The sequence below is a fragment of the Nyctereutes procyonoides genome, unplaced genomic scaffold (genome assembly GCF_905146905.1).
Source record: "Nyctereutes procyonoides isolate TBG_1078 unplaced genomic scaffold, NYPRO_anot_genome, whole genome shotgun sequence".
Classification (NCBI taxonomy): Eukaryota; Metazoa; Chordata; class Mammalia; order Carnivora; family Canidae; genus Nyctereutes; species Nyctereutes procyonoides.
Window position 1 is genome coordinate 21,602,612 of NW_026575140.1, and position 562,419 is coordinate 22,165,030.

The window sequence follows — 562,419 nt, forward strand, 5'->3', positions numbered from 1 at the left end:
TCCGTCGGTCCCTCCTTCCCAAGGAGGAGGGGCCCGGGCGCCCGGGGCAGGATCGGCGGGGTTCCCGGGTGTTCTCTGTCTCCCGGGCGCCGGCCGGGTCCTCCGCAGCTGCCCCCGCGTCCTGCTTGCCCTTTACTTAGAGCGCAGCTGGGGCCGCCGACGGGGCTCCGCGGGTTCCCTCGGGGACCCTCGAGACGGCGCGAGCCGGGCGCGCTGCGGAGAGCCCCTAATCGGGGCCGTGAATCAGGGCGCGCGACTCCGGGCGGGACACGGAATGGATCGAGGAGCCGGCGGGCCATTGTGCGCAGCCGGGGCGGCGGGGAGGGGGGAGGGGGAGGGGGAGGGAGGGGGAGGGACGGAGGGACGGAGGGCCGCGGGGGCGGGGCGGGGCGGGGCGGGGCGGGGCGGGGCGCCGCGGCGGGCGGGCGCGCGGGGGAGGGATTCCCCGCCCCCGCTCCCGCCCCGCCCCGCCCCCGCCCCTCCGCGCGCCGCCCGCCGCCCCGCCCCCTCCTCCCCAATTAAATGACCCCACGCTTTGGCAGGCGCCGGAGCTCGCACATGCGGCCGCCGCTCCAGCCGCCCGGGGCCCGCCGCCGCCGCCGCCGCCGCCGCCGCCGCCGCCGCCGCCGCCGCCGCTGCGTTCCGGGCGCGCTCGCCGCGGCGCCGCCGGGGGCTCGGCAGGCCGGGGGGGCGCCCCTGCGAGCGGCCGTGCGCCCCCGCCCGCGCCCCCGCCCGCAGCCCGCCGCCAAACTTCGCGGCGCGCTCATGCCCCAAGTTGGGCGCGGCGGCGGCGGCGGCGGCGGCGGCGGGCGCTGAGGGCGGCGCGGGGCGCGGGGCGCGGGGCGCGGGGCGGGCGGACGCGGCGCGGCCATGAGCGGGCGGCCGGCGCCGCTCTCCCGCAAGCAGCGGCTCATGGCAGCCGTGGGCGAGCGGGCGGCGGCGGGCGGCGGGGCCGGCGGCGGGGCCGGCGGGGGCGGGGGCGGGGGCGCGCCGCTCTCCTGCTTCATCTGCGGCGGCGGCATCGGGCGCGGCAAGGAGCTGAAGCTGCAGGTGAAGCAGCCGGCGGCGGGCGCGGGGGCCGCGGCGCAGCCCTTCTTCCCGTTCCTGCAGCAGCAGGAGCCGGCGCCCGGCGCGCGCGAGCTGTGCCCGGCCGACGGCTGCGTGCTGGTGTGCGCCGTGTGCCGCTGCTTCCTGGGCGAGCAGTGGGCCGCGTTCGAGCGCGCCCGCACGCCGGTGGACAAGCGCATGTACTGGCTCAAGCGGCCGCACCAGTGCGACGCGGGCGCGGGCGGGGGCGCGGGCGCGGGCGCGGGCGGGCGGCGCGGGGCGGCCGGGGGCCCCCGCGAGTGGAACGTCGCCTACGCGCTGGGCGGCGCGGCCGACGAGGCGCGGGACTCGGAGCTGTCGGAGCTGTCGGACGCCGACCCCCTCTCCGAGGGCGAGCCGGCCGCGCGCGACGCCGCCAGCCCCCGCCGGGACGGGGCGCCGGCGGCCGGGGGCCCCCCGGGGCCCGGCGCTCGCGGGGGCCGCGGCCAGGAGTGGAGGCCGGCGCCGGGGCCGCCCCCGGGACCCCCCGCGGGGCCGGGCGGCGCGCGGGAGGACGGGGCGGCCCCCTCGAAGCAGCGCGGGGACGCGGAGCCCCGGAGCGAGCCCCGGAGCGGGCCCCGGCGGCGGCGGAAGGCGGCCGGGCGGCACTGGGCCCCCGAGGCCCGCGCCAGCGTCCTCAGGGGCATCTCGGACCCGTGGCGAGGAGCCCCCGGCCAGGGGGCCCCCGCCGACGGCGCCAAGGGAGGCGCCCCCGGCAGGGCCCCCAAGGGCCCCGAGAGCAGGCCGGCTGCGGACGCCCGCGGGAGCTGCTGCATGTCGGAGGACAGCGACATCAACATCACCAGCGAGGAGGAGGACCGCAAGGAGCAGCCTCTCTCGGGCCCCAGAGACAAGGAGAGCGGCGGCTGCGTCCCCTGGGGCTCGCTGGCGAGCCGGGCGGCACCACCGCCACCGCCACCGCCGCCCGAGAGCCTTTGCTGCTACATCTGCGGGTCGGCCCTGGCCCCGGCCTCGCAGCACCAGATCCACGTGCAGAAGCAGGAGAAGCTGGCCCAGGCCCCCTTCTTCCCCTTCCTGTGGCTGCACAGCCCCCCTCCGGGGGCCCAGCCCATCAGCGAGGGAGGCAGCACCCTGGTGTGCCCGTGCTGCTTCTCCTCCCTCATGCAGCAGTGGCAGAGCTTCGAGCTGGCCAACGTGCCCGTCCTGCAGCGACTGTACGTCGTGCCTCTGAACAGCCACGCCCCCGGCATGGCCTCCAAGGGCCGGAGGCTCCCAAGGGAAGACGGCCCGCCTGCCGGGGCCCTGCCCGAGGCCTGCTACCTCTGCGGGGAGGACTGTACCCAGGACGCCCGGGCCGTGGCCTTCAGGATTCTCAACGGCAGCGCCCGGGGCTCCATGCATTTCCCCTTCCTCAGCCTCCTGCCCTGTCCCCCCAACGCCCGGGGCCCCAACAAGCGTTGCGAGGTCCGAAGCTGCCCCAAGTGCTTCAGCGTCCTGGAGGACGTCTGGGCCCTGTACCGGGCCTGCCAGAACGAGGAGCTTATCACCTCCGTGCAAGGCTTCCTGGGCAGGTACCACCAGGCCTTCTCCGCCTCGCAGCCCGCTCTCTGCGAGCCGCCTGCACCGGCCCGGGGCAGCCCGGCATCTGTCTGCTACATCTGTGGGGCCGAGCTGGGCCCTGGGAAGGAGTTCCAGCTCAACGTGAACCCCTCCAGCCGCCTGGGCGAGAAGGAGCCCTTCTTCCCGTTCCTCACCGTTTACCCGCCCGCCCCCCGTGCCAGGCCCGCCGACTCCACCGGCCTCGTGGCCACCTGTGTGCTCTGCTACCACGACCTGCTGGGCCAGTGGCTGCAGCACGAGGCCCGCAGCGCCCACCACACCGTCAGCGCCTGGTCTCGCCAGTACCAAGTGGAGACGTTCGTGTGCTTCTTTTGCCAGCAGGAGAAGAAGCGCTGTCTCGGACTCAAGGCCCTGCGGCTGGCGCGGCTGCCCTTGTTCCTCTATACTCTGCGAGCAAGCCACAGCCTGCTGGTGGACGATGGGCGGCAGCTGATCATCGGCGCCTGTGTGGAGTGTGGGACCCTGGTGTGTGCTGGCCCGGGGCTCGCCCGCCAGGAGTCCGTGGGTTGGAGCTCCCCAGTGGCAGCGGCAATGAAGGTAAGTGATGGTTTTCTCTTCAGCCTCCGGTGATTTGAGTAGGAGAGGAAGACGTGTTACTTTCTGTTCCTCTGCTGGGGAAGTGTTTGTACTGATTCCGTGTGATCTGTTCCAGGAGGAGCTTCCCTCCTGGGGTCACCAGGCCGGTGGTGCCTGGGGAGGGCGCCCGAGGTGGGGGTGCTGACTGAGCTGGGAGGCCTGTGGAGCTGGGGGCACCTGGAGCGGGCTTGTGGAAGAGCAGGGCACTGCTGAACGCATCAGGCTTGGGCCTGAACTTGAGTGTGTGTGCAGCGGAGCCCGTCAAACAGAGGAAGTTCGGGGCACGTCTGTCATCCGCCTGATAACATTGGTAATTAGTCCGGCCATGCAGGTCACTGGGAGGTCTGTGCGCTTACCCGGTTGGAAATGCAGCGGAGGTGGCAGTTCCTTTCCGCGCTGGCGCTGGCACCGCTTCGCTCCTGCAGTTTTCCCCCAAGTTCACACTTTTCCTCTGAGGCTCTCCGGTTGCTTCACAGCAGATGGAAACAGATTTTCAGACGTGGGGGTTTGGGACCCGGGGGACAGTGGCCTAAACAGTCTTTCCCCCTGGTGGGAAGAGAGGCTTTCTTCTCTGCAAGTCAGCTGTGCAGGAGGGGGGCGGCAGAGGGGCGGGGGATGTGTGTGGTGGCTGGCGTGTGCCCTGTTTATAAGGCGCCTGCCTTCACGCTGCCTGCCCGGGAGGAGCCAGACGGGCCTCAGTTAATTTTGGATTAGGCTTTGCAAGGGCCAGGACAGGACCTGCCTGCAGTGGGTCTGGGGAAATAGGTGTTTGTGAGTCGGGATCACCATGTACCGTGATGGCTATGGGGGGGGGGGTGGAAGGGGGGTCGTGAATCCTCATCGCCTGGAGGCCTCCTGGTTTATTATAATCAGATGCCTGTAGTGGGAGCCACCAGCGAGGGGCCCGCAGAGGGCCCCGTGGATGGGGAAGAGCGGCTCAGGCTTGTTCAGGAATGATTGTTGCATCCATTTGGAAGGATGGAATCCCCGTGTGTGGAATTCCTGGCTTATGCGTTCACTCTCACGGGGAGGTTGCATCTGTAAAGTGGGCGCACTGTCCCGCTTCCCTCCAGGGCTTGCCCTATGCCTTCATGCTCTGCCCAGCCTTTCTTAATCTGCCAGTGTCCCTTTTGGACCATAGAGATGTAACTGGGGGCTTTGGTAGTGGTCCTCTTCTTCTAAATGGATGCACGTCTCATTTCCCCCCTGTGGGTATTGGACTTCTCATTTGCTACCTGTGGTAGTCCAGTCTGTGGGGTCTGCTGCTGGGAGTCTGAGGAAGTGCTGTTTCCAGAAGGGCCAGAAACCGGGTGGTGAGCCTGGCTTTGGAGCAGGACGGACCTGGCTTCCAATCTTGCCCTGTCTCTTGCTAACCTGAGCAGCCAACGGGAAGTGTCTTACCCTCCCTGTGCCCGTTTCCTTGGCTGGGGAGCAGAAATACAGATCGCCTGCCTTGGAGGGCCAAGTATGTGAACAGACTGGGCATTTAGCTGCCCCCAGAAAGTCAAGTGCCTGGCACACAGTGGGACCCTCCCATCCACCCGATGTGTTGGGCAGATTTTTCTAGGATGCAGGTTGGTTTCTCTGCGAGGCTTTCGGTTTGCAGGATGGTTGTGGGTCTCAGGCTGGGTGATTGGTGCTGCATGGAGGAGTTAAAGCACTTCCTCTAAGGTTTGTTGGAGTGCTCTCTGCAGAACATCCACTCCGTGCTGAGTGTTCCCTAGTTGATTTGCTCACTCATCGGGAGTTGATGAGATGCCAAGTGTGGGCCTCACCGGTAGGAGCTTGAGGAAGCAGTCCCGCTGGGGAGGTGGCAGCGGAGGGTAGCCCGGTGGGGATGAAAACGCAAGCCAGTGTCTGCCCAGAAGGGGTCAGCATGAGTTTGGGAAGGCTTACCGGCTTCTTACTTTTGCACCATTTCTAAAGCAAGTTATTTCATTTGCTTCTATGAGGCCTCATTAGTCTCATTTTACATATGAAGTGAATTGAGACTCAGAGAAGTCAGGTGGCTTTGGTGCCTGTCACACAGCCAGTAGAAGTGGCTGAGGTGGGTCTTCAACCCAGGTCTTTCCACCCTGAGCCCCACTCCATCCACCACCTGGCAGAGGTGTAGCCTTGAGAGATGAGTGGGATGCGGTTGAGGGGAGCCCTCCAGGGTGGGGTACAGTAGAAGAGCCATGGAGCCTGGAGGAGCCCGGAGAGCCCCTGGGGGAGAAGGGGGAATGAGGTTGCAGTGAACTGGAGGCCTTGGAGTCAGGCTCGGGAGGTGGTTTTGGAGTCAAAGGCACAGGGGAGAGATAAAAAGTCCTTGAAAGAAGGCTCCGAATGCGAGGGGAAGAGATCCACCCTGGGTTGGGCGGTGGCAGCGATCCAGGTGGGTGGTGAGGCCATCGGCCTGGGGGTGGGGAGGGGGGGAGGGCAGCAGAGCGGCTCCCAGGCTCCAGCAGCCAGAGGGAGGGAGAAGCATCCACTCCTGCCCTAGGAGAGCCTGACTGATGAGCAGTAGAAAGCCGGAAATGCAGCCTCCTGCCCTTCCTTCCTCCCTCCCATTCATTTAACAAATGTTTATGGAGCGCCTACTCTGAGCCAGGCACTGTTCCAGAGGCTGGGGATCTGGTGGCAAGTGCAGCGCCTTCCGTGTCAGAGGGAAGGGCCTGGCCTCCGCAGAGAGTACAGCTCCCCGCAGAGCTGTGAACGGAGCGGGAAGGGGCTGCTTCCCCTGGTGCCAGGGTGGGCACAGGGGGCGAGCGCTGGCATCGGGCAGCCGGAAACCAAGTGGGCGCTCCCTGCGGGAGCCCCAGGATCTGCTCACACCCGGCTCCCGAGTCCTGTCTGTCTCTGATGTGTGGTTTGCGAATTTGGGGGGGAGTGGCCAGGGGCATTGGAAGGTAGCCACCGGGAAACCACTGAGCCGGAACTGCATGTTCCGGAGCCTCATCCATCGTGCCTCCCATGATGCCTCAGTTGGTCCCCGGTAAATGCTCATTCATTAGTGAATCAGCTTTAAATGCTATGAAAGAACACAGAGAAAGAAAGAGGAAGGAAGAAAGGTGTCAGTGACGCCCTCTGTTTGGATCGTGTTTGTGGCTTTTCTGTCCAGCCGGACCCTTGCCTGCTGGAGGGTGCCCTGTCCTGTGGTCCCTGGTCTCCGAGCTGGCCTCTTGCACAGGGCTGCATTGGGGCCAGAGGGGGCAGGCTGCAGCCCACCTTCTCGGGGCCCGGCACCCGTTTCCTGAGGAGGAGTGCCAGCACACGGGACTCTCTGTGCAGCCACGGGTGAGACTCTGGGTTGGCCTTGGCTCGGACCTGGTTTGGGTCCTCGTTGTGCTGAGAGCTGACCTTGGGTCAGACTTAACCCTCCCCACTGCGCCTGAGAAGTGGAGACCATCTTTCCTCTGGAAGGTTTGCGATGGGAATGGCTGATGCGCAGTAGGCACGAGGCACAGGTCCATCCCTTCCTCTCCCTGTGGTGCTGGTAACTCGGGGTTGGGTCTCTTGTTGGTGCTCACGGGCTGTGCTGCTGCAGCCTCTGCTCCCCACCTTTCTGCTGGGGGAGTGGGGATGGGCTGTCCCTCTCTTTGGGGCTCGGGGGCACAGCTGGCCAGGCTGCTGGAGGTGGCATCTGGGGACATGATGACGATGATGATGGCTTTACAGAATGTTCTCAGCGTTCCAGGCCATGCCACGTGCTTCCCTTGTATTCACCCTTACTGGATCCTCACGGCAGCCTTGGCCAGGGAGGTGGCACTGTCTCCATTTCTTAGAGGAAAAAGCAAGCCCAGAGAGGGCAAGTGATTTGCCCAAGGTTGCTTAGTTGGTCACAGCAGGACCAACATAGGACCTAGGGGTCCGGCTCTCGTGTCTGTGTACCACCCTCTACTCTCTCTTGCCTTTCTGTGCCATCTGGGGGCTCCAGCTGGCACAGGTGGGGGGATGGTGGCCCAAATTACCCCTGCATATGCCTTCCCCACCCTTGGAACAGCCGAGGGGCAGAAGTTAGCATGCAAGGGCCAGAGGCCCTGTAACCCGCCCCCCACTCCACCCCTGCCAGCTGGCTCTGCTGTCCCGGCCCTGGCTCCCCTTTCCAGGGGGAGCCTGCTGATAATTGGCGCCCCGTGTCCTTGCTCCCCATGGCATCACGCTGGTGAGGAGCGTTCAGCTGGGCCCTCCCGCTGCTGGTCATCCCGATGGGTCTGCTGCGTGATCGATTGGCTTTCCTCGCTCGCCACTTGGCGGGCAGGCTGTCCCGGCCCCTTCCCGCGATCGGTCGGGGAGCGTTCTGGGTAATGGAGCGTGCAGCTGTTTACCTAACCGCACCCTGGCCCCTCGCTGCGGGGACACCGGGCCCGGCCCCTGGAGCGTGGCCTCCGAGCCCTGACAGGTGTTGCTGCTGAGGCGCCTTTCTTTTCTCCACGCTGACATCTGAGGCCTGCAGAGAGCGTCTGTCATCACTCGCCTGTCAGGCCGGCCCGCACATCTGTTTCCCGTGTTTCCCGGCTCTCCGCGCCCACGCGGCGCCCTGCTCTTCAGGGAGGGCCTGGCAGCCCTCCTCCCCGGGTCCAGGCTCTCGGGACACCTGAGCGAGGCAAGTGGATGGGGGAGCCTTCCGGAAGGTGCCGGAGGGGGCTGCCTAGCTGGGCTGACATGGGCACCCTCTCCCTGTCAGGGCTGGGAAGTGGCTGGGCTTTGGGCCTTTCTCCTGCTCTGGCCACCTCCTCCGAGGGGAGGGCTGGACTCATTCTTGGCGGGTTGGGAGCCATCTGCTCAGGGGAATAAACTCTCCAGACACGCCTTGTCCTAAACCTGGAGGCGATGGGGGACACCTGGGAAAGAGGAAGTGTAGGCAGAAGGCCCCCCAAACTCAGCCTTCCCTGGAAGCAGGGGGGCGCAGGGACAGGGCGGTTGAGTGGCCGTCTCTGGTGGAGTCCAGAGTCTTCAGAGCTTTCTGGCCCCTTCTCTTAGATCTGCTTAGAGCTCTCTGGAACTTACTATTGATAGGGTCAGAAATATCTCATGGATCATTTTTTTGGGGCAACACTGTACCCAGAAGACCAGCAAGCCCGCGGCCTAATGCCACTCATGCTGGTTTATTTTTTTCAATAATACAAGCTAATTAGAATTATAGTTTTTTAAATTATTTATTTATTCATGAGAGAGAGAGAGAGAGAGAGAGAGAGAGAGGCAGAGACACAGGCAGAGGGAGAAGCAGGCTCCATGCAGGGGAGAAAGAAAGAAACTCTGGCACTCTTATGGATCCTGTGATGGGTACACAGCTGTAGTTCTGACTCTTGTCCCTGCTCACATGTCCACCCTTGTCCGGGGCTGCCCTGGGGAAGCACACCTGGAGAACCACACATCCTACCCATTGGACCAACAAATGTTTCTGTGCCTATGGGGCACCGGGTGCTCTGAGGACGTGGTGTGAAATCAGGCAAGCCCTGCCCTTGGGTGCTCGAGTAGTTCGGGAGGTGCTGGTGAAAGGCTCTGGTCGTGGTTGTGCAGTGTAATCAGTTCTATGCTGGGGTCTGCTGGGAGCTCCCAGGAGGGTGGGAAACTGGTATGTTCTGGGAAGGCTTCCTGGAGGAGGTGATATCTCAGCTGAGCCCTGAAGGTTGAAATGGCCTCAGCCAGGTCTGTGTAGGATTCATGTGCTCCTGGTGGGAAGCATATGTGCAGAGGCCTAGATGTGGGGGGTGGGGTTTGCTGGAGAACCTTAAATAGGTTTTTGAAGTGGGAGGAGGTGATGCTGTGGGAGTGGTTGGCAGTGTCTGGATGTGGGTTTTTTTTTTTTTTTAAAGATTTATTTATTTATTCGAGAGAGGCATAGACATAGGCAGAGGAAGAAGCAGGCTCCATGCAGGGAGCCCGATATGGGACTTGATCCTGGATGATCCCAGGATCACGATCTGAGCCAAAGGCAGCCGCCCAACTGCTGAGCCACCCTAGATGTGGGTTTGAATCAATTTGAATTTTATAATACTGGTGACTGGGCCCTACCCCAACTTATTAAATCGGAATTTCTGAGGGGTGACCCTGGTGGCCCTGGTATTTTAAAGCTTCCAGAAGAATCCAGCACTGAAGTAAGAATTGGTGATGGAAGGCATTGGAACATAGCCTAGGAGTTTGGGATTTTTATCTGGAGAGCTGTGGTGGTCACTAGAAGGATTCTATTAATTTGTTCCATCTGTCTTTACGAAGCAGCAACTATGTCCCAGGCACCGTTCTGGGCTTCAAGGTTTCTCTGTGAGTAAACTAGATGGGGCGCAGGGAGGGGTCAAGGCAGCGGTCAGAGGAGTGGCCGGGGAGCAGTGAGCAGGCTGGGGCCGTCGCCTGAGCACCAAGGGTGGATGGTCTGGTCAGGGGCCTGAGGTGGGACCTTGGGACAGCTGACAGTGAGGAAGCCGGGGTGCCAGAGGGCCCGGGGCAGGGGGGTGTTCGGAGCTGGTCAGGCAGGCCCTCTCTTGCACTGACTTTGGACAGACACTGGTTTTGTTTGCTCTGTTTTTCAATTGAGATATAATTCACACACCATAAAATTCACCCTTTTAAAGTCTACAATTGAGCGAGTTCATTCACATTTACAGAGCCGTGCAACCAGCAGCACTGTCTACTCCAGAGCCTTTCCTTCACCTCCGAGAGAAGCAGCCCCTCCCCAGCCCCCCAGCCCCTCAGTCCCAGCAAGCACGAATTTCTTCTCTGCCCCTGTGGATTTACCTAGGCGACATTTCATACAGCCCGCAGCCTCTTGTGCCTGGCTTCTTTCCCCATGCATGTTTCCGGGGTCTGCCCGTCACCCCTGCGTAGTGCTGAATAGCATCCCAGTGCATGGAGAGAGCGCGTTTTGTTTCTCCGCGGCTCCGCTGATGGACGTTTGGGTTGCATCCACCTTGGCTCTCATGGATGATGCTGCTGGGAACACTTGCAGCCAGATTTTCTTGCAGACACGTTTTCGTATTTCTCCTGGGTAGATGCCCCAGAGCGGAATTGCTGGGTCACCTGATCACCCAGTGTTTAACCCTTTGGGTCCTGCTTTCCCACTGGGGGTTCTAACGCTGGGGGTTGTTATGTCAGCTCACCAACCTAAGCCAAACCTCCCATTCTAGGTCCCCAGACATCGAATGGGTGTTGGAAGATGGGAGTTGGTCTTCCCTCTGGGATAAGGGGAGCTGTGTGAAGGATTGGGATGGGTTACACTTGCTTTTGGGGCTTTTGACTTGCTCCACCTCTAGCCTCAGAAACCAAAAGCCCCGGATTCTGGTGCCAGCACTCACCATGGCTTTGGGCAAGACTCTCCCCCTGCCTGCATTTCGGTTTTCCATCTGTAAAATGGGTGCAGATGCTGAACTAGTAGCCGAGCCCCTCAGCTCCTGCACAGCTGCCAACCTGTAGCTGTTTCATCTTCCTGGCCCTGTGGGTGGGGTTGAGGGGGTACATGGGGAAGACCCCGGTCAGTGAGGTCTGGCTTGGCTCTGAGTCCAGTGGCTCTCAGGTTCCCCGCCCCAGTACCAGCCACCCCAACCACGGGCTGTCACTGTCCGCTGCCGGCCTGTTTGCTGTGGAACCCTGTGTGAAAACCCTTGCTGGACTGGGTTTCCTTCAAGAGATGCCAGCAACCTCAAGTGAATGACACAAGTCATGGTCAGTATTTGGCTCTTGTGAGCCAGGGCAGGCATGCTGGGACCCTGGGCAGGAGCAGCCACCTCTGGGGACCACCGTTTCCACCTGGCGGCTGTTGGGTGAGAGTGAAGAGGGGAGAGGAAGCAGCGGGTCCATGGAAGACCCCTCAAAGGTTAGGGCCCACTGAGGCCATGTCTTCTCACCAGCTAGTATCTCCTGTAGGGCAGAGCTGGTGATGGGGAAGGGCATGGAGGTTCTGACCACCGACCTGGTCCTGATGAAGACACAGGGAGGTGTAGGGAGATGATGATGATGACGCTGATGGTCGCAGCAGCACATTGATGGCGCTTGCTCTGTGCCAGCCGCCGCCCTGTTGTGCCTCATGTAACCTTCCACCCATCTTATGTGGTAGGTTTTCCAATGTTATTAATGAGGAAATTGAGGCACAGAGAGGGGAAGTCACTTGCCCAAAGTCACGCAGCTAGGAAGTATGGAGCTGGGATTTGAACTGGGCCATCTGGCTCCAGCGTCCAGACGCTTAACTGGTGTGCCCCACTCCCCCAGGATGCCGCCACATGGGGGATAACAGTTGGTGGATATGGTGTGTGGTTTGGTGCAAGGACAGCTGAGGGCCCAATGAGGACCTGGCCCGGGGGAGGAATGGGAGTCAGGGAAGGCTGCCTGGAGGAGGGGTCAATGATGAGGGTTCTACAAATGGGCAGGATTTAAATAAATGGTGACTCTAGGGAAATCTTCACTTTTGGGGATTTATATGGCCGTAATGTCATTTTTAAAATGTCCGTATTTTATTCTCCTAATGTATTATTTGGATGTTGCCCGTCAATTGATTATACTCTAGGAATCACTTTAATGCTTTACAGGTATTTTCAGATGGTTTTGTATTTTACATTAAGGATTTTATGTGCTTCATGTTGGAAAACTTGGAGCAGATGGAAGGTGGCCATGTGTTGAGTTCAGTTCACCTCTGCCCTGTGGGTCCTACCGACCCTCTGGGCTCCGTTTCCTGCAGCCGCCCACTGATAGGCCATCAGCCCAGGACCCCAGGAGGTCCTGTCACTGGCTCCACTCTGCCACCAGCTCACTGGGTGACCTTGGCTAAGATGCCAGCCTCCCCACCAGGCTGCCTGTCCTTCCCCTGACCGCGGAGGTGGCATGAGTCCCCTTTCTCAGATGACGAGGCTGAGGCTCATAAATCTGGGAGCTGGGGATTGCATCACTAACAGTAAATGGCAGAGCTGGGCCACCAGTGAGACCAGGGTGGTCTAGCTCCAGGGCCTGAGTCTTTCCCCCTGCCGGGTTAAGTAGCACTTCCTGGAGATGGTGTGGGGTTGGCAGGGACCTGGCCTGTGTCTGGCCCCGCCCTGCTTTAGCCACACAAGGAGGCTGCCGTTGGACTCTGGGACCAGCTTCCAGAATGGAGCTCAGACGAGGAGGGTCAGGGCAATGACACACTGCAACAGCGTTTTATAGGCCGTCCCAGACCCGTAAACCTCGTCTCCCCACTTCCAGGCGAGAGGGTTCACAGATGGGGATTAAGAGGCTTGTGTGGGTTCTGATGGGCCAGTGACACAGGCAGGTGGGAGGCCGGTGTGGGCCTTCCACACTCCCGGGCATAGCAGGGCCAGAAGGTACAGGGGGGTCCCAGTGACCACGGCCCAGAGGCCACTCTGAGATGAGGGAGGCTGGGAGGAGCCTTCCGGCATCTGAGGCTCGGACAGCCTGAGGGCCTGGCTTGCCCTTGGCTGCAGCACCAGCTCCTTTAATCTGATTCCTTTGAGCAGATCGATTTCTCCAGGCTTGTCATCTTCCCTTCCAGAGGGAGGGGGTCCTGTGCTGTTCTTCCTTCTGTGCAATTATGCGACATCCTGGGCCGTGGGCCGACGAAGGCCTGGAGCGTGCAGAGGAAGGCCTGGAGCGTGCAGAGCGCTCTTTTCACAGGGTTGCTTGCACCAAGCACCAAGGGACTTGTCAGCCTGGTCTGGGGGCCCCTGGGAGGGACAGGGTGAAGTGGGCTGGACGTCCCTGGGCCACCAGCCCAGCAGGAAGCAGCCCAGCCCGTTCCTTGGGTCCATTACCTGAGTCTTGCTGTGGAGCAGAGGGGCTGCCTTTCTGATGCACATTCCCCTCTCGTGTGGGAGCTGAGGGTTTGCCAGAGGACCTGTATGTCCCCAGCCTGGCACGAAAGATGGCTCCTGGCCTCAGTGCCCTCAGCCCTGGTGTGCAGAGAAACCAGGCCCGGGGCTGGGGTGGCAGTGTCAGAGGCCTCTCCCCCCACCTTCTTGTGCTGTGTGTGAACAGGAGGCTTGGTTGGTGGCCTGACCTTCCTGCTTCCCCTCACCCCACACCTTCCTCCTCTTCTTGAAGTTGCGAGAGCTCTTCTTGCCTTTGCAAAAATGGATAGGGCAGTAGTGGGCCTGGTTTTGTGATTTCCCACGCTATGTGATTGCCAGTTCCTTCCCATTGACGGCCAGACCCTGGCCCTCGCTTGCTGGTTACCCATCACTTGCCAAGTGACTGGGACGAGCAGGACCTTTCTCTGCGGGTTAAGGACTGGCTTCAGGGCAGGTCCTGAGGATGGCGGGTGGAGGAGATGGGCTTCTCTGAAGGCCAGCTGAATCAGAAGGCCAGCAGGTCGCTAGGGGTGGCTGTGGGGGGCGGGGGGCGTTGCTTCTTCTTCTAACATCCCCTGGCCCCCTCCAGATGCACCCACATCGCCCCAACACCCACACACTCACCTTCTCTCATGTGCATTCCCAAACCCTCTTGCTAACATCCTGTCCCCTTACCGCACGCACATGCACACATTAGCCCTGGCTCTCTTACGTGTGTGTGCACACGCTCACAGCTGTGTACACACATGCTCCCCCAGACCCTCTGAGGGAGGGGTGTTAGTATCCAGTACGGCTTGGATTTGTCTCTTTCTCCCTTTAATTTTGTCAATTTTTGTTCCTTTATGAATTTTGGGGCTCCAGCACATTTACGATCGCTTTGTCTTTCTGACGGATTGGCCCTATCGCCGCAGTGATATACCTCCCTCCTCCAGCAGTATCTCAAAGTCGGTCTCATCCAGACTATCCCCATCTGAAAACCAAGGCCCCAGAGGCCCAAAGAAGGGAAGTGACTTGCCCAGAGCCACATGGCTGGCAGTGTCAGGGGCAGGATTCATGCTTGGCCAGAGGTTTCTCCACCCCAGCAGCTGCTCTGGGGCAGTGGGTCTGAGAGCAGCCCCTTCCTGGTGACTTTCTGGGTGCCTGCATTTTGATGTCATAATTGTCAGGCGGCCAGAGCTGTGTCCCCGCCCGCCCTCAGCAGAGGACCCCCCAGGAGCCCAGCATCTGGCCTGCAGCCTGCGGGAGCTCAGCTGAGCATGCTTGGAACACACTCTGGAAACTTCTCACCAAACTCTGCTCTGGAGTTCCTAACCCTCCCCACCCCGTTTGGTGAGATTGTTCCGAGCGCGTTGGGCGGACCTTCTCAGCACTCATATGTAGAAAGCATTTCTCTGGGTGGCAGGAGAAGTGTCCCCCCTCACTGGCTTCCCTGAACCATGTGGGTCTTTTGGAACTTGTGCCAAATCCACCTCCTGGTGGCTTCACCCCAGCCAGGCCCACAGTCTGGAACTCCTTGGGGGGCTCTGCACTGGTGGCCTGCCAGCTCTCTGGTTCCAGGGGAGAGTGGCCTCTGCCTTTCTGGGGCATTCTGGGAAACTCTGGGGCCCTGCAGGGAGCCTCAGGGGATGTTGCCTAGGAGACGTGTATATGTGGGCTTGACACAGAAGGGGGCACCTTTGCTGTGAACTGTTTATCGGAGGGTACCAGCAAGGATGGAGGGATCGGTCTGTCCAGCAGGGTTTCACTGAGCCCTGAGCCCCTGCTACGGGCTAGATGCTACGGAATGAGAGAAGCAGTACACACGGGCTGAAGGACCATGATTGGGGCAGCCAGAGGGCACGAATGCTGTGACTTACCCACTCCTCTGAGATGCCATCCGTCATGAACACATTATTGTTTTACTTATCACTGTGCCAAGAATGCTGCCCCTGAGGCCGACGCTCCACCCACTGTAAGCTTCCTCCTGATTGCAGAGAGGTTACAGTGAGAAACAGAGTCTGGGCCTTCAGGGCAGTGAGATGCTGGGACGTGCGTATGGTGATGATGATGATCAGAAGTAGCAGTGACAGCTGCCACATATTAGATGCTGATGAGACAGTCTCTTACCCTGTGCATGGGACTCTAACAGGGGAGTGAGGGAAGTTGGCACTCCTCTTTCCTGCTGGGCCCGTCGGGGGTCCCACTCAGCCAGGACCCAGGCCCTCATTGGGTTCCATGTAACGACACAGCCACACTCGGGGCTAGGCGTTAGGGAGCCATGTCCCTTGAGATAGATGCCTCTTGCCTCTGTCACCTCCAGGTCCAGTGCTGGTAGCAGGGAGCAGTCTCGCTGACAGGCTGGCTCTGTGGCATCCAGGTGCCTAGGGCTCTGGGGCGTCACAGAATCTCTCGTGATTCTGGCTGCGGTGGCACCAGGGCCCTAATCAAGCAGAACATGGCGTCAGCAGAAGCTGGCAGCTGCATGGCTCAGGGGCCCTGGCTGGTGGCAGGAGGGGGCAGGAGCGGGGCTAGGCTGTGCCCCTCTGCCTCCCCACTGCCCTGCAGACCTGGGAACCTTTTTGCTCGGGGGAGAGAGAGAGAGACAAGGACAGGAGACACTTGCCTCTCAGATTTTTCCCCTTCTGAAGGGCTTCTTCGCTCTGACTCATCTGCCCCTCCCGGCCATCCATACGAAAGGGGTGATGTAAGTACTGCATCACCCCTCTGGTACCGATGGGGAAACCGAGGCTGCAGGTGGGGTCATGCTGGTCTGTTCTCGGTAGGTGGGTGGTGCAGTTTGGCTAGGTGCTCTGAAGTCACACCACCCCCACCCCTGCCCACCGTGTGGTCCCTCTCTGAGCCTCAGGCCCCTCACCCATACACAAGGACAGTCTTAGGACCTTCCTCATAGGGACATAAGCAGGCAGAGTCCCTAGTGGAGGGCCTGGCAAGCAGTCAAGACTCCAGAAGTGGTGACTAGTTACTGGGAGCAGAGGAAGCAGGAGAGGGAGGGATCTGAGGCCCCGCTGACAGCCCTGGCCTCAAGGGCCCATGGAATGAACATGCCCTGTGCCCCTTGCCCTCGGAAAGCCCCACCCCTGGGGCCATGCATATCCTGCAGCAGGAACTCCTGATTAATCTCCCATGAACCTTGGCGCCGACTGTGGAGAATCCAGGCCCTGTTCAGGATGACCATCGCCACCATGCTGTGGCCTCTTGTCTAAGAGGAGGGAGGGTGGGGGATGGGAGACCTGGAAGTAGAGCCTGGAGCAGCTGGGATCTGAGCTCCCTTCACTCCTCCCTGGGATCCCACTGCTTCTCCTCCGAGAGATGAAGGGGACATGTAGACGGATGGTGGATGGTCCTTTCTGGACTCCTGGACCCGAGAACACCCATGTTGGCATTTGGTGGCAGTCAGCAGGTACATGCCACCTGACTACCTGTCTGTCTGTGCATAGGGCCTGTGTCCTCAGCTGTATACAGGAGTTATGATAGTGTATGTGTCACAGGGCTCAGTACGTAGTACATACTCAATAAATGTTGGCTCTTAATTATTTTTATCATTTGTCATTCAGTTTCTCCCCCAGTCCTCTGCATTCCAGAGAGCTGAGCTGTGGACCTCAAACACGCAGGGGTCTGGACTCTGTTAGTGGAATGAGGTGAGCTGGGAGGGGCCACATGGGGGGTCAGGCCCCAGGAAGAGGGACACTCCAGAGTTGAGGCAGAAGAATTTACAAAGACCCTCCATTCTCTCTTTTTTTTTTTTTTTAATTTTTTTTAAATTTTTATTTATTTATGATAGTCACAGAGAGAGAAAGAGAGAGAGGCAGAGACACAGGCAGAGAGAGAAGCAGGCTCCATGCACCGGGAGCCCGATGTGGGATTCGATCCCGGGTCTCCAGGATCGCGCCCCGGGCCAAAGGCAGGCGCCAAACCACTGCGCCACCCAGGGATCCCAAGACCCTCCATTCTCACGTGCACGTCTTAACCCTCAAATCTCCATGCAAAATCTGATGCATGCATTCATTTTTCTAGGCAGAGGATCAGTAACTCATCAGACTCTGACCGGGTTACGTGGTTCCCAAAAGGTAAAGAGCCACTGTTACAGGTGCACTGACCTGTATACACGCTTGAAAGCACCATGTACACGAGCTGGCTCTCCGTTATTCCTTGAAATCACCCCACTTGTTCCCACCATCATGTCTTGACATCCTGAGCAGCACCATGGCTGGCAGAAGCAGTGTTGGCAAGATCAAAGTGTTAGAGAAGACAGGAGCTGGAGGAGTGGGAAGGACAACGAAGATAGCGTTATATATACGTCCCTGAAAACCACTGTAAATAAAAGTTCTAGGAGACATCTCTGCCAAACCAAACCAGCTTTGCCCACATTTAAAAACCAGCTCTAGTTGAGAACCTTTTCCTAAATTATGTTCTTCAGTGGATAAGAGCCTTGGCCACCATCTCGGTGTGCTGAGAGAGAATTCTCCCGTGAGCTTTATTTCTTCCTGACACTGTTCTGGTAATTAATGTTTTTTGAGGAGGAACTTACCCGTTTTATCCAGGTAGTTGAGTTAATTGGCATCACTGCTGTATAATATTTCCTTAGTGTTTTTCTAATGTCTGTAAGTTCTGTAGTGATGTCCCCTCTTTCTTTGGTGATATGGGTAGTGGGTACCTTCTCTCTCTCTTCTTGATCCATCTGGCTAGAGGTTTATCAATTGACTTGATCTCCTAAAAGGTTTATGTTTAAGAGACTGTGCCTTTTTAAAGTTTTTTAACCAGCCCATTTGGCCTTGAAATGTAAGGTCTTTTGTGCTTTGCAGCCTCTCCTGCTCTATTTTTGCAAGTCTAGATGAAATGTTCATGAGACCACTAGGCTTTTTCCAGATTATTAGTGCTTACGGGAACATTTTACACGCCCGATCTCCTCTCTCTGTGTTGAGTCAGTGGAAGTGAGAGTGATTTCTGTCTATCATCCTGCCCTTGTGACCTCCGTGGTAGTCAAAGTGGTGTGTCCTTTTGCCTGAGGACACTTTATCCAGCCTTGCATAAGTAAGAAAGATGCTAGACATAAATGATTGTTAATGCAGGAGAGAAAACTGCCTTATCTTAGAGCCACAGAGTGTGAAGGATTGCGGGCTCTCTCTTCTGTGTTAATGGCTCTCTTATTTGGAACATAGGCACCTAATAACATCTATGTTTCATTTTTTACTATACAAAGTATTCACTGTTAAAAAGATTTGTGTCCTCCCATGTTATAAAGTATATTTTATCTGTCACACAGATAAAATTTGCTACAAAGTATACTTAATCGTAACCGTGATTGAAACCTCCATTTCTTTTGTCTTTGCATTTATGGCAAATCTCAGACTGCCTCTTCAGAATCCTAGAACTGGGAGGAGGCTTAGTGATTCTGGAGTGCAACAGCCTCACTTTGTCAAAGACTCAGAGGCGGAGGCATGGGGGGGGGGGTAGGAACCGGCCTGTGAACATGGGGCCTGTCAGAGGCTGAGGCAGGTTACTGGCGCCCTAGAACATCTCCACTGCATCAGCCAAGGCTCTCCCCTGGCGACGGGTATCTTGCTATGTTTGCATTTGTCATTTGAGGGGCCATGGGATCCCCAGCCCTGGGTACAAAGGAGACACACCTGGAGGTGTGGCCAGATGGCGAACAGCATGCTTCTACGAACCTCTCATCACTCCATCTCTGGGGTCACCTTGTGTCCCCTCAGAGCCATGGGAGGTGTTTTCTTTAGGGATTGCATTCTATTTATGTATTTATTTTTAAGAGGAGGAGAGGGAGAGAGACTTTTAAGTAGACTGCATGCCCAGTGCAGAGCCTGATGCGGGGCTCGATCACACAACCCTGAGATCATGACCTGAACTGAAATTAAGAGTTGGATGCTTAATCAACTGAGCCACCCAGACACCCCTGCCCTTTGTTGTTGTTGTTTTTTAAATTTTAATATTTATTTATTCGTGAGAGACACAGAGAGAGAGGTAGACACATAGGCAGAGGCAGAAGCAGGCTCCTCACAGGAAGCCCGATGTAGGACTCGATCCCCAGACTGGGATCACGCCCTGAGCTGAAGGCAGACGCTCCACCACTGAGCAACCCAGGTGTTCCCCTGCCCTTTATTTTTAAAAGAATTTAACAGCAGTTTTATTGAGATATGATTTTCATACTATAAAATTTACCCTTTTAAAGCATGTGATCCAGCGGTTTTCTTGTCCTCACAGCATTGGGCAACCATCACCACTGCCTAATTGTAGAACATTTTTCATCACCCTCGAAAGACAACCCCCATACTCCCCTCCTCCAGGTCCCTGGCAACCACCACCCCCTCTCTCTCTGGATGTGCCTGTTTTGAGCACTTTATGTGGATGGCACCATACAACATGTGGCCTTTTGTGTCTGGCCTCTTTAGCTTAGCAAAGTGTTGTCAGGGTCCCTCCCTGTGTAACAGGTGTCGGCACCTCGAGCCCTGGTACCGCTGAGTGATACTCCAGCATGTGGCTGTGCTGCATCTCTGGTCCACTCATCTATTGGGGGCGTTTAGAGGATCTCTGCCTTTTGGCTTTGGTGATTGATGCGGCTGTGAACATTCACATCCGGGTTTTCGTGTGAATGTATTTTTTTTTCCCTTGGGTGTATACCTAGGAGTGGAATTGCCAAGTCCAATCATAACTCTGTTTAACCATCTAAGGAACTGCCAGGCTCTTCTGAGGGGCTGCAAAGGTCCTGCTTCCCACCAACAATGTGCGGGGTTCTTACGTATGACTTGCTTTTAAATGAGGAGTGGGGTAAGTGGGCAGGTTGCACTTACTTATATACCAGTACACATTCAATAAACATGAAAATTCCTTTCCATTCCTTTGCTTTCCTATCAAAAGAGGATTTTAATACCTTTTAAAAAATTTTTAAGTAACAGGACAGATCCCAGCTCTAGCACTTACTGTGTGGTCTTGAGCAAGTCACTTACCTTCTCTGTTCTTTACTTGCTTCATCTGTAAAACATTTGTGATTAGATCGGCCTCCAAGAGGGGGTTGGGTGGATTAAGGCGTGTGAAGCGCTCAGCATTGTCTCTGGCAATAAGTGCCATTATTTTTACATGATGATTATGTCATGGCTGGAGGGATTGTGGGACGTCTGTCCGCAGGGGAATCAAGAAGTTTTTGCCCAGCCCAGCCTCAGCTCAGAGGCAGCCACTGTCCCCACTGTCAGGATTGCCTCCTGGGCTTGGTTAGCACATTTCTTTCTACCAAGCTGAGCTGAACCACTACATACAGTGGTATGTCCTGCTCTTGCTCACTTAACGTCGTGATGTAAACGCTTCCCAAAGTTGTTATAAGCATCATTTTAGTATCTGTGCGATAGATCCCAAGGGGAGGGGCCGTGGCTTAGTGCCTCCCACCGCCTGGCCCCTGGCAATTGTCAGAGGGAGTGGAGCCCCTGGTGCTGCCGCCGTGACTATGGTTTGAGGGCCTGGAAGGACCTACACCCTGAAGTTCCCAGAGCAGGTGGGTGTGGGTGGGAACATGCATGGGGAGGTGCCCAAGAAGAGGGGGGCAGTGGGGATCTGGGGCGGCATACCTGGCAGTCTCAGGCTTTGCCTGAAGCTTGACACGTTCTGTGCTGAAAACTCAGGCAGCAGAGCCAGAAAGGAAGTGATTAAAGGCCCCCGTGATTCAGTAACCCAGAGCTTCCAGCCTTTTTCTGTCTGCACAGGCTGGTGCGTGCACACATGCTACTGTCGCTGGGACCACACCGTGCACTGTTGTCATGCGTCATTTCCACGTGGATTGTCACGAATATCTCCTAGTGAGGCTAAGACTGCGGACTGTGGAGCAAGATGCTGGGGTTCAGCTGTGGGCTGTGCCTCTGCCTAGCTGTGTGTTCTGGGGCTAGTTACATCACCTCTCTGTGCCAGTTTCCCGATCTGTCAAGTGGGATCATAGCAGTGTTCCCATGGAAGCTTGCGCCGACTAGAACGTGTCAGAGCAGCGTGCGAGCGGTTACCTAGAGTCCTCTGGGCATGTAGTGTCCCGGGAGGAGAGGAGTTGTAGTGGCTCCGCAGTGATCCCCGGTCATCTGCTGCTGGACACCTAGGTCATTTGTGGCTTGCACAGATGTGGACTGCTGTGCAGTAAGGCTTCTTGAACCTCCTGTGGCCCTTGAGGACCCCCACCCTGGGCCTGTCCCCTACCCTTTGGTTCATACTGGCTGACCCCACCTTGCCTCCTTAGGCAGCCGGGGCAGGGGGGCCTCCTGGCCTCCCTGCTCGCCGTGCAGTGAGTGGCCAGAGGGGCGTGAGACCGGGAGGGGGACATTTTCTTTGGCAGCCTCTGAGTGGCTTCCCCGGACGGCTGTGTGTCAGACAGGATCATCCGGGCGGGAGCAGGCAGGGGTGGGGGCGGCCTGTCTCGCACCTGGGCCTCCGCTGGAAGCCGCCTCCGCCTTCTGGGAAAGAGGTGGGATCTGAATAAATGCCTTCCCAAACGAGAATGGTTCTGCCTCTCTGCCGCCTGCTGCCCACCTGCCTCTGGCTGCCTGGCTTTCTGCTCCCCGGCAGCTGGCAGCTCTTGACAAAGCCCCGCTGCTGAGAGACCCCGGGGGCCCTCCGGTGGTGGTGGCCCCGCGAACGAGCTCTGAGGCCTGCGTTTCTCCGGGCCGTTGAGACTTTAATCAAAACAGCAAGGAAAAACGATTGAACACCGACTGTGTGCTCCATGTATTTGTCCAGTTACTCCGTTCTTCTCAGTTTGTTCAGTGAACGCCCGCTGTACGGGCAGGCGTCCCAGAGGGAATGACGGACACACCGTCTTGTTGAATATCTGTGGTGGCCCCATGCTATAGGCATTAGCCTGCTTCGTTTTAAAGAACTTATTTTGAGGGGCACCTGGTGGCTCAGCGGTTGAGCACCTGCCTTCAGCCCAGGGTGTGATCCTGGAGACCCGGGATTGAGTCCCCGCATGGAGCCTGCTTCTCCCTCGGCCTGTGTCTCCGCCTCTCTGTGTGCATCTCTCATGAATAAATAAGTAAAATCTTGGGGAAAAAAAGCTTATTTTGAGATCATTGTGGATTTACATATGGTTGTGAGGAAGAATGGAGAGATCTCGTGTGCACTTCACCTCATTTCCCCCGGTAGTAACATCTTGCACAACTGTAGCGCAGTTTCACCAACAGGATATTAACCTTGACACAATCCACCGAGCTTGTCCAGATCTCCCCGATTCACATGTACTTGTATGTGGGTCTCTGTGTCTCTGTGTGTGTGTTGTCTTCTGTGAGTGTGTGTGGGTCTGTGTGGCCTGTTTCATTTTACAGGGAGGAAAGTGAAGCTCGGGTCGAGGCCTTGCCCAGGACCAGTCAGCGGGGGTCAGCAGAGCTGGGCTCCATGTCCAGGCGTTTTGACTCCACGACCCTGAATTATTCTAGGGGAAAAAAAATGTCACATTTACTCTTTGCTGCTGTTCATAGACTTGGTAACCTCACTGGTCTCTGCTGCAGCTGTGAGCTGAAAACCTGGGCAGGCTAGAATCACGACGTGTTGGTACTGAGCTGCTGGCTTCTCTGTTTCACAGACAAGACAACTGAGACTCAGAGAAGTTGACAGTTTGCCAAGTGTCACCCAACTAGCTGCTCAGGGGCTGGTCTGCGTCTCTTCCTTCCAGGTCCACATGTGGGAGTAACCATAATGAACTTTTTTTCCAAGAGGGGAAAAAACAGAATTCTTGTTAATCACAACTGCCAGGCTCAGGATTCAGATCAGTTATCAGGAAGAGAGTAAGGGACATTTGGGAAGCTTTCTGGGCAGGAGGTGCCTCTGGAAGTGTACGAGGTGACGAGGTGATGTCAGACACTTATCATGCCCCCATGTGTGTGCCAAGGAACACTAATGGCTCAGGTATTGAGGTGACTTTTTTTTCCTTACTTACCTGTTTGGGAACAGTATATTAAAGAAATCTAGGGCAGCCCGGGTGTCTCAGGGGTTCAGTGCCACCTTTGGCCCAGGGCATGATCCTGGAGACCCGGGATCAAGTCCCGCATCCAGCTCCCTGCATGGAGCCTGCTTCTCCCTCTGCCTGTATCTCTGCCTCTCTTTTTGTGTCTGTCATGAATAAATAAAATCTTTAAAAAAGAAAGAAAGATAGAAAGACTGGGTTGTGTGCTGCAGGACTTATCAGTGCCTTTTAGCGCTCTGATGTTCACTCTGACCCTCCAGGTAGAGGACAGATTGCCTTTCTGCATAGCATATTTCAGGAACTGCTTGATGAGACAGTCTCCAGCCTGAGATTCCGAGTGGGCTGATCTTGGGGTCAGCAGCTCTCAGATGAACGTGGAGGCTCTTTCTCAGCACGGGAAACACTTAAGCAGTGATGTGACACATGGGAAGTGGGGTGCAGATCTGTCCCCCGCTCGTGATCACAGCCATGTGCTTTGGCCTGTGTGCCTGTGTGGACAAGGAGGGGAAGTCAGCTGTCCTAGGTTGACAGAATTTCAGGTGATTTATTATTTTTAATATAAGATTTTTCTTTCTTAAACCAACAAAGGAGGTTGGGCTTCATTCACTGGGGCAATAAAAAGCCATTGTGTGTTTGAAGCAAGGGTTGAAGGCGACCTAACAAAAGCGGTTTTAAGAGAAGAATTTTTCTGTGTGGCATTGGGCAGGCAGGCTGGGAGCAGGGGGGGCAGGCAGGGGCTGCTGGGAGCCGGCTGCCGTGGGCCCGGCCTGGGCACGAGTGGCGGCCGAGAAGGCAGAGCTGGATGCAGTTTCACGGCTTCGCGGTTTCCGAGGCCCAGAGAGGTTATGTCACTTGCCTTGAGTCACACAGCTGATGGTCTCCCGACCCGGGACTTGGACGCAGCTCTGGGATTTCGGAGTCTTGGAATATTGCCACGTGGCGCATAGCTGTCTTCATCTGCATTACATTTTCACCAGCATTCGGGGTATGTACTGCTAATCTACACTCTGGAAAACAAGACTCGTCTGTGTGTGTATGTGAGAGAGCGAGCGAGCGAGCGAGAGGTGGGGGAGGGAGGGAGAACCAGCATGTCCACTGCAGCGTGACCCTGTGAATTTCTCCCTGGCAGAGAACATCCAGGGTGTCCCCGGCCACTGCAGTGCCCCGAACATCATGGGAAGGACAGAGACACTGAGATTCTCTGCTCCGTTCTAAGAGTTAGCAGCTGCTTTCTGGTCACTTCTGGTCACTTCTGGTCTGTAGGCCCTTATTGGATGCTTTGGGCCTGAAATGCTTCTGAATTTTTCAGCCCCATAGACAGTTTCTCTTGCTCCGTGACTATATTTTTCCCTAACGCCTGGAGGGGCCCGGGCAGTGTGCTGTCATTAGCCACCACGGATGGCACCTCTGCATGAAACACGTGGATATTCACGCCCAGTGCTGAAGGAGCCGAATATGCAGATAGCCGCCAGGCCAGGCAGGCTTCACTGCCAAATGAGCGAAGAACACTTTTGGTTTCCAGAATGCTCAGACTCGGGGGTTCTGGGGAAGGGTTTGGGGATCAGTGTTGTGATCACCTCGACTCAGCAGATGCTCATGAATTGCGCAGTCCTGGGCACAGGAGAATCTCAATTTCAGTGGCCGGGAGAGAGTCTCTCTCTCCTGGACATTTCCGCGATTGAGAAACGTGGGGAAGGACAGCATCCGATTGTAAACATAGGCAGCGGCAGGGGTCAGGTAACAGCAAGGAAGGTGCTAGATTTGTTATTCATATACCCCTGCATTGTGCGACTGCAGCGCGTGTGTGTTCCTTCTTATGTTTTAGGGGAGAAAATGGTCCCCAGGGTGCCTGAGACTAAACCCCTCCTCCCCCGCCCCCTGGTTGCTGGCAGCAGGCCTGCCTGGACCTTGAGCAGCTACATAAATTCATCCAGCAGCGTGTCACAGTCCTGCACCAACGCTCCCCAATAACACTGAGAGGGAGTCCTGGAGGCCACGTGTTTAGACGGGGTGGGACCTGCTGGAATTTGCATTCCCTAATTCAGAAGCTAAATGGATCTTTTATTAAGATCAGCAAAATCCATTTTTAACTGCATTGGAAGGTCACCCTTTGCTGAGGGTGACTGTGTGTCCACGGCCCTTGAGGACTGGCCACCAGCCTTGGAGTGGGCCACAGTGTGTTGGAGGCCCCAAAACCCCACTACAGGACCCACCGGCCATCTGGTGCCCCTGGGCCAGCAACTTAATTCCTGCAGGGTCACTTGAGGAATTGGACGTGATTCATCCATCCATCAACCATCTCACGAGCACTGACTATGTGCCAAACATAGGGGAGAAGACCTGGTCTCAAGGAGCGCAGAGCCTGGTGGGAAGGCTGGGCAGATGGACGGAAGATTCCCAGATAGGAGAATGAGTGCTGGGCGGGGGTCAGTGTTCGGCAGAAAGACTGTGGGAACACAGTGAGGCCCCCTGTTTCCTTGGGGTGGGGCAGGCCAGGATTTGTAGCTCTCATATCCTGCATCTGTATCCTAGTTTAGGGCCAAAGACCCAGGAGAAGTCAGCACATCAAGTTGTAGTTCTAGAAGATGAGTGATGGGAGCTCTCTTCCTCTCTAGCTGCCCGTGGTCACAAGAGTGTCAGCCCCTCGGCAGAGCTAGAGTAAATATCTCTGTACGCCAGGTTATTTGGCAGTTCTCCCAGGATCAAGGACATGTGTCACCCAGGTTGGGAAACTGGTCTTGGTGTCCCCTGTTCCGTGCCACCTTGGAGCTGAGGGCCCGGGGGATGGGGCTGTGTGCAGGCCACATAGCTGGCCCCAGGCTGGCCCTCAGTCTGCTGTAGCCACATTGGTCTGAGCAGAGCAGAAGGCTGCATGATTGTCTGAAAGCGTGTTTCTACTGTGCTTTTGATGTGTGCCGAGTGTATAGAGCACCTTCTAGATGCAGTCAATGACCAACAGAACATGTGTTCTCTAAGAAGGCATCTGTGCTTACCTCCTGCCAAGGGTACCTTTGTGCCTGGGGACCCCTTAGGTACTGGGATGCTCAGCTGTGGCCCTCAGGGTCCTCGCTCTAGGGGCGGGGGTCTGCCTGCAGGGAGGCCGGAGGAGGGAAGCCCTGGTGGCCTGGGCCTGTAGCCTCCAGTCCCCTCTGTCCCTCCTCTCAGCTGTAACCCTCAGGCCCACAGAACATGTAGGAAAGGAGCCCACATGTCCCTTGATATAAAAGAAGAGAAGGCTCTGTGTCTGCGGGCCGCATGAATGGATGGGTGCGTGGCCAGCCAAGTGCACAGGGTGTGCTCTTTCAGCAAACATTTTCTAAGGGCCAGCTGGGGGCAGGCGCTGTCCCGGGCCTGTGCGGGGGCGGGGGGGGGGGCTGCCCATGGCCATGGACGACCCAGACCAGAGTCTCTGCTGGCTAGGAGCTGACCTTGTAGCCAAGGAGACAGGCAAAAAAAAGCGGATGAGCAGAGCATAGGGCAGGCGTGTCGGATGGTGGCCTGGGGAAGAGGTGGCCCAGGGTCCTGCCAGCCAGAGGCTTGGCCTGGGGAGGAGCGCCGACTGCTCCCCCTGTAGGAGGACCGGCTACTTTGGAGGTGCTGTGTACTTCCCCAGGCAACCCTGGTCGCCCCTGTTTGATTCTGAGGAGCATTGCCCAGAACCCTCCATCCCTACCTCCCAGTGCACCCCTGCCCCAGCTCCATGCTCTCTGGTCTTGGGTCCCATCCCTGCCATCCTGGCCAGGCCTCCCCTGTGTTGAGCCGGGGCGTGGGGCTCCTCCTGTCCCCCCTGGTGGGGCCTGTGTGGAGCAGAGCATGGGTCCTGAGAGTCTGTAACAGAGGGTCCTGCTAAGGCATCCTGGCGTAGCTGCAAAAGGAGGCAGAGTTGTTCACCGAAGCTTTATTTCTATGTAAATATGCAGTTTTTTTTTGTTTTGTTTTGTTTTGTCTGTCAAAAAACATCTTGGGTGGGAACTCGGTGTTTGCGCCTCTCATCATTTTCTCTCTGAAACCTAAGTTTGGGAGCTCGGGATCGGAGAGGATGAAGCAGGGCATTCCGACCAGAGGTCAGGCTTTGGCCACTTAGCCATGGGCCGCAGGGAAGGGTTTTGAGCAGGAGCGTGATGTGACCCCGGGGCGATGCTGAGCCCCGAGTGGAGGCCCAGGTGGCATCTGGAGGGTGGTACCCGGGAGAGCAGGGAGGAGGCTACTGCATGAGCCCGAGCATGGATGTGGGGGCAGCATGGATGGCCACTGGGGGATGGGACGAGCTGGGCTTGGGGACAGGCATCTAGGCCAGGAGACGTGACCACCTGCTCTATCTGACTTTGCCCTGCCCTGCTTTCTCCTAAATAAAAATAGCTGGGGCTGTTAGCCTTCCCTCTGCTGTTTGAGGACAATCCCACCTTCTCCCCTGCCTGTTCCCTGACACCTTGTCACTCTCTTCCTCCCCTTTCCTTCCACCTTCAGATATACTTGGGTCTCATTTTTGTCACTAGCAGGTGCTTGTCCTAATGGGCCAATTTTATCTTTCCACATGAGGCTCCAGGGTCCCTTGGGGCAGGGGCCTCTCGAAAGAACCCTTGGGTGTCCTCCATATGTCCAGTGTCAGGCAGCCAGGCCAACACCACAGTGATTTACTGTTATCCTATTATAATGGGGATCATTAATATTTGCGGACTGTTTTCCCAAGGGCTTCGTCTCATTGTCCCAGCGGCTGCCCGTACACTCCGTGTCAGGAGCAGGGAAACAAGGAAACTGCTCAGAGAGGTCATTTGACTCGCCCCACATCACACAGCTGTGTGTGGTGGAGGCCAGACCTGAACTCAGAGCCGTGGTCTCTGGGTCCTGAGCTCTGTCCCCTGGGCTGGTGTTCCCAGCTCTGGGCGGCTGGCACTGTCACACAGGGTGACTTCCTTTATGGGACCTTCAGATGGGGCCCTCACCGACAGGGAATCACACAGAGAGAGAGTTGTATTTTTTGACTCTGGCTTCAGTCTTATTGCAAGGAGATGGCTCAGGGCTGGTGCCTCGTTCAACCTCAGTATTTTTTTTTTCCTGTCGTAGAATGGATGTCACATAAAATTTGCCACAAACTCATGACATTGTGTTTTAGTTTTCAGACCCTTTTGGATTTCAGAATTGCCGATGAAGAAGGTAGAGAGCTTTAGCATGAAATCCCTAGACATACTTAGTTACCGTCTGTGGATGGTGAATAATACTAGTTTAAAAAAAAAATCATTTCAAAGGTTTTTTAACAAGTGGGTTGATGAGGGGACTCTTGACTGGCTGGGTCGGTAGAGCATGCAAGTCTTGATCTCGGGGTTCTGAGTTTGAGCCCTGTGGTGGGCATAGAGATGACCTAGAAATTATGAAATCTTTTTTAAAACTGAGTTGATGAGAAGGAACATTTCAGGGAAACCATGGTCCCCGGTGGATGTTAGGGGCCCAGACCATGCTTGGGGCAGGCAGTATGGGGAGCTGCCCTCCAGGCCTTCCTCCGAGGCCCCTGTACATGTCTCCTGGTCTGCAACATAAGGGACCAGATCCCAGAACCAATGCTCCTGCCCACACAGGTGCAGGACCTGGACAGGGGGGGACCGGCCAGCTGCCCCTAGTTCCAAAACCTCTCTGCCCCAGTCCCCACTGACTAGCACCTTCTGAGAAAGGGGCCTGAGTGTTGGAGTCGCTGGGAACATTGGACCTCCTGCCAGGGGCCAGGTAGCGCTCCAACACCGCAGCCCAAGCGGATAGGAAAGGCCTGCTGAGGCCTCGGCCTGGCTCCTGGGGTCAAGGAGCTGCTGCTCAGCTGTGGGGAGCTGGAGGCCCCCAGAGCAGAGCGCTGTGTGGATGAATGGGAGGTGCTGATGCAGGGAAGCAGGCCGACACTTCCCCAGCGGACCCTGGGCAGCACGGTAGGTTCCACACCAGGCTGTGGTTCCCAGCAGGTCCCCACCCCGTAGTATCTATAAATATGTGGGGTGTCTTTAGTTGTCACATAATATGTGGGGCCGCCAGCATTCTTAGTGCCCTTCTGTTCACAAGGAGGATTCGCCACTCACCCCTCTGCCCCAAAAGCCAAGAATCCCTCTCTAGGGAAGCTGTGTGTCCCTTGGAAGGTGGCTGTGGTCCTGGAGGCAACTCCTGGCCATATCGGGATCTCCGTGTGGAGCCTGACAGAAATCCCCTTGTCTGGTTTCACCTGGGTGCTCTCCTTGGAACCCAGATGTGGTCCACCCAGGCCCAGAGCAGCGCCACGCCTGGCCTGGGGGAGTGGGAGGCTAGGGTTCGGGCCTCGTCCCGCCGCCACCCTGGCGACATGCTGCAGGCTCCTGGCTGTGCCCCAGCTCCCGGGGAGGCAAGCCGGCCAGCCCTGGCCTCCCACTCCCGCCAGCTCCTCCTCCAACGCCCTCGGCCAGAACATCTGTGTGCTCCTGGGGAATGTGGCGCTCAGCCCCAGTCTACCCCAGAGAGGATTTCCCCCCAGATGCTGAGCCCTTGGTCCCATCCAAGGAGTAGGTCCTCAGGGGCACATGAGTTCACATCTGGCTCCTGGGTCTCTCCCAGAGCCCCTGCCTCCTCCCGAGGACTCCCACCCCTCGCCATCTCCCCAGCTGTCCGTCCCAGTGCCCTACTCAAGGCAGCCACCTGGACAGAGCCTCGTGCAGGCTGGGCCTTGACCTGTGCGCCCTCTGGGCCTGCAGCTGTGCAAGCAGGAGCGTCAGGCCTGCTCAGGTCTGGGGTGCTGCAGCAGTGGGACACACTTGTGTGCAGGGCCCAGGGGAGTTCAGGGATGGGCCTCTGTGCCCCGGCAGGGGTAGGGCCAGGGCCAGGGCAGCACAGGCACAGGTGAGGGCAGCGAGCAGGGAACCACCCAGGAGCCACGAGGACTGACCCGGGGCCCCAGGCATGGCTGACCCACGTGGCCTGGGTGACAATGTGGCAAACTCCCGCGGGAAGACCGGGGAATGCCGTGCACGGTCCACACTCCTGCCTCACAGGACATGCAGGCAGTGGGAAGAGAGGAGGGTCGACCTGAAGCCCCTTGTACTAGAAGGAAACCAGCGAGTGGGGTTTCCTTTTTAAAATGGTTCGTTGAGATGGAATTCATGCACCGTGCTGTCATGTCACTCATCCCATACGTGCAGCTCAGTGGCTCTTAGCGTCTCACAGAGTCACGCAGCCGCCACCGCGGTCTGTTTTAGGATGTCTTCATCACCGTAACGGCCACGCTGCTCTCCCCATCCCCAGCCCTAGGGGGACCACTCGTCTACTCCCTGCTTCTCTGGGTCTTTCTGTTTTGGATGTTTTATGTGAATAAAGCCGCATCGCCTGTCATTTGTGCCTGGCCTCTTGCACACTTCCAAGGGCCTCCGTGTTGTGGCGTGTGTCAGGTCTTCAGGCCTTTTTTATGGCTGAGTACTAGTCCATAGTGTGGCTGCATTGCCATCTGACAGCATCAGGGACGCACTGTGTGCAGGGCCGGGGGAGTTCAGGGAAGGGCCTGTGTGCCCTGGAAGGGGCAGGGAAGCACATTTATCATGTGACAACGTTTGAGCGGTTGAGGGACATGGACGGTCGTGCACAGTTCGTGTGCAGACCTCCATCTTCCTTCTGCTGGGCAGGTACCTAGGGGTGGATTGGCCGGGTCATCCAGGGCTGCCCCACTGCTTTTCCACGTTGCTGCCCCGTTTTACATTCCCACCCACACTACGTCCTCACCAGCGCTCGTGACTACTTGTTGTCTTGCTCATTGCCATCCTAGTGGGTATGAAGTGGTGTCTTCTTGTTTAAGGGGTGAGATTTGAATTGTGGTCCTCTTGCCCCTGGAGGCTATACTCTTCCCCGCAGGAGATTACCTGTGGTGTCCTCCCTGGGACTCCAGCATCCTCAGCAGCGGGCCAGGCTCCTGTGGAGGGCAGGGTCATGCAGCCCCTGACCCCCTGCAACAGTAGGTCTGACCCTGTGCTGCCCACACCCAGCCACCCAGGGGGCTGCTCTCCAGTCACAGCTCCTTCTGGGGTCTTCGGGCTAGGACCTAGGTGGGTGATAGACCACAGGCTGAGTTCTGGTGTCCAGACTGTCAAAACCCTCAGCTGGGGCATTCTGGAGAAAAGCCCCTGAATCCCCCAGAATGTTCTAGACAGATGGCTTGCCCAAATCATGAGTCATCAAAGTTCTCATTTGTTGGACATGTGCACATGTCTTCGCTCACTTGATCCTCCACATGGATCCTCCCTTGGAGACGTGAATGCTGTGAATGCCCAGAGAGGTCAGACCACTGGCCCAACGCTGCACAGTAAGGCCAGAACTTGAACCCATGTTTGGCCAATAGGTTCAATCTCTGGCTTCACAGCCTTACCTTTTTCTCACTTTCTTTGGTTTCCTCCAGCCCGTTCGTCCCTGCCCACTGACCTCCTGCCTGGGCAGCTCATAGCGTCCTCTTGACAGCTGTGGGGGTGTCCCTGTGAGCCAGGAGCCATGGGGAGCTCTGAGGAGCGGAGGCCTCACAGCCTGGGAGGGGATTTGAACTGAGCTCCAGGTGATCTTTCTAGGTCATTTCTTCATCTACCGATTCGTTCATTTAACAAGTGTGGGTTGAGTGTAGTTACATTTCTGGTGACTAAGAAAAGGGGTTTCGTAGAACCAGACACAGCACCTCCCTCATGGGGCTTCCAGTCTGGTGGCAGAGACAGTGCAAGTCACCAAGTCACACAAGTGCAAGCTTGTAGCTGGGGTAAGGAGAGGGGCATAGTACGAGGAAGGTAGGTCATGGGGGCCTTTAACCTTGTGGAGGCATCTGGGAGGCTTCCTGGAGGAAGTGACTGCTGATCCAAGGTCTGCACAATAAGAGGGAGTGGACCCGATATAAGAGGGGAGGGAAGAACTTTCCAGGGAGAGAGCTCCATGTGCAAAGACTCTGAGGCAGGAGAGAGGCCCATGGTGGGGAGGCTGTGTCTGGAGAGGAGGCTGAGGAGGCAGGCAGGCCTGGAAACACCGTGATGTGAAGGGCTGGGGATCTGATGAAGGGTTTCAGCTGGGAGTGCCATGGCTAGATTTGCCATGTGAGGAGCCTCGTGGTTCTGGAAGGTACAACCAAAATGAAGCAGCAGGTTTTCAGCCTGGTCTGAACCAGCACCAGGGGCTGCCCCGGGGCAGACAGACCGTGGCTATTCCCTGGGGTTTGTGTGACCACCTGGAAGTCCAGGTGGGCTCTGGGCAAGCTGTAGAAAGCATCTCCCTCCCTTGGCCAAAGCCAGGGGCCCTAGGGAAAGGGCCTCCCCTTCCCCCCGCCCCACTGCCTGCCCTTCTGCCTGCGGCCTCACCTCTGCCTCAGCTGGGCCTCCCAGTCCTTACCGTGGCTCATTCATTCACAATCTCCGACCGCCTCCTCCAGAAAGGGGGAGGCTTCCAGGCCTGGGAGCAGAGGGCCTGGCCCCTGGCCAGCCCAGCTTGCCTGCCCACCGCCCCCTCCTCAAACGCCCCCACCCTGGCCTGCCCTTTCTTTATGGCAGGCAAAGTGCTAATTCCCAGCGCAGAGAGGTGGGCCAGGGGCTGCGGCCAAGAGAAGAGAGACTGTTTACAGCCTCCGGCGGCTCTTGGCTCCAGCGGTCCGGCGGGCTGGCCTCGCGGTGACATGTTTATTCTCCAGGCCTGCTGCTGGCCCCGGCTCCTGGCAGGGCCCGGCGCAGGGTTCTTGGTGATGGGGATGGGCTGGCGGCTGGGGGGCTGTTGGCGTCCCCGGGCTACTCTCGTCCTCCTATTTTCACATCCAAGGAGGCAAACCGAGCGCCCTAAGCCAGAAGCCTCACCGGACCACTCCCAGGGGACCCTCTGCTGATAAGGGTCCAGGGTCCCACCAGACAGGTCTTCGGGGCCCAGCGGTCTGGTCAGCACTTCAAGGCACCCTCCGCCTGCTGGCCAGGCCGGCCCCAGCCACTCACAGCCTCAGCAGATTCCTGCCGAGAACTGAGCATGGGCCAGGCCTCTGGTGATGGCAGTGAGCAAGATAGATGAGGCCCTGTCCTCTGGGGCGGGCAGCCCAGCTGGGAGGGGCCGGTCGTCCCCTGGCAGGGGGACCTGAGGACCTGGGGATCATTCACAGGCTCCCCTCCCCGCCAAGCCATAAAGCACCTTCCCATTCATGGCGCCCGGCTGGCAGGAATGAGGGAGCCAGCGTCGGAGCCAGACGGTGCTGGGTGGAATCCCGGCTCTGCCACTGATCGGGAGGGGGACCTCAGATGAGTCCCGGTCCCTCTCCCAGCCTCTGCCTTCTCATCCATAAAACGGGAGCAGTGTGCCACTTTACAGCTGACCACACGGGGCTGAGCACTTGTGCATGGCTGTGTGCTGCGCTCTGCTGGGCCTGCGGTGATGAACCAAGGCAGAGGCTTTCGAGGGCAGTGTGTGAAGCAGGGGCAGCTCTCCAGGGGGCCTGGGGTGGGGAAGGACAGATGTGATTCTGCTGAATGTAGCAGGGATGGGGCCTCACTCAAGGAACAACACCTTGTCCCGGCTGGAGTATCCCCATGGGAGGGGGTCTGACTAGGAAGTTCAGGAGGGTTCCAGCTCCGCAGGTCCACGGGGACCCTCCCCCCACCCTGCAGAGTCCATGTGTGGTATAGAGCATCCGCCGGGGAATTGGGACCCCTGGGTTCTCATCCTTGACCAACCACTTTGGATGACTCATGCTGCCTTGCCTCAGTTTCCCTGGGGTCTAATCCCCAGTATCTCAGTGTTCCCTCCAAATCTGGGTTCTTGAGCTCCAGTGGCGAGGGGTCACGCCCTGTGGCTGGGGCCTTATCTCGCAGCATCTCAGCAGATGCTCCTGTACACACCAGGGCCAGCGGCACCATCATCCGGCCATTTCCACCACAAAGACACAAGCAGGCCCCCATACCTGGGCCCAGCACTAACTCTGAGCCCACAGGTCCTTAAAGGCAGCTCTTTGCTCACATGCTGAGTCCTTGCTATCCCCTCACTCCTTTGGGTCCTTGCCCCACTGCCACCTGTCCCCTTTCAAATGATTCCATGGGATACTTTGGGGGCCTCCAGACCTGGAGTCGACAAATTTCTTCTTAAGAGACCAGATGGTAAAGATTTTCAGCTTTGTGGGCCAGTCTCTGGGTTCCTGTCCCATATTCTTCTTTCTTTTTTCTTTCTTTACTTACCTATTTAACAAATACTCCTTTAAAAATGTAAAAACTGTTTTTGGCTCTGCCGGTGGGTGGGTTGCAGTTTTCTGTAGCCTGCTGTTGAAGAGCGGGTGGGGTGTGGGCTTAATGCGTGTCAGCCCACATCCAGAGCTCGTGTTTCCTGAGCCCAGCCTGTGGCCTGGGCCTGCTGAGCTGCACACAGGCCAGCCCCATTAATTCTGATGACAATGATGTGCCATAGGCAGTATGACCCTGCTTTACGGATAAGGAGACTTAGACCCAAGGGCATTAGGGAACCTGCCCACGGTGTTGTAGCTGGTCCAGGCAGTGTCAGGATTTGAACCTAGACCACCAGCATCCTCATCTTTAACCCAATGCCTTGCCACATGGCTGGCTGTTGGCACCTGGCTTCTCTGCCTTCTGACCCTGTCCAATTATTTTGAACATATAGGAAGCCCAGATTCTGTGTTGTGTTCCTGGCTTTTTCTGCATCTCCCTTGGCCTCCAGCTGGCATGCATCCCCTCAACATTTGCCCCCCTCCCATCCTCTGCCCTAGCACCTTCACCTGCCCGGAATTAGGAAGATGGCCTCTGGAATAGCTCAGAGTCCCAGAAACAGCTTCAGCAGCACCTGCTTCTCCAGGGCCAGCCCACAGGTCACACAAGGCAAAGCGGTGTCCCTTCAGCTGCTTGGCCCACATTCTGCAACCCTATATCTGAGCCACGTGGGCTCAGCCATAGCATGTGACCTGAGGCGGGGACTCGGAGCCCCAGGCAGGCAGCCCAGACATTGCCTGCAGGGCCTGCCCTGGCAATAGAAGCAGCTGAGGCTGGGAAGGCCCCTGGGAGAGCCTGTCCCTCACCATTGGTCAGGCACCAGGCACAAGAAGTGATGCATTGGCGTCCTGAAGCTGTCAGCCACGGGAGGCTAGTTCTGAACTTTCTAGCTTCCAGGGTTGCTATTAAAAAAAAAAAAAAAAAAAAAAAAAAAAAGTGGGGGGTGGGGAGTTTGGACAAGTAGTTCAAATGACAAAGAACACAAATAAACATAAAGGGAAACATTTACATAAAAACTATTAAAATATCAGAAAAGCAGTAAGACCTAGTGTTGGTGAAGTAGTAACGATGGCTCATTCCCGTTGCCAGTGGCAGCATGAATCTGAATCATACCATCTTTCCCCAAACCATCTGTTGATAGGTGTCAAGGGCTTTACACTCTAGGTTTGACCCACCATCCCATTTCTGAAAACGCATCCTAGGGAAGTAACTTGTAAGAATGGAAACACAGAGATGTTCTTTGCACTGTTTATAGTTGTGCGGGAAATTCTAAATGTCCAACAGCCCAATGTGGTTAAGAAGAGTATGGTCTATCCCTGGGGTGGATGTGGCGAGGCACCAGACAGTCATGGCGCTTGCTCCAGTACAGAGATGCTGATGCCCTAATGCCGAATAGAGAGAGGTGGATCACAGAGTCGCACAGGGGTCTTGGCTACAACTGTGAGGAAGCATGTACGCACACTTTCAGACAAAAGGGAATTTGGAAACCTGATGTGGCTGTTTTCGGGATGTGATGGGGCCCACCCCTCCCACTGGGACACTTGACCTCTGTCGCCGGGTTGTCTTATTAAATGTGCTGCTTCTGAGACGAACTGAGGCCGATGTCTGGGCCTTGCTTCTGTCATCTGTGAAATGGGCTGGCACCTTTGAAGCTTCTGGAGGAGGCTGTTTAGCAAGCCCCCTGGGGTTGGTGAGCCCTTGTTCTTCTGCATGGAGCTGGGTCATTGCCATCTCGCCTTGTGAAAGCAGGGGTTGGATAGGGCAGCGAAGATGAAAGGGTCTGTACCAGGGGGCCTGGCGTCTGGTATTAAGGAGCCATGAGGCAGGCATGGGGTGGCCTGTCCAAGGCCTCACAGCTCTTGCAAGTTGGAGCCGGGTGCCAGCCCAGACCCTTTGCCCAGCTTCCAGGCTGCCATTTGTGGTAGAGCATTTCAGGCAGGGCCTCCTTCCCGGCAGCTCATGAGACCTTTGAACTCTCGGGTCTCATGGAAACGGGGAGCCGAAAGCTTCTGTGCCACCTTGGTGCCAGGGTCGTTTGAAACACGACCCGTTGAGTGGCTTCCGTTTGGTGGAGGATGCCTGACATGGGCTGAGTTATGTCCCCCTAATTCCCATGGTGAAGTACTAACTCCCCTGCACCTCCAAATGTGTCCATATTTGGAAACAGGACCTTTAAAGAGGTGATGAAGTTAAAATGAGGCCATTCGGGTAGGCCCTGATCCATTATGACTGGTGTCCTCATAAGCCGTTGGGACATAGATACAGAGGGAGGGCCATGCGAGGACACAGGGAGAAGGTGGCGCCTGCAGACCCCAGAGAGAGGCCTCAGGAGGAACCCCCCCCTCCCATGGCAGGGCTTGGACTCCAGCCTGCAGCAGTGTGAGAAATAGAAGCCCCCAGCCTGGGGCGTGGTCATGGTCACCCCAGCAATCTAGCACGCTGCCCCAAGGATATCCGTGAGCACCATCCACCTACTCACAGGGTGACAGCTGGGGATGTTCAGCAGCATATGACCAGGGGATGTCTGGGTTTTGTTACCTTACTGTTGGACACTTAGAATATTTCTCTCACTGTTATAAATAACAGTACAGGGGTGCCTGGGTGGCTCAGTCAGCTAAGTGTTTCTGGCTCAGGGTCGTGAGATCGAGCCCCATGTTGGGCTCTGCACTCAGTGTGGAGAGTGTTTGGGATTCTTTCGCCTTTTCCCTCTGCCCCTCCAGCTCATGCGTGCATGGGTACATGCTCTCTCTTTCTCTCAAATAAATAAATGAATAAGAGTGCAGGAACATCTTTGTGCACTTTACCATTTTCGTCCTTTGATGGCACCTTTCTAGAAGCTTCTTGGTAGCTGCTGCGCACATCTCTACAACCACCTGAGTGCCCTGCTCAGCCAGGCTGGCCCTGCTGTGTGCTGTGTGAGGAACATGCCATCCCCCACCCCCCTAGCCCAGGGGAGCCCAGAGCCTTGGCTCACACTCTCAGGAGCACCCTTGAGGGGACTCTGTGACCCGGAGGCCATCCTCTGGGCTCAGACTCTGGGTTGGGGTTCCCACGGGAGCTGGGAGCACCAGAGGAACCCCTCAGCCTGGGGCAGGGGTCCAGGCTCCTGCAGACAGCTCAGGCTCACAGGCTCAGGCTCAGAGGGTGGAGGTCAGCGGGCTGCTGACAGCTGCGCTGAGTCAGTTGTGTGGGAACAGAGGCCTCCGTCGTCCCCACAAAGATTTTCTGTGACCGGTTCCATGAGAGGGAGGGAGTGAGTGAGTGAGCGCTGTGAAGTGAGGCGGAGGCCATCCCAGGGCGGCTCTTGCCAGGCTGGGAGCTGGCACCGGGTGCCCTTCCTCTGGGTACATAATATCCCATAATAGGGTCTGGCTGTTTGGAGTCCAGAGACAGAAAAAAAGATTGACATCATGCGAGTATTGGGTTCTGTGAGTGGAATGCCTGCTGGCCCCATCTCCACAGGAGCAGCTTCTGTTCTCCGGCGAGATGTGTCCAGGTGGCTAACCTTGGGGAAGCGGACTGTGCAGGGGTGAGGTGCCCCCCCCAGAGTCCCATCACTGAACCCGTGAGCGTGGCTTTATTTGGGAATAAGGTCTTTGCGGGTGCAGTCAAGTAAAGAAGAGGCCGCGCTGGATGAGTGTGGCCCTGAGCACACCGCCTGCTGTCCCTACAGGTTGAGGGACACGCACATACACACACCTACACCCAGGGCCACGTGAGGACGGAGGAGGGACGGCAGCGGCGCAGCTCTCAGCCAGGAACACTGAGCGTGGCTGGCAGCCATCAGGAGCTAGAAGAGGCAGGAAGGATCTTCCCTTGCAGCCCTCGGAAGGAGCACGGCGCTGCGGGCACCATGATTCCAGACCTCTCCAAACCAAGGAAATGGATTTGTGTCATTTGAAGCCACCCAGTGTGTGGGACTTTGTGAGGGCAGATCCTGGACAGCAGTGCACACCCCGCCGGACCTTCCCTACCCCCTTCCTCCGTGGCCCACGCTGGCATGTTCCCTCTTACAGACTTGCCTGTTCCAGGAGAGGAGAGTGGCTTTCACGCGGCCTCGTGTCCTAGGTGGGGCTGGCGGTGGGGCGGCACGCAGTTGGTGCACAGTAAACATTTGTTCAGTGGAGGAGGGGGATGTTGGGTGCGTGGCAGGAGGCCGGGAGGGGCAGGGTGACTCTCGGAGCAGACCCCATGGCCCCAGAGGGTGGCCCCTTCCCTTCCTGCATGCACCATCTCCTTCTGTTCTAGTCCTGGCTTCTAGGGGGCAGGGGGTGGCTAGGGGCGCCATGCCAGGCCCATCCGGGCCAGAGTGCCCACTCCTCACATCCCTGTCCTGCCCTTGCTGGCTGGCTGGCTTGGGGCCACTTTCTGGACAGCAGTGTTCCCAGCTGTAACTTGGGTTTGCAGCATCCTTGCTGTGGGTTTTCTTGGGGAATGAGTGAGGTGGCCTGTGGGAAGTGGTGTGCCTGACTTTTGTGCGGGTCTCAACAAAGGCTGACTGGGTTGATGAGCAGCCTGGGCTGGCCTGGGGGCAGGGAGAGAGGACCCCCCACCCGTGGAGTAGTGAGGAAGGCACGATGGTTGACAGCTCAGCATTGGAGGTGGACAGGTCTGCACCATTGTTACCTTGGGGCAACCTTGAGCAATTGACAATTTCCCTCTCTGCCTCAGTTTCTCCATCTGGGAAATGAGGGAGATGAGGCCCCAACCTTACAGGTGGCCAGGAGGGTATGGAGTGTGTCAGGACACTTGCACAGGCTGTCAGCAAAGCCTGCACCCGGAGATGTTAGGGTGGGGGATGGGGAAGCAGAGAGTGTGCCTGACAAGGGGAAACCTGCTATGCCTGTTGGAATCGGCTTGTCTTCACTTGTGGGCTGCATTTGGTGCTGAGGACAGAAGCATTGGCAAGGCAACCCAGAGGAACCTTCTAGGTACAAAAGCCTGGTCATCCCTCGGAAGGACCATGGTCCCCAAGCCATCGACTCTGCTGCCCCCCATGTTTGATGGAGGAGACGGGAATCCCAGGCTCAGAGGGAGCATAACTTGCCCAAAGCCATGCAGTGTGGGAGGGGTGGCACTGGGTCCAGACCGTGTCCTCTCCTGGCCTGCCATGGTCCGTGTGCTGAGGGATGAGTAAGACTGGGGTCTCTCCCCACCCACATACCTCCCTCCCGGGACCCAGTAAGTGCATCGAGGAACCTCTGGCGGGTCACAGGGTGTTCTGTGTCGTGGAATGGAGGCATCTGGCTGAGGCTAGAGACTCCAGCCTGCTCAGCCAGCAGCCAGGGCCCCGTTGACCAGATCCTGTCCTTCAGAGTGGGGTGGGGACGCCCCAGGAGGCCTCTTTTCCTGTGGTCATTCCTTTCCTTCCTGTATTTTCTAAAATCACAAACAAAGGCCTCTTGTGCCAGCTGCAGCCCCAGGATTGCGAGACCCCGAGACCACCGAGATGGCTGTTTCATGCCCATGGAGCAGATGGGATCACTGAGGCCTGCCTCCTCTGTTTCTGGCCTGGGCCGGGGAAGGCAGGCTCCCCTGGTCTCCGGGCCCTGCGGCTGACAAGAGTTGACTTAGGGACAGGTGGGCAGCCCTCCCCAGGGTGACCCCAGCCGGAGGAAGGAGGGGGGATCTCTGCTGCTATTTTTGGCCGCTCCAGGTGGGCCCTGGGCGGCTGCCACCCGCAGCAAGCCACGGCTGCTCAGACGTGTGTGTGTGTTGTGTGTGTTCTCGGGCAATATGGGAGCGTCGTCCTGTCCCGGGGGCCTGGCACCCCCAGCCCCTGCTCTCAGCCCCTCTGCCCTTTCTCTCAGGCCGGGGCGGGGTGGGGTGGGTGGGGGACCCCGCGGGCCGAAGCCACTCGGCCTGCCCCGAGCCTGGGTGTTCAGAGCACTTTCGATCGCCCCTCTGCCGTGGGTGGCTGTAAAAATAGCACTGGTTGCAGGGCGGCGGGCGGGGGTCCGGTTCCCCTGCTCCTGGAGGAATTACCGGCACACATGTTGCCAGGAGGCTTGGCTGGGAGAGGCCAGCGCGGCTCCAAGCCGGCGAGCGGGCGGCGGCGCAGATGGAAACTCGATCACCCGGCTCAGCAGACTGTTTGATTTATTTTAAAATCAAGCAGATGGCTGCTACAGGGGTTTGTTTGAGTTCAGCGCGGAGCCGGGCCCGCGGCCAGCAGCCTCGGGGCAGCTGTGCCAAAAATTTTTCAATGACTTTGGTCGTCAAACCACCTCTTCCCCTCCTCTCTGAACCTCAGCCTCACCACACACATGTCGGCCTTCTAGCGCCTTCTCTGCGGCCGCGCTCTTGCCTTGTCCCGGTCGCTTTGTCTCTGCCTCACGGCCTGCATCTCTGTCGTGCGGTTTCTCTCTCTCTTCCGTTTTTCTCTGCGTGTCTCTGCTCTCTCTCCGCTCCTTTCTTCAGGAAGCCTTCCCCAGCCGTCCTCCCTGCTCCCGGGCTCCCTCCAGCTTCCTCCTGCCCCGCCCCCACCCGCCTGTGCCCCTCCGGCAGCCCCCCCTCCTCCCCAGCCCAGCAAGGCACATGGGAGAACAGCCAAGCCTTTGTGGCCACTCAGCGTCCCCTGGGCTGTCCTCTCTGTGAGACACCGTGGCTGGGAAAACCAGGCCCCCAACCATAAAATCCTGGAGTAGACCGGCTCTCCAAGGTCAAGTGGCTCAGCCCTGCTGTAGGCTGGGAGGCCAGGGGGCGGCCTGCAGCTGTCCCTGCTAGGGGGAGGAGCCTGGTCACCCACCAGGAGCCCGCTGTGTGGCTGGTGTGCCCGGGAGGTCAGCTGCAGGCTGCTGGTGTGGCTCAAGTTCCCTTCCGAGTTACACACACACACACACACACACACACACACGCACACATACACATGCGTGCGCACACACTGCTTCTGTACTGGGCCAGCCACATCCCCCACGCCCTCAAAGGGACTCATTGGTCCCCTGGGGCAGCAGTCCCCAGACCCCAGCCCGGGCTGCCCCCTAGCCTGCATCCTCACCTCCGGGGCGTCCTGAACAGGCCCAGGATTTAAAATAACAGCCAGCCCTGTAAACAAGCCAAGTGCAGAGAGGAGTGCTCTGCTGGCGGGTGGGGTGCAGCCCCCAGCCTCCCCGGCACCGTGGCAGGGTCGCTGATGGCACTCAGGCTCCTTGCCTGGGCTGGGCAGGCCCTGCTTGGAGCCGGGCAGTTTCCCGCCTCTGGGTGGAGAGGTCAGGCTCTGGTTGACCTGGCAGGAGCTGACTCAGCTGCTGGCCGGCTCTTCCCCCCAGGGTCACCCTTATCCGGGCTGGCTGCCGGGGCGGCCTCAGGGAGGGCAGGGGAAGCCGACACCCACCTGGCCACTGGGCAGCCAACGGTCTGCTGGGGGCATTCGGGAGAGAGAGGACAGGATGCTGGTGCCGCATCTCCCTTCCTCTCTGCTGCACCCACAGCCCCTCCGCCCTCACTGAGGCCCTGAATGCAGCAGCCTCCTGTGCTCAGGGTGGAGGCCCCAGCCTCTCCCTCCAGCTCTCCTGAGCTGGACCAACCAACCAAGACCTCAGGGGCAGATCTGTCCAGAAGGTCAATCCACTGTGCCCAGCTCCTGGGTTGGGGCTGGCATGGGCCTGACTCCCCAGCTCCAGGGTGGCCCCATCTGCCAGTGAGCTCGTTGGGGAGGTGGCCAGCGGGACCACAGGTGGGGCTAGAGACAGTGCCCTTGGTCACAGGACATGTCGGCTCCTCCTTCTTCTGGGACTTTCAGGTGTTCGGGTCCTGGCACAGTTGTCTTAGCAGCTCTCCAGGATGCCATCAGTGGTTGAAGCTGGCCGACCAGCAGCCTTAGATCTGGGAAAGACCTGCTGGGGGGAGCAGGAGGGCGCGGTTCATATCTACTTTTCCAAACAGTTCCCACTTGCAGTAGCCGTGAGCCCGTGGCTCCATGGGATCAGACGGCTTGGACGTTGTAACCAGTGTAGCACCTCCTCCAACACGAATGAAGCCCAGGGAGCTGAAAACTGTAACCCAATTAAAAACACAGCTAAGGCTCTCCGTGTGGACTGCGAAGAAGGCTAGTCCTCATTGAGAGCCCTCTGTCCAAGGTTGGGAAGCTCTTGTTTATTTATCTTCTATGTCACTAGTCTCCGGCCTGGGGGCATGGGGGCCACCCCTCCGGCCCAGCCGCTGTCCCGCCAGAAGTCCAGATTCGCTGCCGCCGGGGTTCATTCATACAGTGACTTGGCTCCTCGTGCTGACTCTCTTAGTTTTGCATATGAAAGTGAAGAAACCTTTTAAAAACTGTCTACCGTCCAGCCCAGAAGCACGTCTGTGACGCATTCTGGTGCGTGGGGTTACGAGGTTGGTTGTGATCATCTTCCGCAGAGTCGTAGCAAGAGGTTGGTTTGTTGGCCAGGCTGGAGTCAAAGCTATTTGTTCCGTCTCAGAGAAAGGAGGAACTGTCTTCACACCTACCATCACGGTCAGTTTTAAATTGCTTGGACTTCTAAACTTGACAATACCAAATGGGGCCGGCAGCAAGTTTTTGAACTACTTTTTTGTTGTGTAAAAAATAAAAAATAAACAAATGCAACGTAAAATGTAGCATTGTACTGCTGTCACCATTTTAGAGGGTGCAGTCTAACGGTATTAAGTACCGCCACACTGCTATGCAGCCCTCATGGCCGTGCCTATCTAGCTCTAGAACTTTTTCATCATCCCTGGTGGAAACCCCGTACCCATTCTCAGAACCATTGTTAAGATGTTCTAGAGGCAAAGACACTCATTCCCTCAGCTTCCCGGGGCCATGCCTGGCCCCTCTCAAAGGCTGGTGGAGGGTCGGGGGACCCCACCAAGGTTCCTGTGTTGGGCCAGACAGCCTCTGATGCCGTGGAGAGAACGAAGGAATGGGAGGAAAAGCCATGCTGGTGACAGCAGTGACTATGGAGTGCCCAAGAAGGGGAGAAGCGAGGAAAGACGAGGTTTAGGAACATTAGAGGAGAGATTCCTGGAGCCAAACTCATTAAAAAAAAAAAAAAATCCTCGGTCTGGTTGGCAGCCGAGAAACATTTTTATATTTGGGTTTTGCTCGAGGCTCTACAAATTAGCGTGGTCTGTTCCAGTTTGAGTTTATAACTTAGTGCAGTTTGAGCCTGACTCCCTGGTGTCCTGGATGCCACGCTCTGGGCAGAATGCAGAGGCTCATTGAGCATCTACTGTGTGCGGGCACTGCTCCGTGTAAGGGAGACGCAGCCCTGAGCTGCATAGACCACCCCCAGCCCCAGTGGAGATTATCTTCTACTGGGCAGCAGACAGTGGCGAGGAAATAAGTGTGCACCATGGTGTCACGTGGAGGTCAGTGCTGTGGGTAGCGGCCAAGCCAGTGTGGGTCAGAAGCAGTCAGGGAACAGGGGCTCATGGGGGTTGGGTAGGAGATGCTGTGGTCAGGGGGCCCTTTGAGCAAAGCGCTGAATGGAACAAGGGACAGACCGGTGAGGAGTGGTCCTGGTAGAAGGAACAGAACAGTCCGTACAGAGGCCCAGAGGTGGGAATGAATGAGTTTGGGATTTTATGGGGGAAGCAGGAGGCCCCTATGGCTGGAATGGAGGAGCAGGGTGAGGGAGAGCAGGGCAGGATGGGATCTGAGAGGTCAGGAGTGGCTGGAGGATGTGGAACTCACGCTAAGTGGGAAGGGGGTGTGTTGGGGTAGCTCCCCAGAAAGATGTGCGCGGATGCATGCTGCCCCCTCCCTCTGGCTGCTTGGTGGAGAGCAGACTTGGAAGGGGTGCAGGGCATCATGGGTAATAATACTCATGATATTGAAGGGTGCATGGAGCCCTGTCAGGGTCCACTTCCCCTTCCAGTTACTGTTTGATCATCCCAACTACTTGAAAGCAGGCCTCAGTTTGGAATTGCTGTCTTGAATGCCTCTCTCACGCCGGCTGTGTGAGTTATCTGTCGCGGTATCACAAAACGCCCCAAAATGTTACAGCTTCAAACAACAAATATTCATTATCTCACCGTGTCTGTGGGGGGAGTGGCTCAGCCGGGTGATTCTGCCTCCAGGTCTCTAATGAGACTGTAATCAGTATGGTGCCTGGGGCTGTGGTCTCAGCAGAAGGTTCCACTGAGGCTGGGGGACCAGCTGCTGAGGTGGTGCCCTCCCACGCACCCTGCCACCAGTGGCCAGAGGCCTTAGTCCCTGGCCACGTGGGGCTCTCTGCAGAGCAACTGGCTTTACAGAGGGCGTGATCTAAGAGAGAACCAGGAGGAAGCTGTTTGCCTGTAATGACGTGGTCTCAGAAGCCACACGCTGTAACTTCCACCCCGTTTTCTTCATTGGTAGTGAATCACTAAGTCTGGCCCATGCTCACGGGCTCCACCTCTTTGTGGGAAGCATGTCGAAGCATCTGTGGACGTATTTTTAAACTACCGCACTCGGTGATCTCTCTTTTTAATAGAGAGTAGGCCTCGGGCCCAGAGCCTTCGTTGGGAATAGTATTTGGCTAGAATTGAACGGCATTGCTTCATTTCCATGGTATGGATTTTTAGGGTTACCTTCTATTTATGTTGCTTAATACCGATTTTCCTTTTATGGTAGTCCTGCACACTTCAAATTTATTTAAGCTGAGAAAGTGAGTTGATTTAAGGGAAACCATGAAGGAAGAAATCCTACATAGGATTAAGACAAGGAACAAGGGAAATGGGAGTGCCAGGGGGCGGGCAGGTGGAACGTGGTAGCCAAGTTTGGGCCCCTCTGGCAGCTGAGTGGCTAAGTGTGGGGGCTCTGGGGCCATGCTGCCTGCGTTCGAATCCTGGCTCAGCCACCTGCAGCTTTCTGACTCTGGGTAATCACCTAACCTCTTTCGGCCTCCGTTTCCTTCTTGGTAAAGCTTCTTTCTCTCCCTGGTGCTGCTTTGGAGTTCAGATTGCGTGGAGTCTTCATGGAGGGGACTCCGTGTGCAGCACGGGCTCTGAGTGCCTCCTGCCAGGAGATAACTTAGAGCTTTCAGTCTCACCACCCCGTCTGTGACCCCAGAGAGTGGGACGTACATGAGTGTGTGTGGATGGAGTGCTAAGGAAACACCACCCCAAGAGCAGTGGCAGCCCTTGCTGGTGAGGGTGGGGGAGACACCTTTGTGGGGTTGTTCATCTGGTCCAAAGGTGGAGAGGACCCACACAGGAGTAAGTGACACAGGCAGTGCTCATTCTCCCTACCCAGCCTGCCCACTTGTACCTCCTCCCTCCCTTTCTCCTTCCCTCAATCCACTCTTCATCTGTCCATCCCTCCATCCATTTTTCCTTCATCATCCATGCTTGCATGCATCTATGGTCCATCTGTCTGCCTTTCCTTCCTTCTTTGAGCTGTTCATAGATCTATCTTACCCGAGTCCTGTCTGTCTGTCCGTCCGTCCGTCCGTCCATCCATCCATCCATTCATTCATCTTTTCCTTCTGGGTGTCCATCAACCCATTCATCTACCCATCCATGTATCCATTTCCTTCCTTTCTATTCGTCCACCTATCTGTCCATCCAGCGTCTATTTGTCCATCCATCCAACATCCAAGGCATTAGAGCTTGTACTGAAGATGTAAACATGAACAAAATAACCCCTGCCATCAATGCCCCATTCCAGCTGGGGAGGCCTGTACACCGTGAAGGAACACAGAGGGGGTGGCTCTCCTGGAGTGGTGGGGTGAGCTGCTGGGTGCAGATGCCATGTCCAGCGAAGGCCAGCACATGTGAGCCTCATAGTGGGGTATGTCCATGGGACACAGGGTATCAGGTGAGGTGTGATCCACTCTGTCTTCCAAAGGAGGCAATACTTGAAGGGACTCTTGAGGGATGTGTAGGAGTTGGCTGGGTAGGTGGAACAGTGCAAGTATGCAGGCAAGTATGGGGAAGTCTACACAGTTGAGGTGGGTCTGGGAGGGTTGTGGGTGGGATCTGAGAGATTGGGGCTGGAGCGGGGGTGGTTGGGCCCCCCAGGGAGGCCTTGAGGGTCAGAGTAGCTAAGATGAGGCAGAGAAAACGGGAGGGGAGGTTCCTTTCAGCCAGGACAGGCCAGATCTGTGCTGATCCTGCATGAGCCCCGCGAGCTGGGGACTCATTCACACATGCACTCACGTCTTCACTCAGTGGTCCCCGAGCACCAGCCACGTGCTGGCACAGGCACAGCAGTAAACAAGACAGGCACAGCCCTGCCCTCACCTGTGCCTGCTAGGCAGAGGCCTCAGATATCAGGTCATGCTGGGCAGTGAAAGGTGGTGGGGAAATCTGTAGGAGAGGGCACGGTGGGGGTGCTGCCACAGGCAGGGCCTGGACAGCCTCTCGAGGAAGTGGCAGGTGGGCAGAAAAGTGCTCTATACAAAGGCCCTGCAGTGAGTGCGGGCCAGGCCTGCTTGAGGAGACAGTGTGCTGTCAGACTCTCTAGGAGCCCTGTCCCTTGGCTCCAGTGAAGAGTCAGTGGATTCCAGAGCTCATGTCAGGAGTCAGGGATGGGGAGGGCTCTGCAAAGGATTTAGTTTGTTTTCTTCCTGTGGGTGCTGGGGAGCCATTGAAGGTTGCTGAACAAGGGAGGGTTGTAAACACTGTTCTTGGGCAGCAGCGTGCCAGGGGTGGGGGGTTGGGGGGAGCAAAGCCCTGCAGCCGGAAGGTTCTGGGAATGCTGAGTCAGTGCCGTTGGTGCCCTGACTTTAAGGTCAGCCAAGCCTTGGTTTGATTTTCTGCCCTTCCGTGAACTTGCTGTGTGATTCGGGAGAGGTACTCACACTCGCTGAGCCTCCGCGTGGTGACCCTTACGATGGGAGTAATGACATCTCTGGGGTCATCACGGAGAGGCCAGAGGCGTTGTGTGTAAACAGCCAGCTCCCTGCTTGCAGTACGTGCCTCCCGTTGACCCTCACAGCATCCCAGGCCGGTGGGACCACAGATGGCCAGCAGATGGGGGGGACTCAGGCACGTCTGATTAGCTTTGGTAGAGGAGGGGGGTCAGCAGGAACACATCCCTGAACCCAGGAAACCAGAGAGCAGAAGAGATCTGCTCAGAAGAGGAGACGGTACCTTAAGACGTGAGCCTTCTACCTAGGTTTACCCTGGTGTTGTATCCCCCCCCCCCCCGTCCTGCCCCCGCCCCCTGCACTCTGAGCTGGGGTGTTCAGCCCTCGCCGAAGAGAACACACCCGAAAGAGTTACGTGGCCCCCAGCCCGGCAGCCTGCTCTGAGCTGTGCAGGGCCCGGGCATCCGACAAGCCAAACAACTGTTCTTGACTCACTATTGCAAGGCTGCCAAGTGGAATTGCTTTCACGCTCGGCTGTGGCGGGAGGGGTGCAGAGACTCGGCTTTCTCCGCCGCCGAAGGTGAGACTCCCTGGCCCAGAGTCAGGGGTGCTGCCGGCGGAGAGCCGGGGGGCCGCGTCCGGTCCCCCCCGGCCCACGGGACGCCCCCCTTGCGGGCTGCCAGCCTGGCTCCCGGTGGGCAAGGGCGGCACAGCCGGCGGCCGGAGGGCGAGGCGGGCAGGCTGCGTCATCGGCAGGCTGGAGCCAGCTGCTCCGGCCTTGGCAGGAGGAACACGGAGCAAGTCAGCGCGGCCTCCGCGGTGCCAAGGCTGGGAGCAGACTCCCGGCTCCCGTTCAGCTCCTGCGGGCCGGGCCTCTGCGCTGGCCTGGCTTCCCCCGGCCCGGCCCGCCCCGGCCCCCGCGTTTTCCGACTGTGATGGCTAATTACACCTACTGTCTCTGTGGAGCGCTTTCCGTGGCCAAGCTCCGTGTTGGATGTTTTTGAACTGGCCTAAATTATTTCACACTCACAAGTATTATTATTCCCATTTTGTAGAGAAGAAAAGGGAAGCACAGAGAGGTTAAGTAATGTGTCTGAGGTCACACAGCCAGCAAGGCGTAGAGCTTGGATTTGAACCCAGTAAGACTGGTTCCAGAATCACTGCTTTTATCTGCTTCATGAGATCACTTCCCACAACCAATGGCGAGAATGCAAATCCCAGCTCCCGACCCTGAGTGTACAAGAGACGACTTTTTCCTAAAAGTAAATTCAAGCGTGATTCTCTCGATCCTTTCCTCATGGTAGCAAGCTGGCTGCGGTAGCTCTGAGCATCACCTTCTCACATGATAGTATCTAAAAGCAGGATGGGAAGGGGAAGGGGGCTCTCTCACCCTCTTGGGAAGAGTGTTTCCCAGAAGATTTCAGCAAACTTGAGTCCACTTGTCCGGGGCTGGTCATTAGTCCATCTGTAATTGCAGGGGTGCTGGGATTTTGGGGGAGCAGGCTGTGCCATCGAAAAGAAGAGGGTAGGAATGGCTTGTGGGTGGGCAGCTCCAATGGCTTATTCCATCACAGGTCTCCAAGCAGCCCTGCACTCTCCATCTTAGAGGAAGGGAAGCAGGCTTAATGATAGGGGCTTTTGTCTGTCCTGTTTCGATCCTATGCTGGCCTTGAGTGTCTGAGCTGTGTGGCTTTCCTCACTGTTTGTTGTAGGACAGCCTGTCCAGCTGGGGCATGGGGTGGGGGTGGGGGGTAAGGGACAGCTTCTGGCTGGCAAGGACAAGGCTTGTCTTCAGGGTATCCTTATCTGACTCAGGGATGAGCATCTAGAAGGTTCTAAATCACCCGGTACTTGTGTGACCCATGCCCCTTCCATCTGCAATTGACCCAAGCCCAACTCCAGTGCACACAGGCAAGAAGGGACATTTTTGAATTAAGGGTGATGCCGGCTTTAGGCACCATGGATGCTGGGCTCGTTGGATGCCTCCCAGGCCTCTGCTTTCTCCATCCTCAGCTCTGCTTTCTCCCACGTGGGATTCATTCGCTGGCAGGTTCTCTTTACGTGCTGTCAGAGACTGCCACCAGCAGTTCTAGGCTGACATCTAGTGACTCTAGAGTGGAGAGAAGAACAGTTTCTTGGCTAATGTCCCAGGGAAGATTCTGATTGGCTCGGGCCGGGGCACATGCTCACCCCTATGGAGTGAGAGGAAGTGTGCTGATTGGCAGCCCGACCAGGTAGGGGAAGGAAGATGCTAGTTAGGTAAAGTCAAGAAGGTACTTACTACAGATGAGTAGGGGAAGGACAGGAAGATGGAAAGACAACAGATGGATGGATGGATGTACGCATACATGGTTGAGTGTGTGGAGTGCCAGACACATGGATGCTTTCATGGATGGATAGACGGACCAATAGTTGGACACACAGGTGGAACAGAAGAGTGGCTGGCTGGCTGTAGCCCCTTTGTCTGCCTCCTTGGGGCTGTCCATGTGGGGCTGCCCGTGTGAGCAGCATCATGGCTACACTGGGCCCCCCTCGAGAGCTGCCTGCCAAGGTCCCAAAGCCCATCTAAAGCTTGACTGTTTTGCTTCTACGTCAAGGCCATTTCTGTACCTTCCTCCTGTGAGTGTCTTTTGTAAGACACACTGTTCACACTGCTCCCCCAGCACAAAATGATGCCTGAAAACTCAGAAGATCTAGAAAAACTCACAAAAACAAATGAAGAGTCATCGTGGTCCTGGCCTCTAGGGACCCCAGTGCTGACAGCTGGTGGGTGTCACCCTGTGGCTCTTCTCTGGCAGCTGAGGATGCCAGCCAGTGCTGGCAGCCCCTCTGCCCTGGTTTAGGGGGTGTCAGGTTCACGGGGCATAGGCCCAGCCAGATTTGCTTCCCCACAGTTGGGGGGGTGGGGAACAGAAAGTAGCAAGGCTTTTTGGCAGACAGGCCACGGCAAAGGCGTCGGCCCTTGCTGCAGCCCTTAGAAGGCACATGTTTGTCACCACAAGGCCACACTGGGCCAAGGGCTTCCATGGCTTCTTCCTTGGGAGCTGCCTTCTGGATCCTGAAGAACAAGCAGACCCCATCGAGAAGCCCTGACCATGCCATCCTACCTGAATGTAAATGTTTTGCCCCTTTGAGCATAATCTGCTCCCTTCAGGCCTCAGGCTTTGCACAGGATGGATGGGGGTGGGAGGAAGGACTCAGACCTCCCCCTCGGACACCCTCAGGTGTGTGGATGGATCAGGGCTCGGTGTGGACAGAATTGGGAGCCAGGAGGCACAGGACTGCTTCCTGGTACCTTGTTCTGCTGAAGAGGTGGGTGTGGGAGCAAAACGGACAGATCCTTGGTCAGGTTTGCCATCATGAGGGCCCTGAGGAGGCCCAGCTCAGCTCCTGGGCGAGGGGTCAAGACAGACAGAAGGCGGTCCTTGCCGCCAGTCCTCATGTGGTGCTTCTTCCTGCGCTCTGGAGTAGGAGAAGTCCTGCTGCCACAGTCCCCTGCCCTTCTGTCCAGGGCACCAGCTCTTTTGCCTCGAACACTCAAGTGTCACCTCCTGGAGGCCTGACTGCTCTGCTGAGGACAGTTTCTCTCCATCCGGGTTGCATCTTCAGGATCTCAATCCTGTATTTGTGTCCTTTTTGGTAGGAGCGGGTGAATGAATGAATGGCTGTAGGTCCCAGGGGGGCTCGAGCCCGAGCTGGACACATGGCTGCACTTCTGGGTCAGAGCAGGTGATGGTTGGGCAGGGGTGGGGGTATGTGCACTGTGGTCCTGGAGGTCTCTAGGGGGCTGCTGGCTCTGGATGGGCCCCCTGCCGGGGTCTCGTTCTCCTCAGTGAAATGCATGGGGAAGTGCAGTTCCACCCAGTCTTCTCACGCTGAAGCACCCTCCCCGGTACCGCCCTCCCTGCTTGCAAAGGCAAGGTGTCTGCCAAACCATGTGTATCAGCCGATCATTAATTCATTTCCTCATTTTTTATTAATCACTCTGTCCACCAGCCAAAGCTCAGATGAGGATGAAAAGCCCCAGAGAGGTCCCAGGTTGATAGCATTGCAGCCCCAAGCAGAGGAACCAGGAGCTGGAACCTGGGTGGAGCCCTGGAGTGGAGGCCCTAGGGGGTGGGGTGGCCTTTGGGGATATCTGTAACAGCTCCGGGGCCCTGTCTTTCTCCTGTCACAGGGTGGGAACTGCTTTGACCGCCATGTGCACACATGTATGTCTGTGTGCATGCATGCGACAGGGTGTGAACGTGCCATGTGTGGTGCGGGGTATGTGTGTGCTGTCTGAAATCTGTGCTCTGTGCTGCTTGTGTGTGCGGTATGGATGTGTGATGTGTGTCCATGCCGAGTGTGTGCTGTGGTGTGCAGTGTGTGTTCTTGCACATGTGGCGTATGCACATGGGGCTGTGGTGTGCATGAGGCATGTGTGCACGTGTGTGTTCCTGGGTGCGTGGTCTGTGTGTCTGTGCATGTGGGGGTTGTGCTTGGGTAGAGGCAATAGGAACAGAGGGAATGACAGGGAGTTTCTTTGGATGATTAATGGCCTCTGGAAGGAGGCGCCGCATCCATCAGACACTCCTGGCAGGTTCTGAGCTTGGCATCCTGCCCACCTTCTGGCTGGACCAGCCCAGGTGAGGCTGTGCTCCCAGCCCGGGTGGCCCAGAGCTGTAGGGTGGGCCCCAGAGGGGACAGAGAGCCCTTTTAGAGTTGCCTTGGGCTTGGCCTGCCCCAGACCGCTTCTCCCCTTGCCCCCATCCACAGATGGGACAGACCACCTGGGCAGCAGCACAGAAGGAGCTCCTCAGACCCCCCTCCTGTGGTCACATACACACACCTGTAATAAAGGCAGATTCTGGGGCCTCCCCAGGAGGGTCTAGTGCGGTACTACAGGCCAGTGCTTGGGGATCTGCATTTTAAACAAGTCTCATAGGGGTCTGATTGTGGAGGGCTTTAGACCACACTTTGAAGACCTCACCTCCTGCTACAAGGGATCCTTGGCAGAGGCTGAGAAGGTGCCCTCCCAGGGCTCATCCTGCATTTGCCCCTGGGGCATCTGTTCTCTGCCTCTCACTTGCTGAGTGACCTGGGCCATTTCCCTATTTTATTAATCATCTTGTCTCTAATGGGCTTTGGGAGCTTTCTGGGCCTCAGCTTCTTCTGCTGTGCAATGGGATTGATATTAGCACCAGCCTCCTTGGGTTCTTGGTTCTTGGAAGGAATGAGGTGTGCCTGTAGAATTCCATAGGCATCTCCATTTCTGCTCACCACTGTTCTGTGCCCTGGAGATGGGATGTGTGGTTAGACAGGGCACTGTGGCTCAGGGCACTGTCAATGGGTCAGGGAGGTGAGCACCATTCCATTCCAAATCCTAATACAGTATCTGGGCTGTAGGACCTATGGGTTTTGTCCTCATTATGCCCAGTTTACAGATGAGAGAACCAAGGTTCTGAGTCACATGAGTCACCCAGAGTCATCCGGCCCCAGGAGGACAGGATCCCAAAGCCAGGGGCCTCACTCTGTCCTTGGCCCTCAGGTAGGAGAAGGGTAAGGTTGAGGCTTCCAGCGCCCCCAGCCCCCACCCCCAGCAGCTCTGAAAACGCCAGCCGGGAGGGCGGGGCTGGAGGGTTTGGGAGGCTCTAGAGCCAAAGCCGCCAGCAAATCCAGCCCAGCTGGGGGATTAGACCGCATCTGGCTCGGTTTACACCGAGAAACAAAGGCGGCTGCCGGCGCCTTTATCTAGAGAGGAGGGGGCAGGAGGGGGGCCTGCCCTTGGCCCTGTCGGGGACCTGGATGGCAGGGAGGAGGGAATCTGGGCTCTGATCCCCCACTGGCTGCCTGTCCTCCCTGCCCCCTACGACCCCAGGCTGGTGACCTCATGTCTCCCAGTGGAGGACGGGGTGTTCCCAGGGTGGGGTGAGGTGGAGGGGAGAGGTTAGGGCGGGGGTTAGGAGTTCCCTTGGGGGGAGGGGACAGAGAATCCTAGGAGCGCCAGCCTCCCCGCAGCTGCACTTCCTGACAGGGCAGTCCCAGCCCTTGGTGGGGATCCCCAACCCAGGGGGCTCTCAGAATGATGCCCCTCCCTAGGGCCAGGACCCCAGACGCAGCACGTGGTCTCCTCTCAATCACAGAAGGGAGACAGCCAGTAGGAGAGAAAGCCAGCCCAGTACCGCCCAGGAGCCAGCCCAGTACCGCCACCCACCCCCAGCGGTGCTCCCACTGAATGGGGTGGGGTTCTGGCCTCTCCCACCTCGAGGTCCCACGCCTTGCAGGGGGGTGTTGGGGGGGTGCTGAGTGTTTCTGCTCCCCCAAGGGGGTGTCGGCTCCTTCCCTGACCTCCCATCCCCGCTAGCCCGGCGGCCCCTCCCGGACCCCACGGGGGCTCCCTCCCGCCCCAGGAAGCTCAGCGGCGGGTGCCGGGGCGGGCGGAGGCGGCCGGTGTGCGCGGCTCGCCGGAGCCAGGAGCTGACCTTATTAGCCGGGGGCAGCTGCGCGCCCTGCACATCTGGCGGCGGGCTGCGCCCCCGCCCCCGCCCCGCCGGCCTGGCGTTACCTTCCAGGAATGCTGGCAGCGCCGCGCGCATCTGGAGCGCGTTTCTGGGGGCAGCCGGCGCCCCCTCCGGCGCCTGGCCCGGGGCTGGGGGGGCGCCGCCCCACCCGGATTTCCTGGCTCCTCCCTCCCCTGGCTGTCGGAGGCGCTCCCGGGCAGGCCCGCGGGCCAGCACCGGAAAGGGTGGCAGGGCCTGGCCTCTCCCCACGGTGCCTGGAGAGCCGTGGGGGACCATCTGCGCAAAACCGCACCCCAGGCGGGGAGAGGACGGAGCCGCCCCTGCAGCCCTGGGGCATGCAGCTGTCCCCCGCAGTGTGGCCAGTGAGGCTGCCCATGCTGATTTTGGTGTTAAAATCATAAAAGGTCTAAGTCTGATAAAGCCGACAGAGGTTCCTGGTCACGTCCCTTGTGTGGCATCCTCCCGGCCGGGCTTGCGGGGCTGAGTGTTTCTGCTCCCCCAGGGGGGTGGGCCTGCGGGGCTGGGCTAGGTGTCTGGGGCCCAGGGCCACAGTGAGGAATGAAAGGCAGAGCAAAGGTCCAGTGAGGAATGTCGTGCGCAGTCCAAGCTGCATAAGGCACTCGGGAGTGTGGCCCTGTCCCCAGCCCAGGCCCTCATTTCAGAGCTGTGTGGCCTGGCCATGTGGCCTAACCTCTCTGTGCCTGGCCTGGTCAGGGTACCTACTTCGAGGGGCGAGGTGCCAAGAAGACACGAGTGGCTGCAGGCCTGGAAGAGTGCCAAGGGCGGGGTGGACAGGAGGGCCTCCCTGAGAAGACAAGGAGGGCTGAAGACTGCCAGTTAGGGGGAGAAAAGGGGGGGGGGTATTTGGGAGCAAGAGAACGGCGGGTACCCAGGCCTGTGGGGAGATGGGGGTGTAATGGGCCAGCATGAGGATGGTGAATGCCCACTTTGAGGGCCAATGCCTGGCCTATCTTAAGACTTTGTGGCCAGGCCATGGGGAGCTCTTGAAAGTTCATGAGGACAGAGGTCTGTCTCCAGCCACAGTTCCCAGAGTTCCCTCTCCAGCTGTGAACAGAGGGCCCCGCGGTCTATCAGTGAGTGATTCCCACCACCTGCAAAGCCTCCAAACTGTGACCTTCCCGCCCCCACCAGGCAGCTCCCCCACCCCCTGCATTGGGACCTCTGCCTGGCTGCTACCCCTGCCACCCCTTCCTCAGGCCCCTCATCCTTCTCCCTCTGGCAAGATCTCCTGTGAGGCATACACCCCTGAGTGTGCTCATCTGGAGATCTCACACCAGGGGTCTTCAGTTAAAGCTAGTATCTGGTAGAGGGGACCAGGAAGGCATCCTGAAAGAGCAGTGAAAATGGGCCATGCGTAGAGGGGACAGGATGGCGGGGGGAGGGACCCAGCAAAGGCTTGGAGGGGTCACGGTCATGAGTGTGGGCACCTCACACACCATGGGGGGTGGGGTGGGGTGCTGTCCAGATGGTTGGGGGGTGCTGGAGTCCAGAGAGGAGAGCTCCAGCCCAGGTTAACAGCTTTGAATGCGTGTGTGGGGTTCACCCCGTCCTGAAGGTAGCGGGAAGCCATTGAGGGTGAAGGGTAGAAACTCTGCTGACCAAGACGGGCCTGTCCATTGCTGTAATCCCAGTGCCTTGAGTGGGGCCTAGAAGCTCCGGAATGACTAGTCGGAATGACTAGTCGGGTGAATGAAGGAGGAGTGCTGGGGGAGGATGGCCGAGGGCATGACCACAGGCAGTGGCTGTGGACAGGAGTGGATGGGGGGGGGGCAGCTGAGGCCTGGGGTCCTGGGCTGGGCCACCCAGCCACTGGTACTGTCAGACCCAAGATGGCAAGGAGTACTGGCTGTGAGTGCACGAGGACCCCTGGGTGGTGGCATCCCGCCAGAGACACTTTCTCTGCTCAGGTTCCCTGCCAGGCCCAAGCGGAAGAGCCTAGGGGCCCGACCCTGGCCTGGCGCCACAGGGCACCCGGGGGGCCACCCTCCAGCCCAGCCACCCGCCAGCTCGCCCTGACCTCCTCCAGACACTATGTCTCGCCTGCCAGCATCTGCTGCCTGCTTCCTCCCTCCCCCCAAGTGCATGTTTGTTTTTCTTCCTGAACCATGCCTCCCACAGAGGCAGTCATCCAAAAGGAGGTGGTGTTCTGGAGACATCCCTCTGCCCTCCACAACCCCACCATGCTGTGCAGCCCTGGAGGGGATGCTGTGGGAGAACGGGGCCCTGGGCAGGCGGGCAGGCATCCCTGGATAGGTGGGATTCCCTCAGTGCTTGGCTCCTGGTTCTGCTGGTGGAATCTGGAGCACGCGTGAGAGCAGCCCCTTGCCTCAGCACGTCCTGGGAAGGGGCTCTGGAAGGCTCTCTGCTTTTCTTGGCCTTTCTTCTTGCTCCATCTCTTCCCCCCACCTTGGAGGAATCAGGCAGGATTTGGGTCAGAGCTCCATCAGGGGAGGGCCTCTGGCTGCTGGCTCTCCCTAATGGCCCCAGGACCCTAGGTGTTGTGGGGGCCAGCCGTTGGCCCCAGCCTGGTCAGCACTCTGCAGACGCCTGTTCCTCTCCCTGACCCTGGCTTCCCACTTCCTTCCTATTTTCTACACTCTCTCGGTTTGTCAGACACCTAATGAACACTGACTATGTGCCCAGCTGGCGAGACCCTCCCTGCAGGGCCCTGCCTGGGGAAGGCAGTGTGGCTCTTGCACCAACATCGAGGGAAGCCTTTGGAGGGCAGCAAGGAGGGTGCCATGACCAGAGCTGGGCGTACCAGGACTCATACGGAGATAGGAAGCAAGGTGACTACCTCCATGGGGACAGATGGGCAAGACAAGGAGTGTGAGCAAAGCAGGCAGAAATGGATGAGGGGGTGCAGGAGAGGTGGGTAAGGGGATGCTGGATGAGCCACTAGAAGGGACGTAGAGGCACTCTGAGAATTCCCTCCAGCCCTTCCCGCTCCCTTGGGCCTCTGAGCTGAGGCTCAGGGACAGGCCCTCCCAGCAGCCCCGTATCTCCAGGGCCAGACCGTTTGCCGTTGAACCCTGCCTGCATTTCCCCGCCGAAGGTTGTGACCTCTATGCAGAAGGAGGGGAGGCCAAGAGGGTTGGGAGGGATCCAGCCAGGAGGGCTCCTAATGGATAAGTCCAGCCCCTCCAGACAGTGTTGGTGGGGGTGGGGGTGGGGGGTTAAGCTGGGGTCTGTGATTTTGCCATTTGTTGTGACCCAGCAGATGGCAGACAGCTGCCCTTCACCCCAGTGCTGGGTCCTGAAATCCCAGATCCCAAAGTGAGGGGCCTCTAGGCTGGAAGAGGCTGGGGTCAAGGATCTGTGCACCAGAATCTGTTCCACGGGAGCCAGGACAGGCGAGCCAGCTCCTCAGGGCAGCGATGTGACCTGGCAAGAGGGAAGGGACACAAGGAGCCCTGGAGGGCTGGACCGGCCCTGTGTCTCAAACTGCCGCTGACAGGGGACATCCATCTCTACTTAAGCACCAGGCAGGACAGTGAACCATGTGCACTTAACTGTGCCCCAAGTCTGTGGTCTGGGGGCAGGATACAGGCTGGAGGGAAAATTAGGTCAGGAGGTCCACGGCACCCCCCATCAGTTCTCTAAGTGGATTTTTGCAAATCATCAGATCTGTCTGAGCCTCAGTTTCCTCATCTGTAAAGTAGGGGCAGGGGTTTTGCCCTCACTGGGTCTCATGAGGATGAACGAGTTAACACGGTTACAGTGCTCAGCTGTGGTCGCCATCCCAGTCACACCGTGTCCCCTGGGGTGTAGTCTGTGCCATCCCACAGGAACTTCCCCGCAGGAATCCCACAGTCTTCCTCTTGGTGGGGGCCGGGTCTTTCCCACATCCACGCAGATGGCAGATGAGATATTCTGACCCTACTTTGGACCGTCCTGGCTCACTTTTGGAAAGTGCTCTGTATTTTATTTTACTTTACTTTTTTTTTTGAGAGAGAGAGAGAGAGTGAGCCCCCATGTGTGCATGAGCAGAGGCAGGGGCAGAGGGGGAGAGAGACAGAGAATCTCCAGCTGACTTTGTGCTGAGCGCAGAGCCTGGAACCGGGCTCAACCCCACAACCTTGAAATCATGACCTGAGCTGAAATCAAGTCAGACGCTTAGCTGACGGGGCCACCCACGTGCCTGGAGAAGTGCCCTATTAAATTTTTTTAAAAGATTTTATTTGTTCATTCATGACAGAGAGAGAGAGAGAGAGAGAGGCAGAGACACAGGCAGAGGGAGAAGCAGGCTCCATGCAGGGAGCCCGACATGGGACTCGATCCCGGGTCTCCAGGATCACACCCTGGGCTGAAGGTGGCGCTAAACCACTGAGCCACCCCGGCTGCCCGAGAAGTGCCTTATTAGTACAGAGCTGTCGCCTGGGTGCCCAGGTCCTGCCGCCTCTCAGTCCAGCTCGGGATGCATGAGGACGCTGGTGCCTGGCTTCCCGGGGCACCTGTCATAAGCCTTGCTCTCCGCTTTGGAGACAGACCAGGCTTTGAACCCGGCTCTGGCGCTCTGCCCCTGTGGACCTTGGGCTCGCGGCCTCCCGTCTCTGAGCCTGCTCTGCATTGGTCACACGGGGCTCATGGTTCCCACTGCCGGGGTGCTGGGGGCTTCAGCGCAGCAGCCCCAGGCTAGCGCCCAGCGTGCACAGGTGTCATCTCACCCGTGGTCCCCACGCTGCCTCTGGGGCACTCCCGTCACACCGGGGCCCGAACGTGGACACCTTTTCCTGACTCCACATGGAGCACCGTCCTGTCGGGGTCCCGTCAGGAGCTTGAAATCGGCTGCCCTGGGAGTATTTATACCATGGAAATGAGCAGATGCTACGAATCAGAGTTGTTTTTTGGAGGTTTTGTTTTTGTGGTTTCCGGAAGCTGGTTGTTAAGCATTTACTACACTCTCCTGGGGAGGGCTTGTCAGGGAGTCTCTGAAAGAAGTGTGCTTTCATCTGGTGTGCACCCCGTGCACCTCACCCCCCTCCAGTGCCGCTGTAGAGGAATATGCCACACAGCTGATCAGTGACAGAACAAGGGTTCAAGCTGAGGTCTGCAAGAATGCACAACCCCCTGCTTTAAGTACAGAGCCTGCAAAGATGGTAGTCAGGGAGGGCTTCCTGGAGGTGGTAGGGCTTGCAACCAGGCCCCAAAGGATTCTCTCCCCCTCTCTAAAGCAGCTTTATCCCCCTCTCCCTCCTTTAGGACTAAGGATGGTCCAGACCCTTCTTATGGCATCCTCCCCAGGCACCTCCTGGCCTGGACCGGGCAGCCTGCCCATCCTTTGTGGTGGCTGCCGGGGAGGGAGCCAGCTCCTAGAAGGCCGCTCATCTCTCCCAGCTGTTCTCTGCAGCCCCAGGTCAGTCAGGTCCCCTTCCCTCCCAACAACACCCCCCCCCCAGTACAGCCCTGGTCCTGGCTGGCCTGGCATGCCACCATGCTGGTGCTCCTGCAGCCGCCCTGCTGCCCGCATCTCAGCTGCATGCTGCTAAGTGCCCACAAATGTCCTGGCACTGGGCAGCCCCGGTGGTGCAGCGGTTTAGCGCCGCCTGCAGCCCAGGGCCTGATCCTGGAGACCCGGGATCGAGTCCCACGTCGGGTTCCCAGCATGGAGCCTGCTTCTCCCTCTGCCTGTGCCTCTGCCTCTCTCTCTCTGTCTCTATGAATAAATAAATAAATAAAATCTTAAAAAAAAATGTCCTGGCACTGAGGGTGGGTTTAATGTTTTTAAATACACACACATTTCTTACCTTAATAATAATCATGCCCGAATACTTTCTGAAGAGTCGTATCCAAAAGCCGGAAGTGCAACATCAGTCTCATGGGACTCGAGTCAGGGTTTCAGTGGGGTGGGTTCCTTCTGGAGGCTCCAGGGGGAATCTGTTTCCTCTTCCAGCTTCTAGCGGCCGCCCGCCCCTCAGGAGAGAGACGCACGGGAAGGCCATGGGGATTCCACCCAGTGGGGATGTGCATCCCTCTGACCTGATGGTATTGCTGCTAGGACTGTGTCCCCTGCTGTCACTTTGATTTTCCCTTGAGGTGTCACTTATATTCATCACTCCTTGGAGGAGGAGGGAGGCCCCAGAAAGACTGGTGACAGGTGCGTGGAGCTGATAGGGCTGTGCCCTGCACTGGGTCCTGTTGCCACAGGGTCCCTGGCGGCCAGGTGTCTGCTGGACGGAGCTTGTAAGGAGGTGCCGCAGGGAGTCCAGCCTGGACTCCTAAAGCTAAAGGGTCAGGTGTGTGAGGGGCTTCAGTGTGTAAACTGAAGGTCAACTGAGTCACAGCACACTGAGAAGAATCCCAAGACGACAGGATGGATAGCCCTGGAGACAGCCATGAGAAGAGTGCACCTCTCAGACCCCATTGCACCACCTGGAAGCAGGAGGGACAAACGGGATGAGGGTAGGGGGACAGTTTTCTGTCAGTGTATAGGCTTCGGGGGCTCCTGGGTGCCTCTGTCAGTGAAGCATCTGCCTTTGGCTCAGGTCATGATCCCGGGGTCCTGAGAGTGAGCCCCAGAGGGTGGGCTCCCTCTCCCTCTGCCCCTCCCCCAGCTCATGCACTTTCTCTTGCATGCTCTCTCTTTCTCTCTCTCTCAAATAAATAAATCTTTTTGAAAATAAAAGTGCATAGAATTTGGAGAACAGCCCTGGTTCAGCCCTGCTCTGCTGCTCAGCTGAGTGACTGGGGCCTTCCATGAATCCTCTTGGGATGCAGTGTCCCCTCGAAAGGTGGACACAAAAGTGAATTCCCTCATGATAGTTGTGAGGAGTCCTGCAACACGTCTTTCCTTGGCGTAGTCACACTCACACGATACTTACACCAGTATTTATTTCATAATTTGCAGGAGTAAGTGTATTTGAAAAAGGAAGCTTCCCATCACAACCGTGGCTGGCAGCAGGTGCCGAGAGTAACCCTGCCCCCACCTCATTATTGTTGTTCTCCATCAAGAAGGGGCTTCGAAACTGGTCCCTTTTTGAGGCTTTTGGTGGGATTTATTGAGGTAAAGTTACATGCCTCAATCTTGATTTTAAAGCAGTCATGTTAAATTTTTTAGATATTTATTTCTTAAAATAGCCATTACATTTCCTCCCACCACCAGTTAATTCAGTGCTTTTTATATGCATATGTCCCCGAACTGACACAGATTGGGGTCTTTAGTAGGAGGCAGTTTCTTCCTCTGGCTGCAGGGAGGGGGTGGTTAGTGGGGTGGGGGTGAGCGTGGGAGTGAGCAGCGTGGCCCTGGGGTCAGCCCATCCAGTCTGGCAGTTCCAGGAGATGGGCCCTAGGTGGCGCCAAACCCCCAAACCTGCAGTTTCCCACTCCTCACGGGGTTGGGTGTGTGTGTATGTGTGGGGTTGTGGGGTGTGAGTGGATGTGGGAGTCGACGTGCGTGTGTGTGTGTACGTATGCATCTGTGTCGATGTGTATGTGGAGTATGAGCGTACGTGAATGTGTGTGCACGTGCCTGTGTGGTAGGATTGTGGGAGCATGTGTGTAGGATGTGTGTGGATGCGTGGTGGGAGTATGGGAGTCAATAGGCGTGTATGTGTGCCTGTGTGGTAGGATTGTATGTGTGTGGGTGCGGGGTATGAGTGTGTGTGTGTGTCTGGGGTGGGTGTGAGTGCCTGAGTGTCCATGTGGGTGTGTGTCGGGAGGACCTGGGAGCCCCTGCCCTCCCTGGGAGCGTGGCGGCCAAGGGGGGCGCGGACCCCCCGCAGGACGCCCCTGCCCCCACCTCAGCCATCCTCAGATGTGATTAGCAGATGTCCAGGGCCGGGCCGTGATTTATGTTCCCGGTCACCTAATTATTCCCAGCCCCAGAAGAGGAAAAATAAAATGCTCTGCAGGGCCAGGGAGCCTGAATCCCAGCGGGGGCTCTGGGGCACCGGCCCGCTGGACCTCCCGGGGCAGCCTGGAAGTGATGAAAGGCTCTCTCTGGGGAGCAGACCTGGGGGGTGTCTGTCGCCACTTCTGAAGGCCGACGGGGGTGGTGGGGAGGGGGGCGGCCCTCCTTCCAGGAGTCGTGAGTGCTGTGTCCGCCTCACGCAGCCCCAGGCAGCTTTGTAGAGGGCCCGTTCGGGCCACCCTCTGCAGGGACCTGAGGCAGCTCCCCGGCATCCTAGGATAGAAGGAAGCTCCAAAGCCTCACCCCAGGGCCCTGGGAGGCCTCCCGCTGCGAGCAGCACCCTCCCCAAACCCTTGGGGACCAGGGGCTTCCTCCCGTTTCTCACGCACCCTGAGTCAGCCCCCGCCTCTGCTATGTGCTCTCCCTTCCCAGTGCCTGGAATGCTGTTCCCTGTCTCTTCGGGGTGGCTGCTGAACCTTCACCCAGTCACCCAGGCATCCCTGACCACAGGGGTCCTTGCTCCCTGTGGGCGGGTCTGCGTCTGCCGTGGTGCTCTGCTGTCCCCGCTGCCTCAAAAAGCACCTGGTGGGCGGGGAGGGCTCAGGAAATATTTGCAGTTTGCTTAGATGTACAGACAGATGGACAGCGATGGTGAGCTCGCTTGCAGCAACTCGGAGGGGCCCAGACTTGGGGCAGATAGGACCTCAGCTCAGAAGCAGTGAGATCCCTGGGGGGTGGCTCTGCTGGGGAGAGGCATCCACGCACCACAGGGCTTCCGGCCCGGCTGACCACACAGTGGCTTCTGGACCCTTCTCCTCTGGGGCCTGGCTCAGGCCCTCACCCCCAGGGGGCTGTGTCCCCGAGCCTCCAGCAGAGGACTTCCCGCTCCTGCAGGAGTGTAGCCCTGACCTTGGGTCGCTGGCCTTGAGCACCAGCCTGGGACTCCCTGGCCAGGTGGCCTCAGGCAGGCTGGTCACTCACCCTCCATGTGGAGCCCATCATTGCTGCCCCGTGGGGCTGTTCCTCAGACTCAGGGGATGTGGGAAGGGGCTGGTCTGTCCCTGTCCTGGAGATACCAACGCCCCCTTTCTCTTTCGAATGGTGCTGGGCATGCACTGCGGGCCTGGCTGCCAGGCTGGACGGGTGCCTGGAGGCCGTTCTGCAGGAAGGTCCCAGCTCCTCTGGGTGACGGGGCTCACCTTGTTGCTCTGGGAAACCTCAGGGGATAAATCACTCGGTGCTGTGGGGTTAAGGCCCGGTAGAAGCAGCTCCACCTCTAGAAGGGCTTTCCTGTGGCCTGCCTGGTGGCCCCCAGCCCTGCCTGCCTGCCTGCCTGCCCACCGGAGAGGCGGGGGTGGGGGTGGGGGGTTGGCTCTGGCAGTGTGTCCTGCAGGGGACCCTGACAGGTGTCTCCTTATAGAGCTCAAGCTGCCTCCTCCCCTCCGCCTCCTCTCCCTCCCCTCCCTCCCTGTCTCTCTCCCCTTCCCCTCTGCCTTCCTCTCTTCCTCTTTCTCTCCTTCTTTCTCTCTCTTTCTTCCTCTCTCTCTTTCACTCTCCAAGCAACTGTTACCTAATAGGCTGTTAATGATGATACAGTAAGTAGAAGGCAGAGTCCTGGGGGAACCGCCATGATCTGTGTAACTGGTCTCAAAGGAGACAGAAGTATCTAATATTTACAATTTACACACCAGCATTAGTCCTTTGGGAGCCTTATCTTGGCTGGAACCGAGCAGGGAGAGGCAGCTTTGCCTGGTGCCATCTCCCTCCATCGAGCCTGCTCTGAAGGCTTCTGGTCAATGGGAACTCCTCCCTTGGGGAGGGTGGCCAGGCTCTGGGTCGAGGGTCCTAGAAGGTACAGGCTCAATGCTGGGGGTGGTTTCATTGGAACAGCCTGGTGGGCTCTAGGTGCATAGCATCCCCTCCAATTAGGGTTCGAGGAGGTGCTGCATGGCCAAGAGCAAGAGCAATGTTGAAGAACTCAGGGCTGGGGGGGCGGGGAGGAAGGGACTCAGACAGGAGGCAGTCTGCCTCTCTGGGCACCTCCAAGCAGGTGATGTGTTTGAGCCCCTGGATCCAGCCATGCCTGAAGGCCTTTGTGCTCCAGACTCTTTCCTTACCAAATCAGTAAAGTCCCTGTTTTGCCCAGCCAGCTGGAGGTACAGAGAGACATCCTGCCTTAGCCAGGCATGATGGATGGGTAAGCGACAGTGGCGTCTGTTCAGATCTCATTGTCCCCAGCAGCCCAGATACCCAGTCAGAAGAAGCAAAGCTGCTGCAGAGGGAGGATCAGGGCCAGAGCCCACCCACACTGGGCCGCTTCTCTAGGTCCCATGGGGCAGCAGGGAACCCCCACTTTAGAGCCTTCTTTGGCCCCACAGAAGGAAGCATGGGACCCAGCGATGTGGGGTCATCAGGGGGCCTGAGGTAGCTTCTGCCAGGTGCTCTGCCCAGGCTGGGCCCCAAGCATGTTATGGGCCTCAGGTAGGTAACAGCCCCTAGCTAGCCTGCTTCCGAGACTGGGAGACTGAGGCAGAGTGCCAGCCCGCACACAGGGACCTCGCACAGCACAAGTCACTCAGCAACATGACAGCTCTTCAGAGCAGAGCTTCGGGCTTTCTGCCAGTGCATGGGCAGGCGGGCATCCGGGCTGGCTCTCGGGGCCCGGGGCTGAGTGGGGCTCCCACCACCCAGCTGTCCACCCAGTGGGACTCTGTGGGTCTTCCCTGTGGCCGTCCTGGAGTTGTACCCTCAACGGTAAACCAGTACTAGTGAGTCTTGTGTTCCTGGGTTCTGGGAGCCACTCGCAAGTCACTGCATCTGAGGTGGGGATCATGGGAACCCCCAGTTCATAGTGTCTGGCTGGTCAGAGGCACAGGAGTCTGGAGCCGGGGTGCTCACGTGGAGCTGAGCTGTTCCTCGGCAGCTCTGGGCTCACTCTGGTCATTGGTGTCACAGGGAATTAAACACAGGGTGCCCAGCCCATGTCCACTGCCTGCAGGGTTGGTGGTGCGGAAGAGCCACACGTTTGGTGTCAGGAGTGTCCCATGAGTAGAAGCGATCGTAGCCATGGAGAGGGTGTTTTTCTGATAGCCCCATGGCCTGGCTTTGAGTGAGGTCTGCTTCCCACGGTGCTGGGCCCAGAGGCATGTGCCGGGCAGCTACTGAGATGCATGCTGTGATTGGGCAGGAGGGCAGGCGGACGGACCCCCACAGCCCAGCGCCCTGACCCCTCCATGTGGACAGCCGGGGTCATGGGTACCACAGCTGCTGATGCTTTAGGGCTGAGATCCATGTACCTGGGTACCTCTCCCTGCCTCTCTTTCTCCATCTTTGAAGCAGAAATGGTACCAGTCTTCCTCTTGGGCTGGTCTGGAGTCCGCTGGGGAGTGTGTAGTGCTTGTGGGACAGCGCCCACCTGGACATGCATCACGCTCTGTGGTGTGGATCACTACGTCAGTCACCCCGCTGAGGCCAGCTCGTGCCCTTGGCTGTGCCCCTCGTCCTTGCCGACCGCAGAAAGAGAATGCAGGCCTTTCTTTCAGAAGGAGCTCAGACCCCTTACTATGGGTTCCCATCCAAGGATGCCACACAGTCCTCAGCAGAAGTGCCTGGGGAGCCCCCTCCATCCTCCAGGTGTGTGCCCCCTCTTGGCCTGGCCCCTCAAGGATCCACTGACCGTTTACAGAGAGCAGCCTTGGGAGCATCTTGGCCACCCCAGGACTGGCAAGCCAGGCTGGCGGGGACAGAGTGGCCAGCCCACACTGCCTCCTGGGGATCCTGGACAAGACCTCCCCTCCCACACCCTTCCCATCCACGCCAGCAAAACCACCTTGCCATGGAAGCTGGGTGGCTGCACACACCTGTTTTACTGCTCTGATCATAAGACAATATGTATTCATTCCTTTTCATTTGAATAATTTCAAAATTACTCCAATACATGAAAAGTATGCATTTTGTAAGTGCTATTCTAAGTGCAGGTTTTAAAAGATTTTACTTATTTGAGAGAGAGAGAGAGAGAGAGAGAACAAATGGGGAGTGGCAGGCAGAGGGAGAGGGAGAAGCCAACTTCCCACTGAGCAGAGAGCATGACGCAGGGCTCGATCCCAGGACCCTGGGATCATGACCTGAGCCGAAGGCAGGTCTTAACCGACTGAGCCACCCAGGTGCCCCCTTAAGTGCAATTTTTAATAACAATTTACCCATTTAAAGTGGAGAGTTCAGTGGATGTTAGGATAGTCACTGGTACATGCAGCCATCACCACTGTCTGATTCTAGAACATTGTATCACCCCCCAAATCCCTTGCCCTGAGCAGTTCTCGCTACTTCTCCCTACCCACAGCCATGGCCACCACGAATCTGCTTTCTTTCCCCGTGGGTTTGCCTCTGCCGGAGGTCACGTATAAATGGAGCCGTACAACGTGTGTCCTTGGTATTTTCAGGGCTCATCCATGCCGTAGTGTGTGTCAGCGCTTCCTGCCTGGCAGGGTCAAACTGTAGCGTCTCATGGGGTGGATGTGCACACTGTGCCATCAGTGGGCATTCGGGCTGCTTCCACTTTGGGTGATGCTATGACCCAGGCGTGTGCAGGTTTCTTGTGGACCTGGGTTTGTGTTTCCAATGGATGCACTCCCAGGAGTGGAATTGCTGGGTGGCACGGGGACTCCAGGCCTCCACACTCTTTTGGAACAGATTACCTAACATCGCCTCCAGGCCCTGCCCCTGCTCTCTGTCTGGGATTCTCATGTCTCATGGGGTGTCCGTGTGACCCCTAAGGGTCACATAGCTTGTTCCTATGGGTAAGGGGCTTGTCAGCCACCATGTCCAGTGCCCAGGACAGTGGCAGGTGCTCAGGACACACCGGTGGGTGGTCACACTGGTGACCTGGCCCTCCGCCAGCCAGCCTTGTGCTCCCCGCCCCCGCACAGGAGATCAGCTTCGCTCTGGTGCCTGGCTCAGGACCTGGCACACGTCAGCCAGCTTGGTAGAGGCAGACTTGGCTGTTTTGCCTGTGACGCTAAGCTCAGTAGGTGTCAGGGCCCAGGATCATCCATCCCTGGTCAGCCTGACTCAGAAGCCAGACAGAGAGCTGGGGTAGCCTTGAAGGAGGCCTGGCGACCTTCCTGCTGTGCTTCCCACCTGCACCTTCCTGGCAGGTGCGGCCAGGCAAGGGGCAGAGCTGGCCTGGCTGGGGGCCTCACCTTGTCTGTGATGTAGGCACTGCCACCTGTCTGGCACAGAGGGGGCTCAGTGCCCTTTTGATGGGAACATAGCAGGTTGAGCTTCATGCCCCTTGCTCCAGCAGTGAATGTTTGTCCAGCATTTGACCTACACCAGGATAACACTGCTGTGTTCGTTTTAATAAGTGGAAATAAGAACACTCAGGTGCCAGGGACTATAGCCCCCAGTGAAGCCACGCCCCCTCGTGGGACCACACCCCTCGTTAGGCCACATCCACCGTGAGACCACGCCCTCCTCCTCTGATGTTAGGGTGTTCTCCTTTTACAAAGGGAGATCCAGAGGACCAGAGAGGCTGGTGCTGGGACCAGGTCGGCTAGAAGCCTCCTGGGATAGGCTTCCCTCCAGAGCAGCGGGTGATGGCCATGGAGGATGATGCCCGGGCTGCCCCAATAGGTGCCCAAGGGGGCATTAGCCCCCAAAATGCCCAAGAATGAAGAGGACATAACTGAGCCCCACACTGTGAGGCTGATGGCAGGTGGACAGCTCATTGTCCATGCCTTGCTGTCCGCATCTGTAAGGGTGGGCGTAGGTCACCTGTCTCAGGTGTTTGGTTAGGATCAATATACTTACGTTCACCGGAGCACTGCCTGCACAAGCTGTGCTCCAAGCCCCGTATGTAGGGGCTGGAGAGTGTTTCCCTAAATACATGTTCACCCGGAACCTGAGAGAATGTGACCTTCTTGGGAAGGACGGTCTCTGCAGATGTAACTCGTTAAAATGAGGTCATACTGGATTAGGGTGGCTGTAAATCCAGTGACTGGTGTCCTTATAGGAAGAGGGGAATTGGGACCCAGAACTGCACATGGGGGAGGGCCACGAGAAGGCGGAGGCAGAAATTGAAATTTGTGGCCACAAGCCAAGCCAGGGATGGTTGGCCCCCATCAGAAGCAAGAGGAGGCAAGGCAGGGTCCTCCTCTAGAACCTTCCAAGGGAGCATGGTCCTGTCCCTACCATCGTCTCCAGGCTGTGAGAGAATCCACTTCTGTTGTTTGAACCCCCCCAGGGTGTGGTAGTTTGTTATAAATCCTGGAAGAGTAACACAGTCCATTAATTCATTGGGCCCTCACTGCCATTCCCAGAGAGGAGCTGTCGTTGGTTCCATTTAGAGAGAAGGAAACTGAGCCATAGGCAGGTGGATTCCCTGACCTGAGCCGCACAAGCTGACAGGTGGCAGAGGCAGGCTCACCACCGAGAGATTCTGATTCCGGATCCCTGACTTAACCCCTGTTCTGTGGGGTTTGGTGACCCTGCCTGGTACTTTGTAGATATTCGGTGAACATCTGTTGCCTGTAAAAGTGCTCCATGGAGTTGCCTCAGCACCCAGGGCTAGCCTGCTATTCCTCGGCATTACCTCCTGTGTGGTGCAAAGCTCTAGAATCTTCCTCCCCTCCCCCCATCACTTAGGACTTGTGTGCTGATATGCTTACCGAGGAAATCAGCTCTAGACGCTTTGCAGTTTAAGGAGACAAGCCTCTGCCCCGTCTATCTCCTCGTCAGCTCCCCCAGACAGACCGCAGGCCTGTCTGCAGAACCCCAGAGCTCTGGGGAGCCCAGTTTGGGATGCAAGGTCACATTCAGGCTTCAGGCCGGGGGGTGCCCTGAAGATTTCCCCCTAGGGTTGTCAGAACAGGAGACCAGCAGGCCGTGTCTCCAAGGGGCCCTGAAGCTCTCACAGGGGAGGAGGACGTGGAGGGTCTCCTGGAGAGGGGCTCACACAGCAGAGCTGGGAACAAGCCTGGCGTCCAGCAATCAGAGAATGCCACAGGGCAACGTCCCACCCAGCCCCTCAGTTTGCCCTGCAAGCTGTGTGTCCTCAAGCAAGTTGCTCAGCCTCTTGGAGCCTCTTGGCTTCTGTGATGTGGGATTATAGGCCTGCCTCCCCCACAGGGGTGCTGGCACTCCTCGGAGCAGCTCCTGCGCGGCTTGCTCACTGTAGCAGTTGGGGCGAGCTCCAGCTCAGAGGCACCCCCACCCCCGCCAGCAGGCTGCTTGCGGGCCCGCTGAGATGCTGTGACAGGGAGAGCATATGGCGGGCATATGCCACGCAGGAACACGGCTGCCCACGGGAAGAGGCAGGAGGAATTCTAGAAGGGAGGGGACCGAGTCCTGGCAGTGCCCGCAACACGCTGCACCTGCTGGCCTTACTGGTGCCCTTCTGCCCTGGTTCTCCTGTGGAAGGTGAGCCTCTGCTCGCTTGGGCACTTGGGATGCTCTGCGGAGGCGGGAGGCGGGAGGTGGGGGGAAGGGGGGCTCCTGGGGTGATAGGGCGAAGTGTCCTCTGCCCACTAGATGTCGCTGTCCCCTGCAAGATCCAGCAGAGCCACAGCCTAACAAGCCCTGGACAGGGGAGGGTGGGGTCTCCCGGAGGGTGGGGTCTCCCTCAGGAGCTGCCCCTCTGCAGGCTCCACCAGGGACGCGCACCCAGCTCCCTTTACAGAGCCACAGATGCGCGGATTGAGACCTGGAGGAAGAGCGTACGTTAGCCACGTGGCAAAGGAGGGCAGGCAAGGGTCTTCCCAGGAGACGGACCCATGTGTGCAAAGGCTGGGAGGTGGGGCTGGGCCGGGTGCTGTGGGCTTGTGGGGCAGCAACGGAGGTTCCAGGCGGCGGGACTCGGACCTTGCTACTGTCCCGCTGCCTGGCCAAGATTGAGCACTTGCCTGTGCCAGGTGTTACTCCCTGATCCTTGCAGTCCCCCCAGAAGGGGGCACTGTTCTTCTCCGTGGTGGACTTGGCGGTCAGGCCAAGTCACTAGCCTGATGTCACACAGCCAGGAAGTGGTGGAGCCGCATGGAGCCCTCCCAGGGGGGCGGTGTCAGAGGTCGGGGGAGCTGGAGGGGGGGTTCCTGGGTGCCCTCTGCGACCCTGAAGACCCATCTTGTGTCCCTCTGGAGCCTTCCCTGCCACCTTGACCCTCTCTATGCCCGCCTCAGCCCAGGTGCCCCGCAAGCCTTGCCCACTTGGCTGGCCAGGCCGGGACGCGAGTGGACCCTCAGCGACGATCACTTGCTCTCCCACGGTGCCCTGCACACCGCAGGTGTCCGCAATGTGCTCTGCGGTCTCTTAGGCGGCCCCTCAGCATGACTGCCCCAGGGGAGGGGTCCCCTGAACTCCCAGGAGGTCTGGCAGCGAGTGTCACAAGTTGGCTGACTGGAAGGCCTCTCCGAAGGCCCTCCCCACCTCGCTGTGAGTCTAAATCAGGCCACACGACAGGTGACAAGGATAAGTTTCTGGAACAGCAGGAAGCCTTGGCAATGGGAGGCTCTTGGAACGCCGGGCCCTGGGGTCAGAAAACCCGAGGAGGCGAGGACACGGGAAGGGGGCTCTGGCTGTGGGCGGGAGCTGGTTCAGGGAACACAGGCACACCAGGGGCACATGGCCATGCCCGTTTCTCACGCGACAGGGAGGTGACAGGGCCTCGGGGACCATGCCCCCTGGGGACGCCCGGGCCCGGGAGGAGGGGCGGGCTGGTGACAGCCCCCGTGGAGGCAGCAGCAGGCAGGCTGGGCAAGGGCCTGACGCCCACCCCGATCCCGGCACAGGAGCAGATGGGCAGGGAGGGGGAGGCGGCGGCAACAGTTGGTGCTGCCAGCTTCCGGCTCCCCCGAGGCGGCGGGTGTGAGAGGCAGGGATGGGAGCCGGTGGCAGAAGCCCAGCCTGCTGTCGGCGCCTCCTCTCCCACCCTGCCTCCTCGGCCCTTCCAGAGGCTTCTCCCCCAAACCCTCTGCCTGCAGCCTCCCTGAGAGGCCCGAGTCCAGGAGTCAGAGGCTGGGTGTCCACTGAGGCCGCCCCCCTAGCCCACCCCAGCCTCCGTCTCCCCATCTGTAGAATGGGGTGAGGTCAGTGACTGTTGGATCCTGGCTCTGCCAGGTGGAGCTGTGTGGCCTTGGCAGGTCCTGACCCTCTCTGTGTTCCCCACTGGTGTCTTCCCATCCATTAAATGGGAAAGTCCTTCTCCTCCCTTGTGTTGTGGGGCGGAAAGGAGTTGGTTCTGGTAGATGCCTGGAGGCAGAGGGGGTGTCAGGAGGCCTGAGCCGGGGGCTCTGGGACAGTCATGATCACAGCCAACGTTACGGCGTGTTCTCTGCAGCCAGCCGTGCTCTAAGTGCTTTGCTTGTGTGAACTCGCTTAAACCTGCAGCAGCCTTAGGTTTGGTACCACTCCGGATGTGGTCTTACAGTTGGGGAAACTGAGGCACTTGTTTGGGGTTAGTGCTTTGCCAGTCTTCACAAGGCCCTCCTCTGGGGCAGCCTAACTGCAGCAGCAGGGCGACCGGCCTGTTGGCATTTGCTCCCGCGGGGCTTCTGTCCGGGCCTCGGGACCCCGTTACCCCCTCCTCCCTCCACCTGCTGACACCCACTGGTCCCCAGGGCTGGTCTGGGCCCACCGTGCTGTCAGGACAGGGCTGGTACTGAACAGTGAGGGTTTCACCCTAGAGCTGCAGTGCCAGGCCACCAGCCTCACATGGCCCCGTAATGAAATGCAGGTGGAAACCCAGTTCCTCGGCCACACTAGCTGCATTCCAAGTGTTCAGCAAGCACATGGGGCCGGCGGCTGCCATGTTGGGCAGCACGATCTGGAACGCTCCCCATCACAGGAAGCGCTCCTGGAGAGTGCAGCCCATGCAGGGAGGCCTTAGGGGCCTTTGGGTGGGGGAGGGAGGACATGGGGGGTTGGAGAGACGAAGGGTGGGTGGCACTTGCTGCCCTGCTGTGTGGGGCAGGCAAGAACGGACTGGAACCACCCTCTGCACACTCAGCCTGTGTGTTTCACCAAACCTCAAACTGAAGCACAAGGTCTGAGAAAGGGTAGCTCCTCATATATTCCAAATGTGATTTATAGGAGTCTTAGGATACGAAAAACGAAATCGCATTTGGTTGAGCGCTTTGCGGATTGCTGCATCCAGAAGATGAAAGAAACTCAGCCCGTGTGTCTCTCCAGACACCTGGGACATTTATCTTCATTCGCCCAGGCCTCTGTTTACCCATCTGCATGAGTGCGAACTCCCTGCCCCCCTGGCTCAGAGATTCCGGGAGGCCAGGCTCAGCGGTGGGGAGCACAGGGCCTGGACTGTTCCTTGCTTTGCCCAGTGACCTTGGGCAATTTGGTTGGCTTCTGGGCCTTGGTTTCTTCATCTCTAGTATGGGTAGAAATCCCTTGCTGAGCCGAGCAGCTGATTGGGGGTACATGTGCGGCACCTGGGAGGCCCAGTGGGAGCAGAGGCCGTGAGAAGGCACAGAATAGACAGGAGACCCCTCCGCCTGCCTACACGCCCCGAATGCCACGCAGGTGAGGCCTGAGCTAGGCTCCTTCCCTGTACATAGGTCCATCGTAGAGCCTGGAAGAGCCCAGGACACCTTCCCTGTCATGAGATGGAGGAGGGGAAAGAACCCAGGCCTGCTGTCTTCAGAGTGGGGCTCCAGATGCTTCCAGGGGTACAAGTCAGAGGAAGAAAGGTCCAGAAGGGCATGGGTGCTTCCTCCGTGTCTGCAGGACTGAGCGTGATCTCAGTGGGTTTCTGTTCCAGCCCTGTGCCCGGCAGCCTGCCAGAGCCTCGGTCACAGGTGGTTAGGAGCTGCCCATTTGTTGTTTCTGCCACTTGGCGCATTTTCACCAAGTACCTACTACGTGCTCCAGAGGCAGCACACACGGCCAGCACAGCTCAGCCGCCTGGAGCCTGCAGCCTCGCCGCCCGTCCTGGCTGGGCTCCAGTCTCAGAAGGCACCAGAGCATTCCAGCAAGAGCCCCCACCCCCCACCCCCCATGTGAAGAGGAGGGGGCAGGTTTCCCGCTCAGTAGCTGCCCTGCAGGGTCACCACGCTCTCCTCTGAGAGTGATGTGGCCCGTCTGCCCGTCCCTTTGGGCACCTGTCAGCCCCCAGCCCCACCCATTGTGGCCCCTGCGCCCTGGCCCACTCCCTGGTGGGAAGCCAGCCCCGATGCTGTGCCAGACTCCACTCCTGCCAGCTGGCCTGGCCCTGCACGGTTGCCATGGCAATCCTTCAGCTCGTCCATGGGGCCCGCTGCTCCCCCTTTATCTCTCTCTGGGGCCAGAACCACTTCTGGGAGGCCCTGGGGGCTGCCAGGCTGAGGAGAGGTTCTCAGAGGCCCCATGGGGCCCTGGGCCCAGGCCAGGCCCTGACTCCTGTGGAGGGATGGGGGCTTTCCAGAGTGAGGCTTCTGCAGGGTGGCCCGTGAGAAGGTGGCAAGTAGGGGGACAGAGAGAAATAGAGTAAAATGAGCCAAGGTGGGTGCTGTGCCCCTGGGTCTCCACCTCCAGCTGGACCTACTGTGCCCAGCACCCCTGACCTTGTGTGTCCCGGCCCCACTGTGTTCCATCCCCACTGTGTGCCCCACCCAAGCCCCAGTGTGTGCTCCATCTCCCTACCATGTGTTCCATTCCCATCTGTGCCCTGCCCCAGCCCTGCTGTATGCTCCATCCCCACTGTGTGCTCCATCTCCCCATTGTGTGCTCCATTCCCACTCTGTACCCTACCGCAGCTCTACTATGTTCTCCATCCCCACTGTGTGCTCCATCTTCCCATCGTGTACTCCATTCCCACTCTGTACCCTACCACAGCCCTACTATGTGCTCCACCTCCCAACTGTGTGCTCCACCCCAGCCCTAGTGTGTGCTCCATATCCCCACTGTGTGTTCCATCCCCAATGTGTATTCTATCCCCTACTGTGTGCTTCACTCCCCACTGTGAGCTCCACCTCCCACTGTGTGTTCTGTTCCCCCACTGAGCCCCATGCCATCCCTACTATGTGCTCATCCCCACTATGTGTTCCACCCCCGCCCTTTGTGCTTCACCCCAGACCTAGTGTGTCCTCCATCTTCCCCTGTGTGTTCCATTCCCATTCTGTGCCCTATCCCAGCCCTACTATGTGCTCCATCCCCACTGTGTGTTCTACCTCTGTCCCTACTGTGTACTTCACTCCCCACTGTGAGCTCTACCTCACACTGTGTGTTCTGTCCCCCCAGGGTGCACTGCACTCCCCACTATGTTCATCCCCCCGCCACTGTATGCTCCACCCCCCACACACACACTATGTGCTCCTACTGTGTGCCAGATAGCAGGAGACCCTTCCCTTTGTGAGGAGGCTCAAGGTCTAAAAACAGCCTTACGGGGATGTCACAGGAAAGACCACAGTCACACTGTCTGGGAAAGTGGAGGCCCCTCCTGGGGCCATGGGGAGGGGGCGTAAGCAACCAGCTCAGGCCTGTAGCTAGATCTCCCTCGGAGGAGTTTTCACTGTGGAAACATCAGTGCCAGAGGTGGGGACCCTTGGAGAAGGAAGAACTGAGGGGGAGAGTCGTATGCAGGAAGTAGGCCAGTCCAGTGGAGGGCTTTGAGGGGGGCAGGGGAACAGTTGGGAGGCAGTAGGGGCCCCAATCCTGGCTTCCCAAAGGTGGAGACCTCCTCACACAGGGATTTAGTTTCACTGGAGCTGAACAGACAGAGAAGAGGGGGCTGGAGGAGGCGGGGGTCTAGTTAGGGATGGGACAGGGCCGCACCCCTCCCAGCAGCACCTGGATGGACACTGGGGGGGTGGTCCCAGGCCTGGGAGGCTCATGTGAGGTGCCCCATGGCAGCCCACCTGCCCTTCCAGCACATGGGGGTAGGGGATGTGGAGGGAGTGAGGGTCCAGCCATTTCGCTTTGCCACCACCTCGGGGTGGGGGGTCACACCAGGCTTTAATTTCAGTGACCTTGACACTTGTCAGGTCAAATATTTCAATTCCAGGGGCTCATCTAGCAGGAGCAGGTTTCCATGGCGATGGAGGCTGACCTGCAGGAGCCTCCCTGGTCCCCTGAGCACTCCCCCCAGGACTCTGCCTCCCTGTTCCTGCCTCCCTGTCCAGTCACAGCACTTTCCACAGTGAGCTGTTCCTGCTCTGCGCTTGCCCGTCACCCCCCGGACTCTGCTGTGCAAAGACCGGGACTGTGTCCAGCAGGCCCCTGCACCTGGCACTGACCACATGTCATGTGAGCGTAGGGGGGCAGGGCGGGGTGTGTTGTCCACGAGGACACGGGGAATCCATCTGGGGCTGCTCGTTGGCATCCACATGAGCTCTTGTTCTTGTCTGGGGACATCTGTTGACCCTCCCTGGCCCCGCTGCAGAGAGAAGGGGAGGGAGCAGAAAAGATGTGAGGCCTGGCTCAGCGTTTGGGGATGGATCCAACGAAGACAGCCCACGACCCCCCAGTTGCACAGAGGCTGCTGCCAGTGCGTCTTGTCTCCGCCGGAGCTCAGGTCACCTGGGAGGAGCCCTGCCATGTGAGAATGGGGGGTTCACGCAGTATTTTAAGCTACCAGCCCTCACATCCACCCTGTAGGGCCTGGAGTGCTGAGGCCGCCCCCATAATCTGGGTGCTGTCCTTCTGCCCTGGGACGCTCCGTCTCTGCTCGTGTCCCCACAGCCCCAACTCTCCTGCCAGCTGCACCTGTGCCACCACCACCCGGCGCCAGCCCACACCCCCGCGTGCTTGCAGAGTGCCCGGTGGGTCCAGAAGCTGTGATGCCTGATTTCATCCTTGTGATGCCCCACCGGGGCTCTGGGGGATAGGAGTCCCGGAGCCACCACTCCCTAGGCGCTTGACATCGGAGAGGTGACACCTTCTGGGTGCCTCAGTATTCCCATCTGTACAGTGGGCTGCTGCCGGGCCTCCAGGAGTGAATTCATGGAGTGTTTAGAATCATACCTAACTTCTGTTTAGGACTCTGTGAGGGTGAGCAACTGGTGTGCTTGCCCCTGCCCTGCAGAGGAGGGCACAGAGGTCCTCCCGTCTCCAAGGCAGCACAGCAGGTTCCCACCACCAGGGAGCACTTCCAGCAGTTTCCACAGGGGCCCTGGGGAGCAGTAGGAACAAGGTCGGGGTGAGCGATTGGCCGAGCCACCTCTGCTGGGGAGGAGGTGACAGCCAGCAGGAGAGGCCTTCCCATCTGTTGATCCCTTACCCTGAAGCTGTCCACCTTCAGCGGTGCCCACGGGACCCAGCAAACATCTCGGACACCGGGAGTCAAGACAGCAAACATCACTCGGGTAGATGTGTGCTAAGCAGTCTGTGCTGCCTCTGTTTGTTGAGTTCTCCTGATGACCCAGGTCCCAGCCGCGACCCCCCCATTCTGCACGTGGGGAAGCTGAGCGCAGTTCAGACGTGGGCCGTGTCCACGTGGGTGAGAAGGACGTGCCTGTCACTTAGCACGTGTGGATGATGTCCTCGGGATGCCCAGCGTTTCAGACGTGTTCCTCTAGGATCTTCCCCCAAACCTTACGACGCTGAAGCTGTGATCACCCCCACTTGACAGATGGGCAGACTGAGGCACGAGAGTGACCCCCCCCCCCGTAGGTCCCACAGGTAGTGAGAGGCAGAGCCTGTTCTGAACCCAGAGCCCAGGCCCTCTGCCGCTGTGCTGGCACCTCCCAGAGGACGCGCACCACACCCTGCTCTTCCAGAATAACTTCTTTCTGAAAACTGACGATGACAAATTATTTTTTTAATGGTTTTAATTTATCCCCCTTTCCTCGGAGAGTGTCGGAGGCAATCTGCTGCTCTGCCTCTGCGAGCCTCCCCGTCTCTTGTTAGCGCCTCGGCTTTGAACATACTTCCTTTTATCATGTGGTGACACGCGGTGGCAGAGGGCGATTCCGGGAGAGATTGTCGGGGAGGGGCCGGGCTAGAGTTTGCATCGCTCCTGACAGCTAATTAGCTGTGTGTCTTTGCACCGGGGGGCCTCTCGTATGGCAGGCATCATCGCGCCGCCCCGATGCCGCCTGCCGGGGCTTCACAGGAGGCACGCCGCCGTGCCCTCCCTCCATCCCCTGGAGATTTCCAGGGTAACGGTTTCCACTTTGGTGACTCCGTGGGACTGCTGGGGCCTGCTGGGCCTGGGTGTTGGCAGGGGAGGGAGGGCAGGGCCATATCCCTGGGGACCGAATTCGCCAGCGGTTAGCGGCGGCGCCCAGGACCCAGAGCAGGGGAGGCAGTGGCCGGGGGCGCAGGGGTGCGGAGTCCAAGGCTCCTTGCAACGGCGGGTCTGCTGTTCCTAAGACTCACTTTCCCCATCTGCAAACTGGGCTCAGGAGTGACACTTAGTCTGCCTCCCGGAGCTTGTGGAGACCATCCCAGGGGAGAACATGCTGGGGATCAGCTGAAGGAACGGGTTCCTTCCTTCATTGATTCAGTATTTATTGAGCACCTGCTGGGTACCAGGCCTTGGGCTAAGTGCGGGGCTAGAGCAGTGCACGGCGTGGCTGCTGACCCTCCAGGGGAAAAGAGAGTAGCACCACGAATTAGTAATCTCTGAGTAGCTTCGTCTGTGCTGGGCCGTCTGGGGGGGCGGGGGCGGCGGCCTCACTTCCTGACAGCTAATTAGGGGTGACTGGGGGCCCAGAGAGATGCAGGCAGGGGAGGAGGTACATTCTCAAATAGCGTGGTCAGGAAAGGCCTCGTTGACATCATCTTCACCATCAATTAGTATTATTATGATGTTTACTTACAGAAATGAATCGCTAAGGTCATCACCCTCCCTTTTAAAATAAACTACCCCCCCCCTTCTTTGGCTTGTTAGAGAAACAGTCTATTACTTTATATCTTTTAGGGCAGGGGTTCTCACCCTGCCTTTTACGAGGGGCCCCTGGGGTCTGGTGAGACCCAGAGAGTGGGGCTGCTCCTCCGGTTTCCCAGCCCATCCCCAGTCTGCATCTCTGACAAGCTCTCAGGTGTTGTGGATGCTGCTGGCCCGGGGACCACAGTTTGAGAATCCCTTCCCTGGGCCAGGAATAGACTTGGCTCATGTACTAAAGCTTGAATTTCTTCTACCTACAGGATGTGGCTGAAAGCCACTGATTCCCGTGACAAACACTTCACAAGCACCTAAGATCAGATCAAACTGTGTGAAATCACCACTTTTTTCCATATCATATGGTCTAGCTTCATCTGTGTTGGGTCTAAACAGCCATCCTAGCCTCACAGAACTGCTGGCCAGCAGGGACAATAGATATACAGATGCTGGTGTGCCAGAGTAAAGCTCAGCCCAGGCCCCCCCGCCCCCAGCCTGGGCATCAAGGAGGGCTTCCAGGAGGAGGTGACACCTGAGTGACATTTCCATAGACTCTCAGTTGCCTCCAAGGTAGGGAGGGTGGGACGGCTGTTCCAGGTGGAAGGGACATCTCGCTTGGAGGTTAGGAGTTAGCGATCATGGGGGCACCACCTGTTGGGGGTATGGAATAGGGCTTCACTCCAAGGCCTCAAATGTCCTGCCAGGGGCATTTCATCCTAGAGGTTCATCCTGGGGGCATCGAATAGATGAGGCATAACGTCCTTGTGCAGACGTGTGTCCTGGATGTGGAATGTGCTGCCGCCCCCCCCAGATTCTTTCTGCAGCACAGGAAGGCCCGGGGGGCGCCTCCATCTCAGTGAACAGCGCACCACCCTTGTTCCTGGCACTGCTGGCTGGACGCTGGTCCGGGTGGAGCAGGAGGCCCAGCCTCATCTGGGTTTTACACACCTCCTCTCTGGGGAATCCCTGAGCACCTTTCTGAAGGGGCCTACACCTTATTTCTCACCCATCCCCTGTCTTCACCTTCTTATTTTTTACTCCTGACCCTGTGATGCCAAGAGCACCCCACACTTTCCATCCTCAGCAGCTTGCTTTCTCTGAGACCTGAGAATCGCCCTTAGCCTGACACAAAGGAGGGAGGGACAGAGGTGCTGCCCGGAGGTCCGTCCTCTGTGAAGTCCATCTGTGCCTGCTGTCAGGTGTGCCCGTCCACGGTGCTCCGTGGGTGCTCCAGGCTCTGTCCCGCCGCCAGCTTCCCAGCAGCAGGCGGTCCAACACGTGTAGAGAGAGAGAGGGATGTGAGGCTGGTCCCGGCCTCCTCGGAGGACCCCTGCTGTAGCATATGCCGGGGGCACCCAGGCAGCCCGGCCCGGGCGCTGGGGCTAAGTCGTTGCATCTTGAGATCAGATGTCCTGGGTCCTTACTTGGGTTGCTGTATGATGCTGCTCTGGTGACTTGGCCTCTGAGGGGTGGGCGATACCAGCATGACAGGTGCGTCGGGCCGTGGCGGAGAGTCAGCAGGCAGGCCCCATGCGCTGCTCCAGGAGTGCTATGGTGGGGGGTGACGTGCCCTGAGTGTTCACTGTCTTCACTGTGTGACTGAGGGGGCGCCGGGGGGCTGCTTCCCTGTAGCGCCAAGTTGGGAGCGGCCTGAAGGGGGAATCACTATCGGTTTGTTATTCTCGAGAGCACCCAAGCGTTGGAATCACACGAAGGAGGCCTTTGGGTGGATGCAGGGAGTGTAGGCAGGGGTTGGGACTTGTTCAGGTTTCCTCCTGAGTATGCCCAGCCTGCCTCTCCTACTCAGGATCTCTCCCACCCCTCCTTTGCCCTTGGGCGAACTCATCTCAGATGTCACCTCCTCCAGCAAGTCTTCCCTGATGGCCCTTTCCAAGTCGCTTTCCAGTATCTGGTTTCACATCTGCCTCCCTGCTCCACGGGCCCCTACCCACAGCTTGGCTCCCCGTGCTCCCTGCCTGGGCCACCTTCTCTCCTTACTGTTTATCTCATTCCCAGACCAGCCTCATTTCCCCTCCTCCCAGAAGCCCTCTCTGATTTCCCCAGTCTGTGGGACAGCTTTATTTCTCAGCTTTGAGGTCTCAGCCACGGCCTTGTGCCTTTCCTGGTGGCTCTCCAGAGGGTCAAGGCCCTTGGTTGTGAAGCACAGGCCCCAAAGGCCCACGTGGGGATTCACGGTCCACCTGGGACCACAGACCCCATCCCTGAGGCCCCGGGCTGGGTGCGAGAAGCTGCCTCCTGATACAGACAAAGAGCCCACAGGGAGAGAGAGGATGAGCCACCTGCTGACCCTGGGGCACACGGTGATTCTGGTGCAGACCCTGAGCCACCGCCTGGCTCTGGGCCACTGCTTCCTTGCCAGTGCTGGGGACAGGCACTGAAAGGCTCAGGGCAGGTTCTGGTTTTCCTTGGGGAGGAGTGTTCCGGTCCGGCCACAGGAGGCTCTCTGCTGTTCACAGGACACAGAGCTGAGTCCTACCCACACCCTGGGTGTACAAGGCCCGCTGACCTGTGAGAGCACATTTTTCCAGGGTCAGGAGGTGAGGTTCCAAGCCCGTGGTCCTGGGGCAGAGGCAGGTCCAGGTCCAGGTCATTCAGCCTTGATGTTCTCTGGACACCATGTGCCTTGTGCTGCCCGAGCACATTTACCACCCTCCCCATGAGAGTGGCTTGGTGGCCCTCGGAGCCCTAGACAGATGACACGGGATGATGGATTCCAGGCCTTGGCGCCAGGCTCCAGCAGGAGGAAGGGAATCATTCATGCTGTCAGGGGAAGGCCGTTCCAAGGAGGCCGTGGCTCCCCGGGGAGGTGGAGGGGCACCCCACCCCACTTGGCCCAAGAGGGGCCTCCTCCTCGGGCTACGGGGCACCTTGGGGGCCGTGGTGACCTGTTTCTGCTCCAGGGTCAGGTGCTGCTTTGTGCATCTTTTCTCTCTAGGATGTCTCCAGCCAGGAGGGAGCAGTTTGAACAGTGGTGCAGGGATGACCGTGCTCATCACTCAGAAAAACTGAGGCCCGAGGAGCAAGTTAGTGTATGTCAGGGCCCATCAGGGAGACCTTTAGCCCTTCCCTCTTGCTTTGTTGGGTGAAATCAGGGATTGCTGACTGCAAGCCCTCCAGAGCCGCCCCAGGGCTGCCCCCCAAGTTGACAGGGGTGACAGTGTCCACCAGGAAAGGAACCCAGGGGTGGGGGCTGAGCATGCCTTCTTGTGCTTTAACAGTGGCTCCTTCAGTGTCTGTCCGAGCAGTGGGGTGGCCTGCGGCGAGGTCCTTCCGCCTCTGGACCTGGCTTCTTCCCAACTTGGAGGTGGCGTCTGTTGTCAGGCCCACTTCACAGATGGCAACAGTGAGGCCAGCAGCTCTGTGTTGCTAACGTCACATGGCAGACAGGAGATGGAGCCGGTGCCCAGCCACCCCGGGATGTGAAGGGGGTGTTTTAGGGCCTGGGAGGAAGAGGGGAGCAGCAGGATGGAGGGCTCGTGCGCTGTGTTGAGGGAGCGTTTGCAGGCTTGGAGGGCTGGAGGCAGAGACTGTGATTTCACCCCGAAAAGCCATACCAGAGCTGCATCTTTAGAGTCTGAGAGACATCTGGCCAGAGGAGCGGAGGCTTGAACCCGGGTCTGTGTGACGGCAGGCACCCTCCCCCCACCCCCATCCTGCGCCTTCCCACCTCGTCCCCCCACTGCCTGACACTGCTGCCCACAGAGCCGGGGAGGAGGTGCAGCTGGGGGGTGGCTCTGCCCTCAGCCACAGGCCTGGGGGCCCTGGAGCAGCCAGCTCCTTCCTGCCGCAGAGCAGGGGCCCTGTCTCCCGCTCAGCTAATTATGTGGAAAATTGGAAGAAATTGCACGAGCCTTGGTGGGAAATGAGGTCAGGGCTGAAGGTTATCGGAGCAGCGGCGGTGGCTGCCCGGCCGGCCTCCCCCGAGGCTCCCGGCCCCTCGCCTGTGGCTGAGCGCCGCCAGGCCCCTTCCCCACGCCAGAGCCAGGGCCCCCAGGAAGTGGGGGTGCAGCAAGCAGCTCCCTTCCCCCAACCACAGAGCATCGCGCAGTCCTTAAAAGTCCAGGGATGAAGTGAACCAGCCTCCCCCGCCCACCCACCCCCCGAGTCCCCTCATTTCTCCCCAGGGGTGCTCCCCACTGTGGAAGGGGGCACTGGGCGGCAGAGGGCCTTGCCCTGGGCCAGCAGGAGCACTGCTGGGGGCCGGCAGGAAGACAGGGCAGAGGGGATGGGCACGTGCGTGTACACAGGAGAAGGCCAGACTCCTTAGGCTGCCCTCCCAGCGTGTATCTTGCTGCTCCCCTGCCCCCCTGCCCCCACCCGGCACCAAGGTCAACGGATACTTACTGAGCACCCCTACATGCCAGGCATATCCTTCCTTCCTCTGCGGTGACACTTCTTTCCATTCCCCTGAACACACCTGCGCTTTCCTGCACCCCAGAGTTGTTCCTGCTACTGACCAAACTTCTATTCATCCTTAAGAACCCCCTGTGGGTGGCCCCTCAGCCAGCCTGTGCCCTGCATTGCCCCGATCTAGGGCACAAGAGGCAGCCGTCTGTGCTGGTTCCACGTGGCCAGTGGAGCCGGATTCCTGGGTCGAGCCCTCTCTGCTGCAGACCAGCAAACCTTGGTGACCACCAGCAAGCCAGTGACCTTGGCTGAATTGCCTGTCTGGGCCTCAGTTTCTCCATCTGTGAAATGGGGATAATAGAGGTGCCCACATCGGGATTAATGAGTAATTTGTATACAGAGCTTGGTTTGTCGCCAGGGCCTGTCAGGGTCTGTTGTGGCTGATGAGGGAGGGGGTGGTTTTCTCAGCCTCGCCAGCCCCCTGGCCCCCAGCACCTGCTGGTTCCCCGGGGACAGGTCAGCCCTCATCTGGTTCCTGAGCCTCTGGTGCCTGCACAAGTGTGGCCAGGGTGATGCGGAGCCGTCCTTCAGCACAGGCCATCTGTCGGCAGTGATGGGGCAGCAGCCGTGCCCTCCTCCTGACACTTCTTGGTGGGGAGCTGTGTGGCCAGTGGGCCTCACTGTTCTAGGGGGAGTCATAAGTCAGGAGCTACAAACCTGTGAGGACAAAGCACTGCCTTTATGGGTGTCCAGGTGTCTAACCGAACCCTGTCCAGCTGTTGAGGCTGGCCTAAGGCTCTGGTGCTGGAAGGATCTTGGGGTGTAGCTGTCCCCGGAGTCCCCCAGGGCCCGGACAGTTCAGCCACCAGTGCAGACTCAGTGGAAGGGCTCCCAGCAGCCCCAGTCTGCATCCTTGCAGGGGACCAGGGCGTTTTGCCTTCCACAAGGGCAGTGCCCTAGGTGAGGACCCATGTGCCACCACTCTTTAGGGTAGACTCTGGGGCCCCCACACTCTCTGTCCACGCTCAGAGCTGCCCAGGCCCGGAGTCTAAAAGACAGGATCCGTTTCTACCCCCAAGTAGGTGGGAAGGGTCTACCCTGAGGTCCAGAAAGGGCCGGGGGAGAGCAGGCTGCAGAAAACACAGGAAGAGGCAAGGGCGGACCGTGACCTCTGCTCCAGGGGCCTCCTATACTGCGACCCCGGGGTCCATTTCCCTGTCCTGCGCCAGCTCCATTTCACAGGTGGAGAAACTTGCTCGAGGCCACGCAGGAAGCTCGCAGCGTGTTCTTTATCACTGCGCTATTTAATGTGGAGGTTGAGGGATGAGAATAAATGAGCTGCCCCCACCTCCGGGGTCCTCCTGATTGAGAGGCGGCGGCCTCCCGAGGGCCGGCGGTCCCCCTCCCCCGTCCTCCCCGGGGGAGCATCCCACGTCCTTCCTCTCCTTCCTCGGTGTCCTGACATGGAGCGACGCCTGCCCCCGGCGGCATCAGAGGCTGGCTGGGAGGTGGGCGTAATTGACTTGTAACATGCAGACCGTGACAGGCTGTCATCTGTGTCGGGCTCGGGGTGGGAGAGCACCTGTGTGTGTGTGTGTGTGTGTGTGTGTGCGCGCGCGCTCTGCCTCATGTTTTATGGAGATGACAAACAATCTTTCCTGATGAGGGAGATCCTTACAGATGCAGGGCTGGGGAAGCCGGATGGAATCGGGATTCCTGACTCCCTGGAGCTTCCTCCAAGCTCTGCCTGCCAGGCCCTGCCCCTGCCCACCTTCAGACCTGAGCCACGGCAGGGCGCTCCCAGTGCCCCCCCTAAAAAGCAACCAGAGTGCTCTGCGCACTCCTCGGCAGCACGTTTCCCTGGGGTCTCGGGGTGGGAAGTGGCGCTGTGGGCAGGGGCCCCGAGCTTCACACGGACACACTGTGCCCCTGACCGAGCAGCATCTGGGGTGACGCTGTCCATTCCATGGACACGGCCGGGGGCTTTCGGAGTTGCCAGCCCCTTTTGCAGGTGTGACAACTGAGGCCCAGGGCAGGCAAGGGACATGCCCAAGGTTGCACAGCTGGTAGCACCAACACCCAACCCCAAGTCCACTGGACTCCAGCCCCAGCCTCTCCCTGTGATGCTGCCACGTGGCCTTCTACTCAGGGTGGGGCTCCCTCCTCTAGAGTCACGATGGCCATAGGGGACTGGACAGGTGCTCAGGAGTGACCTTCCTGGGGCCCCAGCTCCGTGAGCAGAGTCCTAGGACTGCAGCCTCGTGTCCTGCCTGCCGCCACACAGTATCACGGTGTCTGCGGGTGACAGAGACTACCCTGCAGATACCCTGGGGCCACCTTGGCCAGGGCAGTGACCAGCTGCTCTCCCGCTGGCGGCAGTCAGAAGGCCAAGCTGATGGATTCTCTCCTCCTGGTGTCCCTTCCCTCCCGGGCCATTTGTCCTGGTGACATCAGGGTTTGGCCCCCTCTGCCCAGGTGACTCCTCGAGGACGCAGCTCACGTGGACATTCGGCTCAGCAAGCTCCAGACGCTGCAGTAGCCAGAGGTGGATTTTTCCATTTGCATCTTCTTTTCAGATATTTTCAGAATCTGGAAACAATTAAAGCAGCCCAGTGGGGGCCGATTTTATTAAATCAAAGCTCGCAGGCTGTTGTGTTTGTTGGATTGATGCTGCCCTGGGCCGGCTGCTTTGTTAATGCTCTGTCCTGCGTGCGGCCTTGAAGGGAACTCCAACCAGAGAGAGGAAAAATCCATTTAATAATCCTTGGAAGCCCGGCTCCCGCAAGCTGCGGAGAATGTCGCCCTGGGTGTTTCTGGGGTGGGCGAGGTTCTGCATGAGGTCTTGCCATCCTCTCCAGAAAGAGCAGTTTCTAAATGTGCCTGTCTGCAGCCCGCGACAGCCCATCCATCCGGGCCAGACAGGCAGGGAGGGACGAAGTCAGGCACCCTGTGCGGGCAGACACGCTGGGCCTCGGGTCCCCACCTCGCCTTGGAGCAGCTCAGCCAGCTTCGGATTCTTTATTTATTAACCGGAGCCCGTCCCCCACCCCACCCCGGTGTCATGGCTTGTTTGGAGGCACAGCAAATGTGGTTAGGCCCCGCCTGTGCCCTGTCCCCCTGACCGCTTCATCCCGATGGCCACCTTCCAAAGGTCCCCGAATGGATCTCCTTTCTTGCTGCTTCTGGGGCCCCAGGAGTGCTGGAAGCCAGCGCCCTTTCCCATGACTGCCTGGAATTGGAGAAGTGGGGTACAAATGCCCCAGCTCCCTCCCGTCATGGAGGACCCCTGAGCCAGCCTTCACACTGGTTGCCAGAGCTCTCTGCAGGGTGAGCAGAGCTGAGGAGGGGTGCCCTTCTCACCATGGCTCTCTCTACTGGTGTCCCCACCGCCCCCGCCCCCCCATCTCCTGATGCCTCTGTCATGCAGAGTATGCTGGGGTCTTTGTTTCTCTGTGCTCCTGGGGTCCAGGGGGATGCAGAGTCTGGCCTGGGGAACACGAGGTCCTGGGAGCTGGTGGCGGAGTGTCATTGTAGTTATTGGCGTGGCATGTAGTTATTAGGGGGTGAAAGGAGAGGCATCCCCAAAGCCTGGGAAGCCTCCCCAGGCAAGGGAGTAACTGTCATGACCAGCCCTTTGTAGTTTACAAATGGCTTACCTGTCCCTAAGCGTCTCAGGACTCCACTTTTGCTCCTGTCCTGAGAGGCAGGTGGAGCTGTGAGCACCAGGCCCATCTTACTGCTGGAAATAGGAGCTCAGAGGCTGAGGGGCCTGCAGGGTCATGGGCCAACAAGGGGTCCTCTGGCCCCGTGTCCCCTTCCCACTGTCTTGGGTGCCTGGGACAGAGACCAAGTGGGGAGGTCAGCATTGCCTGGAGGGAGGGGGAAAGGGCCCGGGGGGTTGGGGGCAGTTTCTGGGTCACATTGTGGTTAAGATTTGCCTCAGTCTAGGGAAGCAGGCAGAGGTCCCCAGGGCTGGGGTGGGGGCACCTCGGGAGTACCTGTGGGGCCTTGTGGCCAGGCCAGCGTCTGCAGGATGCCTTCTTGTAAGGACTCTTTTCTTCTGAACTCCCACCCGCGCACCCCTTCCCTTTGATGGTGGTCGCTCGAGGAGGTCTGTAGGCGGCTGGCTGTTGCTGAGGGACAGATGAGCCCCGGGCTCCCCTCTCCTACAGGGCTGGGCCCTGGGTGTGAGGGCTCGCTCTGCCCACTTTGCAGCTCCTCCAGGGCGTGCCGGCCCCCACCTGCCGTGTCTTAGAGCGGCTTCCAGCAGGGATGGGGGCCATCCCTTCCAACAAGGGGAAGGAACCACATCTGGCCTTCACCATCCTTGGAGTTAATCCTTTGACAACTTTTTCTGTTTCTTCCCGGGTTTTAGGTCTGTTCGTGTCTCTGCTTCTTCTTGGATGAATGTTGGCAGTTTTTACTTTCCTAGAAAATTGTCCATTTTTGGTGAGATCTTTCTCCGTGCCGCCGCTGGCTGCACATGGTATTCAGTACACCCTCTAGGCACCTGCCAGGTCGGTGCCCGCCACCACCTCCCCGCCCCGACCCCGTGGCCCCCTGGGCACCTGGCACCTTCCTTGAGAGGCTGAGCGTGGCTTCTGAGCGTGGCTGGGGCTCCTGAGAGCCCTCAGGCGCTGGGTCTCAGGGCCTCGAGGAAAAGCAGAGAGAACCTCATGGCACCGTCTGTGCTCAGGCGACCCGGCTCCTGCTCAGGCCAGGAGGGAAGCCAGGCCTGGCTGGGGGGTTGGCACATGACAGCCTGGAGGCGAGCAGTGCCAGCTTCAGAGCCACACAGGCCTCAGAGCGGGGGGGAGCACGGGCAACCACTCAGCCTCTCTGGGCCCCAGTGTCCTCACTTCCAGCCTGGGGTGACCACCCCCCTGTGCCCTCATCTCTCACCTAGGGTGATTGTCACCAGCTGTACAGAGAAGGTGAGGGGGAAGGGGACATCACAGCTAAGTGAGGTGAGAAAGGTGACTATTTCTGTGTGTAACTAACCTCAACAAGCCTGACTTTGAAGCTTTTTCAAGGAACCGGTGCACACATGTTCACAGCAGCATGAATCACAATAGCCAAGAGGTAGAGTCAGCCCACATGTCCTTCAACAAATGTTAGACAAAATGCGGTCCAGCCATACTGTGGATTATTACTTAGCCATTAAAAAAGAAAAGTACCCTCTTCCTAGGTCTCTGTCTCTCTTGGTGTGTCTCTCATGAATAAATAAATAAAATCTTTTTTTTTTTTTTAAGTAGAACACTGACACAGGCTACAGTGTGGGTGGACCCCGAAAACATCATGCTGAGTGATGGGAGCCAGTCCCAAAAGGCCACATGTGTGTGAACCCATGTATAGAAATATCCAGAATAGGCAAATCCCTGGAAATGGAAGGCAGGTTAGTGGTTGCCGGCTGGGGGCGAGGGGACAGGGAGTGAGTGCTGGTGGGGACAGGGTTTCTGTTTGGAGTGACAAATCACAACCCAGTGGATGGAATAAATGCTCCTGAGTTGTTTAATCCACTTTTAAGATGTTCAAATTTATCTTGCATGTAGGTAGAATGGGGTGTTCAGCGACGCCTGGCAGTGCTGGCCGTGGTGGCACTCTGGAGGCTTGGCTCCGTAGGTTGGGGCTTGGTGCCGTGCACTTTGCTTCCTACGGGATTTCAGAAGTACACCGGGGTCATTGACCACGTCCCCGTCCTCTGCTCACGGGGTCAGTAGGTGGCTGGGTCTCAGCTGCGCTGACAGGTCCCAGGTGCCCATGCCCCCTCTTGCCAGCAGAAGAAACTAAACCCAGAGCGCTGGTCTGGGCTTGTCTGGTGACTGGCACCTGCCCCCAGGAGCATGTCACCTGCCACCTGCTCGGTACGGAAGCTAAGCCCTTGACCCTGAAGGTCTCCCAGGCCCCTGGCCCTGTATCTTCTGTTGTTGGTGGGAGCGATGAGGCATTTCCCACAGTTTCTCCATCAGCAGCTCTGAGGATCAAAGTGTCCCTAATTATAGCTTGTTGGCAGCCCATGTCTCGCTTTGGGAGGCTGTCAGGAACGAGAGGCCACACATGGTTCTGCCCGGCCTGGCCACAGAGCATGGCATGGAAATGTCAGCCAGCCGCAGACGCTGACCTGGGCCTGCTCTGGCTCCGCCTGCAGGCAGAGGAAGATTCCAGAGTGCACAGCCTCAGGAATGGGGAGGAGGAGGGACAGTTCTGTGCCAGGACAACCAGCCGGAGCCCCGACAGCCCAGCTCCTCAGCACCAAACGAGGGCCAGACATGAGGAGGCTTGTGGAAGGCAGGCCTGCAAAAGGGCGGGAGAAGGAAACCCAGGGCCTTGAGAAGGCAAAGGCCTGGAGGCAGGGGGGAGCGTGACCTTGGGGTGCTGAGGGGCACATGCCCCCCAGCACTGGCAGGGAGCATCTTAGAGAAGGGCCTTGGTGAGTCTGGGGCTGCCTCAGCAGCTCATAGTAAGCATCCGCTGAGCTTGAACCACCCCAGTGAAAGGAGAGAAGGTTCTCGATCCAGCACCTGGCATTCCACCCCCGGAGCCTGGGGGGCAAGGATAAATCCTGGGGGCTGTCCTGGGGTGCCGAGCCACTCAGGGCACGGGGGCCCCAGAGGCCCAGTGTGGGTACATTAAGGGCACGCCCCCGCTCAGGCCCCACACCCCAGGCCCCACACCCCAGCCCCAGGTGGCAGCTGAGCAAAGGTCACGCTGGGGTGCCGAGCCCTGTGTCCCCAGCAGATGGCGTCCTTGGCCTGGGCAGGGAAGGGGCGTCCTGGGACCTAGGCCAAAGGCTGAGTAACCCAGCCTGCATGGTGCCCCCTGGTCCCCATTTATTTCTGCACTTACGGGTGCAAGGCCTCAGGCAGGCTGTCCCTGGGCTCCTGCATGGCTGTGGGCAAAGCCAGAGAGGGCACTTCCTAAGTCCCTGATCCTCAGGGTCCCACTCCCCATAATGGGCATATTTTCCTGCCTCAGAGGGTGGGGAGCTGGTAGTTAATTGAGCCATCTGCTAGCACAGCACCCAGTAGGCAACCAGGGCCCCAGAGAAAGTAGTCCTGACTATTAGACTGCGTTGGCAGGGTTCCAATCCCCACTTTTCAGATGAGGAAACAGAAGCCCAGAGAGGTTGAGCAACTTGCCCAAGGTCACACAACACAAAGGACTAAACCAAGCCAGTTGTCTCACCTTGTAAGGCAGCTGGAAGACCCTTCTGATGGCTGCTGACCTTTGCTGCGCACTTGCTGTCTGCACTGTTTGAACACCCAACACAAATCTCACTTAGTTCAGTAGAAGAAACTGAGGCAGGAGGACATAAAGGAAGGTGGCTCTGGAGGTTCAGAGCTATCCTGTGGTGGGCCAGGAAATCGGATTTGGAGCGAGGCTGGGGTGGAGTCATTCATTCAGCTGACAGTTTTCTGAGCATCTGCTATGACCCAGCCTGCCTGACACCCCGGCACCCTGCCCCACACCCCTGCATGCTGCTGAGGGCAGAGATACTAGTGAAATCAGCCTGTAGGCCACTAAGCACTTGGGGGCAGGCCATGCAGGGGACCTCTGGAGGCTGGCAGTGAGGACTCTTCAGAGGCAGCTGGCCAGGAAGGAGGTGGAGGATGCAGGGCAGGGGTGGCGTGTGCACCTGGGGGAGACCCCAGGGGACCCCAGGACCTCTGACTGCTGGGCTATGGGTTGGGGGTGGCCAGTGGCTTTCTCTGGGCCTCCACCTCTGGGCTTCTTCCTGCCTCGGGGCCAACAGGTCCCCTGGTGCCAGGCTCAGTATGGAGAGGGGCCACTGGGTCCCGGGTGCCATCCCTGCATGCAAAGGGGATGCAGGCAAACAGGTAGCTTCAGAGGCTTTCCTAGCTCAGTTCAGTGGAGGCATGATATTGGCCGCGCTCTTTCTAATATCATCCTGTTTAAACCTCACAACTGGCCCGTAAGAAAGGTCTTTCTCATAAGCCCCATCTTACAGATGGCAAAACTGAGGAGAGAGATGTCCAGGTCTCTGGGCCAAACGTGCAGGATTGGGTTCCAAGCAGGTGAGGGCCCCTCCTGAGCTTACCCTCCATGGGCATTGGGGGAGCCCCCACCACCTCGGGCTCTGCAGGTCTTGGCCTGAGACCCAGTCTCCTTGCTGGAGAGCCAAGGACTCAAGAAGCCAGGAGGCAACGGTGGTCTTCATCTGCGTCTTGAGGCAGGATGCCCCGCAACCTCCTACTGAACAGTGCTTTTGGTTTTTCTTTCTGTGTTCTCCGTTCACTTATTTATTTAAAGATTTTATTTACTTATTCATGACAGACACAGAGAGAGAGGCAGAGACACAGGCAGAGGAAGAAGCAGGCCCCGTGCAAGGAGCCTGATGTGGGACTCGATCCCAGGACCCCAGGATCACGCCCTGAGCTGAAGGCAGACGCTCAACTGCTGAGCCACCCAGGCGTCCATCTATTCACCTTTTTAGAGAAAAGTGACATTGCACTTAAAAATGCAGATTTTTAAAAATTAATCTTGGACTGATTTATGCTTCTCCTATCAGAATGAATTTATGAAGATTTTTGTTATGATATTTTTACTTCAAATGTCTTGGGGATGTTTTTACCTTACCTTAAGAGGCAGATGATGCATTATATGTTGTCACACGAGAGGTTTTCGAGGCCTGGCTCATTCCTCCGGCTTCCATGTCGAGCACTGTGAAGAAAAGGGTGAGAAAATCATGGGGAAGGAAGGAGGAGGCTTGGAGTCTGTGCCCCCGCGGAGGGGACCCGTGCTTCCCTGTTCTCAGGAACGAATTCCTTCTGCCAGACCCCTGCACGCAACCGCACAGCCCAGAGCCTCACCCACTCACCTGTAACGGGTGGCACTGTCCCTGCCACTTCTGGGCTTCTGGGGAGCAAACAAGCCCCATACGTAACCGCCGGTGAGGCTGCCAAAAGCTGTGCTGAGATTGGAGGAAGCTGTTTTCTGAGCCCCAACTTCTGTTCACTCACATCCATGAGACTCTGTTCCCCGCCCCTGCCCACATTAGGATCGAAATTTCCAGAAAAGCCCCTTTCCTGAACACCACGTCAGAGCAAACTGGGCTTTCATTGGGCGGATTCGTTAGCCAGGGGGATGGCATGTGTTAAGTTCAGGTGTGTGACTCTGGGAGTCATTGGATTTTTGCACCTGCAGAGCTGGGGGGGGGGGGTGTGTGTGTGGAGCCTGCCTGGGCCCCGGAAGGCACACTTCCCTCCACGGTTTGCTGAAGTCAGCACATCCGTTGGCAGTTTCCCCAGAGTTAGGTCTGCGGCGCTTGTCCTGAAGCCCCTGTTATTTCAGAGCCGATGGAACCAGCCCTCGAAGGCTGGGCTTCCCTGCAGGTGGAGCGCGGGGTCTGGGGCTTTGGGGTGCATGCACCCAGCTCCAGCCTGCCCCGTGACCTTGAGCAAGTCACTCACTTGGGCCGGGATGAGACCTCTCTGCCCAAGACCCCTGCTACCAAAGCTCTCCGACTCCACCCGTGAGGAGTCACCTTCCAGGCCAAGGTCATGGAGTCCCGTGTGGCAATTTTCCCCACATTGTTCCAGCAAACTGTTATCTTTAATTTAGAAGGCATTACCATCGGTTCCTCATTCCCTTTTCAGAGCCCTCCAAGGACCTTGTCCTGTGTGACTCTTTTTAGCTTCTCAGAAAACCAGTGCAGGAGAAATAGAGGGAGCCGGGGACAAGGAGGTCTCGTAGGCCACGCTGGTGCGGTCAAGGTCAACTCCCCAGGGCCAGGGCCAGCTCATGCAGTCCTGGGGTTGCCTGTCCAGCTCATCCCACCTGAGCCTGCTGCAACAGCAGGGCCAGGTGAGGGCTCACCTGAGAAGGTCCTGAAGCAGGTGGAAGAGCTGGGCCAGGTGCCTTTGCTGTGCCCTTGTCCACTGGTGGGAAGAATGGCTCTCTCTGCTCTGAAGTTATTTCAGTAAAGACGCAGAAAGGTGAAGAAGCAAATAAACGCACAGTGCCACCAGCCTCTCCTTCAGCACCATTAAGCTTTAGAGCTGCAAGGTATCTTAACAGGCCCGCAGTTCCGAACCTCATGGGGCGGAGGGGGGGACGTCCGAGGCCGAGAGAAGCCAGGTGACATATCCGAGGTCGTGAATTCTTGACAGCAGGCATGCGGTGGCTTCTTCCCGGAGCAGCCCGGTGGTGATGTTCACGCCCCCCAAGCTGGGCCGCAGAGCAACTCAAAGCAGTTCAGTTAATTAACCCTCCCAGCACCTCTCCAGAGGAGATAATTATTACTCATATCCCCTCCGTAGGTGGTTAAACCGAGGCCTACAGGGTTGAGCGAGTGGATTAAATGCCCAATGGAGAAGTTACTCTGCGTCGGGGCTTCATCTAACCTGCCTCTTAATTAGTCTGAGCTGCGAGCCTCCACCCAGTTTCAAAGAGTCCATTTTTGTTGTCTTGTTTTAAAAACCACACTCTCAAAAAAGAAAATCACAGAAGAGGGTTGAAGCTCAAACCCTGTCCGACCTGTGGTGGGGTTTCTGTGGGCATGGCTGTCGGGAGGCAGCTTACTTCCCGGGGGCTCAACTGCCTTTCTAGTGAACTGTACGCTCCCCGCTCTGGGACAGGAGGATGGACGGGGTGCATGACACTGGCATGCCCAGCCTCTTCGCCTCTTTTGCTTCTGAAAGGTCTAGGGGCAGCCCTGGATGGACTCACCTTGCCTGAGTGGGGCACAACTAGGATGACATCTGGGGGATTATTTAGCCAGGCATCACGGGGTCCTTGGGGGCAGCCACCCCACCTGCAGAGCACTCGCTGCCTTCGGAGCCTCTGGGGTGACACAAACATCGGGGCTCTTGGCCATGTTGGTTTTCACTGTTGCTTTACATGGACTGGGTAACCCCAGGACTTCTGCTTTCTTGCTCCGGGTTTGTGGAAGTTGCTTTTGCCAAAAGCCTGCTCCAGAGTCCTCATGTCTTTTGGGGGTCTACAGAGCTGGGTTAGGGCTGCAAATCCAAGGCTGCAAATCTGAGTAGCCGGTTGATTTGATGATGAGGACACTGAGCCCCCAGAGGAACAGGGCTTTGCACAGTGCACACTGCTGGCAGTGGGCAGAGGTGGGACCCCAAGGCTCTTGTTTCCGTAGGAGAATTTTTATCTCAAATTGTTTCTTCTCTTTTTCTGATCCGGTACCAGAGCCTTGTAAGCCCACATTCACCTTAATCACTTACCGTAGAGGGTCTAGTTTGCTGATTAATTTGGATAATTCAAGGCTGTATTAATACATATAACACATAACTCACCCCCCCCACCCCATACCCCCGCCACCCCAAGCTTAGTGGCTTAAAACCAAGTTGACTATCTCATGGTTTCCATGGGCCAGGACATTGAAGGTGGCTCCGCAGGGTTCTGACTCAGGGTTCTCAGGACGTCGGCTGGGCCTGGTATCGTCTGCAGGCTGGCCCAGGAAGGATTAGCTCCTGAAGTGGTGCCCTCACACGGTGGGCGGGTGGAGTCCTGTCTACGTGGTGAGTCCCTCCATGGAGCTGTGGGGGTGATCTTGCAACACAGCCAGCAGCTCAGAAGAGCATGTGCAAGAGTAACACCTCTGGTGACCTAGTCTTAGATGCCATGAGCTATCACTTTGTCACTGGCTGTGCAGGCCCGCACCCTTGTCTCACTAGGGCTCCAGCGCCCCCTCAAGTACTGAGTTGATAGAAGCTGGAAACCCTGCTGGGGGGGCCCTGAGAGGCCAGAGATGAGTGGGTGCCAGCCCCTTATGCACAGGTTCTCTATGAACCCAGCCGGGTCTCTCCCTTTGACTTCCGGGGCTGCTGCTGAAGATGAGCGCACTCTCATCCTGGGGCCCAGCGGCCCCAACACATGCTCTCACTGGGGCAGAGGGGCTGCCGATGGCCCCAGTGAGTGGGCCGGTGCTGAGTCCTGGGGTGCCCTCCCAAGGGCCAAGCTGCAGATCCCCAGCCGGCAGACTTGCCTTGTATGTGCAGACTCATCAGGCCTGTGGACCAAAGTCAGAGCAGCCCCACAGGGGTGGAAAGGACATTTGCAGCTGGGTCCTGGGTCCGGAATCTCCTCAGCGGACTAGCTGAATTACACCTCGACAGTCTCTAAGGAGTGAATGGGAAATGGATGACCAGAGAGGTTGTCACCTGTCTGAGGCCACACAGCTAGGAAAAGGTGGAGCTGGGATTCAAATGCAGGCCCTGTGGCTCCAGAGTCTGTGCTCTGTGCCCCTCCTGCATGCCCTGGGGCCCATCTCTGCCCCCTCTGGGCTCTGTTTCGAGTAAGATTGGGGGGGGGCAGGGGCAGGATGCGCAGTCTCCGCAGTCTCCACACCCCTCCCGGCAGTTCGGTGGCGGCCTTCCTCCGCAGACAGCTGCCTGCCCCCCTCAGAGGCACGCGGCTCTGCTTCAGAGATGCTCGGGGGCAGAAGGCCCTGCGGGTCAGGACGCTGGGAGCACGGAGAGCCTGGCCGGCGGCAGCGCTTTAGCTGTAGCTGCAGGCGGACTCCGGGCCTGTAATCACAGCGTACGGCGCAGGGACAAAGAACATGACAGCAGAGGCCCATCACACAGAGAGGAGGCGGGAGAGGGCAGAGTGGGCGGGAGCCGGGCCAGCGCTGTGGGTCACATCCACTCTGCGAGAGCCGGCAAGGTGACGGGGAGGCCTGCCCGGTGCCCTCCCCCCTGCTCCTGCCCAGCCGCCCGAGCTCCGGGCAGCACCACCTTCCTCGACCTGGGGGCACAGTCCTTGCAGCGCACAGCCCTGGTTTTTCATGTCCACCAATTAAGGGATTTGCTGGGTTGACGATTCTCGGGAAGTAGGTGCAGATGTCGTGTTCCGCGCCAGCGAAGGGGAGGCGAGGGTCCGCTGACCGGGTATTAACTGCCGCTGGGAGCGTCGCGGTCGGCAGCCTGCTGGGGTCCTTCGGGCGGGGGGGGGTGGTTGGGGAAATGGGGGCCCACGGGATCCAGCAGGGAAGGCTGGTCGACGCCGGCTGAGGGCTGGCGCACGCAGTCACCGCCGCAGAGGCTGCCCTCCCCGCTGCTGTGCTCTGACCTCGGCCAGCGGGTGTGACGGGCACGGCTGGGGGCTCCGCTCCGTGGGACCCGGGTTCTCCTTTCACATCAGATCTATAGGAACAGACCAGAATCTGAATGAAAACATCAGTAGGGGGCACCTGGGTCGCTCAGTGGTTTACCGTTTGCCTTTGGCTCAGGTTGTGATCCCAGGGTCCTGGGATTGAGTCTCGCATTGGGGTCCCCTCAGGGAGCCTGGTTCTCCCTCTGCCTGTGTCTCTGCCTCTCTCTCTGTGTGTCTCTCATGAATAAATAAATAAAATCTTAAAAAAAAGAGTGAACACAGAACGTTAGAAACAGAATTCTCGTGCGCAACCAGTGTGGTCACCCCGTTTCAGGCAGGAATCTTCAGTGATGCCAAAATCATGGGGTGGGGGCAGGATGATGGAAACAGGGTATTCGCGTCATCGCAGCATGTCTCTCCACAAGACCCTCCCTGATTTAGGGGACAAAGTGGTCACTTTAGACCAGGTGGATGTCACCTACACCAAGTGATCAGTGTCACCATCAGGAAGGTATGACAAATGACATGGTGGGCCTCCTGGTATCCCACACCGAAGGGCACAGTGGCCCCACATGGCCTGTTTGGTTAAACTAAGGAAAGTAGGTGCTTCTGGAAGTCACAGAGCTGCACTGGGACGGGGTTTTTAGGGGGCCCCCCTTTCACTTCCGGCAGCACCCGGCCTCCCCAGAGCTTGTGAGAAATGCAGAGTCTCAGACGTGGCCCCCACCCTGGAACAGAACCTGCACCTTCATAAGACCCGTTGGTGCCTCCGCCTCTAGAGGCCTCTAACGCTTCTTCCCACCTCGGGGAGTGTGTGGTTTTGATCCAGTTCCAACATCACGAGGAAGCACGCAGGACAGCAGCACGGCCGGGCATGACCCCAGGCAGACTGGAGGAAGCCAACTGGGAAGCCCAGGGCTGTTGGGGTGAGGAGGCTTATCTGGGAGACTGGGTGGCTCTCTGGACAGCTGGTGCAGAAAAGCTGAGTGTCCTGACCAAGCCCATGACGCCGCCTTGTCCCAAGCTGCTGAGTCCACAGCCCTGGGCGCACGTGTGCACCTCACTTGGCCAAGAGGAGCTGAGCATACCCTGCCCTGAGAAACCAGCCAGGCCGAGGGCTCCCCGCAAACCCCCACCCCGAGCTCGTTAGCGGGGGAGCACAATGGCCACTTGATATTTTCCAAGGAAGGGTTCGGGAGGGTCAGCCTGTGTGTTGGCATGAGCTCCTGGCCTTCTTGCCAAGTGACTCATTCGAAATGGGAACATTTATTTGAGGGAAGAGTGTGACAACACAGCTCTGGAAAGTAAAACGGGGGCGTCTGCGTCCACATTACCGGCCGGTATGTCGTCTCCCCCAAAATTGCTGCTGTTGTCCCACCCCGCTGAGCTGGGGCCATGGGGCGCTGGGGCGCCTGTGCACAAGGTGGGCTTCCCGTTGGCAGTCTCAGCCGTGGGAGCCTCCTGTCTGGACAATAGATCATTGTGGAGCGCCTGGCCCAGAAGCCTGGGTCCTGTTATCATAAATTAAGAGCAGGCACGTCTGAGCTATAATAATCATCATGAGGACTTCTCGGGCTTGCCAAAAATTATTTGGCGTTGTGGTTTACACATCTATTAATCCAAGTGCCCTACAGCTTCAGATCAGAGTGTGTGTGTGTGTGTGTGTGTGTGTGTGTGTGTGTGTGTGTGTTTGGAGAGATGAAAGATTGAGGGGCTATTTGAACATCTGTTCTGGTATCACTTGGGAAGTTTCGAGTCAGGCGAGTTTGTATGATCAGCCAAAGTGGGATGTTCTATTCCCTGTGTTGGGAGTTTAAAAAAGAAAAAAAAAAGTGAGAACCATACATGTGTATTTTCCCTGTCCCGTGGTCTGGGACTTGGGGGTCTCGCAGGGTCTGGGGCACTGCAGGAAGCAGAGCCCCTTGAAGAGAAGCTGTTGCAAAACGTGCTTCCACCTGGGACGGCCAGGGGCTGCAGGCTTGCAGGATGGGGGTCACTCCACTGCAGAGGGATGCGGTGCCCTCGGCTCTCAGCGCCCCTGGTCTCCCCTTGTGTCTCAGGGGACGGGGACAGCAGATGAGTGTTCTGCGGTGTCACTGAGAACTCTGGCTTGTGCGAGGGACCAGCTGGAGGCAAGCACTGGGGTCTGTTCGAGACAGATGGCTCTGTCAGATTTGGCTCCCGGAAATTGTGCAAGACAGGTGACACTTGGCGGGGCTGCAGAGGCCTGGGCTCCCAGGGTGGCCTTGGGGGCCGACTCTGTGGGACCCTGAACAAACAACAGAGTGGGGGGACCTACTGCTGGTCTGCACTTTGCGCCAGCCACTCCAGGATTTTGTGAGAGGACTTTGAAGCTTCAGGACCACTCATGACCTCACAGTGCCCCGGGAGGCCTTTAGTGACCAGCCCACACCTTCAGCCCAACCTCCTCCCCTTACTCACTTCATTGTAGTTCAGCTGGTCCTCTTGCTGTTCCTCCAACACACCAGCCACGTTGCTACCCCAGGGCCTTTGCACTTACGGTTCCCTCTGCTGGAATGCTCTTCCTCCTAATACCTTCATGGCTCACTCCCTCACTTCCTCTGGGTTTTTCCTGCTGTTACCTTCTTTATAGGGCCTTCCTTAACCACCCTATGTAAAGTTCCAGCCCCCTGCCCCAAGCATTATTTTTCTCTTTCACATGTGTTGCTGACGTGCAGATTTATTTGTTCGGTGTCTGTCTCCCTAACTCCACGGAGACCCAAGTCAGCTCTGTAAGCCCTGGGTTGGCCCATTCTCTTCGTGCATACTGCCTAGAACAGTGCCTGGCACACAGTAGGCCCTCACTAAATATTTGTGGAAGGAAGAAATGCAGATCAGTGAGAAGCAAGTGCTACCACTCCCCCCTTTTTGGCATTTAAAAAAATGATGCCGATACCTGGGTGGCTCAGTTGTTGAGCGTCTGCCTTCGGCTCAGGTCATGATCCAGGGGTCCTGGGATCGAGTCCCACGTCGGGCTCCCTGCATGGAGCCTGCCTCTCCCTCTGCCTGTGTCTCTGCCTCTCTCTCTGTGTCTCTCATGAGTAAATAATAAATAAAATCATTTAAAAAATAAAATTAAAAAATGATGAAAGAGGCACTGACCCTGCGTTCATTCCAGAATGTTGAGCCGGGGCAGGGGCACAGGGGGTGACCACAGACACCAGGCAAATGGGCAGAGAGCTGGACCCCGGAAGCGACCAACCTCGTGGCCTGTGGGGTCTGTGACGAGGACATTGGGCAGCCCCAGAACCTGCAGCATGTCACATGGGGGACCCTAGAAAGTTCAGAGAGGTCTCTGATCTTGATCCTAATAACCTTGTCTGGGAGGGAGACACCCCAGCGGTGCTTAGAACAGCAGAGGTAGGAACGCAGTGTGCTCCTTAGAGGAGGGATTCCAGCTGACTTCCTGGGGAGGTGGCATTTGTGCTTGGGTCACTGGAGTCTGGGCAGAAGGCATTTCGGTCCCAACACAGCCTGGAAGCTGGGAGGCCAGGCATTCAGCGTCCACTCGGGAGGCGGTGAGTGGGAGCTGCGGTCCTGCTCCCCTCTGCCAGTGAGCGTGACCCCTGACGTGGCCAGACCAGCTGTGATCAAGGTGGGGAGGCCTGAGCCCCTGCTCTCCCAGCCTGCCCCAGGGAAGGCCGGTGAGGACCACCAAGCTGGACCTGGCAGCCCCTCGGAACAGCCTCAGAAAAACTGATGCCACTTCTGGGGGTGCCGGTGTTCATTGTGCATATCCCCCGTTTTTAAGAGGTGCAGGCGCTGGAGCTCCGTGAGCTCCACCACTGTTTCCTGCCTAAAGAGCACACCTGGTAAATGCCAGCCAGCATTTACCTGGCACGTCATGCCCTGAGCCGGGCAGATGGCAGTGAACTTGAGGGTCGTGAAGAGAGGAGCCGTGTATCGGGGCAGTAGAGGCAGGACGGTGGGAGCTGGTGACAGGGACCCTGCTGGGCTCAGGTGGGGGACTCCGCTGGGCTCAGGTAGGGAACCCTTCAGCCGGTGGAGGACGTGGCAAGGTCCTGGGGAGGAGGATCACTTGAGGCTGATAGCCCCTTACAGGCACTATTCCAAGATCCCGTTTTAATCCCCATCTTAATCCCCAGGTGGTGTTTGGGAAACAGGATTGTACGTGGGTGGCTGGGAGCAGCACGCTGCTGATTTGACTCAAGCTGTCAGACTCCAGAGTCAGGGAGGGAAAGGCTGGGATGCATCCCACGCTGGGAACCCAGGGCCCTGCCCAGGGGCAGACCTGAGACCCCAGACCCCAGACGCCAGGCCCGAGACGGCCAACCCAGGACAGCTTCCCTGAGGATGTGGCATTGGAAGGGAGCCCTGACATGCTGTCTGATGGACCAGGCTAGGGCCCCCCAGGAAGAAAGGAAACAAGGTGGATTTTTTTTTCCTAATATTTTATTCATGAGAGACACACAGAGAGAGGCAGAGACACAGGCAGAGGGAGAAGCAGACTCCCTTCGAGGAGCCTGATGCAGGACTCGATCCCAGGACCCCAGGATCACGCCCCAAGCAGAAGGCAGATGCTCAACCACTGAGCCACCCAGGCATCCCCCAAAAACAAGGTGGATTATTCAAACAATCCCATGGCACTTACAGCACAAACACTGCTGTCCTCTCCTGAATGGGACCCTGGTGAATGGTGACCCACCCGACCTCATAGGCCCCCTCTCCTTCTGTGATCACAATTCCCCAGAGCCCAGAAGCCTCTCCTCTTTCAGGAGGTAGGGGATTGGTTTCTGGAAACAGCCCCAGCAGGTGCCAGTGAGCTGGGGAATAAACCAGGTTTGGTGCCACGTGGAGGAAAGCCGAGAAGCAAACATCACCCGTGAGGCTCCTTCTCTGGGGTGACCCCAAAACCAGCTCCCAAGGCAGAGCCCAAAGAGGAAATGCAGAAAGGGGTGGGAAAAGCCCAGGGAGGGCAGATCGCCCACAGGCTGCAGGAGGTGGAGGTGTGCCAAGGACGCGGCCGTCCGGGGCCCGGGACCGGGCTGTGCACCCCACAGATCTCCCCCACCTTCCCAACACCATCTCCTGCCAAGGGATTTCCCATCCCTCTTGGCCTGATGAGGACCTAGGCCCAGAGAGGCTGAAAATTTGCCCAAGGTCACATACCAAGGAGGCTCTGCAGCCCCAGTCCCTGTCCTCCCCCGGAGCCACAGGTGCCCACAGGTGCCCGGAGACCCACTCTGCTGCCTTTGTCCCGAGGGGCAGGAAAGGCTCCGTCTTCTTTCCGGCTCTCACGTTGGCTTTTGTCGGATAACGGCCGTGGGGGCTTTCAGGAGGCAGCCCGTGATGCGTGACTGCTGGTGCTCGGCGCTGTCTGAGCAGGGGCCCGGGTCAGGCAGCATGACTCCCAGTACTTCACTCCACCCTGGGCGGGGGTTGGGGACCAGGACTGCCCCAGGGTACGGACCGGCCGGGAGGTTGGAGCCCAGAGAGGTCAGGCAACTTGGCAAGGTCACACAGCTGGGAGGTAATAAAGCAAGATTTAAACCTGGGCAGCCTGGCCCCCCAGGGGCGCATCTAAGCACTAGGGCCATAAGCTCCCTACGGGGCCTCCCAGCATCTGCTTCTGCTTCTGGAATGGTGGCGGGCAGGGCGGACGGTCCTCTGTTCAACCACAGAGACCTTGCCTGAAGCTTCTGTGGAGTCCGCTCCTGCCCGGCCTCTCTGACACCCTCGTGCAAAACAAATAAGAGGTGGGTGGAGAGGCCCTGGGGGGGAGCCCGGGCACCCTCCGCTCCTTGGTCGTCGGTCTGCTGCCCAGCTGGCCCTGCAGGGCAAGCCGCACCAGCTCCCGAGGGCTCAGCGTGGGGAAGGACTGGAGAGGTTTAGTTGCCGTGAGCAGGTCCCCCCGAGTCCCCATCCATCAGGGCCCCCTACCCCCCCCCCCACCCACCACCCATCCGTGAAGGCTCGGAGCTGCTCACTCCCATTTCCTAAGGGGCACTTTGCAGAAGGGGCCCCGAGGCCATCCTCTGTTCATTTCTGTTCCATCTCCTCACCAGGAAATAACAGCACCTCTGAACAGTCCGAACCGAAGCCAGCCTGGGCCTCAGGGTCTCCCACCGGGTGGGCCACAGCCCCCTACCACCCTGGCCTTCCATGGGGGTGCCCAGAGGAAGGCGTAGGCCGGCTTCGCTGAGACCCGGAGGTATGGGGAGGACAGGCCCGCCCTGCAGGCAGGGGCCAGGGAGACAGCAGCGCAGGGTGGCAGTGGGCCAGCGGGCAGGTGGGAACGTGAAGAGGCCCCTTTCCTGGCCTGCCTCCCTCTGGGCGGGCCCGGGGGTGGGTGCACAGCAGCACTGGTGCTGGCCAAACTGTGGGGCACAGCCCTGGTGCCGAGGGTCTCAAGGTGAGCTGGAGGGTGGGTGTCACCTGGTGTCCCTGCCAGGCTGGTCTGGTGGACGCATGCTGCACCTGTGCCCAGGATTCAGGTCTCTGAGTAACTTGGGCGAGGCCTTGAATTTTGCCAAGCCTCTGTGTTATCATCTGTAAAATGGGCAGATTGCTTGGTATTTAGGAAGGCGCTGAGCACCTGTCCGCTGCCTTATCGAAATGCCACCGTGACGATGATGCCAGTGTGGAGGCTGATTACAGAGGCTGCACAAGGGATTAGAATGTGTGGGCCAACGGCCAGAGAGGGCAGGGACATCGTGGGTACTTCCCGACCTGGTGGCATGGCACCATCGAGACTCCAGGCCCAGGGGACAGATGTCAGCTTCAGACTCGAAAGCTTCCCATGAGAAGGGGAAACCACAGCCTCAGAGGCCTGATCCTGCAAGTCACGGTCCTTGTGTGGACCGTGCAAGGCACTGCGCCTACACCACGTCCATGTTTTAGGGGCTGGAGTGAGGGGTACCCAGAGAGGGAGAGGCAGGTGGGGACCCCAGGGGCCCAGACAGGCAGAGGCCATCTGTGGGCAGAGATCCCTGGTCTCCAGGGAGGAGCTGAGGGCCAGGGGGCCAGGGGAGTACAGGAGACTTGTTGCCAAGTAGGAAGTAACCATGGACAGTGGGGTGAAGTGAGACCTCCAAGCCAGGACCTACAGAGTTTGCCCTGGGAAGTGGGCATTGGTCATTGGCAGGAGCCACCCAGATCGTTGGCGTGGGGCGGGGGCCCAGGAGAGACCGAAGACCACCTCTCCCTCACCCTCGGGGTGGCTGGGGGCCCTCAGCCCCAGGATGGGGCACCCAACTTTCCCTCCAGCGAAGATGGTCACCAACCCAGCTGATGACCTGTGCTCTCCCTCGCCAGAGGGTCTTCCCCGGTGAAGCTGGAGTGGGACGTGCTTGGGGAACAGGGGCGGGGGTCTCAGGGTACAGTGCGCCCCCTCCCCGGCTCAGCCCCGTCCAGCAGGCTGGCTCCGGTTCAGGCTGGCCCTGTGGGGGGACGCGAGACGTCTCCTCACTCCTCCCACAAGCACTGTCTGGGTTTTCTCTGATAAGAAAGGGAAGTGGTTTGGATGCCAGTTCTGGCACAAGGAAGCCCTTTCCTGGAAGAAGAGGTCATGCTCCTCGTGCCACACCGGAGGGCATCCTTCCCGCCCTCCGGCCCAGGCCCAGCCCAGTTAGCGGGCCCCAGCTCGCCCTGGCCAGCCGTCTCCTATACTCTGCTTGCCGACCTCCGAGCACACCACCTTGTCCGCTTTTACCCCCCGACCTGACATGCCGTTGCCTGGCTACCCACCCAGAACACACTGGCCTCAGGGATCCTTCCCCACCAAGTGTCACCTTGGTCTGTGCCTTCCTATTTGGTACCAATCCCATCCTGCCTTACGTTGTTAACATACTCGGGTCTCTAAACTGCACCTAAACACTAGGCCTCTCGAGAGCAAGAAACCTGCCTTAAGCCCTGTGTCACTCAGTAGGCACTCTGTTCATGATTTTGGGGCTCCCATGTGCAGTTGTGCAGGTTCCACACTGCACAAGGATATCATCTGAAATCTAGCCTATATACATTACACACCAGGCCATGTGTCCTGGAGCAAGAGGGCATCTTTTCCTAACTTAGACCTCTAACCTATGCTTTGCTCCTGTTTTTTGTAATAATCTGTAATATTAACCAACTGTGAACAAAAGCTTGATGGGGGCCTAGACCGATAAAGAGGTGAGGATGTGGTCCCTCACATACTGCCCTGTCGTCTCAGGTGCTCGTGGTTTTGTCACGCTGACCAGATGGCCGGGAAGGACCAGGCCCTCTACTACTTTGCTGTGCCTACAGCCGCTGCCGCCCGCTCACACAAGGGAGTGAGTGGGCCTGTGTAGGAGCCCCTGCCCAGCCTCCCTGCTCAGGACCCCGGGGAGGGAGCAAGGAAGCATCTCTTTGCTATGAGAGCCAAAGCTATTAAACTCCGAGCCGGGGCTGCTGGTCCCAAAGAGGCCCAAGAACGAGCCCTGACACGCCGTGTACTGTCTGCACACGGGGCATCTGGTGTCTCACTGAGCTGTCACCACAGCCCCGTGGGGTAGTTGCTGTCGACCTCTGTTTTACAGATGGAGAAACTGAGGCTCTAAGTGGGCCTGTCACTCCGCAGAGCCGGGGTCCAGGCCAGGCCACCTGGCTGCACACTCCACTGTGGCCTCATGAGCCCCCAGACCCATCTGGATCCGGTGAGAGGCAGGGCGTCCCTCCCACCCTTCCCCTGCCCTGGGGGCGCGCAAGCCTGGCGCAGCAGCCACTTGGCAGGAGAGTGCCTTTGTGCCTGTCTGGCTTCTGCTGTTTTTTCTCTCCTTCCTGAAGCAACCAAGCGGCATTTTCTGGATTCTTCTATCCCAGCAGACCAGCTGCCAGCCTTGCAGAGGACCCTGTGCCTCCCTGCCTCCTACCTGGCCCCCGCTTATGCTCTGGCATCCCCGGGTGTGAATGCAGGGCTGTTTGCCCGCAGGGCTTGGGCACAGTGTGTGGCCTCTGCCCCGCAGGGAGGCTGGGCCTCATCCCGGCCCTCCCCTGCCGAGCCAGCCGAGCCAGCCGCAGCTGCTGATGGAGCCCCTGACCCCCGGGAGACCCTCCCCATGCTGTCCTCACCCTGCAGGAGGCTGGGGGTGGAGGTCAGGCCTGGCACAGCCATCCATTGGCAAGACCCGACAGGCCTCTCTGTGGGGTCATTAAACTCCTGGCCCAGCTCTGCCCTCCTCCCTCGCAAGCACAGAATACTTCCTTGTCACTCTTCCCACAAAGGGCTCTTATTTCCCTCCATCTTTTATTAGCTCTGCTTTTGCATTGACTGGGTCAGGCTGCAGGGACTTAGAAATAAGACGGGCCTGCTCTTGACCCTCAGAGCCCGGTGAGGAAGCTGGGAGGTAAACAGAATAACCATCCTCAGCCTGGGAGGTACCGTCGTCCCGCATCTGTGGCTAGTTGCTGTGCGTCTTTGGGCACACTGAGGTTAAGACGACTTAACCTCTCTGGACTTTGATTTCTCATTTGTAAAACAAGACGAGTAATTGTTAAGAATAATTATGTGTTTGCCTATAGAAACTGTTGTTTTATGTTTTATTTTCTGGTCAGTTTTATTGAGGTATAATGTACGACAATAAAAGCCATGAGTTTTACTTGTCGAATTTAGTGGGTCTGGATTCAGAAACGGACTCAGTTGAGTAACCATCACCACAGTCTTCGCACAGAACATCCTCACTCCGTTCCATTTGTAGTCAGTCCCCTGCCAGCCCGAGCCTTCCTCCATCCCGAGTGTGTCCTTTTCTTTTCTTTTCCTTTTTTTTTTTTAAGATTTTATTTATTCATGAGAGACACGCAGAAAGAGGCAGAGACACAGGTAGAGGGAGAAGCAGGCTCCCTGCAGGGAGCCCGACGTGGGACTTGATCCCAGGACCCCAGGATCACTCCCTGAGCGAAGGCAGATGCTCAACCGCTGAGCCACCCAGGCGTCCCCAAGCGTGTCCCTTCCACTGGGCGGCATCTTTCCATTAGCTGCCGGGCACTCCTACACCTGTATTGTGCCCTGGGGCAGCCGTAACAGGTGACCACAAACTTGGTGGCTTAAAACAACAGAAAGGTACTTTCTCAAGTCCCAGAGGCCAGGAGTCTGGAATCAAGGTGTGGACAGGGCTGGTTCCTTGGGGCGGTTCAAGGAGAATCTGTCCGTGCCTTCCTGCCAGCACCCAGCGTATGGTGGCCCCCCCGGCCTCTCTCAGCGCGGAGTCTGTGCCTCTGTGGCATTCTGTATGTGTCTTCGTGTGGTCTCCTCACAGGGACACCATCAGTGAGTTTCAGGGCCCACGCTCATCCGGACGAGCTTACCCTAAGTGCACTTGCAAAATCCCTATTTCCAAATAAGCTCACTCGGAGTTTCTGGGTGGATGTGAATCTTAGGAGGATGCTCTCCCACGCAGTGCAGCACCCCTCTGTGCGGCAGCGCACCCATCTGTACAGGGGCCATTGCTCTGGCAGGGCAGAGAACCCGTGCGTCCCTGCACCCCGGAGCAGCTTGCTGCCTGGAGCTGGACGTTTCAGACGTCCCATGCATGTGGTTATAGTCAGAGACTACCTGTACCTCGGTGTGGGCTCCGGCTTTCTTTTTTTAAATTAATTAATTTTTTAAAAAGATTTTATTTATTTATTCATGAGAGACACAGAGAGAGAGAGGCAGAGACAGAGGAGAAGCAGGCTCCAGGCTGGGAGCCCGATGTGGGGACTCGATCCCAAGACCCCGGGATCATGCCCTGAGCTGAAGGCAGACGCTTCACCGATGGAGCCCCCCAGGTGCCCCAGCCAGCCTCCTGCTTTTTAAACTCTGGGTGAATGTCCTCTGGCAGCCACCTCTGGTTGTGCCATCTCCATTTTGTGACGTGTGTGGGTCCTGCCCGCCTTCCCAGCCACATGGTCCTCCGTGTGTGACAATTCTTCGTTCGAGGGCTGCACTTCCACACGAGGCTTTCTCAGGGGCTCGTGGCTGAATTTCAGGGTGATCTTCCCAAACCAGTCGTACCGACTGCCCCTCTGCCAGCCAGATAGGAAGTGGTCCGGGCTCCCTGTCCTCCCTCAGAATGGGGAACGGGGTGGCAACTGAAGCAGAAAGGATGGATGGCGGGGCAGCCCCAGGTGGCTCAGAGGTTTGGCGCCGCCTTCAGCCCAGGGCGTGATCCTGGAGTCCCGGGATCGAGTCCCACGTCGGGCTCCCTGCATGGAGCCTGCTTCTCCCTCCGCCTGTGTCTGCCTCTCTCTGTGTGTGTCTCTCATGAATAAATAAATAAATAATCTTTTAAAAAAAGAAAGGATGGATGTATGGCAAGATACAGGGAACGGAAGGGCCCGGCATCCTGCCCAGGACAGCAGCAAGCCACGCCACCGCCTCGGCTGCCCTCCTGCTGTCAGCTTGTGTAGCATCTGCTCCAAGTCACTCTGTCCTCCCCGCAGCCCTCGTAGGGACCACCCCCTGGGTCACCTCTATTTCGCAGACCGGAAAACTAAGGCCCAGAGAGGTTAAGTAACTGGTCCAGACGTCTGGCCAGTAGTTGGGCTATTCTCTGGAGTGTGTGGCTTGGCGTCACACCGGCGTCCATGCGCACGCTGCTCCGCACCCATTGGGCCCCTCGAGAGGGCAGGACTCCCACGTGACCCACCCACCACTGACCTCTCCAGACCCCAACAGAAACCCCGTGCTTGCTGATCACCCTGTCGACCTTGACTGCAGCCTGGGGTGTTTCCTGGGAGCGAGGGGGCAGGAATATTTCCTCGAAGGCAGCTTCTGGTCATCTGTGAGGTATGACAGCCCTCCCCGTGAAGCCTGGTAGCTTAAATCAGCAGCCACTGTGTCCCTTGACCTCGCAGCATTTGGGGCCTGACCCAGCTCAGCCGGGCGCTGAGCCTGGGGTCTCTTGGGCAGGCCGGTCACAGGGACCGGGCTGGGGCTCCCCAGGACCTCCCTCCCCTACCAGAAAAGGAGATACACTCTGGACATGGGACCGTCATTACCAAGTGGAGAACACGTTTGTAAATTCCTGAGTTTCCATCTAAACCGGCCGCTGTTTTAGTTTTCGGTGACAGCTTGCACCTTGCTAGCTGATGGGTCGTCCCTGTCACCGGTGCAGCCAGCGTTTCTGAGGTCTGTACTCCTTTTCCTCCCTCTGCCACCGGCATGCTGGGGTTTGCAACACCACCCACAGAGCTCGTTTTGGGGACCCTGTGACTTGGAGTTAAGACGCTCTCCTGCGTTAGGAAAAGCAGGGATGAAAGTGGGAAAGAAGCCTGGTCGCTTGGAGCTCAGTGCAAGGACTGCCTTCTGTGAGGACACATCAGGACAGGCCACTGAGGAGGGCAAGTGTCCCTCTCCAGGCAGCAGGATGCCATGTGCCTCTCAGACTAAAGTGACACACATCTCCCGAGATCTCTTTAGAAAGGGCAGATTCTGATTCCTGAGGTCTGGGTGGGACCTGAGACCTGCATGTCCAGGGGGCTCTGGGGACAGAGCTGCCACTGGCCTGGAGAGGGCTGGCTCCCTGAGGTCAGGAGCCTAGGCCTGCTGCCCCCTTCCTGAGATGTCCCCGGGAGGCATGTCCGATGTGTCTGGGAAGAAACAACTTTTTATTTGCTCCCCCACTCCACCCCCACCCGATGCCCTTCCAGGGTGTCCCAGCTCAGCAAGGGCATCACCCCTGCCCAGTGGTTCTCACCAGGTGTCCTGCCCCACATCCAGCCAGCCTGCCCAGGTGATTCCAGGAAGTTCCAGAGTCTGTCCTTCACGGCCCTTCTCCACTGCACCTGCTGAGGGACTTCCAGGAAACACTGAATCTTGGCCAGAACACTCGCAGGCAGGATATCACCCTGGACGGTCTGATATTTCCAGCCAGGCAGCGGGGCCCCACCCCTGGGCTGCCACCCTCATGCTGTCTCTTAATCAGTTATGTGTGGAGCTTCTTTCATTCCTGTTACCAACAATTGCTTCTCAGGAGTCTGAGAACCCTGCCTCGGACCGGTATTGCGATCAGAAGGGGACGTTGAGACCCAGGCATGGTCCTGCCACCGTATTGCCATGTGCCATGCTGGGCCTGCTGCTCTGGCATCGTGTGGGTGAGGGGCCCCAGGAGGCAGGACAGATGTCCCTCCAAGGGCCACCCTGCTAGCTGCCCCATCTGGGAGGAAAGGCTGGCCCAGGACCACCTGGTGGGGTGGGAGGTGATGCTGGGGTGGGCAGGGCTGCGGCTGCAGCACAGCACTTGGTTTGGGCGGGTGGTCCCACAGCAGACCCAGGGCTCGGGCACGGGGGTGGGATTGCAGAAGCAGGTTCTTACAGGGGGCCAGGAAGGCGTCCCAGCAGAGGCGATTCTGTGGGCAGTGGGGCAGCGTTTACAGGTTTTGACGGTCAGGCGAGTGACACCGTGAGAGCTCTTCCAGTAGACATCTGCGAGTCACCCACCAAGGGAGCAGCACAGCGTTTAACAGCACAGCCACCACCTCCTTGTTGCTCCACCTGCAGACCTTGCCCAAGGTGCAGACGAAGGGGCTGAGTTCCTGCTGCCTGAGAGGCTGGGGTAGAGCCCAGACTCGCTTCTGGGTCCCTGGGTGCTTTGTTCCCTGCCAGTCCCTTGGGGGGCCCTACCCTGAGCTCAGGGGATCAGCATCCCTGTTGCACCTTAGCAGGTGAAGGCGAGGCCGAGCATGCACACTGGCTCTCTGTAGCTGCTTCCCAAATCACCCTAAACTCGCCGGTAAAAACGATGCATGTTTATTCAAGTCCCACGCGGGTCTCACTGGGCCCAAATCAAGGTGTGGGCAGGGCTGGGTCCTTTCTGGAGGGAGAATCCATTTCCTGGCCCCTTCCCACTCCTGGAGAGCTGGCTTTCGTCCTCTCCTGGCCCTGCCTTCCTCGAAGCCTGAAGCCCAGCGTCCCTGACCTGCTCTCCTGTCATGGTTCCTATTCACCACCTGAGACCAGGATCACCTCATAATGTCATGGTCCTGAACTCCAGCACACCTGCAAAGGCCCATTGGCCATGAGAGGTCGCACATGTACAGGTTTGGGGGGACCAGTGTGGACTTACCATTGGGGGGTCATTAATTTGCCTGCTACACGTGGCTGACCTCAGGTGGAGGCCAACAAGAAGGGGGCAGTAGAGAAACCAGAGCCCAGGGACCCCCCAGGGAGGACTCTCCCACCCTGGGAAAGGGACCGTGGGCTGGCTGCAAACCTCCCAGCATGGGGCTGAGGGAGCATGAGCCAGGGATGGCCTGGGATGGTGGTGCCTGGGGGCAGACTAGGTGCAGAGGTCCAACCCTAGGTGAACATCTTTCCATTTCTCAAGGTCAGTTGACCTAAGGGAGTCTCTGCAGCACTTTGCAGCCAGCCTGGGCAGTGGGACCTCTCTGTGGATGGAAGACCCCAAAATCCCAGGAAGGTGTGTTGTGAAGGGATTTCTCACCAGTGTTGCCCTTGGAGTCTGGAACACCATCTTCAGTTGGTAGATGTCCTTTGTCTGTGAGAAGGGACCCCTGGGAGGTCCCTTCCTTTGTCTAGCCCTGACAAGAGAGACCTAGTAATATTATAAAATAATTAAACAGATTCAGGCCCTGTTAATGGGAAGGCTGGGGCATGGACGCTCGACTGCAGATGGTATAGAACCTGCAGGAGTGGGCTCAGAGGGAATCTAGGTATTTTTGTACATGGTGCTGGACAGTTTTCCTTCTGGGCTGGCAAAGCCAGACCCCCACCACCAGTACTTGTGGCTGTAGGCACCTCCCATCTATCTGTGTCTTCTGACATTCCATGACCATATTTCCCAGCCACCCCACCCCCACCCCCACCCCCCATAATGCCATGGGGGCTCTGCCTTCTTTCTGGTCAGTGAGCTCTTTTAGTGAACACATACCATGGTGGTGAAGCAATCAAATCTCGTGTAGTTATGTGTGTGCTCATCTTTAGGGAGGAAAATGCATTTGGGGTTGACCTGGAAAGTCTAGGAAAGGTGCTGGCCACACAGCACCTTGGATGTTAACAGGTCTGGTCCTGAATGTCCCGGATGCTGAGTCTGGCAGGGCAAAATTCCCATGGCAATTTGGGAATTGGCTTGGTCTTCAGGGCAGAAAGCTGTGGGTTGGCAAAACTGGAGGAAGAACCCAGATTTCTAGGTCCTCGGCTGCCTTCTTCAGCCCCCCTGCCCTCCTCTGTCCTGCCGTCCATTCAGCCCTCACCTGGCCACAGGGAGAGCCCACACTGCCTCCATGCCCACGACCACCTTACGGATAGGGGTGTGTCCTAAAACAGGCTGCCATGGGGCATCCAGTGAACATGCTCTTGCTTTTAGAATTCAAGGGCAGCATGTTCCAGCTGAGACCTCTGGTCTACCCCGTCCTCCGCAGAAACGGAAATGATCTTCACTGTACTTAACAATTATGCTTTTTAATGTATTAAAAAATATGTGTCCTATACAATTTGCCATTTTAACCATCAGACATAGAGTTAGGTGGCATTAAGTGCATTCACGGTGTCGTACAACGCCCCTCCCCCATTTCCACGACTTTTTCATCTTTGTGAATGAACTGTGTCCCCACTCAGTGATAACTGCCCACTTCCCCCTATAGCCAGCTGCCTGTAACCTCTACTTTCTGCCTCTGTGAATCTGGCTCTTCTGCTTCTGGAGATCTCACATGATAGAATCATATAATATTTGTCCTTTATTTTAAAAGTTTTATTTATTCATGAGAGACACACAGAGAGAGGCAGAGACACAGGCAGAGGGAGAAGAAGCAGGCTGCATGCAAGGAGCCCAATTTGGGATTCGATCCTGGGAATCCAGGATCAGGCCCTGAGCCAAAGGCAGACACTTAACTGCTGAGCCACCTAGGCATCCCATGATATCTGTCCTCTTGTGTTTGGCCTCTGTCACTCAGCATGTTTCCCCAGGCTCATCCCACTGCAGTGTGGTCAGTGTGTCATTCCTTTTCTTGGCTGAGTAATATTCCACGGTGTGGCTACCATGTTCTGCATATCCATCATCTGTGGAGGATTGCATTTTGGAATCATCAGTATGCATGCACCTCACTTCTCATGGTGGCCCTGATTTAGATTCTAGGCTGTGAACCAGGAGGCTGGAGGGTCTATGCAGTGAAGTCCCTAGGCCTTGGCCACCTAGCACACTGCTGAGCTGGGACACACCTCGGGGGTTGTACTCTGGGATTGCACGAGCCCCCAGCCAGCCTGCCTCCTGGTATCTGGGAGTGCAGCAGGCTGGGAGAGGAGGACACAGAAGGTAGAGTTGCAGGTGCTGGTCCCCATGAGCTGGGGGACTCGCCAGCTGGCCCTCTTGAATGTGGAATAGGCGTGTTGCCCTCCTCGGAGGCTGCCTCCACCCTGCACACTTCCCACATGGACCCGGCTGATGACTCTCTGAAGTGGCACAAAACCTCCCCAGGGCCAGAGGCCTTGGCCAGGGCCGCCCCCGCCTTCCCTTCGCCTCACTCCCGTGGCGCCTTGACGCCTGGCGTCAGGAAGGTGGCCAAGCCCGCTGCAGGAATGTTTATGGTCGAACCTCCCAAGTTGAGTCCGTGCTACGTTTTACAAGCCACGTGGGCCCTAGCAGAGTTGTGCCCTCGGTGAATGTTTGCTAATAACCCAGGCAGTTGCCAGAGGCGGCCCTCGCTGGGAGATGTGTGGAATTGTGGGGGGCAGCAGAAGGAGCTCCCCGAATGGGGCAGTCCCTGGGAGATGGCCTCTAGGGTTTGTGAATAGTTTCCAGAAAATAGAATCTCCTCCTAAAAATCTGCCACTTTGAACATAGGCTTTTTCTGCCCTCGCTTGTACAAGCCACAGTTTAGATAAAATGAGACCAGCAGGGGGGTTGGGGGCAGGGTATCCCAACCTACCCTAAGTGGGCAACAGAAAGGAAACCCACCAAAGCGACGTTGTAGGGGCTAGCCTAGGACTTGCCTCCGTTTTGGGATTTCTAGGTGGGACGGTCTCCGCCCTGTTGCTATGTGTGTTTTATGTCTCTGTGGCCTCGCAGCAGGGTCCTGTCCCCCTGCGTCCTCTCCCAGGGCACAGCAGAGGGATCCCCCAGCGGGCAGCAGCCCCAGCATGGGCACACCCTCCTTCCAGATGGCCCAGAGGCCCTGCTGTGTCTCTCGCTAAATGAGCACAGCCAGGAACCCCCCCATCTTGCCCTCCGCCCCACCCGTTCCCTCCTAGGCTCTGACCCGCAGGCCCCGCATGGAACCCAGGTGCCCCCCCCAGCCGCTCCCTGGGGTACCAGGATGGAGCAAGGCTCTCTGGGCTCCCAGCAGGGGCCCTCCCAGACCTGCCCGCCCAGCTCAGCTGCAGAGCGGCCCTCTGAACAGCTGTTAATGGCTGCTCGGCATCCTCAAACCTTCCATTCCAATTTCCCCGTCTCAGAATGTCACCTGGAGGAGGAGACACAGCCAGGGAAGGGAGAGAGGGGAAATAAAAGGGAGAGAGAGCGAGCTCGAACGCACACTCTAATCTTCGCTCAGTGGCTCAGCTTTCAGGAGCCCCAATTAATCATTATTAATTTAATCCGGGATGACTCAGAGTCGTCCTGACAAGACTCAGCCACGATTTATCCCACCTGCTAAGGGATGACCTTATCAGAACTCAATGAATTCGTCATTGCGTTAAGCGAGGACCCTAATGAATCTCTTGTCTGCCCAGTTTACTGAATGACCATCAGCCGCAAATGGCTCACGGCCTCCCCGCCCCCACGGTAGTGCTGGGAGGCCTTTCACGGACGGCGGGGGTGGGGGCGTGGGGAGGGCCGCACTCAGGCAGGAGGACCAGGCTCGTGCCCCTTCTGCAGCATCAAATGAGAGGCGGTGATTTTCTGCTCTATTACCAGCACTTCTCGAATGCATTCATGCATCGGCATCACCAGGGGTGCTGATGTAAAAGGGGTTACAGGGCCTCGCCCCCAGAGCTTCTGACTGAGAAGGCATGGGCTGGGGCCCAGGAATCTGCATATTTGCCAAGCACCCCTGGTAATTTCTGATGCAGAGCCCCTACAGGTTAACCGGAGAGCTCTGTGGGCCCCTTGACATTGGGGCCCAGCCATCCTTGAGGCTCAGTGTGTTAGGCAGGTCAGGCAGTGCTAGCTGCTGTAACAAGTAGCCCCGCCTTGCACTGGCTCACGCGGTCAGAGTGTACGGTCGTTTGTGCGTTGTGGTTCAGCAGGATGTTGAGTGGGCCTTCCATGAGCTGGCTCAGGGCCCCGGGCACTGCATTCTCCTGGGGCCCCAGAGTCTCCTCCCACGAGCCCAGCTGGCAGGTGGTGGAAGAAGGTACAGTGGTGCCGTCACTTACCTACATCCCACTAGCTGAGTGAGTCCAGCTGAAGGTGAGAGGGTGGAAAATGTGTCCAGAGAGAGGAAGCAGATGTGGCGAGCAGCCAGCCTCCACCTCCTCCAGGCTCTTCCGGAGCGCCCAGCCCATGCCCCACATCCAGGCAAGGTGGTCACGTGGCTGAAGGCTTGCTGAGTGACCCATGCCTCGCTCTTTGGAGGTCACTCTGATTTGGCTTATCCGTGGGGCTCCAGGACACGCTCCAGTCATGGTAATGCTGAGGTCAGGGGCGCCCAGGGAGCGGAGGCCCATCATTGGGTTTCAGATCCACACTTCAATGGCAGATCACTACCCACCTGCATCTCTGGGTGCTGGCTGCTTCATCCCCTGCCTGCCCCTCTGGTGATGCTGGACGCCTCCTCCTCCCACAGGGAGACCTCCCTGTCACCAGAGGGCACTGAACCAGAACCAGTGCTGGTGGTCCTAGGATGTCTGTCTGGCATGTGGGCAGCAGAGCGTAACCCTAGTAAACCTCATAGCTGGCACTTACTGAGTATTTGCTGTATGACAAGGGCTGTACCTGGACTCATTCATTTGACCTTAACAACAACCCTGTGAAACAGGTGCTATGGTTACTTCCATTTTACAGACAGAGAAACTGAGGCCCAGAGAGGTAAAGCGGTCTGCACAAGGCTACACAGTTCACAAACTGCAGGCCCAGTTACAAAGATGATGGTTAGGAGTAGGGCTATGCGGCCGGACTGCCAGTTCACAGCTGGCACCGTCTCTTGTGCTCCAGGAGAGCTAGGGAAAGTGCCTGAAACCTGGCCCTGCCTCAGTTTCCCCATGAGTAAAATGAGGTGAAGTTTGTGCTCCCCCCTGCAGGGAGGCTGTGGGTGTTAAATGTGAACCCATCTGGCACAGGGCAAGTGCCTAATAAGTGCAGCCACTGGCTGGTCACAGCTCCTGCTTTCATGGCAGGCGGTGGAGCTTGAGCCCCGACTCCTTTGTGAGCTCTGAGCACAGGGACTGTGCCCTGCCCTATGCCTCTCTAGGCATTCCTCAGAGCCATCCAGGGCTGGCGACAGAAGCTACAGAAGCGTCTACCTCCTGGTTGCAGGTGAAGGCGGTGACCCAGATGAGGAGAACAAGACCAGGAGTGGTCCTGGGAGGTGGAGAAGATTCTAGAAGTGAGTTGAGAGGAGACCACTGATAGTGGCTCTGAGGGCTATTAGGGGCATCTCTCCAAGCACATGGGACAGGGTGGCTACTGTGTATCCTTTCTGCACCAGATGTCCCAAATCGTGGAATGTCACACAAAGGGACCTCAGAGACAGCCTTCCTGTTCATGACGGGGACACTGAGTCCCAGAGGGAGGAAGGGAGCAATCATACCACAATTATGTTCAGAGCTTGGAATAGTCCCCAGGCTGATGCCTAGGCCCACAGCCAGGGGAGGATGGGCACTCAGGTGGGGCATGGGAGCCCCTCTGCAGAGGTCACGGGGGCCCTGGGTGGGCTCCTCCAGGCATCGTAGGTGAGGCAGGGTTGCCACAAGGGGCAGCTCGTTTCCACGCCAGGAGAAGCACTAGGCTTGTGACTTCAGGAAGGAAAGGCAAAGGAGAGTGGGGATTGGAGAGGCTGCGGGCAGCCGCCAAGGTGGAGGTCCCTTTGCCCTGAGCCTGCCAGGCCTGCTATCAGCTGAGCAAGTGAAAATCTGCCTGCTGGCAGCTGCAGGGGGAGGGGGGACCTTCTCGCTGCATACAAACAACGCTCACAGAATACAGACAGGATCGGCTGGGGCCCTCATGATCTCACTGGAAACAAGACAGCTGCCAGACGGCAGGACGACCCCACTGCCACCAGCATCGCTGGCTGCTGCTGCCTTGCTGTGACAACTCTAGCCTCTTAGGAACAGCTAAAGTCCCTGTCACCAAATGACCCCTGCTTTCGATCATCATCCAGCCCAGGATGGGGCCCCCCAGGCCCACACTACCCAGCCAAAGTCCTGAGAGAGCTGCCCCTCCACCCACAGGCCAGCCCGGTCCCCCTGTGGGATGGGCCACGTCCTACTGGGTGCTTGCCCCTTCTGCAGGAAGCGAGGGAAGCCCCCATGGACTGAAGGCACATCCCGGGGGCCTGCTGGTGGGCAAAGCCACTTCCTGAGGGTTTTGTGTTCAGCCCATCCAGACAGGGCCGAGGAGCAGTGGCCCTCAACTCCTGCTGTCCATGACAACCAGCTGGGGGTGTTAACAAAATACCAATGCCCTGGCCCCCCACTTCCCAGACCAGCTAGGCCAGAATCTCTGACCATGGGCTTTGGGCATCAGTATTCTGTGAAGTCCCCCAGTGACTCTGGTGTGTCACCAGGGTTAGGAGCTGCTGCTCTAGAGAAAGTGAGAACCTTCTTCCATAGTTTGTTGGCTGCCACTGTCCCTAGAACACCCTGCGGCTCTGGCCGCGTTCCTGCCCAGCTCGGTTTCCTAATCGTCCCCACTCGGGGCTGGGAACAGGAGGGCAGGTGTCGACGCCCCAGAGCGCTGGCCTGGCCAGCAGGTGTGGAGGCGGGAGGCCAGCCAGGACGTGGATGGAGCACACGAGGCCATGTCACCCGAGAACAAGAATGGGGTGGAAGTGCTGAGGAAGCTTCATTGCAGGTGGCATGGTGGTGCTTCCTGAAGAGTAGATGCTTTGTGTTGAGAGTAAATAGATTTATGCTCCCCTCAGACTGGGGTGGAGTATCCAGGACAAAGATGTTGACTCAGTAGGGAAGGCAGTTCCTAGCAGTCCGAGGCCGTCCGACAGAGGGCTGCCTCCACCCCCGGGCAGGGCTGTACTGAGGTCCATCTCAGGAAGCTGTCGGGTGGACAGGGTGGCGTTCAGGCCAAGCGTTTTCCAGAGAGGAGAGTGGCCTATCTGAGCCAATTCACAAAGAGAGGGACGGAGCTCAGACCTGAGTGTTCTGGTTCCTGGAGCACCTTCCCGTTATGCACTGGGGCCCAAGCTCTGCTTTGGGAGAGAAGGAGGCCCGAGTGTCCGAACCCAGCTCACAACATGGAGTACTCCAGCCCTGAGTGGCGGGTTGGGGGCCCTGGCATCTGGCAGGGAAGAGGGGGCCCTCCAGGGGTTGGCCACAAGCCAGGCTCTGCTCAGACAGGTCCACTGCCCCCAGGCGTGGGGAAGGCTCAGGCACGGCTCACCTGCTGCCGTGTGGCCTCCGAGGGACTTGAGATGGCGTGCCCAGGTGGGAGGCAGGTGATCCCCATCAGATCTGGCCGCTCATTGCCAGTGGCCCCACCTTTCTCTTGTCTCTCTGCTGTGTTCTCTCTGGTTCAGGCATCTGCAAACCTGAGAGGCAGTGCACAAGGCGGCCCTCACCTCTCCACTGGTGCAGAGCTCAGGGTCCCCAGGACCACTCTCAGGTCTGATACTGTGCTAGGAGCACTCACGGAAGTCCAAGCTGAAAGCTCTCATGCTCATGTTATGGTTTACAATCCTGAGTATAGTTAGCTGAGGATAAGAGGCACAGGAGGCAGGGTCCAGGAGGGGGCTTTCCAGAGGTAGCCAGGCCCCACCAGAAATCACACTGATGCATAGACTCTGCCGTGTGGTCCACAGCCCCATGGAAATGAAGACACTCTTATCCAGGACATCCCAAGACCCTAGACATCCTCTCCTGGGAGCTGAAGGCAGGGGCCTGACCTCTGCAGGCACAGCTCATTCTCCACTACTCACCGGTACTTGGGAGTTTTGGAGGTTTGGATTCAGCTCTGTCAAAGCCAATAGCACGTTCGTGAAACATAGGGAAGGACATGGTGACTTCCTCCCCAGTAGAGTGCCGGTGGCGCCAAGGGCATCGTCCAGTGGCAGGGGGAGGGCAGAGGAGGAATTTAGCCATGAACTCTGAGGAGACCCCTCAGAAGCATCCCAGTGTCTGTGTCCTCATATTTAAAGGAGAATCTGGAGCTGCTGCCTCTCTAAATTCAGAGGAGGCATCCAAAAGAGTCCTCGGCTCTGAGGACCTCGAGGCATGTGGCTGGTATCTCAGTGGTGAGAGCCTGGGTTCAACTGGTCCCCACTATACCGTGGACCCCAAATGCAGCCTCCACGAGGACCTTTTGGGGCAGCCTGGCCAGAGGACACATCCGACTTCTTCAGACACTAGAGTGAGTGTCAAAACGGACAGGCCTGGAAGTCCATCCTCGAATATCCGAATGCATTTTAAGCCACCAAATGCCATGTTGACCACAGACATCAGGACAGGGACTTATTTTAAACTGCTCGAGAAAGGCTCCCAGGACTGTCAACACACCTCCTGCAATCACTTCTCAACAGGAAATCTTTCTTTTCTGTTTATTAAAACTGACTCCCCACCCCCACCCCCGCAAAAGGTCTTGAAGAGGCCAGCCTGGCTTTCCACTGCTGTGTATACCCCAAAAGAATGAAATACATATGTTGAAGTGCCTTCCCTGTGGAAGGCTCTTGAGTAAACAGTTCTCGAATTCCGCAGGCCAGACTGCCTCCTTCCATCTAGTCTAAATCAGAGAGGTTTGGACCAGAAACCTTTTGGGGGAAGATCAGGGCAACTTCAGCATTCTGAGATCCTATTTTGTTGCTACCATGACCCACAGGAGGAACCCGCGCCCCGGCCCACTGGGGGCTGCACTGCGTCTGTGGGTGATGAGCTTGTCTGCTGATTCAGGGCTTTGCAGGCACTCAGAGGGGTGTATGGCAGTGCCAGAGGCCTGATTCGGTTTGGTGGCAGGTCACAAGTACAGTGGTCAGAGGGTTCCCCAGTTGGCCGAAGAATTAGGATTTAGGGCAGCCCCGGTGCGGCAGCGGTTTAGCACCGCCTGCAGCCTGGGGTGTGATCCTGGAGATCCAGGATCGAGTCCCACGTCGGGCTCCCTGCGTGGAGCCTGCTTCTCCCTCTGCCTGTGTCTCTGCCTCTCTCTCTCTTTCTCTATAAATAAATAAATAAATAAATAAATAAATAAATAAATAAATAAATATTAAAGAAAAAAAAGAATTAGGATTTAATTCTACAGACCTGTGTGGAGCCTGGGAATGTGCATGTCTGGCAGGTCCCCATGGGGTGCTGAGTCAATGGGTGCGGACCCCTCTGATTAGCACAGCTCTGGACGCAGGCTGCCCGATAGTGATGGGATCCCAGCCACATATGTCGTGTGAAATTCCTGCATAGCCATTTTTTTTTAAGATTTTATTTATTCATGAGAGACACACAGAGAGGCAGAGACACAGGCAGAGAGAGAAGCAGGCTCCATGCAGGGAGCCTGATGTGGGACTTGATCCCAGGACCCTGGGATCATGACCTGAGCCGAAGGAGACGCTCAACCACTGAGCCCCCCCACCCCCCCACCCAGCCCCCGGGTCCTCGGCATCGCCACATTTTACATGTACAAAGAAACAGGTGAGATGCATCTTCAGAAGATGTTTGATTTCATTTGGAGTATCCAAAGTCGTGTCCAGGCGGCGCAGGATCCTCCAGGCAGGGCAGGCAGCCGCAGCCCTCCAGGGACCCGGCGGGGACAGCGAGGACGTGTCCTCAGCTGCCGGGCCCGCCCGCCCACGGCCGCCTTCCGTGGCCTCCATTCAGGCCCAACGATCCATCCTCAGCTGCCGCCCGGCGAGCTGGGAGCTGGCCCTCGGGAGGGTCACCATGCCGCGGGGCCTGGCCGGCCTTCCAGAAGCATCCATTGTGCTTCCAGCTGGTGGAGAGGCAGCCGCCCCCTCCCCCGCCTCGGCTGGGGAACAAACATCTCTTCTTACAAAAAAATAAAAAAGGAGAAGTGACAGGGGCCGTGGCCGCGCTTTCCGCATGACCTGCCGGGGAACAGAGCGCGTCTTTGTTAATCCAGCCGTCTGTCAGTTGGCCTCTGCACGGAGGCATAAGCCACTTAGCGCCGCCTCACCCCTGACCCGCCGCGGCGCTCCGCCGGGCTGGATTGGGGGGCCCTCGGGGCTGGGGGGCCTGGCCTGCGCCCCCCACCAGCTGCCCCCGGCCCGGCGGCCCCAGCAGGGCTGTCCTGACGGTGACCAGAGAGGGGCCCCGGGATGGGGTGACCTGGCTGGGGGTGGGGGGGGTGGCAGGGGACGTGGGGCCCGAGCATCGCCCTCAGTTGTGGGGCCAGCAGGTCTCAGTTTCCCCGTCAGAGAAATGGGGACAAGAGCCGGGGCTAGCCCGCTGGCTGGCTGTGAAAGCAGATGCGTTCGTGTTTGTAAGTCAGAGGGCAGAGCCCAAGAAACAGCAGCTGTGTTTGTTAAATCATCATTCCCGTCAATATTTTTCTCCTCCTATCTTCTATTTTCATAACGAGGGGATCAGGCTTGCCTCCCTCTCCTCCCCTCCCTCCCCATGGCTTCCCCCCCTCCCTCAGACGCTCTCACCTGCCTGCCCTGCTCCTCCCCCCTTGGTTGCCCTCCTCCCTGCTCCCAGGCATTGGGGCATCAGTTATGAACCGTCCAGGCTGAGGGAGGCCACGCTGGCTGCTGTCTGGTGGGGGCTGCGGAGCAGAATGAGGGCAGCTGGATGAGGACGCCTGGCTGGGGAGGGCGTCTCCAGCCCCATCTGGAAAGGGCTGTGCCCGGGCAGGACCCCCCCAGGGAGGGACATCCCATCTGGGATGCCAGGTCACGCTGCCAGGTGGGCTGTGCACCCCGCCCCGCACCATAAAGCACTTCGCAGCCGAAGCCCTGGCTTGGAAGGTCTGCTCTGGGGGTTTGGGGCACACACAGAGGGGCCAGCAGGACCCCCTCCTCTCCCACCCACCCTGTACCTCCTCAGCACCTCCCCTCCCCAGAACCACCTGGGCAGGAGCAGCATGAGACTAAATAGAGCCCCAGCCGGCCTCTCCTCCATGGCTGTCAGAAACGGCAGTGGGTCTGTCAGGAAGGATTAGCTCGTCCTCCAGCGGACAGCGGGTCTGATAGCGGTGGAGGAGGCCCGGGAGGGGAAAGACAGCCCACTCCTGGGGGCCAGTCTCACATTCCCAAGGCCCCACAGACACCCCATTTCTTGGGCTCCCCTGCAGCAGGTGGATGGAAGCCTTAAGCCCACAGTGACACAAATGGGGGGAGCAGGGCCACCCCTCCAGAGAAGGTGCCCTCTCCCCTGCCAGGCAGTGGTCCTGCTGCCAGCATGTCTGCAGGCCCCAGGTGTTCCCGGGTTCATGGCCAGATCCCTCTGGTCTCTGCCTCCACTGTCATATGGCTTCTCCTCTGTGTCCCCGAGTCTCCCAGTGCCTTTCTCTTGTAAGGACATCTGTCATCAGATTTAGCACACACCCCCCACCCCCAGCCAAATCCAGCATGACTTTGTCTTGAGTCCACCTAGAAAGATCCTATTGCTGGTAAGGTCCCATTCACAGGTTCCAGGAGGACATTCATTTGGGGGTGGGGACACCATTTACCCCAGCACAAGCAGGAGGAGGTCTTATCCACCCAGGTCGGGGAAGGGCAGCCCCGGTCCCCTCTCTGTGCGCTGGCCTGGCCTGGCTGGGCTGGCGTGCTTGTTACCAGGACCAAAAGGCGCTGTGGGTCCTTGGAGCAAGCAGCCTCCCTGGGACTGGCTGGGACAGGGAGGAGGCGCTGTCTGCACTGCCACTTGCAGAGGCCCCGAGGGCTGATACCCAAGGGGCCCCTACACCCTGGCAGAGACCATCCCACCGCCCAGACAGGAGGGAAGCCTCTGGGGCCTCCCAGGGTTCTTTCTCAGGGCGGGAAGGGCAGGCCCGGCAGTGGCCTCTTCTCCCTGAGACCACAGCTGGGAGTCCACAGAGCCAGGTGGGCTCCGTGCCCCGTCTTCCCACCCAGAGAGTGGCCCCACCTGTAGCAGCTGCATGAAGGCCGTTGTAGGATCGAGTGAGGTAGTGTGCAGTGTTCTCCTGGGAGTGCGTACAGACTAGCAGATCAGGGCCAGAAGAGCCGTCCTGCTCCTCCTCTGACTGACCCCACCCCACCATTGCCACGTATCTCCCCTTCAAGGGCTCGAGAGGCCTTGTTCAACCCTTGTCCTGTGTGGCTTCACATTTGGGAGGCTGCCCCCCCCAAAGACCACCCTGTGGGTGTCCTGAGGTGGCCCGCCTGGTTGGGCCAGGGCCAGGCCATCTTGGTCCTCTCTCCACAGACAACAGAGCCTTTCAAGTCAGCTCTGAGGAAGCCAAGCAGAATAATCCCCACCCCTGCCTCGGTGTCCCTTCCTGCCCCCTCCCTGCCCTGCACCATGAGAGGATTTCCTGCCCTGGCGGTTACTGCAGGACAGCTGTTGGGGCATCGAATCCAGGGGGGCGAGGTCTCGGCCTGGAGCAGGACTGCAGGGTCAGCTCAGACAGGCGACTGAGGGCTGAGGCCAGGTGGCCAGGCCTGGGCCGTCAGTAACTATAGAGAGGGGGTATGTGAGCTGCTGGGGCTGCTCTCCTGTCATGCTTCCGCCACCCTCTAGTCAGGGCTGAGCTGAGACTATCCACCCTGGGCCTGCTGGATCCCACCCCTGCTCACTTTGGGAGGCTGGGAGGCCGGGAGACCTAAGAGAGATCTGAGCAGGTTCTAGGGTGGTATGATTCCTTGCGGGTCCCAGCCAGGGTGGGGTGTGTGTGTGTGTGTGTGTGCCACGTGCATGTATGAGAGAGCTGGTTCAGAGAGGTACCCCCCCACACACCTCCTCCCCATTAGCACCTCATGCGGCTGGAGGAGGGAAGAGAAAAGGAGAAGTCAATCTGCTAGCTGGTGCCACAAAAACAGCCCAGCCCTTAAGGCTGTCTGCAAATGCCTCACTAGAGTAGGGGGACAGGAATGCTACCTCCATCCAGGAACCCTCTGGAAAGTTCTTTAGAGGCCTCTGAGTGTTTGTTTTAAGCTCACAACTCCGGGGCGAAGGGTGGAGGGGAAGCACACACAGCGTGCTGTGGTGACCTGACCAGCACCGGGCAGAGGACAGCTGGGGGCCAGATGGAGGGACGGCAGGCACAGCAGGGCTTGGGGGACGCTGCAGGCCTCGGAGGTGGCCAGGCTGCGGCCCACTGTCCCCTCTGCATGCACACAGGCACGCGTGCGCACACACACACACGCGCGCCTGGGCTCCCTCCACCCTCCCCTGTGTGCTCCCTGACACCTGCCTCCTCCTGTGCGCTGGCAGGTGTGTGCCACCACCAGGGTCATCCCTCTTTCAGCACCCGCCGCGCGGAGCCGCCGCTCCCATCACAAGCACTAACCTTTCTCCGGCTGGCATGTTTCTCCTGCTGTTTCTGGAGTCTTATCTCCCCAGACAGGATTCCCCGAGGGCAGGCACCAGTGTGGTCTCTGTTTCTTGTGTATCTTTCAGGGCATCTGGTAGGACAGACAGAGCCATCCTGGGGACCATCCTTCCTAGCTAAGAGATCTGAATCCTTATCTTGGTCACGATGAAAACTGGTGGTGTCCCTGCATTTTGCCCCGATGTATCAGAACATCCAGGACATCTGGACAGGGTTTGACAAGTGGTCAGTGTTTCAAGTCAGAACCAAGCTCAGAAAATCTGCTGTGCACTGTGCATGTCCCGGGACCAGGCGGAGGCCTGGCTGATATCTGTGGCTTGGTTCAGAAACATCCAGAGCATCCAGTAACCTTTGGCTGTCCTTAGTGTCTTTCTCCAAGACTTGCAGGGACACCTCTGTACAGTTAGATTTGGCCACTGAGAAGGAGAAGGAGGGGTCAGCCGAGGGAGAGGGGACAGGAGGCTGGTGGCCACATTCATCCCTGCCCGGCCCTGAGGGCCAAGCAGCCTAGTGCATCCTTAAACCAGAGCTGGGACAGCAGCATGGAGGTGACAACAGGCTGTCAGGGCCTGCTCTCTGGAGGGCAGGGCAGGTGCGGGGCCCCAGGTGGGAGGGAAGAGGAGGTGTCAGGTGAGGTCGGAGGGGGTGGCCGCACAATATGGTCTGTTGCCCCTGTGAGGCTGTGCTCTGGTTATTCCCAAGCCACTGCTCCGAGCCACCAAGTGTCCCCTTGCCCCCAACGCCAGAGGCCATCTGGTCTGTCTGCTGGTTTCCAAAGGGTCAAGTGACTTACCGGAAACCTCATAGCAGCCAATTAGCTTCTACAGCAGCGCCCCCGCCCGGTAGGAATAACCACGCCAGCCGCATAATGAAATCTTAAATTTCATGCTAGCCCCGTTAAAAACAAGTAACATTCTCATCACAAGGGAAAAAGAAGACTTTGCAGCTCCGTGAGGTGATAGATGTTAACAAAGCTTATCGTGGTGATCGGTTTGCAATATATACACACATCAAATCGTTGTGTTGTTCACCTGAGGCCTACACGATCACATATGTCAATTATACGTCTGTGAAACTGGATGGGAAAGTAAAAAGAGGTGAAATAAGTTTTACAGTGTAGCCAAAATATTAGCATTTTTTGAAAGATTTTATTTACTTATTTATTTATTCTTGAGAGACACAGAGAGAGAGGCAGAGACATAGGCAGAGGGAGAAGCAGGCTCCTTGCGGTATGATTCCCCGGACCCAGAATCACGCGCTGAGCCGAAGGTGGACGCTCAACCACTGAGCCACCCGGGGGGCGTCCCAAAATATTAGCATTTTAACACGTCATTGATGTGTTGAATTATTCGTGAGATCTTATCTTCATAGCAAACCCGCTGTGTCCACTTACTGTACATCTCGAGGAACGTGGGGTACATTTTGAGGGTTCCACAGCCACTTCTGGCCTGGGGCCATGGCACTGGATGAGCAGATCTGGGACCCACACCCCCACTCCCCGTCCAGGCACCTTCTCTCTCCCTGACACCCCAGCAAGCGCCACCTCCTCTTGGTCCTGCTGCTCATCCCCGACTCAGGAGGGAGGTGCTCACAGAGGTGAAGGGTCCTGCTCGTGGCCAGTAGGGGGCAGTGGTAGGTCAGCGCCCCGGGTCTTTCCGCGGGCCAGGACACCTGCCAGGGCTTCGCGTGTCCTCCACAGAGAGGCCCCAGAAATAACCAGTGGGCTTTGCAGCAGATCGAGAGGTTGGGAGCCCCTGCTGGACCACACCCCCATCCTGACCCCCCGGTGCTTCACAGGTGTCCTGGTCCCTAATGGCCTGGTGGCTTGTTTCCCTGTGTGTCTTGGGAGCTGAGAGGTGGCGTCCTCTTGGCAGGAGGGCCTGTTCTCTCAGCAGGGGCGTGTAGAGCAGAACCTGGGCAGGTGTGAACGCCTGTCCTGCTCAGGTAACCCAATCCGGCTTGGCTGCAGCCCAGCACAGCGTGGGGGGAAGGCTTCACAGAGTCTAAATATTGAATGAGCTGCCACTTGAGTCAACAGTAATCACAGCGGGAGCCCAGAAGTGGCACCCTGACACTTGTGTCTGCCCCCTGCATTCATAGGGCGTGGGGCTGACCCACAGCTGGCAGGTGTTACAGGGCCCTCCCGCTCCTGACAGCAGGTGTCTATCCTGATGGGACAGAACCCGGAGGCACCCGGCCTCTCCCCGGGCTTGCCCATGCTGCCCACCCACACCCCGAGGGCCTCTCTGCATTCTGCGGCCTGTGGGGCTGGGGCCTAGTGTGCCAGCAGGGCAGCCGGCAGGAGGAGGGCACAAACCGTCCAGCCTCCTCCCGCTCAGGTGGCCCAACCCTGTTCTACACAGCCCCCTGGGTCCCCAGAGGAATGGAGTCCCCGCCGCCATCCACTGTGTAGCCTGATGAGCCCTACTGGCTCCTCTGATTCTTGCCTCACCTCCCACCCCCAGCCTGTGCATCTGGGTCCCCTGGTCCATTCCAGTCCTGGTCTCAGGGTCAGCTTCCTGGGGACCCAAGTGAAGACGAGGGCCCTATTTTACCAGTTACCAAGTGTCTGAATATCAACCCAGTGCCTGGGTTCCCAGGCAATCTGGGCCTTAGTTGAGCCCTCAAAAGAACTCAGAAGGTTCTAGAAAGCTGAGAAAGAGAGGGGTTGGCATGCCAGGCCGGGAGAATCGCATCTGCCAAGGTCTGGCAGGGGGGGCAGGAAAAGGTTTGGGCAGGCCAGGTGAGTAGCTGCACAGAAGCCCTCCCAGGGTGACATGGCAGGGACTGCTTGCAGGGTGCCATGGGGTGGGGTGCCTATCGCCAGGCCCCTTAGGACATCCAGCCCTTTGCAAGTGATGACCACTGGGGTCCAGCTAGGGCTGAAGGAACCCATCTTAGACATCTCTCTCTGGGCTTCGGCTGCCCGGGAAGACAAGTCATTAATCTGCTCTGGGCCTGTGTTTTCCCATCTGTAGAATGGAAATGACAATGGAGCCTACTTATGGGAATGAGTGCAGGGGTGTGGAAGCGCTCAGAGCCACGGTGGGCTCCCCTGGAATGCGGGCCGTCCCAGGGCCATGGTGGCCGGGGTGTTGGCAGGGCCATACCAAGCCCGTTGGGCCGGCCCTGTAGCTATGGCCAATGGGGCCGTGGCTTCTCACCCTACCCCCTGGAGCTGGTGCCAGGAGACACGGGGCTGCCAGGACTGTCAGTACATAGGCCACCTCAGCTGTCGGCTCAAGCCGTGATGTTGAACGGCATAGATGTTCTCACCTCTGAAATAATCTCAGCAACCACAAAGCCCCTCAGCAGTGTGGCTCCTGAGCAGCTTATAAATCAGACCGCGTTCTTAAGGAACCAGCAGGGCCAGGGGGGCCCCGGCACTCACGTGGCTTGCAGCCCAGTGTCTGGTACCCGCATCCTCATTTGGAAAGCCAGGGTGATCTGTAGGGGGGTGGGGGGGTCATGCCTAGCGCTGCCCCGCTAGCTCCTCTTCTGCCCTCACATTTGGAGAGATACCCAGGGGCTGGGCTGGGGTCTCAGAGCTCTCTACTGCCAGCCCACAGAAATTTGTGAGGGTGATGCTAGAAAAGTGGGCATATGACCTAAGGCTCACGGTCAGTGCGAGCGTGCTGGTGGGGTAGTGCGACAGGAATCCTTATGGAAGCTTCCAGATTGAGTGATGTTGTAGCCAGGCTGCCGCAGGCAGGACAGCAGGTCCTGAGCCTCCTCCTCATCCACTCGACAGCTGGGACTGCACATGTCTTCCCCTTCCCTGGATCCGGCTGGGCTGGGCTGGGCTGGGGTGGCTGGTGTCAGGGGAGGGCTCCTCCAGCGCATCCCATCTGAGCTCAGTGTCTATGGTGCAAGGCCACGAGCAAGCCGAGGCTCTGCCCAGAACGGACTTACCAGGGCGTCCAGTGCCAGCTGCTGCCTTATTTCACTGGGCTTTCTCCTTCTCTTCTCGTTGAGACGTTTGTCTTGCGGGTATTTGCACATTCGGCCTCTTACCCAGTTATTTCCGGCTGGCCTTGGGTCTTCCTCCCTTTGCACGTTCTCTAGAGGCTTTTTCACAATTTGTGCACATTCTATAAAACAGTGCTGGACTAACTGAAGGTATGTTTGTGGAGATGCCTAGTATGGAGCCTGGCAAACACATGGTGCTTAATGAATGCTTGCTGCGTCGGTGGGTGACCTCTCCCTCCATCCCTGACTGTACGTTCCTTGTCCCTGGGCCCATGTCAGGCAAAGTGTGTAGCTGACGCTACGCATCTGACTCATTTCTCCTTCCGGGCTGTGTTCTTTTAAAAAAAATTACAGGTTCTGGGGTGGATAATGACAGGCTCCAAGTTTTCAGAGGAGAGAATCTGTCTGGGAAACTTTAAATAAGGCAACAAGGAGAACTGGTCTGGACCGGCAGATCCATTTTGCTGTTGTTTCCGGGGTGCGGGGCCTCCAGCAGGGCCTGCGTGGAAAGCAGAGGGGGCGGCTGTGGCCCGCCAGGGCAGGGCCCTGATTGCCTCCCACAGGGGAGCATGCACACTCAGGATGCAGATGGCCCCAGCGGACGTGTGTCACCCCAGGGCTCCTGGGTGAGCACAGGCCACGGGTGGGATGCTGCGCCCGTGAGCCCCCTCTGAGGCCAGGTCATAGATGCGCATGCTTGAATTCAAGAACTCAGAGCCAGGGGTGGACAGGGTGGGCCACCCGAGGCCACCTGACCCTTGAAGATGCCCATCAGATCGCCCCCTGCTTATGCTCAGATCTGTGCTGACCTACAGCGTCCTGCCCTGGCTGTAGGCCTGTCCTGGGGTGGCCGTGACACGTGACCACAGCCTGGGAGGAATTACAGAAATTTATTCTCCCATAGTTCTGGAGATCAGAAATGCCAAACTGCGCTCCCTCTGGAGGACCCCAGGGAGGGTCCTTCCTGCCTCCTTCACGGCTCGGTGGCCCCAGGCGTCCCTTGGCCTGTGGCCACGTCCCTCCAGCCTCTGCCTTCGCTTCCCCCCGGCCTTTTTCTGTGTCTGTGTCCTCTCTTCTTCTCGTAAAGACACTTTCATGGGATTGGGACCTGCCCTGATCCAGTGTGACCTCACATCAGCTAATCACATCTGTGGACAGCCTGCTTCTGAATAAGGTCACGGCCTGAAGTCCCAGGGGGACATGACGTTTTGGGAGAATGCTGCCGAACTCACTTAGCCTACCGAAGTGAGACGTGACCCCTTTGCTGGGTCCCGCGCCTTCTTTCTTCCCACTCCCCTTGGTGGCCTCAGCCACACAGGCCTTCTTGCTGTTGCTCCAAAGCACCCAAGGGTGTTCATGTCCTAGGGCCTGCCTGGAAGGCACTCAGAGCTCCCTTGCTCACTCCCCTCAGGAGTTGGCTCTCCTGGCAATAACACTCCATCACCTTGGTCCTCTTTGCATGGCTCTTAGTTTCCATTTTCTCCCTTCTAGGAGTCCAGAAGACTAAGGGCCCTGTCCTGCCCCAGCTCCTCCAACAGTTCCCGACGCTTAGTAGGTGCTCAGCTAATCAGCAGCCTGAATGAATCCTTGTAGTTCAAGTGTTCAGGCTTTATGGGATACCAAAGGGTCTTTAGCGTGGTATATTCAGCAGAGGGGCCTGGGGGCAGGGGCTCAGGTCAGGGAGAAAAGGGAGAGGAAATGAAAAGGTCAGCTCCGTGCCCACCTGCAATGCTAGTCTGTCTTTATCTATTTTATGTGTTTATTTGAAGCAAGGTGAGGGAAACAAGGTGAGCTGCCTGCAGCTGATTGAATTCCAATCTAGACAGCCCCATTTTACAGATGAGGAGCGGGGGTGGAGGGGTGGGGGGGGAGGGTTGGGAACATGCCCAAAGTCCCTGAGCTTCTAGGGGGTTAGAGCCAGACCCGGGATCTGGCCCTCTGACACCAGGGCGGTGTCCCGCACCAAGCCTGACCAGCGGCTGCAGGGTGTGTGTTGCTCAGAGCTGGCCCTGGACGTGCGTGGGAAGGCACCCAGGGCCCTGCACCCAACAATGTGCTGGTCAGAAGGGCTAGGACAAGTGGACTCTCCCAGCCTCCCAGAGCACAGCGTCTATTTCCAAGTTCAACAGTGCTGTCCACCAGAGGCCAGCTCCGTGTCACGTGGCACACGTTCCAGGAAACCGAGCATCCTCTGCCATGCGTGGTGGCCAGTGGCGGTCTGATAGTGCCCGATGGGTCAGGCCCCTCAAAGCCAGGGGTATGGGGCTATGGCTGGGGTGGGGGGAGGAAGGGGCAGCCCACCCAGAGTGGCCAAGAACTCCCTGAGCTTTCTGGAAACATTGTAACCGGCCACACTGTTTGCACTTCCAAACCCTATTGCAAAGAAAAATAAATACGTGAACCTAATCAGAGGTGAATTTGCCACATGCAGTGACTGGTGGACTATTTATGCTGTGATTGTGCCAATAGCTGACATTTATGGGGGTCGGCAGGGCCTGAGCACTGAGCTCAGGTGCCCCAGGGACACCGATCGGGGCCCTGCCAGGCAAGGCCCGTTATCCGTGTTTCACATTTGAGGAAACCAAGGCTCAGCCGAGTCTGGGGGTCACTGCTGGTGAGCGACCCCGCAGAGACGGGCCCCCGAGTAGGTGTGAGGTGAACACTCATGCTCGCTCTACTTTGTCTCCTGCCTCCCGAAATAGCTGTTGAAAGGGAAAACAGAACAGGGCGCCGTTGGTTGTTGTCTCTAAGCATTTGTGGTTCACGGTGGAGACAGGACCTCGGGGAACAGCGGGGGAGCCAGTTTCAGGTAGGCCTGGGACTCCCAGGGCCACGGTCTCCAAACCAAAAATGAGGTCCGTGGCCTGACAAGGAGATTTTTTTGCCACCGCCGGGGAGGGAGGCGTGGTCTGAGAGACAGCGCTCACTGCCAAAGACTCAGCACGTCTGGAACCTTCGGATGGTTGGTGGAGATTGTGGGATCATGGGATCGGATCCCCTGCCCGCTTCCACTGCCCTTAGAAAAGGGGAGAGGTCGGAGGGCATTGGAAGACCAGAGCTCCTGAGTTAGGTTCTCAGGAGGCTGTCAAGTTGAGCCAGGTTCTGGATACTTCAAAATGGTACATTTTGGGATGTCTGGGTGGGTCAGTGGTTGAGCGTCTGCCTTTGGCTCAGGGAGTGATCCCAGGATCCTGTGATTGAGTCCCCAAGTTAGGCTCCCTGCAGGGAGCCTGCTTCTCCCTCTGCCTGTGTCTCTGGCTCTCTCTGTGTCTGTCATGAATAAATAAATAAAATAATTTTAAAAAAATAAAAAAAATAAAATGGTGCATTTTATGAAATGTAAATTGTATTTTAGTTAAAAAGAAAAAACGGCTTGACGTCAAGGGCATGCTTTGGGCCTGGCCTACACACTTTATTTCTTTACATCCCATGCTGCTTTGACCTCTCAGGGCTTGTGATGGTCCCTTCAGGTCCTTAGTGTCTCACGATCATGGTTTTCAGATCAAAAACTGGGTCCTGGGACCCAAAAAAGGATAGGAGACAAAAAAAAAAAAAGGATATTTTTTAAAATTGATTTTTAAAATATATTCATGTGAAAAATTTTACAGGCACACAAAAACGGCCTGTTCGCGTGCTTTAACATTTTTTCATTGGAAATAATGAATTTTTTCTGGAACCAGGGCCCTCCTGGCCTTTTCGGGGACATGGGACCATCACAACCACCAGGAGGGGCAGGAGAGCCTAATGGTCAAGGGTGAGGGCTCTGGAACTGGTGGCCCCATCTGAATCCCATCCCACCCCCTCCTGACTGTGTGATCCCAAGCTAGTTACTTAGTCTCTCTGCACCTCAATTTTCTCATCTGTAAAATGAGAACGATTGTTGTTAGGATGAAGTGAGTTTAATGCTTCCAGCAGTGCCTAGCACTTAGGAAGTACTTACTGCATGAGTTTTGGCTCCTGCTGCAGAGCCAACCATCAGCAAGTATTTGTGGGGGCCCGCTGTGCGCTGAGCTCTGGGGTCCCAATCAGCCTGAGAGCAGACTGCCTGGAAACATTTCTGCTGGTCATCATCAGCTGCTGGGTGACCAACCACCCCCAACCCCACTACTTCTTGCTCACAAATCTACAATGTGGGTGAGGCTCGGCATGGGGGTTGGGGGGGCGGGGGGCACTGAGGCAGCCCTACCAGAGCTGGGGCCTCCTGGGAAGTGGCGCATCCACGCAGGCCGCTCTGCAGGGCCGGCCCGAGGTGGCACAGGCATGCATGGCGCACAGCTGGCAGGTTGGGGCAGGCCCTCGCTGAGAGCTCAGCCCCTGTTGGCACCTCCATGTGGCCTGTGCTCCAGGGTAGCACAGCCCCAAGCCCAGATGCCGGGAGTCAAAGAGATGAGCACAAGTGTTATCGCCTTTCTGACCCAAGCCTCCTTGGTGACCTGGCCACTTCTGTGGCCTCCCCATCAGTGGAGGCTGTCACAAGGCTCTCTCCTTCCCAGGTTCAAGGGGAGGAGACAAACCTGGAAGGTTCTGGAATAGTGTGGGGGGTTGGGAAATACCATTATGGCCAGTTTAGGCAATGTAATCTATTCTTGCAACATAAGGGGTCTGGGCTGGATGGGTTCAGGTCAGCTGGCCCTTGCCACACACCTCATTTTACAGATGGGGGAAACAGAAGTCCCCAGAGAAAGGAACTCTTAGGGTCACAGATTTCTCCCCCTTACCCTGTGTTAGGTCATTGGAAGGATGTCGTCTTTCCTGCTTCATGCCGAATTCCTGGAGAGGAAGGCTGAGTCATCTTTATTGTTGGGTCCCCACTCTTCACCCCCCCCCCCAAATGCCTGGCGCAGATCCCTGACCACACTTGAATCCTGCTAACCACCCCCACCACCACCAGGTCGTGTCCCAGAAGACCACTCAGACAGTGCTGCATGCAATAAGTGCTCAATAAATGCTAGGTAGCTCAGGTCCTGCCCGGCCAGGGATATAGGACAGCAGAGCACTTGGGACAGCCAACCTGGCACCCCCTCCTCTCTCAAATCAAGCCCCCAGGGAGTGGAGGACCTGGAGGTGCGGGCCTGGGTGGGGTCCTGTACCCCAGGACGGAGGGGGGAGGCCTGAAGGCTCCACTTCCTCTTCCCCCTCTGGGGGTGTCTCAGGGCTGCAGGAAGAGCCAGAGAGCCAGATAAAGGCCCAGCGGGGGCTCTTTCCCAACAAAGGAAGCCAGCGAGGCCTTTTCTCTCCCGCCTAAACTCTCCAAACGCTTTTCAGGCTCCCCAGCACACTGGCGGGCTATTCAGTGGCGAGGCGGGGGAGGTGACTACAGCAAAAATGGGGTGGGAGGCGCCTCTGCCTTTCTCCACCAGCCCAGAGGCAGATCCATTTATTTTAAAAGAAAACAAACAAAAAACCCCATGATCTCGAATATGCTTTTCAGAGTGCAGGCCCCTTTCTGGGTCCTGGGGTGGGAATTGGAGAGAGCTGATGGGCCTCCGCGCGCCCCACTCCCTACCCCCTGCCACGCCTGTCTCTCCTCGGGGTCCCTGCGCCTCTCCCATGATTTACGAGGCCTGCCACTGGCCGCGCAGCTGGCTGTTCTTTCTGGGCCCCAGCTCCACCCAGTCTCCTGCGTTGATTGGATGCGGAGAGACGGAGGCCACCATCCAGACCAGCTGGCTGCCGTCTGCCCGCAGCCTCACAGTAGGGGACACTGGATCTGCAGGAGGTCACCAGGGGCCTCCAGGAATGGAAGCCTCCGTGGGGCATGCATTCGCATTCGGTGGCGGTGGTGGGCTAAGGGGAGGTCGTGGCCCGAACTCCCTTGTGGGGCCAGAGGCGAGGAGGCTGAACTCTGACCTCTGCCCCTGCTCCTCCCACAGCCCCCAGGCTCCCTGGAGAGAGCTGTTGGCCTTGGAATCAGTCCCTCTCCGTGGAGTCCTAGCACCCCCCCCTCAACTCTCCTGCAAAGCCTTTAGCTTTTCTGCACCTCGGCCTTCCCGTCTGTAGAATGGGGGCTAACGCTGCCTGCCTCCTAGGATGTTGTGTGCTATCAATCCAGAAAGTGCGTGCACATACCAGTCTCTGCTCCCCCCGGAGCCCCTCTGGGGACAGCCGGGGCTCCCAGGGTGGGGTGCTGGTAAATGTGAGCCAAGGTGCCCTGCTGGCTCAGGGGACACAGAGTGGCCTGTAGGACGCCACCCAATCCGGGCACACGCTGCCCCCCTCCTGCCCCAGGGCCTCCGACTCCTCTGGGCTGTTGGGCGCCTCCTGGCAGGGCTGAAGCCAGCTCGTAACGAGCCCCTGGGGCGCTGCAGGGCGCCTGGGAGAGGGCAGGAGAAGGTTCGCTGGTGCCAAGGCTCATTAAGCGCTGCCGTTCAGATGGGGATTAGGCGGGAGCCAGCCCGCCGATTCCTTGGGTTTGGTTATTAAAGGCTCCGTGCAAGGTAAACACCAGGCGCTTCCTTTCAAAGCCACACCTGCTAATTAGAGGGCAGAGAACTCATTAAAACAGTAACTCCGGGGACTGCCTGGGAAGGAGGGCTGGGGGGAGGGCGGGGGGGGGGCGGGGAGAGCCCAGGGCCAAGAGGACAGACCCTCCTTGCCCCCCCTCCCATGGTGGGCAGGCCCCAGCATGAGGCAGGTGCAGGGCTCCTTTCCCCTAGGGGCTCGGCCCTCAGGCCCCCACCTGCCATGCTTCCTGGTTGCCTTGGTGGGCTCCTGGGGGGGTGTCTGTGAGCTCTTCCTGTGACAGGGGGTGGCGGGGAAATGGCAGGAGCAAAGCTGCATTTATTATAAGCCTGCTGTGCTGAAGAATGGTCCCTGAGATGTCCTTGTTGGAATCCACAGAGCCTGGGCACGTGTGACCTCATGTGGCACAGAAATGTGGCAGGTGTGATCAAGTTGAGGGCGGGGAGCCGGGTAGAGGATGCTGGACCATCCAGGTGGGACCAGTGTCATCACAGGGCCCTTAGGAGAGGGAGTGGAGAGGATGCTTCAGGAGAGGAAGTAGGACAGGTGAGAGGGCTTGGAGAGGGAGGAGGAGGGGCTGGAACCTTCTTTCCTGGAGCCTCCAGAAGGAGCCAGTCCTGCTGACACTGTCCCAGGGAGACCCGGGTCGGGCTTCTGCCCTCCACGCTGTGTTGTTTGAAGGCACTAGCATGTTTCCTGATATGAAAAGTATTTCATAATTTAAAATGTTTTCAGTGTGATCCCTGGGTCTCACACTGATCACAGCGGTTTGGCGCCTGCCTTTGGCCCAGGGCGTGATCCTGGAGACCCGGGATCAAATCCCACTTCAGGCCCCCGGTGCATGGAGCCTGCTTCTCCCTCTGCCTGTGTCTCTGCCTCTCTCTCTCTCTCTCTGTGACTATCATAAATAAATTAAAAAATTAAAAAAAAAAAGAAATCTGAAGAGAAGAGAATTTAAATAAATAAATAAATAAATAAATAAATAAATAAATAAATAAAATGTTTTCAGTGACATCTGCTTCGTCCCAAATCCTGCGCCCTGTTCTAGGGACCTCCTGCCTCTTCGGTGACAGGTGGGGTGCGTGGCCAGACCTTCCCTGTGCTTGGCCTGGCCGTCGGGGCATCTGGGGGTTGCCCCGAGCAGGTGAGGCCCTTCTTGACTCCCTGCTCCCCGCACATTGGAGCTGTTACTGCTCACGCTTCCTGGCCTGTCTAGGAGGGGCCAAACCAGCCAGACTAGGAATCCCAGAGACAGCGTTCAGGCCCCGCTGTGTGACCTTGGGCAAGACACCTAACCTCTCTGGGCTCAGCTTTCTCCTCTGGAAAACAGAAAATGCTTCTGCTCGTTGCGGCTCACTTACGGATACAGAGGCCACACTGGGTGGGCCTGGCACAGGAGTGGGCAGCGTGGGTGTAGCGGGGGGCCAGGGGGACGCCTGAGACATTTAATGAGCCTGTGTCAGGCCCTGGGACCTCTGGATGAAGGGGTGTGGACACCTGAGTCACCTTTATGGTGATTCCGTGCCTGCCGGGGCACCTCCTGCTTAGCTGGGGGGTGGGAGGGGTGCAGGTCTGGTTGGGCTGCCTCTGGGCGTCCCTCAGCCAGGGCTCTGGCTCTCCCAGACTAGCGGCCCTGGGGGCAGCCTTGGGCACAGGGTGGGGGACACGGGGTGGGGGCTTGGACTCTCAGTCCTGGGCACCCCTTGGGTGGGTACCAGGCCGCACTCATGCCTAAAGATGGGAAAGAGCAACGCTGCCCAGCGCTGTCTTCTAGGCACAGGCTGCCATCTGCCGTGAAATGGGGCTGGCACCTGTCACCCCTGGGGCTGCCCTGCTGTCACCCCTGGGGCTGCGTGCCTCGGTGGGCAGCTTCCCGAGCCAGGTGTGCCTTGCCCCTTCTCCCCCCACCAGGTGGCACGTAGGAGAGTGGCCCCTGTGCTCTCTACTTCTGAACTCCCATGCTCCTCCAGCACCCCTACCAGACGAGGACCACGGGGGCCCCACTTTCCAGATGGGGCAGCAGAGCTTGCAGAGGTGAAGCAGTGGCCTGGAGGCCCCCCAGTGGGATTCACAGCCAGCTCTCGGGTTCCAAAGCCAGGAGTTTTGATTAATATGATTAAACCTCCTCTCCCATTTGTACCTGCCCTCTTCCTTCTCCTCTGCCCTCCCCTCTCTCCCCTGCCTTCCCCCCCCCCTGCTCTCTCCTCTGTCCTTTCCTCCTCTGCCCTCTCCTGCCCTGCCTTTCCTCCCCTGCCCTCCCCTCCTCTCCCCTGCCCTATCCTCCCTGCCCTCCCCTTCTCTCCCCTGCCTCTCTTCCCTTGCCCTCCCCTGCCCTGCCCTCTGTCCCCTGCTCTCTCCTGCTCTCCCCTTCTCTGTCCTTTCCTCCCTGCCCTCCCCTGCCCTGCCCTTCTCTGTCCTTTCCTCCCCGCCCCTTCCTCCCTGCCTTCCCCTCCTCTCCCCTACACTCTCCTCCCCTGCCCTACTCTCCCCAGCCCTCCCCTCCTCTCCCCTGCCAGACTCTCCACCCTGCTGCTTCTCCAAGCTGGCAGCGCTGAGACCAGGGCTTTGGTGTGTTCAGACTGGTAAACACAGTCCTCCGGCAGGGAGGGGAAGGAATGTTGTTCTCGCAGTGTATTTTAGTTGTTTTTCTTACATGGAAACCCCTGACCCTGCCTCCTCCTGTCTGTGCCTCTCTCCAAAACTCCATCTCGTCTTCAAGAGGCTGTTCTTGATTGCTGGTGACCGAAGATCCCAGACGCTAGACCCTGTGAGGGGGGCTCCCAGCCTCAGAAGCCTCCCTCCCCCCGCCCTCCACCCCATTCCAGTCAGAGCCTTCGCAGGTGGTCTCAGGCCCATGAGCCTGTGCTGAGCCTGAGTCCTCAGGGGCCTCACTAAAGTTCAGGTTCTGACGCAGGGCCCGGGAGTGTGCATTTCTAGCAAGCCCACGAAGCTCCCCATGTCTCTCCCTGCAGGAGGCTTTCCATCGGCTCCTCCCCTCTACTCGCTCTCAGAGGGCCCTGACCTTCTATAAAACCTTCTATAAACCCCCGAACCCATCAGTTCCCACCAGAGAAGCGGAACCAGAGGGAGACGGGTGTGAAGATGCCCTGCCAGGGATTGGCTTAGTGACGGCGGGTCCAGCATCCACAGGCCCCCGGCTGGACCTCTCAGGTCCATGCACACGCCAGACTTCTCCTTCTCCAGGGAAGCCTCAGCTCTGCTTTCAGGGTTTCCAGCTGAGTGAAGCAGGGCTGCATAGACACTCTAGAACCATCCCCTGACCTGATCGCGGACTGCAGCCACATCTGCAGGACACCCTCCCCGCAGCACACAGAGTGTTTGGATCCCAGTAACAGAAGCCTGACTCCTGAGCTGGAGGGCCAGAGGGAGGTCAGGCATTCAGAGCCTGAGCGCCCAGAGGGGGCCTCCTCTGCCCTGTGGGCCCACACCTCCAGCTGCCCTCAGCACGTCCCTGCGTGGGAGCCCTGTTGGTACCACTTCCCTTGAGTGCAGGAGGTCCTCAGGCTTTTCCTCATCACACCACGACCTGCCCACACCTGCTCCCTTCCTCTCCTCTGAGGTGAGGGTCTCCTTGTCTCCAGTTTCTCAACCTAGGCACTGTTGACATTTGGGGTCAGATCATCCTTGGGGGGGCAAGTGCCATCCATGCTTTGCCCCTACCTTCTCGATGCCAGGGGCCCCCCCAGAGGTGACAACCAAAATGTCTCCAGATATGGCCAGACATTGTACCCTGTTGACACCCAGGCCCCACCCCCACTCCAGCTTGCACCCACCCCCCTGAGAGTGGTCAGCTTTGGCTTCAGCACCATCTTCTCTCCTCCTGGGTGTCGGTCCTGGGCCTCTGAGTTGCCCAGGATCAAGCTCCTGCTCTCTGCCATCCCCACCCCTGGCCCTCCTAGCTTTCCCTGGCACTGACCAAGCTGCTCCTTTAACCTCTGGGTCTCCCCTCACCCCACCCTTCCTTGGCTCCCACTGCCCACAGGCCAAGTGGCCCTATGAGAATCTAGCAGAGGGTCGACAGCATGAATTCTGTAGCCGGGGCAGGGGCATCTGTTCACCAGCCGGTGGGCCTCAATTTCACCATCTGAGAAACGGGCCTTGATAGGGAGGGACTGTGTAGGGGTGGCCAGAATGACTCTCAGTCAGCCTGTGGCCCCTGGTGAAGGGCCTGTCCTGCCTTCATCCCCCACCACTGTCCTCTCAGGCCTGGGCTGGAGGCTTCACGCCTGATTAGCTCTCTCTGCCTCAGCTTCCCTTCCTTGGAATCCCTTCCTCCTGTCTATTCCCCTCAGAATCCTGCTCATATCCCTGGCACCCCGACCAGAGGAGAGTGAGCTCCCAGGTGCAGGGGCAGTGGGCCACTCACTCAGGGACCCTTAACTGGGACGTTGGGACCCCTCCCTGGGGCCCCCCGCCCTCCCTTGAGCCCAGCCAGCCCCATACCACTGTCCAGACACTGGGGCAGGTGAGCCTGTCCCCTTAGCTGGCCCGGCTCCCAGTCTGAGCCTCAGGGCCACAGGCCATGCTACCAAGCTGGAAGGGAGGAGGGCAGGGCTCAGAGGTGGAGTGCCTACCGTCTTAGCGGTGTTCCCAGGGAGGTAAGCAGGCAAGTTCAATCCGCTTTTTAATAAATGAGGCCTTTGATCTAGCAAAAATGAGTAATTAGCAAGGAGCCAGTGAGTTGGCACCTTGGCAGGCTCTCAGCCTGCTGGAGCATATGCCCACCCGGGCCTCTGGAGCTTCGGGAAGTGAAGGCCATGCTGTACAGGCCGGGTTCCTGAAGAGGCTGGGATGCCTGTTTCTTTTGGGGGTGGGGGGTCATGGCCAAGGACAGAAGCCTTACGCCCCAGGGCTGGTGCCTGGTTCCTCTCCCCCAACCCTGGGCTGGGAACCCCCAGTGGGCTGCCTTCCCTTCCAGCCTCAGCTTCTGATCTATAAATTGGGGCTAGTAGCCCTTTGCTCGAGGGATTGGCATGAGACGCCACCCGTGACGTGAATGGAGCAGCAAGGACGCATAGTCCCCACGAGTTCCTTCCTCAGGACATTACCCCAGCATCACCACTGGTCCATAGGGTAGCCACCCCATCTGAGTGTGCCCATCAGCCCACTGGAAACCTGGCTCTGTGCTGCTCTGAAGCTCCCCTGCAGTCCCCCTCCAGGGCCACTGGGAAGCCTGCGTCTGGTGGCCGTGCCGTATTTCTGTGAGCAGTGTATCAATGCTCAGGGCACCTCCCCTCAGCAAACGTCCGTGCCCAGGGAAAGCTTTCGAGGCTTTAGTCCCCATAATCTCCACCACTGCCACCAGGTATCCAAAATAATCCAAGTGGAAATTTAAAGCACGTGCTTGTTAGGCCAGACTCACTGGAGAGGCATCTCTCCAGGGGACAGGCTGCCCTAGCGCAGGCGCAGGGAGCCTGGCGGTCCTGGGCCCTGCTCTATCCACAGGGGTGCCAGTAATCATAACCACTGAAGCCAGCAAGGGAGGAGAGGCAAGGGAGGAGGGACCACGACTGCCCCAGAGCTGGGGACCCGGAGGCCCAAAGAAGGGAAGCCACAGCCTGGGAACAGGTGTGGACCTTAGCCTTCTGCTCAGTTAGCCTTCTGCTCACCTCTGGGCTCACAGAGCCTCCGGCATACTCCAGGCTGGTGGGGGAGGGGTGGATTCCAGCAGTGGGGGGTCGGGGGCAGGGGAATCCCCACCTCCCATGGGCTATGCCTGGAGAACAGCCAGGCAGGGCTGGGGGACTTGGATGAGGAGGACCCCAGGCATCTGGGACCCTAATATCTTGGAGCTAGGACAGAACAGGGAATGGGCCTGGTTATGGCACAGATGCCAGCTGGGGTCCTTCTAGAAGTCTCTGGGCTGCACCTTGGGCCTTGGTGATCACCAGGGGCTATTTGGCAGCATCCACTGACCCTTCTCTGTCTTTGTGACTTGGTGTTCGGGGCTCAGCTGCTGGGTTTGGAGCTAAATTTTTCCTTCCCTCCATTAATCATGCAACAAACGTTTTTGAAGCCTAGCTCTGGGCCAGCAGGTTACCAGGGGTTTGTTCAAGACGCTCCCAGTCTCTGAGCCTCAGACTTTGAAAACTGTTTGTCAGGTGCCAACACTAAGGAGAGTTCCTTGGAGGAGGGGCAGAGCTGCCACAGGGAGCCAGTCGGCCACCCGGGCTCATGAGTCTGACAGGGAGGCCCTCACCAACCCGCTAGACTGAACTACAGGACAGAGCATCGCAGCCCAGCGTGCACACAGTGTGTCCATGTGCACGTGTGCATGTGCACGCTGATGCCTGTGTACATTCACACATGTACACCTGCATGCTCACACACAACCACGTAGGGGGGGTGCTGCCTGGCTCAGTCTGTGGAGCGAGTGACTCTTGATCTCAGAGTCATGGATTTGAGCCCCAAGTTCCATGTAGAGATGACTTAAAAATAAAATCTTTAAAAAAAATACCAGGTGTGTGCATCTACATGTGCTCACAGGGTGCACACACACACGTGCCCAAACACGTTCACGTATGTGTGTGCACCCATTCACACAGACACGTTTGCACACCCACAGACATGCACACATAGATGCACGTGTTCTCTGGCACATCCACATGTGCACACACACACACACGCACACCCAGGTCTGCCCTAGCATCTGAGGGGTTGGGGACACGGGACAGCCTGTTTCCTTCTCTTCCTCTCTGGCCACTGTAGCCACATCACAGGGGCCCCCACTCAGCTCTGGACATGGAGTTCGCCTGCAAGCAGGGACACCTGGGGCCCTGGAAAGGGGGGCGTGGCCCCTGGCCCCACAGGCTCCTTGTCCTCGGGGACACCTGGGGAGAGGCTCTTGCCTCACACCCCCCCACACACAAACCCCATCACCGGTCACCAGGCAGGAACTGGAGAGCGCCCACCAACCTCATCTCTCCCTCCCACTGGATTCTCACTCTGTCCTCCTTCCCAGGGGCTGGAGCATTAGGGCTTTACCCCTCAGAGGCTCCAGACTCGCCCCCCTCTGTGTCTCTCTCACTTCAGAGCAGTTGTTTGTATTAAGTTGCTCAACCTCCTTTGTAGGGTGGCGGGTACCCGAGGGCCTCTGGACTTTACAGGCTGTTCTGGGGGACAGTTTCATGTGGAGGTTAACAATTCAGACTGAGGCAGCCCTGGTGGCGCAGCGGTTTAGCGCTGCCTGCAGCCCAGGGTGTGATCCTGGAGACCCGGGATCGAGTCCCATGCCGGGCTCCCCGCATGGAGCCTGCTTATCCCTCTGCCTGTGTCTCTGCCTCTTTCTCTCTCTATGAATAAATAAATAAATAAATCTTTAAAAAACAAAACAAAACAAACAAAAAAAAATTCAGACCGAGGACAGACAGCCCGACAACATCTGAGTGCAGAGCAGGCTGTGTGATCTGGGGCGGCTGACTCACCCCCTCTGGACCCCAGTCCCCTTGTCCACAAAATGGGTGTGTAACAGCAGGAGCTACCTCATGGGCGTGGTAGGATCAAGCAAGTTAAGATCCGTAAAGCATTTGAACGACGCTTGGCACATACATCAGATGACATTGAATAACTGTCTTAAGGGGTTGCTGTAAGGAGGAGCGCCTGGGTGGCTCAGTGGTTAAGCATCTGCCTTCCAGCTCAGGGCGTGATCCTGGAGTCCTGGGATCGAGTCTCCCTTCATGGACCCTGCTTCTCCCTCTGCCTGTGTGTGTGTGTGTGTGTGTGTGTGTGTGTGTGTGTGTGTGTCTCACGAATAAATAAATAAAATCTTTTTTAAAAGTGGGGGGTTGCTGTAAGGAGATGTAAGAGCATCTAGGCTTTATTGGGTGGGGCCTGAGGGCCAGGCTGTGTCTTAAGCATGTATGTCTGAGGCCGTTTTTGTCTGTGAGGTGGCTACTGTCATTATAACCATTTTACAGATGAGGAAGCAGGCACCCAGAGTGGGTTAGTAACTTCCCCGTGGCCACACAGTTCATCGTGAAGGAGTCAGCAGCTGAAGCAAGGCGAGCTTTAGCAGAAGGAGGCTGCTGTTGCTTGAGAACCTGGTGGGGTTGTTGTGCAGAGCTCGGCCTGGCTTGGAAGCTGGACCCCCCACAGCTCATCCTGTGAGCATCGCAGCCAAGGGCAGGTGTTCTCGTGAGGTCACAGCTGTGTGTCTGTGGCCCTGAAGGCTGTCAGGAGCAGAGCAAGTCCGGTGTGGGACCACGAGGCCTCCTCACACCCTCTCGCCTCTCCTGGAGCGCCACTCATGCACCAAATGGACCTCACTGGCTTTGGCGTCATTTCCCCTCCCAGCACCGAGGCCATGTGGTAATTCTCATGCTGTTTTACGTGATGGCAATCGATTATCCCCCTGACGACTTGTTCTAGAGTCTTACCTGGGCATCAAAGCCGAGCAAGCAGGACTGTCTTTTCCATCGTGAGCGTCTTTTCCCTCCGAGGATGGGGCACGTGTGTCTCTGCCCAGCCCTTGGGGCTGCCCCATTTCTCTCGTGGCTTCTCTGAACAGGTGGTGGGCAGTACTGAGTGGTCCTAGAGAGCGTATGCTATGCCCTCCCTGGAGGTCCCACTTTTACGTCCCTCCTTCATGTCCCCGCCCGCTGTGGCCAGGACTTCAGCCACCTGCTTCCCTCAGATCTTTTCAGGGGACACAGTAGTGAAAAGCCCCCAGAATCGCTGCCTTCTCAATGCCCCCTCCCTTCTCTTTCCCAGGACCTGGGTGTGTGCACCTGTGTCGGGAGACAGGGACAGAACGAGAGCTTCCTTCTAATCTTTCCCTTTATACTTCCTTTTGAAAGAATAAACTTAAAAGTCCTTTGCCAGTCAGTTTCTTAGATTCTCGAGTTGCGTCTTTACATCATGAGACTGTTTGCAGATCCATTTTCCACAGCTCTCTTATCTGCCTGTGGACTTGGGGTGAGTGGCTGTGCTACTGTCTGCCTTCCGGAATGTTCCCGTCTGTGCCTGGAGCGATGACTGGCATGGCGCCGGGGCTAAAGGACAATGTGATATTAATGACTGGGTCCTGGGCTGCTCTTTGACTCTCCTCCTGCCCCCACTGCGTACTCAGCACGGCTTGCGGCACACACTGGGGACTTTAGAGAGCTTCGGTGAACTTTCCAGTCCCAACAGGTAAGGGTGAAGCCAAATGGAAGATAAGCCATACGAGTCACTTAAAAACCAGTGTAAGTGTGCAGGCCCAGCTCCCAACGGCACTGTGTGCGATGGGTCCCACGGTAGGCCCCCACTTGGAGCAGAATGCGCTGCATGTCTGCTGGCAGGGGAAGACCTCACCCATGCTCCCTGCTGCTGTTGGGAGGGGGGTCTTTCCCCATGCACCCTGCTGCGAGGGGGGCCTTACCCTGTGTACCCTGCTGCTAGAGGGGCCTTACCCCATGCACCCTGCTGCTGCTGGGGGAGGGTTTTTCCCCATGCACCCTGGTGCTGAGGGGGCCTTACCCTGTGCTCTGCTGCTGCTGGGGGGGGTGTCTTTCCCCATGCACCCTGCTACTGGGGGGGCCTTACTCTGTGTACCTTGCTGCTAGGGGGGCCTTGTCCCATGCACCCTGCTGCTGGGGGGCCTAGTCCCATGCACCCTGCTGCTGGGGGGCCTCACCCCGTATACCCTGCTGCTGGGGGGTCTCACCCCGTGCACCCTGCTGCTGGGGGGACCTCATCCCGTGCACCCTGCTGCTGGGAGGACCTCACCCTGTGCACCCTGCTGCTGGGGCAGGGGGAGGTCTCACCCCATGCGCCCTGGGCACAGAGGCCATTGAGCCCCACAATCCCTCCAAGCAGGTTGCGCAGCCTCTCTGGGCCTCTAGACTCCTTTCCTCATCTGGAAAATGAGCATGATAATGACAGTGTCTACCTCACGGGTTGTTGCGAGGATTAAGTGAATTAAAATATGTGGAAAGTACTTAAAAACGGTGCAGAGCACAGAGCAGATGCCATCCCTGTGTTTATTATTATTTGATTGCCGTTACGTTTATAATTCTCTCCTACGCTCCGTTGAAACCTTTTCGGCTACGAGGAGAGGCGGTTCGCGGCTGTGCGTACCAGGACGCACACATTCTCCTGCATCTCCCGGCTCTTCCATCATGAACTTGTACCAACGTGTGTGTTTTGGGTTGGCATCGGCTTTAGCAAGCAGGACACCCGGACCACCTGGGCACTCCGGCAGGCGAGGCAGCAGGGCCCGTGCCACCACTATCTCCGTCCCTCTGCAGGGGGACGGGCAAGGTGGTTACTGCGGGCCTATAGGCCTCTGGCCATCCTGCCACCTCCCAACACCGTGGGTGGGACCCCACTGAGCCGCCACCGAGCAGATGTGACGTCCCATGAGGCTGTTTGCTGTGGCTGTCACCGTGTTTCTACGATCCCGTGACAGAAACCCTGCCCCGGCGTTAATTTACATTACAGCCAGTGCACCCCGACGTGTGTTTTTAAAGGGTATAATTTCTATCAACTTCAATTAGAGCTATTTTTATTTTTGTCACCCTGGAGAATTTCCCTGCGGTTAAGCTGCCACTTTTCACTGTAATACCCCTGGCAAGGGCTGGGGAAAAAATTAATAGTCTAGTGATCACTTAGCTAATGCACTGTCAGTGCTTGATAAACTGACTGCCCTGGGTGAGACGGCCCGGTTTCTACCATAGTAATTATGTCATGTTCACCTGCAGCAGGCAGGGGCTCCTGTGGTGGAGGCCCAGGGCGGAGCTGAGCCCCCACGGAGCCCAGGGCACAGACCCTCCACTGTACCCTCTTCCCCACATCTGTCTTTGTGGTAATTTAGACACACCAGGGTGGGCGTCTGTCCCTCTGGCTATGTGACATTTGGCAGGTTGCTAAATATCTCTGATCCACATTGGAACAGGGAGCATAGCAAAGGGTTACTGCTAATGAACTCGCTGACTTCCCCGGCTTGGGGCAAGAAAGGAGGTGGGTGATGCCAGAGGGCAGGGGCTGCGTGGGGAGCATTGTACCTGGTAAATGGGGGTGTGGAGGCAACTGTTCATGGACGGAGGGGTGTGTGCAAGCCCTGAATGAGGAGTAGCAATTAAACCAGGCACACACTCTGAACACAGGAGGAGGGAGCAGGGACGGGGCTGCGGTGGGCTGTGAGCCTGGTGTGGGGGCAAAGGGAGCAGCTGAACCTGTGGGAACCAGCCTCCCTCCCCCTGAGGCAGGTGCAGTAAAAAGGAAGGACCCGCCCTTGAGCCCGGCAACCTGGTGAGGTTCCAGGGAATCGTGCACTGTGGTCCCTGTGTGGCTGCGTTCACACACATGCTGGACGTTGACAGGACTCCAGGAGTGGAGAACAGCTGGGTGGTGGCCGGGGTCTGGGGTCTGGGCAGCAGGGGCAGGTGGGTGTGCTCAGCAAACAGCATCACAGGGGACACCCGTGGCACAGCCACCTGTGTCTCCACCGTGGCAGTGGATGCAGGAGCCAGCAGGGACACCACAGAGGAAAGGCTGCACACCTGCAGACCCGTGGCCAGACTGGGAGGCCGCGTGTGATACAGACGTCCGGTCAGTGGCGGTATCGGCCTGTAGTGTGATGCCACAGCTCTGTAGGATGTTACCCCTGGGGGGAAAGTGAGCAAAGGGATGCCACATCCCTCTGTCTTACTTCTTACAACCACATGTGAATTTGTAGCATCTCAACAGAGAAAGCTAAAACAAACAAAATCTGGATCCCATCTCTGTTGGCTCACTCCCAACGAGAGCCAGAGCCTCTCCGGGGACCCACGAGGCCCTCTGAAACATGACCCCATTGTTTCCCTTGATCCTCCCCGGCCTCACAGCCCCCGTGCTGCTCCGCAAACACACCAGGCCCACTCCTGCCTCAGGACCTTTGCATGGGATGTTCCCTATGTCTGGAACCCAGGCTTTGGGCCTCCACGTGGCTCCTTCCATGACTCAGATGTCTCCTCTGGGAGCAAAGCAGCAGATGCTGTGTTGGGGACGTCATGCAGGGGCCGTTGGTTACAGAGTGCCATCTGGAGAGAGGGCGACAGCCTGGGGCAGGTGTGCAACCCCTGCATCTGTGGTAGTAGGATGAGGACACTAATGGAGGTGGTCTGGCAGTGGGTCCAGCTCTGCCTGGGGAGGGGAGCTGGGGAAAGAGACCACAGAAGGGGACGCTCCCCTGGCAGAGGAGGAGGCAAGGATCCGGGACATGACATTTCAAGCAGGAGAGAGGCCCAGGACATTGAAGTGCGGGAGGGGCCTCCTGGCTCTGACAGAGGCTCTGGAGCAGGGGTCCCCAGGATCCTGAACTGAGGGCTCTGCCCCAGGGAGCCTTCACCACATACAGATGGAGAAACCAAGGCCCAGAGACACTTGCCTGAGTGCGCACAGCTCTGAGGCAGTGGAGCTGGGATGTGAAGCAGGCGGGGTTTCTGCAGCTGCCCTCAGCCCCCACAGGACACCTGGAGGGGAGAATAGAGGGCAGTGGGCTCAGAGGTGCAGATGCGCAGGTGGGGGAGATGTGCCCCGAGAATGCGTGAACCTAGATGGCAGCTGTGTGCCCGCGGTGGCCCCACCACTCCTGTTTCTCCATGCCTTGCCTCTGCTCCAAGTGGGGGCTCAGCTCCCCTCCTCCCACAGATCCCTCCCCCCCGCCCCCCCACCCCATCCTTCCCTCCCCGCCTCTTAGGAGGAGCAGCAAATGGCACATCCCCCTTCCCACTGCCTCCAACGCCATGGGCCTCCCTCCTGACTGCTTCTAGAACAGAGATCAGGAACTCCAGCCCTTGGGCCACATCCATCAGGCAGCTTGTTTATGTATTACTCATGAACCAAAAATGCATTTTATGTTTTTAAAGTTGCAAAAAAAAATTCTTTTTTTTTAATTCTAAGGAAGAAAAATATTTCAGGATGTGAAAATTATATGAAATTCAAATTTCAGTGTTCATAAACAAAGTTTTATTGAAACAGTGACACATTGTTATTTTCATGTTGTCCAAGGCTGCTTTAGGGCAACAATGCCAAAGTCAAATAGGTTCAACAGAGACTATATGGTCCTTAGAGCTGAAAATACTTATTATCTGGGCTTTCAGAAAAGGTGTGTAAACATGCTCCTATCTCAGGGCTGTCATATTTGCTGTTCCCTCTACCTACAACACTCTTCCTCCATATATATCGACCTCCATAGCTAGCTCCCTTGTTTCCTTCAAATCTTTGCTGAAACATCCCGTTAATGAGGCCAGCCTACAGAAAACTCTGACTCTACTCATCTGCCCTCCTCCCTGTTGTCTTCTCCTTTTTTTTTTTTTTTAGGACTTTATTTATTTATTCATGAGAGACAGAGAGAGAGCGGCAGAGACACAGGCAGATGAAGAAGCAGGCTCTGTGCAGGGACCCCGACACGGGACTCGATCCCGGGATTCCAGGATCATGCCCTGGGCTGAAGATGGTGTCAAACCACTGAGCCACCGGGGCTGCCCCCTGTTGTCTTCTATTTGCCTTCCGAGCACTTGTTACCAACTGACATGTGAATGAATATGTCTGTCTCCCCAACCAGAATGTCAGCTCCTTAATGGTGGGAATTTTTAACTGTTTTGTTTGCTGCTGTATCCCAGGCATACTGCAGGAAATAAATACATAATAAATGTTTGTTGGGCAGATGGATAGATGGATGGTTGGATGGATGGATGGATGGATGAGGAGTTGGCCAACCAGATGGATTAGTAGTTGGATGGGTGGATGGATGAATGATTGGATAGATGGACAAATGGATTGATGAGGAGTTGGCCAGCCAGATGGATGGGTGAATGGATAGTGGATGGATGGATGGATGGATGGATGGATGGATGGATGGACGGACAGGTGGGTAGATGCATGGTTTGATGGATAGGCAGATGGGGTGGATGGATGTGAGGTGCGATAGACGTGTGAAAGGCTAGGTTGGGCCAAATCACACAGCTCTTGGATGCCATGTGCAGGGTGAAAACTTTGGTAAAGGGTTTTGTGCAAACAGGATGAATGGGGTTTTGCAAAGATCACTCAGACAGAGGCAGGGTTGGGAATGGAGCAGGCAAGGGCTCTGTGTCCAGAGACTGATGGGAGGCTCTCTCCCTGGGAAGTGGGAGGAGATGTGCAGGCACAGCAGACACAGCAAGAGTGGGAGATGGGAACTCCAGGAGATCTGGGGTGTCAAATGCAATTGGTCACAGCTCAGCCTAGCTCCCCATGCTGGCCTCTAGGAGATGGGGCTCCAAGTTGATGCCAAGGACTCAGGGGCCTCCATGTCCATGAGGGCTCTTTCCTGGGCCTGGGCTGGATTCACCAACAGCATGCTCATGCTCTGTTGCCTGCAAGCCAGGGACTCTTGCCTCTGGAAGCAGTCAACTCCGTGCAGCTTTCTGCCCTGTCCCCGGCCATGAGAGGGAATTGGTTGCCTCAGAGGCCTGCCTTGAGGGAGGGAGTCAGGGACATACCTTCTAGAATGTTTCTTTCAGCCACAAGAGCAGCAGAAGCTGAGCATGCCTGCTTCTGGCCAGTTCCTACTGGCCTGCCTACTGCCCAAATATCCCATCAGCCTCCCTGTGACCCCACCCTCCCATTCTTTCTGCTCCCACCCCTGTGTGTCTCCTGAGGCTCTGGGTGCTCTTAGCAGTAGACTCTGGCTTTCCAGTAAGGTTCTCAGAGACATCTCACCTCCCCTGCCCATCCCATGCAATGTGGCCAAACACTGGAAGCAAGTCATCCTTTCTGTGCCTTGACTTCTTCATCTGTACAATGGGGCCTCACTGTTCCTGCCCTCCCCCACTCAGACTGTCTAAGGCTTGATGGGCTGACGCCTGCAAAGATCAGCGAGAGGCCCGGCATTTGTAGCTGCTGTGAACGAACAGCTGTGACCATGCCTGATGGGCAAGCCAGCCTGCCATTTTAGGATCACGGCCTGTGAGCCTTCCACCCCTTAGGAGACACGGTATTCCTGGCTTGGAAATACACCCCAGCGTCATCTGCACCAGGAGATTCTTCCCCTCTGGTCTTGATCTGGGGACTTTCTCATTCTCCCATGAAGACCTCTTTGTGGCAGATGAGGTTGGGATCCCTGGCCTCCCATTCTTCCTGCTTGAACAAGTACATTCATGGGCTTCCTGCATGTCCCTGCAGCCTGTGCTAGGCTGAGGGAACCCTCATGGCCACTCAGGCTGTGGGTGTGAGTCTCAGCACACCCCTAACCCTTACAGATGAGGAAGCTGAGCCCCTGAGGCATTAAAAACATGTCCAAGAGCACCCAGCTTGGAGGCCAGGAGTGGCGCCCTGAGTGGCTCCGTGGCCACATACTGCCTTTCACTCCATGGGGGTTGGCTCCCCTTCTGGGAAGCACCTGTGCTTTCCTCTTCCCCAGACATACACGGGAAGTGCCCTGTGGCTGCCAGCAGTGGATCCAGGCCAGGAGATGTCCGTGTACTTCCTCCTCTTGGCCTCAGCTCCTCATCTATACAGCAGGCTGGTCACAGCCCCTCCCCTGATGGCCAAGCTCCAGGAGGTGGTTCTGTGCATACTCTGCAGACTGTTCAGGTGAAGAATTAGGACCACTTCTTCTTTTTTTTTTTTTAACATTTTATTTATTTATTTGACAGAGAAAGCATAAGCAAGGGGATTGGCAGAGGGAGAAGGAGAAGCAGGCTCTCCACCAAAGCAGGGACCTAACATGGGGCTCAATCCCAGGATCCTGAGATCATGACCTGAGCTGAAGGCAGAGGCTTCACTGACTGAGCCACCCAGACACCCCGAGTTAACCATTTCCTTTTTTTAAATTTTTTAAAAAATATTTTCCTTATTTATTTGAGACAGAGCACAAGCAAGGGGAGCAGCAGAGGGAGAGGGAGAAGCAGACTCTCCACTAAGCAGGGAGCCTAACATGGGGCTCAATCCCAGGACCATGACCTGAGCCAAAGGCAGACACTTCATCAACTGAGCCACCCAGGCACCCCAAGAGATGACCATTTCTCTCTCCTTACCTAGTTGCAGCAACTTGTCACCTGGCCAGACTTGAAGCCAGGGACAAAACCTTGTTTTCATTCTTCCTGGATCACGTGTCCTCTTGGGCTTCTGTGGTCCTCGGGGCTGGATGAGCCCCGTGCCTCCCCCACTTCCCTCTAGCCCCTGGGAGGTGGGAGCACCTGGGAGGACTCAGGTGGGGAAGAATCGGATCAAGACCCCCGGCCAAGCTGGCGACACCCACCACCCCCCATCCCCCCAGTGCTGCAGCCAAGTGCCCTAATTGCTGTCACAGATGCAGCAGCCACCAGCCTCTCCAGCGCGCTCTGCTATGTCGCGTGAGCTTAATTAGTCCCTGATTACTCATTTACTGGGTGCTGTGTGTATTCCACATCTAATAACTTTCCAATTACGCCCGGTCTGCGCCGCACATTTAATAACCCTGTACTTGTCTGCTTATCGGGGACTCTGCATTCGACAACCTAGGCTCCCCCTGACCCAGAGCCTTATCGTTCCCTTTACTGCAGTGTTTGGATTTCTCTGCTTGCCATTATGGAGCTATTACAGGGAATTAAGGGGCGTAAAATACTGGTTTTTGGCCTCTGATGCACCAGCTTGCAGTGCAGAACGGGGAATCCCACCAGAGAGTGCAGAGCACAGTATCTCTGTGGGGGGGCTCTGGCGGGGGCTGCGGCGGGCCAGGAGGGGGATCGGGGGCCCGTGGCAGGGCTAGGCCGTGTCCCCTTATTTCCCTCCACTGCATCCCCCTATAGCTGGCAGACAGAGGTCTCCGGCCGGTTCAGAAGGCGCCCTTGGCCGTGCCCGCCCAGCCGCCCAGCCGCCCAGCCAAGGCGTGATCCAGCCATCACCATTTGGGAGGCAGGTGACTTTTCTCCCCAAACTCGGCTTCTGGCCTCTGCCCAGTTTTTCCCTGGGGCAAAGGGAAGGTGATGCTGTGTTCTTTTGTGCCATCGGGATCCTGGCATCTCCTCCTCTTCTCCTGCTCTGTGCCCTTTCTCATCCTCCCGGCCTTGCTCCTGAAATAAATCGGTCACAGCCCATCAGCAAACCCACTGCCGTTTACCCGCGGCACAGACTTGCATCCTGGAGACCTGGGGCCGGCCTGTGTGTTGCTGTGTGTCTGCTGAGGCAGCGAGTGTGGGCATCAGAACCTGCTAGTGTTCAGTGAGCCACACGGTGTGCCAGGCGCTGTGCAGTCTGGGTGCTGGACAGAGGACACAGCGCTGGCCTGATTCTCAGCTGTGGTTGTGACCCGCTGGATGACCTTGGGCAACTGTCTTGGCTTCTCTGTGCCTGGGTTTTCTCCTCAAAAGGTGGGAGTAAGGTTGGGTTGTTGGAAGGACTAAATAGGCTACTGACGTCAGGAGCTTGGTAGGCACCTGGCACATAACAGGTGCTCAGTAAATCTGGGGTAGGCATTACTAGCCCTTTTCCCAGAAGTGTAAACTGAGCTCAGAGCAGTCATGAGTACCTGTCACCTGTACTTAGGGCAGCAGCAGCAACATCTGCTGTATCCAAGGCCGGCACAGCTGGCTTCCTTAGTGCATCCTGAGCTGACTTGGAACTAGAGTAAGATTCAGGATTGTAAGGAAAGTGGGGCAGCCCGTGCCCCAGTGACTGCAGGGACCCCTTGATTGACTTGGGACGCCAGGCCAGAAGCAGGCAAGGGGGCCTGGAAGGTGGCCCTGCCGGCAGCAGCCAAAACCCCCCAGAGGCCAGGTGAGCCCCCCGCCGAGGCCAGTGCAGTGAAGCCTTCCCCAACGTGCACCCTTCCAGGCTTTGTGGGGCCCTCTGGCCGCTGCACCCCTTTGCCTCTTGTTTCTGACACTCATGCCACAGGTCATGAGACTGGCTGCCATTTCTTGAGCAGCTATTATGTGCCAGTACATGTAGTGTCTGATTCTCTCCACTGTCCCTTTTTATGGCAATAGACACTCATTGTTATCCTGCCCCTTTTAATGGAAGAGGAAGCAGAAGTCCAGTGAGATGAAGTCACTTTGCTAAGATCTCCCCATTGGGGGGAGTGGCTGGGACCCAGCGCGCGGCCACCCACTGCCCCCAGGCTGAGAGGTGGGGTCTGGCTAAGCACCTGGGAGGGGGGGCAGACATCGGCTCTGCCACAGAGGCTGCTAGAGGGAGAAATCCTGGTGCTTCGTCCAGCCCCTGGGCTGCTCTGGGCCCTCCAACCGGAACTTTCCTGGTTTTCAAAAATACATGTTTTGCACGCTATGACATGGATGAGCCTGGGAAACATGCTGAGTGAAAGAAGCCAGACACAAAGAGCCACACGCTGTAGGGTACCGCGTGTATGAATCGCCAGAACAGGCAAATCTATGGAGACGGACAGGAGGTCGTGGCTGCCAGGGCTGGGGAGGGATAAGGAGGGCGGCTAGTGGGTCGGGCTTCCTTTTGGGGTGATGGAAATGTTCCGAAATGGATTCCAGTGATGGTTGTATGACTCTGCGAGACTATTAGAAGCCATTGAATCGTACACTTTAAATGGGTGAATTGTATAGTTTTGTGAATTATATCTCAATGAGACTGGGGTTTTTTGTTTTGTTTTTAAGATTTTTTTAAATTTATTTATTCAAGAGAGTGAGAGAGAATGAGAGAGCTTGGGGGTAGGAGCAGAGACAGCAAGCAGACTCTGTGCTGAATGCAGAGCCTGACGTGGGGCTCAATCCCAGGACCTGAGATCACAACCTGAGCCGAAACTGAGAGTTGGACACTTACCCAACTGAGCCACCCATGTGTCCCTCAATAAGACCGTTTTTAATAACAACAGAGCAGAGGGGGGACCTGGAGGGCTCAGTGGTTGAGGGTCTGCCTTCGGCTCATGATCCTGGGGTCCTGGGATTGAGTCCCACGTTGGGCTCCCTGCATGGAGCCTGCTTCTCCCTCTGCCTGTGTCTCTACCTCTCTTTCCGTGTCTTTCATGAATAAATAAATAAAATCCTTAAAACAACAAAAACAGAACAGGGGTTCCCAGACTCGGGGCCTCACGCACCAGTAAGATTAATAAGACAAAGCTGGGTGCTGACAACATCGTGACATGGTTTTCCCCTCTGGAGCAGGGATGTGGCATCTGCCCAGCTGCTAAATTTACCTGGGTCGGCTTTCTCCAAAATTCACTCAGTTCCCTGGAGAAAGTGTAACAATATAAGATCTCGTTAGGATCTTCAGTGATGGGCTCCTTTTATTAGATGCCCACCTTTATTAGAAAGAACCCTGGCAATTTGCCCCCTTTTGCCCTGCCCCACTAACCACCTACCGCTGTAATCCTAGTACGTGATCCAAGAAAACAAAGGGAACAACAGCCTTCACTCCACTTGATCTGTGGGGGCCCCATGGGCTGCTCTGAGATGCTGCAATTTCCAGGGTCCCCAGGTCAGGGAACAATGTATGTCCCAGGCCCACTCCTACAAGTACCTTGAATGGATGAATGGAGACAAGCTGTGAGCTCAGAACTCTCGGCTGTGGTCAAGAGGGCATGATGAATGTGTGGGTTCAGGGCCTGCTTTCGATGAGTCAGGAACTGTCATACATTTGGCTTTGAAGTGAAAGCAAAGGCGACTCTTTACCTCCATTTGATGGTCTGGCTGAGAACCCTTGCGCCCACCTAAGATGAGCCTCGCGTGAGATGATCTGTATTCAGGACACCACGTGTCGGCAGCCTGGCCTGTTGTTAATACTGGCGGAGCCCTCCTACCCCCCGCCAGGAGTCATGGGCAGCTGCAGATGACGACCAGAGAAAAGGGGGTGAAATTCTTTCACTTCCAGCAAGAGTCACAGCAGTGGGAAGAGCTAGCATGCAGGCAGGACCGGCATCCGGTCCTCTTGTGTTTCTGGCATAGAGTGGTGCCAAGAAACATTTATATCTGGGCCGGGCACTGTTCTAGAGCTTTACAGGTTGTCATAGCTATCCACTGCTGCATAACAAACAACTACACATTTAGCAGCTTAGATAGCAACTCATTTGTCTTCACACGGCTCGTCAGGGCCTCCACTCCGATCCTCACAGGCTGCCAGTCAAGGCGCCGGCCAGCTGTGCATCTGGAGGCTCGACCGGGGAAGGACCCACCTCCAGATTCTCTCAGGCAGTTGGCAGAATGTGTTTTCCTGTGGGGCTGGGGGCTGCCATGAACACCCACATACAGGTGTTAGTGTGGATGTGGGTTTTTGGTTTTCTGGGATATCTGCCCAGGAATGGAATTGCTGGGTCATATGGTAACACTACGTTTGACCTGAGGAGCTGCCCCATTTTACACTCCTGCCAACCGCAGATGAGCATTCACACAGTGTGTTAACATGTGTTGGACTAGATGCCAATATTTAATAATCATGAGAGTGCAGCCTTTAAAAGTGGGTTTCCAGGGCGCCTGGGCAGCTCAGTTGTTTGAGCATCCAACTCTTGGTTTCAGTTCAGGTCATGATCTAGGGTCATGAGATCGAGCCCCACACCAGGCTCCGCGCTCAACGGGGAGTCTGCTTGAGATTCTTTTTCTTTCTCTTTCTTTCTGCCCCTCCCCACTGCATGCTCGCTTCCCCTCCCAGCTAAATAAATAATCTTTGAAAAATAATTAAATGAAAATAAATCAATGATAGTGTATTCCCAGCCTCTTCTTGAAAAATGAGATCTGGCAAGATGGAGCTCTATTCCCTCCATGGGATGCCGGTGACACTGAGGCCATTGTTGCCCCTACATTCTGACCTACCCAGTACTTTGTTCATGGTTCACTGTCCTGGTCTCTCGAGGATGAATGTTCAAATCTCTCCTCCCTCCTCATCCTCCCTTCCTTTCAAAACCTGCTCCCTTTGAAGGCATAGTTCAAGTTCCACCTGCTCCAGGAAGACTGCCCGGATTTCTCCAGCCCCTGGGGAGGTCTTCTAACTCCTGCAGTGCTTGTCATCTGCACCTCTCTTGCCCAGGCAAATTGTCTTTTGCTGTCTGCTCTTCTCTACTTAAAAGCCATGTCCCCTACTTGCTTTGTAACAGCTGAGTCTGCTCCCAGCTGCTTGGGTTCAAGTCCTGATGCCTCCAGTTACAGTTAGGAGCTCAGACAGGCCACTTTATCTCCTCATGCCTCTGTGTCCTGGTGCATGATATGGCTGTTGGGAAGATTAAGCATGGCACGTAGTAGGTACTCAGTAGATGAGGTCCTCCTGCCTACAGCTCCCCATCCTGGGAGCCAGCCTTCTAACTCCCAAAAGGTGGCCCCCTCGCCTTCCCCCAGCAGGACCCTGGAGGGGGTCTAGGGAGGAGAAGCAGGAGGGGGTGTCCCCTCTCTCCCTTCTACCAGCCGGTGGGCAGGGATCAGAGCCAGCCCCTCCCCCCACTGCCTTCCCCCGTGCCCCCCCAGCAACCCCTCCAGAGGATTTGACCAGGTATCACCATATAGATAGTTCCCATGCTGGCTGGGCAAGCCATCCTGTGACTAATAGTGGATACAGCAGCCTGTGCCGGGCAGAGTTTCCCAAGACAATTAGGATAAGATTGCAAAAGCAGCTAAAACCCGACCAGACGGGATATGTATGGGGCTCCAGGGTCCCTGCCATGCTGACAGGCCCCCTGCCCCTGAGCAAGCGAGCGAGGGAATAAAGTGTGTCGGGCTGAGATGCCGCCTCCTCCTGGCTCCAGCCTAAGCTGCCAGCACGCCTGTGGGATTTGCGGGGGCTGTGGTCTGGGCAGTGTCACCATATGGATCCCATAAATTAAAGCATTCCCGGAAACAAACGGTAAACGTATCCGCCTCTCCCAGGGAGGGCTGGCGGAGGCCCTGCTCACCCAGGGAATTCTGGGCCATCCATCTCTCTTAGGGCACTTTGGCTTTATGGCAGTAATCCCTAAAACAACTGGACCAACATGAAGTGCTTTGTGACAGCCGTGCTGGCCCTGGAGCTCGTAGTCGACCCCCGGGGGGTCGCCAATCGCCAGAACTGGCCCCTGGGTGGCTGTGGGCACTGGGGCCCTGGACCCTGTGCAGGGCCTGTGTCACTGCCTCCCCCGCCAGCAGGGCGAAGCCTCTGAGGTTGGAGTGGGAGTCCAGGACCTGAAGCCCTGTTGTCTGGGCTGACCCTGCCTCAGAGTCAAGCGGCTCTGCAACTGCAGGCTCCTCCTAAGCCTCAGTTTCCCTAGATGTGGGGCAGAGGATGGCATGACCAGGATAGTCAGAGTCCTAAAGACAGAAAGTAGGATGGGGCACCTGGGTGGCTCAGCAATTGAGCGTCTGCCTTTGGCTCAGGGTGTGACCCTAGTCCCGGGATCAAGTCCCGCATCGGGCTCCCTGCGAGGAGCCTGCTTCTCCCTCTACCTGTGTCTCTCATGAATAAATAAATAAATAATTTTTTTAAAAAAAAAGAATGGAGGGAACCCTGGGTGGCGCAGTGATTTAGCGCCTGCCTTTGGCCCAGGGTGCGATCCTGGAGACCCGGGATCGAATCCCACGTCGGGCTCCCGGTGCATGGAGCCTGCTTCTCCCTCTGCCTATGTCTCTGCCTCTCTCTCTCTCTCTCTCTCTGTGTGACTATCATTAAAAAAAAAAAAAAAAAGTAGAATGGAGAAATGGTGGGCATCAGAGGGTCTGGAGAGTTAGAGCACACCAGGTATGGAGTTTCTGTTTGGGTGAGAAAGTTCTGGAAATGGGTCGAGGTGATGGTTGCATACCATGAGTGTACTTAATGCAGATGGTCAAGATGGTAAGTTTTATGTTAGGTATATTTTACCACAATAAAAAAAATAGGAAACGGGTTGGGGTGGGGAATGGGTGTGTGTGGAATGGGGTGACCACCACGTGGAGGAAACTGAAGATTAGCTAGGATAATCATTATAGTTATAATTAACTAGTGGTAGCTATTGTCAACTTCAGTGCAGAGCTGAGGGGGCTTGGGGAGCAACGGGGCCAGCAGGTGTCCTCAGGCAGCAGTCACTGGGCAAGGAAGACATTCACACTGGTTTTGCCGGGGACAAAAGCCAAGCCAGCCAAGCTAGCTCAGCCGAGTCCCCGATGGCAAAGTCAGGCCATCGTGGGGGAGGAGTGGTGCCCGGCGGCTCGGGTGTCCACCTGTTGGGCATCTCTGGGCAAGTGTGGCCAAGACTCATCATGTCCCCTCCTGTCCTTCCAGGTCACAGCTGCATCTCTTGAGGCATCGACAACTGTCCACCCTCCATCCAGGGAGCCTGAACCCCGGCCAGGCGCCCCAGCAGAGAGCACGCCCAGAGGCCCCAGGCCGGCCCAGGAGCCGGGGCCCACCCGGTGTCAGCAGAGCAGCGTGGCTGGGGCCGCAGCGGACCTCGCAGGCACAGGTAGACACCAGTGCTCTCCCGTCTCTGGGTGCTGGCGTGGCTCGTGCCATCGCAGCAGGGAGGGTGGCTCCCAGCACTGCGTCTGGGCACAGACCTCCACCCCATGGTCACCGTGTTCTCGGGGAGAGCCTGGAGGCTGCGTCTCCCTTCCTGGGGTTTGGATCTTTTTTTCACACTCCTCGGAGATTAAATCAACTTGTGGTTGCATTAGAATCTGTGCTTCCTGACACCCTCCCATCCCTAATTCACAGACGGCCTCTGCGTGTTATATTTATTACCTATAATTGCATTGTATTCACTTGTTCATTTTGAAACCACTTCCCACAGTGCTGGGCCAGGCCCTTCGCCTGGCCGCTTCTTCCCCCCAGGAACCGCCCGCCCCCATGCGCCTCTTTCCAGCACACCTGTGTTTGCCCAAACCCCGATTACCTCCTTTTGCTGGCGATCTGAGCCGCATCTCGGCCTGCTGTCCTCCCCGGCGTCCCCAGTCCGGCTGTGTGGTCTCTGCCCTGGGCTGTTCCGACGTCCTCTCTCTGCCTGTGGTGAGGGAACCGTTTCTGGGCTTCTCCGTCGTGAATGCGCCGGGGCCTGGCACATGTCTCTCTGGAGGCTGGTGTCAGCCGGGCCGGGAGCCTGTGACTGGGGGAGGATGCTGTCCACAGGTGCCCAGCATGGGCATTTCGCTGCCATCGCACCAGCCACAGAGACCCTGTCTGCCCATCGTGGCATCTTCCCCGAAGACAGAGAGGTTGTCCCTCCTTGGGTGATGGGCCTGGGAGTGTGGAGTCCTGAGGCCTTCACCGCGAGGCCTGTGGACATGGGCCAGGGGCAGCGAGTGGATCCCAGGCAGGCCATTAGGCCGGATGTCGTGTATGTGTGTGTGTGGGCACCTGCGTCCTTACCTGGGGCAGGTCCTAGAGCAGCCCCTTCAGGCCATATTTCCGTCCTCAGAGGGGGTCCCTGTATGTGTCCTGCCTGTCACTGCCCTGAGAGGGCAGTGAGTGAGGCCCTGCCAGCCCCTGGTATGAGCCCCCACTGACAGCACTGCTTGTGCTGGGAGGAGACAGGCTAGCTGATGTGGGGAGTCAGGGGCAGGGTTGGGGGGCAGCTGGCCTGCCCCACTCTCAGGTCCAGGGCTTCCATCTGGGGCATCCATCTCCAGGACAACCCCTTTCTCTCTGTGGAATGCTCTCGGCAAGGGACACGTCCAAGTGACCAGGGGCTTCCAGACCATGCAGGCCCCTGAGGGATCCCCAGACCTTGGCAGATGGGCCTGCAGGTGGTGGGTGAGGATGCCGTTTGGGGGAGCCGTTCCCTCCAGCCCCCAGCACACTTGGAGCCCTGCACGTGTGTCTTCTTCTGCTCCATGTCTCTTCCTCCTCCTCCAAGAAATGGGAGTGAAGGCTAATGGGAGGGCCTGGCTTATAGGACAGGTGTGGGTGGGAATCGGCTCAACTGGGATGGAAGATGTCCGGTGTAGGTCTGGCCCCGAGTGCCGGCAGCACTGGCTGGTGTCTGCGCTGTTGTGGTTTGTGATCCCCGGGCACCTGGCCGCTCCTCTTCCTGGCAGCATGGAGCACCCTGGAGGATGCTCTCCTGCCCCACCTCCTCCACCCCAGCCACACCTCAGCCCTGGGGAATATCCTGCAAAACCAGACTCTGGGGGATCCTATCCCCCCACCCCCACTGGCACACACAAGGCCCAGCCCCCAGCCCCCCAGCCCTAGGGCTGCCTGGGGCGGAGCAGGGGTCCAAGGTCCGCGTCTGCCAGCTGCTACCGTCAGGCTGCAGCCCTGCCCGGAGGGGGGTGCGCAGCTTCACAGCCAGAGGCCTGCCAGGAGCGCCGTCCTGTCTTCAGGCTCCTCCCCGGGAGGCCGCTGATGCTGCTCAGAAACGTGACAGTGACTAATGGTTTATTACACACCTGCCACCTCTCATCGGGCGGGCAGGCACAGCCTCCAGGTCCAGCTGTGCACTGCCAGCTGGATGGCGGGCAGGCGCTGGGGGTGAGCACATCCAGACACACGGATACAGGAGCAGGGGCGTGCAGGAACGGGACCTGGCAAACGCACCACACACAAGGGTACACACACGGGTACAGACACATGGACCGATGTGCACACACATGCCCCGAGACTCTCTGACCTGTGCACATGGGCACACAAACACACACACACACACACCCCTTCCTGGCACTTCCTCTCTCCAGAGCTCCGAACCCCTGTCTCTCCACGACCTCCCCCCACCTCCTGCAATGGTGGCTTCCACCCCAGTGCTCATGGGGGCAGGGGCCTTTCCCAGAAGGCCTGGGTGACTGTGGGCATCTGCTGCCTGGCAGGGTAGCTACCCAGTGTAGTTCACTTCTGACCCTTGATTCCCTGCAAACATCTTGTACAAAGAGACAGCAGCATTTGCTGGCGGGAGGGGGTTGGGGAGCTGTCACAGCAGGAGCCCTTGTGCCAGGCCAGGTGGCTGGGTCTGGCGCCCTCCAGGTACTCAGGTGGCCACCCTGCTTGCTTCTCTCCCAGAGGTGGATGTAGCGTGGTGCAGAATGCCCTCCTAGGACATGGTCACTTGCTGACTGCAGGGAGTATAGCTCTGGGGCTGCCGGGGAGGTAGGGACCTCAGGGCCAGGACTCTTGTGCAGGCAAGCCACATAGCTTGGACTGACCAGACGTCTCCAGCTGGTAGGAGATAACCAAAGCCTGGCCATAAGATGGCCTTCCCTCGTAGGATCACGAGCCCCCAGGCTCAGCTCTGTCCCATATTCTTAAGCCTTTAATCAAAGCAAGATCCATTTCTCATGTGGCATACTTGCCTGTGGTATAAAATCCAGCAAGAGGACACTCCCAATTCATCACAAACTGATGGGAACAGGCATTCCTGAACAATTATCTTTGTGCAGCCACAGCCTCCTTGGGAGAGAGCAGCACCATCTGGTGATACGTGAGAGTGTGGCTCGGTGTCCGAGACCTAGGTCCAAGTTTCCAAGGCAGAGAGGTACTCCCCAGACATGGAGACTTTGCAAGGTTCAGAATCTTCCCCAAGCTTAGCTGTTCCAACTGCGAGTAGGTGTGGTAAAAATGTAGTCTTCCTGTAGCATGATGTCAGTGGGATGAACATCACGGAGGTACTCAGGGTTGCCATGCAAGGTTGTGCAGATTGCACACTGCACAACTCCAAGGTTGTGGTCTCTGTGATGAATGTGCTTCTTGTGTGGTCATCAGGGCTGCCATATGCATAGCTAAGTGATAGCCCCAGAGTTGCGCCCTCTGGGCCCTAGATGTCCTTTCGGAGCTGTGGCAGTACCTAATGATATCTCTATAAAGAGAGATAGTGGAGGGGTGCCTGGCTGGCTCAGTCGGTGAAGCGTCTGCCTTCAGCTGAGGTCATGACCCTGGTGTCCTGGGATCCAGCCCTGCATCTGCTCCCTGCTCAAGCGGGGAGTCTGCTTCTCCCTCTCCTTCTGCTGCTCCCCCTGCTTGTGCTCTCTCTCTACTCACTGTCAAATAAATAAAATCTTTAAAAAATAATTTTAAAAATAAAATCAATTGTGTTAGGGCAAGCCCTGACCGGTGCTGTAACAGATACTCCTGAACCCATCGTGGTTCCTGGTGGGTGACACAGGGTCCTAGTTGTCCCCTGAGCCCATGGCTCTGACATTTCTTCCAGAGTGCCCTGCTTCCCTCACCAGCAGACACAGGGAAGAGAACACGGATACTCACCCACCTTGGCCTTGAGGCGACCCGCGTTGCTTCCTTTTTGACCTGAACCAGTTCCCGCCTCACCCAGAGGCAGAGGGTGCTGGGCAGTAACACCAGTCCCGTGTAGGAGGGGCTGGGCCTGCTGACAGTTGGCTGCCCATCTCTGGCCCCGCCGCATGTTCTCCTGGGCAGTTCATCCAGTGCTCTGTGAGCTCCGAGACCATGGGTCCGAGCCTGTGGCGCTCCACCCAGACACTCTCCCTCGGCCTCCATGTACTTCAGGGGAAGAGCTGGGAGCTCGCGTGCCCTTGCAGGTGTGGGGCATGAAGCCCAGCCCCTTGGCTTCCAGCAAAGGATGCAGATGACCCTCTGGGGTTCCTGCCAGGCTGGGGCTTTACCTGGATTTGCCTCTTGCCCCCTCGGCTCCCTGCTCCTGTCCTTTCCTCAGTCTCCCTGGATACTCTGCCTTAGAGCACTTGCACACACATCCTTGTCTCCTTATCTGCTTCCGAGAACCCACCTGAGACTGCACACTTCCATCCTGCTTAGCCTTGTCTGTGCAAACAGCAGGAAAACACATGTACACCTCTTCTCCTCCGTGGACACTGGGTAGCTTTGCATGCGGGTGCTGTGGCTCACCTACCTCTCTCGGGAAAGGTGACCTTCAAGACTCAGGCTGGGGACACAAAAGAAGGAAGCCAGTGGAGAATCACGCGGGTTCCTAGGAGCTGAGTTCCTGGAGTAGGGGGTCCAGGGGAATAAGCGATATGACTTGCCCAGGAGTTGAATGTATGTAGATGCCGATCCAGGGGCTGCTTCATTTTTCTGGACTCCTGCTCCCTAAGTACAAATCCGGCCTCTGCTCTTCCCAGCCTTGGTATCAGGCAGGTAACATCCCTGTACCCTGGTTCCCTCACTCTCACCCCCCTCCTCAGTCACTGTGAGGATCCAAGAGTAGATCTACATCCTGTGCTTAGCACAGGGCCTGGCTCTCAGGAACAGGGAGCTGGTCTTGGCCCCTGATGGCCACCTGAAGTCCTGGCCCCACAGAGCCTTTTGTCTCTTTGTTGGGCAAATGAGCTCTCAGCCCTGGGCCTCTGGGGCTGGAAAGGCAGGGCCTCCACTTGGGTACTTGGCTCAGGCCCCGAGAAGTGCTTGGCAGGCCTCACTTGGAGCGGGTGCTGGTGCTGAGTGCTTTGACAGAGGCACTCGGAGGACTCCTGCCCTGCTGCCAAGTGGCAGCTGCTGGGAGGGCACAGAGGCCGGTCCAGCCATGGCTTCTCCAGCCCTGCACGCCCCCTCTTGCCAGCTCTGGTGGGAAGGCGCTGTCTGGCAGCCCAAGGGCCTCCCCTCCCTCTCCCCTCTCTCCCTTCCCGTGTGTGGCTCCAGCTGAGCTGGGATCCAAAGCCTGTTTTCTCTGCAACAAGCCTCGTGTTTATCTTCTGGGAACTCATGTAATGCTGGGGAGCACAGGGCCTGCAAGTCAGGGCAGGAGGTTTAGGAAGCCAGGCAGCCTTCAGAGGCCCTTCACTTCTGAGTCCACGTCTCTCCAGGAGCCTCTCTGACATTTCTCAGGGACTCACCCCTACGGGCCTAACACCCTTCTCTCCATTCTTCTGCTTACCCAGGGTCTGCTCGCTCTCAGCTGCTCCCAGGCTGGCATGTGACTTGGGTGTCTGTCAATCTCAGTTTTCCTGAAATAAGAAGAAGAGAATTTAATGTGCAGGGTTTATAAACCAAGCATTGGCTGAAATGCAGTTCGTGATGGCACAGAGATCAGAGTAGCTCTTTCCTCGTGGAGTCGCTGCTGGGAGGGTCTGCGTGCCTGGGCCCCCGTTTCTTTCCAAGGAGGTTTGTGATCAGACTTTCAGGTGGAAAAGAAGAGATGAGCTGAGCATTAGAACCGCCTGTTCTGGGGGTGCTCCCGTGGGGGCCTCAGGGAGCTGGAGCTGGACACATGCCCCTTCCAAGGCTTCCTGCACCCATGGCCATGTGGCCTCTCCTGCTTTCCCCTTGACTGGGTTCAAGCTGATAAACTGGCACTCGGGGACGTCAGCTACCACAGTTTGGCACCATGTAGGTTTAGTTGGCTCGAAGAGCTTCATTTCCAAGCCCTACCGTGCCCTGCACAACTTGCACCTATGACCTAATTTAGAGCAGAAACCATTTGAACATTGGGCATCTCTCCCAGCAGCCCTTTGCTTGTATTTTCACCATGACTGCCTGTTTGCACATCTGCACTGTCACTTACATGTATGCATTTGTTCATAAATATTTATTGAGCACCTACCATTGCGTGCCAAAGACCATGTTAGGCAAAATGTGTGACCCAGGTGGTGGTAGGTGCCATGAAGAAAAATAGGGTGCAGGGACACAGGGAAGTGAGAGGTGTAACTTTAGGCAGGGTGGTCACAGAAGAAAGCCTTGTTGAGGAGATAGTATTGAGGAGAGTTCCAGGCCATGGGAAGAGCAAGTGCAAAGGCCCCGGGGCAGCCTGTGCTCAGCACACTTGCCCTCTTCATGGAGGCAGGGACTATCTCTTCCTGTCCTCTTTCTGTCTCCTGAACCTGGCACAGTGCACATAATAAGTGCCCCGTAGACGTTTGTGGAGCAGATACAAGCTTTTAAGTCAGCTAGTGCTGGGGAACCCGAAGGGGACGTAAGGAGAAAATGAGCTTCTTAGACACGTAGGAAGCGTCTGGGCTTCCTGGGCTGGGGGCAGGGGAGGCAGGTTCTTACTCCATCCCGGAATGTTTCTCCCCTTGTTGGGTGCTGCTCTAAACTATCAAATTCTAGGGCCCCCCAGCTGCCTGCTTTTCCAGAGGTTTGATCTCCTGGGGTCAAGGATACTTGAAGGTTAGCTGCGAATGATTGGTTCTTTCTCTCACTTGAACTTGGATGACTCTGAGGTGGGGCTGTAAGCTTCCTGGATCAGACACAGAGGAGAGCGCCTAGCCAGTGGCTGCTGCATGCAGGAGCCGGGATTCGGGAACAGTTTTCCTGGTTGTACTACTTTCCTGCAGGATTCCAACAAATCTGTGAACCCAGCGGCTTAGAGCAGCACAAGTTTATGACCTTACAGTCGGAGGTCGAGGCGGCTGGGTGGGGCTGGTTCCTCCTGGAGGCTGGGGGGGGGGATGGAGGGGGGTAGAGAGTCAGGTTCCTCGCTTTGCCAGCTCCTCAGGCTCCCTTGGCTCGTGGCGCCTCCTCACGTCACTCTGGCCTCTTACTTCTGTCCTCACCTCACCACCACGCAGCCCTGCCTCCCTCTTATGAAGACCCTTGTAATTGCATTGGGCCCCCGCCCCTGGATCGTCCAGGGCTGTCTCTCTATCTCAAGGCTCTTCACTTAATCATGTCCACAGAGTCCCTTTTGCCAAGTGACGTGACACGTTCACGGGCTCCAGGGGTTGGCACGTGCCCATCTTTGTGGCGCTGTTCTCTGACCTGCCACCCGGCCACAGCGGCTGGGCTGAGCTGGCCACGTGCAGCCCCAGGGGTATGGGGCCCAAGCCCTGGACTAACGCATGGGCAGGCTGGTGAGGTCCGCAGGGGCACACAGGAATTTGCTGAGTGTTGACATGACACCATGTCATGTGGGCGCTTGGCCGGGGCTGGCCCTTCGGGCTTTATGGCCGTGCTCCAGGGGGAGCCTGAGACAGCCCAGTTTGGCCCCAGCAGGTGCACTCTGGGTCGCCCTGGGGCAGTCTCTTCCTCTGGAACATGAGGATGATGATAGGACCTTTCTCTCGGGACCATTACTATGGAGATGACCCGAGTTACCAAGTACCATATTTAGGATGGGAGACGGGGAACCGCAGGAGTCCTCACATCACCCTGGCTGGGGAGGGGGTCCTGGCAGGAGCTGGATTCTCACACATCCCGGGATGTTCTCAGTACAGTGTAGTGTGTTCCCAGGAGGTGATGCAACAAACCACTAGAAACGTGGCTGAAGCCACAGCCCCGGGCTGCCCCCAACCCCCTGCCCCCCCCCAGCCCTGCTGCCCACCCCAGGTACAAGGCAGGGGTTGACTCCAGACACCTGGAATGGCTCTGCCCCTCCCACAGCCTCCCACCAGCACACCCGGGGGCCCTGGGCCTCCCTCTGGGCCTGGCCTGCACCCCCAGCCCCCTGAATGCCCAGCTCCCTGTGCACACAGAGGCCACGATGGGCCCTCACAGGGGGCAGAATGGCAGAGAAAGTGGACTACAGCTAGGAGGGCTCCAGGGAGGAGGGAGCACTTGAACTGGGCCTCTTTGTAGGGCAGAGAGGAGACCCTGAGAGCTAAGACCCCCAGGCAGTGGGCTTCTGCTACTTCCTTCCTTCCTTCCCTTAGGAGACCTTCTGTCTCCCCGGGGTGCTCCTGTCCCAGGCAGCAGAGACCAGAGTCCTGCGGCAGGTGGCTTCCTGCCCCCTGCCTGCCCTGGCGTCCCCCTCAGAGCCCCAGAAGCCCTGCCTCTGCTTCTCCACACCCTGCCTCCAGCCAGCACCGGGCCCTCGCCCACCCTGGCACAGCCTTCCCACAAGGTGCCTGCCGAGGCCTAGCGTCCAGGGTCTAGGGCCCTGGGCCCGCACCCTCCCCTTCTGCCTAAGCTGAGCTGTCCCGGGCCTGTGTCCCCCTGACGTCGGCCCCTGCTGTTCCTGACCTCTGGGAACGCGGCCACGTGAGGGCCCCTTCTGCCTAAGCACACCCCGGCGCGCTGCGGGACCTGGCGCGTAGTAGGTGCTCAGAAGAGACTGCTGGGCGATCGTGGGAATGAACGGGGGTGACCCTGGTGGGTCAGGTGACCCGCTGTGGGACCCGCCGATGAACAGTGCAAGGGTTTGCAGGGAAAGCAGGAAGTGGCCACCCGGCTCCCGGCACCCGCCACCCTCCGCCCCGCGGCGCTCCATCTGCAGCCCGCGGGGGTGTGTGCCAGGGCGGGCTGGAGGCTGGGAGGGCAGGAGGAGGGCCCGCCGCCCGCAGGGTTGTGCCGTGGCTTGCTGGGCAGCCCCGTCTCTCTCTCTCCTGACTCCTGGGAGGCTGCTCCTGAAACTGAATTGCAGAGCTGAGGGAGCCTTGCTCTGCTCCTCCTGCCCTGCTGCTCCGCCCCCTCTACCCTCCCCCAGGCCAGAGGGAGCTGCTCCAAGGCCGCCAGGCCAGGCCAGGCCCGGGGCGGGGGGGCCAGGCCTGGGACAGTCAGTTCTCATGGACCAGAAGAGCCCCAAGTGGAAAGTGCTCCTGCCGGGTGAGTCTCCCGCAGGGCCACGTGGGGGGGGTGCATGGGTCCTGGGACGCTGGCCAGACTCCCAGGACAGAAGACAGACGTGGGGGGGCAGTAGAGTGCTGGCCTGTGACTTGGTGAGGGGTGTGTGTCCTGGCCACGGGGGCATCTCGGAGTGTGTGTAGAGCGTGAGCATGGCCTAGGGGACAGATGTGATGTCCAGGGGTGCCCAGGGCGTAGCAGAGCACTGAGGCATGGCAGCAAGCCCTGGAGCCCCTGGGCCCTCTCCTCAGGTGTACCCCTGTGCCCCCGCCCTGGTCACTCCCTCCTCCCCCTGCATCGGCTCTGGGCACTCGATGTCGAGCACTGCAGTAGGTCTGAGGGGGGCGACCTGGGAGCCAGGTGGCCTACAGAGGAGAGAGCACCCCTGCAGGGGACTGCCCACCTGCCCGGGACACAGCCAGGTCTAGAGCCCAAATGAATGACCTGTCTCACAAGCTGTCTCCTGCTTCTGGTAGAAGTGGGAGGGGAAGGGCAGGAAGGGTTGGGATGTGAGCCGGGGAGTGGGAGTTGGGGAGCAGGGCGAGAAGGCCAAAGACGACATGATTGGGGCTTGGTCTGCACGGGGATCCTGGGAGCGGCAGATACACCTGGCCCAGGTGACGCTGGAGCCCTGGAGCGCCCGTTCCCGTAGCAGGTGGGGCGTAAGGGCCTCCCACCTGCATGACCTGAGCAAGGCCAGCTTTTTGGGCAGCACAGACTGCATGCAGGGCGCCCGGCTGTGCAGTGGGAGGCGCGGACTCTTCCTGACCCTGCACCCCCTGGCTGGGATTTCATCTGATTAAGGAGGAGCACGCAGAAGAGGGGAGCATGCTCCACTGCCCACCTGTAGACCCGCTGGCCGGCTGTGAGGTAGTAAGCTCCCTGACCTCGAGAGCATTCAAGCGGAGTCCACCAAACCGGTTGGACTGCCGTGGAAGAAGTCTGATTCCCGGTCCCCTCTCTGGGCACCTCACCTGTGCAGCAAGAGGGACCATGGCAGCTGGTGTTTAGCGAGCACCTACTGGATACCAAGGCTGTCTGCCGCACTTGGTAGGTGCCAGTTCACAGAATGCTCGCAGCACTGCGAGGAGGCACTGTTCTTCCCACATGTTCCAGATGAGAAGGCTCAGCCGGGTGAGGGGGGGCGGGGGCATCAGGTGATTTGCCGATCGTCACCTGGCATCCAAGATGCTTGACGCAGAGCTTGCGTCCCGCGCCACCATGCAGGACGAGATGTCTCCTTGATTCCAGGAGGTCCAACCCCAGTTAGGAAACTGCTCCGTAGACTTGGAGAAGTCACGAAGGTTCTCCAGAATCGCTTCAGGGCTGTGGCGGGGAGGATGGCGGGCTGTGGCTTTCCAGGGGCCAGGCCCTCTGTCAGGCCGAACACGGCCCAGATCCTGCCGGGACAGCAGCTGCCAGAACACCTTGTCCACCCCACGGGCGCTGGGCAGCACCACCAGGGCCTGGCAGGACACGGGGAGGGCGGCCGGGGGCTGTCAGGGGTGGTTCCCATCACAGGGGCACGGCCCCAACTCTGCCCCTTGCTCATGCTCTGTACTTTCTGGGGTCCCCCCAGAGCAGACTGTTGAAGCAGACCAATAAAGCTGAGCACCGGCCTTGGCACCTGGGTAGGGGTATCTCCCTTCCTCCAGGCACGACTCAGCCCCACCTCTTCCAGGAAGCCTTCAGAGATTGCTCAGTGGTTGCTCCATCCTAGGACTCTCCCTTTTTCTCTCCTGTTACATCTTTCCTTCAGCTCCAGAGTGGAAAGGGAGTTTATCTGGCTTCAGCGAGGTCCAAACCAGGGCACGTCTGAGAGCACAGCAGGAGCTATTATTTATTACGTGGGGTGTTAGGTGAGAACCGGGGCTGTCCCGGGCAAACCAGGACATACGGTTGCCCAGCTGGTAACTTAAGTGTGGGTGTTGCCTTTTCTGGCTCTTTCTCTTTGTTATTTCAAACAAAACAGAGGGACACAGGGAGGGGAAGGAAGGAGGGGACAGAAGGAAAGGCACAGGCTCTTGGGTCTGCTACTTCTAGTGGGGGCTTCTTGATCCGCGAAGTGGAGGGGCTGGCGGCAGCCGCTGGGAGGGCTACAAGGAGGAGTCAGCACACCCAGCAAAGGGTCAGTAACAGTGTCGTTGCTGGTGAGTGTTCGGTGTCCTCGAGCAGCACACTGGTGTTGAGCAGGGTCCCTGATGTACTTACTGCTGCCTAGAAGAGGGTCTGCACACGATCGGTGCTCAGCAAACCTTTCTAGGATGGATGGGTGGCTGCACGACTGGAGAATGGATGTGTCCCCCTGTCCTCCCTTGCAGCTGGGGCAGTACTGCTGTGCTTTTGTCCCCGTGCCCCCCGTGGTCACCCACCTCCAAGGCAGGGCCAGACTTTTCTGCATGTCCTCCCTGGCTGCTCACCAGGCCTCCCTCCCCGCCTCCAGGCACCATCAGGACAGACGAGTCAAGTGGGTTTCCAGGCCGGCAGCTCCCCGCCTCGTCATTCTGGCTGCCTGTCTCTGTGCGTCGGTGTGTGCGTGTGATGCTGAGCGTGTGCGTGGGGGTGTGTGGTTCCTGTGCGTATGTGTGTGTGCACACCCAAGGGGGCCCAGCAGGCAAGGTGACCGCTGTGGCTTCGGACTGAGGGAATGACTGAGCAGACGGTGGCTTTGGTGGCCAGCCACGCCTGCCATCCCCGGAGGGTATGAGGGACATGGACGTGACACATGCCTGACCTGCTGGTTTGGTGGAGGCTGTACAGGAGGGGGCCCATGAGGGCAGCTTTTGGGACCCAAAACCCCCTCCTGCTGGCTGGCTGGCCTCTGCTGCCTGCAGCCAGAAGAAGGCCTCTGTCCCCTGTAGGGCAAGGACAGATACGTGGACGGGGCCAGCCTCTCCACCCCTTCACCTGGGTGACAGTGGCACCCTGCCCTCCCTTATGGGGGCTGAGAGACCATTCCAGGCACCCCTTGCTCCCCAAATGTGGTGTGAAAGGTAGGGCTCTGGACCCGGCTGGCCTGGGTTCAAATCCTGGCACTGACACTCACAACTGTGTGCCCTGGACAAGCTGCCTAACTTCTCTGGGCCACTTCCTGACATAAACCCCACTGGCCCGGGCTGTGAGGATGGAGGGTGGTCAGGGTGTGAGGCCCTCGGGACAACCCAGCTTGGCCATGTGAGCTCCCTGATTGTCACTGTTCCCTCGTCACTGCCACTGTGGTCCAGAAGCATTTGGGTCCCTGGTGTCATCTGCCCACCACCTCCAGGTCAGCAGGAATCTCAAGACCCCGACTGGGGCAGGGAGGACCCCATGTGACCCTCACTGGGCTTGGGGTGGGAGGCAGCCACCAAGGTGAAGACACTGTTCCCTTATCTGGAACAAAGTAACTGCTCAGAAACCACTAGAAAACATTGAGGGGCAGGTCACAGCCACCCTTCCCCACTTCCAGCATCCTGGTCTCTGCTCCTCTCTCTCCCTCACCCAGCGAGGCACAGGAACAGAAAAGGCATTTATTAAACACCAACTGCATGCCAGCTCTCAAGCCATTAGCGCTGTTTTATAGATAAGGAAACGGTTTAGTTGAGGTAGGAGGTTTGTCCCGGGCCCGTGCAGGGCCTGGATCAGCCCAGCAATTCTGAAGCAGGACTTTCCACCAGGAACCAACCTCCACACTCTGGGTCCCAAGCACCTGGCCTCTAAGCCCCTGGGAACCGCAAGGGCTGCTCTAACCCCTCCACAATGATAGAGCCGTGGACCCTCTGCAGCTTCTTGCCCCCACCCCCCTCACACCCAGGAAGCAGCCTCGGGAACCAGACCACACAGGCCCTATGGGTGCACTCTTTGTGAGCCTCAATTACCCCATCCATAAAATGGGGGCTAGCCCGGGATTTCCATCTTCCCCAGTGCTGGGAAGGCTGCCTGGGGCATGGTTCTGGGCACAGGATAAGCACCAGTCACCCTGGGCCGTCATGAGTACTGCTGCTGTGGCCCTGCCCTTCGGCCACCACCCCTGGCTCCCGGGGGCTGGTCTGGGCTGAGTTTGGTGACTGGGTGGGCTGGTCTGGCCGCCTCGAGTCTCCCTAATGGCAGGTTTGGGCACAGACAGAGCCTGTGGCCTGGCGGTGTGGGATGGTGGCTTTACTCCCCCCTGCACTGCCCCCTCCCTGCCCGCCCGCCCGCCGTGTGGTCCCGGCGGGGACACGTGAACACAGCCTGGCTCTGTTCTCAGAGCTGTGGGAGGCGGACTGTCACCGCGGGAGCCAGGAGCTGGAGGTGAGCCCAGAAGTGGGGGACGGGCAGCGGATGTCTGCGCCTTCACCCCTCAGCACCAAGCCCTGCCAAGCCACAGGTGCCCCCACAGCACAGGGTGTGAGTGGGAGTCCCACTGGTGCAGGGCGGGGGCTGGGGCCCCTTGTGAGATTCACATTCACATCTTAAAAGTTCGGGAGCACCATGAAGGGGCACATGGGAGAGCTGCACCTCTGTGCTGGGGAAAGAGGCTGTGTCCCAAGGTGGTCTCAGGTTGATCTGCAAATCCCCCTCCACAGCCATCATCACTGGGCCATGGATCCTGCTGGGTTTCTGGACTGTTCCTACTGTCGGGCAGGTCACACACTGTACAATCTTGGGGTGGGTGGGGGACAAGTATTTGCAGTATGCAATGGCCCAGGTCCTCTTTCCTATCTTCTCCACCAACCTCATTTTGATTTTGGTTCTGAAGTTCTGGTCCCATTTGATTGTAAGCCTGGAACGTTGGTGGGGGTGACATGTGTCAGTGATGGTGAGTGACCAGCACCCATGATGGGCTGCACATGGTGGGCTTGGGGGACTGCAGGGAGCCATGACTATCCCTCGAAGCGTCCTATGCATCCCATTCTCCACAGGCATCTGTGTAGCGTCAGAACGTCGTGGGTACCAGGCCTCCCTGCCCCCCACCCATTCCCTCCCTTGTCTCCTGGTCCTCCTTGCCAGCATACAGAGTCTTCACTCTAGAGCTCACATATGATCTGCTGGCCAAACAGAACTGGGGGAGAGAGACCCCCCTTGAAACCTCTCCCAGCTGTGTGACCTTGGGCAAATTACCTAACCCCTCTGTGCCTTAGTTTTCTCATCTGAAAAGTGCAGATTAAATGAGATAACGACAGGGAGCACTTAGAGCAGGGACATGTATAGAAGGTACCTATTGCTTCTCACTCCACATGTCCTGGGCAGAGCTTCCGGCTCTTTTCCTTGGACACCTGGAGGTCCTGGCCGGCGGGGGGCTCGCGGCAGGCTTGGCATGGGGTAAGCCCTGGATTCATAAATTACCTGGTAGGGGGCCTCCCTCTGTGGCTCTCTGGGAGCTGGGGGAGAGGTGTATGCGCCCCCCACCCCCACTCCAATGCAGAATGTGCTAGGACACCCCTGCTGGTACACAGGAAAGCACAGGCTCTATGGTGGCCACTTAGCTTTATCTGAGGCCTTCTGCAGACAGCCCTGTCCCCAAAGGGCTTTATCAGCCTGGTCATCTGCACCCCAGTGGGCTTGGGAACATGTGTGGTCAACCGGACTTCCCCGGGAACGGCAGCCCATCTCCTGGTGCCAACGGTCAGGGCTAGGAGGGCCAGGTCAGGGCGCTGGGGAGGGAGGGAGGGAGGCAGTGAGGGGCATGGGCCACCTGACCCTGACACAGCCCCTCCCTCATGCTGAACTCTGGGCAGCACAGGAAGGGCCAGGCTTCCAGACTCCCTTCCCAGACTCTGTGATTGTCCCTGGCCCGGGGCACTCGGTACCCTACGTGCAGCTGCCCTTCCCCATCTTTGGGCTGGCCTCCCAGGCAGCAGCCACTGTGGGAGGGTTGAAGCCAGAAGCCTATTCCCCCCATGAGCCGTGGGAAGGCCTCAGCCTCCCTGACTCCCCACTAGAAGCCAGGGAGGCCCCAGCTCTCTTCGTTGTCGGGAGAACAGCTGTGCAGTGTTTAATACAGGAAGGCCCCGCTCTCAGTACTTTGCACGGATTGACTCTGACTCCTCCCCATGACTCTAGGGAGGCATGTGTGGTTATTAGCCCAACTTAGAGACCACAAGACTGAGGCCTGAGTGAATCTTTGCGCCCCGTGGCCTTGTACACACCCTGGGTCTCTGGGTGGGCCTAGCAGGCAACTTGAGGATGAAAATGGCCAGTTGTCCCCTTGAGTCTCCAGCCACCCACCTCCGTCGGTGCTGCTCCAGCATCTCCTCTCCTCAGGGAGAGGCTTTACGAATCTGGTGCAGGTTGGTGGGGGGTAGGTATTAGGACCCTTCCCAGGTGGTACACACAGTCAGAGAGAGAGGACTCCAGAATTAAAATATCCCAGTTGGGAGCCCAGCTGTGGCACTTAACTGGCTGCTGGCTGGGCAAACCTGGACAAGCCACCTGCCCTCCTGGCCACGTAGGGAGCCAGGTGCCCTTTCCTTGCTCCAGACACCACCCCCAACCTTGTTCCTACTGTGGCTGCTCCCCAGGGAGCCGCAGGCCTCCCTCCCTCCCTCCCTCTCTCCCCTCAGATCTGGAGGTAAAATCACTCCCTGCGTGGGCTTCCTGTCCGCCTCTTCTAAAGCATCCCCTCCTCCGTGTCACCTGCCTGTCCTGAGCAAAGGCCACCATCCAGTAGCAGACTTAGCAGATTTTCCTGCTCACTGTCTGCTGTCCCCGCTGGTGGCATAGCTCCAAGAGGCCGAGCACGTCTATCCATTCCTGCTCCTAGCACCCAGGACAGTGGCCAGCATATAGTAAGTCCTCAGTAAGTATCTGCCAAATGAGTGGATGGATGAATCAGTGCATAAGAAAACTAAGAACAACTTCACACCTTTCCTGGTATCGATTGACCGGTTGTTGCCCCCACCTCGCTCCTAAAGATGTTGGAGAGGTGGTCCTGGCACATAGTAGGTACGGCCAAGTATCAGTTTCCTTCCTCATCTCCCTGGTGCACTGCTGGTCAGTCACCCAGGCCTGCTGGTTCCTATGGGCCAGCTGAAGTCCCAGCAGAACAGAAGCCCCTGAGCCATTCCTCTGGGGCATTTCCTACTGCCCCATCCCTGCAGGTGCCAGCTCAGGGCCCTGGAGCCCACTCCCTGTTGGACTGTGAGGAGACCCTGAGCCCTCCACTGGGTGTGCACTCCCTCTGCTGCCTGACACCCAGGCCTGGCCAGAGCCCCACGGCCACAGCCCAGGAGGTGAGGGAAGCAAGTTGCTGTGGGCATCCTCTCCTCCTGCTGGCCCGTTGGCCTTCCTGCTCGGTCTGCACCTACCGGTGCTGCAATCTTGCCAAACATGGTGGACAAAGGGGCTTATTTTTCAAGTCCAAAGACAGGACACCAGGTGTTTGGCTTTGGAAAGTCAAAGCATTATCATTTCAGGAATATTCTGAGGGATTCTAAGGACTGGCCAGGAAATTCTAACATAGATGGTCACTAGAGCTCTAAACAACAGCAGGGTGTCAGAGCTAGGGGGTCTTGTCCTCAGGGAGCTTCATGTGCAGCTGGGCACTCCTAAGGTTAAAGGCACACAGCTGAGGCGATCTGGGAGGGCTTCCTGGAGGAAGAGGGACGGAGCTGTGACTTGAAGGACTCCAAGATGCAAAAGGGGTTGGTTGAGGTCTTGGAGGTAGAGGAGATGATTCTGGGGGCGGGGAGGCAGTGGTGTCCCAGTGCCTCATGTGATTGTGAAGATACTAACCACCCCACCACCACCACTCATCTCCCCACTTTGTCCCTGGGTCAGCCCCACTGTTCTACAGATGAGGAGGCTGAAGCCTAGGGAAGGTCAGGGTGACAAGCAAGACGGAGGTGGGGACAAGGTGAGGGATGCCCCTCCCCGCCCGGGTGCCCCCACTTCCCGGCTACTCCACTCTGGGCCGCTGCCCGTCTCCATGGCCCTCCATCGTGATCCAGTTACATGTATCTTGGACATTTGGTCTGTGCTCTGTGTTACATGGTAGCGATTTGAAATCCTGACATAAACACAGTTAACAAATTGGCTTCATTTGCTGTGGCTGTGGATCTAATTTTTTTTTTTTAAGATTTTATTTATTTGAGAGAGAGCACAAGCAGGGGGGAGCAGCAGGCAGAGGGAGAGGGAGAAGCAAGCAGACTCCCTGCTGGGCAGAGAGCCTGACACGGGGCTCGATCCCAGGACCTGCGATCATGACCTGAGCTGAAGGCAGACGCTCAACTGACTGAGCCCCCCAGGCGCCCCGGCCCGGATCTAATTAGATTCAATTAATACTCACGAGGGGATCTGTGTCCTCAGCCCTGACCCATCACCCAGCTCAGAAAGCAGCCCTCTCCTGCTCCCTACCGGAAGTGCCGTTCAGCCCAGGTGGGGAAGACCCCTTCTCCGTTTTTTGCAGCTTGTTGGGGGACCCGTACATTTCCAGAAGGGGGTGCAGGAACCCACCACTTGTCTAGCAAAGTCTTTGCAGTACATGTCCACCATTCATTTCAACTTTTCCTATTGAGACAAAATTTACATAACACAGACTAACCATTTTATAGTAAGCGATTCAGTAGCTTGTAGTACGCGCACAATGTCATGCCGCCACCCGCTCTGTCCAGTTCAAAACTGTTTTCATGGGCAGCCTGGGTGGCTCAGCGGTTTAGCGCCACCTTCAGCCCAGGGCCTGATCCTGGGGACTGGGGATCGAGTCCTGTGTCGGGCTCCCTGCATGGAGCCTGCTTCTTCCTCTGCCTGTGGCTCTGCCTCTCTCTGTGTCTTGAATGAATGAATGAATGAATGAATGAATGAATGAATGAATGAATGAATGAATGAATAGATAAAACTGTTTTCATGCCCCCAAGCGGTAGCCCCCTTACCCGTTAGCTGGCATCCGCCCCTCTCTTCCCTGGCAACCACGACCCTGCTTTGCATCTCCATGGCTCTGTGCTTTCTGGACCTTTCACGGAGGTGGCATCTGCCTGTGAAGGGCCTCCTTCACCTAGTAGGTGTCGAGGTTCATCCGTGGGTAGCCAGTACTCCCACCTCTTTTCATGACTGAGTAATATTCCATGTGTGGACGGCCCACATACTGCGTGTTCATTCTGTCACTATTGGGTGTTTGCGTCACCTCCACCTTCTGGCTATTGTGAATATTCATGCGCAGGTTTGACTTCCAACACCTGTTTTCAACGCTGAAGTCCCAGGAGGACTTCTTAGGAGGAGAATCTGCGAGGTCATGCCGTTAACTTAATTTGACTTCATAAACATGTATGGAGCTCTTACTGGGTGCTAATTTAATATTCATGACATCCCTGAGAGGTAGATGCTGTCAGCCCCGTGTCGCAGACAAGGAAGTTGAGGCTTGGCAGTCGGACAGGATGTGAACGAGGCAGCCACAACTCGGCAGGGGCCACTAATGTGAAACAGAGGCCAGCATCTCAGGCCGGCAGCTTGGGGTGGTGACCACTTCTCAGCGCTCGGAACACACAGGCCGGGCCCAGGAGGGCCTGCTTGTGCTAACCACCCTTCCGGAGGCTGTTGGGTAAACCTGAGGCCAGCGTTGTTGTTTCTTCTTCTTTCTTCTTTCTTCTTCTTCTTTCTTCTTTCTTCTTCTTCTTCTTTTCTTCTTCTTTCTTCTTCTTCTTTTTTTTTCCTGAGATTTTATTTATTTATTCATGAAAGACAGAGAGAGAGAGAGAGAGAGAGACATAGAGGGAGAAGCAGGCTCCCTGTGGGGAGCCTGATGCGGGACTCCATCCCAGGCCCCCAGGATCACACCCTGAGTGGAAGGCAGATGCTCAACCACTGAGCCACCCAGGTGTCCAGAGGCCAGCGTTTCTGTTTGTAGAGAGACATGTCTGTGCAGAACAAGCTGGGCACGGGTCCCTCTCGGTGTCTGGGAGCACCTCGCTGACCTGGGGGCCGTGCCTCGTGCAGGGCTAGCTGGGGTGCCCAAAAGAGTCCTCCAGAGGCCCAGGAACAGACAACAGCAGCGTGGACTCTCAGCCAGCTCCTCTCTCCCGGGCTGCTGGATTTCCACGGAGCCCCTGCTTTCCACTGTCCCTCCCCTCTGGGCCGGCAGGCAGCTTGTCCAGTGCACATCAATCATGAAGCCTCGGCCCTGCTTGGGGCCCGCCCCCGAAATGTGGTTATCTCCCAGCCACACACCGCCATGGGGCCTGGCGGGGGCACAGGGCTCCTGTGGCTTATCTCCCCGCCTGTTGCTCCCTCCCCGATCACCCTGAGTCCAGCCTTATCTTGGCGCCCTGGGCCCTTCCTTTACCCACAAGCCCTGGCCAGAGCGGGACAGGAGCCAACCCCTTGTTGTCCTGGATTCTGAGGACACGGTTTACTCCCCACATGAGGCTGATCAGCCCCACATGAGGCTGATCAGCTGTGAGGCCTCCACTGTGAGCACTTGTGTTTGAGAGGACACACAGTGACCCCTCTGTCTTCCGGGCATTCAGATCACGTGGCCCCGGCCATGAGTTCAGGGTGACCAGAAAGGACGGCAGCAGGGCACGGGGGGGTCCTGTTTGTAAGTGCAGATGCAGAGGAGGTCAGATGCTTCTGGAAAGACCAGGAATCCCCCAAGCGAGGCCTCCTTCCCACCATCCAGCCAGGGGCTGTCACTAGGCGCCGTACCGTAGTCTTGTGGGTCTGGTGTGGACCTGCAGAGCCTCCCTGCACAAGGGCACGTCCTCTCGCACGCGCGCACACACACACACACACACACACACTCATAGGCGCCGCTCTCTGACACACACACTCCTCTCAGGCTAGCCTGGGTGACTGCAGGTTTGCTCAGACGCTGCCCACAATCGACTATTCATGCTTCGTGGGTGTCTGGCTGCCTGGGTGGACAGAAGCCAGGAGGAGACAGCAGCGGGGTCTCGAGGGTAGGGCTTGGAATAAGAAAGGTCTTCCATTAAAGGGACCCTCCCTGCCTCCAACAAGACGACACCCACCCCCCACCCCCCAACCCCCCTGGCCAAGAGCAGGAAGTCACTGGGGCTGGGAGGGCCCTATGTGCCTGCCTCCTCCCTGCAGAGCCTGGGGCCAGAGAGGACGGTTGGTCTCTAGGCCACAGGACTGTGTCCTTGGCCGTTCCCTGCAGGCCGTGGCTGTCACCCCCAACTCTGGCTCAGATTCTGATGGGTTCTCCCCTCAGAATCCGATTAACACCGACAATCCCTCTGGATCCGGGAGCTGCCTCTTCCAAAGCAGTTTCACCAGTGACCCTCCTAGAACTCACACCCTACAGGGACTGTCTCTATCGCCTCCCTTCACAGGCAGGGACAGGCTCAGAGAGGGTAGGGATGTGCCAGGGAGGACCAGCCAGCCCAGGTCCCCTGATCCAGAGCCCTGGAGCCCCCTACGAGAGGAAAGGAACATGCCCCACGCTGGCTGAGACCCCCCACACACACACACCATGAGGATGGTGGCGTGGAAGCACAGCCTTCATCCCGCAAGGGCCAGGCTCAGCTTGGAGAACCTCTCACAACCCCTGTCATGTAGCTGAGACGACACAGGGGCGCTGGCTTCCCTCCCAACGCTGCCGTTTATTTGCTGTGTGATCTCAGACCACTCTCTCGACCTCTCCGAACTGTCATGCCCGCACCTATGAAACGGAACCTCCTCTAGCCCCAATCCTGTAGCCTCACCAAGATCATGTGAGGAATCAGCCTGCACAGAGTAGACATTGAAGAGCCGCCTGGAATATCATCATGGGAAAAAGATTTCGGGTACCCGTCCCTCATCCCTGGGTCTCCCCTTTGCTTGCATAAGCTGGGACCTGTGCGGCCAGTTGCTCAGCCCACAGAAGGGCCACGAGCTCACAGCCAGGCATGTGGGGTGGAATGTTCTGGATGCCTGACAGGCTTCATCCTCGGGGATCGCGATGGGCTCTGGCTAACGAAGCCCAGGTCCTCCCGAGAGGACGAAAGACAGAAGAGGAGTAGGGTGACTGGAAACTGGTGCTTCAGGGGTGGGACCCGGGAGGGTCCAAGTTTTATTTTTCTGCGCCAGGGTGGGGGTTCTTTGGCCAGTGACCAGGGGAGGTGGGCAATCGGCCTTCGGAGCGGGCCTGCCGTACTCCTGGCTGCTCAGAGTCGCTGCAAAGCTAGGTTAGCCTGCTGGGCACCTGCCCCCACCCCGCCGGGCACGGCCAGACGTCTCCAGAACTGCTTCCTCTCGTAAAGGTCTCTCTGGCTCCCGGCCGCCTGCCCCGAACCCTTGGGTGCCTCTGCCAAATGGGAGACAAGCCCCTTCTCGCCAAATGGGAGACAAGCCCCCGTTTACTCCCCCCAGGCCCGGCCGAGCAGGGGAACGTCGGCAGGTGTTTGGGGCAGGGCCGCCAGCCAGCGGCTGTTTGTCTGGGCAGGAGGCCAGGAGCAGGGCGGGAAGCAGGTCCACCGGGTCTCACGGCCTGGCCCTGGCTGTCAGCGTCCACGGCCCCGACGCCCGGACAGGGACTCACAGCCACACAGGGCACGGCCGGTGGGAGACGCCTGCCTCCCGCCCCCTGGCAACTGGCTTCGTCTCAGGGTCCCTGGGGAGTGAGGCAGGAGGCGAAGCTGAGAGCAGAGCTTAGGTGGCGCTCGGGCGGAGCAGGGGGGTGCGCGCCCCCCCACCCCAGGGTCGGGCTGGCTGCTGATGGATGGTAATGAGACCCGGGGAGTCTGATGAAGTTCATTTTTCACCTGCGTGTGATTTTGCCTCCCCGCTCTCTCGAGGCAGCCGGTAATCCATCCTGGAGCCCTTCAGAGGCCTCGGCGGTAATGGGGTCATAGATCACTCCCTTGTGGAGACAGGGCTGGACAGGAGAGCCGAGCCATTAAGAATGACCGCTGGTGACCCCCGGGCCAGAACGGCTCCGGCTCTGGCTCCGGCTCCAGACGGGGCCCGCCATGGTCCTGAACTGGTGGGGGTGGCCGAGGGCCGTGGGACCCTTTGAGGGTTGGCTCGTGCCTCATGGTGGCATGGGCTGGGGGGCTGCCGGGGGATGATTCCTCTTCCTAACCGCGGGGGTGAACTCCTGGCCCTGGAGTGAGGCCTGTCTGGGGTCCCTGGTGCCTGGGTGACAGCTGCCCCTTAGTCAAGGCGTCTGTATCGTGGCAGGATTGACAGGTGTCTGCTTGGAGCCCACCCCCACCTCCCACCTCCCACCCTGCTTGAAGACAGCCCACCACGGGCCTCGGGTGGGATCCTTCACGTGCACCCTCGCCCCGGAGCTCAGCAGCGTGGCCTGCAGAGCAGAGCAGAGCAGAGTAGAGCAGGGCAAGGCAGCAGATGCCCCAGGCCCCCACACGTACAGCCCTCCTGCCCCAAACCAGTAGGGGCAGCTGATTCTGGGGATGCAGAAGCCCCGTCCTGCCTGCTTGGACTCCTACCTCACTACCTTCCGTGCTTCCCTTAACCCTCTTTTGCATCAGTTCCCCCACATGTAAAGGGGGACAGTCACCAGGGTTTTGTGATGATAAGAGGGGTTGTCCTGTGGTGTGCTCCCCACAGCACCAGGTACCCAGCGCTCTGGAACTGAGGCCTGATATTATCGGTATTGTCAGAGGCTCACAGCACAGGCTTGGATCCCAGCTGTGTGACCTTCTAGGACATTCTTACCCTCTCTGGGCCTCAGTTTCTCAATCTATAAAATGGTGATGAGGGGATTATTGAACACTCTGATTCATGAAAAGCCTTGGAAGGGAGGCCTCACAGAGCTCAGTGTCCAGGAAGGATTAGCTCCCCCACCCCATGCCACCCTCCTGGGATGCTCCTTCTAGAACCTTCCTCTGCAGTTCTCGTTAACAGATTCCACCCCAGTGGTGTGTTGGGGAAGAAGAAGGGGCCAGAGCGATATTCCTGGAACTCACACCTCAGCTGGGTGGACTTCGGGAGGGTCCATGGCTCTGGGACCATGGCTCCTCAGGACCAATTAGAACCGGGGGTGGAGTGTCGGGGTGAGCTGGGCCCAGGACCAGGGCAGGCATTTGTGCCTAGCAGGATTGCACTGGGGAGGCAGGAGGGACAGGCTCCTGGTCATAGCCTAGATGAGAGCCAGATACTCCTCCATGCAGCCCTGCAGTGACAGGGCTTCTGTGTGGGGAAACCAAGGTGCAGAAGCTTCTGGGGCCCACGAGGGCCACCCAGCATCACACACAAGGCCCTCCTGTGCCAGCTCCCCGGAGTTCTTGCCAGTTTGAGTATGGGGTGCCCTGGAAGCACCCGAAGACCACAGGGAGCAGTGCCAGAGGACGCCACATTGTCTGACCACTGTGGTCCTTCAGTGGCTTCCTGGTCCAGGCCTGAGGAGGGTGTGCACTCCCCCCAGCACCTGGGGCCCAGCTTCCAGGCCCTACTTGATTCCTACAGCAGGGGATTTCCCCAGACTTGGCCCCTCCCAGTATCTGGGCCCCTTCCCACCGTCCTCCATGCCCCACCCCACCGGCTCTGACCTAACTGTGGCCCCATCTCTCCTCCTCCTACTGAGGGGCATTTGCATTTGGAAGGGGCCTGGAATTCCCTTTCCCTGGAAATTTGCATGACTGGTTCCCTCTGCCCTTCAGGCTTTAGCTCAACTGTCACCTCTTCCAAGAGGCCCTCCTAGATTGCCTTCTTCACAGACTCACTCTGTTAACCACCTTGATTTGCTTTCTTCCTCATACTAGGCACTAAATGACCTCAAATTCTCTCCTTCATTGATTTCCTCTTTTTTTTATTTTTTAAGATTTTATTTATTTATTTATTTATTTATTTATTCATGAGAGACACACGCATAGAGGCAGAGATGTAGGCAGAGGGAGAAGCAGGCTCTCTTCAGGGAACCCGAGGTGGGACTCTATCCCAGGACCCGGGATCACACTCTGAACTGAAGGCAGGCCCTCAACCACTGAGCGCCCTGATTTCCACTTTTTTTTATTAAAAAATCTATCTCCCTTAGCTAGACGTAGTTCCTGTGAGAGCTTGTCCATCCCTTCTGTTCACTGCTGTCTCCCCAGAACATGGGGTCTTACCTGGTGCATCGTAGGTGCTCAGTGAACACTGGCTACACGCATGGGTGAGCAGGATGAATGGGTGGACAGAGGAAGAAGGAAGGCAGGAAGTTTTAAGGGTGGATGGATGGGGGGACGGAAGGAAGAAAGAGAAGAGAAGGCAGGCGACTTGGGCTGCTTTCCTTTCCCCGAGCCGGTTCTGACCAGTGATGAGAGACAGCGGGACGTGGTTGGGTTATGACAGGTGCGAGAAGGTGAGTCAGACACCTTCAGGGGACCTCGGGGGTGGAGGAAGGCGCTGTCACCTGGGGTCCTCTCTGAACCTCACAGTCGCTGTTGCTGATGGGGACCAGGCACGCAGCCCCGGAGGCCTTCCAGCCAGGTGCTGGGGAGAGGAGCGGGCCCGCCAGGCAGCAGTTCAGGCTTGCCTTGCCTCCTCTGAAGCGTGCGATGGAGCAGAGCCTGGCTCGGAAGCTGCTGGGGTCACCCCAGGGCATGTGGGGGTGGGGGTCACGTGCCTTTGCATGGGGTGTGCATGCAGGTGGTGTGAAACCTGACTGTTTCGGGTCCCTTCACGTGGCGACGTGTCTGCTTTTCTCCCTGCACCCCACCCACTGTGGGTTACTCTCCTGCAAACCCTAAACCCGGCACGAGGCGGCCCTACTGTGCTGGCTGAGCCTCCAGGATCTCCTCTTCTGCGTAAATAAGAATAATCCAGGACAGTCATGGAGCCCTTCCTGCTGAAACCCCCCGCCCCGTCCTGTGCCAACCGCGGAGTCCTCACCGCCCTGCGGAGAGGTGCTGTCCCCATGTTACAGAGGAGCACACTGAGGCCCAGAGAGGGGCACCATTGCAAGTAGCTGCATGGTGGGGAGGCCTGAGCTTGGCACTTTGTGTGGACTGGGGCCCGCAGTCTCACAAGGACCCTACAGGGTCGGGGGCTTTGCCTGTCTTCCACAGCCAGGGACAGGATGACCACAGGGACAGGGGACAGGCCCCGGCAGCTGTGCCCAGGATGCACCAGGACGCGCCTGTGTTCGTGCTTGTGCTTCTAGATTGTGTCCCTAGAATCCCGGGCCATCGCTGGCACATCGTAGGTGCTCAGTAAATACATAGTGCCTGTAGTTTTATGAGGCCACAGACACGGTCATCCAGGTGACCAAGGGCAGGTGCTCAGCAGGAGACGGAGACGAGACAGGCTCTCTGTCTTCAGGCGGGGATGTCAGGGTCAGCTCTGCACAAAGTGGAGGCACCCATGCCCGGGCGGGGGGCAGCCTGGCAAGGGCACCGAGGCCCCCAACCCCAGAGCCCAAATTCCGCGAGCAGCTCCGCGTCCCGCCGTATAACAATATGATAGGTTAGGGTCAAGCCGTGGTCCCATAACTTATTGGAAGACATTTCAGAACAATAAAGGTGTCGGGCTTTATATCTGCTCATATTTTATCCGGGCTTTAGCCTCTCCCTCGCACTTGCCTTGGATTTACTGTGCGTATATTTTAAACGGGTGGAGGTTGACGCGGGCGCTCCCCGCGGTGCCTGTCCCCTCCTGCCCGCCCTGGGGAGCCAGCCCGTCAAGCTCCCCGCGCTGGGCTCCCCTCCGCCGCTGAAATATTTACCTCCAGGCTCCTCTGACAGCTGGAGCTGTCTCCTGAAGCAAAGGTTATGGGACCGGGAATGTTATGACATTACATTTCTTGTCTGCACTCGAGACGCGTGGCGCTGGCAGCACCGGGGCCGCGGGCGGGGCCGGGTGGCGGGCGGGCACCGCGGGGATCCGAGAGCCGGGCCCTTATGACGGCGCCTCCGCACCCCACCGCCGGCGCCCCGGAGCCGATGGAACGAGGGCGCCCGCCGCCTGGGGGGAGGCGCTTACATGGCTTGATGCTGTCAGCGCTCTGCCCCCCCCCCCCAGGCTGTCAGCCCGGCACGCTCCAGCAGCGGCCTCGACAAACAGGCAGGGCAGCCCCCGGGCGCTGTGCCGCGTGCCCTGGGTCCAGGGCTGCGTTTTGCACCTGCCATCCCAGGAGATGAGCGTCTTCCTCCCTTGTCAGCACAGAGGTAGTGACTTGCTGTGTGAGTGTCCTGGGGCTGCCACAACAGAAGGCCACACGTTAGGGTGGCCGATCCCCTCCCAGTCCCCCCAGGCAGCGGTCCGAGATCCAGGTATGGGCAGGGCTGTGCTCCCTCTGAAGGCTCTCGGGTGGATCCTTCCTTCTCTCTTCCAGCTTCTGGTGTTAGCAGACATCCTGGGTGGCCCCCAGCATGTGGCCACATCCGTTCAGTCCCCTCCTCTCCCTCCCACGGCCACCTTCCCTGTGCATGGGTCTCTGACCACGCACCCCTCTTGTATGGACAGCAAGCCTTAGGCCAGGGCCCTCCCTGGTCCATTGTGAGCTTTTTTTTTTTTAAAGATTTTATTTATTTATTTATTTATTTATTTATTTATTTATTTATTTATTTATTTATTTATTTGGCAGCGAGATAGAGCACAAGGTGGGGGTAATGGCAGAGGGAGAGGGAGAAGCAGGCTCCTCGCTGGGCAGGGAGCCTGACATGGGACTCGATCCCAGGACCCCAGGATCATGACCTGAGCTAAAGGCACACGTTTCACCAACTGAGCCACCCAGGTGCCCCACTGTGACCTCCTCTTAACTACATCTGCAAAGACCCTATTTCCATCTAAAGTGGCACTCACAGTTTGCAGGTGGACATGAGTTTGAGGGGACAATATTCACCCCAGTACGATGGCCCCAGTCACTGTGGCAGGTTGCCATTGGGCCCTGCCAGCATCTGCTCGGCCTGGCCTAGAGCTCACCCGCAGAGAAGTCTGTAGAATACTATTGCTTCCAGATCTCTCTGCTCCAGGCTGTTAGCTGGCTATGCCCCTACTCTGGGTATGGGGTTCACACCCCTAGGAACCACTCCCACCCAAGAAGGAAAGGTGGTAGATAAAGACCCCACCGTGTATGTCCATCCCAGGGTCGCCAGCAGGCCCACTCAAGGTGACCCCTTGATGGCTCTCCTCCCTTCTCCATCTCATGGCTTCACTTCCTCGCTTCCTGCAGTCTGCCCACAAATGTCTAGCACCTAAATCCTTGACTCAGGCTCTGCTTCTGGGGCATCTCAAATTAAGACTATAAAAGTGGGGGCGCCTGGGTGGCTCAGCGGTTGAGCATCTGCCTTTGGCTCAAGGTGTGATCCTGGAGACCCAGGATCAAGTTCCACATCAGGCTCCCTGCATGGAGCCTGCTTCTCTCTCTGCCTATGTCTCTGTGTCACTCTCTCTGTGTCATGAATAAATAAGTAAAATCTTAAAAAAAAAAAGACTATAAAAGTAGTAAACATAACAAAACAGCCCCGCCATGAGTAACTGAGGCAGTTAACTATTTAATGCCCACAGCAGGCCCCAGGGGCAGGGTTGTCAGACTTAGAAAGAAAAACAAAACAGGAGCCCAGTTATATTTTAACATCAGATAAACAAGTGTGTTTTTGTATGAGTATATCCCATGTAATATTTGGGATATACTCATACTAGAAATTATTCTTTGCCTGGGGAGGGGGAGGGGCAATGGAGACTGACAGCTGGCAGGTGTGGGGTTTCTTGCTGGGGTGAGGAGTATATTCTAGAATGGACTGTGGTGATAGTCGCTTGGCTCTGGGAGTAGACCAAAAACCATAGAATCGCACACTTTTAAAGGAGTGAATTGTATGGTACAGGAATTGTATCTTACAGAGTGTTATTTTTTTTTTTTTTACAATTTTTTATTCATTTACTTGAGAGAGAGAGAGAGAAAGCACATGCAGGGGGAAGGGCAGAGGGAGAAGCAAACTCCCTACTAAGCAGGGAGCTTAATGTGGGACTTGATCCCAGGACCCAGGGATCATGACCCGAGCCAAAGGCAGATGCTTCACCGATGGAGCCACCCAGGCACCCCAGGCTGTTATGTTTTTTAATTATTCACAGTTTATCTGAGATTTAAATTTCAGCAGGCACTCTGTATTTTATGTGGCAACCTTGTTAGGATCCCCAGTTCACAGGTGAGAAGACTGAGGCCCTGCCAGATAGCACAGCCAAGAAGTGGTAGAATGAGCTGGATCCCAGCGAGGTGATCGTCCTGTTAACCTTTAGGGAGCATGGCTTCTGGGAGCCAGCACATCTCCTGGGGACGGAGCCTGAGGCCAGCACGGGAGATGGGGTTCAGGCTGGCTGACCCTGGCCAGGCTGGGAGCCCCTCACAAGGACGCCTTCCCGTCCACCCAGACGAAAGCAGCTGAATCCTGGTGTGGCTGGGCCAGAGCCTTGCCTCCTTAGGCTCAGCCTTTTCCTTTTGACAGGACTGAAATCTGGTCAGTGGGAGGAGGATCAGAGCCCAGCAGATGCTGCTGCTGCTGCTGCTGCTGCAGGCTGCGCATGGGGCCTGCGGTCACTGCTTCTGACAGGCCAGCTGCCTCCTGGAGAGAGAGGCACGTCACCCAGGAGGGAAAGAATGAGTTCACTTCAGCTGCGTCTGAGGGAGCTGCAGAGGGCCAGAGGGGAGGCGGTGGTCCTAGTCTCCCTGGGCTGGAGGCCGAGTGACCTGATGTCTGTGATTGATGCATCCCCCCCTTGAATCTTTCTAGCGGTTACGTCTGATGTCACTCAGCTTCAGGCCTGCGCAGTACCTGGCACATAGTAGGTGTTTGTATATGCTGCTGGAATGGACTCCATTCTGGAGCTGAAGGGCTACTGAGGCTGCTGGATGGCATTTATCTCATTTTGCAGAGATGACCCCAGAGGGCCACCTGTCGCTGCCTGAGACAGGTCTGGAAACTTCTGGAACAGCTGTTCTTCAGGCTGTGGCTGATTCACAGTCCCGCGAGGGCTGTCCCATGAGATAGCCGCCAACTCCAGGGCTCCAGTCGTTTTAGGGGTTCTCATCCAAAACCAGGCAGCTCCCCCAGCCTCTTGACTGGGCCTGAGCCCAGGGCTTTGCAGCCCCCCACCCCCACCCTCAACCCTCCCCAGGGAAGTGGGTCTCATCGCCGCCAGGGGGCAGCAGGGGCTCGGCCGCCCGTCCTGGGCCCCTTCATCCCTGGTCAGCACCCCCAGCCCTTGGTCCCCATGGGGGACTTCAGGTCACGGTGCAGGCAGCGTGGACCTTCCTGACACTTCTGCTAATCTACCTGAAGCAAAGGAATTAATGACGTACTGCCATCCCTTGCATCAGGCTGACAGTCCTGTCTGCTGGCTGCTGACTCGGGGGTTTTAATTGTTGAGTTTTGCTTCTCTCCCCAGGAGGATGCCGAGTCACCTGGCACAGGAAGCTGGCTGTCAGGTGGTCCAGGAAGGCTCACAAACTTCTCTGAGGGTGGGCAGGAGGGGGAAGAAAGGAGGTCAAGGCCTGAGAAATTAAATGTTCATAAATGTAGGCCCGGCACTCACAAAGTAGGGCAAAGCCATTAGTGCTCATTAAAGTTTAATACCTGTCGGAGCCCCTGCGGCCCCGATGGACACTGCTCTAATTTGATGGGTGTAGAGGGGAATTCTCAAATAATCATGGAAGCTGGGGGCTTGCTTTTGTCTTGTTAACATGAAGAGGACAGGTGGGCTTTGAGCTTCACCTTTAAACCAATGTTTTGTGGGTCCTTGGGTTAACAGTTCTGGGGGGTGGGGGTCTGCCCTTGGGACCGTCCCCACTGCCAGCTTTTTGTGAGGTTGCTGTTTTGTCCAGGACAGCCCTTATGCTCCTCCCCACTCTGTGGGTTCACTTCAACGTTCCAGGCCCTGCCAGCAGCCAGGTGTCCTCTTCCCCTCTGAAAGTCCCCGAGGGGGGTGCAGTATTAGCTCATCTGTCTTATCTTCAGTGGAAACTCCCTCATCTCCCCCTAGAGCATCTGTTTTCCTATAGCAATGTAAACCTTTCCCATCCTGTTTCCCACTACCTCCAGAAAGCCAGCCTTCCCTGGGTACCAGGAATAGCCTCCGTGCTACCCCTAGTTCTGCCAACATACAGTTTCTGGGCTCAGCGTGGGCCCAAGCTGAGTACTCTGGAAACTCAACTAAGGGAAGGCTGGAACATCCCTAGAAGGCTTCCTGGAGGAGGTGGCACTTGAATTGGGCCTCAAAAGACATATGGGGGAATCAGCTGGGCATTCTCAGTTGGGGAGGATGAGCGTGTCGAGAAGCAGAGGCTCAGGTACATTGTAGAAGGGAGGCTGGGAGTTTGGGGCACAGCCACGGCAACAAGGTGGGAGATGAGCAGGATGGAGGACCTGGGTCAAGTTGGGACAGGCCATGCACGCCAGGCTGAGAGTTCATTGCTCTGAACCCCTGGTCTGAGAATGGAATGGACCAGAAGAATTGAGGCCTGGGCAGCCAGGGCTTCAGGGCAGCGTGGACTGCAGAGCATGTTACAAAGGAAAGAAAGGAAGAAATTAAGATGAGAACATCCCTACTGTGCGCCAGGCTCTTCTGTGTGGGAAAGGCCCCATGAGTCTCCCCAGTTCACAGGTGGACAAAAAGCATGAGGCCAGTGAGGGAGCCCCATCTGCCCAAGGGTGGAGCAGGAATGCAGAGGGGTGTCTCCAAGCCGGCGGGGCCTGGCCGGGCTGGACACAGGCTGGCGTGTGCACCAGCCGGAGACACCCTCCCAGTGGCCGGTGCCCAGGTCTGCGGCTCGGGCTCCTGGCCGTGCGCCATGCCCAGCCCTCACCGCAGCGGCTCCAGGCCTCCGTTCTCACCAGGGCTCCCAAGAAAACCCTTTGCATCTCTCGGCTCACCCTTAATAAATGCTCCTTCCATCTGTACCTCCGCCCTCCCCTGCCCACACTCTCCAGGGGCCTGCCCAGAACAGCTCCTAAATCATCCTCCGCCTGCCTGCTCCCGGCTTCCTCCTGGCTGCCCGCCGCCCTCCCCGGGCCTCAGCCCCTTTCCCAGGCTGGCCCGGAGCACAGCGAGCCCAGAATAGATCGGGAGAGAGAGGAAAACCGCAAGCGCACAGGCCCTGCAGAGGGTTGTCTTGGGGAGTCCCGCAGGACTTGGGGTCGCCCCAGACCGGACCCAGGACCTCCGCCTGGCGCCTGGAGCCTGGAGCTCCTTGTGGCCACTGAGCTCCGAGATACTCTGGGGTTTTTCCTCCTCCTTTCTCTGGAATGTTCTCTCAGATATTAATAGGGCTGTTGAGAGCACCCGCTGAGACCCAGCCTCCCACACCCAGCTCTGCGGGTCCTGCTCACTCACAGCTCACTTGCGGCCTGGAGCCCCCTCCGATCCCGGATCCCCGATCCCCAGAGAGGACGGTGGGATGTACACAGCGGCATCCCTCTGCTCCCAGCCTCCCCACCCCCCCATAGCCACCCCCAGCTTTTCTGCGCAGGCTCAGCTGCGGTGGGGGGGGAGTGGGTGGGTGGATCTTGTTTTAAGAGGCAGGAAATAATGGGCCTCGAGCCCCAGGGCAGACAGGCCCCGGCCTGAACCCCAGCCCGGAGCAGATTTGCTGCCGGCCCTGCCAGCTCCCTTCCCATCGCCCCGTGGCCCCCACTTCCAGCTGCATGCGGGAGCCTGCGGCCGCTGCCAGGGGCAGGCTGCCCACCGCCAGGCGCCAGCTGAGGAAACCAGTTGGCCCAGGGCCCTGGCGGCTGCCTCGGCTCCCCCCACTGGGGAGGGAGAGGCTGTGTGCGGTCCTGGGCGACCAGGCCATTTCCGACGTCTCCCAGGGGGCTCAGGGTGACCGTCTAGGGGCCCCTTGGGAGGGGTCACAGGCCCAGTGGGCACTGGAGGTGGGGGGGCATCCCGGGAAGCCACACCTGGAATGCTTTGGCACTGGGGAGCCTGACCACGGGCAGCCACCTGTGACCCCAGAGGCAGAGAAACTCAGATGGCAGCAGGAGGGAGGGAGAATGGGAGCAAGTGATCTGGAGGGGACCCGCTGGCTGAGGGGGTTGCCGAGGAAGTATGGAGTGGCGGGGGAGCAGAGGAGCCAGCACCCCGGACCTTCCTTGGTCCCTGTCCCCTGTGAGTCCTGGGCCCCGGGGTAGGGAGGAGGGAGGCTTGCTTTTGCCTCCAGTCAGTCAGGGACTCCAGTACCCTCTCTGGCCCCATGGCCCCCTCTTCCCAGATGGGGAACTAGATAGCAGCTCAGAGAGGGAGAGTGCTGGACCCAGAGCCACACAGCAAGGCCTGCTGGCCCACAATCCTGGCCCTGCACAGACACAGACACACACACCCACACACATACGTGCATGTGCGCGCGCACACACACACACACACACACGCCTCTTGGCGCTTGCCCTCTGCTGTGCTGTCCACTCCCACCCCACGGCCAGGTGCCTAGTGTTAGTGTCTCCTTACTTCGTCCCTGCCCAGAGCACGTGGTCCCCGTGTCCCGGCTCGTGGAGGGACTAATTCTGGAGACCGAGCCCTCCTCCCAGCTTCTGGAGCTGTCACGTCCGAATTCACGAGGTTCCAAAGTCACCTTCTGGGCAGGGAGCCTAGGTTTCTGACTCAGCCCCTGGGCCTCCCCAGAGCTTCTGGCAGCGCGGGCGGCACCACCTGCCGGCCGAGCAGCCATCTGGCCCCACTCAAGGACACCCGTCAGCTTCACACCTTGGGCGTCTTCGCCCCCAGCTTCCCTGGGGAGCTGCTGGCCTTGTGCTGCGGGATTGAAATGACATGGGAAGGGAGCCCCTCCTGCAGGTATGATTTGTATTCAGGCATTTCCCCCCTGGGACCCTCCCCCAGCCCTCACAGAAGGAGGCGTGAGGCTTTAAAAGCCCAATGAGCCAAATGAGCCCCGAGAGCTGCCCCCCCTCATTTACAGTCCCCTTTACAAAATCCCAAGGCCCCGGGCTCCATCCACCCGACAGACCAATTAATTCAGAAGCAACTGGTGGGAGATTCCAGGCCATGATGTATGTTCAAAGCTTCTGGGTGATTCCACATGCCACCCAGGCAAGAAGCTCACAGAGATGCTTCTCGGCATTCTGGGGTGCACCAGAGCCAGGTCTCTGAGGTTCATACCCCAATAATTGACGTTGCCTCTCTGCAGTTCGGTGTCCTCATCTGCAAAATGGGCATGACCATAGTCCTGACTCCCATGGATGGTGATGAGGGTTACACAGGTTAACGCACGTGAGAAGCTGAAGTGCCTGCAGGTACATGGGGTGAGAGTGTTAGTAATGTCATTCTTGGTCAGCAGAAGAAGCCAGGCAGGGACATGGGAACCCACTCCCTCCCAGGTCAGGAGGCAGGGGCTTGGAGGTGTCCAGGCTGTGTTTAATCTCAGCTCCACTGCTGGCTGTCTTTGAGGAAGTCATGGCATCCCCATCCTTGTGTATAGAGTGGGGACATACCTGCCACCAAAGGCTGTGGCAAGCATAGATCAAGGTAACACGGACCTCAGTGTCCCCAGCTGTAAAATGGGAGAGTAGGCTAGGATTACGGGACCCATTTCAGATTCCTGCAAGTCTGGTGTTGTAGCAAAGAGGGAGAACCAAACTGCTCAGCCTGATGGGATTCCTGTCCAGGGAACATCATCCCTCCCTCGTCATTTGGTCCTGCTCAGTGTGTGCGTGTGTGTGCAGGTACGTTTCGATGTGTGTGGACTGTGTGAGAGTGTGCGTGTGGACTTGTGTGTGATGAGTGTTGTATGGATGTGTGCCATGTGTGATTCGTGCGTGTGCTGTGTGCACAAGTGTTTGTGTGTGTGGTGCCTGCCATATGTAAATACGTGCGTATGTAGATGTACGTAGATGGGTGCACATGTGTGGTATGAGTGTGCGGTGCAGTTAAGTGCTGTGTGTGCTTGTATGGGTGTGCAAATGTGCACACTGGTGTGCATGGACATGTGTGTGCAGCACGGTTGGGACACTCCGGAGTGGCATCAGCCTCAGCTTCGGGCCCTCATGCTCCCAGGGATCTGCCCTGTTCCAAGGCCCTGTGAGGTCTCCCCAGCCCCAAGCCCTGTGCAGCTGCCAGCCACCTTAGCTGGGGCGCACGCCCTCTGCAAAGGTGTGCTTCCCAGGGGGGTTTGGTCCCCAGGGGCTGCAGAGCCTGCCCCATGGCTCACTGTGAAATGGTTGATGCATTTATAAAGATTATAGAATAATGCAACCACTCCTGCACCCCACCTGGCCCAGGAGGAAGGCGTAGTCACCATGGCTGTACCCGACTCAGAGTTTCCCTCCCCCCAAGCCCCACAGGCCCCTGGATAAGCCTTATTGGTTTCCCTAGTTCTCCTGCCTCAGTTTCCTCACTTACAAAGTATACGGTACCAAGTTTGTTAGTTGGCACATATTTACTGAGCACCAGCTAGGTGCTGAACACTGCCCAGGCCTGGGTGACAGACCGACCCCCGGCTCTTATGGGGTGCTCATATTCCAGTGAGTTCAGGGGAGAACAAACAAGGAATATGCACAAAGCTCCTAGAATGGGCCCTGCAGGTAGCAAGCACTCTTCCCTCCCGAATCCCATTCTGCCGATTGCTGAAAGATCACTGCTGGCCAGGGGCAGACCCTGGACTGACAGGCCCAGCTCGCGGCTGGGCTCCAGAGGGCTTTGCCCAGGAGCAGCACACACTGTGCGTGGGCCTGGAACCTGTAAGGTCAAACCACTGCAGGCAGCAGGCCCTGAGCAGGCCCAAAGCGACCCCAGGCAGCTTTCGGCAGGGGTCTCGGGTAATGGCCACATTGAGCCACTGGCAGTTAGCAACAGCATAACCAAGCCAGCACCCTGAATAATTAATGCTAATTCTTCAAAAGTCAGGAAAAAAATAGAATATTTACACCAGACATTGCTCTAGCCCTCCCCACTCTGCTGAGGTTTCATCATCAAAGATATGGAAAAACAAGGATTGTGTGTGTGTATGTGTGTGAGATTGTGTATATCTGTGTGTATGTGTCTGAGTGTGTCTCTGTGTGTTACGTTTATATGTGTGTGGTTATGTGGATCGTGTGATTGTATATATCTGTGTGTGTCTCTATATTTATGGGGTCATATGTCTTGTGTGACTGTGGCTGTATATTTGTGGTTGTATATATCTGTGTCTGTATCTATGTGTGTGTGACTGTGTGTCTGTATGTATCTATGCATCTGCATGATTGTAGCTGTATGGTTGTGTATCTTGTGTGTGCGTGTGTGCATCTGCGTGCCCACTTACAAGGAGACTCAGCCAACCTGGTTCAAACCATGCAAATATCTGTTTGCAAGAGGAGGCAGCTGGACCTGAGGCCTGATTTGAATATCCAAATTAGCAAGAGTGCAAATCCAGGGCCCCTGCACCCCCTGTAGCCCCAGAGACACCTCCCTCCTAAGATCTCCGTGTGGATTCCAAACTGTGGAGTGTGAATGGAGAGCAGATGGTGCCCAGGACCCAAAGAGCTGGCTTTCTGACCCCGGCCAGGTGGGCACAGTGGTGGGCGGGGGGGAGAAGAGGAAGCCAGTGGGGACCCCGCCCAGGCAGGAGAGGGACTGAGCCGGATGTCATGCATTATTCAGCAGCTCCTGATTTCACATTACTCTCCCTGATACTTTTACAACCTGTCAGTAAATAAAAAGATTCTACATTATTTATAGAAATGGAGCAGAATTGGCCACGAGGATTTAGTATTGCTATTATTAGAGAGTCCTTGGGACCATCAGGACGGGATGGGGCAGGTGGGCCACTGGGTGGGGTGGGGATTCAGAGATCCTGCAGCCCCAGCTGGAGGGGAGTGCAGTTTGGTTTGCTGACCTCAGAGGGGTACATAGTGACCTTCTTTAGGGCACCTCCACCAAACACAGGCAGCAGGGAGACCAGCTGGCCCAGAGGCAGGTGGCTGTCTACCTGGGTAGCACGCAGGTCCTCCTGGGAAAGAGCATAGCCAGTCCAGGGGCAGGAAGCCACAGCTGTGGCCACAAGGTGGTGGGAGGGATCTACCCAGGTGGGGACCCCCAGAGGCTGCGTGCTGCGTGAGCGGTTGCAGAGCATGCAAGAGGCTCTGCTCACCAGCTGTTTATGGAGCACCTTCTGTGTACACAAGGCTCTGCACACAGCATCCAGGGCAAGGCATGCCTCCTGGGAGATTTATCCCATTTCCAGTCCCTTTGTCCTCAAACCGTCAGGCCATGGGTCCAGTCGGGCTTTGGGGATAGCAGCTGCAGACAGTTCAGGGGATGGATGATCCCTGGGGTGGGGTGCCCCACTCTTCATGTTCACAGACACCGAATCCCGCCCGAGCGCCTCCCCTGGCCAGTCCTTGACTCCTATCTGACACTTCAGCACTTTGCACATGTTGCTGGGGCAGACTGGCAGTCACCCTGCTATCAGAGCAGCATTTCTCAATCCAGGCTCCACCAGTGCTCCCCCAGAATTTTTAAACTTTGTGCTCGCCGCTCGTAAGGCAGTCTAAATGTAATTAATCTGAGCATATTCTGGCGTTTCTGGGGCACTTGGGGCCTGCGTCTGGGGGCAGTCACATCCACACAGAGCTCACCTGGGGACAATGGGGAGTGCCGCACACCAGGGTTCTCAGAACTAGAGCCTGGACACATTGTGGGGCAACCGTTTCCCCACGCATCCTCCAGTCCCCAACCTGAGAAGCCCTGGCCCAGAGAGGGCAAGAGCTGTATGCCATTTACCTGTAAGCCCAGCGCCCAGAACATACTAGGTGCCCTACTGGAGTTGAGTGGGTTGAGGTTACCCATCCCAGTGCAGCTGGCTTTCAGGACCGTGGTATTTCCCAAGCAGAGCCCAGAGATGTTGAGGGGCCCAGGGGTGCAGAGACCTTGGTGGGTGGAGTTGGTCAGGGAAGCCAGCCATGCAGGGGAGGCTCAGGTAGACCTGGAAGGAGTGAGCCTGGTTCACAGAGCAAAGGGGCAGCCTCACAAGTGAGCATGAGCCAGTGGGGTGGCCATGCTCGGAGCAGATGCTAGAGACGGGAGCTTAAGCTGCAAAACTGCAGGACAGTGGTTTCCAAAGTAGATGCCACTGGGACTGTCTAGCTGGGTACAGCAGCTAGCTATTGCTGTGTAACAAATTAAACCAAAATGTAGTGGCTCCGAGCTCCTCTGTAGGTCAAGAATCTGGTGCAGCTTAGCAGAATCTCCTGCCCCAGGACCCTTACAAGCCCAGGTGTCAGCCGGGGCTGCAGGCTCATCTGAAGGACCCCTCACCAGCTCCCTCCTGCATTCATTGGCAGGATTCAGTTCCTCATGGGCTGTTGGACCGAGGGCCTCAGTCCCTTGCTGGATGTTGGCTAGAGGCCTCCCTTGGTTCCTTGCCACATGGCCCTCTCCCATGTGGCAGCCCAGGACACAGCAACCTGCTTTGTGGAAGTGAGCAAGCCAGGAAGGCAGGAGAGCTTGTGCCAGCAGGAGAGGGAAGTTGCTGCCTCCATAAACCAATCTGGGCAGAGATGTCCTAGTTCAGTTTCTATGCTCTGTTCGCTAGAGACCAGTCCCTAGGTCCAGTGCCCACTGAAGAGGCCTGAACTCCAGGGGGCAGGCCTGGCAAAGCTGCCCCAACGAAGAGTGTTAGGAGAACAGAGGGTCCTCCAGCCAGTTAACTTTGCAGTGTTAATCTGTGTGCCTTGCGAGCTTTCGGGAGGTGGGGGGGATGAACTTGGCAGTGTTCCCTCAGAGACACCAGCCAGAGGCTCATCGAGGATATACGGGGGGTGGTTCTGTAAGGCACAGGTTGCATGGAGTGAGGTTGGGAGGCTTACTCTTGGCCTCTGTAGGTAGGGGTGTTCAGGAACTGGCTGCAGGGCAGGGCAGGGGGTCATCCCAGTTCCCTGAGATGTCTCCACTGTGCCCCTAGCCCTGGGCTCTGGCTGCCGTGAAGTGAGAAGCACAGCTGGGCAGACCCGGTGCCCTTGCAGATCCAGGAGCTTTCTGGGGGGCTGGCCCAGGGTAGAGTGCCAGGATGCTCATGAGGATGCCACCCCACTGGCCTGCCTGGCGCTCTGGTCAGCAGGGCCAGCCCCACCATTACTGGGTCCAGGTGCAAAATGAAAGCCCATCCACCCTTCCCACATACCTGCCACCCAAGCCACGGCAGGAGGGCCATTCCTGAGGGTGGGCCACAGCCCCAGGATGTGCCCAGTGTCTGGGTGGCGGTGGGTAAGGAGGACCATGGGGGGAGGTGATGACAGCCTCCCCCCACCATCCACAGCCTGGCTGCTGTGCTGGGGGCAGGGAGGGCAGCTGTGGGAGTGGGGCCCCTGCTGGGCCAAGGCTTCAAGTCCCCACTCCAGTACCTGCCGTTGTCACTTCAGAGCCCACTCACAAGTCACCAGTTCACAGACAAAGTGATCAGGGGTGAGTACAGAGTCCGTATTCGTGGGTGGGACGCAGGCCTGTGTTCGAGTCCTGGGGTGGCCGCAACAAGCCATCACAAAGTCCATAGTGTAATCCCAGGGATGGCACAACACAAGGGATGTTTATTCATACAGTTTGGGAGGCCAGAAGGCCAAATTCCGTGTCACTGGGCTGAAACCAAAGTGTGGGCAGGCCCTGCTCCTCCGGGGCCCTGGGGTACCCGTTCCTGGCCTCTTGCAGCCTCGGATGGGACCAGTGTGGCTCAGCTCGTGGCCACCCCCCCCCCCCAGCCTTCCAGGCCAGCATCTTTCAGCCTCTGCTCCGCTCTGCATGGTCTTCTCCCGTGTGTGTCAGAGCTCCCGCTGCCTCCCTCTTAAAAGGATGCATGTGATTGCATTTTGGATGATCCAAGCTAATCCCCCTAATTCATAGCCTTAACTTCATCATACCTGCAGACTCCTTTTTTTTTTTTTCCTCTGTGTGGTAACATATTCTAAGTTCCAGGCCTTGGACAGGGACATCTTTGGGGCCTGTATTCAGCCCTGTGTGACTGCTCTGGCCACACGCTCATGAAGCCAGTCCTGGCATTTGTTCAGATGCAGGTTACAAAGCCGAACCTTTGACCTACGTGTATGAAGTCAAGTTTCTGTTCACAGAAGTCCCGGCTTCTGGAAGGTTCCATGCTGCTGCTGCTGCCAGGAACCCACAGGGAACAGCCCTGTTGCTTCCTGGTTGACCCGTGGGTCAAAGTGCTTGTTCCTGTTTGAAAGCCCTTGTGTTTCCATGCATGCTGCCAACCCAGTGTGACACTTAGTGGCTGTCATGCTTCAGCGGGTAGCTGGACCCTTGCCCTGGCCCCTGGAGTGCAGGTTCAGGCCTGGGATCTGCACAGTAGCAAACACCACAGGAACGCTTGCTGCTCCACCCTAGGCAGGAGCCCCAGTCTTCCCCGCCCTCCACAGAAGTTGAGGCAGGGAGACCACAGGACTCCTGTGTCCTGAAACAGATCATGCTCAAGATAGCCAGGGTATGGGAAACAAGGTGTCTCTTGGGGGTTGGGGAAATGGGGATGTGAGCAGCTCCAAGGGCTTCTCCCCTGGAGGAGCAAGGATATCCCTGGGCCCTCAGTTGGGATGTTGCTAAAAACACAGATTGGGATGCCTGGGTGGTTCAGCAGTTCAGCATCTGCCTTCAGCTCGGGTCATGACCCCAGGGTCCTGGGATTGAGTCCCACATCAGGCTCCCCACAGGGAGCCTGTTTCTCCCCCTGCCTATGTCTCTGCCTCTCTCTGTGTGTCTCTCATGAATAAATAAATAAAATCTTTTCAAAAAAATAAAGACAGGAAGATTGATGTCACCACTTCCCCAGCTGTCATTCCCAAGGACAGCAGCCCACTCTTCCGGTCGAATTTGGACTGCTATCTTTAATTGTTAGCATTAACATCTGGTGCCAGGTCAATGGTGCCCCTTGGGTCCCTGCGGTCCCCAAACTTCCTCGAGCCCATGTCTGCACAATCGCTTTTCACACACACTTCCAAAAGATGTGTATTTACACATGAGGCACATGTGCTGCTGTTCTCACAGGCCGTGGGCCCTATAAAACTGACCCCAGAAAAGCAATTCAGAAAGGATTCAGATACCAGAACACGGTGGAGGGTATGCATGCTCCCTGGCCCACCCTCATGTTTGAGACCACTGTTCCATGGGTGAGACGTCAGACCAGATACAGGGCAGGGAGGGGCCCGTTTATGGGACTTACGCAGTGAGAACAGACCCTTTATTGCCAAACAACTGGGACAGTCAAGTGTTTCTCAAACTTTTTTTTTTTAAGATTTTATGTATTTTTGTTATTTTATTTTATTTTTTATTTATTTATTTATGATAGTTACACACACAGAGAGAGAGAGAGAGAGAGGGAGGCAGAGACACAGGCAGAGGGAGAAGCAGGCTCCATACACCAGGAGCCTGATGTGGGATTCGATCCCGGGTCTCCAGGATCGCGCCCTGGGCCAAAGGCAGGCACCAAACCGCTGCGCCACCCAGGGATCCCTATTTATGTTATTTTAGAGAGAGATGATGTGCACACGAATCAGGGGAAGAACAGAGGGGGAGAGAGAATCTCAAGCAGATTCCCTGCTGAGCACAGTGCCCTGTGCAGGGCTCAGTCTCATGACCCTGAGATCACCACTTGAGCTGATACCAAGAGTGGGATGCTTAAAGGGACTGAGCCACCCAGGCGCCCCTGTTTCTCAGACTTTTAGGTTCTGCAGCCCACCATGTGGCTTTTATGTTTTATATCAGGACTCAGGCCCCGTGTGCACGGATGGGCCCCTGAAACAATGCTCCACGGACTCTGGTATTTTCCGTCGTGTTTTGTACCATGGGGAAAAGTCTTAGCCCATTCACAGAAGGGCTTTGCAAAACTCTCCCCGGGCCTCACCGTGGCGGTGAGAGCAGCAGTGGTGTGTGAGGGCTGAGGGCTCGGTGCCATGGGGCTTCGGTGCAGGGAGAAATTGTTGTCAATCAGATATGCAGACACATCAGCACAGCTTAATTGTCATACGTGGGGATCTTATCTCTCCAACCATCGGTGCCCCCCCGAAGAGAAGGTGCAATGTCCTCGGGGCCACCCAGGACCCAGAACACAGGGACTGCCAAATAAGGTAGCAACGTGAGCAGATGGACACGTGAATGGCTGCGTCACGAACCCAGGCTGGAGCCAGCAGGTGCCCGCCCCACGCGGAGGCAGAAGGCCAACCCCGGCCCTGAGCAAACCCCTCCCCGGCAGGCGGCCTCCGTCGACCCCCTGTCATTGGGATCTGCTGTTTGAAAGAAGATTCATTCCCTTTGCCGCCTCTGAACCCGCGGGAGCGCCAGGGAGAGTGGGAGGCGAGGCCCGCGTTGGCCTCCAGAACTTATCGGTTTGCTCCCTTGTCCTGAGATGCTTGCTGCCAGCCTGGCAGTGACAGTTTTATTGGCAGGCGGGCCTGCTAGAAGGATTGTAGGCTATTTACAGTGTTGAGGCCATGGCTTTGCGAGGAGACAGTTAACATAAATTCACATGATGGATCCGTTATCACTTCATTGAACTTGTGGCGGACCCATCGAAGGCCGAGCAATAACACACTGTTTCCTGGGTTTGCACAGCCCTGGGATACATTAAATACACTTTATTTATGGCTCACCACCGCTGCACTGTGGGCAGGAGAATGCAGCTTTTGCAACTACCGTCTAATTTTATGATGAGCATTAAAGCCGGGCCTATAATTTGCACCTTTTTATTCATTAGACAGTGGTGCAGCCATAAGTCAGAAAGGCCCAGGGATTTAGATGCAGATCCAGAAGATAAACTATTGACAAGCCAGATGTATTTTTACATTAGAGCGCCTTTACAATAGTTTATGTTGAGAGTGGAATATAAATTGCGTTATTAAATATGAACCGCTCTTGCAACCGGGGCTTGCCGGCGGAAGGAGGGAGGGGGCTCGGAGGCCGGCACCGGGAGGGGCCGCCTAATTTCTCAAGGTTGAATGTGTAATTCTGCTCCGTGGGGGTTTTTTTCTGCTCAGATCCCACGTGGGAGCGAACGGTGTGACGGTGTGGAGGGAGCAGGGGCGGCTGACTCACCTCTGAGTGGGTGGAAGTCTGGGCTCTGCTTTCAGCTTGGCTCCCTCCAGGAGGGAGGGCTCGCTCAGCTGCCGGGCCAGGAGGGCACATGTCCACTTGCTCTCCAGAGGATCCTGGGTTGATGGCCGTGATGTATGTTACCTTGCTCACCTGCAGGATGCTCCTCAGAATCTTTCTGGACATTCATTCCAGCAGCCCGTGGGCTTTCTGGAAAGGCGTTTGGCGGGTATTTTAGGGCTGCTGGCACCTGAGCTTTGATGGATACCTGGTTTCCTGGTCCTGGACCAGCCTGGAGGCCCCAGAACTTGCTCTAGCCCAGGGCTTCTCAATCCTGCTGCTATTGACCATTTGGGCTGAGCCGTGCTCTGTGAGAGCTGTCCTTGCCGCTGTAGGATGTCAAGCAGCACCCCTGGCTTCCACCCACCCGATTAGCACCCATGCCCCCAGCTGTGGTGAAACCAAAACTGTGTCTTGGGTCAGCCAGTGAGGTCTCCTGTGGGGCGGCTGCACGTAGTATCTGAAGACCTGAGTTCAAGATGAAGCTCAGCCGCTTGACACCTCCATGACTTTGACTTGCCTCTGCGTCTTCACCTACAAAAGGCCAGGGTCAAAGTGCTGGGTTTCTGACTTCTTGGGCTTTGGGCTCCTGTGGTTCTGGGAGGGCTGGCACAGGTGTGTGAGGATGGCCACACGATTCCCACCCTCAGTGCTGGCTCAGTCTGTCTCTGTGAGTGAGTTTGTCAGCACCCGTCCCCGTGCCGAGGCCACCTGCAGCCCTACTCTCAGGTGGCATTCCTAGAAGGCTGGACCCGAGTCCAGCGGGATGGATAGGGCTCCGGGTCCCAATATTCAGGGGTTCCACAGGGCTAGTTTGGGTTCTCAAATGCCCACATCGTCAGCAATCCCTAGAGGGTGTGTTAAAATCTGTGTTGCCCAGCCCCACTCCAGCCTTTCTGACTCAGCGGGTCTGGGTGGGGCTGCAGAATCACTGGGACCAGAAAAAGCCAGGGTGAGTGAGGCAGGACTGCTGGAAATGGGTTGGGCAGGAATCTGTTGGGCTGCGTGAAGCAGGTTGACAGCAAAGACGTAGGGGTGGTGTGACGGATGGAAGCTGCAGGCTCAGGGCCCTGGGGCCATGCCAGGCTGCCCCTGACCAACAGCTCCACACAGCTTGCTCACTGCCTCTCCCAGACACTGGTCCTCTCAACTCCATCCTTTTGCCCAGTCTCCCTCTTGGCCGCCCATCCCGATGGGCACTTAGCACAAGCCCCACCTCCTCCAGGAAGCCCGTTCTGACTGCTTGAAACTGCCAGCGCAGACAAGCCCCCACTGTCTGTGGGATGCTGGGGACGGGCACCAGGGAGGATGTGGTGCAGACCTGAAAGGATGGACAGCCCCTTCACCGCTCCTTCCAGGCCCTTGACCCAGGGTCCCCTGGCACTGTTGGTAAGAATAGACTGAGGTGCACAAGGACAGCAGTGGGGTCATTGCTGCAGCAAGCAGAGCACAATGTGGTGGCTTGGAGCACCAGGGCAATGGCTTTGGAGAGGAGGATCAGATTTGGGCTACATTTGGAATTTCAGAATTTGGGCTGCATTTCAGAATTTGCTGGCAGGTCGGACGGGGACACCAGGGATGGAGGGAAGAAAAGACCATGGAGGTTTTTATTTGAGCCACTGGAAGGACAGCATTGCCAAGGAATGGTTTTGGGAGAAGGAGAGGAACCCCATCCTGGCCTTGTTAAGAGATGCCGCTAGACTCCAAGGGGAGATCCAACTGGCAGTTGGCATTTGAGTCTGGAGCTCTGAATGTGGGTGTCCTTAGCACACAGATGGTGCATGAGGCTGGGAGCCTGGTGGAGGTACCTGGGAGTGAGGGGTGATCTGGGGGCACTGAGGCCTGGGCTGTGCTGACCCTGGGGATGCTGGCCTGGTCAGTGCAGGGCCAGCAGCGAGGGTGCACGGGCCCTGACCTGGGGCCAGCTCTCACCATGGAGGGTGCAGTGGACCACATCAGGAGACCCCCTCTAGAGTGGCAGTCAAGGGTTTAGGAAGGGACTGTGTTTCCCTTGCCTATGGTGTAGGCTCCTCAGCCTTGAATGCCTGCTGACACCACCTGGGGGATGCTAACACCCCCCTCCCTGATGCCCAGGCCCCACCCCAGAAATCCTGATAGAAGAGATCTGTGTGGGGATTGTGCAGGGGGGGTTTTGAGAGCCCCCAAGTGATGGGAACATGCAGCCAGGGCTGAGAACTGCTGTGAGACCCAGCTGGGACTGTTTGGTCGTTCCTTCTGCTGGCAGTTGTCATGGGCCTGTGAAGTGCCCAGTGATGCTCCTGGAACAGAACCTCAGAACTTTGTTTTTTTTTTTTTAATTTTTATTTATTTATGATAGTCACACACAGAGAGAGAGGGAGAGAGAGAGAGGCAGAGACACAGGCAGAGGGAGAAGCAGGCTCCATGCACCGGGAGCCTGACGTGGGATTCGATCCCGGGTCTCCAGGATCGCGCCCTGGGCCAAAGGCAGGCGCTAAACCGCTGCGCCACCCAGGGATCCCGAACCTCAGAACTTTGTTTGGAAATAGTGTCTTTGCAGATATAGTTGGTTAAGATGGGTCATACTGAACTGGTATAAAGCCTTCAACCCAACCCAAGCGCCCCTATAAGAAGGCCTTGCAAAGTGGCCAAGGGTGCAGGCAGCCCTCGGAGCTGGAAGAAGCAGGAAGGATCCTTCTAGAGCCTTTAGAGGGAGTGGCCCTGCCAATGCTTTGATCTTGGACTTCTGGCCCCCAGACTGTGGGAGAATGCACCTCTGGTTGTGTAAGTCACCCGGTTTATGGCACGTTGTTAGGACAGCCGCAGGAAACGCATGGGGCCAGGCAGCTTCTGATTCTCCCCTTGTTTCATCCTCCCCCGCACTTCACCTCAAAGGGAGCAGAGAGAGCACATGCCCCAGTGCCATGATCCCAGATTGTCCCAAGGCTGCCACACTGCACCTGTGTTCTCTGGCCCCACGTGGGCCTGCGTGCCCTCTGCGTCCCACCCGCTCTGGCTGACTGCGGCTGGCCGAACCGGCGATGGGGGTGCCTGCCCATCACCCGGCCTCGCCAAGCCTGGGAGCTAATGATGCTCACCTGTGCGCTACCAGCGGTTCAGGGTAGGTGGCTTCCAGTTGTCCTGGGGGGGGGGGGTAGGCTCACCTCCAGGACCCCCCAGAGAGCATGGGGAGCATCCTTGAGCGGCAGTGTCGTGAGCCTCCACAAGGGGGCACCACGCAGGTCCAGCGGCTGCCCCTGTGTGCGCGCCCCGTGAGACCCTCTGCACCTCCTGCCCTGCCATGCCGGACATGTCTCCTGACCCGCTCGGCCTCAGTTTCCTGTTCTGTCAAACAAAGAATAACAGTGCCTACTCAAGGGTCGTCAGGAGGCTTACACTTAACCCGTGTAGTGTTTAGAGCGCACCCAGCAGGCAGTGAGTGCAGGGAAGCATTTGTGAAATAAACTCTGCAAGGAGAACCGGGCAGGTGGGGGTGCAGGCAGGGGCCCTGGGTCTCCCAGCCTTCTGGGACCCCCAGCCTTCTGGGTCCAGGATGGGGCATCTGAGGGCTCTCTCTGGCTTTGGCCCCAGACCATGGGAGGCTAGGGAGGATGGGGGCCCAGGGCATCCACCAGGTGCCTGTTCTCCACAGGTCACCCCAGTGCCCTGTCTCGCCCAGCTCTGGATGATGTACCCCACAAAGGAGCACAGCAAATAAGGCATTGACTCCCCTGTCACTCAACGAGGAGTAAGCAAGCTGAGGCGCAGAGATGGGGGCGCTGCCTGAGGATACACAGCTGCCTGAGGTTCCCAATCCACCAGCTGGGCAATGCTCCCTCCATCCCATCTCATTTAATCCTTGCTTGTGGCAGCCTCTGCTCTGGGGTGTGTGATCTCCCCACCGTATGGCCGATGGCCCCAAGGCCCAAGGAAGCTCACAGGCCCAGGTCTCAGAGGTAGTGGGATGTAGAGCTGGGTCACACAGCAGCCCCCGGCTAGCTGGTCACTGAGTCATTCAAGGCAGCTGGGCTGCTCCTAACTGGGAAGGCAGGTTTCCTGAACTCTCTGCTGCTCTTTCTGCAGAGCTGTCCTTGTGAACGGGTTCAGGCTGCTTATGTGTGTGTGTGTGTGTGGGTTCAATCTGCTTATGTGTGTGTGCACACACATGTGGGCGTGTGCAACGGGTGACTGCTGCAGTGTATCACTCTTTATACTGTCTGCTTCTCCAGAGCTGGAGGCAGAGGCTAGCTGTATCTCTGTGCTTGGTAGTTTCTCTGAGTTCCCCCAGGGGTGCCCTCGAGTGCCCTGACTCAAGGGCTTTCTTCCTCAAAGAACCATGTTATTCATTCAGGGCTCCCCTGGGCAACATCCTGCTCTACCCCTCCCACCCTCAAACCCCACCACACCCCCACGAGGCCGGCATTTTTGTCATCCCTGTTGAACACCTCTAGGGGGCACCCTTCCTGGGAAAGGCACAGAACTGACCGTTCCTGGTTACAGGGATGAACCAGTGTGGGAAGCTGGGTCTGGACCCGTCTGTGGACCCAGGCATCCCATGGTCCCCCCAGGCTCACCCACCGCGGCCCCCACCACCCCCATCCGGGGCTGTGATGCAGCAGCAGCTTCTTCTAATGGGTTAAGTGACTTTGCTCCAGACACAATCCCGTTTACATTATCGGCATGAATAAAAGATGAAATCCGCGGGGGTGACTGTCAGGCTCCTCCTGCGCTCAGCTCCCGGCAGCACTGACAGTAAGAGGCTCTGTGGGGAAGAGGCTGGGGCGCCCCCACCAAGCCACTAAATGAAGGATGTCAGCTTGCTCCCAGGGAGGCCCAGCAGGTGGGGGAGGCCTGGTGGGAAGCAATGAGGAAGGAGAGGCAGGAGGAGCACTGGGCTGGGAGTCCGGACCCATGGCACAAATATTTATTGGACAGCCATTCTGTGCCCAGTGCTGCTCTGGCCAAAAGAATAAAATCTTAAAAAGGGCAGATAAGGATTTTGCTCTCAGAGGGGGATGAATAGAAAATAAACATGTGCACACAGTCATACATGACACAGGCAGGGGGTGATCAGATCTTTGAAAATAGTGAAGCCAGGAGAGGATAGGAAAGAGGCAGGTGGGGCTGATGTCGCAGGATATGACATTATGGCCTGAAGTGGGTGAGGGGGCAGGAGGCACTATAGGTGCAAAGGCCCTGAGGTAGGCATGCACTTGGGGTGCATTCCAGGCTGGAGGGTGGGTGGGGCTGTGGAGGAGCTGGGGCAGGTCATCCAGTGCTTCGGCAGGTCATCCTGCTGCTCAGGACTTGGGTCTCTTTGCTGAGTGGAGTGGGAAAGAGCCTTTCGGGTTCCCCTGTGGATGGAGCACTGCTCCCCTAGGATTGGACTCGGTGGACCCTGACAGACAGGCATCAGAGGAGCAGCTGCTGGAGCCCACTGGCTGCTCATTAACCAGGCCTGGCCACTCCGGGCTCCAGCGGGGCAGGGCAGGGCACCCTGCTCTCCTACCCGGCTGCTTTATCTTGGCAACAGATTGCACAAACCCCAGAGCTAATATTGAACTTGCCTGGATTTTAAATAGCAGTTGTAAACACCACTGCTCCCAGCCCCTGGCCCTCTGATCCCTGCCTGAGGAGGGCATTCAGGTGCCACTGGCCCCAGGCACTGCCTGGGCAAACACTGCAGAGGGCAAGGGGGGCAGAGTCAGTTCCCCAGGAACCAGAATCAGAATCATCTGACCTGTGCCTGAGAAGTGAAGGTGTCCCCTCACCTTCTGGGCTGGAAATGGCCAGAGGGACCCCTCTCTGCAGAAAGGGACAAAGGTCCCAGACAGGCTCGGGAGCCATTTCCAGCACCGCGGTGAGCAGCTGCAGGCAGGCCTTTGCCTTCCCGGGTGCCTGCTCCCAGAGGCCAGACGCTGGAATCAAGCCCCCCGTGGGATGCCCAGCCGGCCCCACCCTGACCCGGGGTTCCAGGCCTGGGCCGCTGTTCCTGGATTCCTGGAGTGTGGTCAGCTCCTGCTGTCCCTTAGGACCCCGGGAGAACTCCTGAGATCACTCCCAGGCAGAGCCCCACCTGCGCTGGTCACCATCCCGTCAGCCCAGGCAGGCCCGGCCTTGCACACACTGATGGGGCGCTGCTGTGCCCTGGACAGGCCAGGGGTTGAGAGGGCTTGGAACGAAGGAGAAAGTAAATGAGGGCAGGGGACAGAGTGCTGGGAGGCGGCATCTATCCCCCGCCAAGCCACTGCACCTGCTGGAGAGCGTGCGCCTCACTCCTCTGGGCCGCCCCCAACCTTCTCCAGCCTTTCCTCCTGCATGCGGAGCTCCCCCCCCCCCCCCCGCGGCCTGCTTCCTGGCCCAGCTCACAGGGGAGGCCCTGCAGCCCCTCATCATCGGATTTCTGGAGGGGGGGGTGCTTTGAGCCCCTGACCAGCGTCCGTCCTGGCATCCGCCGCCCTCACAGGGGGGCCGGCCTGAAGACATCCCCGGAGGTGGAGCGTCCTGCCTAATTGCTGTCCAGGCAGAGGCCCTAGGGAGGCCAGAGCCCCCACGCCCCAGTGCTCTGAGTCCAGACACCAGCATGCTCTTTGGAGCTGTTGCTTATTCAGATGGAGAATATTCTGGGGTCTCTTGAAGGAGCCAGAAAGGCAGCTCTTGTCTCCCTGGTAACGACAAGCCCGGTTCACCCATTCACACATTCATTCGTTCACTTAATCAGTCATTCATTCAGGGAAGACTTATGTTCCCCTGTATGTCCTCAGCGACAGGACAGAGAGGAGACATCCCCCTGCCCCCCTCCCCGCCCCATCGCACCTCGCAGGGGCCAGGGCCAGGTGTTCCTGTGGGAAGTCAGGGCTCGAGATGCAAAGTCACGGTTGTTCTCCCAGATAGTTTACCTGTTTACCCACAGGCCTGCCTCCCACCAGGGATGGGGGTTTCCTGGAGAGAGGCCAGGCCTTCCCACAGCAGCTTGCTTGGGCCCAGGCCACAGGATGGGAGTATGTCAATATTTTAACAACTGGTCCAGCTGGACTAGTTGGTACAAGCCACACGGTGACCCGCCAGCCAGTGGGATCCACCTGCGTCATGCAGTCTGGTGCTGCCTACCTCTGCAAAGCCGGAGGCCGGCCTCCAGTGTTGGGGCACCCCCCCGCCGCGCTGCTTCCGTCCCTCTCCCTTCTCTCACAGCCCTCCAGGATCTTGCTTAAATACTTTAAAACAATCTAAAAGTAATTATCACGAACAGGCTGCTTGGGAACACCTGCTCCATCCGTCCCTCGGAATCACTAATGCGCCTGCACTGAGCGCTGACAGGCATTGGGCTCCCCGCGCGTCCCGAGTCGCCAGATGCTCCCGCGCCACGGCGCCCCCCTCGCCCCCCGCCACGTGGCACGGCGAGGGCCGCCCGAGCCCGTGTTCCTAGCACAGCTGTCACTTACAGCGATCAGTAGGAAAATCATCACCCCACGAAGTCATACATATGGAACATCATATTTGCAGAATATTTATTTTAACATGTGTCGGGGCCTCCTCGGGCTGCAGCAGAGCCTCTGCCTCGCATACAGGCAGCTGCGGTGGGGCTTTCATCCCAGAAGACGGCAGGGCGGGCAGAGGGCCGGGTGGGTGGCAACACTGGGGGGTAGAGGGGCCGGGCCGGGGACCCCGGCCACACACCCTCTGCTCCCGGCAGCCCTCCTGTGGCGCTCAGGGTGGGGTCCTGGCGGTGCCCATGTCCCCGGCTGCCCCCGCGTGGCAACAGCTGTTGAACAGCTGCCTGTTCTGTGCCATCTCAGCCAGGGGCCAGAGAGGAAAAACCGTGTGAGGTATTTCAACAAGGAGAACTTAATTCAGGGCATTGGTGGAACAGGTGCTGGGGGACTGAAAAAGCAGAGGGAGGACACACAGGTAACAGAGAGGTAGGTCTTGCAGGAAGCAGTACCCGCCCAGGGTCAGGAGGCAGCCATGGAGCTGGGAACCAGACCTCAGAGGAAAGGTGTTTCTGGGCTGGTGCTGGGGGTGTGCGGAGAAGACAAGCTGGCACCAAGAACCACCAGGGTGGTGAGCTCATGAGCAAACCTCATGGCAGCAAAGGGGCACAGTGTCTGCCTGGGAACCGTGGGCTGAGCAGCACGTTGCACACCTGGGAGACGCTGCCACCCTACCCCACCCTCTGAGGCTCACCAGGCCACCTGCCCTTCCCACCTTCCTAAAATCATAGCACATGTCAAGCTGTGCTGGGCAGTTTTAACTCGCTGGCCTCTTACTACTAGGACGGAGCAATTTGGTTCCGGAATTTCAGATGGAGAGATTGAGGCTGAGAGGTCAAATGACTTACCTTGGTCAAGAATCCACAGCAAGAGGCAAGTAGGAATCTGAACTTCCTGTACTGCTACCTCCTCAGGCTCATATAGATAATATCTTACAGATACATACCTACTTCTTGATAGGGGAACTGAGGCATGGAGAGTTGGCAGGACCAGGACTCAGACTTCAGACAGTCCTCCTCCAGAATCTATGCTTTCAGTCACCACCCTAAGAATTTGTGGGAAATGGATGGATGGATGGATGGATGGATGGGTGATGGATGGATGTTTAGAAGGACAGATGGATGGATGGATGGATGGATGAAGGACAGATGGATGGATGGATGGATGGATGAAGGACAGATGGATGGATGGATGGATGGCTAGAAGGACAGATGGATGATGGATAATGGATGGATGGATGGATGGTTGGAAGGACAGATGGATGGATGATGGATAGATGGTTGGAAGGATGAATGAGCAAGAGAAAAATACTGCCTTGTCCTGAGGTATGTGTGGTCACTGGAAGTTACTGAACTCATCCTGCTTAGCCCACTTCAGGTGGCTCAAATAACCTTGACTTTTAGTGAGAAGTGCTTGAAGTAGAGGCTGGGGAAAGCAAGGCAGATGTAGGCTGTGTCCCACACATCTTGATTTGAATCCTACTGGAGCCTCAGTGTGCTCACCTGGCAAATGGAGCCAGGAGGCTGTCTACCCCATCTCATCCCTGCCTGTGAGCCAAGACCTCATGAGAGGAATGGGCTTGATGTTTGTTTCTGTGCCCATATGTCACACACCCACAGCTCTAAGCCCACGTCCACACACAAGACACACAGAGACCCGAGCACACACATACACCCAATATGCTGCATAACTTCCAAACACACAAGGGAGTGGCAGACATCTGTGGGTACCCACATTCCTGCAAAATACACCTGTAAGCAGAACACACAGAGCCACACACATGGAGATGCCACCCTGGACACACACACCTTCCCAAAACGCACGACTCCGGCCCAGAACATGTGTCTGGGACACATTCAGAGAATGCCCCCATAGTGCCAGATGCCCATGATCACATTCTGTCACAGGTGTGTGCACACCACAGCACACGTGCCAGCACATGACACAGCTATGCTGCACAGCCAGAGCACAGGGGAAGCCCCAGAGGGACCAGGTGGTGCTTGGCCAGGAAAAGGAAACAAGCTCTCCTGGAAGCTGTGACACAGGGAGCCAAAGACCCTTTACTTATCCCTGTAGGGCTCTGGTGGCAATGGGTGGGCAGGGGGCAGCTTGTTTCATGTGACAAGTGGGAATCTATAATGGGGTACAACATGTCCGTCCTTGCTCAGAACCTGCCCGTGACTCACATGTCACTGGGGCAAAGCCGGAGTCCTTACTTTGGTCTCTCCGCCTAGTGTGATCTGTCCTGTAACCTCAACCCCATTGCCTCCCTATCCTCATCTCCTCCCACACTCTGCCTTGCTTGCTCTCCTCCAGGCACACTGGCCTCCTTCCTGTGCCTTAGACATGCCCCAGGGCCTTTGCACTTGCTGTTTCTGCTGCCCAGAACACCCTTCCCACTCACATGCATTTGTGTGATCCCTAGCCTCCCTTCCTTTCACAGCTTTGGTACAGCTTTGGTGAGACCAACCTCCCTCCTTCCCTTCCCCCCTCCATCGGGCTCTCTATTTACCTTACCTCCTCTGTTTTTCTCCAGAGCTCTGCATCATAGCTGACACATGCACGGATGTGTGTATTTACTTATTAGCTGTCTCCCCCAGTGGACGGTCTGCTCCACCAGGGACATGTTCTGCTCAGGGCATTATTCCCAGGGCAGTGAATGGGGCCTGACCCAGGGCAGCTGCCTGACCAGGGCAGGTCCACAGTATGAGCTGTGGAGTGTGAGTGAATGTTGGTGGATCTCATTCATTGTTCTGTCTCCTCCACGACTAGATTAGGGGCTCAGCCTGAGCCCAGCTCTGTGCCAACTGGACAGCAGGATCATAACAATATCTAGCACTTTCTAAGCACTCAGAGTACCAGGTGCTGATCTGAATCTTCACAACCTGTGGAGCATGAACCCTGTTTTGCAGATGAGAAAACAAGTACAAACGTACGGTGAAGGATAAAGTCTAACCCCTCACCGTATTTAGAGCAATAAGACCATGCATTTTGGAACACAAATCTTGATAATCAACAGTGATAATTGTCTCAACACAGGGACTGGCTCCTGTATGGTTGTAATCCCAGTTCACATGAGGGGAAAAGCCCACACAGAGACTCAAGCAACCTGCCCGAGATTACTCAGCTTGGCAGGACCAGCTCAGTGGGCTCCAGGAGGGACCCAGGCAGGAGGGTGGCCAAGGGAGGAAGTCCTGGTGATTTGATGATGGAATCTACTGCAGTACTTCCACTGTACCTGGAAAGCCAGGCCAGGGAGGAGGTAGGCAAGCATGGCTGGTGAGCGTTGTGCGCACAGTGGATCTCAGCCTGGGCTCCAGGCAGCAGTCACCTGGGGAGCTTTACAATATATGGACACCTGGCTGCCACCCCTAGAGATTCCGGCGTGATTGGTCCAGGGTGCCATCTGGGCCTGGAGATGAGGCATGGAGAGCATTCATCTTAAGGGCATTTGTGTGTGTGAATACACCTGCAGGACCTCCCCCCAGGCCAAGATCCAGAACGGTGGTTCTCATACTCGAGTGTGCATCAGAATGCCCCTGGGGGCCCCTTCAGACACAGATTGCTGGCTCCAGCCCCAGAGTCTCCGACTCAGCGGGTCTGGAATGGAGCCTGAGAATCCACATTTCCAGCAAGCTCCTAGGTGATGTTGCCACTACTTGGAGATCCCACTCTGAGGACCTCTGACTGACACAAAACATCCCCAGCCCCCCAGAGGGCACTGGGCATGAGGATTTTTAAAAGCCCCCAAAGAGGTTCCCCTGTACAGCTAAGGTTGAACCCCCACACACACACTACCACCACCAAGGGACAGATTTCCTATGTCCAGTGAATGTTCAAACCCTGTGAGCTTAGCTCAGAATTGCAGGAGTCCCTGGGGTGTTAATGTGCAAAGCCTCTCTGGTGTAGCCAGTCTAGCCCCACAGGGTGGCCAAATGAATGAACAGGAATGAGAGGAGGAGGGGGGGGTGGGAAGCCACCTGGGGTGGGTGTGGAGGGGACTTTGGGTCCAGTCCATGGGGGACGGAGGAGGGGGGGCGCAGCTTGCTCAGCCACAGCTGATTGTGGCTGCAAGATGGTGTATGGCAAAATCTTTGGTTTTTTTCAAGAGAAGCCAGAAGTCCAGATTTTTCTGTCAAATCTGATTTTTAAATGTTGGCAACTAATGTGAATATACAATTCTTACGTTACCACAGGGCGAAAAACACACAAAACCCCAACGGCGTCTGCAGGCCACATTTGCAGAGCTTGCCTCTCTGATCCAGGCTCCTGCTGGCCCCTGGCCTGATGCTCTGGGGAAGATCAGAGCTGGAAAGTGGCCTCCGGGGATGGGTGTGGTGTCTTCTTCCTGCCTCCCCTCCGACACTTGGCCCTGACCCAGAATCTGCCCCTGGCCTTCCCTCCCCACCCTGAGCCCAGGGTAGGAGCGGGTCCCCTGGCACCCCGAGCCCCGAGGGTGTCGGCCCCGGGCCCCCCAGCAGCCCACGCACCCTCTCCTGACAGCTTTATCAAGCCCGCAGCCTCCCCAGTCCCATTGTTCCTGACATCTGTTTCGGTAAGTGATTAATTGCAATTAGCGAACGGTTTGAAAGCCTTGGAAGAATACTCAGCAGAAAACTCATCAAGATTAATGAGTGGCGGGGTTGTCAGGAGGGGCACTGCAGACACACGGCCGCAGTGGGGCCTGGTGGAGTCGCTGTCGCCTGGGCAGGTGCTGGGAAGCGAATGGGAGGTGACACCCCCGCTCCACGCCCCCTACTTGCCCCCACAACCCTCCTCCCCCATAAACTACCACTAGATGATTTCTCATCAAAATGCATGAATTACCCACTAATAGGCTATTAATAAAGCCCTTAGAGTATCATAAGATTAGGTTCTAAGCATGCAGAATGGATTGCAGCGCTTCCAGAACAGTCTGCCATTGGCCGGCACGGGCGGGCCAGGAGAGGGGCGGCAGGAGGGGGGCAGCCTGTGCGCCCAGCCATAGCCACTGCTCCCCGTGACCTCTGTGAGCCCGGGGAGCATCTGATGCCAGGAGTCAGGTCCAAGGCACAGGGAATGTCCCTTGAGGTAGGAATTCTCAGCAGCATTCGTGTCCTGGGCAGGTAGAGACCAGGTAGGACGAAGGCGATGTGCAGCCTGAAACTGAGGCCCAACTTTGGCCCTCTGAGCGCCCCTGCCCACCCTGGCACCTGAGATGCGCAGCTCAGAGCACGCCGACTCCACGCGGTGGCTCTCATCTGTCCATGACCCCTTCTAGGCTTTGCCCTCACCTCCATGTGTGGTCCCATGTGCACATTCTGTACCCACGTGTTATTGGGCTACACCTTGCTGTTCCAAGGAGGCACCATCCGGGGCCCGTTTGGCATGCCACCTTTGTTATCACATCCTTTGTGCGAGTCCACAGTCCCCACGTCCCGTTTGCCCGTTTCTAATGATCATAGTTGTTCATCAAGGGACAATTATGTGTCAGGTGTTAGGGAAACTGAGGTTGGGACTAGTTAGGCGGTGTGTCCCAGACGCACAGTGCTGGAATGGGGTCTGTCTGGCGGATGCTGATGGAGCAGTCACGCGGGGCATGCAAGGGCCTGTTTTTTTGTTTGTTTTTAAAGCAGGCTCCATGCCCATCATGGGCTTGAACTCATGACCCTGGGACTGAGAGTAGCATGCTCTACAACTGAGCCAGCCAGGCGCCCCTGCAGGTCCTCATTGTTTATCTTGTGCTTTTTCAGGTCCCCTTTGGGACCTAAGTGGTGATAAATCCATACTCCTCCTTGCCCCAGAGACTCTTCTGGGGAAATTGGAAAGGCTCCTGGAGGTTCTGGGGGCCTCAGAGCTCGCTCAGGGGGGCTCAGGTACCGACCAGGCAGATGCGGTTACTGACCAGTAAGAGACAAGACGTGAGCAAGTAATCCACCCTGCATGGGTGAAGTACATGCCCAGGCTTTGTTTATTGGTGCCCATTTTCTTTTACTCTGTACAAAACCTGAATGAGGCAGCTCTTAAGGCCCATTTTACAGACAAAGAAACTGAGACCGTGGGAGGTTAAGTCACCTGGGTCAGGTCACCAGACATAAAAGCAGAACTGTGATTTGATTAAGCTTAGGTCGGCCTGACCTCAATCCTTGGGTCCCTTTTTTTGTTCCTATCCCCAGTCACTGCCCTGCCTTCTGCCAGTCTTAGAGAAGTAAAGTGTATGCCATTGGCCATGATCATTGACCACCCCAGGCTCTTCTGCTGCCCACTCCCGATAGGTTCTGGGGCCTTTCTGCTTGGCACTGATTTCTTTCTTGGATCAGAGACAGGTTGGGTAGATGGGTGAATGGATGACTGGATGGATGTTGGATGGATGGATGGATGGATGGATGTTGGACGGATTGATACTTGCATAGAATTGGATGGATGGATGGATGGATGGATGGATGGATGGATGGATGGATGTTGGATGGATACTTGCATAGAATTGGAGGGATGGATGGATGGATGGATGGATGGATGGATGGATGGTGGATGGATACTTGCATAGAATTGGAGGGATGGATGGATGGATGGATGGATGGATGGATGGATAGATGGATATTGGGTGGATGAATGGATGAATGTTGGATGGATGGATGGCCAGGTGGATGAATCAATGGATATTGGGTGGATAGTTGGATGGGTAGATGGATGGATGGATGGATGTTGGTTAGGTGACTAAATGGAAGGAAAGAAAACCCTGGTTCTGTGAGAGGAAGGAAGAGCCCTAATTCTTCATTTCCCTAATGAGAAGAGATGAGGCTGAACAGAAGTTCTGCAGGGTCAGTCTGAAGGACTATGGTCCAGCCCCTCCCTGTACCAGGGAAGAAACTGAGACTTGCCACCACCCTGGGTTGGTTTCTTTCTTTCTTTCTTTCTTTCTTTCTTTCTTTCTTTTCTTTCTTTCTTTCTTTTTTAAGATTTTATTTATTTATTCATGAGAGTCACAGAGAGGCAGAGACCTAGGCAGAGGGAGAAGCAGGCTCCCTGCAAGGAGCCCAATGCGGGACTTGATCCCAGGATCATGACCTGAGCCAAAGGCAGATGCTCAACCACTGAGCCACCCATCCTGGGTTTCTTAACAGCAGAGTTGGGAACCCTGGTCTCATCCGTATAATATAGCATGCCCTCCAGTAACCCCCAAAGTCTTCTTCATGTGCATCGTGTAGCAGGTGATGTAGCGGTCACTAGGATGGTGGCCAGCAACAACAACAACAACAAAGATTATAATAATAAAAGTGAGTAACATCCACATCGTGGTTACTCTATGCCAGCTCTTTACATTTGTCTGTAACTTCTTTAATTCCAACAATCCAGTGAAGAAGGGGCTATCAGATTTACAAATGAAACTGGCGCAGAGAGGTAGAGTCCCAAGGGTCAAGGCCAATATTTAAGGCTGGCAGGCAGGGACCCCTGGGTGGCTCAGTGGTTTAGCACCTGCCTTCGGCCTGGGGTGTGATCCTGGAGTCCTGGGATCCAGTCCCACATCGGGCTCCCTGCATGGAGCCTGCTTCTCCCTCTGCCTGTGTCTCTGTCTCTGTCTCTCATGAATAAATAGATAAAATCTTAAAAAAAAAAAAAAAAAAGGCTGGCAGGCAGCTACGCTCACCGCTCTCTGTCCCTGGGCCCATGTAGTCACAGCCTTCCCTGCCCACCCTCGACCCCCCAGCAAGTGGCTTCATGGGGGTGTGACCTGTACAGTCACCAGGAGTCGTGCTGTGTGTCATACCCCAATATTGCCATCTTGACATTCAACCTGTTTGAACAAGGGGCCCTGCCTTTTCATTCTGCACTAGTGCCCCACAAATTACATGGCTGGTCCTGACTCATGGCTCCTGTTCCTTGTCCGGGTCAGGCAGGGGCCCCAGCCAGCTGAAAGGCTGGCAGCAGGGCCCGGATGCTGGGGACCTTGGGCCACACCCACAGGTGGGGGGCCTCCCAAGGGTGGATCTGCTTTAGGTCCTTCCTCCACAGCCCTGGAGATCCTGCCCCCTCGTGTCTGCACCCCCCTCCCCCCACCACTGCAGTAGAGGGTCCTTGGAGCCCTATGTGCGCTGGGCCTGTGCCCTAGATCTGTCAAAAACCCCCCAGCAGGCGCTCAGCAGGCAGGACTTCTGAGATGGGCATCAAGGGGGAGGGGCTGGGTCCTGCTTGCTTTCCCCACAGTCTCCGCTGCAGGGGGTCTAGGGGATAATCTGGGCCCGATGGCAGAGTTCGGGAGGGGAGAGACACAGACTATACACAGGATGCTCTGATGTCCTGCGAGTCCTGAAATTCCCTCTCCTACACACCGCCCCCTCAGCTCTGTGTCTTCCTGTGTGCTCCTGAGTTTCTCCATCTGAGCAATGGGGTGATGCATCCGGCCAGCCTCCTCACTGCCAGGTGGAGGCCGTGGGCCCCATTTCCTCTGTGCAGGCTTCTGAGGGCAGCGGGGTCATGTCCTGGTGTGTGCTCAAACACTGTGACCAGGCCACATTCCACCCTCAGGCTGTGTGCTCCGAGGCCCAAGACCTTGGTGTCCCTGGCTGCCCCAGGAGAGGCAGGGCCTGGGCCTCCGGGGCCCTGAATCTTAGAGGTGTGCTTTGGGATTGTATTTAGGCTCTGTTGGCTCCCCCAGCCTCTGCAGCCGGGCAGGTGCAGGGAGGGACAGGGAGTCTGGGTCTGGGTCAGCCCTGGGTTAGTGGGGGACTGTTTGGATGGCCATGTCCTCTCTACCGTCTGACCCCCCTCCCCCTTCTGCCCTTCAGAAAGCAGCCCATGAGGGCATCAGCAAGGTTTTCCTTTCTTTTATTTTTTTTTTTTAAGATTTTATTTATTTATGAGAGACACAGAAGCAGAGACGTAGGCAGAGGGAGAAACAGGCTCCATGCAGGGAGCCTGATGCGGGACTTGATCCTGAGTCTCCACAATCCCGCCCTAGGCCGAGGGCAGGCACCAAACTGCTGAGCCACCCAGGAACCCCAAGGTCTTTCTTTATCCTGATTTTTCAGACAAGGAAACTGCTCAGAGAGCTCAAGACACTGGTGTGCGGACCCCCAGCTGATAACAGGCTCAACGAGATGCCCGCCCTGGGTTCTGGCTGGGGCACCAGCTGGGTCATGAACACTCCAGTGCTGTGTTGTCATCCTGAGCCTCTCCCTGGAGTATTTACAGCTCCTGCTTGCTGTTGAAGGGGGGCATCAAACCCCGCTGGTGTTGGGGGGCGGTTAACCTTTCAGGCCCCTGAGCCCACTCCTGGTCTTGGGGCTGGGCCTCATACAGGATTCCGGGGACAGCCCTGCCCCTGCCCCTGCCCCTGCCCCTCTAGGACCGGGGGACAGGAGGCTCCGAGGGGCAGCCCGGAGGAGTAAGGCTCTGACCTCCCGGGGCGCCCCTGCAGCCAGCTGGGCGCGGCCCAAGCCCCGGAGGGCCCGTGGGCGCCGGCCTCCCCGCCCTCCCCGCCCTCCCCTCCCCAGGGGCGGGACAGCGGCCTGGAGGGAGCCCCGCTGGGCTGGCCGGGTGCCCGGTTCCCGGGCGGGACCCCACGCCGCGGCCTCCCCGGGCCGGAGCCCCAGCCCTCCGCGGCGGGGGGGGGGGGGGGGGGGGGGGGGGGGGGACGGAGAGGGGCCCGCGGCCGCCTGGGGCGCCCTCCCCCGCCCATCAATAGGGGACATCTGCTTTGAGGGGTGGGGGCGGGAGGGGGAGGTGACGCCGGTCCTGCAGCCCCCGGCGCCGCCCCGCGACTTTTGGCCCCGGAGCAGATGGCGGGGGCGGGGGCGCAGACGGCCGGCCTCACGTGTCACCACACCCCGAAGTCCGGGGGGCGGGGAGGGAGCGCCCCCCCCCTCCCGGGCCATCTGATCTCCCTCGGCGCGGCCGCCTCGGCCCGGCTCCCGGAGGAGGCGCCTGGGGTCACCGAGGCCCCCTGCGCATCGGGCCAGCGGCCCCCGCCCCCAGAGGAAGCGGGGGGGGGGGGGGGGGGGCGGGGAGCGCAGACGAGACCTTTTTACATGTAAATACGAGAACCGGCCTCCTGGAAAGGCTTTTTCCCTCCTCATTTTTATTTCGAGAAAGCCTGATGTTGCCAAGCCCGGGGCCTCCTGCTGGACCGGGAGGCTGCCGTCTGGTGCTGAGAAGGAGAAATAAGGAAATAATGCCATCTAGGGAGCCGGCACCCACACCCCCCGGGGGAGGGGGAGCTGTTTGCACCAGCGGGCAGGGGGCGGCGGGGGGCAGCCGCTGGGTGCTGGCTGCTGGCTGCTGGGTGCATTAGGAGCCCTGGGCGCCTGCCTGCCTCTCACTCCAAGCTGCCCCCTGCCCCCTCTGGCCTAGGCTTTCCCACCTGTGACGTCAGTGTACTTTTGGTGCTCCTTCCTGCTGGTGCGGGGGGGCACGTTGGCTGGCACCTCTCCAGGGCTGGATGCCACCCCTAGAGCCAGTAGGACGTTTTTCTAGTGGCTGGGCTGTCTCTGGGTTGGAATCCTTTTCAGACCCTTTAGCTGTGTGGCCTTGGACCAGTCGCTGAACCTCCCTGTGCCTCCAGTTTCTTAGGTCATCGTGGTACCCGCCTCACCTGGTAGGATTGTGTGGGATGAAGTGAGTTATGGGTGTAAACCACGGCAACGTAGTGAGCGTGCAGTAATAACTACTCCTAGAACTTTCATGACCGCTCAGTGTCCGCTTCCCCGAAGCTGTCCCAGGCTTGGGGAGGGGTCAGTTCTCAGCATCCTGGAGGCTGCTGACCTCTCTATGTGTGTCTGCCTGAATGGGATCCTGTGTTTTTGCCTCTGCCTCCCCTATCTGGCTGAGGCACGCCTTACACTCTCTTCTGTACTCCCTACGAGGCATCAACACAGAGTAGGCACTTGGCAAAATTTGTGGAATGAGTGAGCAAAAAAATGAGTGAGTGAATCGACACACCTGACATGAGGGGCTTCGAGCCCAGGGCCGTGTGTTTATGTTCTTCTGGACCCTTGCTCCTCTTGCACAAAGTGGTGAGTGGTGGTCTCCAGGGTGGGAGAGCAAAGAGGAAGGGCTGTACCCTTTCCTGGCCCCGTGGGGACCCCCAGGGCCTGCCCCACACCCTTAGAGGATGAAGAGTAGCAGCTGCCCTCTAATGATGGGGCACACACAGCCTCATTTGTCACAGGACCTGAGGAGGGGGCTGCTAGCATCCCCTTTTATGGATGGCAAAACTGAGGCCCAAGAAAGCCAGCCAATCACTTGCCCAGACTCTCACAGCTAAGAAGAGAGACCCCAGAATGGAGGCTTAAAGAGCTCCAAAGCCTACATGTCCCCTGCCGCCTCTCCAGCCTCTGTTGGTTGAATGATGACCACAGCGAGGATTGTCAGGGAAGGTTGTATGCAGTTGGTGCAAGGACACAGGGTCAGGGTGACTCATCTATGCCCAGGTCTTTGAGCACGGATAAAGACCGGGAATCAGCTGGTGCAGGCAGCTGCTTAGGGCCACCCAGCGTGGCCTCCTGCCTGCCGTCCACGTGGGCCACCTGGACAGGTGCTGGCCTGCCCCCTGCCCCCCAGGCCATCCCCATGCAGGGGCCAGCCAAGATCTCCCAGAAGCCCAGGGCAACATTGTACCTTCCCGACCTCCTAGCTGGCCCCTGGAGGCCCCCCCGCCTCTACTGTCAGGGGTCACTGGCAGCCACTCTGTCTGCAGGCCCCAGGGGTTGTGCCCTCCCCAGCCCTGCTCTCTCACCCCATCCTGACCTGGACGGTGATTTATGTGGTGGCTGCAAAAGGCCACTTGAGTTGGGGCCCCGGGACAGGGGTCAGGACAGCCAGGAGGCGCCAAAGATGAGGGTGGAGACCTGCCCTGTGACCTGGGTGGCTGTGGGGGCAGCAGCCCCAGTGCCGCCTCCCCTGGGCACCGTGAGGCCTTGACTCCTGCCATCTGGCTCTCCTAGCCCTGGAGGTTGGGAGTGCCCCTTATCACCGGCTCAAATGGCCGAGCGGCAGGAGGGGGAGAGACAGATGGTGGTGGGCCTGCAGAGGTAGAGGGTGGACTCAGTTCAGGAGCATTTGCAGGGGGGAGAGTGCTCCCCCTACACATGCACCAGGCGCCAGGCTGGGACTCTTTGTAATTCTGGGCCTATGTCAGTGGGGGGCGGGCTTCTGCTGAGCCTTCAGGTCCAGACATGCCCAATGCTCAACATCCCAGCATAGACACGTGTGTGTATGTGTGTACACACATACATGCACAGCGAGGCACAGACATACACATGAAGACCCACATGAGCATACACAGGTAATATACACGGACACTGGGTATACACTCACCTCCAGCAGTCACCAGCCTACTGAGGGCTAGATTCCTTCCTCTGGACTTCAGAGCTAATTCTCTCCTGCTCTGCCCCCACCCCCACCCCCCCACTGCCTCCCTTCTCACCCTATAACCCTTCTCCTCACAGCCACAGAGGAGAGGTACACTTTTAGGACATCCATGAGCCCATTTCACTTAGTCACAACCACCTAGCTCCCCATAACAGGTGGAATAAAACCCCAACTCCTTATGACAGCTTCAGTGCCTCTGGCAGCGCTCTCCTGTGCCCTCATGTCCCCCAAAGGGAGCCCCTGCTGCAACCCTACTGACCACCTTGATTCCTTGCTCAACCTCAAACAGAAGATCTCGTTTCTGCCTCAGGGCCTTTGCACTTGCTGTTCTACTAGCCTGGTGCTCTCTGCTGCCTGATACTTGCAGGACTTGGTACCTTCCTTGTTTCAGGCCTCAGTTCAAATATCAAGGCCTCACAGAGGCCTTTGCTAACCACTCTCCTTAAAAGAGCCATTCCTGGCTTCATTTCCCTAGAGAGTCTTCAGTTGCTGAAATGGTATTCCTTGATTCTCTCTCTTTAAAAAAAAAAAAAAAAAAAAGATTGTATTTATTTATGCATGAGAGACACAGAGAGAGAGAGAGAGAGAGAGAGAGAGAGAGAGGCAGAGACACAGGCAGAGGGAGAAGCAGGCTGTGGGGAGCCCAATGTGGGACTTAATCCCTGAACTCCAGGATCACACCCTGAGCCAAGAGCAGACGCTCAACCGCTGAGCCACCAACGTGTCCCATGTATTCCTTGATTCTCTACTTGTTCACTGTCTGGCTCCCCCATCTCGGCAGCAGCTCCATGCAGGCAGGACTTTTGCCATGTTCACTGGGGCTTCCCCAGCATCTGGAAGAGTGCAGGTGTTTAGTAGATGGTTGATAAATGTTTGTTGAATGAATGCACGAATGACATTGTGATGGACTCTTTGGCCAGTGCAGAGTGGCTGATGAGTCAGGAAGCAGGAGGCTTAAACCAACCGCAGAAATAAACTGAGGCTGGTGATGTACAGCATCTGTGCCAAGGTTTCGTTCAGGATTTCTTTCTTTTCATTTTTTTTTAAGATTTTATTTATTCGTGAGAGACACAGAGAGAGAGAGAGAGAGGCAGAGACACAGGCAGAGAGAGAAGCAGGCTCCATGCAGGGAGCCCAATGCGGGACTCGATCCCAGGACTCCAGGATCATGCCCTGTGGGTGAAGGCAGGTGCTAAATCGCTGAGCCACCCAGGAATCCCCTCGCCCAGGATTTTTTTTTTTAAGATTTTTATTTATTTATTCATGAGAGACACAGAGAGCAAGAGGAAGAGACATAGTAGAGGGAGAAGCAGGCTGCATGCAGGGAGCCCAATATGGGACTCGATCCTGGGTCCCCAGGATCACACCCCGGGCTGAAGGCAGGTGCTAAACCGCTGAGCCACCCGGGCTGCCCTCGTCCAGGAATTCTTAGGACAGGGGTGTGATGTATCTGTTCTCCCAAATTCCATACGGCCCATCAACCCAGAGGGCACCAGGGAGGAGTCCCAGTCAGGTGGCCTGTCGGGCTGGGCAGGGGCCATCCCTGCAGCACTCTGCTCCCTTCTTGGGCAGTGGCCACCCTGACAGTCCCCTGTCTGAGTGTCCTAGGGCTACCATAACACATTATCACAAACTTGCTGGCTTAAAACAATAGAAATTTATTCTCTCAGAAATCATTTGACTCTGGAGGCCAAAAGTCTAAAACCAAGGAGTCCTCTCCCCTTGTAAGGGTAGCAGTCATTGGATATAGGGCTCATCCTAAATCTGCAAAGACCCTATTTCCAAATAAAGTCACGTTCTGAGGTTCCATGTGGATATAATTTGGGGTGGGGACACGATTCAGCCCTGTGTAGTCCCCATTCCCTTCTCAGCATGCTGCTGCCTTCCATAGGAGGGTCCTGGAGCGGCCACGCTGCCCACGGAGAAGATGTGCCATCTATTTGGGGTGGGGGGGAACGGGGAGAAGGTGCAGCTTCCATCTCTGGGGACCAAGGACAGGTGTCCCAGTGCAGTCCCCAGCAGGCTGGCCTCCTTGAACTCTGAGGTGACAAGTGGCTTGATTTTACCTGCATCCCCCCACCCCATGGTAAAGCTGCAGCTGTTGTCCTGGACAATCGCAGTCCAGGCAGCTGTGACCAGATCCTGCTGGAGACGGGCCCATGTGAGGGCTGCACAGTGCTGCTCGGAGCGGGAGTGGGGGGCATGCCATGGCCTGGGGAACTTGACTCCAGGGTCCAGTCCCCTGGCCACAGCTGTGTGCCCTGGGGCCAGTCTTCACCTCTCTGTGCTGCTTCCCTATCTGTAAAATAAAGATAGCAGTACCTTCCTCCTGCTGGTGTTGGCAGGATTGACCTGGGAGATATTATGTAAAGTACTTAGATCTGCGTCTGGCCCCAGGTAACATTCCTATGTGTTAGCTGCTGTTATTATGGGCAAAAACTTATATGTTATGATCAAAAGAACAAATCTAGAGGCAAAGGTATAGGCCCGACAAGGCACGTGTTTGTGATGGAGCCGGGCACTGGGGTTGTGATGGAGCCGGGCACTGGGGAATTCTGCTGAGCTACCCTGGCAGCTCCCTTTCCTGACCACCGGGGAGGCTGGGGGGGGGGGGCGGGGAGGAGCCCTAGAGTCTGGAACCCCAAGGAACCAGCCCGCAGGGAAGGTTGTCCCACTGGCCACCTACCTGTCTGAGCTTCAGCTTCCTCTTCTGGCTGCCTGTGTACCTTGTGGCAACCAGAAATAACGCATACAGAGGCTCAGAGCTCCTACCTCAAAAGGGGGCCGGCAGGATCTGGGGGGCAGGGAGGAGCAAAAGTCTCCGGAGCTGGAAAGGACTTGGTCTGGGGTGGCCAGAGCCCTGAGTCCTGTAGGGGAGACCAGAGACGTGTCTGGAAGGATGCTCGGTGCTTTTTCCAGATCAGCAGCGTCTCATCCAGCTGGATCCCTAAGGTGCATGATGCAGAAGACTATTGGTTTTTATAGCTGCCGAGTCTGGCTTATTTGGAGAGCAGACACCCGGGAACAGCCAGGAAAACCTGGGGTGGGGCCTGGGGGGTGTTCTGGTGGTTGCTCTGTTTCCTGGGCTGTAGCCCAAAGGGCAAAGGTCATGGCTCGAAGTGCCCTGGGTCCCCCACATCCCCTGGACCTCTGCAGGCTTGGGGGTGGTGGGGGGAGTGGTGAATCTTTCAGGCCCTACACACACACACACACACACAGACGTGGATGCACACACACGTGCCCACACGCTACAGCTAGGGTTCTGTGTTGATAGAAAAGCTGCCCGCTCTGGCCTCTGGCGGTACCCCTGGGGCAGCTGGGACCCCCTGGGGCAGCTGGGAGAGGCCCGAATGGTACTTCCCCCTCCCCCTAGCCTCCACAGTTCAGATGTAGGATCTGAGGCTCAGAGGGATTCAGGGATCCCCCCACTACCACAGGGTACCACCTGGGCCCGTCTTGAGTGCTTTCTTCCTGGGACCTTGTCTCAGGAGGCCCTGCCAGGGGTCAGGCTCGGCGGTCCTGGGGCAGCTTCTGATTCGGGGGGCTTCCCCCATCACTCGCACACCGGGAGGCTGCACAACGGTGGCTTTTCTGCACGCCTGGCCCCCAGTCTGCCCGGGCTTTATCTTCCTGCCACCCGCATCGCTGGTGACGCCCCTTGTCCTGAGCTGCCTGGCACTGGGCACGGGGTGCCATGCGTGTGCCCATGGCCCTCTGCCGCCCCCTCCGCTCCCCAGCGGGGCTCCTGGCTGCTTCCCCTTCCCTCCCGGGAGCACCTGCCTCCTCCAGTAATCAAGGGCTCCGCACCAGGTGTGGCGGCACCGCTGCCAGAAACTGTGGAGGGGAGCCACTACCTGCACCATCAGCCACCAGCTCTGCAAAGTGGGGGAGTGGGTGCAGAGTGTGATCACTGAACCAGAAAGGGACAGAGGACCCTGCGTGCCCGGGTGGCCGCTGCTCACGGCCCCGCACAGGTGCAGGCCCAGATTCTGTTGAGCTAAGCTTTGCGTGGCGGGCGGCTGGCAGCGAGCTGCTGAGCCTTCCAAAGGTAGCAGCCATCTGCACTGTGATAAAAAGCCCCGAGGATGATAAATAGACAAGTCGCACTTTTATTGGATTGCAGTTCGGGAGCAGCCACTTTGGGTTTGGCACTGTGTTAACGACAGATTTCTGCTTCCCTTGCAAGGCCTGGCCTCGCGGGGAGAGCGCCAGCAGCGGCCCTCTCCTGGTGGGAGGGGAACCCTCCCCACCCCCCCACCCCCCGCCACCACCCCCAACCCTGGGTGGTTGGACTGCGCCCACCCACGCTGCCCCTGTGGGGTTTCTGGTGGGGGCCCATCTCACAGCCCCTGGGGTCAGGCCAACGGGTTCACATCCCAGAGCTGACACCTGATGGCTGTGTGTCTCCGACAGACCAGCTAACCTCTCTGTGCTGCAAGAGCCCCATCTGTGAAATGGGCAAATACTGGCGCTTTCCGAACAGGCTTGGGAGGTTCTGTGAGTAATGGTTGAGTACGTAGGATTTGGAAGAGTGCCTGGTGTACATACGGTGAGCGTTATGTAAATATTAGGGGCTGCTGTCTGTGCTACCATCAGAGCATTATTGCGAGGGTAACTGCTTCCAGAGAGCCTGGCCCTGGCATCCCACTGCAGGGAGCTGGGTGGGGTCAGGTCAGGGAAGAGGGGGCTCATCCCCAGGAGGACCCTGACCGTCCCAGGATGCCAGTGCCCCCTCTTGGTCCCTCCACTCATTGGGTAAAAGCTCTGGCCAGCTGTGAAACACTGGACAGCAGTTGCCATGCTCTATGCCTCAGTTTCTCCATCTGTCCAGAGGAGATCACATCAGAACTTCCCTTTTAGTGGTGTAGAGAGGCTTCTGTGAGGTGGTCATCTTTAAGCTCTGGGGCTGGCGCCCAGCACCCAGTAGGTGCATATAACAGTGGCTCGTGGTGTTGGCAATGGTTCCTCATCTGGACGCTGAGGTGCCAGGGCATCATCAGGGGCAGGAGTGAGAAGAGCAGAAGGGGTGGTGCCTCCAAAGATAGCCCACCAGTTGGCTCTCAGCATAAGTGGTGGCCAGACTGGACCTACTATGCGCCCAGCCCCGGTGGGCCTGAAGCTCAGCCTGGGAGGCTTGTGGACAGGACAGAGGGAAGGGGCCTGGTGGGGAGGGTGTACACGGCAGCTCATGTCTCTGAGCCTGGGTTTCCTCATCTGTGACCCCCGAGGGCCACAGGCCCATCCTGCCTCCCCCTTCCCGGGCCTCTGCTCTCTCCACCCGACCTTCCTTCCTCCCCGCTGGCACACAGCTTTCCTTCCTCCACCTGCAGCCCCTTCTGGAGCCTCTGCACGATGTCAGGTGCTCTGAGCATGTGCCCCATGCCCCAGGCTGGGCTTCTATTTTCAGCCAGGACATGAGCCAGCTGCTCCAGGTGCTGGTGCTGCGTGGGCCTCTCACCCCTGGCCCCGACCCTGCCTCCTTCTGGGACTCCATGTCCCTGGACCCTCTCAGTCCCTGCAGAGCCAAGTCAGGCTCACTTTGCCTGCTTTGCACCCAGAGCCGTGGAGGACAAGGGTGGCAATGTGCAGTCGTCCTCCACGCCCCCTCGGTGGCCCGGGGTCCTAGGAGTGCCCCTGTCTCCCCCAGAGGATTCTTCCTTCACCCACTGGCAGCCTGGCCACACCAGCGTCCCTGGTGGGAGATCATGGAGGTGAGGGAAACCACCAGAAGGAGGCCTGCATGAGCATGCGGTGGCCAAGAGCTTGGGCTCACGAGTTCAGAGTTCAAATCTCAGCCTCACTCCTTGACCTTGGGGAAGCAGCCTTTCCAATCTGGAGAATGGGCCTGCTCCAAGGACCAGCCACGTGGGTGCACGAAACTCAGGGAGTGCTCAGGGCACGGCAGCTGTCCCCGTTGCCTGTTTCTCCATTTTAACTTCACAGTGACCCCATGGGTGGGCCGTCTTCCTGCTTCCCAGATGAGGCAGCTGGAGCTCTGTGGGGCTGGGAGCTCTCACAGCATCTTGTAGATAGCAAGCAGCAGAGAATGAATCGAAACGCCATTTCCCCCCCTAGAGCACAAAGAGCTCAGAAATGCACACGAGAGGCAATGAGGCAGGATTTTAGGTGTGAGGCCCAACCACAGGGCACTGGGGCACAGCTTTGAGACAGTCCACACCCAGCCAGCGTGCAGCCTTGTCCACAGAGTTCCAGAGAAGGGACTCGCCTGCTGCCACATAGCTTCTCATGGTCAGGCTCAGGGAGCAGCTTCCAGCACCCTGTGGCCTACTCTGTCTCAGCCCTGGGGACCCAAACACAAGTCTCTGTGGCAGCAGGAGAAGCACAGCTGGCATGTGAAGGCAGGGTATCCCGGTGGCTAGCGAGCCTGCTCCAAGCTCTGACCCCCTTCAGTCATCCCTTGTCTGTTGCTTTCAGTAGAAAAGATGTGCAAACATCAAAAGCCAGATAAGAATGATTCAAGTCGGGATCCCTGGGTGGCGCAGCGGTTTGGCGCCTGCCTTTGACCCAGGGTGCGATCCTGGAGACCCGGGATCAAGTCCCGCGTCGGGCTCCCGGTGCATGGGGCCTGCTTCTCCCTCTGCCTGTGTCTCTGCCTCTCTCTCTCTCTCTCTCTCTCTGTGTGTGTGTGACTATCATAAATAAATAAAAATTAAAAAAAAAAAAGAATGATTCAAGTCTGCACATCTCAGCCCTCCCGTGCATTTGGACTACCCCGGAGCTTTGGAAACATACTTGGGCCCAACCTCCGGAACCCTGCAACCAGCTTCTGGGTCGTTCCATAAGCTCCACAGATGATTCTAATGTGCGGCTAGAGTGGAGAAGCCCTGGTCTTCCCGAGCCTGCGCTCCTTATTTCTTTTTCTTTTTATTTTTTTCTGCGCTCTTTAAATAACTGTCAGGTATTGGGCAGCTCGGGTGGCTCAATGGTTTAGCGCCGCCTTCAGCCCAGGGCATAATTCTAGAGTCCCAGGATCAAGTCCCATGTCAGGCTCCCTGCGTGGAGCCTGCTTCTCCCTCTGCCTGTGTCTCTGCCTCTCTCTCTCTCATAAATAAATAAAATCTTTTAAAAAAATGACTGTCAGGTATTGAACAGTGGCATTTCAGAAGCACAGGAGGGCCGACTGCAAGGGAGGAAGGAAGGGACCATGTATGGAGCACTTACTGTGTACCTGGGGCATTTATGGAGTGCTTACGGTGTAAGCATGTACTTATGTACTTATGATACATGCTCATGTTTGCCCAGCAAAGTGGACATGAGACCCAGAGAAATGAGGTGGGACCCCAGAGGGAAGGTGTACCCCTTGCCTTCTGGTGCCTTCCAAAGAGAGCAAAGACCCAGACCTGTGGCCATTCCTTCCCCCTCCTGCTCACTGATCTGGCGCCTCTGCCTCCCTCCATCCACTGAGTTCATGCAGACTGGCAGGGGGTGGGGGGGCCTCGGGGCACCGCTGGCAGCCTGCCCCGTGCCGCCCATCACCCCCCCCACCCCGCCCCTGGCGCCCCGGGCAGGAAACCACCAACGTGCTTGTGAGAGAGGCAGGCACAGCTGCTGCTAACAGGTGAGCCCTTCCCGAGCCGCGTCTCTCCCAGGGCCTCCTGGAGAAATCCGTAATGAAGTGCAGCTGTGAACTCCGGTTTTGGGTCAGAAAGGCAATTTCTCATCTCTCCTCGCAGCAATTGAGTCGAAAATCCGGGAGCTGTTTGCCTCTCCCGGTGCCCTCCCCCGCACACACCCCCCTACCCCACCCCACCCCCGCCAGCCCTCACCCTCCAAAGCGGGAGCTTAGGAGGCGGGCATCAATATTGACGCTGTCAGAGGCAGGTGGCCGGGGCGCGCAGGGAGCGGGCTGGAAACCGCGCCTGCAGCAGCCTCGTGGGGCCGGCGAGGTGGGAGTGGGAGCAGCTGGCCGGGGTGCTCTGGGAGACGGGGAGGCTGTTTTTCCTCTCGTTTTAATTGGTCTTTGTAACTCTAATGGCAGGCCCGATTCACCTAGTGGCAGCATGTTGGCTCGGGGCTCCCGCCGCGCACCACATCTGAGGCATTCAGGAGGCGCCAGGCAGCTGTTCTGGCGTAACCGACATTTCTGGATGGTGCTGGGCCTGGAAGGGCCTAGAAAAACAAAGCCGGGGGTGGCTGGGAAAACACAGGGCCCTCGCCGACACCGTGGCCTGTGGCCGGGTGAGGCGGCCCCGGGCGGAGCCCCGGCTTCCAGCTCAGGTCCTGTGCTCCACCTTCCGCACCGGGTCACCTGAGAAGCGGGTTTCTGTAAAGCCCAGGGGAACCGAGGAACACCCGCCAAGTAAAATTGATGGGAATGGGAGCGAGCGGAGCGGCGACTCCTCCGCACCCCTCCAGGAGCAAAGCTCAGAGAGCCCGACTGCCTTGTTTTCTGCTCAGCTGAGATTCACTCAGTGAACACATGGCTCCTTTGGGGGGGCAGCCCGAGTGTGGAGTGTCGTCGTGGCTGCGGATGGGAGCTCTGGGCCAGCATGCCTGGCTTTGTGTCGCTGTGTGACACAAGCCAGAGACCTGGCTTGACTTCTCTGATCCTGCTTCCTTGAAACGTAGGGGTTGGATGAGAAGAGTTACCTTGCACATCTGACGATGACAAAATTCTTTCAAGTTCCTTTGCAGTCATCCTCCTGTCCCCCCGCCATCCCCACCCCTGAGCCTGCCATCCGCTGGAAGCACAGATCTGTTTTCTGTTCCTATAGCTTTGCCTTTGCCAGGATGTCCTATAGTCAGAAGCATTTGATACAAAGACTTTCATGTCTGCTTTCCTCGGCTTCCCTGTCGTTGAAATCCACGTAGCTGCTGTGAGTATCGAGGTTGCTGAGTGGTGTTCTGTGGTGTGGACGCACCACGATGAGTCTGTCCATTTGCTGCCCATTGATGGACATTAAGGCATTTACTTTGGACCTTTTCATTCTTCCACAACTGCCTTAGGCACTCAGGGCTGCTGTAATGAAAGGCCTCGGCCTGGGCAGGCCCAGCAGCAGGTGCTTATGGAGGCCCGGAGGCCCAACCCTTGGTGAGGGCCCGCTTCCTGCTCGCAGGCAGGTGTACTCTCGTGTGTCTCTCTGCTTACTGATCCCTTCGAGGGCCCTACCCCCGTGACCTCACCTAGCCTACTCACCTCCCAAAGGCCCCGCCTCCAAACACTGTTGTACTGAGGCTTAGCGTTCAACAGATAGATTTGTGGGGGACACAGTTGTCCAGTCTTACAGCAGCAACTCCCAGGCTTTCTATAAAGCCTGTGGTATGACTATCCATCCCCTATGACTAACGGTGCTGCAGAAGCGCAGGGTCACACTGCCAGCCTCCTCCCCACATGCCACACAGCACAGGAGGCCGTGGAATGGGCCCTTCCCTGCCAGCCTCCCCCCATTTCTGGTCCCCAGAGAGCCCAGGCCTCACGTGCCTGGAGCTAGAGGTATCCGCACCCCACACCCCCCGTGGTCTCCCAGCATTGGGTCCGACCTTGACTGAAGATGCCTCTTTGTCCCTGCTGGAGACCAGTGGCCAGCGCAAATAATTGGATTTTAATAAAACGGATGGGAGTGCGGAAGCCGTTCACCACCCTGGCCCGCGCCGAGGCCCTGCAATTAAACTGATTATGTCTTGAGAGTCAAGCTGTCTGACTCTGCGTCTCTAATTTGGTGGTGCTTGACGGCCCTGCCAGCATGGTTGTTTATTTATTTACCCAACTTTCACGAGCTGGGGCATGCCAGAGGGGCCGGGGTAATTAACCGGGGTGGTGAGCCTGGCCGGGCCCCGCGTGTTCCCCCTCCGGCCACCCACCTCTCCCCCGCATCCAGAGCTCCCAGTCCAGGCCCGGAGGCTCTGGGGTGAGAATCACCGGGAGGCTGATGCTGATGCTGGGTGCTCTCCCCCAGGGTGCTGATGCAGTTGATTTAGGACTGAGACCAGGCCATTGGGATTTTTCAAGGCTCCCTCAGGTGAATGTGTCTGAGCCCCTAGCCTATCGGACACAGATCCTTCTGGAATCCGGGATTGGATCCCGCCTCCTTCCCTGGACTCAGCCGGCTCCTGTGGGCACAGGCTGTTCCCATGCGAAAGCTTGTGGTTGTCTCTTCCTTACAGCTCATGGAATGCTGGGGAAAAATCCACGCATGTAGGGACCCTCAGTGTAGATACTGCCAGAGAAAAACATCTGGTGGGCGGGACTCTGGGTGTCTTTTCCGGGCAGTGTGTTGGTGGTTCTCTCCCCATTTACTGTGTTAACGAACATTGATGGAGCACCTCCTTTCTGCCAGACGTTCTGCTGGTGCTGGGGGTGGAGACCCCTGTGTGGGCGCTTGGGGGCTGCTCATTGCCTCCACCCCTGCCCTGTGAGTACCAAGAGTCTTGGCTGGAGACCTTGGCTGCCCTGGAAGTGTGTTTTGGCAGTAGGAACTCCCCTTGCCTGGGCGCTGGGGCTTTGTCCTCCCCACAAAAAGTGCCCCAACACCACTGGCTCTGTCCCTGGCAGCCCAGCATGGGCACAGACCCCAACTCGGGCCCTCAGATGAGGCACAGATTTCCTCTGTTAGATGGGGGCCATAGGTTACCAACTGCAAAGCACAGTCTCACTTCCGACATTAGATGAAAGTTCTAGATTTTGGTGTCGGTACAGCTGATGGTGTTGTGAGGGGAACCATTTGGGGCATCTCTACAGTGACACTACCAGGGGTGAAGAGACCCTGGGCAGCTGGCCGAGCTCCCTGGCCCCTTCCTTTCCCACAGTACCTCCTCAAAGGTTGTGCAGAGCCCTCTGAGCAGACGGCCGCATGAAGGCTTGGCACTGGGTGCAGGGGCACCAGGTGTTTGATAAGTGGGATGGATTGGGAACAGAGGGGCTGCAGGTGGGCCCAGCGACAGCCATGCAGTGGTAGGGGCTCTGGGGGCTGCTTGCTGAGGGCTGGACCCCCTTAGTGAGGGAGAGGTCCCATCAGGTGGTGAGCTAGGGGTGATGGCGTCAGGTGCTGCTGAGGGCTGGGGTGGGCCTGCATCCCTCAGCCCAGGAGGCCGCCCCCAAGGCTGGGCTCAGATGGGTCAGTTCCCAGCCTGGGCTCCAGAGCCCAGGGGGCCAGGGAAGGGGCAGCCATCGCCTTTTTTGTGAGTGAGCCTGCCCACACCCTTTCCCCTCTCTCCCTCATTTTCTCCATCTGCCAAAGGAGGTCGCGTCCCACCCCAGTCTGGGAAGACACCCCCCCACACCAGATGCACATGTGACCAAGGAAGGCCCTTGTGCCAGCCGCACCTGCCTGCCGCCCTTCAGAACTCTCGTGTCCCCTTGCTCCACCCCCTCCCCCGCCCGCCCGTCTGAAGCCTGGCAGCCCTGCTGGGGAGCTCACAGCTGAGTCTGGCCACCTGCTCCCATCCTGGGTCTCCCAGGGACCCCCAGAGTTAGACCCCCTGCCCTGTGCTCTTCTCAGGCATGTATGAACTTGGGTCATCCTCCCTGTAATCCTGGGAGAAGGTGGTTGTGGGGTTCCTGTTTTCCGGACGAGAAACCAGACGTGGAGAGAGGCTAATGATTTGCCTTGGGACACACCGATGTCAAGTCACAGAGCTGGGGTTTGAACCTGGGTGTCTGCTTGCCCTCCGGCCACGGCGCACCCTGGCCTAGTCCAGAGCAGCTTGGCACCTCACTGAGTGAACCTGGTCCTGGCTTAGAGGCAGGTCCCCCAAGGGCAGGCGGGTGTTCCACTGGGTGCCGTGTGCCAGCCCCGTGGGGTGATGGGTGGGCGGTACTCAGGGTGTCTGCTGTCAGCATTCTCTTTGTCTGGCTTTGGAGCTGGGGGATCAGGCCCAGGTGAGGTGGGGTCAGGAGAAAGCTCATTCCAGGAGGGAGGAACTTGGAGAGGAAAGACTTAGAGGTAGGATCCATGGAGCTGCAAAGGACCCAACCATGCTGGAGCTGCAAAGGACCCAACCATCTCTGCCACCCTCTGGCTCCCATTATGCTCTAGAATTTCCACACTTCTGGTGCCTCAGGCAGCCTGCAGCTGTGCCATGAAGGAAAGGCTGGCGTGCTGGGGACTGGGAGCCACTGCAAATCCCCAAGGAACCAGAGGACCGGGAGGAGATGGTCTTTTTCCTGCCTTGGGGGGTGTGTGTGTACGTGTGTATGTGTATGTAAGGACTCAAAGGAGCCAAGCGGTGCCTAAGGAAACTCCTCCAGCATCCATAGGTAGAGAATGGTGGAGCTGGTGAGCACCTGGGTGCTGGACAGGAGAACCAGCCCTCAGTACCCCTCCGGAAGAGACCACAGGCCAACTGTGCTTTCAAAAGGAGACTCTGCTGGGGTGCCCGGGGGGCTCAGTGGGTTAAGCCTCTGACTCTTGATCTCAGCTCAGGTCATGACCTCAGGGTCCTGAGATCTAGCCCATCGTCGGGCTCCCCACTGAGCACAGAGTCTGCTCCAGGATACTCTCTCCCCCCCCCTCTCTAAAATAAATAAGTAAATCTTTAAAAGAGTGAGAGAAGGGGCAGGGAGACTGCCGCTCCTCCATTCACCACGTGAGGACAGAAACAGGCCTGTTCCCGCTGAATCACAACGAACCACTCCCAGATGTGATGTGGTGCCCAAAAAAGCTGACCAGGGGCTTCTGCAGCCTTCTCTCCAGAAGATCGCCAGTTGGGCCCTAAGACATCTTCCGATAAATGAGCCTCAGAAGTTGGTGTCCTAGGCTTGCTGCCAGCCAGGGATGGCTGAGGAGGTGAGCCAGCGGGCTCCCTCCTCCCCTGCCTTTTGCTGTTGCCAGGAAAGGGCAGCTGGTGTGCCCCGGGGGCTGCTGGGATTGTATGGCCAACAGGCAGATGGGGTAGGAAGAGGAGATGGTGGTTAAAGGCCCTGTCAGGCTTATCTGGAAAAGGTCGGGATCTCAGAGTGGGCCAGACAAGGGGCGGGAAGAGGATGGTGCGCATCTCTGTCCAGAACCCAGAAGCCAGGGCCCAGGCCAGCCCACCCCAAGAGGTCTGTTCCAACGTGGAAGCGGTAGTCTCTCCTTATGAGCTCATGGAATCCTGGGGAAGGATCTGAGCACAAGGCCCTCAGCTGCAGGCCTTGACCACCCATCTCAGGAATCTGACTTGGGAAAAGGGAACCGGTCATCTTGGCTTCTGGCCTTGTTTGATCTCTGTCTCATGCCTATGACCTGTGTCAACAACCAGGACCTGGCAGTCCTCAGCTCCTGGCACATGGCAGCAGGGTGAGGGCAGGGACAGGTTCCCTCCTGGGGGCTCCCTGTGAGCAGAACAGTGAGATCCGCACACCCCTGGATTGAGGCCGAGGGTGATTCCACCTCAGCCCTAGGGATCCGGCTTCGGCATGGCTATGCAGGGGCGGAGGATGCAGACCTGAGCGCAGAGAATATGGCCCCAGCTTCCCTAGAACCACAGAATAGCGACTAATGTTTCTGATGAACTCACTGTGCACCCGGCACTGTTTCAAACACCTTCTATACACTGCCTCGTGTTATCACAGGGCAGATGAGGAGTCCCTGGACCCCGTCTCCAAGCGAGGTGATGCTCATGGCCTCTGTCCTCTGTCCTCAGGCCCCGAGGGGCTCTGGAGGCTTCCACAATGCTGCCATAAGTGACCTCACCCTGTCTTCTCCTGCGGTGGTGGTTTCTGGCGATGCCTGCACTCATTCACCCTGAACATGGCGTCAGGGCTAAGTCAGGAGGCAGACAGAGTATATGCAGTTCTTTTTATTTTTAAAGATTTTATTTGTTTATTCATGAGGGACACAGAGAGAGGCAGAGATGTAGGTAGAGGGAGAAGCAGGCTCCATGCAGGGAGCCTGATGCAAGACTCTATCCAAGGACTCCAGGATCACGCCCTGAGCCAAAGGCAGATGCTCAACTGCTGAGCCACCCAGGCGTCCCCTAAGAGTATATGCAGTTCTGCTCACCCTAAACACTTATGTCCTTTTCTGTTCTGACTACCCAGGAACAGGTGGGTGCCCACCATTTACCCCTTCACATGGTGTTTGGAGCCTGTGCCCCTCCTGGGTGGCTGTATTTCCAGTTTGTGCTCTCAGGGTGGGAAGGAAGACTGTTCCTAGAAAAGGGATTTGGAAATAGGTGGTCAGGATTTGGAAGCAGCAGGCCTTTCCAGCAGCACCATGACCAGCCCAATACAACTCCTTCGAGTTTCTTCCTCCAAGCAGACATAACCTGTGCTCAGGTGTGTGCTGATGAGCAGGATGAGAGCTGAGTTTCAGCTTCCATGTGCCTTTTTATCTAGGTGCTCTTGTGCAGTGAACGCCCTGGATGACAGTGCTTGGCCATCCTACTCCCAGGGCTCCCACTGAGTGCCATCACCACCACCTCCACTTGGCTTCCAGGGGCTCAGAGCATAAACCCAGTACTACCCAGAAATCCTTTCACCCTGGAGAAAGCAGCGTACTCATTTCCACTGCCTGGCTTGGTCTCTTTGCCCATGTGTCACATACTTTGCCATGTGCAGGGCTGAGCAAATGTTTACCGTCCTCTACAGATGAGGGCACTTTGCCCAAGCTCACACAGTGAGCTAATGGTGCAGTTGGAGCCTACACTCCTGTCCTCTCCCAGGAGCTTCTCAAAGAGTTCCCACCAGGCAGCAGCCCCCACAGTTCCCTCCATCCTGTTCTCTTCCCAGTGGGAGGAAGAGGAGGGGTCTCTAGGATCTCCCACAGGACACACCTTCACCTAATTCCTGGCCAGCTTTCCCCACGACTGCTCTTGGGGATAAGCAAGGGTGCCCCTCTTGCAACCAGCAAGGTGAGGGCGGCAGTGGTGGTGGTGGGTGCCGCCCTGTCCACCAGTTCTTTCTGACATGTGGGGAGGAGCAAGCTGCACCCAGCCCATATTCCTGGACCAGATGAGAAGATACTCCCCTACAGCTGGTCTCGCCTGGAAAACCAAGTGTGTTCAAGGTCAGACAGGCTGGCGGGGGAGGAGAGTGTGTGTCCCTAATCCTTTCATCGGCTACTCTGTCTCCACTGCATTTTGGAACTTCCTTTAAAATCCAGCAACACTGCATTGTAGAAACACTGACAGTTGGGCCCCATCCCCAGAGACTCTGATGTCCCTGCTCAGGGGTGGGGCCCCAGCCTGGTGCTTTTCAGACTCCCTGGCTGATTGGCATGTCTGGCAGAGAGGACAACCAGCCTCCCGCAGATACCCATACACACGGGAGGGACACCAGTCTGTACCTGAAACCAAGGTGTTTGCTCATCTGGGGATCAAGGCAAGAAACCCCTTGACCAAACGTGGTGCAGTGAGGTGAAGCCTAGCATTTAGTTTCAAAAAGCAAATGAGCAGAGGATGCGGGACTTGACTTGGGAAGAGTCAGAGATGTCATCTTTGGAGCACCTAGAGATGGGACACACACGGGCAGTCATGGTCCTGCAGGCCTGAACTTTCAGAAAGATGTCAACAAACTGAGGAACGTTCCAGAACCTGGGATGTGATGGGGAATGAGCTGAGCAAACCGAGGTGGGGAGTGAGTCTGCTGGAGCGACAGGACTCAGGGGAGGGTGAGAGTGGGCTCTGCAAGGAGGTACCAGGTCTGATGACAGTTGGGGTGGGGCTTGCCCAGGCTGCTCCGCCAGAGCCAACAATTGTAAAGGAGCAGTCCCAGCTTGATGCCAGCCTCTTGGGAAGGAGGGGCTCTGGAGTGGGAGGAAGAGCCGGCGATCCACTGGGAGCCTGCTCGAGGCAGTTGCTGAGCTGGGCTTTCTCAGGATAGTGTGTCCAAGGGCGTTTGCCTGCGCCTGGGACTGGTGCGGACCAGGTTCCTCCTCGTCGGCGGGCTCTGCAGATATTTGGGGCTGGAGGATTCCCAGGCGGGCAGTGCTCCTACTAGCTGCTAGCAGCACCAACCCCCACCTCGAATTGTGACAACCTGAAAAGTCTGCAGACCTTGCCAAGTGTACCCTGGGGGGACAGAACCACCCCTGCCCCACTGAGAGCCACTCACTAGAACAATGGCTCTTTACCCCAGCTGCATTCAGGAATCCCCTGGGCGCTTTAATGATGCCTGGGTCCACGCCCAGAGGTTGATGTCATTGGTCTGGGTGAGGCCCAGACAACGGGGGGGGGGGGGGGGGGGGTTAAGGGGGGAGGTGGGTTAAAATTGCCCCAGGTGGTTCTAATATGCAGCAACGTTGGAGACCCCCTGGGGTAGATTGTTTCTTGAACTTGAGTCATCCTAGGAATCACCTGGGTGATGGCTCCAAGTAATACGTCCCAATTTAATTAGAATCACCTGGAATTGTGAGGTTCAGGCAAGTGTGGGAACCGCCGGCCGAGTTCCCCCGGAGCCGCTTGTGGCGTGAGGCTCCAGGATTCTGGACTGAAAGGCCCAGGCTGGCCCGGCTTGCTCGGACCTCCGAGCTCCCGCTGGGTTTCCTCCCGCCCGCCCCCCACCCCCCACCCCCCACCCCTCACCCCGGGGTCCGGGCCTCCGCTCGCCTCCCCCACCGCCCCCTCCCCTGTGACTCCATCCCCCGCCAGCCCCTGGGAGCCAGCCGGCAGCCCGGCCCCTCCTCCCGCCTCTCCTCCCAGCCGGTGGCTCTCAGCGCCGGCTTGATTTAGTGGGCGTCGGAGGAGAAAGGCAGCTTGAAGAGTCGCTGAGAGCCTCGGTGCTCGCCAGCACTTATCTGGAAAGGAGAGGCCGGCAGCCCCCGGGAGGGGGATCACCTCTCCGTCGGGGAGGGGGCGTGGCGAGCCCGCCGTGTCGCCCGGTCGCGGCGCCCCCACCCCGGCGCGCGGGGGGTGCCCCTCTCTGCCACACCCCGCGGGGAGGGGGAGGGGAAGCCGGGGAGGGCGCAGGGGCCGCCCCCCCCAGCCGCCTCCCGCGGGCAGGGCTCGGCCCCTGCAGCCCCGAGTCGGGGGCACCGAGGCCCTGGGTCAGGAGAGATGTCAGGTGGGTCCACGGGGAGGTGTCCCGCGGCGGCTGGCTGCCGACTGGAGGGCGGAGGAGGCCCCCCCATCCCCAGCCTTTTGGTTGTTTGCCTGCCCTCCTCGCCCGGTGCCCGTCCCCCCCCCCTCCTCCCTGATGAAAAATACAAAAGGAAAATGCGCCAGTGCCCAGGTCTGGGGAGCCCCAGCCCGCGGGATGGAGAAATGAAAAGCGGCCCCAATTAGAGGCTTTGGTTCTGCAAACTTGATGCTCGGCACTTGAACTGTCACGGCGCAGCCTTAATTAGCAGCGGCGGGGGAGAGGTCAGGAGCAGCTCGGCAGCCTTGACAAGCGCGTTATCAAGTGCAGGGGAGCGGGGGCTGCCCGGGGAGCGGGCGGGGCCGCCGGGGGGCGGCGGGGGCGGCGCGGCCCCTGCGAGCGGGAAGGGAATAAAATGGTGGCTGCGAGGCGGCCGCGCAGCCCGGGCCCGCGGTGCGTGAAGCCCCCGGCGGGGGCGGGGGCGCGGGCGCGGGCGGGGGGGCGCGGGGCGCTCCCGGGGGCGGCGTGACCCGCTCTCCTGCCCCCCCCGGGCGCCACGGCACCTCCCCCGGGGCCCTGCGGCGGGCAGGGCGCACGGCGCGCGAGGCGGGCGGACGCCCCCGGCCTCTCCGGACCCCCCCCCCGGTCCCGGGGCTCCACCCCCGCTCCCCCCGCCCCCCACTGGGGCCCATCCCGGCTGTCCCGTGACCCTCCGGTCCCCTTGGCACCTCCCGGGCTTGCAGCCCCCGACGCGACGCGCGGCGGGCAGGAGGAGCGCGCGGCGCGCTTGGACCGCCCCCCGGTCCCCGCCCCCGCTATGCCGGGAAGCCCCTCCTAGAGTCCCCCCGGGTCCCCGCGGCCGCGGCGGGGGCGGCACACCATGCTCGGCATGAAGACCTGGTCGAGTCTGCTCCAGAACCTCAGTAAGTGCCGCGGAGAGGGAGAGGGGGAGGGAGAGGGGGAGGGCCCGGGATGGAACTTTCTGGGGCGCGCCGCCCTCCCGGCCTGGCCCTGCGACCCCGGATCACCTCCAGGTTCAGGCACGTGCTCCCCAGGGACGCCTCCGGCCGCCTCCTCATCCTGTCAACTCAGAAAAGAAGTCAATCTATTTATTTATTTTTTAAAGTAGAAAAGCCCCATCTGCCCGCCTGTCTGGCCCGTCCGGGGTCTGGGGAATGAGAAGCATGGAGAATTACCCGATTTGGTCCAGGCGGGATGGCTGGCCTGGGCCAGCCTTGGGACTGTGTGTGTGTGTGTGTGTGTGTGTGTGTGTGTGTGTGTTGGGGGGTGGGCTGCTTCATCATGGCTAGTTAGCAGGCTGGGCTGGGAGCCTCGGCCTGGCTGGGCCCCTCTGTACCTGCAGGAAACCAGATCCAGGAGGGAAATTTGTTGGGGTGTTCCCCTCCATCTTTACTTGCACACAGGTGGGGACCTGGGGAGGAATGTGCGGCTTAAACTGTGTTTTGCTACAACCTGCCCCCTTCCCAAGCTGTAATAGCGTCTCCCTGTGCCCATCCAGGCCCTCAGAGTGGGCAAGGCTGTGACCTCTGATGGCTGGTGCACTAGTCAGGTGGTAAGAGGGTAAGAAGTGCCAGGGAGCCTCAGCTCCCTTTCTGAGAGGGTTTAGCAGGACTCTGAGGCCCAGAGGGCACCCTTGCAAGCTGGTGGTATAAAGGTGGCATCTGGGCAGGCAGCCCCAGCTCCCAGGTCCTTGGCTGGAGGGGCAGGTGGAGCAGGGTGATGGAGAGAAGGCAGCAGTGGACAGGAACACGGGTTCCTGAGGTTCCTTCAGGTAGGGTGACAGTGGGTGGGATGATGGCATCAGCTCAGCTCCCTGCTGCTGGGACAGGCTGGACATCTTGACCTCCAGGTGCCTCACCTGGCGGCCTTCTCTTCTAGATGGGCCAGTTTGGGGAGAGGGGAGTGGCCAGTGGAACCTGCCTGGCCCCAAAGTGCCCCTCCTGCTCTCACCCCAGCCCCCTGCTCATACTGCAGGGGTCTCCCCGGCCCCCTCCTCCCTTCTAGCCCAGTGTCATCTCAAGTGTGCCTGTCCACCGTTTGAACTGCAGCTTTTAAAGCTTTTTGCCTTTTGAAACCTGGGGGGTTGGGGGTGGGCTGGGGAGGTGGCGGGAGGGGGAATCACTTGTGGAGAGGTCGTGAACAGTTGATGATTATAGTCCAGTGGGTAGAAAGAGCTTAAAACAAATCCCCGTCCATCAGATGTCGGCTTAGGTGGTTTCCAGTACTCCCCTGGGGGGCGGGGTGGGGGACAGCGGCTCAAGCCAAGGCCGAGGCTTTTTTCCTCAGCAAGAGGGGCCTACCAAACTCCCTCTTAATGTTTGGCCAGCACCCCCTCTGCTGCCCCCTCCTCCGTGCCCCATGGGACCTCAGGGCACACAGAAGGCCCCTGACTAGCTGTGAGCCCTTGGCCAGGTCAAGCGCACCCAGTTTCCCTAGGGTGTCCAAGGAGGATGATCAGGAGGGTGTGCACAGCCCCCCACCCGACACTTTGGCCCCCATCGTGCAGTGGTCAAATCCCAGGCTTCTCTCCATGCTGGTGTCAAGGCAAGCTCTTTGGAGCTGCGAGAGCCTCCTCTTGATTCCAAACCCCAGAGCCATAGGGTCAGCGAGGACAGCGCTGGCGGAAGGAGCTTATGGAGAAGCAGCAGGTCAGCATCTTGGGATCTCACAACAGCCCCTGCTGAACTCAGGCAAGGGCTCACTGTGCACCGGTACCTCCTCTCCTGGTGCCAGGCCTCACGGCAGCCTCAGGACACACACACTGGCTCTGTGCCTTCTTGCTTTTGCAGGTGAGAGAACTGAGGCTCAGAGAGGTTCAGCTCCCCACTCAGGGTCACACAGCTAGGGAGGCGGTGAGGGGAGAAATGATGGGGACCCAGGCCGAGCTACCCCAGGACCATGCCCCTGGCCAGCCTCCCGTGGCCAGAGAGCTCAGTCTCCTGCTCTGTAGCAAGTAGGCAGCCCTACAAAGTGAGGGCTGCTCTGTGGCCTGCCCCCTGCCTGCTTACCGTCAGAGTCTGTCTTCAGCCAGCAGAATCCCAGGTCTCGTTCTTGCTGGGTCTTGGCTATTCCTGTCTCTGTTCAGTACCTTGGCCGCTGGGGAGGTGCATAGCATCACAGCAGAGTGCCAGAGCCCGGAGTGTCTCCTCCTCCATCGTCCTTGCTGTGTGACTTGGGGCAGGTGACCTAGCCTCTCTGTGCAGTGGTTTCTACCTGAAGTAGGAGGTTTGGTTCTGCCCTCCTAGAAACAAATGCACCAGTCCAGTTAATAACGGCAACTGCAGGCTGTCAGGTTCATAAAGGTCAGCTGGTATTACACTATTTTTTCTTCTGCCTAGACGCCTTTCTGGTCTCTTCCTGCAGTCTCTTTTACCTTGAGGCTCCTCGAATTCCACCTCCTCTGAGAAGCCTTCCAGTGTCCGCCAAGCCATAAGCCTTCTCTCCCGCCCCCACCTGTCCTTGGGACCATACTTTTTCCTACGGGGACTCCATACCTTTGTGCCCATTTTTTCTCTCCTGTCAGATGACGGTTACCCAAGGAAAGATCCTTTCCATTCTGTCTTCAGAGCCCCCAAGGTGTGGAGTATGCATAGGTGTCCCATAAATGCTTATTGGGTAAACCAGAGGGTGACCATTTTTTTAACCAGACCTGTTAACTTCCTCCACGTTTAAGTCAGGAGCTTGGCTTTGTCAAATACTGGAAGAATGTCTGACATCCGTGTGGGTTCTTCGGGGAACACCTGCAGGTCACCTCCAGGTCCCTGGGTGATGTCTCCTCAGGGCTCAGAGGGCAGGCTCACATCTGGACATCTATGGGGAATGTCACAGGAGGGTACTGTGTGGGCTGTGTGGTCCATTGTTGAAAGGATATGGGGTGGGTTACCCCCAAAGCTGGGTCGGGGCCACCCAGCTTCCTGCCATTCAGTGCAAGTGGGTGGCTGGGCCCTCGGGGTTGGAGTGAGTTGTTGGGGAAGCCAGGACACAGCTGTGGTTGTTGGGTTGTTTCCTTTTTTAAAAAAAAGATTTTTTTTATTCATGAGAGACAGAGAGAGAGACGTAGGCAGAGGGAGAAGCAGGCTCCCTGCAGGGAGCCTAATGTGGGATTCCATCATAGGACCCCGGGATCACACCCTGTGCCAAAGGCAGATGCTCAACTGCTGAACCACTTGGGCGTCCCAAGTCAGGTTGTTTCTGAAGCAGGGTCCTGGGGCACCCCCGGAGGGCTGGCAGGGGACATCCGAACCCCATGGCCGATGGACCCCAGCCAGCTCACCCCATGACACTCCGCAGCCTCAGAGGGCCTCAGGGTGGCCACTGGCGGCAAAGTGGGTTGGTGGCACCGCCGTGGGAGGTGGGCGTGGTGTTTGTAAACCCTTCAGAGAGGATCTGGAGGCAGCATCTCTGAAGACCCTCATCCAGGAAAGGAAGAGGTGAATGAGGACCTGGCCCTGACCAGGTGGTCTCACAGCCAGTCCCAGGCCCAGAAGGCCAGGCCCTGGATAGTTAGCTTGCGGTTCTCTGTCACCTGGCCTACCGGGTAGGAGTGCCAGTCTGGAGCCCGATGGCGAGGACTTGGTGCCTGGATCCGCCTTACTGGCTGTGTGCCTTTGAGTAAGACGCTTGAGCTCTCTGTGTCTGTTTCTTCCATCAACGAGAGGCAATAATGAAGCACCCATCTTGTTGCTGGTAGCTACTGCTGTGCCAGAGCCCATCCGGTCATAGTGGCTTTAAGCGATAACCAGCAGAGGTTGCTCACGAATCTGGGGTACAGCTCGCAGCGCCCTTGGGTTGCATGTGGTTGCAGTCAGGTGGGAGCCGCTGGGCTTCCCTACCATTGCTCACCCAGCCTCAGAGCCATGTGGCGTCACTTCTGCCTTCTCCTCTGGGGGCAGCCACCAGAGCCCACGAGTGTTCAAGGGGAGGGGATGGACTTCCGCTCCAGATGGAAGAGGATCAAAGAATTTGCGGACGTGTCTCAAAACCCCCTCACAGCTCCCAGGAGTGTTGGACTACATGGTTGATAAGTGTAAACGTACCCAGACCATGGAGAGAACCTAGTAAATGTTAGTGCTCCCCAGAGCCGGGTCCCACAGGAATTCTTTGCATCTTAAGTGACATGGGGGCTGGGGAGTCGGGGGGCAACGGAGAGCACATGGGATGGGTGTTGGGGGTGGGCTGGGGTTGGGGGCAGATGCCCATCTGCTCAATGTCAGGATTCCCTCTCTGCCCATCCCTTGGTTTTCAGTGACCTTTGGCCTTTAAGGCGCGGTTGTCACCTTTTTGTCAGAGTCCCTGGCCTTCTGAGCACCACTGTCCCCCTCAGAGCCCTTGACAGAAGCCCTAATGGCTGGCTGCCTCTCACCTATGGGGTCTCTGATGTGTGTGCATTTAGGGATCCTTGAACCATGAAAATAGACTGCCCTGATAAAACCAGGAAGATTCCAGAAGCAAATGTGTGACGTTGGGCAAGTACTTTGCTGCTTAGGGACTCTGTCTCCCTAACTCCCCAAGGAAGGACGGGCCCAGCTTCTTGAGTCCGCTCCTTCTAGGGCTCAGTGATTAACTCAGATTGGGGGGGCAGGGGAGGACCCCACCCTCAGGCCTCACCTTGGTGAGCTCTGGGACCGGGAGAACTGACTTGTCCCCTCTGGTAACAGCTCCCTCCCGCCAAATGTCACCGAGGGCAGACACTGGCAAGAGTGGCTATCTTTTCTTTTGTATTGATGTCTAAAAGGCTGAGCTCTGGGAGGAAATGGGGTCACCCCAGCAGTATGCTGGTGGCATTGTTGGTGATCTTTACTGGAGGAATACTGTTCCCTAAAATTCACCTCTACCCAAACCTCAGAATGGAACCTTATTTGGAAATATGCAATTAGCTAGGGATCAGAGATGGGATCTCCTAGCTTAAGGTGGTCCTAAATCTCATGATTGGTGTCCCTATAAGAAAACTGACAGGGAGGAGGCCTTGTTGAGGACACAGCCACAGCCAAGGACCTGAAGCCATCAGGAGCTGGAAGCAACAGGAAGGATCATCCCCTGCAGCCCTTGGAGGGAGCTCCGCTGTGCCCACACCTTCATCTCAGACTTCCCGCCTCCAGAAGTGGGAGAGAATCAATTCTCTGGTTTTAAATGACCAAATGTGTAGTTATTTGTTATTGCAGCCCAGGACAGGAATATATCCTCATTCCCCACCCCACCCCTGCCTTTTAAGTTTTATTAGAATATGTCATGATGAGGAATGCCATCCGATGTTCCTCAGGGACTCCGAGGAGCCCAGCATTGTGGGGTGGCTGAGGGTACCTGCCCATGGACCTGGGAGGCTGGGATGCCACTTTGCCTCTGGTCCCCATTTCAGGCCAGAGGAAACGAGCTGGTCTGACTTGAAGGAAGACCTTCCCCCATCTGACTGGAGCACACCAAGTCCAACCCTGTCCCTGTGGACACCTTAGCCATTACTTGTCACTGTGGGAGGTTAGGGATGACAGAAGGCCAGGGACGAGGTGGAGAGAGGAGCCAGGGCCTTGGGCCTTTTGCCTGTCGGAGCCCCCGGGCAGGTCATGGGGTTCCCTGGGACCCTGTCCTCACTTTCATCTCTAATGGTGGCAAGGGGCCTGGAGGCTTTTCACTCTCAGCCATCTCCAGCCTGAGATGTTGCTGCTCCCTCTGCCCCCAGCACCCTCCCCCAACCTGGCCTCCCTCTAGGGTGAGGCACATGGCTTTGGGGAGCTGGGGTCTGCTTTGCAGGAGCCCTGTCCGTATTGTTTGGTTGTTAATCATCTTGCACCCTCTCCTAGAAGGCCAACACAATGAGCCAGCTGGTCTGGTCACCGCTGTGTCCCCAGCACCCAGAATGTGCTGGAATGAGTCCAGCTGACTTGCAAGGACCCATGAGGCGAGCAAGGTGTCTGCCTCCCTCGCCTGACCTAACATCCCTGCACACTCAACCCAGTGCTTTGGGGTGCTTGGCAGCCATCAAACAAGCCTCATCTGCCACCACTGGGCAGACAAGGAAACTGAGGCCCAGGGCAGGTCAGGGCCTGTCTGAGGCCATGTGAGGGCAGGGACAGAGCTGGGATCTGCGTCTTTCCCGGGTGAGGAGGCTGCTCGGGCTGCAAGCTGCAGCACAGACTTCTGCTACCTGGCCACTGTGTCCTAGGATCTTCCAAATACGGTCTTTGACCTGTTTGTCTCTGGATTTTTCCTTGGAGCCTCTTGTTGGGATGTGAAACTCATCACACCCGGTGACCCACAGCCTATGGAGCCGAAATCCCTCAGGGCAGAAAAGCAATTATGCCGAGTCTGGAGTCTTAGAAGGGGAGCTGTGGGGTCTGGGAGGACAGTGTAGCTGTCCCTGGGGAGGTGCTGTTGGGCCTCGCTCTGCTCCCAGCGGTGGGTGAACTGCCAGGGCCTGTAGCCGTGGGATTGTCCTGCGGGGGAGGGCAGATCTGCCCCCCCAGCCACCAGAGTAGAGAAACCCCGGTGACCCAGTCAATGTTTCTTTTAATTAGAGACAATTAAAATGCTATAACGGGTGGCAGTTTGGTGGCTTCTTTAGGAGGAAGCAGAGAGCCCAAACGGAACCTAAAAAAAAAAAAAGAAAAAGAAAAAAGAGATAAAACCCAGTGAATTTTTAATAGCGATTATCTCCTGACACATAGCGAGTTGCCATCTGGCAGACACACAAGCCCACTGAAGCTTGATGCTGGGGGGAGAGGGGGCAGCAGGAGGGAGGGGCAAAGTGGGGCTCCTGCTGGCAGCCCAGAGCCAGGGGCTCCCTCTCTCCCTCCCCTCCCGTCCTGGGCCTTCTTACCCCAGCCCCCCCATTTCATAGACCCTCACTTGGTGACACCCTACCTCCTCCAGCTGACCTGAACGGAGAGGCTGGGCTCCTGGTGTTTTTGGCTGGAGCCAGGCCCCTGTCCAGAGCCTGCTGCTCGCATGGCCTGCCAGTGCCAGAGGCCACTGGGTCCCAGCTGGGGGGCATCCCTGACCTGTACCATGTGCCAGTCTCTTGGGCATTCACTCAGCCTGTGTGCACTAAGCTGCCACTCCTGGCCAGACCCTGGAATGGACCTGGATGTCCAGCTTAAGGATGAAAAGTTTGTTTCCTTTTGTCACTTAAACATTCAAATGAGTGGTTACTTTTTTGTTGTTTTTTGGTTTTTAATGTGGGGCTTGAACTCATACGCCTGAGATCAAGACCTGAGCTGAGATCAAGAGTCTGATGCTTAACCTGCTGAGCCACCCCGGGTGCCCCATGGGTGGTTACATCTTAAAGCAGTCGGGCACTCCTGATGTTTTGGGCCAGATGCTTCTCTGTCACAGGCTCTCTGAATCATAGGACATTAAGCAGCATCCCTGGCCTCTGCCCACTGTGTGTCAGTCACTGCCCCCAGTTGTGACAACCAAAAATGTTTCCAGACATTGCCCCGTGTTCCCTGGCAGCGGGGCAAAGTGGTCCCAGTAGAGAATCACTAGTTTAAGTCACATGAATGAGTTTCCTGGGGCTATCGTAAAAAATTGCCACAACCTGGGAGATTGAAGGCAGAGAAATGCATTATCTCCCAGCTCTGGAAGCCAGAGTACAAAATCAAGGTGTTGCAGGGCCATCCTCCCTCTGGAGGCTCCAGGAGGGAGGAGGAGCCTTTCCTGGCTCGTCCAGCTCCTGGGAACTCTGGGTGTCCCTCTCTGCCTCCAGCTGCCTCCCTGTGTGTTTCTCCTCATATCCTCTTCTGTATTCAAATTCTCTCAAAGGACACCAGTTATTGCATTTGGGGCCACATTAATCCAGCATGACCTCGTTTTATCTTGATTATATCTGCAAAGACTCCATTTTTGAATGAGGTCATATTCTGAGGTTCCAGGAGGACATGCATTTTGGGGGACACTGTTGACCCCAGCACAGCAATGCTTTGATGAAGGGATGGGCATAGAATGGGCTACAGGTGGTACATGGAAGGGTGGCCCAGCTGGCCTGGGGGTGGGCAGGTGGGTTCCACCCAGGGAGTGGCTTTGAGCTGAGGGTTAAGATCCTGGTTCATCCCAAGAGAAGGTGTCAGCAGAGCCCCTTTGCTGCCAGTTCTCCCCATGCCCATCTAGAGAGGGTTGGTACCAGCAAACCCATTTCACAGAGCTGGAACTTGGGTCCTGGGTTGGGGGGCCTCTCTCAGGCTGCCTGCCGTGTTTATAGAATTGGGGAGGCCATGTGTCCAGGCACTTCCTCCACCAGGGGTAGGCTCAGCCAATAGGATTTGGTTCTAGGCAGCTGCCAAGGGCTCACGTGATGTTTGGTCACCACCTTTTGGGGGTTGTATTGTGTTGTTCCATGACCCCCCCCCAAAGATACATTCATATCCAAACCCCTGGTCCCTGTGATCGTGCTCTTATTTGGAAATAGGACCTATATAGAGATAATATGGTTGAGGCGAGGTCCTGTTGGGATAAGACGGGCCCTCATCCAATGGCTGGCATCAGACACAGGACAAACAGACATTCAGATAGAACGCCCTGTAACCAGGTGTCGGGGGGCAGAGACTGGAGGGGTGCATCTATAAGCAGGGAATGCCAATGACTGTGGACAGCACCAGGGGCTAGATGTGGCAGGAAGGACCGTCTCCCACAGCCTTCAGAGGGAGCCTGGACCTGCCGCCTTGATTTTGGGCTTTAGAACTGGGAGGGTACAAATTGCCGTGTGTTGAGTCCCTGGCATGGGGAAGTTGGCCGTGTGGCCCCCAGGACCCCAAGGCCCCACGTTCCAAGAGGAACTGAGGATTTTGGTCTTCCCTTGCCCACTTGGTCCGTGTTGTGTTTCCCCAGGAATCTTTAGGGAAGGCCCAGCCAAGGTAGAGAAGGGAAGGTTGCCCTCTGTGGACACTGGCCGGGGAGTGGGTGAAGCATGGGATGGGAGCAGGCAGGCCGTGCTCCTCCTAAGGCCTCAGTATCCTGTCTTTCTGGGGGTGGCCAGGGTGCCACACTAGAGCCTCATAAAAGGAGAGAGAAACTTCTGACAATTCACCTGGCCAAGAAACATTTGAGCTCCTCTCTGGAGCAGGAGCCTCCCCAGGCCTCTGCAGTGACCTGACGGCAAACAGTAATGTTTCCAAAGCCATTGGCCATCGCACAAGCCAGGCGAGACCTTGGGCAGAGGCAGGGATGTGAGTCAACCTCCCTTCTCACACACAGGGTCCTCGGGCGGGTGTCACACAGAGGATGGAGCTCAGGAGCCAGGGCAGAAGCAGGGGGACCAGCGAGTTTGCTACTGCACCAGTCCAGGCGAGAGACGCAGGGGGTTAGGGTGGGAGAGGACAGGAGAGGTCTCGGTTTGGGCTCTTCATCTGGGGAAGAGCACTTCTCTGTGCAGCCTCTGACCCCCGGGCGAGGAGGACAGCCTGTTCTCTGGTGGATTATGGATTTCTGATGGTCTCATCTTCTTCTCGAACAGCCAGCCCCACCACAGCCGCCTCCCTCCATGCCCGCCTCCCCACCCCGCCACGTAGGCAGCTGTTGTTCCTGGGAGCAGGGACACTGGAGAGGCTGTGCCAGCCTGGGCAGGGGGTCACGTTTCATTTCTCTGTAGCGTTTCCCACGATTAAACCTGAGTGCCTCGTGCTGATGGCCTCTTGGGGCTGCAGGGAAAATGCTTCTCTCGCCTGTGACCCCATCCCCAGCTCCCCTGCATGCTCCTTCCTCACTCTCCTTCCCCCTTCTGCTTTCAGCTGCCCTCTGCCTGGAAGCTCCAGCCACCCCACTCCCCCAGGGCTGGGGGAGAGGGAGGCTGTGCCAGTTTCCAAAATGAATGTCACTTTTAATGTGCCCTCCTTAAGTCCTTTTTGCCTCTGATTTATGGGATGAACCCCTTGATGCTGATGGATCTGAGACTTGGGCATCCTGCTGGAGTCTCCTGCTTGGCTGTGTTCTCTAGACGGCTCTCGTTCACATCCTGATTCAGTCGGGGAGACCCCACTGCCCCCCGGGCCACAGCTGACGCCTGTCTTCTTGGCCCACTGTGGACAGAGTCCTAACTTTTCTTTCTCCTTCCCCCTTATGTCTGCCCTCATCAGCCAGGTCCCCACCCCTGAGGCAGCCAAAGCAGCCAGTTTGCAGGAAGTGTGAGTGCAGACACGTGTTGCTAAATCTTTAATCCACGCGGGATGGGGGGCTCCTTAGGCTGTCATCCCTGGCGGCGGGTGGATTGGTTGGTGGTCACCAGACCGTGCGCAGCCGGCCGAACGCTGCTTCCAGGGCTCTTTCTTTTGGGGACAGTGGACTGTGTCTGGCCACATCTGAACCCCTGGAGGCTGGGCCACCAGCTGCCCCTTGGGATGCAGGAAGGTGTCCTGAAGGAAGGCAGGAGCACCAGATGCCTGTCCACTCAACTTGGTCAAACTCAGGCAGAGGCAGACCTCTGTCTCAGCCTGTAATTATGCTGAGGGGTGGTGACTTGTATTAATACCATCCCCAGCCTTCAGAGGCAGGCGTACTTTTAAGGTGCCATGGTTCTGGGTGCAATGCCATACAGTTCCTCCAAGCGCTGCCTGCTCGTGAGCGATGTCCCCCTGGCTGGGGCCGACTTCCACCTGGTCAGACCCTACCCCATGTGGACACTCAGCCTCTGTCTTCGTGCTCCAGGCCTCCTGGGCCCTCGGGAGTCACCCGCTGGACACAGGATAGGCTTCAAGGGTTTTAGTTGACTTAGCAATTTTACTGAGATGTATTTCACCATACGATTCACCCCGCTAAAGTGTACAAGCCAGTGGCCCTTATATAGTTGCAGACTGTGCAACCATTACCACTGTGCTGTTCCAGGATGTTCTCATCACCGCACAGAGAAACCCTGTGCTCATTCGCTGTCACTCCCTATCTCTCCCTCCCCCAGCCCCTGACAACCATGGATCTATTCCCTGTCTCTATGGATTTACCTATTTGGACATTTCACGTAAATGGAATCGTAAAATGTGGAGCCTTGTGCATCTGGCTTGTTTCACGGAGCCATGTTGTCGAGGCTCGTCCGCCCTACAGGACTGCCTTCCACGTCACGGCTGAGTAATATTCCAGAGCGGGGATGGACCACATTGTGTTGACGCTTTCATGCACGTTTGGGTGGTTTCCACACTTTGGTTGTTGTGAACGATGCTACTGTGAACATGTTTGTACGAGTTTCTGTTCAGACATGTGTTTTCAGTTCTCTGGGGCCCCCCTGTTCTGTGGACTTCCTGTTGACTGTGGGGATGGGCATTCACAGAGGCTACAGCCTGGCTGCAGTGGGGAAACTGAGGTTCCCACCTGCTTGGGGCTGCACCGTCAGGACTTGTCTCTTCCTCAAGGGCTCTCAGGGTGCTGGAGATGGCCTAGCGGGAAGCGGTGTGGCAGTGGGGGTGTCCCTCTAGTGGCTCCAGGGTCCTTGCTGTGCCTCAGCACCTGTTCGAAAACTTCAGACTTTCACAACACTCCCACGAAGCGTGGACTGTCACCGCTCCCACTTGACAAATGGAGAAACCGAGGCATGAGATGCCAAACCACATGCCTCGGTCATCAGCCTTAGGTGTCCAGGGCCAGAGTGGGACTTGGGCCGTTTGGCCTCAGACTCCACTGCCTGAACCCCAACATCATGCCACTTGGGTAAGAGGCAGGTGTTCACATGGGGACATGGGCAGATTCTGGGCCTTCCCGGGCAGCCTTAGGTGTCCAGGGCCAGAGTGGGACTTGGGCCGTTTGGCCTCAGACTCCACTGCCTGAACCCCAACATCATGCCACTTGGGTAAGAGGCAGGTGTTCACATGGGGACATGGGCAGATTCTGGGCCTTCCCGGGCAAGGCGAGACTTGGTTATTCACCTCCCCAGGCCTTGCCGCCCAGCAGGGCCCCCACCCCAATCTCCAGCCACCCCCAGCGACCCAGCACCTGTCCCAGCTCTGCTCAAGGTATCTGATCACCCTCCCAGGGGACGGAGCAATGACCATCCACCAAGGGGTGTCACTTTCACAGCAGATGTGGTGGGCGATGGGGGCAGTCAAGGCTCCCCAGGAAGAGTGGGGGCCAGATTGGGTGGCCAGCAGTGCCAGGGATGGGGTCCCAGGCCCCTCAGTCTGACTTTTCTGCCTGGCACCCCCAGCACCCACTCCTGACAAGCTCCAGCTTGTGGCTCCGTGCCCTCCACCCCTCCTCCCTCTGCTCCTGAAATAGTAATCGCCCCGAGCAGCTGGGTTCCACACGCAGCACACGCCGGTGGGTCCCCTGGGGAGTAGCGTGTACAGAAACCACAGATCTCGTCCCCCTCCTGGGATGGCGTGTGCCGCCTTTGCTCACACTTCAGTTTGGTTTTTAAGCTAGCCCTTGCTTCCTCCCTGGGCCAAATGGCCTCCCGCCTAGAGCCCTGGAGATGTCCCCTCACTGTCCCCCAGTCTCAGCCAATCCTGACACCTGTTCCTCCTGATGCAGCCAAGCCTCACTGAGGTCAGAGCCAGCCTCCTGGGCTTGGCCACCAGCCAGATCTGCAACCTCAGTGAGTGGCTCAGCCGATCCATGCCTCAGTTTCCTTATGTGTAAACTGGAGATTATGGCACCTCCCTTTTTGAAAGAGTGAGCTCACTCTTACATGAGGTCCTCCGTGCGGGTCTGGCTCCCCATCAGTGGTTTCTGTGGTGGGAGAGGCATACTCCCGGCTCGGAGAGGACAGGGGGACAGGCAATGGTTAACTTGGGGTGCTGGGGGTGGGTGATGCTGGAGGATTCTGAGGGTGTCAGGGTTTTCAGGATGGGTGAGGAGTGAGTAGAAGGGCCCAGGTAGAGGGATCCGCATTCAAGGAGATGGTCTCCTTTGTAGATGGACTCCTCCTTCCAAGTGGGGAGTTAGCCGGGAGGTGGGTTTTTGTTTTTTTTGTTTTTTTTTTGTTTTGTTTTGTTTTTTTGAAAGATTTTATTTATTTATTCATGAGAGACAGAGACATAGGCAGAGGGAGAAGCAGGCTCCCTGTAGGGAGCCCAATGGGGGACTCAATCTCGGGACTCCAGGATCATGCCCTGAGCCAAAGGCAGATGCTCAACCGCAAAGCTACCCAAGCATCCCTTTTTAAAAATATTTATTTGAGGGATCCCTGGGTGGCGCAGCGGTTTGGTGCCTGCCTTTGGCCCAGGGCGCGATCCTGGAGACCCGGGATCGAATCCCATGTCGGGCTCCCGGTGCATGGAGCCTGCTTCTCCCTCTGCCTATGTCTCTGCCTCTCTCTCTAGCTCTGTCTCTGTGTGACTATCGTAAATAAATAAAAATTTAAAAAAAATATTTATTTGAGAGCAAGTGAGTGAGCATGAGCAAGGTGAGGGGCAGAGGGAGAAGCAGGCTCCCCACGGAACAGGGAGCCCCATGCAGGACTCAATCCCAAGACCTTGAGATCACAACCTGAGCTGAAGGTAGATGCTTAACCGACTGAGCCCCCCAGGCGCCTCCTTAACTTCTTGTTCTCACGGTGGCTGGAATGAGGAGACACTTCTGCTTCCACCACCATCCTATAGACAAGGAAACTGAGACCTAGAGCCGTGGCCTGTGACTCGCCTGAGGTGCATAGCTGGGAAGGGACAGAGCAGGGACACAGCCCTGCCCTCCGCCCTGACATCCACCCCTCCACCATGGTGCTTGATGCTTCTGCAGGGCAGGCTGGCCCTTCCCTGTGAGGCTTGGCGGCTCAGTGTCTGGAGGCCTTGGGGTGGGTGGCCTGGCCTGAGTTGTTTTGCCTTGGGATGTCACGCCGTCACCCATGTGAAGGGCCTTGGCAAGCCAGGTGCCCTCCAGGGGTCAGCTGTGGTCATTACTGGAGAAGGCCAGCAGATCCATGAGACGGTGAGTGGGCCAGTGCTGCAAACCACCAGAACTGTCAGAACGTTCTGGGACATGCGCCAACGGGCTGCACTCAGTCAGGGGTGCCCTGGGTGGTGCCCCGTCCTGCCAGGCGGGAGAGACGGGGAGAGGGTGCAGACCAGGAGCGGGGATCCTGGCAAGGTGATGAGCCTGAGGCTCAGCTCTGGGAGCGGGGACCAGCCCCCCAGTGCCTGGGCTCAAATCCCCCATCCATTCCTTACTGCTCATGTGAGCGTCAGTCAGCCGTTCCATGCCTCAGATTCTCCTCCATAAAATACAGGTCATAGCGATCCTCACCTGTGGGGCTGGCCTGACGCCGAACATGAGTTCCAAGTGTGGGAGGGATGTAGTCAGCGCCAAACTCTGCTGTCAACGTCACATAGTGGCTGCTCGCACTTCCTGTCTGGGTGGGTGGCCTGAAAGGGAGAAAAGTGTGTGGGCGCAGGGCAGTGTCTGGAATTCAATCCCATCTCTGTGACCTTCAACCCTGGGCGAGCCCCTTACCCTCTCTGTGCCTCAGTTTCCCTGTCTGTAGCTGGGATGGGCAAGGGTTTGGCCGTGAGGGCTGGAAGAGCCCAGTCCCGGGCCTGGCACACAGTAGGTGCCCATGAACGGTGTGCTTGTCTTGCACCTGCTTCGTCCAGCCTGGGGTCACAGTCCTGGCCCACCTGGCCGTTCGGCGGGATCGAGTGTCCCGGAGGCGGCAGGCTGAGACCAGCGGACCTCCTGGCGCACACCTGAGAACCTGCTGGCAGGAGTGTTTGCTTAATTAATTGACTTTGCGAGAGGGAGCCCGTCCCCGTGTAAATCTACCGGCAGGCTCCGGTGCTCGCAGCCGGATGCAGCGAGTGCAAGACTAGACTTTAAATAAAGGTACTGCTCTTGTTTAAATAATTGAGGAGTATCAAGGAAACAGCAGCCCTCGGCACAACGTCCGTCCTGCGTCTGCGGCCAGCTGGCTCCTGGGCCGTCCCCGCCGGCACAGCTCCGCGTGGCCGACAAGCCCTCCGCCCTCAGCCCTACATGCTGGCTGAGCCCCCTCCAGCGACCATCAGGAGAGGGCTGTCCCCATTTTCCAGATTGGGACCCCGAGGCCTTGGTGGTTAAGGGTGGAGTGAGCGGCTGGAGGCCGCGCTGAGCCTGGTGAGGCGGCTCTGGCTTCCTGCTGCTCTGTGGGGCGCTCCGGACCAGGTCGTGTCGTGCGGGAGTGTCATCTAGAGGAAGACTGAGCCGTAATTTCCCTGTTCTGATCTTTCTGTGGGATGCCAGGGCGCTGCACACCTCCTGCCTTTGCGAATCCCCTTTGAACAAAGGGAGCAGGTGTCAGAGCCGAGCCCGCAGGCCCCGGGAGGGTTCGAGGACCGGGTACTCACCTCTGTTTCCACCCGTGATTGACAGCTTCCTTCTGGACAGAAGTTGGTTTTCTTAAAAAATTACTTGATGTGAATTGTTCCTCCAGAAACTAAACAACTGGCTGATTTAAGGTTATAAGTAAATAATACAGGGGTGCAGACGTAATGGCAATCCCAAGAGTGGCCCTCGAGCGACAACCACAGACAGGCTACACGGCAGTTGGCACCGGAAGTGTCTCTGTGCTCACCTTCCTCAAAACTCTTGAGCGAGGGTTGTTACTTTCTCTAGTTTTGCAGATGGGGAAACAGAGGCACAGAGAGGCTACGTAACCTCCCACAACACACAGCAGAGATGGGACTCGCACCCTGGCAAGCAGCCTGGCTTCGAGCCCCCACTTTCTCTGCAGCCCTCCTGCCCTCCTGTCTGTCCAGGCAGCCCCCTAGCTCATGGCCTTTGCTCTCTGGAGATAACACGGAACGGGGGTGCAGGGGTGCAGGGGTGCAGCTGGCTGGGCACTGCTGTACCTGAGCCGAGCCTAAGCCATCTACCTGCTTGGGCAGCATTCAACCTGACTCCTCAGCACCTGTCCTTGGCACTGAGCCACGTCACCCACTGCCCAGGTGGTGTGGTAGGGTCACTTCCACCACCACAACAAAGACAGGATTTATAGTTGTCAGAAATCCATGTGGAACATTCCAGGCAGCATTCATGCCAACCATACCTCCCCAGACGGGGAGGGGGAGAGCCTGAGCCAAGAAACCAGGGCCACCCACCCATGGTTTCCTGCCCCCTGGAGGCACCCATTCCAGCCCCTGCCTTTTCTCAGAGGATAGCATAGGCCCAGAGAGGGAGAGTGTGTTGGCTGTAGCCACACAGCCGGATGGGGCCCAGTCCCGGATCCAGCCTTTGCAGAGCCTTGTTCTCAAAATGGGGAAGTGGAGGAGAGCTGTGTCCTCCCTTCCTCCGTGCCTTCACCTGCCTTTATTTCAGTTTTTGGAGCAGAGAAGGAGGGAGTGAGGTAGCCCCTCTGAGTGCTGCTCCTGCCCGCAGTTCCTGGGAGGGCATCCTTCATCCCACAGACCTGCGCCGCCACCACCGCATTAAGGACAGATGGATTACAGCTAATGAGCCTGCTTGCACCATTAACACTCGAGAGCCTTCCCGGGATTAAAGCCGGCTCGCAGCCCGCCGGGGCCGGCTTGTCACTCTCTCGGTGGCGCCGAGGGGCCTGGCTGTGCATCAGTGTGCCCTAATTGTTCCTGTAATTGGGAGCCTGATGCCAGCCTCCCTGGGGAAGGCCGACTGGCGGGAGCTGGGACCGGGCCCCCACCCCTGCCCAGCCTGTCCCTCCTGCCCCTCAGACACCACAGCAAAGGAAAATAACCCCTTTTCACCAGCATCCTGTCCTGAGCCTGGACTGGAGGTGCCTCACCTTGACAGAGCCACCACTCTTGTCCTGGCCCTTTTAACAAATGGGATGATAATGGTGCCTCAGCAGTGAGGAGGCTTGCCCAATGGGCTGCACCCCACTGGCGTCTGCACATGCCCAGCACCCACCTGCAGTTCTGGTTGCACAGGCACATGCGTGCACATGCATGTAGCTCCTGTCATGGACATACATGTAGCTCCTGTTGTCACGCACATGCATGTGTGTTTGCCTGTGGTACTCACGCTCCCCGGTATTGCCTCACACACAGTGATTCATCCTCAGAAGTGTGTGCACGTGTGCACCCCCACATCTGCTCTCACACATGCACTTGTGCTCCTACACATGAGTCTCCCAGGGGGACGCCCCCTCCCCCCCCGCATTCGGCACGGCTGCTGCATGCACAAAGTGCGCTCATTGTTGGCGAGTGGGGTGCCAGGAAGACACTGCGATGCTCCCCGTGCTGGAGGCAGTGCCAGGCGGCTCCGTTCAGGGAGGTGTGAAGGTTCTAACCTCGTGAGACCTGGCCTCTGTGTGGAATGCTCTGTGGCTCCCTGCGGCCAGTGGGCACCTTTCCCCACCTGCACACGGGGCCTGCCCCTCCCGCAGCCTTCCCTCCACTGCCTCCTCCTGGAGCCCTGTCCTCACCCCCTGCCCCCAGCCCACACCCACCCCCTTTAACACTGGGCACAACCCGAGAGAAGAACCCGAGCACTCCCCTCTGCATTTGGTTCTGAGGGCCAGCTGTGCAGCGTGCACTTGTCAGAATGAGTTTAGACGTTGCTGGATGTAGGCTGCAGAATTAAAGCTAAAACAGAATCTGTGTTACCGATATCTCACGTGCCTGGTGCCACGTCCGTCTCGGGGGAGAGGCAGAGGACCTGGTTTCTATTTGGTGTAGGCATCCGAGGGACCCGGGGGGCTCCACTCGGTGCTCATAAACACCCAGAGGATTCCAACACAGGGGTCCTGGATCTGCTGGGAGGAACCCATTCTGGAGGGTTCCAGATGCTGCCTCTCCCCCTCAGTCCACCTGGGAAGAGACAAAGGAGGGAGTGACCAGGCTGTCATGCCCTAAATGGATTGGGTGTGAGCAGCACCCCAGCAGTCACCACCACCATCCCCCCACCAAGGAAGGTGTGTTCACCGACCCAGTGATGAAGCCTCTGTGAACGTCGCTCAGGCACGGGGGTCGCAGAGCTGCCGGGACGGGGGCAGGTGCTGGGAGGGTGGCGTGCCCCTCGCTCCAGGCATCCCTTCCTTCTGGCTGTTCCTGAGTTGTAATCCTTTACAGTAAAGCGGGAGACGAAGTCCAGCGTTCCCCTGACTCTGAGCTGTTGGAGCCAAGTGGAGAGCCTAAGGAGGGCCCTGGCTGCCGCTGACTTCGAGCTGCCGGCCCGGAACGCGGGAGGCCAGGCCCCGCAGCCAGTGTCTGAAGTCAGGGCCACGTGAGCCCCCCACGCAGTGTCCAAAGGGACCGGTGTCCAAGGGAGAGAAACAGTTTCTCTTGAGTTGGGGAGCCCAGCAGCCCCAGGGCTGGGACCGGTGCATCGCCCAAGGGAGGCTGGCAGCATCTGTGAGACCTTGGACAGTGCCCTGGGGCCCCATTAGGTCAGTCCCCAGCCTTGGGAAGGGCCGGTCGGGCTGTGGTGATGCGTCCCTGGTGCCCGTCCGTGTCACTGGTCGCTCAGCTCAGCTCTCTGCAGGGCAGCGGGAGACGGTCAAGAGGCCGAGACAGCCCCCTGCCAGCCGTGGAGGCTTCTAGCAGGAGCAGATGATGGTGGGGCGGGCAGTGGCCTTAAATCGTGCAGGAAGCCTGCCCCAGCCACACAGTGACTTCCTGGAGGGCTGCCCGGCAGAGGCAAATCGAAGCAGCGGACCGGGCGGGCTTCTCCAGGGTGGGGTCTGTCCTGATGGAGGACCCAGGGCCATCCACCTCCTTGTCTGAACCATCCCCTCCAGCATTGCTTCCACAGCACCTATCCTCAGGCTCCTGCTGTTTTCTCTCCACTTAATTCCACTTGGCTTCCCCCCTCCATTTAAGCTCCTACTGTTTGCTCACGTGTGTTTGGAGTGTGGGGCGAGCTTCTAAGACCTGCCCCCGGTCCCTGTCACTCGTTCCTGTATTCACGCAGCCAACACCTATCGCAGCCTACAGGGCTCTCGGCACGGTGTTAATCTCTAGGAAACTCAAGATCAAGTTGAGAGAGAATTCTGGATTATCCCTCCCACAGCTTATCCAGACTCCCTCCCTGCTCCCTGCCAAGTATTAAACTGACTAGTTTGGTTACAGAGGGCTCATAGCCAAGGAGGGGACGACAGATGCACAGCGACTCAGTTCATAGCAGGAAATGCCACAAGACAGGGAAGTACAGGATGCTCTAGGAGCAGGCTTCCCAGAGGCCAGGAATTTGGGCTGGGGTTTTGAAGGATGCCAAGGAGTTCGTGAGGTCAAGAACAGAGGACGGAGTGGTTAAAACCCTTGCGAGGCCTCTGGGAAAAGTTGGAGCAGACCAGAGTCAGACAAGGACAGGAATTAGGCAAGAGTGGGAAGAGGTGGTGGGTGACCTCGTGGAGTTGAGACCGGGCTGGACTCTGGAGGAGGTGCACGGTTCGGTCAACGACGGGAGGGCAGGGGACGCAGCAGACTGCAGACTCCGAGCCCCGTCCCCAGGGGTCTGATTTGGTGTGATGGGGAATCAAAGTCCTGTATGCTATTAATCCTTCATTTTTACTTTTATTTTTTGCATCAATTCCTTTTGCCCGTGGTACAAAATGCACAAGAGAGTAGCGCAGAGAGGTTGTCCGGTAGAACTGTGTGCAGTGGTGGAGGATGCTGCACAGCTGTACCGTCCCGTGCGGTGGCCACTAGGTACGCGTGGCTCCTGTGTCTGAGGAGTGGAATTGTGAATTGTATTTAAGTCTAATTAGTTTAACTTTGAATTTAAATCACCGCCCGTGGCTAGTGGCTACTGTACCAGGCAGCAGGGCTCTGGAGTGCAAAGAAAGTCCCCTCCCTGCCCCCAGCACCCCATCCCCTGTGTTTTGGGCTTCCAGCAGGGCTGATGTGATTGTTTGGAGCTAGGGCTCTGTCCCGTGGATGCTTGAGGTCCTTGCTCTCCGCTCCCTTGTTTCTCTGGATGCTGCAGGCTCATGCCGGCTGCTGAAGGAGCCAGCCAGGGGACCGGGAGCTCATGGCCGGGGCGCCCAGGCTGCCTCTCTCTGTGGGTGCTCAGCAGGCTACAGAAGCCCTTGGGCAGAGACGGAGGTGACATATCACTTTGCCAAGGAGCAGGGACCATGCAGCTGCGGACTGGACATGGCATGTGGTCCAGCACCCCACCAGGAGCCTTGCCTCTCTGGTTCGCTTACTGAATGACCCCAAGTTTTCTTTAGAAAAGGATGGATCCCTCACAGCTGTATCCCTGAGCAGTGGCTCAGATTCCATCCATATCGGTTGAATAGCATATCCCCAAAATTCACGTCCACCCAAAACCTCCGAATGAGACCTTATTTGGAAATAAGATGTTTGTAGATGTGATTGAGTTAAGATGCTGGATCAGGGTGGATCCTAAATGCAGTGATGTCCTTGTAGCAGAGGAGGGACACACAAGGGAGGCTCTGTGAGGAGGGAGGCAGAGGTGGAGGGACGCAGCCACAGCCCAGGGATGCCTGGGGTTCCCAGAAGAGGGATCTTCCCTGGGAGCCTTTGGAGGGAATGTGGTCCTGCAGACGTGTCAGTTTCAGATGTCTGGCTTCCAGAATGTGAAAGAATGAATTTCTGCTGTTTGAAGCTCCTGGCCTGTAGCCCCAGACAGCACACAACAGGCCTGGTGGCACTGACCTGCCCTTGGCCCCCTGGTGTCCCCTTGCTGGGCGTCGCCTAGGCTGGGGTGTGCCCCTAACTCCATGCTGAGCACGTTGCATGGGTGGGGGCTTCCAGGAACCCCTTGTATCTTCCATCTTAGCTAGATGAGATACCTGCTACAAATCCACAGTGGCCATTTGGTGTTCTCTGACCAGTTTGTCTGAGACTCTGCTTTACTGACTCCTGCCCCTTGGCCTCAGTCTCCTCATCTGGGCAAAGGGACCACAGGGCGGGACAGGTGGTGTCTGATGGAGTATCCATTCCAGCACTGTCCTTGGAGGCCTAGATGATGACCTAGACCTCCTGGGCCTAGGGTCAGCCCCTTGAGACTTCCCAGAGATGAGCATCCCAGACAAGAGGTCAGCAGGCTGGGAGATGGCCCTGGAGGCGGTTGCCGTGATGACACCAGCCCTTTCCCAGCCAGACCTGCCCCCCGCCCCACCAGCCCTCGCCACCCTCTCGAAGGTGCCAGGGCAGCCTCGCCAGCTGCAGAGGGTCCCCCTATGTGGAGGCGGACACACGACCAGCAGATGCTGTAGCCGCCCCGACTTTGATCCCGGGGCCGAGCGGGAGAGTTGCTGACACCCTGGCTCTAGCTCCGAGCACTGTATCCATCAATATAAGAGGAGGCTCTGTGCAGTAATAGCGTGGGGCCTGCCGGGCAATTGATTTAAATCATTTTATAGAGAACCTATGTAAAATAAAAAGCCTTTAATCACATTTGTATCCATTTCCAGGCTCAGTAAATCAATTTGAATTGAGCTGGGTGCCACGGTTACAGCTGATTAGCGTGTGTATATATGGTCAAATTAATGCTGGCCAAGTCTGCTGGATAGGGGCGCAGCCATTAGCTCCTGCCTCAGTCACCCTTGGGGGAGTGCGGGAGCCGCACCCTGGACCCCAACCACTGAGCAGATTTCTCTCCTTCTCCCGCCACCCTCCTGGAGATTCCCCAGCTGTGCTCTGAGTGGTCCGTGTGGGAGCCCAGAGGAGGGGGTGTGGCTGGACTGTACGAGCACCCATCGCCCCAGGGGTAACATCTGGGCAGCTGGAAAGAGCTTCTCCCGCAGCTCTGCCTGGCGCCTCCCTGCCCATGCCCTAGCTGGCAGCCTTGTGGGTTACCCCAGCCTCTTTCGCACAGTCAGTGGACATTGATTGCAGCCTCCTCTGGCTGCGTCCCTGGGGCCAGGGGAAGGGACACGGGATCCGTGTACTTCTAACCTGATATCTGGAGCATGAGGGTTGCATCAGAACCATGCAGATAGATCCATGCCCTCAGAGCAGCCAACAGACCCAGTACCCTAGTAGGAGGAGTCGGGGTTGGGAGATGTGGGAGATTTCCCAGGGAAAGGGACAGGTTGCAAATTTTAGAAGCAGGTGGGTCAGGAAGGTGGTGCCTGAGTGAGGCTTTGCATGAGGTCGGGGAGTAGCCCCGATGTCTGAGAGAAGTGCCCCAGGCAGAGGGAACCGACGGGGCCCATGTGTGATGTGGAGAGAGCTAGGGCACAGGCCAGGTGGCAGGTGCAGTGAGGAGCCACAGGCCCCTCTGGCTGTCATGTGGAGGGAGGAGGGAAGGACAAAAGGACACCTAGCAAGGGAGGAGGTAAGGAAAGGAGAATGGGACTCCCTGGAGCAGAGTGGACCCCTGAAACCATGTGTGGGCTGAGCAGGGATGGGAGGTGGAGGCGTGCAGCTCAGTGTCCCTTACCTGGGGGACGCAGTCCCTGGCTGTGTCTGCCAGCTTGGTGATGACTGTGGCCTGTGGCCCATGTGAGCAGGAGGGGCTTTCTTACCCCCATCCTATGCCCACATGGGTCTCGAGGCCTGCTCTGGGTGTCCTGAGCAGCTGGGGCATCTTTCTTCTTTCCAGGTGCCACTGAGGTGCTGGGGAGCTGACCCTTGGGGGAGCAGCCAGGCCCAGAGAGCCAGCCACCCCTGGCCCTCCTTCAGAGGCCACCAATGCCAGATGGGCTTGGCCAGAGTACCAGGAGGCCTTTCTCCTGTGCTCAGAACTAGCTTCTCGGCTGGGGATGCTGGGATCTTGATGATGATCCATAAATAAACCGAGTCTGACTGTTGAATGAGTTTGGTGCTACCTGGAGCTACCCAGATGGGCCCAATCCCGTCCCAGCACATTGTGGGCCCTGTCCCCCATCCCACTGAACCCAGACATGCCTCTTCAAACCATCCTCCCGATCCCAGCTCACTGGCCTTCCCCCGGGATTCCCACAACACAGGCAGCGTCAGTAGTTTTATTTCAATAACCTCTACATGCAAAATGCGAGTCTCCTGTTCTTCCCCCTTGAACCAGCCAGGCGCCCCAAGGCAGGTACCTTCATCTCCCCAGTTTACAGATAGGAACTGAGGCCCCGAGAGGTTTAGCCTCTTGCCTGAGATCGCACAGCTCAGAAGTGGCAGGGTTGGAACTCTAGCCCAGGTGGTTTGCAGATGCCGTGCCCTCAACACCCTGCCAGGTTGCCTCCTAGAGGTCGGTTTTACTCAGGTGTCGTCTTTCCCAGAGGCATCTCTCTCCGAGGGATTGTCACATGCGACCTCACAGCGCCTTTCCTACACCTTCCTGAGGTTGCCTGGCCTGGTCTTGTGCTCAGATCATGCGTGTTCATCCTGCATGTTGAGCACCTGCTGTGTGCCAGGCTTTCTGCCTGGAGCTGGGAACACAGCACGGACGAAGGTAGATGCCTATCCTGGAGGAGCTTGTTCTGTGTGTGTGTTGGAAGGAGTGTGTGACAATAAGCTCGCTGATAATAGGTGATCCATTTGGTAGTGATACATGCTAAGTCAAAAAATACAGGGCAGGGATGCCTTGGTGGCTCAGTGGTTGAGTGTCTGCCTTTGGCCCAGGGCATGATCCTAGAGTCCTGGGATCGAGTCCCGCATCGGGCTCCCTGCAGGGAGCCTGTTTCTCCTCTCTCTGCCTGTGTCTCTGCCTTTCTCTCTGTGTGTCTCATGAATAAATAAATAAAATCTTAAAAAAAAAAAGAAAAAAAATACAGGGCAGGGGACAGAGAACTGGGGGGCTAATGTCAGTGGAGCAGCCAAGGAGGCCTGTGTGGAACTGGCTTTGAGCAGAGGCCTGAAGAAAGGATGCACACAGGCCCTTTGATGTCCAGGGGGCTGGGGCAGCATGTGCAAAGGTCCTGGGGCAGGCCCTTACCTTAGCATATTCCCAGCAAACCTCATTTGAGATTTTTACACTCTGTTTCCCAGGACTGCCATCACAAATTACCCCAAACTGGGTGTCTTAAAACAACAGAAGTGGATTCTCTCAGTCTGGAGGCCAGAAGTTTGAAATCGATGAGGTAGCCAGGCCGTGCTGCCTCCATAGGCTCTAGGGGAGGGCACTTCCTTGCCTCTCCCAGCCCCTGGTGTCTGTTGGCACCCTGGGTGCTGTTTCTGTCACATCTTCCATCTTAGAGGGACACCAGGCATATTGGATTTGGGGCCTACCCTGAACTAATCACATCCGCCAAGATCCCATTTCCTAACAAGGTCCCATTCTGAGGTTGTGGGTGGGCGTGTATTTGGCAGACACTCTTCACTCCAGACTCACTTTGGTAGAAGGAGGTTTAGAGCTTATCAAGGAGACCCTCTTGTCCGATGGTGAGGTCAGCCCAGCCCGGCTCGAGAGCTTCTAGGTCAGGCAGCAGCCTTCCTCTGGGCTGTGATCACACAGGACTCTTTCCCACGCTGCAGGATTTAGCATGTGACCATTCTAGTGTTCCATGGCCCTCTTGAGAGGAGAGAAAGGAAGGGGAAAGGTCCAGGGGGTGCCGTTGGCAGAGGAGAGAGCACTGGAGCTGGAGTCCAGCCTCCTGTCTGGTCCTGGCATGTTGCTCAAACCCTCAGAGCTTCTGGACCCTTCCCTCTCAGACGGCTGATAAAAGACAGCCGTGTCTCACTGGGTTTTGAGACTTAATGAGAACGTGCTTTGAAATCTTTAAACTGGGAAAGAGGATCTGATCAAGGCCGCTGGGAGCGGGGGAGGCTGGGTCTGTGAAGCAATGGAGGCACTTTGTCCTGCTGGGAGGGATGCTGGCACCCGGGACCTGGGACAGTGCGCCCAACATCCTCCAGCATCCACTTCCTCATTTGTCACAAGCCCCTGAACAGCACCTGCCTCGGGGCACTGTCGGGGGTCCCGGCGAATCGATCATTCTGGGGCCGGGGTTGGATCCCATGTGGGATTCGGCGGATGCTTGTGTCTGCCGGGGAGTAGGGCACGACCCAGGGCAGGGGTCTCCTGCGTTGTCTCCCTGGGGTCTGGGCCCACGGTGACAGTGACTTGACCCCGCTCCCCAGAGGTGAAAGGCCCCCACTTTGCAGCCGGCGCTAATTCCCAGAACCATCCATCTCCCGCCGCCCGGCACCTCCCAGGGCCGTCGTCGGGGATGAGTGATCAGTGCCTCTGGTGGGTCCGGGCCGGGAATTGCTACAACAGGTTTATGCCGCGTGAGTGATGGTGTTTGCACCGCGGACGCCGGGCGCCACCGGGACGGAGCGCGCACCACAGACGAGGCTTCGCAGAGACCAGAGCAATAAATACTGTGAGGAGCTTCCGACCGGGGAGCGGCTGCCATTCAGGCGAGACCACCCCGGGCACTGGGGGACCCCTGGAGTGGGAAGGCCCGGCCTAGAGCGCGTCTGCGAGTCAGCAGCTGGGCTGGCCTGCACCCGCCGTCGGGAGGCTGCAGAGCGCTGGGCGGTTCACGCAGATTGAGGGCAGGCAGGGAATTGGGGAGCAGCTGGCTGATTTGGAGGGGAGCTGGGTCCGTGCTGTCGGTGGCAGATAGCAGAGCCAGAATCGGGAAGATTCAGAACGTCTTCTTGAAGGCTGGCCTTCCCGGAGGGTGTGTGGATGAGCGGCGGGCTGCAGGAGAGGGAGAGGCTGGAGCAGAGAGCTGTCACCAGGACTCAGGACAGCATTGCAGGGACCCGTCCCGTGTCCCCCACCGCCCCTGCGGCTGCCTGTCCCCAGGGCTGGCTGGGGTGGGGGACACCCTTATGTGTTGGCACCTGTCTAGTGCCACTGAAGCTGTCACTTAGTGTGGCCCCAGGGGCTATCCTCCCGGCACCGGCTGGATGTGCTGAGCGTGGCCGGGCAGCCAGCATGGTTCTAGCCTCCTAGCCCCTTCCTCCCTGCCCCACTGCAGTTTACGTCAGGGATTCCAGAATCCCCACAGCTGTGTGGCTAAAGCTGCGTCACCCGGGCCAGAGGCTTTAGCCATGGGTCTCAGTTTCCTCATCTGTCAAGCAGGGGCATGGATGTTTAAATAAATGAGATCATGTGTGTGAATTCCTGGGCCAGGGTCCGCATTCCCTAGGTGGCATCTTGCTGGGTTTTTTCCGTATTTCCAGTTTAAGCTTACTTTTCCGCTAACGTGACCGCACAGAAGTGTGCTAGCAGTACCCAGCCCCATGTGCTAGGTCACCCCCCTACTTCTGCACAGCCCCGGTCTCCGAACAAGGTCCCCGTCGCTGATGCACACACACAGGTGGTTGGCGCTTGGCTCGGGTCACAGGATGGGGAGCCCTGGGAAACATGCTGCCGCTCAGCAGTGCTCGCTGGTGCCGGCGTGGTCTCAGCACCCAATGTGGAAATGGTTTGTCATTGTGACCTCCCCGTGAGGGTGGTGCTCTGATTATCCCCTTTTGCAGATGAAGAAACTAAGGCTCAGGGATCAACTGTCAGTCGAAGTCTCAGAGGTGGGAAGTGGAGGAGCTAGGTGACCTGGGCTCTGGGACTCACAGCCTTGCCCATTGTGTCTCCATGCTGCTCAAGGGTGCCACACTTCCCTGGGCTGGGTGGTACCTGGGCACAGAACCCAGGAGACACATGAGCAGAGGCCACACCAGCTGGCAGAGAAGAGGCAGGGCAGCTGCGTAGTTAGGTGGGAGTGGAAGATCGTGATGACCATCCCCATCACTGCCCTGCACGCCCTCCCTCCTACAGCACTCACCTGCCGGTGGCGTCTGTTTCCTCATCCCCACTCCCAAACACACACGTACACACGTGTGTACACACAACATGCACATTGATATGCACGCAAATTACACGCGTATATCCTAGATGTTGGCCCTGAGGGGCGGGAGCGCGGATTGGGCCGTGTTCTCAGGCTCCGCCGCTGGTTGCACCTTTGAAAGCTCTTCCACCTAATGATGATGATCAAGTCACCCAGCAGCAGAGGGAGGCCTGCCCGGCCGCAGCCAGGTGCCCTGTGGGGTGCTTCCACCCTGCGACCTTGTGAGCCACAGGAAGCCCTGTGTCCTTCCACCCTGGCTTTCCTGCTGACAGCAGTGAGGTGTTACAGGAGTAGCAGGAGCCACACAGTATGGTGGCATTGGTGCTGAAGGCGAGGCCTGGAATCCTGCAGGGTCTGGAGCACTGGCGCACTCTGGTTTGGGGCAGCCAGGAGGGGGATGCCGTGCAGCTGGCCAGGGATGCAGGAGGGCCACAGCTGTGCCTTGTTTCAGTTCCAGCAGAGGGAACAGCTGTCTGGTCCCGCCACCTGCAGGGAGCAGGATCAGTGTGGTCAGCACACACACACACTCTTGGGTCACAGAGCTGGAAGGGGCAGGTATCATAAGGCAGGGGAAAGATAGCACCGGCTTGAGCACTTGGAAGCTTGGCGTCTGTGGTGAGGTCAGTGGGTCTGGGGAGCCAGAGTGACATGCACTCCCACTCGGTGGGGGAGGGGACGGCCAGGGGGATTTTTCTACAAGGAGTCCAGGCCTGCTGGGATAGGCAGGGGTGGGCACTGCATGGTTTTGAGCAGGGAGGGAGCACTGTGTATAGGTATGGCTGGGATGTGCCAGCCTGTAACTCCTCAGAGATAGGTCCCGGGGAAGGTGAGGTGGGCCCAGCAAGGGAAGCATAAGCCAAGTGCAGAACGAGTCAGATTGGCACCTGTGAGAGAATGCCAGCCGCCATCACAGCTCGAGGGTCACATAGGTGGGGGAAAAAGTTATTGTAAATGCTACTTAACATGAATGTACTTAATACTACCGAACTGTATGTTTAAGAAAAGGTTAAAGGGAGGCAGCCCCGGTGGCTCAGCAGTTTAGCGCTGCCTTCAGCCCAGGATGTGGTTCTGGAGACCCAGGATCGAGTTCCATGTCAGGCTCCCTACATGGAGCCTGCTTCTCCCTCTGCTGTGTCTGTGCCCCCATCTCTCTGTGTGTGTGTGTGTGTGTGTGTGTGTCATGAGTAAATAAATAAAATCTTTAAAAAAAATAAAATAAAAAAGGTCAAGGGGGTACATTTTATGTGTTTGCCACAACTAAAAATAATTTTTTAAAGATTTTATTTATTTATGAGAGAGAGAGAGAGAGGCAGAGACACAGGCAGAGGGAGATGCAGGCTCCATACAGGGAACCCGATGTGGGACTCGATCCCGGGTCTCCAGGATCATGCCCTGGGCCAAAGGGAGGTGCTCAACCACTGAGCCACCCAGGTGTCCCAAAAATAATTTTTTTTAATTCACAAAAAAATGCATTTGAAGTCACCTCCCAGGGCCACTCGATACCTGCTGCGTCAGCTCCCAGGTGTAATAAAACACCCACATGCGTTGCTGGCACAGTCGTGGTGAGATGGACAGACCCTGCAGCATGTGAAGGGGAAGAGCCCCTTGGGAAAAGCAAAAGGGGAGGTTGTAGCCAGACCCACGGACATGCTCTTGCACTGGGATGCCACCAGTGCCACAGGGGGATTTATTCCAAGGAAGTAAGTTACAGTAAACAGCGGCACAGTAGGTGTGGAGATGCGTGCTGCTGCAGTGAAAACCGGGACCGCCTGAACACGCCTGCACGGGCGCCGACCTTTGGGCGCTGGTGAGTTCAGGGCGGCCTCTCACTGATGCTCCCAGGCCCTGCGGGTGTCGGGAAAGAACAGGCTGGCAGGTGCGCAGAGGGGCCCGTGCGGCCTGACAAAGGTTTGTTCTTTTTTCTCCTCCTATCCTTCTGGGGAAGGGAAAAACAAACGTGAACGTGTTTCACAGTTCACGTGGGTTCCCTGAAAACCTCCAGAGAAGTGATAAACAGATCTCTGCATCCTGGTGCTGGCTAATTTGTTTTCAATAGGTTTCAATCAATTACAGTGGGGTCCTCGGAAGGGGAAGTGAACCAGTAATTGGCTAAAATAAATCACTCAGCACTTCAAAAGCAGCTCTCCACTGAGATGCGAGCAGCCGGGCCTTCGATTAATAAACAGGCGCGCTCGTCCCCCCACCCCCTGGGTCCCTGGGCTCCATGGGAACCGCACGGCGAGGGCCCGGGAGGAGGGGCACGGCGTGGCAGTGATGGATTTGGCCGCCCCACAGAGGTCACCCGAGTCCGGCGTGCCAGGGTGTCAGCCAGCCGCGCCACTCTGACTGTCCTCTCCTGTGACCCTGTAGGATTGTCTGGGGGCTGCGTAGCAAAGTGCGAACCAGAGGCCAAAACCACAGAACTCTGTGCTTGGTCCAGAGGCGGAGGATGGAGCTCGAGGTGTCAGCAGGGCCGTGGTCCTTCCAGAGGCTCCAGGGAGGATCCTTATCTCTCCCAGCTTCTGAGAGTGGCCAGTCGTCGCTGGTGTCCCTTGGCTTGTGGCCACGTCCCTCCAGTCTCTGAGTCTGTGGTCACATGGCCTCCTCCCGGTGTGGAATATTGGAATGATCCCACTCGACCCGAGCGTGAGCCTGTCCTAGCGTACATATTACCTACCTCTGTGAAGGGCCTGTTTCCAAACGAGGCCGTGTTTGGAGGTGCTGGAGAACAGGGCTTCATATGTCTTTTTTTTTTTTTTTTTAATTTATTTATGACAGTCACAGAGAGAGAGAGAGAGGCAGAGACACAGGCAGAGGGAGAAGCAGGCTCCATGCACCGGGAGCCTGATGTGGGATTCGATCCCGGGTCTCCAGGATCGCGCCCTGGGCCAAAGACCGGCGCTAAACCACTGCGCCACCCAGGGATCCCGGCTTCATATGTCTTTTTGGGAGTACACAGTTCAGCCCACTGCACCCCCTTCTGAGTGAGGACCCCGGAGAGCAGGCTGCCTGCCAACAGACACGGTCCCCTCTGCCTGTGGGTTTGAAGCGCCAGTCGTCATTGCGTGTGGTGCTTCAGGCGTGTGGTGGCCCACCTGCTCCCCACCTTCTCCAGCGTTTGGGGATGAGGTTCTCACTGGACAAGTGACTTTATTTCTGAATTCCTATCAGCCCCTGGTGGAGCTCTCTCCTAATGGCTGGGGGGCGCCTAGGGACAGTGAGGTTCGCGTTGGGGAGCACCTGGCACAGGCCCCATGCAGCATTCATAAAAATCATCCATGAGTCCAGCGCATGCGCCATGCTCATTATGGGAGACCCAGTGGGGGAGCTGGGTGCCACGGGGAATTCTCTGGCAGGAATATGCCGACGGAGGCTCCGTGGTGGACGGTGGGAAGGGGGTACATACTCTGCAGGTGCTGAGCCTGAGGGAAGACAGCTTGCAGTAGGGTAAACTGAGGCTCCCAGAGCCGAGTTCAGGGCTCAGCCAGAGGGGCAGATAAGCCTTGGGCGTGGCAGGCCAAGGGCTGAGGTTACAGGAAGCTGCTGAAACCTCATGCCCTTTGCTGTGAGAACCTGGCCATGTCCTTTCAGCATGCCCCGGTAGCTGCCAGGGGTTGTCTGCGACCCTTCCTGACTTCCTGGGGTGAAGGTGAGCTCCGTACTGCAAGCCCCTTCCTAAGCATTGCCTGTGTTTCAGCTGACCTACTCTTAAGACCGGCCCCCCTGCTCCTCGTGTAAGAGGATATAGGAATGCTCCATTCTGCAGATGAGGAAAACTAAGGTTTGGCAAGTCAGGCACTTGACATCCAGGTAGAGAGCCGTTTGCCCCGAGAGTCCCCCCCCCCCCGCCCCACCCATTCACGATTGTGACTGGGGGATGCGGAGAGAGATTCTGAGAAGAACTGCCTTCCTCGCAGTCAGTCAGCAATGGAGCCAGGCCCCCAGCCCAGGTCTCAGAGTCGTGGTCCCCATTCTCGACCTTTCTGCTGTCCTGACTGTGAGTACTCTGACCTTCAGGCCATGTGTGTGCCTCAAACACTAAAGATAGGGAGGGAGCACTAAGGGATCTGAGGCGAGGCTGCTCCTGACCCACAGACAAGATCAACACCTGGGGCTGCGGTCCAGAGGCATGAGCCAGCCAGGTGTTCTTGGAGGGGGAAGGGCTGCATCCAGTCTAACCTGTCAGGGGGCACCCCGCCCCCTTTATTTTTTAAAGGTTTTATTTATTTATTCATGAGAGACACTGGCAGAGGGAGAAGCAGGCTCCCTGCAGGGAGCCCGACATGGGACTCAATCCCAGGACCCCAGGATCACGCCCTAACCCAAAGGCAGACGCTCAACCACTGAGCCACCCAGGCACCCACAGGGCTCCAGTTGAAGCTTGAACAAGATGAGCCTTGAACAGAGATAGGCTGTGGCCCTGGGGACCTGGGAAATGGGGGCGATAAAGAGCACTCAGTCTGAGACCGGCCAGAACATACAGCAAAATGTGGTCTCAGGTGGTGATGAGGATCATCAGAGAGAAGAGGCAGGATGCAGGGAGGGGGCGATAGGGGTAAGGTCAGGGAAAACCCCCCTGCCCCTCGATGCCAAGGACAAGACTGAGCTGGCATGTGAACAGAGAGAGAGGAGGAAACCATGCTGGCGGACAAGGGAGTAACATGTGCAAAGGCTCTGTGGTCTGAGTTGGCCTGACCCGTTTGTGGAACGGGGAGGCATGGATACCATTTACTGAGGAGCCAGGAGGTTTTGGAGCCAGGATTCTCACTTTCTGGTGGCTTTCCCTGGCATCTGGGGAATCGGTGGTTTTTGTCGCCATACTGCCTGCCATAATGACGAGAGGGGTGGGAGGGAAGCAGCCTGCAGCTGAGAAGGACCCGGGCAGGTGCGGTCCCTCCTGACTCGCCTCCCCAGCCTCCGCAGGCTCGCTCATCTCTCCTGCTCACAAATCATAGCTGCCTAATGAAGTACCATGCGCCTTGAAAGAGCTCCAGGGCCCCTTGCTCTGAGCCAGGTCAGAGCCCCCGCGAAATTACAGCTGTAAGACACGGCGAGGGGGAGCGGGGCCTCTCACCCCGCCTGTAATTACGGCCCACGGAGTGCTGATTGCCACAGTCCAATTAATTAAACACGGCAGCAACCCAAATTATGATCCCTTGCCTCTTACCGAGCAGTATTTTTAACCTTAACTGTCACGGCCGAGCTTAAATTTCCTATCTGGACAGAAGTGTCACCTGCGGGAGGAGGAGTGGTGTTGAACTGAACATCGCCGGTGACAGACCCTGTAATTAGAAACTGTAGTGTCCCCGAGACTGGTCTTTAAAACTGTCAGAAGCCAAACGGCCGTCATTTGATACAAGACTATCATTACCCGTGAACCTATTAGCTGCAGGTAAATAACATATTATGCTGGGGATAGAAAGCAGGCAGGTTGGGGAATTTGCTGACGCTTAATTAGGGCCCACAGTGCAAAAGATGGATGGTCACCTTCTCCCTTCCTTCATTAGGAGGGAGGGTCTGGCATGGCAGTGGTCGCAGGAGGGACCCGGGCTGCTGACCCTGCAGAAAGCTCTGCCTCCCTCGTCCACTGTGCCCCTCCGCCCTCGTCGGCCGCCCACACTTCCCTTCCAAGCCACGGCAGATGCTGATCCCCACGCCACCGTGGGACCTGATGTGTACACACCCCTGGGCAGAAGGGAAGGTGGGAGGAGGAGCAGAGGGATGCCTCTGTTGGACAGAGGGCATCTCGTGGGAGGGGTCCTGGGTCCTCCCTGTGGGCCGCCTTCAAAGCCCAGGCTCTGGGAGGAGCAGTGGTGAGAACAGCACTCTACAGTTTGCAAAGCCTATCCTGGCCGAGTGCAGCAAGCTTCCTGATGTTTTGTCTGTCCCCTTATACTCAGAATTGGGATGCGAGGTCAGAACAGACCTTCTGAGGTCCTGTAGGCCGGCTCCCCACACAGTGGTCACGGGCGCCACACACGTGCACTTTCAAGCTTGTGGCGGTCTGACTGCCGTTCTGACGTGTACCCAGAGAAGGTACAGTGAGCCTATGAAGCCTGCGGGGCCTGGGCGTCTGGACTCAGGGTGGCGGTCCAGCAGTGAGGGAGGCCATTTAGACAAATAGGAAGGCGATCGATCCTCCAGGATGCCTGGGTCTGTGGGTAACAGAACGCCTGACCCAAACCGGCTTAAACAATCAGGGATTTTAACGTTTCAGAACGAGGGATACAGAGGAAGGTCAGGCGGGCTCTGGGCCAGGGGGCCTCAGCCTCACTCTGCCCTCTGTGGGCGACGTCCTTGGGCTTGCTTGTCAGAGAAATGTAGAATTTAGGAAGTTGAAACTCTGGAAAGAAGTCACAGCTGTTGAATCCCTGGATAGAGAATTGCTTCTGTACCCAGCCATCCGCACACCCCACGCACGCACATGCCCACGCACTTGTGCTCATACACACGCACCCACACATACATACCATTCTCCAGTTTGAATCCTGGTGTGTTTTAAATGTTTGCTCTGTACCCTCCTCTGTCCTCCTGTCAGTGGGCGGACAGATTCGGTAGGCCACATCCAGCCCAACCTGCCATGAGCCTCAGAACCCGGCCTGGGTCTCCCCCTTGTCTGGGGCCATCATGCTCCCACAATCTGTTACACACAGCAAATGCACCCAAGGCCTGTGAGTACCCAGGACTCTACCTTGGGGGGCCCTGTCCTCACCACATCCCTTCCTACAGAGAAGGGGACCTGCCAAATTGAGCTCAGGCTGGAGGCCAGTGAGTTCAGGGGCACTGCTTTGGAGTCAGACCGAGCCATCCGCATCAAAGCCAGGCTCTGCTATCCACGGTGGCCGCAGCGTTGGTCACTGTAAAGTCGCACGACCTTCCTTGTGGAGGTTGCATGAAGGGACACGTGAGAAGCACTTGCTTGGGCCTGCTGCACAGATGCACGTAATACATTGTCATGGTCATTTTTTTTTTAAGATTTTATTTTTTTATTCATGAGAGACAGAGAGAGAGAGGCTGAGACACTGGCAGAGGGAGAAGCAGGCTCCATGCAGGGAGCCCGACGTGGACTCGATCCCAGGTCTCCAGGATCATGCCCTGAGCCAAAGGCAAGCTCTCAGCCACTGAGCCACCCAGGCGTCCCACACTGTCATGGTCATTATCCTCAGGTTCTTCCAGAAACTCTGCCTTCTGAGATTCAGACAATAGGAGGTAAACAGGCGGTGTCTGGGACATCCCTAAAGGTCTCCAATTCAGCATCCAAGTTTCAGTTCCCTCCTATATGCCAGGCTCTGAGGGGGGCTCGCTGATGAACCGGACGGGGCACCCACCACCCCCAAGGAGGGACCTGCTTCCGGCCGGTAGCAGAACATGCTGCGGCCGCCCCGTTCAGCTGCACTTCCTACAGGGAGGGAAGAATGTCCTCACTGTCAGACGGTCGCCACCAACCACTTGTGGCTCTTGAGCCCTTGAAATGTGGCCAGGGAGACCCAGGAACCAAAGTTTCCGTTTCCTCCCATTTGAATATTTGAGTGTAAACAGCCACATGTGGCTGCCTCCTGGGACACAGTTCTGCAGGGACACTGGGGAGCAGCCAGGCCCGTCGGTACAGACATGGAGGGAAAGCCTTTGCATGTGGCTGGGGTTCCTGCTCAGCCCTGCCAGGGAGGCAGGATCCACCAGGGGAAGGAGCCAGAAAGGACAGGGCCCGCCTGGCCTCAGGGAGACTCCCCCAGTGGCCTGGGGGAGTGAGATAGGGTAGGAACTGGAGACGGCCAGGATGGGGCCGAGCTGCGAGCCCCCGTGTGTTGGCTTGTAGGCGGAGAGCATCTATGTCAATGCGGCTCTGAGCCTGGGACGTGGTGCTGGCACAGTAATGCCGAGAAAGCCAGCTCGTGTTTATTAGCCATGGACTTGACACTGTGCTAAGCACTTCAGCCACTGTGCCTGCCATCCACCCATCCATCCATCTGTCCGTCCATCCATCCATCCATCCATCCATCCATCCATCCATTCATGCATGCTTGCTTCAGCTGTTCTGTGAGTCCCTGCCGCTTGCTGGGAGAGGCAGCCCCAGACAGTCTGCTCTCCTCCTGAGCCTCGTGGCTCGGGGAGGAGACAGAGCCATGGAAGCCTGCATCCCCACACCCCCCGTTTTCCAAGCTGACACCCTCTTCCCTCCGGAGTCAGAGGCCAGGCATGCGTGCACCCTGCCTCCCACCCTGGGAACCCACAGCCCCAAGGGCCTGGTTCCTCTCTCCCTCCCTCAATCCCTCCCTCCCTTGAGGGGGCACGGGGGTGGGGGGGTGGGGAGCATGCCATTTCTCGAGACTGTGTCGTGGTGACATATTCGGTTGGCCTGGCTGTCTGGCTGGGGAGATCCATCAGCCAGCATCCTCGATGCTCGCCAGCCCGACCCACGTTTTAATTTGCCAGTCTGTGGGTTTCCTATACACGTATTCATCTATATTTGTGTCAGGCGAGATTGCTTTTGTCTTCCTCTGCCTGCTAATAAATCCCTTCGTAGATCTGTGGCCTCAGCATCCAGCTTAGCTGGTATCTGGTTTGGAAATTGAGTTGGGGGCTGTGGTGATTCGGAGGGAAAACAAGCCGCGGAAGCCAAAGTGGGTGCTCTTTTGCGCCGCCCCCACCACACACACCCGGGTGGCTGTGGGGGGCCAGCTGGCCTTCCCCATCCCAACCTCAGGATTACACCTGTTCACCAGCTGGCTTTGTCACAGGCAGCCGAAACCAGGCCCCACACGCCGGGTGATGTGAATGGTGGAGATTTATTTTCTCTCACTTCTGGAGGCTGGAAGGCTGAGATGAGGTTGTGGGCAGGGCTGCTTCCTCCTGAGGCCTCTCTCCCGGGCCTGTAGATGGCCACCTTCTCTCTGTCCTCACACAGCCCTCCCTCTGAGCACATCTATAGCCTGATCTCATCTGAGGACACCAGTCAGATTGGACCAGGGCTCACCCTGATGACCTCAGATTATGAATGACCTCTTTTATTTTATTTTATTTTGTTTTAAGATTTTATTTATTCATGAGAGAGGCAGAGACCTAGGCAAAGGGAGAAGCAGACTCCATGCAGGGAGCCTGATGTGGGATTCGATCTCGGGATCCTGGGATCACGCCAAGTCAAAGGCAGTCACTCACCAACTGAGCCACCCAGGCATACTGCGAATTACCTCTTTAAAGACCCTGTCTCCAAATATAATCACAGTCTGAGATGCTGAGCATTAGGACTTCAATGCAGGAATTTTAGGGGCCACGATTCAGCCCAAGTTTCCCTTTACCATCATCTGTGAATTAGAACATTCATCCGAAAAGTGTGTGTGAGTGCACCCCTCGTGTGCATGTTTACGAGCTGAACTCACCGTATAACCAGAACCCAGAGACGAAACGGACAGGGCATGGCCAGTCCCAAAAGCCCCCTCGGGCTCCTTCCTGGTCAGCCACTGTCCCCTGGGGTGGCCACTGCCCTGACATCTCAGCGCATGAGATAACTTTTCAGAATCAGCGATATTCCAGAGTGACATATTCTGGGTTGCTTGGGCCTAGCTGTGGCTGCGTGTCCGCGCCACCCAGGGCAGGATGGGGGAGAGGCAGGAACAGCTCCAAGAGGGGGGACAGGCCTTCGAGGAGACGCGATCCAGCTGTCCCCGTGACTGTGCTGCAGGCGTGCCTCAGGGTGAGACTGGCCAGCGTCGAGCATCCCCCAGCTGCTTCATGGGCACGCGGCAACAGTTATCCAGACCACAGGCTGCAGGGAGGTGGGCACCGGTGAATTTGGTGTGCAGGGGGAGGCTGGCTTCTTGGCATGTTCTCATCACACAAACTCACAAGAACCAAATAGTGCTTTTTGTCCTTTACCTACATCCTGGCTCCAGTGCACCTGACATTCAGAAACGCGTGTGTACGCTGCCCTGTGTGTGTCCTTGGGAAGCATGGTGTGCTTGTTGGGTGTTGAGCTGACCGTCGGGGCGTGTGGGCCAGGAGGCAGACACCGTGGGTGGCTGCAGTGGTTGGCTGGAATGCTTTGGCTCCCCCGGTAGGGGGGACAGGAGTGTTTTGGGGAGGTGCCCAGGGTAGGGACCTGAGGGGAGGAAGGATGGAGAGGACCTCAGAGGAGGAGAGAAGGCTCACCCAGGGAAGGCCTGGGAGCCTGGAGCCAGCAGGCCGCGGATGCCGTGGGGAAGGGCCAGGGCTCGTGTGGGTTCACGCAGAGACCAGGCGGGCCAGGACGGTCGTATCTGTGCTGGGGACAACTTTGAGAGCTGGATGTGGGAAGCAGGAGTGAATTCTGGCCTGGGGCATCCGTCCTCGTGGGGGCTTCCTCCTGAGCGGCCTGGGCCTCGCCTGGAGCAGTGGGGCAGAGCCTTGTGTCTCCCAGGAGCCCGGAGCCCCGAGTGTAGGGTCCGCTGCCAACAGCCCCAGCCCTGTGCCTGGGGAAGGCCCACGTCCCACCGAGGAGCCTCTCAAGCCAGCTCCTGGGGGCTGGGGGGCGTCTTCCTCTCTGCCCACCCGGGTCATCCCAGCTCCAGCCCCAGCTGCCCTCCAGACCACTGAGTCCTCCGGCCCCGTCTGAGTCCTGCTAGGCTGGCTTGGCCCTGGCCTTCCTGTCGTTAGCGTACCTGCCGATGAGCAAGCGCCTCATAATTACAGATCTCTCTCGAACTGAGCCCCGGGAAGGCTCCACCTAAGGTAAAACAATGGCAGGCTGCAGGGGGGGCCGCTGCCAACCGGACACCTCTGCCCCACCTGTCCTCCTGCGGAGCCTGCCGTGAACCTGGCTCGTGACAGTGACGGTACCAGTGGCAGGGCAGGTGCCGGCCGCCCCCCCACCCAGAGGCTGTGGGAGGCTCTGAGATGCTCAGATCCAAACCCCCAGCCCCCATGTGCTGATGGCCCCTCCTGATCCCTCCGTCCCCTGCAGAACCTGACAAGAGCCATTTCCAAGATGGATTGATTCAATTTAGCACAAATTTTTGCTGGATTTGGTGACGTATGGCTCCCTGTTGGAATCGCATCAAATGTGACTCCAAAGAGAGAGGGTTTATTAGGCCAGGCGGCGCCGAGCAGGTGGGGCCCCGGGGGCCGGGTGCCTCCAGTGTGGCCGCCATCTCGTGTGCGTGCTCTGGGGACCCCCTGGGGCCCCCACGAGCCCCCCAGTCCTCCCATCGTCGTGAGGGGGCCGCTCGGCCCAGCTCAAAGGGAAATGCTTTGTGAGCTGGCTTTTCATTATACTCCAGGGGCTGAATTTCCAGTCTATTCCCAGAAGCAAAGTTTTGCTACTGCGAGGACCCCACGGTGGGAGACCCAGAGCTAAAAACGTCTTCCCTCTGGGCTGATAAATTCTTAATGGAGGCAGCAGCTTCAGCAGGCTCAGAGCCACCCACGGCTCCCCCCCCAGGCCGGGACCGCCACCCCAGGGTGTGTGTGTGTGTGTGTGTGTGTGTGTGTGGCCTGCACATCCTGCCTCAGCTGGGCACACACCATAGCTAGTGGCCTCGCATGGTGCCCGCTGCTCTGTGCAGGAGCACAGGCTTCTGCACTGGATACTCAGTAAAGGCTGGGGGCCGCTTCTGATGGTCACTGCTGGGGGAAAGTACTGGAAAGGAGCAGGGGAGAACACAGCCGTGGTTAGGAGGCAAGACCCCAGGTATGGGAGCGCTTGGCTCTGGCCATGTTGCGGGAGCCCTCCCGCAGCTCCTACCCCACAGGAGCAAAAGTTAGAAGTCCAGAGCCCTCCGTGATCTCACCCAAGCCTCCTGTTCCCTCCCACATCTACCTCTGACTCTTCTGTCGTCTGGTCCACTCCAGCCACACTGGTCTCCTTGCTGTTCTGTGAACATGCCGGGCATACCGCAGCCACAGGACCTTTGCACCCACTGTTCCCTCTACCTGGAAAGTTCTCCACCCTGCTCATGCTCCTGGCTTCTTCAGACCTCTATTCGAAAGCCAGCTGCTCAGCCCTGACCACCCTGTTGAAACAGCATTGAATTCCTCTCCTGGCTTTGTTTCCCTTTGTATTGATCACTCTGTAGCCACACGCACACGTAAGCTCCATGAAGACGGAGATTGCTCTTAGGGCACCTGGGTGGCTCAGGTCGTGATCCCGGGGTCTGGGATCGAGTCCCATGTCGGGCTCCCTGCATGGAGCCTGCTGCCTCTGTCTCTGTGTCTCTCTCTCTCTCTCTCTCTTTGTGTCTCATGAATAAATAAATAAAATCTTAAAAAAAAAAAAGATAGGGATTGCTCTGTTTTCCTCATTGCTATATCCCCAACTCTCAGAACAGTGCCTGGCACTCGGTCAGTAGTTGCTACATGACTGTGGCTCCTAAATGAGTGACTGGCTTTCCTGGCCGTCTGAGCTGGACATAAGGAAGCAGGAACCTGGCTTGATTTTCCCTTTATCTGTACGGTAGGCTGAAAAGTGGGTCCCCAAAAATGTATGTCCTAATTTCTGGAACCTGCAACTGTGACCTGATGTGAAAAAGCAGTTTGCAGATGTGGTGAAGTTAGGGATTGTGAGGTGATGGGATCCTGGGTAGTTCAAAGCAACCATGGGTGTCCTTAGAAGGAGGGCAGAAGGGGATCCAGGACCCAGAAGTGGAGGAGGCACATGACCGCAGAGGCAGAGCCTGGAGTGACAAGCCAAGGAACGCCTGCAGCCATGGAAAGCTGGACGTGAGGAAGGATTTTTCCCTAGAGCCTCCGGGGGGGGGGGGGGGGGGGGTTGGGTAGGGCCCAGCCCTGCCAGCACCTTGATTTCAGCCCAGTGACACTCATGTCCAATTTCTGGCCTTCAGAACTGTGAAGAATAAATGTGTGTTGTTTTATTTTCTTAAATTTATTTACAAGAGAGTGAGCATGAGCAGAGGGAGGAGCAGAGGGAAAGGGAGAAGCAGACTCCCTGCTCAGTAAGGAGCCTGAGGTGGGGCTCGATCCCAGGACCCTGAGATCATGATCTGAGCTGAAGGCAGATGCTGAACCACTGAACCACCCACACGTCCCCAAATGTGTGTTGTTTTAATCCACCAAGTCTGGGTAATTTGTTGTGGCAGCCGCAGGACACAAATGCAGTGCTCTGGCACTATTCGACAGGACATGTAAGCAGCTCCAATGGCCCAGCAGGGACTGCACAGGCATCTGGGGGCTCACACTCTCCCCAAAACACCAGGCTCCCGCAGCTGCTCCAAGCCTGGGCCTCTGTGTGTGCCGGAAGCTGCCGGATTGAGGTGGTTATGGGTGGAAGCGGTAGAGATGGTAGGTGTAATGCGCGGGTGGGGATCATTAAACCTTAGCCAGGAGGCAGGGATGCAGGGGGTCTCGCTCAGCCCTAGGGTCACCCTGGGGCTCGACAGGGGACCCTCAAAACTGCGCCGGGGTATCCAGCCGCTTTCCTTAGAGCTGGGGCCCACAGGGAGGAGAACAGGTGGCCAGGGAGGAGTCAGCAGGTGGGAGGGCCAGACGGCAGCACCCAGCATCCAGCTCCGCGGCCAGGATCCTTCGGAAGGGACCCCAGCCCCCCCCCCCCCCCCCCGCAGCAGCTCTGAGGATGGCCTGCAGCCTGGTGGTGGCTTTCCCCGTCCTGGCCATCGCCACTTGTCTGGGTGGTGGGAACCTCAAGCTTCAGAAGGCTGACAAGTGAATCCGGCCCCTTCCCAGCAATTTTTTTAGGGGGGTTGCTTTCGATATGTGTGGTGTTTTCTCCCTCTTTTGAGGCAAATGGGTGATTGATTGCTTTTCATCTTGTACTTTGAGTAGCTGTAAGAGCTACTTTATATAAACATCAATTACCGGCATGTAATAAATTAAGGTCCCTGGCACGGCGCGCATTAGAGTCCAGCCCCGTATCAGAGCACTCCCATCACCCAGGATCCGGAGGGCGGGGCTCATTAGCTTCATGATAGCGGAGGAGACAAAATGCTAATTTAATTGCTGATGTGCTAGAGGCTGAGGACAGAGGGACCCCCATTTCACCTGCTCATCCCCCATCTGGTGAGCATGGGGACAGCTGGGCAGGTCCTAGCCAGGGGGACTCAGTGGGGCGCCCTGACTCCTGTCCCCTTTGGATCTGCCTGTCCCGCCTCCCCATCTGCAGAGAGAGCGCTTGAAAGCACAGACCCTCCCCCTGCCAGGCTTGCTTCCCTCCGGTTCAGCTCTGCGCAGGGGGTGACCTTGGGCCACTCACCCAACTTCTCTGCTCCTGTGTCTACTGCGGGAACAGCAGTGTTCGTCAGATCCCAGAAACAGCGGCTGTCACCTGGATACGTTAGCTGTCCCCGCCACTGTTGTGCCACCTGCCACACCCCACGTTGGGGCTCTTCCAGGGCGCCCCAGCCTCACCCCGTTGATGAGAGACTTCTCTCTTCTCGCCCCTCTCCTGAACACACCCCCAGGCCTCTGCTTGCCTCCCGGTCCCTGGTCCCTGGCCTCGCCCTCTCCCCCACCCCACCCCAGTCCTTGTCTGCCTGACTTCTAGAAGGATTGGGGACACCTGCCGCCTCTGGCCTCAGCCCCACCCACCTCCGGGAAGCAGGAGGGCCCTGCACTGACTTTTCCTGAAAGCAGCTTGCTCTTGGAGGCCCCCAGAGTATGCACCCCAGGCGGGGGCCGGGGCGGTCTGTCCCACCCTCCACCAAGCATCAGAATCCCCCGGATGCATGAGCTGCACCGTGGGGAAGGACACGGGTGGGAATCTGCCTGTCTGCTCCCAGGCGATGCTGCAGGTGTGTGGGAACCCTGCTTTGAGGACCAGCACATGTTAGAATCCCTGGGAGCTCTGAACGAACAAAAGAGCCTCAGCTCCCCGGGTGACTCCAGGCTGTGGCCAGGGCTGCGGGAGGCTGTGAGAGCTGAGGTTGGAGCCAGCAGGGGCTTACCTCCTGGAGGACCCCTCCGCCTCTGCAGCCTCTTTCAGTCCTCCCTGGGCTCTCTCCCTTTTCTCTTCCCTCTGCCTCCCCCACCCTCTCCTCCTCCCTTGTGTCTCCTGGCTCCTCTCCCTCCCACCTCCCCTCTCCTTCTCCCACCAGCAGCAGGCTACCACTGTGGCCAGGAACCCCCCCACCAGTGCTCCCCTGGAGACACAGCGAATCTGCTGCCCTCAGGGTCTCCCCTACTTGAGCTCCCCCTACCCAGGACCACTTTCCTGGAGGAGGGAAGGAGGCTGTCAGACCAGGGCAGGAGTGGGCAGTCCTGGCTTTGCAGCCCCCTGGCCCGGCCCTGCTGGGGAGCAGCAAACCCGCCGGAGGTTTGGCGCAGCCCCCTGAAAGGCTGCCAAGCCCCGTTTCTCACACACAGGCGCCCGCCCAGCTCAGAGACTCTGCAGCCCATTGTTCTGGGGAAGGCCCTGTTGCCAGAATCTATTACAGGATGGAGATTTCTCAAGTCCAGACCACAAGGCCTGGCCACGAGTGCCCCCTCCACCCTGCTGCCTGAGGTTCCGGGGCCCCCGTCCCTGCCCAGCAGCTGCTCCTCTGCCTGTGTCTGCCCTGGGGCCTGCAGAGATCCTGGGAGTGGGCTCAGGGCTGGTGAGTCACAGGGTTGGCAGGGGTGCATGTGTGCATGTGCACACACACGTTTATGCGTGTGTGCATGTGTACACCTATATGCATGTAAGCATATATCTGTGCACACGTGTGAGTGCACTGTTAGCATGTGTACGAGTGTGGCTGCGCACATGTGTGCGCATGTGTGTGCACATGAGCACGAAGGAGCTTGCACGGGTGTGCGTGTGTACATGCACGCTCCATCTTGGGGGAGCCCTGGAGCCGCCCTCCTGCTCCCAGGGTGCCTCCCGTTGACGAATGAGCACTGATGTTTCTCAAGAAGCATTCCAGCTTTCTGAAGTCACAGTTTCCATCTGCAGGCGCCGCCCCACCTCTGCTCTGGCTTGTCCCTGTCCCCAGGGGCCTGCACTCCAGGGGGGGGGGGGCGGAGGGGGGTCAGTGCCCGGGGGCAGGGGCAGCCTGGTCTCAGCGGTGGCGCGCGCAGTCCTCCTGTGGGCTCCTGCTGGACGGGGTTAAGCGGTGAGCTGGCGCTGCCAGAAGAAACAACTGCTCCTGTGAGCTCCTGGGCTGGGGTCACCCCAGAGTCTGCTGATGAGCTCTGGCAGCCACAGGAGGATGGGGGCTGGGAGGAGGCAGCAGCCTCAGAAAGAGGGGCCACCGGCTGCCAGCTCACACCTGCGTTCTCTCGGGGCCCAGAGGCCGTATTTTCTGCGAGGGGGAGACCACTTGAGCACGTGGGGGGAGCTGGAGATGCCCTGTGTTAGTCCAGGGCCCCCCATGGCCAGCTGTGGGGTGGGACTGGGGATCGTGGGAGCCCCAGCAGGCTCTCTCCAGCATACCACAGAAGATGGAGGAGAGGGTGCACGTCCTGCCTCTGTACTACCTGCTGGGTTTGCCACCAGCAAGCACCCCACCCGGCCCCAGGACACCACTTCTGGCCCAGCGTTCTCACCCTTGGGCACACGGGTCGGGACAGCAGGGCCTGGATGTGGACGAGAGGGCAGGAGGAGTGACGTGCATAGCACCTGGCTGCGGGCAAGGCTGAAAGCGAGCGGGTGGGGGGTGGGTGGGGTCATGTTCCCTGTGGCCAGCACATCTGCAGAGCAAGGTATGTGGTCCCCGACTGCAGACAGACCATGGTGCAGCAGCCTGGTGGGGCGGCAGGCCCGTGACATGTCCCGTCCCGGGAGGCTGGAGGAAGTGGAGACCCCCGGGGCAGGGGGACAGATCGGGGCCGAATGTCCTTGGTCCAGCCATGGAACCTCCATGTGCCACGACGTCCTCATCTGTGAAATGGGGCCATAGGAGTGCCAGTAGCCAAACAAGTCCTTGCGCAGAGATGCTCCCAGAAGATCCTGATGCAGAGACAGCCCAGTCCCCCGGCGGCATGCGTGTTACTTCCCTTGGAAGCAGGTGGAGGCTGCCTCCCTGCTCCCTGGCCTCACGCTGAAGCCCCTTGCCTGGAGAGAGGCCACGGAAGGTGCTGACCCCCGGCCCGTGCTCGGCGGGCCCTCCTGGCCCACGCCGCCTTGCCAGCAATACCGAGCAGCTTTCTCTTGCTTTCTTTTTTTTATCTTGCCAGCAGAGCGCCTTCCAGGCGGTCATCCCATTTCATTTCTGGTCTGCGGAGAGTGACATTTACATATTAATATTTTCCAAGGGAGCCCCGTGCACGCTGGAGCAAGTGTCTGCCTCGTGGCCTCACATAATGTGAGGGAGATAAAGCGCCAGCTCCTCCATGAATAACGGCAGATGAAAGCCGCGTGGCCGTGAAAGGCCTCACATTTGCCCTGTCAGCATGTGGTACATGGGCTCAACAACTGATTTAGCGCCCCTTCCTCCCTCCCAAGGTTTATCTCCACTTACAGAGGACGCGCTCCTTGGGAGGGGCCTGTCCCCCGGCTCTGCTGCCTCTGCTTGCTGCAGGGGGGGCCCCGTCGGGGCACGGGTGGCCCGGCTGCCACCAGTTATCTCACCCCTGCAGGGGCTGCGGTGCTACCCCCCCCGGGGGGGGCCTCCGTGCAACCCAGGCCCCAGCGCCCCATGGCGGCTGCCTGGGCAGGTGCGGGGCATTTCTCCTGGGGTGCCGGGGAGGTCTCTGAGCCTTGAAGACGCTCCCCGCCCCCCGCCCGTGGAGGGGACAGGCCAGCCACAAGCGGGGGTCGGGGAGGGGCCACCTAGCTCTGCCCTGGACTGCGCTGGGGGGCTTTGTCTGGCATCATCTCCTTAACTGGAGGCGGGGTTGTGACGGTCAGCATTTAACACCCGGGGAAACCGAGGCCCAGAGAGCCGACGAGGGCTGCCCAGGAAAGCTCCAGGGTGGTCACATTCAGGTTCCCCATCCCAGAACTCCCCCAGGCTGGCTGTTGCCCTCTCTGAGACTGATTCCCCCGTTGTGAAGGGATGCTATGCCATGCAGGGATGAGGTTCAAAATCCATCATGAAGCCAGCCCTTGGTGGCACAGCCTGGGCCTCAGTTCCTCAGGGTGAAAGGGACACTTTGCATGTGGACAGAGGGTTGGTGGGTGTTTAGGGCCCTCATGGTGTAAAAGGGACCTGTGGTAATTACCCCAAGACTTGCCTGTGGACGCGTGAGATGCCCATCCAGGGAAACAGCAGTGTTGTCTCCAAGTCCTGTCTGTTGGTCTGTCCATCAGTTTTGGGGAGCTCTCTGAGTCGTGATGAAGGGCATATGTGTCACCCGTCCGTGGGCCTGCCTGGCCCAGCCCAGGGTGCTGATGGGAGGACCCAGGATGCGGCATGAGGACGGGTTGCACAGGCCCTTGGGAAATGCTGGTTTCCACTCCCAACCAGAGACCAGGATAAGGGGTCTGGAACCTCAAGCAAGAACCCCCCCCATACAGCTCTGTCCCCCTCCCTGATCACCCCCCCAGAAGAGCCCTTGGACCAGCTCCATGGAGCAGGACTTCCTGCAGCGATGGAACGTTCTAGATCAGAACTATGCAGTAAGTAGGATAGCTCCCAGCTATGTGTGGTTATTGATCACTAGAAGTGTGGCCTAGGCAACCAAGACCTGACCCGGTGATGTCACTCGGTGCTGCTAACGGATGGAAATGGGAGTGTCCACATGTGGCTGGTGGCTCTGGGGTCTGGGCTGGGTTTGGGCTGGGTCCCCTTGGCAGAACCCGCTCCCTCGGTGGAGATCTTGGCCTCTCCCTCCCTGTGTCTGACTATAGATTGTCTCCCTTTACCGGCCTCAGCCTCCCTTCTGAGCAGTTGGGATGATGAAGCAGCTTCCCTGGGGGTGGGGGGAATGGGTTATCAGGAGGCCCCCTGAGCTTCCCCCTCCCCCCGGGGTCTTGGGGGTCATGGTGTCGGGGCGGGGCAGATTCCACGCATTCCATCCGTGTTCTCAGCTTTGACCTTCATCTATGTGCTCCTCTTCATTTGTGACTGAGGAGCCCCGAGAACCCCATCCTCACTGAGGCTGGCGGTGTGGGCTGGGTGTGGACGAGGTGTGGGGAGGGGCCTTTCCCTGGACCCAGGGCGGGATCCCCAGTGACCCGCAGTGCTTTGTTCCCTGACCTCTCCGGGTGCACAGAGAGACCAGGAGCCCCCAAGAGAAGACATGGGGGAAGGGTGAGCTACAAAAGAATTCTCCCTCTGAAGAACCTTCTGGGCCCCCTTCCAACCTTTCAGAGGCTAAGAGCCCCTCCTCTCTTCTGTTCTTCTCATTTCATGCCAGAGAATAAGGCTCTGTGGTGGGGACCCTCGGGGGAGGAGGAGCACACAGGGCGCTGTTTTGCCACGGGACCCCCACTCAGGCGACCAGCCCCACCAGCAGCAGCTTACTACAGGGGCTGGGAGGCTTGAGGAGTGAGTCTGGGGTCTTCAGGAAGACCTCGGGATTAACACAATTACAGCAGGAACTCTGACCCCAGGGGCCACCCCTCTGCACTGACCAGCGCTGGGCGGTCTCCAGCCCCCTGACCTTGGTTGCAGTTCAGTGATGCTTACCTCTCGGGGTCCCGGGCTAGGGGGCAAGGGGCACTGGGCCCAGGTCTGGAAGCTGGTTCTTTCTCCAGCCTGAGAGATTTAAACTGCAGGATGCCCCTCATCCATACCTCACCTCGAACTCGCCCTCTTGGATGAGGAGCCGGAGCCCCAGGGAGTGTGATACGGCCCTGCCCTGTGTGCCTGGCCCAGCCTCCCCCTCCTGCCCGGTGCTGGGCCTGTGGGCATCAAGAGTCCCAACATCACCTGCTGCAGACTAGCCATGGGCATGTGTGGGTTCCTTTTGGACCTTGGTTTCTTCTGTGCAGTCCTGTCCCCAGGTCCCCTCCCTGCCTGGGCATTCTTCCCTTGCGTTCAGGAATGTGCATTCTCGCAGCCTCCTTTTCTTCCACTTCCAAGGGGGTGAGAAGGGCTTTCCAGCCCCACCCCTGCAAGAGCAGGGAAGGCTGTGTGGTGGGAGCGGCGGGGGCTTGGTTATGGGCTTGAGCCGCCTCCAGGGAGGCCAGCCTTTCTGTCTTGATGTTCTTATCCCATAAAATCCGGAGTGTGCTGGCGCTCAGCCCAGGGGGTCTTGAAGGGTTTCCACATACTGTTTTAAGATCCTCTGCTAATGAGGGCCCTGGCAATGCCAAGTGTTCCCGTGTCTGTGCGTGCCAACAAGAAACTGGGCACCACTCACAGAAGCCAGTGGCATCTCCTAGCTAGCGATGGTGGCGGAGGCACGGGCCCCTTGGCCGCCTTCCTGTGGAACCTCTCCAGGGACTCCTCGAAATCCCAGGAGCCCTCACGGGAAGAGGGACCTTGGGAGCCAGGCCGGGCACTGCCGGCTGGCCAGGCGGCCTCCCCCTCCCCAAGCATGTTGCCCGTTTGCAGCAGGGCCGCCTGATGCCCGACGGGGAGGGATGCAGACGTCAGGACTTCATCAGGCAGCCGTCAGCCCTCCACGCCCTGCCTGACCTGCGTAGATGCTTTATGCAGGAGCATCTTTTCCCCACCACCTCCCTGTGGGATTTGCCAGGAACTGGCTGGTGCATTACCCACCCACCCCCACCTCGGCTGCAAGAGAGAACGTGCTGGAGGTGCCCCCCACCCAGGCCAGGGCTGCAGTCAGGATGGGGTCAGGGCTGTACAAAAGGTTAGCACAGAGTCCCAGCACCCCCAAGGTGCCTCCTTGCCTCCTCTCCAAGCCTGATCAGGCCCTGCCAGCCTTGCATCCGGGGTCAGTGCCCCTCCCGCCCCTTCTGGCTTCCTCCGCCTGTGTCATTGCGTCATTCTGCGTCCAGCGTGGCTGCACTGGTCCTGGGGCATTGCTCTGGACAGGCACTGTCCTGAGTGTGCGAGCGCATTTACCAGTCCCGGCGGGGTGAGTGATTACTCTTGTCCTGCAGATGGGGAAACTGAGACACCAGGAGAAATGACTTGTCCAGGGACACTCAGCTAGGCACAGAGAAGGGAGGGTGTATCCCCCACAGGCCAGGTGTGTGTGTGTGTGTGTGTGTACGCGTGCACACAGCTGCCCCAGCTTTCTGGCACAGCTCTGTCTTCTGCTTTTGTTGAAATGTCCCTGACCTCTGCACACTCAGGAAGGTGCTGGGTAAATATTTGTTGACTGACTGATGATACAGGCTCTGGGTCAGGGGAGTGGGTTGTAGGAGTCTCCAGGGAATGGAGGAGGCAGGGTTGGGGGACCTGGGAGCTGGCTCCCACCCCCCTGTGGCCCCCAGCTCTGGAGGCTGGAGCTGATGCAATTCCAGAGAAGGGAAACAGCGCAAGGGACAGGGCCCCTGATTCTTAGCTGTCTGTGCCCAAGAACTTTCTACAGGTTGCAGGTGTCACCTCACAAGGGCTCCCTGGACACTGGAAGAATGGAGATCCTGTCGCCCTACCCTCAGCGAAGAGGCTTGCCCCCTCCCCACCCAACTGTTTACAGCTGCAGAGACAAGTATGCAGGGGAGCAGTGTCTAGGACCAGGTGCTGGGTATAAACAGACCCGGACAGAGCCCAGGGTGGGCGCTGCAAGAGACATCCCTGCCCAGCCTGGGGAGCCAGGTTGCTGACTCAGTTTCTCTCTCAGTTCCTCCCTACGATGGAGGCCGGAACTTTTTGGAGGTGAGCCTATAACCACCTACCTGAGGGCCCACAATGGGGCCTCTGCCAGAAATCTCTCCCCTCCTGATTTCCTGCCACATCCCAGGCCCTGTTCTGGGTGGGGTGGGGCGCCCACATTTCTGAGCCTTCCCACTCTCTGGTGCCAACACAGCCTGCAGGTGGCCTGCCCTCCCTGGTTGGTGGGTGGGTGGGCCAATGGGTCTTTGCTCCTTGGACGTCAGCTCAGGAGGTGATGAGGGAGGGGAGTGTGCTTAGAGCTCAGGCCTCGAGACCAGATCCACCTGGGATCCCATCCCGGTCATGTCTCTTGCTGGCTGCCTGGCTTTGGGAAAGGAACTCAGCTTCTCTGGCCTTCTGCTTGCTCATCCAGAAAGCAGAGCTACGTGTGAAGTACAGAACAAGGTGGCGTGGATATAAAGATGCTTCTGGCAAACGGGAGACACTCATCAATGCTAGCATGGCACTGTTATTGTGGGAGTTGATAGATGGGGCCTTGCTCGCAGGAGGAGGCCCCAGGGGTACCGAGGCCACCTGGGCCACCTGTTTGAAACAGCCTGACGCCCTGAGCAGGAGGGCCAGAGGTGGATGTGTACAGCAATGGGACTGGCAGCCATGACTGAGGCCAAGAGACCAGGGTGGGGCGTGCCTGTGCCTGCTTACAGGGTCCAGGAAGCCGGGTATTGTTCCAACCTGTCCACATCCCGTGGCTGGGAAGCTGGGGCCAGGCCTGTAATTACAAAGGAAAGAGGGCAGAGGGGCCAGCCAGCTTCCGATGGCCTCATGACATCCTGTGTGTGCAGGAGACAGGGCAGGACAGGACATTTACACACTGGGGAAACTGAGGCAGCCAGCCCACAGGACTTATCCCAGGCAGCTGAGGCCTTATCTGTGCATTTCTGGGCTCTCCTCTCACCCCCCCCTGAGGCTACGGATGCAGCCCTTAGTGAATCCACAGCAGGATTAAAGCTAATAAGTGCCCCTCCCCAACACAAGTTCCCCCTCTTCCGACAAACAGCTGTCTCCCCAGGGTGACCAGTTCTGGTGCTGCAACTGGCCCTGGGGGTTGCATCACCAAGGCCCACTGGCCCACTGCATTTTACTGCCTCCAGGCCTTGATGAGGAGCCCTGGGCCCGTGGGCCGGGCAGCCGCCTTCCAGCAGCTTGGTGGCCTTATTTGGCCTGGGCAGCCATTGGCCACACAAGGCACCCCTGTCCCGCCCATGATCATTCCCACTGATCTCCACCCCAGGCTGGTGGGATGACCGCTTTGGTGGCACAGACAGTCCCTCCACTGGGCTTAGCTCCCCTGTCCCACCCACAAGCCTTCATTGGCAGAGGCCTCTACAGGACCAGTGAGCTCAGCCTGAAGGCAGGATGGCTCTGTAGGAGAGCCTGCTTTCTGTCCGGTGGTCAGCAGGATCCGGGGGGCTGAGAATGAGGGAGGCGGCCAGACCTCCTTGTTTCATGGTTTGGCCCCTTCCTGCCCAGTGCACGATGCCCATGGTACGTCAGCCAGCTTTCCTTTGGGGGGCAGCTCCTTGTGGTGTGTGGGGCGCTGCCCACCTACCTGAGAGTTAGAGTTCCAGGCAGAGCCCGGACCCAGACATACCCTCTGGAGGTTCCATTTGTTCTGCAAGGGGCGGCGTGATTTGTGGTTAGTGGGTGGACTGTGCCCCAGATATCTGGGTTCACACCTCATCTCCACAGTTGTTAGCTGTGTGACTGTAAGCCAGCTACTTACCCTCTCTGTGCTTGATCTTTTCCTGTGAAAATGAGGGTACAGAGTCCCTACCTGCACCTTACATGCCTGAGTCCCTGCAAAACACTTAGAGCAGCACCTGACGGCATACCTGCCAGGTGCCTCAGCCATCCCACCACTGGGTAGATCTTTCATTCTGCAGCCCAGGGCCTGCGTGCTGCAGGAGGTGAAGGAGGTCCCTCCAGGACACCCATTGGCAGCCCAGATTCTCTTGGTCAACTCTGCTGGCAGTGACAAGGGTGCTTATTTGCCAGATGTTTCCCCCCCAACACACACACACACACACACACACACACACAAGCCACCAGGATCCCAAAAAGGTGTGACTTTACCTCTCTCCCAGACCCTGGCTCCAGGGTGCGCGTGAATAGCCCAAACAGGCAGAGTGACTTTGAGATGGGACCCCCATCTCGCGCTCTCCCTGCTGGTCAGGGCAGCCAGCACCCTGACTTCCAGTTTGCCAGCGAGACTTATCTGCACCAAGCTAGGAGCCATGCTGGTACCTGCACGTTTATATACCCCAGTTATAATCCGGGGTTTAGCTTGGTCAGTGCTCACCCTGACTCTGTAAGACAGGGACTCCCCAGGCAGTCCCCACTGTGTCTGTGCTCACAGCCCTCGGGAGCCATGCAAGTGCAGACACAGACCCCATTCTCAGCCCACATGTGGCAGTACAGACAGACAAACACCCATATTAGTGGCCAGGACTGGCCCACAGAAGCCCAGTACAGTGGTGCCATTGGCCAGGGTGGTGGGGCCAGATGAGCAGTGGGAGGACTGGAGGCTCCCCAGGGGAGAGGCCTGGTGGATGGGACAGAAGGAGCCACCCCAGGTGGAGTCAGGAAGCCTCCTGGGATGGGGAGGGGCCGGGAGCCCACTGTCAGGGAGACTGGAGGCCCAGGTGGCCTCGAGGGGCTGCGAGCCCTGGTGGCCCTCTGGCTGGGGAAGATGCAACTGGCTGGCCCCTCCACTCACTTCTGATGATGGATAAAGATATCCGCTCTCTCTCACACGGGCGACCAGAGCCGATAATTAGCTTTTAACCTGTCCCTGCCGTTAACTCGAAAAGGCCACCATTTGTTCCAGGGAACTGCTAGAGTATAAAGAACTAAGCATGGCCAATTTTGTTCAGGATGAATTAAGACTTGTAAATGTAGAATGAGTTCATCTATTTAATTAAGTAGCAGCAATGTGGATGTTAAATTACGTTCACAGCAGACGTGCCAAAACAGTGTTATAAAAATACTGTCGGTGGCACGGGGATTTGGGGAGGGGTGCGGCCGGCCCCCTCCCGCCTCTGAGTGGCCCTCTCCCCAAGAATCGGGTGAGGCCCGACCCACTCCTCACCTGCCTCCCCCCAGCCACCAGGGCCCCTTCCAGCAGGTGCAGTGTAGGCAGGACGGATGGTTCACAGCTCTTAGAGGAACTGCCCGCCTCCCCCTGCCCAGCCCGCTGGCCCGTGCACGTGCCACGCATGTGCTCCAGCGCGTGTGCTCCAGCGCGTGTGCTCCACCGCGCGACACAGCAGCAGGAGGCTGCTAAGGTGAGCCCTCCGGGTGTGGGGAAGCGCTGCCCCTGTGGTGGGGAGGGAAGCAGAAAGGAGCAACTGAAATGAGCCTTGCCAGAGGAGGACCCTCTGCGGAGGATGGAGGGAGGAGCCGGCTCAGATGCGCAGGTGGATGTGTGGAGGGCCAGGGCGGCGTGCCAGAGCTGGGGCCAGCAATCGGGCCTCCCGACCCTCTCTCAGCAGCATTGGCTTCTTAGAGAAGGGGGTCGCCCTGAGCCGGGGAGCACAGGGACCCTCCAGGAGGCAGTTCTCCCACCCACAAATCAAGCTGCTCCCCTGGAGGGATTGTGGCAACAATACAGTTCTCCTGGGCCACCTGCGGCCCCAGGTAGGCCTGATGGTGGAGAGCTTCGAGGGACAGCAGTGGGCGTCCTACAAGTGCAGGCACACGGAATCTGGAGGACGGCACAGCCCACCCTGGCCTCTGAGCTGACCGCAGAAGGCTGCACGTGCCCACATGAGCACCTGTGGTGGGGACAGAGTCAGAGGGTATTTCTTAAAGTAGGGGATTTCCTCACTTGGTTTTATTTTTCTTAAGATTTTATTTATATATTCACGAGAGACACACAGAGAGAGGCAGAGACATAGGCAGAGGGAGAAGCAGGCTCCCTGCAGGGAGCCCAGTGCTGGACTCCATCCCAGGACTCCAGGATCATGCCCTGGGCCAAAGGCAGATGCTCAACGGCTGAGCCACCCAGGTGTCCCCCTCACTGGGATTGATTGATTGATTGATTTTAAAGATTTTATTTATGATGAGAGACCCAAAGAGAGAGAGAGGCAGAGACACAGGCAGAGGGAGAAGAAGGCTCCATGCAGGGAGCCTGATGTCGGACTCGATCCCAAGACTCCAGGATCACGCCCCGGGCTGAAGGCAGGTCCTAAACTGCTGAGTCACACAGGGATCCCCCTCACAGGGTTTTAAAGGATGAGTAGGATTTCACCTGGTAGGTGGGAGATGGGCATGTGCTGAGCACACAGTAGGCAGCTCTTGGTGGAGGGGGATTTGGGGATATAGCTGGAGAGACGGGTAGGGATGGAAGGGCCCTTGAACGTCATGCTAAGCAGCTCACAGGGCCTCTGAAGGTAGTGGGGAGACATCATCCATTCAGTGCTGTGCTAGCCTGGGCACACAGCCACTGGGGAGCCAAAGAGACAAAGCCCCCGGCCATCACAGAGCTTATAGTCAAATCAAGGCTGTAGGTAAGAAACCAAAAAACAGATAAATGAGCGTTAGGTTTGATGATGCAAAGTGATGTGGAGACAGTGCACCAGGATTAGGAGGATTGGAGCAGCAGGGCAGAAGTCGTCCGCTTTTTATGGGGTGGTCAGGAGGCCTTTCGGACACTCTCTAGCAGAGCCCGAGAGAAGCAAAAGGTGACACAGGTGTCTGGGTTGCTGCAGACAGTCCCAATTTGTGCCTCTTATCCCAGTGTGATTGTTAACAGAGACCCTTCGTGGTGATATGGAAGTCTGGTTGAGGAGATAACACAGGTTCCAACAAAGGAAGGGCAGGTGCAAAGGCCCTGAGGCAGGAGTGAAAGTCAGGAGGCCGTTGACAGGGAGAAGGGGCGGGCAGAGGATAGCAGAAGATCCCAGAGAGAGTTCTTATGCCTTGGCTCTCACTCAAAATGAGATGGGAGCCATGGATGGTTCTGTGTGGCAGCACCAGCATCCCCCCCCCACCCCACCACTCCCACCTTTGGTGTAACAGGCCTCCCCAGGCTGCTGAATCCAGATCAGACTGCAGGGGGCGCAGTGGGGCGGCATGAAGCCAGAAAGGAGCTACTGCAGTAGTCCAGGCGGGCTAGGGAGGTCTGGTTGAGACAGAGTCCTGCTCCAGGCTCCTTTTAAAGAGGCTGGCTGGCAGGTGGATCGTGTTGGGGGTGTGAGAGCAAAGGGGATGGGGCTGTTGGGAGATTGTCAGCGGAGAAGCAGTGTGACCAGTGTGCGTGGGCAGCTCAGTGGCAGGTGGGTAGGAAGTCTGGGGGAAGCAGCAGAGCCTCCTGGTTGGGGCTGGCGGAGGACCTTGGATGGCTCAATATCTGGCCTGCAGCTATGTTTTACTTGGTTCTCACACAGTGCTTTATTTATTTTTTAAAATGTATTGCCAATACTTTAAAACCAGGAGATTTTTTTAACCCCGGATTTTTAGCTTCTCTTTAGAAAGTCTGAAGCTCTGTTTACACTGGGTCTGCATTCCTGCTTGGGCACCTGTTGGTGAGAACTGCCCCTGCCTGTGCTGGGAGGGGCACGTGTCCTACTTCTGTTGGCTCCAGACACTAGTATCATGAATGCAGGATCCCGTAGGCTTCAGCCTGCTGGTCCCCTTGGCCCAGCCTCTTGTGCAGTGCACAACCTTCCCACACGTATCTGGCCTGTCTGCCCCGATTGCAACCAGCTCTTCGAGTTTGATAGGAAATGAGAGGCTTGTCAGGAAATCTCTGCAAGTTGTGCCTGCCCTCCTGTCACCCCTGGCCCCCCAGTTTCCAGCTCAGCCGTCTGCCTGGGCTCCTTGAAGCCTGTGGAACCATTAAAAGGCTCCGAACGATATTGATCAATCTCTCTAAAATGGATTATCCCGTTTGCCTCCCAGCCTGACTGGATGCCCTGGGTAAGATCAGAAAGGAATTATGTTAGCCGGAGGCAGAGGGAGCAGGGGTGAGAATGTATCTCCTCCCCGGTGATGCAATCTTATCAGAGCTGAACTTTACTCTCCATCTTGGGATATAGGATACTTTAGGGATGTCGGAAAGAAATAATCATCTTACGATTTGCAGCCTGCTCGACACTGAGCCAGCTGGGAGGGGCGGTGGGAGCCGGGGAAGGCTGCAGCGAGGACCATTTTTCGTTGGAGCTATTCCATGGAGAAATCAAGCCCTCTTAGAAATCCCTTTGGGGCCCCAGCCATGGGTGGCACGCCTGCGACCCGCTCCGTGAAGATTACAGCCCCATGCTGTGGGCCCAAGGGACAGGCACGTTCATTAAAATTTGAAACACAAATGGAAAATTGCTACCTGAAGCCTCAGTGAGCAGCCAGCCGGTGGATCTGAGTTCCTGTTAATGTATCGAACACAGAGGAAACAATTACAGCTGCCACCACAATAGTGGGGTCTAACTAGGGAGAGAAAACCCAGACTCATCGGAGACAGGGAGAGGCCGGGAGGTCCAAGCAGTGATGACGATTTTCCTGGCCTCTGCCCGGGGCTGAGACCCCAGTCCCCCACATAGGGCACTTTTCAGCTCTGGCTTCTCCCCCCACCCCACTGTCTGCAGGGCATGCACCATCCCTGGGGTCTGTGGGTTTGTCACCCTGGCTGGCCCCCACACAGCCAGGCCCTTGGTACATGCTGGCCCCTGGCTGGTTTGGCTGCCTGGAGCGAGGACTTGGGCTGTAGGGTTTTATTTGAGAGGTGATCCCGAGAGACACAGGCGAGGACACAATGGGAGCAGAAGGAGCTGCTAGAGCGGGCGTCACTGAGCCCCGTGTGGGCAACCGGAGCTCAGCCTTGCTGGGAACCCCTGAGAGATGCTGGGAAGGCTCCTGGGGCAGAGAATGTCACGTGCACCGTACACTGCCTCTGCACAGGGGTGAGGTGTCCAGGGGCCGCTGCTGGGGCGCCGTGATGCTTCAGCAAAGGGTGCTGTCTGTCCCCTGCCCGACCCTAAGGCCAGTGGGTGGCCCTTACTGGGCACAGGCCCCTGCTCTCCTGTACAGATGAGCACAGGCTTTCTGACCCCAGCCGGTCAGAGAACAGAGCGGTCAGGGCATGAAGGGGCCGGTGGAGGCCTTTGCGTGGGTTTGGGTAGGAAAGAGGGGGTGCCTCTGCTAAAAGACCCACTGTGAGTGGGCTCCAACTCCCCGGAACCCCTGCACATGTGGACGGCCCTAGTGGCGTCAGAAGCAGAAGGCCCTGGGAGCTGTGTCTCCGCCTGCCCCTTCCGCCGTCTTGCTGCCCCTCACAACCTTGCCGGGATGTCTTTTGTGTGCACTTGTGTTTATTCGGCCAAGGGCTGGGTCAGGGACTTGGAGTCCAAGCTGCTGTAAGGAAATGGGGGTGGGGGGCTCCCTGGTTCCCCCCCCCAGGATGGACCGGATGGCCCTGGGTCCTGAGACAATGGCCAGGGAGGGGCCAGGTGCTAGGCCCAGGGCAGGAAAAGGACGACTTAAGGGTAAACACGGACCCGCCCGTGGACATAAACTTGGGCTGCAGAGAGGTTGGCAGACTCTGTCTGGCGCCCACGGGCCCGGGGAGAAGTGGCCAGAGTGGGGGTGGCCAGAGGCCCGCGTTGTCCAGAGAAAGCGACAGCCAGTGGAGAGCGCCTGGTTGGCTCTGAAGGTTCTCGTGTGTTAGCTCTTCCTTCTTGCAACCACCCTGCAGGGCGTGTCATTATCCTCACTTTGTGTATGGGGATACTGAGGCAGGGAGGGATGTGCCCAGGGCCACTCTGCTAAACAGCAGTAGAGCAGGATTTGAACCTGGTACTCTGGCCCCAGGCCCCTACTGCCCCACGCTGACTCCCGGAAGCCACATACACTGCATGGATTGCCCCCTCCCCAGCTCTGCTCCCAGCTGTGACCCGAGGCAGAGGCTGAGCCCCGCGGGGAAGGTAGGACTTGTCCATCCCTGTGGTCTGGGACTCTGCACTCCCTTGAGGATTCTACTGCACCTGCCCACATGGATATTTGGGGGGGAGGGGTGATCACATCTTACACGTGTGTGATGGAAAGAGGCGTGTGGCACAAGAGTCGTTCCCCCTGCAAGTCATGCGCCCATGGCCTTGAGGTTTGTGGTTATCATCAGCAGGCCTCAAGGGCTGGCGATCCCCCCAGAACGTTCCCCATGTGCCCCTAAACCACCCCTCCCACAGACTGTCTTGACCCCATCCTCTAAAAAGGGACTCAGCCATCCACTGACAAAGGAAGATTATGCCAAAATTCTGTTTTTCTCATCTCTTAAGTGCTTTTTTTGTGTAAATTTTATAATGGAGAGATTATTAATATGTACCATATAAAAATAACTCATAAATAAACATATATATCAAGATGAGAGGGTTCAAAGTTTTGGGTTTGTTTTTTTAAATTTATTTTTATTTTTAAAGATTTTATTTATTTATGATAGAGAGAGAGAGGCAGAGACACAGGCAGAGGGAGAAGCAGGCTCCATGCAGGGAGCCGACGTGGGACCCAGGTCTCCAGGATCACGCCCCGGGGCTGAAGGCAGGCGCTAAACCACTGAGCCACCCAGGGATCCCCTGTTGTTGTCTTTTTTAAGATCAACTGTATTGAGATACAGTTCATATTCAATAACATACAGCCATTTTAAGAGTTCTGCTCATTGGCTTCGGACACAGGTGTCTGTCTCTGTGTCCACCACCCCTGTCCCGTCCTCAGGCAGCATGTGGCTGACATTCCAGAAGGTTCCTTCTTGAGCGTGCCTTCCCAGTCTCCACCCCAGCCAGGTGACCACCAGTGTGCTTTCCTTCACTGTATCTTAGGTTTTCTCCTTCTTTTCAAATCATGGTAAAATACACAAAATTTAGCCATGGCATTAAGTGCATTTCTGTGTCATGCAGCTGTCGCCACCATCTACCTCCAGAACTTTTCCATCATCCCAAACTGGAGCTCTGTCCCCGTGGGCGCCCCTGCCCTGGCCACTCTGTCTTTGCCCATCAGACCACTGTAGGAAGTCCTGCGAGTGGAATCCTGCAGGATCTGTCCTTTTGTGACTGGCTTCTTTGGCTGTGCATCATGTCCTAGGGGGTCATCCGCGTCCTGAAGGCTGAATGATAGTGCGTCGGGTGTCCAAGGCACGCATTGTGTGTTGTACACCTGGAGGCATCTGCGTTTCCGGTCCCGTGGGTCGTGCTGCCGCAAGCCTGTGTGTGGCCTTCCCGGCCCGGCCGTGCTTTCGGCGCTTCTGGGGATCTCCTGGGGTAGCCCTGCCAGCCCGCCGGGGAAGCTCGTGGAAGTGGAGCCGCGTGCCCTTCTGTCTGGCTGCCTCTGCTCCACCTTCCACCCGTGATGCTTGGCCAGGTTGCCATGTGTGACTGTATTTTGTTGTCTTCGTTGCTGAGCGATGCGGAGCAATGCTGAGCGATGCTCCTCGGCGGGATTCAGCACAGCGGTTGACTGTTCTTTTGCGGATGGACAGACGCTTGGGGCCGTTCTGGGAGTGAAGAGTCCAACACGCTGGGCGTGGGCTCTGTGCCCACGGCTGTTTCTCAGAGCTGATGTGTGCACAGCCCACCCCTGGGAGCGGCGAGCTGGACCAGTTTCTCAGGGCTGGGTGGTGCTGGAAAGCAGATGGAAGTGAGGTGCGGCCCTGCCTCGGGGACTCCAGCCCTGAGACCACGGGCCAGGCAGAGCCTGCCATGCGTTGGGAGGAGGCTCACGGAAAGCCACGCCTTTTTTTTTTAAAGATTATTTATTTGTTTATTTGTTTATTTGTTTATTTATTTATTTATTTATTTATTCTTGAGAGACACAGAGAGAGAGAGAGAGAGAGACAGGCAGAGGCATAGGCAGAGGGAGAAGCAGGCTCCCTGTGGGGAGCCTGATGCAGGACTCAATTCCAGGACCCCGAGATCACACCCTGAGCCAAGAGCAGACACACTCAACCACTGAGCCACCCAGGAGCCCCGTCTTTGCCTCTTACGGCCTGGGGCCACAGCAAAGTCACCTGGGGAACCTCCGCCCCGGGGCTTCCTTCTCCCTCCTTCTGGGTTGTGGGTTAGTGGAACTGTCATCTGGAAGCCCCAGGCCCATCCCTCCGTTAATGGGGAAGCAAGTCCAGGCAGAGGGGAAAGGTTGGCCTCCTTATCAGGGCTCCCTGGAGGGAAGGATAAAAAAACAAAGCCACCCACAGCCCTCTGGGTTTGACGGTTTGCTGATAAGAGGAAGACTGGCTGGCGGTTTGGGATGACACTCTGAAAGCAGAAGTGGGTGGACCCCTTGCTAATCGGGAGCTGTGGTCAAGACCCCTGCCCCAGTGTCGGGGGTGAAAGACCAGAACAAATCAGCCCCTAGCCCAGGGCGCCTGGGGAACAGTGTGTTCACCCCCTAGTCCAACTTGGCTTGGAGGTGCTGTGGCCAACACAGTGACCGAAGGATCAGCTTTCTAGATACCCTCAGAGGATGTGGGCCTCTGGGCCCAGCCCCACCTCTGCTTCGTGTGGTCTAATGATGTACAACCATTGAGCAGCTTGCTGTGTACAGGCCCTGGGGCCTAGGCTTTGAGATTCCCAAGTGAAAGATGCTGTACAGGCTGGGGCCATCGGGACAGTGGATACAAGAGGGGATCATGCCAACGCAGAGTCTAAGGGCCATGAAAGAGAGGTTTGGGGAGAACATGGAGAGGATATCTAAGGGAAAAGTGCCCCAAAGAGGGAAGCCTGGTGACTGCCTGAGGATTAGCAGGATGGGCCAGGTCACCAGCCAAGTGTCTGTGGGTTTGGCTAAAGGCCAGGAAGTTCTGAGTTCTCTGTGGGGCCTCACTGGCTTGTTTCCTCTAGGGAAGTGGGCCCGGGTTTGGATCAGGGCTTCTTCGGAAAAGGAGAAGTAGGGCCGTTCTTGGTTGTATGCAAAGACTGGAAGAGGCGGGGTCCTTGGCCAAGCCAGGGCCAAACCAGGAGGTCTGTCTGCCAGTTGCCAAAGGTCTGTATCCTATCCCCCGTCTGACATGGGGACATTAGCCATACGTCACAGATAGCTGAATGTGCGTGCCTCCCTGGGCGCCCAGAGTGTTCAACGCTTTCTGGGTCATAGGTCCTTTATCCACACTCATTGCTGGAAGGAATCAGGTACAGAAAGGTCGTGGGCCCCAGGTAGAATGTGGGTCTGAACACAGTCTGTCCACCCCTGGCTCCCCTTGTCCCTGGGGGGCGGCATGGGCAGGAATGGCTGCCTCGCCTGTTCCCTGCACCTGGGACACAGCCCCGAAGCAGCCAGGGAAAGCAGGGCTTCAGCGGAGGCTGTGGGGAGTATGGGGCCCCCAAGGAGAAGCACATAGAGCCAGCTCGGCCTCCATGACTCACAGGTCCCCACGGGGAAAGCTCTAGAAACTCAAACCCTGGCATGGTCCCCAGCTGGCGAGGGACAGATTGCACTGTGCGTGGGAGGCGCTGCAGGGGTTTGGAGACGGGAGAGGGGACAAGTCTGAGGCAGCGTGCCCGGCAGGTGGGGCCAGGCCGCTCCCTGGGAAGTCCCCAATGTCAGGAGGGAAGCAGGAGACCAGATGCAAACCCGCTCCTCTGGTGGCTCATCAGCAGCTCCAGGCAACATTTGGTCAGGCGGCAGATGACTATCGCAGGGCCTAAAACTGGGGCTTCGAGTCATCTGTGTGCTTCCTGGTCCATGTTTGTCTCAGCCCCACGATGGCAGATAATCGGGATCTGGGCGTTGTAAAGAGGTGCTGATCCTGAATTTGATTTTCACAGGCGTCTACTGGGACAGGGGGCAGGAAGAAGGTCAGACAGAGGAGCGAGGCTCTGCTCCCGGGAGCTCAGTGATTCTTGGCACCAAGTCAAGCTTTAAAGATTCAAAGGCTAAAGGAGGAGACGCAGGCTGCACAGGCAGACCGACCGGAGGTCACCCTTGCTGCCCGGGGCAGCTCAGGGCCTGAGTGCAGACAGGGCTGCAGCCAGGGAGGCCTTCCAGCTCACACAGAGCAGAGACCTGCACTCCTTGGAAGCTTCCAGAGCCACATTCCCAGCCCAGGCTGTACCAAGCCCCTCTTCCGACACAGTGCCCTGGTTTGCTTCATACCCATTCACTCATCCCGGACCGAGTCCCCACGTTGTGCTGGCCACCTTGCCAGGTACCACTGACCCAGTGGTGCAGAAGCCTGATGCAGTCCCACAGAGAGAGAAGATGACGAAACTGTTCAGTGTAAACTTAGGGGTCAAGTGCTATAGAAACCCCACACAAGGGATCCCTGGGTGGCGCAGCAGTTTAGCGCCTGCCTTTGGCCCAGGGCGCGATCCTGGAGACCCGGGATCGAATCCCACGTCAGGCTCCCGGTGCATGGAGCCTGCTTCTCCCTCTGCCTATGTCTCTGCCTCTCTCTCTCTCTGTGACTATCATAAATAAATAAAAATTAAAAAAAAAAAAGAAACCCCACACAAGAGTGAGGTGATAGGGTATGGGGGGAGGGGAACTGTGAAGCTCCTTTTGGGAGGGCAGGGTCTGAAAGCAGACCCCAGTGGAGGGAGGGATGGACAGAGCCATGTGGAGATCTGGGGGAAGAGTGTCCCAGGCAGAGGGCACAGCTAGTGTAAAGGCCCTGAGGCAGGAGGAGGTGAGGGGGTGAGGCGGGAGCTCCTAGAGTAGCTGTAGACAGAAGGCCAAGGCCAGAGCCATGTCTTACAGGCCTCAGAGGGACCCTGGAACCAGAATCCCTGGCTTGAGCCTGATTCCTGTCTGGGCAGGGTTTCCCAGTGGTCACCTGTCTGCCTCTCTCAGTTGTGGCTGGAAGGGGAAGAAGGAAGGCACAGCGCCCATTCTGAGCCATCGCTGGTCCACCCCGAAGCCACCTGTGGTCATCTGGCTGGCCCCATCAACAATGGGTTTTTAATTATCTAAATATTGCCTTTGCCCTTTGGTTGCAGCCAGGACTGCTGTGCTCTGCAAAAGGCAAATGGCTTTCAGTGACTCTACTTGGGGGCACAGGAAGCTTTTCTCCCTCTTCTGATTACAGTGAGTATAATCTGCTCGGTTTTATTGTTTAGAAACAATACAGCAACATGGCAGGGAGTTCAGAAAGTGCATGTGGCAGGAAGGGGGGCAGAGCTGCCCGCCGTCGCTAACAGCCGCGCACCTCCTGGCACACACCGTCCCCATCCCCGCTACACGTGTCCTTTGTTGTTTAACTGTGGGTGCAGCTTGCAGCAGGGAGGCGTGGCAGGGGCCTCGGGACTGAAGGCGTCTTGAGGGAGCAGACCTGGGAAGCAGGCAGGTGGTTTGATTTGGGGCTTCGCCACCCTTCTGAGGCCCCAGTGAGGCGGAGGCGGAGGAGGAAAGAGCAGATGTGGAGGTTTTCAGGGAAGAGGTCCTCTGCCAGGCAGAGCCAGCTTGCAGGAAAGGGCAGAGGAGGCGGGCTGCTCTGACACTGCCGTCCTCTGCACGCAGGATTCAAGTCACCTTCTCTGCCTCCCTGCACCCGACCTCCCTCCTGCCTGTTCCCACCCATCCAACCCCAGCCGGTGCCCAGGGCTTCCCCCCATCACTGCAGGCCTGGCCCCTGGGACATGCACCTCTGTGAGGTGGATGCCCCCAGTGCCATGCTGCCCACAGGACCGCTGCTTCTCCTTCCCCCTTCTCAAAGCCTTGCCCACTCCTGTAAGTGGCTTAATTAAGGAGCTGTGCAGTTTATTTATGTATGGACCTAGCCTAATTGGCGTGTTTGTCTTTCCTCATTATTCCCAGCTGGACAGAGCCGTTTGAACAACAAATGCAAAAAGGCTGGATTTCTCCAACACAGTGTCTATTTTTGAAAGGCTGCTGGGTGCCCCCGCTATTAGCCGCGTGCACATGTTTGCCGGCTCCAGCCACATGCCCGTAAGCACTTAATTGTGGGTGCAGTTAGTCAAGGCGGGCGGCTCTCTGCAGATTTCAGGGGTGAGGGGACCTAATTACACCTGCAATTGAATGCTTCAGCACGGACAAAAGATGCCTGTTCAGCTAATTGCAGGCACCAAATTTGCCCCCACAGAAAGAATCCCTGGGAGATGCTTCGGGAGCCAAGGCCTCGAGTTATAATAAAGAACGGATAACTCAGAATTATAGCAGTAGGGGGTGCCGGGTCGGGCCTGCAGGATTCGGCTTTTTGCAGCAGCCATTACACCTCTGGGCTGTTTTTTCCACTGTGGAGGCTGCTCTGTGGCTGGGTTTATCATTAGCACCTGCCTTCACACGCAGAAATGTCACACAGAAGGGAAACGTGGGGTTAATCACCTCCTCTGCCTGTCTGCTGGCGGAGTGGAATGATTCACCGGGCTCACCTGGAGCAGGCTGATGGTTGCTCCTTCACCCCGCGGCAGGTCTCAAGTCCAGCATGTGTGTTTAATGAGTCCACAGCTATCGACTGAGCTCTTCCAGAGAGTCGGGTGTGGTTCTAGGAGAGGTGGGGGTGACCGGACGGAGTCCTGTCAGGGCCCACGTCCTGGGGTGATGTTAGACTGTGGTGTCCTGTTCTCCACAGATCCCGTCAGGCTTGTCTTCTGTTTCTTTATCCCAGCAGCAGAACAATAGAGGCTTCCCTAATTCCAAGCTCTGGCGTGGCGGCAGGCCTGCTTGTTTTGGCTGTTCTTGCTGCTGACTCTCAGCCCAGAAGTGTGGATTCCTTCTGTGCCTGGTTGTCTTCAGCTAGGTGCTGGCCGTTATATTTGGGAAAAAGAAAAAAAAATTATAGGTATAATTTGAAGCCTGAGATGAAGGTGGTTTCCTTTAGGAGGACTTGTATTTCTTTCTGGCAGATGCCCAGAGATACTGCTGCTTTGGAGCCTCCTTAGTCCAGTTCAGGGTTTGACAGCCCTAAGGCAGCACTAGACGCTCCAGCCTGGCTACATTTCTGCCCAAGGCCTGGCCAGCTCCCCCCTTCGCCCTTACCCTGAGTGGGTGATTCTCTGGGGTCCTGCCTTATTATGGGGAGGGTCTGCAGTGGCTGCTTCAACTAGTGCAGAGGCCTCAGCCTTTGTTTTCTGTGTGCCTTGATCTTTAAGGCCATAAAAACAGAAGTTCGGATTTTGCAGGATTTGTAGATGCCCTCAGGGCCAGTATGGCCTCGGTGACAAGTCAGCTCTGGGTTCTGATTTCCCTGTCCCTCTGGCCTGGCGCTTCCTTATTGTCTTGTCAGCAATTTCGTGCTTTTAAGAAACCGGGGGACTATTTTTATCCAGCTTTTGGGGTTGATTTTGTGGGTCGTTACATGAAACAGGAAGTCCAGGCCACTTCTCCAAGTAGGGTAGTGGTTCAGGGGAGCACTGGGGGGGGGGGGACAGCGGACGGAGCGCCGGTGGAGTGTCCAGCACTGTGCTTGGCACAGAGAATGGCAGGGAGTGGAAATACCGTGTCCACGGTGGTCAGGGCAGGTGCAGGCAACCGAGTCCAGCGCGCAGCAGGAGAGCAGCAGAGAAAGAGTCTGAAGACCAGCTGAGCCCCTGAGGGGCCCTCTGAGGCCTGACAGCAGCGAAAGGGCAGCTTGACTGGGGGGTTCTATCAGGATCCAGCCAGCATGGAATACTAGATCCCAGGGCTTTCCTCCGTGGGGCCCAGCCGGGGGTAGAAGCTGGGCAATTGGCAGAGGCTGCAGAGCAGGCCCATCTGGACACCTGGCTGCCGCTCAGGCACTGGGTCCGATCACGGCCCCGCCGCCCCTGCTGCCGCTGCTCAGCTCTTTGGCTGAGTTAAAACCACTTCTGGAGTTTGGCTGTTGGGGGAGGGTCTCACCTGCCCAGAATGCCCCCCACCGCCCACTGCCTTCTCTTCTCCTGGCCTCCAGCACCAGCAGTCAGTGGCCGCAGCAGGGCCGTTGGCACCACACAGAGGGCCCGTGGGCCCGTGTGTCACCAGAGCTGGCCCGAGATCCTGTTTCTTTCCCACTTTGGATAAGGGTGCCATCCCTGCCTTGCTGCCTGTCATCTGTGTGACCTTGGGCCTGACCCTTTACTTTGCAAGCTGTTTCCCCCTCTGTAAAGGGGGCAGCAGTTCTCACTTCCCGCCACTGAGGACGAGCTGAACAAGTGGGCATGATGAGTCAGTGGTAACGGTTGTGAAGTTTGGGGACATGTTGGCGAGACGTATGCACAGCTTTGGGGCCAGAGAAGACACTGTAAAGGGTGTGGATCCCAGGAGGGGGTTGGTTCAGACTTTTGTCAGGGTGGGCCTCTGTCATCAGCTCACTCCTCCGTTTTTGACCTTTGGGGCGGAGTGGGGGAGACAGCTCTGCGTGTGCTTGCGTGTGTGCGTGTCGGGATTTTCCAAGTCAAGGGCTGGGATGTGGGGAGGGTGTGAACCCACACTCGATCAGCAGGCGAAGGAGGAGAAGCAAGTTGCACCGGGCAGCTTTCTCTTTGGAAACCCGTTCTGTTTCTTAAATGTCAGAGTGAGCAGATGGTGTGTCTGAGTTTTATTAATCATGGGCTCACGGAGCTGGAGGGCCTGGGGGATCATTTAGTCCGTGCGTCCTCCCGAGGAGGAGACTAAAGGCCAGAGAAGGCCAGAGCCACACTACACCAGTGCTGGGGGCTGAGCTGTGCTGCGCCCCAGATCGTCCCCATGCCCACACGCCTCCCACTCTGCGGAACGAAACAGGTGTATGCTCCCCCTGCCTCAGGAACAGCCATCCTACCTCCCAATTAAAAGCTGAAGCAGAGCTGATTCTGGGATAATCCACCCCCATGAACAGCCGGAAATCCTGCCTTAGGGACACATGGGTCGGGACTGCGGTTGCCAACTGACAACATCCCGGCCATGGTGCAGTGTGCGGTGCCGCATGAGCTGGTGTTTGCCAGGTGCTGTCGGGGGTATGGTCACGAAGCCCAGAGGACCTGGCCACTCTGTGCCTGAGCTGTGGGGATCCCTACTGGACCCACCTCTTTATCAGAATTCCCCTGAGCCATATAAGTCCTCCCAGCCCCAGCACTTGCCTGAGACTGTCCCTCCCCCTCCCCGTGGCAGCTGCTGAAAGGGACTATAACACAGGGCACCCGGAAGTTCACCTCATCACATGATGTTATGAAATTGAAACCACCGTTTTGACCCAAGTGGGCAGAATAGCTCTTTTGTCCTGCCTTTCCCTAACACATCTTACAGCTGTTCTAGTTAGTCATGAGGTGGCTCCAACAAGGCCCACAGCTTGGTCCTGTGAAGATAGTAGAGGTGGGGCTAAATTATACTAGAGTGTAAATGACTGATAGCAGATCCTCCCACACCACCCACCCCTGACCCCAGAGCAGGTTTTCCTTAGGTTGGAAGGAAAAAGGTCTGTGGAGGAAACGGAAAAACACTGAGAGGCCCAAGGCAGCAGGGGTGCCCACATAACCTGTTGGCCCATTCACCCCTTTGTTTATAGAGTAGATATGATACTAGATAGAGTATGAGTACTCTATCATTGGATTCCTTCCTTTTTGATCCAGTTTTCTGAGTCATAGACTTGTCCCCACTTTGGAACCATTGGTCCTAAGCAGCATCAGTGAATCAGAGGCAGCTAGAAGACCCCATTCAGCCCCTCTAATTTTTTATGTGGTAAAGTTGAGGCCAAGAGAGGACATTTGTTTGCCCAAGGCCTACAGCAGAAGCAGGTCCGAAGCTCAGGTCGCTCAGTGGACTTCCTGGACCCCTTGGGCTACATCCATGGCTCCGAACTGGGACAATTTTGTCCTTCCGCACCCTCCCATCCCTCCCACTCCTCCCACCCCCTGCCGGGGGAAATTTGGCCATTCTGGAGAGATTTTCATTGTCACGACTGGAGTGTGCTCCTGGTGTCTGGTAGGTAGAGGTTAGGGATGCTGCTAAACACCCCCTCAGTGCACAGGACAGCCCCCAACCAAGAATTCCCCGGCCCAAAGGTCAGTGTGCTGAGGATGTGAACCCCGTGCCATGTCCATGCTTCCTAAAGCCCTGGCCAGAGGAGCTAGCGTACAGGAGGATGTCTCGTGCTGGGGACGTGGCAAGAGTCCCGTCAGCTCAGGCATGACCCACGGAGGGTGAATAAAGGATGGTCAGACTTCGGGGGACAGTAGGGGCAGGGTGGGCAAGGTAGGTAGGTGCGGCAGAAGAAGGCAGCAGGGCTGAGGCAGGATGTGTTCACGAGGGACAGGTGGAGAGGGCTGACAGGGCCCTGGGGCGCCCCACTCTGGCTGTGTCGTGCTCAGAGCCGGTGCCCAGCGTGCAGGGGGAAAGCAGGCACGAAGTCGCCTTTGAAGACTCATGTCCTGTCGGCCAGAGGGCTACACAGGCCTGAAGCAGTTAGGCCCAGGGGTAGACAGGGAGATCTGCGTGTCATCCACGGATGGGTAATTATGTTCACACCGTCACTGCTTCCCCAGGAGCAGGCAGCGGGACGGCTGCTCACAGACGCCTTTCTGCTGGAAAGGGCGTCGGCAGGGAGGAAAGCCTCGCTGGCTTGCCCCAGGCAGCCCATCAGGGCAGTGGCCGCTGCCCAACCTGTGGGGATGGGCCGCACACGTGGGCCATCGCGGTGTCCACGGGAGGCACTTGTCGGGGTTCGTGGGAGCCACGGTCCCGCCGGTGTGCTCCCTCCCCTGGAGACCTCCCTCGATGCTTTCTGACTCCATCACCAGCCAGGCCCATGTTGGCTCTGCACGAAGCAGCACGTTGACAACCAGAGCTGTCTTGGATTATGAATGGATTGGCTCCAGAAGTGGCTGGCCTGGCGCAGGTGTGTGGGGACAGGCGGGGGTGGGGTGGGGGCAGGGGAGGCAGGGCGCCTCTCGGGGATGTGCTGTGTGGCCCCAGCAGTCCCAGACATAGTTTCTGGCTCATTTCTCTGGTGTCCATGCAGCCTGGAGAAGGAAGTGCCTTGGCCCTATCACTGCTTATGGCTTGCCACACCACGATTTTGCAGAGTTCCCAGATCCTGAGCTTACAGGCAACCCGCTCCAACAGCAGGCCCAAACCAGAGGTCAGACACCCGGTTCTGTGTGTGGACTGCAAATGTGCGGGGTTCTTGCCTTCCCTGGCTTTGTTTGTTTTGTTTTCCACCATGAAAAAAAAAGGGGGGGGTATCTAAGCTCCAGCCTCTTTACCAGCTTCTACTTGGAGGTAGATACAAGAGGTATTGCAGAGAGCAGTTTAAAATGCAGGTTCTGGATTCAAATCCAAGCCTTTTCTTTTATTGGCTGTATGACCTCCGGAAAGCCACTTTTTATTTCTCTGGACCTTAATTTTCTTATCTGAGAAATGGGGGTAATGATAGACTTACTTTTGTTGGGAGGATGAAATAAGATAATGGACTCAAAGCATCCAGCTCAATGCTAGGTATTAACTAATTGACCTATCGGTAAGGTGTGTTAAGCCAACACGAGCTGCTATAACAAAGAGGCCCTGACATCCCAGGGGCTCCTCACACTGGAAGTGACATTTCACAACACTCAAAGTAGAAGCCACATGGTAGATCATTCTCAATCAGATGTTCACAGAATATACAACTGGGGGGAGGCCAGGTCGAGGGCCTCTGTTCTGAACAACCTTTGGGGGATTGATGGAGGTGCTGTATCTGCTATCCATGGATTCAGGGTGGTCCTGGGAGCAGACGTCTGGTGGGCAGACACAGAAGGGGAATGTGGAGACTAGGGCAGGAGGTTTCTGTGGGCCAGGCCTGGGAGTGCTGAGTTATTACTTCTAAAACATTCCCTTGGCCACCAACTTGGTCATCTGGCCCCATACTTTCTGCAAGAGAGACTGACAAATATAGCCTGGGCATGAGCCCGAGAGGAAGGGGAAACAGGTTTGGTGGAACGCTGGCCACCAGGGCTTTTATTTGGTTATTGTCACTCCAGGCCTCACGGGGCAGCTGGGATACACAAGACCAGCTGAGCCCTGGGTTTGTAGATTGATCTGGCAGGGCTGGTTGGCCATTCCCCGGGGCAGATGGCCACACCCGCTGATCTCTTACAGCCCAGGCTGCTGCCCAAACCCCAGCCAGAAAATGTGGGTCACCAGGGAGGGCAGCAGAGGGTGAGCAGGCTACTAGAAAGCCTCCCCATCCCACTAGGGTGTTGACCTCAGCTTCATGGAAGACAGGCAACCCGAACACACCCCAGATCTGGGGCCCTAGGCCCTTCATCCCTATCCAAGCCCTTGCTACAGACCTGAAGGAAAGATTGACCCTGCTGGCCCGAGGCCCATGGCGTCTGGACTTGGACCACACCCAGGGTTTCCCTGGGTTGGCAGTACAGAGGGCATTTGTTTCTATAGAAGTGGCAGGATGTATTAGTTTCCCGTGGCTGCTGTAACAAATTATTACAAACTAGGTGGCTTAAAACATCAGAAATTTATTTTCTCCCAGTTCTAGGGGCCAGAAATCTAAAATCAGGGCATCAGCAGGGTCCCCATGCTCCCTCTGAAGGCTCCAGGAGAGGGTCCTTCCTGCCTCTTACTGCTCCTGGGGGCCATGGCTGTGTCCTCCAGGCTCTGCCTCCGTCCTCACATGGCCTCCTTCTTGTGTCTTCTCTGATCTGCTCTTTTTATAAGGATACTTGTCACCGGATGTCGGGCCCACTCCGACAATCCAGGGTGACCTCATCTCAGGATCCTTAATTTTATTACATCTGCACAGTCTCCTTTTCTAAATAAGGTCACAATCACAGCTTGTGAGTGGGCATATATTTTGATGGGCTGCCATTCAACCCAGTACACTGGGGCAGGTGGAGGAGGCCCCACAGGGTCTGTTAGACACCCCCTGCCCCAAGACAGGACAGCACAGCCTGAGTGAGGTGCTTGCTAGAACTGCTGGGGAACAGGAATGCAAAGGCAGGGGCACCATGCAGAGATGGGAACTTGACCTGGGTTTGCAGTTGTCACCATAGGGTGTGCCTGGACCGCTGCTCCCCATTTCTCTTCATACCTCTCCCACTTGCTTATCTTGACACTTAGAACATTTGTACCCGGTCTGGTCACCTCAGGACTAGAGCTGAGCAGAGGGAGAAAGCGGGTGTGTCTACACCCTGCGTGTTCTTGGGTAAGTGACTTCATCTCTTGGGGCCTCGCATCCTGAGGTACAAAACGGGGTGATGGTCATTGTACGTCTGCCTCACAGGGTGGGGCCAAATTCCAGATAAGATAATGCTCTCAGCAAAGCATGTCGCACTGATCCTTGGATGTCCTGAGGCCCCATCAGTAGCCATATTATTGCTATTATCCAAAACATGGGCGTAATTACAGCTCTGTTTATGGAGTCCTCACTCTGGACCAGGCACCAGGGCGGTTACACCTCCTCGTCTGCCTGGAATGTGGGAGCAATTTCATCCTATTTTCCAGGTGAGGAAACTGTGTCTCACAATGGTGATGTCACGGCCTGAGGGCCCATGGTGGATGGGGGCCCAGCCGACACCTGAACTCTGGTGGGTCCAGTCCCTTCCAGGCTGATGGTTATGAACATGGACTCTGGAACCAGCTCAGGTTCAAATCTCAGCTCTGCCACTTATTGACTGTGGGTCCTCAGGCAAGGTCCTTGACCTCTCTGTGCCTCATCTAGAAAATGAAACTCCTAATGGTGACCTTGAACAGCATTGTCATGAGGATCCAATGAGTTCCCTGTGAAAAGTGCTTAGAACAGCAACTGGCACAGACTGAGCGCTCAGGAAACATCAGCTGGCATGATTATCCTAAAGAGGGAAGTGAGTGGAGGGGCAGACCCAAAGGGGCATCTCGGGTTAGCCACGCTCCCAGCATCCCCTCCGTTCCCTCTCCTGGGATCCCTGGGGAGGAAGGACCTCCAGAACACGGGATTGTGGCCTGGTGGCAGCAGGGCCTGGCCTAGGTGACCACCAGAGTGCCAGTGGGCACGCTGAGGCAGCAGGCCTTGGCGGCTGCTAGCGCCCCCACCCCGGCGCCCCTGCGCGCTGCGCTCTCCAGACCCCGGCTGCAGCCGCCGTCCTCAGCACGTGCGGGGAGGCTATTTTTACTGCATCCAGCTGACGCTCTTGGCCGGCTAGGCTGTCTCTGCACTGTGGCAGCGGCAGCCCCGCTAGGGGGAGTCTCAGGCCCCTCCATCTTGAAGGAGCAGCTGGGGAGGGGGCCCTCGTGTCTTCAAGTGGGTGTCTAGTGAGCTCCACGCAGCTTCCAGGGAAGCAGCTAGAGCCTGCTTTCCCATTGGGAGATGAAGTGATGTTTTTTCTTTCCATCCTGCCCTGGGCATGGGGCAGAGCTGCCCTCTGAGCCCCGGGCTGGCTTGCAGTGTGGGCAGCGGTCTCTCAGGGAGGTGGGGGGTGACTTTGCCCTGTGGTGGCCTTAACTGGAGGGCCACTGGAGGCTCAGCCTTCCCTGTTTCCTGCCTCTTTTCTAGAAATGCTCCCCCTCCCCCAAGAGGTGAGCAGAGAGCCAGAGGGTTATGGCATGACAAGCCTCAGATAGAAGAGGGGGTGGTGGAGAGAGACATCTTGTCCTTGCACGGAATCCCGTTGAGGTGGCCTTCCCAGGAAGAGGGCTGCCCTTCTCCCCTGGGCCAGGTGTGGCCCAGGCTTGCCGAGTCCTTGTCACCTCCCGGCCAGGCCATCGCCACCCCCAGAGGTGGTGGGGTGGCTCCCCTGGGAATGAATGGCCATAGTGAGGCGTTCCAAAGACGCCAGCCAAGCCACAAGGGCCAGTGGGAAAGGGAAAATCCTTCCAGCTCATCGTTCAGCCACATTATGGCAAACAACCGAGCCATTCAGTGGAGAGTCAGCCCGCTAAGCAGGCCGCTTGGCACGGCGGGGGTGGCTTTCTATGTTTCAGCTCTTTTGGCTTCAGGTCAGGAACTGTGGTCTCATAGTGGATCTCCTCTTTCCCTCCCTTCCAGACGACCCTGTCACCAGGAAATGTCACCAACCTGCTCTGAGTTGCCTAGACCCCGGGCCAAAGGAGACTTAGGTATCACTTAGAATCTTAGTGCTCACCTTCTTCCCCAGGGAGTGGCCAAAAGCAATTAGGGGTTGGCCCGAGCACTTTGCGATAATTCAATGCAGGCATTCAGATGCTTATAGGGGGAGATGTTTGCCTTTGCCCGGGTAGCCGAGAGGCTGGTGCTGGCTCCCCAGCGTGGGGCCTCCTACCCCTTTTACTGCTCACCCCCCACGCGCAGATCAGGCGGGGAGCTCTCCTGGGCTCTGCTCTCTGCTCTTCCAGCTTCTCCCACCGTATTTCAGTCCTGATGGGCCCCGGAGAGGCTGTCTCCAGGGAGTGCCGCACAGAAGCCAGGCCATTTAGAGCTGGAGACGAGAGACCCCTTTTGCCATCCCCAGGAGCTGGGAGCATTCTCCACAGGTGGCTCTCAGAAGGCAAGCTCCTTGCTGGCACCATCTTCCCCATTTTAGCAGGGGAAGGGGGGCACCTAACAGATTGGGGAACATCCCTCCCTCTGTACCCTGCCTGTGATTGGCCCATAATTACAGGTTTATTGCCTGTATAGCTATTGTGTAATGACATGTTTGCAAATTAATTTTTATGGCTCCTGCCATTAGCATATACAGTAGAGGAAGGTTTAGTATTAATTACTACTGTTGTTCATGTAATCCCGGAGAATTAAAAACCAATAAAAGAATGACAACAGAAACTGATAGTTTAGGGTCTTTTAAAAATAGTTTATTTTCCACCCCCTAGAGTAGGATCAGAGATCTTCCAAGCTTGTGAGGGACTCGGGGGTGGGGGGGAGTGGGCGGCAGCTCACCCGGGCGAGCCAGCCCCCGCGCGCCCTGGTGCCCCCCACTCCCGGAGGGACGCAGATCATCCAGCGTGCGGGTGATAAGTGGATGATAAATGGGTGGGAGGCGAAGCTGGGGTCCAAGGCGCAAGGGGGGGCGCGGGGGGGGGGGGCGCGGGCAGGTGCTGGACCCCGACCCCGCCGCGCCAGGGCCCTCGTCTCCCTTGGCCAGGCCAGCGGCGGCGGCGGGCGCGGGGGGAGGCGCGGGGAGCGCGGAGCGCACCGCCACGCAGCCCCGGAAACAAAGGGCCGCCGCCGCCGAGGGCCGGGCGCGACCTCCGGGGTCAGCGCGGGGCGGAGCGGCCAGATGCCGGCGGCCGGTTCCCTCCCGGTCAGCAGCCCGGGCGCCCTCCCCGGTGACCGCGCGCGCTCGGCCGCCCGCGGGGAGAGGCGCCGGGCGGGGCGCAGCGGGGGCCGGGGGCCTGGAAGATGCTCCTCGCACCCCCGGCGGCCCGGCGGGCGGAGAAGGCGGCCGCCTGCGCGCGGCACCCACCCAGCCGTTGGCGGCGGCGGGGAGGAGCGCCACCTCTCCCTCGGCTCCGAGCGCTCCGCCCAGCCCATTTACGATTCTCCCGGCGGGGTGGGCGTTGCGCGCGCGGAGGGGGGGGGGGCGTGTGTAAGTGGCACCGAGGGGTCAGGAGGCACGCTCGGTGCCCCCAGCTCCTCCAGTTTGCCCTCCGGAGCTCTCCTCTAGAGTATCATATTCCGGGAGTTCAATTGTCATCTGAAGCCGCCGCGTTTAGCAGGGACCCGGGGGCTGCCGCCAGGGACCCCTGTTTTACGCAGTGGCTGGAAAGCCTTGGCAGGAACCCAAGCCCGGCGTGACCGCCGTGCCCCGCCCTGCGTACCTGCGGGCTCAAGTCTGTGCCTCAAACCAGGATGGTTTGTATGTGGGGTCAAAAGGTGACCCCTTAGTGTCACCAAGTCGCGATTCCGGCTCCTTGTGCCACCGAGGGGCCCTTCATAAGGTAAAAGGGCTTGAAAATAAATTGTCACACCGAGAGGCAGCTTTGCAGCGTGTGCTTAAGAGCGTGTGGGGGCGTGGGTAAATGGATCCTGTCTCTTTAAAATCGCTGGGCTGGACAATGAGCGCACAGGATGTGGTTTGGCGGCAGGGTTTTTTCCCCTTCGATTTGGGGAATTATCACATGGGGCCTTCTTGAGCTAGTGTGAAAGAGAGGCAGCGTGGGGAGGAGAGATACAGACTCCACACTCACTCACACACACTCTGTGCAGTTGATCGTTCTCTTAAACCAAATTAGCCAGGGCTCTCGTTACTATGGTGCAGCCGGGGCTTGCAGAATCCCAGTAATAGCATTTATTAGGTCTATTTGCCTGGAAGCATGCCTTCCCGGATCTGATAATGCACCAGTGCAGGGAGAGTGTGGAAGATGGTATCAAGCATTTGATTACACTTGCAACAGGGATTTTTTGCAGGGTGGGGTGCGGGGTGCGAGGACAAGAAAGGAGAGGAAGAAGCTGCTCGCCTTAGGAGCTCACCCGGGCTGGGCGGTGTGTGCGTTTCCGCAGTCCCGCGTGGGTTCACAAAAGGCTGGCCAGAGCCACCCCCCCGCCCCCCCTCGGGCACGCGTTGGGGCTTCTCCTCCTAGGCCCCGGCGGCGGGTGAACTCCGGCTCCCGCAGCTGTCAGCCGTGGGTGGGGAGGGCGGGCGGGCGGCCAGAGCGCGGAGTTGGGCAGCCGAGGGGGGCCCGGCGGCGCCCGCAGCCGCCCACTGTTTGCAAACGGCCCCGCTTTGGGGCAGAGCGGAGCGCCCCGCTGCCAGCAACAGCACCCTCCCCGCGTTTGGAGAGGGGAGGCCAGCTCTCTGCGCCCGGATCCCAGTCCGCACGGATCTGCTGCCCGGCTCGGCGGCCGCGCGGGGAGAAGCTCGCAAGTGAAACTATTATTATCGCTCTGCAAAGCATGGAGCTCTTGGAAGATGCCGCGTAGAGACGGAAGGAGCCGCCGCCGCCTGCAGCCGCCCGCCGCTGCGCCCCTACCCTTTCGCTTTCATTAGGGGAGACAAATCTGCTGTCAGGCAGCCAGCTTTCCAATTTACCGATAATGATTCTTGCATGAAAATTGATCGAGGGGCTCTCCACCGCCGTGCGCTCTCGCCTCCCCTCTCTCCTCCTGCTCCTTCTGCCCGGGCGCCTGAGCCCCCGCGAGTTCTTTCTCCTCCTTCCCCCACCCCTGCTCTCTGAGTCAGTGGTGGGACGCCGGCCCGGGGAGATAACAAAAAAAAAAAAAAAAAAGAAAAAAAGGAAAAGAAAAAAGAGAAAAAAAGAAAAAAGAAAGAAAAAAAGAAAAGGAAAGAAAAAGGTGGTGGTGGGGGGTGCTGGTGGCGAGAGGGGGAGGGGAGCCGGCTCCTCGGCCTGCTTTCTCCTGCCCGAGACTGTTTGCAATCGCTGCCTCTTTTATTTACGAGAAGAAATCTCCCCCTCGGTACTTCTTGGCTGTTTGGGTATTAATTTTCTCCTCTCCCCTCTCCCGCGCGCCCCCTCCTCCTCCCCCCACCCCGCCCCTCCTCACCCAGTAGCTAAGGGGAAACGAAAACAAAGCCGATTTCTCCTTGGCAACAAGAGATACCCCCTCCCGCCGCCCCCCCCTTCCTTTTTCCTTCTGGTTCTGAACGTGAAACCCTGTTGGAAACAGGTCCCTTGACCCTCGCCCTTGACATTCAAATGGCTGAATGGAGGAGAGATTGCTACTCGCACGTCTTGGGGCTGCTTTTTTTTTTTTCCTCTCCTCTCTCTCTGTCTCTCCTTTTTTTCTTTCAAATGAGTAATCCCTGAAGATCTTAACCCCCCAATTTCATCACCCTCACCTCCCCCCTTTATTTTTCTCGCGCTCCTCTCGGCTCTCCCGCCTGCTTCCCTCCGCCGTGCGCCCCCCTCCTTTTTTTATTTGCATCTCAAGTCCAAAAGGCAGAAAATACACACGCGGCGAAGACACCGGGCAGCCGTGGAGGCTCCGGCCCGTCCTCAGTCGTCGGTCACCCCATTGTGGATCTGCCTGGGCCGAGGTGGCCGAAACTGCCCGGGCGCTGGCCCAAGGGAGAGCCTTTTCATCATCTTAGGGAGGGGAAAAAAAGAAAAAAAAAAAAAAGACATTTTTCTCCGTCGCTTTCGGGATCGCTCTTCTGTCTTTATTTTATTGTTTTGGACATTTTGGAGCGCCTTGGCTCGGACGGCGCTTTTTGTCTCGTTGCTGGGTTTTTAAAAAAAAAATTTTTTTTTTTCCCTTCTTCATCCCTCTCTGGCCACTATGGAATTCTAATTTGAATCATGTTTGGATTGAAGCCGCCTCTGTATTACTTACCAGGTAAGCGAGCTGCGCGCCTCCCCGGGTCCCGCGCGGCGCCGGCGCGTCCCGGACCCCCCACCCCAGCCGCCCCCGCCCCCACCCTCGCCCCCCTCCCGGACCCGCAGCCGGGGTCGGGGCGGTGGGTCGGCCGAGCCCCCGAGGGCGGGCGCGCGCGCGGTCCGGCGGGCGGTGTGTGCGCTACGTGCGGCGGGGAGCGCCCACCCGGCCCGCCGCCCCGCCGCCCCCACCGCGCCGCCGCCGGGGGTTGCGCGTCTCGCTCCTTTTGTCTGCCCCGAGCCGGCTCCGCCGCGGCGGCGCAGCGAGCGGCCGGGGCGCGCCGCCTTCCAAGGTGAATTGAGCACCGGGTGTGAAGTTACTTTGCTGCAGGCCGCCCCGATCGGGTGGCAGGCGCCCCCCTCCCGCCCCCAGCCTGGGGCTTATTTTCCTCTGCCTCCGGCCAGCCCCTCGCGCCGTCTCCGCGCGAGCGTGGCGCGCCTGCCCCCCGCCCCCCTTCCTGCCCGGGTTTCCCTGGAAGGTTTTGTTCCTGCCGAGGTCGGAGGAGGGGGCCGGGGGAAGCTCCGGAGGGTGGTTGGCGTGGCTTCCTGTTCCCTAACCTTCCTGCGCGCTGACAGCCGCCTGCCGCGTAACTTTCTGTTTCGGGGCAAGTGGTGCTTGCAACCCGGAGTGGAGGGGCGGGGAGGGGGTGACAGCAAGAGGTTTGGGGAGCCCCCCTAGGGCTCACCTTATTTGGATTTTGAAACCTTAAAAACAATGACATATGACATGTAGGCTAAGGGGAAGCTGGGAGGCCAGGGGTGCCTGGCGAGGGGGGTGGGAGCCCGGGTGATCCCTGGGGCCTTCCCTGGCTGCCTGCTGTCACCCCCTTCCAGTGTCCTCGGGTCGGGAGTAACTGACAAGGCCTGCCCCGGGTGGGCCCCTGGCGCGCAGGTCAGGAAGGCAGGGCAGCCTGCGACCGCTGGTACTAGGAAGCAGCTGTTTGTCTTTTCCCTTCTTGCCTCTGAGAGTTTCATCGACCCTGGGAGTTCAAACAGTTCCTCTGGAAGTTGGGGGTCGGTGGATCTGGGGGAGGGGAGATGCGAGGTGCCCTAGGGAGGAGGGGAAGTTCCTGGGCTCCTACTGGGGCTTCTAAAATTCTGCAGAAGATGCTGCCCATGGAGGGTAATTTCTGCCCTGTTTTGTGGGGAAAGGTGCAGGTGGCTGGGTGTTGGGTTTGGGGTTTTTTCACTGTACATACAGTTCAGAAGAAGCCCCCTGTCACTTTGGCTGAGGTTCCCACAGAAGCCCGGGAGTCCCTGGGAGGAGTGGGGGGGGGTGGGGAGGGAAGGAATGGCCTGGACAGGACCCAGCTCTGCTGGATCTGGCCGGTGCTGCCCTGAACGGGGCAGGGCAGGGGAGGAGGTGATCCCAGAGTCCAACAGACTTAAAAAAAGAAGTAGGAAAGGCTAATGGGTTCCGGGGGAGATCTGTATACTCACTCTGAGTTTCTTTGTGGCTGGTTTAGGTCCCTAGCCCTTCCCCAGAAACTGACAACGTCTGCATTTCATGCTGGGTGTCTATACCACTTTTGTAGGAAGAGTATTTTTCAGGGTCTGGACTTTATTCTTGGTCTCTTTTCCCTTCACTGCCTGGAACGCAAATCCAGCGCATCCCCTCCCTCTCCACTGCCCTTAAAGGATCTGATCCAAATTAGAACCAGGAACCCCCAATTTGCAGAAGGGTTGTGTTCTAACACAGGGATGCTGGGAGGAGATGGCGCTCAGAGCCATCTCCCTCATAGGAAGATAGCAGAGAGCTGGGGAGATGCCCAGGGGCTCCTGGAACCCCAGCTGGAGCTGAGCATTCCCGCTGGAGCTGCTCCTCTGGGGGCCTCCCCCCTGCACCATGAGCTGCAGGAAAGCCAGGAGAGTTCTTTCCTCTTATCTGCAGCGCCCCCCCCCCCCAGCCTTCCCCTGTAGACACTCTGTACATGTTTGTAGCAAGAATGAATCTTCTTAAGTACAGGGCGTCTTAAAAGCACAGGTGTTTGTAATCTACACCCCACTTCACCTGCCATTGGGTGGCTGCTGGCACTTATTATTCATCAGGTGACCAGTTTTCTGTTTACACTGGGAGCCTCAGAAAGAAAAGGAGGAAGTGTCAGGCTAGGAAATTCGAAGCAATTAAGGAAAATCAGTCCTGGCTGGTGTTAAGCCCTCGGGGGCAGGAGGGTGAAGTCTGCAGGTCTGGACCCCAGGGGAGGTCAGGGCACAAGTCTTTCTCAGCCTGTGAAGGGAGGTTTGTCACCCGGTAGCATTCTCTCTCTTTTAGTTTTCTCTTTTTTAATTCTCCCACGAGGGTTTTGTACTTTATAATTTTGCTATTATAGGGTAGAAGCTAAACTGGGAAGAACCACGGTCAAGTGGCTCTGCTTCCCTGGGCTTCCATTAAAGGTAATAGTAAAAGTGGTGGCCTAGTTCTCTTGACCACTGTCAGGCCCCCTTGGGAGTGCTTTGCTGGAATCGCTCCTGTAAATCTCACTCCCACCTCTGAGAACGGTGCTGGTGGATGCCCATTTCACAGATAGGAAAGTGAGCCTCAGAGGAGAAGCTAATGATCTGACCGGAGTAGACACTGCAGAGGTGGGATGTGAAACTGGCTGCTACCCACTGCATTGCTCCAGGAAAGGGGGGGGCTGCATTCCCCCCTTTAGAGGGAGGTGGAGGCTTGCCTTGTGGAGACCTGACACCGGGGACCAGGTTCTGTCCCCGCAGCTACATCCCAGGGCAGAGTCTGTAACCTCGGGGAGCCAGGGCCCAGAACCTGCCTGTCCAGCCTCCCCCCCCCACCGCCCGCCCCGAGGCAGTTCACAGACTGCTGCTCCTGTTGGACAGGTGACCGGCTGAGGCTGAGCAGCACAGGTTGGAGATTGTGCTCCACCTCTCCCAAGCCGTGACCTTGGGCAGCTGATGAGCTCTCTGGGTGGGCCTCAACTTTATCATTTGTAAACTGGGATCTGTAATTGTATCTACCTCAGTAGCAGTGTGAGGCAGGGGTTGTGACCTGTGGTCCACCACCTGTGTTTGTAAATAAAGTTTTATTGGCACATGGCCACACCTGCTCTTTTATGTATGTCTGTGGCCACATTGGGGCTACAACAGCAATGTGAACTGTTGCAACAAGGCCGGCCAAGTCGAAAATACTCATGATCTGTCCCTTTATGGAGGACGTTTGCTGACATCTGGTGTAAGGGATTAAATGTGTCAATCTTTGCAGGGCACTGAGGACAGTGCCTGTAACAAAGTTAACACTTAGTAAGTGATAGCTACAATAAAAATTATTTTTTTCAAGTAAGCTCTACATCCAAACTATCCTGAGAGCAAGATGTGTTCTACCGACTCAACCAGCTGGATGCGCTCCCCTCCCCAATTTATTATTATTATTTTTTTTTTTTAAATTTTTTATTTATGATAGTCACACACACACAGAGAGAGAGAGAGAGGCAGAGACACAGCCAGAGGGAGAAGCAGGCCCCATGCACCAGGAGCCTGATGTGGGATTCGATCCCAGGTCTCCAGGATCGGGCCCTGGGCCAAAGGCAGGCGCCAAACCGCTGCGCCACCCAGGGATCCCCAATTTATTATTTTTGAGGTGAAATTATTTGCAGAAAATCACAGGGCTCCTTAGTGAACTGGGACTTGAACATATGTCTTTGGGCCTGAACCTGGACCCCATGGCACAGTATCTCGCCTCTGCGTGCTCCTTCACTGGTGGGGGTGGGGATGGGGGTAGGGTTGGCATCCAGCAGAGGGGTGCTTCCTGTGCCCAGAGAAGTAGGCGTGGGCATGTGGGAAGGGAGCTGGGGACTGGTGGCTGGGTAGGGTCTCTAATGCTTCTTGGAAAACTTCCCTTCTGGGTGCTTGTGCGCCCAGCTACTCCCTTTCCTGAACTCCACCAGGCTGAGAACTGCATGCTGGAGGGAACTGTGTTTCCTTCATGTCCTCCTGCTCAGCACCAGACCCTTACAACAGTAATATAAGAGGTGGTGGCAGCTTCTTCTTCCATGGTGCCCATTCAGTACTAGCTGTGCTATTCATTTAATCCCCTTTGCCAGCTAAGGAAACTGAGGCACGGAGCCCTTGTGGTCACACGGGCAGTAAGCGGCACAGCCAGGCTTTGACCGCAGGCAGTCCGGCTCCAGAGTCCCTGCTTAATAAATATTTGTTGAAGGAGAGTGAGGGAGGGAATTGGCCGCTGGTGTTGGCGGTGGCGCCCTGCCTGGCCCCTTATCTTGTTCCTGGAGTTCACGGAGGGAGGACTCGGCAGCTGTCGGCTAACCCCACCCCAGCCCCGTGCTGAACTCTGGGTGACCCCGGCTGCCCCTCAGGATTTACTGTCCACTGCTGGGAAGGACACTCCAAACTCCAGTGAAGAAACTGAGGCCCAGAGAGGGTGGGGCTTGGCCCAGAGCCACACAGCCTGCTGGTAGGTTGCTGTCAGGGAATCTGGGTGTCCCTCCGCACATCTGCGTCGCCCTAGGCTGTGTCCCGAGGGTCAGCTGGCCTCGGGCCCCTTCACACAGCCCCTTAGACAGGCCTGGGAGAGATTGGGCTTCCTCCTGCCGGGAGCCCAGAGTGCCAAGCTGCCTGGATTTCGTTCCCCACCCAGACCACTGCCAGAAGGCCCCAGTGTGAGGCCAAGTGTGGATCTTCGCTTGGGCCCACCTGGGTTGAGGGAGGGGGCTGGAGGCCTGGGCAGGCCGCCAGCTGTGGCTCCCCGTCCTCATGTGCCCCCCGGGTGCCCACCCAGGGGGCACCCCTCAGCCTGGAGGGGCTCTGTCCGTGGGAGCCGCCTGGTCCTAAGCAAGCCCCTGGCTTTGGGGCGGGCTCTGGAACCACCCAAGTCCTGCTCCCAGGGATCTGAGTCAGATAAAAGGACAACATTGCTATTTCAGTTGTGATTGAGAAAGCTGCTTATTTACAGCTCAGAAACTCAGCGGGGACAGGCATTTGGGCTCCCATCTAGCACTTTCCAGGCAGTCACTAATTAATCTTCCGATACCCCTGAGAACTGGGGAGGGGCCGCCACATTTCCATCTGCCGGCTGGGAAAGCCAGGGGCCCTTTTGTCCCAGCTGTGGCCCAGCCCTTCTCTGAGGGGCCTGGGTTGTTTCCCACCCCCCTGCTCAATTTGGTTCTCATTAAGATTTTTTTCTTGCTCAAATGAGTTGTTTTTACTCCATGGGTGGGAATCTGATAGAGCCCCACTGGAAACTCTCCTGCTTCTTATCTCCTTGACTCTAGGAGTCAGGAAAAGTTTCCTTTATTCTCTCAGAGCAAACAGGCATTATGATACCTGGATTCCTGCCTAGGATAGAGCAGGAGGCTTCTCTTCCTTCTGTTCAGGAGGCAGGGGAAGGCTAGAAGGGCAGCTGGCCAGGGCCACCCAGCCTCCCAGAGACAGAGCCAGCAGTGGGATGGAGTATCTGGACTTGGGCTTCTGTTCCCATTCGAGTGCCCTATGGCCCCTGTCCCTCTTCCCCCTGGCTGCAGACATGTGTGAAGGGTATGACCCCTCGTGTGTCCTCCTCCCTGGTGGCAAGTGCGGATGGGCCTTGCAGTCATCTGGTCCAGCCTGGCATCTTGCAGCTAAGAAAACAAGCCCTCAGGAGCCCTTGCAGGACCTGCAGACTTGTAACTCTCCTGAGCCTTTTGGTGACGTTGGGTTGGTAGATGGGGGCATCTTCGTTTGCAAGGGTACGTGCTAGTGTGATCTACTTCGAGATGGGGGTGGGGGAAGGAATATCAGGCTTTTATAACCCTTAAAGTAGTCTTTCCCGAAAGGCAGCAGAACCCTCATCTTTGGGGTTCTCAGCAAAGCACTTCCTCATCCATATTTGGAATTGTCTTTCCTTGGTGGTCTAGCTACACAATCAGCTGAAATTTTGCAGCCATGGGGTGGGGAGGTGGGGGGAGCACATTAGAAGGGAAAAGGGAATTTGGGGGTGAGGGAATAAAAATAGATGCCGTGCTTTTTGTGTGTTTTTAAGAGCTCCATATAGATTTAAAGTCCTTTTGTTAATTTAGGAACATAAAACCGTGTGATGTATAGCTTGGTTTGCTCGTAAAATTACTAAGTGTGGCATATTTAGAGCTGTGAAAGCTTGGGGTAAAAGGGAAAAAAATCAGTGAGACTTTTTTTACAAGTCTTTAGGGGAAAATGCGTTTTTCCGGCTTTTTCCCACTGATGCCAGGCCCTCCGTAGCTCCCTCTCGGGTTTGGTGGTTACCCTCCGCCCAGATCGCAGCCGTGCTGGAAGCTGAGTGATGCTGGTGGGGGCTGGCTGGGTTTAAGACAGGCCCAGATCTGCACCCCCCAGAGCCGGAGCCCACCCAGTCCCGGAAGGCCCTCAGCCTCGGCCTCGAAAGATCCGAGGCTGCCCTGTCTTCCTCCTGCAAAGAGACAGGAAGCGCCCTCTGACCAGGCCTGGACCGCCGCCCAGTGGGCATTTGGCCACTTGCTTAATGGCCTGCAGGGTTGGGAAGTCACGGAACATTGGACTTAGAAGGGACCTCAGCGGTCAGATGGCCCAAGCCCTCCCTTCTCTCCGCGTGGGGGTCTCCTCGGGGGTCCTGTTCCTGATACTACCTTGCCACTCTGGGTTGTTAGAAGGTTGCTGTTCGTGCAGAACACACAGTGTGCGCGTTTGACCCAGTTCTGCCCTCTGGAGACCCAGAACAGATCTCTCCCTTTCTAGAATCTCCCCCTCCCCCAGCTGGGCAAGGCCTGCCCCCCTCTGCCCACCCCCACCCCCGCCCAGGGTGCCAGGCCCTGTGCCGTGTTGAGGTATATAGGTAGGCAGGAGCGGCAAAGGGCTTCTGTGTCTTATCTCTCAGTTGCTTCAGGAACCAACAGGGAGTGAGATGAATCTCCTGGGATCACCCCGATGGAGGAAATCCAGGAAGGCTCCTTGGGTGAGGCAGCATTGGAGGCGGGCCTTGGAAGTGAGGAACACGGAGTGAGGCTGAGTGGAAGGAGGCTGATACGGTGAGGAAGGATGAACAAGAATAGGGAAGCTGCTCTTAAAATACTCAGCATGTTCAGTGCACTTCAGGCAGGCTGAGAGCTGCACGCTGGGCCGTTCCTGCCGTAGCGGTGGCAGACGCGCGGGTTGAGAAATCCAGGGGGACAAATGCTGGTGTGTGCAGAATTTTCTGGGAGTGCAGGGGAGGCAACTATTAGGATTAAGGTGGGAGTGGAGGCAGTGTCTGAGAGGCCACAGGGAGGAGGGGACATTGGAGCTGCCCTTTCTACTCAGGGGGCAAACCCACCCACCCACTGGAGAGGGAAGGCCAGCACTCCTACCCTGCTTCTCAGCAATGCCATCTAGTGGTGGGGCTCTGAAGCCTGTGCATCCCTTAAAGAACAGTGGGGACCTTCCTGGGTGGTGTCCAGTGCAGCCCCTTCCAGAATGAGGGCCCGGAGCCAACGCGTGGAGAGGAGTGAGGAGGCAGGAGGGAGACTGAGGCAGGAGAGGCTTCATCGGCCGCCGGCAACTGTGGCTCTGACCCTGGAGGCCGGACAGATGCATTAGGACCAGCTCTTGCCTTCAGAGTGGGGGCAGGGCAGACAGGGCCAGCTGGTGCAAGCAGAGCTGACCCTGGCAGGGGGCTGGGCTGCACCCCCACCCCCTGGGAGTCGGGGGACTCCCAGGAAGGATAGTTTCAGAGGGAGGGGAGAGCTCCGTGAGGACAGATAGAGCTGCGTGGTAGGAAATGACCCCCTTGGGTGTTGGAACCACATTTTGGAGGGTCTTGAGGGCATAAGGCCAGCAACATGTGAACTTGATTCTGTTAAGTTGTGGGGCTGAGGGTGGTGGTTCCAGGGCTTTCAAGCAGCCGAGTTCTTTCTGTTGGTTCAGTATGTGTTTACAACATGCCAGGCACTGGCCCAGGCACGTGGAGATGCAGCCGAGAACCCCCCAAGGACTGTGCTCTCCTGGAGTGCCGATCCTGGCCATGAACATGTTGTGTTGTGTCTCGTGATGCAGGCTCTGGAGTAAAGGGGAGCAGGAGAAGGGAAGGGGGTAGCCTGTGTGGGTGGAGGCTACTTTCTCCAAGTGGCCAGAAAGGAAGGTATTAACACCGGGTAAAAGCTGAGGGGCAAGGGCCCAGGCAAAGGATGATGCACGTGCAAAGGCCCTGGGGCCCCAAGGATATGCATGTGGCACAGGGCACACACGCTGGGGAGCAGGGTAGATGCGAGAAGAGAGATGACAGGACTTGGCCTTCAGCACCCCTCTGGCTACAGGGCTTAGGTAGATTCCAGGCGGTCAGGGGGCAGCGGGGAGACCAGCGTGGAGGGACTGCCATGGCCCCAGGCGAGAGACAGGTGGCAGGCTAGACTGTGTTGGCAGTGTGGAGGCGCTGAGAGGTGGGGGAGAGTCTGGAGGTGGAGACAGATTGGATGGCGGCACGCCTTGGGCCCATCTGTTCTGGGAAGATGGCTCCAACAGCCTCCTTGTGGAGGCGGACAGTCAGCAGAGGCTTTCCTTAGAGTGCTGGGGTCCTGCAGGAGGGGAGGAGGGCTGGGTGGGTCTCTGAGCATAGCGTCTGCAAGCAGAGGCCAAAGTATAGAGTGGAGGCTGAGCTGGGCTGAGACTGCGGTGGTTCTCGAAGTGGGGTTCCCAGGCCAGCAGCATCGGTACCACCTGGGAGCTATTAGAGGAGCCAGTTCTCGGGGACACCCCTCTCCCTGCCGCCCTGAGGCCTACTGAGGCAGAAACTCTGTGGTGGGGTCTAGCAGCCTGTGTGTTCACGAACCCTCCAGGGGATTCTCCTGCTTGCTCAAGCGTGAGCACAGGCCTGACACTTGTCCTGATTAGGGAAACCGAGCTGGGTGACGGAGTCCCCGGGTAGTTTGAGAATGGGGTTGTAATTTCCTTGGAGGGGAGTCCTGGATGAGTGAAAGCAGGGAAGGCTGGGGAGAGGCCTGTAGACAAATCCGGAGGGAGGGGTAGCCTGTCTTTTGGGGTCGCTTCCTGTAGGAGGTGAGTATTGACCTGGAGCTGAGGCTGGTTACAGGCTTGTCCCAGCGGGCCGGGCCAGCTCGAGACCAGTAGACTTTCCTGATGCTGTAGCACTGGTGAAGATCAAGGACGGGGCACCTGGGTGGCTCAGTGTTTAGCTTCTGCCTTTGGCTCGGGTCACGTTCCCTGGGTCCTGGAATCGAGTCCCGCATTGGGCTCCCTGCAGGCAGCCTGCTTCTCCCTCTGCCTCTCTCTGTATCTCTCATGAATAAATACATAAAATCTTTAAAAAAAAAATGATCAAGGAGGCTGGGCAGAGAGCCCTGGGTTCCATTCTGCCTTCAGTCCCAACTGGCTGTGTGGCTCTGAGTAGGTTACTTAGCTTCTCTGGGCCTCAGTCTCTTCATTTATTAAATGGTGCCAGTGGGGCTGGTGTGAGCGTTCGGTGAGTTCATCTGTGCACCGAGTGAGTGCTCTCGAACTGTTGGCCGCAGTCACCCGTGTGGGCTTTGTGCTGCCCGTGTCTCAGACTCTGGGCTGGCATCAGATGAGGGGCCCCTGCCCAGGAGACCCGGCTGAGGCAGTCTCGATGGGGGCAGTGGCCAGGGCAGGGAGGGCATCCCTAGTCGGCCCGGTGGGGCTGGGCAGGCCATCGAGGACTGTAGGGCCGCTTTGCTCCGACTCCTGAAATGGCTGTCAGCCAGCCGGGGCGCGCTCAGCGCCCTGGTCACAAGATGGCAAGTTGTGAATAAGTAAAGAAGAAACAGAATCGCCTTGATCAGATCATCCCGGCTCTTTCCCACCGCCCCCCCCCCCATCAGAAAAGCTGAATCGGGTGTACCCCAGACCCTGCGTCTTATCAGATGATGGGTGTCATTGCCGGACCATCTTGAGTGGAGAATTTCATTTTAATGAATTCCTTCTTCGACCCCACCCCCCGACCCCAGAGGGCGCCGGTGTCACCCTCCAGCGAATGACATAGCCCGCTGCCAGCGCCCCGAGGCCAACAGCACCTTGTCTCATGCACTGGGCCTTCTTTGAAGCTGCCCGACACTGGTCCCCACCCCCTTGTCACTCTTGCCCTATAATTCATTTAGGATTAGCTTTCAGACCTCCTCGCCGGTCCTAACTTCTGTTGTCTTGGTAACTGTGTCAACCGTTTGCTGGTTTCCCGTGATTATCTGACAAGAGGAAGGGGGGCAGGCAGGGAGCATAAAGGAAGTAGGGAGGAGACAATGCTTGGGTCTTAATTGAGCTCACTGGAGGGGCCCAGCGGGCGGGCGGGCTGCCGGGGAGCAGTTGGAGTAGCGCTGGGGAAGGTGAGGCGGGCCGCAGCTGCGTAGGGGGGCGGCTCCCCCGGGTCCCCCCCTTCTGGGATGAGTGTCAGAGCTATCGGCAGCCTTGTCTTAGATCTTCAAGGCCCAGGGACAAAGGTGTCACCCCCATTCCCCACCCCCCAGCTGCATTTCCCTTTTGGGAAGTTTCACTCATTTACAGATTTCAACCCATCTCTGCTCCATCACTCAGCTTGGGGAAGCCAGGTCATGGGCGGGCAGGCCAGCCCAGCAGCTGGGGGGAGCAGCGGTGGGGGGGGGGGGTCTGCAGGCCTTGGGATGCCCTGGGATGGAAGGAGTCTTCGGGAGCACTGGTGTGGTTCTTAAACATTGCTTTATTGTGCTGGTGGACATGCCCAGGTGGGGTACAGCTGGGCTCTGCTCCGTGACTCCTGGGGCCCCTGCCAGGAGGGGTTGGATGCCCCCACCATCCAGGGGTTTCGGTGGCCAGGCTCTGGAATCACCTGAAGGCCCATCTCCCTTGTGTCCAGTGGTTGATGCTGTCTGTCAGCGGGGACCTCCACGGGGTGGAGTGGGGGGCTGCTACTCTGAGCACCTCCACATGGCCGCTGCCTGGGGTTTGGGCTTCTTCACAGCCTGGCAGCTTTGGGAAAGCTGTTCTTCGTACCTGGCGGCTCTGGGCTCCAGAGGCACCTGTCCTGGCTGGTGAGGTGGGGGTCACACAGCGTCACCTCTGCCACACTGGGTTGGTCCCAAACGAGGGATGAGCCAGCCCAGGTTCATTTGACGGAGGCGAGGCTCTGGCTTTTGATGGGGGGGGGTGGGTAAGGTGCTGGGGGGCATATGGGTTAGGGCTGTGGACGCTGCCTCTTGGGGAAACTGTTACACATACTCCACCCACCTGTGGTCTCCAGTCCCAGGCAGGGAGGGGAGGGGATGGCGTTGCCTCTCCTAGGACAGGACAGTTCATTCTTTCCCAGAGTCAGCTTCTAAAGTGTCCTGAAGATGCATCAGTGGAGCTTGGAGCAGAAGCCTTGGTGCTCCGGCAAGGCCTTCCTGGCAAGTAGGGAGGCCCCCCCGAATGCAGGTGACCAGCCCCTCACCAGCGTCTGTGGGATGACTATAGTGCCTTCTAGGGAGCTGCTAATGAGCTGTGCCTGGTTTTTATGAAACGCCATGGTAAATTATTAATTTGGGCCAGAAATGAAAGTGTAGAACCAGATAGGCTCATGAATATTCATCCTTGACTTTAGCACGCTGGGGTTGATCCGTGGCTAGCGCAGCCAGCCCGACTCCTGACCCAGATACGGGGCGCAGTTCTGTGGGGAGGAGGCCCTCGGGAGACCTTGTCTCTTCTTCCTTAGTTTCTCTGTCCGTCGATGGGGCTGATAACTCCCAGCTCACCCGACAAGGGTGCAACTAGACCAGGGCCGGGACTGGTCCGACAGTGGGGAGCATTAGTCAGAGGGTTCCTGACACCCCCACCCGCCACCTCGAGTTTCACAATGGCCTGTTGGTGCTGTGTAGGCACTGATGATGGTGACACCTGTATGGCAGGAACCAGAAGCCCCCGCTCCCCCGCCTCTGCTCCTCAATCAGGGTCTCCCAGGGCTCAGTGCTGGGCAGCCCGTAAAAATGACCGTCCCTGGGGGCCCCTGGGTGGCTCAGTGGTTGAGCGCCTGCCTTTGGCTCAGGGCGTGCTCCCAGAGTCCTGGGATGGAGTCCCGCGTTGGGCTCCCCATGGGGAGCCTGCTTCTCCCTCTGCCTGTGTCTCTCATGAATAAATAAAATCTTTAAAAAAAAAATGACAGTCCCCTTTGATGGGCATCCTCTGGTTCTGGAGTATGAGCATGGTTAGTGCTGCTGAGGTCACGTCCATCCACGCTGGAGTGGGAAGGTATTAATAGGCCCTCCCCCGTCCTTAATTGAACCTCATGGTCTGTCAGCCTCTTCAGGACGGTTCTGCGGGGGATCTGCTCTTCCTTGATGGCCTCAGGGGTCCACCTTTCCCTGCCTGCCCTCCGCACCCAGGTCCAGGCTGTTTCCAGCTACCTGGAGTACCAAGCTCAGAAGTCTGGGAGCCTCTCTTGGGCTTGCCCCTGAGGACCCGGCCCTCCTCATTCTGTGCTCCCCAGCTTGTCACAGGCCGGAGTAGCCTCCCATTGCAGCTCCTTATTTATAAAGGAGCCTCATGGGATAGGTGAGCTCAGGGACTCAGAAGCAAGGCAGCTGGGGTTCGAATCTGGGCTCTGCCATTTACTCCTTACAGGACCTCGGGCGGGTTGCTTAGATGCTCCGTGCCGCCGTCTGCACGCGCAGAAGATGCGGAGGATAATACTTGCCTAGCTTGCTGTGAGAATTGAAAGGGTTTGTGCATTTAAAGTGCCTCTCGTGGTGTGCGGCACGGTGGCCTGTCGTAGGCCCTCCGTGCCGTTTACCTGCTGTCGGGATTGTTGTTCCTGTGATTGTCACCATTGTCTCATCTGCTGGGATTGGAGCTCCAGGGCACAGGGGGCACCTGCCGGCCACTGGGGTCTCGTATTAACGTGTGTTTTCCCTGCTTCTTGGGAACCTGCGCGGGGTGCCGCTGGGGAAGGCCTCAGAGCCACGTCAGGCTTGTGTGGGTTCTGGTGGCCCTTTCTGGGGCTGTTGCACCTGCCCCCAGCCTGGACAGGCCCATCTGTATTGTCGCCCCTGGGACCGCCCTTGCGTGGAACTGAGGCCACTTCCTGCCTGAGCTGGGGATGGGGGGAGCGCTGCGGGGGGGGGGGGTGTGCAGTGATCCTCTGCCTGGCAGAAGAGGACACGGAAAAGTGAGGTTTCTGGCAGCTTCCGGGGTTAGAGCCAAGATATGAAGTGCGGCCCCGGGTTCCCAGGCTGAGCCAGCCACTCTTGCAGTGAGTTTTCAGAGCAGTGGCTCTGGGGGGTGGGGCGGGGGGACGCAGGCTGAGCAGCCAGATGGGATGAAATGTTGCCTGTCTGAGCTTCAGGCTCACAGGCCGCTTCTGGGGGCCCCCTAGGGGGCGGGGGAGCCGCGGACAGCTTGGCCCTTGGTCTGCGTGAGCCTCTGCAGCCCTGGTGTCAGGGGAGATGCTCGGAGCCTGGAGCGGGTGGGAGGCTGCCAAGCGTGTGGTTGTAAGAGGGAGCACGCGGGGGAGGAGAGACCTTGCCCTCGGCCTGCCTCTGCCAGTGCTTCTCGGGGCCTTCGGGGTCCGCAGGTGGGCTGCTGGCGGGCGCTCGGAGGACTCACACCTGCTGTGTGACAAAGCCGTAGCACTCGATTGCGGCCTGCAGAGAGGTTCATGAAAAGCGTGTGAGGTTTTATTTGGCTTATTGAAACCAATAACTCCACCTGCCTGCTTTTCATCCTGGTTTTGATGCCTTTGACTCAGGGCTCGGTCACCTCCCAGGTGCTCTGCTCCGAGAGAGGCAGTCAGCGGGTCAGACCGGTGGGGTGAGCTGACTGGAAGGGAGTAATAAAGCAAATAGCCCGCAACCAACTTTGTTCTCCTTGCCCTGGTTTGGAAAGAGCTGTTGGCTTCTTGCAGCTGCAGCTGCTGGGGCAGTTCCCAGGCACCTGCTGGGTGCCAGGCCTGAAAGGGGTGGAGGGCAGGATCGAAAGTGAGTCAGAGGTCATGCCTGCAAGGCCCTCCTGGCCACCTGAGGAGGGCAGGGACTTGGCTCTGAGTGGGCTGCGAGCTTCTGGGCTTGGAAGGATGCGGACGGCTCCAGGGGCTCCCAGGACAGAAGGTTCCCATTTGGCTGGAGTGATCTGGGAGGGCTTCCTGCAGGAGGTGGCATTGGAAGCAGGTTTTGAAGAATCAGTGGGTTCTGCAGGGGGAACAGCCCCCAAGGTCATCTGCATCCTCCCCAGGCCCCCTGTGGCGCAAATATGGCTGGCCCCTAGGCCACGCTTTGACGTAGCCGCATGTGACCGTTGAAATAGAAATTAATTAAAATGAAACAAAAATCAAAACTTCAGTTCCTCAGTCCCTTTTCAAAGTGCTTGAAAACTGTGTGGGGCTGGTGGCCACCCTGTGAGACAGCGCAGGAAGAGACTGTCTCTGTCATCACAGGAAGTTCCCGTGGACAGCGCTGGGTTCATGGCCTGGGGGTGGGGGAGCTCCTGAAGGGGTCAGGAAGCCTCTGGGAGCCCAGAGCGGGGTCTTTGCTGTGTTTGGGGCCAGGGAGAGCGCCTGGGGCAGGGAGATGACCGACCTGCAACATTAAACCCTGGAAGGACAAGAGCAGAGGGACAGTTCAGAGATAACACGAACCCCCATGAGGGAGGGCAAGGCTACAATAGCCAGGACAGAGGTCAGACTGGCAGTATCACATGTCGGTGAGAAGGGCCACAGAGGTAGGAGTGAGGGACGTGATATGGGGAACTGAGTTGGGAAGGGGGTAGGGGCAGAAACCACCAAGTGACTGTTTGATGATGAAAGGAGTCGTTCCCATGGTCCGGTGGTGTCGGACCTGTGACCCAGTGGAGACTGAGAACAAGTCTGGTGATTGGGGGATTGGGGTGTGTGTGTCTACACATCTGTGTAGGTGCTCCCACAGGCTCCAGGGTCTCTCTAGAAGGTCTCCGAGCCCGAGCTCTCTCGTGCACACGCGTGTTCAGTTCACCAGCACGGCATCCCTGGTAAGTCCACGAGGACAGAGCGCCTTGCCGTTACACTCCAGGGCAGGTGGAACATGATGCAAGGAGCATGGACCACAGGCTGGATCCCAGCTGTCCTCCCTCCATGTTCTCAGGGCCTCTCCCAATCCTAGGGGCCCCCGCGGCTGTGGGACCTCAGTGACCTCTCCCAGGTGCCGGAGAAGGTCTGGGTGAAGGGAGATCTTGATCATCGGGGGGCTTCCTGGAAGGGGTACGGGGCCTCCATCTGATACATTAGGGCGCCCCCCGCGAGTGGGGTCACATGCAAAGGCCTGGGTGTCGGGCACACTTGGACTATTTGGGGTTCTGGGGCACAGAGGGGCCTGTTTACAAGGGTACCTGAAATCGTGGGCAAGGAGTTTCAGGGGCTTCCCATGGATTGATCCATCCAAGCATCACATCCCCTGTCAGACAGGTACTGTTCTCACCAGCCCCATTCACAGAGGAGGAAGGAAACTGAGGCACAGAGAGGTTAAGTGACTTGCCCAGAGTCACACAGCTAGGAAGTGGTGGAGCTAAGGTTTGAACCTCAACATTCCAATTCCAGAAGCAATAGTGAGTGACCCTCGTTTTCCAGCCTCTCAGCTATACGCCTCCTCCGCCAGGATCATGGCACAAAAACGCATGTAACGTAAAGGTGAGAGTCCCATCCTGTGTGTGGATTGCCCCCCAGCTACGTGACCTCACACGGGACCTTCCAGCTCTCTGAGTTCCAGTTGGTTATTTAATTATTCAGATAAAATCCACACACAGCGAGTTTAAAGCGTGTGATTCAGTAGTTCTTAACGCGTTCACAAAGCTGGGCAGCCGCCACCACTGTTTGGTTCCAGAACATTTTTCACCCCACAAAAAAACCCCTATCCCTATTAACAGTCACCCCCAATTCCCCCCATCCTCCGTGCCCTAGGCAGCCGCTCATGTTAGGTCTGTCCATCCCGACACTTCAGCTAAGTGGAGTCACCTGCCTGGGGGTCTTTTGTGACTGGCTTCTTCCACCGGGCATCGTGTTCGATAGGTTCATCCACGGTGTGCTGCGTGCAAAAGCTCCGTTCCTTTTCACAACCGCAGGGTACCCCGTGGTGTGGGCAGACCACATCTGGTTTGTCCGTTCATCCGTGCTAGACGTCTGCGCTGTTTCCATTTCTCGGCTGTTTTGGATGCTGCTGTGCTGAACATTCATAGGCATCTTTTTGTGCAAACCCACGTTTCTCTCTCTCCTGAGGACCCCCTCCCCCCGTTCCAGTCGAGGTACTGGATCCTGTGATAACTCTCCTCCGAAGCTCTTTAGAAGCTGCAGACCTTTGGGATGCCTGGGTGGCTCAGTGGTTGAGCGTCTGCCTTTGGCTCAGGTCACGATCCTGGGGTCCTGGGATCGAGTCCCGCATCGGCCTCCCCGCAGGGAGCCTGCTTCTCCCTCTGCCTGTGTCTCTGCCTCTCTCTGTGTGTCTCTCATGAGTAAATAAATAAATATATAATCTTTAAAAAAAAAAAAAAAAGCAGCTACAGACCCCCACCCCCCAGCCCAGCCTCTGTCCTCCCAGCTCTAAAATGGAGCCTTGTCCTGGGACCTGCTGCCCTGCTCTATCAGTGACACGGTGACCTGGAGCTGCGTGATGGCTCGTGTTGCCGCGGTCGGCCCGGCAGTGAGTGCAGAGCAGGGGCCGGCGGGGCTCAGAAGGGATCCGTGGACCCGCAGCGTGTCTGTCAAGGGTTTCTGGAGAACTTACTGAGAATTTGAGAGAGAATTCTCCAGAGCCCAGTTCTGTAGAAAAAGGGATGAAATGCTGGGACATGTGGGTGACCTCTGCCACTCTCCTCTGGGGATTTTTCTGGAGAATTTGAGCAGACATGACTTCCTTGGCCAGGGCAGAAGCAGGACAGCCCAGGCTTAGATTCTGGAGGACGGACTTGGGGGAGGCCCTCTCCCTCCGGGGACTGTGCCTGGTTCTGACAGGCAGCCTCTGGAGCTGGAGTTTTTCTTGGAGAGCGTCCAACTGGTGCAGAGCTGGCTTGGCCCTGGTGCTCTTGTGGGACAGAAAGGAAGCTATTGAGGGCCAGCCGTGGGAGTTGTAAACTGGATAAATGGCCCTCCAGGATGCTTTTCCTTAGCTCTGCAGCGAGAATCTGGCCTGGGAAAATCCCAGTGTCCATTATGCAGCTGCGGCCCAGAGAGGGAGCGTGGTTTGCCTGGGGTCACACAGCAAGTTCAAGCTGAGCTGGGAAGGCTGCTCCTGACACCAGCCTGTGCCTTTCAGCAGCTCTGAAATCCTCTCTTGCCCTCTGACATGGCCTCTTCTATCCCATTAAAACCCGAGGCTTAGTCCCGAAGGTCAGCAGGAGCCAGACTCCACAAAGCTGCCCCTTCCTCCGCTTGACAAGGCCCCGGGGTCAGGAGGCCACTGGCCTGACCTAAGAGAAGCGTGCCTTCCGGGCACCTCCACCCAGCCTCTGAAGGGCTCCCCAGCCACCAGGCCAGGAGCCTGTGGGGGAGCAGTTCTGGGGATGTGGCACATGCTCTCTGTGGGAAGCACAGAGCTGGGCTGCCCTCCTTGCAGCTCTGCTGAGATTTGGGTGGGTTTCTCTTGTGCCTCCAAATGGAGGCCTCCTCACCCATCTGCAGCCTGGCCCTGCCACCCTGGAGACCCCAGAGGCGGCAGGGGGCTGGGGGGGGGTGCTGGAGGGAGCCCTGGAGGGTGACTGGGGTCTGCTGTCCCCGGGGTGGGGGGGTATGTAACCCCTGGTGCCCCGCTTTAGATTTATCAGGCTTGCCTCCACACCCTCCTGACAGGGCCAGCGCCCTCCTTGCCCTCCTTGCCCTGCCAGCGGCTTGCTTAAAAGGTTAATCCCCTCGCTCCGTGGCTGCTCCCCGAGCCCCCCCTCCACTTCCCCCTCCCCCTCCTCCCGGGGGTTTTTTACGCTCCAGTTAATTAAATGTGGCTGCCTATTGTCAGAAGACAAAGTTGGATATTTATTACACCTTGGCGCTCCCGAATGTCAAAGGCGCACACAGTTTGAAGAAACACTGGCAGGGAATAAGCCCAAGCACATGTCTGCAGGTTCCAGGGCGGGCAGGCGGGCTGTGCCACCGCGGTGACCTGCGCGTAGTTCTTCCAGATTTGGCTACAGCTAACGGCTTCCCCCACCGCGCATCTGACAATGTGTGTTTACCAGGGTAGCTCTGGCAAGATCACCAGGAGATCTATTATCTGGCATAAACATCCTGGTTCCGGAGATTATTTCATTGGAAGGAATTAAAGATGTTAAAATATAGACAGATCCTCCTTACGTTTTCTTTGGGTCAGCCCTGCGGCTGCAGCACCCCCCACCCCGCTGCCCCCCAGGACAGGAACACAGCCCCCCCCCCCACGAGGGAGGGGCAACCTGCTTGAGTCTTCCCATTGCTAATCTCTCACTTGGGCTGTGGCATCCTGTTTTCACTCTTTCACTGGGGCACAACATGGCTAATTGCGATTTTTTTTTCATGGGGTGTGGGGGGGAAATATGGATGCGTTCATTTTATAGGGTTTTTTTTTTCCCCCTTAATAATAATGCTTTAAAGATGTCTGACATCTGTAACTAACAGCTGGCATCCTGTTATGGAAGAATGTCCTTTTATTTCAAAGCAGGTTGAACTGTCATTAATAGTATAATTAGGTGATTATCACTATATAGCAGAAAACTGCTTAATTGCAGAGATCGCCTTTCTAGGATTCCAGTCTTTTTATGGTTATATTTGTTTTAGCTGCTTGAATTTTCATGATATTTTGGCATTTGGTGCGCTGTCTCATTTTTGTGTGTGTGTGTGTGTTTTCTTCCTGTTTTTTAATGTGTCTGACAGCTGTCTTCGGGAGCATTTGGTCCCGAGGAATCTTCTGGTATTAAAGCAGCGCTGGGGAGCTTTACCTGGAAGAGGTTTCTTACCCTGGGGCCCGGTTTAACCCACTCCTCGCCAGGCTGGAGTCCTGCTGGAGCAGGCCTGGGAATCCCAGGCGCCCTCTGATTTATCTGATCCCGCTGTGGATAATAGTGTGAAATTAGGCATTTAACCCTAGAGCCAAGGTTGTCTGTTAAGAGGCCCCTTTTACAATGCAATTTATTTTTATGGCGCGTCCTTAATACACAATATTACCAAATGCTTCGGAGTTGCGTGTATCCTGGCGAGAAAGGCACATGTAAAGGGACGTGGTCTCGGATATAACCGGACGTTGAAAATAAATGGGTTTTACAGAATCCAAGAGGAAAGAGTTTATCTTTCCAAACAGGGCTTGGAGTGAGTGCAGAGGCAGGGTTGCCCTTGAAAAGCTGGCAGGAGCCAGGCACCGCCCCTCCCTCCGTGAGCCCCCCTTCTTTCCCGGCTTGGGGGCTTGGGGGACGCAGGCCATGCAGAGTTCCAGAGCTGACCCTTGGCTGCAGCCTCTGGGAGAGACTATTCCACCCACATTCCCAGAGCTAAGTTCCCTTTCTTCCTAAAAACTCAGCCCTTCCAAGGGCAGGGGTATATTAGGGGTTTCCTGACAGTTTTGATGCCTGATGGAGGGTTTTAAAGCCTGTTTCCTTCCTGAGAGGTCCAGGGAGAGACTCCCCAGCAGCTGTGCCCTGAGGCTGCAATTTGGGTTCCAGACTGGCCGTGGGAGCCTCACACCTCTACCTTGCCTGTCGCGGGACATGCAGCAGGTCCCCTGGGTTGTCATGAGGGCACCACAGTGGCCCCTCTGGGCCAGGCTGGGTCCTCCCTGACTGCAGGCTTTGCCTGGGGCCTTTATAGCCCCCCTCCTTCCCATGTCCTAGGCAGAAAACCGAGTTCCTGGAGGTGGGATCAGCTGCCTCTGACACCTTCCCTGAGCTGAACTAGGTGTAGATGCAGGCTCGGGTTGGAAGGAGGTTCTGGGGAGCAGAGATGCAGGCCCGCCCAGGATGAGTGCCGCCCTGGGGAAGTTCCTTGCTGAGAAGTGGGCTGTTCATTCAACGCACATTTGTTTTGTTTTCTTCCGCTGTCCCAGGGCAGCCCCCCTGCTGAGGGTGGTGGAGCAGAGCGAGCTTCATAGCCTGGCGGGCCAGAGCCAGCAAGATGGTTCTGCCGGGAGGGCCCCGCCCTCCCGCAGGGCCCTGTGAGCACCTGCCCTGCACCGCAGCCCAGCTGTGCCTGCGTTAGCTCTCTGTGTCCTGGGACCTTCCCGTTGCTCAGAAGAGGAAGCTGAGCCTGGGGAGACAGAGCCACCCATGCAGGGTGGTGTGGGGTGGCTCTGCAGGTCAGATCAGCAGCTCTAAGAGCTCCTGTGGCAGATACTACCTGTCCCTTGTGACTGAGGATTCCTACTACCTTTTCAAGACTTTCAAGACTTTCTGGGACTTGGATAGAGGCCCAGATTCAAGGTTGTTCCCCGGCCCGTTCTACAGCCCCCTGGGGCTCCTGGACTTTGTGCTTCTCCCCTGGGCCTTCCAAGCTGATCAGAAGCATGGTGGGCTGGCTCCTCGGGACGGGAGGATGGGTTTGCCCTCCTCTGCTTGGTTCTCTTCTGCAGAGCAGGTGCCTGGATCCAGGAGAGACGGGTTGGCAGCCACGATGGACGATGGAATGGCAGATCGGCAGCTGGTGCTGTGTGGCTCTAGGCAAGGCCCTTCCCTCTCTGAGCCTCTGTTTCTTAGCTGCCAGCCACCTGGTGTTGCAAGGCCACTGGCCTTTGTTCTACTGAAGGCCTTGTGGTTCTTCAGATAAGTGCCAGCTCCTCCCACGCCCTTCTGCTGGTCCCTGGGGCTTTGATGATTGGCAGCAGCCTCTCCGGGGACTGCCAGGGCAGCCCCACATACTGTGTATTGGTGCCTGGGAGCATACATAATGCCATTATGCTGGGATAGCTGCCCCCACACGGCCACCACTGGGATATATGGCCAGAGGATAAATGACCCCTAATCAGTTTTTTCCACTTTAATGCCCCCAATAACATTGATAGCATAGCTGCTGGGCCCCAGTGTAGACCAGAGGGGTCAGGACCTTGCTCAGGCCTGGGGTGGGGAGCGGGGCGGCCACAAGGCCACAGCCCGAAGCACCTCAGTGCCCACTTGACAAAGACACAGGTCAATCTGTGCCAGGTGGATGTTGGCCAGGGCTGGTACCCATTTTACAGGTAGGGCAGCTGAGCCTTGGAGGACTTCCTCCCACTGCCCTGTTTGTGTGCCTGGTTCTTTGCTGCTGCTGCTGCTTTTTTTTTTTTTTAAGATTTTATTTATTTATGCATGAGAGACACAGAGAGAGGTAGAGACACAGGCAGAGGGAGAAGCAGGCTCCCCGCGGGGAGCCCAATGTGGGACCCTGGGATCACGCCCTGAGCCAAAGGCAGATGCTCAACCACTGAGCCACCCAGGCACCCTTGGCCCTTTGCTTCTATCCTCTCACGTTCTGCACAGCAAGAATGTGGCAGCTGTCACTGGTTTTATGCCACCAAAAAGATCAGAGGCCTAGAGGGCGAAACCACCTTTGAAAGCCCTGTGGCCGGAAAGTGGTAGAGGTAGGATTGGAACCGGGGCCTGCCGTTCCCCGCGCTGCAGGCTGAGCTGTCCCTTCAGGTGGCTCCTCTGCTCAGAACCCTCCTAAGAATAAAAGCCACTGATCTTAGCAGCACTGAGCCTGGGGAGGCAGAGCCACCCATGCAGGGTAGCGTGGGGTGGCTCGGCAGGTCAGATCAGCGACTCTAAGAGCGCCTGTGGCAGGAGCTGTGCCCCATGCCCCTTTACCCCACGTGGTCCCATCCCAGGGCCTTTGCACACTCCGCTACTTGCCACCCTGCGTATGCTCTTCACCCACCTGACATGTATTTCCTGTATATTCTACTGCTTATCTCCCCAGCTGGACTGCAGGCTCGCCAGAACAGGGAGGGATCTGGTCTGTCTTGTTCATAGTCGTGTCCTGGTGCTAACAAAGTGCCTGGCATGCAGGAGACGCTCACGAATGCCTGTTTGTTGGAGGCTACGCCTCACTGCAGGTCACAGGCAGTCTGCGGCTTGGGATCTGTGCATCTCTGTCCTTAGGAGGGGACCCTGGCGATGCCAGCTCTTTTTTTTTTTTAATTTTTATTTATTTATGATAGTCAGAGAGAGAGAGAGGCAGAGACACAGGCAGAGGGAGAAGCAGGCTCCATGCACCGGGAGCCCGATGTGGGATTCGATCCCGGGTCTCCAGGATCGCGCCCTGGGCCAAAGGCAGGCGCCAAACCGCTGCGCCACCCAGGGATCCCGCGATGCCAGCTCTTGAGCTTGGGAGAACCAGAGTGGGCTTCAGGGCTGGGGGTGGTGAGACAGAGAGGACCCTACCCTCCTGGTGGGACTTGGAGAACCATAGGGCCCTCCCCTAGGCAGGGCTTTGGCCTTGGGGTGCACCAGGGTTTCTGCACAATCAAACCCACCCACTTCTTTTGAAATTCTGGCTGGGGCCAGCTGGGGGCGGGGGGTCAGTCACAGACACAGCAGTGCTTTGTATCCTTGGAATCCTTCTGTAGCCAACTTGTTGGGGAGGGCGCTTTGTATTGTAAATTTCCACCGAGTAATTATGTCTTAATGTATGATAATCCAGCCTGGCCCCGTTGCTGGGCAGCCTGTGTCAGCTGGGAGCCTGGGCCTGCTGTGGGCAGGGTGGCCGGGGGTCAAAGTGACATGTCCTGGAGATCTGGGGACAGCAGGGTTTGGCTGGGTCCTGCTGTGTCACTCTTGAGGGACTTGGGCTGGGGCCTGGGGAATTTCCCTGGACCCCAGCATGGATCCCCGCCCCCTAAGGGTTTGTTTCTGGCATGGTCCCTCACCTGTCTCCCCAAGGAGCCCCATCTTAGCACCTTGCCTGCGGTTCCTGTAACAGATTACACTGTTGTCTGGGCTAGGAAGAAAGTCCTAACCTATCAAGTCTTGGGTCCGAACTAGTCCTAAAAGATGATGCAGGTTCGGCTTGAATTCATGGGTAGGAAGCTTATTCTGCTCAGCCAACATTTTGTGAGCATTTGCTCTATGTCAGGCGCTGGGGTTCCAGGACTGGACTAAGCAGACAAAAATTCCTGAACTCCTGAACCAGACATAGAAGTTGAGGAGGTAGACAATGGACAAGGTAAATTAGGTACATGTCAGATAGTTACAGAGGAAAGGGGATGGCGGTGTGGAGATGAGAGAGGGGTGGAGGTTTAGGCTGGATGGGCCAGGGTGAGCCTCAATGGGAGTGAGGAAGCCAGCCCCAGAGATTCCTGGGGGAAGAGCGACCAAACAAAGGAAATGGCACGTGCAAAGGCCCCGTGGCTGGAACTTCGCCAAGTTGCTGGGTCCCCCAGCTCTAACTGTCTGTTCTATATATGTTCATAGAGCTTTTGCCAACTGTGGGGAAAGCAAACAAGATCAAGAGGTGACTTTGGGTTGGACGGGTATTACCCTAGCCCCGCAGTGGGAAAGTCAGTGGTGATGGGGAGAAAGAGATGGGCTCAGAGAGAGGGTGAGTGGTGGAGGAGTGTGTGCAGGAGCCTTGGAAGGACCCTTCCTAGGGATGCCACAGGCCTCAGGAGCAGCCAGTGAGCCTCGGAAGCTGAGCAGAGGTTGAGCCCCAGGACAGGACGGCAGGGCTGGGGTGTCTATGACCCTGTTGAGCTTGGGTGCCCTCTGCTCTCCTGCCTCTGTGGGGACACAGAGGAGCCTGTCAAACCTCGTCAGGCCCCCTCCGCCAAGAGGACACATTCAGCTCCTTGGGTCACATACTCCAGGCGATGCCCAGAGGGTCAGGTGTCTCCCTGGACCACCCAACCTGGCAGACGGCTGACACACATCAGGGGGTTGCTGTTATGGGCGAAATGTTTGTATCGTCCCCCCTGAAGCCCATAAGTTGAAGCCCTAACCCCTGGTGTGGCTGAGTTCTGACAAAGGACCTGTAAGGAAGTAATTAAGGTTTAATGAAGGCACAGGTAAGTTGGGTGTTCTTGTAAGAACAGACCCTGGAGAGCTCGCTTTCTCCATCCTGTGAGGACACGGTGAGCAGGTGGCCGTGTGCACCCCAGACCCCAACCCTGGCAGCAACCTGACCTTGGACCCCAGGAGGTAAATACCTGCTGTTGAAGCCACTTGGTCTGTGCTATTTTGCTCTGTGGCCCAAGCGGACCGAGAGAGCCACCGAGGTCCAGACAGCCCATCGGCGGGTCTCCTTGGCCAGCTGCGCTGTGCTGTGAGCCCGGCGGGTTGGTTTATGGGCCTGACCTGGGGAATGGTTTTATTTTTATTTATTTTTTAAAGATTTTTTTTACTTATTTGACAGAGAGAGAGAGAGCGGGAGCACAAGCAGGGGGGGAGCAGCAGATGAAGAGAGAGAAGCAGGCTTCCTACTGAGAAGGGAGCCCAAGGCGAGACTCGATCCCAGGATCCTGGGATCATGAGCTGAGCTGAAGGCAGGCACTTCACTGATGGACCCCCCTCCCCCCCAGGCACCCCTGGTGAATGTTTTAATAAGAATTTGGTCAAGTACCTACAGGCTAAGGAAAGGTGCTCCGTGAGAGGGGCTCTCTGGCAGGGAAGGAGAAGCCACCTTCCCTCCCCTCTCCATGCTGGGAATTAGGCAGGGGGCATTTAGGAGAGGGAAAGAAGGCAGGAGGACAGACTTCGACGTCAGGCCACTGATGGCAGGTTGCAGGGGTCCAGAGCGATCAGGGTGTCCGAAGGCCAGCGCCAGGTGGAGCTTGCATCCTTGGAGCTGCCTTGACAAAGTAAACCCTGGGGGCATGCTCCTGGGGTTAGAATCTGGGGGAGCTGGGGAGGGTAGATTTGATGGGCCCTGTCCTGTTTCTGTGCCAGTGTTGACGGGGAGGACCCCAAGGCAGGCCACTGGGGAACCTGGGCCTCCGGGGTCTTTGCTTCCTGACTCCACGGAGGTGTGTGCGTGTGTGTGTGCGTGTGTGTGTGTGTGTGTGTGTGTGTGTGTGTGTGTAGAGGACCAGGACTGCCATGGTCAGGTAACTTGGTTGATCACTGGGGACTGAGCTTTGCTTTACCTCCTGTCTCTGATCCCAGGGAGTAAATGTGAGTCTCGGTGGCACCCCTGGCAGCTGCCTGGAACTTTCCATGCTCCACCTGGTGCATCAGGCTAACCTCTGGCCTGCATTCTGCACGCCCCTCCTTCGAGCTGGAGCGCTTGGAGTCCACCCTCCTGCCTCATTGTTGTGGATTCCCAGCCCCAGCCAGCAAATCTGGTTCAGGGGACCTGGGCCGGAGCCCGGGGTGTGAGCTTCTCAAAGCCTCCTCACCACACCTGGATGGTCAGTCAGATTCAGGAAGCGGATCCCGCCAGGACAAGTGGGGGACTCAGAACCTGCAGACCAGTGTGGGCTTCATGGAGACCCAGGGCCCAGCCTGCCGTGCACGGGCTGTTGGCGCAGACCCAGCGGGGAGGCGGGCTGGGGCACACTCACACACAGCTGCTTCTGTGCAAACCCTGGTGTCATCTCACTTAAAACTCTAAACCTGGCAGATGTAAAAGGATGCACTTAGCACCCCAAACAGGGCTCTGCAAACATTGCCCCTCCTCCCCTGAAGGTGTCAGCACCCCCGGACTAATGTGTCCCGGCAAGAAGAGAGCGTGCCAAGATTCTGTGTGACCTCGGATCCTCAGCACGTCCGGGGTAGAAGTCGGCTGCAGTAGTTGGCCGGGGTTCAGGGGGCTTGGGAAGCCCCAGTGTGCTGGCGATGCCAAGCGCGGGAAAGAGACGGTGTTCTTGGGGCCTTTCTGGGAGCTGGCCAGAGCCCAGTCACTTGGGAGAGGACAGAGCTTCCTTGACCCCTGATCAACAAGAGGACCCCCTTGACAAGGGGAGGGAGGGGCCCCTCCTGGCTTGCTCCTGCCTCCAGGTGGGGGACTCTGGAACACAGTGCGCCCCGTGTACCCTGCCCAGAGGCACCCTGAGTCGGGGTGTCCCTGTGTTGATAAATTGAGCTTCTTTTCTGCATGGTTCAGGGCATTGTGGGTGGGGACGGCCCCCCCTCGCCTCCTAATGCCTTTTTACCCCTAGCGCCCGTCTGCGGTGCCTGCGGTTGGTCGGCAGCCTTGTCATTTAGCTGTTCCGAGCCAGCGATCGGGAGGCAGCACAAACTGTGGCATTTGCTGAGCGTAAAAATTCAATTAATTCCAGAAGACAGATTAAATATAAGTGAGTTTTAATAATTTGCTGTAAAGTCGGAGGATTACTGGGGGCGCGAGGAGGGAAGCCACACATGCGCGCGTGAGCAGGTTGGCAGGGCCGCAGGGATGCCAGCCGGGACTCTTCCTGGCACCCCTCGTTCCTCCCGGTGGGGTCCCCGTCGCCCCGCAGCCACCTGCCGGCGGGGGTGTCACGAGGGTCCCTGGGCGGAATTCTAGAAGACGGCAGCGAGCAAGGCTGGTCCAGCCCTCTGCCACCCCTAATGTGCCCCTCCGGATGGGTCGGGGGAAGGATCCTGAGCAAGAGTGTGCCCAGCATGGCAGGCCTGGCCGCCCTGGCCGCCTGTGCCCTGTGGTTTACAGTTCTGCCCGAGGCCCCTTTGCCCCCCAGTCTCACCTTTCTTTGCCTGCTGGTGGGGCTCCCCCCAGAGTTCACGGCTTCCAGTCCTGGGCCTGGGGCTGGCTTTGTTGTCCTAACTTTTGAGGAGGTGAAGTGAGGGGGAGAAGAGGCCTTAGAGGCCTCTAAGGCTCTCGGTTGCCTGGGGTCCCCCCCCCCGACATACACCCCCATTACATTCCTGCGTGCGTGTGTGTGTGCGTGCATGCATGTGTGTGTGTGTGATCAGACGTGCACACGCACACACCCCTGCACACTCTCACACACCTGTGCGTGTAGACACACGGTCCTGTCCCAGAAAGCCAGTAAGTTCGTCACCTTCCCGAGTTCCCCTCTGATTCAGACGCATCTGGGAGACAGCCTGCTCTCCATGCCCGCCTTTTGTCTTCTCCCTCTGCCAAAACACACGCGCGCGCACACACACACACTCATACAAACAAAAAAGGAGGCCTAACCCTCTCCCCATCCTCCTCCTTGTTGTACCACCAAAAATGAGGCCTGACCCAGAAAAGGCAATTGGTGGAGGGGGCTGTCTGGAGCCTGCCTCCCCGGCCGCCCCTGCCCCAGGGGAGGGAGCGAGAGAAAGGAGGCAGGCAGCTTTTATGTAAAGACAGTGATGGTCCAGTGAGTACAAAATGCTATTTCAAAGCCAGCGTTCATCACTACCACTTCCCACTGTGATCTCCATAGATTTCTTTGTCTCCTTCAATTGGCCCTAATTATGGAACTGGAGGCTGTCCGATCAGTTTCATTCTTGTCATGAAATCCTGAGGGCACGCATGGGGACGGGGACACAGGCTCGCCAGCTGCACAGCCCCGAGACCGGCCTTGGGTCTTTGTGTGCGTGCCTGCGTGTGTGCGTGCGCCGGGGTGTGTGTGTGTGTGTGTGTGTGTGTGTGTGTGTGTGTGTGACCTGCTCTCCCCCTCTGCATGTTCCCCAAGATGCCTGGCTGGTGGGGGGTGGGGGTGGGGGCTCGTTTTTTTTTTTTGGGCAGGAGGGAGTTCCCAGCGGACCTCCCAGCTGAGAACTGGCTAGCCGGGATGTGCATATGGTAAGCAGGCTGGGATGCTGGCTGCCACCGAGATGAACACCTGCAAAGATGAAAGCCACAGCCAAGCGTGGCTTACCCTGCCTTCCCTCCACGCTCCCTCTAATGCCCTAATTATGCCGTGTTTGTTTCAGTAATTTACACTCTCCGGGTACTGATCCATCAATAATGAATGTATTACCTGTCTCCGGGTAAGGTTTGGGGGATCCGGGATGCTGCTCTGAAAACGTCTGCAGAGCAGCAGGTCGGGGAGGCGGAGGTTCCCCCCCCTCAACCGCTCCCTGCCCCGCCATTCCCCCCCCATCCTCCCCGCCCCCCCCCCCCGCCCCCTGCAGCCTTCCTCCCTCCCCGCCCTCCTTCCTCAGATGGCAGCATATTTGGCAAAAGCCATCTGAGGCTGGTACTTGGTACTGCTTTTCCGTTCCCCCTCCGTTTTATGCCTTTTTAATATTTAAAGCCATCACTGGGCTGAGCGATAAAATTCTTTCAAATCAAATTTTATCCTCCAATCTCGTGCTCTGCTTCCCTCTGGCTGGAAAAGTTGGTGGGGGCAGCACTGGCTGAGCAGGGCTACCGGGGGCTGGTTCCATGTGAGTGGAGCGTGTGTGCCAACGTGGAGGCTGCCGAGACCACCCTCACCCACCCAGCATCCATCCCCAAACCCTATGGAGTAAGCAGTGGGGTCTGCATGATTTGGACTGTGGCCAGTGGCCGGCCCACCCAAGATGGGCCAGGGCAGCTCTTCCAGGACCAGATCCCGTTGTGTGGGGCTGGATGCCCCCTCCTTCCTTGTGCGGATGGGAAAGAAGAGCTGCCAGGGCATTTTTTAAAAGGTGGGAAAAAAAATCCCCCACAAAACCCAAAAGGCATGCTGAACTGTGAGCAGTTTGCAAGGAGAGGGGAGAGAGGGGACAGCCATAGGCCTCCACCTGCTGTTGTCTCAGGAGCTGGCCGGGAGGACGGGACGAGAAAATGAGCTTGGCCTCCAGGTGCCAGCCTCCGCAGCTCTGCCTGCCAAGCCTGTGTGGCGCAGGCATCCTGGAGTCCAGAGGTCTCTACCTGTCGGTCCCCAAGGGCTGCAGAGACCGGGCCTGTCGGGGATGCTCCACGCTCTGCCCTGCTGCTCTGCCCCAGCTTGCTTTCTCCTCTTGCCTTTTCGGTGGCCCTCCTGCATGGCAGCGAGGTGGCATTTTCGGGATACCCAGGGACGGAGCCATCAGGGACACCACTGACAGCAGGCTTCTCCAGGGTTGCTAGCAGTTTCTCTGACCTCTTGCTTTGGCATGTTATTGTTTGGGGATGTCTTTCTGCCTGGCTGTACCTCCATTTGGACTGGGCTGCGAGGAGAGCCCAAGTCTGGAACCCTCCCCTGTCATGGCAGCCCGGCATCAGGACATGAGACCCCCGTTCTGGGCTCAGGCAAGTCGCCTCCTCTTCTGTGCCTCCTTTGTAAGGCTGGTGGTGATGACATTAGCGACGGTCCTTTGTAAGTGATTCCACATAAGGCACTGAGCCAGGTCCCCCCAGTCTCTACGTCTTCTGGCTTGAGGGTGTGATATGCCTCAGTGAGGAGCAGGGACTCCGAGCTGGCCTGCCTGCCATCACTTCCTGGCTCTGCTGTTCACCAGCTGTGTGACCTTGGGCAGACTGCTTAACCTCTCTTTGCTTCAGTTCCCTTGCTTGTAAAATGGGGGTAATAGAAGACTCTACCTCATGTGAGAGGTGGGGCTTTGCAAGGATTACATGTTGATCACCCAGAACATCAGATAGCCATTGTTATAATAATAAACTTTCCATCCATGACCTGTGAGGTGAGGCAGTAACGATCCTCGTCTGAGGCTTACCAGGGCTTACCAAGGCGGTGACTTGCTTCACATCAGATGTCCGAGAAAGGGCTGATGAGCTCCGAGTGTCCCAGGGCTGCTGTGGCAAAGTACACCCAGCCATGTGGCTGAAGCAGCACACGTGTCCTCACACGGCTCTGGAGGCCTGGAGTCCAAAATCAGGGTGGCTCTAAGCAGGGCTGCTCCTTCTGAGGCCAAGAGGCAGGATGTGTTCCAGCCACAACCACCCCTAACCCCAGCCTGTAGATGGCCACCATCTCCCTGTCTCCTCACATAATCCTCCCCGTGTGTGTCTGTCTCTGCGTCCAAATTTTTAAATGACACCAGTCCTGTTGGATTAGGGCCCTACCCTGCTCCAGGACGACCTCATCCAAACTAATTAAATTACATCCGCAATGACCCTGTTTCCAAATGAAGTCACATTCTGAGGTCCTGAGATTAGGGCTTCAACCTTTGACTTTGGAGGGGACACACTTCAGCCCATATCTCCGCTTGGCATGGCCTCGGACCAAGGGGTCCTTCCAGCTCCAAACTGTGAGCACGCCCTGGCCCTGGTGGGTTCCAGCCAAGGACGGGTCCCTGAATGCTAGGAGAGGGGAGACCTGGCTTCTTCTGCTCCCTCCTGCCCTCTCCTTTCTCAGCTCCCACCTCCACGTGGGCTCTCCCCCAGCCGGCCTGTGGTGCGTGCCCAATGGAGCCTTCCCTCTGGGAGCCTGGCCACACCAGCCGGGCCCACCACGGGGCTGCGTGGCCAGGAGTCACTAGTGTGCCTTGAAGATGCCCCAGCCCACATCGCTCCTTGGGCACCCCCACCCCCGGGAGGAGGCAGGTAGTGGAGGTGGAGGGAGCGCCCTGCAGAACGCATACTGGCCAACTTTTCAATTTTAAATAATTCTAGCAAGTAGCAAGGGAGGCGTAAGTGCCCACAGTTGCCAGAGGTCTTGATGTAGCTGGTTTTTATGGAGCTACCTCAGTTCTGAGTGTGGGGTGGTTGATGGATGGATGTCTGTCTTTCTCCCTGGGAGAGATGTCAGCTCTCCAAGGCATGGAATGGGGAGGGGGCACCTCCCTCACTTACAGCCTGGAGGAGCCGGTGGGGCTTGCGGTCTGCTGGGCGCAGCCTGGACACTCTGATGGGAGGCTTAAACCCCCCAGTCCCTGGGGCGGGCGTCTGGAGGGCCTGGCTGCGTAAAATGAAAAAAATAAATACGAGCGGGCGGGAGAAATAAGGGGGGATAAACAGTGATGTGAGCCCCAATTGCTAGCAGATGGTGCTGGTATTAGGAAAATGAAAATACATGCAGTAAATTTGCTATTTGCCAGTGTTAATTTCTTATCCCAAGGTAAAACCTTCCCCCTGGCCCTAGCCATGCCATCTGCATGTTCATAAAATACATTACAGCAGAACCGATGGAGCGGCAGTGTGCATGTGGGGCTCCGGGTGGTCGGGCTCCACGGGGGGAGGGCGGGGGACGCGAACACACCTGCTGGGGTCCCGGGGACGCGCCCCTGTGCTTACCATCATCAGCCTGGGTGCCTAGAGGTGTGCGCCTGGGCCTGGTGGGGGCTTCGTTGAGCAGAGATGTGAGTTGAAGGGTGTGGGGGAGGCTGTGAGGACCCCAGGAAGTTCTCCCACATGAGAACCCACTCCTGTCCTCGTCATTCCCAGGGAGTCGGTGCTGGTAGGGCTGGTGTGGTCCCCATCTGCCCACCCCCCACAGCTTCCTGGATGCCCCCTGGGCCTCGTGCCTCCGAGTGTTCCATGTCTAGGCAAGTAGATAGAGTTCAGGCTTTGCAGGACAGAGGCCCCTGGACCCCTGCTTCAGCCTGTGGTGTGGCCGGGCTGGTACCCCTGTAACTGGCCCACTGTGATGCTCCTGGCTCTCCACAGAGCACAGAGGACGTAGTGCCCCTCCCCTCTCCAGCCCACCCCAGTGGCCCGGAGCTTACCTGGTGAGCCCACCCTTTTAGGGGTGGGGACAGTGACCTCAGCAGCTTCAGCTCCCTGGGGTGACCCCCTGTCGCATCCCGCATCCCGGCTTCTTGCATCCTGCTCAGTCAGCTCTCAGGAGAGCAGAACTGGGCCGGCCCGTGGAATGCACCCATGACCACTGCCAGGGTGAAAGGAGCCCTGTCCACCTGCTTCTCAGGATGTAACGTCCCCTGCGTGGCCTAAGTCTGGCTGTGTGGAAGGTGGGCCCTGAGCCCCTCCGGCCCCTAACCTGGAGCAGACACCGCCAGTGCTCAGGGATGACTGGTGCTCCCCCTCCTTCCCACAGTGTGCCCTGGGGGGGCCGGGGGCCCAGCCTGGGCCGCTCTGTCTGCTAATTACCAGTGTGGGAACGGCTTTATGGTCCTCTGGGGCCCTGAGAGAGCCCCCACATCTGGTCAATTAATGCTGAATCTGTAATTCGGATGACATACAACCCCAGCCAGCTCTCCAAATGAGGCGATTAAAAGGCTCTTCTCCTCCTTCCCTGAAAAACGAGCAAAAGCAGGACCTTCTTTATTTCGCGGGATTGATGGGCCCTGCCCGTGCCCTTTGCTAGGACAAGTATTATCAGGAATACCTCCGTATTTCCCGACTTTGCAGGCTGCATAAATCTCCTATCAACTCAGGCAGGCGGCAGAGTGCTTTCCTGGAGGAAGGCCGGCCTCCATCGGGCAGGACCTCTGGCTGTGGGGTGGGGTGGGTGATGCTGTCACCCCGGGCCCTTCTGCCCCCAGCCCGGCCCCCCTGCCCCTGGCCCCCATCTGTGCCTGGCTGTCCTGACCTCAGCTACCCCCACCCCCCACCTGCCTTCCCTGTGCCCCCACCCTCCTAGCCAAAGTGACAAGAGCACTTCCCCAATTTCATCCCTGGGGTGGGTATTTATTTGGGAGTGGGGGTGACAGGCACCTGCCCTGAGGCCTGAGACCCAGGGATGCCAGCCGTGCCTGTGGGGTAGCCATAGGTCCGGTGGGTGGGCCCGAGGCTCAGTGTCAGGGGTCAGTGGGCGTGTGTGCACCTGTGCCCACCAAGCTATAGATCCACCAAGCTCACGGGCTGATCGAATCAGGTTCAGGTGGCCGGGGCCTGGGCCAGAACCTGGTTGGAGTTCCCCTAGCATCTCTGGAAAGGGGCGGGTCCCTGCTGTGTTTTGCCAGTGAATTCCTCAAAGGAATAACGTGTTCAAAGCGTTCTGAGTGTGTGAACGAGAGTGTGTGCGCCTGTGAGCAACAGTGTGAGGGAGCCCGCATGTGTGAGCCAGACCATGAACGGAGGTGTGAGTGTGAGACGAGCGTGTCGGGGGCGTGGGGAGCGCAGAACCCTGGCAGTTCGTCCACGGAAGGAAGCCAGCCCTTTGGGTCAGGCCTTTTCCTGCTCTATGGCCCTGGGGGCGACTGGCTTTTCCCCAAGGAATCTGTTTTCTGGCGTGCACAGTGTCGCCAAGGTTCAGTGGGGGGATAGATGGGACTGGACCCTGCACACTGAGTGGCCGGCAGTTGAGGGACACTAAGGACAGCGTTCTTGGGGGACAGGACAGGCCTGGAACTGGATCAAGAGGATGTGAGGCTCGGTGCCCTTTCAGGGACAAGACAGGGCTTCAGCCAAGCCGGTGTGGGAAAGACCCCGCACCCTGGTGTCAGAGGCTAGAGCCAAAGGCCACCTGAGTCCCTAACTGGAGAAGGACCCCGCCCACTTGCCCTCTCCGCCCATGTGCAGGGAGGCCTTCAGACCCCCCCCCACCTCCCGACATCGATGGCATAAGTGGAGTTGTCTTTGGGCAGAGCGCCCATGGCTGTCCTCAGATCCTCAAGAGAGCACCTGACCCCAAGGTGCAGGGTCTCCTCCAGCCCACACTTGGTTTATCCCAGCTGCATTTGATGTTCAGGCAGAGTTTTCTCTGAACTTGCCCCCTGCACCCCCATGCCCACATCGGAACTGAGGCCCCTGGCCCAGGAAGGGAGGAGGTGAGGACGGCCAGTTTCGACAGTGAGACAAGAGGTTTGGGAGTTCAGGGTGCCCTCCCTCTGCTCCCCCTTTCCTGAGGGCTCTGTGGTGGTGGGGAGTGGGCTTCTTCCAGAGACAGCCACCCCTCTCCTCCTACGGCCTGGCTAGGGGTGCCAGGGAGGGTCCGGGAGAGAGACCCCAGGTGTCGGCAGCAGTGGGGGGGCTTCCCCAGCAGGCCCAAACCTCAGCCCGGACCTTGGCGATGGTGCTGGTGGGCTCCCGGCGGTCGGCAGGCCCGGCGCTCAGCACTCAGGCCTCCCTGGGGCCCCATCTGCTGCCCCTTTTCCACATCCACACTGTCCTTAGGAGAGAGGCTTGTCTTTCATTCATTCTTTGCGGAAGGGAACAGCCAGGCTGCTCTCTCTGGGTGCTGGGGATTTATCCGTGAACAAAACAGACCCAAATCCTGCCCTCCCATAGCTTACCTTCCAGAGCTGCACCATCCGGTGGGATGTTTTACGGTGCTGGAATGTTCTAGCGATCCGATGCCCAAATTGGTAGCCACCACCGACTGACGTGTGGCTGTGAAGGACTTGAAATGTGCCCGCCATAACGGAGGAACAAAGCTTTCCTTTCCTTTTATTTCAATTTAGCACCTGTGGTCGGTGGCCTCCCCGCCCCTGGACGGTGCAGATCTAGTGGGCAGACAACTCAGGATGGGGGCAGGTTCCTATCTGGTTTTCCCTTCCAGACCCCCTCGCCGTGTCATGGGACCTCCCGGAGCATATGTGGGGGTCTGCCTTAAACACGGCAGGTACACTTCACCAGGACGCAGCTTCTTGAGGACAGGGGCCTTCCCTTAGGTTGGTCTTTATGTTTTGTTTCCGACCCTGAGCTTGGCATTTCAGGAGCTGCTAATTGTTGTGGAATGAAGGCATGTGTCAACGAGTGCATGACAGTCCCGGCTCTGCCATTTGCCAGCTGTGTGACCGTGGGCAAGTTACTTAACCTCTCTGCTTCAGCCCAGAACAGTGACAGGAGCACTACTTCACGGGGTTGTCAGGAAGCTGATGGGGAAGGACACCAAAGCATGTGGAGCAGGGTGTGGTGTTTTCACCCTCTAAGTGCTTTTAGGCACTGCTTTATTAGTAATAGGGGAAACCAGCCCCGAGTGGTGGTGCCCAGGCGTTTCCACAGGTTGCTCATTCTTCCCCAGACCCCTCCTTCCTCTGCTCAGGCATCTTGAGGAGACCTGGACCACACTGGGCCTTGAGTGTCCTGTCCACCTTTGGAGCTTCAAGAACCAGAAGACTCATCTTGAGTCCCTTTATTTTGAAGCTGAGCCCAGAGACCACAGTGACCCCTGGCTGGGATCACACAGCTGCTTGGCCAGGAGTGAGCTGGGACCCATCCTAGGTGTCCCAAGTTCTGGACTAGCAGGTTACTGTTGGTGGCTGTCACCCACCTGAACAGACCTGTCCTCACCGGGCAACTTTGCTAACAGTTGCTCACAGTGGGGCAGTCCTGGGAAGAGCAGGAAACACCCCGCCCTCCAGGAAGGAAGCTGCCCAGGTCTTGCCCCCGTCTGGCCCCGCAGCCTCTCGGCAAGGCCACTTGGGCAAGTAACTTCACGTCACTAAGCCTCAGCTTCCTAATCTGTGAAATAGGGCCACTTGTGCCAGGCCTCAGAGGTGACAGTGGTGGTAAAGTACAAATAAGATAAATCACTGCAAGGTCCTGAGCCGGGGCAGAGGGTCCCCTCCTGTCCTTGCACCCATCCGGGCTCCCCAGCCACCCTCACAGGGCCTGGAGTGTGGCTGCCCTGTCCACGGCCTTGGCACTTGGAGTCAGCATGTCCCATCCAGCCTGGCCTTCACGTCACCCCGGGGGTGCCTCCCCATGGGGCCCAGCCATGCCTGGCGCTCTGCAACTCCTCTCTTCTCCCAGGGCCTGATGTCATCACTTGGGGCAGCCTGGGGGCCTGAGCCAGGGAGGTGCCTTTCCCACAGCCAGATCCTCCTTCCCTCCCCTGCTCCCCCAGCCCCTTCCCTTCCATTCCCTCTCTCCCTCCTGCCCCCCCCACAGCCCAGCCCCTTAGCCTCCCCTCCCCCCAGGCCGCTCTGCTCCCCCCGGGGGCTGCCCTGTGCCAGCTCCTGCCTGTGTGAATGTCTAATCTCCAATTTTATTCGCTGGGCTCCAGCCATTTGCATAATCCACATAGTCACCCTGGTTTTAATTGCCCACAACTCTGCAGAAAGATCATGTGGTTAAGTGGTAAATCATAATTAGATAAATAATTGGTTTGGCCACAGCAAGCTGCTTTTGTTACACCTGCCATCTGCTGGACCCGTTTTTTCTTCTGGCCAGAACAATGCGGTTCTGATGACAGAGCACGCTGCTTCTCTCTTCTGGGGGGCGGGGGGAGCTGGGGAGGGCGGGCGGGGGGGTGCTTTGAGTGGAGGGGGCTCGGAAGCAGAGTCTGGAAAATTGCCCGGTTGCTGGGGTCCGCGCCTGGCCCGCGTCTCTCTCGTTCGCCATTCATTACCCGGCTTGGTTAATGCATCAGAGTGGCAAATTTGACTTCTTTGCAGAAAAGGGAGGAGGAGAGAGGCCTGAAGGAGGGAGGGGCCCGTTGGGGCTGCCCGAGGCCCAGCCTGCCTGCGGTTTGCAGGGCGGCTCTGCCAACCGGGGCAGGAGGCCCGCTGTGGAGGGCCTGGGCCCGATCCTGGGGGGCTGGCGGGGGCAGGTGGGCAGAGGTTAGAACCCTCAGCTCTGCCCACCACGGTCAGCTTCTCCATCTGCTCTTCGCTGGAGGCAGTTTTTATTTTCCGAGCTGCAGGCCCCATCTGCGAGCCTGGGAGTCTCCAGGGGAATTGGGGATCCTGGGCTGGCCAGGTCACCTGGCCAGGGCCTTCTGTAGGGGCTGCCTGCCTTCCACTCAGCTCTTCCGCCTGGCCTCACTCCCCAGATCACGGGGAGCTGCTTCCGACGGTCCTTTGTTCGCTCATTCATTCAGCAAATGTGGGATGAGGGTCTTACTACATCATGAGTCTGGTTTCTAGATGCTCCCCACAGGTCACCCTTGCTGTGTGACTTGAGCCGTTTTTTACGTGGCTGTTGCTTCATCTGTAGAATGGGACCATAATTGGTGCCGTTTTGGGCTTGGGTGGAAGCATCAAAGGACACGATAGGGCTAAAGTCTGCCCAGCGACGCCTGCGCCAAGCAGATGCTCCGTACCTGTGGCCGCCGAGCCGCACACCAGCTAATTACAGTTACGGCATTGGTGCCCTCCTCCTGGATCACGGAGGCCCACGAGGCCATGTGTGCTGATGGAGGGGCACCCAGTGTGGTGGGAGGGACCATGGCAAGAGGGGCCCTTGGGAAGGAACCCCGGGTGGTGCAGGGAGGAGAAGCAGGAGGGCTGCCCGGGCCTGCCATCCCTGCGTCCAGGGCATCTGTGTTTGTGCTCAGGCCAGCCCAGCGCAGGAGCTCCCTGGCCCACTCCCAGGCCCCCGCAGCCTCCTCTGAGGACAGGGCTGTCCCTGGAAGTCCTTCCCCAGGCCTCACCAGCTGGCCCTGCCAGGCTGGAGCACACATCCTGCCTTCTGGGGTTTGCACCAGGAGAGACCCCAGAAGCATCCTTTCTCTGTGGGGGCTCAGCTTCTAGTTGTCAGCCTGACAAAAGGCAGCCTGAGAGCTCAAGGCCCCTTTCCCCAGACGGAGATCTAGCTCAAGAGAGAGCAATATGCCTCCTGGCTGGGAACCCCTGGGGCAGATGACTGGCTCTCCGATGTCATGATCTTATTGACTAGAAAACATTGGTATCTTCCTTCCTGAAAACCCACTGAGGCCTGTTGGGAAAGCTCTAGACGCAGTCCGTGTGGCTGGAACTTTGGAATGTCAGATATTTTCTTTTTATCCAGCCACCCATCCATTAACCTACTTCCTTCCTTCCACCCACCCACCCATCCATCCATCCGTCATCCATCATCCCTATCCTTGGTCCATAAGTGAGCTCTTCTCCCTGGCAGACTGGGCTGCCTCAGACCTCCTGGAAGCATGTACATGCTCTTCTGACTCCGGGGTGATGTGTCCCTCTAAAGGGAATGGAGGACCTCAGCTGCAGACTCTCTGCTAACTTGGGAAATGAGGCCTCGACAGTTTCCCAGGGAGCAGGGTTCTCAGACTCCTGTAATGTTTCTAGAGCGTGGCTTTCCAGAGACCACCTTGAGGGAAGATAGGGGGTAGCTACAGGCTCCATTCTTCTGGAAGCTCCAAGTTCAGGTATTCAGACTATTTTCTCCATGAGCCTCCCCACTCCATGTACGTCTCAGACTGAATATCATCAATCTGTGGCTCAGAAAATGGGTTATTTTTATATTCTGTGCCGTCCAGTACAGGAGTCGCTGGTCACATATGGCTAATTACATGTAATTTTTGCATTTTAAATTAGTTAAAATCAGGGACACCTGGGTGACTCAGTTGATGAAGCATCCGACTTTTGATCTTGGCTTAGGTCTTGATCCTGGGGTCGTGAGTTCAGCCGCACATTGGGCTCCATGCTGGGTAGAGAACCTACTTAAAATTTTTTTAAATAAATAAAAATAAATTAGTTAAAATCAAACAAAACGAAAGCTTCAGCCCCTTGGTGTCACTGGCCACATTTCAAGTGCTCAGTGGCCACATGTGGCTGGTGACAACCAGATGGGACAGCTCAGAGAACATTTCCATCATCCAGAAAGTTCTTTTGGACAGGACTATCCGGCATTCACATGTGCAGTCTTAACTGAAAGAGAGGCCGCCCTCAGCTGTTACTGATCTGGGGTTAGAGCTTTCTGATTCTCCCCACAGGAGGGGAGGTCTGAGTTGGGAATCAGATTTGAGTCTGCATCTTGTCTGTGCTGCCTTTGACTTGGATCCCATCACCAGACCTCTCTGGCCTCTCGAGGTCAGACTTGGGGGTGTTTGATGAAGGGGGCGCCCTTGCCATCTTCTGGAATGGTAGAGAGGAAAGCGAGACGTAGGTCTGTACATACTTGAAGTGCTCCCTGGGCTTGGAGACGATGGGCTTGTAAGGAACATAAACACACAAAAGTGAGCGGTTACATGGGGAGGTGGGGTTCCTCAGGCCTGAATGCTGGACGGTCTCAGGGAGAAAGTTTACCCCTTCTGCAGAGACTGTCTGCAAGGGAAGATGTTTTTCTTTCTTTTCCCGGGCCTGTGTCCTGTCTCCTGTTTCTCCACCGTGTCATCTCTCAGAGGGAAGCTGGCCGAGGCGTCCCCAAGGCTCTTGGCTGCAGATTCCTGTTTTCTGCGTCGCATGGACTGCACTCAGACTTGTCCACAGGGCGGGCTGCCTCTCACCCCTCTCCACCGTGAAGGAGGGCTGGCCTGGTCATGTGCGGAGGGGTGAACGTGCCTCCTGCCTTGGTTTCCCTCCCCTCTCCGCCCCACTCCCACCAGGCAGCAAGAACCCGTGTGCCCACACCCCTCCCAAGGAGCCTGACTTTCTTGCTCTGTGTCCCACCTCCAGGCACACACAGTGAAACAACTTTGATCTTGCAGGAATTGCCAGGATAATTTACACGTGCTAACGAAAGCCACCTAATGAAAGCCACGCAGAGCTGAGTGGGGACACCAATCCCTGCCCCACCCCCTGGCCCACCCCGGCTCCCTCAGCTACCTCTAAGGATCCAGGCCAAGGCCAAGGAGTGTACCTCCCCAGTAGCTGGGTAGCTGGGTAGCCAGGCAAGGGAAGGGACTCCTGGGCAGGGCCTCCCCAAAATAGACGCTCTGGGCCGGGGCTGTTCCCCCCACAGCTGAGCACTGGGTCAGGGTGGCTTGGCTGATCTGAGCTTGGAAATCCATTCTTGCAAAAGTCCTGTGCAGATGGGCTCGCGGGCACCAGCCCCCTGGTCTGTGCAAGCAGGACCTGAATGAGCGGTGCGTGGGCTGTTCCAGAGCAGTGACCCGCAGCCCCACAGCCCATGCGGTGACAAAGCCCGTGACAAAGCCCGTGGGCGGATCGGGGACTGGGACGACAGAGCAGTGGGTGGCTCCCGCAGCCACAGTGCCGTGGGCACTCCCCACACCCTCCTCCCTCCCACTCCCCCTAATTATCTTTCTTGGATGTTGTGAATTAAATCTTACAGTAACCACAGGAGACGGCTCTGGGTACGGCCCTGCTCACATCTCCGTGCGGCGATAGAAGTTGTTAAATGAATAATGTTTACTTACGCTGGGGACCCAATTCTCTCTGAATATAATTCCCCTTCGAGTTCCAGGGAGCTTCCTGGAGAAACCGTAAAAATAATAAACACGTCTCCATATCAGAGGTTGGCAATGTTGCTTTGAATTCTTTTGGGGGAAGAGAGGTGGGGAAGAAATAAATTAAGATTAATTTTCAAAAGAGGATCACGCCACAAGTCAGATGACAAAGCAAGCTGGCACGACACACAGGGAGGTTCTCGAAGGGTGAGCCCCAGGGCTTCCCCTCACCCCAGAGTGGGGGCGGGCTTACCTGCTGAAAATGCAGGTTCCCGGGGCTCCACCCCCGGCACACCTCTGGAATCAGAACGTGGGGGAGGGGCGTGGGGTGACATCCGACAGCCTGCTTGGCATGGGGGGTGGAGCTTGGAGGTCACAGGTTAGTGGAGCAGTGGGCTGGGTCTGGAGGGCCACTTCCTGTGCGCCCGCTGAGACGACAGGTGCCTGCACTTCACCTGTCTTCACCTGTCTGGCTCCTCTGCATCCCCAGAGTAGCCAGAAACATCAGTGGCAGCCGAGGGGCTGGGGAGAAACACTTTGTATGGTCCCTCCGTCTTTCTCTTCTCCCTTCTGCTAGACCCCAGCTGACCACTGTCACCTGTGAGACAGGTGGGCTTGTGGGGCCCCCGGTCTGGGCCCTGAGATGCTCCTGTCAGTAGTTCCTGTACATAGCGGGCTGTGACAGAGGTCTGCCCAGGTCCCCCTGGGAGCATCTGAGGCCTTGACCGGGGCCCTGCTGGCTCTCTGTACTTTGAGGAGGGCCTCCAGGTGTGCAGGCCACTCTCCCCCAGCCCTCTGCAGCCAGCTGGCCGGGGTCACCTCAAACAGCGCGGCTTCCAGCAGGGCCTGCTTGTAACGCGCCACCCCCGGTCAGTAGCTAGCAGCGATGGCAGTGCTCGCAGAGGGGGTCAGGCTGGGGTCAGGCGGCGGTGGCGTGGAGACATTTCCAAGGTCACGAAGCAAAGGGCTGGCTGAGCCAGGAATAGCAGTCCTGAGCTAACCCCAGGCTCAGATTGCTCGCCAGGCAGGTCTGCATGGGGAACGTGAGAGGGTCAGGAGGGAGCCGCCACAGGCCCTCTCCGTGGTCCATGGGGAGGACCGGGAGCTGCCATCCCTCGTGGAGGGTGAAGGCCAGAGCCTTCTGCAGTGTAGCTGTCATTCCTGCAAGAGGAGGCCGGTTTGAACTCTGGGCCAGAGGTTGGTGTTGCGTGGGGGCAGCAGAGTTTGTAGCTGGGAAGGCTCCCGTGCTGGGCCCTATTTCTTTTAATGTCATCGGAGAGTACTTAAAAAACGACAACAATAATCCAGCATTTGTTTTCCTAGGGACTCTTTGCAGACTTTCCTAACTACTCTTAGGGGGAGGGTTTGGTGTGGCATCGAAGGTGTGGACTCTGTAAGCGGGACTGGAAATAAAATCCACTGTCATCAACTCTGGAAAGGCGCTCCGCATTCTAGAAAGAGAGGGCTCCGGGTGTGTATTTCAGGAGGTTCCCATGCTCTGTTTTTGGCTCTGTTTATTTTTGGGGCAGGAGAGATGCTTGCAGCATTTGTTGCTGATAAGGGCTTGTGTCCTCCTAGGGGCTTCCTAATTTCCTTTATTTTTTTAAATTTATTTTATTTTATTTTTTATTTTTTTCCCTAATTTCCTTTAAATCACTTCGGCAACGTTTATTTCAGAGCTTGTGAAGGCCCAGGAAAAAGTAAGGTTGTTTCCTCTGCACCAGCGGCTCTCAGAGCAGATAGTGAAGAACGCTGGTCACCCCGGGTAGGGGAACATCAGCCTCCACTAGAGGGGGTAAGAGCCACATCCAGGAAGGCTACTTGGAGGAGGCGGATTTTAAACCAGGGCCTTCAGGAAGAGAGGTCAGCAGCAATCTAGGGAGATTTGGGAAGGGCTGGGGAGGGTGCACCTCACAGTGGGTACAGCCAGAGCCAAGGTAAGAGATGCTCTTATCTTTTTTTTTTTTTTTTTTTTTTTTTTTTTTAAGATTTTGTGGGACGCCTGGGTGGCTCAGTGGTTTAGCCCCTGCCTTTGGCCCAGGGCGTGATCCTGGAGTCCCAGGATCAAGTCCCACATTGGGCTCCCTGCAGGGGGCCTGCTTCTCCCTCTGCTTGTGTCTCTGCCTCTCTCATGAGTATAAATAAACAAAATATTTTTTAAAAATTTATTTATTTATTCATGAGAGACACAGAGACAAGCAGAGACACAGGCAAAGGGAGAAGCAAGGCCCCCTGCGGGGAGCCCGGTGTGGGACTCCATCCCCAGATGCCCAGATCATGCCATGAGCCAAAGGCAGACACTCAACTACTGAGTCACCCAGGGGCCCCAAAAGATGCTCTTAATCCACATTACCCTGTCTGGGGAGGATTCGAGGACACAGCCAGGACAGGCGGGTGTGGTGGGGGCCCTGTGTGTCTAAAGAGGCTATGTGAGACACTTCTAGAAAGGCCTGTGTGAGGGAGGTTGGAAATTCTGTGGGGTGGCTGGTGCGTGGATCTGCAAGTTGTGACCCGAAAGATGGAAGCCTGAGGTCTTGAGGGTGAAGGTGGAGACCCAAAGCAGGAGAGGCAGGGTCAGAGGGGTGGGAGGGCCAAAGTCCAGGAGGGTCTCCGGAGGAGGTGGGGCGGGCAGCTTTTGGCTTCTGCCCAGAGAAAGGAAGAAGGTGTGGGGAGGGCGCTGGGTCATGTGGAGCACCCGGGTTGAGAGTGGGGGGAGGCAGGGGAGGCTGGGAAGGCAGAGCTGCCTTGGGTGGCAGGTGGAGGCCCAGGTGGGAAGCCTAGGGTGGAGGCCAGAGCTGACGGCAGGGTTTCTGAGGATGGGAGCATTGCAGACTGGTGCTGGAAGGCCACGCAGGAGGGAAAGTAAAGGCCCTGCTTGGCCCCCGCAGGTGGAGATTGAGAGGGAGGACAATGGGGTGGCACCTCCCACCATCCACGGGGGCCCTGTGGACACCCAGAGGCGGCTGAGCCTGCCGGCCATGGCCTCCAGCAACCAGCAGCTTCCAGCTGTGAAAATGACAACTTCAGTATAATCCTTTTCTTTGATTATTTCCATTTGTGAGACCGAATTATAAAGACATAAATACAGCAAGAGCTGGAGCCAGTGACTCCTCACAGCTGCCCGGAGCCAGTAGGGACCAAGCCCTGCCATTGACCTCTTGTCCCAGGGCCCCGGCCCCCCTCCCTGGCCAAGGGGAAGCTCCGTACTCTGCTCACATCAGGTTTCCGTGTCTGCGTGCATTGCTTGTCCAGTTGGCGGGCGGTAAGGGCAACTGGGATTTTATTGTCCTGGTGACAGCTTGGGATTTTCATGACAGGCGGTAGATTAATTAATCCAGAAATTTGTCAGGCACTGACATCCTGAAAGGTTGGGGGAGGGGGCTGAGCGGGAAGGGGAGATGCAGACTGATCCGAGGGGAGTGTGCAGGGTTTACGCCAGCTCAGGAGCAGCGTGCTTGGCACACAGTAGGCACTCAGCAAAGCCTAACCCCCGCCAGGCAGGTTAGCAGCATACTGTGCCGAGGGGGAGAGTGGAAAGCCCCAGGAGATAGGGCAGGAAGGCCACACACGCCGCGTGCAGATTCACAGAAGGGGGTGTCAGTTCTCCAGGGCAATTTGATAGATACTTAGAGTCTTTCAAACATGCAGAGAAAATTGGGGAGTGGATGAACGGATACCCTGAAGTAAGTTTCTGAGGATCCCTTAGGAGTCAGTGTGGGTATTGATGGAGACCCTGTGGACCTGGGCCAGAGTTCTAGAACATGTCCTGGTTCGTTGCTGAGCAGGGTTGAGTGGCTGAGCCCACCCGGATCTATCTGTTTGGGTCTCAGGGTGACTCGATGTCCCAGGGCTCTCTCCCGGGGCTCTCCTGGGCAGGTGGCCTGCCTGCATGGTGGGGGGGGGAGCAGGGGGCGTCCAGGTGCATGGTCCAACGAGCCAACTGGCCAGGGGGAGGAAGCCCCTCACCCAGCGCAAAGGTGGCTGGTTAATTTTTTACAAAGTGGGGCTGTTCCCGAGAAGCTGTAGAGGGAACCACCCAGGTTTCTGTGTCTACCGGGCATCCAGGTGCAGAAGGCGGAAGTGGGCCTCCACGCAGTAAATGCGTGGGGTCCTGGGAGCGCTCTTGCCGCCCCACAGGTGGGGCCCATGCTGGCCTCAGGTCTGGGTTGGAGGGCTCCCCTGCCACCAGTGACCTCCAGCGGGTCTAACCCCCCCCCCCAGGCCTGCCCACATCCCAGCTGGCCTCTTTCCAGCCAGGGGTCGCCAGGTGGCAGGAGCCTGCTGGAGACAGGTATGTGCCTCTCCAGGTCGTGGCCTCCCGCGGCTCAGTGCTCCCCCTGGAGCCGGGAACTGTTGACAGGCGAACCGGCCACGGCCACGGTGAAAGCCCACTCCAGAGCTCAGAGGTCAGGTCTGCAGAGACGGCGCTGAGTGTGTGTGTGCGTGTGAGGGCGTGGGAGGCTGGTGGTGGGCAAATCCCCTGGAAGCAAAATAAGCGTGAGCAGCAGTGGTTTCTCTGGAATCTCTGCGTGAAAGGGAGTTTCCAGGGGATGCTTGTCTCCAGGTGGTGCCTGCTTGGGGGGCTCTCCACAAACCCCTGGCTCTGCCCTCCGGCTCTTCTGCCTCCCGGGACAAGCAAGGGGGCTTTGGCTTGGAATGTTTTTTAAAATTTGAGGTAGAATTAACATAACATAGAATTAACTGTTTAAAAGTGAACGAACTGAGGATCCCTGGGTGGCTCAGCGGTTTGGCGCCTGCCTTTGGCCCAGGGTGTGATCCTGGAGTCCCTGGATCGAGTCCCACGTCGGGCTCCCAGCATGGAGCCTGCTTCTCCCTCCTCCTGTGTCTCTGCCTCTCTCTCTCTCTCTGTCTCTCTCTGATAAATAAATAAATAAATCTTTAAAAAAAAAAGTGAACGAACCCTTCAGAAGCATTGAATGCATTCATGAAGTTGTGTAATCACCACCTCTGTCTTGGTCCAAAACGTTTTTTTCTCCCCAAATGGAAATCCTATCCCCCCCAGCACACACTCCCTATTACCTCACCCCTGGCCCCTGGCAGTGAGTAATGGACTTTGTGCCTCTGTTTCCACCTGTTCTGGATTTCCTGTGGGTGGAGTCACATGATAAGGCCCTTTGTGACTGGCTTCTGTCCCCCAGCACGCTGCTTTCAGGGTTTATCTGTGTTGTATTGCCTGTCAGCATACCCTCCTTTTCATGGCCGAGTAATATTCCATTGTGTGGCTAGCCCATGGGATTTTAAAATACGCACATTGGCTGATGGACAGTCAGGTCATTTATGCCTCTGGCTGCTAATGAATGACACTGCCTGGGACATGCATGTGTGTGCACGTATGTTTTTGTGCCCCCCTGGGATACACCGTGAGGTGGCCTGCATCAGGACTCTGCTCTTTTTTGGATAATACTGGATAATACTCCTTGGTGTAGCTAGACCACATTTGTTCATCCACTCATCTGTGTAGGGACATCTGGGTGGGTCGGGGAATTTTTATTTATTTTTTATTTATCTTTAAAGGTTTTATTTAGGGACGCCTGGGTGGCTCAGCAGTTGAGCGGTTGCCTTTGGCTCAGGTCATGATCCAGGGATCCGGGATCAAGTCCCGCATCAGGTTCCTGTGGGGAGCTTGCTTCTCCCTCTCTCTGCCTGTGGCTCTGCCTCTCTCTCTTTCTCTCTCTCTGCATCTCTATTTTTTAATGAATAAATAAATCTTTTAAAAATATTTTATTTGATTTCTTTGAGAGACCAAATGAGCATGAGGCTGGAAGCAGAGGGAGGGGGAGAGGCAGACTCCACGCTGAACAGGGAGCCTGATGGGCTCCATCCCAAGACCCTGGGATCATGACCTAAGCCCAAGGCAGATGCTTCACTGACTGAGCCACCTCGGTGCCCAGGTCAGGGGATTTTTAAAGATGAATCTGGGGAAGGGAGTGCTGACTAGGTGCTACGAATGTTTTAAAAAAAAAAAAAGCAAAACCAAGAGACCTGGGTGTCCAGCGTCTGTCGTGGCTACACAGACCCTACAGGAGAGCTGCCAGCAGGACTAACCCTGAGGCCAGCACAGGTACATGGTGTGTGATGATGGGGCTCCCGAAGGTCTCTTTCCTGTGTGTGGGCACAGGGAGAGCCGTTCCTGCCAGGACCTGCAGGAGAGAGCATGCCAGGCCAGTGCTGCCTCCCCACGGGGCCTGATTGGGGGGGGGGTGCCCCCTATGCTGGTGCACGCTCCCGCGCAACTGAGAAGTGCTTCCTCCTAAAATGACTTGTTTGCATCTGCCCTTCCCCCAGTTTCCTCCTCACACCAAACGTAAGCAGTTCTGTGGAGCTGCCACTGTGGCCCTGGCACGGTGCAAGGCTCTTTCTGGTTTATTATCCTGTTGAGGCCTCATGAAAACTGGGGTGGGGGTGCACTGCTTGCCTGTCCACAACAGGCACTGATGGTGCAGGGTGAGGCTGCTGGTCATGCAGGCTTACACAGGCCGGTGCTTCTGGCCTCAGGGTCTCAGATCCTCAGCCCCCAAACTCAAGTCCCTCCCCAGTGCAAGCATGTGCCCTGGGCAGTTTGCCCTCTGTATGAGCATTGAATGAGGTTAATGCAAAGATAGATGCCCAGGAGGTTATGTTTAGGAAGAGAGGGCAGAAAAACCTGCTGGGGGTGTGGAAGCAGGTAAGTGGCTCTGGAGGAAGGTGAAGCTGTAAAGATAGCCCATCTGGAGCCTTGAATGCCTAGGACACTGGTGGCCTCCGATCCAAGTGGCGCTGCTGGGACTGTCTGCTCCTGATGAGAGCAGGGGTGGTGAGAAGAACGCTCCGCCTGACACCACTGTAAACGGGACGGTGGGGGTGGCATGTTCCTGGTGGGGTTTTTGCTTCTTGGCCATTCTGGGCCACCCCCGCCCGCCCCAGAAGCTTCCGCTCCCGCCTTGGGAGGCAGAGGCCGGGAGCATGTGCCTGTCGCAGGGTTCAGGCCTGCCAGGTAGATGGGCCTCGGAGTTGGGGATCCTGAGCGCTCTGTGATTTCCTCTAAAAGCCTGCTAAAATAAGACCACTCAGGAACATATTCTCTCCTGCTTTACATCACAAATGTTGACAGTAGGAAAATGTGGCCAGGTTTCTCTCAAATATGAAAAATGGGAAGTAGGCAAGCCAGGAAATGAAACCTGCACCCCCCAGCCCAGACAGCAGTGTGAAGGAGGAGGAGGTGCCCTGGGCACCCCTGGAAAGCAGGGTGATGTCTCTGCGCCTCTGTTTTCCCATCCAGACCAGGGGTGGGGGGTGGGGTGCCTCCCCTGAGGGCTCTGAATGCGGAAGGGGTCAAGTGCCCTGGTACAGCTGGGCGCTAAGGGTGCTCGGGAGGCGGCAGGCCACCAGGCCACCGTGCATGGGGGGGGTGCTCCCTGCCACAAACCGTCCTCTCTCCGGAAGCTGCAGCCGGTTGGGGGGCGCTTCCCTCCCTCATCCATCGGCCAGCGGGAGGGACGGCTGTGGAGCGGGGCCTGAGGCCCGGCCCAGGTGGCTGGGGGATGGGCAGCAGTTCGGCCAGGCCCACCCCGAGGGTGGGGGACCCTGGCCCAGGGTGCTCAGCTGGGAAGGGAAGTCCGAGCCCCCGAGCTGGGGTAGAGCTAGGATGGTTCGTGCTTGACCCGCGGAGGCGGGGCCACCCAGGCGGGCGCTGGGCGACGGGCATCTCGCAGGTAGTGGGGGGCACAGGGGCTGGGGGGGCGGTATCAGCGGTGGCAGAAAAGCCTCCTGCGGACCCCAGGAGTCGCTGCCCCCCTCCAGCGGCCACCCCCTCCCCCTGCCTTGGCCTGGCCCCGCCGTATAAAGTTTAAAGGTTTTAAATGCAAATATTTCTCTTTTATAGATGCCAGCTGTCTCCAGAGAGCGCGTTTCCTTGCAGCTCAACTTTATTGTCCAATTAGCTTCCCATATCTGGGTACCGGGGAGCCTGGGGCTGGGGGAGGGGCGGGCTCCCTCGGCGGGCGGGGCTGGAAGCCACCCCCAGGGGACTGGGGCGGGGGGGGGGGGTCCCTTTCAGACCCCGGGCTCTGGAGGGAGAGGCAGGAGCCGGGGCGGGGGCTGTTAGTGGCTGGGGTGTTCTTTTCTTATTTAAAAGAAATAAAGGCGGCCCGCCCCGCGCACACTGGCTTCCTTTAAGTCCCCGGCGAGGGTCCCCTCCCTGCTTCCTAGCCGCGCGGCGGCTTCCCCATTCACCGGGGCTCGGCGGCACTCACAAAGCGAGGCAATTAGAATTGAAAATCTATGCAAAACAGCTGTTAACTGATTGTAAGGGAGTGCAGCTGTGTGCCGAGTGCAGCTTGGAGGCTGGGCGAGGGCAGGAAGTGCTGGGGCAGCCCGGGGTTAAGAGGCAGGCTCCTGTCACCCCGGCCCGGGGAGCTGGCCGGGCTTTAACCCTTGCTGCTGCCCCCCCCACACCCCGGGAGCCGGCCGGGAGGGCGTTGGGGGCCGGGTCGCCCCCCAGCACCCTCGGGGGAGCTGGCTCTGCCCTCCGCAGGGCCCACGGATGGGAGTGGGGGGGCATGCGTCCTTCCCCCACCCCCTCCGCTGCAGCTCCTTGACTCCATTCACCCATTGGGCAGATCGGCGTGGAGGCTGAGCTGGTGGGGTGGTTCCTGGGGGCTGGGGCCGGTCACTGAGGCTAGGAGTCCCTCTGCCCTCTAGGCTGCTTTGCAGGGGGGGGCAGGGGGTAGCCCGGGGCTCCAACCACCATTTCCCCTCCCTCCCCGATACTCCCTCTCCCAGCCTGTTACAGAAGCTCCCTCCTGGCCCAGTCCAGGGCTCTGTATTTCTCACACACAGATCCCCTCCCCCTCTTTGTCTAAGACCCACTGCCCTGTGGGACCCAGAGCCTAGAGGGATGAATTCCAGAGGCGGGGATGGGAAAAGCCTTGGAAGAGATAAGATTTGAGCCCAGCTTTGATGAAGAGAGAGAGACTCCTGGGCAGTGCTGGCTGGAAAAAGAGAACTTTGGTGTTTAAGTGGTGGGGGTCTGGCCACCGGGTCAGGCTGTATGTAGGTGGAGGGGGCACCTGTGCAGACCCCCTGCCCAGCAGTCCTTGGTGCTCCAGGTGGGACCCCCTGTGCATGTGACACCCCTGGGCTGGTCGCCTCAGGGAGGGTGGGCCACTCACACTGAGAGGCTGCTCAAATTCCCAGTGTCAGGCTCGGGGTGATGGGTACCCCCAACCCCCCAGGTGTGTCTGCAGCAGGTAATTACAGACACATGCTGCCAGGTATAGGCAGACAGCCGGACTCTGGATCAGGCTTGAATTGAATTTGTGTACCCTTGGCAAGTTAATTAGCCTCCTCTGGTCTCCTAACCAGACTTTGTAATGGAGGTCACACGGCCCACCTTGCAAGACCCAGGCTGAGCTGTCTGGGCACACGGTGGGTATTTGATAAATGGCAAAAGCCATACCCCTTCCCACCTACATCGACGCCCAGGTCCCTCACGCTTATTTGCTGATACAGATGCTGAATGAGGCACCCGTGGCCATATGACGGTGGTGTCCTTGTGTGCTGGGAACACCTGATCTGAGCGCAGGACGCTACTTGTGCCTCCTGCTGACCCCACAAGGACGCAGGATTCCCTCCAGGGTGTCGTGGGCCCGTCACAGACCAGGGGCTGGCACCTGTGTGGGACTCAGTGCCTACACTCCTGGGCACCTCACCTGGCCCAAGGAGCTACACGTCTGGTGGTAGTGGGCTAAGTTCCCAACCTACCGACCTGTCTTCTTGTTCCTTGCTCTCCTGAAGCCCCCCTCTGCACCTTGCTGCTGGTGTCTGTTGCATGGTCTCTGAGAGCTGGGCCCGGCACTTTCAGGTCTGGATCTGGGAAAGCTAGTGCCACAGAGCTGGCGCTAGGTGAGTTTGCTGACTGCCCACCTTCGTGTTGAGAGGCACCCCTTTTCTTTCCAGTGGATGGCTTCTGGGCCTCTCCATCATGAACTCCCTTCTCCATTGCTGGGAGAAGTCTGGGGCCTGGGTAGGTTTAAGGGGCCCCTGCGGCTTCTCCTTGACTGAGGCTTTTTCATCTTTTCCGCTGTGCGGGTGTCACAGGTTCCAGGCTCATGGAGGCAGGGTGGGATTTGCAGGTATCCATCTGAGTAGGTGTTCAGAGCCAGGTGGGGGCCCTAGGAACCCCTGCTTCCTGCACCAGGAGGCACAGTTCAGCGGGGCAGGGGTCCGAGGGTGCAGGCAAGCACGTATCTGTGTCCTATTGCCCCTGGTACACAGTGTCTGGGCAGGTGTCCCCATGTCGCCCTGTTAGGACCGGCTCTGGCACCTTGCCCTTTTACCCTGAACCTTTTGTCCGTGCCTTCTGTTTCCGGGCAAATGGCAATGAGGGAGAGGAGGTCCAGGGAGGCTGCGCGGTGGGAGCTGCTGAGGAGGAAAGAGAAAGAAAGCGCCTGGAGGGAAATGGAGGCCCGCCAGCCTGCGCCCCGAGTGGCGGGAAATTAGGAGTCAGGCTACAAACCTCGTTAGCGAGGAGCGCGGGCTGCAGGAGAGCAGTTCCCACCCTCAGACTCGGAGGCCGTGCTCCCGGATTACTAATTTCCTCGAGCTGGGCGCACTGACAGTGAGTGTCATCTATCCCCCTCGTGCCAGCCCTCCTGGCGGCCGCCAGCACCGCCACACCGAGGCCCTCCGCCAGCCCGCTGCTGCCCCCCGGTGGTCGCGGCAGTTTCCTGCAGCGCCCCCGCTGGCCTCCGCGGCGGTGCCGGCCCGGAGCCTCCAGGTGTGAGCAGCTCCAGGCCCCGCTCCCGCTGCTGCGGGGCCCACGTGACCGTGAGCGGCTCTCGGCCTCAACTTCCTCATCTGTGAAACGGGATCAGACCACCCGTCTCGCAATCCAATGGAACCACATGTCTACAAGGGACGGATCTGCCAACTCTAAAAACCAGCTAAATAGTAACCTGCAGGGGCCATGGCACCAATTTTTGTTGAGCTATTCGTGGTCCTCTTCAAACAGGTGGAAGAACTTAAGTCCTCTCCCTCACTTGGGCCTCCCGGGGTTGAAGGGAAGTGCGAGCTTGGTGTCTGTCCTGGGAGGAGGTATTTGGAGGCTGGCCTGGAGGACCTGGCAGTCCAAGGTGGGAGGAGATACCTGGCCAGGTGCGAGTTCATTTGCATGTTATTCCCCGCCTCTCCCCCTCGCCCCCCAAAATCTGGTGGGAAAGGGTTAGAACTGCCCCAGAGGTTTTTAATTTTGTTTTTAAGGCCCCAGGCCTGTTGCTGAGCTCCCTCCTGACTCCTCCCTCCCCTGCCCCCGCCTGGGTGTCCCGGCGGGGATGGAGGCATCCCCTCCCCCGCGTCCCGGCCGCCTGGGCTTCGGTGAATCGCCGGCCCTTGCTGGGTGGAAGTGACCGCGCCGCGAAGACACTGCGGTGCCTAAAGTGTCGCGCGAAGGCTGAGGCCCGCAGGAGGGAGGCGCGGCCCAGAGGAGGCAGGTGGTGAGGGGGAAGCGCCCCCCAACACCCCCCCCCCCCGCGCCCTGTTAGGGTGGCCGGCGCCCGCAGGTAGGAGCCAGTAACGGCCCCCGCCCGGCCTCGCCGGTCCGTTTCCCTTTTCGTTTGTGGTCGGCCAGGAGCCTTGTGCAAGGCGGGGGTGGCGACCCGCGCGCAACCTAGCTGGCGCGAGGTCGAAGGTGGACCAGAGGAGTGGGTGGCCTGGGGGCGCCCTCGGGGCCCTTCCCCTCTCCCCGCAGCGGGCACAGAGGCGGCTCGGCTCCCCGCTGGCGCGGGCCCCGAATGCTCCAGGCCCGCCAGCGTCATCTGGAACAGATGGATGGGGGGTGGCAGGCGCCCAGCGCTCCCTCCCATCGCAATCCGGGCTGGCGCGGGGAGGGAGGGAGCGGGAGAAGGAGGGAGGGAGGGAGGGAGGAAGGCGGGGGAGGCCGAGCCCGCGGGGACGGCAGCGTGCGCGCCTGCCAAGCGCGGCGCGGGCATGTCCCGAGGCAGGTTTGGGGCTGGCAGGAGCGCGGGCTGGCACCTGGGTCCGAAAGTTGAAACCCGCCGCGCGGCGCTGGGGCGGCTGCCTGGAGGTGGGGGTCCTGGTTTGCCTCCAGGCTCAACAGTATGAAAGCTGGAGATTAGAGAGTTTTCAAAAGAGGATGTACAGGGAGAGACCCCGGGGCATCGCCGCAGTGCCGGGAGCTAGGGACGCGCGCGGGGTCAGACCCTGGGGCGCCGGAATGCGCCGAGGCCAGGGGCGTCGGGCGAGGCGTGCCCCATTAACCCGGCGCTTCCTGGAGACGCAGGCGGCGCGGGGGGTGGGCTCCAGGCTCGCAGGCGGCGGCGGGCGCCGGTGGGGGCGGGGCGGAGCGCGGGGGGGGGGGGCGCTGGGGCCCGCAGTCCTTCGTCTTGCCGCCTGTGGGTGCCCAGGAATTTCAGGACGCTCCCTGAGTCATTCCAGTCTGTCAAGTGCCTGGGTGAGGTAGGGTGGGGGGTGGGGGGGTGCCAGGAACGGGGAGGCGCTGCGCTGGGGCCGGAGGCCCCGTGGGTCGTGCCAGTTTCTGGAGGCGGGCGGCCTCGCCTCTGACCGCAACCCCAGCTACTTAATGATCCCCCTGGTGGAGCGGCGCCTCCGTGGACTCCCCAGCCTCGGAGACGTGGGTTCTTGAAAGAACTGCCCCCCGCGTGTGGCCTTCCAAAAGTTACAGAACCACCGCAGGGGGTAGTTCCTAGAATTTTGGCAGGAAGGCGCAGAGGCTCGAGTCGTTCCCCATTAACCCTTTCAAGTTGGGGCAGTGAGGTCACGATGTTGGGCGGTGGGGTAGGGAGGGTAGACTTTGCACACAGCCGGGCTTGCGTGCCCCCCCCCCGCGCCGCCGCCGCCGCCGACACGCACACCAGCTCCAAAAAGTTATCCTCCCCAAGTGCTCTGGAACGTGTGCGTTTCTCCACTGTTTATTGAGCCTTCTGCCTGCCACACACTGTTGTAGGCACCGGGGCGCGGCGGTCACCAGACCTGCAAGGGCTCTGCTCGCGTGGCGGGGCCTCCTTTTGGAGTCAAGTGGCGGGTCTGGGACGCCACTGTTACCTGGAAGCCCCGAGCGGGCGAGCCAGGGGCCCCCGGGACCCGGAGGGTGGCACTTCCCCTACCTGCTGGTGTCCTCGGCTCACCTGGCCGCCCGGCTGGGGGGGGGGGGCGTGTGCCCGCGCGGGTGTACCCGGGCGCCCGTCCGTGCGCGCGCGCGTGTGTGTTTGCGGCTGAAACCCGACACCTCCCGCCGGCTGAGGTCAGGGAGCCGGGAGCGAGCCAGTGGCCCGGGAGTGGGCGGCGTTGCGCTTGGGTGTGTCCTCGGCGGCGGCGACAGCAGCAGGTGTTTCTTGGCCGGGGCCCCGGAAGCTCCACCTCCCCAGCGGGCCCGAGCCGCCGCCGCCGCCGCCGCGCAGCCCCGGGTGAGATAAGCAGTTTAGACAAACACTGGGCGACGGTGGCTCCAGCATGTGTCAGCCGAGGCGGAGCTGCGGGGCCCGGGCATGAAAGGTGAGCGCGCCGCCGGGCCGGGGGGGGGGGGCGGGCTCGGGCCCCGGCGCCCACCGCGCCCCGCCGCTGCCAAGTTCGCGGGTTCCGCGGGGGCGGCCGCCAACGGCTCCCGGGTAACTTCCCCGGAGTGCGAGCGGCGATAAGAGCCGAGCGGGCAGGCCGGAGCCCAGAGCCCCCCCCGCCCCCCACCGCCACCCCCTTCCCCTCCCGCGCGGGTCGCAGCCGGGCGGCCTGGCCCGGGGCGGGGGGCGGGGGGCCCGGGCGAGCTGTCGACGCTCGGGAGCCGGGGCAAAAACTTTGCGGCGGCGGCGGGAGCGGGGGGAGCGGGGGGCGGCCGTGCACCCCCGCGGCAGGTGCCCGCGGCGGCCGAGCGGGCGGGGCGGGGCGGGGGGCGCGCGGCGGAGCTCGCCCGCTGGGGCCGCGGGGCCCGGGTTTTGTCTCGCTCCCCCTCCCCTCCCCTCCCCTCCCCCTCTCCTCCCCTCCCCTCCCCCTCTCCTCCCCTCCCCCCTCCCCTCCCCGGAGCGGGGGAGGCCGCCGCGAGGGCGGGGCTGCAGGCGGCCCGGGGCTCCGACCCCCACGCCCCGCCGCCCAAGGGCGCGCCGGGGACCCCGCTGCCCCCGCCCCCGAACGGTGCCCCTGCCCCTCCTCCTGCCGAAGATGGCTGCCCCGGCCTCGGAGGTGGGAGGGCGATTGCATCCGCCGCCCCCCACTCGCGCTGCCCTTTCTCCCCGCCCGGCCCTTCCTGCTCCGCCTGGATGCGCCTCCCCGCCCCCAGCCCTCCCGGGCCCGCGGCCGCGCTGATGGGCGGCGAGTGGCCCGACCTAGTGGAGCCGATTCAATTATATTGCAGCACCAGAGACACCTCCTCGGCCGCCCGCCCGCCCGCCTCTCCAGCAGGCTAATTAAATTCCCTTCGAGGAGGCGGAGCGGGAGTCGGGCTCGCCCTCCGCAGCTCCGGGTGGGGACGAGGGGACCACTTGAGAGTGCGCCGCGGAGGCTCCCGGCGCAGGTCCTGGGGACAAGGGGTCTCTCTGGACTGGGGGGCAGACATGCCTCACTACCTCCCCCACCGGACTTGGTGGGTCTGGGGGCTCGTTGCCAGGGTGCCAGCTCTAAGTCTGGAGGACTCTGCGCCGCGGGGAGGGGAAGCACCTGCTGGCCCCGGCCGGGTGGGGGCTCCGTCGCCAGTGGAGTCCATTGGGCTGTTGTTTTGTAAACTAGCCTTTGTCTGCAAAGTGCATCTAAAATACATTAAACTCTTGTTAACCCCTGCAGTGCCTTATCTGGGGCCCACACAGGTTGGGTTTGGAAACAAAAAAAAGCAAGACCACCAGATGAAAAAAAGGACTGCATTTGTGAAGGCGCCGGGACAAAAGGCCCAGCCACTCTGGGTGGGAACCTCCAGGCCTAAGCCGATTTCCAGGAGGCGGGGATGGTGGGCCAGAAGGTCCTGGTGGGGTGCTCAGCCTGCTTGGCTGACTAGCTCCTGTCCCCTGGGATTCTGTGCCCTCCCCGCCAAAGACTGGAAAGTGGGAGGGGGGGAGCCCCAGGTGAGCGGCCGGTTTCTGGATCTCCAGCGTTACTTAAGCTTGGGGCAGGGAAAAGTTGCTCACCCTGTGTTTACAGGCCGCCTCCACCAGCAGGGACGGCGGGACCTGAGGCTCAGGCTGCCGCCTGACTCAGCCAAGGCCACGCCACAGGTGAGGGGGCCCTGGGCGCAGGCTCCGACTGGCAGGCTGTGTGTGTCATCCCAGCTGCCTGCCTCGCAGGGGAGTCTGCACCCCGCCCAGGTGGACGAGGAAGCCTGCAGGCCTGGCTCTGCAAAAGCAGCTGCGTTGATACTTCTCAGCAGCCTGTGTACGCCCAGTCCTGACCCCTGGCTTGAAAGGGCTGGGGAGGCGCCTGATGGCCAGTGCTGGGTTGGCTTTTGTCACTTTGTCTCAAAGCAGGAGTAGAAGCAGGAGTAGATGGCATAGCCAGGAAGGGGGAAAGCCGGAAACCAGAGCCAGCAGGGTTTTGACACTTGGAGGTTTTCTTCCTGTGAACCTTGGGAGCCGGGAGCCGCTGGGGCTTGAAGCCAGGATCAGCCCTGCCTGGGGTGGGAGGCCCGTCCTGCTTCCACTCAACCATCCTATCTCTGGGGCCAGGCTCCAGACAAGGCAGCAGGCTGCCCTCCGGTGCGGGCCCTGACCTGTTGGGCACAGCTTTTGGAATCCTGGCTTGTCAACTATGAGAAAGGGTTTATAGATTTCCAAGCCTGGTTTTCTGAAATTACTAGTGACCAGGTCTCCTCAAACCCAGTTAAGCCACAGCCTCTGGGTTCCTGGCCCTAGACGAGAAAATGCTTCAAGTTCCCTTCAGGTGATTCTAATGTGCAGGCTGGAGCTGGGGACCAGCCCCCTGAGGCGGGGGTGGAGGGGGGGGGACACACGGACAGACAGACTTGAGGGTGAGCAGTGCCAGAGCGCACAGCGGGAAGAGGACCCCTCGGGAAGCTCCCGTGGGCTTTGCAGAACCGTCCTGTGGCGACCAATAACTTCCTGTCTCTGGGGAAGTTCCGGGGTTGCAGATCCCACTGAGCCTTGGGGTTTCAAAGCAGAAGACGCCTGCCCCTGGGCGCCACAACTCGCCCCAGAGGCACCAGAGTAAAGTCAACACAGCGCCACTCGGTGGCGGACCTGAGTCCTGCAGCTCCAAACTTGAGACCTCCCTGCTGACTTCTCCCTAACTGCCCTTGACCCTTGGGGAGGTGGTGCCCTCCAACCGAGCTCTGGAGAAGGAGGGGCCTCTTTGCTCTACACGCCCCCCCCCGCCCCCGCCCCAACCTCAGGGGTGGGTGCTGGTGGCTCCTACTTCTCCAGAAGAATGCAGGTGAGTAAGACCTGGCTGCTACCTCTCTTCTTGCCCCAGGGACTCGTAGGGGCTTGTGGAATCAGCCAGCAAGGCCGGTTTTTCCTGGCCCCATCTGAAGGCTTGGAATTCCCAGCTTGGGTTACTCGAAGTCCACACTGGGCTGGGGTGGGGTGGTAGCACGTTAATTATCTTTGTTATGGCAACACGAGCAGCCTCCAAGCCACAGGGCTGCGTGAGGCCGCCTGCCCCCCGTCACTGGTGTGCTGGGAGAGCTGGTTTGTAACCTGCAGGGTCTGTGTTCCCGGTGACATTTCAGCTTGGCCTCTGTGCTGGAGACCGGCCGTCTTGCTTGAATTTCTCCCTCTCTCAGAGTGCAGCGGGGGCCCCCGAGCTCCCGGCTTCACTTCCCCACGCTGGCCCTGCTCCCAGCCGAGGCCACAGGCGGGAGGTGACGTTTCAGAGTGTTCCTGTCAATGAGAATTTATTGAGCGCCTCCTATGAACCCAGCCGGCGCTCGTTGCTGGGAGGTGTAGGGACAGATAACATAGGAGCGCGCCCAGAGCAGCCCTTTGCACGCCTGCCAAAACGCGCGCCGGGGGCCTTTTAATCTTGCTTTTGCAGCTTCTCCCCTCCACCCGCCGCTTGTCTCTTGGCCTCCGCCTCAGCTCCTCCGGCAGGACCCCACCACACGGCGGCCCTGATCGGTCCAGGTCCTGCCTGGGATTCTCCCGGCAGCTCCACACCCCAGGGTCCCTGACACCAGCCCCCCTGCCCTTCTCTTCTTGATGCCTTGAGCATGTTCCCAAGTTCAGAGGGGAAGCCACTGTGGGGCTAGGGGAAGTGAAAGCAGCCTCTGGGGAGCGTGGGATGCGGGGCCGGGCCTTGGAAGGAAGGGGACTGCAGGTTAGGGGGAGGGGGTCAAGTGCAGGCATCTGTGGGAGAGAGGAGAGAGATGAGAGATCTGGGTGGACTCCAGGCTATGTGGGCCCTAGTGGGATTTGGGGATCCTGAGGGGTGTGACTTAGTTGAAGGAGGTGGGGTGGGAAGCAGAAAGCCTTCTGATTAGGGGGACTCACTCTTGGCGGTACTTTTGAATCACTGGGGGAACCTAAACACCCAGGGCCAACCTGTGGCCAATTAAGCCCAGTTTCTAGAAGAGGGACCCGGAGGTCTGTATTTCATAGCCCCCCACCCCTACCCTCAACCGATGTGACTGCCGTGTGCAATCAGAACTGAGCTACAAGTGCCTTCTGGTGGGGGAGCGGGCAGCTGGGAAGGGATTTCTGCCCTTGGGGAAGGTGGACTGAGGCTTTTTTTTTTTTTTTTTTTTTTAAGATTTTATTCATTTATTCTTGAGAGACCGAGATATAGGCAGAGGGAGAACAAGCTCCCTATGGGGAGCCCGATGCAGGATTCGATCCTAGGACCCCAGGATGACGACCTCAGCCAAAGGCAGATCCTCAATCACTGAGTTGCCCAGGTGCCCCTGGACTGAGTCCTTTTAAGGAGAATTGGAGTCCTTCCTCAGGAAACCAGAGTGTGTCCTCTGCCCCAGAATTGGATGAGGTGCCCTAGGGAGCCAGAGCCCCTCACCTGACTGGGTGAGAGAACCATCACCTGGTCGCTGGATGACACTGAGCCCTGTGTTAACCTGGGGCAAAATCCTGAAGGTAACTCCCCTTCCCTGGCCTGGGTGAGCTGTGAGCTCTACTCCTAAGGGGCCCTTCAAATGCAGAGTTGTGTTTGGATGGATGGCTTCTGTGCCTGTCTAGAGCTCCGGCCAAGCCTTCCGATCCTGGAACGGGTTCCTCCAGCTGGAGAACTTGACATATGTGTGAGGAGTTGCACGTTGTAGTGGCTCTGGGGCTGCCAGAGCCGGGTGTGGGGCAGCCCTCCAGCTGTTTCCCATCTGTACCATGGGGGCGCACAGGCCTCCCTTATGTTGTGGATTTGGGGGACACGCATGCCCGGCACCTGCCCCTGAATGGGCAACTGGCCGGAGGAGCCGACAACCTTGGAGGCCCGAGGTGAGCCCCCAGCGAGCGTCTGCATCACTCTTACTGCACCTGCCGAGGGTGTTAGCATCCACCTCTCCAGCCCTGTGGTCCTGTGTACCTGACCTCTGGGTCTGAGTTTCCTCCTTTGAAATTGGATGACAGGTGAGAACACCTGCATCCTAGGATGCTTGGAAATCAAATGCTTTCTCCTTAAAGCTCGGGGTGGTGCCTGGTGTGGAGAGCTCATGTGAGGGTTTGTTAAAGAAACCACATCATCTCCTCGATGGTCCTGGCGTTTTAATTCATGAAACCCACCTGGCCTTGCAGTGCTTGGGGGGGGGGGGGGGCGGTGAGAGTGGCTGCACTTTTCCCACCGAGACTCAAAAGCTCCATTTGCCAGGTCAGCCCGTGCTGATCTCCGGGCGGGTGCTAGGGCCCCACCTGCCCCGCCTGGTCTTGAACCCTGCGTGTGCGCATCCCTTTCTTCAGCCGCCTGCAGCCCCTCCCCTGGCCTGCCCTCCCTGTGCTCAGATGGTGGGTCTGTGGCCACAGGCAGCAATAAAAGGAATCGATCCATGAGCTTCTGGTCAGGGCAGTATTGACGTTGGATAGGTTAAGCCGTCCCAAAGGAAAATCTATGTGTCAAGCTGAGGAGGACCCGGCGTCCAGGCGGGGTGGGCAGGGCCTCCTCTGTGCCGACCCCGAGCGTTATGGGGTGAGACAGGGCACCAGCTGGCATACCACCCAGCCTGTCCTGGGTGGGGGGAGTGCTGTGAAGGCCTTCATGTGACATGTGGCACGGACTGTGTTGTCACTGTCTGACGCTCCCTTGAGGAGGGCCTGGAATGAGGGAGGGCGTATCCCCATTTGACCATTAGCTGGGATATCTAGGGGCCCCACATGTGCCCGTGCTTGCCTGGCATCCTGTAGCTGGGTATTGGTGGAGAAGGAACAAAACCAAGGGGTGGGAGGAGGTTCATGTTGCTGAATTCTGAGCTTGCATCTATCTGTGCGTTATTGTTACTGTTTTACATGTATGGGGGCGGAGGGAGGTTCATTCACTAGACTGGGTAGCCAGCCTGGAAGATACAAAGTTGAATAAGTAAAGCTGAAGTTTTTAGCTGCCTGGGAACCTCCAGGAGCTTCTGATCGCTCCCTGCCACCTCGTGTGGGGGTGGGGGTGCTGGTTGTCCTAATGTAAAAGGAAACTATTAGGAAACTAATAGGAAAGCTCAGTATCAGCCCCTATGCAATGCCTGGCACCCCCTCCCCCTTTAACCCTGGGCCCCAATTAGATAGATGGTCTCTTAAGGATTTCTGGTCAGCCCTGCTTGAGCTCAGAGGGGGATTGGAGGAGTGGGCTGAGATTATATGTTTTAAATCAGATTAATGCCCAGGCCTTGCCTTTCTGAGCCCGTAAGACATTTTGCATCTTGCAGGTTTTGCCTACAAGGTCTTCTATGGCTTTATGAGACTGGAGGCCTTCCTAGGGATGCCGGACCCTGGGGGCCTGTCACTCGGGCACAAGCGGTGCATTTTAACCCGATAGCTGGTTTCCAAGGTGAGACTGGTAGGACAGTGTTGTGTCCTTCCTCGTACTGTGCTCTATCTGGCAGGGGATCCCTGCCCACGCTCGGACAGCCAGGGCGCTCCGTGTACGTCGGGGTGCTGTGCTCCTGTTAACAGCAGCATCTGGGCCACACTCTGTGAGTGCCCACCCCCACCCCGGTGTGTTCACGACACAGGGCTGGCCTAGGGGATAGGTGCCAGGAAGGGAAAGCTGCCGTGGAAAGACTTGAACTCCAGCTGCGTCTGTTGGGATGGCGCTTCTGCCCACCAGTAGCAGCCGGGAACTTTGTGTACCTGATTCTGGCTGAGTGGGCTCTCCACCCCTCAACCTTTGGCCTCCAAGGGCGTTTGCTGACCCTACAGGGGGAAGAAAGCCCTTCATGTAGCCAACACCTGCTCCTCAGAGGTTCTGTTGCCCCCACCGTGGATCTCTGGGCCAACCACGCTGCTTGTCACTGTGTGACCCGGGACAGCTAGGGTTTGTGGTCCCAGAGGGTGAAGCCTGGCACCTGTGAGAGCTGGTTTGGAACCTCAGCATCCTGCTTGGATTACAGGAAACTTGCAGGTTCCCAGCTGAGATGATAGAGGAATTTGTGTTAAGGAAGGAAAGGATTACTTAGGCTTGGACAGTCCATTTCTCAGCAGTTGATGGAGGGCAGTTGTGGACGGAAGAAGGTGACCAACCCGGCCTGTGGCTCCTGGTGACTGTTGTGGGAACCTTTACCTGATGGCCCTCTTCTGAGGTCCCATTTTGGTCACAGGGTAGTTGGTGTTTTTTTGTAGGGGGAGGGTAGTTGGCATTTACTGATTCCTAGGCGTAGCACACTGGGCTTTGAAGATTGTAGATGAGCCCAAGAGGAAGTACCATTAGAACTTGGAGGTTTCTGGGTATTGATACCTCATTTGCCTTTGACCCAGGTGTATAACGTTGGGAAAAGGTGTTACTGCTCAGGGTTCAGTACGTAAAGAGCTCTATGCCCTCGGATTCTCTGACCTGTGTTCGTGGACGCCACACAAATTGCTGGGTCCCTGTGAACTTGGTAAATCTGTATCCAGAATTCAGCAGGAGAGGGTCTGGTCTGCCCTTATGACCATTATGATAATGGACTTTTTTTTTTTTTAATGCAAAAATTCACTTTATGATTTGAGGCAGGTCCTGGCTTGAGTGCACTGGCTTTGAGCCAAGTGAAATCCACTTGCTGTTGACACATGCAGAGATCATGGCCTACCTTCCTGGCAGGCCGTCACCCCTAAATCTGAGAGTGTGGAGGGGTTGACCTCTTACTGCTGAATTAGGATGGAATTACGGTGTTGACAACATCTGGGCTGAGGGTCCTGGCCATGGTGCCCATTTATCGATAAGCTCCTACAGATGCTGTTCATTGCCTGAGCACATGGAATTTCAGACCTGGGGAGACACACTCCTGCATCAAGCAAGCCGGCCAGCCTGAGACAGTAGGGAAAGGTGGGGACTTGGGACAGCTGCTGTTCTCATGATTTTGGGTTGGTGGCTTCTTGTTTTATAAGATCTTGTTTTATGGATCTTCATCTTGACTTAAAATCTCCCATTTTTAAATATCCGTTGATTCACATTTAAGCTACATGGCTTGACATCAGGCCAAATGAAGACAGGTTGATGGGTCAAAGAAGGCCTGCTTAGCCTCTGCCCCACTGCATCTAGCTCCCCCCAATCCTATTACTGATATGGAAGCAGAGGTTCAGACCACAGTTTTCCTACCAGCATTTTCTTTCTTTTTTTTTTTTAAAAAATTAAAGGTTTATATTTATTCCTGAGACGAAGAGAGAGGCAGAGACATAGGCAGAAGGAGAAGCAGGCTTCTCAAGGGGTGCCCGATGTGGGATTCGATCCTGGGACTCCTTGACCACACCCTGAGCTGAAGGCAGACGCTCAACCACTGAGCCAGCCACCCAGGAGTCCCAGCAGTCCAGTTTCATGCCTCAGCTCCTGGGTGGTCCTGCCAAGTGAGACCCAAAGCTTGCCAGCCTGCCTGAGCAGGGATGCCGGGCATCACCGTTAGCCCCATCGGGTCTGGTCAGCTAAGCAATGTGAGGATATGGCTGGTGTGCCTCCAACCCTCTTGTGTTGGCGGAGGACCTACCCAGTGCCCTGAGGAGTAGAGCTGCAGAAGGACCCAGCCTGCCCCGTATGGACAGCTTTTGTCAATAGCTACTCCGTATCGAAGGGACAGTGCTCTTGTATTCTCTGTCCTTCCTTCCCCAGAGGGGTAAGGCAGGAGCTGTTGAAGCACCCAGACTCCTGGCCCCCACCCTGAGTACAGCGAGGGAGCGGGAAGTAGGGTCCCAGCTAGCAGAGCAATGACCTCTGCTTCCTCTTCCCACTGCTTCTCAAAGTCTGTTCCCCCCTCCCCACCCAGGTAGGTTTTATCCGTGTTAGAAGGAGGGCCTGGCCTTGACCCCTGCCCTCCTGGCCTGTTTCCCCACCTGCTGCTCCATGGAAAGTTGGAGAACTTCAGTGGCTGCCTCCTGGCTGGGTTGGGTTTCTCTCCTTCGGGACCTCTCCTCTGCACCGGACACCTCTGACCCCCGCCTGCTTCCTGCACCCTGTGCTTCTGGGCATCCACTGAAAGGGCTCCTTTGTGAGTGAGACTCAGCTCAGAGGTGGCCTGGTTAGCTCAGGTGCCAGCAGGCACATGAAAGGGTCCTAATCCGGGGTTGTTATCTGGGCCACATGCCCTCCAGGAGCTCCCTGCCAGAGCTGCGGAGATGTGGGGGTCCCAGAGTCCGTCCTCATGCTCGGCCCAGGGTTGTATGCCGAGTGTAAAATGAGTCTGGCACCCAGCTGGGTGCTCTCGCAGGGGCCTTCAGTCACAGAACTGGGGTCTGCAAAATGGAAGGCAAGCCCAGTGAGTGGCCCTGCTCAGTTCCTTCTTGCTAGCACTTTCTAAACAGTTCAGGTCCCGGTCTCCGCAGGCCAGGGCAGCACTCTCTCCCCGACTTGGTGTACCCGTCTGTAGAGTGGGAAGCAGAGGCAGGCCACTTGGGAAAATTTGCTTGGGAGGTTCCTTGGCCCTGGGAGCCCCGGGGGCCGCCCACCTCCAGGAGGCAGCAGTGTGGGGAAAGCCGGGGTGCGGGGTGGGAGGGATCAGCTGGCTGGGGGCGTCCTTGTCCTTGGCTCTGGCTCCCGCGCTGCCCTGCAGTGGGACCCTGGGCAGCCTCCCTGACCTCGCCGCCTGCCGAGGCCTGTTCATGCAGTTGCTGTGAAACTCCGGGCCAAGCAGTCTGGCGTCTGCTGCAACTGTTAGGACCGTCCGCGTTTCTGGGGACAGCCTCCTGGGGTCCCGGACGCCGGGCTCCAGCCTTGACCCTGTCCCTTGGTCTCCTCTGGCTTTACTACTTCTATATGGTTCTCTATGCTGCGGTTCCTGCCTCTCCGCCCCCTCTGGATGGCTGCCCCCCCACCCACCCACGCAGCCCTTTATCTGTCCGTGTCCAGGCTTCTCTAGACGCGGCAGCCGCTCAGAGTAATCGCTGTCAAATGTCGCTGCCATCTGTTGCCCGACTTCTGTCCTGTGCATCTACCCGCAGCCTCTGCGACTCCCGGCCTTCTGCAGCCTCCAACCTCAACCTGTGGATCATCTTTGGCCGGCTCTGGGGGTGACCAGGGTGCCACCCCATGCCCACCCCATTTCCACCTGTTTTGTGGCTCCCACTCCTTCCGGACACCTCTCTGGCCCCGTCGGCCCACACCTCTGTGCTATTACCTGGTATGTGAGCACCGAGTGCTGAGTGAGTGTGGGGGTCTCTCCTGAACGCCCCTCACCCACGGTACTAGTGTGGCACTGGGGGATAGGGGCCGAGAGAACCCTAAACCTTGCCCCACCTAGGCTGAACCCCACCTGGGGTTCCTGGTGGCTGTCGGGGGACCCCAGAGAGCAGAGATGGGCTTTGGAAACAGCTTGCCCTGGTGGGCTCCCGTCTCATCGATGGCACCTCTGGAGGGCACTTGGCGCAGCTCGTGAGCCCCTGCCTTGGGCATTCCCAAGTGACTTCACGCTGCTGAGTGACAGGTCTGCGTGGGGGAGGGGGGCAGCCATGTCGCCAAGGAGGGAGCTGCCTTGTTTCTCCTTGGCTTCTGGGCCTATGACCCCCTGCCCCCCCCACCTGTTCTCTGCCCTGCGCTCTGCTCCCTGCGGCCAGCAGTGGCTCGGGCACAGTCCTGCCAGTTCCTGGGGCCGCAGCCTTGGGGAGTAAGTCCTCTTCTGGGACTCGGACAGGGAAAGGCCCCAGTCCCCTTATAGACCTGCAACCTGGGGGACTGTCCTTAATCGAAAGAGAACATTAGGCCTAAGCACACCACCCTGCGCATCCTGACTCCCCCACCCCCATCCCCAAGAAAAATTGCTTCGTGCGAGTTAGCTCAGAACACGCCGAAGGCAAATATAATAATGAATTTATTATGAAGCCGCTCGGGTTCCCATGATCACATGGCACCCCACGCCGCAGCCACCCACCGGCTCTCTGTGGCAGGGTGACCCCGGCCTTGTCAGGGCTGCAGGAGCATCGCCTCTGGGGGGGGGGCGGTGATTCCTGAGCAGGAGGCTGGCGGGGGCCGGGGAGCCCAGGCCGCTGACCCCAGGGACGCGCTGTGTTTGCTCACAAACGTTTCTTTCTTTCTGCAGTAATGAAAAATGATCAAGAGGGGTGATTGGAGAATCCCAATCCGGATCGTGCGTGCCTGGGGCAGGACAGGGAGGCCCTGCCGGCTGGCCCCGCGGGGTGTAATTACCCCAGGGTGGGGGGCTGTCAGGAGGAAGGGGCGGGCTGGTGCTTGAACCGGGAGCCAGCAGAAAATTCATCTCAGCCATTAGCTTGTAATTAGAGAGCACGGAGGGAGCAGGCCCGAGGTCTGGTGCCGGGGTAGAGCCCATGAAAGGAAGCGGTAATTATAGGGTCTGCGGGAGGCCGGGCGGGAGGCCCGCGTGCTGATTAATACGCCCTCCGCCACCGAGTCGAGGGGGCGGTGGGGCCGGGGCCATAGTTAATGGCGTGTTGGGGGGCCTCCCCCCACTTAAGTCCTGCTGCTGCGGAGCATGGGGTTTGTTCTGAAGAACCAGAACAAGGTGGGTTTCCGGAGAGCAGAGAACATCAGCCGCCCTGCCAGCCGGGCTGGCCCTGCACTTGGTTTTCTTTCCTTTTGCCTTTTTTTTTTTTTTTTTTTTTTTTTTTAAGCTCTGTGCTGCTGCTGGCCTTATTAGAAACGTAGGCAGAAGAGGAAAAGTATTGATTAAAGACACCACCGCGCTGGGGAGGGGGCGGAGCAGGAGAGGAGGGGGCCGGTGGCCCAGTGGCTTTGGGGCTTGGGGCTCTGGGCTCTGCGGGGGCGTCCCGGGCCCTCCAGCTGGGGTGCTGGGGGCCGATCGGATCTCACCTCTGGGTGTCCGGCTGTGGCAGCTCTCTGCTCCTGGGAGCCTGGGTGGCAGCCGGTGGTGGCAGGAGCCCCGTCCAGAGAAGGACAGCTGTACGTGATGTAAATGAGAAGGCCGGGAGGCCACATGACCCGGTCGCCATCCTGCCGAGGTGCACATGTCGGAGAGCAGCACCGCGCGGAGGGAGCCCTCCCTGCCTCCTGCGCCGCCCCCGGCCCCGGCGCTCTCATCCATCATTGGCCTTCACGCAGTGGAGCTTATTCCCAGCTGTTAGGATAATGAATTTACATGAGCTGATAATGTAGACAAGAATTCAGTCAATGGCCAGGAGCACAGAAGTTAATAAATACCCTCTCTAATGAGGGCACAGGGAGCAGGTGCCCCATGTTCCCCCAGGGCCTCCTGAGGATGCAGGGGCCACCCCAAGGCCCACCCCTGCTGCACCTGCCGTGGCCTGCATGTGTGTGGGAGCTCTGGGTCTGCCTCCCTGGGCAGGGCTCGGGGCGGGGGGGCCGCACAGTGTGTGGGTCCTGCAGTGACCCCAGCCTGGGACAGAGGGGCAGGGTGGGCAGTGGGTTCCCCTGAGGCTGCGTGGAGCCGTGGTAGGGCCAGGGCGACTGTTTGCCAGGGTCCGGGGTCCCATGAGTGTGGCCCCTGCCCCTCCATCCTGGGTGCAGGGGAGCTGCCATCCTGGCTGCTGGTGATCCTCCAGCCCGCCCTCCCGGGGTGCACATGCTGAGGAGCGGTGCTAATTTTAGCTCCTTAATGAAGAGGCTGGGTTGGGATTCTATTTTAAGTGACCTGACATCAGCAGTAGCTTTCCTGACTTGCAGTGCCCCTGAGCCCGTGGCTGACACTGCGACAGAGATGCTGGCTTTGGGGGACCCCCGGGAACCGAGAGGGCCACTGGTAGAGCCCTGAGGGCAGGTGCCAGGCTTTGCTTGAGGAGGGGAGGGGAGGTTCAGCTGGGAGGGGAGGGTACTCAATGCCAGCAGGATTGTGACCCTACCATGCAGGGGACCAGTGGGTGAGGATTTGGGTTTGAGTTCCAGCAGGGGAGGCCCTGGTCTGAGGGGTGCCTCCGGGCCCTCTGCTGGTGTGCCAGCCTCATGTTGGCGAGCTCTCTGTCTCTTTCATGACCGTGTCCGCCCCCCCCCCCCCGTTTACTTATGATTTAATTTATTTGTATGAGAGAGAGAGAGCAAGCACCAGCAGGGGGAGGGACAGAGGGAGAGGGAGAAACAGACTGCACTGACCGGGGATCCTGACACAGGACTGGATCCCAGGCTCCCGAGACCGTGACCTGAGCCAAAGGCAGGCACTTTAACCCGCTGAACTTCCCAGGAGCCCCAGTGACCTCCCACTTTGCTAAAAACCTGGTTTACTGCAGAGATGTTACAACATAGGTATAAGGGTAGAGTGAGACCTTTGCTTCTCTTGCTGACACTTGAAGACGCCCACCAGCAGCTTCAGGGGCATGTGGTATTGTAGGGTCTGGCCCGGGATTTGTCATGTGGCTGCCCCTGCCTAGCCCAGCACTTCCATGCCACCCTGCCCAGCAATGTCAGTCGGCAGTCACAGCAGGTCCACCCAGATCACCAGCTGGCCAGCCTGTCACATGGCTCCCAGGCAGTGACCTCACATCTGCTCCCGGGCCTTGGGGACCAGTCATTGGAGGTAGAATGACTGCGTTGCCTACCCTCACTTCCCCACCGCTCGGCCCCATCTCTTACACACGTGCGTGCTGTGGGGCAGAATGGGTCTGGATCCGGGCCCTGACCACTTTAGCATAAACAGGATGCAGGTGCTCTGTTGCAGTTATCTCAACCCTGCTGTTAACCATCCGTTGGGCCTTGGATCCAAGACTGTCCTCCCCCATCTGTAAAATGGGCACAGTGACACCTTTGTCACAGAATTGGGAATTAGAGGTGGCTGGCTCTCTAAGGGATGAGGGAATGGAGGGAGTGTTGATGGTCTCCGATGACCTCATGGGGGCCCACTTTGAAGACTGCAGGTAAAGTCATAGAACATTTGCAGATGGGTGAGCTTCTTGGGCTCCAAGAGGGAGATGGGGAGAGAGTGTGAGACGGCAGTTGAGGTCAGTAGAGTACGTGGCAGCACCATGTTGGTTGTCTAGAGCTGTGTGACAAATGCTCCCAGACTTAACATTCAAGGATGCAGGGCAGCTCAGAGGCCCCAAGCAGGCTGTGATCCACCTGGCAGCTGGGGCTGTGGTCTCATCTGGAAGCTCAGCCAGACTGGGGGGAAGAACCTGGTTTTTGTCTGGTGGCGTCAGGAGACCTGGGATTCTCCATGGGCTGTTTGAGCACGGTCCCCTCAAGTGATTCCGGAGAGTGGGCAGGTGGCCGTGTGGCCACGGCACCTCTGATGGTCTTTTTGTGTTAAGTCACACATGACCACTTCCGCGTCCTCGCTGGGTCCGACGTGAGTTCGTTTGTGTAGCCCACGTTTTGGGGAGAGAGAATCAGTCCCCGCCCCTTGAAGGAGCAAAGACTTCGTGGATGTATCTCTAAGAGCCTTTGGTGAAGCGTATTTTAGGAGTGTGTGTGTGCGTGCACATGTGTGTGTGCACATGCATTGATCCCTTCTGCTCCAGGGTCTTGTTTAGGTCTTGGGGCAGGCAGGTGTGTGAGGTGTGCGAGGATACCGTGAGGGCCCAGGAGAGAGGGTTCGAGTCCTGGGCGTGCTGCTTGACTGTGTGGCCTTGAGCCATCCGACCAGGACCAGACTGTGAGCCGCTCCTGGCTTCCCAGGATCATCTCAGGTCAGCGGGGTAGTGGACTTTGTCTTGGTGCATCTTACAGACAAGGCACGCCCAGAGAGGCAGTGACTTGCCTGAGGTCACACAGTTGAGGCTACAGAGCGAGGATTCAAGCTCCAGGTACCTGGCAGCCAAGTGAATGCTAAGCTTGACCTTCAGGCCCCCATTTCCTCACTCCACAACCTTGGTCACACCTCGTGCCCCCTCTGTCCAGCTATCCACTGGGAGGAGAGGGTGGCGGTGGTAGCCTGGGGCCAAACTCCCAGATCCTAGCATCCACTGGGCTTGGTGTCCTCTAGCCAGCCAGGTGCTGGGTTGGCTGAGAATGACCTGGGTCTGAGACCTGCATTTTCCAGCTGTCAGGCTGCTGAGGAGGGACCCCACACTCTCCTGGATTCTTGAGTTTCTCTCGTGGGGTTCACTTCCCCTTCCTGCTTTTCCAGCGGAGGCAGACACACGGGTCAGTAGGGAGTTAGCGCTCCTCTGCTGCTCAGTGGGGCTGCTGGAGGGCGCCGCTGCCCAGCGTGGTGGCTGCCCACGTGACCGGCCCTGCAGCTGGGAGGCCGGGAAGCTGGACAGGGGCATGGGGGCTATTGTGGGGGCCCTTTGTTCCCAAGTACACGCCCTCACCTGAGAGAATGGTGTTCCCTGGAGCTCAGCCTGCCTCAATGTGGTCTTTCATGCACCCCCGAGGGTGGCTCTTCCCGCCCCCCCTTGGCAGGAGAGCAGCGGCCAGTACCACCTGGCTCTCTGGGACTCGGGCTCTGGGGCAGCAGGTAAATGCCTACCCCTGCCCGGCCGCCTGTGGGGATCCCCCCTTTTTCACCTGGCTGCCTTCAAGCCTGCTGGCCTGTGGGGATGGCTGCAGAAGCAGGGTCCAGTTAGGCTCTTTGAGACTCAGCACAGAGCCCAACAGAGGTGAAGTGGGCTCTGGGGGCCACAGAGAGCCTCTTGGGGTGTGGGCCGCAGCCCTGTGAGGAGGGCACGTTCTTGCCCTGTTCTGTGATGGTGTTCCTCCACCCATGCCGCCCAGGGACCCTTCCCTAGATGGCCCCGTCTTGTTCCTGGAGCCCCCCCACCCAGGTGTCTGTCTGGGGCCTTGGAAGTCCATTCGTTTCTCCCTGCACACGACCTATGGCCCCTGCCAGCTGCAAGGCCACGGGCCTTGATTTACACCCTGGAATGCGCCCACAGCGAGGGGGCGGGCCGCGGGGCCCGGCGGGCAGGTGGCCCCGAGAGGGCAGGGAATGTTAATGGAAAACTTATTTATGGCACTGCTTGCTCGGCCGCCTGCGATGGAGCTGGGCCTCTATTGATCGGGCGCTCGGGAGGCAGGAGGGCCTCCTCGTTGACACTTGGACGGGACTTGGAAGGCAGAGGGTGTGTGGGAAGATGGCTGTGTCCTCCCCTGTGGCATCTGGTGTCGCCCTGGAAGGAGGCGGTGCCTCGTTGGCTCCTTGCTCAGGCCTGAGCCTGGCCCTCGGCAGGAAGGGGGGCTTTAGGTCGCCGGTCGTGTGTCTTCAGTCCCCAGGCGGGGCCCGCAGGGCGACCGCCTCCTCTCCCCCACGTCTGCCACGGCTGCTGATGGGGCTGCTGATGGGGCCGCTGATGGGGCCGCTGTGCGGGGAGGCCTGCCCAGAGCCGGATCCCGCTGTCTGCCGTGTTTTCTCTAGAACGGGGGCGGTAGCACCCCCGGCCTCACCAATGTGGTGGGGCCTGGGGGGCGGGGGCGGCTCTAGGGCCGTCCTCCTTACCCGAGCCCCTTTCTGTGCGAGGACGCCGACCCGCGCCCCCTGGTCCCTCCGCCCGCGTTAGGAGATGCTGGGGATCCTCCTGGGCTGAGCCGCAGCATCTGGGATCACGGGGGTGGGGGGCCCCCCTGCTCTCTGTGGCGCTGGCTCTCTTCTGCCTCTGTCTGTCCTGCCCGCGCCGTCGTGTCTGCTCCTGTCCCCTGTCCCTGCATGCTGCTCGCTGGCCCGGACCCCCGGGCCCTGCGGACCTGCCCCCCGCTCTGGTGCTGGGCCCTCCTACTCTCTGGGTGACCTCTGGTTCTTCTTTTCCTGTTTCAGGCATGAGCCATGAGCCCAAGTCCCCTTCACTAGGGATGCTTTCCACCGCGACCAGGACCACCGCCACCGTCAACCCCCTCACCCCCTCGCCGCTCAATGGCGCCCTGGTGCCCAGCGGCAGCCCCGCCACCAGCAGCGCGCTGTCGGCCCAGGCCGCGCCGTCCTCCAGCTTTGCCGCCGCGCTGCGCAAGCTCGCCAAACAGGCGGAGGAGCCCAGAGGTAAGAGGCGCGCCCGCCGGGCTGCCGCCGAGGGAGGGAGCGCGCAGCCCCCTCCTCCCGCCCAGGCCCAGGCCCAGGCCCCGGAGAGGAGCAGGTGCGCGGCCCACAGACAGCTGGTCCCCGTTCCCCGCGGGCGGGAGCCGGAGCAGGAGCCCCGCTCAAGGGGCTCTAGAGGCGCAGGGCCCGCACGCGCTCCCAGCTACTCTTGAGTCTCCCGCTGCTTCGTTCTGCGGGGGGCAGCGCCGTCCCAGCTGCAGGCCCTCCCAGACACCCCCACCCCCACCCCGGCGCCTCTGCTTTGCTTCTGCTTCTCCACTGCCTCTGTCTGGCCTTGGCTCCAGGAGCCACTGCGGGAGTGGCCACGGTCTCTGGAAACCACTTGGTCCTAGAGTTGGGGGGGGTCTCTGAGGCAGCTTCCCCATCACTGCTTAAGTCCCTGGGGCCAGGATTGCGTGCTGGCTTGGATGGGTGTCCCCCAGAGGTTCAGAGCCCTGGCTTCTGGTATCACTTGGGCGGTGACATGCTGTGTGACTTTGGGCCAACGCTGACCCTCTCTGAGCTTTGATCTTTATTCGGTGGCTCTCTGTGCCTCTGGCCTCAGGCACTTCTGGAGATGACCCTCCAGTTGTCCATGTTAGTCTGGGTCACGGGCTATTGGTTGGACGGGTGGGACAGGAGGTAATTTGTGGCTGGGGCCGCCTCCCGACCGCCCTCTGGACTTGCTGCACAGATGCGGGGCTGACCTCTGGGCAGGTGAAGCAGGGACCTGGGTGCCTCTGGCCCCAAAGGTCCAGGGCTTGGTGTCCTCGGCTCCAGGGCCTGCAGCCCTGCAGAAGGGACGTTTGCCCTGACCAGGACTGGCTCGGGGTCTTCTGAGTTCTGAATCTCACCTCTGTCCAGTGGTTGGGCTGAGGAGGAAGTGTAAGGCAAATGTGCTCAGGATTGACAGGGCAGGCCTTGGCCCAGGAGGGCAGACCGCTGGGGCCCGGTTCTGTGTCCACTGGGGCAGAGCGTGGCTGCTGGCAGACCTCCCGCGTCCCCGCACACATGCCCCTCCTCCTCCTCCACGCCCACCAGGCACACTCCCTGGCCACGTCCGAGTGAGCCAGCTGCAGGAACCCTGCTGGTGCGGGAGGCCCCGCTGTTCCGGGCCAGGGCGTGCCACGCAGCTGGAGAGCAGATGGCCCGCAGAAGACGGTGAGCTCCCTCCCCGGGCCCGCCGAGGCCCCCAGGCCTGCCGTCCTGGGCTCTGTGCAGTGTCCTGGAGGTACATGTGGAGCCAGTGGAGACTCCGCGGTCCCCGCGGAGCTGGTGGGACACCCCCGTGGCAGAATTTGCCCGGCAGCCCCCTGCTCCTTCCTTGGCTTCTAGAAGGCAAGTGTTGGCACGTGGGAAAGTCTGATTCTGCTGAAGTTGAGTCACCCCCACCTGTCACTCCGGCCCCCTGGGCTCGTCCTGGGGTGACACTTCTGCAGACGACATGGCTGTGGACGGGCACTTCTTGCAGAGGCAGGCAGGGGAGTCTGCAGATGGGGGCTCACGGGAGGGCCGTGGGCATAGAGTCGGAGCCTGCCTTGATGGTCCCGTCACCTCTCTGCAGCCCATGGCTGGTCTCAGCATCTGGCTGGAAGGATGGGCCAGCCGGCAGCCAACGTGCCAGAGGCTTCCGGGCCTGGCTGGCTGGGAACAAAGTGTGCTGGCGGCAGAGGCCAGGCCCGGTAGCCGTGGGGCCCTGTTCCTCGCAGCTGTGACCTGGGCATTTTGCACGTTCGTTCACTGCCCTGGGAAGAGTGACTTTGCAGAGAAGGGCCAGGAGAGGGAGGCCAGGTACCAGCCACGCTGGCTGGAGCCCTTGCTGCCATGGAAGCTGGCCGGCCTATGGTCACCCCGTCGTTCAGATGTGAGGGCCGAGCTTTGGGGGGCTGCATACCCATGGAGTGGTGTTGGGGCCCTGGGACACCCCGGGTCCCACTGTGTGCTTGCCTCGGCCCTCGTCACACTGCGTCTTGAGAATCGTAGGCTTTCTGGCAGCCACCAGCCAAGTCTGAGAGTTGGCAGCCTCAAGCCCGCGGCAATGAGCTTAGTTTTCAATTCTTTATTTGATCCACCCCAGTCAGAGTTCAGTTTGAAGAAATGAGGAGGTGCGGTCACTCTCGGGAGCATCCCTGAGCCACACCTCGTGACTGGTCCCCTTTTTTCTCAGAGTCACCCAACTGTGACCTCACCACCTCCCCCATCAGCGGGAGTGGCTCACAGCCAGGAGTTGCCTGCTGTACGGATGGTGAGGCTGAGCGGCTCAGAGAGGTCAAGTCATGAGCCCAGGGCACACAGCTCGTGAGGACATGCCTTTGCCCCTTGCTGCCGCCGTGTAGCCCTAAGTGGCTTGCAGAGCTGGAGTTGGGATGACAAGCTGGGGTGGGAACCCCCTCGCCCCTACACCCACCTCAGTGGTGCAGGGAGCATGTGGTCAGGGAAGGAGCAGGATGGTTCTCACACTGTTTACGTTGATTCAGTGCCACACAAGCCCTCTCCTAAAGCAGTCGATGCCATGGCCTCTAGGGTCTTCTGGGTCGTGCAGCTGTCACCACTACATCAGACCAGGTCATTGCCCCCGCAGAGACGCCTGTGCCATGAGCACACACCGCCTCCCCGCCCCGGAGCCACGGTCTGCTGGTGCGCTCTGGGGGGCCGGGGTGGGCAGAGCGCGAGTGACTGGCTTCCTGCACCTCGCCCAGTGTTTCAGGGCCACCCCCACTCAGCATGCCAGGATTTCATTCCTTCTCACGGCTGAATGACCTTGCGGCTGGCTGGCACCGTGCATCTGTCACCGGGCGTGTGCGGCACCCCCGCCTTCAACACGGCGGTGGCGTGTATTGAGTGCTGGCCGTGGACCGGCCAGTCTCCTGCCGCGTTCTTTGTCCCTGTGGCTGGTGGACGAAACTGAACTGTGAGCTGGCCTCTGTCCCTCATTGTTAGCAGCAGAGAGGAATTTGGAAGCCACGCACTCAGGTCCTTCCCTGGCATGTTTGCTGACCACCGGGCTCCTATCTTCTGTGGGTGCCTCTGGTGCAGTGGGTGGAGGCCCCATGCCCTTGGAGGTGCTAGCATCTTGGCATCCGGTGGCTCCGGGGACCCAGGACTCCACTGCCGATTGCCCACAGCCTTGTCCCTTTGGACAGAGAGGTCCTGGCTGGAGCCAGAGCAGCTTCCAGACCTCCGTAGGGGGCAGGTGGAGAGGCAGGGGCGCAGCCACAGCTTGTCATGTCAGCCACATGCAACCCGGTGCATCTCCGGCTCACCTTTGACCCTGTCCCCCGCCACCCCTCCCTTGCTGTGAAGCGTCCCCTTATTTTGAGCTGCAGCCCAAGCTCTCTCCTCTGCTTCTCGGGCTCATGTCTTTCCTCACATCATGTCCTGAGGGGTACAGTTTAAACGTGCAACTCCAAGGAAGTAACCTGAGTGCCCAGTGGTTTGCTCTACCTTGAGAGCAAGGATGAGAACGGAGAAATAAGCCCCTTGGTAGGGAATTGTATCTGTCCCGAGGCTCTGAGGTGTCTTCTTCACGGCCTGACTGCCCTGGGGGTCCTGTAGGGGGGAGATGCCCGCTGCTCCTGGAGGGGCTGTGGGTGCCCCTGGGGCCTGGACCCGCCTGATCCTCTGGCTCACATCCTGGCTGTGTGACCTGGGCCCGTCACTTTATCTCTCTGAGCTTTTTTTTCTTTTCTTGGAGATCTCATCCTTGTAGATTTTGATTCAGAGAGAACACACTAGCGCTAGGTGTAGCAGCTGTGTGCACCAAAAGGAGGCCATCGGTGCAATCATCCCCTACCCCTGATCCCCGCCACCCCTGCCACCTCCACCTCCCTGGCCCTCAGCGGTGCCAGGATGGGGGTGGGGGGGCTGGAAGACTCTCACTGGGAGGTTTCTAGGAAGGAGAGGGCCAGGGCCACCGTGGAAAGGCAGTGAGCTTGAACTCCTTTCCCCAGCCATGCCGCTGGATAAAGGGGCACCCACACAGCACATTCTTCTGCAAAGGGCTTTGGGTCTGGCCCCACACTGGTCGCATCTGTGCCTGTGGGACCATTTCTCTGGGACAGGCCAGGGCGTGCCCCGTTGAGCAGAGGCAGCACGCGTGTAGCCCTTTGCTGTCGGGGCTGCCAGGGCCCTTTCCCTGTTTCTCTGGCCACAAAAAGAATGTCCTCCTGGGCCGCTCAGCCCTCTGTCCCCTCCCAAATCTGCTTGTCCAGGTGCAGCCTTGGCCTGGCCACCTCTGCCTTGCCTGTCCCCCCCACCAGAGCCTCTCTGGACAGACTGTCCCCCATACACACCCCAGTTTGAGCCATGGAATGACCCTCAGCCCATTACCCCAAGAGCGCTGACCTGGGGCAGGCTGTGACCCCCAACCCCCTGATTGTCCCTAGCTGCCTTGTGTGCTCACGGGGAGTTGTTGAATAACTGAGTGAGAGCTGAGTCCCTGCTGCCCATCAGGAAATGCCCCGCCTGCAGCGTGGCAGCAGCCGCAGTCCAACAGTGGCCCCACTCGCCCTGGGAGCCACCCTAGGTGCCCCCCACCCCCGTGGCCCTGACCCTTCCCCTCTGCTCCCTGCAGAGGGCGAGCCTGGGAGCCCGAGTCCCCGGCGTCCCGGAGCATGACGAAGCAGAGGCCGCTGCCAGGCGCTGGCTCCGACAGGCTGTGTGGCAATCTGCTCGCCTCCACGCTGTAGCAGGCGCCTCCTGTGGGGCCTCGGCGCCCGTCTGCTGAGGGGCGGGGAGCCCCACGCGTCCTCAGCCGCACCCCTGGGGCTGGGCGCCTCCCCGCATGCCCCGCCTGTCTTTTCCACCTCGCACACCGCTCACCTCCACACCCCTGTCGAGGGCCTGTTTCTCTGGGCGCTCCCTGCTGTCCCCAAGACCCGGCTGTGTCAGGGTAGGGTCTCTTTGGACAGCTTTGGCTTAGGGGCCCCAGCTGGGCAGAGGGAGCAGGGTGGGCCCTGTGGGGTGGCTGAGCGGCCTCACCCAGGGGGTGTCTGCCAAGAGCACGGGTCCCCGTGGCGGTGGCAGCTGGACTTGAATTGCTAACTCTCCAGTCCAAAGCCCGAACACGGGCGCCCCTGCCCGGCTTCCTTCCATGGCGCTTGTTGGCTGCCTGCCTCATCTTGTCGCTGGCTTTGCAGGCGGGTCCAGTTACCGGCGGGGCCTCGGGAGCTGCTGGAACCGAGGTCCTGCCCCTGAGCCCCAGGGAGGCGGCGGCACATTCCTCCCCTGGTTGAGGCTGGAGGTGTGACTCTACCCACCAGCATTGCCATCACGCAGCCAGCCCCGTGGAGCGCGGGTGGGTCTTCCCTGCTGCCACCTGAAGTCTGCCTCTTTCAAAGAAAACAGCAAAACCAGGAAAGGAAAGATCCCACCTGGCACGCTTGCCGCCCGTGTGTCAGCCATGCGCTGGCGGGGCTCTGTGAGGTGGCGTTTCCCTGCGGGCATCTGCAGCCCCATCTGTCTCTGAGCACAGGTGTGAGCTCTTGGTCGGGGGAGGGGAGGTCCTCTGGAGGCTGGGGCTGGAGGAGAGAGAGGCCCGGGGAAGGGCAGCTGGCGTGGCTGGGCACCGCGTGGGGAGATCGGGGCAGGGGGCAGGCTGCGTGGGCAAGGTGCGTACGACCAGAACAGTGGACCATGGGCGATGCCCAGCACTGGGGTATTCGCGGCAGCGGGCCTTCTGGCTGTGGTGACACAGCAGTGACTGCCCCATCACCTCTCTGTGCTCCCCTCTCACGCTGCTCTTCCCTGTGGGCCCCACCAAGGCAGCATTGCCCTCAGCTCAGGGAGCCCACTGTCCTCACCAGCCTCAGTCCTGCTCAGCGATGAATAATGGGCCCCTGGAAACGTTTCCTAAGAAAGACCCACACCTTGCCTTTGGTGATTTGGGTTTCGTGACTGTCACATGATGGCAAATTTGGTACAGGAGCACACCAGTGGCCGTGAGGCAGGACGAGGGCTCTGACGGTCCTGTGCCGTGGAGGTGCTCCAGCCCGTGGGCAGGTGGGGAGACCCCCCCAGCCGGGAAGCCAGTGTGCGGCAGCCCCACAACTCTGGCCACCCCTTCTCCCCCAACCCCTGGGGTCGTTGGAGCCGTTGACCTCAGCGGGGCAAGGAATGCCCTGCATGTGTCATCGTCCCCCCATGTAGGAAGGATGTCCCTGCCTTCGTGTTCTGGCGATGGCATTTGGCACCTGTAACCCACACGCTTTGCTTCCCAAAAGGCAGAGGGGCCAAGGTTCCTGTTCTGGAGGTCATGTTCCAGGGAGGCGACTCTGGGACTGTCCAGGTTGTGTCCACCTGACTGCCTGCTGGCTGGGAGGCTTCCTGCAGGCCCCACGGGCTCCTCGGCCTTACAACCAAAGGAGGCTGCCTGATGGCCAGTCTCATTTCTGCGTCCAAGGGACACTCGCCCGCCAGGCCTGGGGGAGGTGGGGGATGTGGTGGGTGAGGACAGGAAGGGCAGTGGAGGCTGTCCCTCCTCTGGAACACAGCCATCCGAGCTCCAGCGGAATGCAGTCTGCACAGGGACCATCTGAGGTGGACCTAGGACAGGGGATGGGACACACTGCCGGGGTGAGCAGAGAGCCCTGGCGAGCAGACCCAGCAGGGTCCTTGGGGGCCCCCGCCCTCCCCTTGCTTGTGGCCCTGGGTCCCAGGGCGCTGCCTACACTGATTGAAGCCGGGCAAAGCCCCACTGGGACAGGGGCCTGCAGTGCTGCCCCTTCCAGCCCTTCCAAGCTTGGTTGGCCCGGGCCCAGGAGTAGGTGCCCGGGAAGACAGGAGACTGTCCTCTTGTCTCCTCCCTGGCATCAGGAGTGAGGCACCTAACCCAGTACAGGGTCGAGTGGACCGGGTCGCTGTGGGGTGACCCGGAGCTGGCCTTATCCTCCAGGGCTAGTGCCGGGGTGGGTGGCGGTCCTTGTTCTGGACGCTCCGAAGGGGGCTCGAGACGGTCTCCGCAGCCAGCTAAGCGCGAGTCTGGGAGAGCTGAGAGCTGACGGCCGTCGTGGTTTTGCGGTTTTGATTTCAGGCCTCACCCCAACTCCCCTCCCCGAGTCTGGGGTCTCAGCTGTTAATTACACGTGCCCCGCGGCCCCGGCGCTAATCCTCCCGGTCAGACAGCAGAGGTGACGCCGAGTGCGCGGCCTCCTGTCATCCCCCAGCTGCCTGCGCGCCCCGACTGGCTCCTGCCGCGCGTCTCCAGTTAATGAGGCCGGTCACAGCCCTCCCGCCGCCGCGCGTGAGCTGGGTCGGGGTAGCTGCGTGCTAATTGTGGGTGCGTGGTAGGGGATCGATCGCCTGCTCGGCTGGCGAGGGACATCCGACCCCCAGGGGATCAGGCTGCTAATTGCCGATGGCCTCCTGCTCTAGTGCACCTGGGTCCCCAGCTCCCCCACCCCTCGCCCCCTGGTGATTAGAAACGAGGTTAATCTGGGAGAAGCTAGCTCGTGGCGTGAGGGGGGGCCTCTTCCAGCAGCTGGCAGGGTGGTCTGACCCGGAGAGTGGCCCAAGTGGCCCAGGGACCCTGCGCCCCAGCCTGGTGCCATCAGGTGCTCCTGCTGCAAGCTGTGCTGCCCCCCCCCCCCCCCGCCCCGTTCCATTTGGCCTTTGACCCCAGCTTTTCCTCCAGGCTCTTCGTGGCCTCTGCCTTGACCGCAGCTGCTCTTGGCCTGTGTGTGTTTTCCTTCCTTCCCTCCTTCCTTCCTTCCTTCCTTCCTGTTTTTTGCTCCAGAGCACAGATATCCGCCCTCCCCACCCCGACGGGCAGAGGATTCACAAGGTCTCCCGGGGTGTAGGCCTGGTGGCCGAGCGTGGGGCTGCGTGGGAGATGAGCTGTGAGTGCAGGAGACACAACACCCCTCGCAGAGCCGAGGGGTGTGGGTGTGTGTGGTTAGGGAGGGCAGCTGGCCCCAGGTAGGAGTGGGTTCCTGCTGCCACGTGGATGCAACATAAAACCACACGGGGCGAGCAGCAGCCAACGCAGAAGGTCCCGTGTGCTGGGATGGTTCACGGGAACCACGCAGAGTAGGCACATCCTTGGAGACCATGCAAATCGAGGGGTGGGGGCCGAGGGGCCCGGGCTTCCTTTCCTGGGGGATGGCCACCCTGCTGTGAATGCACTGGGACCCTTGAACCCACACTTGAGATGGGGGCATTCTCCGGTGTGGGGATCACCTCCGTAAAGCCACTGCCACCCAGAAAGAAGAGCACTAGAGCTTCCATGAAGTTCTCTTTTAAGGAAAAGATTCCCTATTTAGGTTTGTTTGTTTTTTTCAAGAATGCAAGTGGAACTTTTTATCAAGATCTAAATAACCTACAGCAAAGTTCACAGGTCATCGGTGTCCAGTGGGACAGCTTCGCAGAGTGACCCCCCTGCGTCAGGAAACCGCCCCCTGCTCTCCCTCTGTGCCTCGGCGGGTGGGACCGTCTGCATTCCGACCTGTCTGCATTAGCCGTCTGTCCTCGCTTGGTGGTGTTAGTGTGACCCGCTGGCGTGGCCGCGACGCGTGCTGCTTCCTGCCCCCATGGAGGGAGGTGGGGCGGTCCCTCCAGCCCGAGCACGGGCCCTGTGTCCTCTCCACTGCCCACAGCCCCCTCGCCATGTCTGGTGGGCGTCAGCCCTGCTTTGCTGGGTGCGTGCTCCGGAATGGGGCTGCCGGGCCAGGTGGGCAGATGCCCTTGAGAAGATGCAGCCACTTTTGCAGAGTTGCACAAGCCTGGGTGAGGATCCAGGACTAGCTACCCAGATCTCTCTCCATCTCTCCAGCGGCCGCCCACCAGCCCCCGAGGGCCATTCTGGAACCTCAGGGAGGTCACTTTCCAGCCGGGCGGCTCTGCCCTCAGGACTGGCTGGATCTGCCTGTGACACACCCCCACCTCCATCCCTGTGGCGGTCCTGAAATCGGCTTTGGGTGCAGAACGCAAAGGTCACCGCCTTGGCCAGACGTAGCTTGTTTCAAAACCTCAGGCTGTCCCCACTGGGAAGGGAAGGTGGCCAGCGTTGTGCGCTGTTAGCTCTCCCCTGGTGGTGGTGACATCTGACTAAGAGGTTCAGACCTCACCCAAGCTCGCGGCCAGCAGAGCCAGGCTTGGTCTGGCCCACTTGAGGTTGCAGGATCCTTGGGGTGGGGGCTGTGGTTGCTGCTTCATCTGGGGAATCGGGGGTCACGGTTCAGGCCAGCAGCCCTCAGGAAGCTCCTCGTTTGCCTCCCTGGCCAAGCACGGACAGGTGGATCCAGGAGTGAGGGACATCTGGCCTCCGTGCTGTACTTGATATTGCTGAGCAGAACATGCTGCTGGGCGGCTCTGGCGCTTGGCCTGTGGGGTTAGGACTGCGTGCCCCCTCATGGGGCTGCCTTGTACAGTTGTACATGTCGGGTACAAGGCTAGGGAGTCATGTTGAAGAGTCCTGGACAAGAGCAACTTGCTCAGGACAAGGCTCTGTCCTGATGTCGCTGGGGCCTCTATGTCCAGCCACTCACCTTCCTCGCTGCCCTGCTGAGGCCACGCTTGGCTGGCCAGGGCCTCGGGGACAGGAAGATAGATCCACTGCAGTGACGCCTTGGCAGCCGGGAGGCTGTCAGCGCCCGCCCGTGAGCCATAGGCTGCCCTGACCACCCACCCCCAACACAAAGGTTCTATTTGGTAACGTGAGCATGGCACATGAGGTGGTGTGAAGACACAGTGGGGGTCCCACGACCCCGGGAACAAGGCAGGGTTGGAGCAAACTCCAGCAGGATGCCTGAATGCCGATGGGATTCTCCTTCTGAGAGGGGGTGTCTCTGCTGACCTGCTTCCCCACCCTCCCACCCAGGCCGGGCTCTTGCAAACAAGAGGTGCCCACGGGGACCTTCAAAAGGGTCAGTGTTTGCCCTTTGAGTCCAAGAGCAAGATGGGGCATGTCCCAGGTCGCCTCTTGTCAGCAGTGGCCTCCTTATCCTGCTCAGCCTGAACCCCTCTGTCTCCCCACCCCCCACCCCCAGCCATGGGTGAGTGTGTGCCCCTCCACGCGGCCCCAGAGGCTCTCATGCTTTCAGATGGAGTGGGGTCCTCCTGGGGTCTGTGACAGGGACTTGGGCGGCGTGAGCCAGTGTCCATGGACTGCCACTCTGTGGGCACGTGTGGGGCTCCTTCCCTGCAGAGTGCAGGGTGGATGTGTGTGCGCCGCGGACATCACTGGGCCCCAGCTGGGCCCTGCCTGCGCTCCAGCTGCCCCTCAGCAAGGCGGGTGCCTGCTGGAGGACACGGCCTGGGGAGCAGGACACACCTGAACAGGATTACCACCTTGCTCACACTCTACCCCTCCACTCAGCACCGTCGCAGGGGGAGCAGCCATTGACCTAAGCAGCTGGCCCGCCTGGCTGCACCCCTGAGCCTCCTGCCCTGGGACCCCGGGGTGCTTTTCCTCTCAGCCGTGTCCACCCTGCATCCACGCCCTGCCTCACCCCCCGCCCCCCCCCCCCCAGCCAGCTCTGTCCCCTCCACACCTCCTCCAAGGGGACAGTGGGTTGTTCTCCAGGAGTGATGCTGGGCTATGCTGGGGTGACAGTAGTGATCTGGAGTCAGGTAGTGATGGTTGCACAACTCTGAATGTACTAGAAACCAGTGACCTTTATGCTTTAAATGGTGAATTAGATCTTCTCGATTTTTAAAACTTAAGAATAGATTGCAGTTGATATCTAAGAAAAAATGATGAGTCTTCCATGGCCACTTTTCCATGTCCAGGACCGCCTGCCCCTGCCAGGCCCACGCAACGCCACCAGGGTGGCCACCAGGGCACCGTCTTCCGCACCTTTCCCTGTGACCTCTCCACCTGCAAGCACACGGAGGGCCCGGGGCCCTGTTGGGAGCCTGTGGGTCTTGCCCCCAACCCTCTGCTCCAGCCTCACGTTGGGGGAGGGTCTTGTTGGTGTGTCGAGCAGGTTCCACCCAGCCTGGGGTGTGGGAGGTGGCCCCCACCTGCATTGTAAGCATGCCCACTCTGCTGGGGCTGGTGTCTCCGTCCACATCCAGCAGGATGGTTCCCCCTTCCTGCCCACCCTGCTTGCGCCCCTAGCTCTCTGCCCTCCTTTGGGGCTTGGGGCTAGGGTGACCAGCCCTGGGAGCTGGAGTGCCCGGGACCTTGTGCCCCTGCTGGGCCCACAGGCCGAGCATGACCCCTGCTCATGCTACCTATCCTTTCTCCCACAGGGTCTTCACTCAGCAGCGAATCGTCCCCCGTGTCCTCGCCGGCCACCAACCACAGCTCCCCCGCCAGCACGCCCAAGCGCGTGCCCATGGGCCCGATCATCGTCCCCCCTGGGGGCCACAGTGTGCCCAGCACGCCCCCCGTGGTGACCATCGCCCCGACCAAGACCGTCAATGGCGTCTGGAGGAGCGAGAGCCGGCAGGTGAGTTGCTGGGGTCCCAGGTGCTGGGAAGGACGACACCTGGGGGTGAAACCCCTCACCCCGACTCACTCATGTGAGCCTGTCTCCTCTGAAGAGCAGGACAACAGCACACTCACCTGGACGGTCTGGCATGTGTTGGAGGAAAATCCGAGGATGTCAGTCAGGTGGCTACAGTCAGGCCAGGGACCAGGGGTTCAAAGGACACGTTGATGCTTTGTGTCTCTGGAGGCCGGGAGTCCGAGCCCTCCGCCGTGGGCAGGCCTGCTTCCCCCTGGGCCTTTCTCCTGGGCCCGCGGGCGCTGCCTTCTCCCTGTGTCCTCGCACAGACCTCCCTCTGTGCCTCTGCGTCCTGATCTCCTTTCTCGATGACACTGTTCCTGTTGGATCAGGGCCGACCTTACTTCGAAAAAGGCCCTCCAACTTGAGAATCTTGGTGGGACACAGCTCGGCCCCGTAGGCCTGTGTGAGGTGCTTAAAATGGTATTTGCACGTCATGGCTGTGATCACCCACCACCCCGACAAGGATCCAAGTAGGGAAGATGCCCGTGCGCAGATTCATGTGCCCTGATTTCCTGTTTCCGTCTTAACTTCCAGATGTCCCACCCCCATACTCTGGGGGCTCCCTGCACGGCTACCTGGCAGGTGGGAGGGGGCTGCCCCGCAGAGGGTCCTGGGAGCGCTCCATTGTCACCTGCCCCGCCTGACCGCCCCCCCACCTCCACCCCTCCAACACCTGGGTGTTCCCAGCAGGGGCTGTGGGGAGGGGGCAATGGCCGTCTTTCCCTTCTGGGTTCCCAGCGGGGTGGCCATACTCCGAAATACTAATTAAACCAGAAGGAAAATGGAAGTGGAGAGTCCGGTGGGCACCAGGGCCACACATACCCGTCATCATGGGGGATCTGTGTTTTCTCTGCCCTGGGGCTCGGGGACAGCCAGCCTCTGTCCACAGAGGAGGGGCTGGCCCTCGGGGAGGCCCTGGCACACGGTGAGGATCCCTGAATTCTAGATATAGCTGTAGGCTGGGTGTGGCCCTGTGCACATCTCGACGCTGCTGTCTTGACTCTTGGCTCTGTTCTCTTCTACCCTGTTCTGTGTGCAGTTTGGGGGTGAGAGAGCCTGGGTAGGGCCTGGCGGGCAGGTGCCAGCCAGAGGGGTTTGGAGACCCCTGAGCTGGCCTTGGTTTGAGGGAGATGAGTGGTCTTCACCAGCATCTCCTGCCTCCAGGGGGGCTCCTTGCCTCTTTACTGTCAGCCACCTGGCGACCTGCCTTGACCTCAGGGCCCCAGCACCCTGCCTCCCTCGGCCCCGGGTGGTCCCTGGGTCCTGCTGGCCGTGTCCTGCTCAGCACTGGCTGGTGACAGCCTCCCACCGCCGTGGCCCACACCGTCCCCTTTGCCTGCCCCGGAGGGGCCTCCCTCCCACCCTGTCGGCCCGGACTAGAGGAAGCCTCCCGAGTATTCCCCTCCGAGGGTCCTGCCTGCCTCAGGAACGTTTAGTAACCCCAGAGAAAGGGCCGTGATAGATCTGCTGCAGCCATTTACCGCCGCGTCGCTTAATGAAACACTAATGCCACCAGGGAGGGCGGCGGGAAGGGAACTGGATTAGCAGATGATGTATGGCTCATCAGCTCCGCACAAAGGCTCAGTGGAGAATGTAATCCTTCTGGGGAGGGGCTGGAGGGGGGGCATCCCGCCAGGTGGGGAGTCGCGGGGGCGGGGCTCTGGGCCCGTCAGTCACCAGGGTCGCCAGGGTCCCGTTTCCCAGGTAGTGGGGGCTGCGAAAGCCGGCTGGAATGAGAAATGGTCTATTTTAGAGCTAACAGGGCATGTCCTGCCTGCCTGACTGGAACCCTCTCTAATCACCAGAGAATGAAGGATTTCCCTCCCTCCTGCCTCCCATCCTCCCCCTCGTCCTCCCTTCATCTGTACAGCTGTGCCTGCAGCCGCAGCTCAGAAATAAAAGCTGCCCCCAGATGCTCCTTGACGCTCGCCTGTCTGCCGGAACGGCAGTGGGGAGCCCGGCCCGCTCTTGGGGTGCCCCGGGGTGGCACGGCTTGGGGGCTGCTGCCTGGGCCCGCCCCAGCCCCTCTCTGCCGGGGCAGCGTCTGTGCACCCCCCGGGGGGGCCGGCCTCGCTCCCAGGTGCCCGTCGCGGGCTTGGCAGGGCTCCAGCCGGACCGGAGGCGCGCGGGTCCAGCCCGCAGAGCCCCCTGCCTGCCCGCCCGCCCCTCCCCCCGGCTCTCCAGTGCCTTGTTTATCCTCCGCCGGCGGGAAGGTGCCATCTGGCCCGGCCGCCTTCCAGCAGGGCTTTGTCTCCCCTGTCCACTCCAGGGACAAGGGGCTTCTGGGGACGGTGCGCTCAGGGCCCCTCCCACGTGGCCAGGGCAGCCCGGGGTGCGAGGCTTTGCTCTTTGATTCCGTGAACGGCGCCCGAAGCACGTGGGAGCAGGTGGCAGCCTGGTTTGCTGAGCGCGCGGTCTGGGGCTTCTCCCCAGTGCCCTTGGGTCGACGACTCCCTCCAGGGATTCTGCTGTCCTGGGTTGATGGTCCAGCCCCTTGGCTACCGTCTCCATCCTGCCCTGGCAGCTGGCAAGCTTTGCACGCCCACTGTCGCGTCCCCATCCAGAGGGTGTGGCCCGTCCAGCCCGTCCCAGGCCACAGGCACGGGGCCTTCCCTACCCCACAGCGGCCCCGGTGAGGAACAGAGCGCTACAGCAGGTTGGTGGTTGGTGTAGGGCACCCGTGCAAGCCCGGCCCTGTGCCAGGTGGCAGGCGACAGGCATGTGGGAGGACCCAGCAAGCCCTGACCTGCAAACAGCCGCTGAGACGCTAGTGTGGGCGGGAGATGTGCGGGCCCTTCACCCTGCATCCCCTTTATGTCCGTGCATCTGTCCGTGTCGCACTAGGAGCTGATGCTGTGATTGGCACCCTTGGCGGGTGGGGAAACTGAGGCACGGGACAGTGATGGGTGTCCTAGGGTCTGTAGGACCAGATGGGAGCTGTGTCCACACTAAGGCTAGGCAGGAGGCCATCCTGCTGTCCCCACAGGCATCTGTAGGACCTGAGACCAGGTGTGGGCCCCTATATGGAAGTCTCTGGATTGCTGGGAGGTGGGAGCTCTCATCTGCTCACTCTGACCCAGGCTGTTACTGTGCGTGCTCGTGTCTCCTTGATACCTGCCGTGTGAACGCCCCTTCGGGGAAGGGCAAGTCAGAGTTCGTGAACCTGCAAGGACCCCACTGTGAGCAGGGCGGCCATGCCAGCGTGCAGGCAGGAACAGATGTTGCTGCTCATTAAAAATTCCAATCAGCGGCTTGTCTCCTTCAATTAATTATCACGGATGTGTCTTCTGGAAGGCCAGAGAGGGCGCGGTGGTGGCCTGGCACGGTCCAGGCCCTCCTCTGCTGCCCACCCCACCTCGTCCGCGGGCTGGCGATGGCTGCTGGGGGTTGGGGGGTGCGATTAGAGTGCGCAGCCCAGTGATAAACTGGGGGCTCTGCAGCTTGCACCCCCAACTGTACCAGAGAACAGAGAACCTCAGCCATGGCCGAGCCAGGAGTGGGGGGCATCTCCTCCAGGGACGGGGCTCAGCCTCTGTGTGTCCAGCGATCATTCTTAGACATGTTCTCCAGTTTTTGCCTTGTTGAGGAGACTTGGTCCAAGCGTTGTGGTTCACCCCTTTTTTTCTAAGATTTTATTTACTTATTCATGAGAGACACACAGAGAGAAGCAGAGACACAGGCAGAGGGAGAAGCAGGCCCCAGGCAGGGAGCCCAATACGGGACTCGATCCCAGGATCCTGGTATCACGCCCCGAGCCAAAGGCAGACGCTCAACCAGTGAGCCACCTAGGGCCTCTCACCCCCCGCCCGCTTGTTTTCAGGGTGTGCTGCTTGTTTGGTGGCACAGGGGAACTACCATGGATTTGGGTGGACATGCTGGGCTGTGACCCCCATGACTGCCACCTGCTGTCTCCTGACCCCCGTTTGCTGCCGGCTGGGGGTGGGCCTGGTGGTCCAGCCAGGTGAAGGAGGGACCTGGCCCAGGAGCTCTCGGAGTCCGGGGAGGCTGCAGCCACCACCTTGGAACCCGTGTGGCCAAGGTCGGACCTGGGCTAGTGGTGACCTCCCTTGGGCTGAGAAGGGCTGTCCCAATGATGGAGCGCCACCCCCCACCCCCCGGCTGGTGGCTGCTCCAGAATCCAGAAGATTCTGGAAAGAGGTTGGAGCCCCCAATTGCTACTGACACGCTCTGAGCGTGCTACACGGCTCCTTTTAGCCACGTAAATGACAGGAGCGCTCACAACTGTGGGTGGTGTGTGCTCTCAGGGCTAGACAGACGCTCCTGCCCTGGCTGTGGTAGGGGCTCCTCTTGCTCCCCCCTCTTCCTGTCTTGAGCATCCCCCTTCTCTGGTTTCCCAGGGGTCTGCCTCCCCACCAGGTCCCTCTGTATGTCTGGGAGTCTGGGGTCAGCAGGGCCACGGCCCACCCCCAGTGCGTACAGAGGTGTCCCCAGACAGGTCTGACCAGTTGGGTGCCACAGCTGCCTACTGTGGCTGGTGCCAGGGCTACCCCAGGGGCTGGCAGGGGGGTTAGGCTGGCGTGTTCAGCCCGGAGGCAGTGCCAGCTTCTCGGCTGTGACTCTCTGTGGGCGCCAGGGGGCCGAGGTATCTGTGACGCGTGCTGGCAGCTGTCAGCACAGCTGACGCTTCAGCCCCTGGGGGTCGTCTGTGCATGCTTGGTGATCAGCGTGCGGGGCTCTGGCTGGTTCTGCTGCTCCCTGCTGCAGAGCAGAGCTCACTTTCTGGGGTTGCTGGAACCACGTCGTCTGGCTCCCTGGGTTTGGGTTCAGAGCTGGCATGGCGCTGTGAGAAACGCACACTGGGAAGACATGGGTGTTGACACGAGGTGGGGACCCCTGCTCTGTGCTGTGTCCCCTTGTGGGCGCTTGTTTCCATGGCCCCGGCAATCAGATGGGTTCCCGTCCTGCCCAGCATGAGAACCTGTGCCCTCCCTTCTCACCACCTCACCATGCTTGCTACCTCCTGTGCGCACCCCAGGTCTGGGTAGAAACCCTCAAGGAAAGTCCTCCAGAACGGGAGCCTCTCTGAGCCTGGGGAGCCCCGGCCTTGCGTTGTCAGCAGTCTGAGCCGGCTCCTGCCCCGCGGCCCTGTCCTGACCCAGTGCTCTCTGTCCTCCAGCAGGACGCCGGCTCTCGGGGCAGCAGCAGTGGTCGGGAGCGCCTCATCGTGGAGCCCCCGCTGCCCCAGGAGAAGGCAGGGGGCCCAGCCATCCCCTCCCACCTGCTCAGCACCCCTTACCCTTTCGGCATCTCCCCCAGCTCTGTGGTGCAGGACTCACGCTTCCCACCACTCAAGTAAGTCTGCAGATTGGAGGCCGGGGGGCGGGGGGGTGCATGTGTGCTTGGGGTCTGGATCCTGGAGGCTCTAGCGGCAGTGCCCAGCGGTGGGTCTGTACCAGCTGAGCCTGAGAGCTGCCAGATGGTGGCTGAGCCCCGGGCCTGCAGCCCCGTCTGTGCCTGCTGTCCGTTTCCACGGTGAGATGGCGGCTGGCTCTCCGACCCCACCCGAGCCCCTGTTCTGGGCCCTTGGAGCCAGGGGTTCCTCCAGGCCATGGATGGCAGGCCCGAGGAGCAGCCACTGCCCACGTCTTGTTTGCAGAGGCCAGGACCTGTCCCTGGAGACCCCTTGTTCTGGCGGCGGCGGGAACAGGGGTGTGTGGGGAGACTGGCCTGTTGCCCAGCCTAGCACAGGAGCCCTGCTCACCACATCCTTCACTCATCCACGTGTCCTCACCTGCAGCCTCCAGCGGCCCGTGCACCACGTGGTGCCCCCCAGCACGGTCACCGAGGACTACCTGAGGAGCTTCCGGCCTTACCACACCACCGAGGACCTCCGCATGTCCTCCCTGCCTCCCCTTGGCCTGGACCCAGCCGCTGCGGCTGCTGCCTACTACCACCCCAGCTACCTGGCCCCACATCCGTTCCCCCACCCGGCCTTCAGGTGAGCTCTCTGCCCCCCAGTGAGTCCCCGGGGCTGTTGCCCCCATGCCCTCATGCCCTGCACCAGGCTCCATGTCTCAGTGCAGCCACCAGCCTTCCAAGTTGCCAGCAGGGGTTTGCCCCCGGGAGTGCCCCCTTCATCCATGCTGTCCCTCTGCCAGACACTCCCCCGTTTCCTTGTGGGCCTGCTGCTGGCACGGCGCGTCTTCACCTAGTGGAGCCACCCCTTTGCTGCGTAACTGAGATGGCCCGGGGAAGGTGTGTCCCTCATCTCTGCTGGGTGGAGGAGCCTCCCAATTCCTAGCCCGCCCTGCTCCCAGGGGGCCTGCTGCTCGGGCCTGGGAGGGTCCTGGCTGGGCTGCAGCGTGGCAGGCAGTCTCTCAGGACCTTTGGGGAGACTCTTGGCCTCTGTCCTGTCTGCCGCACTCACGTCAACACTCCTACCTGGCTGGGGGGGCCGTTGAGATGGGCCCGGGCTTTGCCTTCTCTGGCTTTGCTTCTCACCCGGCCCCACCTTCTCTGCACAGGATGGATGACTCCTACTGCTTGTCAGCCCTACGGTCCCCTTTCTACCCCATTCCCACGCCCGGCTCCCTGCCTCCCCTGCACCCGTCGGCTATGCATCTCCACCTCTCCGGGGTCCGCTATCCCCCTGAGCTCTCCCACTCGTCCCTGGCAGCACTGCACTCGGAGCGGATGTCCAGCCTCAGTGCCGAGAGGTAAGCTGCGTCCTGGGCTGGGGTGTCCCTGCTCCTCCCGCCCTGACAGAGTGCAGCACAGCCCACGTCAGAGCCTGGCTCATGCGTGCTCGGGCTAGCACACGTGTCCTTGGTCTGCTCACCTGCGAGGTGGGCAGTGACAGGTGCTGCAGTTGGAGCTCCTTGCTGGTACCTGGCAGCGCTGTTGTCAGACACCGGCCTCCTGGTGTGAGCTGCTGAGGCTTGGGGAGTTGGGCGGGTGGCTTTTGGTCCGGGGAGCTTGGAGTCTCTCGGGGAGTTCATAAAAGCAGAGAGCCCTGCGAACCTGCTGTCAGGGTGCAGGTCACGGTGCCAGTCTCCCCTTGGGGGGTTTCCTGGTCCCCCCTGCACCAGCACAGCGGTTGTCACAACCTCTTTCCACTCGCCCACAGGCTGCAGCTGGATGAGGAGCTGAGGCGGGAGCGCGAGCGGGAAGCTGACCGCGAGCGGGAGAAGGAGCGTGAGCGAGAGCGGGAGAAGGAGCGCGAGCGGGAGAAGGAGCTGGAACGCGAGCGGGAGAAGGAACGCGAGCGGGAGCTGGAGCGCCAGCGGGAGCAGCGGGCCCGTGAAAAGGAGCTGCTGGCGGCCAAGGCGCTGGAGCCGGCCTTCCTGCCGGTGGCTGAGCTGCACGGGCTGCGGGCCCACGCCCCCGAGGAGCGGGGCAAGCCCTCGGAGCAGCTGACCCCGACCCGAGCAGGTACCGCGCGGCCGGCGACCTGTGGGCAGGGGCACACTACAGGGCCCATTTCAGGCTACAAATGTGAGGTCAGGGCTGGGAGCTGGGGAGAGGTGCCCAGTGGCCCCCGATAGGAGTATGAGAGATGGAGCTCTGCTCGGGGTGTTGCACGCAGTAGTAAACTGCAGTGAAAGCGTTAGGAAGCGAGGGGTGGGTTTTGAGTGTTCTTTACCTTTGTCTTGAACGTCGGCTGCTTCATTGGGAATATACTTAATCAGCCCTGGGAACGGCTCGCTAACCGGTGTGCGTGATGGTAGAGAAGTCAGTCTGCTGTTGTGAGCCAGTGCGAGCCCGCTGCGGCACTCCGGTGGGTTCCGATTGGGAGCGGTGCCCACCGCCAGCGAGCATCCCCGGAGGTCATCTGCCCTGGCGAGAGGGCAGGCGGCAGTGGGAGACAGCGGAGACGTGTGGACCGGCCCGCAGCTCTGAGATCCCGCCGTGGCGGCCTTTCTCTCCCCACAGAGAAGCTGAAGGAGGCGGGCCTGCAAGCACCGAAGCCCGTGCAGCACCCCTTGCATCCCGCGCCCGCCCCCCACCACACCGTGCCCAGCCTCCTCTCCAACCACAGCATCTTCTCGCTGCCGGGCAGCAGCGCCGCCACAGCCCTGCTCATCCAGCGCACCAACGAGGAGGAGAAGTGGCTGGCGCGGCAGCGGCGCCTGCGGCAGGAGAAGGAGGACCGGCAGTCTCAGGTGTCGGAATTCCGGCAGCAGGTGCTGGAGCAGCACCTGGACATGGGCCGGCCCCCGGTGCCCACGGAGGCGGAGCACAGGCCGGAGAGCGCCAGGTGGGGCCCGCCGGGTCTGGGAGCACCGGGGAACCCCCGGGTGGGAGAGGGTGTCTTCACACTTGCATTCTCCTGTTGCCAGCCACCATTTGTGGGACACCTTCAGTTGGCCTGCGAGGGAGCACAGACTCTTGAGCAGGGAAAAGAGGCGCTCGGAGATGCCTGTGCTGAAGTGACGGTGCCGGCCAGAGTAGGGGGCCTTCCCTGAGTCCCTGCCAAGTTGTGGCGCCTAGAGGGGATGAGAGAAGCTTTTATTGATGATTACACCAGTTCTTTCTGTCTGCCTCTGCTTTCAAGCCCAAACATTTTTTAATGAGAAAGGAGACAGTGTTTAATTTTTATTTAAATAAGAAATTAGGTTTATTGCTATTGCAATAAATAGTACCCGTTTCCCAACCCCATCCTGGAACCCCTCGGGAGGCCTTTGTGCCCGTCGTTGGGCCCCTTCCTACATCTAGAGCCCCCCAGCCTCCTCACTCCTACCTGTTGGTCTGGCTGTCATCTAGTGTGCCCTGCCCCACCCTGCATCCCACCAGGGCTCATCAGCCAGAGTTAGCAGAGAGAGCTTGGCCTCGTCTCAGGGACAAGAATTCCAGCCTCAGTTTCCCCAGTTTTGCACAAATGAAGCTGGGTGAGAAGATTTGGGAGTGTGTAGCTCTAAATGTCTGGATGCCATCAGGGTCACAGGCTTTTTCAACATCCCCATGCTCCTTCCCTCTCTTTGCTTCAGCTTTTGGCCAACTGTACCCGGCGCTGCTGGCCTGTTTGGCAGCCCTACCGTCTGCCGTTGAGTAGGGCGGCAGTGGGGATCTGCTTGGCTGATCTGCTGTGACCGGGGGAAATGGCACCCCCGCAGCCGACGGCCTACACTGCCCACCATGGCCACAGGGAGCGTCCCTCTGCTTCTCAGAGGCGAGGAGTTCTCATCTGCCAGTGAGCTGACCTCTGCTCCTCTAACTCCTCACGCCCCGGGGACTGGGAGCCAAAACACCTCGGCACCTCCTGATAAGATCTGGGTGTCCTGACTCCCATGGGAGTCTTCGTCTGCCCAAGGCCTGGGGATCCCAGCACCGCTGTTCCCAGCAGAGGCATCCCCTGCCTCCGGACCTAGCAGCCCCATGCAGCCCTCGGGCACCAGGGCGGCATCGGGCCCCCAGCTGCCTCTCCTGGCCTCCGTGGTCCCCACAGCAGCTGGCAGCACACTTGGCCTTACAGCAGCGTGAATTTGACATCTGACTGGCCCTTGTGTTCCGAGCTAGAAAACCATTCAGTGCTTGGCTCCAGCGCATGAAATATTTATTCTCCTAACGGGTTTTATTCCTTGACTGTTTACTTAAGGACACATGGCTTCTTGATATGGTTCCCTTTTGTACTCTGCTGATCAGAGGTGCAGTGGCATGGGGGTGGTTTTCTCCCAGCCTGCCTTTGGGAGTAACTTGGTGGCTACGGTTCAGTGTCCCGCCTCCTTGGCTGGGTGGAGAGAGCTCTGGAAGCCTGCTGTGATAGAGGCAGAGCATCTTACCCGATAGAAGGTCCCCTCCGGTTCCTGCCCTGCCTGAGTGTAGGGGTGCCGTACTCCAGCAAGTGGCTTGGCTCCATGGAGACCCTTTGGGTGTAGCTGCCGCTTTGGGGCCATGTGGGGTTGCTGCCGTTCTGATGGGGACCACTGCAGTTTGGCAACAGCACAGACCCACCCTAGCTGTGAGGGTCACCCTGAAAGCAGGTCTCCCCCGCCCCACTGGGCTGGGGCAGACTCCCGGGAGAGAGAAGGCGGCCCCCCTGAAGGCCGACCTGCCTTCTGCATCTGTCCACTGCCTGGCACGTGTGGAGGTGGGTGCCAGTGCGAAGGCCATACTTTTGGCATCAGAGCCGTGTCTTTATTCTCTTCACAGTGGGTCTCCCCATGGAAAACAAAGGGGAGGGTCTGTCCTTACACAGAGTTCACAGGAACTCAGGAAGTGGTGGAACAGAAGGAGCTATTGGGAGGTCATGGGTGAGAAATGGGAGCAAGTGGGTCTGGCCTGAGGCTGTCTCTGTCCTCAGCAAGCAGTGTCAGCTGTGAGCCTGTGTCCTCTCAAAAGCAGGGCTACACATACCTGCCTCCAGCTGTGTGCAGGGGGGGTAGAGTCCATGGGTAACAGTCTGTCAAGGCTTCTTAGAGGCGGTGGCCTGGGTGGCTGCCATCTTGACCATGGCCTGCTCTGTTCACTCCCTAGGCCGGGACCGAACCGTCCAGACCCGGGCACCCGAGACCCCCCGCAGCACTTTGGTGGGCCCCCGCCACTCATCTCGCCCAAGCCCCAGCACCACTCTGTGCCCACGGGCCTCTGGAACCCAGTATCCCTGATGGACAGCACTCTGGAGACGCGGCGGGCCCCTGAGAGCCACCCCCTGCACAGCCATCCCGCTCCGTTTGAGTCCAGCCGCCAGGCAGCTGTCCCACTGGTGAAGGTGGAACGGGTCTACTGCCCAGAAAAGGCGGAGGAGGGGCCCCGGAAGCGAGAGGCCACCCCCCTGGACAAGTACCAGCCACCCCCAAGAGAGGCAGGGAACCTGGAGCACCAGGCCTTTCCTCACGGGCCCGGGCCCTTCCTGGCTGAGCTCGAGAAGTCCACCCAGACCATCCTGGGCCAGCAGCGGGCCTCCCTCACCCAGCCCGCCCCCTTTGGGGATCTCACTGGGTCCCTGAAGCCAGGCTCGCCCTACCGGCCTGCAGCCCCACGGGGCCCCGACCCCGCCTACATCTACGATGAGTTCCTGCAGCAACGGCGGAGGCTGGTCAGCAAGCTGGACCTGGAGGAGCGCAGGCGGCGCGAGGCCCAGGAGAAAGGTGTGGTTTCTCTGGGGGCTCTGACCTCCTGGGACTGGGGGGCAGCAGTGCCAGCCCTCCTCCCACTCCTGATTCCTGCTGTGGGCTCAGGGAGCAAGTTCATTGGCTTCTGTCTTGCTACCTGACAACCTCTACTGGGGAGACAGACTTGGGGCCCCTGCCGGTCCTGCTACAGTGCAAATTGTCCCAAAAAGCCAAATCAAAGCTCTCTGGAAGGACAGTTCCACAGACGTGCATGATTAATAAATAATGAACAGAGGCTAATAAGACGGTTTTAAATATTAATAGCACAGCATAACAGAGGAGGAGGCTGTCGAGAGAACAGGCCTGGGCCCAGTGGGGGCTCCTCAGGGGCTGCCATCCTCGGTGGGGGTAGGGCAGGGACAGATCTGGCCCCTTTCCCTCCCTGCTCCTGCAGTGGGGAGGGCGCTGGGGCGGGGGGGACTATCAGACAGCAGGTCCAGGGTACCCTTGGCTGTCTCCTACTTGCACACCCTGTCTGACCAGGAGGGGTCAGGGGTTGCTTCAGACCAGTTTTTTTTTTTTTTTTTTTTTTTCCCTGCTAGAAACGAGTCCTATTGAAATCAGCCTCTTAGCCAGAAGCTGGGACCAGGGCCAGGTCTTCCCAGGGTTCTTGCTCTAGGCTAGATTTAAGGCCCCAAAAGTATTTTTCTCCGCCACTTGTCTTGTGAGGGAGGATGAGGGAGTGCCCCATCCAGTGCCCTCGGTGCAGGGGTGCTGCTGCTTTCTACGTGAGTTTTTGTGCACATTCTCTGCCTTAGGTGGGGACCTGAGTATGCCTGGCCCCTCCTGGGTAGTGGACCCAGATGGCCACAGCAGGAGGGGAGTGGATGTGCACACACAGCCTTGGGTTGCCATGGACACGGCCCCAGGCCTGTGGGATGAATGATTCCCTGCAGAGAGATCATGTCCGTTCAGGCCACCTCAGCCTCATCACTTGGGGTCCAAAGGAAGCCTGGCATCTGCCTCCTGCCGTCTCCACCCCCACCCCTCACCAGCCATCCCTATAAAGTGCTAAAATCCTAGGACTAGGGGTTAATGCATGTTTTCACCTGGGATAAAAGGAATCTGGGGTTTTGGGGTGGTCAGGAAGGCCTGCAGGGCTTGGTCTGATGCGTGCTTCTGTACGTGTCACAGAGGAGCCCCCTGTGTGCATCCACTGTAGGATGAGGCTCCTTGCCCAGCCCAACAGTCCATTCTTGTCCCCAGGATACTACTATGACCTGGACGACTCTTACGATGAGAGTGACGAGGAGGAGGTCAGGGCCCACCTCCGCTGCGTGGCCGAGCAGCCGCCCCTCAAGCTGGACACGTCCTCCGAGGTATCTGGAATCTCGTCCCCGTGTGACAGGCTGTGGGCGGGGCCTCTGGTGCCCCCATCACTTTCTGCTTCTTGGCTTCCCTCCCACTGTCCCGGGCAGCCCCTCATTTGCTAGGAACCCCTGCACCCCACCATTCCCATTGACTGCAGATTGTCTGGAAGCGCCACCAGGGTCTTCCTCGTCTGTGGCCCGGCGTGGAGTTGGCCACAGCTCATGGGCTGCATGGACCCCAGGAGGGGGCCCCTGGGACAGTGGAAGCATGCCACTGCCAGTGGTTTCAAACTCATTTGTTTTCTTTCCCAATCTAGAAGCTAGAGTTTTTGCAACTTTTTGGCTTGACCACCCAACAGCAGAAGGAGGAGTTGCTGACCCAGAAGCGGAGGAAGCGGCGGCGGATGCTGAGGGAGCGAAGCCCGTCACCCCCAACGATTCAGAACAAGCGGCAGACGCCTTCACCGAGACTGGCACTATCCACCCGCTACAGTCCCGACGAGATGAACAACAGCCCAAACTTCGAAGAGAAGAAGAAGTTCCTGACCATCTTCAACCTGACTCACATCAGTGCCGAGAAGAGGAAAGGTACAGCCTAGTGTGGGCCTCGTGGGGTGGGGTCACTCTGCAGCCACAAGCTTCTGGAGAAGCAGGGGCCGTGGGCTCCAGGGGCTGTGGGCTCCTGGGAATGTTCCACGCCCACACTCCTGGTAGGATCTAAAACCACTTCATCCTGGGGCTCTTTCTATTCCCTCTGGCCTCCAAGGAGGCAGCTACTTTGCTTGCACAGGCCTACCCCAGTATCACTCCAGCATCGACTTTCTCTCCATCCAAAATGCAAATTCCCCTCCTTGGAGGGCATTTCTCTTGTCACATCCTGGGCAGGACTGAAGGCTTGGTGCCATGTGTTCTGTGTGTAAAGCCTGCTTTTGACGGCTGCTCTTGTCACTTGTCAGACCTCCCAGTGCTTCAGGCAGCAAGTGGGGCGACCCCTGGGCGCAGGGTCGCAGTGCACCATCGTGCAGGTAGCGGCTGTTTACTCCTGGCAGGTGCTGCCGTGGCCCACAGAGCTTTGCGTTCTGATAGCAGGAGGCTCGGGGTGGCCTGTGGTGGCCAGGCAGAGCCAGCATATGCTGTGAATGGGACAGCTTGCCCTGGAAGGTGCTTCCAGGTCCATCTGGCCACCAGGGGCCATGTTGGGGCCACCTTTTCAGGCTGGAGTCCATAGCACAGGAGGGGTGGTGCGGTCTGAGCACATTCTCGCCTCCCCTTCCTTGGTCTGGCCCACACTTAGCGCCAGGAAGTGAGTTCAGGTGAGAACTCCACCTGTCTCGATGCTCATTTCCATGCTTCTAAGTCCAACTTGCTGATACCTAGGTTGTCACTTCTCTGGAAGGAAGTCAGAAGGAAAGCAGAAGTGTTACTGGTCACATACTTGCTTCCACTTACTTCATTAGTGGGGTGTAGCCGTGTGCTTTTTGCCTTTAACATAAAACTGGAACCTGCGCATTCTCTTAAAGAGGCAGTGACTCATTGATCACTGGCACCTGTCCCTGGGAACAGCCATAATCTTGTTTGTAACAAGCATCTTTTTGCCTGACTTAATTCCTAGAGGAAGCCACCAGTGATGCAGGCACTTTGGTGTCAGTTGGTAACAAGTGCCACCACAACAGGAACTCACAGTGGTGGGCGTCACGGGGGTCTGGTTCTGTTTCAGTAGATGGCAGCCTTGCTGGGACTCGTGCACGTGTGCCAAGAGCTGTAGGGGAGAGGAATGTGCCTGGAAGCAGCCCGTGCTCCCAGAGGTGCTGTGTGGATCTTCAGGGTTGTTCCTTTTGTTGGGAGCTTTTGTGTGCCTGAGTCTTTTAAATAAGAATACAGTGTCGGAAGTCACCTCTGAAGATCATGGGAACCCATTATTTTGATGTATGCACACAGCTATTTTTGGAATGCATCTAGAATGCTCTGTAGCAAAAGCTGAGCAGAATCTGAGCTCACCCTAAAATGAAAGTTTCTTCCTTTAAACACAGCCTGTTCCCCTTGGTCCTTGCTTTGCTCTTCTTGATTTAAAGGACTTGCACCTGCCAGTGACGGCTTGGGCTAGAAGCCTGCTCCCCTTCCCTCTCAGCAGTGATGCAACTGTGTTGTTAATCTCAGGCTGCTTTTCTCATAGACAAAGAGAAACTTGTTGAAATGCTCCATGCCATGAAGCAGAAGGCACTGTCCGCAGCAGTGGCAGACCCACTCAGGAACTCTCCGAGGGACAGTCCTGCTGTCTCCCTGAGCGGTAAGGCCCAGGGCGGGAAGGACTGCCCCTTCCTCCGCCACCGCCTGGGACTGTCCTGAGGGATGCCCGAGGTCAGAGGCAACCATTCAAGGCCTTCGTCATCAGTCTTTCCTCTTGGAAACCGAATGTGTTTCTGTGTGTTTGTCTGTCTCTGTCTTCTGCACAAAGCTCCCAGCACAGTTAGGGAAAGCTGTGTTCAGGATGGAACAGGAGAGTGGGAAGTCCAGGCTGGGAGCCAATGGGGGAGGGTCCCGGTTCCACAGGGCTGTCTGCGGTCGGTTCATGTAGTCACAGCCACCGGCCGGCCACCCCTCTGGAGCCCGTGCCCCAGGTTCCGGCACCTGCTGCTCCGGCGCTGCTGCTCCTGCCGGCCTCACGTTGACACTCTTCTCCGGCATCTCTTTCTTGTTCTGCCCTGCAGGCCTCTCCGACACCTGCTTTCACACCTTTCTCTCTCTTGGCTTCGGTTAAACCTCGCTGTGCTTCTGAGTGGAGCAGGAAATCTTGACGGTCCGGCCCTGTTCTCAGATCCTAACATTGTCTTTCTTATCGGGCTGGGCCATGTAACGTCTACCTTTTAGGTGACCTGAGTGACTTGCTTCTTCCTTCAGATTCTCTTTCTTCTCAGATGCCTTCCTGGGGCGCCTTTCAAGGATGGACTTGCTGCTGAACATAGCCCCACCTTCCGACCGCACAGGCTCACTGGCATTTAATTAAACGGCCCCCTGAGTCTTGGTTCTTTGCACTAGGTCTTTATTAAATGTAAGCTCTAGAGGTCAGGGTCCGCCTGTTCACTTGCCGCTCTTAACATTTTCCTCACTTTCTGTCTCTAAAAGAACCAGCCACGCAGCAAGCCTCTCTGGATATGGAGAAGCCTGTGGGTGTTGCTGCTTCCTTGTCTGACGTCGCAAAGGCCACGGAGCCTGGGAGACTGGAGCAGCTCCGGCCCCAGGAGCTGTCGCGGGTCCAGGAGCCCGCTCCTGCCAGCAGCGAGAAGGCTAGGCTGAATGAGGCCCCTGGGGGCAAGAAGAGCCTGAGCATGCTTCATTACATCCGGGGCCCTGCGCCCAAGGACATTCCCGTGCCACTGTCCCACAGCATCAATGGGAAGAGCAAGCCATGGGAGCCCTTCATGGCGGAAGAGTTTGCACATCAGTTCCACGAGTCTGTGCTGCAGTCCACCCAGAAGGCCCTGCAGAAGCATAAAGGTAATGAGACTGCTAGTCCTTGCCCTGCTCCTGTGTCACTAGAACAGCTGGCTGGTGTTCCTGGAGCACTCAACTGCAGCCAGGAGCTCACTACTTAAACTTCAGTGTGCACAAGGCACCTGACATCGGGCTGAGAATTCTCCGTTGCTAGCTGGTGCCATTGGTCTACTGACTGCACTTCAAGAAAAGTTAGCAAGTGATGCCCTCTGAATTAAGTTAGACTTCCTGGTTTTTTGGTTTTGTTGTTGTTACAGATTTTATTTATTTTAAAGAGTATGTGTGTGCGTGAACAAGGGGGAAGGGTAGAAGGAGAAGAAGGAGCAGATTCTCCACTGAGCAGGGAGCCTGATGCAGGACACCCTGGGATCATCACCTGAGCAGAAGGCAGTCGCTTGACTGATGAGCCACCCGGGCACCTAAAGCCCTTCCTTTTATTAAGGCCAGGTGAGGGGCCTCCCAGGCAAAGAGGCTCCATTCTTTCTGTAGCTCATGGATTTCCCAGCATTCTCAAACACACTCACCTGGAAGCCTCCCCACTCTTTGACAGCCAGACCAGCAGGTGTTTGTTCCAACAACCTCGGAGAGAGCTTTGTAACACTTGAGCCCCCAGATCCACTCCCCTCAGACATTTTGGTGGGAATTCCCGAAGGTGGGATAACAGGGTTCACTTCAACTCATTCTCACTGAATCAAAGGTTGAAACTGACTGGGGAAAAAAAAAAAAAAAAGAAAAGAAACTGGAGAGAAAAGTATCTCCCATGATTAAGTAACTACTGAGTATAAAATAAATGTTCATATGTTCCAATAGCCAGAAGAAAATAATTGGGTTATCAGGCCAAAGCCATTTTAAACTTGTTTATTACTGCAAACTATAAAAGCTGAAGGGGCAAGTAAGCATCTGTAGACACAACAGCTCTGACACTGTGTCAGCATCTCCCAGGTACGTTAACACCGCCATCAACAGAGACAAAATGATACCAAAAAGCAAAGGATGGTTTTCGCAGTGAAAATCAGGAGCAGTGCTTTATTGGGTGTTTGTCATGAATTTACTTGAAAGAATCCTGTTTTTCAAGGAGAAAATATTTTGACTAGACCAGGTTAAATACTCAGTGCCCTCCTAGACAAGCCTCACAGAGGCTTTTCTGTGGCCCTAGGACACATTTTTCTTCCCTTATTTTACATCAACCCTTTCCAGACACTATACTCAACCACTTCCTTGGGTTTTTTGTTTTGTTTTGTTTTTAAGATGTATTCATCTATTTTAAAGAGCGCATGCACAGGGGTCAGGGGAGAGGGAGAGGGAGACTCCCAGGCAGGCTCCCATGCCCAGCACAGAGCCCAACACAGGGCTCATTCCCAAGGACCAGGAGACCCCAACCTGAACCAAAATCAAGAGTTGGATGCTTCACCAACTGTCCTCTACCAAGGCACCCCTTCGTCGGGATTTTAAAGTCATCAAACTCCTACCAATCTGAGCTCTGCAAGTCCATTGACTGCGCATGTCCCAGACTGTAGCAGAGGCAGCGTATACTTGTTAGGATATCTCCTGAGGGGCCATGCCATGGGGGCAGCACAGATCCCAACAACAGCTAATGCAGGGTATGCCCAGAGACCACAGGACCTGCACTTCCTGAGAGAGCTGGGGGGGACCAGTGTCCACAGAGGGCTGGGTGCAGACCAAGCTCAAGCCTCATTTCCTAGATGCTTGGAGATCAGTGTGGCTGAGACCACACACCTGTTGTGACTGGAGTACATAGAGGGCTGCTGCAGTCTTTATGCCTCTCTGACCTTGCCTTTGGGCGCCAGGTTTGACCTCTGAAGGGCACAGGCCTCTCTGAACTCCCTCTAGTCAGCAGACCTGCAGCCACACAGACTCCTACAGGCCCATCACTCACCTGTTCTCTCCCCACAGGGAACGTAGCTGTGCTGTCTGCAGAGCAGAACCACAAAGTTGACACATCCATCCACTACAACATTCCCGAGCTACAGTCCTCCAGCCGGCTCCCTCTGCCCCAGCACAATGGGCAGCAGGAGGCCCCCTCCGGGAGGAAGGGCCCCCTCACACAGGAGATGGACCAGGACTCGGAGGACGACGAGGAAGACGGAGAGGAGGACGAGGACGAACCCCCCAGGCGCAAGTGGCAAGGGATTGAGGCAATTTTTGAAGCTTACCAGGAACATATAGAAGGTACAGTAGGGGCAGAGGGAGGGGCTGAGGGCCATGGGAAACAAAGTTGACTCAACGCATCCATGTGGAATCTCCCTGCCAACCCTGGGGACTCTTGAGTGGTGGCATTGACACTCAGGGCACAGCTAGGTAGTGTTCCTCCACTACTCTGCCTGTTTTAAGAATTGTCCCTCAGGCTTCTGCAGGTGCCCCAAATTAGAGACCAGAGGCCACAGTTACTGGAAAAATTTAAGTACTGGTTTCTGCCACCACTCAGTGTGACAGCTCAAACCTGGGATGGGCTCTGTGCTTGCTGTCTTCTTTCGCGCTTCTAAATGTTCCATCCGTCCCGGCTGGTTACATACAAGGGTCCTGAAAAGGGAGGAAGGTTTGTGAATTCAGCTGAGCCCCAGATAGTGAGACCTGGTCATGCCAGAGCCTGCCTCCCCTTTCAGTGCCCCAAGGCTGCCAGCCGTTCCTTTACAGGCTCTGTCACCCTCCTGGGCTATCCTGGGCTAATGCTTTGTGTAGGGAGGCGAGCCCTCATCAGCCTCTACACGCCTCTCCCTATACCCCGGCCTAGTGTTTTGGAGTGAGAGGCAATGGGCAGGGGTCACGAGGCCTGAGTGCTGTCCTTGTGCTTCTAGCACACTGCCTCCTTTCTCTGCCCCTCTGTTTCCTCAAGAGGCATCTAGCTTGGAGGCTGCAGTGCTGGGACTTCTGTGCAGGAGGCCCCTAGACCACGAACCGTCCTTGCTGCACTGAGGCTGCCAGGGTCAGGGCTGCCTCTCCCTGACGCACATCTGACCATTCACAGAGGAGTTTTCGTTCTGAGCAGGGACTGTGAATACTCATCTACGTTTGATTATGGATTGTTCTAATCATTGCAAATCCTTTGACATAAGTATTTTTTTTCCCCAAAGGTTTTATTTATTCATTTGACGGAGAGTGAGCACACAAGGGAAGCAGCAGAGGGAGAGGGAGAAGCAGGCTCCCCACTGAGCAGGAAGCCCGATGCAGGGCTCCATCCCAGGACTCTGGGATCATGACCCAGTTGGATCATGAAGGCAGATGTTTAACCTACTGAGCCATCCAGGTGCCCCTGAAATAAGCACTTTAAAACAGACTCACAAAAGGAATGCTTGTGCAGGCACAAACAGCGAGCATATCTGCTCCTGCATTTTGCTTCCTCCTCTGTGAGGAACCCTGTTTGGAATTGCTCGCTCCTTACATGTTGTTTTTAAGTGCATACATATGTATCCAGGACCAATGTAGAGCATTTCTTGTTTTTTGGTGCCTTTTTGGGAATCTTTCCCTGCCCCAAGGATGTGATGATTCTCTCCATTTTCTTCTAAAATTCTTAAGTCCTGCTTTTATGTCTAGAATTGATTTCTGTGCATGGATGAAGGTAGAAATTAACTTCGTCTTTGGAACTTTCAATTTGTGCAGCCAATTACCCTGGTGATTTATGGGGTGCTGTCTATGCCCCTACCTGTGCCCGGGGTGGGCTGTGGTACCCTCCTCTGCCCAGCTGCCCCTGCACCACCCTGTGGATGCTCTAGGGCTGTCGAGCTCTGCTGAAGAGTGTGCTCATATCTGTGCTTCTCTGGCAACTCCACTGTTTTGGGGCCTTAGGGTTACTCCATGGATTTTAGGATCACCTTGTTCCACCCAAAAAATCATTTGGAATTTGTAGTTGCATTGATTTACAGATATGGAGAGAATTAATGTTTTTGATAGCAATGTTACTGCCTTTATGATTAAATTGCATTAAACTGGGGCACCCCAGGTGGCTGTGTCGGTTAAGCTTCTGCCTTCAGCTCAGGTCATGATCCTGGGATCAAGCCCCACATCCGGCTCCATGCTCAGTGGGAGGTCTGCTTGCCCCTCCCCTCCTGCCTTCTGTCTGAAATAAATAAAATCTTTAAAAAGTTTGTTTTTTTTTAATTTTATTTATTCACGAGAGACCCAGAGAGAGAGGGAGGCAGAGACACAGGCAGAGAGAGAAGCAGGCTCCATGCAGGGAGCCCGATGTGATACTCGATCCTGGGACTCCAGGATCACGCCCTGAGCTGAAGGCAGACATTCAACTGCTGAGCCACCCACACGTCCCTTTAGAAATAGTTTAATGCAATTTTTTACTGTTTTGTTTTTGCCATGAGTAACATCCCTTATTAGACTCAGTTTTAGGTAGCAGCTAGGTTATCATGGCTTTTTTAGTTTTTTTTTCCTTGTTATATATGATCATAGATGTGCAGACATTCTGTAAATCAAGCTTAGTTCTTTTGAGTTTTTACTTTTTGTCCTGCCATACCTAGGACCTCTGGGCTGTTGAATAGAGCACTGGCACTAACGGAGCTCTTTTCTGGTTTCTGAAATGGAGAAGAAATAAAGGTTCTCGTTTGCTGCCGCATTGATGGCATAGGATTGGCAGGGTTCATGTGGTGCCTAGGCCCCATGGAGGTGACCACCTTTTTTTTTGCCTTTGGTGTTTTCTGATGTTGCTTGCTCCTTGCTGAATTTGTTAGCACTTTTAACATTTTTAATCTGTGTCCTGAAGTGGTAGAAGATGGATTTATTGCACTGCATTATTCTATCTCAGTTGTTCTGTAAGTTCAGTCAGCTAGCCTTTCCTGTCTTTAATTCCTTTTGTTAAACTACTACCAAAAAATGTTTATTTCTCATTCCCATAAAGTCCATCACAGGACTGTGGAATTCTTCAGACAGCTGCCCTCAGGTAGGGGGCTCAGCATTCCAAACTACTTGGAGTTTCTGACCCTTTTTTCTTTATGGGCTTCCATGACTGACATAGGAAAAGCACTAGTCTTACACCAACAAATAAAGGCTCCAGCCTGGCTTTTCATTCTTGAAACACTTCAGAGAAAGCAGAGATTTATCCTTGAAAGTTTGAAGTTACTCCTATTATAAAACCAGGCTCAGTATCTGGGAAAGGCAGAGATTTTCCTAATTCATGTCCAAATTTACTCTAGCCCCCTTTTATTGAGCAGCTTATTTTATCTTTTCTTTTGAAAAATGGATTTTAAGACCATAAATTTACCCTTAATGACTTCCTAATCTGTAGGTCTTAAATAGCCTTTTGATGCTGGGTCCTTTGTCTTTATGCCACTGGGTTGAATTCCCCTATCCAAGGGGCGAGAGGAGAGCCTGGGCTGCTCTGAAAAGAAGGGCAGCCCGGGCCAGGCCCATGGCCCTTGTGTACAAAACACATACCAACATTGCTTGTCTTTTCAGAGCAAAACCTGGAGCGGCAGGTGCTGCAGACACAGTGCAGACGGCTGGAGGCCCAGCACTACAGCCTCAGCCTCACAGCAGAGCAGCTCTCCCATAGCATGGCGGTGAGTCTAGCGCCACACACACAAGGAAAGGGAATAAAAATCAGTGGGGGGGGGGCCTTAAAACACCTTATGCATTATTTAACCTTTCAAGTTTGCATTCATCACCCATACAGACAAGTTTTGAAGGGAACGCGAATGCTGCTCTTAGGAAGCTACAACTTGTAATTGGTAGATTGGAGCCAGTTGGTTTTCCAAGATTTAGCTAAGTGGGGAGGTACTGTTAATTGACAGAACATTGGACCTGAAAGGGAGATGTTATTTGTGTATCCTTCTGGGGGAGTTTGTACTTGTATCTGTCTCCCCTACAGCGATTTGCTGAAGAGGATGTTACAGTTGCAAAGCTCTGGCACAGCCGATCACCTCCTACTCCTATAGCCTCTTCCCTCCACTCTGCTAGCTGCATGGCTCTGCGTGGCCCACTCCTTGGCTTCCTCCAAGTGCATGGGGGACATGGGGCTGCAGATTTGGGCTGTTGCTGAGCTGCAATAGTTTTATAATCAGGGCTAGTGTTTAAAATCTCAGGGTTGATACTGAGCCAGCAATGGACCCAGGTTCTATGCAGGTCCTTGAGCACTCCAAGGCTTTGGGCACAGCTTAAACTGGTTCTTCCAGAGACTGTGATCAGAATTCTGAGCCAGGAAGGGGAGGTTTCTTGAGTCTTGGTCTGCCTTTCCATATGACCCCCAGAGCACTCATGTATCGTGCCCATTTCCTTACTGCAAAATCAATGTTTTACCTGAATCTCTCTCTCTCTCTCTCTCTCTCCAGGAATTGAGGAGCCAGAAACAGAAGATTGTTTCAGAGAGGGAGCGACTCCAGGCAGAACTGGATCACTTGAGGAAGTGCCTTGCGTTGCCTGCAATGCATTGGCCTAGAGGTTACTTTAAGGGATATCCTAGGTGACGGTTTCCCTTGCACTAGGCCGAACCTATAGTATAGAAATATTATCTATTTTATTACCTTGAATATTTAATATTTTTCACTGGGAGGTTTGAAGCTTAAAAAAAAAAAAAATGAGAATGTGCCATGCATGAAGCAAAGGATTCCAGGCTCCAGAAGAACGAAAGAACTCGCCTTGACTTCAATGCACCTGAATCACCTTTGTCATTCAGCGAGCAACCAATGTAGGACGCCCATAGTTCTTTCTTTTTAAAGGTGGTTTTATTCTTCCCCCATCATTATTTTCGAATCTGAAAGTGAAGGCTCCCTATACCAACACTAAAACTTGATCATTTCTGGCCCCTGGGTGCGTAAGACTGGATCAGACCGAGCGTGTTCTGTTCCTGGTGTGGCCGTGTGAGCACTCCCCAATAACCCAGTCTGCTTTTGCTGCAGCGTGAGGCCGGCCTCGCTCCTCCGCAGGACTGAGACCTGCTTCAGCTGGAAGAAGGTGGGGTGCATTTCCGGGAAAGGGCTTATTTGTTTGTTACTTTTCTGCAAAATTTTCTTCAAAGCAACAGGTCCTAGGAGCACACAAAGCAACAGTACTAAAGCCTCACCCAAAGGCTTTTCCCTGGAAAAGCTCTCCTCTAAAGTGCATCAACAAACTGAAGGTACCTTTTTATTACTCCGTGGGGGAAAATGTACAGAGCTCTATGTATACATATGTTCACACCCACCAAATTGTTACTGCAGTGGGCTGTGTTTTCATACAAACGTAAATTTTGAGAGAAAAGTCAAAGGTGCTTCAGCCTTGTACTGTGTATATATATTAAAAAAACAAAGTTTTGTATGTTTTTATTACTTTAATTATTGTTATAAAAAGCCTGCCATTTTTAATATGTGGTTTGGGGGGATTTTTGTTTGTTTGTTTTCCTGTTTTGGGGGTTTTGTTTGTTTTTTTGCTTTTGTTTTTCTGGGCAAAAAAACTTGCTTTTAGTGTTTGTACTGCTGCTGGTCAGGACATTAAAATATTGAAGTGTTTTTAAAAATTAAGAAGAAAAGTAAAAGAGCTTACCACTGGCGCCTATGCGATCACTTCATTTTTGAGTTGCACCAGAAAGTGATGTAGAAAGCCATGTGTTACTTCTTACCTCCTCCTGTCCCCTCCCCCTGGCTCTGGACAGCACCCAGAACCAGTTGCTATTGAGGAGGGGCTTGTCCCCAGGCGGGAACAAGCAGATGTTGTGTATGCACCTGTGCGTGCACACGGCTCTGTTGAAAGAACCGGTCAGGAAGTGAGCGAGTTCTGTGATAGGATTCTAAGGTGTCTTACAGCAGTCTGAGAACAGGTGCAAAGTAGAAACTTTAGAAGCTTTATTTAGATGCAAAGCTTTGTAAAAGCCTAAAAGTAGGGTAAACAATGTCTGAGCTGAACTTCTCCTCCTCTCGAACTTATATGGTCATGAGCATAGGAGCAGCTGGGAATGCCATCTCAGTGCGAAGCAGTGTTTCCTCCTTGTCCCAGTTACTGCTCATTCAGGCAGTGTCTAATCTAGATCAAGCAGGTAACCTCTTGCCGAATGGGCCCAAATCAGAGACCCAGAGCAGCCAGTGGTTGGTCTGTCAGGGGTGGGAGTAGAGGCAAGAATCTTGATGGCCGCTGTCCCCTTCACCCTGGGTCAGGGGAAGGGCTGGCTGACCTTCAAGAAGGCTACTCACTGTGATCAGTGGCCGCGCCCTCAGCCCCAGACCTTAGCTGTGCAGAACAGCTTGCTGGCAGATGGCACTGTGTTGCTTTATCTGTTCCCACACCGTTTGCTTTGTATGTCTGCCAAGAATCTTCCAGTTATTAGCAAACTCAGACAAAAAGTGCCGCCAGTATTATCAGCAGTCAACAAGCGCCTTCCTCTCCACAAAAACGACTTGAAGAGAACGAAGGCCTGTTCTGTGGGCCTCCTCCCCTGCAAAGACATTGAGAGATCAACATGTTCCACAAGTGGGGACAGGTGTTCAGAGGGACTGCCAACAGTCAGAGAAACTATTATTGAATTTCTCTAAAAGTCTGCTTGCTATTTCCAGTCTGAAACAGCAAGCTTAAGAGTTACATCTTAGCACTTCCCTCCCTGTCCCCCACCCCACCCCCCAAAATCACAGGAAAGGGCTGGATGCCCCTGCTAATCAGCTTGGCAATGGCCAGAGGAAACAGGAAGTACAGCCCAGCCCTTCACCATCCAAGGGGAGCCCCTTGTTGGGCTTTTCTGTAATGGGAGGAGGTCGCAGGGTAAAGGGATGGAGCCATACAGGGGAGGTCTCTGCCCGTGGGTTACAACCAGCTGTGGGTACAGCTCTGTCCCAGAGCTAGAACTCTTCTTGTCCCTTCCAGCTGGAAATACCACCTTCCCCCTGCCTGCCTTCATGCTTTCTGTCACTCTGACTCCCCCACATGCTCACCTATCTGTAATAAGACAATCAGAATATAAACCAGTAAGGCAGCATGAAAAAGCTAAGGTAAGAAAGCAAAGTACGCCAGTGAGACCTGGTGCCCAAGCATGGTTTTTCTCCCATCCCGTAATTTTCAGATGATTCAGAAACAGCACAGCAGCACCTAAGTCTTCAGTTTGGGCTGAAAAATTGACAAATACATAATATCTGAAGCTTTCTGTTCAGCTAGTTCACGCAGTTTAAAAGACAAAAGTTCAGAAGTACACCAAGTTTGCTTTAGAATTGTTTATGCAACTTGTGTCAGTATTTTCGTGAAGACTTCCGTCTTTCACGACCTTGTGTCTTCCTACCACACCTGGAAGCTCCGGCTGCCATCTGTCCTAAAGGGGACTGCACTCAACTTCCAGAGCTGAGGCGTGTGGTCCCACATTTAATCAGATCATTAGAAACAAACCAGAGCTCTCCCCAAAACTTGGCACTATATATAACCTGATCATTTGGAAATATTTTGTTTCATAGAGCCAAATGGACATAAAATATCTCAATCCATGATCTCCTAGAGGTGACCAAGATAGGACTTAGTTTTTTCCTCTAGAAAGAAACTAGACACTTAATTGGCATTTACATTCTAGAGGATTATATCCTAAAGCAAATTTCAAAAATATTAAAAGGAACCCACACTTTCAACAGCCGAGAATTACAACACAAGAAATCCCAAGTTTGTACATGGAATGGTACTTTCCTCAAGTAGCTTAATCATGCTGCCAAATCTCAAAAATCAGATACCCCCTTTCACCTCTGAGCTGTTTTTAAGTAGAAAATTCTAAAGATCTACCACAAGATGGAGATGGTCAGCATAAGCCGATTCTGTTACTCTTAGGTGTATATTAGCCACTTAGCCATCCCTGCACTCTTTTTCCAGGAAACCAGTTACTGACTTCCTCACTACTTGCAGTAGCCTGTCTGCCCCAACTTTTTGATCCAACGCTTAAGTGAAACTCTTCTCTCTGCCTTGACCTGAGGAAGACCATCTAATTGGTTGTGTTACTTTGTATGTACCCTGTGCTTAATTGCTAGAACAGTAAAACCAGTACATGGGAGGGAGGAGGAATGCCTCGGTCACTCTGGGGGCAGTTTAGATGCTGTGAAATTAAACCTGTTCTAAGTGTACTTGTTTGAATTAATTGTATTGTAATATTATTTGTTGAATGTAGTAATTAGGTATTTATGAATATATTGCTGTAATTTCTGACAACATCCAAAAAAATAAAATCTTCCTAAATCATTAAGAGGAAAATCTTTTTTATAATAGGGCAAAAAAGGGGGGGGAAGGGGGCAGAAAAGCTCAGCCATCTAGCTTTACAGGTAAAACATGAAGACAAATTCGATTATAACCTCAGCCAAATTTCAAGAGCACAGGATAGTAAGGGGGAGCTCTATGATATATGGGACTCTGACCCTCCCCAGTAGCATGTGGTTTCTCATTCTAGAAGAGTCCACAGATGAAAAGTCCTGTCATCTGAAAGCAACCCTCTAAAACAATAACCTAAATGACAGAGACCAGGTCTTCCTATCTGACCCTGCAGTGTTCAAATAATAACCCTCAGATGTTTGTCAGAGGGACAGCTGGGTAGTGATCTGGAACAGAGAAACCGTACTTGAGTAACAGGCATCTGGGCTTTGAACACTGAAGGGCAAAATCCAGAAACTGTTCTCTAGGCTCAGTTGATCGTGCGTGTACACGCAGAAAAGCCCTAGGCAGAACATGGTCTGACCAGCAGTGCTATGGTCAAAAACCAGCGGTGACAGAACCCTACCCTGTAGGACTTGAGACTCATTTCTCCTCTCAAGGTAAGGTTAGTTCTAGGGCAGTTCTAAACCACTACAATTGAAAAGTTTCTTCTAGAAAAAGAAATGGACCCTTCCTTAAGACACCACTGCCTCCAACCGGTTCTCTCCATCCAGCAAGAGCAGCAATATGGGCACGATTTCCCCTCCCAACATCTGGACTTCATCCTCATTCACACACCCCAGAACATGTGATCTGTTTATCCTGGGCTTTTTTTAAAAAAATTATAAAGTTATTAATGTGAAAGATCTGCACAATCACCACAGATAGTGTCACTGCAGAATCTTTATTCCTGTTGTCCAATCTTGAGCTGTCTGCCAGCACCAGCCTTGGCTTTTGCAGTCCCCTAGACTTTCTTAATTCTGCCTTGGCGTTCCTTTTGCTGTTTTCCTTGGGTCTTTCTCTTCTCATATGGGTTGTGTCTTACACATCAGTGTTTGGGTTTGTTTCCTCTTTTTGCATAATCCAAGGAATCCTAAATCACACCAGAGCCAGCTGTCTTGCCACCACCAAAATGGCTTCTGAATCCAAAGATGTTATCTGGTGTGGTCTTGTACATTGTGGCTACTTTGTCTTGATTTTCTGTATTAGATACTGTTGCCTTCCCCAGGGTGAAGAACACCAATGACCCATCTGTTTCCATGAAGGAGTCTGGTTGGTCATGAACTTGCTCATCTGGACAGTTACTGTGTCATTCATGATGGCAGCTGAGCTTCAAGCAGCCAGGGAGTTCCCTGGCTTTCTTCTTGTGAAAAACCTGCTACACCTTAACCAAAAATAGCCAAAAGAACAAGAGACACCCAAGTGTCAGTCTGAATATCACCCCTGCCTGCCACATATCCCATTGGATCAGTCAAACCATTTCAGCTTTATGACTTGCTCTCTTTACTTGGTAGTGATGCAAGGAAAAAAAAAAAAAAAAAACAATGCAAGATGTGGGTGGAGTCCATCTTTATTGGCCTTAGATGGTGAACCCTGGTCAACATCTTACCACTCATCTGCCATCTTCCTCTGTGTGAGCAGACTCTAGGAGAGTCTAAATTTAGCCCAAGAGATCAGGGTCAAGAAAGGAAAAAAAGCCCCAGGCCACATCATCATTCCTACTACATTTCTCACTTACAAGCAACACTAAACATCACTGAATGTTCACCCACATGACAATGCCACACAGGAGACCGCAGGCTCTGCTGGGGAAAAGAACTTGTTTTGCCAAAACTTTCTCTCCCCCATAAAAGAACAGCTGGTTCCCTAAAGACAGATATGGAATTAAAGAATGTCTCAAAGACTAAGCACAAACCTGTTGCTTTCCAACAATGTTATTAACCCATTCCTTGTTTCATTACAGTTTTTCATACATTCAAAAGGGGTTCTAGAGCTCCAGAGATACTAGTACCTCCATTATGACCTGGACACACACACACCACCCGGCAGGCCTCCGCTGGGAGATACAAAGCCTTTCTTTCCAAGCTCATAGCCTTCTCTAGAAGTCCTGAGACTGGGTGCTTTCAGGAGGTTGCAGGTTTGTCCGTAGTTTGTACATGTGATTGAGTGCTTGTGTGAGGAAAGGCCCGCTGCTGCTGATTTCCATCAAGGTCAGGTTATCCAGCTAAACACAAGAGAAAACCTGCTGGGTTGGTTCAGGAGTGCTTGATTTGAGAAAATGTAAAATCTACTGAATAAAAATAAGTAATCGATGAATAACAGGTTTTGTTTTTTTTTAAGGCACAACACTACGAATAATCCCTGCTTGCAATAATCCAAGCAGCACCAGGCCTTGAGGGCATGTGAGGAGAGGCAGCTGCCACAGGAAGGATCCCTGTGCCCCCTCCCTGAGCATACCTACCTTGGCATGTGCCTCCTGCTGTCTCACAAAGCTGTCAGCAGACACCCGTAGTTTGGCAATGCGAGTGTCCCACACATCCTTGACCAGGGTCCGGATCTCGTCTGCTTTTGGGATATTGTCTGAAGCACTAAAAGAAGGGTGGTGGGTGGTGGGGAGGGAAGGGGGTCAGGGGTGGGAATCAAGTAAGAAAGCACTTGGTAAACTAAAGCAACATCCAGGTAGAAGTGGGTCTTCCTTTAAGTAGGTTCCACACCTAATCTGGAACTCAAACTCAAGACCCCAAGATCAAGAATCACATGCTCTTCCAACTAAGCCAGGCAGGCACTCCTCCAGGTAGAAATGGCCTTTTAAAAAAAAAATGCTGCGGGATGCCTGGGTGGCTCAGCTGTTGGGCATCTGCCCTCGGCTCAGGGAGTGATCCTGGAGACCCGGGATCGAGTCCCAAGTCGGGCTCCCTGCATGGAGCCTGCTTCTCCCTCTGCATGTGTCTCTGCCTCTCTCTGTGTCTCTCATGAATAAATAAATAAAATCTTAAGGAAAAAAAAAATGCTGCTTGGCTTTAGGAAAACAGGAGCAAAATGTTTGTTTTCTTGAAAGAGAAAGAGAACAAGCAGGGGGAATAGAAGGGAGGGGGAGAAGCAGACTCCCCGCTGAGCAGGGAGCCTGATGTGGGGCTCAATTCCAGGACCCCGGGATCACAAACTGAGCTGAAGGCAGATGCTTTACCACGTGAGCCATCCAGGTGCCTTGTTTTCAATATTAAAATGTAAACCTTTCTAGCAATTTAGCTTGGTGCCAAGAAAATTCAGCCATGACCCACACAGTTATTTGTGCTCACGTTAACTATCCCCTGACAGGTTACAATACGAGGACTTCAGAGAATAAGCTCTAAGTTGGACATTTTCTGTCTCAGGGTAACTGAGTGTTCTGTACGATAGAATTTCCATCTTGAATGAATTTGCTCAGAGGTCATGACAGCTATTGCTCATACCTCAATATTTATCCAAGGGCTTACAACCTGCCAGGGAAAGAAGATAACAGCTCTGTGCCAGGCACTGTGCTCAGCACTACAAAGCATGTCTATCCTCCCAAAAGCTCTGAAGGCTAGGTACTATCTCACTCCACAAAGAAAATAAAAATACACTTTACAGAAACTAAAGAAACTGCAAATTAGCATAAACTGAACATACCTATACACAGCAAATTCTGGGTAAAAGTTTTAACAGGAGTCAACAAGGGTCAGTGTGACAGCCTTCCTGTCTTGAGCTACACTTTGAATCCTTTGACCATTCTAGCCTTTTTTTTTTTTTTTAAGTAGGCTCCACACCAGTGTGGAGCCCAGTGCAGGGCTTGAACTCATGACCCTAAGATCAAGACCTGAGCTGAAATTGATAGACACTTAACTGACTAAGCCATTCAGGCACCCCTTGTTATGAGCTGTATTTTAAACTAACCTTTGAAGGGAAAAACAAAATAGAAGATGAAAATAGAAGCTTACACTTCTATCTATGGTCCATCACCAGGCATGCTAGGAAAGCTGGAAGTGGCCTCTCCACATGCTGAAAGTAGCTTGTGATTAGTAGTGGAGAATCAGTGGTATAAAATTTACATAGTGGATTGTTATTTAAGAACCAAACATTTGGATCTTATGCTCTGGACAGCAGGTTAAAGAACAAAGGCTCCCAGGTACTTGTTAACTGCAGAACAAAGGTAAAATTAGGTCCCTTGGCTGAATGAATTACAAAGAATCATAAAACCAAAGTTTAAACTACATACATAAGACCCTAAACTTCAAAAACTAAAGGTGAAGAGGGCCCTCACCTCTGCTTCTGTACTTTCCAAGTTCCCCTGCCAACTGCCACAGAAGGCTTTCCGATCCATTGGACAACACACCCCTGCCAAACAACCTCCCCAAGACACTGCCGCCACAGAATAACAGCCTCAGCATCCTGTCCCTTCACTTAGTCTACATCTGCCCCAACAGTTCTGCTTCCCCAAACATACCATGCCCGTTCACATGTCCCTGCCTTCTACCTAGAGTGTCCCTTCCCTCCCTCTTTCTTAAAGGGATGCCTTCTCTGGCTCCACCAGACATTAGGGCTGCATCCCCACATGCTCTGAACAGGACATCACACTGCAGTGTGGAACTTCTGGTTAACAGGCCCACACTTCTTCCCCACTAAGTGGGGCTCAAGCCCATGTGACTATTTCCACTATCTACTGGAATGCTTAATATGTTGTAAACTGTAGTCTCATATATCAACTTAAGAGCAAGTCCATGTTACGTACCACAAATTTTCATTTGAATAGTGTCATGCAGTGGGCCCCTGGCCCATGCTCTACAGCAGACAATAGGGAACTTCCCCATTTTTGTTATAGTTCTGCTCTTGAATCCATCAATGAAAAGGTTGTTCAGAGGGCACCTGGGTGGCTCAGTCAGCTAAGCATCCGACTTAGGTCTCAGCTCAGGTCTTGATCTCGAGGTCGTGAGTTCAAACCCCATACTGGGCTCCACACTGGGCATGGAGCCTACTTTAAAAAAAAAAAGTGCTCAGAGCTTCAAAAGCTTGACATTTTGCAAATTACATTCTAGTATCTCCCATAGAGAGATACTTGGAGAGATACTTGGAGAGATCTCCAAGATCATCCACACTTGCCTGTCCCCTTCTGATTTCATTCAATAAATATGTATGCACCAGGCACCATATTAGGGCAAACAAGACACAATCCCTGCACTTTTTTTTTTTTTAAGAGGAAGAGAGCACATGTGTACACAGATTGGGGGTGGAGGGGCAAGGGGAGAGGGAGATAGAAAACCTCAAGCAGGCTTCATGCCCAGCATGGAGCCCGACACAGGACTCAATCTCATGACCTGCACCAAAATCTAGAGTCAGACACTTAACTGACTGAGCCACTCAGGCACCCCAGTCCCCACCCTTTAGAACTGGGGTAGGAGTGGGAGGGCACAGCCTGACTAGTGATTAGGAGATTACAGCTGACAAATAAATGTCATGGGGGCTACAGAGCTGCCAAGAGGACTGGCATCCTTAACCTGTGAGGAACACCAGTTAGGCTAAACCAAAGGAGGGAACAGAGAATAGCTGGACCTACTGAACAGAGGGAACAGTATATGAAAGCCCTGAGGATCCTGGTATGTGTAAGGAAGTAAAAGAGGCCAATGTGAGCCTGGAACCCGAAAAATCAGAGGGAAGAATTATAGAAGCCATGAAAGAAGGCAGAAGGAGATCAGGCTAGGCAGTGCTTTGCATGCCATCATGAAGACTTTAGTCTAAACCCTGGACAGGCTCCAAAGAACAGGGATGTCACATGGCAGCTCCATCTTTAAAAGTCCACTCTGGCTGCAACATGGAGAATGAATTAGAAGCCAAAGGGGAACCATAAATGGACACAGGGAAAAAAGCTACTACACACTTTTTGCCCCCAGTGGGCTTTCATTACAGCTAGGGTTCAGAGCAAGTGTGAGCCCTCTGGCCTTTCCTGTGAAAGACATACAAGAACTCAAATGCACACAGTGGAAGACTCACCAATAAAACATAGACACAGTAAAGCTTCACTAATAAAACAGACCTACAGTTAAGAAAAAGGCTAGAGATGATAATGGAGACTCACTCGGGTCCAATGTCAAGTGATAAAGCAACAAGGGATTCCCCAGGAGAGGTAGAGGTGGGAAGAAAGCCCAGGCAAGAGAGTATGTGCATACAAACGCCCCCCAGGTAACTGACACAGGGAACTAGGTGGCCGGGGATACCCCTCACCTCAGAGTTGAATGTGGAATGAGAAAGGAGGGATGGTGAAAGGGACAAGAATCAGGAGTTTCACTTTACACGTGGCTCTAAGGAGGACACATACTTACTGATTTAACAGGAGTTTGGTAAGTTCCATGTAGTAAGGGCTAGGCATAAGAGTAAAGGTTTCTTCCTTCCGCTCGTGATCCCTAATCTTCTCCAACTTTTCTGAAATTTAGAAGTGCATACATTTTTACCATCACCATGCCCAAAATATTTAAGTTTTCCAACTTTATCAGGTGTCTACATTACCTATTGGATCAACTAACAGAAACAAAGGAAAAAAAGCACTTTTTGGAGTACCGTATCACTAATTAGAGGATTCAGGGCCTATTTCCTCAAAAGTTTCTCTTATAGGGACACCTGGGTGACTCAGCAGTTGGGCACCTGCCTTTGGCCCAGGGTGTGATCCTGGAGACCAGGGATCAAGTCCCACATCAGGCTCCCTGCATGGAGCCTGCCTTTCTCACTCTGTTGTCTCTCATGAATAAATAAAATCTTAAAAAAGGGCGGGGGCCAGGGGGGCAGTCCGAGTGGCTCAGTGGTTTAGCGCCGCCTTCAGCCCAGGGCCTGATTCTGGAGACCCGGGATCAAGTCCCATGTCAGGCTCCCTGCATGGAGCCGGCTTCTCCCTCTGCCTTTGTCTCTGCCTCTCTATGTATCTCATGAGTAAATAAATAAAATCTTTAATAAAAGAAAAAAAAAGTTTCTCTTATAGAAGGTGGTAAATTTTTGTGGGTGTTGCTGCTCTGGCCCGCGGGATGTAGTACTGATGAAACTGTGTCTGAGTCAGAAATTCTTTTCTTAGGGAAAGAGACAAGTGTTCTACCTTTGATGCAAAAGGTGAAGAGAGTAACCAGTGACTGGAGAAATTTACTTATGTATACGAAGCCTTGTTCAGAGGAGAGCAAGAGGACATAGAACAGAAGTGCTTCCAACCTGGAGGTGGGTGATGATCATGGGGGGTTAAAGCCCAGTATCTGGAATCCAGCAGTGGAGCCCAATTCCATCCAGCAGCAGTACCCCTCTCTCCCTGGTTTATGGGCCTGAGAAAGTCCTGAATCTGGACTGGCCACTGTGGCTGAGGGACACACACACAACTGTGCTGGGGGGGGGGGGAAATCTGTCAGTGATGGGTCCCCTCTTCAGGGACCCTTGGTGCCACGCTACAACCCGATTTACTCCCCTGTTCCATTCACCTGCTCACTCTAATGCTCTCCTTCTGAGAACCTGCACACTCCTGCTGGTACACTGCTCCCAACCCCCTCCATACCTGTCTCTGTGCACTAGGAACAGCCATCCAGGTGAATCCTGGACCTCCTCTCCAACCTTCATAGGACACCACCCTATCAATGCTCACTTGAGCATTCACTGTTGTCCTCACTACTTAACCATTCCATCAAACTCACTACAATAGCTTCCATCTTAAAATGAAAAATCCTAGGGTGCCTGGCTGTCTCAATCAGTTGAGCATTTGACTCTTGATTTTGGTTTGGGTCACGATCTCAGGGGCCTAGGATCCAGCCCCAAGTCAGGCTCCCCACTCAGCGGGGTCTGCTTCTCTCTTTTCCTCTGCCCCTCTCCCTGTTTGCTCTAAGTCTTTAAAAAAAAAATAAGAGGGCAGCCCTGGTGGCTCAGTGGTTTAGTGCTGCCTTCAGCCCAGGGCCTGATCCTGGAGACCTGGGATTGAGTCCAACGTTGGGCTTCCTGCATGGAGCCGGCTTCTCCCTCTGCCTGTGTCTCTGCCTCTCTCTCTGGGTCTCTCATGAATAGATAAATACAATTTATTAAAAAAGAAAAAGAAAAAAAAATTAAAAGAGAGGGAGAGGGATCCCTGGGTGGCACAGCGGTTTGGCGCCTGCCTTTGGCCCAGGGCGCGATTCTGGAGACCCCGGATCGAATCCCACGTCGGGCTCCCGGTGCATGGAGCCTGCTTCTCCCTCTGCCTATGTCTCTGCCTCTTTCTCTCTCTCTGTGTGACTATCATAAAATAAATAAAAATTTAAAAAAAAATAAAAATAAAAATAAAAAAAAGAGAGGGAGAAAGAGTCTAGGGGTGTCTGGGTGGCTCAGTTGGTTGAGTGTCTGCCTTCGGTTCAGGTCACGATCTCAGGGTTCTGGGATCAATACCCGAGTCAAGCTCCCTGTTTAGCAGGCAGTCTGGTTCGCGTTCTCCCTCGCTGTGATCTCTCTCACTCTCATTCTCTCTCAAATAAATAAAATTTTAAAAATAAATAAAACCTTAGTAAGTGAAATAAGTCAGAGAAAAACAATGATCATGATTTCACCCATGCGGAATTTAAGAAACAAAACAGACGATCAAAGGGGAAGGGAGGGTAAAATAAGACAAAATCAGGGACACCTGGGTGGCTCAGTGGTTAAGCGTCTGCCTTCGGCTCAGGGCATGATCCTGGGGTCCTGGAATCAAGTGCTACACCGGGCTCCCTGTGGGACCCTGCTTCTCCCTCTGCCTATGTCTCTGCCTCTGTGTCTCTCATGAATAAATTAAAAAAAAAAAAAGACTAAATCAGAGAGGGAGACAAACCATAAGAGACTCTTAACCCAAGGAAACAAAATGAAGTGGCTGGAGGGGATGTAGGTGGGAGGACAGAGTGGGTGCATGAGGGTGCATTAAGGAGGGTGCATGATGGAATGAGCACTGGGTGTTATATGCAACTGATGAATCACTGAACTCTACCTGTGAAACTAATAATACACTATATGTTAATTAATTGAATTTAAATAAATTTTTTTAATTTAAGATTTTATTTATTTATTCATGAGAGATACAGAGAGAGGCAGAGACAGGCAGAGGGAGAAGCAGGTTCCATGCAGGCAGCCCAATGCAGGACTCAATCCTGGGACCCCGGGATCACACCCTGAGCAGAAGGCAGACACTCAACCGCTAAGCCGCCAGGCATTTCTAAAAAATAAGATCTTAAAAAAAAAAAATCCTCCCAACATCAGCTACCAAACCACTTTTTTTTTTTTTAAATAGTTAACTTCCTTTCTTCGACCACTCAGGTGGGTGTCTAGTCTACCCTTCTACAAACACTGCTCAACACCAAGGCCCATGACCTCTGCTCAGCCAAACCCAACGGTTCCATCTGTCTTCACAGCTGACAACGATCAATCCTGCTTGGAGTGTATTTATCACTTGATTTTTGGAATACCACACTCTGAGTTCTCTTATCTCATGGATTCCTCTAGCCCTACCTGACCTCTCTTTCAACACTAGGGTATAGAGCTCAGATCCCTGACCCCTTGGCCACCTAAACCCATATCCCATGTGATGTCATCCTGCCTCACTTAAATATCATTCAAGCACTCATGATGACTTCAACATTCATATCCCCAAATAAGTCCCTTCACCAAATTCCTGACTAAATACTTCTGCCCACATTATTTCTACCTAGATATCCAATAGGCATCTCCAATGTGACATGATCAAACCCCAACTCTGGACCCCTACACCCCAGCCCTCACACTCCTGAAGCCTTTCCCAGCTCAGGAGACAAGCTACTCCATATCATTCCGTAGCTCAGGTCAGCCACGCTGGCACTCATTCTTCACTCTCCTCTCTCAGATCCTACAGCCTGTCCATCAGCAAATCCTGCAGATTCTCCTTCGAAATACACCTAGACTCTAACCATGCCTGCCCACCTCTGGCAACTGGTCAGACTCACAGCCTGGATAACTCCCTCCTGCCCTTTCTCCACAGACATTTTTATACAGTTGACATTCTTTTCTCGCATCTAAATCAGAGTATGAAATACTGCTGTTCAAACTGTGATGAATCAAACAGTGACATCACCCAGTGTTGGCCAGGATGTGAAATACTGGGAACTCTCACACGATTCTGGTGGGATCAGAATACCTCAACCATTCTGGAGGGCTGGGTGGTGGTTTCTTACAAAGTCAAGCATAGTCCACCCTATGACCATAGGTATTTACCCAAGAGAATTAAAAACATTTTTCCACAAAAAGACTTCAATAGGAATGTTCATAACCCCCTCAATCAGCAATAGCCAAAAATGGGAAACAATCCAAATACCCACCAACAGAAGAATGGGTAATCCAAATGTGTAATATTTTATCATGAATGAAATAGTACTTGGCAATAAAAGAATGATGTAATGCCACATGCAACAACAGGAATGAATCTCAAAAACAGGGTCAGAGGAGCACCTGGGTAGCTCAGTTGGTTGAGCACCCAACTCCTGGTTTCAGCCTAGGTCATGATCTCTGGGTCGGGTGATGGGAGTTCTGCCCTCAGTGGGGAGTCTGTTTGGAGATTCTATCTGCCCCCTCCTCCACTCACGCAGGTGCACTCTCTCAAATCTTTGGAAAAAAAAAAAGTCACAGAAGAGACAAAAACAGACTTAATAGATGATTCCATTCATAGGACAAGAATAGGTAGAACTGTATGGTGGCAGAAGCAGAGGGCAGTGGTCTCTTGGGCATGCTCTACTGACAAACTAGTGGGGTTTCACTACTGCTCACCCCAGCATGGGCCTGGCCTGTGAAAAAGCTCAGGCTCTCTCTCCACACCTTCACTGCCTGGCCTGCAAGAAGACAGGTTCTTGCCCCTATTCTTTGGGTTTGAAAGGACCGAAACTGGGATCCCTGGGTGGCGCAGCGGTTTGGCGCCTGCCTTTGGCCCAGGGCGCGATCCTGGAGACCCAGGATCAAGTCCCACATCCGGCTCCCGGTGCATGGAGCCTGCTTCTCCCTCTGCCTATGTCTCTGCCTCTCTCTGTGTGTGTGTGTGTGTAACTATCATAAATAAATAAAAATTTTTTAAAAAAAATCAAAGGACCGAAACTGCCAGAAGGGGACGTAGCACTAACAACCAGAACTGAGGGGGTTCCCTGTCAAAGAGCCCCTCAGCAGAAGGAATTAGGAGTTTCCCTTTGTTGCATACCTACCAGGGCCACCCCCTCTTTAGGACCAGAAGGAGAAAATGCCCACACAATCTTTCTGAAACTGTATTTGAGAGCACCTGGCTCAAAATGTCCTTACTCCTAGATGGGAGCTGACCCTGGCTGATTCCCAATTGGGAGGGGACAATCAAAATCACTCAGGTGCTTTTCAAACTCTACATGCCCCCTCTATTCCAAATAAAATCAATGTTCTTTGCTATAATGAGCCACTTTTATCTCTGAGATAGGAAGAAGATTGCAAAGGCTCAGGATAAATTCTGCCTGCGTTGTTGATACATTATTTTTTATTTTAAAGATTTGAGAGAGGGCACCTGGGTGGTTCAGCGGTGGAGCATCTGCTTTTGGCTCAGGTCCTGATCCCAGGGGTCCTGGGATGGAGTCCAGCATTGGGCTTTCTACATGGAGCCTGCTTCTCCCTCCGCCTGTGTCTCTGCCTTTTTTTTTCTGGGTCTCTCATGAATAAATAAACAAAACCTTTAAAAAGTTTTTTTAAAAATAAAGATTTGCGAGAGCTTGTGCCCATGAGTGGGAGGAGGGGCAGAAGGAGAGGGATAATCAGACTCCCTGCTGAGCACTGAGCTCACCCTAGGGCTCTATCTCAGGACCATGAGGATCAGGCCTTGAGCTGAATGCAGACGCCCCCCATCATTTTCTTTATTAGTGAGGCATAATCAATACACTATACAATTCACCCATTTAAAATATATAATTCAGGGCAGCCTGGGTGGCTCAGCGGTTTAGCGCCTGCCTTCAGCCCAGGGTCTGATCCTGGAGACCTAAGATCGAGTCCCACGTCAGGCTCCCTGCATGGAGCCTGCTTCTCCCTCTGCCTGTGTCTCTGCCCCTGTGTGTGTGTGTGTGTGTCTCATGAATAAAAATCTAAAAAAAATAAAATAAAATATATAATTCAGGGGCACTTGGGTGGCACAGTCGGTTAGGGGTCCAACTCTTGGTTTCAACTAAGGTCATGATCTCAGGGTCATGGGATCGAGCCCTGCATCAGGATCCATGCTCACTGCACAGTTGCTCACTGCAGAGTCTGCTTGAGATTCTTTGTCTCTCCATCTCCTCCTCTAAAATAAATCTTTAAAAAAAATAAGATGTACAACTCAATAGTTTTTAGTATATTCAAAGTTGTAAATGATCCTTGTGTCTTTTCTATTTTTCATGTAACATAATGTGTTCAAGGTTCATTCAGTTGAAGCACGATCAGTACGTCATTCCTTTATATGGGTAATATTCCCTTGTTTGGATGATGCATTATTTTCATGCATTCTCTATAATGTAAGAGAACCCTGCCCCTTACTTAATATAGTATGCTTGTCGATACATGGGGCTCAAACTTATGAACCCAAGGTCACTCACAACTCCAAGGTCAAGAGTAGTATGCTCTACTGGCTGAGCCAGCCAGGCACCCCAATATAGTTATTTTTTTAAAGTTAGAAGAAATGTTTCTTCAAAGCCATACAATATTAATTTTATTTTAAAGATTTTGAGAGAGAAAGAGCACACACACACAGGCATACAGAGGGCAGAGGGAGAAACAGACTTACTGCTGAACAGGGAACCCAATGAGGGGCTCAATCCCAGGATCCTAGTATCATGACCTGAGCCAAAGGCATAAGTTTAACCAACATGAGCCTCCCAGACACCCTACAATATTCTTAATTTTAAAGCCAGTTGAGGGGCACCTGGTGGCTCAGCTGGTTAAGCATCTGCCTTCCCTCTCAGGTCATGATCTCAGGGTCCTGGGATTGAGCCCCACTTCGGGCTCCCCGCTCAGTGGGGAGCCTGCTTCTCCTCTTCCCTCTGCCCCTCCCCCACCCATGTTCACTTTCTCTCGCCCAGCTCTCTCTCTCTCAAATAAAATATTTAAAAAATAAATAGGGATCCCTGGGTGGCGCAGCGGTTTAGCGCCTGCCTTTGGCCCAGGGCGCGATCCTGGAGATCCGGGATCGAATCCCACGTCGGGCTCCCGGTGCATCGAGCCTGCTTCTCCCTCTGCCTGTGTCTCTGCCTCTCTCTCCCTCTCTCTCTCTGTGACTATCATAAATAAAAAAAAATAAATAAATAAATAAAGCAAGTTGAATCATCTTAAAATCAAAATCTGAGGGAAATTTGGTGTAGATGCCTCAAACTAACGTGACATTAGTAATAGTGGTCAGCAAACTAAGAGGTGAATCTCTAACCGTTCATTAATTCCAGCTGATCAGCACTGGGTGGCTCAGTTGTGTGTGTGTGTGTGTGTGTGTGTGTGTGTGTGCGCGCGCGCGCGCGCGCCCGCGCGCGCCCATGCGCACCCACCCCCTCGCGGGGACCCTGCTCAGCAGGGAGTCTGCTTCTCCCTCTATTCCCACTCATCCTCCCTTGCACTCTCTGTCAAATAAATAAATAACATGTTTTTAAAATTTCAGCTGACCAGTGGATGTTGGAGTAAGTGGAAGGGGCTCCGTGCTTGCACCCTAAGGGAAGGTGTCACCTGGCCCTGCTCCACCCAGGTCCTTACCCACATCCATCCACTCAGGAGGAATCAGCCGACACTTCTGTCTCTGTTTCAGGTTAATCGCCAGCCACAGAGGCACTTCCACTGGTAAACCAGGGTTAAAAGGCCCCAGGTCCCCCTGCCAAAGAAAAGCCAAGTCCTGGTAAGACAAAACATGGCACAGGGCACTACTGGACCCCACTGCTGTCCAACAAGGGAAAAGGCGTTGCAGAAGTTGAAACCCAAAGGAAAAAGCCCAACTGTGAACATACACCCAGCAAGGTAGCTCCAATCAAGGGATCAGGCCGTGGGCACTGTCCTCAGCTGCACACCTGGCCAGCTCACCTGAGCATGGGTTTCCTGCAGGGTGCTGCAGGGAAGGTGGCTGGAACAGCTGAGGTGCTGGGCCCAGGATGAGAACCTGCTCACCTCTTCCTCCCCTCTGCATCCACCCAACCTGTACCCCTGCCCCAACCCATCACTGGCCACTCATTGTCTCTCCCTCCCCAGTACTCCCCCACAGCACCTACATCTCTTCCCCCAAACACTCGAGGTCACCCCACCCTGTATCCTCCCATATACCATTCAGAGTCCCCCCTCATGAACTCCCCCCAACCACCAAGCATCCCCTCCAGGAACTCCCCACCACCACCACTCATTGCACCCCCCCAGGTAGTCCCCCCACACCACTCAGCATAACCCCCAGGTATACCCCCCCACCACTGGGCCTCCCCCCTCAGTGCTCCCCCCACCACTGGCCAGTACTCCCCTCAGGTGCTCCCCCCGACCACTCGGGTCCCCCCTCAGATGCTCCCCCCCACCACGGGGCGTCCTCCCCCCAGGTGCTCCCCCCCACCACTGGGCGTCCCCCCCTCGGGCGCTCCCCCCCACCACTGGGCGTCCCCCCCTCGGCGCTCCCCCCACCACTGGGCGTGCCCCCTCAGATGCTCCCCCCCACCACTGGGCGTCCCCGCTCAGGCGCTCCCCCCCACCACTGGGCGTCCCCCCCTCGGGCGCTCCCCCCCACCACTGGGCGTCCCCCCCTCGGGCGCTCCCCCCACCACTGGGCGTGCCCCCTCAGATGCTCCCCCCCACCACTGGGCATCCCCGCTCAGGCGCTCCCCCCCACCACTGGGCGTCCTCCCCTCGGGCGCTCCCCCCCACCACTGGGCGTCCTCCCCTCGGGCGCTCCCCCCCACCACTGGGCGTCCCCCCCTCGGGCGCTCCCCACCACTACTGGGCGTCCTCCCCTCGGGCGCTCCCCACCACCACTGGGCGTCCTCCCCTCGGGCGCTCCCCCCACCACTGGGCGTCCCCCCTCGGGCGCTCCCCCCACCACTGGGCGTGCCCCCTCAGATGCTCCCCCCCACCACTGGGCATCCCCGCTCAGGCGCTCCCCCCCACCACTGGGCGTCCCCCCCTCGGGCGCTCCCCCCACCACTGGGCGTCCCCCCCTCGGGCGCTCCCCCCACCACTGGGCGTCCTCCCCTCGGGCGCTCCCCCCACCACTGGGCGTCCTCCCCTCGGGCGCTCCCCCCCACCACTGGGCGTCCTCCCCTCGGGCGCTCCCCACCACCACTGGGCGTCCTCCCCTCGGGCGCTCCCCCCACCACTGGGCGTCCCCCCCTCGGGCGCTCCCCCCCACCACTGGGCGTCCTCCCCTCGGGCGCTCCCCCCCACCACTGGGCGTCCCCCCTCGGGCGCTCCCCCCCACCACTGGGCGTGCCCCCTCAGATGCTCCCCCCCACCACTGGGCATCCCCGCTCAGGCGCTCCCCCCCACCACTGGGCCTCCCCCCTCGGGCGCTCCCCCCACCACTGGGCGTCCCCCCCTCGGGCGCTCCCCCCACCACTGGGCGTCCTCCCCTCGGGCGCTCCCCCCACCACTGGGCGTCCTCCCCTCGGGCGCTCCCCCCCACCACTGGGCGTCCTCCCCTCGGGCGCTCCCCCCCACCACTGGGCGTCCTCCCCTCGGGCGCTCCCCACCACCACTGGGCGTCCTCCCCTCGGGCGCTCCCCCCACCACTGGGCGTCCCCCCCTCGGGCGCTCCCCCCACCACTGGGCGCCCCCCCCTCGGGCGCTCCCCCCACCACTGGGCGTCCTCCCCTCGGGCGCTCCCCCCCACCACTGGGCGTCCCCCCCTCGGGCGCTCCCCCCCACCACTGGGCGTCCTCCCCTCGGGCGCTCCCCCCACCACTGGGCGTCCCCCCCTCAGGGCCCCCCGCCGACCACTCAGGGTTCCCCAGCCCGGTCCACTCGGCGGGTGTCCGCGGAGATCCCAGCACTACCGCGTCTCCCAGGCGCTGGGGCCTCAGGCAAATGGCTGCCCCAGCTCTTACCCCAATGAGGTAGATCTGGTCTAGGCTGAAGTTTGGGATTATGGTGACCAGCTCCTTCTCAGCCAGAAACTCCACCTCCGCCGCGTCCATGCTGGCCACAGAGACCCGCCCGAGACACGTCGCAACCGGCAGCCCCTCACAGTCCGGGGTGAAGGGCCCTGGCCACAGCTTTCCCGCCACCGCGTGGGGCCCGCCCCCCTGGACCGGAAGAAGCCTCGGCCAGCCAATAGCAACGCGGCGCTCTCCTCGTGGCGGCGGGAGGCGGGAACCGCGGCCGCCTCGAGTCCACGGATTGGCCAACGTCAACGAGGCTGAGCAGACCACGCCCTCCAGCCTCGCGGCAGGGCCGGCCCCGCCCCCTCCGCGCTCCTCCGGTAGGCGGTGCTTCGCGCCGTGCACCTGGCGCTGCGGGCTCTCCGGCCGCGGTCCCCGCCCTTCCGCGTCCCTTCACCTGTCCTGAGCGCCTACGCTGAGTCAAGCTGGGGGTGGAGATCGGTGCACGTGGCACTGGGTCCCGCCCCGGCACACGAGTAAGTGCATTGATTATTAGGTCGTGGCTGTGACCTAGCCAGGCATATGTGGCCTGGGCCCCAGCGGAGTGAGATATATAGTCTTGTTTTCCTTAACTTCACAATCTTTTGTCTTCTCTTTACATATTGATTAGAACCTATAAAAAGGTAGATTCCTGGGACGCCTGGGTGGCTCAGTAGATTGGGCGTCTGCCTGTGGCTTGGGTCATGACCCCAGGATCCTGGGATCCAGCCCTATATCAGGCTCCCTGCTTAGCAGGGAGTTGGCTTCTCCCTCTGCCCTTCACCTGGCTCATGCTCGCTCACTCGTTCTCAAATAAATAAAATCTTAAAATTAAAAAAAAAAAGGCAGATTTCCCACCTCGCCCACATCTTCACAGTGTGTACTTTGTCAAGCACCCCAGGTGAGACTCAGGAAGGGGCAGGTTTGCACAGCTGCTGCAAACACTACTGATGAGCTTCTCTGTCCCTTCCTCTAGACCACGGACTTATGTAAAACCTAATAGCAGTGCTTCTCACATTCTCTTCTGGGTCAGAATCCCCCCAGAAGATTCTGAGTGTTAGGGATCCCTGGGTGGCGCAGCGGTTTGGCGCCTGCCTTTGGCCCAGGGCGCGATCCTGGAGACCCAGGATCGAATCCCACGTCGGGCTCCCGGTGCATGGAGCCTGCTTCTCCCTCTGCCTCTCTCGCTCTGTGTGTGTGACTATCATAAATAAATAAAAATTAAAAAAAAATAAAATAAAGATTCTGAGTGTTAACATGCATGCTCTTGGAGAACTGTGAGTTAGGGGTCTGGGGTGGGATAGAAAACTGAATTTTAGGGCAGCCCTGGTGGCGCAGTGGTTTAGCGCCGCCTGCAGCCCAGGGCGTGATCCTGGAGACCCTGGATCGAGTCCCACGTTGGGCTCTCTGTTATGATGCTGCTTCTTCTCTGCCTGTGTCTCTGCCTCCCTCTCTCCCTCTGTCTCTGTGAATAAATAAATAAAATCTTTAAAAAAAGAAAACTGAATTTTAACTAGGGCCAGAAAGCTTCCTGGGAGTGAAGCTGCCAGTGCAGGCTAGGGACAGACAGTGGGCTGAATTTGAACCCTTGATCATGAGGTCCTGAGAACAAACACAAGAGACAGGAGGAAAAAAAAAAAGAGAGAGAGGAGGATTCCAGGGTTCCAAATCCCCACAGGAAAGTTGCCCCACCCCAGAAAACTCCATGCTTCCCTCCCTAAGCCCCCTGAAATCTGCCCCATGTCGGGTTGCGGAGAAATGAAATAAGGCCATAATTAAGTTCTGTCCACTCACATGGCCTAGAAAGCTATGTCTGCTATTTATCTGCACTGGAAATCACCTTCACTGTGAGCCATTTATTAAGACAAATATAAAACTGGCTGGCTCGGTTTAGCACCACCTTCAGCCTGGGGCCTGATCCTGGAGACCCAGGATCCAGTCCTGCATTGGGCTCCCTACATGGAGCCTGCTTCTCCCCCTGCCTGTGTCTCTGCCTCTGTGTGTGTGTGTGTCTCATGAATAAGTAAATAAAATCTTAAAAAAAAAAAAAAAAGACTGGCTGACTCAATCTGTGGAGCTGGTGATTTTTTAATTAATCTCTAATGCAAAAAAAAAAAAAAAAAAAAACTCTAATGAAACATGGGTCTTGAACTCATGACCCCAAGATAGAGTCAGATGTCCTACCAGCTGTGCCAGCCAGACTCCCCAGAAGGAGCTACTCTTGATCTTGGGATCTTGAGTTCAAGCCCTTTGTTGAGTATGGAGATTACTTGAAGAAAGGGGGTGGGGGAGGAAAATGAATAAAAGGTCCCTTTGGATGCCATGTGACTGAGGGCAAGTGACTGACTACTTTGAACCCCAGTCTCCTCATCTGCAAAGGAAGTAGGAATGAGAAGGAGCCCGGGGTGTCTGGGGAGAGGGAGAAGCTGCAGGCCACCTGGTCTCTCCTAAAATAGAAGCTCCCTCAGGCATCTGCAGGGAATGTGTGCCAGCTTGTCTGGGTTTTGACTGATAGGGGAATGTTTTCTTGACTGGCAAATATTTGTGTTCCAGAGCTGGCGAGGCTTCCCTCCCTCATTTTCATAGCCTGGAAAAGAGCAAAGGAAAAGAGCTGGTGGGGAAAGCCCAGGTTCAGAGAGGCCATGCATGGCGGGATGAGTAGGAGAGCTAGCAGAGCCCGGTGTCCACATCACCTGAGTGTCCTTGGCCCTGTCTGTAAAGTGGGGGCAGTGCTGCTGCTTACCTCACAGGGCTGCTGAGAGAGCAAGATGAGCTGGCTCAGTGTGCCGAGTTACACACTGCAACGTGATGGCGTCTCCGAGTCTCAAACATGAGCAAACAAACATTGGGGGCACCTAGGGGCTTGCTAAATGTCTTTCCATTCCCAGAGGTATGATTCACAACAGCTGAAAGGTGGAAACCGCTCAAATGTCCAGCAGCTGAGGGACAGATAAACAAAACATGGCCTATACATCGTGTGGAGTATTCATCCACCACAACCAAGAATGAAGCATTGATTCGTGCTACAGTGTAGATGAGCCTGGAAAACATGCTACATGAAAGAAGCCAGTCACAAAAGGCCGCATATTATGAGTCCATTTATATGAACAATGCAGAAACTAGATTAGATGTAGAGACAGAAGCTAGATTTGTGGTTGCCAGGGCTGGAGGAGGGGGAGAGGAGTGTGGCTGTTCATGGGTACAGGGTTTCTTTTAGGGGTGATAGAAATGTTTTAGAACTAGACTGGTGATGTTTGCACAGCTCTGTAAATACACTAAAAAACACTGAATTGTATACTTTAAAAGGGTGAGTTTTATAATATATGAATTATTCCTCAATAAAGCTGCTATTTAAGGGGCACCTGGGTGGCTCAGTTGGTTAAGGGTCTGCCTTCAGCTCAGGTGGTGATCCGAGGGTCCTGGGATCAAGCCCTGCATCAGGCTCCCTGCTCAGCAGAGTCTGCTTCTCCCTCTGCCACTCCCCATGCTCGTGCTCTCTCTCTCTCTCTCTCTCTCTCTCTCAAATAAATAATCTTAACAAACTGGGATGCCTGGGTGGCTCAGCAGTTGTGTTTGCCTTTGGCTCAGGGCCTGATCCTGGATTCCCAGGATCGAATCCCAAATCGGGCTCCTTGCATGGAGCCTGCTTCTCCTCCCTCTGCCTGTATCTCTGCCTCTCTTTCCGTGTCTCTCATGAATAAACAAATAAAATCTTTAAAAAATAGTAATCTTAACAAAGAAGTCAATAAAATCATAAATAAATAAATAAATAGCTGTTATTTAAAATGTCCTTCCCTAAGCTCCAGATTTGGATTTTCTGACTCAGTGACCACACACCTAACTGGATCCCAAGAGGTTTTTATAACTGGGAAAATTGGGAATTGAAGGGATTTGCCCCAATCTGGTTTAGCTCTGAGCCACACTTGAGATCCAGAGAGGACTTCCAAATGCCTGTCCTCATGTCTGGTCTCTAAAAGGAGGGGAGGATGGCAAAATACACTGGAGAGAGGGACAAGAAAGGCATTGGATTCATCTGTAGGGTTGGGGTGGAGGTGGGCTGTTGCTTTAGACAGGTTGGTCAGAACCCTCACACCACTATCCCCTGTTATATAAAAGGCCTCCCCTAGAAGATGGGAATGACCCATGTGGTAGTGAATTAAGAACTGGAGATAAGGGATGCCTGGGTGGATCAGCAGTTGAGTGTCTACCTTTGGCTCAGGGTGTGATCCTGGGATCCAGGATGGAGTCCCACATCAAGCTCCCTATGAAGAAGAGCCAGCTTCTCCCTCTGCCTATGTCTCTGCCTCTGTCTCTGCCTCTGTCTGTGTGTCTCTCATGAATGAATAAATAAATCTTAAAAAAAAAAAGTTGGAGATGAAATTAATGAGGATAAAGGGACAATCTTACTGTGTAGAAAATTCCAAACAATGTACATAAAGACTCTACCTTCAAGAAGGTGACATCAGGGCACTTGGCTAGCTCAGAAGAGCATGTGACTCTTGATCTTGGGGTCGTTTGAGCCCCACGTTGGGCATGGAGGTTGCTTAAAAAATAGTGATTCAGGGGATCCCTGGGTGGCGCAGCGGTTTAGCGCCTGCCTTTGGCCCAGGGCGCGATCCTGGAGGCCCGGGATCGAATCCCACGTCGGGCTCCCGGTGCATGGAGTCTGCTTCTCCCTCTGCCTATGTCTCTGCCTTTCTCTCTCTCTGTGTGACTATCATAAATAAATAAAAATTTAAAAAAAAAATAGTGATTCAGGATCATTTATTTAAAGATTTTATTTATTTATAAAATAAATAAATATAGAGAAAGTGTGAGGGTGGTGGGGGAAGGGGCAGAAGTAGGGAGAGAGAATCTCAGACTCCCCACAGAGCATAGAGCCCAATGTGGGGCTTGATCCTAGGACCCCAAGATCATGACCTGAGCCAAAATCAAGAATTGGACGCTTAACCGACTGAGCCACCCCGGTGCCCCAAGAGTGGTTCAGAAGCATTTAAAAATAAAAACAAGGGGATCCCTGGGTGGCTCAGCAGTTTAGTGCCTGCCTTTGGCCCAGGGCGTGATCCTGGAGACCCGGATTGAGTCCTGCATCGGGCTCCCTGCATGGAACCTGTTTCTCCCTCTGTCTGTGTCTCTGCCTCTCTCTCTCTGTGTCTTTCATGAATGAATAAATAAATAAAATATTTAAGGGACACCTGGGTGGCTCAGTGGTTGAGTGTCTGCCTTTGGCTCAGGGCGTGATCCTGGAGGCCTGGGATCAAGTCCCACATCAGGCTCCCCTCAGGGAGACTGCTTCTCCCTCTGCCTGTGTCTCTGCCTCTCATGAATAAATAAGTTTTTAAAAATCTTAAAAATAAAAGTAAAAATGAATGTGGCCTGTAACTCCCGAGTCCTGAAGGGTGGGCTGCCTGTAGCCACTTCCTTCCGAAAAGGACAGGTTGGAAATACAGAAAAGTGGAGTAACTTGACAGTGGAGAAACCCACCCAATATGACCTTGGCCAGGTGGTCAAGGTCAACATCAACAGTGACAAGTCAAGGTGAGGGCATGCACCTCTCATGTAATGCAGGAGAAATGCTCTTTACCTCCTGAGCCTTCTTCCAAAAACCCATAATCCCAGTCTAATGCTGGGGAAAACATAAGACAAATGCCAATAGAAGGACATTCTGCAAAACTCCTGGTCAGCGTGTCTCAAAACTGCCAAAGTTGTCAAAAACAGAATATCTAAAAAAAAACACACACACAAAAAAAACAAAAAACGGAATATCTAAGACACTGTCACAGCCACAGGAGACATGAGGATTGAATGTATGTGGGATCCTGGAACAGAAAAAGGACACGAAAAAAAAAAAAAAGAAAAAGGACACGAGGAAATGTGAATAAGGGATGGACTTTAGTTAATAATAATGTATCAAGGGGAGCCTGGGTGGCTCAGACCTCTGCCTTTGGCTCAGGTCATGATCTCAGGGTCCTGGGATCGAGCCCCACATCGGGCTCCCTGCTCAGTGGGGAGTCTGCTTCTCCCTCTCCCTCTGCCTCTCCCCACGTCGTGTGCACATGCTCTCTCTTTGTTTCTCAGATAAATAAAATCTTTTAAAAATAATATATCGGCACGCCTGGGTGGCTCAGCAGTTGAATATCTGCCTTTGGCTCTGTAGTCCCAGGATCGGATCCCACATCAGGTTCCCTACATGGAGTCTGCTTCTCCCTCTGCCTGTGTCTCTGCCTCTCTCTCTCTCTCTCTGTTTCTCATGGATAAATAAAAAAAAGAAAGAAAGAAAGAAAGAAAGAAAGAAAGAAAGAAAGAAAGAAAGAAAGAAAGAAAGAAAGAAAGAAAGAAAGAAAGAAAGAAACAGACTCTTAACTATAGAGAATAAACTGATGGTCACCAGAGGGCAGATGGGGGGGATGGGTGGAATAGATGACGGGGATGAAGGGCTGCACTTGTTGTGAGGAGCACCAGGTGATGTGTGGAAATGTTAAATCAACTATGTTGTAAACCTGAAACTAATACTACGTTGTATGTTAACTGGAAATAATTTCGTACCAAAAAAAAATAGTGTTTCAAAATTGTTTCATTAATTTTGATGAATAGACCACGGTAAATTAAGATTCAGGACAGGGGAAACTGGGTGGGAATTCTATGGGAACCCTCTGTACTATTTCTGCAACTTTTTTGTAAATCTAAAGCTATTCTTTTTCATTTTTTTAAAGATTTTATTTGAGAGAGAGAGGGCTTGTGGGTGAGTGGGAGGAGCAGAGAGAGGGACAAGCAGGCTGGGCGCTGAGCAGGGCACTTGATGCGTGGCTCCACTCCACTCTAAGATCATGACCTGAGCTGAAGTCAGATGCATGACTGACTGAGCCACCTGGGTGCCCCACTAAAGCTCTTTTGAAAAAAAAAAGTTCATTAAAAAAATCCTGGGGTGCCGGGCTGGCTCAGCCGGGGGAGCATGTGACTCTTGATCTCGGGGTCATGAATTCAGGGTAGAGATTACTTAAAAAAACTCTCCTCCAGGTTCCCCCCAGGCACCTAAGCACTCCTGAGATTGAGGTTGAACCTACTGCCCCCTGCAGGACAGTCAGTGCTCCAGTACCTTTGGTCACAGTAGAATTTAGGCGGGAAGCAAGGCACTCCAAAAAGGAGTCGGCGCCTTGGAGTTCAGAACGTAAAGCAGCAGACATGCTGCCATGAGAGAAGTGTCCCACAGCCGGGCTGTCCAGCAGGGTGGCCACTGAGCCTCGGGTAGAAACAGCATTTGCAGCATCTGCGACTGACTCGGGTCTGAGGTCTTCCGAAGGGTCAGGCAGGCCCACATCTGGTGTTGGGCTGTGGTGCACCAATGCACCTGCACAGGTGATTCTGGGGATGAGCATGTTTGGGAGGGACCTGTGGCCTATCTGCGCAGAATGTGTCCATTCAATCCTTGATTAGTGTACCTCGAAGTCTGAATCTCAGCCACGTGGGAGCGATTTTCTCATGGTAAGGGGCCCTGGCATCCTAGCACAGTGGTGGACTGTGCCTGGGGTGGGGGGCAGGCTGTAGGGGCTCTCAGACGTGCTTGTGCATGAGAATCACTTGCCCAAGGCCAGGCCACACCTGGACTTAAGAAAGAACCACAGCCTCTGGGGTGAAGTTAAGGGCCACTGGCCTGATAAACCGAGTCCAGCCTCACTCCTGTGGCCTCTGGGGGGAACCTAGGGGGAAGCCATGACTCGCAGATGGTGTCACCCATCTAAGGAGGGGGCAAGAATTACAGTCATGGCAGCAAAAGAGAAATGCAGAATGGAAATCACCTCCTCTTCCTTCCCTTGTCTCAGCTGAAACCAGTCATGGTGTCACAGAGAGCAGGGTCCTGGTGATAGGGAAGGATCACTTCCCTAATGTGGCCCCAATCTCACAATGTTCCAGGAGCCTGAGAGCCATAGCTCCTACTGTGACTTGGGGGGCTGTCTGCCCTCCAAAGTCTCCAGGGTCAGGGGAGGACATGATCTTCTTTCTGCCCATTGGGCTCACCTGCCCCAACTGTTGACTATTCTGAATATCACCACCTCCTGCAGTCGCTGTGAGGTTTTGGGGGGAGGATGACACAGTCATGCTCCATAGGTGGAGTCCCCTGCACTCAGTCAGCTCTAGTAGCTTTTCTCATGACAGCCCACAAAGTATTGTTCTCCCTGAGGAGCGTGCTGGGAAGCAAAGCCTGAAAAGACAAGCAGCGGCCAGCTCTCCAGGGCCTCCTCCGTGAGCTGCTTCCAAGAAGGTGAACAGGATCCTGAGCTCAACAGGAGGCCCTCTGAGGGATGCAGGTCAGGGAGTGACAAGAATAGATGCACATTCTAGGAGGAGAACTCTGGTGGGCGTGGGGCACGGTCCAGCAGCAGGAGGCTCACATGGAGGCTGTGAGTAGAAATCCAGGTGAGCCCTGGCAATGGCCTGGCCTAGGGCAGCTCCAGGAGGTCCAGGAGTAGGGCCAGTCTAAAAACAGAGCCTGGACAATGCCCGCCAGGGCCCAGAAAAGCCCTGCAGCACCCAAGTGGCCAAGGGAGCTCCGGATCTACCTGTGGCTCCAGGCAGCCGCCCCTCCTGGAGGCCTGTGGACCCTCCCCACAGCTCACAGGCCTTCAGGGTTTGGCGGGGGGAGCCATCCCGCCGGCCACCCGCGCACATCTCGATGGAGCCGGGCGCTCTCAAATGGCTCTGACATGGTGCGAATACACTCTTGTGTCTTTTTGCCATCTGCTGCTGTCATTAAAACATTACATTTCCATCTGTTTTCACACTTTCTCCCCTCCTGGAGGCACACAGCACGAATCCCTAGTCGTGGGCCCGAGCGTTCCCGCGCCTCCTGGAACCTGGGAGCTTCTCGGGGACACGCCAGGGTTAGGGCCAATGGCCCTTCTCAGGGGTCAGAGTCGCCAACGTCCATCTAGTTTTTCATTCGCCTGAGACCACCAGCTCTGCACCACACCCTGCTAACACACACTTTGGGGGGAGCCACTCACAAAGCGTTTTTATTGTGGCTTTTAATTGGTATGCATGACTTTGACATTAAGAGTAAATGAAAAATAAAGTACAGACATTAGTATCCATTTCCCCCAGGATGTATTTAGGGAAGAACACACTCAAGAAGCAAGAGTCAGGGAGCCATGCTGTGGGCTCATATAAATCATCATTCCAGACCAGCCCCAAAGAGGCACCCACCCCACCTGGCCCACCCCCTCTTATAGGAGCACCCCTGACCTTTCATTGAAAAAGGATATCTGCTGCCTCCATTCTGACTGCAAACCTTTTTTTTTTTTTTAATTTTTTTAAAACAATCTCTCCATGGAACGTGGAGCTTGAACTCATAGCTCCAAGATCGAGAGTTGTTGCCCCACCAAGTCAACCAGCACCCTTGACCTCAAATGTCCTAGTTTGGGTTCTCCTTCCCAGCTTGTCTCTCAGCTCAGGTGGAAGACCCTGAGGGCAAAGCGTCCCGTGATGGCAACAGAAGCTACCCCTTCATGCGATAAGGGCTGCCCTGAGCCTGCGAGACCTCTCGTGATTGACCCCAGACAGTGATGGATTTGACCTTCAATGTCTACCTGCACGCACCCACCCACTTTTGCCCTACATCTTCCTTAGATAAACTGGAAGTATTTTTGACACTTTGGAGACTGTCTTGGAGCTGCTAGCCTGCTCTCTTGCTGGTGTTGGCCTCACTGGAATAAATCCCTTTCTAATCTCCTTACACTTCAGATTCTCGCGGCGGTGGCAATGAGTGGCCTGACCAAGTCTGTCTGGGACCCCCAGAACCAGGCACTCTTGCATCCCTGCGTGCTGGGCTACATCATGAAGGGTCAAGTCCACACAAAACCAACCAACTTCATGAGGTTGTGACTGCACAGGTGGGCCTTGTGGGTCTTCTTACACACAGTTGTGCTAACATCAGCATTATGACTTTTTTTTTTTGAGATTTTATTTATTTGACAGAGAGCATAAGCCAGGGTGGGGGGAGCAGCAGGCAGAAGGAGACGAGAAACAGACTTCCCGCTAAGCAGAGCAGGGGCTCCATCCCAGGACCCTGGGATCACGACCCAAGCCAAAGGCAGACATTTAATGGCTTAACCGACTGAGCCACCCAGGTACCTCAATTGTTAACATCCTAGAGGACTCTTTTTTTAAAAAAAAAGATTTTATTTATTTATTCACGAGAGACACACAGAGAGAAGCAGGCTCCATGCAGGGAGCCCAATGTGGGACTCAATCCCAGGACTCCAGGATCACACCCTGGGCGTGAAGGCAGCTGCTCAACCACTGAGCCACCCAGGCATCCCCCCCTTTTTTTTTTTTAAAGATTGTACTTATTTATTCATGAGAGACACAGAGATAGAAGCAGAGACATAGGCAGAGGGAGAAGGAGACTGGATGTGGGACTGGATCCCAGGACCCCAGGATCACAACCTGAGCCAAAGGCAGACACCCAACCTCTGAGCCACCCAGGTGCCCTCCCCCATTCTTTCTGACAGCTCCTGTGTGGGATGCTAGAGCTGCAGTGGGGGGCCCTCCTCCCTACTTTCATGCCCTCCCTGGGCAAGAGCTTCTACCGAGCAAGTGCCCTCCACCTCACCCCACCCTTGTGGGGAGAGAGAGCTTGCTTGAAGGTAGAGGCTTAGGGACAGGGGCCGGGCAGTGTCATGGGTTTGCTGCAGATTGGGGTGCAGAATTCACCAGGAAAGGTGTCTCTCCCCTTATTCAGCAGGCACCCTCATATGGATGCTGGCTTCACCAGGAATGAAGCCTCCAGCTACAAGAGGCACAAAGCTCAGGACTGGTACTGATACCTTTGGCCCCATGAGAGCAAGAAAACTCACCCTGCCTGTGCAAGAAAACCATATCCAGCATCCTGGGACCACCAGCCTCTGACCAGCCCCTCCTGCCTGGGCTCCAGCTCACAGCCCTCATCCTGTTGCCATGGGCACTAAAAGCCTGGGATGAAGCCGCGATTAGCCGCAGCAGGTTGCTGAGTGGGCTGGAGGCCTCTGAGCTGTGCCTAGGGAGATATGGGGGCTCCCCTTACCCTGCACCCCAGCATGTAGACCGAGCCAGTCTTCAGGGCTCATGCCCAGCACCAGCCCTGAGGCCCAGCATCTCCCTGGTGCCCAGAGTCATAAGCAGGAACTGCGAACACACTTGCATGACCTGACTTGGGCCCTGTGCTCCTGCCACCCTCCATCACAGCACACTGGGGTAGCGGCTGGCCACAGCAGGAGGAGATACACAGAGCAGGTTTGAACTCAGCTTTAGCCTGACAAAGCCCAGCTCCTCACAGCCATGTAGTAGAGCCATGGCTCACCCACCCAGGGACCAGGGAGTAAGACATTGATGTTTGCTGTCCTAAGCCATTAATTTTGGGGAGCACATTTGTCTTAGTTTGTTTGAGTTGCTAGAAATTTATTTTTCATGGTTCTGGGGGTTGGGAAGTCCAAGATCAAGGCACTAGTAGATTTGGTGTCTGGTGAGGACCTGCTTCACCAGACCAAGTGTGCCAGGTTCACACTTGGCCATGTCCTCACACGGTGGGATCTCTCTGGTAAGGGCACCAATCCATTCCCCAGGGCTCTGCCCACACGACCTCGTTCACCTCCCAGAGGCCCCCCTCCTTACACCATCACACTGGAGATTAGGTCTCAATGTAAAATATGGGAAGGTGGGTACACATTCAGATTATGTGTACACATAATGTACACATTCAGCTGGGGTTGTTTGTTACACAGTGGTGTGACAGCCAAAGGAAAGCTGCCTAATACACTATCTCTAAGGGTTTCCTCCAAGAGGATCCTATGAGTTGGAAGTGCTCAGAACAGTGCCTGGCACACAACCAGCAATTTGAGCGCAAAGTAACAGAAACGCTGAATACCTGTTGTGTGTGAGCTCTGGTAGCATGCTGATGAGTCAGACTGTATCACTATCTTCTGGGATCCTATTTTCTTTTTTAAAAGATTTTGGGCAGCCCGAGTAGCTCAGCAGTTTAGCACCACCTTCAGCCCAGGGCCTGATCCTGCAGATCCGGGAGATTTCCATGTCAGGCTCCCTGCATGGAGCCTGCTTCTCCCTCTGCCTGTGTCTCTGCCTCTCTCTCTCTGTCTCTCATGAATAGATAAATAAAATCTTAAAAAAATATATATATATTTTATGTATGTATGTATTTAGAGAGTGTATATGAATGGGGGTAGGAGCAGGGGAGAGGGAGGACCCTCCCAGAGTGGTCTGGCCTTTACCCTGGGCTCCTGGTAGGTGACCTCTAGGCTCTAGGAATGTCCTGCCTGATAAGAGTATCTTTGTTTACCTGGAGCCTCCGGTCACGCAGAACAGCCTAACAGTGTGATTTACTGTGGTATCAGCCTGACCTCCAGAGGGCTTGGACACTGAGGTCACCATGTGGGCGGCTAGCCCTGTCTGTGTGGCCAACTCCCAGCAAAAAGTGCAGACACCCCGGTGGCTCAGAGTGCTCCCCTGGTTGGCAGTACCCTGAGTGTGCGTCATCCCAGAGGCTGGATGCTGCCTGCAAGCCTTTCCCTACACTCTCTCCTGGGCCCCACCCTTGTCACCTCTGCCCTTTGAGGATTGTAATCTCCATTCTTTCACCATAAGAAACCATAAACACAGCCAGGTCAGCACAGCTTTTCTGAGTTCTGAGTCCTACTAGGGGATTACTGAACCCCGAGAGTGGTCTTGGGATCCCCCCACCAAACTGCACTTCTCTCCCCCCCTCCTTACCTGTGTGCTCCCTGATTACCTTCCAAATAAAGTCTTTCCTAGCAGAGTCTTTGCTGGGGCTCTGCTTCTCCAGAAACGCGACTAACACAGGGGGAGCCACACGGCGTCTGATAGAAGCCAAACACAGGTGCCACCGTCAGAACAGACTAGGAGGGACGCAGGGACACCAAAGACTTGATGCTCTTGAAAAAAACAAAGCCCAGAACCACTGCCTCCCATCCTAGAGATGCATTGTTACCAGGATCCCCCAGCTGGCAAGGACAGAGCTGGGACTCAGGCTCACGTGACTTCAGGCTCCGTGCCTTTGGCCAGGCTCAGGCTTACATGGTGGTGGGCAAATAGAAGGCCCAAGAGCACCCGAAGCAGCCCTCGACCCCGGCCAGCCCCGCCCCTTCGTATGAAGTCATTCTCTTCACTTCTGCACCTGCGTGCGCTCCGTCGCGTCTGCCCAGCCCAAGAAACAGGGTTTACTGTTCATTACAGATGACCTTTATTGATAATGCAAAAAAGGAATTATAAATCACTTTGTGGACTGTTTTGATATCTGTAAAACAACTCGTAAAAAACAGAGCCACTCCTCTGCAAGAAGTTCTTGTGTGTGTCCCCCTCCTGCGTACCCGTCTGTGTAGCCCAGGGTGCAGGGAGGGTTCGTTTGTCCAGAAGAGAGCCTCTCCCTGCCACCCCAGTGGCCGTCACCGTGAATGTGTGGGCGTTAGGAGTCCCCACTCGGTGGGGCCTGGGAAACATGGCTCTGGAAGCAGGCAGGGCTGATTCCTTGCTCTTCTTGCCACATTGCAACTGGTCGGCTCCCAGAATCCTTTGTTTTCCCGGCCAGCATCCAGCGACCTCAGCACAGCTGTCCCAGGCAGCCACACCCCCAGAGACATGTGGAGTTGGGGGTGGCTGGAGCAGGAGCCAGTGAAGACAATCTCCGACCTGTGCCTCCTCCTCAGGCCTCAGGGTCTATTTCTCCATCCTCTGGGCACGACCCTGTCTCATCCAGCCAGACTAGGACAAAGAGGAGGAATCAGCACTGAATGGGCACCCCCCACATCTGAGTCCCCTCCCCTCAGAGCTCCAAGGCCAGAACCTCTGGGCTCCATGCTCTGTACCACCACCTCGAGCTCCCCCCACATACAGGCAGGTAGGGATGCTGACAGGGGACCTGGGTGACACTGGGTCTCGTGGGCCTTCCCCATGCACCTGCTGCTCACACTCCAAGCTCGCCTGGGTCCCTAGCTGAGGTTCCTGGGATTGTACCCCTGGGCCCCACCCTTGGCTCAGCATCTTTTGGAAGGTGCCTTCAAGTCCAGGGCTGGATGTGAGGTCAATACCTCCGCACAGCTGTCCTAGAGATGAGAAGGCAAGGTCTGGGGTGGGGGGGCTTCTCTAAGTCACCCAGGGGGGTCCAACCCATTGCCTGGGGAAGCTCAGGTATGTAATCATCACTTGGAGCCAGCAGCCCCAGAGGTGGTCTCCATCTGCTCTAAATATCACTGGTGGAAATATGAACAATACAGCCACTGTGCAGGGCATGAAATCAGACCCTGACCTTCTTGTGGCCAATCCTCCCCAGCTTCTCTGAGGCACCATTTTACAGATGGAGGAACTCAAGACTCAGGGAGGGCCAGCGTCTTACTCAGTGTCACAAGGTGCTAAAGTCACAGAGCAGGGATCCGAATGCAGGGTTTTCTGACCTCGAGGTCTGGGCCTTTTATCCTATGCCTCTGCTCTCTGAAAGAGGGTCTGAGCAGGCAGGACAGGAAGATACCACTGTGCAGGCCCTCTGCGCTGATTCACCCCGGAGCTGGTTACTTAAAGAGGCCTCTCCGGGTTTTAGGAATTCCTCTGCAAGCTCAGGGCCTCTGACCTTATAATGTCTCCCCACACTCCCATTGGCCCTGGGGGCAGGGAAGGTGGTTATGACCCCATTTTGCAGATTGGGGACACCAAGGCTGGCAGGGCAGGAAGCCTGACGGCAGAGCAAAGGGTCGGAGCCTCTGTTGCCTGCACTGAGCTCTCTGGTTGGACACTGGAGCAAGAGCCCAGCTCTTCCCCCACCTTGCTGTGTGCCCTCGGGTGACTCACTGTCCCTCTTTGGACCTTAGCTTTCCCAACTATAAACTAGAGATAAGAGCGGTACTCACAGCCCTCAGGGTTGGAAGGAGAATAAACACCGTGAGCAGCATTCAGCCTGGCGTCTGGCACTTGGGAAGGTGACCAGGAAGATCACCTGGTGTGAATCATTGATGAGAAGGCCCAGAACCAGGCCTGACATAGGGCCCGGCCCAGAGGGGGTCCTGTGGCTTCCCTTCCTCCTGAGTACCCACCCTGGTGGGCAAGCTGCGATCCAGGCTCAGCACTTCTGGAAAAGTCTACCCAAAGCCCCCCAGCAGACTTCTGGAGCCCCACATCGGCCTGGTTAGCCTGTGCTCCCTGATGGCTGGTGGGCTGTCTGATGCTGGCCACTGGGAGGGCGCTTCGCTAGGGGCACGGCGCGAGCTCCAGGTCACACGGCTGGGTCTGAATCCCAAGCCTGCCACTTACCAGCTACATGGCGAGTGTCTCCACCCCTCTGAACCTCAGTGTGCCCATCTACCAAATGGGGATGAAAACGAGACCTAGCCCAGAGTCACCCTGAGGACCCCATGAAGAAAAGCTCACTGTTTATATCAGTATTTCTTCTGATTATTTTTTGAAATAGCAGCCACAGCACCTAACACAGGCGTGGCTCCAGAAATCTCTTTGATGAACAGGTTGTCTCACCGGCTCCAACAGCATCCACAGAGGGCAGGTGGGGGCATGGGTCTGTCTCCTCCCCGCTCCCTGCAGCTGGAAGGCCCAGAGAGCAGCTCGGCCCAACATGGTGTTTCCAAGCCCATCCCATCCAGCTGAACTGCTGTGGCCGGCAAGCACCCGTCCCCAGCTGGCAGGGGAAGGCACATCCATCCATTACCTCGCTGGGCCCGCCCAGCCCCATCCATCACTGGCCCTGGCTGCCGGCAGGGGCTGTCTAGCTAATTACTTAATATGCCACATCTTGCTGAGGGTGGTGCATGCAAGGGGCCCTCGGTGGATCGTACGCAGATCCAAGCATAAATTTTTAACAAACCCCAGCAGGTGGGGACGTGGGCTCAGAGCCACGGAACAAAAGGGGCTGTCCCCGTGAGCTGTCCCCAGCCAGGTCCCTCAGACACACTGGCAGTGGTGGCAGGGCGGCCTCACCTGTCTGCCTGGAGTCCCGTGGCAGCATCATGCCCGTGGGGGTCGGGGGGGTGATGATGATGTTGGGCACATCCAGGTGCTTGTCGCTCAGGACGGGGGCCTCGTCATGGTTGCTGCCGCTGCTGCTGCCACACATTTTCAAGCCTGAGAGGGCAGGCCGTGGGACACACACGTACACACAGGACAGGCAGACAAGCATCAGTGGCCACTGGGAACTGCCTGCTGTGGGCTGCCTGCCTCCCTCCCTCAGCACCGCTTCTCAGGCAGGACGGGAGTGCTGTCCCCACTTTGCATGCACGGGACCCCCGGACAGAGCACGACCTGTCCAAGCTTGCATTGTTCAGGGAGGGCACCGAGTTTTACCTGCTGGGCTCACTAACGTGGCTCCAGCACCCAGCGCGGCGTGTGACACGCGGAGGGCGCCCAGAGCAGCACTCTGAACGGATGCGGGCAGCGCAGTGCGGACCGGAGCCAGGCCCGTGTGACGCGGAGCCGCACCTGTCCATACCGCTCCCCCTTGTCACCTTCTGAAAGAGTGTTTGTGGGATGGGGCGCATTTCTCCCTAGTGCATTTGACTGGATTTCCCAGTGGAGCTGTCTGAGCCTGGCGTTTTCTTTGTGCAAAGACTTTGGATTATGAATTTGGTGTCTTTCACAGACAGGGGGCTAGCCAGGTTTTCTGTTTCTTTTCCTGTGTCAGTTTGGATAGGCTGGGCTTTTCCAGGAACGTGGCCATTTCTTCCACGTTGGTGAATTTGTGGTCCTGGGGCTTCTGCTAATGAAGTTCGGGTGACCCAGCCACGCCCAGTTACACACCTCCCGGCTGACACAGAAGCACCCAAACCATCCACACCACACGCCTGCCTTGCTCCGTCATACTTCCTGTCTGAGTCAGTGGAACCACGACCCGCTAGAAACCAGAGTGTCCACCACAATTCCGTTTTCTGCTTCACCCTCCAACCCCCAAGCCGACCTAACCAATCACAAGCCAACAGGTGCCATCCCTCAGCATCTTTGCCATCCTTCTCCTTCCCCACGCTGCTAACCAGTTCTTTCTGCCAGGAGCTATGAACCTGATCATACCTGATCTTGACAACTGGCTATAAGCAGTAGGTCCCAAAGTGTGTTCCCTGGAACACGGGCCTCTGAGACTCCCTCAGGAAGAGGGTCCCATGATCACATGAGTTCGGGAATACCACATAGTTGAATGCTGACCGGATCCCATCCAATCTATCTTTCTCTTGGAGATTCTCATGGATATTAGAGAATTAAAGGCTCTGAGAAGTCCTGCAGTAGGGAAGCAGCTTTAATTGGGCTTAATCCTGGGCTTCCTGAACTTAAATAATCTTGGGGTCTGTTTTTGGGGGAAGGCCTGTTAATATCTCACAGAACCATGAGTCATGAAATACATTTTGGGAAATGTTGATGATAAATTACAGCCAGTCTTCACAATCTGGGCTGAACTACCTGCATGCAACCTTATTTTCTGCCATCTGCCCACACGCCCCAAACTGCTCAGTTCCCAAAACTCTGGGCTCCCAGCACCTTCGGGCCTTTGCATGTGCTAGTCTCTGCCTGGAATGCTCTTTCTTTCTTTGCTGGGATAACGGGCTCCTACTTACCCTTCAAAGCCCAGCAAAATAGGCTCTTCTTTGGGGAAGATGTCCCAGCAAATGCGACCCCTCCCTCCTTTGTCCTACACTGATTCATTCATCAATCTTCTTCAGCACTGATCACACTGTATTGAAACATTAGTTCTTAATTCTGTCTCCCTTTACCGCGAGCGTCTGGAGGGCGGCCAGTGTCTCACTCATCTATTTCCCTTGGGCCCACATGGTGCCTGGGGGAGAGCAAGTGGAGTGCTTTAAACTGTAAATGAGAAACACCTTCAGGCACCATTGAGCTGGGTGTTAGCATTCCTGTCTCTGGGCCCCACCACTTTGTTTCTCACCCCAAACAGCCCCGGACTGGGATGACATTTGCTCAGGTACCTGGGTCCCTGGCCAACAGCAGGAGCTGAGTAATGGGGTGATGGATGGTCATTCCTGCCGCTCCTCGACGGCCCCTGGTTGGGGGGGAGGTCACTGGTTCTCAAGCACGTCCCCAAGAGGCAGAGTCTAATTCACCTCCCCTTCAGTGTGGTTGGACTTAGCACAGATTATAGTGCACAGCCTATGACAGAAGGCATGGCATGTGACTTCCAACACAAGGTCACAAAAGACTGCAACTTCTTCCTTTCCCTCTCACTCTGGGGTATGCCAGGCACCAAGCTGCGGGGTGAGCAAGGGGTGGGGGTGGGGGCGGGGGCAGGCCTGTGTGGTGAGGAGCTGAGTCTTCCTGCCAACAGCCGTGTGAGGGAGCCATCAGGAAAGTGAGTTCTCCAGCCCAGTCAAGTCTTTGGATGACACTGCAGCCCTGGCTGACAGCTTGAAGGTGGCCTGACAAGAGATCCTGAACCAGAACCTCCCCCACGAAGTCAGTCCTGAATACCCAAGCCACAGACACGGAGATAATAAATGTTAAAGCCACGGAGTTTGAGGGTAATTTGTTATAGAGAATTGGAAACCGATGCAGTCCACACAGCTCACTCTGACCATAGGGGGAAAGGACAGCAGGTGCACAGTGGGAATACCACACCCACCGTGCCATGGGAAAGTCACAAGGGGCTTCTCAGGGTGACCTTCAGTCACCTAAGGGGTGTTCCTCTGATGGGAAATTCATGCCTGGACAGTCAAAGACAGCCTGTTCGAATCCACAAAAGCATGAACATCAGATGACCTAAAGCAATGGAATTGGGCCAATTTCTTGGCCCATCTGTAGCTTGACCTGGGCTGTGAGCTCAGAAGAGCTGCCAGCAGCAGGCACAGTGGGGAGTGCCCTAACTGTAAATCAGGCCAGCTGCTCACTATCAGTGTGACCCTGGGCAAGTCACATCTCCCCTCCAGGCCTCTGTGTGGTCAAGAATTCAACCAACTTGCAAAGAGGTCTGGCCTCTGTGCTTGGAGGCCCTGGATGCCATGCCTGGCAGGAGAACTTTTGTTTGCCTGAGGGCCCTTGTCACATTGGAGAGTCCAGCCACATGGCCTTTGGGTGACACTCAAAGGGACTGGAGACAGATCTTCCACGTGAGCAATCAATTGTGCCTTTGTAATGGAGTCCCAGTGTATTTGTGTCCTTGGGCTGCTGTGACAAAAGGGCTCAAACAATAGAACTCTACTCTCCCACCTTCTGGAGGCCAGAAGTCCGAGAGCACCATGTCGGCAGGGCTGGTTCCTCCTGAGTCAGCGAGGGAGACTGTGTCCCAGGCCTCTTCCCCGGCTTTCGGTGGTTTGCTGGCAATCTTTGGTGTCCTTTGGCTCACAGACACATCACCCCAATTTCTGCCTTCATCTTCACACAGCTTTTCCCTGTGTGTGAGTCTATGACAAAATTTTCCCTTTTCATAAGGACACCAGTCATATTGCATCATGGACTATAATCCATAATAATCCATACTGGATTATTACCCTACACAGTATGACTCCTTCTTAACTAATCACATCTGCAAACATCGTATTTCCAAATAAGGTCACATTCTGAGGGTACTGGGGGCTAGGACTTCAATATGTGAATTTGGGGGGAGACTATTCAGCCCAGAAACACCCAGTAAAACCTCTGAACACCGGGACGCCTGGGTGGCTCAGTGGTTGAGTGTCTGTCTTCAGCTCAGGTGGTGATCCTGGGGTCCCAGGATCAAGTTCCGCATCAGGCTCACCATGGGGAGTCTGCTTCTCCCTCTGCCAATGTCTCTGCCTCTCTCTCTGTGTTTCTCAGAATAAATAAACAAAACCTTAAAAAAAAAATTCTGAGCATGGAGGGCCACGTGACCTTCCCTGGTTGGCACCCCTCCGTGCGCGCGCGCGCGCGTGTGTGTGTGTGTGTGTGTGTGTGTCACACATCTAAACCAAGAGTGTAACACATGTATCACTCTGTGAGGAGAGGACGATGAGAGCTCTGTCTGGACGTTTCCTGGTCTCTGCCCCACACACTCCCTCTGATTGGCTGATTGGACTCTGTGTCCCTTCCCTGTAATAAATCATAACCATGAGTACAAGAGCTTTCAGAGAGTTCTGTGAGTCTTTCTAGGAAAGACTGCAGCTGGGGTCAGAAGTGAGGGTGTTCTGTGGACTGTGTTCTCTCTGACTTCCTGTTTTCACTGACAAAATGGGGTGGGGGGGCCCACCTCTGTGGCTGGGGAGAGGATGACACAGCACCTGGCACCCTGCCTGCTCCCGCTGAACACGGCAGCCTTCCTGCCCTGCACGGCTTCCTCCTTCACTCACACCAAACTCAGGCCTGGAGTCTCTCTCCCAGGCAATGCCCCAGCCTCCTCCCAGTCCTGAACCCCGATCCTATTTCCTCCCTGGGCTGGTGCCCTGCCCCCCCCCAATCTCCCAGGCCAGTTAGTTCTGCAGGAAGAGGCCATCTCCCAATCAGACTACAGGCCCCTCAGGATCACCCAGGGAGGCTGCCGCCAACTCCATCTGAAGCAGTACAACCCAGAATGTAAAACAGGTAAAAGGAAGGCACTTGGAGGAGGCCCTCCTGTTATCATGTGTAGTGGTGGACATTGACAGATTCTTTGCTGCATGCCAGACACAGTGCTGAGCCCCCAATGGACTCTTTCTCCTTTGGTCTCCACTGCTGCCCCCCTGCTGTGTGAAGGCTAACCAGCCCCATCTCATGGATGTGGAGACTGAGGACCAGAGGAAGAACCTGCACTCGGTTCAACAGCTAGTGTATAGTGGAGTCAGGATCTGAACTCAAACCCAATCTGACTCCAAAAGTTGGTGATTCTTTTAAGCACAATTCTAATTCTATATACTGGAGCTGGCAAACTTTCTGAAAAGGACCAGACAGTAAATATTTTTTACTTTGGGGGCTTTGTGGTCTTCTGTTGCAACTGCTAAACTTAGCCATTGTCATGGGAAGGCTGCCACTGACAATATGCAAATGAATGAGTGGCTGTGTTTCAATAAAACTGAATTTACTTATATATTTTTTAAAGTAGGCTCCAGGGGGCACCTGGGTGGCTCAATGGTTGAGCATCTATCTGCCTTTGGCTCAGGTTGTGATTCCAGGGTCCAGGGATTGAGTCCCACATCCAGCTACCCATAGGGAGACTGTTTCTCCCTCTGCCTCTCTCTTGTATATCTCTCATGAATAAATAAATAAATAAAATTTAAAACATAACGATAAAGTAGGCTTCAAGGCCCAACACAGGGCTTGAATTCACGACCCTGATACCAAGAGTCCTGATGCTTTTTTAACCGACCAAGCCACCCAGGCACCCCACAATAAAGCTTTATTTACAAAAACAGGCATCGTGCTAGATTTGGCCCAAGGGCTGTGGTTTGCCAATCCCTGCCCTATAACATTCAGAAGTCAGGGAGTGTGGATCCGGAACATGCCTGATGTCCTAATAGGCAGTTGCAGAACCACAAAAGCCTGAGGTTGGTTAATGCCAAAAACAAGAACAAAATCCCAAACCTGGCTGCTGCTGTATAGTGACAATACCTACCTCTGATGGGTATTGGGCTTGAGGAAATGAATGAATTCGCGTAAAGCACTTGCCCAGCGAGCCAGGGGCCTAGAGGATGCTCAATCCCTGTTAGCTTTCTCTATAATCATCCATAAAGAGCGTCTCATGGAGTGCTGGCAACAAAAGGAAGCTCTGATTATTGTTATCTTTAACAGGAGGGAGCCTCCCTGCTCCCTCTCTGAGGCCCCTTCCTCCGTGAATATTCCCAAGTTCTAAAATAAAATGCTAATAGGGAAGAGCCATACTCCTCCCGGGGCCCCACATTTGCATTTTAACAGGTTCTGGGAGCTTGGCGACAAAGCCCACATTCTTAATCAGGAAGCATCAGGTCACTTGGTGGGCCCTGGAGAGATGCTAGAGGCGGAGAGGAGAGAGGGGAGGGGAGGGGGTGGAGAGAGGAGAGAGGAAAGGAGGAGGGTGGGACTCCAGCACCTCTGAAATCCCGTCACCCCCTCGCCGCCACTGGGCCTGGCCCAGCCTCCAGCAGAGGTGGCTGAGCAAGAGGGAAAAAGCTCTCGGGAGATAAAACCTACTTTGGGGATTAAAAACAAATGCCAACCCTGCCCTAGACAAGGAGCTCATTTATGCTAAAGCCAGAACTGTTACTTGTTAATTATGTGCCCGCCTCAGGCCTTTAAAAGCCCATTTCCTGAAGGGGTGGGCTTGGCTAGGATGGGGGGGGGGGCAGGCCCCAAGGAGGCAGGGGGTAAAGAACGGATCCCAGTGCCCCCAAAATACTGAAGTCTTTCAGGGTGCAACAGGGAGCCTGTGCAGGAGGCTTTCCAGCGGGCAGTGGTCACCTGACTTGGACTGGGCTTGGGCTCTGGGTCATGCACCATTCTGGACCTTGAAGCTAGAGCAGGCCAGACAGCCAAACCCTGGCCTCCAGGAGCCTGCCTTCTCTGCGGGTGAAATGGGGAGACACTGTGCTATGAGGCCAGACTTCCTCTGAAACCTGGGTCTGCCTTTTCCCAGCCCAAGGGGACTGGATTTCCATCTTGGCTGCTCACTGGGAATCACGTGGGAAGTTTGAAAAATACCAGTTGAGGACCCCACCCCCAGAGAGCCTGATTTCACTGTACTCTGGCCACCAGGGATTTTTTTTTTTTTTAAAGTAGTTTCCAAGCCCAGCTTGCACCTCAACAAGAGGCTTTAACTCATGAACCTGAGCTGAGATCAAGGGTTGGATGCATAAAGGACTGGGCCACCCAGGCACCCCTCGGGGCCAGCAGGAGTTTTGAAAGTGCCCAGGGGAGTCTAACAGCCAGGGCAGGGAATCCCCAAGCTAGAGTGACTGTGGGAACACATGGCACTACTCTAGGCCTGTTTCCTGGCTGTAAAAGTGGAGTCACAGCAGTTTCTTGGGCACGAAGCACCTGGTGTGTGGCTGCCAGGTGCAGGAGGAGTGACCAAGGGTGAGCCCATGGGCTGGGGCCTGGGGGAGACTGAGGCGGAAGACCATACCTCACGCAGCTTCCCTACACCACCCCTTGGAGTGGATGCTAGGCCCACAGCCGTTCTCCAGGCAAGAAAACCAAGGCTCAGAGAAAGGAGGTGCTGGAGGACACGTGGAGGCCAGGTGGCTCCAGGCCTCAGCTCTCGCCCTGCCCCTTTGGGTATCAGCCACCACTTCTCATCTTTCAGAAGCCCCGAGCCAGGCCAATGCTTTGCTCAGGATGCCCCAGTTCCCCAGGCGGCAATCAGCAGTCCCCAGGCCACTCCCAGGCCACAGCAGACACCTGTTGCCCTCAGCCGGCTTCGTGGCTAAAGGGCGCCCTCTGCTGCTTTTTTTGAAAACGGCACTCGGACTGGCACCCAGCTTGGAAGGGACCATGTCCCTGGGACGGTGTTCACTCTTCCCAAAGGCACTGTCGCACACACAGTGATTCTGTTGGAGCCAAGATGTAGTGGAGGCCAGAACGTACACCTGGGCTTCAGTACACCTGGCAGTGACTCCACCTCTTTGGACCCTGCTTCCTCACCTGCAAAATGAAGGTAAATAATCATCCCCACCTCCAGGGGGCGCTGCGGGGAGTTAATGCCCACATGGCTCACTCCCGCCAAGGGGTGCAATCATTTATGTGCATTTTGCAGGTGAGAAATCCACATAGTTGGCCCTGCGGAGCATGCTGCGTAAACACAAGTGGTTATTTAATAGCATGAGATTCCGACCTTAGCGCTTATTCATTGATTCAGCCACTATTGAGCACCTACTGGATGCCACGCAGCTGCTGTTACTCCTAGCCACCTGAGCGCAGGTCAGGGACCTGGACCCACCCGTGCCGTGCGTGGGACAGCTGGAGTGGGGGTGGCTCTGACGAAATACTCCTGGTTCCAACTTAATACTCGGAGGCACAATTTCCTTATTGGATTGGAACAACCCTGGCTCTAGGGGTCCAGGAGGAGGGAAACTGAGCCGACTCTCCGTTCTGCTGGCTGGCTGTTACCCCACCTCGCTTGGTCCTGACCTTCTCATCTGAGGCTCCCTTCCCTTGCGGCACAGAGCCCGGCCCAGGGGAGGGGCAAGCTGGGTGGGCCACTAGTGAGCACCCACTATGTGCTAGGTGCTGGGGACACGGCAGAGGAGAAAGAGTCTCAACATGTTTCTCTGTCCTCCACCCTCCCGGCCCCAGTGTGGAAGTGAGGCCCCAAAGATTTCAGAGTCAGATGGAAAAAACAGAGAGCCCTGGTGTTTCAAGGTGCTGTCTCACATTGCTGTGGCTGCGGTGGCGGCACAGGGTGGAGTGTGGGCGGCTGTGTGAGCTCCCTGAGGGGAGGTCTTCCCAGTGAGGCCGATGTGTGAGAAGCCCATCTTCCAGAAGGGCACACTAGTGGCCAAGGAGTCAGAGGCCATGCCCAGGGTCATGTGGGAACTGGCGCAGAGCCCTGCCTTCCCAAGGCCGGGAAGCAAACACTTTCCAGAGCCTGGGTCAGTAGTCAGAAGCAGATGATGGGGAGGAGCAGCAGGACAGGGTTAGGAGGGGAAGGTGAGGGCACTGGGGTCAGCCACAGCATGCATAAAGGCCCTGGGGCAGGAGCAGGGTGCGCTGGGGCCAGCACTAACTCCTCCAAGATGACCAGATGACCGGATGTCGGATTTAGTGTAGGTCTTTCAAAAAAAAACAAAACAAAAAACCAAGCCGACAAATGCCTCCAAGGGTTCCAGATGCACTTAATCCTTTTTTTTTTTTCATTCCAATTAAGCGGAAAGCCTTTGCATTATTATGGATGAGGCCAGGGCAGTGAGAGTGGTTTTACCTTTTCCGAGTCAGCCTGGGCCCAGTGGAGCCAGCAGTGGATGTTTTAAATCTCTTTTTAATTAAGGAAAAAGCCCCAGCTTGCGTCAGGGATGAGCTGCTGGAGCGAGAGGCTGGGAGGAGGAGCCGGAGAGGGTGGGGCGCTGTAAGGTGGGACGAAAGCACACCCCTCCGGCCAACCGGAGCCTGCCTGCCCTCCCCCTGGGGCCCCCTGGTTCCTAACCCCAGCCTCTCTGGAGGGCTTCTTGGATCTCACCTGGGGGTGGGTGCTGAGGGTGCAATGAGAGCCCAAGTCCAAGAAAGTAGGCAAAAACACCTGGGCTGGGCAGCGGCCGGGGCTGTGGGAAATGCTTGCCGTGTGCAGCATAGAGTCCCTCAGCCACTGCACCGCAGACCATGCTTTGGGGAGGGGGCTGCCTGGAGGTGGGGTATGTGGCCCTGACCTCTAGAGGCTGTAGTGCCCTCCAGCTGTGACCACTGAAAATGTCTCCAGATGCGGCCAGTATTTCCTGGAGGTGGAGTTACCAGGTAAAATACAAATTAAAAAAATACAAATCATTTTTTGGTACAAGTCCCATGCAATATTTGGGACATACTTTATACCAGACAATTATTCTTTGTGCACTTGAAATTCAAATGTAATGGCATCCTGTTTTATGTTATTTTTCCCCCCAAATCTGGAAACTCTACGTAATGGGGTGGGGGTGGGGGGCAAAAATCCCCCTGGTTGAGAAGTCGAGAACATGGTCATAGCTGTTGCTAATTGCCACGATAGCTCGGCCTTTCTGAGCAGGCACCTGAGAGCCCCTGGTTTCCTTTGTCCCTTGTGGCTGGGCTGGGGCCACGGGAGGGAGCTGCGGGGGGGCCAGAGCCACAGGGACTGGTGGCTGGACTCTGCCTTTTACCAGCTGTGTGGGCTGAGCAATTTTCTTACCCTCTCTGAGCCTCTATTTGCAAACTCACAGAGAGGATAAGTAAAAGGGCAGTACCCAGGTTGCCTCCTTTATTAGAATAAAGATTTGAACTTTCACCCAAGATAGTGATCTATAACCCACAGGGCTCTCCTGAGGATGTGTGACATTAAGTGGAAGATGTCTGGGGCAGCCTGAGCTTAGAATGGGGGCTTAGTGGGGCTAGGACTGTTATTACTGCCACCAGGGGCCACTAGGCAAGTAGATTCCAGCTAGGCCCAGAGGCAGGAGGTGAACGGGGCCTACCTGAGCAAACCTGTGAGCTCCTGGGGATGCCCGAGCCCTGAGGACAGCCCTGAGGATGTGTCATCCCAGCTGTGGGCAGCTGGCGCGTGAGAGGGGCCATGGATGGACAGCCACACAGCGGAGCAGATCAAAAGCTCAAGGCCCAAGTGGCATTTGGCATTTGAGAAGCAGAGCGGCAGCAGGTGCCACCATGGAGAACTGAGGCTGTGGGTCCCCCCGGGGAGGCCTGGATGTCTCCTTCCATGTGTTCTCTGGTCAGCGCCACATGGGCCAGGCCTTTCCCAGGATCCAGCACTGCCCTGCACACCTCTGATTCACTGGAAGCTCAGTGAACCTTCACAGAGGGCTGGTGGCTCTGGACAGGGTGAGAGGGTTGGCCTGCCCAGGGCCTAAGGGTGTGCTGGCCCTCAGTGCAGGGGAAAGACGAGTGCAATGATGACAATCCCCCCAACACCTTGTATGGAGGTCCTGCCACCCCCTACAGGTTTCAGCACCTGAGATTATCTAAGCAGCCCCCCAAGGAGACTGTGGTGGCCCCACCCAACAGCGGGGGAAACTGAGGCAAAGATAGGCTGCACCACCTGCCCCTAATCACACAGCTGCTGCCCACAGCACAAGCCCCAGCCCACCAGAGGCAGCACCATGTCAGCTGTAAAATCCTGTGTGGTGACAAATGATGTACAGGGGTGACAGACAGAAAGTGGCCAGCCCAGAGCATCCCACTGGGTCCTCAGGTTGGCACAGGGTGGGGCAGACCAGCCCTTACTTTGCCGAAACTGAGACTCGGGGAAATTCGTGCCTTCACCTGGGGTCTCAGAACAGATCAGGCTCCCCAGTGACTTCAGAGGAGGTCAGAGGAGGGTCTCAGAGGAGTTTTGGGAGTGGCTTGGGCACGTCAAAGCTCCTTGCTCAACAAAAGAGGTGACACACACAGAGGTCGGGGGCTGGGAAGGGACAAAGGCAGAAGCTGACCAGGGCTGTTAGGGGTCAGGGAAGGGTTCGCCTTGTGGGGAATGTGAGGGGGCCCCCAGAGGACTGGAAGGTTCTGTTTCTCTATGGGGACGCTGGTCTGGTCAGTGTGTGAAATCACACGGAGTAGCTCCTCACAGCCTGTCTTACATCAATAAGAATGCAAACCTATCTTGCAGAAATGAAACAAACCCCCCTGAGATAGCACTTTTTACCCAGGAGATCAGCAAGAATCAAAAAGAGGCCATTACCACTCCGTTAGCTTAGCCTTTCCCCATGTGGAGGATGCAGGGCCTTTGGGTGTGACTTCTAAGGTCATGTGCCAAAACTCTTAAAATGACAAAGGCACTTGCCCTCTGACTTGGCAGTGCTGCTTCTGGGAATGTCCCACTGCCAGGCTCCCTCATGAGTGCATGGGACATGGTGGGTGAAAGACCAGCTGGAGATGGTTAGGACATGAGGGGGGGGGCCCCCACACAAGGAATATTATGCAGCTGCATAAAAGGACTGGTCACATGATCCACAAGGGACCCTGTTCCCGTGCCTGCAGATCAGTGAAAGGACGAAGAGGTGGAATGGCTTGTGTTGGAAAAAGAAAAGGAATAGACCCAGGAACATGTCTGTGCATGCAGACATAGAATATTCCAGAAAGATGGGCAGCCCTGGTGGTGCACTGGTTTAGCGCCGCCTGCAGCCTGGGGTGTGATCCTGGAGACCCGGGATCGAGTTCTGCGTTGGGCTCCTTGTGTGGAGCCCGCTTCTCCCTCTGCCTGTGTTTCTGCCTCTCTCTCTCTATGTCTCTATGAATAAATAAATAAATAAATAAATAAATAAATAAATAAATAAATAAATAAATAAATAAATCTTAAAAAAAAAAAAAGAATATTCCAGAAAGAGACCCAAGGCAGCTGTAACTATGGCTGTCTCCAAGCAGGTGGCTGGGAGAGAGGCTAAGGCAGATTTACTTTTTACTACGTATCCTTTGGTACATTTTACATTCTGTACTGTGGGGGTATTTTATAGATTCAGAAAATAATGAAAAAGAGAGAGAAAACATTTTCCAAAGGGGAGTTACAGATAAATGGATGTAGGAGGTAGGAAGGAGGAAGGTTGGTTGTGCTGCTGCAGGAGAGGTCTGATCAAGGTGAGGGGCTGAGAGAGTAAACAGGCAGAGAAATGCCACAGGGAGACTTCAGAGTGTAGACCTGGAGAGGCAGAAGCAGGGATGGGAATGCTCCTTCTCAGGAGAGTGGCCCAGCGTGTGGCTAGGACAGCAGTGTGACAGGAGCTGAGGCCAACTGGAGGGGCGGGGGTTGGCTAGGACTTATAGGACAGGTGGCCTCAAGGCCTGTGCCTTCTTGGCCTACAGCCCTGGCCCCACAGTCCCTCAGTGGAACCTGTGGCCCGAGTGGACATTGTGCCTGATGGCCCAGCAGACCTGAGGGCGGCCTGCTGACAGCTCCCTAGGACCTGCCTGCCACCGAGCTGGGGGGACCTTGTGCTCAGGGCCAGGCACACCGTCACTACCCTCATCTCGGTCCTGCCCAAGGTCATGCCCCTCCTAGCACTCCTCTCCAGTATGTCCAGCAGACAGGCAGGGAAAGGCCTGTCCCCCTCTATCTGGGACACCAGTGGGGGGCCACTGTAGCTCTAGAGCCCGCCCACTGTGGGTACTGGTCCTCAAGGCGCCCTGGGCCAGTCAGCTTGCTTGTGACCCTCCCAGCCATTCCTCCCTCCTTCAGGACAGCAGGTGTTAGCAGGGGGGTGGTGGGATGGGGGTGGTTAGTCTAAGCAGGACATGGGGCTAAATCCGGGCAGGGAGCCAGGAGGGCTGCTGGCTCGCCCTTGGGGACCGGGCGGGGCGGAATTAAGTACCATCTGCTTGGGCATTTAAGATGGTCTCTGATTAGCCACCCCTCCCTGGAGCCGGTGGGGGTCTCCCTGCCCTTTGAGCCCCTGCCTTCTGGGTTTTAGACAAGCTAACCTTGTCACCTTGGGCAGTTACTCCCCAGCCCAGGGTCCATGTGAAAAGCACAGATGCTGGCTCCAGACCCCAGTTCTCACCCTGGACTGCCCGGGAGAATCAGCTGGGAGTGTCATAAACACGTCCTTGCCCAGGACCCCCACCCCCACCAACCAAATCCCCACCCTCTGGGGAACAGGGCCACTGAGGTTTCAAAGCCTCCCATGTAATCCCAAAGTGCATCCCTGCAGGTTGGAATCACATGGAAGTCTTGGACTCCGGGTCTGCACTGATTCTAGGGATCCCTACTACTAATGCAAGAAATTCCTGATGCCACATCTCGGCTGTCATGGCCCTGCTTGCCCCAGGGGCCTCAGTGCCTCCTGCTTGGCCCCTCAGCCCCTCATTCCTGTCACACTCCCCTCTTCACTGCTCATCAGCTCACCAAACTTGTTCCTGTCTTGGGCCTTTGCGTCTGCTGTTCCCTTTGCCTGGAGCACTGTTCCCTGCCTCCACATGGCTGGCTCAAACGTATGAAGTCCCCAACTCGTTCTGAAAATTGCTCAATGAGATGCCTGGGTGGCTCAGTGGTTGAGCACCTGCCTTTGACTCAAGGTGTGATCCTGGAGTCCCGGGATCGAGTCCCACATCGGACTCCCTGCATGGAGCCTGCTTCTCCCTCTGCCTGTGTCTCTGCCTCTCTCTCTCTCTGTGTGTCTCTCATAAATAAATAAATAAATAAATAAATAAATAAATAAATAAATAAACAAACAAACAAATAAATAAATAAAATCTTTAAAATGAAAAAAACGAAAATAGCTCAAAATGCATTAGCCAAATGGATACCTTTATCTTTCCCTCCACATGGAGCTCCCAGTCCTTGCTGGAGTAAACCCCAAATTCCCTGCCCCTGCCCCCCAATCTATCTGGCTGCTCTCTCCTTGATCACCTGCTGTCTCCTTCCACATGCCCCTGGCACTTCCTGCTGCCTCGGCTTCCCTGCCCTCTCCCAGCCCCACCGTGTCAGGCTTGCATGCTTCCTCGGGGCCACCCCTGCCCAGCGGCCGGGCTGCTAGTTTCCCTCCTAGCACACAGCAGGTAGTACTCAGGTGGCTGTTCACCTCTCTCACCCTCCCAGTTCCATGTGGTCAAGAAGCGCGGCAGCCTTGCTCAGGTCTGAAGCCCTGTATTTGGCCCTGAGTCGGTGCACAGTAGGGGTGCAATCAATGTTTGCGCAATGAGCAGTCTCTCTACCAGCTTGCCCATAGCAGCGGGTGGCTCAAACCAAGAGTTTGCCCCAGAAGGGGTCATGCTTCATGACTCTCATCTTCGCTGTGACCTGTGGCTCGTCTCAGGCTTCCCGACACCAAGTCAAAAATGGGCATGGTGTCTACAAGCCTCCAACCACCCCATGCCTGGGTTACAGGCCAGTGGAAGAGAGGCTCTGACCCCCCTGCAAGGGAGGTGACAGAAATGCCTGGACAGCTGGGGGGGGTGTGTGACAAAGAGGGCGTACCCGTGTCCCCAGTCCCCACCATCACCACTGTCACCTGCTCGGCAGAAGAGATTAAAGACCCCACCTACACCAGACCCTAACAGTGGGCTGTCCTCCCAAACACACGGCCAGTCCTTCTCAAGATGCTCAAGATTCCAAAGACAGGGGCTCCTGAGAAACTGTCACGGCCAGAGGAGTGAGGAGATGTGACCAGTAACTGTAAGGTGGGCTCCCAGCACATCAAAGGGGCCTGAGGGGAAAACAGGAAAGCTGAACACAGCACGGACTTTACTGATGTAACACATCTGAACTGATTCGGGGCCGTGATGCAGCGACTGTGCCCCGGTTAGCTTTAACTGTTGGGGAAACTGTAAATTTGAAACTGTACTTTCTGTAAATCTAAAACTATTCTAAAAAAATAGTCATTAAACCAAATGAGTGAGCCACCAACCCCAGTCAGAATCTCCATCTCCTGGTGCCTTTCTCCCTGGTCCAGGCGGCCCCAGAAGGACAGTCCACTGGGGCCACCCCAGCCTAGGAGTCTGTCTCTACGATAACACTGTCATTGGCTGGGGCTGGAGCTGGCACCCTCCGGGGAACCCCAGAGACCACACTCACCCTGAGGCGGCCCCCACAGGAAAGCCCACACCTCCGGGTTGACTTCCCCTGCACCTGCAGCCCCCACCAGAGCGGGAAGCTACAAAGGGCAGGGGCAGACAGGAAACCCTATCCACTGGGCACCCACTTTAGTGCTGATCTAGCTCAGATAACTCTCGAAGCCTGGCCCAGGACACGTCAGTACTCATCACTCCATTTTACAGATGGGGAAGCTGAGGCTTTGCTACATGAAGTGATTTGTACGAGGCTGCAGTTATTCTGGGACACACCTCGGAACTGAACTCAGATCCTTCTGACCCCAGCGCCACGTCACTAGTGTTCTCAAGCTTGAGCAGGCACCGGAATCTCCCAGAGGGTTTGTTAAAACCACCCCCAGAGTTTGACTCAGTAGGTCTGAGAGGGAGCCCACACGTCTGACCCGTTCCCAGGTGATGCTGAGGCTGCAGGTCTGGGGGCCCCACTCGGCTGTTTCCTGGGCAGTGCCACCTGTTGCTGGTCAGGGGAGAGAACGTGCTCACAAACCAGGGAAGCCACTCACCCCTCCCTGTTGCCTGCTAAGCCAAGCCCCTCCTGACTGGCCATGGGATGTGGAGCAGGTGAGAGTGCCCTGTGCCTCGGTCTCCCTATCTGTGAAGTTACCGACACTGTCCCGCTGCAGTAAGCATGAAATAGGCAAATCGAGGGACCCCATTCCGGGAGCAATGCCTGGCTTGCAGGGACGCCTGGCCTGTGCCAGCTGTTCTACCAGAGAGCACAGAGGAGGTGCCCTTGGGCCAGTGGAGCATTCCCACATGTCACAGCTGTGAGGGCCAGACCCCACTCTCCCTTGGACCAGAAACAAGAGGATCTCTCCCATGCCACACCCTCACTAGTCACCACCTTGGGCTGAGTCTTTGCTGTGAGACCGGAGAAGCACCTTCCTGCCCCACATGTATGGGGCTCAGGGCTGAAGTGACTCATGGGGGGGAAGAGTGTCCCCCCACATCCACACAAAACCTTTAGGTCGTGACCTTATTGGGAAACAAGGTCTTCGCAGATATGATTAGTTAAGAATCTTGGGATGAGATCATCCTGGATTTAAGGCTGGCTGTAAGTCCAAAGACTGATGTCTAGAAAGGACGCAGAGAGACACTGGGAGGAGGCTGTGTGAGGCCAGAGGCCAACGTGGGAGGACGCGGCCAGGAGCAGGGAGAGACAGGGAGGACTCTCCCTGGGAGCCTTCCGGGACAGTGTGGTGACCCTGCACGCACCTTGATGTAGGACTTGTAACCTCCAGACTGTGGAGGAACACATTTCTATTGTGTAGAGCCTCTTGGTTTGTCATAATGTGTTGCAGTAGCTCCAGGAAACTCTGACACCATCTTATAGACCGTGAAGATGAATGAGAACGTGTTAATAATGTTTCTGGCTACAGCGACTGCTTCAAATATCAACTTAAATGTTTCCTTCTCAAGAGGCCATACCAGTGGTGGTGGAAGCAAGGCCTCTGGATCGAGCCTGCCTGGGTTCACGTCCCAGCAGGTCCCAACTGTGTGGCTTCGGGCAAACTGCACTGCCTCTCTGTGCATTAACTTCCTTATCTGGAAACTGGGGATCCCAGTAGTCCCAATTCACTTGGTTGTCTGGAATGAGGGGGGTGGATCCACACAGAATGCACAAAATGGGGCTTTGTCCAGGCTAAGCCCCCAGTGAGAATTCACCATTCATTCTACTTGACGGGGTCATTCTGATTTCTGGAATTTATCCCAAACAAATCATAATTAAAAAAATCAGAAATCAGAGATGTTCGAAATGGCACTACTTACAAAAAGCAGTTAGAAACAATCCAAAGACCAACCCTCAGTGCAATGGGGACACAGGCGTTAGAGAGTGTTGGGGGATGCCTCTCCTGGCACCCAGATGCTGAGCACAAATGTGTCCCAGCCCCAGAGCCGGGTAAAAGCATGCCTGTGGGCAGCAAGGGCTGAGCCAGTAACATGGACACCGGTGTGCAGGGAAGGGGCCGCAGGGCACCGGAGCTCTGCATTTGTTGCGCACATGGCACATCCCCTACTAGAGGAGGAGGGTCTGGGGCCTCTGTGCTGGTGGGCCTGGGTCATCTTGGTTAAGCACAGAGAAGAGAATCCTGTACTCAGCTTCCTGCCCCATGCCTGTCACCTGCCCCATGTCCTGCCCCAAGAGACCTGCCACCTCCAGAGAATAAGGCTGGGTGAGGCTGGTGTGGGTAGGTGGCTGGCAGCCAAGGCCTGGTGGCAGGCCCCAACGAGCTGCAGTAAAAAATATGTGAGCAAATCTCACTGTCCCAGCAACATTCCAGCACTTAGCTCCTCCAGGTCCCAGCAATGTTCCAGCACTTAGCTCCTTCAGGGCCTGGTGGGAAGGTGGCTCTTTTAAAAGCCTCCATCACCAGGAGCATTCAGCCGCCCCCGGACAGGGGTGGGGAGATGGTGAGGGAGGGGTACAGTGGGATGTTCCCCGGGGACTCTTAGGGTCTGCAGGTCTGCATGTCCTCCCTGGTCGGACCCCCCACCCTGGGCTGAGCGGCCCTGGAGGGACCTCTGGTTTACTCGTCAAAGATGTCCTGGCACAGCAGCCAAAAGTGGAGGCAGCCCTGTGTCTGGGGAGGAATGAATGGGTAAACCAAACCTGGTTTATACACACAGGGGACTATAACTCAGCCTTTCAAAGGAAGCAAAGTCTGCCACCTGCCATAGCACGGAGGGACCTCCAGGGCATGCTGAGTGAGGTGAGCCCGGCAGGACAGGATAGATGCTGTATCACTCCTGTCACAGGAGGCCCCTAGAACAGGCAAAGTTACAGGGCCTGGAGTAGGGGGTGGGGCTGGGGAGTGAGTGTGTGACCAGGACAGAGCTCTCGGTTGCAAAGTGGACAAGGTCTGGAGGTGGATGGTGGGGACGGCTGCACAATGACATGAATGGACTTAATGCCACTGCACAGTACACTTACAAATGGTTAAGGCAGCAAATCTGATGTCACGTATATCTTACCACGGTTAAAAATGGAAACAAAATGCTCGTCCTGAATGCCTACTCTGTGGCCGGCCCCGGGAAAACCCGCGGGCAAGCCTAAGGGAAGAGGGTCCCTGAGCGCCAGGGGCTTAGTCTGGACGCCACCGCTGGGCCTCCACCCCACAGGTGCCCCCCACTCCTGCGTGGGCTCAGCTGCGGCCTCAGAGGGGCCAGGCCCTGGTGGGGGCGTGGGTCGCGAACGCCTCTCCAGTCAGGATCCCATCGCCACTTTGCAAACGATGCCCTGATTTTCTCCAGGGGCACCAGGGCTGCCCCCTTGCGCGGCGTCTAGAAGGAGCTGTCCATCAGGATGCCCCGCCCCTGTCCCGCCCCCTGGCTAGGGGGCGGGGCCTGAGCTCTGATTGGGGCCAACCTGAGGTTCTCCTGAGCTCACCCGTCCCAGCAGTGGGACCTTCCGGCGCCCCTGACCTCCTTCCGCGAAGTGATGGGGCCAGGAGCACCCTGACACATCCAGGAGGTGAGTCATTGCTGCTGGGCATGCCACATATGGGCAGGGGGCCATCAGAACGACTCCGATTTCGGGCTGGGGAGCATGGATCACTGAATAATGGGCTTCAAGGGGAGAGGTCTCTTTGTGGGCCATGCTGGTCTGAGTGCCTCCAGGTCATCCAGACGCTGGACACAAAGGTCCAGCTGCCTGAATGTCTGGGCTGCCTCTGCCAACACCTACAATATTCCCCCGTGATTCTGTGTCCTTTTAGGACCTACTCCAGCACCCAGCAAGCCGGGCCTCTTATGTCAGTGATAACAGGCCTACAAGGTGGACAGCCAATGCCCCAGTATGCGCCTATCAGGGGCTCTTTCTCCCTTATTTCCCACAGGTGGGATTAATCCCCCTGATGGAGAAGCCAAGGCCCAAGGGCACTGTGGCTGTCCCACATCACTCACCTGTCAGTGAGCAGGGAGGCCTGAGGGGTGCTCAGAGTCAGCGTGAGCATGTAGAAGGCACCTGCTGTGTATCGATGCTGCCTGCGGTGGCAGTCCCTTCCCTCTCCAGGGTGAGCACATCTGTGCTCTCTCCTGCCTCATTCCTTCACTACCCCCACCACCTCCCCTAGCCCCGGAAGAACTGGTGGGGGTGTTGCCCCCCCTTACCTTTCAGGCAGGACAGCTTAAGCCCCATGGTGGTGCCTCTGTGGCCTGTGAAGAGAGAAGGGGCTTGTTTAGGATTGGCCATGTGCACCCCCCCCTCAACGGATACACAACAGGAAGTAGTGGGGAGAGAAACTGCCAGTCACCGGTGAGGTCAGGGTGCGTGCTGACTACATCTGGGCTGAATTTGCTCAAAGATGAGTGTGTGCTAGTGGAAAACATTTTCAGGTGCCTCAGAGCTCAATGTACTAGAGATGTGGAGTATGGGGCACAGTGGAGGCGACAGCGTGGTTGGGGGGCTGACGTTGGTTCTGAACCAAGGTCCCCCGGCCATTTCTTTTAGGGGTTGCTGACAGTGGCTGGCTTCAGGAGCAGGAGGACATGAGGACCCTTGGGCCAGGCTGTGGGGTGGCCCTAAGCCCACCATGGTGGGCTCACCTTCTGTTAGGGCGCTGCTCCTCTTTTAAATGCATGTTCTTTGGACACCTAATGGATCAAGGGCACATAGGCCTCAGTCTGTGGGACTTAACATTGTCCCAAGCAGCATTCCCACAGTCTGCCAGTAGTGTGATGCGTCCTTAGCATTCTGAGTGATGAATAAAACAGGCAGCACCTGATGGTGCTCAGCACCTGGGTGCTCTTGACGATTCTCAGCAATAATCCCTGGGAGGTGCTACTACTGTCCCCACTCACAGATGTGCAAATCAAGGCTCTGAGAGCTGGGATTGCAACCCCAGGACCACCCCCCAGGGGCCTGGAAGGGCAAGCTAGTCCCTCCATTCACAGGGAGCTGCCCTTGTGCCAGGCTAGGTGGGGAAAGGGGGTGAGGGGGTGGCCACGAGAGGAGCCCCTCAGATCTCCTCTGCAGGTGTGTGACCAAGGCCCGGCACTGTGCTCTGAAACCTGTCATCTCGTCCTGCACAGAGGCCAGCATTTACGGCTAGGAAATGCTGGGGTCCCCCAGGCACTCACTACACAGGCTGTGCTGGTGGACCCGCAACCTTGGCCCCCTCAGGGAGCTTGTTAGCAATGCAGCATCTCAGGCACACCCAGACGCACGGAGCCAGAATCTGTATTTTAACAAGGCCCCCTGGGAGCCATGTGCCTGTTAAGGTCTGAGAAGCTCGCTCTGGGCCAGAGATTGTGGAGACTTAAGGAAGACAGAGAGGGGTGGGGTGAGGGTAGGGAGGTGCGGGAGAGGGGGGTGGGGACAGTGAGGGTGTGGAGAAGCAGCTGGAAGTCTGGGAGACATGCAGGCCCAGGAGATGGTGGGACCAGGAGGGGCTGGTTTGGAGAAACCCAGGGTGAGGGCTTTGATTTTATCCAGGTTGGGTTTGCGGGACACGTAGGAAGGAGGTGGCCTGCAGACATCTGCTAGGAGATGGGCTGGGGGGATTGGGGAAGAGGCAGCAGAGCATGAGAGAGTGGGAGGGAGAGAGACAGACACGGGGGAATGTCTACTGACTTGACGGCAGGCGCTGGAGCTGTGTGCCCTCCTGGCCGGCCCAGAGCCTGGCTGAGCCAGGTGACCACAGGTGGGTTCCTCAACCAACCTAGACTTCACTTTCCTTGTCTTGAAAACAGGGATGATGCTCTTGGCATCTGAGCATCTTGGCACTGAGCAGCACGGAAGACTGTATTATCAGGAGGGCACACGGCTCAGGCTTGAGCAGTGTCAGATGCTATTATTTATGACAGCCACGGAGGGAAGACAGGTAGTGGCTTCCAGCTGGGGCCTTTCTCCAGGGCCGTGCTATCCAGTGTGGTCTTGGACCAGCAGCATGGGACCACCCGGAGCTTGTGAGAGATGCAGGCTCTCAGGCCCCGCCCCGCCTGCAGGCTGAGAGGAGCTGCCTCTCAACCAGACCCAGGGGATGCTCATTACCGCTGCAGAGACTCAGCGAATTCGCCCGGGCACTTAAGAAGATACAGATGCCTGGGGCCCACCCCAGAGATTCTGGGGTAATTGGCTTGGAGTGTGGGCCTGGCACCAGGATTTTTTTTTTTTTAAAGCTCACCAGGGGAGACTGATGTGCAGGATGAGATGCCAATGAGAGGGGATCCTTCTTCAGGGGGAGAGGAAGGATCAGGCTGAAAGAAGAGAGACACCAAGGCCAGGCATGTGGGAATAACAGGCGTCATCTCTTGAGCGTTTGCTGTGTGCTCAGCATTTGTCAGAGCCCTGGACCCGTGGACCCCTAGACTGAGGTCCCTGGTCCGTTAATGCTCACAACAGCCCAGAGAGGTTGGGACCATCCTCATTTCAGAGGAGGAAACAGAGGCATGGGGAGGTTAGTTAATTTGCCCAAGGTTGTAGGGATAGCAAGAGGTGGGGTCAGGATTCAAACCCAGCACTTTGAACCTTAGAGCCACAATATTTTCAGCTACAGGGCTCTGCAGGGCAGATGGGCGGGAATGTTAAGCAGGGAGTGGCATAGACCTTACCCTGTCTCTCCCAACCCTCCCCAGGCTGGGTCTCCAGCCCAGAGGTCTGCAGCCTTGACTTCGGGCTCGTGAACAAATACGCCCAGGACCCCCAACTGGCCACTGTGAGCAGCACACACAACATCGCAGCCTAGTACAGACACACTGTACACAGTGCACCCCGACTTCACTGTGTGCTTCTGTGAAGTCTTTAATTGGTGGCCACAGCGTACCCCATAGGTCTTATGGGCGCCCCATCCCAGGGTTTAGACAATGATTTATGTGGAAGTCCTCCCGCAGGAAATGATGTTAGGACTTTGCAATAAAATACTCCAGAAAAACTAGCTCCGTGCCATGGGCACCGGGGAACAACACGGTCGGGGCCAAGGCATCAAAGTGAAGAGGTGGGAGTTCATTACATATTTTTGTGTGTGTTTGAAAAATACTAAAATGTCAAAAGAAAGACAACTGTCTATGAGGTGACAGGATGGGGCCAATGTTTAGTTTTCTGAGCCTGATCATTGGACCGAGTCTGTAAGAGACAGTTCCTGCTCTCAGGACACAGCCGCCCAGGTGTCTGGGCTCAGAGGCCATCATGCCTGCAGGTGTAACTCTCGGATGGCCCAGCTAGAAAATCAACAAAGCCATGTGTACAACAGAGAGAGACCCTAAAGGAAATGTGGCTAAATGCTCATCTCCGGGGAAGGACATGGGGTGCTTTATGTTCTTGCAACTTTTCTGGAAGCTTCAAACTATTTCAAGAGAGGTCAACCAGGGAAAGAAAAGCAGAGAAAGAGCAGCAACAGGGGTCCCACAGTCTCTGTGCCCACCAATGCCTCCCCAGCTGTGGCCCAGAGAGTTCTGTGCATCAGACACTATTTTCCTAGAAACTTCTCTGATGCAGTTGTAGCTGCGTTCAGGGGACTGTGGCTGTGGTCTGGGGAAGGCTGTGCTATTTTATGCCAGGAGTACCACTTCCCCAAGAGTTGTCCTGAACTGATAGGTGTTGTCTCTAAAGCTGTCTTGTAACTTGAAAAACACTCATTTCAAAACATTCAGGAGGGAAGGAGGAAGGAGGTAAGGAGAAGGAAGGAGAGAAGAAGGGAGGAAGGGAAGAGGCAGGGAGAATAAAGAACAGCCAGATCAAGGAAGCAAGAGGAGGAGGGGGAACGAGGACTGGCCCCAGTCTGGATTCCGGGGACACAGGGACAAGAAGCTGCACTGAGGTTATACAAAGGTCACGCCACAGAGTCATGTCAGTGTGTAGGGATTCTGTGTCAGCTTTCTACAATTCCCAAATGGAGAATTTTTATAAACCGCCGTTTTTTTTTTTTGTCCCAGCATATGGGCCATAACTCTGGTCATCCTGCTTCTACCTCTGCACGGGGACAGAAACCAGGCAGCAGGTGGGGAGCGGACCAGAGGAACACGGAAGAACCAGGGTCTGAGAGCTGTGTGATCTCAGGCATGTCGTTTCCCTCTCTGAGTCTCAGGAGCTGAAGTTGGGCTCCCCGGGCTCTGTGTCCTCATCTGTAAAAACGGGTGTCCTGCCACTAGCCTGGGGGATGGTCGCCACTGTCACCCAGCACTCCTGCGAAGGCCTGGCATTAGAAGACAACAGGGGGCAACCCGTGTTGGGGCCCCTTGTTTGGAGGTATGGGCTGCTGTGTCAGGAGGGGGAGCTCCCAGGGGTGATCCACCTGCAGCCACGGATACAAGCCGTGTCCACTCCATCCCTTTGTGATGGAGCTGTTGGTGGGGGCCATCTAGGCAGAGACTAGCAAGGCTTTGGTGGGAGAGAGCCCAGGGGATGGGACGAGCTGTCTGCAAGGGAGAAGCACAAGCCTGATTCCACAACCATGTGAATGGGGGCCTGACTGTGGGGAGCGAAGCTGCTTCTACCATAAACTCCTTCACTGTCATCACTGTGGCAATGAATGCTGACAGATACCCAGTTAATGCTTTTAAGAGGCCAAATCCTGGGCCAGGATAATTATAAAAATTAATTCCCCTGGACCCTAACAATGCCCTAAGAGATAAACATTACTACTACCCCATTTTGCGGATGGAGCAGGGCATGGAGCTCTGAGGGGTCCAGGGGCTAGTAAGCTGCAGCCGAGGCCCAGGACCCGTCCTGGCGCTTAGCTTCAGCACCCCATCCTTCCATAGGCCATGTTTGTAACAAAGATACAGATTTTTGCAATCAGGAAAAAGAGCTTTAAGGGAGGGAAGAAAAGATCGATGGGAGGGGTCCCCCTTAGCTCAGCAAGATGGCACAAGTGCAGTCAGGCCCGGGAGAACTGCTAGTTTAGGTCTAAATGTTCTCTCTCTCACACTCTTGCAGGAGTGTGAAAAACCTCCCTTTCATATTGAATCGGGCTGTTTATGCTCCCTCTGAAATATCAGATTGTTAATTATTTGCACAACAGCTTGAAGTAGAACAGGTTCTTTCTTGCATCCAGGCATAAAAATCTCTCTACCACCAAATGGCCACAACAGGATCCTCTTCTGGCGATAGGGACGGGCAATGATACTCACTTCCTTCCTCCTGCAGGGGTCTGTCTCTCCTCTGAGCAATCGAGATAGAAGGGTATCAGCTGCTTTGCACACCACAGTGTTCTCTAAAACCATGAGCATCTCCAGGGGAAGGACACACTTGGCCAAATTGTCTGTTACTGTTTTGATAGCCGCTTGGAAGATACTACCAGCCCACAGCCGTGAAAGCTTCCCAGCTCACCTTCTACATGTTTGCCATGCAGAGAAAAGTAAACCATATACTTGTTCTCGGCACAAAATAAAAAGTAATTAAGATGTAGCACTCCCTATCCAACATATAGAACCACGGACTGACTGGGGGGACCCTACTTCTTGAAGTCTGGCCTAGTGCAGGCTGATTTCCTTCAGTTACTTCTTTTGTGGATCAGAGGTCGGGCTCTAGAGTGTGAGGGAGAGTCTTTCTGGGGTGAATCATACAAATCTACAGCTAGAAGTGGCCGTAGATAAAAGGCTCCAGGTAAAATATGCAGCCCTAATTTCTGCATGGGACATACTCATACCCCAAATCCTTCATCATTAACCCACAATTTAAACATAACTGGGGGGACACCTGGGTGGCTTAGTGGTTGAGCATCTGCCTTTGGCTCAGGTCGTGATGCCGGGGTCCTGGGATCAAGTTTTACATTGGGCTCCCCGCAGGGAGCCTGCTTCTCCTTCTGCCTATGTCTCTGCCTCTCTCTGTATGTCTCCCATGAATAAATAAATACAAGCTTAAAAAAATAAATGTAACTGGGTGTCCCCCTCTTTTTTTTAAAGATTTTATTTATTTATTCATAGAGACACAGAGAGAGAATGAGAGGCAGAGACACAGGCAGAGGGAGAAGCAGGCTCCATGCAGAGAGCCTGACGTGGGACTCGATCCAGGGTCTCCAGGATCACAGGCGGCACTAAACCGCTGCGCTACCGGGGCTGCCCCCCCCCCTTTTTAAAGATTTTATTTTTAAGTAATCTCTACACTCATCGTGGGGCTTGAACTCATGACCCTGAGATCAAGAGTCACATGCTCCACCACCTGAGCCAACCAGAGGCATCCTGCATTTTATTTGCTAAATCTGGCATCTCTCCACAGAGGTGGTCTTGGTTCTAACAGGGGTCTCCCAGATGAAGACATGGAGGCCCAGGGAAGGAAGGTGAGTGAAAGGCTGAGTCCAGCTGGAAGTCTGATCTTTGTCTCTGTAGAGCCACCTCCTAGATGGAATTGGAATGATCCTCTGGAGGTCGTGATTCACTCCTTAACAAAGACCTCACTTGAGGCCCAAGGAGAGGGCAGGGGTGAAGAATCATAGCTAAGGAATGTGACAGTTTGCCTAGGGGGGAGGACCCAGCAGTGAGGATGGAACCAGGTGCCCCGCGCAGCCGGGGGCTGTAGGCAAGCTCTCTATACCTGTTCCCTTACTGCCAACACAGGGAAGAAGGTTCTAACAGGCTGGCCATGCTGGGCTTCCATTAGGCACAAGGTACATCTTGGTTTTCTTCCTTCTTTAGAAAAGGCACTTTCTTTTTGTAACAGGATTAGAATTCCTGCAACTCCAGCCAGAGGGTCTGTGCTGGGAACAGATGCTACAAGCGTTAACATGCCTCCCATCCTGGTACACAGACTGCAAACATGAGCATCTCCCTGGCCTTAGCCCACGGACCTGCAGGAGGCGGTGAGCTCCTCTCTCAGGGGAAGTGAGGACAGCTGCTAGGCCCACAGTGGCTCACAACAGGAAGTGAAAGAGGATGGGGGTGGGGAGGCCAAGGAACCCACTGAAATCCCCTCCTACTTATTTATTTATGAGAGAGAGAGAGAGAGGCAGAGGGAGAAGCAGGCTCCATGCAGGGAGCTTGACGTGGGACTCGATCCCAGGTCTCCAGGACCACACCCCAGGCTGAAGGCGGCACTAAACCGCTGAGCCACGGGGCTGCCCTCCCCTCCTACTTTTCTGTCATGGAGAAGAGTCCTGGGCCACCTGGGGTCCAGCCTTGGCCTCCCTGTGATTGACCACATAACTCTAAGCAAAATACTTGCCCACGGCCAGCTCTGGGACTCTGTGTGATCAAGCTCAATGCTTATGGTTTGTGTTTCTTTTCATATGATCTATGTTAATAAAAATGTTTATTTAAAAATAAGGAGTATGCTATTAGAAGTCAAGTTAATGCTTAATTAACCACAGGGTTGATTTAAAAATATGCAATTAAATTTTTTTTCTCAAGTAGGCTCTATGCCCACCCAATGTGGGGCTCGAACTCAAAACCCTGAGAGTGAGAGTTGTATGCTCTTCTGAGCCAGCCAGGTGCCCCCCCAAACATGCAGTTGTTTCTTACAGCAGCCTTGAGGATAGGAGACACAAACTACCAGCCCGTCTAAGTGAGTACCTGCCAGCTCATGCCCTGAAGGTTTCCAGTGCAAAGAGAAAAGTAAACTGGATGTGGCATTGCCTCTGGGAGACGTGGAACCACCACCGGCTCCTGAGGGACATTGCAGCAGGGAGGGGCAGGAGGAGATTCCTGGGGAAGTTCTGTTTCCGGTTCTGGGTGCACACTTCTGGTGTGCACATATACCATACATGTGTTATACCTTAATAATATTTTAATGGGAGGGTGCATGTGCATGTTGCACTTGCTGGTCCCAGAGGCCTGGCCTGGCCCCTGCCACATTCAAAAGCAATTCTTGAGGTGTGGCAGCTAGGGGTTCAAGGCCTGGCCCTGCCACTTGCCACCCCATGACCTTTACAAGCCTCTGTGTCTTCGTCTGTAAAATGAGGATAACACGACTTCTTGGTTGGAAGATGAAGAGGGACAAGGCAAGTGACAGGAACCGGCTCTTACTGCTGCGGGGTCTGGCACACGGCAAGTGCGCCATACATATTAGATAGCGCTGCTCTCTTTCCACGCCCACTGGGGGATGTTCCGAGCTCCAGTCCTCAGGGGTGACCTCAACTCTGGCTCCGTGTCCACTTAGCTGCACCCCACAAGCAAGGGAAGGGCTTCCAGGGAGAGGAGATTAGGTGGTGAGGCTTTCAGCTTCCTTGGGGCTTGCAGAGGGATTAAGTCTTTCCATAAATACATCGCCTGCCTCCCTCCACCCCCTCATCCATCCATCCATTCATCCATCTGGAGGAATCAGTAGCCAGGGTGGGGACAAAGATCCCAAGGTGGGTGTGGCCTGGACAGGTAAAGGTGTGGGGACAGGTGAAGGCATTCCTGGGGGTTGGGCTGGAAATGCCAGGGCCTGCCAATCCAGCTCTGCTTCTGTGCCTCAGTTTCCCTATCTACAGAATGGGGTGTTTGCGCCACGAATGCTGCACCCTCTCAGAAGTGCCTCCCATCTGCCCTTCCTCGGTGATCCCCTAGCTGGTCAGCCAGCAGAGCCAGACTCTCCAGGCGGTTCCGCGGCGGCCCAGCGCCCAGCGCCCAGCGCCCCTGCCCCACCCCCTGCCCCACCCCCTGCCCCGGCCAGCCCAGCCCAGCCCAGCCCAGCGTCTCCCGGGGCGCCGCGCTCAGCGTGCGTTCACACTGGTCGCCCTTTGCGGTCGCAAACCTGCTTTGAAGCCCTGGGAGCCAACGGGGGCCCCTAAGTGAGGCGGCTCATAAATAATAGAGTTTGAAATACTCGATAGAGGGGAAATGGTTCCTCTGGAGGCCTCCCGCCCCCACCCCGGGCCGGGCTGCGCTCCAGCTCCCAGGAATGGCGGTCTGGCCCGTTCCCGGGAACTCGTGACAGCGCGGGGTGTCGGGCTGAGAGTGGGGGGCGGACACCCCCGCCCCCGCCCCGCCCCCGCCCCGGGGAGCCGCGCACCGCAGAGCTCTGGGCTCAACTTTCCCCACACCCGCGTCTCCGCAGAGCGGTCTGCGCGGAGTTGGGGGCCGCCCGGCCCGCGCCCCCCGGCGCCCCCGCCCCCGCGCCCCCGCCTCCCTGGGCGCCCCCCGCCTCCCTGGGCGCCCCGGCCGGGCGGGCTGCGGCCGGCGGGGAGCGCGGGGTCCTCCGGCAGCGGCGGGGCGGGGCGGGGCGGGGCGGGTCGCGGGGCACTCACCGCTTCCTGGGGGGCTCACTGCGGAGCCGCGCCCGGGGCGCACGGGGCCCGCCCGGGCGCTGGCGGGGGCGGCGGGGGCGGCGGGGGCGGCGGGGGCGGCGGCGGCCGGGCTCCGGGGACCGGGGCGACGAGCCTGCGAGAGTGAGCAGCGGGGGTCATGGCCCGGCCGGGCAGCGCGGGCCCCCGCTCCGCCCCGGCCGCCGCTCGGGCCGCCGCCGCGCGCACGCCTCCGGCCGCCCCCTCCCCGGCCCCTCGGGGCGGCGCTGCCCCTGGCCCCGCCCCGCCCGCGGGCGCCGGGTGGCTCGGGCCGGGGAGGGGGCGGAGCAGGCCCGCCCGCCGCCTCCCGGGGACCGTGCCAGGGGCGCGCCCGGCGCCCGCCTCGGTTCCCTCGCGCCCGGCCTGGGGAGGGGGGGAGGGGGGAGGGCGGGGCCCGGGGAAAGTTGGGGCCCCTCCCCGGGGCTGCGTGCCAGGCTGCCCGAGGCCGTGCACCCCAGCCCAGGTTGGGTGGGAAGGGGCGCGGGGCTCTCCCGGGCCAGGTGGCCACAGAGGAGTGGGCCCCATCGCCAGGCTGCGGAGAGGGGAGCCCAGGGGTGCGAGGTTCCACCTTCTCGCCAGCCCTAGCGCCCTACCCCTGCTCCAGGGGCTGGGGTGGGGGCGGGACAAGTAAGCAACGCCCCTCCCCCCTCTTGGGAGAGCTGTGGGTCTTCAGAGGGCCCTCGGGATCAAAAGGGGGCCTGGCCTCCCTGGTGTCGGGTTCCGGTTCGGGCCCTTCCACCCTCCACTTCTCGAGGTAAACCCCGGGTGCAGCCAGAGGGGGCATGAAGACTTGCCTCCTGGCCCGCTGCGCCGGCTTCAGGTTTTTGCTGATGCCCAGCTGGGAGTAACTCCAGTTCCCCTCCGGTGGGTGTGGAGGCCTTTTAACCAAATGGCTTTCTTAGGAGGCTGCCTGATGAGAAGGTCTCTGCTGGCACCTTCCCAGCGAGCCAGGAGGAACAAAAGTACCCCCTACCGTGGGTTCTTTATGTCACTGTCAGAAGCCCCTCATGCCAGCTCCAGCTTTCAAGCCCAAGGTCTCCACACCCTGTGCTGTGTGTACTTTTGGAGGCTTGGAGGGGGAAACCGAGTCACAGCACGGCAGTGGCACTCCGTTGGCAAAAGCAGGAAAGAATTCAGTGGCAGAAATAGAGTCAGCATCCTAGCTGTGTTCTCCCTTTGAGTCATTCCTAAAAATGTTGCAATCTTTTGTATCAAGTTAGGAGTGACAGGTAGAAAGTGTATCATGTACACTGCCCTCCTCCACCCAAGAGAAGAACAGAGGGAGAAGGGGGAAGGGTTACGGACAGCTGCCCCCCCCCTCAAGAGAAGGACAGAAGGGGGAAGGGTTAGGGACAGGGTGTTCCTTCCAAGGGTCCCCAGTCCCCACCCTCGGAAGGAAGGTGGGCTGTCCAGGGTCTTGTGTCCTGGCTGTGAGCTGTGGGGCAGGGCTGCTCTGAACGGTCTCCTTTAATGGTGGTGACAGAGGTGCAGGGAAGCCTGCAAGGACGGTGGGCACAGCCACCAGGTCCTTGTTCTGGCATGGTGAAGAACCAAAGAGGCCTTTTCTGCAGGCAGAGAAGCCCTCAGCAGGCTGAACTAATGCTCGGTGCTGCTTGTGAGCTCAGCCTGTTTCTGGGTCTCAGTTTCCAACCAGGACAAATGGTAATTTATTATTTCTATAAATGCTTTTTGAGCACCTACTCTGTGCCGGGCCCCAGTGTACCTCAGTGAATGGACAACTGTCGCTGACAGTGCCACCTATGCCCACAACCCCCATGTCACCACCTGCTCAGGACAGCCCTGCGAGGGGGAGACATTTATTCTGTCCATTTCCCTGCGGCCTGTGGCACAGGATGTCACAGGTCACCCAACTAGTGGGCTCTGTGGCCCCAAGCCAAGGGAGGAGCCTCCAGCCTCAGGCAGGGTGGCTGTTAATGAGAGGCAGCCAGGAGGATGAGTTGTTCAACTGTATGGGTTGAGGTGAGGAATAGAAATAATCCAGTTTAAATTGCTTCCTCCCCCAGGAGTCCTCGGTCTCCTGAGAGCAGTTCCAGGGTCGGAATATCTGCATCTGCAGATCTGCACCTGAGGTCCGAGGCTGGGTCATTCTTTGTCATGGGGTCCCGTCCTGGACACTGTGGGATATTGAGCAGCATCCCTGCCCTTCACCCACTAGAGGCCACTAGCATCACCTCCCTTCTCCATGTTGTGACAACTAGACACTGCCACCTGTCCACTGGGGGGTGCAATCACCTGAATGTATTCCAGTGGTTCCCATCCCTGGTGGTCTGGCATGCTGGTGTCCACAGGGGGTGGGGAGGGTGGGTAGGTGGGGAGCTTAACGAGTAAATAAATAAAAACGCATAAAGCAAGCACTCAGGCCCAGGCTCATGTCTGGGATCTGCACCCAATTGGTCCAGGTAAAGTCCAGGTATGGGTGTGTTGTAAAAACTCCCAGGTGGCATCGGGACGCCTGGGTTGCCCAGTTAAGTGTCCAACTCTTGATTTTGGCTCAGATGGTGATCTCAGGGTCATGAGATGGAGCCCAGCATCCAGCTCTGCCCTGCGGGTGGAGCCTGCTTGAGATTCTCTCCCTCCCCCTCTGCACCTCCCCCACCCCCACACATGCCCCTCCCCAATAAATTCTTTAAAAACTCCCGGGTGACATTAATTGGCTGGTCCCATGGAGAACCTCAAATTTAGCCTCAGAGCCCATGTGGAAGACTAGAGAGTTGGGACAAATCAACCAAGTGAAGTATGTGAAATGTGTACAGATCGATTTGAACAAACCCATTCATTGTAAAAAGATATTTGTGAGTTAATAGTGGAAAATGGACCATAGCCTGGGTTATTAGATAATATTAAGAAATTATTACCAATTTGAATGGATGTGACTGGCATCATCGTGCTTTTAAAAGCCTTTATCTATTAGCAATACATATGCAAACGTTATTTATGACTGAATTAGTATGAAGACCAAGTTTGCTCTATTAGTGTCCAGGAAAATGAAAAGATGGAAGAGAGAGGGAGGAGAGAGACAAAATAATGATGGAAAGTATTGATAATTGTTGAAGTTATGTGGAGATTCATTATGCTATTCTACTTCTTTTTAAATAATTTGTTTAAAAAATTATTAGAGAGAGAGAGAGAGAGAGTGCACAAGCGGGGGGGAGTGGCAGAGGGAGAGGGAGAAGCAGGCTCCAGGCTGAGCAGCGTGCCAGACTCAGGGCTCGACACGGGGCTTGACCCTAGAATCCTGGGATCATGACCTGAGCCGAAGGCAGACACTTCACCGACTCAGTCACCCAGGTGTCTGGATTCTCTCTACTTCTATGTATGTTTGCAATTTTCCAAAATTTGGGCACCTGGCTGGCTCAGTTGGTGGATCTGGGAATCATGAGTTGAAACCCCACGTTGGGTGGAGAGATTACTTAAATAAATCTTAAAAAAAAAAAAAGAGAGAGATTTTTCCAAAATAAAGAGAAACCTTTTGTTTTAAAAAGAGAGAGAAAACCTATGTAGACACTTTTCCTGGCAGCCAGGTGAGGTGCCTACCTCCAGGAACTTGGTCTTGGTTTGGGGGTGGGGACAGGTAAAGGGAAGCTGGTAGTGGGGACTTTGTGGGTTCTGGGAGGAGAGGCAGACTCAGAGGGTTCACCTTGCACCTCCACCTGGAAGCAGCCATGAACCCCCAGACCCTGGAGACTAAGCTAAGCCAGAGGCCTCATACCTGCTCTGATCAGAATCATCTGGCACTTTGGGAAAAGGCTGGTGCTGCCGCCCAGGGGGAGATTCGTCAGGTGTGAACCTGGCTGGGTGGCTGTGAAGTCAGGCGCCTGAAACCTGTCCCCCAAAGCCCTTCCTTCTCAGCCCCAAGCCCCTTGGTCTGAGAGTAAGTAGAACAGCCAGAGCAATTCCTCCCCACTCCTCCCCCTGGGGATTAATGCGGGGACAGCTTTGCTGATTCAGCAAGAGTTCTCAACAGTGACTGCGTGCCCTCCACGTGCCAGGCACGGCTCCAGGCTCTAGTGAGTGACCCAGCCCGTCGAGAACTCTTGCCCTGTGGATGTTAGTCTGTGTGCTGAGTTTTCTGCTGTGAAGGGTGGGGGTGGGGAGCTAAAACTTGGGAAAAGGTGGACAAGAAGAGGCTCTTGGAGTAATAACTCCCTCGAGGGCTTCGGGAGGAAATGCTTCCTGTGGGATTCCGGGTTCAGGGTATGGCCCAAGGATGGTAGAAAAGGGTCCACAGTTGTAGGACCACTTCCTCCTCCTGAAATACCTCCTCCCCCTCTGCCCTTGCCCCGAGAGCCCCCTCCCGACTTTCAGAGCTCTATGCAGGCGTCCCTTTGCAGTCTGGAACTGCATCCTGTCCTGGGTTTGCTGTCACTAGCAGGTAAGCCCCCAGGGGGCAGGGACTAGGTCCGCTTTGCTGACCGTCATATCCCTGGCACCGGGTGGACACTCCATACTTCAGAACAAATAGGGTTTGACTGAGTGGATGAAGAACCTCAAGTCCTCAGTAGAGAAGCAGATGATAGAGCCCATTCCCAAAGGGAGCCATTTGCCAAAATGCCAAACCAGCGCAGGGGGCCGGGGAGCTGCAGGGGACTGGGCACAGGGAGGCGGCTGGTTCTGTCTACGGGTCCTGGCTTGCTTGTGCCCCTCCTCAGTTGTCATAACCTGGCAGCAGGGATGAGGAGGGTGGCCGTGGTGACATCAGGGCTGCATCAGGAGATGGGGCTGGAGGCAGCGAAGGGGAGGGCAGGCGTGATTGCCGCCCTGGGCACTTTCTGGTCCAGGAAGGACTTTAGGGCAGACCCCAGGCTCAGCGAGGGGTAAGGGGTTGGAGACCATCCCAGTTCAGGACAACCTGTGACGTGGCAGCAGGGTGGGACAGTGGGGGTTCCTGCAGGCTGGCCTCCTAGCAGACCTCCCTCATGGGTCTGAGAAGCTTGGGCCTTCCCGGTCACTATGGCACAACCACCTTGTACCCTGGGGGCACCATCCAGTCACAGGTGGCTTTGGAGGGATCTGGGTCATCCAACATAGGCAAGTCCGCCTCAGGCGACAGCAGTTCCAGCCAGTGTCATGAGCAGCCCAAGAACCACCTGATCAGGCCCAGGCATCCCACAGAATTGGGAGGAAATATAACATGGTTGTTGTTTTAAGCCACTTAGTTTTGGGACATTTTGTGACACAGCAACAGGGAGCTGAGACAAGTTTCTACTAAGTGATAGACGTGATCTGAGTTACTGCTTTCTGTAAGCTTGGCTTACGTTTGCTGCAGTTAGATTTGTGAAGTATTCCAAATGTCCAAAAAAGCATACAGCATGAGAAAATGTACACCTACAACCAGCTATATTTGCCTGAGTTTCTGTTGCTGTTGCTACAGCTATTCGAAGCTCTGTGTGTACCCCTCCCAATCTCATTCTCTCTCCTGTCTGCCTGCCTGTGCGGCTGACCTGCTGTCTGTACTGCCTCGTGGTACACCTGTGCATTCACAGGCAGTCTGTAGTCCTCTGGGTGGTAGGTCTCCAGAGGCATCTTGCCAGGCAGTGGGTACTGGCATTCCGCTTTACAGATTCAGAAACGGGCCTGGGAGAGGTGGACCAGGGATGCCTGACTGGAGAAGGGCCCCCCCCCCGCCCAGGATGGAGTGGGCCACAGGTGGCTCTTCCTGTCTGGAGGAGCTTTTGTGCATGCGTGTGTGTACTGGCACAGTGCGGCAGGGTGTCGGAAATGTGGGCCATGGGAAGCGACTGATGGGACACCTGGAATTGACTCAGTGGATGGGAGAGTGGGCAAGAGCCACCCGGACAAGGCCACTGCTGGAGCTGGGTGACGGGCACATGGGACTGGTTGTGGTCCCCACCCCCCTTTTAAATGACATTTTTTCCTCTTTATTCATTTTATGTGTTAAACTACACGCGGATAAATGCATTCTCCTTCACACAGGACGCAGTAAGTGTTCTAGATATAAATACACACGGGCTGGAGATATTCGTGCCAATTCAAGCCTTACAACGATAATTTAGTTTTCTTCAAATGTCTCCACGTATATGTTTGAGAATTCTCTGCATAAAAGTTAAAAAAGAAACACAGGCCCTGGGGAGACAGGCCCTAGGAGACAGGGCCCTAGGAGGACAGCAGCCTAGGCAGCTGCCTGGTGGGTCACCCATGCTGGGCTGTCTGCCCCAGAGGGGCCCCTGAGAGCCCTTGCAGCTCCCAGGCTGTCAGAAGGGGCTGCGGAGGGCTTAACCCACGGTGGGGGAGGCTGAGACGCTCCCACCTCATGCCCCAGGCTGGGTCTGGCCCCTTCCCCCATGCTCCCCAAATGCCCAGGGCCCTCCAACCTTGCTGACCAGGCTGCCTCAGCAGCTTTGTCCACTCAGGGGGGCCGATGGCCAAGGGCTTTGCCAGGGGGCAGCAGTGACTGAGTCTTATCCCTGTGCCCCCTTGGGCATGGGACCCTGGAGAGTTGGAGAAGGAGTCTCAGGCCTTCTAGGAGCAGCTATTGGGAACAGGCAGCAAAGCAGTGGGTCTGCAGCCCGCAAGCCCCTCCAGGCTGTGACGCTCAAGGTAGGTGAGTCACTCAGCCTTGCTGAGTTTCAGTTTCCACCCTGAAATGGGGTGAGGGCTGCGGTGAGAGTCAAAAGTGAGGGCCCGTGTAAGCGCACTATAAACTAGAGAGAACCAGACAAATCTGAGCTAGCGCACGCTTTGTGCAGGGTGGGCGCTGGGTAAGCTGCGTGGCCTTCTGATGCGGACCCTCTATTCCTCCCCTGAACAGGCGAGGGGCTGAGGCTGGTAGCGATGCCTCACTCCCTCCAGGTCTTGGGCCAGGAGTGGCAGATCCTGGGTTTCCGCCGGGGAGTCAGGTGTCACTCTGCTGCCCTTTGTGTATATTGTGGACGAGAGTCGGCATGAGAGCACAGCTGTCCCTGTCTACAACCCCAAGGACGATCGGGGCTGCTTGTGGGGGAAGGGCAGAAAGCTGTCCCACAAAAGCCCAGGCCTTCACAGCCCGCAGGCAAAGCAGCATCCGCCCGACAGATAGAAAGTCATGAGATTGGATGGCCATGTCCCCCAAATTAAAACCTTCTAGAGACACCGTTACAGAAATTAACAGACTAGCCACAGACTGGAAGAATGTGTTTGCAAATAGTGTATCTAAGAAAGGACGCACACAGACAGAAGCCTTTGGACTCGGAACAGGGAGCCAAGTAACTCAATTAAGAGATTTAAATTAAAAAATTAAATTCAAAAAAGATTTGAGTAGACAGTCTATGAAAGATCCATGTATGGTCAGAAGCACGGGAGGAAAGCTCAAGGTCATTGGTCGCTAGGGAAATACAAGCCAAACCCAGAACGAGATGCCACCAGGGTGGTCGTAATAACGATAAGGGGAAACACAACAGCAAACGTTGGTGGGGACGTGGGGAAGCTCTGATGTCACTGCTGGGAATGTAAAATGAGGCAGCCACGCTGGGAAGTGAAACACTCGTCCACCATAGAACCTGCCAATTCCACCCAAGTGGTGGGATGAAAGCCGGTGTCCACACAAAGACTTGCGCACGCAGGTTCACAGCGATTTTATTCACAGTACCCCACAGGTGGAAATGGCCCAGGCGAGCTTCCAGTGGTGGTGGGCGCACACATGGAGGTCCCCCCCATAGCCACGGGAAGGAAGGAAGGAAGGAAGGAAGGAAGGAAGGAAGGAAGGAAGGAAGCTCCCATTCATGCCGCAATTCAGATGAGTCTCAAAGGCACTCTGGCCAGTGCGAGAAGCCACCTACGAGAGGGCTCACATTGCACGTGTCAGATCACCAGGAACGTGCAGAACAGGCAGCTGTGCAGAGCTAGAATGCAGACTGGCAGTTGCCCGGGGCTGGGCCGAGAATGGGGAGGGCTGCAGATGGTGGGGTGAGGCTGGACACTCACTAGAGGTTATTGTACTGGGCGTTGGAACAGGTGACTTCTATGGTATGTAAGTGACGCCTCATTACCTGTAATGCAACCAGGACACGGAAATACCTCGGAAGAACGTGGCACCTGGAATGACTAGGGGGCCATTAGGTGCGAGAACAGTGGTTAGGCTCTGGGGCTTTGGAAAGAGCCCTGCAGGAAGGAGAGGGAAGGCCGGGGACCCTCACACCGGCAGGGAGGCAAGAGGGCAACCAGGTGGGCCCTAGAAGAACCGGCAGGAGGGTGGGGAGATGGAAGGGGGGCAAGTGGGGGACTGTGGCCAGGAGGAGGGAGGGGTGCTGCCTGGCACCCTGGGGAGTCTGTTGAGGACAGTCCCTCTGACGGGGGCTCAGGGACTCTGGCGCTGGGGACACTTGTGGGATAACACGTCACATGTATAGTTGCCCAACGTGCTCCTTCACTCCTCACTGTGCATCTCACAGGTAGCCTCCCCCTGGAAAGGTGCCGGCACTTTGGGGAACAAGCAGGTCCCCTGTGTCACGGAGACCTTGGGCTGGTGGGGCAGGGCTCTGATGTTTTGCTGGCACGTGTGAGGGGGGTCACAGAAGCCAAGTTCAGCGGAGGAGGGTAGATGGCAGGGTTTAGGGACAAGGCAAGAAGGTATCATGAGGGAGGATGGCAGAGGGAGAGTGACCGCAGGGGAGCCCTGCCTTGAGGGCTGTTGGGAGGCTCAGGGGAGGACTGAGTGGCTGAGGGCACCGAGGGTCAGGGGGCCAGACCCGTGGGGCCCTGGGGGCATGTTCTGGAGGTTGGCATCCATGACGATGGAGACAGGGTGACAGGAGTTCAGCAGGGGAGTGGATAGGTCAGAGAGGCATGTACTCTGCTGCAGGGCAGGAGGGGCCTACAAAGTGAGTGCAGGGCTAGAGAAAAGGGACAATAAACACAAAACAAATCAATCGCTCTGCTACCATAGGAGCAACCAGCTCTTCCCTTCCTGATAGGGAAGGATCTCTAGGTGCAGAAGAACGGGGATGCCCTGTCCTCCCGGTCAGGGAGAAGGATGTGGCTCGGCACCTGTCCGCCTGTGCTGGCAACATCTGGGGAGACCTGGTCTGCTGGCTGCTTGCTTGTGGCTGGCCGTGCAGGTGGGGGCCTGGGACCCTCTCCACTTCATACCCTTTGTCTCTTTTGAAACTGAACGCGGAGAATGGATGACTCAGTCCAAAAATTAAATGTAAAAAAAAAAATCTGTAGGTTCTAACATACAGAGAAAGCTTCGAAATAGAAGGTACTAAAAGTTCACCCAAGACATGGAAATGGGATTCATTCATCATTGACCTTGCTCTTCCCAAAAGCTTCAGTATGATGGAAACTCACAAGTGATCTGGGTGTGCAGGACGGTTGAGCACTCACTGCCGACCTGAACTTTGTAAGTTCCTTACAGACAAATGAGGGCAGGTACAACATCACAAATATTAGTTTTTAAAGAGCACTGGAGCCAGTGGGGTTTAATGGCAGGTGTGGGTAAGATTTTTCATCAGTGGACTGGGCTCTGGGGTAGAACTTCGCAAAGAGGGAGATTTGGAGGCATCAACCTGGGCTGGGGCTGAGGTACTGAATGTGGAGGGACAGGCAGGGGGAGTCCCCAGGGGAGAGGTGATAGGGACGGGATCTGTGGTCAATGGATGAGGGACAGAAGTGGAGTCCCTGGGGGAGGTAGGGACGGGATCTATGGTCAGTGGATGGGGGGACAGAGGGGGCATCCCCGGGGGAGATAGGGATGGGATCTGTGGTCAGTGGATGAGGGACAGAAGGGGAGTTCCCGGGGGAGGAAGGGACAGGATCTGTGGTCAGTGGATTGGGGGACAGAGGGGGCGTCCCTAGAGGGGCAGGGTCGGGATCTGTGGTCAGTGGATGGGGGGACAGAGGGGGAGTCCCCGGGGGAGGGAGGGACGGGATCTGTGGTCAGTGGATGGAGGGGATGGGGGGAGTCTCAGGGGTGGATGAGGGCACAGAGATAGGAGGAATCAAGGACGGCTCCCAGTCTTTCGCCTCCTTCAGCCTGCGGGTGAGTTTGCTTTGTTGAATTAATTTTGATCTTGCCAGATTCAAGCAAATAGCAGATCTTAGAACCATCATGAAGACTAAAAGATTGGCACTCTGTGATCTGTAGAGAATTTGCTGCTCTTGTTGAACATTTTCATTCATATACCAGTATCTTCTGGTAAGAACAGTAATGCCATTTATTTGAGGACATGTCTGGGGACCTCACCTGTCCATGTCCCAAAGCCCTGTGCCAAAGACAACCCAGGGGTCAGAGGTAAGACTCAGTCTATATTTTACATACATTTGAATAAGTTTGGCTTTTCCAGGTCAGCTTGGCAGGGGTCTCTTCCAAAGGGATCTAGATGGGCTAGAGGACAGTGAGGTTAGGGAAGGACGTGGACGGCAGATGCCCTGATGCAGCAGGATCTGATGGAGACTCTGGACCAGAGGAGGAGAATGAAAGGCTAGGAGACGCAAGCTGGGGGCTCAGACAATGTGGCCACTGGGGACAGAAGCAAGACAGTCTTCCATGCTCCTGGGGCCTGAGGGTGTCACCTTTCAACTGCTCAGCCTTGGACCCGATGGTCACCATTTGTCATAAAAAAAAAAAGGACCAATATCACTGGTAAACATTTCCCACCTAAAACCACTAAGATGTAGAAGCACTGTGTCTGCTGGAGTAACACTCCGTCACCCAAAATCTCAAGTGTTCTAGGTTTCTTCCCCAAGGTTCCAGATGGGTGAGGTTTCTGCACATCTTTGGAAGGAGTTCCCCCACAATTCAGGCTGGGCTCCACACTGCTCAGGGGTAACTCTGCAGGGTGCCCAGGACTGGAAGCCTTAGGGCTCTTTGTTCAAGCCCTGCCTGTCTCAGCTGCTCCCCCAGCAGCTTCAAAGTTAACCTTTCTCAGGGCATCAAAGTGGCCCCATGGAGTGTGGGGCCTGGGCAGGCGCCCAGGGGCCGAGCACAGCTTTGGCATTCTTCTTCTGTGAGGCCTTGGGAGGCACAGCAGCTGGCTCACAACCTTCTACAGTGTGGCCCTGGCCTCCTGTGGGGTTGGGACAGGGCCAGCAGGTTGGGCTGTCACATGCCCCAGCTGGGAGGAGGTAAGGGTGCTCACCAGACCCCTAAGGGACCTGAGCTGTTCTGCAGGACAGTGTCTCCCTAGTCAGCGTGAGGTTTTCAGGAAGGCCCTGCTCAGGGGGTGCTGGCCCAGCAGAGCCCAGGCTTCTTTCCCAGGCAGCTGGTCTCCTGCGCTCTCCTGTGACCCACCTCTCACTTCCTGGGGGCAGGAGGGGTGTCAGGGCTCTCAGGTAAGGAACTAGCCTCTGTACATCTGAAGCACCCGGGTTGGGGCCAGGGGGGCTCGGCTACACCTGGATGTCCTCATCTCAGGTATCTGATTTCACTCATTCATTCATCAGACTTCCCCTGGCACACCCCGCCCCCCAGGGCCAGCCAGGCAGAGTCTAGAAATCCAGAGTCTAGATTTCCATAGAAATCTATTTCATGCCACACATGCCATCTACAGGTTTCCTAGAACCATGTTAAAAAAAGCAAAAAAGAGGCAAAATTGGTTGTAATGGCATATTTCATTTAACCCAATTTATCAAAAAATGTTCATTTCAACATGTAATCAATATAAAAATTATATGGGGATCCCTGGGTGGCTCAGCGGTTTAGCGCCTGCCTTCGGCCCAGGATGTGACCCTGGAGTCCCGGGATCAAGTCCCACGTCAGGTTCCCTGCATGGAACCTGCTTCTCCCTCTGCCTGTGTCTCTGCCTCTCTCTCTGTGTGTATGTCTCTTAAAAATAAATAAATGAAGTCTTTTAAAAAATATATAAAATTTTTAAGTAAGATAGTTTATATTCTCTTTTTGTACTAAAGTCTTCCAAAGCTGGCGTATATTTTATACTTAGAGGGCATCTTGGTTCAGAACAGCCACATTTCGGGGGCACCTGGGTGGCTCAGACAGTTAAGCATCTGGCTCTTGATCTTAGCTCAGGTCTTGATCTCAGGGTTGTGAGTTCAAGTCCTGCATTGCACTCTACGCTTGGTGTGGAGTCTGCTTACAAAAAACAAAACAAAACAAAACAGCCACAGTTTAAGTCCTCAGGAGCCACATTTTAAGTCCTGCCAGCTGGCATGTCGGACAGCACAGATCTAGAGATACAAAAGATAGCGACACCTGGACTTCCCTGGAGGCATTGTTGGGGTGTGGGTATTAGGCCTGTAAGCAGCCCATTATGTAAATCAGAGCTGGTAGGTGCTACCGGATCCAAGTGTGGAGATGGTCTGTCCAGAGTCTCCTGCGTGGGCTTGGGAGCTGGGGTTTCTGGTCCTTGCTTTGTCCCCTCGTAATGATGCACGGCCCCTGGTGAGCTGCAGGTGCCGGTCAGCATTTAACGACTGGACCACGAGGAGGAGATGCCACTGCACGCCCATCTGACAGATGACTTAAAAATGCTGGTTCTGGCCAGAGTGCGGAGAACGCTTCCCTGCTCACGCAATAAAGGAACAGGGCAGTGTCTGGGTAGCCCGTCCCCTGCCGCCCAGCCACGCCTCTGGGGGCCTGTGTCCTCGTGTGGGAACCCACACAAGCGAGTGTGAGCACGCAGGCGCCAGGGTGTTCACTTAGCATCGCGGGTGAAACTGCAAACTGGTGATTGCTGTTTGTCAGAACGATTAGACAATTTGTGACATTGATTACAGTGACCTATTTACTGGCGGAAGACTGCACAGTGGCCAAGGGCAAAGAACCAGACCTCTGGGCGTCCACCCGGGAAATACTCAAAGGCTTACTGAGCAGGGAAACCAAATTTAAACGGTATGATGTCGATCAGAACACTTTGGAAAGACAAAGCGACATATGAGCTCACCCGGCAACACTATTGAGCTCCTGGGGAAGGATGCCCACCAGCCTCAGATGAGTGGTTGACTCTCACAGGGGAAGGGAGGACAGAGGACTTCTTAGCTCAACATTTTAGTTCTTAACAAATTCAGCAAAGACAGCAAGAGGCTCATACGTTTTGAATACAAGAGTGCGTGTGGAGGTAACCTCTGTACTTGAGGTATTTCATAATGAACAATGAACGCCCTTCTGAAATAAAAAATGAATTAAAGAATGGTCCTGTGAAGGTCACTTGTCCTCCCTGCCCTTTGGTTTCCACATCTAAAGATGGGATAAGAGTACGACGTCGCTGAGTTCATGTGGAGCGAAAGTGTGACCATGTTTTCGTGACCAACGTCTGGTAACAGGAACCCTGAATCAACAGCAGTTGTGCATGTTCAATGCTTACTACACATGCCACACGGATGAACGGGCTGGGGAGCTCAGTTGGCCTCAGGTGGCCGACTCTTGGTTTCCACTCAGGTCCTCATCTCAGGGTCCTGGGATCGAGCCCCACATTGGGCTCCATGCGTGGCAGGGAGTGTGCTTGAGGATTCTCTCCCTCTGTTCCCCCTGCACTGCTGCTCATGCTTGCATGCACTCTAACAAATAAATAAATCTTAAAAAATAAAAATGGGGGTCCCTGGGGGGCTCAGTAGGTTAAGTGTCTGCCTTCGGCTCAGGTCATGATCCTAGGGTCCTGGAATAGAGCCCAGTATCGGGCTCCTGCTTGGGCTCCCTCTCCTTCTGCCTGCTGCTCCCCCTACTTGTGCTCTCTCTCCCTGTCAATTAAATAAATAAAATCTTTAAAAAATGAATTAGGGACACCTGGGTGGCTCAGTCAGTGAAGCATCTACTTTTGGCTCAGGTCACGATCCCAGGGTCCTGGGATGGGGCCCCGTATCAGGCTCCCTGCTCAGGAGAGTTTGCTTCTCCCTCAGCCCCTGCCCCCTGCTGGTTCTCTCTCTGTATCAAATAAATAAATAAAATCTTTAAAAAAATGAACTGGCCTAACGGTGACAAGAACATTTTACAGATGAGGACACTGAGGCAGGGTAGCTGGTTCATGGTGGAACCAGGACTGGAGCTCCGCCAGTCATACCGGGATTGGCATTTTCACCCCTTCCATATACTGCCTCTAATCAGTGATTTGCTTTTCTTTTCCAGAGATTGAAACCATTTTTCAAGTCTGCAGGTGCCAAGTCGCACCCCAAGCTTGGGTCTCTGGCTAATCCCTGGAGAGGCAGGTGGTGCCCACTCTGGCTGCAGATGGCTCTCCCCAGAATAGACAAGCCCGCCTGGAGACCAAAGAGCCACCTACCGACTTTAGGGCCCCCCCAAGCACACCAAGTTCAAAGGTGTGCACGTAGTTAACACTAAGTGGCCACCAGCTACACGAATACTCAGCAGGCTGGGGTCCACACAGAAGGGGGGTGGTTCTGAGTTCTAGGTCCACCTGCAAGGTGCCCTGACCCCAGAGAGCAGCTCACTCCCCTGGAAGGTGTGGCTGCCTTTGCTGGGGAGCAAAGAGAGTCACCACTCCCTGGAGACTTGGAGGTTCTCTGCTGGGCGAGGACTCTCCTCTACCAGCCAAGCCAATGTGCAAACAGATGAGCGTCATCTTCTTCCCAGGACACAGTCAGCTGACAGTGAGAAGAAAATGAACGTTCTTTTCTGCCTGCCACTTACTTCCTATCTCATTTAATTTAAATTAGACGACTCCCATTGACCTGTGGATTGGGGTGGGAGGAGAGGCACCACTGCTTCTTCCTCTGGTGTAACTTTCTGTAATCTTTATGTTAAAAAACCTCCAGGGGATTAAAAAAGGGGGTTGCCTGGATGGCTCAGTCGGTGAAGCATCTGCTTTCTCCTCAGGTCAAGATCTTGGGGTCCTGGGATTGAGCCCCACATGGGGCTCCCTACTGACCGGGAAGTCTGCTTCTTCCTCTCCCTCTGTGATTGCTCTCGCTCTCTCTCAAATAAGTAAAAAAAATTTTTTTTAAAAGATTTTACTTATTTATTCCTGAGAGACACACAGAGAGAGGCAGAGACGTAGGCAGAGGGAGAAGCAGCCTCCCTGCGGGGAGCCTGATGTGGGACTCGATCCCAGGACCCCGGGATCACACCCTGAGCTAAAGGCAGACCCTCAACTACTGAGCCACCACTGTGTCCCAATAAGTAAAATCTTTAAAAAACCCCCAACAACCCGGGGGTATACATGGCTTCTGCTATATGAAAATAAAAACACAGGTTTAAAAATTCATGAGAAGAGGTCCAGGAAAGTGCCTGGCACACGGCTGGGCCCCCAGAAGGTGGTGTTAAATACTGACAGGATATTGCAGAGTGAGGGCTCCTCCCTGAAACTTGGAGAGGTCTAGAGATGGGGCAGGGCAGACGAGGCTGCCTTTCCCCTCCAAGCCCTGCACTGAAGCCCCTTGCAAGGCCCCCAGCAGCACCCCCTTACCTCTAGGAGAAGAGATCAGTGGCTGTCTTGCATCTCAGGCTGGGGACAGTAACAGTAGCTCGCTCTTCTGGGATGGCCATCTGGGCTGTGGCTGCTCCCTGTCCCCTGCTGGCCTGGTCCTCTCCTGGCTCTGCCCATTTGGACTAAATGCCTGGCCTTTGCAGAGAAGGGAAATTATCTTTAAGCTCAGGCTTCCAATGGCCCCCGTGACTTTCGGAAGCTTACTCTGTGCAATTAATCCCTGGCTCATATCCCCAGTTCCTGGCTTCGAGGATAGAGGGATGGACCAAGCAGAGATAGAACCCATGTGGTGAAGGGAATGAAAACCATGACGGGGATAAGGGGAGAGGTGGAGGACATCACCATTTCTTTTTTTTTAATAAATTTATTTTTTATTGGTGTTCAATTTGCCAACATATAGAATAACACCCAGTGCTCATCCCGTCAAGTGCCTCCCTCAGTGCCCGTCACCCAGTCACCCCCACCCCCCGCCCACCTCCCCTCCACCACCCCTAGTTCGTTTCCCAGAGTTAGGAGTCTCTCATGTCCTGTCTCCCTTTCTGATATTTCCCACTCATTTTTTCTCCCTTCCCCTTTATTCCCTTTCACTATTTTTTATATTCCCCAAATGAATGAGACCATATAATGTTTGTCCTTCTCCGATGATGTCACCATTTCTGAAAGGCTCTCCTGGGAAGGTGGCTTGGGACTCTTGTGGGGCCCTGGTGGCTGATGCCGGGGTCAGAAGGGGACTTTCAGGAACTGGTTTCATAAAACCGAAGGGGAAATTTCTGGCAATCAGAATTGGGGTGAGCACTCGAGTCTGGGTGCAGCAGGCACGCTGTCACCATGCTGGTTACCATGGGTGGTTGACCTGATGACTTGCCGGCCTGGGAGGGAGGGGTATCCCCCTGTGAGCAGGCTGCCTGTGGCCCCAACACTCCACATTCAGAGCGTCTAGACAGAGGTCAGGGAGGGAAAGCAGAACACAGCCTGCAGCAGGGGGGCACCCTGCACATGGGGTGGGAGATGGTGGTGTGCTCCAAGGACGCCCGCCTGAGATGCCAGACAAACAGGGCCCGGGCTAGCAACCCTGATCCTGGCCTGAGGGCTTCGAACGGAAACCGGGCAGGGTAGAGAGCAGATGCGTGTGTGTGTATACACCGCAGGCAGAGCCACGAGGACTTCACGGGTGCCCAAGAGCTGCGGTTGGTGGTAGTAAGACCAGCCCAGCTGACAGAGCAGGAAGCTGGTAAGATGCGAGTCAGCCATGGCCAAGGACAAGCCAAGGATGCTTGCTCAGGCCTGAGAGGCCCACCTGAGTCCACGTGCCACGCCAGTCCTGGGAAGTCAGGGAGCAGATGGGACTCTTTCCCCAGCGCACTCCCCAGGCTGCCACTCAGCTCCAGGGCCTTTGGAGGGTGAAGAGAAGAGAAGCCAACTACGAAACTCTGAGCCCTTAGGAGTAGAATGGTCCTGGAATTAAAGCTACCATGGACCCTGGAGGCCAAGGCAGTGGAGTGGTGTGGGGGTGTCCAGGGTGCTCGACATCCCAGGGCCCAGACCTCACCCTCATTTGGAGAAACAGCTGTGACCAGAGGCAGATGGGGCTGGAGGGGCCAGCCGCAGGGTCTCCTGGTCCCCACCGTGTTCCAGGACCCGTGCGTGACCCAGTCCAGGCAGGCCCTAAGGGTGTACCCTCGTCACCGCTGAGGGACGCCTTCACGACTTTCCCTTCCTTGAGGGGTCCTGCAATTCTGGTGCTTCAGCAAAGGTGTTGCTGGGTTGTGCAGTCCTTGCGTGTCTACACTGCTGATGGCCGAGTTTGGCCCTCTGCTCATTTTCTACTCCGCCCATTCTGAGGTCAGGATGCTGATGCAGAGTTGAACCCAAGGCCCCTGGGATAAGTGAGGGAGCCCCAGGGTGCCCCTGGAAGCAGGGGGCAAATGGCCACGAGGCAGTTTTCCAGACTGGTCCAGACTTCTGGAATTCTGTTGTCTCCACAACCGTCAAAGCACCCAGGACATTCGGGCACCAGCCTGGCTCAGCGGCTCTCCTGCCTCTCCACGGGGCAGACAGGGCCACACAGGCTCCGGGAGGCCTGGAGAGGCGTCCACCCCAACCTCAGCCTCCTCAGCCTCATGACCTCAGCTGGGGGAGGTCCCTGTCCCAGGAGCCCCGGCGGCAGGGGCGGCGGCGGCGGTGGTGGTGGTGGCAGCAGTGGAGGGCAGGCAGCAGCAGCAGCACAGGCCAGGTCAGCGCCAGGCTTGCTAACAGGCAACTGTGAACTTCCCGCCACAGGCGCACTGTAGGAGGGGAGGCCCCGTGTCTGGGGCTTTCATATCCTGTCACAGCCTGGGTCACTGGGTGGCCAGGCCTGAGTGTGTGTCGGGGGGGGGGGGGGGGGGGGGCGGGGGGGAGGTCCCCAGAACAGGCTCTGTGGTTGCACCTCCTCTTTTTTAGTTGAGTGGGGAGGTTTGGCCTGCCCTGGGGCAATGGAAGTTTCTGCCTAATAAAGCAAGTGTGCCACCTCTGAAACAGCTCTGGTCTTGGGAGGGCAGGGCTGTGGGGGGAGGTGCTCGTGGATCGGTCCCTCTGCCGGGGAGGTGAGCTGTGATGGGGCTGTCAGCCTGTGGCGCTCCCTCCCCTGTGACTCAGCAAACCAGAGCCTGGGCTCAACTGTCTGGGTGCTGGGGAGGTCTTGCCCCAGCTAAGGGCCTTGGGGGAACAGGGACAATAGATGACAAGATTCACCCAGCTCCAGGTTTAGCCACTGACCCTCCATCTCTGACCCAAATTAACCCAAGGACCGTGAGGCAGAAAGCCAGGATCTGCTAGGGGAGCTCGTCAGAGATGCACATCTGCAGCCTCTTCCTTGCAGCACGTGTGTGGGGGCCTGGAGTGAGTGGGGTGCGCCCGGGTTGGGGGGGCTTCAGCAAGCTGGAGACCTGGCTAGCAGTTTCTCGGGAGACACCAAGCCTGGTGGGAGGGATCCCACAATTTCTTTTACCTCAGGAGCTTCTTGGTCATCAGTATGGAGGGAAATTACACAAAAGAACGCTTCCTTCTCCTGAGTCTCTGGAACATTCCTCCTGTTCCCCACCGTGTGCAGCCTGTAACGGGAGCACCCACACTTCCTCCGTGCAGTGTCAGGGGTGTGGATGGAACTGGCAAGATACCAGGCAGCTGGAGCCCTGACCCCCAGGCCCAAGGCCCTGGGCTGAGGGTTCCACTGCCAGCCTCTGTGGCACCAACACCCTGCTCCTGTGTGACCGCCCAGCTTTCCTGCCACGCTCCTGGGGCTGGTTGCTCCCTGCTACCCTGGTTGGGGTTCCCTCCTGCCTCTCTGATGCTCACGTGGGCCTCCCCCAGGGACATGTCTCTCTACACACGGCTTCCAGCTTCCCCAGAGGCATGGCTCTTGCCTTCAAACAGCCCCTTCCCCAGAGGCATGGCTCTTGCCTTCAAATAGTCCGTCAGGGCTGGGTCCACAGAAGGGTGCCTGAGGCTCTGCTTAGGTGGGGTGCCTGGGATCCCTTGCTGAAAATGGGACAATATGAAGGTAAGTCCTAACTTACTTTGGGTCCCCGGCTTCTCCACATCTGCTTTGCTCTCTGGTACCCTCAACAAACACCCATTCGCCTCTTCTCTGCTCCAGCCACCTGACTCGCCCGGGAGCAGCCCTGCCTCAGCTTCCCTCTGTCCAGGTGTGATTGGTGGCGCAGCATGTGGCTGGGTCTGCAGGTGCATCGGCTCACCTGGATCACCACACTCCCGTGATTATGGAGAACACTACTCCTCCCAGATAACCCTGCAGAGCCTAGATGCACAGTGCTTTTCTCCTGGGGCTGCTGCCAGCACAGAGCCAGCTCATAAAGGCACCCCAGGTCTCTGGGACCGTTGTGAAAACTACCTCTTAGCACAGAAGTAATTTCGCAGAAAGCTTGACCACGGGGCAGCCATTTTACCAGCAGGATCTGCAAATGATTTTGAACTCCTCAGAAGGCAGGCGCTGGGTAAATTCCAGGTATTATGGGTGATTAAGAGAACAATTCCAACTCTGGAAAGACTAGCTCAGAGCTGCAGGGCAGGACAGGGCAGGAGGCTGGGACGGCAGAGGCGGCAGGAGTCATCTCCCGTGAAGTTCCGCAGAGGTAAATGTCCTACATTGGCTAGGAGAAGCCCAGCTGAGGGCCTCACGCCGTAACTGCTGCTCCCTACTTGCCTGGTAGTAAAGCTGAGTCTCCAGCTTACGCGACCCCAGGACTGAAGAAGCTGCAGACGGCTGTACCTTTGGCTGAGCTCTGGCCCTGAGTCAAGGTTGTGTGACGTCATCCTGGGAGAGCCAGGGCCTTTGAACCATGCACACATAGAGGATTCTGCTTCCTGACATTTTCTTCCCATTAAAAAGTGGATTCCTGTGTTTTCAGTTTGCTTCTTGGTGACATTACTTGAGCACATTTTTTTTTAAATAATAAATTTATTTTTTATTGGTGTTCAATTTGCCAACATACAGAATAACACCCAGTGCTCATCCTGTCAAGTGCCCCCCTCAGTGCCCGTCACCCATTCACCCCCACCCCCCGGCCTCCTCCCCCTCCACCACCCCTAGTTCGTTTCCCAGAGTTAGGAGTCTTCATGTTCTGTCTCCCTTTCTGATATTTCCTACCCATTTCTTCTCCCTTCCCTTCTATTCCCTTTCACTATTATTTATATTCCCCAAATGAATGAGAACATATAATGTGTGTCCTTCTCCGATTGACTTACTTCACTCAGCATAATACCCTCCAGTTCCATCCACCTCGAAGCAAATGGTGGGTATTTGTCGTTTCTAATGGCTGAGGAATATTCCATTGTATACATAAACCACATCTTCTTTATCCATTCATCTTTTGATGGACACCGAGGTTGAGCACATTTTCATATGCTCATTGGCCACCTGGGTATCTTCTTTTGGGAGTGCTTGATCAGTTGGTCTATTTTTAAAAAAACTAATCTGTAATTTTTAGTATATTTGGATGGATATATTGAAGTTTTTTTGTAGGGTGGATGGTATTATAAATATTCTTCTCCTGCTCTGGGGCTTCTCTTTTCACCACCCTGATGATATTTGATGAACAAGTTCTTTTTTTTTTTAATTTTTATTTATGATAGTCACACACACACACACAGAGAGAGGCAGAGACACAGGCAGAGGGAGAAGCAGGCTCCATGCACCAGGAGCCCGAAGTGGGATTCGGTCCCGGGTCTCCAGGATCGCGCCCTGGGCCAAAGGCAGGCGCTAAACCACTGCGCCACCCAGGGATCCCCTGAACAAAAGTTCTTGATTTCCATGTAGTACAACTGAACATTTCTTTATACGTCCTATTTAAAAATATCTGCCAAGCCCAGGTCATGACCCTATTCCTCTGTTACTTTCTGGAAGCTGTATCATTTACTTTTCATATTTAGACCAATAATCCACAAGACACCACTATATACCACCCAATGTCTAAAATTAAAAACCACAAACCCAGTGTTGGTGAAGCATGACTGCTCACATACTGTGGGCAGGATGTTCAACTGGCAACATACCCTAAAAAATTGCATATATGCACCACCAGCAGATTCACTTCTATACATAATCCTGAAAGAAACATATACCTATGTGCACAAAAAGGTCCATATGAGAATATTAACTGCAGCAACATCTGTATCAGCCCAAATGTGGAAGTAACCCAAATGTCCATCAACAGTGAAATGTATCCACACTGGGGTTCCTTGATATGATTATTTACACAGAAATGGATGAAAAACTGGTACACACAAAAATGCGAATGAATCTCAGACACAGAATATGTGCTGTAAGGGAAACAGTCAACAAAACTAAAAGGTGACCTACAGAATGAGAGAAGATATTTGCAAATGACACATCAGATAAGGGGCTAGAATCCAAGATCTATAAAGAACTTACCAAACTCAACACCCAAAAAAACAAACAACCCAGTTAAGAAATGGGCAGAGGAGAGGACATGAACAGACATTTCCCCAAGAAAACATACACATGGCCAACAAGCTATGAAAAAATGCTCCACATCAGTTGCCATCAGGGAAATACAAATCAAAACCACAATGAGATACTACTTTATACCAGTGAGAATGGCTAAAATTTACAAGACAGGAAACAACAAATGTTGGCAAGGATGTGGCGATTCCTCAAGAAGTTGAAAATAGAGCTACCTTATGAACCAGCAATTGCACTACTGGGTATTAAGCCCAAAGACACAGATGAAGTGAAATGATGGGACACCTGCACCCCAATGTTCATAGCAGCAACGTCCACAATAGCCAAATGGTGGAAGGAGCCGAGATGTCCTTCGACAGATGAACGGATAAAGATGTGGTTTATATATACGATGGAATATTACTCAGCCATCAGAAAGGCTGAATACCTACCATTTACATCGATGTGGGTAGAACTGGAGGGTATTATGCTGAGTGAAGTAAGTCAATTGGAGAAAAACCATTATCATATGGTTTCACTCATATGCAAAATATAACAGTGAAAAGGGACCATTAGGGAAAGTAGGGAAATTGAGTGGGGAAAAACTAGAGAAGGAGACAAACCCTGAGGGGATCCCTGGGTGGCGCAGCGGTTTGGTGCCTGCCTTTGGCCCAGGGCGTGATCCTGGAGACTCGGGATCGAATCCCACGTCGGGCTCCCTGCATGGAGCCTGCTTCTCCCTCTGCCTGTGTCTCTGCCTCTCTCTCTCTCTCTCTGTGACTATCATAAATAAATAAAAATTTAAAAAATATTAAAAAAAAAAAAAAAGGAGACAAACCCTGAGAGACTCCTAACTCTGGGAAACAAACTGAGGGTTGTAGAAGGAGAGGTGGGGGGGGGGGATGGGGTAACTGGGTGACGGGCACTGAGGAGGGCACTTGATGGGATGAGCACTGGGTATTACACTGCATGTTGGCAAATTGAATAAAAAAAAAGAATATGTGCTGTAAACCTGCATTTCTTTAAAGCTCAAAAAACAGGCAGTACTAATCCAGGATGTGGGCATGAGGGACTCTTGGGTGTCAGTAGTGTTCTAAAGAGTCTCTGTAAATATACATATATACGTGTGTGTGCATACTATTTTTTTTTAAGATTTTATTTCCTTGAGAGTGTGAGGAGGGAGAAGAGCAGAAGAAGAGGAAGAAGCAGACTCTGTGCTGAGTGCAGAGCCCAATGCAGTTTTCAATTCCACGACCCTGATATCATGACTTGGATCTGAGCCAAAATCAAGCCATATGTTCAACGACTGAGCCACCCAGGCGCCCCTAAGAGTCTATGTTTGAACTTGGTGGTGGTTATAGGAGCCTGTCCACTTCATTCACTTTGTGAAAATGCACTGAGCTACACATTTGTGATTTGCACTCTTTTCTGTATATGTTGTACCTCAATAAATACATTTCATTAAAACAAAAAAACTCTTGACAAACATGTCTAAGATGGGAATACAGAGAATTTAGGACACGAATATAAGTGGGCAACATAACACATAAAGGTGTTTCATGGCACATCTCTCTCAATAAATTTTAAAACTTCAGATTTCAGAAATAGAGAGCTCTGACATTTAGGGAGAGGTGATTGGAAGGATATTCAGAAAATGGGGAGATTTTGCTTTCACAGTTTGTGCCTTTTTTTGTTTGAGCTGATCTACAGTACATCTCTGCGGGCATGTCCTGATACACGGAGACCACGATGGGGCTCCTGGGACACGACAGTCTTGCTATGGAGCTGCCACCTGCAAGTGGGAAGTACAGGACTGATTCGAGACCAGACTGAAAGTTGAAGAGTAAGATACCTTACGAGGCAGAAGTGTAAGACACTGACTTTGCTCTACCACCCTGGGTCTAAGGCTCTGAGACTGTTCAGACGTTGGGAGTCTGGCATCACTATTTTGTACTGCTCAAACGTGAAGCACACACTTTGTGCATTCTGTGGGCAATATGGTTTAAAAGAGAAAAAAATCAAAGAGCCTCCTGCTGTGACCAAGTTCACTCAGGAGCCCTAGCCCTGGATTTTGCCAGCCTGAGCCCTGTGGAGCTGTGAGGCTCTTAGCTGCTGCCCTAGCCATTTAGCAGTTTCAGAGAGGGTCAGCCTAATGGTCCAGTTCCTCAGGCTGGGCTGCTTGGGTACCACTGGATGAACCACTGGATTTCTGTGGATCTGAAATTCTTCATGGTAAAGCATGGGTTTTGGTCAGAGATCAGGGTTTTTAAAACTGTGGCCTGAATCTAACCGCTCAAAATCTCAACTTTTGGGCCCTAAATCACAGTGAATTAGAATGCTTGGGGTCTGGGTCCATTTCCTAGTATTTTACTTGTATTTACACTTTCTACCTCTTAAAAGCTCCTCCAAGGTGCTTTTCATCTCAGCACCCAGGACATTAAAGGTGCTCAGGAGGTCGCTGCAGATCTGACTGCTTTCTATCTTGTCTTTGTGGAGGCAGGCTGGGGAATGGTGGAAGGGAGTAACGCTTCATCCTGGTTTTCTGCTGTGAGTGCACACTGATGTCACAGGAAGGGTGAAAATGTGTTAGCACCAGGGCCAGGGGCGGGAAGTCCAGGGGGAGTGAGAAAGAGGAAGGCATCGCTTGTTTGCTCCTGGTCTCCCAGGAGATGGGCCGTACCCGAAGCCCTAGCCTCCCCTTCCCTTCTGGTCTGAGTCTCAGGCAGACACATGCACACCTAGGCCCGGGTTACTACCTGTAAAGTGCAGACGAGGCCCTGAAACATCAAGGGGGGTTGGGAAGATGAATGTAAAGGACAGAGGTTGCAAACACGGATGCTGTCGTTATCTTTTGAGAAGGGATGCTTTCATTCGCTCATGCAGTCACGGAGTGAACGTGCACTGGATGTCTAGTATGAATAAGCACTTAGCTCCTGCTCAGCCTGGCCTGGAATTGTTAAAACGTTAGCAGAGAAGAGCTGTCTTCCACGTGGTGCCACCACACTCCACTAAGCGCTAACATGTGTATTCTTCCCTTTGGTCTTCATGACATTCCTGTGGACAGGCATTATCGCCTCATGTTTCAAACAAGACTTGAGACAACTTGCACACAGCTGCAGAGCTAAGGCGGCGAAGTTGGGATTCACACCTGGCCTTCTCGGGTCCTCATCACCACACACCTCCTCCCACCAGCTGGCACCAGACGCTGCTGCATTTTTGGAGTTACCTAAGAAGCAGGAAGTGAGGCACTGCTGGAGCCAAGAGGAAGATTCTTTTTGAGAAGATCCAGTGTTGAGAAATGAGCAACTCTTTCTTTGGAGAAGGGGACCTGGAGGGTACTAAATCTTCCCCACTCAGACCTCACTGCCTGAGGTACACCCAGGGAGCTTGTCAAACTGGCCAGTGTCCCGCCTTGGGACAGACTCCCCAGCTACTGTGGGCCATGCCAGGCCACAGAACTCCACAATTAGTCTGAAATGCTATTATTTATAAGTTTATTAATGGTATCTGGAATGTTTGTTTGGACACCACTTAAATACACTGCGTTACTCTCTGCTTTGTGAGGCAACACAAGTTTGGGCCAAAGGTTTCCTCTAGTCAAATTCAAGTGGATGCTTTGCTGGCACTTGTCACACTGCTTTGAAAGCAAAAGACCAAGAACAGAATTCTTGGCAGTTCTAAAGCTGGATGAGATCTCATATTCTAAAGAAAAATCTTCAGATCACAGCAAGGAAATGTCCACCCCAAATGTTAATCCTTAAGGAAAGAAAGGATCCTTAGAAGAATAGCAATTTATTCTAAGAAATGGCAAAGCTGATCAGATTTTGCATCCTATTCAAAGATATCTTAGGCATTTTAAGAAGAAACAAATCAGAATTATGAGGATAAAAATATTCGAGTTATCCCTTGGATTCTGAAGCATATGGGAAGTGAAGTCAGATTACTACACTGCCTGCCTGCGCATTGGCCCGGGAACACAAACCAACATTTGGTGCCAGGCCTTCTCCTGAATTGGAGGAAAAAGTCCAATGTTTAAGAGGCACTGAGTTGATGGAAAGCCTCAAGGAATGTCAATTAGTAAAACGGAAGTCTACTTTTAGACTCGGCTCTCATCACTTCTCAGCGTTTTGGCTAAGATCAAGTGTAGACTCTGCTCTCTTCACTGAAATGGCTAAAATGTCTGTGGGATATGGAGATGGATGCCAGTGGCTACTTTTCCTGTGTCTACCTACCATGATCTCATGAAGTAGCTACCGGTGTTATGACAGATACAAAGAGAAAAGGGGCAGTTTTAGAAATAGTTTCCTTAGCTGGGAATTACCATATGTGGGAACAATAGGTTTTCCAAGTACATGTGAGAAATAAGCTGTTCAACCAAAGCTAATTACACAAGGGCTTTTTACAACCAAGGTGGCCTAAAAATAGCAGATCCCCAGAAAACAGACTTGTAAATTTAAATTGCTCAAGATTTTTAGGTTGTTTTCCATTCTAAATCAACCTAATTTAATTAGAATTAGCAAGGCTGTATTCCCCCTAGCAGGCATGCTGCTTTTCTTTGGGAAGTTCCTGCCAACTTTCCCTGAGTTTAGTGTCCCTGGTTGTTAAAGGTGACTGTGATTAGAAATGGGAATGACATTTTTATCCGTTAATAATTTATCTGTCCTGCTCGTTTCTTACTGGATGGGTGCCAAGGAAGAGACAACAGTGTCAGCCAGAATGATTCTGAGCATGGGGCTGGCTCTGAGTGGCAACTCTACACATACCCGCCCCCCCCCCGCCCCGCCCTCCGATCCCTTCAGATTCAAGTTAGAATAATTCAGGAACATCTATGATGGACAAAGATCTTTTCAGTAGACAAAAATACTTTGTGCCAGTTAAGTCTTTTCTATGAAAGGCAGAGTAGGAATATGAATGTGCAGCTACCTGGCAGGTTCTCACTTTTATCCCCAGGAGGGAAACACGAAGCTGGTCCTCAGGGCCAGGGAGGCTGTGGGCCAGAGACTGCACAGTGAGCCTTCGAGGCAAGAGGAAGGGGGACCCAGCACAAGCTCCTGCTGTTTCTACAAGGACACAGGAGCTGGCACCTGCACTTTGGAAATTTTTTTAAAGATACATTCTTCCTCTTGGAATATTGAACATATTTCCTTCTGAAAATGTATGCCTGACTCAGTCACAGAAAGGGAACCTGGTTCCAGGCCGAAATCTGACCGAAGGTGGCACAATGGTGGAAGCCGGTGGGAAAACACATACAAGAGTTGCAGAGAGGTGAAAATGAGGGAAAACCAGAGTCGGTCTTTAAAATGCCTCCCAAACTCGCCTTAGCCACACCTTCATTCTGAATAGTTCTGCCAATTCCCCTTGACCTTGAGCTGCAGGTAGTACATGCTCGCTTTAATCCCAGGAAAAGAGCATTTTTCTGTGGAGGTGATCCTTCTCCCTTTGTGAAACAAACACAAACCTAGTTGGAATGAGATTGCTCTTTGTGTTCTGTGACGGGCCGGGTGTCTGAGGCGAGAACGAGGAAGATGGAGCATGCCGACCCATCACCCCTCCTTCCTTGTCCGCACATGAAGTAATGCTGTCTTCAAAAATTAAGGGGAAGGTGTTGTTTGAAGAAAGGGCAAAGAGAATGACTCCTATAGGAAAGAATAAAGTGCAGCAGTGCCACAAAGTCTCCCCATCATCTCCTGTGATTGTGTTAAAAAGTGTGACCCAATGTTCCAACTATAAAAATTACAAACAGTGCTCTGCAAAACTCGGGAAGTCTAAGTTTTGTTTTGCTTTTGTTGCTTCAAATACAAAATAAAACAATTATTTTGAGGACACAGAACCATTTAGATAATCAGGGAAATGAGTTAAGAATTGGGACTGATTTTTGCCTCTTAAAAATCATCTTAATACAGTTCATTTTCCCAGTTTTGATTCCGCAGGTTTACGAGCTTTCTGGTTGACTGAGAAGCATTACACCATGCTCTCCTCCAAGTTCCCATTACCAGTGGCGTCTGTTTTTACCCTTAACGATGAAGGTTTCTTAGGCAACAGTGGCATTATTCCCACTGTGTCGTTGCGGCAGCTATGTGAGCCCAACCGGTGTGGGGCAGCACTGTTCGGGGCCACAGCCTCCCGAGGGCAAAACGCTGAGTGCACGCCGATCCCAACACTGGACGACACAAACCCCGACAGGATGAAAACTTGCACTCACTCACTCAAGTATAAGATGTGGGCTTTTTTCTTTTATAGGTAGTTCATAAGCCTTAAAAAGTATTCTCTGAAGATTATAAAAGGTTAGTTAAAACTCTTTAATAGGAATGATCTCGGACAAGCAGAAACAGCTTTGATTTGGAGGATTAGAGCAACATACAACTGGGCAGGACTCCACAGGGCCGGTCAGATGGGAAAGTCTGCACCTCTTCTAGAGACTCTGCATTAAAAGATGGCTGATGGACATTCTGCCCTTTGTCAGGGCATACGCCACCTCCAAAAACTGTCGGCTTTCCACACAGGCTAGGAGAGATCTTATTTACATTTAAAAATAGCTTTCTTCTTCAGTGTAGTGGAAATGCCCAAAGACCAGTCACTAAAACCCCTCCCTAGCACAGATGTAGAACGGCTTTATTGATCTCTGGGTTTGTCCAATCATTCCGAATGTCATCCAGGTGGTTGTCGAAATCCACAAGTGTTTCGTAGGACCGGCTGTCCAGGAGTGACGCTGAGATCCTCTGGGCCTCTGGCCAGTCTTCACAGTAATCACTATGACGTGAAATAGGAGAGATCAGCCTCTCAGCGAAAAACAGGTGGTTTTCCAACAGAGGACACAGAAAACCGGCCACATACCCACTGGTATAAAGGAAAACAATCAGGAATGCTAGCAAGACAAGTTTCAAACACCCAAAGATGTGCACAAAGAATATGAAGCATGGTTAAGAAATAAAAGAGACGCCCTCCAAACAAAAATCTAAAGAAGCTGGAGGGGGTGGTGGTGGAAGCTCTCTGAGTGATTATGAACCAAAACAAATGCCTGCACCGCTCTCAGGCATTTGTTTTGGTTCATACCAAAACAGGTTCTTCCAGGGGTTGCAAGAACCAGAAGTAACACTCGAGCTCTCTCAGGAGCTGGGGAACATGCATGATTTCTGCATGAGGTTTCTACACTGCCCTGGAGAACAGCCCACAGCATTCCGCACACAGGTCACCCCGAGAATGCAGCACTCACTAGTGTGGGTCCCTGCACCGCCATCTGTTTTCATGGTGTTCGTACACATGGATTGTAGGCACCACGCAGTCCATCGTAAACTTAGTGTTGTCTACCTGTGCACAAGACAAAGGATGCACTCGTGAACAGAGCTACATTTCTGGAAGTCCTCAGGCACCTCCTCATGGCACAGATGGAAACCCACCTCACAGCACGTGGACATCATGAATCTGACACATGCAATCACACCTCAAATATGGTCTAAGGTTAACTGTGTGTAATGTACAATAAATGCCAAGTACTATGGTTTTTCCATAAAAGCAGAGCTTCTGAATATTACTTCTTCCTTCCCTGTCAGAATTGTCTGAACTGAGCCTGTGTAACAAGGCTTTTGATCTTCGTGACAGTCTACCTGACTTCTTTCCCTTCGGGCTGTCGGCTAATTCAGTGGCTTTCACACTTGAGTGTGCCTCGGAATCATCTGGAAGCTTATTAAAGCCACCTGCTGGGCCCTGAGAATCTGCATTTCTGGCAAGTTCCCAAGTGGTGCTGATGCTGGCGCTGAGACCTCCCCCTTGAGAACTGCTGAGCCAGACTGCCTCCCCCTGTGGAGACAGGGAGCTTGCTGTGGCTGCAGTGGCATTCATACTGCGCCTGCGGAGTCTGCGGCCAGGAGGAGACCACAGAGGGTGGCGCTGGCCTGTTGGAATGTCTGCAGAGAAGACCACTCGTGCGATAAAGCTCCATGTTAGTGCGAGAAGGCTAAGCAGCCGTCCTGGCAACAGAAAACATGACAGTACCCAAGAGGGACTCACCATGATGAGAGCAGTATCGCTGAAGCCCTCGGCGATTCTGGAGGCCACCTTTTCTGCGACCTGGTTCGGACTGCAAAAGACATGACAGTGAGCTGAGTCTCAGCTTCCACCATCCCGCATGGTCTCCCTATGGCAGGGCTAACGAGCACCAATATGAATGATACACCAATCACCTGTGTGTGCTCCTCACGCCAGTCAGAGCAGCTTATGGCCATTGCAGGTACCAAGGATAGGGCATGCCATAAGGGCGACAGGGAATAAGGTGCAAAGCAGGTCCGTGCGTTCCAGAAGAGACACCTTCTAACCAGAAAGGCTCCCCGGAACTCCATAGAGAGCAGCCCCCCCCCCCGCCCACCCCACCTGAGGCCACAGACCCCTGGTGTACTTTCCCATCCTCTGAGCTCCAGGTTGGATGCCTCCCAGGCTGCCTGCTCCACTGCACACTTGCAAAGGAACTCTGTCCACCTCTTAGCTGGAGGCAATCGAGCCATTTGTTTTTTAATTTAGAAAATTCCTAGGCCATTCCAAATCTTCTCCATTCTTGTTAGTCATCAGTTGCGGGCTTTGGCCCATCCCAACTTTGATAAATGATAACCTGCTACCTTTAAATCCATTAAAGCAAGCTAGAGAGGCTCCCGCATCATCCCAGTGCCACCCCCCCCACCACGCCCCAACTGTTTTTTGATTCTGTATTAGGCAAAGGCCTCCTCTCATTCACAGGCCTCCCCATGCACACTTCCTCCTTAGGGGCTTCCTTTATGTCCTCTCCTCCCAGTGTCCCTGCTCTGCAGCCCAATTTGAGCCAGACTTTTCCTTCTTAGGAAAAAATATTATTTAACTGGTTCCCTCTAGCCCCTGTCCAATTCTCTCCTTTCAACCATGTTTCGTGAACTTTAATATATCTTAATCTTTAATAAGCTGAGTCTTGTCCTGCAGTGCCTACCCCCTTAGCTTCAAGGGTCTGTACCCTGGAGGTCCGTCAAGCACCCCCACTCACCCCAGCCACCCCACTGGAGCCTCCTGTGTCCAGGCTGCTGGCTGCTCTAGTTTCTCTGGTTTCCTACTCTTCTTTTGAGTCCTTACCAGCTGCCCCAAACTCCCTCCTTGCCTCGGCTTCTGTCTGCCCTGCCATCCGCTGTGTTTAGGCTATCATTCCACACTTGGGTTTCAAAAATTGCTTCCAAACTGGTCTCAATTTCTAGGCTCTTCTTATTTCACATATCCTGAAAACTCTCCTTAGATCAATTTTCTTAAAGCGAAACTTCCATCCTGTCTCCTGTTGCTCACCATTGCTTGTGATCTAACAGCCTACCGTTCTCAGCCTGGGAGATTGAGGCCTTTCTCCCTGTGGACCTAGTTACTGTTCCTACTCAGAAGCAGTCCTTTGTGCATCTTTAGTTTCAATGGAATGGTCTACAAACTGTCTCCCTCACACACTCCTCCCCCTCGTTCACACTGTTCCCTGTTTGTGATGCCCTGCCATGCTGGTTTCTGCTTACTGAATTGCTTCCCATCTTTAATGCCCAGAAAACACCGTCCTCTATGGGAGGTCTTGTCAAACTGCCTCAGAGGGGGTCCATTTGTCCCGTCTCTAAACCCTACTTCTAAAGTGCTTTAACACCTAATCCTTGGCATGCAGTTATCTTTTTGTGCATCTTGTTTTCCCAGCACAATGAGAGCCTCAGTTTTTTGAAGCAAGAACTGAGCCATGTATATTTTAATGGCTGTAAAAAACACATTGATAATTGTGGGTTTACTTAAGGAAACATCCTATATAATTATGTTGTTATTGAGCTGGAAAAAAAAAAAGATTAACAATGTTTTATGAAAATGAATTATTTTATCTAATTATTCTATTTTCACATTCAAAATTGAGAATTTGTAGTGATGTGCTGATTGTAAGTCTACAGGATTAGGAAAAATGAACAGCAAAGCAGGTTCAAAGAGAAAGGGCCCCAGGGGTTCCTGTCCTTCAGGCCACCATGGAAAGCTCCACATGGCAGGGCTATACTGTGTTTACCCGGAGCTGGCAGGTGCACAGTTCCCATGGCTCCAATGGCAAATGGCAAGGAGTGGGGCTGGAGCCATGGAGGCTTTCCTGTTCATCCATGAAATGTGCATGACACACACGCTGACATCCCTAACTCACTTACACCTTAGGTACAAAGGGAAAAAAAGGTCAGCATTTGTGTAAAGCATCTACCATAAAGAAACTTACAAAACTATTATTCTGGGACGCCTGAGTGGCTCAGTGTCTGCCTTTGGCTCAGGTCATGATCTCAGGGTCCTAGGATTGAGCCCTGCATTAGGCTCCTTGCTCAGTGAGGAGTCTGCTCTCTCCTCCCCAGCTCACCCCCTTGTGGATCCAACGCCCTTGCTCATGTTCTTTCAAATAAGTAAAATCTTTAAAAAACAAAAACTATCATCCTAACATTTATGATGATCATCTTTAGACAGAGACTTTTATCAGGAAGGGGGTTAAGAAACATTCATTAAAAACAAGAACTAGGGGATCCCTGGGTGGCTCAGCAGTTTAGCGCCTGCCTTTGGCCCAGGGCGTGGTTCTGGAGTCCCAGGATCGAGTCCCACGTCGGGCTCCTGGCATGGAGCCTGCTTCTCTCTCTGCCTGCCCCCCTCTCTCTCTATCATGAATAAATAAATAAAATCTTAAAAATAAAAAAATAAAAACAAGAACTAGGGCAGCCCCGATGGCACAGCAGTTTAGCGCTGTCTGCGGCCTGGGGTGTGATCCCAGAGACCCAGGATCGAGTCCCTCATCGGGCTTCCTGTATGGAGCCTGCTTCTCCCTCTGCCTGTGTCTCTGCCCCTCTCTCTCTGTCTCTATGAATAAATAAAATCTTAAAAACAAAAACAAAACAAAAATAAGAACTACCATGCAGATTCTCAAGAACTCAAATTTAAAATGTATTCTTTAAAAAAAATTTTTAGGGATCCCTGGGTGGCGCAGCGGTTTGGAGCCTGCCTTTGGCCCAGGGCGCGATCCTGGAGACCCGGGATCGAATCCCACATCGGGCTCCCGGTGCATGAAGCCTGCTTCTCCCTCTGCCTATGTCTCTGCCTCTCTCTCTCTCTCTCTCTCTCTCTGTGTGACTATCATAAATTAAAAAAAAAAATTTTTTTTTAAAAATTTATTCATGAGACACACACACACACACACACACAGAGGGCTGCACTAAAATGTATTCTTGATAAAGTTAAAATTGTAGTTAATGATTTGAAAAAGGATTTGAAAGAATTGCCAATTTTGTCTACATTTTTTGGTATTATTTACTTTGTCTCAAATGCTGACTTGCCCCAGCCCTAACTGCATTTCTAATGTACAACTGTCACATGATGATAGTAAGGTCACTATTTTGCTTATTAGGCTGTATCAACTCTGTTCCCATGAAGCCTCAGTGGTCAAATAAAACTGCAGATACCACTTTACACCCCCCCCCCCAACTAGCACAAAGCTAGGCATTCACTTGAACTGAGATCTCTATTCTTGATCTAAAAGTTAGTAACTGGGGATCCCTGGTTTAGCGTCTGCCTTTGGCCCAGGGCGCGATCCTGGAGACCCGGGATCGAATCCCACGTCGGGCTCCCGGTGCATGGAGCCTGCTTCTCCCTCTGCCTATGTCTCTGCCTCTCTCTCTCTCTCTCTGTGTGTGACAATAAACAAACAAACAAACAAATAAATAAAATAAAAATAAATAAGATAAAAATTAAAGCTAGTAACTGGGCAGCCCGGGTGGCTCAGTGGTTTAGGGCCCCCAGGGCATGATCCTGGAGACCCGGATCGAGTCCCACATCGGGCTCCCTGCATGGAGCCTGCTTCTCCCTCTGCCTGTGTCTGTGCCCCTCTTTCTGTGTCTCTCATGAGTAAATAAATAAAATCTTTTTTTTTTTTTTTTTAAAGCTGTTAACTGAGCATCTAACCTCAGACCAGGACACTGTGCCTGGTGCTGACATTTACCCACTAGAAATGTAAAGCAGAAAGCAAAACACCAGCAATTAGGAAGTGCTCTAACAAAACCTGACATAATGACCTGAAGTTTAGTAAATAAGTGAAAGTGTTACAAGCACCTTACATTTCTTTTTACAACATAAAACACTGATTTTTTAAAGCTATGTTTCCTATGCTGTACTTTTATCTCTGTGACTTATTTTATTTATTGTTTTACTTATTTATTTTATAACTGGAAGTTTATACCTCTTAATCCCCTTGTCCTATTTTCCCCCTTCCCCTGGTGACCACCAGTTTGCTCTTTGTAGTTATGAGCCTTTTAAATTTAATTAATTAATTTACAGCTATTTTAAAGATTTTTTACTTTTTTTTTTTAAAGATTTATTTTATTCATAGACATAGAGAGAGAAAGGCAGAGACACAAGCAGGCTCCACACAGGGAGCCCAACGTGGGACTTGATCCTGGGTCTCCAGGATCACACCCCAGGCTGCAGGCGGCGCCAAACTGCTGTGCCACCGGGGCTGCCCAGATTTTTTTACTTTTAAGTAATCTCTATACCACCTGGGGCCTGAACTCAAAACCAAGAGATCAAGATTCGCACGGTCCACAGAGTGAGCCAGCCAGGTGCCCCAAAAATTGGGTTTGTTTTTTAGATTCCACATGTAAGTGAAATCATAGTATTTATCTTTCTCTGACTTATTTCACTTAGTATCTGTATGTCCATCCACATTGTCGTAATGGCAAGATCTCATTCTATTTCATGGCTGAGTACTAATCTATGGATATATTCACATCTTTTGTGTCCATTCATCCATGGACGGACACGGGCGGTTTCCACGTCTTGGCTGTTATAAATAGTGGTATGGCAAATGTAGGGGTGCACACCTTTCCTGATTAATGTTTTTATTTTCTTTGGTTAAATATCCATTAGTGGAATTAGTGAATCATATGGTATTTGGGGAACCTCCATACAGTTTTTCAGAGAAGTTGCACCAATATTCCTACCAACAGTGCAGAGGATTCCCTTTTTTCCACATCCCCACCAACACTTGGTATTTCTTGTGTTTCTGATTCTAGCCTTTCTGACTGGTGTGAGGTGACATCTTACTGTGGTTTTGATAGGCATTTCCCTGATGATCAATGATGCTGAGCATCCATCCTCTCTCTTGGGTCTGTTGTGCTATCTGTAGGTCTTCTTTGGAAAAATGTCTATTCAGATCATCTGTCCATTTTTTATTGTTTGCTTTTTTTGGGGTTTTGAGTTGTGTAAGTTCTTCATATACATATATATATATACATATATATTTTAAGATTTTACTTATTTATTCATGAGAGACACAGAAAGAGAGGCAGAGACACAGGCAGAGGGAGAAGCAGGCTCCATGCAAGGCGCCTGATGCAGGACTCGAACCCAGGAATCCAGGATCACGTCCCGAGCCAAAGGCAGACGCTCAACCACTGAGCCACCCAGGCGTCCCTCTTCATATATTATGGATATTGACCCCATATGGGATATATCATTTGCATACATCTTCTCCCATTCAGTCCTTGCCTTTTTGTTTTGATGATGGTTTCCTTTGCCATGCAAAAGCTTTTTATTTTGGTGTAGTCCCAAGAGTTTGTCTGAATGATCCTTTTTTCAAAAAAGTCATCATGGGACTAGTAATAGTATAAGCTTCTACTTTGAACCAAGCACAAAGCTAAACATGGTGTATGTTGCTTCACTATGTCCTCAAGACCAATTTCTAAGGCATAAGCTTTTACTGCCATTTTACAGATAGGACCACCAAGGCCCTTGGAGGTAAATCAGTAAGTCAGCTAAGATTTGAATCCAAGGCTATCCAGTTCTAAGACTGTGAGACACTGTTAATCAGCTATTTCTTTCTTTTTTTTTTTTTTTTAAGATTTTATTTATTTATCCATGAGAGACACAGAGAGAGGGAGAAGCAGGCTCCATGCAGGGAGCCCGATGCGGGACTCGATCCCAGGATTCCAGGATTATGACCTGGGCCCAAAGGCAGACGCTCAACTGCTGAGCAACCCAGGCGTCCCTCAGCTACTATTTCTAAAGGAAAAGCAACGTTTTAGCTAAGTCTGCCTAAAGAGAGAAGTGAAGACTTTCCAGGAGAGGAAAATAGTATTCAAGAAGAGAAATTAGCATAATCACAGCTCCTGGGCTTCCAAGCTGTTTGGCCTTCGTGCAGTGACCATCTCTAGCTGGACTTTCTTCACTTGAGTGTCCTTGTGAGAGTTAGACAGGAGGGTGCCAGCAAATCCTAACATAGCAATGGCACAGACACCAAGTCCAGCAGAGACTCTTCAGAAGGGACTCAAGGGTGACTGGACACTCTTGTTCCCCAGCTCATGTTTAATACCGCTACAGACCTGACAAGGGTCTGTTAGTAGGCAGTTAAACATAGACATCAATAGGGGAATGTAAAACCTCCTTGAGTAGAGCAAGTGAAGGAACCGCGAAAGTCTAGAAGTTCTGAGCAGCACAAAAATGGTGTCTGAGTAGAATTCTGGACTGGGCCAGAATGAGGTCCAAAAAGAGGCAGGAGGGGATCCCTGGGTGGCTCAGTGGATTAGCGCCTGCCTTCGGCCCGGGGCATGATCCTGGGGTCCCAGGATCAAGTCCTGCATTGGGCTCCCTGCATGGGGCCTGCTTCTCACTCTGCCTGTGTCTCTGCCTCTCTCTCTCTGTCTCTCATGAATAAATAAATGGAATCTTAAAAAAAAAAAAAAAGAGGCAGGAAGACAGAGCTATGAGCCAAATGAGGCACGCAGCAGGTAAGAGCAGTGCACATACATTTGGGGCAACCATGTGAGGCGAGGAGCTGAGGTGTGGTGGGAGGAAAGGGAGGCATCTACACTCAACAAACTGGTGGCATTGCCTCCTGCCGGGTCTCCTTGTCTTTCTGCAAGAGCAGCTGCTCAGTTCAGGAAACACTCCTTCCAAGGACAGCTCCCCACTTATACTGAAAGTTGGAAGTATACTGCTTATACTGAAAGTTCGAAGGCCTTAGAGTCCTACCTTTACAGTGTCACTTTCTAGCCATTTCCCTGTGCACACCCCAGGCTCCTGTTTCCACCTGCTGGCTACCTTACTCTGTGCCCTCTCTGGACGCTCATCCTTCCTGTTCTCCACATGTGCACCTGACAAGACTCCACCCACTCCCAGGCATTCAAATGACACCCCTCCCTAAGGGCTGCTTTGGCCATCCCAGTGGAGGAGTTCCCCATCGCACTTGCTATCACAGCCTGTGCACCACCATCAGGGCACGTGACCTCAGGCTGGCACTACAGTCCTACACCGGCACTATCTCCCATGTACAATCCAGCAACCTGAAGGCAAAGGCCAAGAATGTTTAGCTCCTGTTCAGCAGAGCCTGGCCCAGGATCTTTTGTGTAACACAGGCCAAGACCAACAAGGGCCCTGTGAGTAGGCTCTGGATGAGAGATGGAAGTGTGGGAGGTGGGTGGGATCAAATGGAGAAGGGGTCCTAGAAAGAGTGAGGTTGTAAGAGTGGTGGGTCCTGGGACCACAAGACCCTGTGTGTTGTTGTCCAAGTGGGGGTTTTAACAGCATTGTGTTGGTTACCCTCCCTCTGAGTCCTGACTGGTGCATTTGTGCCTTATTGACAGCAGCACTCAGGCACCAGCTTACTGTATATTTCCAAACATACTGAGTCCACCCTCTTGCCTATGCTGAGCACATAACTCCAGGTGGCGTTTTGGTCTGTGATCCTCCACTGCAGCCCCTAACTGCCTGGACACTGGAGTCAGTTGGCTCTATGTGACAGTGTGAGGAGAGCATGAGAGCGCCGTGCAGGAGACCGCCCATCTTGGCTTCCAGGTGGAGGAAATCACAGGGAGGTCAGGGTAGTGACTCTTCTGGGGCTTTCCCTATCAGGTCATAGGTAGCAGGTTGGCTGCTGGCTATGTCCCTAAACTTCTTTACCACACTCTGCCTCCCTGTCCCTTCTGGGCCCCAGGATGGTACTGCCTTCTGTCATAGCACTACCCTGTGAGCTTATACCTTAGAAAACCACCCACTGTTGAGTGCTCTTGCAATCACCCTAACTCCAGCGTGGCATTGGTTTTTCTGTTGAGACACAGACTAAGGCAGAGAGAAAGCAGATTTGCTCATTAGTGAGAATTAGAGGGTGACATGTGAAGGAGCTATCAGCACTACATTTTCATCACAGTACCAGACCCTAAAAGCACCAAATTTAAAAGTCATTTTATTTGTCCCCAAAGAGATCAATATTCTTTCTGCATGCTCTGCCTTACATCATTCTTAGTTGGGACAGAAATTGGAGGCCCCTGACTGTTGCTTTAATTGTATGAACTTTCTTGAAGCAAAATAAAGAAGATACAAAACATAATCTCAGATTAATATAAGTGCTGGAATTTCTGTTGTTTAGAATTATTCACATTACAGTTCCCCTCACACACCAGAAACAAGCACAGAAGGCAGGGATGGGTTTTGTTCTCACTGAGCCTACAGAAGGTCAAAAGGGGTATCAGAGATGTCACATGATCATTCTTTCAGACCAGAGGGTTTTTGCACTGACATACCTGGCATCCTTGACTCGTTCATTAGCTTGATAATAACCAGCAATCACATAGCTATTATCTTTGCACCATGAATCAATCTGAAAGAGAAACAAAAATCGGGAAGAAAAGATGAACGATTTTCCCTTAAACGTCACCTCTTAATACTCAGAGGAGACTCTGCCCTCCCACCCCACCCCAAATGCTGGGACAAGACACGTATAATCCCTGAATCTTTCTCCCCATGAGAAGAATCACACCAGCTTGCTGTCCACGGTCTGTGGGAGGGCACAGAAAACAGAGAGAGTGGCCTCACCCTCATTGCGGGGCCCCAGTGCCCACAGTGTACAGGTGCAGCACGGTGGGGAAGTGGGGCCATCTTTACACACCTGCTCTTAAGATATAAAGAATGGAGGATTCTGGGGCTTGAGTAAGCCCTTCAGATCACTGAAGTTAAACCTTCATAGATAAGCAAACTAAAACTCAGAGGTGCCCTCAGTTTGCACAGCCAGGGAGCAGAGCCAGAATGGGAACTTTGGTTTCTTGAAACCAAGTCTTTTACTATTAAATTTAAATTTCTGTATTCCTAGCAACTAACCATGAGAAACACTTCATGCTGGCATGTGGGGTAAACAGGCACATGTGCACGTGTGCGTGGGCAGATGCAAGCAGGGGTGTTTACACACATGTGCACATATACTCTCCTACTCAATTCCCTGTAGCATTTATTTATTTATTTATTTATTTATTTATTTATTTATTTATTTATTTATTTATTTATAAGATTTTATTTGTTTATTCATGAGAAACAGAGAGGCAGAGACACAGGCAGAGGGAGAAGCAGGCTCCATGCAGGGAGGCGGATGTGGGACTTGATCCCGGGGTCTCCAGGATCACGCCCTGGGCTGAAGGTGGCGCTAAACCAGCTGAGCCACCCAGGCTGCCCCTGTAGCATGCTTTTAAATGGGAGCACGGCTGCAGACTTTCAAAGTTTTTGTCTGTTTTATAACGCCACTCATCCCTCATCAGATTTAGCTTCCTGCAGGCCTAATGCTATTATTAAAAACAATAAAAGGTCATCCTAACGTTTTGCCATTACGGAATTTTAATAACATACTGCAATAAATTCTATTTTCAGTATGAAGAGGAAATAAAATCGATCCTTGTTTTTCATAGTAAATTAACTAGTTAAAAATATTCTTTTTTCCTTTTCTTTAATCAAACGAACAGTTGTGTTGTTCTTTTTCTTGAATTCTGGTTTGGGGCTCAGGCAATATCCCCTACGACTACAAGCAGACTTCACAAGAAGTCCAAGGTTCCCTGGCTTGCACAAGGCTTAGAATAATAATCCTGGCCTCTTAAGAGCTCACAAATTACCATATTGGGTCAAAACCAAGGCTCACTGAACCCATTAGATGTTTTGGTCATCCATCCAAAAGATTAGGGCAATGTCTCCAAAATATTTATGAAATGGCTCTTTTCACTGTAACTTTGCTGCAAATTACTCCCAAATCACTTATATTTTACTTCTATCACCTGTTAAAGGATTGGGTTCCAGAAATACTGTTGTTGCTTACAGTGGCAATTTCTTTCCTTTTCCTCTAAACCTGTTGGTTTGTATTGCTAAAGGGCAGAGCCTAGCTCTAAAATCTGGCATCTGCCCCATTCCCTGACCTCGAATTCAGAGGATTAGCCTCCCCTTCAGTGCAGCCCTCTCAGCCCTTGCTTCTACTCAAAGACCAGCCTCTTGAGTGTGTCCTTGCTGCCCATGTGGGTGTTCCTCTCCTTGCTCTCTGGTGAGGCTTGTCCTTCTATCCAGAGTCAGAACTAAAGATAAGTTTAAAATGGTCATCAGGGTTGATTCCTTCTGGAAGCTTCTGGGGAGAATCCGCTCCTTGTCTCATCCAGCCTCTAGAGGTCACCCACATTCCTTGACTGGTGGCCGCATCATTCTGACCTCTGCTTCTGTTGTCATATCTCCTTTCTCTGGCCCTGTCTCTCTTGTCTCCTTCTTATAGGAACCCTTAGGATTACATGGGGACTCATCAGATAATCCATGTTCATCTCGCCTCAAGATCCTTATCTTAATCTCATCTGCAAAGTCCCTTTGCCAAGTAAGGTCATGTATTAATGGGTCTGAACATTAGGATGTGGATGTGTTGCGGGATCATTTTTGGCTGACTACATTTAATATAAGGATTATTAGTTATATTAAAAATAATATAATAATCTGACTACTCCAGGAGCAATCTTTAGTGAGCACTCTAAGCTGCACTCAGATCCCTTCTTGGGCTGGAGGCAACAGTTCAGGACTTGTCTCCCAGCAATGCACATGGTATCACCTTGTGTCTGTGTTCAGGGAACACAAAAAGTACCTGATGTGAAAGTGATTCTTGTAACAAACGTAAGGGCCTAACCAATTCCAGCAGGAAAATAGGGTCATGAATTTGGACTTCTAGAACTTTCAACAGAACTCTCTGAAGAGGCTGCCCTAGAAGTGAACCAGGTCATAAAAGCACTGGCTTGGTTTTAAAACTTGAATGATTCAAACAAGGACAACCAAGTTAACTGTAAAGATACCTTTTTTTTTTTTTTTTAAGATTTCTTTGAGAGAGAGACAGATAGTACGTGGGTGTGTGGGAGCAGTGGGAGGAGCAGAGGGAGAGAATCCCCCAGCAGATTCCCACTGAACACAGAAAACTACGTGGGGCTTGATCCCACAACCCATGAGCTTATGACCTGAGCCAAAACCAAGAGTCAAGGCACTGAACTGACTGAGCCATCCAGGTGCCCCTGTAAGGATGCTTACGATGGGCATACACTGCCTGTCTGCAGCTGTCCAGCTAGACACATAACTGAAAAATGGAAAACACAACAGGGTGGATGTAGAACTAAGGGCTCCCACCAGGCACCAAAGCCCATAGAGGTCAGGTGAATCAGTTTTAATAAGATGGAAGAGTTTTCTTTGACGGTTTCAACAAAGGAACCAGACCTCATGGGTGAGTGTAATCTGGAGTGTGGTACAAGTTGGTGAGCAGAAACGAGCAGCATGAGCAGGGGAAGCAAGGATACGGTAGGGAGGTCTTGAGGAGGTTCAGAATCCTGCAGAAAGCCCAAGGGGCTGGTTAAATGAAAAAATTTAGTGGATTTAAGAGGCAGCTTGCTCAGTCAAGGCAACTCGTGCCCAAGTGGGACAGGTCAAGGCAAAAGAACTGAGCAGCTGTCTGACCTCTGTTCTCTGTGAATCTATTTTCCATTTTCCCTGCTCTCCTGCAACACAACCTGTGAACAATCCAAATTAAGACAACAGCTCAGGACACACTCTGAAACCTGATGTCAACTTAGTATAAGTGACTCTGCATACAGGGTCCAAATTCCACATTTACTTTGTAGTTTCTTCTGTCTTTCAGAGGGAAAGGAGGACACTTTACTGTGCATAAGCGTTTCTGGGTCATTCTACCTAGATACATAGGAGAACTATGAAAGGCACAAGGCCCTACTCATTCATTTCCAGTTCAGCTCTGCACAAAGAAACCAGCTTCTCAGATGGCTCAGTGGCTGAGCGTCTGCCTTTGGTTCAGGGCGTGATCCCACAGTCCCAGGATCAAGTCCCACATCGGGCTCCCTGCATGGAGCCTGCTTCTCCATCTGCCTACATCTCTGCCTCTCTCTGTCTCTCATGAATAAATAAATAAAATCTTAAAAGGAAGGAAGGAAAAGAAAGAAAGAAAGAAAGAAAGAAAGAAAGAAAGAAAGAAAGAAAGAGAAACTAACTTCTCAGCAAACTTGCTAGCATTTGCATGTGTGATACTGTAATTTTCAAAGTACTATTACCTACCTCCTGTGACTATAACATTGCCATGAAGCAGGTAAAGCAGGGAACTCATAGGAGCCACTCTGAAGAGGGTGTCACTCCCACACCTGCCACTTACAAGTTGAGGATGTCTGTGAGCCTTGCTGCCTACAGCAATAAGCAGGTCTGGGGAGCCTAAGGAGAGGACGTGCTCAGTTTAACTGAGAAGAAAACCTCCTTCTCAAGTGGGATGCTGGTTTTTCTATGGAACAGAAAGGAACTGGAGCCATGAAAGAAGAGGTCCTAGGTAAGTGGGATGGGGAGGATGAAATTTAGAGGGAAGAACTGAAAAGAGGACCCAGAACAGCCATTTCCCTCTCCCAGGCTAGCATGTGAATGTCCTGGAGATAATGGGGGCAGAATAAGTAGAGGGTTTAGGAAAGAGCCAGAGGACAGTAGCCCATGCAAATGAGCACAGACAAGGCACATGTGAGGCAGCAGAAAGAATTCTGGACTGAAATCAAAGTGACTAGACCAACTGGTAAATAAGAAAGTCATCTTGGCAGAATGTAATGGAAAGCTGCTCCAAAGAACCAGGAAATCAATGAGGAGAAAAAGACAAAAAGGGATTAGAGAAACAGCAGGTCTATGCTAATTTTTCTGCTAAAATTTTATGGGTTTTGCTATTAGAAATAATTCTGTCACTACTTACGTCAAACGGTTATAAGGATAAATAACAGGCATAAGTACTTAAAAAAAAATGAAAAGCACCCAGAAATGAAAGGATTTTTTTTTTAAATGGAAAAGTATAATGAAAAGCTTTTCATTCCCCCCAAAGGAATCTAACGCTGCCCTGTGATGGACTGCATATCAAGTCAGTCTTTCCCACTTACTAAAAATAATCACAACATGAAACTCCCTGAATAGAAAAAAGCCATGAGAATAAAAGCCTCATTTATAATTTCATGGATTTAGAAGCTTTAGTAAAATCACATCTACCATAGCTGATACATTGATAAACTACAGCTCCATATGCTGAGATTTTTCATTGCCTTCAGGTTATAAATTTACTAAGTCAAAATCTGAATGGCACAAAAATAAATAGCTTAATTGAAATAAAAATTTTTCAGATGGAGGCACCTGAGTGGCTCAGTCGGGTAAGTGTCCAACCCTTGATCTCAGCTAAGGTCTTGACCTCAGGGTCGTGAGTTCAAGCCACATGCTGGGCTCCATGCTGGGTGTGGAGCCTACTTAAAAAAAAAAAAAAAGTTGTGGCATAGAATCCAGTTTAGACTAGACTTTGCAGACTGGGAGCCTCAAACACTAATAGGTGTGTCTGAAGGAAGTGCTGCAAGCTGAGAGTGAGGGCAGAGTGTAGTGACACAGGGGAGCAAGACCAAAACAGAGCCTCATGCAGTGCCCCTCCCCCTCCTGGGAGGCTGAAGGCAATAGGCCATTTTAAGAGTCAAGGTCTCTTCTGGGTATTTTCCCTCTCCAAGTGGTTTGGGAGGCTGCTGTGCTCCTCTGGGAAAATTCATGTAAAGGTGACTCCAACACAGTTGTTTATAGTTCCTATGTTTAATTTCTTCAAGAGATGTATTTATATCTTATAATAGTAATATAATGTTTTAACTGTAAAGCTTACTTAAAAATGAGAAGCACTAGTAATACTTTGACAATTCCAAGTGAGGTTCAAGTTTGTCTTTTAGATGCTTAGATATTTCTGATAGAATTTTTTTAAAATAAGATTTTATTTATTTATGAGAAACACAGAAAGAGAGGCAGAGACACAGGCAGAGGGACAAGCCGGCTCCACACAGGGAGCCCAACACGGACCGATCCCGGGTCTCCAGGATCACGCCCTGGGCCGAAGGCGGCGCCAAACCGCTAAGCCACCAGGGCTGCCCTGATAGGATTTTTCTTTAAGATTTTATTTATTCATGGGAGACACAGAGGCAGAGGGAGAAGCAGGCTCTAGCAGGGAGCCCAACGTGGGACTCGATCCCGAGTCTCCAGGATCACACCCCAGGCCGAAGGCGGCGCGCCAAACCGCTAAGCCACCAGGGCTGCCCTCTGATAGGATTTTAAATGGATTTAAAGCAACACACCTCTCCCCTCTGGCAACTCCTCAGCTAGCCTGCCCAACTCTTCTTTTTTTTTTTTTAAAGATTTTATTTATTTATTCATGGGAGACAGAGAGAGAGAGAGAGAGAGAGGCAAAGACACAGGCAGAGGGAGAAGCAGGCTCCAGGCAGGGAGCCCGATGTGGGACTCGATTCTGGGTCTCCAGGATCACGCCCTGGGCCGAAGGCAGGCGCTAAACCGATGAGCCACCCAGGGATCCCCTGCCCAACTCTTCTACCATCCACCCTGTGGAAGCAACAGTTGCTCAGGCTTCTATCATAGCTCCCTCCTCGTCGCACATGCTGCTCCTGCCAATATGTCCTGCTTTCAACGGCTTCAACAGTCACTGAGAAGCTACTGGTTCTCAATCTATGTCTCCAGCCCATCCATCTTCTAAATTCCAGATCCATTTGTCAACACCAGAAACTACGTCATCTTCATTTGGCACCACTATGTCCAATGCATAAGTCAGACACTGAGGTGTCCTCCTTGTTTCCTTCTCCCTATGTCCAAATGCAATTCATCACTGAGTCCTGTGGATTAGATTCTTCCTCCTGGTTCTCTGTGATCTGTCTCCTCTGCGGCCACACTGTGCTCAGTGTAGATCACCTCCTGGCTTCTGGTCTTGTATGCACTCTGCCTCCTTGCTGCAGGCTGCAGTGATCACTCTGGGACACATCCAACTGTGCAACTCTCCCCCAGGGGCTTCTCTCTGTCCTCACGATGGTACCCCAACGCCACTGTGTGATCTGCCAAGTTGCTGTACAATGAAACCTGTCTATTGCCTACCTCTCTCTGCCCCCAGTCCCTTTACATGCCACACTAGCCCCACCCCCATTTCCTCCTGGCCTTTGCACACACACTGGTTCCTCTGACTTGAACGCTTTCCCCTCAACTCCCCCGATGCCTGCCCCCCAGTTACTATGGCTGGCCCACTGTGTCACTCCTTGCATGTCCATTTCTCCAGGCAGCCTGCCTTCCTGGACTCTGCAAGCCTGGGTTAGCTTTGGACCTTTCACACTTTCTGCCCGAGCCTACATGTGACACTTATTCTTTGGTACTGTATTTTGTGTTTCCTGCAGGTTCAAGTGCTAAGCATGTGCTGTGATCCACAGCCACGTCCCTCCTCCAGCACAGGCCTGGAACACTGTTGGAAAACCGAATGCTCCCGGTAAATCTAGTTCCCTGCAAGTGACTGCACTTCACATAACCAATCAGCCTGCAATCCCCGAGAACAGAATAGTTAAGGCATTGAGTGAAAAGACTTGGCATTAAAACATACACACGCACCCCCCAGTGATGACTTGGTACTGACAGCACATTTCTTTAGGAGCTAAACTGACTGATTTTCTAAAGGTCCTACCTACACCCTCTCCAGAGGTGATCTGAAGAAATTCATACAGTGGCTGCATGTAACAGGCACTCAAAGATGTGCCTGGTAACTTTAGGGTAGGACCGTTTGCCCAGGGACACTTCCTGCTTATTACCAAGATTTACGTAGATGTCATAATTAGGTGAATTATGAAACGGGTTCATTTCGCCTGAAACATAGACAACCGATCTCTGTCTACACCTCAAACTTATTACTTTTTCTACGAACGAACTTTTTTCAGGCCCATAGCTCATATTTAAGTGAAAAGTAAACAGCATCTCAACTCAGGCACTGGGGTCGGTAGCTCGGAGGTTACAGCTGACGTCCCCAAGGCTCTAACAACTGGGTGGAACTTAGAGGTGGTCTATTTTCCTCCACTGGCCACTAACACCCAGACAGCACTGCCTAGAACTCACTCAGTTGCCGGCCAGGCGATCTGTGCGCTGAAGCTCCCCCCTCACCACCACCCCCCCACCCCCCGGGGGAAGCGGCCGTTCAAGCAGACACCCCAGCGCGGTGGCTAAAAGGTCTCGGCAATGTCACCGGGAGTCTCTAGCGCTTGAACCCCCGGGGGGTGCAGTCTAGGGGCGTCTGGCTCTTGACCTCGAGGTGCTGAGTTCGAGGCCCACTCCGGGCACCGGGCTGACGGATCTAAACCTACGCGCCGAGTGTCGCCAGGTCAGCGGCGGGGCCGCACGTTCCAGGGGACGGGCGCCTGCCAGGCCGACCCCGGCGCTGCGGAGTGTCGCGGGCCCCGGCACCACCGTGTCTGCACCGCGGCGGACCAGCCAGGAGGCCCGGCACAGCCACATCCCCGACACAGGGGCGGCGGGGCCTGTTTGCACGAAGGCCTCGGGTTCGGGGAACGCGACGTGGCCGGCCGCCTCCCGCGGCCCTAAGAGCGTCGGCCGCAGGGCTCCCCGTGTGCCGCGGGGACCGCCCCGCCCCCGCCCCCCCCCGCGCTTACCAGCGTGAGGGCCACCTCCAGCATGGGGGCGAGGGCCAGGGTGCCGTGGAAGAGGGGGATGCAGTCCACGAAGAGCGTGTGGTGGGCGCCCGGGCCGCCCAGGGGCAGGTGCTCCTTGCGCGGCTTCTGCTTCTCGGCCACCAGCAGCCCGTTGACGGCGCAGTGGGGGTACTTGGCGCCGTGCAGCACCATCTTGCAGTAAGCCTGGGTGGTCAGCTTCACCCCGGGCATGCTGAGCCCCGCAGGGCCCCGGGTCCCCGCCCGGCCGATGCTGCGCTCCCGCGGGGGGAAACCGACGCGCGCCCGCCTCACTCGCTCTCCGCTCGCGCTTCGGGCCGGGCGCCGCCGTAAAGCGGCCTCTCGGCGCCGCCGTAAAGCGGCCCGGCCCGGCCTTTCACGACGCTCGCGGCGCTGCCCCGCTTCCGCTCGGGTGACCTCCGGCCCGGCGAGTCCTCCTCGATCCCGTGGTGCTTCGCGCGCGCTCTCGCGCTCTTCCGGTCGCGGGCAGCCGGGGCACGGAGGGAGGTCGCGGCGGTCGCGGCGGGTGGCAGTGGCAGGTGAGCGGGCGGCAGGTGAGCGGGCGGCGGGCGGCGGGCAGCAGGCAGCCCTCGGCCCGGGGCCGGGGGGGCCTGGGGCCCCGAGCCAGCGGGCGCGTGTGCCCTCGGCCCGGCGCCCCGACCGACGCCAGGAGGGAGTGGCGGTTGGGCCTCGGGTCCGGTGACATTGAGGCGGCGGGCGGGGGACTCGAGGTTCGGGGGCCACCGGGCCGCGGCCTGTGCGCCGCCCCGCAGCATCCGGCCCGCCCGCACCGGCGCCGCCGCGGCCGCGGGCTGACTCGGAGCTCTGACCTTGGAGCGCCCGCTGGCCGAGGGCAGGGCCCGGGGTCCGCGGTGCAGCCTCGGCGACCGCCCCGGTGTAACGGGGCTCCGGGGGCGGCGCCCCACCCCCCGGCCCCCCAGCCGCCCCGCGGCCGCCCACGCGCGGGTCAGGCCCGGGGAGAGGAGACTCCAGCCCTGACCTGACGCTTCTCTAGGTGTTGTGCCCCGAATGCGTTCGGGGTCCCTTCCGTCGCCAACAGCCCCCCTCCGCCCCCCAAAGAGCCCCTTGTTAGGGAGGGGGAGCTAGAGCGGAAGGGCCAGGTGAGGCGGGTCATCCAGGTCATCCGTGGTCCGCAGGGCCTGGAGGCGGCCCGGGCCGCAAGTGCAGCCTTTCTTCTGTCTGATGTCTCCCTTCTTATGCTAAGCACATGCTAGGTCTTTAATCCGTTAACAATTGCCTGCAGTACCTGCCAGTCCCTTTGAGCTGTTTATTCTTTCCCTGCAAACAATGGAGCCCATCTTGGCAGCCGGGTGCTGTAGGGTTTCTAGCTTTTAGGTATTCATTAAGCCAGTTTACTACTAACGTCCCGTGGCGTGTGTATGTTACAGCACTTGGTTTATAATGAAGCTGTGTAAAAACGTGTTGACTCAGTAAAAAAAAAAAATAAAATAAAAACAAAAGCAGTTTATTTTGTGAATTCAGAATTGGTAATGAAGAATGGATCATCTGTGCTGGGGAGAAGAAAACAAAAGCTGCATCCACGTACAAGGTGCACTGGAACTTCTAATAGGTATTTGCCCTTTTCCTTAGGGAAGGTGTCCGTTTTTATCTTTCAGGATGTTGGCTACCAGAGTGTTCAGCCTCATTGGCAAGCGGGCGTTTTCCACCTCAGTGTGTGTTCGAGCACATGGTAAGTGTAATTTTTCCTTTAAACGGGCTGAGCTGATTTCACTTTGCTCTGGGGATGTGTAAGCCCTTGTACTGGAGTTTCAGATACAGATGGCCTCAGGTGGCTGAGATCCTGATTCTGTGGTTGTGGGACTTGAGGGTAGTACGTGTTTTAACAGGACGTGCTTTTTAGGTTATGGAGTATTTATGAATCATATTGAATGCTAGTCTGGATCTTTGAGCTGATACTTCCTTCTCCCCTTTTTCTTCCCTCCCCCCCCCCTTTTTTTTCCGGGTTCAAGTTCCACCTATTTCAAGAGATTTCTACCATACTTTAACAATCTCTTCTCTCCCCCCGCCCCCCCCACCCCAAAAACTCCCAGCCAATTTTCTTCAGTACCAGTTACATCATTGGGACAATGGAAGGGAAGGAGCTGGACTTCCTAGGAAGCCTGAGCAGAGTTCAATCTCATTTCTGTCTTGGACAAGCTACTTACCTGCAGGAATCTCTTTTTTCACCTGAAATATATATTAAAGAGCTTTGTTCACTCCTTGGCACATAGCAAGCTTAGTTTTGTGTGTATCGAGCATCTTTGTGCCAGACATTGGTAGACATTGAGGATAAAAAGAATATGAGATGGAATCTTTCCATGGGACATTTGTGGTCTGGAGAGGGACAGATGCATGAAGGTAGTGTGTGAGTAAGTGGTGGCCCCTGAGGAGAAACATTTAGCTTGGCCTGGGGTTCAGGATTGGTTTCTGGAGGAGAGGCTTCATTGTGCTGAAGGAGTAGTAGGTTTAACCTCAACGTTCAGAGGGCTATCGCATTCCAGGCAGAGGGAAGGCAAGTAGAAGGACAAAACGCAAATTTGCAAGGTAGAGTGTGTTAGTGAGGGGTCAAGCGCAGTGCTTGAGTACTGATAGTGAAGTTGGAGAGCAAGGGTTATGTATCTCCGGCCCGATAATCAGTAGCTGCTTTATGTATGAATTTTTCCTTGAAATTGTGTCCTTGAATTGCTGATACTGTTGTCTTACAATTTGCTCTGTTCTTATATTGCCCAGGATAATGCTGTGGACACAAATCATGTTATTAAGAGTATCACTGATAGGTTTGTTAATTAAACAAGTAAGTAATAAAGAAAAGTTTGTTGTGTAATCAGTATATTTGGAAAGAAACACTTTTTAATTAAGTCTAGGAAGTCACTTATGACAGGTTATATTTTGTTTATATTTTGGATTTGCTGATATATTTTCTTAGCTCTTTTGTTTGTTTAGTTCATTTGAGTTGCAATTTGTGGAAAGTAAAATTTATCTTTTCTAGGCGTAATGGCCTGTGGATTTTAATAAGCTCACACAGTTGTATAGCAGTGACCCCAGTCAGGACCTGCAACATCTCCATTCATCCTCTCAAAGTTCCTTCATGTCCGTTGGTCCTTCTGGTCTTTTATAAGAAGTCAACTACTTTATCCTAATGGTGGCTTTAGCCATAACTTATTCTTAGCTATTGTTTTGGCAGAGGAAATTAAATTAGTTCCTTTTTTGAAATCCTTCAGTGGCTTCTTTTGCCTAGGGTAAGATCTGCAGCTAGCCTTTCTGATGTCCTCACACCATACTCAAACAAGCAGACATACCTGAATCAGCACTCCTGCGTTGCTCAGGGTCCCAACCCCCCAGTAGTACAGTCCTTGCAGGCACCAGGCTGCTGCTTCTGCCTCAGCTCCACACTTGTGGGTGGGAGCCTTTTTCTAATCGTCGGCCTCAATCCAAATGTTATTTTAGAACAGCCTTTCCTTGCCACCCGCTGTGAAGATGTGGAGATGCTGCTTGTCCTACATCACCCTGCTTTGTCTTTGCTTGGAGCGGTGACATACTGAGGCTTGTGTGTATCATCTGTCTTTACTTCTAGAGTGCAAGCTTTGTGAGGCTGAGGACCTGCTGTGTTTTCATTGCTGTGTCTTCAGCGCACAGTGGGCAGATGGCAGAAACTGCAGTCCCTTGAACAAGTCTTGTCCTTTCCTTTTGAACTTTTAGTCACGCAGATCTTATCTGAATACAAAAACCTGTTTCCACATGAGAGTAACGCCATGGAGCACCGCTGGGAGCCACCACCATGTTTGGATGCTTGTGTGGTGGCCCATCTGATTGAGGGGGCAGCTCCCATTCCCCAGACTTCCTTAGCAGAGGCTCAGTGAGAAACCTCCCCAGCTGAGGATAGAAATGATGAGATGCTCACCTGAATACAAAACTCTCTCTCTCCAAGGAATGCTGGGTATGCTAGCTTTTGTGGGGTGTGGGGGACCAAGCCCAAAGTGCTGAAGAACCCCTGGCAGCCTTAAGACCACTGATGGACCATTTTCATTCTAAATATGCAATTTTATGCTAAGGGTACTCCCAGGTTATGAGGATTTGCATTTTTATAACATTTTATTCATATGTAATTCACAGAACATTCCTCCACTGAAAATACGTACTTTGTTGCTTTTTTGTTTAACCCCCAAGTTGTCATAACCACCACAGTCAGTTTTAGAATATTCTCATTACCCCAGTTTACATCTGCTTTTAGTAATTAACCTGTGAGCTGAGTGCTAGCATGCAGCTATTATTTAGTCTACTCGTCTTTTTTTTTTTTTTTTAAGATTTTAAAAAATTTTATTTATTAGAGACACACAGAGAGAGGCACAGACATAGGCAGAGGGAGAAGCAGGCTCCATGCAGGGAGCCCGACGTGGGACGTGATCCCGGGTCTCCAGGATCACACCAGGATCACACCTCTGGCTGAAGGCAGGCGCTAAACTGCTGAGCCACCCGGGCTGCCCTAGAGTCTACTCATTTTAATAGAACCTTAGAATTTTAAGATTTGAAAGTAATTTTAGTCATTTCCACCTTATATTTTTTGAGGTAAGCTCCAGTATATGTAAGTATGCTGGTCATTTGCATGGCAAAGATAAACATCTAGAGAAATTCTACTTTGCGTGAGGTGAAATGATGTATTTCACTTGTTTTTTTAAAGATTTTATTAATTTGAGAGAGAGCAAGAGAGCACAAGCAGCAGTCAGAGAGAAGCAGACTCCGCTCAGTGGGGAGACTGACGCGGGGCTCAGTCCCAGCTTCACTGATTGAGCCACCCAGGCACCCCTATTTCACTATTGTTAACATGATTTCGGAAAATTTATTCATTGAGACTAACCTAATGGAAGTGAAGTGTGTTTGCAAGACTTCATACCTCCAGGCTGGTTTTGATCACAGAATTTTCTTGAGGGTTCTTTTTTGCTCTCTGAACTATTTTTCTCTTGCCCTGATAAACACACAAATTGTGCTAGTTTTAAGGCACTAAAAAATTTTTTTTTTAAATTTTTTATTCATGAGAGAGAGGCAGAGACATAGGCAGAAGGAGAAGCAGGCTTCTTAGAGGGAGCCTGATGCAGGACCCAGGGTCATGCCTTGAGCCAAAGGCAGATGCTCAACCATTGAGCCACTCAGGTGTCTCAAGGCACTAAATTTTTATCTACGTGAGCAGAAACCCCCATTTTGTACTCTCCCCACTGACCAATAGGGTTTACTGTGCCACGAGTTTTGTGTTCAGTTACATGTACATGTAAGTATATGCACAGTTTACATTTTTAGGGAGAAAACCAAAAAACCCCCATGTTCTGTGACTGAGTATATGACTTTTTGCATTTTGAGCACAGGGAATCTACCTTACTCTCCTGTCTCCTAACTGTTGTGTCCTGTTTCCTGCTGTATATGCACCTGCCCCCAGTTCTCTTCTGCTCTGCCTTTCCTTTTTCCTGAGTCCTTGTTCAGTAAGCTCTGATGCACTTGTCTGTCCATGTTTGTCCCGCTTCGGGCGTGTGAATACCAGTGGGCAGTGATCTTTCTTTGCTGATCTCAGATGCATAGGGCCCCAGTTAGCATGTAATAGGTGCTCAGTGAACATGAACCTGTGGGTGAGTCGGCACCATGATATGCCTGTGGAGTCCATTGATTCTAGACTTCAGTGAACACCGGTGATTAGTTTTTGTTACTGTAATAATCAACGCTGTATGTCTTGGTTTCTGACCTTTGAATGCTTTCTTTTGAGTTTTCTGTTGTTTTTGCTTTTCCTTCTTAGTTTGAGTCTCTTGCAGAAGGGCCTTCATCTAATCCAGTAGGGCATCCTGAGAGCCCTTGTATGCTGTCTCTGTGAGACTGTTAGCTGTAGGCAGTGCTGCCTCTGTTGGCGGTTGCCCTGGCAGGTGTTTGCTGGCTGTGATGAAGTGCTGCTGTTAACCGGCTGCCCACCACCCTCATTCTGCCCTCTGAGCCACACAGGACAGGCCTGCTTCCCTTGACAGTCATTCAGCTGTTTGAAACGTGACTGCAGCTCCCCAGGATAACTGAGGTCTTCAGGGTATACATTTTTCTACTTATTTTGGATTGTAATTCTGAATCTGTGTGTGTTCAAATATTTGTTCACTGTGTTTCGTAGGAAGTGTTGTGAAGAGTGAAGACTTCGCTCTCCCAAGTTATGTCGATCGGCGTGACTATCCCCTGCCTGATGTGGCCCACGTTAAGAACCTCTCTGCCAGCCAGAAGGCTTTGAAAGAGAAGGAGAAGGCTTCCTGGAGCAGCCTCTCCATTGATGAAAAAGTTGAATGTGGGTATTGAAGCAGGAATATCGATAAACCGTGTGAGAATTTTTACTGGTTTCTGGGCTGTGAGCTCGAGGGTGCTGCTTGAGACCAGTGTGCTCGGGAGGCTCAGTGTGTTGTATATTGTGGGGTTGTTCCAGGGCCCTGACTCTGTGGGCTGGCTGCACCTCTGGCCGGGCCCCTCTGTGCTCAGGGGGCTCTGGTCCCTGGGGAGGAGCATGGATATGGATGCAGAGCAGCCAGGTGTGGGTCATTTGGGTGCAGAGTGTGTGGATGCGGCTTCTTGGCATCCCTGCTGAGTAGAACTGGGTTCTCTGCAACTTACTGTTGGAACATCAGTACAGCAAAATGCTGTCAGTTGATAAAAGGGAGTGAGTTTTATGGGACTATGCATCTTCTACACTGTTCTCTCAAGAAGAAAGAATTCACTGTGGTTTTATTGTCCAAAGCAGAGTCCATGTGTTTTCTCCTCTCCATCACGCCTTGTATGCAATCATGAGCACGTGCATGCATGCTGTGTCCCTTGGCTGTGCTGTGGGAGAACTAGTGGACCCCTGTGGAGAGGGAGCTGCTGTGCTGCCCCTCATTCCTACAAACACCTGTGCTCTCTTCCTAGTGTACCGCATCAAGTTCAACGAGAGCTTTGCTGAAATGAACAGGAGCACAAATGAATGGAAGACGGTTGTGGGCACCGCCCTGTTCTTTATTGGCTTCACTGCTCTCATTCTCATTTGGGAGAAGCACTATGGTGAGTGGTGAGAGGTTGTAGGCCTGGTGTCTCGGGTCGCAACCACACAAGACCTGGATTGGGTCAGCATGGCACCATCTTCCAATGGCCAGGAGTGGGCTCTGGGTGCCTATGCACAAGGCAGGCGTCTCCGTTCTGGGATTCATCCCAGCATTGTTCACCAGCTTTGGGAAATCAGCTCACGTTAACTGAAGTGTAAGCCAAAATCTGCCTTACTCACATCAGGCTGTGCTTGGTAGTGAATGACCTTCCCTTCTTTGTATGGCACACCACGTTTCTGTAGCGCTTTATTGGCTCACCAGACAATTCTCAAAAGATGACGTAGTGAGAGTTCGATCAAGGGAAAGGGTATGGTTTCTTATTGAAGGGCTATTTCAGTTGTATGGAGACTGCATCTCAGTAGGATCCTGGGTCTTCAGACCTCACCCACTCCTGCTTAGACAGTGTTGGGGTTGTCGGCTCGTTGTGTGCTGCCTCTTGGTCCTCCGTGTCCAGGCATAAAGGTTTTTTCCTGTTCCAAACAGCTATAATTCTACATTTTGGTTTCCTGTGGCCATGGGTTACTCATGCCTATGTATTTGATCTCACAAGTCACTTTTGGCTCAGTTTGTGTCCTATGCTAGCCTGTAGACCCCATCATCTTTATCCTACACAGAAGATTTTTTCCTCCTAGCTTGTGTTTTATTGTTAGTCTTTAGTCAACAAAGGAGTAATTTGGAAATACTGAGTGGTCAGTGCCCAGAAGTCAAAGCCTGTGTGTTTGTTTGGGTGTTGGTGTTGAGTGGCAAATGACTTCCCTAGTGTGGTGGCCAGTATGTTGCGTTGGGGAAGACCTGACTCGAATAATGCATGGGCTTAGAAACGACTTGTCAAGACAGTGTTGTCTCATGAAATTGTTTTGGGCTTTAGTGTACGGCCCCATCCCGCACACCTTTGAAGAGGAGTGGGTGGCCAAGCAGACCAAGAGGATGCTTGACATGAAGGTCAGCCCGATTCAGGGCTTCTCAGCCAAGTGGGACTACGACAAGAATGAGTGGAAGAAATAGGAGCCTGCCACTCATCCATCTGAACCTCACCGTGTTCTGTTTGTCACCTCCTGGAGCTCAACACAGTCACTGGAAACCATTATGTTACAGCACCAGTGCTAATAAATGAGCAGTCTACGTGAACTCCTTTGTGGTTGGTTCTTTGATAACTAAACAAAAGCGCCTGTTGTTTGAAACACAGTTTCTCTCAAGTGTCTGACTTAAATATATTTTGGGTATAAATGAAATGGCAAGAATAAATTGTTTAAGGGGACATCATGTAAAAACTAAAAATAGGGACGCCTGGGTGGCTCAGCAGTAGATCTTCTGCATTTAGCTCAGGGCGTGATCCTGGAGTCCTGGGATCGAGTCCCCATCAGGCTCCCTGCATGGAGCCTGCTTCTCCCTCTGCCTGTGTCTCTGCCTCTCTGTGTCTCTCATGAATGAATAAATAAGATCTTAAAAAGTATTTAAAAACTAAAAATGCAGAGTTGTAAGATCCCATTATGGAAGCTGGATCAATAGAAGTCCCCATAGCTACTTTTCTTCTGGGACCAGCCCTCCCCCTTATGAGATTGTAAGTGTTGGTTGGAGTGGGTGGCCACAAGCCTGTGAAGGACAGGCTGAGCTTAGCTCCTGGACTGAGGTCTGAGTGATGGACTTGGTACCCTGGCCACACTCAGCCTGGTTATCTAGAAAGCGACAGTGGAGCTGGTGCCAGGGAAGGAGCATCACCCTGGCCCCAGCAGGCTCCCTGTGGGGTTGCATTCCGCTTTACTGTTGATCTCCCACCTGCTCTGCATGTCAGGGCCCCTCACTGATCCCTGGAGACCCTGCCTGGAGCAGCAGAACAAATCCTAGAACAACCTGTGTGATGAGATGCTTGGAGGACTGGCAGCCTTTGTGTCAGAGTGTGCTGAGGGTGGGAGGTGGCCTCTGAGAAGCCCAGCTGGAACTGGGAGGGGAGTTGGCCTCTGGAGCTTGACCAGAGGCTGTCATGGGAAGAAGGCCTTTGGTGGTAAAAAGGCAATATCTAACCAACAAAATTCAGAGCAGGTTAAAGCCCCTCATGGTAGTGTCTTCCTGCTGCTTTAGAAATGCCCTCACTCCTTCTTTGTCGAGGGCCCTGCAGAATTCCCTGGCAGGCCCTTCCCACCTTGAGGGAAGGAGATACTGGGATCTGCAGAGCATGGGAGGCTGCCTGTGAGGGCCAGTGTGGCCTCTGGATGGCCTCACCTACAAAGTTTGGGCCTCTCACTAGGTGGTACCGTTTTCAGCTCCTTTCCAGGGTGAGCTGTGGGGCTGAGGTGTCCCCTGACCCAAGGTCACTGCTGGCCCACCACCTGGCTCTTCTGACCCTTAAATGGCCATTGATGGGCACCTACCTAGGCTGGGCACTTCAAGCCACTCTCCCTCTTCAGAACAGCCCTGAGAGGAAAGGGCCCTTACCATGGGTTAGATGATGGAGCTGTGTGGGGCTAGAGTTGGGGGGACTGCCTGAGGAAACATGAAGTTGTAGGAGACTGTTGAAGGTCCATCTGACCCCTAAACTCTTCTACCCTGGAAGAGCTCCAGTGTATCCCTGTACTTAGGGACTTTCCATGGGGTAACCAAGCCTTCCCTTACCCTGTAGGAACCTGCTCTCTTGGGCTTGCTAAGAGGATCACCACTTGTACATCAGTGTCAGGTTCCAAAATGTGACTCTGGAGTCCTGTTCTCTGTCCTTGTTCCTTCCCTGCCACCATAGTGGGAATTCAGAAGGGAGTGGGGTTCATGCTAGATTCAGTTGGCCATCCCTAAGTCAGAGGTCTGTTTGACCATAGCTTGGTATCTACACATTGTGGGGTATAACAGTGGATGTGACCTTGGAGCCCTTACCCTTATGGGGCCCACAGGAACAACGAGGACAGGTACAACAATGGGCAGAATGGGAAGATGTAATAATGCTCCTCAGGGCTGATGGAGAGAGGTTCAGAATGGGGGTGGGAACAAGTTGGGGTTGGTTGGGAGAGTACACTGAGAAACATCATGTGAGCTGAGACTAGAAGGCCAAAACTAGAGTGGAGGTACAGGTGGCAGGTGGAGACTGTTCCAGACTCGAAGGCTTGCAAATAAAGGCACAGGGGAGGATAGAGCAGAGCCAAAGCACCATGGAGGAGAGGAAGGAAGCCGGGGCAGGGCTCTGGGAAACACCAAAGAGGCCAGAGGGGTCCCTGTGCCTCTAGGAATGGGGCTCCCAACAGACTTAGGCACTTGGTCTCCACATGGGGCCATTTGCAGAGGCCCTGCCCAGCTGCTCCTCCTGCTCTCCCTGCCCAGGAGAGCTCCTTGCCATTGAAAACACACCTTGTCCCTTTTGACTGATTTTCGCCTCTCACTCAATGGTCACCTTGTTACTAGTTGGCTTCTTTTTACCCTGCACAATTTAAGACTCATTCCCTCCAAAGGGACAGCTAATAGACTTGTCAAACAACCCTGGAAGCCAGAAGGCAATGGAGCAATACTTTCCTCTAGAATGATATAATCCGCTAAACTATTACAAAGAGCAGGAAAAAGGACCTTGACAGGTGAGAATTAGGAGCATTATCACTAACCAGTCTTTGTTGAGAGAGGTGTTGAAGGGACAGTCTGAATAGAAAGAAGGAAACAGTTCGGAAGGAAGGAGTGAGCTGTAAAGTGGAAGGGCAAAGGAAATGGAAACCATGTAGGCAAGTTGGCCCAAGTGCTGGCTGAATGGGACAGTGACCACAATGACAACCAGTTCTGGGGATCCCTGGGTGGCTCAGCGGTTTGGCACCTGCCTTTGGTCCAGGGTGCAATCCTGGAGACCCGGGATCGAGTCCCGCATCGGGCTTCCTGGGTGGAGCCAGCTTCTCCCTCTGCCTGTGTCTCTGCCTCTCTCTCTCTCTCTCTCTCTCTATGTCTATCATGAATAAATAAATAAATCTTATAAAAAAAAAAGACAACCAGTTCTGGGGGCAAGAGGTTGAAAGCAAGGGGAAGGGGCTCTAGGAAGATGAAGCCTATGGTGACATACTTTTTGAGTTTCTGTGAATCCCCACATAAAAACAGTAACTAGGGAGCAAAGCCAAAAACCACACTGATGATGTCTATCAAATAATGAAGCAAGGAGGTATTTCTATGGACCACCCCTTCCCAGTGACAGCGAGTGGAAGATGGAAGTTACGACTATCAACTATGGCTCCATGTGCACTCTGCTTCCTGTCTGCTTCCTGTATCCTACCTGCTTCCTCTCTGCTCCTGCATCCTGTCTACTTCCCGTGTCCTTCCTGCTTCCTGTGTCTTGCCTGTGTCCTGTCTACTTCTTCGACCTGTTTCCTGTCTGCTCCTGCATCCTGTCTGCTTCCTGTGTCCCACCTGCTTCCTCTCTGCTCCTGTGTCCTGTCTACTTCCTGTGTCCCACCTGCTTCCTCTCTGCTTTTGTGTCTTGTCTACTTCCTGTGTCCTATCTGCTTCCTCTTTCCTGTCACCTGTCTGCTTCCTGTCTCTTTCCTGCATCCTATCTGCTTCCTGTCTACTTCCTGTGTCCTGTCTGCTTCCTCTTTCCTGTCACCTGTCTGCTTCCTGTCTCTTTCCTGCATCCTATCTGCTTCCTGTCTACTTCCTGTGTCCTGTCTGCTTCCTCTTTCCTGTCACCTGTCTGCTTCCTGTCTCTTTCCTGTGTCCTGTCTGCTTCCTGTGTCCTCTTTCCTATGTCCTGTCTGCTTCCTGTCTCTTTCCTGTCACCTGTCTGCTTCCCGTTAGCTTGCGGTCAGCTTCTCTACACTGATTGTGTCACCCCGCATGCTTCTTCAAACCCAGCAATGGTGGTTCCTCCCGTCACAGCAGCTGAGTCTGGTTCTGAGTCGTTCCCAGCTTGCTGGATCAGCCTAGCAGCTCTTCCAGAAGCCCTGGTCCAGGTGGAAAGTTGAACGTGTATTTTTAATGTAACTTTGATGTTGGTATTTGAAGGGATAAAGATGTTACTAGGAAGAAGTACATAGCACTTTTTTTGATAGCAAGTCTTAGACACCCTTTTGAATTTCTGTTAAGTCTTCTGGGTCCTTTGAAATGCTTCACAGGTTAATGCCAATATTACCTTACTATCTGGCTTCCTTCAGAGCTTCGGTTTCTGCTAGGTGAATAGCAGACTTCACTCCATGGCTTGCCTAAGCCCTAAACCCCATAGAGGCTGGTGAGGGGTCGAGTGTGCCGCCACCAGCTCAGTCCTGGTCCTGGTTTACTGCTCTTAGGCATTGTTTCCTCATAACAGCTGGGAGATATTTATCCCATTTTACAAATTAAGGGATGGGGGCACCGAGAGGTTCAGTGACTTGGCCAAGGTCACACAGCCCGTCAAGGCAGTGTTGGGATTCAAACCCCAGGTGGCCGGCACCAGAGTCCTAACAATGCCTGCCGGGTTGCTGTCTTTGCTTGAGTTCCTTATACAACTCCTGCACACAATAGGTGCTCAGTAAATGTTTACTGAGTGACATGTTCAAGCCCTAGGATGAGTCAACCTCTAAGGATCTTTCCAAATAATTTCTTCTTGCTCCTGTAGCAGCCACCACTTCCCTGACCCCAAATCAAACCAAAAGTCAACACCCAAATCAGCCACGGTTGGTACCCACTGTTCTCCAGCTGACCAGTATGTCACAGCAGCTGAGCCATCTCTTCCCAGATCTGCCCAACAGGCAGCACCTCCTCTTGGAATGGATGTTAGGAATTCCATTCTGTCCATAAACATAGCTGTATGGTGCATTGCCGGTTTTCACCTGGTGCACCGGTAGGACATGCGTCACAGTTGAGGGTGGGGAGCAGCACGGTCATCCTCAAGGGATTACAGGCCCCTGTAAGAATAGATGGACTCTCTGGCTGCCACTCTCAAAAAATACACACATGGAGGTCCAGGCCCCATCATTGCTGATCTAAGGTGTGAGGATGAGGGTGAACAACTTGCCGGGTTTACCTGGGACGTTCACAGTTTTAGCTCAAAAACTCTGCATCCCTAGGGTTGTTCATTGCGTTATGTGGTAGGACATGTGGGGGTGTCCTGACAAAGTCCCAGTGAAGTACAGGAAAAGTCCATGCAGGTGACCTCTATATCCTGGAGCTCCTTGGTCCCAGGATGACCGGGAGCATTGGCTGGTTGCAGAGCCATGTTGAAAGCAGGCATCCTCCCAAGGATGCTGACATATATGAGGAAGTGCACAGTAACACAGGCTTGTTTTGGTGTTCCTCAGCCTGGGCTGCAAAGTAGGGTGACCTGGCAACCATTTGAAGGCACTGAAGCATGGACCTCGCCCTAGGTGTATTTGCAGGGTTTAAATCTGCCCCAGGTGACTCAATTGCAGGTTTAAACCACTGCATTCATTCCCAGGTGGCCTGGGAAACGGGTGGGACCCCTGGACCTCTGCCCTACCTTGGGGTTCCTAAACCAGGACCTCTAGGGAAGCAAGTCTGGGATGAACAAGCCCACAGGTGCTTTTGAGGCACCACTTACTCAAACGAGTCTGTTCACCAAGTAGGAGCTGCGGAGATGGGAGGGTGGTCTTGAATGCAGGGTCTCCCCGCTTGGCACATCTTCAGAGGTGGCACAGAACTGGCTATCATACCCCATGTGAACACCAGGTGGCACCCAGGCTCCGTGCTGGAGCCCCCAGAGGCCAGCTTTGTGTTACAACATTTTTCCCTTTGTCAGACTTATTTCCTGAAAAGTTGGAGGAGAGTTTGTGCAATCTGGATTATTGGGCAGTGGCCTGAACTGTCCTGCTGGGCGTGATATTCCTTTGAAAGCCTCGTGTCTGGTTGTGAACATTCACAGGTGGTTTCTAGTTTGCTCCACCATGCTGCTGTTTGTTTGAAAATGGAAATAATTATTTCCACAAATTGCAAGTGAAATTGATCCACCTCACCCCAGAGAAATGCATGGCTTTTTTTTTTTAAGATTTTATTTATTTATTCATGAGAGACACAGAGAGAGGCAGAGACATAGGCAGAGGGAAAAGAACGGCTCCCCGTGGGGAGCCTGATGCAAGACTCCATCCCAGGACTACCAGGATCACGACCTGAGCCGAAGGCAGACGCTCAACCACTGAGCCACCCAGACGTTCCAATGCATGGCTTTTGCAGGCTTTCCAGTACTGCTCACCTCAGAGGTGAGAGCACCCTCTCCGGCTTGAGAAGCTCAGATCTATGTGTGGCCCTGGGCAGGGGAGGACATGAGTTTGTTGGGCTCCCCCTTGTTCTTTTCCTCATCAACACCAGACCTCTGATTTTAGTATATGTGCTGCTGAAGTGAGCACGACACCAGACTTCTGAGATGGGGAGGATGGCAGCCTTGCTCTTGAGGCTCAAGTGAGAAGCATTTTTATCTGCTCAGCAAATTTCAGTTTACTTCTGAACGCATGTTGTTATCAAATTATCCACGAGCCACTTTCTACTTCACGCTCTGAGGCTGGCTGTTATGTAACAGCTGAAAAACGTCATGTAGGAGACTCACTTTAGAAATAGGGAAACAGAGACTCGGAGCTGGGCAGCATGAGGTGGGGAAGCCAGGCTCTGCATTGAGTTCTGGTTGGCTCAGTAGCCTGGGTGCGTGCCCTGCCTCTTCCTGCCTGTTGTCACCATCTGAAGGGGTGTAGCAGCAGGACGACTGCCCTTGGGTGGCTGGAAGGGTTCCAGAGATGATTTGCAGATGCTGGCCATACATGGCAACTGATGGCATCACCAGGGGCTCCTGGGATGGACACACTGCTTCAGGACCCAGGGTCTGTGCAGGCTGATGATGAGGCCCATGTCCTGGGACCACTGGGGTTTTACAGAGAAAATGAAGTTTCCAGAGACCTACCTTTCTCTCTTTCTTTCTTTCTTTCTTTCTTTCTTTCTTTCTTTCTTTCTTTTTTTAAATTTTTTTTAAATTTATTTATTTATGATAGTCACACAGAGAGAGAGAGAAAGAGAGAGGCAGAGACACAGGCAGAGGGAGAAGCAGGCTCCATGCACTGGGAGCCCGATGTGGGATTCGATCCCGGGTCTCCAGGATCGCGCCCTGGGCCAAAGGCAGGCGCCAAACCGCTGCACCACCCAGGGATCCCTCTTTCTTTCTTTCTTTCTTTCTTTCTTTCTTTCTTTCTTTCTTTCTTTCTTTCTTTCTTTCTTCTTTCTTTTCTTTCTCTCTTTCTCTCTCTCTTTCTCTCTTTCTCTCTTTCTCTCTTTCTTTCTTTCTTTCTTTCTTTCTTTCTTTCTTTCTTTCTTTCTTTCTTTCTTTCTTTCCTTTCTTGATTTCATTTATTCATTCATGAGAGATGCAGAGAGAGAGGCAGAGACACAGGCAGAGGGAGAAGCAGGTTCCTTGCAGGGAGCCCAATACAGGACTCAATCCTGGATCCCAGGATCACACCCTGAGCCGAAGGCAGACACTCAACTGCTGAGCCACCCAGGCGTCCTTCCAGAGACCTTTCCAGGGCCTTCTTATTTTGACATCTTTTGGCTCTTAGCATAACGTCGCTGAACCCAGGCTCAAGCTCCTTGCCCTTTGGAGCACAGAGCAGTGTGCAAGCTGCCTTCAGGGCCTTGACCTTCTCACTCCCCTGGCCCTGGCACCACTAGGAGGAAGAGGCATTTCCTCAAGAGTGTTCAACAGCTTGGGTTCATGCTTCTGGCCCTGGGCTCTGGACCTCCAAATGCATGTAGGGTGGCCTGAGGGGGTTGATGTATGTGTGGTTAGTATCTCAAAAGCCACAGGAATAAACAGGGTATGCTTTCTTGGGGGCATAATTTTAACTCAAAGTTTTGGAAATAAGTTCTTCTTGTTTATAAGTAAAACAAACATGGATATACCATAGAATGGAATGAAAAGCTTAAGTCAGTTCTAAAGATAAAACACATGACTTCAAAGACATTTGCATAGAGGCCAGTTTGAACTACCCTTGGAGGGGTTCTTCTCCCCTGCCCAAGCAACTTGAAGAATAAGTCCATGAATAACATACATTTCTTTAGTGCATACTGTGTGCAAGACACTGTGCCAGACACTGAGGGAACCAGGAAATGGGAGACAGCTTTTGCTCATGAGAACCTCATGGTCTAGAGAGGATCTTAGCTTCACCATTATCATAATTATCACCATCACCATCACCACCATCATCATCATTATTACCACTATCATCGCCACTATCACCACCACCATCGTTACCACCATCACCATCATCATTCTCATCACCATTATCACCTTCTTCATTTTCATAAACTCTAAAACACCTGTCTGTTTTGTTTCCCACTGTAACCCTAGTTTCTAGGATATCACCTGACACATATTAGGTATTAAATAAGTATTTACTAAATGGGTGCTTGGGCATGATATAATCAAGCCAACTCTATATTGTGTATTATCTCAGTTACTACTTACTGCAGGGCTATGAGGTAGAAAGTACATTTATCTGTTCCCATTGGGGACACTGAGATAGGTTGAACAACTTACAGACGCGCTGTATGCCAAGTAGATGGTAGAGTCAGGATGTAAACCCTGGTCTGTCCTTCTGCAGTGCCTGAGTGTTCCACTTTGAACCATGGTGGCCTGAGGATTCTGGCACAGCCATCAGATTGGACCTGTGCTCAGAGGGCATGAGCCCGTGAGACTGGCTTGGTCTGGGATGACTTTGAGTTAGCTTTTCCATTGGATACTGAGACAATCCAGTGTCCAGATACCAGAGAGCTCTAGCTGGAGTCGACAACCTGTGTCCAGAAGGTGTGACAGCAAGGGATTTACGTAGCAATTTCACGTTTGGGGATTCTTGGCCAATAGCCATGTTGGCTGCTGGTGCTGCCAAGGTGTCTCTGCACACACATGCTGGGTTGGAAGAGTCTTATGGGCTTTTCCCTTTGATCAGGAGTTTGCTGGGGTCACCTGTAGAGCAGAGTCACAGGCTGCGTTGGAGGACTTTCCCAGCCATTAGGGTCACCACTTCCTCAAACCTCCCCAAGCCCCTATTGGAAAACACCAGATTGGGATCCTCCTGAGTCTGGGAAAGCCACTGTTCTGGAGCCGCAAGGAGATGGGCTGGGCGACGAGGACCCATGTTGGGCTCCTGGATGCACTGTTGGTTCATAGCCTGATGTCAGGGTCAGACAGAGGACGAGTGTCCTGTGGTTACTGACACAAGGTAGTCCTGGCTGGGGGTTGAAACAACAGGAAATCACTCTTTCCCCATTATGGGGGGCAGAAGTCCAGAATCGAGGTGTGGACAGGGCTGTGCTTCCTCCAGAGAATGTAGGGGAGGACGCTTCCTACCTCTTGCTGCTCCTGGTGGCTCCTGGCATTCTTGGGTTTCTGACTGTTGCGCTTTGGTCTCTCATCCCATCATTAGGTGGCCTTCCCTGTGTCTGTCCAGTTTCCTTCTCCTTTCTCTTGTAAGGACCCCTGGCATTGGGTTTACGGCCTGCCCTAGTTCAGTGTGACATCTGCAAGGACCCTGTTTCCAAATGAGGTCACGCCCACAGGTACCAGGATTAGGACTTCAACAGCTTCAACACCTCTCTGGGGGGCACGATTCAACCCCACGGCAGGCTATCCCTGCAGATGGCACCAGGCTTGCCAGCTCTCACCCACAACTGGCCACAGTAAACTACTGGAGCTTGAACTTGTCTAAGGAGTTAGCCTTTTTCAGAGTGCAGGGGACTGACCTTTATTGCCTCTGCCCTGTGCCACCACCCCTTCCTCATACACTACTTGGATTACTGCTGGTGACTCATCACTCCTGAGCCCACCGGAGCATCCCTGTCCTCCACCAGAGGGATCTGTTCATGGATGCGCGCATGACCTGCCTTGGTGCACTGGATTCCAGGACATCTGCCGGGGAGACTGAGGGAAAGTGCTTCTTCTGCCACACATGGAGCAGCAACAGTGTGAATCTGGACTTACTGGAGGACCTGAGTGGAGTGAGCCCACCTGATGACAAAGCCCACAGAGGAAGCTGGGCCAGAGATGGAGAGACATTTGGGCTGCTTTGGGGGTATGATTCGAGCCCTGGATTCAGCCTCACTTGAGCCCAGCTGCTCCTGGACTTTTTGGTTGCATGAGCCAATAAGTTCCATTTTTCCCCTTTATTTGCCCAAACCAGCTTAAGTTGGACATTTTGTTTGTTTGTTTGTTATTCATAACAGAAACAACCCAACTGAAACACACAGATTCAAAGACCTCGAGTCAGCACCGTCTTTGGGAATCCAACAAACGCTGAGACTCCTTTCCCCAGAAGCACCTGTGAGCACACAGAATTGGGCATGTGATCACGCTCAGAGGCTCAATGGGTCACTTCCGTGGACCCAAGTACCAGGAGTCTCAAGCTGACACTGATCTGCAAAGAATGCTAAAAAGTTCCTGGATGCCACGCTGGAGTCTTTCCCGGTTCTGAGATGGGAGGAGACAGAGGCCGTGGCAGGGCGGGTATCTGCACATCCGTCTCCCTTGCTGCCCGCCTCCTCGCCTCCTCCGCTTTCCCACCCTCAGTTATCTTAGGGTTCCCTTCCTGCCCTCCTTGGTCAGTAGGGGGCGGGAAGGGGAATATGGGCGTGGCCACCCCAGGAAAGCTGGGGACCCGCACAGCTTCTGAGGATAGGCCCTGAGGCACTGCTTAAAATAGAAGTGCTAAACAATCCCATGTTTATCAGGAGGGGAATAGAGAAAAGAATGTGGCATAGCAGCAGTTTGTCTGGAAGCCACAGGTTCGTGAGCAGCAGCAGGGAAGATCTCGGAGCCACACATGGCAGTGAGAAGGAGCAAGGTGCCCAGGGCTGGGGTCCTCGTGGTGCCTCCACCTGTTGTGAAGGACCCAACGCAGGTGTGTGGAAAGTGCAGCTGCCTGACAGGGGCTGCCCCTGGGAAGGTGTGGAGGGCTGCCCTCTCTCTGGGGGTTAACTTCTTTCCAGAGTCTGAAGCAACACAGAAAAATACTCCAGGGTCTGCTCTGAGTGTCACCATGAATTCTCTGTGAAGCCTGGCCTCACGCTTCACTCACACACCTGTACACATGGACTGTGCACACATGCTCAAGCACACAGGCTTGCACACACAACATAATGTGCATACACGTGGACACAGGAATGTGAACACACATGAACAGCATGCACATGCTATATGCACACACACAGGCACATACCATGTACTCACATACTCAAACACACGCATACACATCACAATGCATATACTCAAGGATACAGGAATAGATTTACACACAAACACTGCACACACGCACACACACATACTGAATACTAACAGCTTTGTGTATGTCTCCAAACCCAGTCACCCTGGATCTACCTCAAGATTCCTGGTTATATGGTTCCATATTTTGGTCTCCCCTTTGCTTGGTCACGGTGGGTGGGCTTCTGTTACTTGTGGCTAAAGACCCTGGCTTTAATGCACTTCACAGGTTGATGTAGGGACCTTGTACCTCTAGGGAGCATTCAGTGGTGGATCCAGTCTCCCCTCCCCATGTGGTAGATGAAAAGCTCAAGTCTAGTGGGATGAGCTGGACAGGTGTAGCCTGTCCCCTGTGAGAGTATGGTTGTGCTCATGGAAACTGAGCGTTGGTCACTGGCCACAAAACCCTCTTCGGGCTTTTTGAAATAATAGCATATAACCAGGGACTGCAGCAGTTGAATGCCAAGCTATTTATGTTGTGAGTGAATTATGTATTTTTGTCCACTTGCAGAGAACAGATCTTTGAAATGTTTACCCAGTAAAGATCCCTATGGGTCTCAGAGTCGGATGCTTCAGATGTCTGAGCAGCCTGAAATATTCTTTCCCTGGGCTTGAAAAACACAACGGATTCCTCCACTCCCCATTGCTGTGTGAGCATGGTCAATGGTCTCCCTTGGGGTTCTACAGAGAAGGGCAGGGCTGTGCGTGTTTGTGGGGCCCAGCTCAGCTCAAGGAGCGGTGGTGTGGCCTTCCACACAGCTATGACCCCAAAGTCAGGGAGGGGCTTGCTTTGTTTAACTTTTTCTGCTGGGCATTTGAATCCTGAGCCTGTATCTGGGGATAAATAGTGGGGCCCAAGGTCTCTGATGCAAAGAGCACCAGCCATTTGGCCAATATTCTTCTGAGTCTGGACTCACTGTTGGAGAAGAGGTCTATGCAGTTGGGTGTTTTCTGTTTTGCTTAAAATTATAAAATATTTCAGACCTACAAAACCATATAAAGGATCATACAGTGAACCCAGTGGACTGACCATCGGATGTGAGAATCAAAACACTACTTAGGACCTGTCCTCAGTTACCCTCTCTATCCCCCAGAAATGACATTGTCCTCACACAAATGTTCTTCCCTGGGGGCACTTTCCCCGTGCAGTTTCCTTCCAGGAGGGGTGAACTCAGGCCTGATTCTCCACCTCTCTGAAGGACCCTGGAGCCCCCTGCACCTGTAGCCTTCCGTGTGGCCCTGGAGGTGCTTGAGCACTGGGGACTATGCAGGGGGGACCCTGGTGGGCAAGTGGTCCTAGTTCTGGTTGATCTTCTGCCTGCCTGACCCAGGTCAACCGTGTCACCTCCCTGAGCGAGCCGCAGCTTCCTCATCTAGACATCCAGGGTCACAGCTGGCCCACTGTGGAGGGTTGTCGGGAGGACTGTCGGGAGGATGCCAACGGACAGCTCCCTCCCCTGATCAACAGTAAATACTAGGGGTTGTTGTTATCGTGCAAGCTCCATGCACATTCGGGCACCATTTCTTAGGGAGACAGAGGAAGGGAGCTGCTTCCATCTCATTCTAGGGGCACACAGTTCCTGTCCCCCCACCTTGGCTGGACCGTCAGAGCCTCTTTACAAACAGACAGCTCTGGACTCCTTCCCCAAACCAAAAAAGAAAAAGAAAGGGGTTTCTTCATAAGCTGTTTAGCAACCCAGGGAGGGAAAAAACAATCAGAGACATGGAAACAGCTCTGGGGAGGGGGGGGGTTCGCTGTGTAGGGAGCCGGTGCTTCCCTGTGGTGAGCCCGCAGAGCCGCCTGGACCACACACTGCAGAAGCTGCGCCTGCTGGGGAAAAGGGGAACAGGAAAAGCATGGCAGGTTGAGCAACTTGGAGCCCAGATTGGGGCTGGGCAACCACAGCCCATGGACGCTGCAGCTGCCTGGCGTTTGCACAGGAAGTGCCCCCATGCCGGGGCAGGCGGGCTCCTCTGTGCAGGGTGGGCACCTTGGGGTCTCGCACACATGCTGCAAGGGTCCAGCTTCCAGGGCCAGGGGCTGGGACTCATGCACTCTGCCCCTGAGGCCCTGGGAGCACTCAGCCCACACTTCGGCCTGCCTCTTCCAGGAAGCCCCCTGGGGACTCTCCGGAAGTTTATCACCTCATCACCAGGCACCCTCCCCACATCTTGCTTTTTAACATCCTCTCCTCTGTGACTGCTTTGGGGTATGTGCAGACTAGTTCTAAACACTGTGCAGGTAATTCCAGAGGAGTTTAGAAAGGGAAGAATTTACCCATTATCCTGCCACCCGCACACTACAGCTCATGTAACTGCCATATGTTTCCTTCCAGACTTTTTTCCCTAATTCATATTTTTGCACATGGTTTAAATACAGTATAGCCATACATAATCTCATGAGCATCTGTCCATGTGGTTTCCATACATATCCTCATCACCCCTGAGTGTTTGAACTATACTTTTAAAAAACAGTAAGTTTTTTAAAAAAGTATTTTAGTGGGGAAAAATTTCAAACACACACAAAAGTAAGGTGAGTAGTAAGAGAAATCTCCATGCCCATCATCCAGTTTCTTCGATTATCAGCATGTGGTTCCACCACCCTGGTATTTTTTTCTTATTGTGGTCTAATATATAAAACATAAAAGTTACATTTCAACCAGTTGTAAGCATACAGTTCTGTGGCATCAAGCGTGTTCCCATTGTTGTGCAAACATCACCACCACCATCTCCAGAACTTTGCATCTTCGCAAACAGAAATTCTGTTCCCGTTAAACTGGGGCTTCCCCTTTCTCCCTCCTCCCGCCCCTGGGAGACCCTGTGCTACTTTCTGCCTCTATGAATTTGACCACCTGGGTGCCTCATATAAGTGGGATACTAATAATATTTGACCTCTTGTGATGGGCTTCTCTCACTCAGCATGATGTTTTCAAGGTTCATGCATCAGCCACAGATTCTTTGCCATGGCTGAACAATATTCCATTATATGTATATGTCACATTTCATTTATCCATTCCTCCACCAATGGTCATTTGGGTTGTTTGACCCTGGTATTTTAAAGCAAATTCCAGACACCATCTTGTTCCATCCACAAATAATGTCTAAATACTTAGAGCTGCAGATTTGAAGAAAAAAAATCATAGCAATGCAATTATTCCCTCCAGACAAGTTCACAGTAATTCCTCTAGATCACCTAATATCCAGGCCCCGCTCAGATTTCTGATTTTCTCACGAACATCTTCCTAAAGTTGTTTTGCTTGAATTAGGATCTAAAAAATGTTGATGTATAAGGCCTGCCTTGTCCTCCTCTTTCCTGCGTCTACTTGTTGGAGACACTGGGTCTTTGTCCCGTGGAATGTCTCACAGGCTAGAGTTGGATGGTGTCTCCCATGTGTCCTTTGATGTGTCCTTCTGTCCCCTGGGGGCTAGAGCTGACATAGGGTCAGGATCTGGCAGGTGCATGTCCAAGGTGCTGTGTCTCTCCCACTGTGCATATCAGTAGGTGCTCCAGTACACCCCATCAAGTCTTCTCTTGCTTTTGTTTTTTCCCCTTCATGTTTGTTGTTACTGTTTATTTCAAAACCATTTCAAACTTACAGAAACATATTTCAAAGAATATTTTGAAGAACTCCTGTGTACCCTTCATCCAGAGACTCCTTTCAATTTCCCAGCAGGTGGGGCCCCTTGTTCCAGTCACTTGCTCCTGGCAGCGAGCCCCAATCCAGGGCCCCTTCTCGACCAGTCTTCAGTGTGGAGTAGTTCTTGGGCTCTGCCTTGGCATTCACAGCCTCAACATTGTTTGATATTACAGACTAGTCTTTTGTCAAATGCTTCTCAGTTCAGATTTGTCTGACATTTCCTCATGAGGGGTGAAAGCTACGCATTTTGGCTAGGACATTGCAGAGTCCTTTTCACTGCATCCCACTGGGGCGGGGGCGTGCATGATGATCTGTCCAACCTGGTGGCGTTAGCGTTGAAGGCTCCGTTAAGGTGGTGTCTGCTAGGTCTCTCCATTGTGAAGTCACTTCCCCATGTTTGTATTTGGTGAGTCTTTTGGGGATAGATACTTTGAGACCATGTAAAATTCAGCTCCCCACCCCTCTTTCACTGGTCCTTAGTTTCCTTGAGTATTGCTTGTTTTAATTAATCATTGCTTTTAGGATTGCCAAATGGCGATTTTTTTTTTTTTTACTTCCATTGTTCCATACAATTGTTGGCGTTCTACTGCAGGAAAGAGCCTCTTCTCTTACACTCATTCATTTATTCCAATTGCATTTTTCTCTTTCTTTCTTTCTTTCTTTCTTTCTTTCTTTCTTTCTTTCTTTCTTTCCTTGAGAGAGAAAAAGAGCACAAGCGGGGGTTGCCAAGGGCAGAGGGAGAAGGAGAAGTAGGCTCCCCACTGAGCAGAAAGCTTGATGCCAGGCTCCATCTCAGGACCCTGGGATCACGACCTGAGCTGACGGCAGATGCTTAACTAACTGAGCCACCTGGGTGCCCCGTGGCTTCCTATTCTATTCAAAGCCAAACTCTGTTATTATCACTATTTTTGTCCTCAACTATACATGCATTTCTGTAAGCTGCTCTTGTCACTCAGCATTCCGTGACGGAGCTTGCACCACAGGCAGCAGGACCACGGACACCTGGCTCCTTCTAATTAGGAGGAGACCTTGTTCTCTGTGACAGTTCTATGGATGGCCCCTTTATCTGCCCCCGATTCCCCCAACATCACTGCAGGGATATCCTCTGTGCAGGCACCCTGTTCCCTCATGGGAAGCATTCTATTTTAGAAAGCTCACCTTGCCAGACAGAAATATCTTCCTTCTTTGGAACCCAAATGTCCCTTCTTGCACTTCCATGCTGCCCTCCCCACCCCCCAGGGTCTCAGTTCTGCTTGCAGCAGCTGTGGAACTCTAAGGTCAGGTCTGAAGCTCGTCCACCCTGCAGGTCACAGAGTGGGTGAAGACGCCTTGGGTCTCCAGCCTCCCTGTCTGAGTGGTCCGTGGTCTTGCGACTGCCCTCCGCACCACGGCCTCAGGCACCTCACCAGCCCCTCTGCTCACAGCCTGGTCTGTGGGCACCGAGTCTGGAGTGAGCACAGGCTTCCCTGTGGCCTTACCAGAGGGGACATGCAGGCCTGTCCACTCACTTCTCTTGGGCGCCGGGCCCTCCTACCTGATGCTGCTGCTGGTTTGGCAGCCACACCCTGAATGTATAGTCAGCAGGAGCCCTGTCCACAGTGTCTGCTGTGTACATGGCCACTGATGGGGCCCCTTCGTGTCCATCCCCAGAATTGTTCTTGCCACAGTCCCAGGAGCAGGTGTTACGTCCATGTTTATAGACGAGGACATGAGCTTCTGTGGGGTTATGCCAGAGGTTCCCCGGCAGGGAGGGCACCCTCCAATTAGTAAGATGTGGCAGGGCCCTTTGTCTGAAACTCATTTCAAAGGATTCGGAGGTGGGAGGAGTGTGTTGGGGAGCAGAAGCTAGAAGAAGAGTTCAGAGCCCGGGGTGGGAGCAGAGGAGCTGTCCCCACCCCAAACCAGCAGAGACAAGGAGAGGGAGAAATTTCTGGAATGGGAAGGAGGGTGTTGTCTCCATCAGGTCTCCCCTAGAGGAGCAGTGATCTTGGGGGAAGGGATGCAGCCAGTCATACCAGGAAGGGCAGTGAAGAGAGGCCACCAGCCTTGTCCTCCCTCCCTCTCCTTGCTTCAGCTACCTGCTAGCAGGCTCCTCAGGCAGTGGAGGCTTCTGTGAGGCCACACAGGCTGGCCTTCTGGAAGGTGGGAAAGGGAAGGCAGATAGAAGATTCTGACATGGAGGCCTAGTGGATTGCCTGAGGTCTGAGGTAGAACTGAGGGTGGTGGTTGTTTATCACCTGCTTCTGGGCGGGGGGTCTCAGCTCATTCACTTCTCTCTCCTTTCCCCTCTCCTCCAACCATATGCGCTCTTCATAGCATAGCCATATGCAGCCCTGTGCACGACAGGCTAATCCCCTGGTACCCAGACCCCTTGCTGGGTCCTCCCCAGGGCGAAAAGAGTGAGCCAGAGGGCAAGTTAGGAGCTATGCTCTGTGATGGAGCAGGTAAATAGACAGGGTGTCCTCCAGACCTGCCTGGGAAATGTCTCCACCATGGGGGGCTGGTCTCTGCTCCTCCTCAGTACACGGCTTGTCTGTAAAGAGCTGACTCTTCTGGTGGATGGTGTTTCCCTGCAGAACAGGGGATGAGATGCTCCACTCAATTTATTCTCCTGCTTGATCTCCCTCACTGGCAAATGGAAATAGCATCAGGTTGATTATCAGTTAGAATTAAGTCTGGCTGTATTGAAGGAAGGCAGGAAGGCAGGAGGGAGGGAGGAAGAGAAGGGAAAGGGAAAGAGGAAAGAAGGGAGAAAAGAAAGGAATAATAGGGAAATAAATGAGAAAAATACTTCTTTCACGAGACAAATCATTTCTCTCCCACGTATTAGAGAAAGAAAACTCTAGAGGTAGCAGCTCCAGGCTGATGCAGCTACTGCATCCTTAAGCTTCTCCGGTTGTGCTGTTCTGTTGTTCCTAGCACAGTGCGTCAGGGTCAGGTTCCAGCCATCACGTCTGCATTCTAGCCAGCAAGAAAAGAAAGGGGGAGACAGAGCCACTTCTTTTGCTTTGAGGAGACTGCATGGAAGGAATGAAGCACACTTTAGCTTACATTTCATTTGTTTAGAAAGTAGCTTCTTTTGTTGAAAAAGACTTCTGCAAGGATGCATGCCAGATTTTAACTGTGGGCACTTGTGGGGTTTGGGATCAGTGGGGCTCCTGATTTTTGCCTGGTGATAAACCCCATAGTTGCCAGGAGGCTGATCCACGAGGATGCAGCTGGAGTTCAAGCTAGGGAGGAGTGAGGAGCTAGATGAGGCAAGGAGAACGGGGGGTGTTCACAGCGGGTGAAACAGGCAGACCTACAACTTGTAGAGGCTGTCTTATGGGAGAGGAGTTAGGAACTGGGCTGGCTGTGCGCCCTGGCTGGCAGGTCCGGGGCAGATTTCAACCCGATGTGGTAAAGCACTCTGACAACAAAAGTTTTTGGTGAAGCAATGTGATGGGTTTTCCCCAGACGTTTGTGTGGGAGGACAGCCTCCTGCCTCTCAGTGTACTTCCAGACAGGGAGCTCAGGATCTGCCGTTCCACTGAGGAATTCCTGGCGCAATTGGAAGGGAGGGAAAAGAAATCTGCCCGCAGAGCCAAGCCCTGAATGCCACCCTTGGTGACCATTTGTGTTTGTGTTGTGTGCGGTCATGGCACCGGGCGCTGTCCTGAGAGCTCCCCAGGTGTCATCTCGTGCAGTCCTCCAAGCCCTGTACCCTGAACCTGAGTAAACAGTGGGCGGTAGTCTGTGGCCCAGCCCACGTCCACAGCTGGCAAGTGGCAGGGCCAGGATGGGCACCTGGGCCGTCTTGCTGGGGACCGGCACAGCCATCTGGCCAACTGGACTGGCGTAGTGGTATGCAGGCGAAAGGTCAGATATGGTTTCCACACCCACCTAGCTCAGAGGGCCCCTCAGAGGGCGTTGGCAGAGCAAAGAGAGACCAGCTTCTGCAGTACAAGGAGGGACTCAGGCTTCTGTGGAGCTGGGAGGCTGGGAGAGCCCCAGGGGCCACTGTGTCTTCAGGGGGTGCCCAGGGCAGCAGGGGTCAGCTCTGCCCACAGTGCTGCTGCAGGCCCACTGCGTAACACCCGGACATTCATTGCAGGAGGGGGGGCCAAGATGTCTCAGCAGGGGCTGTCTGGCCCTGAGCCTGCCAAGACACTCTTTATAGCATGGCTTCCTGTGCAGATCTGTCTAGAGGGGGAGGCTGTGCAGGTGCTGTGGACAAGCACATACTAGTCTCATGACCCCCTGAATTTTCAGGGCTGAGAAGTACAAGTCTCTTATACTAGTCTAGCCAGTTGGGATATGTACTTGTTCAGTGTCTTTGAGACCAGCAGATCCCTATGGAGTAGGATTACTGGATCGAGGGGACATATGCCACCCCAAGGTCTCAATCCCCCAACCCCAGGGTCCACATTCCAGATCCTTCTCTGCAGGGCCAGGCACTGCCTGGTGGGTATTAAGTTGGGGCTTGGGATTCAGGCTGTGAACACTGCCTGCCAGCATTGTCCCAACTTCCTGGAAGGTGGGGGCATCCCTTACAGGTGCTGACTGCAAAGTAAGGGCTCCACCAGGAGAGTCAAGGCTGTCCCCACCTCAGCGGGCCTGTCGGCCCTGCAGACATAAGCAGCCCTGAGCAACTGTGGAGGGAGGGAGGGGCTGATGTGGAGCAGAGAAGAGGGAAGCCAGTTCTCAAGGGAAACCAGGGGGCAGCCCTGGGCTTCTGGGCCCTTCCCCTGACCCGGGGTCCAGGAGTTCATCTAAGGCAGTCTCTCATTAGACTGATGAGCAGAACACAGCCTAGTACCTGCTGTGGCTCCTTCCTCCAGAGGGGTGCTAGCAGATTTTAGAAACCAGTGGACTGAGAGAAAGCCCTGATTTCCCAGTGCTGGCCTGTCCTTGTGTGGTAGCTGCTCCAACTGTCACCCAAGCTACCAACATGGCATCACTGAACATGGCCTTTGAAAGAGACAAGCCTACTCCACACTGCTCCTGGTGGTCTAGATGCCTCCAATTGGTGAGGGCCATTTATTTTCTCACTGTGCAAGGGTATGGGGGGAGAAAGTACTTCCTACCCCAGGGAAGCCACCAGCAAGGGGTCCTTCAGGAAGTTTCAAATGTGTCCTGCCACAGGTGAGGACACATGGCACGCAGGAGCTGAGGCAGGGCAGCACACAGCTGTGGTCTCAAGCCACTCCAGGATGACCCTGTGTTATAGGAAGCAGCCCCAGCAGTGGTGTAGTCGAGCTGCACAGGATTTGGAAGGCACTGTCCTGGGGCCACAGGGGCACCTCTGACACTGGGGGATCATAACCCCCACCCCAGAGCTGTTGACAGAATCACACAGAGTCAAATGCCTGTAAAGCTCACAGTTTTGGAGCTTATTTCAAAGGTTACTATTAAAGGAGGCTGGGAGGCTGCACACCGCGGCCCCCACAGGAGGCTCACGAAACAGGCCCTGGGCTCTGAGGACCAGTTGACTTTCTAGCCAGCTCAGAATGAAGTAGTGACAAAGTCGAAAGTGGTTCTGTCTTTGACTTTGGAGTACAAGCTACTTGGAAAAGTAGGAGAGAATGTTGTTCTGAGAATTTGTAATGAAGTAAAATTTCGAATAAAGGAATTAAAAAAAATCCCATCTTTTGGACGTTGATAAAACCATTGACATTGGGCATTGCAAACGCCTGAAGGAGCATTGATGTTGGTTTGAGTCCTCAAGCTGGTGGAACTGCCTGCATCTCTGCATCCCCGGATCCTTGGCACCTGCGGGGAGGCTCTGGACCCGAGCAGGCCCTCAGCCTGGATGTGGAAACTGCCCTCTGTGGTGACGCGGTTTGGGATGGTGACTCCTAGTGCTCAGGAACCTGGGAGACCTTCAGTTCCATTCCCTGCCCTCCTCGGTGGTGAGACCTTGGCCCCCAGCTCCTTGGCTTGGTCTCTGAGAGACAGCCACAGGGATGACCTGCCCAGATGACAGCAAATGAATCAGGCTGGACACTGGAGTCTGGGGCTCTCTCCCAGAGGGTGGGTAGTGGGCTCTCCCGCCCCTTGACACTCAGGGGCGACAAAGCCCCATTCATACATAGATATCAGGAGTTAGAATGACTCCCCAGAGAACAGAGTTTGAAATAAATTAAACATGAGGTCATGTGGTGAAGGCAGCTCAGAAGACAGTGGCTGTATTGGAGCTCAAGTGTCACCCACAAACTCTATTCTTGACCAGGAGGACCTATTCCCACCCCATACTTTCCAGTAAGAAATGTCATGTCTGGGTAGGTTTAGAAAGGTGTCCCAAATGATAGAGAGCAGTTGGCATGGTGTTGAGTGTCTCACTGAAAACCAAAGGGGAGAAGGTTCCTTAATTATTGAGGGGCGGGCGTTGATGATGAGAGTCATCAGACATCTCGGGTGTGGGGGCCCCACAAAGAGCAGGGCAGGCAAGGCTGGGCCGTGCACAGGGTGGTGCAGGTGGGAGTGGAATGGGGCCCCTGTATCGGCGCTTGGAGGGTGTACTGGAGAGGACATCCCTGGACCTGACACCATGCATGGTTCCCATTCGGGCCCAGGATGTGGTGCTGACCTTGCCCCCAGGCAGAGTCCCTGAGAACCGGGCTCCCCCACTCCAGCTGGGTTGGCCTGCTGTTTTTCAGTTCCCCATTGGCCCTGCGTTCCCAGGGCTGCTGCTGCCCACCCCAGCTGGAAGCTTGGCCACAGCGCCTGTGGTCCCTCTCTGCGGCCGGCTCGGCAGCTGGGAGCGGGGCTCTGCGTGCCAGCACTGGTCCCCACCCAGCTGGGGACGTGGGTGTGGGCCAGTCTGGCCTGTGAGTGGGGGCCTTCAGGGGGCTGTGTGGTGTGGGGGGAGGCGGGGGTCCCAGGGCTGCCCATTCTGAGCTGGGTGCCACCACTGCCACCCCGCAGCCCCCTCTGAGCCTCTGCTGTACAGCCAGCCATGGGGTCGCAGGGAGGCTCAAATGGGACCAGATGAGTAAAGTCCTTGCACCACTTGGTGCCCAGACATCGATTCACTTCCACCTTCTCTTTGAATGGGCTTCACGGACCTTCTCTCCTTCCCTACCCTGCCTCCTTCCTTCTGTGCTGTGTTTTCCCAGCTCCAGCATGGAGGACACTGGGCTGGGCCCACCAAGCTCTGTGGCCACATGGAAGGGCTTCTAGGAGGTGCATTTCCAGCTTTCCACACTGGTGCTCCCAGGCCCTTGACTGGGACTGCGTCTGGTTCAGAGGAAGTCCTCAGGGATTTGCTGAATGAAAGGATCTGATGAGCCCCAATCAGAGCAATGGCTGCGTAAGCCAAAGGGGAGGTGCCTTTCAGAAGAGTCTTTCTGTGCCCTCCTGTGCCAGCCTGTAAGTAGCCAGTTGCAGACACACTGCGAGCTCAGGGTGACCACAGGGGTGATTGAATTTGAGGGAGGTCAAGCCCCAAAGCTCCTTGCATGTGGGACCCAGGGATGATTCTCTTTACTGACAAGTTGGAAGCAAGAAATGGTCATAAGTCCCAGGGGCAAGACTTGCTTGCCACTCTCCCTGGGACATTCTATGTCTAAATCTATTTCCAGATGTTCCTGGCCTGGGCAGGAACACCTGCCCCAGCCACCTCGTAGCATGGGCCACAGAGACAGTGAGCCCACTCCCATGTCTGCAGAGGGGGTGTGGAGGGGGAGAAGACCTCCCAGGTTCATGCTCTGGTCAAGGCAGAGCTGGGGTGTGATTCTGTCTCAGTCCCACAGGACCCCCAAGGAGAGAGGGCAGGCTGGATTTCAAAGTGCAAGGGTGGGCAGTGTTGCTCTGTGGTCTTTGGAGTATGAGTGTGTCTGGGGAGCCTCATGGTCGGTGTTGTTCCCTGAATCCTCCCAGAGGGCCAGATAAAGGCTAGGACCTGGATATAGATCCAGCAGCACCCTTGGCCTGTGGGGTAATCCGGAGCCACCGGGGAGAACTTGGACCTATTTGGGTGTCCCCATGCAGACCCCAGGTTCCTAATTTTCCCCATGACAGCAGTTAGGTCTGAGCCCCTGGTCTGAATGGCCACCACACCTGCCCCCACAACACCATACTGATTCATTCTGTTGCAGCAGTGAGCTGGGGAGGGCTTGGTTCTAGGTCTGGTTCACAAGGTCATTCCTTCTCCTTCTCTCTTCTCACCCAGGGAGGTGCCCTCTACCTCTCAACCCAGTAAAGACTCCTCACCCCCCAAAGCTCAAGGAAACCTCCCCACTGCCGGCCAGAGCAAATCCTCCCCAGAATTCAGGAGGCAGTGCTATGCAAAGGAAAGAGGGCTGAGCCGGAGTCTGGTCCCAGCACCACCACGGGCTGGGGGTGAGGGATCCTGGGAAGGGCATTTTTGCCTGTTGGAGCACCATTTTCTCATCTGCCAGACACACTGAGTGTGGAAATGCACAGGGTGTTCTGGTGGGGATCCCAGGGCCACAAGGCCATGGGAGGATGCAGTGTAAGAAGGGGATGGGAGGACAGGAACCCCAGACTCGCCCAGCCTGTTCCTCTCCCATGTGACTTTGGGAGAGTGACTTCACCCCCTTGGATACAGAATCTCTCAGTCCTTCGAATGTGGAAACTGAAGACGCTAAGCGCCCTTCTGGAGCTTTGGACATTGTAAGGTATTTCTCACACTGCGCCTTCTTTGGCGTTGGTTGCTTATCAGTTTGTGAGTCATCCATCCACTTGTCCACATCTCCAGCTTGGCCCAGGCCAGGGACGCTGTCCTGTGCTTTTGGTACTCCTGGGCATGTATGTGGTTCAAATCTGCCCTGTGGGGTTAGGATTCCAAAGTCTGTCTTCAAAATTTTGATCACCTTGGACAAATGATTTGGGAGTGAAGACTTTTCTTTCAATTCTAATACGTAGAATTTAAAAATATTTCCCCACTCACGAGCAGCCCTTTTCAGAGCTTAATCGCACCCAGTGGCAAGAAGCCTGGATATTTATAGTCTTTCCTTTCTCCTGGCCTCTGACGACTGAGAACAAGTCCAACTGGTAGGGAAAACTGTCCTTTGACCACTTATGTGGACTTGATCTGTGTCAGCTAACTTTGTGAAGCTGCATGTCAGAAGTTCTGTCTCTTTCAGAGCAGAAGTGACTGATTGATAGATTGGGCACCCGCATGATTGATTTTGAAATCAGGACTCGAGCCATTCACATGACAAGTCAATTGATTCCCCTTTGCACGGGGTAAAAAGTTTCATGAGACTCTCCTTGACATACCTGCAGCTTGGGAAAGCTTTGGCTCTGGCACTGCGTGGTGCAGGATGCGTCCCATCACACACTCTGCCCAGTGAGGTCGGCATGTGAGCTTGCTATGGCTACACCCATTGAGGGCTGCAAACTGGAGGCTCAGCACAGCAGAGGCACATCCCCTTATGGCTCCAGAGTCTCCCAGGAAGGACCCTTGCTTGCCTGTCTGCCATTTCTTGGTGGCCGCTGCAGTCCTGATTGTTTCTTGGCTGATGAGCCCATCATGCGAGCCTCAAATTTCACTCTTCTTGGCAAGGCACCAGGCATCAGATTCAGGGCCCACCCTATGCCGGCGTGACTTCATCGTCACCTGATGGTGTCTGTAAAACCGCTACTTCTGAATAAAGCCATGTCCCTGGGCATGGGGGTTAGGGGTTGGACACAAGAGTCTTTTCAGGGGACACAATTCTACCCATGGGAAAGAGAGAAACTGCTTTTATTTTTGGTACTCAATATACCTTATATTTGGAGCTCATTCATTTTGGAAGTCCCATCAGAAAGTGTAACATGGCCCGTTGTGTGTATTTATTTGGCTGTATCTGCTCCTGTGACAACTCCTGGCCCCCTTCAGTTGCTCCTACTTGTCCTGCATTTGTATGTGGCCTCTCATGGGCCTGTGTGTGGGCTTCTAAGAACACTGTCTTCTTCTTCACTGTCCTCATCCAGAACACCCTTCTTCCACCTTCCAGGGCTGTATTTTGTGGATAAGGCATGAGGCTAGCCTGTGTACCAGGGCTGGTAAAGGGATGAGTATGCAGGCAAAATCTGGAAGGGACAGGCGCCAGCTTTCGGAGCCCTCTCCTGGGGGTCACACAGAACACACTCCATTACCCTGCAGTGTTGTCTGCCAGTAATGCTTGTTAGGGACTCAGCACCCAGTCGTGTGAGCACCCTCCCCTGCCTGGCACAGACCCAAATCCCAGAGTCCCGAGAGGAGAGCAAGTGTTCTGCATCAACCTTGTTGTTTGCACAGTGTCAGTATCAGGAGCCCGTCTTATCAGTGCTGGGAGTGGGGACCCTCCTCAGATCCAAGTTCCCAGATGCTGGCCCAGGGACCATCCTGGGGGCCACTGCCTTTGCTGTGTCAGCTTGCCTCTGCAGGGCAGCCCTGCCCTGAGCACCTCGGCAGCTCCCTTTGGCCTCCTCATGACCACACTGATTCAGGGTTTTGACCTCTGGAACTTCCCACACACATTCCCAGGTCCCTGACACCTGTCCCCTTACTCTCTCACTGCTTTGTTTTGTGGTCTTCAAAGTCCTTACAGCAGAGGTGTCGTTTTGAATTTTTATCTGTCTTGTGTTGCATGTGCGGAGCTCACTGCAGCCCATCTCTCAGGTCCGCCAGTATGAGGATTAATTCTATTGCCGGTGTTAGCGTTTCCACTTTGGGCTTTTAAGGAACATGTGATTCCAGATCATTTATAAACTGCTTGATGTCTATGTCACAGTTCACTGTCTTTAGTTTTTCAGGCCATGGAAATGTCTGTTCGTTATTGTTAGCAACTGCGCAGTAAGACACAGTGAGTTTGTGGAATTTCCCTGCTTCTCTGCAGACCCTGCCCCTGCACCTTCTCCCATGGGGGCTGCAGCCCAGAGGCTTTGTGGGTGGCCAAGGGCCACAGCAGGTACCTGTGCTCCACTGGGGGCCGCGGCCACCTCCTCCTGTGAGGCTCTCCGCCGCCCTCCCCTCCGGGTGGAATTCCCAGGGCTGTGTCTTCTCTTGCTGCTCAGTGCCCGGGTCTGCGGGTCGCCTGCGCATTAATCCCAGTGCATACAGGAGACGTGGATGGGGCTGCTGGTGCCTGAGACTGTAGCGAGCCTGTGTCCAGCTGCTGACCTTGCCTTGACAGGTTTAACATTGCTGCGTGGTGTGGCTTCCAAAAATTTCCCAGGTTTCTGTTTTGTTTTTAAGATTATTTTATTCTTAAGTAATCTCCACCCTTAACATGGGGCTCAAACTCACAACCCTGAGATTAGGAGTCATTCATTCTACCTACGGAGCCAGCCAGGCACCCAAAACAGTTTTCACTCCTTAATTTCAGAGTGCTTATGGAAGAATGGTGGCAATGTCTCACTTAGTGGAGAAACGTTTACCCCAAAAAACAAATCCTGCATTTTATCCTGTACTCTTTGTTGGTCAAGCAAGGCCCACGGTCAGTGGTTGAGAACAACCAAGTCAAGGGTATGACCCTCGTTTGACTGAGACCTTACTTGCACACGGCTGATTTGTGAGGAAGCGTGGATTTCCTCTCCTGGCCAAGTTCCCACACATTCTTTGGACGCATTAGCTCACAGGGCTCACTCTTCAACCCAAAGGGGCCGCCTGTGTCCAACTCATTGGCACCGAGCTCGTCCCTTCAGGCAGTTTTCCTGACTCACCATCCCCACTGCACCTCTCTGTCCCTAGTTTCTCATCCTTCAAGGCCTTGTCCTTGGATTTGCTATCAGGAAATCAATTCCCCCAATCCGGGAACTCTCGTGTTGATCTGTTGTCCACAGAGGGGACCTCGGTCTGTGATGGTCCTCCTTCAGGTGCTCTCCCGCAGGCCCTGTCCTCTCCTGCAAATTGCCACCAAAACCCTTCTGCAGGTGCGCTGGTAGGTGATCCTGGGCCACACTCTGTCGGTGTCACAGAGTAGTCTGTGCTACAGATGGGAGTAACTCAGGGAAGTCAGACACATTCCAGATGATCCTGAACCTCAGCCTTGGGCAACTTGGGCTTGGTTTGGGATGACTCTGGTGGGACAGGCTTTCTGGTCTGCTGCAGTGCCAGTCATTTACGCTCCCTAGACCCTAGGGTCTCCACCTGGGCAGTTGCAGGGCAGAACTTCACAAATCCAGCTCCTGTGTAAGGATTTGGTCCACCAGAGCTGGCTTGAAATGTCCCAGGTGGCCAGCACTGCTCTACATGTGCAGAGCAGACCTGGCTCCTTGTGACAGTTTTATGGGTACAGACAGGCAGGGCTCTCTGAGAAGGGTGATGGTGGTGGGGGAGGTGGGGTGCCTTGAGATCCAGTGGTCACAGATGGTCTCAATTGCATCCCGGAGGCAGCAGCTCGAGAGTGGCATTGGGAGTATAGGATGGTCGGTATCACAGGAAAGGCACCTAAGGAGGGCCTGAGCTGGAGTGGAAGACCTCAGGTGTGTCTGAGCATGAAGAAACCACGAAGACTCTACTGCCAGTGGAAGATCTGGTGACTCTAAAGACAGCCAAAGGGAACCCAAGAATCTGATATTCTAGAAAACTAGTGTGAAGGACAAAACAAAAGCCATCACCAAATATTTGTTGGGGGGCCCAGATTGCGTGTTTAGGGCAGAAAACCGGCCCGACTCCAGGGCTTGGAGGGAATCCAGGTGACAGAAAGACTGGATGTCTGAGCTGAATCGGCAGGAACAAGGTGTGGGGCAGAGCCAAGGGCTGTGGAGGCCCCAGTTTCCTTGGGGGGCAGTAGCTTGACTTCTTTTTTTTTTTTTTAAATTTTTTTTTAATTTATTTATTTATGATAGTCACACACAGAGAGAGAGAGAGGCAGAGACATAGGCAGAGGGAGAAGCAGGCTCCATGCACCGGGAGCCCGATATGGGATTCGATCCCGGGTCCCCAGGATCGCGCCCTGAGCCAAAGGCAAGCGCCAAACTGCTGCGCCACCCAGGGATCCCTAGTAGCTTGACTTCTAATAGCGCTCCGCACTGCTCTGAAAGATGTGCCAAGTGGCACAAAGACGGACAGAGCAACATCATTCAGAAGAGCCCAAACCTGGGAACAGTCCAGGGATCATCCACGGGAAAATGGACAAACAGACAAACTATAGTATTTCATACAACGGAATGTTACTCAGAGACAGCAGGGAACAGACTACTGCTGCTCACAGCAGCATGGATGAATCTCATCCTGGTGCTGAGTGGAAGGGGCCCACGCAGGAGCACATAGGCAAACCTCAGAATTGTGGTGGGTTCGGGTGCAGACCACCACAATTAAGCAGATGCCACAATAAAGTGAATATTGTAATAGAGTGAGGCAAATGAATTTTTTGGTTCCTACTGCACATAAAAGCTGCACTTACACTATTCTATAGTCTATTAACTGTAGTCTAGTAACTATTAACTGTAGCTTACATTATACCGTAGTCTATATAATAGCACTATACCTAAAAAATGTACATACTTTAATTTAAAAATACTTTATTGCTAAAAAAATGCTAATCATCTGAGCTTTTAGTGAGTCATAATCACTGATCACAGATCACCCTAACAAATATAATGAAAAAGTTTTCTTTTTTTTAAAGATTTTATTCATTTATTTGAGAGAGAGTGAGAGGGCAAGTGTGAGCAGAATTGAGAGGCAGAGGGAGAAGCAGGTTCCCCACTGAGCAGGGAGCCCAACATAAGGCTGGATCCCAGGACCCTGGGGTCATGACCTGAGCCAAAGGCAGATGCTTCACTGACTGAGCCACTCAGGTGTCCTGAAAAAGTTTGAAATACTTTGAAAATTACTGAAATGTGACATGGAGATAAGCGAGCAAACGCTGTTGGAACAATGGCGTGGATAGACATGCTTGTCACTGGGTTGCCACAACCCTCAGTTTGTAAAAAATGCAATATCTGGAAAGTGCAATAAAATGAGGTATGCCATATATGGTGTGAGGTAGGGGTGCAACCTCACCCACAGGGATGTCCAGTTATCCTGGCATACTTATTAATGCAGAACACAATGGAATATTATCTTCAAAGAGATGAACAAATGTAACTGTTAGGTGAGAACTACCACCGTGAGGAGGGAATTATGAAACCAGGGCATTGCAGATGGAGATGCAGAGATGTTCACCACTGTTAGCCTTCGGGGAAAGACATCAGGACTGTGTTCAGGAGTGGAAGATCTCCCTGGATCTCAGCATGATCCAACAAAGACCCCATTCTATTCCCTCTTTTCTTTTGATGTCATGAGAAATGTTCCAACAGTTCCAGTGAACAGGTCACGAGCATTGCTGGTGGTGAGAACTGGGGTTTGGTCTGATCGACTCTTCCCGTGTGATTTTCATGCCTAGGCTGGCCAGAACGTTGCTGGCTCAGGCAGAGAACCCTTGCTGAAGCAAGGTTTTCTTTATCTTCACAAATTTAGGACACCAGGGGGAATCTGCTTGTTCACGTCCTTCCTAAGTGGAAGGGAGAAGCTTTTATAAGAAATAACTTTTTCAGCAAATCCAGTGTATTTTTTTAACCTCTCTTTTTTTTTTCTCCCTGCAATTGTGACATGTCTACATGAAATTGGCCACAGGAAGGAAGCCCTGTTCAAGAAGCTATTTTCTGAACATCCCTCTACACCCTGGATTTCACAACATGCCTACATTTAGGTGGGGAGACAGAGACTTTGTGCTCCCAGGGCCGCTGTCCTGTGGGAGCCCAATATTCTCAGGAAGTACTGACAGCTTCTGTGTGATCCCTTCATACAGACAGAAAAGGCAGACAGAATCAATGGGGTCACTAAATATTTATGTTAGAGAAAGACCTTCAGAGCAAAAAGTCTAAACACTTCTGGAAATAAGCCTGGAGTCAGAGGTCAACTCAATGAGATTCCACCATGGGGAAGTTAAGAGTTTAGAGAATGACCCAACCACTGGGAGGTACCAGTGACTTGGGACTGCTGCCTTGAAAAGTATCCTCTAC

General features: G+C 56.2%; 5 protein-coding genes across 10 annotated transcripts; 2 read left to right on the forward strand and 3 right to left on the reverse strand.

Moving 5' to 3' along the window:
* The first annotated feature begins 1,651 nt into the window (after positions 1–1,651).
* Positions 1,652–418,190, forward strand: GSE1 (Gse1 coiled-coil protein). Of its 4 annotated transcripts, none has more exons than XM_055306659.1 (17): positions 1,653–3,204; positions 155,630–155,810; positions 380,474–380,692; positions 391,919–392,118; positions 397,316–397,491; positions 397,937–398,137; positions 398,664–398,855; positions 399,266–399,570; positions 400,072–400,396; positions 402,613–403,226; positions 404,457–404,569; positions 404,878–405,148; positions 406,734–406,847; positions 407,684–408,055; positions 409,967–410,242; positions 413,474–413,577; positions 414,346–418,190. In XM_055306659.1, the coding sequence occupies exons 1-17, from the start codon at positions 1,861–1,863 to the stop codon at positions 414,478–414,480; spliced, it is 5,142 nt and encodes a 1,713-aa protein (XP_055162634.1). In that variant the 5' UTR covers positions 1,653–1,860; the 3' UTR covers positions 414,481–418,190. The 4 variants fall into 4 exon arrangements, with proteins under 4 accessions (XP_055162636.1, XP_055162634.1, XP_055162635.1 ...); XM_055306660.1 differs by having other exon boundaries at positions 397,319–397,491; XM_055306661.1 differs by lacking the exon at positions 406,734–406,847 and having other exon boundaries at positions 1,652–3,204.
* A 1,860-nt stretch (positions 418,191–420,050) lies between these two features.
* On the reverse strand, positions 420,051–434,333 carry GINS2 (GINS complex subunit 2). The gene is made up of 5 exons (XM_055306663.1): positions 434,164–434,333; positions 431,849–431,963; positions 424,468–424,567; positions 420,594–420,720; positions 420,051–420,356 (listed from the first exon to the last, which is right to left on the reverse strand). Exons 1-5 carry the CDS (start codon positions 434,251–434,253, stop codon positions 420,231–420,233), a joined length of 558 nt encoding a protein of 185 aa, XP_055162638.1. The 5' UTR covers positions 434,254–434,333; the 3' UTR covers positions 420,051–420,230.
* Positions 434,334–447,428: 13,095 nt separating this feature from the next.
* CUNH16orf74 (chromosome unknown C16orf74 homolog) lies at positions 447,429–478,503 on the reverse strand. Its single transcript, XM_055306673.1, has 4 exons — positions 478,419–478,503; positions 469,426–469,470; positions 450,181–450,324; positions 447,429–447,963 (listed from the first exon to the last, which is right to left on the reverse strand). The coding sequence occupies exons 2-4, from the start codon at positions 469,451–469,453 to the stop codon at positions 447,905–447,907; spliced, it is 231 nt and encodes a 76-aa protein (XP_055162648.1). The 5' UTR covers positions 469,454–469,470; positions 478,419–478,503; the 3' UTR covers positions 447,429–447,904.
* Positions 478,504–505,525: 27,022 nt separating this feature from the next.
* On the reverse strand, positions 505,526–524,897 carry EMC8 (ER membrane protein complex subunit 8). Of its 2 annotated transcripts, none has more exons than XM_055304694.1 (5): positions 524,558–524,897; positions 516,326–516,402; positions 507,777–507,846; positions 506,983–507,073; positions 505,526–506,519 (listed from the first exon to the last, which is right to left on the reverse strand). In XM_055304694.1, exons 1-5 carry the CDS (start codon positions 524,786–524,788, stop codon positions 506,347–506,349), a joined length of 642 nt encoding a protein of 213 aa, XP_055160669.1. In that variant the 5' UTR covers positions 524,789–524,897; the 3' UTR covers positions 505,526–506,346. The 2 variants fall into 2 exon arrangements, with proteins under 2 accessions (XP_055160669.1, XP_055160670.1); XM_055304695.1 differs by having other exon boundaries at positions 506,983–507,077.
* Positions 524,898–524,986: 89 nt separating this feature from the next.
* LOC129497908 (cytochrome c oxidase subunit 4 isoform 1, mitochondrial) lies at positions 524,987–532,812 on the forward strand. 2 transcript variants are annotated; one of them, XM_055307151.1, is made up of 5 exons: positions 524,987–525,114; positions 526,213–526,286; positions 530,733–530,900; positions 531,512–531,643; positions 532,553–532,812. In XM_055307151.1, exons 2-5 carry the CDS (start codon positions 526,214–526,216, stop codon positions 532,687–532,689), a joined length of 510 nt encoding a protein of 169 aa, XP_055163126.1. In that variant the 5' UTR covers positions 524,987–525,114; position 526,213; the 3' UTR covers positions 532,690–532,812. The 2 variants fall into 2 exon arrangements, with proteins under 2 accessions (XP_055163126.1, XP_055163127.1); XM_055307152.1 differs by having other exon boundaries at positions 525,056–525,129.
* Positions 532,813–562,419: the final 29,607 nt, after the last annotated feature.

What these genes read in the sequence shown, in the direction of transcription:
- GSE1 (XM_055306659.1), top strand. Translation starts at nt 1,861, where the DNA reads ATGTCGGAGGACAGCGACATCAACATCACCAGCGAGGAGGAGGACCGC. An exon ending in TTCCCCCACCCGGCCTTCAG is followed by an intron (nt 398,138 to 398,663) that starts GTGAGCTCTCTG and finishes TTCTCTGCACAG; the next exon opens with GATGGATGACTCCTACTGCT. An exon ending in AGCTCTCCCATAGCATGGCG is followed by an intron (nt 413,578 to 414,345) that starts GTGAGTCTAGCG and finishes CTCTCTCTCCAG; the next exon opens with GAATTGAGGAGCCAGAAACA.
- LOC129497908 (XM_055307151.1), top strand. Translation starts at nt 526,214, where the DNA reads ATGTTGGCTACCAGAGTGTTCAGCCTCATTGGCAAGCGGGCGTTTTCC. An exon ending in AGTGTGTGTTCGAGCACATG is followed by an intron (nt 526,287 to 530,732) that starts GTAAGTGTAATT and finishes TGTGTTTCGTAG; the next exon opens with GAAGTGTTGTGAAGAGTGAA. An exon ending in CATTTGGGAGAAGCACTATG is followed by an intron (nt 531,644 to 532,552) that starts GTGAGTGGTGAG and finishes TTTGGGCTTTAG; the next exon opens with TGTACGGCCCCATCCCGCAC.
- EMC8 (XM_055304694.1), bottom strand. Translation starts at nt 524,788, where the DNA reads ATGCCCGGGGTGAAGCTGACCACCCAGGCTTACTGCAAGATGGTGCTG. An exon ending in GCGATACTGCTCTCATCATG is followed by an intron (nt 507,074 to 507,776) that starts GTGAGTCCCTCT and finishes GTGCACAGGTAG; the next exon opens with ACAACACTAAGTTTACGATG. An exon ending in CGGTGCAGGGACCCACACTA is followed by an intron (nt 506,520 to 506,982) that starts GTGAGTGCTGCA and finishes TTCACGTCATAG; the next exon opens with TGATTACTGTGAAGACTGGC.
- GINS2 (XM_055306663.1), bottom strand. Translation starts at nt 434,253, where the DNA reads ATGGACGCGGCGGAGGTGGAGTTTCTGGCTGAGAAGGAGCTGGTCACC. An exon ending in ACCAGATCTACCTCATTGGG is followed by an intron (nt 431,964 to 434,163) that starts GTAAGAGCTGGG and finishes TTTCTTTGGCAG; the next exon opens with GGGGACCTGGGGCCTTTTAA. An exon ending in TCCTGAGTGGATGGATGTGG is followed by an intron (nt 424,568 to 431,848) that starts GTAAGGACCTGG and finishes TCTAAATTTCAG; the next exon opens with AAAAGTTGGAGAAGATTAGG.
- CUNH16orf74 (XM_055306673.1), bottom strand. Translation starts at nt 469,453, where the DNA reads ATGGGGCTTAAGCTGTCCTGCCTGAAAG. An exon ending in TAAGCTGTCCTGCCTGAAAG is followed by an intron (nt 450,325 to 469,425) that starts GTAAGGGGGGGC and finishes CTGCCCTCTCAG; the next exon opens with GCTTGAAAATGTGTGGCAGC. An exon ending in ACGGGACTCCAGGCAGACAG is followed by an intron (nt 447,964 to 450,180) that starts GTGAGGCCGCCC and finishes TCTTTGTCCTAG; the next exon opens with TCTGGCTGGATGAGACAGGG.